Source organism: Strix uralensis, chromosome 2 (assembly GCF_047716275.1).
Source record: "Strix uralensis isolate ZFMK-TIS-50842 chromosome 2, bStrUra1, whole genome shotgun sequence".
NCBI lineage: Eukaryota > Metazoa > Chordata > Aves > Strigiformes > Strigidae > Strix > Strix uralensis.
The window spans coordinates 117,076,477-117,647,760 of record NC_133973.1 but is presented as its reverse complement, the minus strand read 5'-3'; the positions used below and the strand labels follow the sequence as shown (position 1 = coordinate 117,647,760).

The following is a 571,284-nucleotide window of genomic DNA, read 5'->3' as shown; positions in this document are numbered from 1 at the left end:
AAATAAGCCACTGAATCAAAACTCTGGCACAAAACAATATTTTAGAGAATAATTTAAAAAGTAGTACTGATAAAATAAGTAAGTAAAGTTGATCTTAGTTTGTTCTGGATTACATGTGGGAATAAAAAGATTGGGAAAGAGGGCCAAATCTGGTTAAGCTTGGCAGAAAAATGGGAACAGGAAGGGAGAACTGGTGTAAGATCTATGAGATAGACTGAGGGTGTTTTATTTAAATGGGGAAAACTCTGAACTACAAAATGAAAATAAAGGGCAAAACTGAGCAAATGTTTGAAGATAGAAGTGTGGTCATGTGATTGCAGTCTATCTATGAGCAGACATAAGTATTTATAAACATGATTTTGTCTAAAATAAAACCACTGATTTTAGTTGAAACTAACTTCATGATCTTTTAGAAACTGTTTTGCTGGAGTCGCCTTAAGGGAATACTTCTAAGTATGTGTTTTGATAACAACTAGGCAGGTGGCCAGCTATGATTTCCACTCCTGATCAGTTAATTGCACATATCAGATTTGTTTCTCCATTCCCTTCCTTCTCACTTAGCCTGCCTTCTTTGCCTCTTCTATAGAACAGTTAGATTTGGATTTGGGGTGTTGGGTATTTTAATATTGTTTTTCTCAACATCTAGCAAAATATGGCATAACCTGCTTGAGACCTTAGCATGCTGTAAGAGTAGAGGTTGGATAATAAAATGTTGTGAAGAGAAGGGCATGCTACTATGTACAAAAAATTTTTTGAAGTAGGCTGAAAATATAGTGCCTCAGAAACATCTGTTGGCTTCTGAAATAGATAGAAATTACAAAATCACAGGTCTATCGAATCTCCTGTTCTATCTACATGAACAATATTTATCAGGCTCCAGCAGCCTTCGGGGAAGTCAGCTCACTGACAACTCCACCAGTACCTCTGCAAAGAATTAAAGTTTGCATGCTGGTGCAGAGCTTTGGCCACCCTAACAGGTAAAATATCACAGTGGACCATTTCAGTAGAAGTGAAAAACTTGACGTAAAAGAGGGAAGAAACTTTATATTTTTGTTTAATGAAACAATAAAGAACAATTACAAAGACACAATGGTTATGCTGTTGATTCACTTCTCAGATGTGTGTGAGGACAGCTAAGGGCTGTGAAACTTAACTGCACAGTAATGCGAGAAGCACACTGGTGCCCTAGGGATGCTTATTATTCTTACTATTCTTCAAAAACACTTTAAATACATGAACTTTTGAAGTTTCAGAACCAGGTTGTTTTGCTTTGGAATTCATACAGAATTGTTTTGCATTATCTCGAGTACAGCATTACAAATAATCATCTTTACATTATTTTTAAAGATATGAAAACATACTGGTGGGGACTGGATGGCCATACAGCATAAACTACCATTGCTCCTTTGATTTAATTTTAGCTGTAACTTACACAACTGAGGATCTAACCCAGTGAGAAGGAGTAACTTGCCTCCAGTCATACCCATGTGATAGAACCAGGAATAAAACCACAACTTCTGACTCCCAATCAGAGGTGAATTAACTAATACTTCCTACAGGGTGCATCTACATTATCCTTGAGGCCAACCTCAAAGCCAAATTCCCAACCTTCCGCATTATCTAGATGCGGGAATGCCCTTGAGGCTTCCCTTAGAGTGATTCACCTGGTGAGCCAAGAACCAAAAATCTCCATTTTGCTTAGATCTTAGGGTACCTATAAGGGAACCAGTCAAAGCTGCATCTTGTGAAGAGCCATGGGGAAAAAAACACAGACAAACAGAAATAAGAATTCAGGACCAAAGAGAGGCAAACCAAAAGCCATTTTCTGCTCATAAATCATGAGGTCAAAGACCTGCCATTGCAGCACATATTAATAGCAGAGAGGTCTTTTTCCATGAAACGCAAAAACTGCTGGTGCTACATTCAAAGCTAGTGTTAACTAGAACAAGTTGCTCTGCAATGACTGTGCAGAGTGTTGCAGATTATGGTAAGTCTGATGACATACTCTGTGATAACAGTGAGCCAGTCTTTCAGGAAATGCCAAAGGGTCTTGATTTTTCTGCCTAAAGGTGCTCTAGTTGAAGTTCTTATGAACCTTATGACTATCAAGGAGATTGCAAGCACTGTAGTAGAGAGTGGGAGTAGGTATCAGCAATACCTGGACTAACACCACCCATGTGATTAGGCAGAAACAGGGTGTTAGCTTTTATCAGGATGGCAATGCAGATCATGCAGGAGGATGGATTCGGGTGTTCTAAAGCATCTGTCCTGACCATAGGGCTGTCCAGTCTCATGAAACAATATTGCACTAACGTTTTAGGAGGGTAATGATCAGCACTTCTGGCTACAACAGAGGCCTAGATTGTCAACTACTGCTTCAGAGCCAGTGCTGACCTGCCTCAAAAGGCTCCAAAAATTGTCTTGCCCCTCTATAAATCAGCAGCAGCCCATGGCTGATCATCAGGGGACAGCTGCCCCAGTAGATATGCATGATGAAAGCCTGCAACTGCACTGATACTGCTGTTGTGACATTTTTCAAAGGATATGCAGAACTAATACCAACTTAGAAAGGCTGCAGATAGCACAAAGGATGGTTGCATGGCCAGTGAGTGGGCTATAATGCTGGCACTGCATTTCCTATGATTCCTGACTTCATCTCTGAACGTCTGTTGGAACTCCTATGAACTGAAAGAGAGGAAAGGTGACAGAAGAGGTACAGCAAAGTGGTGCAGATAGCATGTATGTAAAGCAACATGGTAAATCATTTGATGTACATGATACAAATATGTTAGGCACAGCAAACAGTCTTGTTAAGCATGGGGAACGGGTTTGTATAACCATTGTCAATTGTTTGATAGGTTCGATTGTTTCTTCCACAAAGAATTTTTCTTAAGATTTAATTATATTTAAGAAACACCTCCAGAAAGTTCTCATTTCTATCAGCTGACTATCTTTTACGGCTTTGAACAAATGAAGCACTTTGGGCATGAAGAGCAGCCCTGGGCTTTGTTCTGTTTCCCTAAATTCCTAAATTGGGATCTACCCTACCTAATTTAAGAGTCTTGCCTAACCTTTAGGACAAAAATGAAGCAAACTCCTTAAGTGCTCGGGGTCCTCAGATACTAAAAAGACAATGGTAAACCCACCGAGTATTTCTCAAGGAAGATTCTTTCTAAGTTTAGAAGAGTTTAAGCAATGAATTGGGAAGACAGCATCTCCCTCTGCAGGACTTCCGAGACACCTCTCTCTGGTTTCACACAGGAACACAAGTACTTCTTCTAGAAGAGCTTCTTAGATGCGAGTACAAGCTGGATACCCAATTTCAGTAATTTCAGGTCAGATCCTATCCCAGTAATTTCAGTGATTAGAGTCAAACATCTAGTGAGTAGTGTAATGGATTTTAATCAGACTACTTGTGCTTGAATGCTTTGCTGGGTTAGTGACTACAGTAGGAAGCATGAGCTGATGATCAGAAGGTGTAAGAGAAGTGTCATGTTCCATAGGTTCTATTTCTGGTTCTGGTCCTAGTCTGTTCCATGCCTTATACAAATCACAGTATATACATTTTATCCTCATTTTGTGTAAGGAGAAAAAATTATTATCAACCTTTGGAAAAATACTGAATTATATAGACAACTGTTATTATTACACACATCTGACCAAATTTTGAGGAAGCCATAGAATAGGAAATAGCAGATTGTTTGGGCTGACAGGCTCCACAGTGAAAAATAGTCTCATAAATGCAAAATGCAATGCTTAAGCTTTAGAAGGTTAAATTGGTAATAATTAACCTTACTTCTCTTTTTCATATGTACAAAAGAAAGATCAAAGACCTCTAATAGACCGTCAGGACTTGCTTTTGCTTAAAATCCAGAGAACTAAAAGGTGCTTTCTGTGAACAGTACTGTTATTATAGAAAATCACCTTTAAAATGAACAGAAAATGGTTATTTCAGTTCTATACAGCTCATCCGTAAATTTTATTTCAACATAAGCATTTCCAGTTTTACATGAAAGCAACAAATGGACTATTATCAAAATATCTTCTAGTGAGTAGGGGGAAGTTGTATGTCAGAAGAGTGCAAATTAATGTTAAAGTAAAAGTAAGCAGCCTGGATAATTTTCTTTTATTTATAATAGATGGGAGTGGAAATTAGCAAAAGAGAGAAACGTATGGTTTGTTTACATATTTTTCCAGCAGTGTACTCCTGAAAGTTGGATTCATTACCTGCATGATACTCCTTTGTACCTGCAACACCTCTCCTCCATCTCAATTACCAGAACATCCCCCAGAGGCCTGCCAGGTGGATGATTCAAAACAATATTTAAACTATGTCCAGCTAGAAATAAAATTACATTGTATAGCACCCCTTATAACCATCTCAAAGCTTTCTGGAAGTGTTAATTACCATCCCTGTGAAGCACCGTGCTCATTCCTGGCCTGATGCTGTCACAGTACATCATCCAACCAGCAGAAGGCTCCCACACCTACCGAGTGCAGCGGCAGCATCTCCTGGGCAGCCGGGACTCAGCGGCCCAGCCCGGGGCGCGACGAGGGCAGCGGGCAGCTGCCTGGAGCTGGCTGTGCAGGCAGGGGCAGGCAGCTCCCCGGCTGCCAAAGGCAAGAGCCGGACAAGCGCGCCCGGTCGCTGGCAGGGGGCCAGGGGCGAGAGGGAGGGGGCTGCAGCCTGCAAACGGGGCATGGAAGGAGGAATCTCAACGAGAGCTTTATTGCTCTTGCACTCGGCTGTCCAGTACCCTTTATCTGCTGATTGTTTGCTTTTGTTTTTAATGGTCAAAGCAACCATGACTAGCATATTTCCTCTTTTTGCTGTTGTTTTTTAAATGAATTCTCAGTTACACTCAGTGTGCAAATATTTGCTGGAGTCTACCAGTTGACAGGCTTGTATCACTTTCATCTGCACATGTGGTATACCCAAAGTATGGGATAAACGTTTATGTGAACTTCAGTGACATCTTCAATATGTCTGATTATCCTAAAAGCCATCCTGCTTGATATTTGTATGTTTTATTAACAGCTGAAGTACAGAGGGCTGAATTAATCTCTGCCAAAAGCTAACCTTGCCTCAGATCACAGAAAATGAAATTCAGTTGTGCATTTCTTCTGCATTTTCTCTGCACCGAAACTGCAAGTCCCAGCAGCCGTGAGAATTCCCCTGGTTTCCAGGGCTGCACGGCACCCTCCAGCAATTCTTGGGTCCATGAACTGCAGCAGCACAGAGAATGTCTGTCAATATACTTGTACTGCCCCAAAAGCCTCCCTCTGCTGACAGTGCAGTGGTGACCACTTCGAATCCACTCCAGCTAAAAATGCCTTTACATTAAAAAGCTTCTGTGAGTTACTTAAGGCAGCTTTACAGTTCATTTACGTAAAGGAATCATGAGCCACATGATGAATCAGGCTCAGATAAAATTATTTGCAAAAGGCCACACAGTAAGTAGCAGGGAGGACGTGAACCAGGGACTAAGAGCATGCTCTATTGTGCTTGGTTTTGCCAGTGCAAAAAACAATTTCAGGGCACAAAATACACCATTTCTCCTCTCCAAACCTCAATAGGAGGCAAGCAAAAGTAGTTTTCTGTCCTGTATTACAGCTGCCTAGCAAACTGACTTGCATGTCCAACTTCCAGAACTTTATGGAAAACTGCAACTTCCTGTTGCAGACAAAATTATAAAGCATCTTTTTAAGAAAACCTTATAGCTACACTATTCTCCCATCTTGGGAGGAAACTTTAATGTAATGAAAACTTTGAAGTGAGCCTTGGGTTTGTTACAATGGACTAACCTGATTAGAAATCATGCAAACTCTTGTTGCTCTTTAGCTGTATTCCCCCACAGGCTGTATTATAGCTCTCTAACCAGTCCCACAGCATTGAATGATGTCATGGGATCTGCAGCTCAGCGAGATGAAAGGGATAAAGCGGAACCCGCTGGCACTGGGGAAAGCTTCCAACACACAATCCACAACACAGCTTGGGAACTCAAAAGCTACAGATCCAGCCACTCAACTCTAAGCATTTCAGAATCTTGTGCATTCTCCCAGCACAAGAAAGGAAAGGGGGGGGGAGAATGCTAGTGATCGATTTTTAACAAAAGAACTGGAGTACTGAAAGGCAGAATTTAAGAGTGCAACTACCTGCTGGAAAAGGAGCTCTTTTTCCTCTCCAAAGCACTGCCTTTGATGTATGGCAACTGATCACTGATCAGATTACAGGCATTTGGTCTCAGTGCTCGTCTGCCTTTGATCTGCATGGTTAATTTTATTTTCCCGGATTTGGAGTTTCGTCTGGGCTTGTGCTGACATACTTTTTTTTTTTTTTTTTTTTTTTTTTTTAAGGAGGTAAAAGCATTTAATACAGAAGCTCTGGCAGTGTGAAATTAAGCTGCAGAAAGCCTGGGCACTGGAAAACTTCATCAGATAACAGGTACTGGATTTTATATTTTTGTGCAGTTTTGTATTGCAAGATCTTAAGAAATTATAAAGTTCACATGAAAAGTAATGCTACACATCATTGTGTGTACAAAGTTTGAATGTATGTGTAATTTATGCAGCATGCTATTTGCAACTCTTAGGCAGAATTATATTGAGAATAGAATATATAGACAATTGAAAAATGAAGCAAAACCTTTGGTTTTTTTCAATATTTTGGGTGTATATAAGATTTTGGTGTACACTGCTCACTTACTGTCTATAGTTTTGTAAAGTTATATTCAAGTACAAGTATTACAAGACTTAGGGGAGTATTTTTTAAGAAAAGATCAACCATATTTCCTACACACTGTGTATACTTTATTTGCTCTCAGTGCATTTATTAAACTGTGACTTCTTCAAGCAACTTTTAAGCCTAATAGTTCCATACTTGACGTGAAAAAAGTCTCGTCTTCCACAAGTTACTAGAACTAAATTTACAACAATAACACTCTTACATACAAAAGGAAAATGGTTTTATTTCAAGATTGAAGAGATGATAGTTAAACTACACCATATGAAATCTTGATAATAAAAGTAACATTTTAACCCAATGATAGAAGTTTCCTTTAAAGCATTTTATGAAGATATTAAAGAAATCTTAAGCTTATCTAGAGCAAACACCTGGTTTTGCTGAACTTCATGGAAGTTTTGCTCCTATTTCAGTGAAATAATTTCCATTCACAGTATTTTGTATTCTGTTCCTCAAATTCATATTTATGAACATCTACCATGTTTAAGAAAATTTAAGAAATCTACTCCAAAAATTCATTATAAAGAACAATCATGAGAAGATCTAGGCTTAATCACTCTACATTTGCAGTTGTAAAGGGCCAGATTTTTGGGTGAGTTTGGACCAAATCTATGAGTGTTCTGTGCTTGCAGCTAGAGCCAGTCTGTTAAAATAAGACTTAAGCTTCTTCTGTAGGTATTTATATATAATTTAGATTTTCAGAAGATCTTAGAACCCATAATTGGGGCCAGACTTGCAAAGAAGTTCAACACTCCAGACACTGAGCTCTTTGAAAATCTAGTCTTAATGGTGGACAGTGAGTTCCTCTGAAATACTGACTTTAGATGTATATTCTTAAACCTAAATTTGAGCGTATATAAATCTTAAGTGCAACTGTTTATTAACAAATTGCAACTAAAAGCATAACTGATAGCTGTTAAGCATTATTTGAAAACTATTCTTCAAGAGGTTTATCAGTCCACAGGACCCTCAAGATGTTCATATTTCAGTATGCACCATAGTAACATACAAACCCAAATTTTAAGTCTTGCTTGCATCTGAATAAGATTAAGTTATCAACGCTTCCAGATAAATGTAGTCAGCTTTCAGTAGTCAGTCTGCAAACTTTGTTTCTTCTAATTAAATGTATATTTGTATATATAAATTTTAAATTTATTGAATATGAAGAGATATGCCAGACACAGATTAACTAGGCCTGACTTGGTATCATTTAGTTTTCTATACCACCAATTAATTCATATTCTGACTTTACAAGTCAATTACATTATAAGGAAAGTAATTAGCACTGCATGAATAATGTGCGCATAGCTGTCAAGGAAGAATATTTTTTAAGGCATAGCCAAAGCAAAATTTAGTATTTTTCCTTAAATGACGATGATGTTCTAAACCAAGTTTCTGTAACCCTGAAAAGATGGTTTTATTTTATTAACTCTATACTTCACTGATGAGCTTCTCTGTCTTTCCAATCTCCTCTTGCTTGTTACTAGTTTTCTAACATGCACGTTTATTTTCTGAGGAAAATTGTTTCTAAACCATACCTCTGTTTGCTGTAAAGTAGAAAGATAAGCAAATTTAAAAAATAATGTAAGGATTCTTTTTCCTCAGAAGTCAAAATAGCTATGTGAGTCTAATACAATTAACCTATCACTAAGAGGATCTGACCCATCACGCAAATGGGTAAAGTTGTGCACAGAAGTAGCACTGGTTAATCAGATAGATTACACTGATGAATAGGACTTACATGTATAAATATTTGCAATATTTAGGCCCTAGAAATGCATTTCAGAAACAAAGATTTGTTTCATTTTGTAAAAAGTCCCTAGGATTTTAGGTAATCTTCCCACATATTTAAACACAGATGGGCGTTAACCCATTTAAACTGAAAAAATATCTTTGCTTGTCTGTATGTGAGACTGTGAGACTGAAATGAAAGCAAAGTTGGACATATTTAAGTATGAGGGGAGAGGATTTTCTGCATTTTTGTTATTTTAAATAGCAGTTCTCTGACAGTTTAGTCTTTCATTGATCTGACTTTTGGAGATTAAATAATAATAATTCTTGGCACTTGCAACTTTGCTTTTACAAAGTACTGTATAAACATTAATTAATCCACAGGCTTAAGTCTTCAGAAAGCAAAAGTTCACAATGCTTTTGCAAGCAAATCTGACTAGGAAACTCACAAGTATATAATTTATTTATTAAAATAGCTTGAGCGATTTCTGATTATAAATAGAGCCATTTCCAAACAGTGTGTCTTAGATAACATCATAAACATATTTTAAGGTTTGTAATAGTTAAGACTATCAGAAGACATTGCACAGTTATACTGACATCAGCTTCCAACAGCTGTCATAACAAGAGTAGATCTATCTCACAGTTGACTGGGGGAACTGTGTTAGCATTTAAGATATGGAGATAACGACTTCCTATTGCTGTACAATTTCTGCTTCCACATCTGATATGTCACGCAACTTAGTCTTATCAAAGGGGTCAGCTGAAACTACTTTCCAAATATTTCTTTTCTGCTTTCTCTGCTGTAGTGAGAATCTCTATACTTGCATCTATACTAGTTGCACTAGTAGTTCACTTCTTCCATTTCCTTAGAAGAAGCATCACGATTTAAAACAAAAGAAACCCTGAAATTTTCAACATCTTTCAATGAATGGAATTAACTCATCCATTTTAGATTTAAAGGAAATATTTTACATGCTACAACAGGGACTTAAGCGTTTACGCTTCAGTGTTACGGGCTACATGTTGCTCTTAATTCATTCACATAGTAATCCCCTGTCTGATGAGAAAGTCAATGTTTCTTTACATGGTAATCCTCAGTGTTTAGTGAACACTACAAGAACTCTGGGATGTTTTAATACACTGGTCTAACTACACTAAAACAAGTATCTGAAACACACATGACTACTAAGAAAAACTAGCACAATGCATTTCACTGGTGTCTATGGAAAACAGATAACATACAAACCAGTTGTCTGTAAATAGCGAGAGGATGTAGCATGCTCAGTGCTGCACAGCAGCTGCCATTCACAACAGATGCGCTGCTGTTGCACTGTAGCATGCCATTCCTCACTGAAATTCCAGCCTCTTGCAGAGCTCCTTCTGGCAAGGGTCCCAAAGCAAAACTCTTCTTTGAAGGCCCTTTATAAGATAATTACATTAAAACCCCTGTAAATTCTGAGTTAGTTTTTTAAAATTGAAAACATCCAATTTTGCAGCAACCGTTTATCTCTTCACAGACATCTTGCTGTATTTCAGTAAGCGGTACTTGTTTTTATAGAAGTCAATGTGGCTGGCAAATGCCAAAACTTTACCTCTGCGAGAAGCTCCCCAAAATTTTATTTGAAAATGCTTTACTGTCAAGTCTATCCATTGGTTCACTCTCTTCAGAACCTCAGTTCCCAGTGTAGCCATACAGTCGTCTAGACTGTAGTGTTATCACTAACCTTTTCATTAGCAGTAAAATTAATGACCTGAAGTCCCTGCAGTAGCAGTCCTTTCACCAAGGTCTCCAAGATTGGTTTCACCAATGTGGGAGCATCACTAACTTCAGGAAAGCTCCTGATTTATGTCACAGTAAGTAGAAGTAAAGTACATCCTTTCCAGTGACTGTGAACAACTTATTCTGTGTGAAGGGCTGGATTTCTGAACTCGCATTTGGTATTGATGCTACTGCTTGTAGCTGGGTAACCTGTTACCTGCAGAACGGAAAAATATTTCAGATTCTCGGCTGGCAGGAAAAAAACCTACTCAAGTACTTTGTTTGCAGTGGATTGTCAGAGGGCCTCCATCGTGCTTTTCAGGTGGGACAAGCAGGTCTTTGGTGATTTACAAGGACGTCTACACTCACCTGAATGGCAGCGAAGGGTTTTGCCCAGTGCATTTAACAACAGCCCAACAGTCGGGGCTGGGCAGCCGTAAGCTCTTCTAAGACAGGGCTCCTCCTACAGGAGATCAGCAACACAGCAGCCCCCAAAGCCCAGGCAGCCTCTGGGGACAGCCTGCAGTGAACCACCCCCTAGGCGTGCGCAGCGAGCCTCCGCCATCCTCCCGGCAGATAAAAGGGCCCCGAGTGCCTCAGCTGCGGTTCACCCTGGCTTAGCACCGCTAGTGCAAGACACACCCGCATCTCCCAGCGGCAAGAAGACCGAAGCGGGAGGCGGGCAGCGCCCCTCCCCCCCGGACCACGGGGCGGGAGAGAGGTCCCTCCCGCCCCCGAGGCGGCGGGAGCTCACGGCCTCTCCCCCTGCGGGCTCCCCGCGACGCCCGACAGCCGCCCCCTGAGCCGCGCAGCCGCCCCGCTCCTTCCTTCCCTCCCGCCACTGCCTCCGCGGGCGCGCGCCTCCTCACCACGGGGCACGTGGGCCGGGGCGCTGCCGATTGGCTGCCTCCGGTCACCTGAGCCCGGCCCCGCCGGCGGAGGAGGGAGGGAAGGAGGGGCGCGGCGCGGCGCGGCGTTGCCGGGGTGACGGTGCGAGTCGAAGCGACAGGAGGTGAAGGAGAGAGCGGGCGCGGGGCGAGCGCTCCTCGGTGGCGGGCGGGCGGGCGGCAGCCGGCCGGGGCGGCTAGCGGGCCGCGGCGTGGCAGGTGGGTGCGTGGGAGACCCGGGCGGGCCCAATCCCCTCAGCCCCGGAGCGTGTCCGGCCCTCCCACCCCCCCGCAGAGGGGCACCCCTCGCCCCTTCCGCGGGCCGGAGGGAGGCTCTGAGGTGAAGGTGCGCGGAGCGGGGCGGCCACGGAGAGGGAGCGAAGCAGCGGCGCCCCCGCTCCCCGGGGCTTCGCGCAGCTTCTCCCCGCCGCCCCGCGATGCACCGGCCTGGCCGGGCGCTGACCCGAGAGTGCTGGGCAGCCGCCGCCCCGCGGCGCGGCTGGCGCTGGCCCGCTCTGCCTTCCCGTGGCGCGTAGGGCCCCGCTGGGTGCGGCGGGGGAGATGGTGGGAACGACCCTCCGCGGAAAGCGCAGGCTGCGGGGGAGGAGGGGAGGGGAGGGCTCCGCTGGCTCCCTTCCTCTCCGAGATGGCTCCAGCTCCGCCGCTCCCGAACTGGTCCCTCTGCCCCGAGGCGTCCCACGGTGGGTGTGAAGGGCACCGTGCAGCACGGGAGGGTCGCAGCTGATGTTGCTGGGGTCTGCAGATGTCGACAGCCCTAGAGTAGCTCTTCCACGCTCCGGAGTGCGGCGAACAAAAAGCCCTTGAAAGCTGGGCGTTCTTGTTCACAGGCTCTTCGCGTGTCTACTGCGTAAATAAGTTGCTATTTGCTTCAAACAGTTTTGGAGTTGGAGTTGAAGGAGCACGAGCTAGTAACTTTTTCTCTCGGATGGTAAAAGGTTAAAAAGCCAAAATTATAGTTCTTTTGAAAAGCCTTTGATTGTTTGACTTCTTTTCCTGATGCCTGTCTCCGTTACTCTGACCTTGGACTGAAAGCTTTACCTGATATTCATGAAAAATCTTGATACTTAATACCTATTTACCGCATTTATACTTACAACTACTTTAAATGAATGCCTTCACCAAGTTAACAAAGGGGTCCAGTAGCATTTAATATGAGCAAAAGGGGCAAATGGATTTAGTCTGTAGGTAGGGTTGTTAACTACTGCATAATCTCTTTCAAGCACATCTTCACCATCACATATAAAACAAGTTAGGTACGTTAACTGGAAGCTTTTTGCCATATAAGTAAAGGGTTGTTTTTAGAAATAGAAGTAAACATCTGTATAAGTTCAGTAATAAGGCATTTAAATTGTCAGTTAAGGAGGCAATAAATTACTTTTTCTCAGTTTCCACAACTTGCAGTTACAATCCTGATAAAAGAGAATGTTGAGAATGAAAGTAACTCGTGTCTGTTCTTTCAAAGACATTGTATGCTATCCAAAACCGCTAAAGGGTGGCTGGATAAATGTAACACATTGGCGTTGCAATAGTTACTGTGTTAACCAGCCCAGTGCTTTATAATTTATGATTCTTAAAAATTACTTTGAAAAATAGCTATTAGTATACTTTGGTATGAATGAAATATGAATATAATATTGGCAGTCTTTTATTGTATTACTTATTCACTTATCTAAGTACAAATATGTACAAATGCAGCTCTGCGCTGAGGTTTCATCTAGCAAGCTAGTGTCTCCTAGAAGTTGACATGAGTGAGATGATTAAACAGAAGGAGCAACATTTTTTACCACAGTTTTGATGTTGAAGCACAGATTTGTTCATTACTTGTACGAGTAGTCTCATTAGCTTCAGTGGGATTAGGGGTTCTTGTGTGAATCACAGGTTCTGATCCTCTCAAAAGCTTTGTTTAAGTGTAGGAAAAATGTCACCACATTGCACCTTTGTTATGATACTCTACTACCATTTCTAATTAACCATAGTCTGGATATGTTGAAGATCATGGATAATAAACTATTTTACCTAATTTTATCAGCATGTCTTTGGAACACTGTAAGAGGCAAAACCAGGGATGAATTACTAGTTCATTCTCAGGCTTTGCTGGTTGAGACACTGGGTTATAATGCATTCTGTAAATGCTGTATACGATAGTGAAGGCACTGTAGAGATGCTTCTTTGGCGTGTTAAATTATCACCACCATTATTTCTGTGAAGTCAGATACTTCGGCTAATGTAACTCAAAGTGTATGGTACTCAGAGCACAAATATTTCTTGGCTTACATGTAAAGCTCCTTTCTCTTCTCCATCAGCCCCTAAAATAGATATAAATGTTTTCTGTCACTAGCCGTGTTCCAACTTTAATCTGCTATCTCTGTCTTTACAAAACCAGAAATAAATTTATAGCTGCCTATTTTTTTTACAATTTCACATATGGCAGCTTCTGAAAATACAGATTTATTCAACACGGTATTTAATGTGATGAATGCTACCTAGCTGACAATATTTATTTTTTTTCCTGCACATGGTTCTTCTCAGCAGTTGGAGCAAATGTGGTCAGACAAGACCTCATTTACTTCACCAAGAGTACAAGGGTTGTGGGCAGGGTGTAATGGGAAGGCACTCTAGAAGTATGAGACAGAATAACAATGTGTCACTCTGTAGTGGAAGTTCTTGTCCCTAACTTGTTCCCTTTGTCTTTATCATTGCACCAGCCATAAGTACTTTCCCTTCTCTTGTTTCTTGCCCGTGGGGCACTGACTCTGCTAAAGCCATCTGCCACTCCTTGTCATTTTATTGCATGCAGTTGACAGCTGCAGGTGGGAAACAGGGTGGTTAGAAGGGAGCTGAGATCCTATTCATTGAATACCAGAGACCTCTGTTGGCAAGATAAGATGGTTGTATTTTCATCCCTCTTTCTTACCCCGAGTACTCTTTGCCAGTGTTATAGAGAGCATGAAAAGTGGTTGTCAAGTATGAATGTCAAATCAAATATCAAATCTAGGAGAGAAGTGAATTTGAAGTTAGGACTCTCCACTCCTTCTGAAGTTTCCCTTCAAAGATGTATGATGTTGACTTCAAAGTTTCGATGCTTACATGTATGAGAAACCTGCTAGCAGGCCATAATTTAATCATGCTGCAGCAAGTCTTGAGGTGATGTGTCTTTCATGGTGAAACTTTATTTTTTTGGAGAGAAGGAAGAAATATTTTTCTGACATTGACTTTCAAATAGAATGATGACTATTGCTCAGGCAAGCAAGTAAACATAGTAAATTTTGGAGGACAGTGGATTCTAGGACCCTGGAAGATTCCAAGTTCTTACTTCCACAACACATTTATTACATGTTCCTAATTCATTGTTTGATATTGCCCTCTTTGTATATATGCATAGTAGGCTCCCCACAGCCTTAAAACTATGCAACCGCATTTCTTAGCAGGAGTTCTGTATCTTCTCTTCAGTACGTCACCAACGATGATTGCTTTTGCCTGAGTATTTTGGGCACGTGTATTACTGCTAATCTAAAATGATGCATTTGGAATGATTTACTGACCTCAAAAAAACTGTGTTCACAGTTTTCTCTTGTTTAATAAAATTGAGGATAACTGAACTCAGTAGTGTAAATATCAGTATCTGAACAAGAACAAATAATCTTTAAATGTATTGAACTTCTGTTTGGTCGCACATATTTTAGAGGCAAAAACTTCTAGTTACTTCTTACTTGAATGCATATGAGGTGGATGGCTTGTGTCCAACAGACATCAGTGTAATGCCACTTGATATCAAGAGAGAACAAATTTGCCCCATGGCAACCTATTATTAAGTGCTGCAGTGTCTGCTTTTTAAGCAGGGCTTTAACCAAACTGGAGACAGAAACAGGAAACAAGCAGCTGGCACAGTCTCCTTCGGGACTTGCTTTCTATATAATGAGTTATTAATGTGCCTTTACCATTTGCATTATTTTTATCAAAATGTTGTCATGAAAAGAGGCTTTTTTTTTTTTTTTTGTACTCTAACAATGTTTTTCTATTGTACACCAGTTAATTTCTTTCTCATAGATTATAACCAGTATGTAGTCTTTGGGGTTTGTTTCATAGGAACTGAGACAATAAGCACAATGATTGCATGATACAATATGACAGGCATTCATACACATCTGCTGAAATGATTTGAACATGTTTTGGTGCTACTAAACCTACTAAAGTTTAAGGCCCATAGACCTGCAAGCTTATTTTGGAAGATTCGATGATTATAAAAGATGAATTATCTAGACGATATATTATATTGTAGACCTAAAGCTCTGAGATTGCATTGTACACATAATGATCAGTCAACAAATTTGAAGCTGAGTAAAATGTGTAGATGAGTTGGAAAAGTCCGTAATAGTTTGATCCCAGTTCTAAACCACTTGATTTTGGAAATTTACTCAGGGTTTTGGAACTCCTGATATTTGAAAGTGTTTGATTTGGCAAAAGTGTTATAAAGGCAGATTTTCTTTTAAATAGAAAATACTTCACAGGTGCAATAAAATTTCCACACCTAAGTCAACAAAATGCATTTTAGTACAGCATGCTTCTTCATGCTTTCTATGTTCTAAAAGTCTTTGAGGTACCTGCTGTAAGAAGATCATCTTATAACAGATATGGCAACTTCAAACTGAAATACGAGCTGTCAGCATGACCAGCAACATTTTTAATACTGCTTGTTATTCTGTACTACCTTCTGTTAAGAACTGGCATTTGTTTGTTAATTCAGTTATGGATCAAGAATACTACAAACATAAAAACACATCATTAGCTTTGTTTCAATATTTATTTTAATTGCTTATATGCTAACTTTTTTACGATATTAAATCTTCATGTTATTGCATATTGGAAAAATTATATAGGATAAATGTGGCTTCATTACATGAAGCTAATATAATTTTATTGCAATAATATGGCAAGTACTGAATCTGCAGTTAGGCCGTTCTTAATTTTCATTATTTTTTCCATACTTCAGATGACCTGCTCAGAAAAAATACAGGCTGTTTAGATTATGCCACAGCTCCATATTTTAGATCGTTAGGCTCAGTACAGCTCACCAATATTGTTTGCATTGATAATTCTACATGAAACTTGACATAAAAATATACAATTATTGCGTTATTCAATTTCTTTTTTGATATGGCACAAATCTATTTTCAGAAGCAGAAGTGAGTCTTAAAATTTAAAATAAAATATACTTTTAACCTTTAATCCTATTTTTTAAATTCAGGTAGTATTATATAGATGGTCATAATTACATTAGAACTGTGCTATGTTTTATTTCTTTAACAATAATATTAAGGAATATAATGACTATAAATTCATACAACTTGGAATAATCACTTGACATTCAGTTCTAGGCAACTCAGTTACATTTACAGCTTTATTTCATTTGCACACATGTAAAGTTTTGCCCCCTGTAGCAATTATAACATATAGCAATTCATAGCATATAAAGTATTTCATGTTTTCCACTGAATACCATTATATGAAATCAAGAAGTCAAAAGGGGATTTTTCTCCCAAATCCTTTTTGTTCCAGCATGATTCTCTGCATTCATAGTCAATCAGTTTATCTCATTTAGCTTTTACACTTTTAGCTTTATTGTCTTGTCTCCTCTGAATCAAGCAAAGTCAAATTTGTTTTGCAGGACTGCTTTTCTGTAATATTGTGTAGAGATGTTTATTGTATTACTATTCTTAGTTCTTTTTAAATCTTTTCATAATATTAACACTCTTGAATTTCTGTAGTATTCCAAACTGTATAAAAAATGAACAGCAGCAAGCTTAAGTCTGTCTTGATACTTTTTTCAAGGTTACTGAGGTGTAAAGTCTCACAGTTTGTCTTTTGTCTAATCTGTTTTTAGTTAGCAGATCTTCAGTTAATATTCAGCCAGAACATATATTACGTGATGTGTATCCATCTTGTTTCTTTCCAAACATAGATGAGAAACATTTCTTGAAACTTCTGAGTTCTCGTAACAGTATTTGTACTGTCTCTGTCCACTGTTCAGTCTTTGCTATTGCTAGAAATTTTTTTGTTCTTATATACTTAGGTTCTTATATATCTTAATTTTTTTTGCAGCGTTAGTGCTGTCAGCTTCTCATGCCAACATTGTGCACTTAATAACTTCAAATTTGTTGACTTCTTTTCCATTTTTTCATTTATTCTACAGTACTTTTTACATCAAATTGTTGTATTTGGATCATCCAGAATTCTTTCTGAGATTCCCCATTTCATGTTTCTCAGTTCATTTTTTTTTTCTCTCAGACTTAAAAAAGCAGCCTATGTCAAATACTATATCTGTGTGTATTTGTATTACTTGATGGTCTGTCTTCTTTTTCACCCATGTTGACATGCATATAATCTGCTAATTGTCATTGGCCCATAGACCACTACCATCACTAAGTGAGAACCATAGAAATGTAATCTTGGCTTTCCTGTAGAGTGCTACCTGACACACCTCTTTGCCTGTTCTGGTGTTCCTAGCAGACTTTAGCTCTTTTTGCCCTTCAAAATACAATTTATCTTAAAAGATATCAATAATTTATCTTAAAAGATATCAGTAGTGCCACTGAAGTATACTTTTTTCTTACTGATTAGAATTTGTTAATTAGGATATTCATGCAATAAAATCTGAAATTGTGTTAGTTATAGTTTATGCTCATTCCGGTTGTATATTTTTTGAAGTGTATTATGCTTGTTATAGTCCCATATGGTGAAGCATTTTGCAGCTGTTCTTAATCTTTTTCTGTACTACTTTCCTTATGTTTTGGTTTCTATCCTTTCATTTGTCAGTCTCTTCTACTATTCAATGATAAAAATTACTTATTTTGTCTTTTGAAACAGTATAATTAAACATCAGTCCTTAAGCTCTGAAATAGGCCATAAATGTTGTAAACATTATTTTTCACATCTAACTGAAAGCAGAGACATTTTATTACTGTCATATAAGGTATGCAAATTAGGATCAAATTCAAATAGCATGTTATGTAAACTGGATTTATTTATTATTTTCTTGTTATTGTTGCTATGTAGTTGGATTTCTGAACTAAAAGTTACACTTACATTTCCAGGTAACTGACAAAACAAAAAGTAAGAAAACAGAAATTAACACAAAGACTCAAATAAATAAAAGTAAGCAGAGAAAAAATGTTATGTTGGCCAAGCACAATACTCTTAGTGATTGTGGAGGTGCAATTTGTTGATTTAATAATCCAAAAAACCTCCTTCCAAATTAGAACTTCCTTTCCATGATGATTTCACACAGTTCCCCTTCTTTTTGTTTTTGTTTTTGTATTTTTTTTAATCATTTGCTTGTTAGCACTTCTTAAAAAATAACTAAGCAAGGCTTTATGGACTGTTCTTTCTTCTTTTTCTGAGATTATGATAAAAATTGTCTGAGGTAAAATGTGATTTGGTTATGCTGTTTGAAATGTCTTCTGTAAAAGTCTTTGTCTACCAGATCATAAACAATCATATTAACACATCTTTAGAAGTTAATATCCCTTAGGTAAGTGGTAGAGACAGATCCTGTGTATGCCTCCAGTTATTGCACAGTGAAGTAGAAGAGGTTATCTTAGCCACTAGGCAAACCCATTCTCCTTCAAACTGGAACACAGAAGGAATATTCTCATGATCAGCAATGTCTTGGCTGGTATGTGGCATATTTGAAGAAACTGATTTTTGTCTGCTGATCATGTATTTAGTTGGGCATCTAACAAGCAAGAAAGGATGTTAGATTTACAAATGTTGATGTTCTTTAATCTAGACTGATAGCAGTCTCTTCTTTTGAGAATTAAGGCTATAAAAACTTTGTGTATATTGCCCTGTCTTCTAAAAAAGAACATGATTTTTAAGGCATATGTATGTTGTTTAGCTTCCAGGAATCCATCTGAAATATTTTAATGGCATTAACAGATCTATATTTTGACATGCTGAATGACATGAGGTACTATGGACGTATGACTTTTACAATTTAAGCAACATTGTGAAATGTAATGATTTTTTTCTTTTTATTCTTTCTCTTTTTTTCCCTAGGGAGAAAGGTTTAATTGTAAGAAATGGATGCTAAAGGATTGCAAGGAGAAGATAAACTAAAGATGCTCATAATTTTACTAGCATATTTGGTAAGTTAAAAATTAATATTTTTTTTCCCCAGGATGAATGTAGAAAAAATTATATTGGACGCAGGAGTGGTGTCTGTTGTTTTACACATTACTGTTAACACTAAAAGCCTTAAACACATACTTAGTCAACTACATTTGCATTTTAACAATTTAAAAGTGAGCTTGGTCAACTGATTTGTATAATTTCTTGCTATTCCTCACATACAATTAGAAAATTTTACTTTGTGAGCCTCTTCATGGAAGAAGGACTGGACTAAGAATATATAGGTGAATATAGTGCTGTGAAAGTGAGCCTCGAGAGGCATCATGGGTCAGCAGGAAAGCACCTGAAGAGTAGCACAAAGGAATTCCAGACGCTCCAGTCAGTAAGTCAGCTTCATGGGGGCCCAACTTAAATGCCTCTATGCAAACACATGTATCATGGGGAATAAACAAGAATAGTTGGAAATGTGCACATGCCTGCAGGGCTGTGATCTTACTGGCATCACAGAGATCTGGGATGGCTTCTATAACTGGAGTGTTGGAATGGAAGGATACAGGCTCTCTAGGAAGGACAGGCAGAAGAAATGAGGAGGGAATGTCGTCCTCTGTCAATGACCATCTGGAGTGCATGGAGCTCCTCCTGGGGATGGCTGAGGAGCCAACTCAGAGCTTATGGGTCAGGATTAAAGAGAGGGCAGGGACAGGTGACATTATAGTGGGGGTCTGCTGCAGGCCACCTGAACAGGAAGACTGAGTGGATGAGGCCCTCTGTAGACAGATAGATAAGAACAGCCTCACATTCACAAGCCCTGGTCCTCATGAGGGACTTCAACCACCCTGATACTTGTTGGAGGGACAACACAGCAGGGTGTAAGCAATCCAGGAGGTTACTGGAATGCGTTGATGATAACTTCTTTCTCCAAATGATAGAGGAGCCAACAAGGAGAGGTGCTTTGCTGGACCTTGTTCTCACCAACAAGGAGAGGCAGGTGGAGAGTGTGAAGCTCAAGGGCAGCCTTGGCTGCAGTGACCATGAAATGGTGGAGTTCAAGATCCTTAGGGCAACGAGGAGGGCACACAGCAAGCTCACTACCCTGGACTTCAGAAGAGCAGACTTTGGCCTCTTCAGGGATCTGCCTGGCAGAGTACCATGGGATAAAGCCCTGGAGGGACCCAAGAAAGCTGGTTGGTATTCAAGGATCACCTCCTCCAAGCTCAGGAGTGATGCATCCCAACAAAGAGGAAGTCAGGTAAGAATTCCGGGGGCCTGCATGGCTGAAGAAGGAGCTCTTGGACAAATTCAAACACAAAAAGGAAGCCTGCAGAGGGTGGAAGCAAGGACAGGTAGCCTGGGAGGAGTATAGAGAAACTGTCTGAGCAGCCGGGGATTAGGTTAGAAAAGCCAAAGCCCCGATAGAATTAAATCTGGCAGGGATGTCAAGAACAACAAGAAAAGCTTCTATAGGTACATTGGTGATAAAAGGAAGACTAGGGAAAATGTGGGCCCTCTCCAGAAGGAAATGGGAGACCTGATTATCTGGGACATGGAGAAGGCTGAGGTACTCAATGACTTTTTTGCCTCCAGTCTTCACTGGCAAATGCTCCAGCCACACCGTCCAAGTTGCAGAAGGCAAAGGCAGGGACTGGGAGAATGAAGAACTGCCCACTGTAGGAAATCAGGTTTGAGACCATCTAAGGAACCTGAAGGTGCACAAGTCCATGGGACCTGATGAGATGCATCCATGGGTCCTGAGGGAACCGGCAATGAAGTCACTAAGCCACTATCCATCGTATTTGAGAAGCGGCAGTCTGTTGAATTTCCCACAGACTGGAAAAAGGGAAACATAACCTCCACTTTTAAAAAGGAAAAAAAGGAAGACATGAGGAACTACAGGCCAGTCAGTCTCACCTCTGTGCCCATCAAGATCAAGGATTCCTCCTGGAATTCCTCGTGGAAACTATGCTAAGGCACATGGAAAACAATGAGGCGATTGGTGACGGCCAACACGGCTTCACTAAGGGCAAATTGTGCCTGGCAAATTTGGTGGCCTTCTACAACAGGGTTAGGGTGTTGGTTGATAAGGGAAGAGCAACTGATGTCATCTACACGGACCTGTGCAAAGCATTTGATGCTGTCCTGCCTGATGTCCTTATCTCTAAATTGGAGTGACATGGATTTGATGGACAGACCACTTGTTGAATAAGGAATTGGCTGGATGGTTGCATTCTAAGAATTGTGGTCAATGGCTTGATGTCCAAGTGGAGAGTAGTGATGAGTGGCATTTCTCAGGGGTCACCTCTTTGTTGGAGACACAGACAGTGGGATTGAGTGCACCCTCAGCAAATTTGCCGATGACACCAAGCTGTATGGTGTGGTTGACACGCTGGAGGGAAGGGATGTGCCATCCAGGAAGGACCTGGACAGGCTTGAGAGGTGGGCCCATGCAAACCTCAACAAGGCCAAGTGCAAGGTCCTGCACATGGGTCGGGGCAATCCCAAGCACAAATACAGGCTGGGCAATGTGTGGATTGAGAGCAACCCTGCGGAGAAGGACTTGGGGGTGTTGGTTGGCAAGAAGCTCAACATGACCTGGCAATGTGTGTTTGCAGCCCAGAAAGCCAACCATATCCTGGGCTACATCAAAAGAAGTGTGACCAGCAGGTCAAGAGAGGTGATTCTCCCCCTCTACTCTGCTCTCATGAGACCCCACCTGCAGTACTGTGTCCAGCTCTGGGGCCCCCAACGTAAGAGGGACATGGACCTGTTGGAGCGAGTTCAGAGGAGGGCCATGAAGATGGTCGGAGGGCTGGAGCACCTCCCCTATGAGGACAGGCTGAGAGAGTTGGGGCTGTTCGTGTGGAGAAGAGAAGGCTCCGGAGAGACCTTATAGCGGCCTTCCAGTACTTAAAGGGGGCCTACAGGGAAGATGGAAGGGACTCTTTTATCAGGGAGTGTAGGGATAGGAGAAGGGGTAATGGCTTTAGAGTGAGAGATGGTAGATTTAGATTAGATGTAAGGAAGACGTTCTTCACTGTGAGAGTGGGGAGACACGGGAACAGGTTGCCCAGAGAAGCTGTGGCTGCCCCCTCCCTGGAAGTGTTCAAGGCCAGGTTGGACGGGGCTTTGAGCAACCTGGTCTGGTGGAAGGTGTCCCTGCCCATGGCAGGGGGCTTGGAACTAGATGATATTTAAGGTCCCTTCCAACCCAAACCGTTCTATGATACTGCCTCACTTCAGAGAGATGGCAGGAATTCTAGGCAATTTGCAGTGACCATCTCTTAGTACAGAATGCTATATACATAGTTTAGGAGTTTGGAGTATTCAGTTATCGACAGAACATAGCGTAGCACACAATTACATTGCCTACTCAGCGTATTCAACTCTGTCTTGCAGAGACAAGCTCTCTAGAACTAAGGGTAAGGAACGCTTCGTAGCTATCAGAAAGGCTTTGGTCTTTCTGAAAAGGCTTAATACACAAAGTAAGAATTTAGTAGCAATTGTACACATTTAATTTAAAATTCTATTAAGGGAGCTCACAGGGTTTGCTAATGTGACTGGGTAGGATTCCAGTGATTATACTGAGACTTTGCATGGCTGATATTACTGCTTATGGTATTTCTCATAACCTTAGTTTCCGGTTTGGTCAGATAAATGTCTCTGAAGGCAGAAATTGGACTCTCTCTCTGATTTGGCCCATTACATATAAAGTGATAGTGAAATTTAGATAAATAGTATTCATACAGGTTTGGGGTTTTTTTAAGTTTTCAAATGATTTAAGTGACCTTTTAAAATCTCTAAATATTTATGTTTAAAGGAATAGATTTTAGCTTATTTATTCAATTGTAATAGCATCATTAGAAAAATTTAAAATCACAAAATAATGAAACATGGCAATATAATGTCATGTGATGTAGCTTACTGTCATGAAAACTGTAGCTTTAGTAAATGGTCATGTGCATTTTTTGCAATGTTGATTAAGATGAGGAACTTAAACTCATGCTCAAACAATTATTTTAACATTCCACAGGTGCCAAATATCAAGCAGGTCTTCTAAAAATTGTAAAAATATTGGAATCATGGAGTACTGAGAACCTTTAAACTTCAGGCCACTTACCCATGTTTGGAGTTAGATGATTAATTTTCATTGCCATATTTAAAGTTTTTGACAATGCAGAATGTTATTTTTAAGATAAAACCATTAATTTATTTCTCAGATTTAGAGTTTATATAAATTACATGTTAATCACAGATTAATTATATTTTGGTGAGTGTACTTTTTTTTTTTAAAGCTAAGTAGGGTAATTTGTGAGACCGGAGATTGCAGAGAGCAAGAATTTAGGGACTACACTGGAAACTGTATCCTCTGCAAACAGTGTGGACCTGGAATGGAACTCTCAAAGGTAAGAAAATCATGCTTTCTTGAATATACTTTGTTTCCAGTAAGTGCATTTACGTATGTGGTTAAAATAATAAATATCTGTACTTATGTAGGAATATTTTTTTAATTATTTTGGCATTTGAACCTTTTACAGTTTTTCAAGTACCATGTTTTCTGGTTCTCTTTTATATAAAATGCTCAATTCAGAAAATGATGATGCTATTAATAAAGTAGGCAGTACCATTAAAGGATCTGAGTATGGGCTCTCAACTTAAAATTTTCTTTTTTTTCATAATATTTTTTTATTTAAAAATGTTAGTGCCACAAAGGGGGGAAAAACCTACAGGGAATTAAGACAGAATAACCATCCTGTGTAGACCAGAGAACGAAAAATGAATTTCAAACTACTGATTGGTACAGAACACTGAAATGGGGGCGGGGCTTGAATTTTACCATGCCAATTTTCAGAATCAGTTCTGGATTTTAGGTGAAATTGCCACTATAGACAATGTTTAAATGTTTTCTGTACAACAGCTTGTCTTAACAAAATGGTTTATAATAAAAGTAACGGCTTAAGCACATGAATACAGAATAGGATTCAAGTGACAACTGAGATACTTCCTTAGAGCAGCTAGGAAATGGGCGATTGTTCTGTTTTCACTAGGTCAGTGGTTGGAGCACTTCGTGTTGGGAAGCTAGATTCAAGTGAGGCTCAATTTCTTTGTTTTACAACTTACTAAAAATGCTATAAACCTAATCATATCTTTATGCCCTGTAAAGTAGTTGAGAAGGCCGAGGCCAGAAAAATACATGGCAATATGTAGAAAGAACGTAAGAAGTTCTTGTTAGTATCAAGGAGAAGGTAAGATGAGTCTTATGTAAATGTTTTTTCTTTTAGAACAACCACATCTCTTCCAAAAGAAAATCCCTATTAACGTTTTAGAAATAGCAGGTTTTTTAGGAGTGCAGAAATGAATCAACAGAGATGAATGGTGACTGAGCTTATGGACTGGGATTCAATAGAACTCGAAAGTTAACTTGACAAAATTTCCAGCAAAATTCTAAGTCTGGATGCAAGTCTTGAGGGGGATTTTAGTTGCTTTCAGTACACAGAAAGTAGGTGCAGAGAAAGGTGTATGAGCAAGGATAGAGAACAATGAAGGAACATATAGCTGAAACAGGAGGGAGGGAGGGAGAGGAGGAGGGAAGGATATGGTGAGATTCACCAACTCGATCACTGGAGGTGTGAGAGGTAACAGAATGAGTTATGCATCATGGGGAGACTGGATGTTTTGGGGGAGCAGGTGTGTCATGCTAGAGGTGTGAAGATGGTCAGGCAAAATAAAGAATGCAAGCTGGTGTTATGAAGGGTGAGCAGACTTGTCAAGTCTCATGCATAAACATAAGACTTTTTCTTCAGTGGCCAGCTACTATACCTACATCTTGCCTGTTGTAACTGTACAGTCTAATCGATACCTGATAGGTGGGGCCATAAAGCAAGAGGAAAGTAGCTGCCCTGCCCAATGCCTTTGCATACAGAAGGGCAAACTCTGTTTTGTACTCTTACTGATAGTGTAAAAAGGATGATAAAGGTAGAATTTAGGGTGTTATTTAGGAGTGAAATTTAATTTTCAGCATTGCTTCTGTAGGCAAATGTGTTATGTAGATCCAAGGGGGAATTTGAAATGTTATTTTTGAAAATTTTTTAACATGAAACATTACTAGGTCTGGTGTGTATGTATGTTTAAGCAACAGGGAAAAAGAAGCTTTCAGTTTGTGGCTTTGTATTTCTTACTATATTCAGCTCTGAAAAAAGGCACAAGTTAAGTATTGTGGTTTGTGGGTGGTTTGAAGAGATTTACTGAAATTGAGTGGCACATTTTCCCTGTCTCTCCACCCCCTGTAGCTAGTGTTCAGTGTGTTAACAGATATATTTAATTTCACACTTTTAGTGCGGATTGCTTTCTGTGTAAGGCCGTACTAGTTAACGTTTAGTCATACAAACAATGATGTTGAAGCGTAGTGAAGGATGTGATGCTGTAACTGAAATGCAGTTGAAAGTAGTCTTGCTGAACGACAGCTTGAAGCAACAAAGTATGTTAAGTCAAAGGTCAGAATGCAAAGGGAAAGGGGATTTAATGATATATTTGAAGTAATTTGCAGCACAGGGGGAGTTTTGTTTGATTTTTTTTTTTTTTACATGTGAGAAACAATGATGTAATTATGCTGTAGTTTAATAACAGTTTCTTAATAACAAATAATGTGTCTGTTTTCCTATCAAATATTTAGTGCTCATGGATAAAACTAGATATACTGCTGGATGTGTGAGCATGACTGTATATCTAAGTATATAGTAAAATACAATGCTACCAGTGGGGTTTTTGGTTTAGTTCCCCCCCAATGTGTTTTAAGCAATTGACTGATGGGTTTCTTTTTTATGTTGGTTACAAAAAACCTCAGCCTATGTTGTTGAACACAAAAGGCCAGCTATTGAGTCACGCAGCAGTGGACCATGTGAATGGTTGATATAAAACATGTGTCCCTGTTTCCTTCCCTTGAAACTTGGTTCAGGTAGAACTTCTGCTGCTGAGTAAGCTGAAGCAGACAGGTCTAATGTCAAGGACTGTAGAGCCCTCACTTCACTCTTATTTATGAGAAACTACTTCATCTTAGTTACAATATAAATCTGTAGATTTTTCTTGTTATTACTGACTGTACAAAAGTAGGAACTATGTTCCTTTCAAAAGCCAAGTAGAGGTAGTAGGCTAAACACTATGAAAGGAAAACTGGAGTTCTCAAGATAAAAATTAAAATAAATACCCTGGTACAGATGTGCACTATGATTTAAACACATTGCCACTGAATTGATCAGCAACCAGTTTAGAGCATAAGTACACCTGTGCATGTACTTTCTTCCTTTTGCCTTTGTTAAACTGAGTAAACAGTGTTATAGAAATCAAAAACTAGTATGTTGTTGCCTAATTGTGATACCTGTTTTTCTTAAACTTCATTGGGATTTTTATTGTGGAGTTATAAAACCCCGTTAAGTCAACAGTCATTAGTTGTCCCTGCACTTAAGGGAAGACACAGTGACACCTGAATATCAGACTTAAGAATCTTAACACAGGCTGCACAGGTGACTTAAGGTGTGGTTAAAGCTTAATCAGATCAGGTCCTGTCTGACAGTCCAGTCTGTTCCCATCACCACAGACTTGCATCAATATGGATAAATGTGCAAGGCAGAATACCACCTGTACAGAGTGTGTGTTACACATACTTATTTTTACAACTGTTAACTTGATTTATTTATATGACCTTTGTTGCTATACTATGTGAATAGTTCGTAATACCTTTCTAAGTTAGGGAAATGCTGTTGCCTTTCCTTAATTTATACATGAGACACTAGCACAGAAATCAACTTGCCCGTGGTAATGCAGGAAGCTTTGGTGGAACAGAGTAGACGGAGGCCACAGCGTGGAACAAGAGGATAGAGGCTCCCTCTTCACAAAGTGCCACATGGACAAGACAAGGGGCAACGGGTACAAGTTGTACCAGGAGAGAGGTTTTATCCCTATGTAAGAAAGACATTTTTTACAGTGAGAACATTCATGCACTGGAACAACCTCCCCAGGAACATGGCAGAGTCCCCATCACTGGAGGTTTTTAGGATGCAATTGGACAGGGTGCTAGATCATCTCATCTCTACTCCCCGTCCCATGAAAGGTTGGACCAGATGTTCTTTCAAGGTTCCTTCCAACCTGGGCTGTTCTAGGATTCTGTGATGAGTGTTTAATTTTAGTTACAAACTAGTGCGCAATCTATTGGATTGACCTTCCTGTCTGCATAGATAAGCAATTTCAGATACCCTTTATAGCTTCAAACTAACAAACCAGTAAAAAACCCCAGCCTTATTTCATGTAACTAGTTCTGAATCTAGACTATTCTTTTTGGGTATTGTTGTCACAGTTTAGTGGGACTCTATTTTTCAAGAATGTTTTTAAAGTAATTCTTTCTTCCTTAAAATAAGAAAAAATAGTACACCCTCCACTTTTCCTTTGTGATTCCCTATCAACTGTTCTAGCAGCAGTGCTGCAGATATTGCATTAACTTAGAAGTAAAATCCATTGATCACTTATGTTAATTGTGGTTTTTATAAAGTACTTTTAACATATTGCCATTATAAGAAAGACAGCTTTGTTATTGTATGAACAATTTAGCATTGATGGGGAAGGGAGTGAAAGCTGCTTCTCCTGTTTGTTTGCTTCTATTTATTTTTTAAAAAAACCCCAAAACTATATAGCCTTTTCTTCTCATAAACATGTGTCCTTGGTAATGTTTCTGAAGTCTTTGAACCACTGAAGCAGCTTGCTTTTGAGTGTGTGGGGTTTTTGTTGGGGGTTGTTTTTTGTCTGTTTTGTTTTTTGTTTTGGTTTGGGGTTTTTTTAAGCAATGCTTTCTTCTGGGGTGGGAGACTAAAATGATTGTACTGATTCAGAAGGAACTGTTTGCTTCATGTGGCTCAGGATTATTTCATTTCTGATTCCTTTAGTAGGAAACAAAGCATAATGTAGTTAAGTTTAAGTGGTTTAGTATCTTTCATTCCTTAAGTGGCTTAAAGTTGCCAGTGCCTGAGTAGTCATTGCTGTGGCTTGATTTGTAAGAGCCTTTTTTGTCCTGTCTTACCAATAATGTGTTTCTGTATAAATCAAACCTTATATGTGATTCAAATTTATATAAATCACAATTAATGAAAAAGAAAAAAACTGGGATAGTCTGGGTTTCAGCCTTTTCCTGAAAATGTTCCAGTACAGAAATGAGTCCTTCCAGTCCTTTCACCATGTTTTGCCTTTTTAAAAAAATAAAAAATAAAAAATTCTGTAACTCTCTATAGCTTCCATGTATTTTTCTTTATTTATATAGGAAAAGCAGTCCCTATCTCAGCCTCATCAAACTTATATTGCAACTCAGAACTTTAACTGCAATTCTAGATTGTTTTGTCAACAGATCACATTTGAGGTCATAGTTCAGAAACACTGAAATGACAGTTTTGGCAATAGCAAGTTCTTTCCACAGTGCAGTGATGCTGACAGAGTAGATTTTTAGGGTGCACTATGGAACAGATCACTGAACTGATCACTTTTAACCTGGATCAGTCCCATGGTCAGACTTACAGCTCAGCCTCATAGTCAGTTGTATCGATACAGCTGAGGACAATGTATGACAAGGAAGAAAAAGCAGAGATGAAAAGGAGAGAGTGCCTTAAGCCAGCATTGCCACCAAATACATGATGATAAATACTGTCACCAAGAGACTGCAGCTGTACAGAGAGCCTGTGAAACAGAGGCAGCTTGATGGTTGCTAAGGCAGGGCTACATTTCATAGGTTGCTTCCTTGCAAGGAAAAAGATACCTGCATCTTGGCTCTGAAAAGGAAAAAAGGTGTCTTAATGACTGGAAGGCTTTTTCTTGAGAATACCCAAGTAGTCTTGTAATCATCGTGGCTTAAGTGAAACTTCTCTGTGCTGTACTGTCTAGGGACTTACGTAGGTTGTGGCTAATCAGTGGAAGTAGAAACAAATTCTAAAATGTACTTGCGGATTATGATCTTGATGCCTGAAAGCATTTTTTTAAATGAAATTTGAGGTTATTTTAATTGAAAGAATGTTTAAAATCTAATTTACTGTTAATTTACTTTCTGCATTGCATTCAACTTTTAGGGAAAAACCATACCACTTAACTCCATTACTCTTTATAGTCTGCTGTACTTTTGGTTGTTCTGTCTGAATCAGTGTTTAGGTAGTGTACACTGAAAAAAATGTTTACACTGCCAAAGTCGTACTTTGAGGGGTGTGTGTATTATTGTATACTTCTAATATTTCTAGCTTGAAACTAAGTTATGAGTTTAGTTAACTAGTTTGCTACAGATTCCTAGGTGGCCTTGACCAGTCATCTCACTTGATATCCTTAGTGAAACTCAATTCTGAACAAAGTTGCTCTGGGGATAGGTAACAAGATGTTACAATACTGTGATAGTGAAAGCTGTATAAAAATCCAGAAAATAGAAGTGCATTTGAATTTTTAGGATTTTTTTAAAATTAATTTTAATGCCATTTTCTAAATTAGTGTTTGGGTTTTCATGGCTTGTACTGTGTATCATTTGAGAGAGAAATTTTTCATTAATGTTACCTTGTACCATTGATGGTAGTGTTGAAAAGGGGAAGTGGAAAGGGAAGAGTGGGCTAAGTGTTCTTCACAGTACACTTCACAATAGGAGAAATAAATATAGCATATATTTACCTGCTGTAAATTTTTTTTTGTGCTTTCTTTTCTGGCACAAAAATAAAAAAGTGGGTTTTTTTGAAATCTAGCTAATTGAGGTTACAACTTTCATTTCTCTTTTCTGCAGTCCTGAGGTGAACTGCCACAGGTGATGAGCCCTCTTTTGAAAATATGAGTGGGAGGATAGAAGGGATGAGGGAAGTTGGAAACTATTCAAATCTCATCAGCCATATAACTTGACAGCTTCATAAATAGTGCACTAGGAAAACTGGTGCACATCAGTTTTGCACATGTACTGATAAAAGATGAACAGTCAATTGTTTGTATCTTTGCTGGACTGCTAAATTATAAAGTCCAAGATTACAAAGGGTTTGAATCCATCATCTAAATCGTATCCTTCAGTTTTGGGAATGTGGTTAATTATGAGTACAGATCTGTTTGAAGTTCTGCCTGATTTACAAGCTTAAATATTTATTTGCACCTGCCAGGCAGTTAACTACCTCAAATATTATGTGAACATAAAAACCACGTATATAAAGTTGTAGTTGTTACGAATTATATCTGCAGAATTCCTGGCAAGGACTTAGAAGCCATCTTTGAAAAGACTGGAGACTGTAAATTCCTTGGGCAGAAGATTACTTTATATTGCATCCACCATTTTTATAGCTTTAAAGTAAACCATTCCAGGTTAAAGGACCACTAAGATGTGTCCATACATCCAACTATAGCAAAGCAGATCTGAGAGAGCTAGAAACAACTTAGTCAAGCTTTGGTAGTTTGGGCCAATGAGATGAAGGCATTTAATTCTGACTTTATTTCCTGGTGTTTGCTTGGTTTTGATCAGAAACTTCAAAGGTAGTCTGGAAAGGAAAACTTATAATTAAGTTAATTTAAGCCTTATATTTGAAAGTTTACTAGGACTTGGGAGGGACTGATTCCAAGTGATTTATCAAAAGATCCGAATATACACGGTTTGATGAGCTATATAATATACCCTATAACACTACTATTTGGATGATCTAAATAGAAAGAATAAAGAGTAGGTATTTAGAAAGAATGTGTTAAGGAATAATGAGATTCAATGAAGAAGTTTGTTTAGACTTAGGAAGAGCAAAATCTCCTAACAGTAGTTAGTCTGGTTCCAGTCCTTGGTGGTAAAAATGTAGCTTTGTAATTGCATAAATGAAATTGAGTGTAAAACTGAACACAATAAGATATTTTTAGATGATATAAAATAGAACTGCTAGAGCCTCCATTGTTTTGGCGTTGATTCCTAGTAGAAACTGGTAGGTTTGAAATAAAATGGTAGAAAATGTTCTATGGCTGCAGTAAATCTAAAAAAAAAAAAAAAAAAAAAAGAAATATTTTTATCTCCTTTTGCCTACCAGCTTTATTAGGGCCAGTATCTTCACAGGAGGACTGTGCTGTACAGTGTATGAAACTGTAGTATGCCTTTTTTTGTTACTAACTGCAATGATTTGTCTGTCTGTTGGAAACTGGTGCAAACCTCCTCTTAAGTTGCCCCTGTTGAAGATTTCTTGCAGTTTTCCCACTGGGAAGATGCCCTATTCTTCCACTGAGACCACATAGTGGAGCAGGATGTCCCCACATCGTGCCTTTCCCACCTACTCCCTTCCCAATAAGTCCTTTGCAGCAATTTGTTGTATTCCTCTTGCCATTTTGCAGTGTGTCACTAATGCATTGAATCTAGCTCCAAAGTACTGCAAAAAATTAATAGGATATTGAGATGAGAAAAGGGAGTAGCAACTCTTGGTAACTTGATAACTCTAAGAAATAGTGACATAAAAATGAAATAGATTGATAGTTCTTGATAATCAGTTCAGAGAATTCAGTCCCCAAACTATTACGTGTTGTTGGGTGAAGTGTTTCTCTTCGCAGCCTGTCAGTTGTGTTAGGTGTCCTTTTGCAAATGAATGGAAATAATTTCTTTAAACAGCTATATTTGGGATACATAACCAATCTTAACAATATTCTTTGTATAGTAAAATATTGTTCCTCTCTGTGATCTGCAGAGCTATTAAACTTCTCCAACAGTTTAAGAACTGTTAGAACTGGAGCATATTGAGTTTCTGATTTCTTAGTGGCTAAGCAACGTTTCATGACTAGCTGATGGTCATTAACCAGCTCTGGTTTATTTGGTAACAAAAATTCTAAGCCTTTGAAGATCAGTGCACTCTCTTTGGCAATTAACTTTGTTCACCTTAGCTATGAACCTTAATATCAAAGTGCTTCTTTGCTGTTTTTGTAACTGAGTAAGTGCCTTTATACTTCACTTGTCCCAGTTTCTGCACTTTCACATGACTGACCTAATTAAAAAACAGACAGCTCAATAATTCTACCATAAGCTAGTAATAATGAAACTGTGGGAGTCCTTGAAGCCCTTTATCATTCAAATACACAGTGGTTTCATGAATAAAGTGGATGACTAAGTATTACTTATAGAAGTAAGGGAGATTATTAGCAGTGGAAGACACATTTGAACTTGCTAAAAGGATGGCTTTTGTCTCTAGAAAGACCTACTCTTGGTAATAATTACACTAGGTCTTCATTTTATCCCAGCATTCTCTTCTTGTTCACGCTTTCACTGAATAGCTTGCTATTGCTTGTTAATCCCTACAGGAATGCGGCTTTGGATATGGGGAGGATGCACAGTGCATGACATGCAGGCCAAACAGATTCAAGGAAGACTGGGGCTTTCAGAAGTGCAAGCCTTGTCTGGATTGTGCATTAGTTAACCGGTTTCAGAAGGCCAACTGTTCTGCCACCAGCAATGCACTATGTGGAGACTGTTTACCAGGGTAAGTCCATTTCTGAAGATGAGACTTGAAATTCGAAACTAATTTGTGTTAACATTTGCTTGTTCATGTCTTCCAGATAAAAGTTTGTATCCTTCATGTAAGTATGAAGGTCCTAGTTTCTAATCTTGGCCTTGCCAATAATTTACTGTATGATCTGAGCACATAATTTCAGAATTGCAGTCTTAATTATCTCATCTATAAAAATGGTTTGATATTACCTACCTGATCTTTGAGAGTATTGTCTATGCAGTGCCTGAGCAAAATACTTCAATATATTGTTACTGGTGACTTACTTCATTGTTATAAAAAATTAAACATTTGGAAACATACACAGTTACCTTCTTGAAGACTGATCACATTATCTGCTTACTTTTTTTCCCCTCCTTAGGTCAATGCCTAAAAATTCTCGTACACGTATATTTTTAGGTCAAAAGTAGTGGCTGTGACTTATGCTCCTGAATTTCCTTGGTCATGTTGGTAAAGTCATAGAGCATGATCCTGGCTGAGAATCATAAATGGATTGGAAAGAATTGTTGTGGAACAAATTATAACAGTGTAGAGACTCACTGAAACTGCTGTTATAAATCAGGACCTGTGCTTAGTTTGTTGTCCAGTCATCCCAGATCTGTTGCTAATCTTCTCTGTTTGTAGTATTGTTAAGATCTCCAAAAGGCTATTCTTTACATTATGGCCAAGGTCTGCTATTATAAATGCATGCCATGAATTTGTTAAAAGGCATTTCTGATGCTTTTTTGAATTATGGATTGGTAGTTTAATTGATAGGAGTAGGTTATGAGAACCAATCTGCACTTGTAACAGCCTTTGTATTTTCAGGGTATATATTTCAGAGATGCTTGATACATTTGTTTCCTATATATTTCTCAGCCATTTTATTTTATTTATTTTTATATACTTTTTTTTAATACCAACTATCAAATATCTGAACACTGTTGAAGCTCCTACACTTATTCCTTTCAAGCCAGAAGTGAGGTCTCTTCATTTAAAAACACTTAGTAACGCTTTGGTAACTAATGTTATATAAGTCATGGTATAAGAAGGTGCAGCCCCAGGCATTAGATGTTACTCACAACCACTCTTGATACTACCTGCAGCCACATGGTGGATTGATTTATGCTCTTAGTACTTATTAATATATACATATTACAGGGCTTATTTGGCTGTCAGCAGGGAGAAAATTTTCTTCTTGTGGTGTAAACAATATACGCTAAATTTTGGAAGACGAGAAAGGAACAAAAAAGTAGTCAGCTTAAAACATGAATTAAGGGTAAATCTAAACTGAGAGACCTGGGAATGCTTCTTAGTATTCTGGACTAGAATGTATTCTAGATACCTGTGTTGAGTATGTGTTAAAATGAGGGCTATTGCCACAACCTGCTTTTACTGGCAGCAAAGTTGGAAACGTGAGGAGGGAGGGAGTCATGGGTAGGGAAGTCACAGATCATCTGCTCTGGACATTTTGGAGAGCAGAACTTTAGAACACGCCACCAGTCATACCTGTCTGTCAGTTTAGATGCTGCCTAAGCGAATAGACGATATAACTAGCCAAGCCAAATGGTTTAGCTAATGTTTTACCTCTCAGTGATCATATTTATTTCTGTTTTGCACAGGTTTCCAACATGCCATTCCCTATTGTTCAGCTTCAAAACACTACAGTGAGCATGTCAGCTAAAAACAAATATTAACACATTTCATTCAGAGTAAATGATCACAGTGGCCCCTTCAGTCTTACAGCCTATGAATCTGTTTCTGTTCGCATTGTTAAAGCATGAGTTTCTTGAGCAGTTCGAAAGCTGTTTGCTTTAGCTGATACAGTCTTCATACTTTAATGGCATTTGCAGTGTTAGTAACTTAACATCAGTAGATTTAGTACTTTTTATTTACTGTACCACTACCACTACAGAAAATGCTTAATTCATGTACTCATCTTGAACAGACCACAGTTATTGATTCTAGCTTGGTGCTAATGACTGGTTGAAAGATAGACAGACCTACTTGATTAGGGAGCTGTTGTAGATAAGTTCTTTAGAGGATGTCATATTCTCATACAAATTTGAAATATAGCACTCTAAAGTTCTGCTTTTTCATTTAGTATTATTCTTGTTCCCTGGTTTAGGAATGTAGACTTCTGCCTGTCACTGTAGTCAGTAAGCTCTTCAAACATAAATTCAATAGTAGAGTTCTTGAAGTGTCTTTAGAATAAAATGTCTCCTTTGGTATGACAGCTTGTTTTTTTAATGTTTTTGCATTAATTTCTTTAGGAATGAGTAACTGGCTGGTTAGTTTGCTTTAAAGTTTTATTTTATTGTTCACCTGTTACTGCTTGTGGCCTCCCATTGCTATTAGTTATCTAAACCATCTAACTGATACTTCTGTTTGCAATATCCATTTTTTCATACCTTGAAATGCTTGCTATCTAGAATTTTTAAAGTATGCATTTAAGTGAGAATACAAAAGCAAAGTAGAGAATTGGATAATGTAATTGCGACTCATGTCGTCACTTCATAAATTTGCACTCAGTCCATAGATTTTGTGATTTTGGTTGGTAGTGAAGAACTTTCTGGAGGAGAAGGAAGAGTCAGAGAGGCATTGTTGGTTTGTTAAAATATAATTCTGAAAAGCCATGTTTACTGTTTTGATGGTCTACAAAACAATCAGAATAATCTTATTTTTTGAAGATTTGTCACACAGCATGTTAAAACTTTGGGAGGGGGGGAATGCCCTTCTGTACAAGTACATAAATGAACCAACTTATGAGTGATTTTTTTCTTTCTCTGAGTTAGAGGGTATCTTAGGGACTTTTACTAGAACCCATTGGCGTCTGGTCCATTATATACTGTTAGTGGTGATAATTACCTTGTAATATCTTGTGTCTTTTAGGAGAGTTTTGTAGATTAATCAGTTCACTTTTTATTTTTTAAATGTGTAAATAAGCTTGCATAATGCAAGGTCATCATACTTGTCTTGTATGTTGTGATCTGTGTGGAAAACAGGATACTGATTTCTGTCTGAAATCTCCAGAATTGTTTATTTCTTATGTGAATATAAGATTATAGTGACTATGCATTTGGGCTAACAGATTTAGAATTTTTCTTCAATTTACTTTAGATCTACTGCTGTACTGTTAATTAGTATCTAATGTACTTTTGTCTGCTTTTATTTCCTTCTATTTCCTGATAGTTTGCATTGGGACAGATTGACAAATTTTGCAGTTATAGGGAATTTCGTTAAAACACCTGATTAATTTTGTGAGGACAAATAACTGGTTTTGATTAACTGTTTTTTCATTCCTTTATCTTCTAGATTTTATAGGAAGACTAAGCTTGGAGGCTTTCAAGACATGGAGTGTGTTCCTTGTGGGGATCCTCCTCCTCCCTATGAGCCTCACTGTAAGTGCTCTTTTCCTCTTGTTAGGGTGGGATTAACTTTTTTGCTTTCGAATGTTTTCTGGTTTAGCTTGAAACCTTGGCAAAAAATGACGGTCACAATTATGAAGACTTCTTTTGAAGGCTCATTTTCTTGTTAGTAAATGATTTTGTTAATACACTTCAGCAGGTCCAGCACTATCATTGCAAAGTTCCCTCTTATGACCAGTCACTTGAGGATAAACATTCCTGTCATACCACATGATTAGGGAGTCTTGAGTCCACTTCTGATGTTGTCATATTAATTTTAATTTCTCTTTTGTGTTAATGCCAAAAGAAAGGCAGCCTTCCTAGACCCTCTACCTACTATCAGGTAGGCTTCAGTGAGTATGAATTCTTTTCTGACACTCAAAAGGGGTAGTTTGTTGATAACTTTAAAAACAACTTTTGTACTAAGGCTACAGTGAGAGAGAACAATATAGATAAATATCTTTATAGTACTGTGTTCATTAGGAAGGAAATGAGTAATCAGTTTCTCTATTTCTTTTTGGCCAATGAGAGGATTAGAATCTCTTTAAAAGGAGAGAACCTCTTTATTCTGCAACAGAAGCCTTTTTACTACTTCTTCCAAGACTACTGATGGTCTACATCCTGTTAATTTTTTAATTCAGTAAAAGGAGTGAATTATTCTTGTTGCATTTATTGCTGTCTACTTTATAATACGAAAAATAAAATTGATTCAACGTAATCTTGTGGAAAACCTTGGGTTTATTTGTTTGTTTCTGTAACTGCGAAGTTATGTTTTGGGAGATTTTTTTCCCCTATTCCAAACAGAAACAATTGTTTATAGAAAGAAGGAATTGTCAAGTTTCTGAAATGCCTCATGATACTTTAATAAGGACACACTGTTTCTTATAAACATCCTTTCTTTTTTAATTGTGCTAAATTAAAATATAACCAAGTATATGCTATTGTACATTAAATCATACTTTTAAATTGTTTTATACTGTATTAAATTTAATGAAATAAGGATTCTTCAGCATTTCATATATTGCTTAGATAGTTGTTTTTCAAATGAGTCAAACTTCCTTGTTTTTCTTTCATTCTAGTTTTAGTGCCCTTTGGGGAATAAACTTACAAAAACAGATTATCAGACAGTATCTTTAATAGTAAAAGTTTTTATAAATGTGACTTCCTGTGCATTTCTCTTGTGTCTTCATTCTATATCTCTGAATCAGAATAATTTAGTTTTTGTTAAAGATTGCAACACTGAAAACTAGTAAATCAGATTTCTATAAAAGGAATAAATCACATAAGTTACATTGTTTGCAGCAGTAACTCCTGCCCATGTATAATGTAAGCCTAGAAAGTAAAATTCAAACATTTTCAACTATTTACGTAGTGTAGACAACATAATATCTTAAAAGCGTTTAGAGAAAGTATGTTCTTCATAGCAAACACTATGAGGTTTGATGCCAAGAATGAAATGCTGATCTTGACTTACTGGAGCAAATCACTTCAGATTCAGTGAGTTGCAGAAGGTGTTTCTAGACAGAGTTTGAATCCAAACAGGCAATTTCATATATGCATTTATTTTAATTCCTCAGTTGATCAAATTAAGTATTATCCCCTTCATTTGTTTTTACTTTCTTTTCTTATCTACAAAAAAAGAAAGTTAGTGAAATCTAAAGTGCAGCAGTATTATTCTGATCTAGGATCTCTAACTCATAAATTCATTTTATGCAGTTTCTCCTCTTTTCTGGTTTGTTCCCTTCTTCTAAGAAAGCATGCTATTCAAACATGAATTCTGCTCTCTGGTGTAATCAAAGACAGGGGAGAAGAAATTACCACCCTTTCCGCTTTGACTGTAGTTAGTGACTCATATGCATATTTCCACCTTTTCCAAAATCACGGATTTTTGATTTTTAAAAGATGGTGAAAGAATGGTTACCAAGTCTTTTGAAATAACTCAGAATTGTTTAGTTTACAGTGATTCAGCTTTTGTAAATAAGCCTAAGCTTGGATCCTAAACAGAACTGTAAGGAAGCTACTACTAATTTTAAGTGGGCAACAGACAGCCTCATGGAGAACACTTTCTCTGGCATGAACTGCAATGGTAAATCCAGATTAGAGACTTTTTTGTTCCCTAATCTCATGGCTATGACAAAGCCTTTGACTAAATAACAGAAATGTTAACAATTGCTCATTTTTCATATTTCTGGTGGCATGTGAGAATTGGCATGTATTTCCAGCTTTTATAGAAACAATACTAAAACGTTTGAAATCATTAAAATCTTCTTTATTTAGATACTAACCAACCATTAGAATCTTAAATAATGGAAGTCCTGCCATGAAGTATGATTGCTGTTTGTCACTGTGGTTTTCAGAAGGCTTTTGTTCAGAATTTGTGTATTGGTTCTTCAGGTCTCTCACATAAGATGTCTCAGTTTAGAAGAGCGTACATGCCTGCCTCAGAGCAGCCTAGGAAGTTATTCCTACAATAGTAGGAAGTTATTCCTACAATAGTAGGTAGATGAACTGAAATCTGTTTGAGTTCTACTTAACATCAAATAGGTGGAAATATCTCAGTTTAAGACTTTTTGACTGAAGTCAAAAACATGATTCCACAAGGAAGTATAAATAACGGTGTGTGAAAGCAAGTTTTTTCCACCTAATGCTGAAATTGTTTGCTGTTTATTTCAATAGTGAATATATTTTGATAGTTAAGATGTTTAAGACTGCGTTACTTGAAGTTAAATGGAGACAGACCATTAGGTGTACGGGGCAAGTTCTCAATGATCAGAGGACTAAGTTCCAATTCTCTGCCTTTCTTATCCTTTCTTTCCACTGTGAAACAGAAAGTCAAATATTAGTGCAGCTAACTCTTACATTACAGATGAAAAGGAAAAGTTTAAATGTCCTGTTTCAATGAATTAATTGTCCTGTGAGGTGTGTGGCAATCTTCTGTTTGCTTAAGAACATTACCATAAGGGCACAAAGGCTCACAGCCCCCTACCCGGACTAAAGGTTCATGTTAAAGCTGAGACATGGATGAAGTTCTTTCAGCACTAGTAGCAGTTGATTATTACCTGGTTAGCTATAAATCTAAATACTTGCTTTTATCTTCTTCCTTTCTGTAGACATTTTAAAACAGATCTGGTTTAAATATTTACTCATGAAAAAATGAGTTTGTGAATTGCTAGAGGCAAAGTTGAAAGGATTCTGTAATGAACAAGTAAAGAGTACTGGAAGCCAGGAGAATTGCTATCACCTTTGTGTAAACTTTAAAGGGGACACAATGACTTATGTGTGTTTTTAGGATGTCAGAAAATTAAATACACAATGATATAGTTATATTTTAATTTGCTTAGTTCAAGTAAATAAACTGTAAATACCAATCCTATATATAGAGTCAGCATCTAAACATTAGATTAGAAATGAAAGCATGTTTTTAAAGTTACTATTTATGTTCACTTTGTAAACTGAAGGCATTTTTCTCATCTGTAGACTTTTTTTTCTCAACTGAATGACAGAGAAAGAAAGAATGTCCTTTGAACTGTGAACTAGAGTGAAAACCCAATCAATCAAAGATGTAATTTCTGAAATGGGAGGCAGCATAGGCTGTCCCAAACTGGTATCTGTTCATCAGAGAAGCAGTAACGTACATACGCTTCAGTGATTCTTTTTTCTCAGCACCAATTTAGGCTTGCAGAGTTCACTCTCCTGTCTGCTCAGGCCAGTGTTGGGCTGCCCCAATGATTATGCTTAAACTGTAAATGAAACTCTTCAGTAAGCTAGATAGTGAATCTATCCATGATATTAAAAGAATTAAAATAGCTCTGTTCTTAAGGTTATTTTTAAATCTGTTTCTTAACCCTAAAGCACTTGTGGTGGCACAACTGAAGGAGAGGTGGGAAAGGCTGGGGTAAGGAGCAGAAGATTTCCCAAAGATATCATTGCTTTCTTTGAGCAAGCATTATGTTTTCAGCTAGTCTGTCTTAGCAAATAAACAAAAACCATTAGAAACCGTACTCCTTGTCTTCTTTTGGTCATAACAAAATGACAGACTAAAATTAAAGCAATAGAATTATTTTATCAGCTTGGCTATGTCAGCTATTCCTACAGGTGCTGTTGTATTGTTCAGTTCAAAATGGGGAACAGCATCAGAGTCACCAGAATCCTTTAGCCTCTGGACAGGCTTTCTACTAAGCAGGACCACCTGTGACATTGAACTTTTTTTGAGCTGTATTAAAAATATAGTTCCTAGCACTTCCACATTACTGTTCCTTTCTGGACCAATATACAGTCAGTGGTGTTCCCCTGTTATGTGCAAATTCAGTCTAGAATTTGGCTGTACAAACAATTAAATTGGAATAAATTGTTAGAGTTAAGAGAGGAAATGAACACCTAGGCGCCAAGAGCATTTTACAGCCAAACCACCACCAAAGGAACAGCCTTGTCTTTTTTTTTTTTTTTTTTTAAATTATCTGCACTATTATATTTTTAAAAAATAATAGCACAGTATGTCCAGCCAAACTCATTCTTCCTTCTCCAGGACTACTACTGCTTGTCTTCATGACATAAAGCAAGGAGCATGGGAAACTGGGGCGGGGAACAGGATAGGGTGCAGGTTACCACTCCATGTGGAGCTTGGGAAACTAGCCTCTACATGTTCCAGGAAATAAACGCATTCTTTGCTTCAGTGAAGCTGAAATGTTTTGTTGAGTAAGTCACAGCAGTGGAAATATCTATAGTTTGATTGTAGCATCATGTGCATTTGAAAGAAACCTGCACTTGGGTCTAAAATTGCTACTCTTTTTGCCATGAGCCATGTTTTAAGATATTGATTTCAGTGATAGTGTGTGGTGGGTTGACCCTGGCTGAATGCCAGGTGCCCACCAAAGCTGCTCTATCACCCCCCTCCTCAGCTGGACAGGAGAGAGAAAATACAGTCAAAGGCTCGTGGGTCGAGATAAGGACAGGGAGAGATCATTCAACAATTGCAGTTATGGGCAAAACAGACTTGACTCAAGGAAATTAATTTAATTTATTACCAATCAAATCAGAGTAGGATAATGAGGAATAAAACCAAATCTTAAAACACCTTCTTCCCACCCATCCCTTCTTGTTGGGCTTAACCCAATGCATAGTGATTTCAAATATAAAGAATATCGTAAACCAGAAAATAAACAGTTTTTACAAAGATGAGAAATAAAAGTAAAGACTATGACTTGTTGAGACAAAATTTATATAGCAGATCATAATGAAGACATTATGTGTTCATGTGAGGCGTCCATATCTTATCCGCTTTAAATTTGGTTTCTTTAAGGAACTTCTACAACACTTTGACTGCCTCTACTAAGACTGATCACAAAGCTCCCTTTACAGTTTTCTTCTGCAGATTTTTTTATTAGTTTGCTTCTGTATGTTTATAGAGTTGTTTTTCTGAGAATTAAATGTAAGTGTCCTAACCTGCAGCTGAGTCTCACTCTTTAAATCTACAAGGTTTGTTGTTTCATTAATGAAAGGTGCTATTTAAGGGATAAAATCTGGTGGTATTTCCTTGTTCCTGGTGTTAAAAGTAGCTAGTATAGAAAAAGTAAGATTTGGTATAAATCTACTTATTTACATTTACAAGATTAGGATCTGTGGTTTTGTAAACTTTCATGTGAGTGTAATGGGTATTTGGGGTATGCAAGGACTATACTTCAGAACAAAGAAGATAAAAACCTAGAAATTACAGTGTGCAGGAGAATATGGTGGGTAAGGGGAGGGCTGGAAGTCTGCTGGCCACATATGTATTCTGTAAAATACTTTTGCTAGTGGTAAAAGAAAAAAATTCCCACTGTCTCAGCTTTGCTAGAGTTTCTTATATTATTTCATTAAACATAAATATAGCATTTTAACTTGAGAGTAATTTTTGGATGACATTCAATTCCACATTAGTTCCTCGGTTTACATAGTGGAAATTCGTGATTTGAAAGCTCTCAGACTCCAGAAAATGTTTTTCCAGCTATTAAGTTTTTCTGAAATTTTTATTTGGTTGCTTTATACAGTAAACTTTGTATTACTAATGCAAACCAGCCTTTGAAGGTAGGCTGCTTATGTGCATATGAGACAACCGGCAGCTGAAAGTATGTAACAACTGAAACCGTTCTTAATTATTTGGTTCTATTCCAACATATATGTCCATCTTATTTCAGTATTTTTTTCTGATTTGGAGTTACCTCACAGTATCTCTCATAATCCTTTTTGCCATGTCAGACACTCTGATAGAAAGCAGCTGGATTATTGTATAAACCTTTCACAAAAGTTATAGGGAATGACAGCTAATTTAGGTACAGCTAATAGCATCACTAGCTTATAAATACCAGTACTGTTTTATTACAGAGACATTAGCTTTCCACTATCTCATATCTGAAATGTACACTTTTGTAATAAGTCAGTCTGATATTTTCCATATGTGACCTGATGATAGAGTAACTTATCTTCAGGAAGTCTGAAACAAATTTGACTAGGTGTTTCAGAGAGATGAGAATTGCTACTCATGTCTTATAAAGTTATTTTATTTCTTTCACTCATCATAGAACAAAGAGAGTTAACCTAGAAAACCTAAGCATTTTCAATTTCTTATACTTGATAATTGTGATGCTTCTGACCCATTGGGGAAAGATTCATGTATGACTTGGAGTCAAACAGCTCCTTTTCTTCCTGTTCTGAATTTGCTTTACATGCTGGGCTCCCCTCCTAAAACAAAGAGTTGCAAACAGAGAGGGCAGATTTTTCCTTCTTTTAATAACAGAGATGTTACGACTAAAATTAGTTATAATAGTTCTGAAATGTTACTTAATGGAGAGGAAATTTAGATTCATTGCATAGTTTATTCATGTTCTAAAACTTTCTCCTTGCCCAGCTCAGAGAATAGCCTTTTTTACATAAATATTCCCAACTTACTTTGGGAATAACTCCAGCTAACTCGTGTGTCTGTACCTCTCATTTCTGTGCCTATATATATAGAAGTACTTTATCATGTAGCTTGTTATCACTAAATATGTATTACAGTTAGTAGACAGTCAGAAGTGTTTCCCTCATTTCTATCCACCACCCCCTCTACCCCTCAAAAAAACCCCAAAACAAAACAAAACCACAAAAACAAACAAAAAACACACAAATTTTCCACAGAAGAAAATTTAGCTTAAAAAATGTTGAAATTGCATTGCAAGGAGGTGCTGCTTCCAAACCCAACAGAGTTTCTGTGTAGCCAGCCAGATGCTTTACCAAGAAATCAAAATTTGGAAGCCAAAGCTCCCAGGGCTTCCAGTCAGTCTAAAGTGTTAGACTTTTGTCCGCTTTCTTGCACTATCCTTAAATTTTTTTGTTCCATGCAGTTCACTTTTTACAGAAGAAAATTGGTTTTATCAGAAGGATTTCCAGTTGTGTGTAATATAGCTTAGCTTATAGCTGCAAAACTGTAGGTGTGAGGGCTGTTCTAATGTTCTAATGAATTAATTCACATACTAGTAACTTCTGTAGGAAGACTCAATATAGCATGTCTGCTCTGTTACAAAAGACTTACCATTTGAGTCTGTAGTAAAAGGATAGTAACCTGAAAAACTTCAGCAATTCTAATGAAGGTTTGAAATTTACTCATGTTCATTGAAGCTCATAATGACAGTAAGCAGGGTCACTTATTTTGTGCCTGCTACCTCAAATCTAACTTAGATTTCTTTGCACAGTGAAGTTTTATTTCACTATATGAGTTTTGAGTAACCCAGTTCAAGCTACAAACTGAAAGAACTAGGCTAGTAGTGAATGCTTTAGAAATACGCTTAGTATAGACAGCATTAGCCTTATCAAGTATTTAGAAGTACTTAAGGCTGAAATATCCAAATAGGCCCAGGATCCTGACTCCAAAATTGCATCACCAACTGTCCTGCTTGATAGCTACCTAATTATGCAAACATTTAAAAGCCCAAGGAACCTACAACCATTCATAGACTATGGTCTCCAGGAGTATTGCACTGATTCTGGCTCCAGGTGGTTTGGAAACATGCAGCTTTAGATTAGGCCAAAGGGATTGTGGTTCACTTGCTTTCCCCTGACTGCCATGGAAGGAAATACATGTGAATGGACTAGGCAGGGAGCTCTCAATAGATGCCTAATTGGAGACTATCACAGTTGATCCAAGAGGCAATGGAATTGGAATTTAATGAAGCACCTACAAAGTTCTCTGTACTCTTCAGTGGTCATCCCAAAACTTTTAAAACACTGAGCAGCTCTGTGCCCAGCTGGCACTGAAGCCATCCAGATCTACGAGCTAGTCAGTCTTGTCACCCATCTCTGGATGATCTGTTCTACGGCATCTTCTGATGCAAAACTCAGCAGAGCAGGTTGGGATATTGACTGGGAGTCCTTTTCTTGATAACTTGAGTCCTGAATTTTTTCCTTAGTTCACTGTGTGTTGGCTTCTTGTCCTTACTCTTTGATTCTTACATCACAAATAGGCTCCCATCACCAGTAGGTTCCCAGCATTGTGTATGCAGCCTAGATGGTACAGTACTTAGCAGTGCAGGGCCTGTGCCTCTTTTGTGATGTCAATCACATTTTGTGATGTGTGTCATGCCTTAACACACCAATAAGTCTGAACACAGCTCAATTGTTCTAAGAGATCTTCTTAAGATAATTACATTGTTCATAATTCTCCCATTCTGACTCCAACCACAAGTTATGGTTAAATAATAAATTCCAATTTAATACTCATAGCTTTTCAAAAAGAGGGGAAAAACTTATCTGCTATCCGTGCTGTCTGGGTATGGTAATGAAAGTATAGCAGTATGACTATTCTTTTATTGAATAGAAATTTGTTCAAATAGTTAAGAATTTGAGTTGTATTTTTGAAGGAAAGCTTAAGCTTTGAATTAGTGGATTTCCATTTAAATGATTATCTGACTAATCCACCAGACTTTCTTCCCTACTTCCTGTGGGCTTTTTGTGTTTGTGTGAAGTACAGGTGACTAGGTCAGACTTTCTATTTCAATTATTCTGCTCTTTAATCTGAAATAATGGGTAGACCTCTGTTTTGCTTCTCACTACCTTTGTATTACGAGGTGCGTTAAGACTGACCAGCAAATCCTAGAGGAGGTCTGCTGGTAACATCCAACAAAAACTTAAAAAACTGAATACGGCTCTGTAAAGACTCTGTAAAGTTTAGTAAAAACCAATGCATCTCAAAAAAAAGGAAGAAAAACATAAACGGACAAAAAGTTTACCTCTGATCTTTTTTTTTGCCCTTCCCCCTCTCTTCCCCTCCCTCAAAAAAGTATGATCACCAGGAAGGAAAATATGACAGTATGCCACAGTTTTCCAGAAACTGGTTTATGAGTAATGGGATGAAACTTGGTAATTGTAAATTCAAGTGGAGCATACTTTCTTAAATACAATTTATTGAACCAGAAGTTTAATGCACTGATTCACACACTATAATGAGTATTCACACACTATAATGATGTACAGCATCTGTACATCAAGGAATGAATCTGCACAAAAGAATCATTAAAAGACATTTCTGCTATATTAACTGGTGTGGTTTCATTCAGAAAAGTATTGTCTTTTTTCCTTCCTTGATTATAATTGTATTTGTACCTCTGTAATGAAAATATTTTCTGAGCAGCTTTAAAAACACAAAGTGTCGTTGGGATACAAATAAGTATTTCTGTGGCATATGTAAGATCAAGATATGGTTCACTAACATAAACTGCTGTAGCAGTGCAAAACCGAACAAAATTCAGATTTAATGCATACTTCTTGATAGTATTTTTTTCTGGAGGCTCTACAGAAGGATGCTTTGATGTTTTCTGTGTCATTTTTCAAGGAAATTGATAACATTTTCCTTTTATTACATATGGTATTCATAGTACGTGATTTTCTTTTGGCAAAACTGTCTTCTGGATCAAAATGTAGATAGAAAGTTCCACAGTGAAGAATTTTTTTGTGTGCAAAATCTGTCTGATTGCAGTGGTACTTAATGGAAGGAGGAAGCCCAAACTGATACACCAACCGTGAAAACCATCCATCTTTCAGTAAATAAACAATATCGTAACCTCACTTTGTCCTGACAAAAGTAAAGGTTTGGTTTTTTATGTGGGTCTGAAAATAATAAAGTTTCTTTTGATTCAAGGGCAGTCATATATATACATTTTATGCAAAATGCTGTTGATGCTAGTAAGTGATAAATAGATAAAATACTTTTATCTCAATATCCCAATTAAGACATTTGTATTTTTTAAGGATTCACAGTTTACTGTCCCTCTGATGGTGGACTCATGAATCTCACTGCTTCTGTTGCTAGCTGATGAATGAAAGAATGCTGTAGCTCTTCCAACAGAGCAAAAATACCAAACCAAAACAACCCTTTCCTGTTCTTTCCTGCTGTTACTTTGTGCAAGGTTGTGATTTCAGGCAGGTGGGATGAGGCCATAAGGTTTCCTCTTCCAGAACTGGTGGGCTTGCATCCCACCCTTGTGCTGATTGACCCTCACAGACACATCTGAGGCTATAAGAGGCTATCATAGGAAGTGCTTTCCTGCTGACAGTCAAATTTTTCCTGTCATTCTACATCCCTGTCATTTAAGTTCTAGATTTATCTGGATTGAGCTGTATTGGGTTTGTTGACTGAACAACTATCAGAATGTTTAGTGGTTATCATTGAGCATGTGGATCATTTCTTTAATCATCATACTAGTCTCTGGAGCAGTGAAAGACTTTTCCTTCCTGGCAGTTTAGCGTTCTCTGGGGTGAAACTCCCTTTTCCTTCCTGGCCACTGAAGGCCAGGTTTCTGAGAACAGAGAATTTGTCTTTAATTGGTTTTAACTGTCAAATATTTGAAACATACTGAATGTTGCCAGTGGCCCATAGGTGTTCTGGCTGCTAAAAGTAGTTTCAGGGTTGTAAATTCAAGTGTTATTGCAAACCTTATGTTTTAAAGATCCAACTTACTAAGATACATGGTAAGATTAGAATTGTGTTGTCTTCAGTTTGGTTTCCTAAGTGAACACAGTATACTGAATAATGTTACCATTTATTATCTCTTTTAAATCCTTTTGACCCTGATGACTAATTTTTGTCCATGCTGACAGTAAAAGAGGCCTCAGACAAGGAATTTTCTGATTTTACAAAAACAAGTGATCTAGTAGTGAACAAGGAGCTATATTAGTGCCCTTACTGAGAAGGTTGTAGCATTAATGGTTGGACTAGATGATCTTCAAGGTCCTTTCCAACCTAGATGATTCTGTGAAATAAGCACCTACCACATTCTTCAACAACAGAAAATCTAGAGAAAGGAAAATGGTAATTTCTGGACCTCTTGAAAGTGTTCATTTATTATGATTGGGGGAGGGAATGGGAAAATTTGAATACTAGAGGTTTGAAGCTTTGAAAAATCATCTTCTCTAATATAAAATCTAGAAGGCTACTATTAGCAGTCCCTACTTAGAAAGCTGTTAGCAGTGTAAATATTAAATGATTTTCAGAGTGAGTAGATGTAATGTAAATGGCTTCCATCATACAAAGGGAAATCATATAATAAATAGGAATGGAAATGTTGGTTTCCAACACTGTTTATAATCTCTGAAAATTTAATATATAAAATATGTATGATCATAATCCAATAAAGTTTTAAGTAGATGGTGTGAAGTTGAGGTGATGTTTGACCAAGCTGAACTGCACTGAAAGGCATTGGCTTTCTAGTTTCCTCATGAGAATTGCACTAATTATGTGTAGTCCATTTTTATCTACTGAAGTATATATTCATGTATTTCAGAGAGAACACAATATTCCAATGTAAATATCTTTGAAAACACATGCTTATTAGAATATGATGAAAAATGTATAGCTTGAAATTAAAATGGAAATGTCAACTTGTGATTTTAAAATAAATTGAATCAAATTTCATTTATTTCATTAATTCACATCTCAAGCCCATGCAACTGTTAATAGGGGTTTACATAAGTGGTGCCCATCTGACATTCAGAAGGTTATATTGAATCAGTACACAGTAATTTGTACGGCAAATTTTGGATCTTTGTTCTAACTCACAGCTGGCAACTCTATCTGCTAATCCCAGTGAAATCTTCAGTTTGAAATACAAAACTACTTTTGAACTTGCATATCCTTCCCCACAGATGTCTGGAGTCTTGATGATGTGTTTCTTTTATGATTCCTTTTAAATCATGGAATGAATTGTTGCATTGAGAGTGAAGTTAGGGATTCATAGCCTGACAATGCAGTGAATCCTTAAATATCTATTTTAAGAGCATGTTTTATATAGCAAAAGAAATCTGAGAGTGACCATAATACTTAAGTTCTGCATGGTTTTGTGTACTAAAAATTCCCTGTAGAGACCTCACATCTTTATTAGGTTAAAAAATTCCTGAGTGTATCACATGATGAAGTTTATAATTGCAGTATTCACTTTTAGTTTGCTCATCTAAAATATGGACAAGCAGTTTGCAAGAATATTTAGTTTTGTTTCTTGACACTGTTACGTACAGTTAGAAAATTAACTTCTCATCTTAGCTGTGGAGTATGAGAATTTCAATATGTTTTTTCAAACCAGTTTGCCATACTTCTGTTTCTAGTAGTAACTTGTGCAACCTTTCATCTTATGAGTCAATCCTATAATTAGTATCCTTCTTTGCCAGAGGCATACTGCATGTTTGTTTTAGGTACAGAATGTCTGCAAGAAATTTAACTTAATCATTACTTTTTAATGTAAGAGCTGGTTAGCTCAATTACCCTAGATTAAAGTGAACTTGAAATTCCTGAGTTACAGAGAAGGGGCTAATCGTTGACCTGTACTGAAGAAGTACTATTTCCTATGGTTTTTATTCTTATGTGTACTTACTAATGTGGCTAGCCCTTTAGCCCAGTCTTGCAGTGGCTATAAGTAATTATCTGTTTGTTGCAGAGTGGGTTTGCAAAGTTCTTATTTAACTTTGCCATTAGGTTGATCAAAATTATTCCAGTATTGCACACATTGCAGTAAAGCTGCAAAACATTTTTTCAGTTAACTTTTATTTTATTGTGTTTGGGGATAATCTGAAAAAATGAGTAGTAGTTACAGCTTTGCAGTAATTTATTTTTCTAGATTTTTTTTTAGGCATTTTCTAATTACAGAAGCATATGACTATTTTAAATATATGAATTTATTAACATGCTTTTACTCTATGTTCAGGCTGAAAATATTAGTTAAATTTATCTCATACAATTCTGGGAATGGTTGCATTAGCACCACTTCAACAGCACTGAGTTTTAGTGCCTACAGTATAAATACATGCTGACTGCTATGGCTTTTGGGTACAGAGAGTCTAAGTTGTGACTGGCATGTGAGTAGAAAATACTGCTAAACAAATATGCAATAGTGTGTTGGGTTTTTTTATTCTACTTTGTGCTGGTAGATACTATTGGCTGTGTTGCTTGGCTACAAAATACTTAGGCTGTGTTTCTCGAAATTTCTTGTTAAAAAAAAATACAGTAGAAACCAGGGAATCCATCTAGGCTGAAACTTTCCATATTGCCAGCTTTCTATTAAGAAAATAGTTGTCAAGCAAAAGAACACTGATATATCACTGCAGAGGACTGGGGTTACCTGGAGGACTGGAATGTATTGGAAATAGGATAAGATGCGATAGCCTTAAAACAGGAGTTGTGCACTAAGGGCCTTAGCAGTAATGATTCTTTATAAGCTAACACCTCATGAGCTGGAAACAACCTAATAGAAGAAAGACCTACTGTTCCTACTGATCACTTGTATACTTCCAGTTGCCCTCTACTTTGCTTGCCTTTAATTTTCTGAGTGATGGGCCTCACACATTCTCACTCTTACTGGTTTACTTGTGCTAAGGCAGTGCGCTGCCAGCATAGAGTGATCTCACATGTTATTTTGGGCAGTGACATGTGCCTTTGAGATATAGGTTGTGACTGTTTCTTAGAAAGATCAGCTCTTAGTTACAGCTTTCTTAAATAAAGGGTTATATCCACCAGTTTTAATGAAGTTTCGTTTAAGTCTAGTGGTATAATTGTATGTGCATATTACTGAATGTAATTTATAGTTACCATATCTGTGTGTAGAAATTTAGGATGGAGTTAATGCACCCTAATTTTGGTATATAAAAGTTAATGCTTAAACACTGAAGCTGTCAACCCAAACTCCCACTGATTATCAGTGGAGAGAATTAGATACCTCAAAACAGGCAAGCCAGATAAGGTAAGCTTCAGTGACTACTGAAAGCAGTCTTTCAAGCCATTTCAGATTAATTGGTTCTCTGGAGATTTCTATTTCTTTCTCTGTTTTAGAAAGAGAGCCCAACGTGAGTAGCTCTGACTTTGTCTTTAGACCTTCAGACTTCTGAAGTTAGTTTCATCTAGATGCCAATATCAGGTTAGATGAAAACTGCAATTTAATATTGAATGATTGTATCTGTCTTCCTAAAAATTGATTTTCCTCTTTTTAAAATTAATTTTAAGGAGGAAAATTGAGGGGTTTAGAGTGTAGATTATTTTTATTTTTCACTCCTGCTAAATAAACAAAAACATTAAAAAATAATAAAAATAATTTTCTTTATTTTTTTGATGAAATGTTTCTTACAATCTGAAGCCCCTATTCTGAGAAAATTCACCAAGATTGGAATGTGCCAGAATTGAGGCCTGCGACCATAATTAGATTTCTTCATATATAGTCACTCTGATACAGGTTTTATTTACATTGTTGCATATCTTATTTCCCACTGGGCCTTTGTTCATTTAAAGCACAGGATAGGCAAAGCCTATGTCTGGCCTTATTTGCTACACACTATTTTATATTCCATGCAGAATGTGAGTTAATAATTACTGCTGGGCTTTTCTGTGCTTCTACCACTGTAAAGCAGTTGTTACAACTTTTGCATTTGTTACTGACTTTTATCTTTGCAATAGAACTGATGTAAAATGTATAGTGTCTGTTACACAGTTAATGAATTGAAACAGAGAAATTAAAGGCAAAATAGTCAAAGGCATCCAAAACCGTGCATCCTTACTTGACAAACCCAGAGTAGGATGCCACCTCCTTGACTGTGGGTATCTGTAATGGCTACATCTATAAGCTGGTGACCTTAGGCTCACGCTATATTCAGTGGAGAGGAATGATCAAGGGAGGTGTTTAAAACAAATCAGTTTAACACCCTAAAAGAGCCACCCCCTCACCATCCCTGTGTAGAGAAAGTTCAGGTGACTCCCTCAGCAGATGTTTGCTTTGGTCAGAGGAATCTCACCAATAGAGCCTGACTTTTCAAAGATAACTTTTCAGAGTGTCTTCTGTATTCTATGACTAATTCCTATTAGACTTCTGTTAAAGGGGGGAGATGTTATGTTTCAGATTAAGTAGTACAACAAAGCAAGGATCTTGTATGCAGCAGCCTTTTGTTCTGTATGACTTGGCTTTATCCCCAAAGCTTTAAGTGGTGAATTAAAAACTGCTTTTTATAAGCTGTTATTATTTCTGACTTCAAAGTTACAGCTTTTTTATCTGTACTATAGTTCACATGTGCATGCTTACTATTGCACAGTAGGTAACTTTCTTTGCAATAAATCATGACATTTAGTTTTGATATTTGCAGTATTACAGTAAGCTGGTGATAAATGTCCAGCTTTTAAAGGTGTTAAGGCCAAATGTTATAAAATTATGAAAATTTATATTTAATCCCATGTATTTCAGATTACTTACCCAAAAAAAGTTTTTTTTTAAAAGGTGCTGAGGTTGCAAAGTTGAACATTAAAAAGTTAGAAAATACTACTAGGGTTGGTTATGCAACTCAACTTCCACCTTAATTCAGAATCATAATTCAGCCCAGTTGTGTGTAAGTATTATGAAACAGTCTTAATTACATAAACATACTCTGTTTTCCACAGCACAGACATATTCCCCCCACCAGTATGTGGAAATGGCTAACAGTTATGTTTTTAAAAAACAACCCAACACCACCACCACCTCACCCCACCCCCACCCCAAAATACAACCCAAAAAACCGAACAAAAAAAATCAACAACCACCCCACATTCAGAAGTAGTTGCCTTGCCTGGAGAATTTAACCTAAATTAGTGATATTTTAGCATAATTATAAACAGGAGAAAAGTAAGTGGTGGGCATGCCTGAGTATTGTTTATTTAATTTTGTTGCATTCTACATTTCACGTGACTGTTGGCTATGCAAAGAGGCCTCCTTACTGCTGAAGCTTTACAACAGGGCAGATTCAACTGGAGAGAAGAAATAAGCTTTTACCAAGCTCAGCTTACAGCCTAGTTTCTAAAACAACATCCATGGATGTAGCAGAGTAAGCAATTAATCATCTGTCTTCGTGCTTCTTCACAAAGGGCTCTTAAGCTTTTACAGAAGGCAGAAACCATCATTACCTCCTCTTTCAAGAGTTGCATCTGAAAGGCGTTATAAGCCATGCTTATGATTTCCCCCCCCTCAATTTTAAAATAAGATCATAGATTTTTGTTCTCAGGAGAGTTTTAAGAGAAGATGGAAGCCCCTCTCTGCCACTTTGAGTAATTTATGGGAAGAACAAAATTCAGTGTCCTTCTCCAGGTTTCTACATCTATAGGCTGAGCATGGTGACTTTAGGCACCATTACTCAATGTGACAGGTATTTCAGATTCTATTCTATGTTTAACTTTTTCTTTGCACTGTGTAGGAAGTATGTGATCTAATACAGGCCTCCAGTTTCCCAGATAGAGACCTTGGATTTAAAAATTACAGATTTTAGCGCTTAATTTTTACATCTTTAAAGCCTGTGCCAAAAGGTCAAGTCCTTTGTCACTCTTCAAAATGAATACCAAAATCCAGTGGCATCAATTTTGTATGTGCATTGATTTTTAGATTATTCGAAAGCTTATCTGAAAGTTGTGGGACTTTTGTATATTTCTCATAAAGTTTCTCAATTCAGAAATAACCTTTTTAAAATACAATATAATAAATTCTTCCAGTGTCAAATGCATGGGCATGCACTCATGTATTTCCAGATCTCTTTCAGTACTGGTTTTTTTATTAGTCACATCTTAGAAGTAGTCTCTTTCTGCATGGATTTTCTAATAGCTGGAAGAAATTCCTTAGCATTTATGTTTTTTCACATTCAGTAACAAAAAATGTTGGTACATTACAGAGATTTTGAAGAGTGGAGATGTCTCTAACCATCAGGATTTCATTTTCCTTACCCAGTTAGTTCACATTTTAATTGTAGGCCAAGAAGCAACAAGGGAAGGGTACTAAAATTTTATTTAAGTTTTTATTGCTGCTGGAACAGCTAGCTCTCTGGACTAGATAGGTTGTTTGGCCAATTCAAAAACTTCCTTTTTAAGCAAAATAAGCAAAGGATCCTGCACATAATTTGATATCCAAATATAGTAGGTTTTGTAATATATCACCCATTTATATAAACTTTTTATTTGAATATACAATCCCTATTTTCTAAAGCTAGAAAACCTTTGTGAGTGAAAACTACCACAATATACACTGTGATTCTGATGACAAAGCAAGTATCCAGTCTGCAGACAGAAGTGAGGTAGCTGAATACTGTTATTATCTTTACAAAAGACTTTTAAAGCAAGAAGAAAACATAGCTCTTGAAAATGCACTGCATAGACTATTAGTAATGTTTATCAAAGTTTGTATTAACAAATTTAGGATACAGGCTTGCAATTGTCATGCACACTTTTGCTGTACTCTCTGGGTTTTACTACAGCTGAACCAGGACAAAGAGGGAAATAATTGGGGTAGAAAGCAAAGTGTTAGAAATTACTTCTTAGTGAATCAGAGGGAGGCAAAAAGACTTTTATGACTGATTTACAGTTAACTTTTTGCTTTACTGGGTTTTAGACAATTATATATAGTACTGTATTAATTTCAGTGATTGTGGGTGTACGTGGCAGTTGCACTTGAAATACACACAGTGTGCCATCAGTGCGTAGCAGGAAGAGCATGTATGTTCTCTGCCCAGGTGAGGGCATGAAGTGTCATAGGTACCCTGCCAGCCCTCAGTCCTGCCTATCTGGTCATGGTTACAGGATGGAGCTTTCCACACTGTCATGTTTCAGTCCATACTGAAAAGCAATCCATGCACCAATCACACAGCATCACACTCATCACACAGCTCATCACACAGCAACTATAAGATCTTGTTTGAACCTTTTAGAACAGGTCTGTAACCAGTATGCATGGATGCATAGCGTTCAATTGCACTTTTGATTAATGAAAGTCCGTTACTCTCTGCTGGCTAAAGAAACAACCTTCAGATCTGCTTATTATAATTACATACATACTATTGTCATTTAACTAGTGAATATATAATTAGATTCTAAAGGGTATATGGTTTTCCTCTCCTCTTTTAGACAGCAGGTAACGACAGTAGTTACCTACTTGAAAGTAGCACCCACTTGAAAATGGTGTGCATTTAAGCAATACAAACTCTTCTGGTTCCAGATTCTGGACCTGCTTAAGTGGGTCCAGAGGAGGGCCACGAAGATGATCAGGGTGCTGGAGCACCTCTGACAGGCTAAGAGAGTTCAGGTTGTTCACCCTGGAGAAGAGAAGGCTCCAGGGAGACCTTATAGTGGCCTTCCAGTACCTAAAGAGGGCTTACAGGAAAGCTGGAGAGGGACTCTATCAGGGAGTGTAGTGACAGAACAAGGGGTAATGATTTTAAACTGAAAGAAGGTAGATTTAGATCAGATGTAAGGAAGAAATTCTTTCCTGTGAGGGTGGTGAGGCACTGGAACAGGTTGCCCAGAGGACCTGTGGCTGCCCCCTCCCTAGGAGCATTCAAGGCCAGGTTGGACGGGGCTTTGAGCAACCTGGTCTAGTGGAAAGTGTCCCTGCCCATGGCAGGAGGGGTGAAACTGGATGATCGTTAAGGTCCCTTCCAACCCAAACCATTCTATGATTCTACGGGTAATGCCTTGTATAAGCATTTTGGAACTGAGAACAGTAGAGCATGTATACAAGCAGTAACTGTCATAAACAGACTTAATTGACTCAAAATACTGCACCAGGTTGTTTTTATTCTGTAACAGGTAGTTCTGAAGACGAAATGGGACTGTACATGCAGAATACAGAACAGATACTTTATACTTTCATCTTCTGATGAAAAGACAAAGCAACTTTCATAGCCTGGGTGGGATAGATGCATTCTATAGTTGGATTTGAACAAGAGAATATCCTAAAATACTGTGTTCTTTTTCACAAAATGTCTGGAAGATACTTTGGTTTAAAAGTACAAGTTAGTAGTGAAGTAGGGAAATAGGTTTTCTGCTGTACCTAGCAATCTCATATGTTCTCACACAAACTGTATGTGATACTGACTTAACCTATGAAAACACCTCAGAAGGAAACTGCATTTTCAGCAAAATAAATATTAAGACACTCTCAGCTGTCAGAGGTACAAAGTGGGCTGCTAGAAGCAAAAGTGAGAAGGGTAATTGCTGACAACATCACAGTCATATTAATAGCAATATATACTTTGTGCCACCAGATCATGCTAAGTATTAACAATTTATGGTGGAGAGACACAGTCTCTTCACATTGATAACCAGTTATGTTGTGGGGGGAGAATATGTAGTTCATCAGTGACATGGATTTTATCTCACTTCCTCTGATTTTTTGACTACTCTCAGGTTTTTTTCAGGTTTTTTGAGGGTACCAGTGATTTGAGGCTTTATTCTTCTGTAGTATTATTTTTAAATGGCTAGACAGTTCTCAAAGGTGAAAGTTTTGTGTATGAAACAATGTTAATCTTGTGCCCATGCATCAGTTCAATTTAGACCATGGTAGTACCAAGGTACCATGGTAGTACCAAGAATTAACATCTCTTAGTTTCTAGAAGAAAAACATTTTGCAGAGGTTGGCTATGCCTTACAGACATAGCAGTGTGTATCCAGTACTGTGGAGTTCTTATGTATTTTAAATTCACACACACAGTGTAATTGTTCTACCATTTTAAACATAAAAGGCTGTCAGCAGTTGGAGTTTGTGAAAATACACAGTGCAAGAGAAATGGTCTTGGAAATGAATAAATCATATTCCAAATATTTTAATTTATAAGCACTTTTCTCAGGATTTCCAAACAATGGGTAAATACTTGAATAGTCATTTTCTCCCCTAGGGCTTTTTGGTGCATTTGTTAAAAAAATAACAAAACCAGCAAAATAAAACAAAAAAGTTGTAGGGTATTAACTTGGAAATGAAAGGCTTTAAAGTCAGCAGTTGGAGTACATTTGAAAAATGTGGTTTGACATGATGAACTTCTGGGTGTAGGCCATGCACGCAAATGGCTGTCCTTTTACAGATGTTGGGAGACTGACTCTCTCCGTGTTTACCACAGTCTCCAACAGTAATGTTTAATAAAGTTTCTTACCTCCTACTTGAAAGATCAGGAGAAGGAAGGCAATCTGCTGCTTTGTAAAGACTCAGAAATATACTCAAGGCAACTTATTTTTCATTGATGTTAACACTCAGTACATATTACACATGTATTTTATATATATACATATATAATATGTGTATCTGAATTATATATACACACATCATGTTTATACATAATACATGCTTTTGCTTGTTGGGGATTAGGTAGAAGTATTGCCTTTTCACTTTTAAATGAACATAAACATCTTTTAAACTTTTTTTCATAATGAAGGAGTTTCAAGATAAGTCACATTGCCTTGCATTTTCCATGGATCAGGAGCACACATACAGATAGCCACTGCAGTTCAGCTGACAGGCAGTAACTTGTTAAATTACTGTAACTTGAGGGTATGTCTGAGGCCTTAATTCTTGTCAAATTAAGGTTGATACCACTGATTTGGGCCAATCAGCATAAAGGTAGCGGGCAAACTCTTTTAATTATAGGCAAATGCTCCTTACCCCTCTCTTGACCAGAAATACCCATATTCCAGGAATTATCAACTTTTAAATTTACTTTTGTATCTTATTTTAGTCTTGATTGTAAAAGATGGCACTCTGTCCAATGTTACCATGTTATTGCTATCTAAGTGGAGTTTTGATTAGCTTTGTTTTATTGAATAAACTCTCTTTGAGTTAGCATTGACCTGACATGGTAAGGAAGAAAACCCAAACATAATCCATATTTTATGCTCCTCAATTTAGGTAATTATTATATTATTATAATATTATTATTTATTATATCCATGGAAGAGATGTAAAATGTTGCAAGTTCTGTTTTCACATAGTTAATCTACCACAGAAAGCTTTCTTTAGGCATTCTGATTCCAGTAGTGACTGTAACTAATCATGGTTCTGGAAAAAAAAAAAAATCTGAGAAAATAAACATGAAATAAGTGGTAAAGGAAGCCTTATTACATTTTGTCTTGTCTCTGGTTGTTTGGTATAACAGGCTGAAAATTAAGCTATTCTGTTTATTGGCAGAAGTTATAGTGATACAGCTGGGATTCATATGTTCCGTATTAGCTCAGTTACTGCTATTTAACCATCTTGGATTAACAGAAACTTCACTTGCTTTTAAGACCGACACCTTTGCATATACTGACATTATGATGTACTTATTGGTTAATTAAGGGAAGAATGTGTATTTAGGCTTACTGCTCAATATTATGCAGGAGACAGCTTGGTATTTTGGGTAATTCTTTTTTAGCACTAGCACATTTCCAGAATATGTTGGAACTAAGATTTATAGAAGGAAATCTATTTCTTAAAGAAAATGTGGGTTTTGTTTTATTTTTGTGATGCATAATGTGCATATGCTTTCCAAAATCATAAACCAGTGTGCACCTCCTCCCTCTCTTAATGTATCACATCAAATTCACTGTGTTTAATTACATATTTAAATTTAATCATGTAATCATTTAATAGATGTAAGTGCATGTTTAAAGTTTAAAATGCACCTCCTTGCTTTACTGAAATGGGACCATTAAGTCTGTGAGCCTGAAAAGAAAGAGAGAGTTTATGAAAATGCATACATATCTGAGTAACACTGAAAGTAGAGTTCAGCAATGCCCAACGGGCCACTTCTACAATAGCAATCCACTCCTGAAATGTTGGTCTCTGCAGGGAAGATCACTATCATTATAATTAGAGCTACACTACAATGGACTGCTCATAGTAGCTATTTCAAAAAGTTCTTTGAAGGTGAAGATGAGTGGTAGGCATTCTCAGGAATAGAAAATTGCTTTCTCAAGTGAAAAAAAAAATCAGCCAAATAAAATAAATCTTAAATAACTACATGGCTAAAATAAATTTAATTTTTTGCCATCCTAGTGTAAAATAAAACAGCTGTATTTCCAGTTTGGATGTTGCTGATGGGCACTAAAGAAATATATGTAATTTATAATTTCTCAGAATATGTAATTATACTTGCACATAGATACATTTTGTGAGCAAATGAAGACAAAAATATAGCAGCTCCACCTCCAGTGCTGCTGTTCTCATTTCGCTTTCAAAAGTAACAATTCTTTTTTCTTCTGATTATGAAGGCCTAATTTCTAAGAACTGTTTAGTACTTTTAGGTAGGTACATTGACACAGGTATTGATATAAATATATTGATATAAAAAATATTTGAAGATATTCTGCTAAGTTTTTTATTGTCTTGTTTTTAAACACTTGTCCAGCCTATATTTAACCTTCTAAAGACTAGATCAAGCAGATGACTAAAATTGAAAACCGTATATCAAACCACAGTCCTTGGTTTTCACACCAAAGCCAGCACATGTTGCTGTATAGATAGCTTTTTTTTTTAATATAATTTTACTGCTTCTCACAGAATGAGATCCTGGAACTTTACATACCATGCAGAAATTTCTGCAGTCTGTCAAAACTGTAAACTTAAAACTATATCTGCAAGAATCCTAGAAACTGAGTGAAAAGTTTTCTCTGTGGAGGATTGCAATGTTTCTGCCAAGAGCATTGAAGTTACGATGAAAAGATTACGACACTGGTTGCTTTTTCTTTTAAATAACAACAAAGATCTGGAAAAGAGGTCATAGAACTTAGCTCTGTGAGTAATAGGAATTATAGAAGAACATAAAGAGAAGAACAGGTAATAATTATTTAAGAGGAAAAGAACATCAGACCCTGAATTGGAATTTTATTCTGTTATCTGGAATACAAATAATAGATAGACCATCTGCTATGATAATGAAAATGGTAACATTCAGTACAAGGACAGAGTTTCAGAATGTATTTCTAGTTCATGTAGGAGATATCAGCCTCTTTATTGCCTTGAAGTTTGAGATCTGTATTTTAATGACTCCAAATCACAGAATGGTTGAGGTAGGAAATGGAGATCATCTGATTCAACCCCCCTGCTCAGGTAGAGTTACCTAGAGCTGGTTGCCCAAGACCATGTCCAGACAGCTTCTAAGCATCTTGAAAGAGGGAGACTCCACAACCATTGTGGTCAATCTGTGCCAGTGCTGGGTCACCCTCACAGTTAAAAAAGTGTTTCCTGATGTTCAGAGGGAACCTCCTGTGTTTCAGTTTATGCCCATGGCCTCTGGTCCACTGAAAAGAGCCTGGCTCTGTCCTCTTTTCAGCCTCCCTTCAAGGACTTACCTACATTGATGAGATACCCCCTTGAGCCTTCTACAGGCTGAGCAGTCCCAGCTCCCTCAGCCTTTCATCATAGGGGAGAGACTCCAGTTCCTCAGTCACTTTTGTGGCCCTTTGCTAGACTGTCTCCAGTAGTTTCACTTCGTCAAATTTGGCAAGTTAATGGATATAGAAGAGATCTGCTATAAATTTGTTCTCCACACTTTTGATGTGTCAGTGGATCATAGAAGTACAAATCAAAGGTAAATAGAAATATTCAAGCAGATGTAAATGCATTAACACTTGTTTTTCTCACATTGAAATCAGGAGATTAACAACTAAACATTCTTCTGAATAATAGCTGTGATCTGCCCTCTCCACTTTTTTATCTGTTCCACTTACTTTTATCTCTCCCCTTACCAGCAACTACATGATACTATAATCCACAGAAACTCTTTATTTAAGTTTTGTGTCTTTTTTAAAAAAAATCTGGATTCTTAATTTCTTAGAAGCTAATATTTTCTTTGGTGTAAATGGTCTGAAGACTTAGAATTAGATGTAATAAAGTTGATTTTCAAAATACCTAGCTTTTTGACAATCAGCCCATTATAAGAAAGCAATATGGTGGTGTAAATGCTTTGCTGCCCATGTTTGAGGTGTGTTGAGGAAATAGCATAATTATTTGAGAAAAGTATTCCTGAGTAATACAATTCCACTGATTGCACTAAGCTAGTAAGTTAGTTCTCTCCTGCTATTACTATATTGCAGTTAGGATATCAAGCAATTGTATATATGTACAGTTTGATTAGTGTTTTTAATATACTCTGGCAGACATTTATCTCCCACTTTAAACATATGACTGCATGGACCATTTTTTAGGAATTACAGTCTTTAGGTTTTAACCAAAGATTTTCAGGGGGCAATAGGACGTTTAACTTATTTTTTAAGTTAATAAAATATGGTTTGTGTTTTTTTAAAAATTTGCTGTCAGAGAAATAATGGGGTTTTTTTCCTTTTCTCATAAAACATCGTTGAATTGATGTGAACTTCAAAGTAGATGGAAACAGACGAGCTATCAGAATTATTAAGTTGTTAAAAAATAATTTTAGAACAAAAAAAGAACATCTGAAGAAGAGCAACAAAGCTGGTGAAGGGTCTAGAGAACAGGTGTTATGAGGTCATGAGGAGCAGTTGAGGGAACTGGGATGGTTTAGCCTGGAGAAAAGGAAGCTCAGGGGAGACCTTATCACTTTCTGCAGCTACCTGAAAGGAGGTTATAGCAAGGTGGGTGTTGTATTTTTCCGAAGTAAGAAGGGATAGGATGAGAGAAAACAGCCTTAAGTTGTTCTAGGAGAGGTTTAGATTGGATTTTAGGAAAAATTTCTTCATTGAAAGGGTTGTCAAGCATTGGAACAGGCTGCCCAGGGAAGTGGTTGAGTCACCATCCCTGGAGGTATTTAAAAGACCTGTAGAGGTGGTGCTTAGGGATGTGGTTTAGTGGTCGACTTGGCAGTGCTAGGTTAACAGTTGGAGGGTCTTTTCCAACTTAAATGATTCTATGAATTTAATTTTAGAAGACCATTTGTAATTTAGGGTAGTTTCAATAGTTGTAGTTAAACTTTGTATATTCTTTTTTACTTTCCATGAAAAAGTAACAATTTTTGTCAAAGCTAGAAAATTACTTAACTCTTTACTAATATGGATATAAAGTCAATCTGCTGAATTGTTAGGAGAGGTATTGTCTGTACTAAAAAACTATCACTAAAAAAAAAAAGTTAACACTGTTGAAATCCTAGATATGATCCTAGAAATGGCCATGGTGTCATCACATACACAACCAAGCAAAATGGTACCTTTGACAGCATTTGAACTTCTGTGGGTGTCTCAGTTCTCAGAAAGTTTCCTTATTAAGACAAGGTCATGTATTTGTGACTCCCTCTAGTGGATAGCTTCCTGAACTAGGAAATATTCTCCATATTGAAATCATGTGACATCATTAAAAATTCAGACCTCCTTGTTTTCATGATGAAGATCTGATTCCATTCTCATGGACAGTCAGAATGCATTTGTGTGCATCTTCACTCATTACCACTCATTTTGCAATATTTTTTTAAAAGGTTTTTTTTGTAACGGGATTGCTGATAATCGTATCTATTTATATGTGCAACTAATTTTTATACATTAGCAGATTTGTGTGCTACAAATCTCTTCGGTTTCCCAGACTTTCATTTATATGACTGTATATTCCTGAAATGTTTACAGTTTGCCTTAATTCTTACTAAATTTTATTTCAGGTACTACCAAAGTAAACCTTGTGAAGATCCCATCAACTGCTTCCAGTCCTCGAGACACTGCACTAGCGGCTGTTATATGCAGTGCACTTGCGACAGTGCTCTTGGCTCTTCTTATTCTTTGTGTTATCTATTGTAAGAGGCAGTTTATGGAGAAGAAACCAAGCTGTAAGATTCCAATTATTACTGTTTCTTTGTAATATTAATATACCAGTATTAGTGTGGCAAATCTCTCTGTAGGTAAATAAATGAAATTTCTACAGCATTGAAGGAAATTTAACATTGAGATGAACAAGCTAGCAGAAGCTCAAGACTAAATATCCATACGTGTTTGCCAGCTCAGTGTGGGTGTTCCAGCTTCTAGTGAGAAAATGCTGTGCAGATGTCCAGAAATAATCCAGTTATATTAATTCTGTGCCATACTTTGTTAGAATCTGCACAGATATATGTGGACCATTGGGGATTTTAGCTGGGATGTCATCATAGAGTTGCAGTGCCAATGTGGAAATACCAGCTTGGAGGATCTGTGCATCACACGCCATTGTGAAACAACTTAGCTCATCGAGATAATGAATGTGGCCAGTGTAGATAGCACATTTGTCATTAACAATTTTGGTTTTATGGGCATATTCAAGATTAATTAAATGACTAAGCCAGTTAGATTTATAAATTTAAAAAAAAATAAGAGCTCAGCACTGTAATTCACAGATTGTTTATAATAAACATTTTTCTGCCCCTTAATTTAAATTAAGGTAAAAGTCAAAAGCACTCTAGTTCCCATTTATCATTTTAAAAACTTTTCTTAAAATATGTTTGTAGCATCTAATGAACACTTGATATCAAAAAACAATAATAACTAGGAAGAACTGATGTTATCACTGCTTACAGCACAAGCAAAAATAAAGAGATTCAGAGAGGCATTGTAAGAATAGTTCCTAACCTAGAAGATACTTTACAATGTAAGTTTTAAAAAATTCAGACATAGTGAATTCAAACTTGAGTTAGTGAAATTCAGTAACTCGTTTGCCTTGGCCTACAATTATACAGATTAATGAAGTCTGCTGTTAATACAAAGCTCTTTAAGATAACATAAACAAAATCCCAGTGGCTGAAAGCTGAATGTGGAAAATTTCAGATGGGAATCACTGAGAATCATTAAACAGTGAGAAAATGTAACAGTGAATAAGATGTACTCTCAAATCATCATCAAAGTAGGAGCAGATATCTGCCTATAAGGGGCTGTAGTTGAACCAGCTATTTTAGGGTTTGTTGCAAAATCTGTGGTTTGTGTTATATGCAACCAAATGATCATTGTGGGTTTTTCAGTTGAAAAACATATGGAAATACTGTATAGTATGACATTTAAGCATTCTGTGAAGATAGGAGGCTCTGAACAGGGAAAAGAGTATAATTTACTAATAGATATTTTTATTCATTTTTTTGTCCCAAGGGTCTCTGAGATCACAAGACATTCACTACAATGGCTCTGAATTGTCATGTTTTGATAGACCACGGCTAAATGAATATGACCACCGAACTTGTTGCCAGTGCCAGAGAAGCACATCACAGACATGTGGTATGTTAGGTCTACGTAAAAGTGACTTTATGGCATGATGAACATTTATCTAACACTTGAGTTGCGACATTTAACTACTGAGCTAACGTCAAACTACCCTTTGTCCTCAGCTAATTTCTCAATAAGCACATAGAATTTCTAAGTAGCTATTTGGTTATGACTTTTTTTTTTGTTTTCATCCCAGCGACCCTTCACTTTGTCTATCTCATTTCTTTCCGATAAAAATAGCACTTCATAGCACTTGAGACTTATATTGGTGTGAAGGATTTAGCAGACATGATACGAACTCTAAAGGACATTAAAAACCTGAACAATTGAAATAATTGAGATTTTGTGAAGTAGTATCAGAACAGATGCATTTATCGTGTTCAGTAATACATAATTTAACACAAGAGCACAGGCTTAAATACCATCCTAATATGTTAACTCAGAATGTGATTCTTCTCACATGTATCTCATTGAAAAGTAATTCAAAAAGTAGATACTCATGACTGGCATTCTGTATTACTCCTGGAGGAACGGTTTGGCTTTTATAAGTAATTCCATTTGAAAGTAATAAATTAAAGAACCCATTTTTTGCAATAAGAAATCTCTTTCCTCAATCAATATATTATAATGTAACTGGCAAACTAATACTCAAGTTTGAAAGAGTACAAAGACTAAGTTTATACAGAGCTTTAGTACTTCTAACATTATTAAATTAATTTTTATTCCTTAGGACCAGTTCACTTGATTCCATCACTGTGCTGTGATGAAACATGTAGCATGGAGCACAGCAGTCACAGTTGTGCTTTCCACTCACAGACTACGCTTAATGAAAGGTAAATTAGTTTTATAAATGTCTATTAAACATTAAACATTTCTTATGCGCTCAGATTAATATTTATATAGATACAAGAGCTGTTTGGAGTGGAATGAGGGATTTTGATGAACTGTATGCATATACTCCTGTTTTGTGCAAAAACAGATTTATGGTGAAAAATCAATTTTAAGTATTACTTAATAAATGGCAACATGATATATCAGTTTCTCTGATGAAGAAGTGACTTACTTCTCTCACAAGCAGATAGTCTTCCTCTTACTCTATGGTGCCTTAAAGGCTTTGGTGACCCCCTCTTCTGCTGTGGGTTAGCAAGGTGCTGCATAAACCTGTGAATCTGGGGAATTAAGGTACAGTTTAGAAGTGTCATGGAGATTTTCTTTTTTTAGAAGCTCTCAATGACTGTGAGATTTGTAGTATGTAGTATTTCTTAATTTCTACCAGATTGTAATCAATAGTTTCTCCTGATCAACTGCATATAAATACAGTAGTAGAGTAGTTATTTCTACAGCAGTGCCATGAGCTAAATATATAAAATTTATGGTGTCATTCAGAGTACTCGTTACAGATTTTAACACAGGATGTATTTATTTCTTTTAGCTAGAATTGTTTTCCATGTAAGGTTTAAATTGGCCTCCAGCTCTTTTGTTCTTGTGGCCAAATGTAACTAAAAATGTAGAGGCAACTTCTTCATAGGTATTGTTTACACAAAGTGACTTAGTGACCTAAGTACAAGATACAAAGCACCTAAATTTTCTATAATAACTTGTTTAAATACCGGCAAGCTTGAGTCATCCTTTTATACCACCAAGGCTGACAAATTGAGAGTTGCGTACTTTGTGAGGGATCTTTTGGTTAAGGCTTTAAAAATAAATGTCGTATCCATGCTCTGTGGACATCAAAGATCCTGTGGTTCCTTCCAGCAGAAATGGAGTTTGCTTCAATTTCCTTTGCCAAAATAATGTATTTCCTTCAATTGTGGTACAATGTCCTGACTTTTGGCCTCATCTCTAAAAATGCTTTGTGTGTATATCAAAGCCTGTGTGTATATAAGTCTGTTATAGGCAATGTTAATGTGGGATAAGTTTTGTCACACAAATTATTACAGTATATCAGACTTAATATAGCCTTTACAGTTTTATAAACCTGTAGACAGTTTTTGGAAATAAAATATATTAGTATATCTTTTTGGTTTTGTTAATACTTATTTTGGTATACTAGAGTAAAAAACATTACTGGGCTTTCAGCAGAGGTAGGCGTGTATAGTGCACTCAGACATGTCAGTGTCATCATGCACCTTAAATACATCTGAGATAGATAATATTCAGTTTCGACTTCCGCTTTCTTCACTTTCCGTAAAATAAAAATAATACTTGTGAGAATTAAAATCCTTGCCCTTCATTAATATTCTGCCCTTTCCACATGAAAGAGAATATGAGAAAAACTTTTCACGTTTTGAAGGCTAGACAGAACAAACGGGAAAATCTAAAGTGAATGCATGTTCAATATGAAATCATGCAGATAGAAGGAGTTTCAAGCAGTCTCGTTACCTATTCCCTTTTCCCAGTCTGAACCTACTTTACTTCTTTTCCTTCTGTTAGATATTTGTCTACCCTGGGGGGTTTTTGGGAAAAAACCTTAGTGTTGGAGATTCCACAGTCTTTCCAAACATCTTTCTTGCTGCATTTTAAGGTTGTTTTATCTTTTTTTAAATACCGCCCCAGCCATGCATTTGAGAACAAATAAATTCCTTACTCTTTGAAACAGTCTTTGTATCTGAACAGTATTACAGTATTTTTATTCATATTTCTGTTCTTTAGACTGTAAACAACCCGAACTGTAGTTCATGTTTTCTAAAACCTTGAATTCAGGCTCTAGCCATCCTCTTTACCTTCAGTAGTGTTCTCCAGAGCTTTCATCATTACCAGATATGGAACAAACTGTATTCCTTTCCAAAAGAATTTGTTTGTACAGGGTGCCTCTAGAATATTAACTTAATATAACCCTGTTAAAGCTTCTCAAAATACCTATAATTATTAATGACAATAATTACAATATGATAATATTTTCTCGAATGCTTTTGAAACCATGTATTTTTTTATCCTTTTGCAGAGCTTCTGATTCTGTTGGAGAAATGATTCCTACCTTCCTCGGTTCTCTCTCACACTCTACCTGTGGGGACATTTCAGATGCTTGGCCTCTTATGCAAAACTCAGCTTGTTGTGAAAGCATTTCTTTGTGTGAATCATATTCAGAACTGGCTGGAGGATCTGCAAAATCCTGCAGTCCTGAGACTGAAAATGCAGCCACTGTTGTGTTGGATAATAACCAGGATCTAAGTGAAGTACTTATTTCAGCTAAGTCTCTTGATGGAAACATTGCAAAGTCCTTTGAAATGTCCAAACATAGAACATGCATAGAAGTTTCATCACTTCAGAACTCAGTGGCTGCTGAAACCCAGCCAAAGACAAAGCGTAATGGAACAGCAAATGACTCTACAGACTGATAAAGAGGTAAAAAACATAACTAGAAAGGAGTGAGGACGAGTACTCAAGGCACGTAGAGCTAGATAAAAATAGAATTGTTCAAAGTTGTAGGGTTATGTTTCTCCATAGGTTACATCTAACTATTGCTGAAATAAATTAAAATTCTACAAGAGATCCAACAGTTTCACATTTTTAAATCATTGACTGAATTTGAAAAGTGTAATTACTTGAACTATAATGTTGAGATACTATGAACCAAAATACAGGGATAAGTCTGTACACCAGTCAGCTTATATCAGTTTTTTTTCATTAAATTTCAGGGGGAAAAAAAGTTTAATAGCCTTATGTCCAAACTATTTTGTGAGGCTAGTCCTTGTTGACGAGGGAAGAACTTGGGACTTGTCTTTTCTCATTGTAAACAAAGCATAAAAAACATGCAAGTGTTCATCAAAAAATATTTACAAAGCCTTCTCTGTGAAGTTACTACAGCAGTGGCAGAAACAGAAAAGAGAATCTCAAATGCTTTTTAATGCCATTTGTATTCCTATGTCATCAGGTAAAACATTCCATAAATTTGTCCATAAAATATAATTTAAGCTATAAAAGCTCAGAGAAAATGCAGGTCTGAGGTCAAAATGAGAAGAGGTGATAAACAGTTGTGTCTACCACATAACAATGTAATCATCACTAAAAGTCACTCTGCTACTGCTTCATCATTATATCTTTTTGAATATTAGCTGTGCTCTGTGTTTTTAAAATTGCATTTTCTACTGTTGGAAGTAACTTGGAGGAGCAGGTTGCTAATCTGTGAAAGGATCCTAAATTATGGCGTGTGTACTGGTGTTGTTATTCAAGGGTTATGTAGGCTGTGGCTGGAAAGCTGTGCATTTACACAGAGGCAGGAACAAAAGCAGTTGCCACTAATACTAATAATCCACCAAACTTAATTAAGAAAATTACGCTATCTGTAATTATGAAAATTTTGGGTCATCTGCAGAAATAAAACCGCCTTCCTTTGATCCTCTTCCATTTGGTTTGCATGCTACTTTCATATTGTTCTTAAATAAGAAGTAGAAAGTAATTAGTATTTAGCAAAAAAGTATGCATATTCTGAAAACGTGTAAGTGCAACAGTTAATTCTTTGTAAATCAAGCCTTAATTCTTCAGGTGACATTTTCAAAAGAAGGAAAGGGAGGTAAACAGACTGCTAAGTCCGAATTTTTTTGCCATTGACTTCATTGGTACTCGTATATCACCCTGAAAAATCTACTACTATCACTGAAAATACCAACCTTATCTAGGTCACACATATTTTTCTCAAGATATTATTTAAAATATATAGTTTTGTCTGCCACTAACTGCCCATGCGTCAGATAGCAATTGTCATAGTTTAATTTTGGTACATGCCAAATACCATTACAGAATCACAGAATCATCTAGGTTGGAAAAGACCTTGAAGATTATCTAGTCCAACCATTAACCCAACATTGACAGTTCTCAACTACACCATATCCCTAAGTGCTATGTCAACCCGACTCTTAAAACACCTCCAGGGATGGGGACTCCACCACCTCCCTGGGCAGCCCATTCCAACGTCTAACAACCCGTTCTGTAAAGAAATGCTTCCTAATATCTAGTCTAAACCTTCCCTGGCGCAACTTGAGGCCATTACCTCTTGTCCTATTGCTTGTTACTTGGTTAAAGAGACTCATCCCCAGCTCTCTGCAACCTCCTTTCAGGTAGTTGTAGAGGGCGATGAGGTCTCCCCTCAGCCTCCTCTTCTCCAGACTAAACAACCCCAGTTCCCTCAGCCGCTCCTCGTACGACATGTGCTCCAGACCCTTCACCAGCTTCATTGCCCTTCTCTGGACACGCTCAAGTAATTCAATGTCCTTTTTGTAGTGAGGGGCCCAAAACTGAACACAGTAATCGAGGTGCAGCCTCACCAGTGCCAAGTACAGGGGTAAGATCACTTCCCTGTCCCTGCTGGCCACGCTATTTCTGATACAAGCCAGGATGCCATTGGCCTTCTTGGCCACCTGGGCACACTGCTGGCTCATGTTCAGCCGGCTGTCAGTCAACACCCCCAGGTCCCTCTCTGACTGGCAGCTCTCCAGCCACTCCTCCCCAAGCCTGTAGCGCTGCTGGGGGTTGTTGTGGCCCAAGTGCAGCACCCGGCATTTGGCCTTATTGAACCTCATACAGTTGGCCTTAGCCCATCGCTCCAGCCTGTCCAGGTGTCTCTGCAGAGCCTCCCTACCCTTGAGCAGATCAACACTCCCACCCAACTTGGTGTCATCTGCAAACTTACTGAGGGTGCACTCGATCCCCTCGTCTAGGTCATCAATAAAGATGTTAAACAGGAGTGGCCCCAAAACCGAGCCCTGGGGGACACCACTCGTGACCAGCCGCCAGCCAGATTTGTTAGGTGATAGTTGTATTCTCTTAAGTATATATAGGAAGGGACAGTGACATGGCTATGACTGCTAGTTCCCAGTTTTTCAGTGGTTGTCAATGGAACTTGAATGCTCTCTTGATGTTTTAAGGGAATATACTTCCATATTAACAAGATTTAAAAAATCAAAGGTTTGTGGGTTTTTCCCACTAAACCATGTATCAACTTCAGAGATATGTAATTAATATTATTTAGAGTTTTTCTAGATGAAAGGAACCACAGAATTTCAAAATGTCACTATAAGAATTAACTTGCATTTCACCATACTTGTTATGGCTTATAAATTGTAAATTTTCTTTCTGATTCCTTTGTGTATGTGGACATCTTTTCTGACATTTCAAAATTCTGTGTTCTTTGATGGTTTTGTACTATCATGTATTACTACTGAGATTTGTGTATAATTCTGAATAAGCAAGATGGTTTGGGAGGGTTAGGTTTTTATTAAATTTTTTTAATAGACTTTACTGATTCATTTTGTACAATTTATCTATATTCAGACTTTACAGTGCATCATTATATATGCTTCTTTGGTGGAGAAATTTAAGTAGTATTTGAGGGACAGGACCAGGACTAGGCTTCCCTGAGATGTATTTTCAGGCTGGACTCTGACCAGCTGTACAACTTCAAGAAAATTATTTCATCTCAGCCTACCCCCTTTTTTCTATTTGTCCTTCATCTTTCTTGTCTTTTTGAAATATTTTGAGGGAAGGATGGTCTTTTTAATACATGTGGATGCATTACAGTCTTGCATAGGGCCATACATTATTATTATATTGCAAAATAAATAATGTGATCAAATCAGAAGATAGCATATTTTTATTTATGTGCACATAAATACAAGTTTTTTAACGGGTGTTTTAATACATGTTCAGTCTTCAGATTTAAGTGGATTTTTACAGCAAGAAGTATAGCTGTATTTTTTTTAGTGTTTAGTCAAGTATAGAAGTACATACAGGTTTTTATGAGTTTATTTAACCACTTTTCTATTCACTTTCTTTTAGGAAACCAAGCTATTTCTCTCAGCACTAGAGCTGAATGCTTCCCTTATGCTCCTCTGCGGATTCTCATCAAACTTAGTCTGGTCCTCAATGTTGCATGGTTTCAAAATCAGCTGGAAAAAAATGGAATCATTTCATACCTTCTGAGCAGTTGCATATGAGCTGTAACAGCTGTAAAGTGAAACTTCAAGGAGCATCCTAGGAGAACCCTGAAAGTGGATTTATGACCTTTTGCATCTCTTTTTAAAAAATAACCTTCTATTCCCTCAGATTCTCAAAAAGTCTTAATGGAGTGAGCTTAAGAGTATATGTAAATACAGCAAGAAATATAAATACTTCAGTGTGTTTAAGTGGGTATCTTAAATATGGCTACAGATGTCAGAAGACATGGGACAAGATGTTGCCAGTTATTCTGCTTGCAGATTTATGCATGCATTAGGATTTTTTTGACTGGTTCTAATTTTAAATCAGTTTCCTGCTGTTGAAGGACTTAAAAAAGAAACATTTCTACTTATGCAAGAATCATCTATTGATAACTGAAACTTTTATTATATATTACATTATAGTCAATAAGCTAGTTTGGGGAGTTAAAGAATGTGCATGTTACAATATGTATGGTTGAAGTCCCCTCCATACAATTATTACATTTGTGAGAGGGGCATTGTTTTGTTAAATATAGCAGGAGATTAGCTTTAAATTAGATTTAGTTTAATGAAAGTCAGCCGAATAGATAGGGATGTTGTGTTTAATTGGTAGTTCCAGTATTGGAATACAGCACTTGTTGTTATAACATGTAATTTTTGGATGTTGAAATAAATGTAATCAACTGTCACATCAAAATGTCAAACTATAGCAGGTGTGCCATGAAAAGTATTCATACAATGAGACTATTGCCAATATTTTTTAGTAATGCATTATTTTCAAGGGTCAAGCTTCATGGTGACCTAATTTTTTCGTTTGGCAGGCCTTTTCATTCATGTCACTCTGTCCTTCTCACGGTAGTATTGCGTAAATTCAGTTTTTCCACACAAAATATAAACATTAATTGCTAACATTTTTGAAAAGAAAAACCCTCTGAATTGAATCCTCAAAGGTGCATGCATGCCTAGCAAATAATCAATTCTCTGCCCTTACTGCTGTTCTTTAAGATTTTTTTAACATCAGTTTGTTTCACCACATCCCATAATACCATTTGTTCTGCAGCCATTTTTATCCCTAAAATAGTTTTCACTTCTGTGAGTAATCCCAGTAACCTCTACTGGTTCATTACATTCAACAGGCTCAAACTTGTCAGTGATTAACTCTAGCAGTTATTCTTTAAAGTACCCAATGTGCCTCGACAAAAGCAAAGCAATCAGCAAAACAAATGCAAATTTGCAATAAAGATTACTCATCTTTCCACACATGGTTTGTGTGGCAATGGAAATGTTGAGACAGTATTCCTATTCCATAATGGAACAAGACTTTTGCTTTGAAGCACCCCGTAGAAGGTTGAACCTGCACAAGAATAGCTAAAGCCAGTATAGGCAGCCAAGGCAGTAAAGTGCTTCAGCTAAAACCAGCGAGATTATTCATGTGTGCAAAAATCATGAATAAGTTACCAAATTCAAACCAAAGTAAGTGAAGAAATTACGTGATTTTTTTTTAAGTAGTAAATACCACCATTTGGTCACTGACAGAATAATACGCAGAACTCAGCTAAATACATATTCAAATAAGAGCAGTTTTGAATAATTTCTTTGGATACTTTCGTACATTTAAGAAGTGACAAAACATTATTTTTCACTACATGTGCATTAAGCGATGTGTGCTTCTTTGTATATACTTTGTAAATAGAAAAAATCCAATGTGCATTTCAGTATATGGCAAGATATTTTTAGAACATATGGAGATTTAACTTTTCACTAATAACAGTTCTTTAAAATGCTATGTTCAAAAGTTTTGCCAGCATCTGCCACAGTAAGTATGTTTCCCATTGGAATTTACACTTTGTATAATTGTTTTTGTCCGGCAACTCTAGAGAAAAATACTCATTTCTTTAAATGAGTGACAGATAGCTTGAGAGCAAACTGGGAGGAAAAAATGAAGAGAGTGCTTTTTAAATATATGTGTATATTGTGTATATACTTTTTTCCTTAATTTAACCAAATTGGTCTTTTTTATATTGCCTGTGGCAAGCAATGTTGTACATGCCAATAGAAAACATACACTACCACCGCGTTCAGACTGCCCACGTATCATGTCTAGGGACTTACAGTGCTGTTTTAAATACTCCTTTAAGGAATGTAAATTAAAATCTTGTATAAATCGTTTTGTAATACTTTTTCTACTTGTGAATAAAATGTTACATGAACCAGTCTTGGTTTGTTGGTCTCAAATTAATAAAAGCATTCTATACAAAGTTAGTGATAATTCTTTTCTTTTTTTTTAGAATTCCATAATGGTTTAATTGTGTTAAAATTACAGCATAATTTGATGCATCTTTATCTTGAGATGCTTGCTGTTTAACAGTAGCATCATTCTTCAAGCTGGAGGACCTTGAAGAAGCAGTAAGTTAACATCAATCCTTAAAACCATAGTGTTTCAGAATCTTTTCAAAATTTTGCTTCTTAAGAAAGGAAAAACAAAGCTGCTAAGCACCACCGATTGCTGTCAGTATAATGTCTTTGAAAAGAAACCCAAGTACTCCACACAGTACACTGTTTCAGACAAGATAGATACATAAATAATGAGAGTACCTGTATTTCTGAAGCAGAAAAGGACACCCTAATCGTGGCCCCTGATTACAACCAACAGTCTGCACTTATGTTGCACTGCTCAGCAGCCAAGAGTGGTTTCAAACTTTTGTTGAAAAAAGAGGGAATTAGAGAATACCAGTAGAGAAGACTAATTACCTGTGATTATTTAGGCTATTTTTCAAACATTGTCCAGAAGGTTTATATGTTGAAAAGATTCAGGAAAATGTTACTCAAATGGGATGCTGTAGAATTTAAATGATTAAGGGATGGCATGGTTTGACAAGACTAGAGGACTGAGACGAAAGAGTACTTTGGTAATTGCATATAATTACATGACTTCTTATGGTAAAGACATAAGAAGCAGTGACTGGAAACTGAATCCAGATAAGGATGGTAGGTGACATAAAGTCAGGTTGTTTCTGATTGAAAATTTGTAGCACTATTGGTTTTTATGGGAAAGTTTGAGAGAAAGCTGCTCTGTCCTGTCACTAGTTTAGTCTGGCAAATTTCACATTGGTTCTCGTCTGTGTATTGCTGTTATTTCTCCAGTCTTCTAAGTACGTAATTCAGAGCTTATCCGGGGGCACCTTCCCAGCATAGCAGGGTCTCATACGACTGTGCCCATGTGCTGCACTCCTGAGTAGTCTTCTACTTGTCTTCTGCTGGGGCTGTCAAAAATGGCAGCAGTCCACATCCTCGGCCCACCTGATCATCCTTCTAGTTCAGTTAAATGCTTGCAAGTCTGCAAAGCAGCCCATGGCATGTTTCGTAGTTCATTTTGTGTTGATAAAGGTAGCTTTGTGACACTCAGCACTGCTAGGATCGCAATGGTGTGCCCCTGCCAAAAATACAAAAATCAAGAACGAGACAAGGAATTGAAAAACAGGTATTCTGTTTTATCTGGAAACAAAATACAACTCAACACAGTACATATGTGATCATAACACTTGCATAGAGGTTTGATCATATAAGATACTATATAAATGTCAGTAGCAAGGCTGCAATTTTCTGGCCAACTATCTTTCTGAGAGGTCTACAAAAAAACCCCACAAAGCCAGAAAATGCCCCAAAATCTCTCCCTGCTTGCTTGTTTTTCAGTACAACAGCGTTTCCTGCCTTTTCTACAAGGTAGGCAAAGCTCTTAATCCAATGGTCCTCATCCTACCAGGAGTTTGAGATTGTATGGCTTTTCCCTTTATTGTGGGCTCTTTGAGGGCCTCTGGTTTGCATTCCTGTGAAGTTTCTCCAAGCAACAACCATCATGCATTAAATTAATCCTCTCGCTGACTTTGGTGATGGAGGTTTAGATCACTACCTGCAGCACATTCCAGGGCAGACACTGCTGCTTTGTTTTGCCCTTTAAAAAAAGGAGTATTGAAGGGAGCGTGTAGTGTTTTATCAGGCATGGAGGACGCTGAGGTTGGATACTGCAGAGCAAAGCCACACAATGCACACTTTGTGCTGGCAGGGTGCAATTTAATCCATACTTAGTTTTGGCATGAGTGATGGCAAAACCCACTTGCTCTTCACGTTGCACATGAGCCATTTTATGTCCAATAACGTAGCGTTTTCAATAGGATAAAAAATAATAGTGGGTGGATTTGCTAGTGAGCCTGCTGGTTTCCACAACAGCAGTGAATGATGGGATTAGAGGAAATGTTTTCTAACAGCGTCCTGACAGAGGGTGGCTGACTGAGGGCACACTGAAGCTCTAGCAAGCGCCACAACTTCAACAGCAGGGTCAGCTGAGTAAGACTGAGATTCTTTTTTCCCATCATTTGATTTTCTAAATCCTTCCTTATCACAGTTGGATTTAATTTTTTTTTTTCGTTGACCTGACAAAGGGAGATTTAGCTTGTTCAAAAGGTTATAAATGACGTTTTTCTAAAGCATTGGTGGAAAAGCACACAATAAAGAAGGCGGCTTTTAGAAAGTGCTTTCTCTGAGCCTCAGTCTTTGTGGAGTTTTCCATTTCTCTGACCAGGTGCCAGTCTCAGTTTGTGGATGGACAATTCACATGCTATTCAGCATGCAAAAATTCTCATAAGTATAGAAGATAATAAACTAAACTCTAGTCTGCAATCAACAGTATAAGGAAGAGCACCGATTTAAAGCTTGGAAAAGATTAAACCATTGGAATTCAAGAAATCACCTTGATTTGCCCAAGATATTATATCAGACAGTTCATTGGAACATAATGATAAACACGTATAATACAGAATGTATACATGCACGTGCAGATATATTCTACAGTAGAATAAAATAATAACCAAATTTGAAAGAGCCAATCATCTTGCATGTGATCTGAGGAAGGGAATTGTTTAGGCCAGTTAGTAATTTTCTTTCTAAATCCTTAAACATGAGGAAATTATAGAACACTATGGACCGACTCAGATGAGACCTTTACATTATACAAGCATTTATTCTGTATGTGGCAGAGGTTACAAAATCAATTGAGAACTTTTTAAAAAAATAGTAAAGGCTCTATTTCGATTTTTTAAACGCCTTTCAGCCCAGAAATCCAAGTGCCCTAGACATGTCATAGGTCAATATGGGACCCTTAGGGAAAAAAAAAGATTACTATAAACAACAAAATGAAACATTTAGGACCTACAGCCGGTACTCTATGGCTCCCTTCCAGCATTTTTAGGGCTGCAATTTCTTACTCTTCAATAGCAACACACGGGAATATTCACTGAGTGAATGCAATTTCTCCGCTGGGGTCAGTAGCATCTGAAAGCCCTGGCCAGCCCTGCCAGAGGAGCAGAGAGTGCAGCAGCAGCTCTAACGCTTTTCAGCTGGTGGGGATCGCAGCAGGACATTGAGTAATGGGAATGCTCTGTGCATGTGTGTGCATGCACACTTCCATACAATGGACATTTAAGAGAACAATATTGAACAAAACAGGAACAGTAGAGGTTACTCACTATGAAAATAAGAATAAAGAGAAAAGGGCATCTAGTTATTAGTGCACCAAAAAAGAGCAAAACTGGCCATTGCATTACAAAGTAATCATATTTTAAAAGCCAAAGTAAAGATCTAGGCTACAGTCACCTTACTTCTCTAACTTCATGTTCACTTAAACTCACATAAACTCTGCACTTGGCCAAAGCAAATCAAGGAAGATCTGGAATTGGCAGAATAACAGCATTTACTGTACCAATTTTGTTCATACATTGCAAATGTGCTTTCCCATAGATTTATGTTGACTCCTGCCACATATGGTAGCTGAGTTTAGCCTGAGGAAATTCAACAGTAAGTATCAGTTTGGCCATGTGGTCCACTCTGTTCCAAGAGAAAAAATAAACTTGTTGACTAACCTGATGCCATTTTATGTTATTAAACACAACAATAGTTTTGTTCCTTTATCATAGCTTCAGCTTCATTAAACCTTATTCCCAAGGATGTTCAACCACAAAAGTTAAGGGGACACCACACCTATGCAAGAGTGAGAACATCTTTCTGACAGAAATACCAACACAGAGCCATAATATTTCACCAAATAACTCTTGCAGTACATTTTGTCAAAATTCTTCACCTCTTTCTGATATTTTGAGACTACATACAGAAAAAATTCCTTGCTTGAAAAAATTTTCATGCCATGACAAAATCTCACACAAGAGTATTTTCTCTAGGAGCATTTATGCAGCTACTCTCCATGTTAAACCCTCAATAAATTGAAACCCTCGATATTAATTTAAGTTGTATCTTTAAATATATGTTAAACTTTGGAAGATTTGTTGGTTACTCAAGGAGGACTAATCCATTTGTATGGGCAAGGACTACCTCAAAGTTATTTTCATACACTGTTTTTTGATGAGCAGGACAGATGGATTCAGGTGTAAGAAACTCTTTTAGATGATCAAATACCTATTTTATTGATGGATTAAAAGAAGCAAGCCCCATGGGTTCAGCCCTCTCTCTCATTAGTTCAAACAGGCTATGGGATCTGCAGGGAAGAGCTCAAGAATGCCATAAATTAAATCTCCTGTGGCTTTCAACAACAAATAGATATCACTGGAGTTTACTCAAGGTGTTGGCAAGGGATTCCTGAAATATGTCTGCCAGATGATGTTTCCTAATACACAGAATATCACTGAGGAGGTCTTGTTGCATTTACAGCCAGATCCTTTCTTTCCCTAGAGAAGTCTTTTTATTGCCATTCTGCAGTAGGTGAACTGGGGGCAGTGGGAAAGCAGCAATGACTGCAGAAGCCAGAGGAGAGCAGGGTGCAGCACCGATACATCCAGCACACTCTACAGCCTGTTACAGCTGATTTCCATCTACAAGTCTCCCAGCTGTGCTTGGAAGCCTAAAAATCCCCAAAGATGCAATATTGCACCTTCTGCAGTGTTGTAACTGCAGTAGCTGAAAGCTATAAGTAAAAAGAAATTAATATCATCTGTTAGTTGAGAGGGGGGAATGAAAAATAACCAAAGGGTTTGGGCTCAAGGCCTTCTTGGATCTGCTTTCTAATGTTTGCTTGAGACTTTGTATCTAGTTAAAGGTCTACAGCTGCTGAGGCTCCAAGAATGCTCCTGCAAGTCTTACCTGATCTTAGGGAGCAGAAGCTTACCTTTCAGTTTGGCCTTGTTATACTTCATGCTGCAAGACTTCGGGGGTTTAAATGCCTGACAATCTCTGTTCTTTTCCCAATTAAAAATAAAAAACCTCTCTCTATTCAAATTTTGCTTAAGTTGCATTATGTACAAGCTTCCCATAATAAGACTCTAATTTCATTTTCTCATGGAAAAGAAATGCAGTTACCCTAATGCCACCCAGAAGACAGCCTGGGAATCAGATGCTGATTCATGCTATTACCAGTGTCTGTCTCTGCTGCTCTGTCCCCTTGCCCAAGAAGCAGACCAGAAAAAAATCAAAACATCAGAGCAACCCCAACGCACACCAGCAACTCATTCTTTAAAAATCTGTTATTGAATCACAGTTTATGGGTAGTTCAAACAAAACAAAACAAAAAGAAGACAGAGACAGGAGAGAAAAACTGCATAAAGAATTATACTGGAGAGTCATTCAGGAAAATTCCCGTTTGTGTATTGAAAGTTCAGCTAAATAACCTTGGGCTGTACAGGAAGACAAGTAGGAAGGAAAACTCTTCTGATCTTTAAAACCACCCTGCCCATTGAGCATACCAGGCATTTTATCTTCTTAGTCTTCATAAAAATTTGATTTTGTGAAGTAGACATGCAGCATATACTCCTCATTCTTGACACAGAAGGGTTTTCCCTGTCCAGTGTCAGAAATAATAACACACAACTGGCACCGAAGGCTCTTTTCAACCAGGAAAATAATGTCTCTATCTCTTACCCCCTCTTCTCCTGTTTTATGTCTCTTCCCTACTGTTTTGCCTTATTTATCACTGCTGCAATTTTGGGGTATTTCTTTGTCTTCTTTCCTCCAAGCCCATGTTTCCCATTCTCCTGCCTCCACTAGCTGGTCTGCTTCCCCATCGCCACATGAAAGCAGAATTGTGGATTTAATTTCATGAAACTGGAAGTTGTAACACAATGTACACAAGCATCTCTAAGGTTTTGCTCTGTTTCTATATACAAGCAAAGGAAATAAAAGAGAGGGAAACGGAAGTACACAACCATAGTGTGCAAATGCTGGCATGTGCGACACTGGGTAAAGGCAACGAGATCAAATTCAACGCCAGCCTACACAGGAATGTATTTGGTTGGATTCCTATCTGTAGACAGCTGCTTCTAAAATAGAAGATAATGGCTGAATGTTTAAAATGATGATTTTTAAGCACATGCCCTCATCAGGATTTTTCTCCAAGAATCCTCTGAGAAAGCTAGAGACAAGGAACTGGTCACAGCAGCAAGAAAGAGCTATCTGTGACAGTATGCAAAAATTGCTGGTAACAGGACTTACCCTACAGTGCTGCAAAAAATTTATCTATTGAATAGATCATGGGCAGGACAGCTGGTTTAAACTGACTGGGAACAAAAATCTACCTTATTTTTTTTGTCTGGAACAGTCATTTTCTCTTCCCTGAGATAATCTTACCACAAAATATTATACCAAAATAAATACTCACTCAGATCAGATCTACTTGCACACTTCTGACCTGGTGTTCAACTTAATTTCCTGAACGGGTGAGTCAGTAGGTTGGGCCAACCTGTAAACTGAGACACAGGAGGGCATTCCCTGCTGTACATTTAGTAGGTTGGTGGAAAACAGCATCAACAGAACAAAGGAGTTACTGCAAAAAGGACGACACACTTAGACTTAGTCTCCTGCTTAGAACTGCTAATTATAAATTAGCCTAAATCACACCTAAGTTATTTGTTTATATTTGGTTCAGCAGAAAACTAGAATCAAAATTATTTTAACACTAATATTTTAAAACACGTTAAAACTTACAAACAGCAAGGTGGAAAAGGTGGAATGAAGAATCCCATATAATTTGGTCTGAAACAGGCAATGGTCCCCACAGGTGCCCGGAGGAGATGCCAGGAGGTGGTACCTCCACCCATTTCCCAGAGGCTTGCTGACAGCACCGCTAGTCCCATTTCAAATCCTCACCTTTTGAAGCTCACCAGCTGTGGCTGGTTAAGAGATCAGCTATAAATGATAGATTTTTTATATATATATTATGCTGTTACAATCTTTAGATTTGCTTATGGCAGAAAACTATAAGGTCCTACAAGGGGCTTTCAAGAGCCCCTACAGCTGCTCATCAGGGCTGGGCTTTGCTGGATCCGGCCCCTCTGCAGTGTGATGCTCCTCACCCACATCCAGCCCAGTGCAAAAGTGGTGCCACAGCCACTGCACACAGCAGTTCCTCCATCCGTTCCTGCAGCAGAAGCAATATTGTATTATATTGACATCTGTCTGCCTCCATTTTTTTTGTTAAGTGTTGGTGTTTGCTCAGTCATCCAGTGGGTGAATGGGTTTTATACAGGAAACGTACACTATGTTACAATGTACAGCTGTATTATGAAATTTAGCATAAAGAAGCATTTGCACTTTGTTTGGCTCTGGCTCTTTATTAGGTGATGGAGTGGGAAATTGCAAACTAGTTTCAATGAGCGAGCCTTTTTCTTAGCACTGCTCACAGACTTCCAGCAGCTGAAGGATACATTCCTGGCTGCAATTAATTCATCAGTTTGCAGTATGTGAAACCCAGATTCATGACCGAATGAAAGAAATGACTGAAAATGCTGCCACCACCATGATGCAAGCTCTTGCAATATGCAGTGTCTTGCAATATTTCCCCAAGTTGAGTCTGTTTTGTCCATGATGGTAACTGCTAAGTGATCTCTCCCTGCCCTTATCTCAACCCACAAGCTTTCCATTATATTTTCTCTCTTCTGTCCAGCTGAAGAGGGGAGTGATAGAATGGCTTTTGTGGGCACCTGGCATCCAGCCAGGGTCAACCCACCACATAAGTAAAGGATGGGCAAAGCTGCAGATACAGCAAGCGTGGATGTAAAAATTGGTGTAATTGGAATGATTTTAACTTTAAGGAGCCCAGAAGAATATATAAATTATATGAGCTTAGCCTCACCCCTGAATCTGGTACAACACCTGGAGGGTAATTTGCCATCTATTTGCTTTAAGCAGAGCTATGGAACAAAAAGGTTTGCAACACTTTGCTGCAGCAAGCAGTCCGTGTTGGACAACAGGCCTGTTCTGTGAGGGTTGGAATGAGAGGAGGACAGAACCTAGTTCTGGCTTTTGCTAAAGCCAGTCCTGGGACCGCACTAGAGATCTGTCATCTTCTTTTTTAGTATTTGTGAGCACAGGGAGAGTTAATTGGCAGGATAGCAAACACTTTTCTAACCAAGGCACCTTCAGAGACTAAGGAAGAGCACATCTGCCGATCAAAATAGGCTGAACTGTGAAATGGAACTGTGCTACCTGCCCTTTAACCTTCCCTGCACAGAAAGGAATATTCTGCAGCCTCACTGACTGCATCACGCATCCTGGGCATGATCTGCAGATCCACATGCCTCAGTCCTCTCTTCATTTTTTTTCCTGCATGAAGGTCTGAGTGCCTTACCTCCTACCCACACAGGCACAGCAGCCGTGTGCAGGCATCGCTGTACATGAAACCCAAGGCCTGCACTTCTGTTTCATTGCACACTTGGCTTCAGCAGTAAAACCAGTGCTCCGCGAGAAGCAACCTTTAGCACAGTGTGTCCAGTTAGAAGTCACACTCCTCTGCTCTGTGTTCATCCCTTGCCAGCAATGTCAGCACTGATGGCTTTGCTGGGTACACTGCGGACCTCACGGGGTACGCAGTGTGTAAAGCACTCTGGGTACATCCACTGGTGGAGATGGAAGATAGTATTTTTAATTTCCTCCTCTAGAGAAAAACGCAGCCCCTCACTGATTCACACCGCAGTTGGAGGGCCGCAGAGAGATGTGGGCAGCATGGGGGGGGGCAGGAGAAGAGGCAGCAGCCACCACCATGGGTGCCACAGCCCCGCCGGGGGTGCGGGGTCCCTCAGCACACGGAGGGGGACTGTGAAGCCCCCGGCAGAGCTAAGCTGCTGCTTTCTACTGTCACAAAACCGATTCTCTTTTCCCCCACAGCTCTATGGCATTTGTTCACAGGCTGGGAGTTGCACCATGGCTCAGCCTGGTGGCTTCGGGCACCTGAGGCAGCTTGTGGCAGGAGATGCCGCTCTGCACTTGAGAGGCACTAGCACAGCCCCTGCCAAGGGCTGCAGCAATGCAGAAAAGCAGATACTGGAGGGGGGCGGTGGGAGGGCTTGGTCCCTTGACACCAGTATGCTACACCAGTGCTACTCTTCGGCTTTAATTAAGCAAAAAGGAAGACTCAGGCCGATCTGATCGAGGGGTGGGGGTTCCCCACAGAGCAGAGAGCAGGGAAAGCTGGGCTGGTGCGGCCTGGGAGCTGGCAGCCAACTCGGCGCAGCATCGAGGGGTGGGAGCTGTGGGAAGGTGAAACAGATGCGTCAGCAAGGCCAAAGGGGAGGAGAGGACAAGATGCAACGCAGAATGTACAAAACTGCCCAGAGATCAGCTGAAGAAGGTAAACAGACCCTAGAAAAGAATAAAATGTGCATCATGCCAGATAGGAATGTATGGGGACAGTGACAGCAGGCTCTCTCTGTAAAAATGTTTCTGAAAGCAGTTTTTAAGTAAGTCTGACTCAGGTATGCAGGTGATTTACATGCTTCCAGTCAAAATAAAAGATCTCAACATTTTCTTGGCTGGCCTCAGCAAGGTTTAATTCCCTTCTTAAAGACACTTTTTTTGAATGAACACAGCTGTGCTGTGCACATTTTACTTCAAACCGACTCATAAGAACACACGTCATGGTCCCTGAATTCAGAAAGGCAGCTGAGCGAGTGCACTTGAGTGCCTGCCTGCAACAAGCACGTTCATCAGGACCACTATGTCTCCACTGGGACCAGCTTGCTATAATGGTCCTTTAATTACCTAATTCTTTGCTGGCTGATCCCACTACACCAGTCTGTAGTGAATAGTTCAGACCTGTAATTATAATTTAAATACTGTAAACTTCCAGCCGAGCAAGCCAACAAGATTTATCATTTGATGTGTCATAATTACTGTGAAGAATGATGCTCACTTCAGAATCTTGCACCATTTTCACTATGCTTTTTTTCACTAACCAGATATATTTTCATTTGACATAATAATAAATTTATAAATCAATTTATCTCTCCTACTAGAAATATTTGGATGCCTTCCCTACGCCTTTGACCAGCCCAAGAACATATCCAGAGAATAGGAAAAAACCCCAAAGACACACCCTCTTAGTGAGTTAACCCAGGTTTCCAACAGCCAGTCGTGGCCCTATAAATTAAAGATACACATGGACTTTGCATGGGGCTTCACAGAAGCATTCTGCAGGTTTACCTTGAAGGTAATGAAGCTGTGATGACTCATTCAAAGAAAAAGCTGGGATGGGGACTTTCCTAGATGGATCTTACCTGATCCGGACAGTTGTTCTTTGGCCCTTGAGCCACCTAAACTGTGCTTTATCCAGAAGAAAAAAAGCTATCTAAATGTATACATTCTGTTTAACACTGCCCTGTATAGAAGACTTCACATGCAATATTAAAACATTAAAAGATGGAGGCCTGCCAGCAACCAGGAGTGGTAGCACAGGACCATAACTCTCATTTCCTCCTGCAAGGGTAATGTCCAAAAGTCCTTGCTAATTCTGGAACTCCTGCAAATTTCCTGCCCTGGGTACTTAGTTTTGTTTCCAGCATCACTTCACCTTTCTAGCTCTCATTTCAAGGCCATGTCCTGACACAAGCACTTCATGCACCCTTCTCCCTTTTCTGTACTTACTCTAAGCCACAGCCTCCCTCCCTGCCACACCAACTTGAAACTTTTTGCACCTGGCATCTGCAAAGCCAACTCCTCACCCTATTTTAGCCCATCTGGTCCTAAACATCTGTGTGTTTCAGTTCTCCTCTTCCCTTACCCTACCATGCCCAGGGCTTTCAGCATGGCACTGCTCCAGCTGCTCTCCCTCCAGCTCCCTAGAGGCTGGTTTTCCACACCTGACTTTCACTATTTCATCCCCTGAGTTTCTGTCAGGTTGGATTGACATGCAACATGACCACCAAAATCATCTGTGCGCACACTGAAGATGGGAACTGAGAAGGACCGTTTTGGAGGACCACCTGATGCTGTAGGTCAGGATGCAGGAGGTCAGGAGGCCCCACAGCAAGCATCCCTCCCAGGAGACCTGTGTATGGGTTTTTGGAGACAGAGAAGATGCAGACCAGACTCAGGCCAACAGGAAAAGCCATGGAAGACATGAATGCACTTGGGACATTAACGCTATGCCTGGGCCACTGAGCGGTGAGAGCAGGCCCAGCCTCCACCACACAGAAGCCAAGCCAACCCACCAGGTACAGCCCTGTCCTAGAAAAGCCACTGTTTACTGATGTCTTCATCCCTTCCGTGTTGCCAATCCACAGCTTCTTACGAACATCTTTCAGTCCCTGCAGGAGGGATGGCATTTCAGCAGCCCCACTGATGATGGCCCTGAAAGTGGAGCGAGATGTGGAGGCCAGAGCTGCTGCCAAACACCCCAGCGCTCCTGAACAGTAAGAAAATACCAGTTTGGCTGCCACATGCCCTGCCAAGGGATGTTACAGGACTACTAATTGCCCCAAATGACTTCTGGGCATATTAACACCTACTCTTTTCCAAACAGTGGTCACTGCTGGATTCGGTGCCTCCTTCCACTGTGAGCTGGTTTATTCACATTTCAATTGCTCGGAGATTCATCTACAGACAGTAATTTGTCAGCTGCCTCCACAGCTGAAACCACATCTTCTCAATCGCTCTGGCAGGCGCCGGCAGCCTTTTGGCAGTGTGCTGGCAGCCAGCCCTTGGACCAACAATGTAGGTCTGCAGCAAAATGCTGCCTTCTTGGGGATTCAGGAATGAGAAACTTGGATCAGCCACCTCATTTCATCTCCTGAGTATGTTGCTACTATAGAAATATTCCTACTAGACACATTCGTACTCATCTGCTGTGTGCATTGGACAGGACATGTCCTACTCCCAGTCTGTTCTGGGATGGTCTAACATGAACTGCAGCATTGAGCTGCTCACCCAGGGTGCATCTCCAAAGCATGTCTATGACTCCTTATCCTTTGTATTGTTTTCTATATTTAGAAGATTCACATGTACACTACAGCCAGGCAAAGTGTGGGAAGGACAAGCAAATATCAAGACAAGTTTTGAGTTCGTTAATCTCTTGGCACTGTCAACAAGTCACAGGGAGGTGCTATGGGAGCAGCTAAAATAGTGAGGGTGTGATGGCAGCTGTATCTACAATGGTTCTGTCCCAAGGAGAAAATGGTTATATACCTTGACTTCTAAAGACATACTCAAGCTGATCACCTCAGGTAGCATTTACAAAGTCCCACCTGCAGAAGTGATTTGGGCATTAGCAGCAATTTTGGCTCCCAAGCTGCTCAAGCACTCCTGAGTGTCTAACAGAAAGTAAGGAGGGACTGACTCCTCTTGAGGTGCACTCTCAAATAAATGACTCTGAACAAGAAACCTTGAGTGAGTTAAAATCCTATGGCTTAGTTATCCCCATTCTCCAGCAGTCGCTTGAATGAACTGGGAGCTCCTGCAGCCAGGAATGAGCATTAGAGAGATGCTGTGGCAGCCTTGCTGCTGGCTGCAGTTAAACCACAACAGTGATGCAGCAGGCGAGATGCAAGAGCTCTGAAGAGACTGCAGGGCACTGCTAAGGGCAGCTGTGTCTGCGTTCGCACGGCCTGTGGGGCAAGCCTGGCTTGCAGCACACCTTCACCTGGTCCATTGCACCTTTCTGCTGGGACTCAGAAATTTCCGTTCATACGAACAGGCCATCTGCAGGTGTAGCCCATCATCTAGCCCTGCAGCAGGTAGGTATGGAGCAGCTCGGTCACCGTAATGCTGCCCAGTTTCCCTTTCTGTAGTTTCGGGTGGGCTTTGGCTGCAGCAGGAAATTTGCAAAAAATATTGTCAACAAAGAGTTAGGATACATTGCAGGGAAAAAATGGGAAAAAAATTAACTGATCTAACATTTTTACAAAAAGAGTTATTAAAAATGTAATTTTAAGAAAGCCTCATATTTTACAGAAGTACAAATACTGATATTACAGTACCTTTTGTATTACCCAGGTGAAAATAATTCCAGTGAATTTCACCCATCCTCACAGTTTTTGGCTGCCAATACTTCTACACACATACAATTCTAATGCAATCATACATCCAATGCACATAGCGCCACAGGCACACACTTTGAGGAGAGAAGAGAGGAGAGAGCAGGGACTGTAGAATAAAAATGGGACTGTATCTTGCTCCGTCAAGCATGAACCTTAATACAAATCAAATAGCTGTCATGTAACAGCATCCACAATATCTTCACAGTCAAATATCAATACTAGATCTTCACTATTAAAACTCAAACATTTTCAAGTGGAAAGCTAGACTCTCTGAAGTCCCATTGCAACAACTAGAACACCAACCTCCCAGTCTTCTGCAGTCTGGGTGTCCCCAGCATTTCTGGAAATCAGATTAGAGCAGTACTAAGAAAGACAGAGATTACAGACAGATGCACATCAGCCCTGCCAGCGACTTGCCTATCTTTCGGTTAGTATTTGTACAAATAGCAGTGCACAGGAGGGTGCAGTATTTATGGTACAGGTGGGAAAAAGAAAATAAAAGGTGAGAGAATGAGTTGCCCACAGAGACAGGGTTTGTGTATCCCAGTGTTAGTCTCGCCAACAGAATGGCAGGGCTGGAGAACAGCACCCTGAATCCAGACGGGATTCCTCTGTAAGGTATTTACAGCATAAATTGGGTTAATTTATCTGGGGGTTTTCCTGCAACTGGGGTATACATTCTCTGAATGGGTTCTGAAAGAAAACAAGGAAATCACATTCAAATCCAACCTAAAAGATTAATAAAATACAGGTTTCAGGTCAGTGGAGGGTGATGAGAAGCAACAGCAGTATAAAAAGGTGGGCCTGAAGCTGGCTCAGATGATTTGGCTAACGAGGACTTTTCTTCAATATGCAGAAAACCAAAACTTTTCACCCACCCCACTGTTTGCCCCAACATTTAGGGGGAGATAAAATAAAATTCTGGGACATCAGGCAAACCACCAGGTCCAACTTCATATGGCCCCCATTTTCACATATATACTGCGACCGCTGTTTCAGGTCTTGATAAATAAGCAACCAGGGGAGCTCTCACTTTTAACAAAGCGTCCCAAGAAATTACAGAAGCCCCACACTAACTTTGGCCCTTGAACACTTTTTCAGAGGACCAGAGCTAATAAAGCATACATGTGTGTGTCCCTTGGTTGACTGAGAACACTGATGGATCTTCTACCCAGAGCTGGAGCACCAAAGGGGCCTCTGGCCAAGGATAACGTGAGCTCTGACCGTCATCTTCCCCAGTCCCGACAGCAATACAAGGCACACGGCCTCACTTCTCCAGCCTAAAAACCGAGGTCAATAATGAAAAAGAGAAAAGCTCAAGGGTCTGGTTTATTTAGACAAGTCCTGCATTTCTGAATGGATTACACTGAAGTGACCTGTTGCGTAGGGTGCGGTGATGGATTTGAAGTGTTTTCAGCTGGCACAAAGGGTCCTGACATCCAGAGAACGAGTTATAAAAAGAGTTTAGCTTCTACTGACCATTTTAGTTTGCGAAATGTCTTTTTTGCCAAATGAAACAGATAAAGCTGGAGATGTAAGATGGGGTGAGAAAAAAACATGAAGCAGGGAAGAAGAAAAGAAATCAGAGTAAAGCCAGCAAGGCACAGGCTTCAGACCAGCTAAACAGATACTTCTGACAGACCAACGGAAAGGCGTGGAAAACAGAATACCTCACGAAGTAAGAAACTGAATGTCAAATTAGCTATTTCCTTGTACTCAGCCAGCCTACATCAGTTTCTCACACACATTTGAGACCTTCAGAAATCAAAGAAAGAAAAAAATAAAAGCAGATTTTCTTGGAAAACAGAGATTACAAACTGAACAAACTACTAAAACCACTTGTCTTGGGAATTTGGCTTAAACATCAGATTGAATCAAAGATAACTAATTTGATTAAGTAGAACAAGTTATCTAAATCCCTATTTAGGGAAAACACTGCCAGCAGTTCAGCACTGTTTTGCAATAGGCCTTCAGTGTTAAATAGTTTCATCACGAGAAATACCTACAGGCACAATGCACTTCTCAGTGCATGAGGACGTGTTTGCTGGGCAGGCATCAGGGCAAGGCAACAAATTAAATTTACAGGAAAATAAGAATAATATTTGCCAGAATGGTGAGGAATCAGGTCTGATCAGAACTTATCTGGTCTCTGACAGCTGAGTTGGGATACAGATTGTAATAGCACTGCCTCTTTCTTGCAGCATGCAATTGTATGTCCAGTTCTTAGGGAATTCCTTTTTCAAGCCCATCATGATAGTGCGTGTTATTTGCACAAATATTAAGACAGTGAACTGTAATTTCAACTCTCATATGTAATGAATGGGATTTACTATGGCTAGCATGAATCATTTTGATAACACATATAATTATAGAAATTTTAGTATGTTATAAAAGTTGCTATATCACTTGTATTCCCCCAGGGCTCTCTTACAAAATGATTTTGTTACAACTGTGTTCTTGGAACTAAAGTTTAGACAACTGAGCACATCTGTATGTCAAGAGAAGCATTGTAAGCCAAGACTTTCAAGGCAATTTTGCTGCCTTTTTAGTTTCTAAAATCCATGTGAAGAAATGCAATCACTTCTGGACTGCAGCATTATCAGCTGTTCAAAGCTGAAGACACTCACTTCCTCCCAGGCCGTCAATAAACTGCCTCTGCGCAGGTCATGGCCGCTCCCCAGAGCTGATGCTGGGGCTCAGGTACCAGGAGCTGGGATGCCTGTCAAATGACCTTGGGGGAAAATGCTCAACCGGTATAAATAATATAGGGCTTTAATAACTTCATTTGAGCTATGGAAGTTTATCCTGGATGAGGATTTGACTCTGTACAGAGGGCTGCAGTGAGTTCACTGGGTTCCACCTTCATGAGGAAGAAAAGTGGAGTTGGTAGGAGCGTGCACTACGTGACACCAGCAATCCTTTCTGACTTTATAAGCATTCTTTCTTTCATATGTATTTTGTAGGTTATGATTGAGACCTTGTGACTACTTCTGAAGGGTACCAGTAATAAACTATTTTTAACAACTGCCCTGCTAATGTGTTGTGAGTATGCTAGAGGAGCTCAATGAGCTTGCCCAACCCTTACATTAAGCACTGCTGCAAACATCAGCCAAACAGAGGCTTCTGACCATGTTCAAGGGACAAGCCAATATTCAAACACCTACTTGATAAATTATTATTCATGAGGTGCAGCTGCCTGCACTGTATTGAGAGCTGCTGTCTCATAGCCTGCAACCTAAAGGGGCTCATCCATCCCGACTTGCCCCAGCTTGGCAACACTTCACCTTCTCAGCCAGTCACATTCGGGGCATTTCCCCAAAGCCCACCTCTCTCATCTCCTGCAGCACAGGGAAGGTGGTTGAGAATTGCTGTTCAAGCGTGAGATACACTTCAGGCTACTACAGGCACGTACCAGTAGCAGCTGTGGGCAGGGTGTAAAGAACATACCATGCTGCCATTTTGCTTTTCCTCTGACATGATCACAACCACCAGGTCAGAGTCACAGCCCAAATCACCCCTTGCCTCCTCCTACCCCCTTGGGTCATGCCACACTGCAGCTATAAGAGGGAAAAGGGGGGCATTTGGAGGTGTCTAAGGAGTAAAGTGAGGGGGCTGTAAGGAGTCAGAGGGACAATTGCCAAAAGCCAATTCATAAAACCCTAGATGTCCTGAAGATTAATTAAAAGCATCTTCTGTAACTATTTTAATATTGTACCACATGACACTGTCATTAATGTATAAACTGTCATATATGACAGGCAGTAAAAACAAATGATGGTGGAAACTGATGATAGAAAAATAATAACATCCAAAAAAATAGTAAGTTTGGTGCTTTGAGGTGTTCTGAATTTAAAACAGGATTCCTGACACTTTATTCCAGCCATCTGTGCTCTCTCTACAGTTACTGGAGCAACAAAAGGCATGTGCAAGAGCTGGTTCATCCCACCCTAAAACAGGTAGGATATATCCCATTTTGATGGCATCTGTTTCTTCTCATCAAGCATGAAGGCAGCCAGAATAGCAAGCTTTAGCTATCTACAAGTTGTTTTAGAGGCTACAGGCTCATAGGCAACTGCTTGGCAAGAGGCGTCCCACTACCTTTCCTCTGTTTTTAAATCTACACACCAGCAGAACACCGACTAGTCATCCTGTCAGGTCTTTATTGGCACTTTGCTTCTGGTTTAAGTATTTCGTCTTTAACAGGTTTTTTGGATACTTCCTCTGAGCAACATGCCGAAACGATTTCCTACAACTGTGCAGCTCCAGCATGCCGTGGCACTCTGTTTAAAGAGCCATCTGTTGAAGAGCAGCCGCAGCGGCCTTAAAAGGTAAACAAATCTCAGCCCAGGGAAGATCAGAAGGGCCGACAGGCAGTCCTGCTGGTGCTGATTTATACTTCCTTATCTTTTATCTCCTTCCCTCTCCTCCCCGAGCACACTAGTTGTTCTCCCACGGTCCTTCTCCCAGGGAAATCCATGTGTTCGCTTTCTGCAATCGTGCATTTTCAATTCTCAAGTTCTTTAAGTCTTCTAATTTTAATGTAATACTCCCTTTTTGGTATAGTGCAAACCTGCCACGGTAAAGCACTCACTTGAACTTGTTCCCAACAGCATGTAAATAAATCCCTGGCTCTGGGAACAGAAACTCTCCAATACTTTGCCCAGAAGCAATCTGAGATAGCTGATGCACAGTGCCTCCCACTTAACAGCAAGCAGAGGAGGCACTTTTGCTCACACCGCTTTTCCAGCTCTCCACTCAGGAACTCTCCCCAGCCCTGAAGCCCTCAGCAGGACAGTTACCCAGCCAGCGCGGACTTGCTACCCTTGTGGCAAAACTTCTTTCCAAAGACACTCCATTCATAGCTCCTAAGGCCAGAAAAGACAGCTGTCCCCTAGTGTAACTAAGGCTACAGGGCTCCTCTGAATTACTCTGAACTAGGGCGTATTTTTGAGAAAATAGTCCAGTTTTGATGTACATTTCTAGTGCTGATCAGCCAAGTCCAGCACTGCCCTTCACATGTTTTCCAGTGCTCAGTTGTCCCTGCTGTCCAAAAAATAAACTAAAAATCAGGGACAAATTTGTCTAATTTCAACTTTCAGCTACTGGCTCTTGTTAAACACTTGTTTTCAGACCAGTGTTCAATCCTCCCAATTTCTGCTTCTGTATCACAATTAACGTATTTTAATCTTCTGATAAACTGAAATGCATATTTTCTGAGCCATCAATATTGCTGTGTTACAATCATCTCTTCATTTCCATCTTAGTATCATCTGTGATATTAAGCACCATTACATTGATACATATTCATTTTTCATTTTTGCACATTGATTTGTCTGACCCACTGTACAAGCTGCTAACATCTGTAGAAAGGATTTTATCAACATGATATGAATTCTTCTATCTGGCTTTCCACTGAAGACAAAGCAGAAATATTTTTGCACCCCTCTGCCTTTTCTGTTACTGACACTGTAATTCCCATTTTAGAGTTACTGCTTTGGAAAGAAAATCTTCTTTTAGTCTCTCCAAGCTTTTAACTCAGAGGTCATTTTGGTTCTGTATCAACCTTTTTTCATGCCTGGTTTCTAATCTATATTCAATTCTTCCTTGCCCTATTTCCCTTCTCTTCCCTGCCTTCTTCCCTTAACTGCTGCCCTCTGCTCCAGTTATCATAGTTCATAAGGCATTTAGAGAATTCCATGCAGCATCAGCTGCATTTATGTCACCAGAAAGCAATTATTAAGCAATATTTCAGTCTATCTTAAGTAAATCAGAAAAATAATCACATCAAACATGAAAAAAAAGCAGAGCTGACACCTCAGACTATCAAACGTAATCCGCATGTGTTTTTCTGATGTGTCTTAATTATGTGTTATTATTTCAGGATTACATAAGGGTATAATTTCTTCTGGAGATGTTCACTACTTATTTTCTATAGCAGCTAAAATTCAAAACATAGTACAATTTCAGTTTAAAAGCATAATGTTGAGTTACAGTATTATAAAACCAACTTTTGGATAGCTGTTTCAGCTGGCCCAGTGGGAAAGTATGGAATGCTGGAAAAGGCTTACAGTGGTTTTTACATTTATGAAGAGTTACACTGCTGGTCACAAGAGAGGTCTCACATTACTGAAAGTACACATATTTGCTGGAAAATAAAAGTCTCTCAAAACAAAAAAAAAAAAGAAAGGAAAAAGCATCAGACATTTGAACAGCTGGAAGCATTTTTAGAAACTACCAAAAAAGAGAAAAAAAAATTACAATAATATTTCCCTTTCTGTAGTAAGCATCATAGTGGTGATACAATACGTTCCCAAGAGGCTTAATCACATCTACTGTTCAATCCTCAAAGGTTATTTCATAAAACAAAAATTAGCGGAGTCAACCGAGTTTCTTCACAAAAAAACTGAAGCTGTCTTTCTGAGTTACATTTATTTTTCTACCAGCTCCCATCTTTGTCAAATGTCCCAAGACCTATGAATCTGCAACAAGCTACAGTCCACTGTGCTCTGGCAAAAGACAAGATTTTCTTTCTTTCTTTGTCTATATCTGATTTCAGTATCAGGAAGATGTTGTTTGACACCACTGATAAGAACTTGAAGACTGTTGTTTACAAAAGGATCAAATGAGACAGTGAATTAAGGAAGTAATAGCAGCCATGGGCATAAAACAGTGTGACTACTACATATATTCTGATAAAGTATCTATGCTCTAGAAGCAACATCACTTTAATTTCTTTCAAATTAAAATCTAGGGGCAATCTCTTAATTTTAAATGCTCTGCTTATTCTGCCAATTATTATGCTTTATTTTCTTTACCATAGTGCTCCCAGGGCTGTGTCAGCACTAGGATTTCCTTTTGCTAAGTTCTTTTTGTCGCAATGGATCTTTCAACACGTGCCAACTCCAGATAAACATTATTAGTAGTTTGCTCCAGTACAAAAACCAGGCAACAACACAAGGCTCCCTTAGCAACAGCCTTGAACTCCCTTTAAAACATACTTCTGTTAAATACTCTACGAGGGATTGATAAATTTACATTCATGAGCTACTGTATCCTTTTGAGAACTTCCTATCTTCACAGTGTGCTTTTGCTCATACCTAAATTTACATTTGTTTATTTTCGTGGTTTTTTTAATCATTTAACTTACAGCAGAATACCCACCTAATTTGTTAAGTGAAACCATTCATTCTTTCCTCATAGGGATCAACTGCAGATACAGAATGCAGTCAGTCAGATGTACAACACAGAAGCCTTGTTGTGGTGCATGTCTAAAAATACGCCTGCTATTGTTTAATCAAAACATTTCATATCTAAAAATGTCTAAATCCAGTTCTAGTAGAATGGCAGTGCTATTCATACAAGAAAAATTCCCACCATGTAAAACCAGACAAACTGACAAAATAGGGTAAAATATAAAACGATACCAATAGCACAAATTCTGCTAAAACACAGGGGTAAATAATCGCAAATAATCCATTCATCTCTCTTATTTATGCCTTCCCAAATATCCACTTTTTCTGGTTGAGCTTTTTTATCTTTATTCTTCACTTGCTTCTCTCTCACCTATTTTCCCTCATCTCTCAACCTTGTTTCTCTTCCTCTCATGCTTCTTTCACTGCCTTTCTGCTGAGCAGGACACTTACAATACCTTTTGTAACAACGTACAGAGGACCTCTAAAAGACAAGGACATTTCTAGAGAAAAAATTAATCACTTTTTTTTGTAAATAGGCACTCAAATACCATTTCATAATTTACTTCAAGAGAAAAAGAAAACCCCACTGATAGTATTTCTGTTGTTCATCACCCACTACATAATGTGCAACCTTAAACTGCTCCAGCCTATCCTGGAAAAACATCTTTGTTTTGAATGAATTTGTCTCCCCCAAAACCTGTCCTTCTATACTTTAAATAGTTCCCTAGCACTCGTCCATTATTAAAAGGAAACTCCGTGTGAACAGGGACCAGATTCAGGCCATACCTAATGCAGCAACATTGCCAACATATTTCCACAGTAATTGTTCTCTGCAATGGAATCACCAAAATGCCTGTAAATCCGTATTTGCTGAAACACGAGAGACTTCATCCAGTAAAGCCCTTAAAGTGAGGTGGGCGAAACCGAACCACCACTACACAATAAAACAAACACACCCAAATAACAGATAAAAGGACAAAAGGACCCAGTTAATGGGTAATGACACTCAACAGGTATGTCCTAATACTGAACGCAATGTGCGTACCAAAAGACCATTCATACCACTCCACTCATCCTGAAGATGAGTTCAATTCCCATTTAATCAGCTCTTCCAACAAGACCAAATTTTCTAACAGTACATGTTAGAGGATTTGTTCTCTCAAATTCCTATGCAACAGAAAGCCATCATCTTCATAAATGAAACCAGGTGATTCAAAGAAATTATTTATTATTGTTCCACCAACATGAATATTCAAACTTTTGCAAGTGTTCACCAAGAAGCAAAACAAGTCACAACAGTATTTTATCCACAATTACGAAGACATATGCAATCTTCCATAAAAGAGTTCAGTTCTGTTGAACATTTTTATGAGTCTGTGATAAATGTTTCGAAGTCCTGGTCTAAGTCTGAAACAAGAGCATCCACAAAATCTTCAACTGAAGGTGATTTCTGAAGCATACCTACGAAACCAAGACAACAGACTCTTAGCAAGAATACTATGACCTTGAAAGCTTTGACAATAACATTTACTGCTAGCTTTTAATGCCACAGAATGACAGAAACTGATATCATGTTTCTTTGTCAAGAAATAAATGTAATTATAATACATACAGATTATTTAATTTCCTCAATCTACCTGTTACACATTATCACAGAATTGACAGGTTTCAAGATTGTTAACTGATTTTTGTCATTACAATCTTGCTTAAGCAGGGAAATACACCCATTTTAAAGCAATGTAACTATAGACTCAGTCATTTCTAAATGACTAGAATAAATCAGCGATTGAGCAGGTACCTAAATCCTTATCTGCTGAGACTCAGGTCTGACAGAGACAGAAAAAGCAATATCTTTTCTCAAGGTGTTACATATCTTAAAAGCATTTAATTTAGTATTTAAAGTACAAATATCTGAAGTTTTTCACAAGGCATGAAACATACCCAAACAAAAGCATTTTCAGTGCACTGCAGTCTTAGTTTTGCTTTTTTACAGTACCAGGACTTACCTTTTATTAAGAACTTTGATTAGTTCATCTGTTAGCTGTAGCATATGGCTACAGAATAACAGACAGGGAAATTAGCATAATGAAGAATCATGCTCAAGTACTTTGTCAGGTAATTCTATAAACAGAGAAGCTAAAAATCTCACACCTTCCTCCCCAGAATCCCAGTTTTTAGAAAGCATGAGAATATATCCTGTAAATTATTTTCTGACGTTTCTTTGTACTTAACATTACATTAATGTTGGTCTTTTCGCTGTTATTAACATTTTCAAGATTATATATGGAAATTTACTGCATTACTTGTACCAGAAAAAAAAAAACAGTACAGCTGCCAAATAATGTAAAATTTCAGCTTCATACTTCTTTGAAGTGATCTGTTCTTTCTGACAACTGCCAATGTAAATATAACCTTGTTCTACCCTTTCTGATCGGCGTACCTACTGAACAGAATTTTATATTCTTTCACATCCTCAGCAGTATTTGCTTTCAATGGAAATTATAATTGCATGCTGCTAAAAGACCGGAATCTTTTACTATAACACAATGATTCAAAACCCACCAGGAAACAGACCAACTTGAGGTAATTCCGTGTGAGCAACCAAAAAGAATTTTCTTGCTAAGACCTCACAGAATCCCATTTCAATCTAATTTAAACATGTTGCAAGTATCAACACAAATTTCTATGACCCAGTAGATTAATACTGAGCACTAAAAGCAAAACAAATCTCGTACTATGTATAGGCTGACTGAAATGCTGTTAAATTAAGTTTGCATCATTTGCATCATTTTCAAAATGAAAGAGAACAGAATTAATATTTCCAAATACTTGGTAAACTTGTCATCTACTCTAATGTTAGCAAAATTGCTGTGGAATTACTTTTAGTTCACAATGAAAAATGGCTTGATATATGCTGGGCTGAGAAACAGATGTGTCTAGATACCAGCTACTAATCTAACCTCCCCAGAGAGCCATAGCCTCTTGCAGACTCCCTCTCTCAAGTTCCTGAGTGGGCCGGCTGGAGGACATGCATATTTGCTTCCTAACAGCCTTGGAAAATCTCCAGTTTAAACTCATATTATTTTCCTGCAGTTTTCTCAGAAGTGGAGAAAATGCCTTAAGAAGGTGACATGGCTGGCAGCCCACTAGAACATGTACTGTCATGCATGACTATTGGAGCTCAGCCAAACTCAGCTGGATCAGTCCAGCCCCAACAGTGTAACTCATTTCGCCTTTTTTGGCCTCATTTTGCCTCAGACATTGACATCTGAACTAACTGGCCCTATTTCTAGAGACTGAACAGTCAGAAGACCTTCATGGGTGCCACTCATCTGACATTTTTCAGAGGTCTATTTTATGATGAGTTGTGCCTATGAAGAACCTAGTATTCCCTGTATCCCAGAAAGGAAACCTCGATGACCAGCTCAGGTATAAAAATCTCAAGTTGGTGAAATTATTCCTTCCTTTCAATTTTTAAGATGAAAGAACCATTTTTCTGTAGCCAATATGCCCTTTTCTATCAGGTATCAATATGGAGGGATGTAATGCTACATAGACAATATATAAAGATGGCCATAACAGACATAACCACCACTCCCCAAAATACAAAAAAAACCCCTTCCAATAATGACTTATAAAAAACAGCCAGCCCAGATGATGTTTAGCCAATTCCTTCAACACACTAAAACTTATTCTCCTGCAAACAATTCTTAAAACTATTATTATCAATATGATGCAAAAGAAGAAAAGCTAACAGTATAATGATTAGAGGGAAGAGAAGGGACTGATGCTGGGATTATCTTCAAGTAGATCTGATTTCCCTCTTACATAAAAATGGCAAATCACAACAAAAACATTCAAATCACAACCCTGGGTATTACAAAATGAATAAAAGAAACATTATTAACTATAGTACACTTGGATGTATTTTAGTGTAGCTGAATACAGTCTTACCAAATCTCACTCAAAACTTGTTAGAAATTGCATTCATTTAGACTCCACATGGTTTGTTTTAAATACGTAGGAGAATTCAAAATCATTCTGGCAATAGTGATGTCAAATGACCTCCTATCTAGTAGTTCCAACTTTTGATAATACAAACCAATTTCAGATTTCTTGCATTAGTGGTCTACTGCATTACTATTTTCCCATCACTGACATCAAAAGTAGACACTAGGAGAATTTGCTTTTGCAAAGGAAGGATGAACAGTAACTGAAGTCATTGCTGAAGAATTCCTACAGTAGTAAAATGATCATGCCCTTATGAAATAAATAGCTACAGATTTTAGAGTAGACAACTCCAAAAGAAACAGACACTGATGGTATTTCCATGTTTTAACCTCTTACTCTATACAGATGTGTTAAGAATAGTCACGTCTCCCTTTAAACTCCATTAAAATATATCCAAGCAAGATCAGCTTTGATATATTGTAAGTACTCAGCACTTTAGTCTAAATGATTTAGTAAGATGTCCACAAGGTCTGATGGTTGCAGTTTTAAAATCTAGGAGTGTATTTTATACATTGAGCCCAACTCCTATTTCAGCTCTGTCTCTCCCAAGCCTAAGGCAACTGCATAGCTTATCTTCTCTGCTTTGAAGTTTCCTTTCACATTACAGCACTGTGGTTAACCACACCCTTTTGAGAGATGGTTAGCTATAACCTACAATCACTGAAAACTGGGAGAAGAATAAAGCCTGTGGCAAAATTTGGCCTCTGCCCCTTTGAAACACTAATTATTTTGGGTCCGTGTAGTTTGAGTTAACGTATGTTGCCGTTCACATCACCTTTTAGGATTTATGCATATTTCTTATATTTTCAAAGAGACATAAAATAATTATCTGAAGATTTTTACAGCCTCTTCAAATCATAATTATTCCACAAAATACAATTTGAGGCATGGAAAAACAAATTTTCAAACTGCATTGGAGTAAATGCATGTTTATTTACACATTCAGGTGGTTTGATTACCATGTATGTACACAGCTGAGTATGACTCTGCAATATAACACAGCATTAACAAATCAAGAACACAACTTTGTATGTATTTTGCATGAGGACTTCTTCAGAGACCCAAAGGGCAATGTGACTGCATCAAAACTGCAGGAGAAGCTCACTCCAGGATGTGTTCCATGCTCTGTTCCCAGATCATCCAACCCAGCACTTTTTACACTGCAGTTCACTTTCTGCCTATGTACCTGTGTTTCTCTCCAGGCAGGGAGTGCCAAGGGAGAGGGGGAGGGATGGTGCACACCTGAATCTTGTTCAGACCTGCAACCAGCACACAACTGGACCTGGAAGGGACACCAGGATTACATATCTTTAAAAGAATTTGGAATCCCTAATGCCATGTAGTCCTAGAAAGGAGAGAGTCTACCAGAGCCATGTGGCCAACCCAAAAATGACATAGGAATCAAGCTCTTCTCAAACTGTATTTCCTCTCTAAGAAAAAAAAAAAAGAAAGCCTCTTGGACAAAGCATTGTTCACTCATTTTTTAATTGCTCCTGCTATCCATATTTGTGGCTATTTCTGTATTTTGTAGATTATCAAAGGGGTAAGATAAAAGGGGTCACATCAGAAACACGTTAAAAAGGTTTCATAAAGCCTTTGTGTTGTTTTTTTGTTTTTCTTTTTTTTTTTTTTAAATGGAAACAAATGCCAAGAGAATCAAATCCAAACAACAAAAAGTATATTGTGTTTTCTAATTAAAGACTAGTCCAAACAGGAATCTTGTCAGTAACACCACTGGATGGCAGGTCAGATCCTTTATCTTCCCTCATCAGTACATCTACGGAATCATGTGGGAGAAAGATTAAAAGCTAGGGTCATATCCAAACACAAAAGAAAGACAATAGATAGCTTCTGAGAATAAAATCTTAACAAAAAAACTGTATAAATGAAATGCACTTGTGAAGTTATCTGTTATCAGTCAATGAATATGGCTAACTTCACAATGAGATACAGAAGCACTTCAAGGGTGAGGCTACATACATGCATCCAAAAGTCAGACTTGTACAAGCACATTTCTTTATATAAAAGAAAATGCCTGAAATAACAGCCTACAGTTTTTGAAATATGGCACTAGTGAACACAGAATCTGGACCGTTTCCCTGAAGAAGAGTAAAATCAACAAGCTTTTAAGTTTGGTGGAATCTGTCTTTAATCAGGAATCTGTTTGGTCATCTGCTATGGGAGTACAGTTCTGCAGCTGATGAAAACCAAGAAAAGATGGAAATCAAGTATTCTGGAACATCCATAATGAAAAGGAAAAAAACACAGCAAAAGGAGTCAGAAGTGATTGAGCCTAAACAAATTAAAGAACAAGTAGCTGTTCTTACTTTTTTCCTTACATTCTCAATTTTTATAATACAGAGCAATTAAGTATAAACATATTATAAGCTTTTCCATCATGTGTGTTCTACAATTTAACATGAAATAATCCCAAACAATCAAATTATTAACTTGTCAAAAGACCTGAGTCACCTCAATTTCATTTTTCAGGGAGTCATTCAAGCATGCTTGTTTTAAGTTTTGCACTGTCTACAAATGAACATCACAATATGCACAGGCAAGGAATCTGCTGATTAATTCTGGTTATTTTTATGATCTTGAATATCTTTTAAAATTTCTGTTTAATATTAAAGAAATATAGAGTGTAAAAGTGAAATTCAGAATACAAAAGTGGCCAAGGAGATAATCTGAAGCAAGAAAGATGTACCCTCAATGGAAGAGGATCCACTCAGGGAATACTTAAGCAAACTGAATGTACATAAGCTGACAGGCCCTGATGCAATGCACCCATGAGTGCTGAGGGAGCTAGCAGATGGAATTGCGAGGCAACTCTCAGTAATCTTTCACCAATCACAGCCACTGGGAGAAGTGACAAAAGACTGGAAAAAAGCAAATGTCACTTCTATCTTCAAGAAGGGCAAGAAGGAGAACCCAGGGAACTACAGGCTAGTCAGTCTCACCTCAATCCCTACAAAAGTGGTGGAGCAGCTAATCCTGGAAACCATTTCCAGGCTCACAAACAACAACAACAAAAAAAAATCATCGGGAATAGGCACCAAGGATTCACCAAGGGCAAATCATACTTAACCAACTTGATATTCTTATGTGATGAAACAAATGACCTAGTAGATGAAGGGAGAGCCATGGATATTGTCTACCTGCACTTCAGCAAGGTTTCTGACACTGTAAGGATCCTCATAGAGAAGCTGTGATGTATGAGCTGGATGGTCAGAGAGTGAGGTGGTTTAAAAACTGGTTGAATGGGCAGGCTCAGAGGGAGTTGGAGTCCAGTAGCTAGCAGTGTACCCCAGGGATCAATACTGGGTCCAGTCCTGTTTAACACAGGATCATAGAATGGTTTGGGTTGGAAAGAACCTCAAAGGTCATCTAGTTCCAACCCCCTGCCATGGGCAGGGACACCTTCCACTAGACCAGGTTGCTCAAAGCCCCGTCCAACCTGGCCTTGAACACTGCCAGGGAGGGGGCAGCCACAGCTTCTCTGGGCAACCTGTTCCAGTGTCTCACCACCCTCACAGGAAAGAATTTCTTCCTTATATCTAATCTAAATCTACCCTCTGCCAGTTTAAAACTGTTACCCCTTGTCCTATTACTACATGCCCTTGTAAAGAGTCCCTCCCCATCTTTCCTGTAGGCCCCCTTTAAGTACTGGAAGGCCACTATAAGGTCTCCCCAGAGCCTTCTCTTCTCTTCTCTACGCTAAACAACCCCAACTCTCTCAGCCTTTCTTCATTAATGATCTGGATGATGGGACAGAGTTCACAAAGAGAAGTATTAAGTCTTGCACCTGGGGAGGAACAACCCCAGGCACCAACATATGCTGGGGGCCACCCAGCAAGAAAACAGCTTTGCAGAAAACAACCTGGGGGTCTTGGTGGACACCAAGTTGAACATGAGCCAGCACTGGGCCCTTGCTGCAAAGAAGGTGAATGGCATCCTGGGTTGCATTAGACAAAGTATTGACAGCAGGTCAAGGGAGGTGATCCTTCCCCTCGTCTCTGCACTGGTGAGGCCACACCTGGAGAGTGCTGTGTCCAGTGCTGGCCGCCTCAGTACAAGAGAGACATGTAGTTACTGGAGAGTGTCCAACAAAGGGCCATGAAGATGATGAAGGGACTGGAGCACCTCTTCCACCAGAAAGGGCTGAAAGAGCTGGGACTGTTCAGCCTAGAGAAGAGACAGCTCAGGGGGACTATACTAATGAGTATAAATACCTGGAAGGAGGGTGCAAAGAGGATAGAGCCAGGCTTTTGTCAGTGGTGCCCAGTGACAGGACCAGAGGCAATGGGTACAAACGGACACACAGGAGGTTCCCTCTGAACATCAGCAAACACTTCTTCCCTGTGATGGTAACTGAGCACCGGCACAGGTTGCCCCTAGAGGCTGCACAGTCTCCCTCCCTGGACATATTTAAAAGCCATCTGGACATGGTCCTGGGCAACCAGCTCTAGGGAGCCCTTCTTGAGCAGGTGAGTTAGACTACATGACCTCCAGAGGTCCCTTCCAACCTCAACTATTCTATAATTCTGCAATTCTGTGAAAACATCTTGAAAACTTCTGCCATTTTTTGTAAATCATAGCCTGTTCTCTTATCACCAGTATCACTCATGCTGACACAGATGAGTTACTGCTATCTGGTTCTCCTATTACATGTGAACAAACACACCAAGCAGGTACACTCCAGTTACTGACCTTAAAGTGACAGACAGTTCCATTTAGTGGTTTATGGATTTACTGATTTAAATTAAAAAATTAAAAATCAAACTGCATATCTTTTATACATAGATTTTTTTTGGTCACATCATCAAATCCAATTATTCTATCACTAATGTCAAGTTCACTGCCCTGCAGTATGCACAACTATTCCTTAAACATAGCTTAGCTTGCTATCTTCTTCAAACCCCAGGCTGTACCGCTATCACCTCTTCATCATTCACCATTGGTCCTGGCAACTCACTGATGTACTATCTGCAGTAAATGAATTGAGGACTATAAACATGAGGACTATGAATACTGAAATGCTTAAAACATCTAATTACTGCATTACAAGAGTAAAACTTGTTGGTGTGCTTTCACTGTACCTTGCCAGACTTCATAATCTTTGGATTTCCTTTAAACTTAAAATAAACTTGGAATTTCCTGTACTAAGATGCCACTTTTTCAGATTAATTTCAGTAGCAAGTTTTATCTAAAATACCTGATGCGTATCTGAGCCCCAGTTGTACCACGTTCCAGTGTTCACTCACATGCAAGGGGGAAATCCAGCTGTACTTTCACAGATTTTGTATAAGCCCATCCACAGATGAATTTTGCACAATTCATTCAAATAATATTTGATTCAAGAGAGCACACTGCCAGCAACTTCAACATAGCCTCTAGGACATTCCAGGAAGATTCCATGCTCAGTAAAATTAGAAATACATCCCAGAAATAGAAGAGATGATAGGCATAACTGGCATTTAAAAACATTCTTTCTTTCTCTACCATATGACTTACAATATAATAATTAGATTTACTTGTAAAGATATACATTCATGTCTTGCAACTACTTAATCCACAAATTTGGGCTTTTTGAAGTTACAAACACAGATTCTTCAAGAACAGTAAAGAAAGGCAAGTTTGCAAAGTCATGCTGAATGAAAAGCAACCCTGTAGATCAGAAATATAAATAGACTAATCTAGAGAATGATAAGTCTAGAGAGACCAGAGGTTATGGCCTCAAATATAAACAGATAGGTCAAAGAACTGAAGTGTTCTAGTTATGAAACTGTGCCAATTTCATGGTGAAATACAGATACATTACCACTGTCTTCCTTATCTGTAGAAAAAAACCCCTCACAATTTCCAGTCTACCAAACCAGAGTGAACAGAGGCCAATTAATTAATATTCATCTTTAATATTAAGAATTTCAGAGTGACTTGAAAGATGTCCCATTAGATGAAGTACTTACCAAGTGCTCATATCAGGAACAGCAACACTAATGTAAAAATGTTTGGCCTGAATACTGCAACATTACAGAGGAACGTCTTCATCGTGATTTGAGATAAAGTCAGCAGTTTCTCAAAACTTGTTTAATTCTCCTGACGTTATTTTTTAATATAGGAAGTATGGTATTTTTGCTATCACTATGAATGATTTTTAAAAGTTACTTTCCAGATTCAAAAGGCAAATATGGTATTGAGAGGAATAATGAAATTTATTACAGTCTTTGGACTTCCAGTCTTCTTTATTAGAGTCTTCAGACTTCTATTGCATGAGAATGGATACTCAAAGTACTAATACAACCAAAGCTATTTTGATGATGCTAAAATTACAAGGCCAAACAAGTTCAAATTCTTCTATACAGAATAACCAGATGTATTATGAATTCCATGTATGTAAAAGTTACTCATTTTTTGTATCCAAAATGGCATCATCTGTCTTCCTTCAAGTATGAGATACTCTTGTTCTGAATTCTTTAGATAGCCTTGTAATACAACCCCTTCGAACACTTCACCCCAACTGTGTGTGTTTTTATTCTGTATATCACAAGGAGTTCTACTGACCATGACAAAGTTGACAACCAGTCCCCTTAACTAAATAAATTAACAAGTTTTCTTTCATAAATCCAATGAAAATCATAACTAAAAAGACCAAATTGGGAAATGCAGTTAAATAATTTCCTCCTTGAGCAAGGAAATAAAACAGTTCTAATTTTCTTCTACCTTGAACCATAAGTATGGGCTCTTTTCCACCGCCGTGTGCCAGCATCTCTCTACGATAACGCTCACCCATTGCCCTGGAGAAACACAGATGTTAGAGCCATCTGCAAATGCAACCTGTTCAGCTTTCAGTCAGATTTGCTTCTAGGATCTTGACATAACTCAGAGAAAGAGATCAAATGAAATTTTCCACCCTGAAACAATGACTGCCTCGATTCCACGTTGACTCCTCAAATTCAAATTACATTTAAAATTGTACTATGAGTAACTGAACTAGACAAATTTTATACATATGAATATATGTGTTGGTGTTTATAAAAGTTAATTTGTGAACAACATTTCAGCCTGCATTGCTCCAAGTGGAAAAGTTGCTGTTACAATGCTCTGAACATTCAGCTAAGGTATAAGAACACTTACAATTTTTGATCTCACAATTTACTTTTTAATTTCACAAAGCAAAGTAAGTAGGATAGCTATACTTAGCTTTGAAGTTGGTGACATGAAGCCTGAATACCCACAGTAGCTTTGATTTCAATAGAAAATTACAATTAATTAGGCACCTATGAAAATCAAGCTCTCTAATTACAGCTAAATATGGATTTCAGTGCCTCCCAACTGGCACACCTGTATTTTAAAACACCAACATGAATTTTTTTGCACCAATGAACATGTCCCAAAGTACACTTTATACCTGTGGTTATTTCCTGTTTTGTAATCCTCTTAAAAAACGAGAAAAAGGCTTAAAAACGAATTGTCACTAAAAAAGCCCATCAACCTACGCGGCCTCATTTGTTTCATGTTTTCCAGAAGCAAGTAGCATGACACTTCATTCTACTTAATATTTTCTCTGTTTTTACCTATCAAACGGGTCCTGAGCAAAACACTGTTTCCACACCATGGAGGCAACAGCCCTAGACATGAGGTAGGAGTAATATTTGGCACCGTACCCCACAAGATGACTGAATCGCAGCTGCCAGGCCTGTAAGGAGAAAGCAAACAAAAAATAGAACAGAAGTCATCTTTTAAATCCTTTAAATTGTTTGGCATTTTTTGAAGTATGATGGAAGAAATCTGATACTAATGACAAACAGTTTAAAAAAAACAGAAAAAAGAAAAATCCAATCACCACCAGAAATTGCAGAATGAACACATCCTTTATTATATGAAGCATTTTTCAATCTAAATACTGTATATCCAATATACTGATCATCAGAATTGAAATTATACATAAAACAGGGTCAGAAGGAGAGAAAACCAAGCAGAAAAAAAAATATATTCCTATTTGATAATAGCTATGTTGTTCTACAGGTCCTGAAAAAACCCCACAATGACCTTATTAAAAGTAACACCACATTTTATCATTTTCCATGTGGTTAAGTGCAGTGTCACACCTGGAAAAGTTCAGTTTATAAACTCCTGCCACAAACAACTGATAATAGGGACTGGCATTTAATACTACAAAAAAATACAGCCTACCATATGCCAAAAAACTCAGAGGTAGACAAATTACATCCACATGCAATGTCATTGTTCATAGATTTGTTTGCACATTTTTAAATGCATATATATAGCAGACTATCATCCATAATTACATTGTTATTCATTTATGTATTGTTACTTGGCTTTATGACTCATTCCAGTGATGACGGGCTCCTCCTTTAATGCTGTTTGATGTTGACTGTTTACTTACGTTTTCTTACCAGAGAAAATCAGAAGTATCAGCCTTACTTTCACAGAAATCTTTTTTTTTTTTTTCCCCCTGACCGTAAGAGAGTAATTTCAATTGGGAGAGACCTCCAAAGGTCATCTGGTCCAATCTGTGCTCAAAGCAGAGACAACTTTGATGAGGTTTCTCAGGGCTCCGTCTGAAGTCTCAGCATCTCCAAGGATGAAGATTTCATCACCTCTCTGGTACAATGTGGAAAGGCAAGTAGATCCAAGCCAAAAAGACATTGTTTCTCAACAGATTTGTGCATATATTTTTGACCTGAAGATGGATGAATTTATATATGAAGGAGTGAGAAACTTAGTCTGTCGTTTTGGCTCTCTGAGGAAACCAAAGAAGAGACAAGTCCCATATCTTATTTGTCCTCCTATCCAAAGCCAAAGCTCTTAACATTCTTTTAATGTGACTGTTGTCAAGATTTTTGTAGGTACTATAGAAAACAGAGTTTTAAAGAGGAACTAGAAGATAAACAATAAAGTAGCATAACAGATGTTTTAATTTTAAATCCATGGGATGTCAGATGCTTGTTGTTATCCTAGAGTCGACGGCTGAAATTCTGAGGCAGCCAAACAGAAAATTAAAGGGGCATTAGCAATTTTCCAGAACTATTTGACTGTGATTCTTTATCACACTGTAAGTAACAATATCCTGATTTTTAACAGCTGAAATAAACTGTTTCTTCATTCAAGAAAGTGCTGATCATCATCTTATTCTCCATTAGCCAAGTCAAAGATGTATGTGTATGTTAAAAAAAAAAATTACCAACTGAGAGGGTCAATAAAGAAAGTATTGGCTTTTAATTTGTCTTTTTACCTTAAAAGAGGTAGGAAACAGAGGCCTATAATCTAAATCATTGTGAACAGCTGATGAGAAACAAAGTTGTTAGCTCCTTTTCTGAGCCACACCTACAAATAAAGTTCTCAATGTTAGCCATAATTCAGCCATTCAAAAACTATTTTTAACAAGATGGTTATCTTCACCCTAAGACAGGTGTCACAGAGAGATGGAATTTGCCATGGGTGAGCAATCTAGCCTCTACTGGTAGTCTACACAACTAGTCTGAAGTAGGAGCAGCAAAGTTAGAGAAGATGAAAAAATGTCTCCAGTCTTCAATTTGCCTGTGGGTCTTGATCAATGATGCAAATTCTTAAGAACTATTAACTTTTTCTTTCTTTTGTTTAAAATAAACACCAACTGTACTGTATCTCATTGTAATGCAAGTACATAAAAACATTCAACTTGGATACAGACTCTCCAGTTTGCTCTGAAAAGTATTGTGGTTGCCATGTTTATACTTTTAGCTACAGTTTTTCTAACTAGTCCCTTAATTATAACCATAATCACTAAACTAAAAGCACATTTTGAAACAGATCAGAGAGCCTACATTTTTAGAAGACAGAGCATGAAAACACGTTACTTTTTATTTTATTGTATAGTAAGTTTTCAAAGTTAGGATTAAAAGTTTCAACTTTAAAGCAGAACTCTCTCAGGAATGTGGAAAGTTTTACTGATGGTTTCACATACTCAGAAATTTAAACAAATTTCCAAATAGATCATTTCAGTGAAAAACCCAAGTTTATATTTTTTTTGTAGCAGAAAAAGAAATTTCTGTGAGCTTGACATAGGGAAGAATGTTTCTACCTCTCCCATCAGAAAGGAATTATTTTAATGCATCATATAAACTAACTAGAACAGTATGTCTTCCTTAACAGATCAGATTACATCGTTCACATCAAATGCTCTTGCATTTAATGGTCTGCACCTAAAACAGCTCATCTGCACTTCCAGGATGATCAACTATTCCATTCATCAGGTTTGTTGAAACTATCACAAGTAAGCAAGGAGAAAAGAACGTCTCAGCAACCTGTCCAAGGCCAAAAGCTTGTTTGAGAGTCTGCACCTAAAACAGGCCTCAGTACCCTCTGTTCAAATATAAGACATTTTGTTTGACCTTGTTTTTGCTAATATACTTAAGAAACTTCACATTGCTTCCTTTCAAAAGGGAAAACGAAAGGATATAGAAGGACCAAGGAAAGACACGGCTCATCTCTCTCCCTGCATTTGAGGAGGCTTTTAGATAGCTCAAGTTACATAAGATGACTACCACCCTCAAAGGCATACTGCAACTAAGATTGTTTTCCTATTGCAAACAGCAGTCAAGGAAATCTGATTATAAACACTGCTATTCCCTAGTGAAGTCTGAAGCCTATATTCAATTTTAATTTTTTTTTTCAACCAGTACAGATTTTCCTCACTGTAGAGTATGAATAACTCCAGCATGTCATCATTCCCTGTCACTACCTTTTTTCTCAGTCCTCACACAAAGTTTCTGATCAGAAACTCCCAATCTTCAATATTTCACCACTACCCGGTACCTATTACATTGCTCAAGTACATCTTGTGATTCTATGCTGTTGCAGCAATTAGCTTTCCACAACTGGATTTAGCTACCTGTAAACAAATATTTAAATATTAAAACACATCCTCTACCATAATTCACAAGGAGCTACCTGCCTGCATTAAAAAACTCTTCCTACTTTATACAGATGAGATTACAGTCTAGGCAATAAAACATTCAAAAAGCCCAAGAATATATAGGCTAATACTCCTTTTAAAAATTCTATTATCAATAAAAATAAACATGTCATTGTAAATGTATTTAAAACTAAATGGTTCACCTTTTAGCATAAAACTCCATTTTAATAAAATTGGCTATAGATGCAAAATTACTTGATTTCTTGTGCTATTTCCAATGCTGAATGATTTCCCCATATTAAAAAAAAAAAAAGATGACATATCAATTTCCCTTTTGGAAAGGGTAAAGGCTAGACATGTAGAACTAGGGCACTCTCCTTATTAAATGTTGTATTTTTGGTAAGCAGCTAGAAAGTTAATGAAGGCTCTGAGTAATCACCTACTTCAAAAAGTTCCATGAACCCATTCCAGGAGTTTATAAAACAGTGCATTTTACAGCATAGCCCATGGGTTATGATAATATGCCATCCACAGGTCATGTTCATGCCTGCTTTTTATCCAACACAACAGACTGAAATAAAGGTGTGCGACTGATCCACTGCCATTATTAAAGGGGCCTTTTTTCCACCAGCATTATCAATCTTCTCTTATAACCATTTCCGAAATATTTCCAAAATTCCACACACAATGGCTTTCCATCCCATCGTGTAACAAAAATATCTCAATGATACTTGTATATTCTTACACCTGATGAGGAATTTTTTACAAAGTCCTTGTAGGATACATTCTCAGGGTGAGATTCAGTTCATTTAGCTACCTTAACTAGGTTTCTTGCCCAAACTAGTCACATAGGCTTCCTTTGTAGTCAGAGGACAGAAGTATTTATCCTGTTATCCTTGGAGGATAGGACTACTGCTCTAGGAGAAATTTGCATTATTTACTACAACTTCTATCTTCTATTTAAAAGTCAAGCCACTTCATTGATTTTAATACGGTAGGATCAGTTAAACTAAACTGTTTTGAAGACTACATAAACTAATACAGGATTCAATGATTTATTCAATAATTCTAAATTTAGAACTGTTAAGATTATCACAAAAATAACCTGATATAAAAATTTAGATGTGATTCTAAAAAGACAAAACCAAAAGAAATGAAGTACAGGTAGCTTAATGTATACTAACCTAGCTTTTGTTTGAGTGTGGGTAATCACTGTTCTATGGAGCTCTACTAATTACATGGAATCAGTGCTACAAAATCTACTAGATCTTTTGGAAAGGAAAAAAAAAGAACCTACATAAATTCTTGACTACTGCTTCGACTTTTCAAAATGCTTTTCCAACAGTTTCTGCTGTGACATCAGTTACTCCAAAGTATATTTAAGCCCATTTTGCTTTGCATCTTAAGACAAAAAACACAAGTGAGAACCTGAAAAGACCCAACACTAAATTAAGAAAAGTATTTTCGTCATTTAAGCCTTCTAATTACAAAATGTGTGCTACAGTAATTATATCAATGGGCAAGTTGTTGAATAGTTTCCACGAGGAACAACATTTGATGCAGATTATATTTGGTGCCCTCCCCCTTCTTAATTAAATTCTTATTCTGGCAGGGAACCCAATAGAGGAGCAGCCAACCTATCTCCTTCAGGGGCTACTGGGTGGAGAACCCTGGGTCTGGCACTAACTTGATATTATTGCTCCTCATGCCCTTGAATTTAGCTATCAGCATGGGTGGAAGACTCCTGAGAGTCATGAAGAAGCTCCAGGCTCTGGTAACTTTGGAGGCAGAAAAGAACAGTGATTAGCATGGAAATCGGTACAGGCTATTTCCCTCTGCTGAGACCAGTGTTTATCAGGGCTAGCGGAAATCCAGGACAACGCTGCTCTGGCATGCAAACAAGCACACTGAAAGCTAGCACTGGCAATGTTTTCTTGGCACTGTGTCAGCCACTCACACAGCAGGAGCTGGAGGTGGAATGTAAAGAGCTGCAGGTTACAGGTCAAGAACTATAAAGCCACTTTGCAGCACAGAAAAATGGTGAATTTACTGTGGGGTGCAGATCAGAGGGATGTTCCACATTCAGCTTAGCAAGTTTCCCATTCTGATGTATTAGCTGCACAGGCATCATTTTAACATATCAGAGGGAAAAAGTGCTTTTAGCAAAAGAAAAAAAACGTACTATCTGATGACCAGGAGATCTGGTCTTACTTTTTCCCTTTGACTCTACTTTGCATTTTCATGCTCCTCACACCCATATTCTGTCCCAGATCACTTTTCTCAAAATTCAAGGAAGATACTCAAGAGATTTCACAGCACAGAACTGCAACAACATCCAGTCATCACATACAGAAAATTTCAGTCTCATTCATTCATTACAGTGACTCCCAGAATTAGTGTACTAATCTACTTGCATTAAATGTCCTTCTCTGGACCTCTTCTATGCTCCCTTTCCCAAAATAACTGAGCCTGCAGTCAGACAAGCTGAGAAGCTTCCTGGTAAGGCTTCTCTTCTTTTCTTGCCCCCACACAGTAATGGGAGGGAGCAGCCCAGCACTGCTAGCAGAAGCCTGGGTTGTGGCTGCCAGGCTCCAAAGCTTAAGCTCTGCCACCAGGTGCGCTTATTTTGGGGAGGCCAAATTGTCACATAGCAGAATTTATTCTGTTTAAACTGCTCATTCCCAATATGAGACAAGAAAAGGATTTTCACATACGCTTTGCAGCTTAAAGAATTAACTCTTTTGCTCTGAAACACATCACAATTTTTTTCCTTACTGTATTAGTTTGTTACATAAGTTTACAACATGCTTTGAAGAGGTCTTCAATTCGTTCTCAGTTGAAGAAACAGTTTAATGAGTTTTGGAGTGCAGAGTTTGTGAAGTGTTTGTGCCAGTAGCTACCTCTGGGGAAAAGCTAGGGCACTCACTGACTGGCAGAAACAACTCTCTCCATAGGTATGCAGCAGCTTGCTCGGTCAACTTACTTTCTGTATTTTTGGCCTGAGCCAATCTAAGTTTTATAGAATTACATCATCATCATTCTGGAGTTTCACAATAATAAAAAAATCCAATAAAGAGCTTTAAAACCACTTCCTTTGCTGCAGTTTCTAATCTTGTTTAGAATAGCAGAAAGCTAATTTCAAGAAACCACATCTTGTGCTGTGCCCCTAACTTGCTTAACGTCAATACTCTTCAGTTTTTCAGTGTCATGCATTTCTGTGTTAGGAGTGGGAGAGTGCACAAAGTAAACCAACCCAGAGACATAGCTGACATTTTAGAAAGCAAGTCAAGCAAGAGATTAAGATTTCAATTTATAACACTTCTGTGTTTTTAGTATAAAATGATAAATAAATCTAACAAGGCTGGGAATGTAAATATTTTTTCAGTTGTTTACACTAGGGAAGAGGAAAGGAATTTAACATGCAATTAACCACTTAGGTGATTCTAGATATGTACCATATGGTCTTTGAATTACTTAAAGAAAAATATTTCATTTTTATTTATAAACTATTAATGCATTTGAGCTGCTTACAGCAAAATCATTTAAAACTACTTACTCTTCACCCTCTTCTCTCCTCCTCACAAAGGGACTGGCGGAGGTGAGACATGGGAGATAACAAAGCATACCGACATCAAAAAGCTGTATGTATAATCTGCATTGCTCCACAATACTTAAAACTTGGATTAAGAGACACAGAGATACAAAAATTGATTCTATATTGTGTCCTTTGACCTTATTTGGACAAGCTGAGAGACAGTGTTACAGTATAATGTAAACATTATAATTAGTGTTTAAAGTAAAGTATAAGAAATATGCAATCAGATAATTTCCAAATAAGTCCTTCATGTGTAACACATAACTCTATACACATATACATACACATGTAACACACACACCCCGTTCTATTGCCAAATTAATGACTTCTATTACCGCCTAAGCTTTAAAGATAGATATGCCCAAGATGACTAGAAGCAGATCATCACAGTGTCCTTTGGGTACAGACTCACATTGAAGCCCAAGGTTTTTATTGTACTTTACCAATTAAACCAAATTTTAAGTATTGGCCTACTATTTTAAAACAAACATGGTTAATGCTGCTTAAGATAAGGTCTTACAAAAACAATAAATATTTTAAGCAATGTTGTAACTGCAAAATATCTTTGCCAGTGCAACTTATGTAAATAATCTGTACCTACACTGGAAGATGAAATAACTACTATTTTACAGTAATGCTCATTTACTATCTTTTGCCAGAGCCATTCCAGACAGGGATTTAGGGGATCTTGATTCTAATCCTGAATCTGCCACAAACTGAATATGAACTTGAAGAAACTATTTTTCCCCCTCTCAGTCTAACTGCCACCTCCTGTTAAGTGAGGGTGATAATGCGTTCTCTCTCATTCTCTTCTGTTTTGACTGCAAGCTTTTCATATAAAGGACAATCTCCCACTACATTTGAAAAGCATTTCATCTCAGGCCCTCTAGCCTGTGTTTACGGCAATGACATATTCAGTTATATCTATGACTATCAAATATAGCTCTAGTACTGCAATCCTGGGAAAAAAAAGGACGTGAGCTGTGAGAACAGAATTATATAAAACTAAACAAAGCAATCTGTGTTTTTATATATATATATATATATATGTAAGATATATCTAAAGCACATATAGCTATTTCAAAACGTTACCAGGAGATATATGCAACTACTTCCTGCACTGTTTCTTAAAATGCTCTACTACATGGTAAATACTATGTTTGTGTTTCATGGATCTAACACTTGCAGAAAGAATTTCCTTAAAAGTGCTTCATATCTTATGATATCTGTAAACACTCTGCTGCTGTAGATAGCTGCCCAGTGAAGTGTTATATTACCACCACAAATCTTCACAGTATTTGCTATCAGCATTTTCTTTATCATAAAATGAACTCAACTCCAGAAGGACAGAAACCTAAACAAACCTTGAAAGGTGACTTTAAGAGCTTTTGAAAGTCCCAGCATCTACTTTAATACTGACCTCAGCAGGGCACCAATCTTTTTGAAATGGCTTTTAGCTATTAATTATTTATAGAACTATCACTTCCCCAGAGTTCACTATGCACTCCTTTATTAATCTTTTCCTCAGATCCAGACTTTCGTTCAATTTCATTTTATGGTACACTTTTAAGAAGGTTCATATGAAAACTAATCCAGGGATTTGCACTTTGTGTAAACAACTTTGGTTTCCAACATGGCAAGGTAAAAAATTACTTTGAAGAGGTTACACAAACTTCAAGAGGTTGAGTAATGACATATGACTTCATCTCTCTTCAAAACACTCCAAAAAGTGGAATATGAGCAACATCAGTGCCTCTTCAAGTAACTGAAGACAGAGAAAAAGTGGAAAAGCCATCTTCTATGAAGGCTCTCTGACTTTACTGTGAAATATATGTCCCTGTGATCTAAAACAGTGGTTTCTTTAAAACTCCCTATAAGGGAGATCCTAGACCTACTGGGTGTCTGCTTCCCTCTTCAACAAACAAGGGGAAAAGATTGACAAGAGTTTAAAAGATTAGGTACTAACCATAATCACATTTGCTGTAAATTAAACCGTTTTTTCCCTCCTACTATCTGCTCACTTGTAAGAAACAAATGACCGCAGTCTCAATTCCAATCTTTTTTTTTCATAAAGGTTTTCAATACCAGAACATACTCATGTGTGCCCACATAATTTTCTCTCTGCTAGACAAATAAACTCAATTTCCTCAACTTTCCTCACAGATCATGCTTTCAAACCTATTATCTTTCCAAAACCACATCCTTGTATTTCTTCCAGTTTTTCTACATCTTTTTAAAAGGTGTACCTACAACTGGCCACAACAGTACCCACTGCTAAGTCTCCTACACCAAATACTAAAATATGCAAAAAAATCCATATAAGATTTTCTTTAACAGCATCCCATGAATAAAAACACGCTCTATTGGCATTTATTGTTCTTTGAATACTTACATATTTAATTGCGCTCCTAAGCAAACTAGAATAGGATAGACTATTTTAGATGGAAGGGACCTACAATGATCATCTAGTCCAACTGCCTGACCACTCCAGGGCTGAACAAAAGTTAAAGCATGTTATTAAGGGCAATGTCCAAATGCCTCTTAAACACTGACAGGCTTGGGGCATCAACTACCCCTCTAAGAAGCCTGTTCCAGTGTTTGACCACTCTCTTGGTAAAGAAATGCTTCATAATATCCAGTCTAAACATTCCCTGATACAGCTTTGAACCATTCCCATGTGTCCTGACACCAGATACCAGGGAGAAGAGATCAGCACCTCCCTCTTCACTTCCCCTCCTCAGGAAGCTGTAGAGAACAATGAGGTTGCCCCTCAGTCTTCTTTTCTCCAAACTAGACAAGCCCAAAGTCCTCAGCCGCTCCTCATAAGACATTCCTTCCAGCCCTTTCACCAGCTTTGTTGCCCTCCTCTGGACACATTTGTGTACCATCACATCTTTCTTAAATGGTGGGGCCCAGAACTGCCCACAGTACTTGAGGTGAGGCTGCACCAAGGCTGAATACAGTGGGATAATCAGCTCTTTTGACCGGCTGGTTATGCTGTGTTTGCTGCACCCAGGTTGTGTTTTGCCCTCTTGGCTGCGAGGGCACACCGCTGAGTCCTGTTGAGCCTTCTGTCAACAAACACCCCCAGATCCCTTTCTGCAGGGCTGCTCTCCAGCCACTCCTCTCCCAATTTATACTTGTGCCCAGCTTTACTCTGTCCTAGGTGCAGAATCTGGCATTTGGACTTGTTAAATTTCATTCCGTTAATCACAGTCCAATGCTCCAATCTATCTAGATCCCTCTGCAAGGCCTCCTGTCCCTCAAGAGAGCCGAAAGCAGCTCCCAGTTTGGGATCATCAGCAAACTTGCTAATGGTGCATTCAACTCCTGCATCCAGATCATGGATCAATATATTGAACAGGACTCGCCCTAGAATTGAGCCCTGAGGAAGGGTGCTGGTAACCAGTTGCAGCCAGGTGTAGCCCCATTCACTGCACCCCTTTGAGCTCTGTCCTTCAGCCAGTTCTTCACCCAGCGCACCGTAAACCCGCTCATCCCACAGCTGGGCAACTTGTCCAGAAGGATGCTGTGAGGGACAACATCAAGAGCCTTACCAAAATCCAGAAAAACTACATCCACCGCCTTCCTTTCATCCACTGGGCAGGTGACTTTATCATAGAAGGATATCAGATTAGTTAAACAAGACTTTCTTTCCCTTTGTGAACTGACATTGACTGTGCCTGATGATTACATTATTCTTTAAACACCTTTCAATAGTACCCAGTATAATCTTCTCCATAATTTTTCCAGGAACTGAGGTTAGACGAACAGGTCTGTAGTTTCTCTTCCCTTACGCCCTTTTTGTAAATCGGAGTAACACTGGCTAGCTCCCAGTCACCAGGGAGCTCCCCAGAGTCCCAAGACCTTTGGTAGATGATCGACAGGGGTCCCACCATAACATCCACTATCTCCTTCAGTACTCTGGGATGAATCCCATCAGGCCCCATGGACTTGTGAATATTCAGCTGATACAGCTGGTCCCTTACAATTTCAGTGTCCACAAATGGAAAGGCACCGTACCCACACATGGGGTTCTACAACTCAGGGGACTGGGGAGCCCAAGGTCTATCAGTATTATTAAAGACTAAGGCAAAAAACACATTGAATGCCTCAACTTCTTCATGCCTATTAGTCAGATGACCATCTTCAACAAGTATTGGTCCAACGTTTTCTTTAGACCTCCTCTTGCTATTAACATACTTAAAAAAGCCCTTCTTGTTAACTGAAACAGTGGCCAGTTTCAACTCTAATTGCGCTTTGGCCTTTTGTGTCTTCTCCCTGCTTAAACAAACCACAGTTCTGTACTCTTCCTGTGAAGCCTGACCTTGCTTCCAGACATCATACAGTTTCTTTTTCCTCCTGAGCTCCACAAGGAGTTCCCTGTTCAGCCAAGTTAGTCTTCTGCCTCGCTTGCTTGACTTCCAACAGTGATCCAACTACTTTGGATCCAAATTCTCTGGATCATTTAAATTGTATTTTTCATTATTTCTGCAATCTTTGCCAACTGAAGGAGCTTCTATAAATATTATAAATAATTTCTCATTCAAATCATTAACAAAAACACAGAACTGCAGTAATTACTGGACCAACCCCTGGTGACTTCCACTTACAATGTCCCAGTCTGAAACTAAATTTTCACCTGCTCTTTCAGCATGTTTTCTACATGTTACCTCAGCCATAACGCCACGGTTTGCTTGTAGAATTACAATTTGCAAGTGTCAGAAAGCTTGCTAAGTCTAGAGTTATGCTATCCACTACTTCCTATTTCCAACAGTTCCCAAGTTCTCCTCCCTTCATAAGAGTAGTTATCATAGTAGCACTACCACTTTTTCACGAGCTTGTGAGTGATAATTCCTCCAGGTCAGTGACGGCTTTGACAAATTTAAATATTCTGACAACCTGACTACATCTAATCTAATTATTCTCTCTCTTTCATTCCTTAATCTCAGTTGTGTTTCTATCCATCTCAAAAATTATATGCATTGCTTACCTGATCAAAATTCACTTCTTTTTTAGAAAACACTGAGGCAAAGGCATGGAATATTTCTGCTTTCTCTGACATTTGTTGTTCTCTCCCCCACTCTCCTCTTACTTCTTCAGTAGTTATGGAACTTTATTACCTTCACTACTTCTGTTTTGCAGCTCAGCATTTCTAGCCTTTTTTTTCAGAATTCTTGTATTCGTTTAGTAATTATTTCTAGTCATATCATGATTTCTATTTTTTTATGATCTTATAAGGTCTTTAAAGGGCTTGGTCCCTTATTACCAAACCTTTTTTGCATCAAGATAGTTTGTGTCTTTGGTTCAGTTTCTCTGATAATTACATGATGTCTTTTGAATCATCATACTTAGCTATTTTCCAGGTCCAGCAAATATCTAGCAGCCTTCCTCTTTCTTACACATTGTTTTTAATCATTATTGATGTTTTTGGGTTTTAAGCTGCTCAAAACTTTCACAATTTTACTCTGGCTCATTAGAGCTTATCGTGTCTTCTGTTTTCCACACATTTATATGGCTTCTACTTTTCTAATAACCTCCTTTTCTCAGATATTCAAATATACAGTTCTTTTCAGCACCACAAATTTTCTTCCCTCATCCTCAACTCAGTATTGGTCATTTAAAAGCTCTTTGCCAACAGTACCAAATCTACCTTTCAGCTGTTCTTTTCCATTTCCTTTAACCTAGCTTTCAGTTTTGCTTAAGTTCTAAGGTTATATGAGTTTAACTTAATAAATCTAAGACAAATTTGGAAACATTTTAGATAAAATAAGTGAAATTACAGTTTAAAATTTAATAGGCACCCACTACTTAGCCTTCCTTACCAATAATTTCAAGATTAACGGTCACCACTTGAGTAAAGTTTTCAGAACTGAAAACCACTTTTACCTTCAGAGGTTAAGGGTTATCGTTTATTTATTTTAAGAAAACTGCCTCATCGCTTGCCCAGTCTGTTTATTTATTCTTTTTATATGGTGTAACTGATATTCACATGAAAAGTTATACAGGACTGGAGTTAAAACCATACATTAGTAGTCACTCCAAAGACCTAACAAGAAATCCTAACACAACAGATGCCACAGCGACACAGATGGCAGATTCAATAACAAGATACTTTACTCAAACTGCCAGCCAGCCCTCAGTAGGCTGAGGAACAGGCCTGTTAAAAACAATACTTTCCTCTTCACTGCAGCACCACTACTGACAGCGATCACAATCAGTACAACACTGATACAGAAATTCAGAAACCACATTGTCTCCATTTTTGGCCTCTGGCTTACCTAACACAACTAAGCATGAGGTCAGGTCACCTTCAAACTCCTAAGAAAAGGTCCCTAAGAAGGAAAAAGAGGCATACAGCTGCTGTGTTGCTCTCAGGTGTTCTTCAACAAAATAAAAAGGGAGCTTGGGCACATGGTGACAACGTGTGATGCAGAAACTATTTTCTCTCTGCAGAGAAGCTAGTTCTGTCTAGTGACACCAACTCCTCTTCAGCTGACCAACCTCCCAGATGACTTTATATGTGCCCTGTTAATGAAATCCTTGTGTTCTCAGCACTGATGGCAAGCCACATCTCCCTGTAGTGCCTGACAGCCTTGCTGAGCAAGCACTCCAAATGTTAGGCTGCATCTCACCCATTGTTTTCCTTTGTCAGGAACATGACAGACACAATCCCAGCAAGTTAAGACATGTACCTAAGTGGAGTCTTCCAAGGTCAGGATCCCTGTCTGGGCAGAGTCCCCCCAGCTGCAGGAAGAAGAAAGAATAACAACCACATTGGTGATACACCGTTTTTCATACACTTCTTCCCTCTAGGGTATCTGTAACAATACCTGCCTTATTTTCTGTTAGCAAACTTGGCTGGCTAATACACTTGGTCTCACAGGTGTTTTGGTCTCTCCAATCACTAGCACCCATAGGCCATTAAGAAGTTATCATGCCGCCAAAGAAACCTGCACTCTGGACAAATGTATATAAGCATAATTGAACCAGTAACCTGATGTAATTTTTAGGCCACCAGTAAAGGTGGTCCTTTTGACTTAACATGCTAGAGCAAAAAGGTATATAGCAAATTATTTAGTGTTCCAAAAAATATCAAAAGGCTCCCTACATACCAACATGTTCCATCCTATCAAATATAATTATAATGATGTGTGTGGGTTAATTCCAACATCACAGTTTGTATTCAAGTACCACACAAGAAATTCTTCTGTTTCTGGAAGAAAAGCTTACTGGAAGGTCATGTAACTTCAAAAAATGCAAAAGGGACTACTTGGCAGCAATCTAAACAAGAACCCAGATTCACTGTGCCTCACTCTTCAAAACCATTTTTCCTCACAGTCAAAAGTCAAACCACGATCTCTCACCAAACTTCCAGATTAGAATGAATAAAGGTTGCATATTAATTGTATATCCATCATAGTAACTCCATAATGATTTTTTGAAAATAAGAATCAATAATTCAAACTAATTCAGTATTTCACAAAGAAAATTCAGGTATGATGATTTGGGCAGCTCCTGTTTATTGTAAAACCACTTCATTATTGGGAGTTCTTTCCTGTAACTGCAGGAGGCTGCAAGTTCCACTATCACTGCAGAGCCTGTTCACCCCATGTCTCATTTTTTGTTATGATATTAAACCAAAACCCACAGCAGGAGATAGGAATTATTATGCTTGGCGCAGGAGTAACAATGGCATATCATTAAGTTTTGATGACTGTCTCAAAGGGAAGTAGTTTTCAAGTCTGAACTTGGGGGACAGGCAGGGGACTAAGCAACAGACCATGGGGAGAAACTTTGATCATGTCTCGGGTTGATCAAAGGGTCACCTGATACTTTTTAAAAAGTCTCTCTGGGCATCCTGGAGACAAAGGTAGAAGAGACCAGGAGAGATACTCTAAAAGCAGACAGTGTTATCAATTGCAAGACAGGCCATAATAAATGGAAACTGGCTTCACAAGAGATGAGAAATAAGCTACAATTTGAAGAAAAGTTTGAAGCAAAAGCAGAGTACTGAATACCCCACAGTGCACAGATTTTGTAACCAAGTACATTCAGGAAGAAATGGCAAGAAAATATGTGGTCATTATTACTTGGTTTATCTTGCTTTCTTAGAAGAGTCAAAAGGAAGACTGATTGCTTTGTAAAGGCACCACAAGGACTCAAAGATCCAGCCTGCACAAAATTTCTATTAATTTTCCAGACTCAGTGACACAAAGCTGCTCTGGCAACAAAACCGACAGACACTACAAAAACAGGCAGATACATTTCTTTGCCCCCTACCTGGAAGTTGTCAGCTTCTGGATTCGGTAATAGTGCAAAGAAATCCCAGTGGAATTTCATCCTCCAGGAGCCAGCAGCAAACCCTGTGTACTTTTGAACAGATAAGCAACGGCCAGCCAGAAATCAAGATTTGCATTCTTCAGCAAAACAAAGTCTCATGGAGTGCTGTTTCTCTGTGCTTCTGTCTGTCTACAGTCTGCTCCATTCTTCCTTTCTGCCTTGCATGTGGCACTAGCTTCTGCGACCATCTGTATCAACGTAGTCAATGTAAATACTACTGCATGCAGTGCCAACTGTCCCAACGCCTGTACAACCTATCTGAATGGCAAACACAGACTTCAACGGGATTTTCTTCCCACTATCTCTCCTACTGTTGGCACATAAGACACGGTATTTACTGAGGATGATGCATTGGTTTACCTTAAAATAGGCATCTCCACATAGGTACAGCAGCATTTACTTGTTAGGTGTCGTTTATGTGCCTCATTTTGAACATACTGTCACGAAAAAATGCATACAAATTATCCTATTATCTAAGCTGTGCCTCAAAAAGACAGAAATTCATCTGCTGAAGATATACTCTGTGGCTCTACTTTAGAAAATGAGTCTGCACAATGAGACTGAAGCCCAAGTACATTCAGAGGATATTTACTAAATTTACTTGCCTATCAAAAGCAGTAAGAGAGAACTAAGGTCTATCAGGAGGACGTAATAATGGATGCTTATGAAGCCCTGACAGACAATGCTACTACAGAAAATCTCATTAATGGAGTTAAGATCTTCACTAAGGAAGAATTACTTTTACCCGGCACCACTAACTTAAGATATACAAGCCTGACTTAGCAATTCATAATTGAATCTAATCCTATAGAGAGCAGATAAAATTCACATAATCAAAATACTTTGTTTTCTCTGCAAGCTATATATGTACCTAGTCAAATGACAGATGAAAATAAAAGTTGGTCTCTCTTACTATATTTCAATGTCTAGCTCTGAAATTAAATGAAAGGAAGGAATATACTCTCTTCACTTAAAAAAACCACTTTTACTTTCAAGACATTTTTAAATCCGGGCTACAAATTAAATTGAAAGCACATCTTAAGTTTGGAAGAAAGAGCACTGAAGGACAGCAAGCCAAACTGCAGACACTAATTACAGAGTGTTAATGTTCTTCTAATGTAATTGTTCAGTAAGTTTTACTGAAATTTAAATTGTATTACAGTTCTTGACTAGAAACACTAATTCTACATTCAATATATGGAAAGAATATAGACTTTCTGACAATTCAAAAGTTCACAGTATATTTTGCTGGGATAAAGTTGTAGGCCAAAACCTGCTGTCTCTTCATATTGAGGCTATGTTCATTACAAGATGTTACACTCTTCTGAAGGTAACAGCTAAACAAAAAAATATTTCAAATGGAACAAAAAACACAGCCTAACTTTCAAAGCAGGAAACTGTTCCATTCACTGGCTAACTAACACCTGTGGAGGAACAGTGTAAAATAACACTTATGAAAATGCTAAGAAATCAGACATTGTGCTCTGAAGACATCTTGCTTTCACTTCTCTGGCTTTGCCAGGCCAGCAGAGGCCACAGAGTTTCAATGAGGAAAGGGCTGAAGCACAGATCTCCTAATACCCTTCTCAGAGAACGAAAGTCACATTTTTGCTAAGGAGAAAAGTACATTTCCTGAGAAGCAGAAAGCAGAGAAAAGGTCTGGGTATTCTAACCAAGTGTCAAACAGCGATTCAGGTGATGCTCTGGCTGGGAATTCCACTCCAGACAGTCCAGGGAATCCCACGGCTATCACCTATGCAAACTGCACCTTTGGATGACACATGAAGCACAGAACAAATGCACCAGTAGTCATGACAAAGATCAAAATTATGTAGCTCAGTAGAACTCAAGGCTTTAACACTTTCAGATACCACATAAAAGGATAAGTGACATGCCAAAGGTCACAGCACTACAGTTAGAAAAACTCACTTCCAAGTCTACTTCACACAGACTTGCTCTCACATGCTGACACTGACAGTATACAAACACCAACATGCAGCAGAGTGTTTTGTTGTCTTTTACAAACAGTCCTTTCCAAAGCTAGAATAAACCCTCTTTCCCATGTATTGGTTCCAGTGCCTTCCTTAATAAGGAAATAAAAGAAAAAGTAATCAAGTTTAGCATGACAAGACTACACCTGTACAAGAACAGTACATAATTAAGTTTTTCTTTTTAGCTGAAAATTTCCAACACCGTACTCTCTAGATAAAGTGGCTGAAAGAGAGAAAATTCTTTCAATGTAACAATACAACAATAAGCATGTGAGCATGCAGGGCAAGGGGCAGGAAGAGGTAGAGGTATTAATATGCTATCAAAGAAAAGGTGTAGCTTATACAGTCAGTATGTTTCTACTCACTGTATTAGGTACATATGGCAATCCATAAACTTTTTCCTGTGTTTCCTTTAAAATTTCTGTGGTTGACTTTCTTAGAGGATGTTTCCCATGGTAGATTTGGTCCAAGACAGCATAAAATACCTGAAGAGATAAAATACATCTTTGTCTTTGACAAACAGCATTGGCATTTGACAACCAAAAAAGACAAAATAGAAAAGAAACGGGAGAGAGAGAATAGGGAGAAGGAAGAGTTTAAACATATATGGTTTGATAAGTCTTCTATTTTTAGTATAATATACAAGGAGAGAAACAGGTTTTTGGAGTACGACAACCACCACCATCATGACCTATCATAAATCTGTATTTAGGTCACTGAGAACACTGGCAGTACTAAATCACCTGCATTTTTAAATAAAATTAAGACCTGTCCCTAAAGCCCTCCAGTGATTCCCCTTTTCAAAAGGAGTATTTTAAAACAAGATTTAATAAAAAGACTTAAAAGTTATTTGAGTGGACACAGCAAAATAAGCTATTCCAAGACATGTGCATGCAGCCGTTAAGAACACATGACACCTGCACGGGCAAGTTACAGCCCAGGCCGTGAACATAAGCAGCTGCATATGGAGCTGCTGATGCCTCTGAGTTTCTGCTAGAGCACTCAAACAGTGTAGTACACTAAGGCAGATGTTTCCTTTATTTTAGCTCTCACAATCAGAGCAATAAATTGTTGCAGTGTAAGCTTAGCCTGAGATCACACTGTACCCGGAGGGTACTTTGCCAGAGGTAAGAGCTGGTTCATAGGTGATTTTTGAGCAGAAGCCTGTGAACTACAGCGGAACACAGGTGCATGACTAAATTACTGAGGTGTTTGGAGATCAGGAAAGCACCAATAAAAAGGCTCTTCAAGCAAAGATAGCAAAGCAGAGTATCTGGCACTTTAACAGCAAACAAGAAACAGGCATGGATAGAAGACAGTACCAAGGCTCGATGTGTGACATGACTGAAAAGCAACCTGCAGCATTTCTTTTTTTTAATATGCTTTCCTATTCTGTGGAAGTGCAGGAAAGACAGAAGAGGACATCCACTGCTGTGCAACACAAGACATTTTTGAGCACTTTGGCAGATCCAGATATTTAAGCCAAAGAGTTCAGGTCAGGCCATCCTGTGGTAAGCACATTTCATAGGAAAACTGATGGTAGGGAGCCTCAAAAAACTTCTGTGCAAGGGATGAAGCAAATCATTTCGCTAGAGATTCAGGCCCAGTCACACTCCCAGGGACCTGCAATACCATTCCTAATGAGATAAACACACTGTTTTAGAAGTTGTAACTATGAAATGCAGAAATTTTATGGAGAAAAGGCTGTTTGGAGGCATTCTCCACCCATGGAGAATGGATGTTTTATGCGATATGAATAACACAACCCCCTTAACTTGTGAAAAGATTCTTTATTATGAAATGTGGGTACAAAACCATTCTGAACTCATCAATAATTTATCAGAATTCAGCATTTATCTTATTTGGGCTGCATACAACACATACTTTCACCAAAACTGTAACCGTTTCGAAAGGATCATATTCCTTCTGTTTGAATAAGCTGTCTTCTAACATACAGAATCTTGATAAATCCTTTGACAGTGTTTGTTCACAAATGATAACAGTGAAAATTGATTTTTTTCAAGAAAACTTGAGGATTACAAGGAGAGGGGTGAAGAAGTCATGACTTGCAGGAGCTACTCCTGAATTTCCTGCTTGATTCCTACATGGGTAATGAAAAAAGAGGTCAGTATGACTTAAACTTGCACAGTCAGCCATTAATGACACTGCAAGTTTCGTGTTCCAGATAGCAACATCGAACGAGAGATGCAAGCACTCTACATCACCCATCTACAAACCAAGAGTAGGCAGCAAATATCTGTTCAGAGGATAACTCCATGAAGACACTGCACTAAATGGCAAGCAATTAAGTATTTTTCAAAAGCACTCTGCAGGATTGTTTTAAATTTTGCATCATTATATTGATAACATGAAAAACTAAAAATCTAATAAAAACCTATACTGCAGTGTAAAAACTACAAATATTTTTACTCTTGTCTTAGAATAGAGAGGCTTCACAATGCCTTTGCTTGTACTTTTCATCCTCAGAGCTGGTCTCTAGAATCCCAGTTCATTTTTTAATAGAGTTTAACAAAAGCTACAGCATTTAAGGTAGCAAGGGTGACTGCGAATATTCCAACAGTAAGTACCATGAATAGATCTGAAAATTACCTGATGTAAAAGTCCTAGAAAACTCACTTTCCCCTAGCCCTTTGTGACTCTACAGGAGTAATTTCAAACCAATTTCCCTCACCTCTTCAAAAAACCCAAACCAAACATGAAGAACTTCCACATCTGACAATAGACTTTAGCACCCTGCCTAAGCCCAGCCTTGATTCTTTTTTCCATCTCCTAGCTTTGTTAGGACCTGTTTGCAGTTGCTCTTCAGTGTTCCTCACAAGATGGAGCAGATTGCGCTGCAGTGGACCTTCTCTAGAGTAAAATTTGGTGTCAAGTAGTTTGTGGTCAGGGAGCTGAAGCAAAAGCTCAACTCACAGCTAGGCAGTGGGGAAACGTCAGCTGAAGGTCAGTGAAACGCACTGCCTGAAGAACAACGTGGTGATAGGGAAGTGAGTCACTCAAGCCAGCTATAAGCTTTCCCCCGATCCTGGCACATGTAAAGTGTGGGAAGAAAGCTATGAGCCAGGCCACCTGGACAGCATAGTTAACAGAAAAATCCACCCCTGAAAATAAACTTGGATGAACTTTATAGCCATAAACATACCCATCTACAAACCACAGTTCTGTGTGTTTATACAGGCCTTTGAAATGGGAAAAGGAGACACATCCCAGGACCAGAGAATTTTAGGTGATATTGCTGAGGAGCATGCTAACACTTAATAATAAGCAGTAGATAGAAGACAATTTCTAATTTCAGTAAAACACATTTCCCCAAAGACCTGAAAATACAGAAATGCCATCAAAGAGTTATCTATCTTCATACTGTCTTTCTATTTTGCACTGACATTGGCATTTATTAGTTTTGCTTGATTCCAGCTCTTTCTAGCTACTTGTCTGCTTAATAGGATTAATAGGTAAAGTTATGCATTTTCCAGTGAAGTTACTACTGACTGAAAGACTCTGGGACTCAATCTGCATGGCAAAAGCCTTACGAGAAGATGCATGGATTTTCCTATCTTTCCCCTTGAGTAACTGATTACATGAGCTGGAAGAAAATGCAGAGGTATTATAGTTATGAAGAAAAATCAGCACCATTTCTGATTTTCACATGCCAATAGACTTATTTTCTGAACAGCCCACAAAATAACCTTTAGGCATTTTCCCCAATGCTGGAAAATTTGTAAGCATTCTTCTTTCTTTCAAAGGTCAAATAAGGCTTACATATGATTTAGTTGTCAATATAGAATATATTCTTTGCAAAGTCTAAAGGAAATGTATAAGTCACCATTCACAGTAGTACATATATACTTTGAAATCTGTAGATTGAAATATATGTTTTTCTTCAATGAATTATCATACTTTTAAATCTGCATGAGTAACAATACACACTTCTACAAGGAACTGTATGAACTTTATATTTGCCATGCAGTCAACTTCTCTGGGACATTTTTGTGAATTAATAAATAGAATGGCTCTGCCAGTCTGTCTCTTTGAAATGAGTGCATACTTCTGCGGGTATTACATTTAGAATCTCCGAAAACATGGTGCTGAAAATAGGAAATGAGTAATATTATTCACTGTGGCATTGCCGTCATTTGGCATGGGTTGAGACTGGTTGAACATTACTTACACAAGAGTAATTTGAGGGCAAGCAGCCTGCTCAATCACTGCATCATTGCCAGCACCAGTCAATCATTAGGCACCCACAGGAATCTGAGCCCACCAAAAGTGGGTGCTCTTTCCCCAGTTCTAAAGCTAGGAGGTATGGAGTCACTCTGGGACAGACCCTACAGAGACCCCAGGAGCAGCTGAGGGCCAACAGCGGCACGAGGATTGCACAGCCCACCCCATGGGACCAATGCAATGACCCCTCCTTGACTGACTTCTGGAGCACATCATCTCCCCTGCCACAGAACAGGGAGGCCATGTCACTTGTTAATATATCTGTGACTTGAAGTGTTCTTGCTATCCAAGCCCATTTAGTCCCCATACTGTCAATTTGGTATCAAACCTTGACAAGATTATAGCAAATACATGTTAGAAGTTGAAACGAAATCTGTCAAATCTACATGTAGCTGTTATGGACACACCAGAAAGAATGGGCACATGTGAAAGCACCTGATCATCACTTTGATGGTTACCAGTCTGTACACGGCAAATCATTTTGTGTTGGTGGACTTCATGAATAGATGTCCATAACTAAGTACTCTCAGTTTAAATTTTATTTCAATTCAGAATTGTTTTTTTCCAAAAAAAACTCCTATAGGAATTAATTATATTTTTGCCCACATTCTTTCTGCATTCTCGGCTATCTTTAGATGAGAATCTTTCAGAGCCAGGGGTGTGCATTTCAGAATCAGACCTGCAGAAAGGGTGCAGTTATTTTCATGTCACAGAGGTATGCCACACAGGTGGCACTCTCCTTGTTCACACCTGCACAGCCAACACTGGCCACTGACAGCCAGTGCTGCACTGAAAGCATAATTCAAAAAGCTGTTAAGTTTAACCAATGAAAAATATATGTATTCACTGAAAACAGCGTTAAGTCTGGTTTTAATTAGTGTAACTGACATATACATTTGCAGGTCCACACACCAGTATTCTGATTAGTTTTAAATCACTATAAAAAACTGCACAGAGTAAACTGCAAATATTTAACTAAGATTTTCTTTGAAATCAACTTCAGTTAACTAGTGCAACTCATGTTTGTAGACAGAATTGTAATCATTTGGGCACTTTTCAAAGTGAAGAATTACAAAGATTTGATCTTTAAATTTGTTTCTTTCCACATCTCAAAAATAATGACTACCCTTTATTAAGGTACTAGCAGAGTTCTCATCTAAACACCAGGTTAACTGTAAAGTTATATGCTTCTGAATTAAGGCAAAGCAAAGAAAACAAAATCACAAATACCACACAGTAGAAACTTGTAGCATACCAAATGCAGCCAAACTCTCACTGTAAAAGAACTTGGTTGGATGCTAATGCTACTGTTCACACCTGAGAACTGCTGTGCAGGACTGAAAAAACTAAATACCCATTTTAGATAGAACCCTACTTTCCTTTACTTCCTTTGAAGAAAAGTATCACTGACAGTTTGTTTATGAAAATGACTGATCAATCACATCTACCCATCGAAAATAAAGGTTTATGAACTTAATTACTGCTCCTAACACTGTGAGAAACAAGTCTTACAGCCTTATAGTTCAGCCACTAACTTTGATGGCAGTAACAAGATGCCACTTTCATACTGGAGCTGCAGAAGACAAGGAGCTCAAATCACATTCTAGTAAATAAACAACCTGGTTTGATTTTACTAAGGTGGCCTGTGCCTCTCAATCCTCCTACACTTTAATGATGCAAAGGTACACAATACTTTCTCTATAGCAAGTTCTCCTTAAATGATTCTGTAATTTAAGAACTCAATCTTAAACCACATTTGGGAATTCTGATAATTCAACCATTTCCAAAAGCTCTGGTTTTCACAGTATTTTCCAACAGATTTAGACATCTAGGTTTAAGCAGACAGCAGAGAATACATTCACAAAAATCAAACATGAAAATTAATATTAAAATGAATTGATTTTCATTAATTTGCATATAGTTGGTGTCTACATTAAAATAAAATTTTGGTAAAATTAGAAGAATTAAAATATGTTCTGAAAGTTCTGGATAGAAAGTAGAGACTACAATGCAAAGAACATACCTGGAGTTGCATATCAGCTGCAGCACACACCTTTTTGGACTCACATAATCTTGACACCATGTTTTTTGGTAGTGGCTTGAATAAGAAAAAAAAAAAAAAGAACATATTTAGAATTGTTGTATATTTGTAAATAGTACGCTTACTACTAGAAAAGGCTGAAGACAAAAAAAAAAGACTCCTGGTGGTAATAAAAACATAATTAAAGTGCTTTGCATTGAGAAAGGAAATCTCATTTGCTAAACAAATGTTCAATTAAGATATGGTCAATAATTTGCTAAACAATGGTCAATTAAGATATCAGCAGTAATTTACATAGCAATCAAGAAACTACTGTGTCTCAGTGTTTGTTCTTCTATAAATTAATCCCATGTTCCCTTATATGACTGTTAAAAATATTATGACTATCTTTAGAGATAAAGAACAGATGGGGCAGTTAAAGTCCTCCCAGGTCATCCTGACTAGTATTCAAAAGAAGGTATTACAACAGATTCTCCTGTTGGTCTTCAAGCATAGCTCACTTTGATTGACACGGAGGCCCACATAACTCCCATTGAGCTGGTGGAGTTTTTGTAACTTCAACTGGGACAGCGTCAGGCCTTCTACCGCATAAAAATGTTCAGTCACACTGAACAGTAAATATCTACCCTTTGAAATTTTCAACAAAGTTGAATTTATTCCTCATCTATGGCAATAAAAATATCCATGCCACCACACGCTGAAAGTCAGAGTCATTTTTCAAGCCAGTAGGCAAACTCTTTTTACCTTCTATTCAGATGTCTACAAGTACACCCAAAGACTTCTTAATGCCAGATTTTTAAGAATATCTGTATGTGAACGCTCAACCTTATACTTCTGCTGTTTCCTGAAGCTTTGCAATAGATGTTTTTCCTAGTAAGCATTTTTTTTTGCTAGCAGTTTTATTAACCAAACATTAAGTATGGTTAAAGTAACTGGATTTTTGATAAAATATTAAGAAAGTTACTACAAGTTGTACAGTGTAATACAGACGTTTGGTATTACACTGAACTCTAAAAGCATACCTATGCTTTTACAGTGTGTTGAAGTGTTTAAGAAACAATATGTGAAAGTCCACAGATCCTGATGGCAGAGGCACATGTTTAGATTCTGTGCAAATGATATGACTTCAAGACAAACAGTATTAATGGTCACAGAATAAAAAAAAACAACTCCAGAGAAGCTACGCATAAGTGATGAAAATGTTATCAATTAACTCTGTGGAATCTGGAAGTTAAAGCAGATAAGAAAAACTCAAGTTCCACAGCTGTTTTATGCTGTAGCTTGCCAAGGCTTGTAACCCCTTCTCCAAGACAAATGTTAGCTGGGTCAAGAATGGGATAGAACACCACCAACTATTTTGCCTGTCATAAATATGCACAGCTGTTGAAATTTCAACACAGAAAAATGAACCAATGAACATGAAGTCTGTCTTACAGTATATCCTTGTTAGGCCAGTATTTACCCTTTCTAAACACAAAAATTCTGTTTCAAATTACATGATGATTTTGGACTACTAGAGTAAAGGTAATGGGCAGTTATCCATAGTAATAAAGATGTTAGTAGCTGACTAATCTGACATTCCATACTGGATTTAGTATTGTTCAAAATACTACTTAATTATGTAAAAAAGTTATTAAGGCAAGAAACAAAGTAGAATAAAATTACAAATGGTAAAAAGTATGTTGGACAATTTTTCCTCCTGGCTCTATGAACATCTCTCATCTCATCCTCTTACACTGAGTGAGTCATGCACTTCAACAACTTTTCAGCCTCAAACTAAATCACATGTGGATTTGCAATAACACAGTTTTAGCTGTCATGCAAGAAACCCTTGTGTAAGGAAACCTGTAGAATTTTAACAGATTTTGTTATTAAGCACCCAACCTATCAGCAAGTTTTGGCAGCTTTCTGGAGGCATTCATTTCCTACTGAAGTAGTACAGTATGGAATTAAACAAAACTGCTTTCCTCTAGGGGCACCTGCATTTTGGATACAGTAAAATATGAGAAAAGTGGATGGGAATTCTTAAATTGTAATTTGCCAGTGTTAAAAAAAGATGAACATCCAAAAGCTTGGCAACAGCAAACATGTATATTTTACACATTTATAATTTAATATGGTTAAAGCCAAGAACTCTCCTACCAGTAAGGTCAAACCAGCTCTTTCAACATAATGGAATTTCAATTTTATATTTTGGCTATATTAAATGATGGTAAGAGGAAGTTAAGCGCACAGGCTTTCAGCTGGTACACAAAATGAATAGAACAAGAGGCACTAAGACTTTTCTAACTGGCATTTTGGTAAACCACAGTTCCACGGATCCTCAATTGAATCAGGAAATCCAAGTTTGCAGTTCACTGGGGCAGAGAGCTGCAAGGTTTGGCAATGCGGACAGACTCTGTGCACTCCCTGGGACAGTCACATCCAGCCCTGCTCAAGAAACAACTGAAGCAAGTCTAATTCTCAGTTCAGAGCTAAGCATTTCTTACAGACTTTGCACAGGAGATAGCTTAGAACCACCTTCTAGAGACCAACTAAAGTGTAGGTAATACTAAAGGCCTCCAAGAAAATCTTTTTATCTTTTTTTGCAACCATCTGAGTATCAAACAAACAATGTAGATATACTCTGCCCTGAAGATCAAGCTCTACTGTTTGAGCAGATTAAAATCAACAAGAAATTATAAATCATTCTTACAACAATATCTATTGACAAAAAGGCACAGGAGAAAGACATAAATGCTCTTTTGTTTAAATCTATCAGTGCTACTGATCTGGCTCGAAGATTGTGTTGTGATCATAATTCACAAACCAAGCAGAATTTGGCACAAGAAATAATAAAAAGGAGATAGCTTATTTTTCCCGAAGCACCTTTGGTATTTTAAAACTTAAGATTTCAGGGAACTCCAGAGGGTTTTTCAAAGATCACCACTCCTCTTCAAAGTTTGTTTCTGTGAATGTCAGGCATACAGATATTCTGAGGTCTTGGATGTTCTGAGGAAGATGTACTGTTTCAGGCAATAGAAACTATTTCTCCTTGCTCCATTACAATCCCATATCCCCTTAATAAGCAGCTGAGTGAAGAAAAAAATGCATCAGCATGATTATCTTACTTATCCTGAAAGATGAGCCCTCTGATAAAACCAGAATCAAATTGTTATCTTCCTTCTGAAAGAAAGACTTCACAGAGCTTTGGCTAAAACTATGTTAATTGAATTACCATTCCATTTTTTAAACACTACATGCTTTACTTTGGGTTCCACTTTTCCATCATTCTATATTAAGCAGCTTTAAGATCTTGGCATGAATTTTTCAGCATGTTTGCCATGGTGGCTAAAAGAACAGAATTCCCTGTGTCCCAGAGCACACTTAGCTCCTTACTGCTGTGTAGTAACCACCACACATTATGACTGTTTACTATCTGTGGGCTTATTCTTGTAATCATGCTAATACAATACTGCCTTTGTAATTCCATCTCTGTGAAAAATGAAGTCAGCTCAAATTTGAACAGCTGAAATACTGGCCTTTGTTCAAGAGAGCCTCCAAAGACACACAATCTTAAAATGATTTAGCCTGACAGACCTACCACATATATCTGTGAACTTAACAAATGAAATTAAACAAACGCACACAGTGATACAGAATGGTACACATGCACCAGATTGTCTGCATAAGCACTGTTATGACTTAATTTTGGTACGGCTTGACTTCATGAGCTTACCTGAGTAATTCAACTTAGTAACTAATTAACACAGTCCTATTTCTTCCCCCCTCAAACAACCAAACACACACACACAGATTAACTGTGTTGAGTTATCTTAAGATGAAAGGAAAACTAGGCTTGCTACTCTCTTGGAGGAAATATTTTTGTCCTGGCCAGCTTTTTGAACTAAATTCACAAGACTTACTCCTTCTGCCAGAAGAGCTTGCAAGCTTTTTCACTCCTCAGTACTCAAAAGCACAACTATCCAAAATGTACAGAAAGCAGAGACAAGCTTTCTATAAACTTCAAGGTATTTTGGACCAGATCCTCATGATCCACATCTGTATGCATAACGCATTCTCATCTTTGAAAACCTGCCCACCAAATCTTTTTTCTGGAATGCTACAAAAAAACAGTTTTCAACAGTTCATATGTTTTAATAATCAAAACAACACCTCTTTCCCCTCCTCTTCCCATAAGCACTGATCCTAAATGAGGATCCTCAGGTCCAGTCCTTCTACAACCGGCAAAAGCAATCATAAACTGAGACTATGCTACCAAGTTTTTCTTACGTAACTATGTTCAGTAGGAGTGTTAATAATGACACCACCTAAAATTTGCATGCAAAAATGATCACATAGATGCAGCAATGCAGAAAGAAGGATGCTTTTTCAAATTATCTGCACAGCCTCCTCAACAAGCTGGTTCAGTAAAAAACCCTCCTTCTGCCAACATACAGCAGAGCTATGTTGGTGTGGTTGCTGCAGGAAGGATCCTTCTCACCCAGAGAAGCTCAGTCTCTTTATTCTTAAGAAGAAACTTAATGGAAGTTCTCATATAGAACAACTTTTGAATGAAATGGTTTTACAGAGTTGACATTTTGACTGTTTCACCCACCTTCCTTGTTTCCCCTTGAAAGTGGATAAAAATGGACTCATTTTTCTTTCAAATAACTAAAAAACTGGAGAAGAAAATTTGATTCGAATTTCTGTTTGCACACCAAAAAAATTAGTCAGGGAACAAGCACAGCAAACAAGCCCCAAAAGGATTTTTGTGAAGTTGTAAATGTAAGAGAGCTTGGATTTTCTATTCAAAGTACTTTGTAACATATACACAACAGATGAAAGTAATTGCTGTAACAATCACTAAATTTCGAGAATAGAAAAGATTACTTCAATCTATTTGTATTTAAACGACAGATACAGAAATCTGATATCAGATTCTTAAAACTAGCTTAGATGAACCAACATAAGCAAAAGCAGATTTATGTATCTTGGATGATGGCTTAAAAATACATTCTAAATTTTAAAAAAAGCAATTAAAAGGAAGCCGACTAAAGCCCTCAAAAGCCACACAGCAGTTTCAGGCTCCTTTCCTCATCTTCCAGTATAATCCATTCTTGCCCCCTTCAAGACTGAGTTTCTACATTAAACCTCTCAATTGCTCTCTGAAAGGGCAAGATTTCACCACCAATAAACAGAAGTTGTTTGTGGAAATGTGAAATGGGACAGAGCGTCTGATTCCTAGCTTTTGCACTGCAACTAAACATGGTTTAGATTTGTTAAGCCATTTTGAAAACACAAAGCCATAAATAACGTGCCACAAATCTCTTTCAGATGTTTTAGTCAAACTCATTCTCTGAACTCATATGCAATCAGATTAACTCCACAATGTTTAAACACTACATGAACTTTATAGAGAACACTAGAAAGCAGTTATTTTGGTATGTGGACTCAAACATATAAATGGTAAACATTTCTGAACTGAGTACTTTTAGCTCCCAGGTTTCAAGGAGACTTTGTTAATGCAATCAATTCTGCAGAAACGATTGCTCTGTTAAAAAAACCCAAAAATTAAAAAGGTAGATTTACAGAGAAAATTTATCAAATTTATCAAATAGTATCTATTAAAACAGAAGTTAAGCAATGTATTTTTCTAACTGTTCAATGGAGGCAAACACAATTCCACTTCCATAATACTGAAATATACCGCACACTTAGTATTGGATAAAAAGCTTCAACAAACTGCAATAATACACAACTTAAGAGGCTTCCTTGTTTTTGCATTGATGGGTAGTCTATTCTTCAACCATCACATTTGAGTATACTGAAACTTGCCTCAATCAAAAGCACTAGAAAAAGATCTTTGGTTATTGTTTACTGGTTTGTATTTTTGAAATGCCTGTACAAATACAAATCACTTTGTTGCCATGCGTTAAAACGGTCACTGAAAGTCACCTTGTTCCAAAGGGCACTGTTTCCTAAATTTCCCACAGAAAGTAGATCCTTGCAGTAGACTGCCATAAAATATGTAAAAAAAGGTATCAGTTTTAATGCAGAGATTCATGACTGCCAGAATCTAACTAATCCTAATCTAATCATAAATAAAGCAGTACACTTTTCATCACAAAATATTTCAATGACTACCCTACACTGTGCTAAACACTGCAGATCATTTCTATTTATCTCCATGATTTGGTACCCAAGCTTTAAGACAGACCTTAAACAGTTCAATGATGAATCACTATTTTTGTCATAACTTACCTGTAATTAAATTAAAACATTCCACATTACCTGATTCACACAGAAGTTGTTCACCTACTACACTAAGTTTTTGCAGTGTAGAAACTACACAACCTTTGTAGGAATGTAATTGGAACCATGGATATAAGGATCTGGTATTCTTTTACAGATTACAATTAGCTTTTCTGCAATGAGAATATGAACATTTTTTATGAATAATTGAAACTATAATATTAAAATAGTGTCTATCCATTGTTTATTTCAACTTTAAACATTATTAACAAACAACACACAAAAATACGATTCTTTTCTATTTTCAGTAGTTTACATATTAATTTTCCCTACCTGTCCCGTTTTATAATGCCTTGCAAACTGGTTAACCACTCGATAGTCATTTGCAAAGTACTCCATCAGAATTGAGGGAACTTCAGCAAAATCAGTAGGACATCTGGTTCCTAGAGGTAAAATAATTGTACATGTTAGCATTTGCTATTTTCATTAACACAAATAGTTAACTCTTCCCAAAAGATTTTGCAACTCTCAGTTTGGACTTTTGGTGAACTTTAGTGTTCTTTCGCTTATTAAGTCAATATTTTATTTCCATAGCACTATTGTACATATTGCCAGAAAAGCTTCATTATAATACTACACATTTTACTATAAATCACGAAGTAAAACAAAATATTTGAACAGCTGGGTGAGGCACCTTATAAAGCTCTGGATCACACCCTTTTTAAACTAAACCAGACTGCAGCCAAACTGGCCCTACATGAAACACCAAATCTATTTAAGTGTCCTAAACCTAAATCAAACTACAATGTAAATAAAACTCTGCCTTAATCCTATTCACAGTTACAATTTTTAGCTTCCATCTGTTTGCTGAGCTTACTTATGCTTTATATTAACCTTGCTTTATAATACCAAGTTGTTCATTCAAGGAACACTCTTTTCAGATTGAAGACATGTCCTAAGTGCAATGAGGTAATATCTTAGCAGTTAGTATTTTCAAAAAGCACTTTCCCAAAAACCTTATTTATACTCTAATCTTTATCAGCACCCTACACAATGGAAGTTATTAAGAAGTATAACACACCACCAAATCAAAGCTGCATTTCTAATTTCTATATTAAAGTTAGGGATGTACAAAGTTGTTGCTTTAATAATGAACCCACTGGGTCATCACCTCCATCCCTGTCTGCTAGAGACACTGTCAACATTCAAAACTAGTCTTAAGTACAGTTTTTGCTTCTATTATTTCTTGAAGACTACTTTTTAAAACCACTCCTTTGATCTTCACAAATCTTTCTCTAATTTTCAATCTGAATTCATAATCTGTTTATACTCAATGTTTTCAGACCAACACTGCTCTTTAATTTAAATAGCATTTCCCACACTGTTTTTTACCTCCTAAATTGAAAAACTATATTCTCTCAGCCATCATTATCCGAAGACAAGATAAAGTCTAAAAGACTATCCACTGTCTCTGCGTCTGCTTCAGTTTGAATTCACCTTCAGACCAGAGACATAAAACCACACCCAAGCATTGCATGAGGTTTTACCACTATCTTTCTTAATCATTCTAATACTTACTGCTGTTAGATACACCTCTGATGTAATTTCAAACCACATTCACCCCTTTCACAGACACATTAGCTATTTGTAGTTCTGCATTAACACACAAAACTGTTCTTCTGTTCCTCCACCACTGTTAAAATATCCATTTGATAGCACTCTTTAAGTGCATGACCTGCACTGTGTAGTTCTGAATTGAATTTTACTTCTAACACTGCACTATCCAGTCATTCAGTTCTTACACAATATCTCATTCTTTCTTTTGTACCATCACACTTCATTAGTAGAGTCTTTTTTTGTTGTTTGAAAATCATTTGTAAAAAGCCTAAAACAAGGCACATCCCAAGACAAATGCCTGCAGAACTACACTGATATCCCCCTAGCCATATGCTTTCTCAATTCTCCTTAATAAAGTGACAGAATTATTTTAACACCAAGAGACTTCTGAGAAATTACATTATCTGAAAGTCAGAAAGGTAAAAGGTTGGGCAGTTATATGGGACAAATTAGTCCTCCTGTAAAACAAATGTAGGTATTCTTTACTGCATGATGAACTAAAATGAGAGTGCAAGCTAGGTTTTAAAAAAATCTTACGCACACACGTGTTAAACAATCAATAAATGCATACAGTAACATGTCAGATTAACTTAAAAAGAAGCACATCTTAAGTCAAAAACATACAGTATTACCCAAGTTTTGGGCCCATTAGCAGCAGAATGGGTTCCTGAATATTTGGGAAGGTTAATCAGAAAAGGGAGGCAGGAGAGAGTGGGAAAGATGTCAAATAACTCAGTGCATGTCAACTAGAATATCAATTTTTTTTTTTCTCACAATAGCCTGTAGTCATCTTGTTTCCATACTTTGCCACCCCAGTGTCTCATGAGAGCAGATGGCCCCTGACAGACATCCCTGGGACAAGCCATTTGATTTTCACACATTCCAAATCCTAAAAAAAACCACCAAACCCAGGTTCTCTGCAGAAACAACATGACTGGTCTCCAATGCTGCTTGTGCAATGCTAGATCTGGAGTGAAATCCCCTGGGACGCAGGATTGCCTGGAGCTAAGGCAACACTGAAACCATACACAGGGGGTCATGGGAAGTCTGATCCTCAAAATTAGCTATTTCCTGCCCCTTCAAGACTTTTACATGCAGATGCATGTGATTCACCACAAGAGAAGAAGCCCATCAAAGCAGTTACTTTGGGCATATAAATACTCCTGAAGGTCAAGATGAGCAAAGCCATATGAGTGGAAGGGGTGGGGGAGAGCAGTTAACCATCCCAAGGAACATACAGAACTTATACTGAAACAGAATACATAGTACTAGTTCATTTGTTTTAACAATGTCCCCTAGTGACATACTTACAAACAGCTCAATCTATTTTAAGTGGAAGACTTAAGAAAGATTATTTTGTCACTGGGTGCAAAGTATCTGTTGATAACGCATAACTACCATGGACACCCCTTTGTATTATTACCATAACAAAAAAATAGTAAAACGTAAAAAAAAAAAATCCTTCAGACAAGGGAGCTACAATTTCATCTATTTAATAGTGGTTTGTTTTTTTTTTTAATAAGCATCTACTGCAAATGGATTGCCAGCACACTGTTACAGAAGGTATGAAAAGAACCATGCCAAGCAGCTTTAGACAGAACATGTCTTTGACCCATTTGTCACAACTGCAGAAGGCCACAGCAGCCTGTGAGCTGTCAGCCAGTACACTCATTGCCACTGCTTGAGAAGAGGGACTAAATGAAAAAAGGCAACATCCCTTTTACTGTGCACCCACTCGGTGATTGCATATTCATTCATGTTCATTTACATATGATAAAAAGGCCTACCAGTTAACCATGCTTGCAAATATAATAAGTTTTTAATTTATCAATTTTGCTTTAATCAGAATCAACTAGAAAAGGCCTGGCTTTACAGATTTGCCATATTGCCAGTGTATACTCCTTGTGAGAAGTAATCTACTAAATGTCCTTAATTCAATTTCCCAAACTATTTCCAACCCAGGATTCACTGTGCTTTTACGCTAGGCACAAGTTTAGCTCAATTTATTTCAATCCTACAACTATTCCGTTATTATAAACTCCACATAAGGCAAACTTGCAAGAATGGATACCACTGCTAGAACAAAGATCAGCAGTACAGAAAGAGATACAAATGCCTAATTCTTATTAGGAGAAGAAGAATATTCAAGTGTTTTTGGTTGGGTTTTAGAAAATATCTGGGGATCTGATATTGTACTTTCAAGTCATCAAAGATGTAGAAGTATCAATGTGACTCAACCATTTCTGGTTCATCCTCTTTTTCTTGTTTTGTTTTCTTTCTTTTTTATGTCTACTCCCTTCTTCTAGAAATTAAACATTTAACTAAAACCAAAAAAATCCCTATTCCAACTTTCTTACCAGTGACGTGTTGGTACCGAGTTCTTCCCAGCATAGAATGCATAGCATGTCCCATTTCATGGAAGAGATTCTCCATCATGCCAGGACTTAGTAGCGTTGGTGCACCCCTTGTTGAATGGGGCAGGCTGAGCATAAGAACAACTACAGGCAGCTGGTACTCTCCATTTTCCCTTAGCCTGCCTCCACGAACTGTAAAGTGACAATCCTTTTCAAGATAAAAGCAAACATATGGACACCAATGTCATTATATCAATGATACTAAAACAATGATGAAATTATTGAACTTAAACTATTAAACCTAAACATATACTCAGTTACACAAGTTGAATTCAATTAACAGCCTCGTTCAACAGCAGCAGACTGTTTCTCCATCTTTATTATTTGCTTCATATTCATACGGAAACTACCTTTATTTCATAAAGAAAAGATTGTGTTGCTTTTAGAAAATAAATTTTTTGTTTGTTTTATAATTATCAAAACCTCTCAATTTTTCTATACAAATAGCAGTAGCTCAAAGAAATTTACTGATGTGCCAAATACATAATTTATAGATTAAGTTCTCTGCTCATTCTTCAGCAATAACTTCTTTATAAAATGTACTGCACAGCACACCTACTATATTGTGAAATATTAACAAAACAAAGTAATATATTAAACTAACGTAGATTTAAATTTTGTCCACTTACCACCTCACTAAAGGTGGTAGTTTGCAGATGCTTCTACAGAGTGAAGTGTCTGTTGTATAGCATCATATTGTGAATATACTGGTACAAGGGCAGCATGAATGAGTGAGCCACAGCAGTTAGAACTATCTACTGTTTTACGTAATTTTGAATAAATATTAGTTGTCATTATGAGCTTTCACCTTTAGAGAATATTAAAATTTCAGATTGTTTTCACTTGTAAATAGTAGGCCAGAAAATAGATGTTTAATAATCTACCATTTCTCTAAACAGAGTTCTACAACATTTCATAATGCCTGTCATTCTGTAGAACAAAGAGTCTGAGTTCAGCCTATCAGGTGACGGTTTTTAAAAGAAAGCTTACTCGCAAAAATATTTACCTAAAACAATATTTGACATTACTGACTTTCCCTGTTTAAATTTAAATTATTTTAAACTGAGGTAACTTTTACTAAACCTACACTGAATGCAAATGTGCCTAGCACTAGTCATTACTCAAATAAAACCCATGCTGGAATCAGACCATAAATGTTACCTGATGTGGTTTATCAGGTCGCTGAAAGAAGTCACAATAGATGTATCCTAGCAAACCTTCAGTTTCATGAACAACAGCCTGAAGAAAAAAGGAGTATCATTTTTACCGTGAAAGCACTGATAAGATGTGTAAATTGAAGACATAGTATTCTAATCCAAAGATTTATAATGAATAAATGACAAATAAACCGGGAATAATTAATGTAAAATCTGTTGGTAATTTTAGTTGGGAAAAAAAAAATATATACAAGATTCACAACTTGTCCCTCAAACTACAGCCATTTCTACATTTCACTCAAAACTAGTTAGTCACAGATTAGTATTAAAAGTAACACACTCTGTAGCCCCTAAATGACTTCTGAGAAGTCAACAGTAACAGAAACTGATTTATCATGGAAATAAACATAGAGTAAGGAGTAATTATAAATTGATCCACAGAATATAAAGAACAGCAGGTCTTGCTGCAGGCTCGAGGTGGAAGAGCAGTGAAGATGTGGCAGTGAATACATGGAGGGAAGACAACAGAGGAACGTGAGAACCTGATGAGTAAACTATTGCCCAAGTTACTATTTCCACCTTCCTCTAAAAAGATGGCAGAAAAATAAAGACATAAAAACCAAATCTCAAAGTGAAGATGACATACAGAATAAAAAAATGAGGCAAAGACACATGACTGATAGAATATCCACCTACAGTATTCTAGCCATCTACATTCATCTACTAATTGAAACTAAAGAAAACTAGCAGGGCTTATGCAGAAGGACAGCTTGAAAGGTACGACAATAATCTCCAAACAGGGAAACTTCTTCTGATTCAGGCACCCTTCACACAGAGACATATTATAAAGGCCATAAAATACCAAGCATACAAAAGGCACTTAGTATAAAGCCCTTGAGGTGTGACTTCAACTAAGACTAGACAACTAGTCTGCTTTTGATAGGTACCCAAGTAATTTAAAAACAAAATCTGATTTGTGGCTCAGCAGAACACACCATCTTGTCTAACTTCCCTTTGTCATTTCAGATGCTGGGAAAAAGAATACTTACCAACTTCCGAACATCTTCAGACCAAACCTCTCCTCTTTGTGTCTGTTCAGCATAAAGGGAGATTCCTAGGAGCTGACTGAACAAAGAGTTCAAACCTTCCATGCACGCCCCAAGAGAGAAAAATGGACAGTACAAGCCAGGATCAATGTTGTACCTAGCAAAATACAAGAATCCCAAACCAGTCAGTTAGTTAAGCTACATAAACTACAGTCTTCACTTCCAAGTCATAGGACGTGACAAAATACACCAGATAAGCCTCGAGGCCTTTATTGAGCATGTTTGGCTTTATTTTTCAAACAGTGAAACTAAGTCACTGTTACAACACAGTGCCTCACAGTAACTCAATTTTTCTCATATTTAAATTCAGCAGATGTTGAGTATGACTTCCAGGGATGTGGCGAACCCATAGCTCAAACAGACCTTGGCAACACCATGTGTGGTCAGGCTGTGGTTTTTGATCCACAAGAGGCTACCAGCACTCAAGTGCCATTCCCATGCCAAGGCTGCACCATGTGACCGATCACAAAATGGAGCTGCCTTTGGCTGTAGTGTAAACCAAATCCTCAGCTAGGGCAGGAAACCAACCACTAAGCACCGCTGACTCTGCAGTCTTGTCTTTTGCCGGAACAACAGAAACACCAAGGAGACACAATCACCTCCTATACATGAATCACACCTCAAGCTCTGGGGGCCCTCTGAACCATGTAAGAAAGTATCTTACAGCTTTGAGCCACGTGAAGACTTTAGTATGTGACGTGGAGTTCAAACATGGCCAAGCTTCCTGAGCTTAACATCAAACAACTAAGTATGTTCAAGACACTGTAGCACAGAAGACACACTTGGGGAGGAAGACACCATGCATCTACATGCACACACATAAACAGAATTAAAGCAGTTATAAAAGTAGTTTAGAGATGCATGCAGCCTATACTTGGGCTCAAACTTCCTGAGACTCTGACCCTAAAAAGTAAACAAACTACAAGTCTATCAAGCAAACAAATGCTTTGCAAACTTACACCTTCCACAAGCTGCTCAGGGCCACACAACTCTTTGGAGATGACAACAAAATCAGAACTGGAATCTGCTTGTAGTCGTATGTGCACCCCAAATGGCAAAATTATTCTTGCTCCCTCATCTCACATGCAAAGTCCAAGTGTTAAGTTATTTATACCATGATGTTTATAAATGACAACTATGTATACCATTTATACCATTGGGGTCTCAGAGTAAAGACTGTTTAAGAGAATCCCAGTCCCTCCCTTCTATCTTTATTCTTTCATGCTCTTGTGCTTTTTCTTCTTAATGACATGGTAACAAATCACTGAAATTTAAACATGCATCAGCTATACTACAATACCTGAACACCAAAGAGGAGAACCATGCTATGTTAAGGCCTGTGAGCAAAAAGTTGAGAGACCAGCTGTGAAAGTCACCTGGTCCCCATTCACTTACCTACCCTTCCTTCCTTCCCACTCCCACACACAAAAGACTTAAAAATGAAGTCCACTGGGGATACTGCATTTGTCAATATGCTGCTTACAACCGCAGCTACAATCTACTACTCCGCTTCACGGCACTGTGACATACAGCAGGGTGGGCTTACTTCTCTAAGCCACAGCATTCATTCTTGAATATGTCGATGTATTTTGTTTTTCTAGTATCCTTTATATTACATTTATCACATACTCCACCAGCATTTTGCAACTACCATAGCAACAGCTGTCAAAAATACAGGTATGCTCAGTTACAGGATTTTGCTTATTTTCACACTACAAATGCAAGTTAAAGCCAGTGTATTCCATTCTACTCTTAATTATACTAGGACATAGAAAATAAAGCAGATTTTCCCTCTACCGAACTGACAACTTTTTCAAGATGTCTAGCAACACTTAAATTCACACTCTGTATGCTGCAACACACATTTTCTTTCTTGTACAAAAATAAGCATGATATAAACCACTTTAGATCGAGTTAGGTAAAAAGACCAGAAGCAAGTCTCTAAAAGAAAGCAGAAGAGATGAGTTAATTTGCATGTAATAAGCCACAGAAATCTGGAGTATAAAAGATACTGCTTTACACCCGGAACCCCCCAGAAGTACTGAATTACAGTATGTGTGTTGAATATCCTCAGATTTTTAAGTCAGTAATTCCCAAGAACTGCAGCTCCTTCAACAGCGGCATTCTCTGGAAAGCTGTAGTAGGTAAATCTCAGATGTCTCCAGATTTTTATAGTATCACCCTGTGATGACCTTCTGCTCAGATTGTTACCGTGAAAACTTAAACCCATCACTAAATGCTTCAGTCTTCATCTGCTGATTCTGCTCTGAAGCTCTCCCTGCATACAGACTACATGACCTGTTAAAATGATCCTTTTATTAAAAGGAAAAATAACACCTTTTAGCAGCAAGTCATAACAGCCCCCATAATAGTTCAGGACTGTTTTTTGTCACATCACTTTAAAATCTTATACCACCATCCTACATACTACTATGAATACTAAACTGAGTTTCCCATCTGTAGTTCAAACAATTGCTTCTTTAACTAAGGACTGTCCATAAATGCAAAGTTCACTATAAAAGTATTGTCTCAATAGAAGTTTATTATAATGTGAAGCCAGGGAAGGTTTAGACTGGATATTAGGAAGTATTTCTTTACAGAACGGGTTGTTAGGTGTTGGAATGGGCTGCCCAGGGAGGTGGTGGAGTCCCCATCCCTGGAGGTGTTTAAGAGTCGGGTCGACTTGGCGCTGAGGGATATGGTGTAGTTGGGAACTGTCAGTGCTAGGATAATGGTTGGACTAGATGATCTTCAAGGTCCTTTCCAACCCAGATGATTCTGTGATTCTGTGATTTCTCCACATACACAACTCCAAGCTGCAAAACATGATTATCCTTATTTTTAAAATTACATTTATTTAGAAACAAACTAAGAATGAAGTTGTAGGTAATGATACTCTTTGTGTATAGCTTAAAAATTACATGAAAAAAAAGACGAAGTTATACATCACTTTTAGTCCTAATTCAGCCTTGAGTTGAGCAGTAACCTAGAGCTAGATCTCTTCAGACCAATTCAGATGAGCAGCATTTATTAGTTCTGGATCTGCCCCAACCCTGCTCAGCCAACACTGGTTTCTGTAGAGACACTCATATTTACCATACCTTGGTTTAGGTTCCAGAAAGGTTTATTAATCCAGGTGGAGCACAAGGCCCAGTTACAACACTATCTCAGAACCAGGGGAGTAATACAGACACACTCAAGTAGTTTCACATGGAAGTTGCATGAGGGCTCTTTGCAGGGCTTTTTGCAGAACTCATTTCAATCAGCCCTGCCAGAGCCACGCTGACCATGTGCAAAGCCCATCTAGTACCTTCACGTTCTCCTCCCCCCAACATCCAATATCATCCAGGGTTTCCCTGCCACTTCCTCACTGCCAACTGGGAGAAGAGAGCTGATTGTATGAGGTATTTCAGAAAGAACCCATATAATACAATTCTACAAACACACACTTCAGTAAATCGATATTTAACTCCAACAGCTCACAGTCATAGCAAACCATCAGATTTTCACAGTTGCAGGAAATTAAAACATGTAACTCCTACCACTGAGTTCAGCTGCAGGAAAAGAGGATATGAGAATGACAAGAAAGTCAAGAACAGCACCCTTGAAAACACTTCATGAAATTAAGCCACATTTACACAGCAAGCAAGAAAAGTCAATAGAATTGTCATATCAAGAGAGATCAAACTGCTCAAAATTTTCTGAAAAGCAGAAATTTTTGCTGATGGACCAGCTAATCCTGCAAACCATTTCCAAGTACATGAAAGACAAGACAGTCATCAGGAGTAGTCAGCATGGATTCATCAAGGGCAAGAAATGCTTCACCAACTTAATAAACTTCCATGATGAAACAACGGGCCTGGTACACAAAGAGAGCAGTGCATATCATCTACCTGGACTTCAGTAAGATCTTTGACACTGTCTCCCATAACGATCCTCACAGAGAAGCTGTGATGTACAGGCTGGATGAGCCTTGGTAGATGAGTCGACAGGGAGGTTGACTGAAAACTGGCTGAATGTCTGGGCCCACAGGGAGGAGATCAGTGGCACAAAGTCTATTTGGAGGCCAGTGACTAGCGGTGCACCCTGGGGGTCAGTGCTGGGTCCAGTCCTCTTTAACATCTTCACTAACGACCTGGATGATGGGGCAGAGTGTATCCTCAGCACATTTGCTGATGACACCAAACTGGGAAGAGTGGTCGATATGCCAGGGGGTCGTGCTGCCATCAAGAGGGACCTTGACAGGCAGGAGAAACAGGCTGACAGGAACCTCATGAAGTTCAATAAGGAGAAGTACAAAGTCCTGCACCTGGGGAGGAACAACCCCAGGCACCAACATATGCTGGGGGCCACCCAGCAAGAAAACAGCTTTGCAGAAAACAACCTGGGGGTCTTGGTGGACACCAAGTTGAACATGAGCCAGCACTGGGCCCTTGCTGCAAAGAAGGTGAATGGTGTCCTGGGCTGCATTAGGCAAAATACTGCCAGCAGGTTGAGGGAGGTGATCCTTCCCCTCTACCTGCACTGGTGAGGCCACACCTGGAGAGTGCTGCGCTGAGCGCTGGCCTCCTCAGTACAAGAGAGACATGGAGTTAATGGAGAGAGTCCAACAAAGGGTCACAAAGATGATGAAGGGACTGGAGCATCTCTTCCACCAGAAAGGGGTGAGAGAACTGGGACTATTCAGCCTAGAAAAGAGAAGGCTCAGGGGAATCTTACTAATGAGTATAAATACCTGGAATGTGGGTGCAAAAAAGACAGAGCCAGACTCTTGTCAGTGGTGCCCAGTGACAGGACCAGAAGGCAATGGGTACAAACTGACACACAGGAGGTTCCCTCTGAACATCAGCAAACACTTTTTCCCTGTGACGGTGACCAAGCACTGGCACAGGTTGCCCCTAGAGGTTGTGGAGTCTCCCTCCTCGGAGATATTTAAAAGCCATCTGGACATGGTGCTAGGCAACCAGCTTTAAGTGGCCCTGTTTCAGCAGGGAGGTTGGACCAGATGACCTCCAGAGGTCCCTTCCAACCTCAATCGTTCTGTGATTCTGTGAAGAGGTCATATGAAGCCTAGGACTAAGACCACACAGTCACAGTATGAATAGCTTCCAGCTTTATCAGAGGAGGACAATGTTTCATGCTAACTGCAAAGGATTGCCACACTCAGTTTGAATATTAGATTAACACGTTTGCTGGAGGGCGGAGGGGAAGAACTCTAAAACTACTTTATGTTTAATTTCATTTCTTTCAAGAACGCAGAGATATACTAGCAGGAGAAAGCAGTGATATTTCTTTATGGAAAGAAGAGCTGACATTAACATAATTGCAGGAAGAAGTGCCTATTTCTTCCTCATTCTCAGTACTCCTTGAACATGAGTGTCATCCCCGTGAACTTACCCCATAAAGAAGAGGATGGGGAGAAGGCTTTCTCATGGGTATTTTATAATACACTGCCACTATCCAAAGCAGGGTGGGGGGAAATCAGTCTGTAATAGTTTTGTCTTTTGGAAAAGCACGATACTAATCCACCCACATATGAAAACAGCAGTAATAGATGACTACACTGGCTTAAGGCAGACTAGTCCCCTACCCTGGCTAATGTTTGAAGATGTCACAATCTGACATTTTGAGTACAATGAGGTCCTGAGTAAACAACCACTTTAATAATAACTACACAAAGTTAATGTCAGTCACTTCTAGTAGATCGTTGTCATGGTCAAACCTCTCCCACATTTAATGAAAGACGTGTGTTAATATTCCTCTTGCCAACAGAAAATTTTAAAAAGTTTTGAAAAACTTTATACAGAACACCAAAAAAAAATGCTTCTAGTTCTGATCTCACTTATTTTTCCATTTCTGCCTTGCCTACTACACCAGTGTAAAAACAAAGATCAAAGACGAAGATATTGAAAAATCCTCAAATAGCACTAGTGTCTTATGACACAAGACTGATATTTAAATTACTTTTGGACAATCATGACAGCAGTTAGTGATGATTATTATACCTTAAGTTATCAGGCATCCATAGTTTGTTTGCTAGCCACTGCAATGTCATAGGAGTTACAAAGAAAGGGGATAAAATATGATAACATGATGCAATTTTCATAATCAGATGATAATAGTCAATAACACACTCCAAAGTGATTACCGGGTACTGAAAAAAACTGCTGCTCCAGGAAGTGGATAGCACACCTTCAAAATATTTCTCTAACACCAGTCTATACCCACTAAACAGTAATCATTCCAGACACCAAAACACAGATTTAATTCACAACTGTTGAATTTGGTCCTACCTCATACATGAACTCTCTTTTTACCAATCAAGTAAGACCAACTACCACTGAAGAAAGTCTAACCCAAAACTTCCACTGGGTCTAGGAAAACTTTGGGCTTATTTAGGAATAGAAATTAGCCAAAACCTCAGCTATTTGAAGTTGGTGTCCTATAACAAAAAAATCTGTTTCTGGAATTATTAATAGATGATCTTGCCTTTCAGTGGCAAAAGCAAGCATATGACTGAGTCTCTTCTAAGCCCCCACCTTCAAGATTTAATGCTACTCACTGCAGAATGAAAGGTGTAACACTAGATAAGATTAGAGGACAATGGGGAAAGCGGAAGAAATTAATTTAAAACACTTGAATCTTTCCCAGAAAAAGAACACTCAATGAGCAGAACAGGAAATCCTACAATCTCTCCTAGATCTGTAAAACTGAAATCTGGCTGGAGGGTGTGGGTGGAAAAGTATTTGGAAGAGTTTACAAACTACATGTTCCCTTATTGAAGATTCTTGCTTGATTCCAGGCACTCAAACAGTAGCAGCCATTAGCAACCTCATTGTTTCCAGATGACAGGCAAGAAGCATCTGTTTGCTAGCAAATGATTAACCAACCTCAGTTATTCACAGCTTCATCACCTTAGTGAAACTACAATAACAAAACATTGTCCAGGCACAGTATTTCAGCATTCAAATTCATGCTAATCTAAAACACCATAGCACAATTTCTTGGCAGCAACAGGGACTGTGATTGTGACTGCAAGCTTAACTTCTTTTCCTCAGCCCTTTGAATGAAATTTCTAATGCTGTTCAAGGGCCTCAGGTTGTATCTTCAAAACACTCTCTGACTCAGGCCAGATAATCTAAAAGACCATATGAAACTCCAAGATGAAGACTTCTATCAATACACTCCGTTAGCACTTTAAACTGCCCTGTAACAAAGATAGAGCTTGTCTGTGTAGGATGCAGAGCCTTTTTGAGGGCTGATCCAAGATGGTACAATTCATTTTTCCTGAAGATAAAGGGGAAACTCAAAGTTCACCATCTTCTATCGCAGGTGTATGGCATTTACTTTGATTTTATTTTTTTTCCAAACATGAAACCAAGTGTATTTCAAAATGCACAGAAAAGCCTTCCAACAAAACCCTACCAAAACAAGGTATTCCACTGCACATACTTCTGTATTGCTAGAATAAAAGGGCAAAAACTTTAGGTAATTAATTAACTGCTAGTGACTGACCCTATATAAAAAGGAACAAAGTTTCCAAAGCACTACAGTTTAGCCTGCTCCAGAACTGCTCATCAGTCAGAGCAAAGCAATCCTCAAAATCTATATGTTAATAACTATTGATAGTCCTACCGTGCATATAATTATTATACTACATGTCAAAGTAGCAGCCATTCTAAGAATCACTTTATGCAAGATCTTCAAGTTGTTATCAACTGTGGGCTTGGACAGTTGTCTAGCTTTGATCCTTCTATTTAAAACAAATAGTAAAAAATTCAAATAAAACTGCAAGAAGCAGCTGCTTTAATATAAGCACGCTCTTTCTGGTCACTTTTTGGCAAGCTGCCTCTACATTTACTCAGCCAAGTTACAATTTTTATCTCCAACAGGAAATGCATTCAAGTATTTTTGGGAAAAGAAATCAGAAAGGAAGTTATTACGACCCATACTGAACTACGCTAACAGACATTCTGCTACCAGTAAAATTTCTGCTAAGGGTTACTGCTACTGGCAAGAAAGGTTAATGTTCTAGAGACAGACAGCTAAAATCTGCACTGGAAATGAACTGGAGCTCCAGTTGGTGACAACTGCAGAGAAGTGCCTGCAGACAGGTTTTCTTGTATGCTGCAATTTGCAGCTTTCTTGCTGCACCAGCTGAGCAGACAGGCAGAATTCAGTGGGGAGGATGATGCACATGGCATACTAGCAGAACATTGTACGGCTGTCTCCAAAGCTGGCAAATAACATGAAAACATAGTTACAGCACTTCCTAAAGAAGAAAAAGGATTCAGGTCAGCTAAGCAAGTCAGTGCAAGAATCAAACACCCTGTCTGGATACCTTTTCACTTAAAATGTGACTTCTGGGCCCCAGCAAGGTGATTCAGTGCTTCAAATAAGCATCTAGGATGCCTATGTCACCAGAGAAAGGCAGACACAAATATAATGCCACTCTCAGGCTTAGCAAGGTACCAAATAGAGCTGACTAGCAGAAGTCTTGAGCTCAGCTATGAGCTCTTGCTCTTCTCTGGAACTTCGGCTTCCCTGATTGGAGTGCATGTTGTATACCTGAATCCCGAGAGAGGATGAATAGCACAGCCTTTTCTATGGGAAGATGCCTTTGAAAATGTAAGCAAAGCAGATAGAAGAATGGTCTGATGAATCACAATAGAACTTCACAGAGAACTACATACTCCAGTCAAAGAGATATCTTACCACCTTCTTCTAAGGGCATCTGAGATCAAAAAAAACAGGTATGGATTGATTTTTGATATTTGCAGTGCTACAAAAAGTTTTCCCAACTGCCCTTGAACTTGAGCACGAAAATTTTCTTAAGCCCTTACATGAAACTTAAAGGATCGGAATGCACTGCATTCACTGTCTGGAAGAGCAGGAAAAGGAAATAACAAAATTTCTATCCATTACAGACATACACACCAGAAAACACAATTATTAATCTAAAAGATGACTTCCTGAAATCAAGATGGCATTTTTACATGACTACATATTAAAAAAAAAAAAAAAAAGATTGCTTTAGTTTAGATGTAGAAAATATCACATTACATTTATGTAAAAAAATAGATGACACCAATATATAAATCTCACTCTGAATAAATCAGAAACACCAAATATACACATGAACCCATCTACAGTGGAGAAGAGTTTTTTTCTCTGTGCCAAACTTTCAATTAGTTACTTTGACTCAAAAAAAAATTTTTTTAAAAAATCAAGAATTAAAAGTAGTCCCTTTTATTGTAATAACTAACCCTAAATTATTTTGTTGTTCCTGTAGAATTGCATAACTCATATGCTTAAATGTCCAAAACTGGGAAAGACTGAGAAGCACAAAATTGAACAAAAGAAGTTTGTCTTAAAACATATTCCAATAACTTAATTCACTGTAAACATCTGATTTCAAATGCCAAAGCATTTGTATTCGTAACAAATCCCAGGAAAGAATGAAAATTTTCTTATGTACTTTATGCCAGAATGTGAGCTCAGAAACTTTATACAGAGAAATCTCAGTACCCTCCTAAAGAAAGTAGAAGTATCAAAGAAAACAGTAGTTTCTTTGATGTAAACTCCCGCTTTATATTAAAGGATAAACTATGCTAAAAAATCCAGACACCTTACTTTTACAGTATGCAGCCCAGCACTATTTTTAAAATAAGTGATGTAGCCAAACCAATTTAAAAAACAATTTTAAAAAGAAGTTAACTGACACAATGAGGTTTGGTTATTGTTCAAGAACAGCAGGCTTCAAACAAAAAGGCTGTGTCCCTGTGAAGAACAAAGATGTAGTATGTGATTATAAACAATTATTTCTAAGCTTGTGTGACTTCACTGAGTCTAAATAAAATGCAGACTTCTAAAATCACTTTAAGCTGTATATTTGGAAGGAAACTAAGACTTTTGTGCAGCATGACTTTCATCTATTCTATTAAGAATGGTTTTTATTACTTGGACATTAGGGATATTTGAGTAAGGATCACTGTTCTTCAGAACACGAGCATTCAGACTCTTAACAATTGCAAATTAGCTGCTTGGCCAGAGTTCTTATCAGTGGCTATTAAGTGCAGTCCCTGACATATTCTTTTTTTTTTTTTTTTTTTTTTTTGAGAAAAATTATTATCCTGTTGATGTTCACAAAAATACAGAACACTAAGTTAACTGCCTCTAATAAAACAGATTCTGTCAAAACTTTCAAAGAAACTTGAAAAAATCTTGTTAGTGGAAGATAAAAGTGAGATGAACCCCTCAGGTTAACTTAAAGAGATCAAGACGAGGAAAACCCCTTCCAATTTTCATTACATGCCAGACTGAAATTTAATTCTTTACCTGAAGGGAAACTCTTAACCATGATTTATAGAAGACTCTGGATCTCTTAAAAATAATAATAATAATAATGATAATAATAGAAAGCCTTTGTACTCTCATCAACCATAAACTAGCGCCTGTATCTCACATTCCCTTTTTTTCTGTTAATTGTACTTCACAGAATATTTTGGAGGAGGTCAGAGGATAATTTGCAATATTGGTTTGGTATCAACACTGTGTACAACTTTTAGATTTGACTTTGTTTTCAAATCAACAACAATTTCTTTGTCCTTCCACAATGTTCAAGAAATAATTCTTGAAACTTGAGTTCTCCTTCACAGCAAACCTTTTTAATAACTTTCAGGTTTTCCTCCAAAAAGCTTAGTACACTAGCTTAGTGACTGGTAAATTAAATGGACTTTTTGCACCTACATTAGTTAATCTAATAGAAGGCATGCCTTCCCTTGCTTATAAGCAGTTAATTATAGAAAGTTTTCCTTCTCTATGAGCACTTTGGTTGAAAGATTTTCGGGTTCTTTTTAAATTTTGCACTATTCTTCCACTTCAGCTTTCAATTTTAACAGTGACACTTTTCTCACATATTCCACAAAGAGTCTGGGCTATTTTTCAACTTGGTTTCCCAACACAGAACATTCTTTCATAAAACTAAAAACAATTTAACAAAAAGTAGCTATAAACAAGTTTGTTTACAAGTAACTTGCAAACCTTAACATTAGTTGCAGCTTTCAGCAACTTCAGAAACATCCAGAGTCATGTTTAGGTACCTTGGTATTGGCCCTATTCCTCTGAAAAAAAAAAAAAAAGTGCTGCCCAGTCTCCCCTAAAGGTGGCCGCCTATGTACAGTCCCAACAAGAAAGGAGATGAGTTATTCCTAATTTCTGCTCAGCTGGTCACCCCAAGATCCAAAACACCTGCAGCTGCTTGTGGTGGTTTCTCTTTCCTACACAGCAGGAAACTGGCTTATTTTGGCATTGATTTGTTCATCCTCAAGGGCAGCCTTATTTATTTCTGCAGTCCCAAATAGACAGACCAGCACAGAGTACAATACCCTCCAAGCACATCCCCGTTGTAAATTGAATAAAATCTTTAACACTTTGACAAAAATCCCAACAGTGAATTATAGCCAGCAAAGTCAGCCCAGCCTGTAAGCACCAAAGGTTAGGGAAACGGGAGTCAAGAGCAGATACACTAAGCTCACCACTGATACTTCTCAAGAACAGTTCTGTGCCTCCATCAGAAGTGGCTTAAGCACAGCCAATCCCACCTTCAAGGCAAATAGTTGACCTCAAAAGGTCTCTTCCAGCATTTGGGGTTTTTTTATGACCCGGAAGATGTCAGCAAGGCTACATCTTTGCAAGATCGGGGCCTTGAGAATTATTTATAAATGCAGCTGCACTTACTAAGCAGCAATGGATTTAATTAATACTATGGTACTTGCCTGCACTAAAACTCAACAGTATTATTTTTATGATATACATATTAGACATCTTCTTACTTGTTAGAAGCTGAAGCATGTTCTAGCATTCACTGTTTTATTACCCTTAGCCTGCCAAAATTCTTGAGGTTCTCCTAATTACTCTATCTTCTTTTAAGATATTACTACCATGAATTTCAGACTTTTGTCTCCAGTTTCTCTTAAATGTACATTTATACTGACATCTATTTTCCCTGCCACTTAAACTATAGCTACAAAAACATTACATTGTTCTAAGTGTGGGTTTAAGCCAGAGAGGCTACTTAACATTTTTTTTTTTTTAAAAAAAGTAAACTATCCTGTTACCATCAATGGGAGACTTACACTTTTGAAGTAGGATCAAGTTTCCAGAGAAAAAGACTTGGTGAAAGCTGACAAACAAAACTATTGTGGCTAAATTTACAGAAAAACGTACTCTGTGAATTAGGTCTGGAGCTCCTCCTGCTGTTCAACTTACAAAACAGCAGAAACGGTCAGTAACAACAGTAGAAGCGAAAAGTGAAAATAAAGGCAACCTGGTATGACAGCAAATGCCATTAAATTTCAATAGTCCAAACGCATGTGAATATCCTACATTCTTCAGAAAGAAACATCCAGCTCTTAAAACTAATTATGAGGAACCAACAAAGCATCTGTTTCCTTAATCCTGTTCTAATATAGCATAAACATATATTTAAATATAAAATACATAAATACAATTAAAATATACAACATACAGATGTAAAACAGACACATGAAAAATATGTCATAAGTCTCAGTGTCATATGAGACAAATTGATGTAGCTGGTCAAAATCTAAAGAGGAAGTAACAAAATCACAGCAGGATCACATTGTCTAATGTTTGCTCACAACATTTCTGTTTGTAAATATGCTCATATAGACCAAAACAGGAAATAGTAAACCTTCTTCAACAGACAAAGACAGACACTGTCCCATCTAGTATTTCTTGCACCCCTTAGTGGTGCATGTATAACATACTAGAACACTGCTAAGTTACTTAATCAAGAGCTAAGCCCCTGTAGTCTCTTGCTTTATACCTAGGTTTTAACAAAAACTAAGCAGAAAAAAAAGAAACACCTAACAATAAGGAAATCCACCACACAAACTACTACTGAGTCACAAAACACAACAGTCAAAAATGTAAGCTGTGCACAGCACTATTACAAATATGACCATGGCATTTCTGTAAAGGCGTAAAACTAAAAGTACATTTCTTCCAAAAAAAGATACACCCTTGAAGAACAAAAGAATTAACCTACTAAATAAAGAATACTAAGAATGGGAGAAATGCATGACAGGTAAAGATATCTTGTTTGAAAAGCAAAACCACAAAATAAATAGGATACAATAAGTAAAAATGAAATTATTTATTTCTCTTATAAATAAAATGAAACATGATACAATTTTTAAAATCCACAGAAAGTATAAATTATTTACTCAGAGAAAAACAAAAACAACCCAAGGAAAACATCATCACTTTTCCTTAGAGACATAATTTAATATTACAAGACAATTGGCTCAGTTAGAAAGAGACTAATAACAAATAGGCAAAAGTCAAACTCCTGCCAGGATGAAGCTCTGAGAGAGATACGGTTCTCATCTTCCAGTTACAAAAGCATTGAACTGAACATATACCACAGTATTCAAAGGGCATTCGAGAAAGGATGTGGTCAAACAGAGGTAAGTACAAATACAAGATAAAGGATAGTGAACTCACACTTACATAGATAATAATTGGCAAATAGAACATGTTTAGGGCACAGACATGACAAGGTATATTCCTGTCCCCTGGTTTTTGTATGAATACTCTCTGACTCCTGCCTAGTTTCAGTCATAAAGCACAGCCACTGATCCTATGCAGTAAAGAAGTTTTACTTTTCAGGGATGATTACCCAGTAACCAGTACCTTGTTAAATACCTACAATACGGGCAGAAAGAATGTAAAGCATTGGTAAGTCACTGACAGATCAAAAACTCTTCCCAAAGACAGACCACTATACAGAAAACAGGACAGTGAAAGACCTAAGCCCTTGGCTTTTAGCAAAACTGCTGAACACAGTGGAGACGAAAACTTTTCCTTCCCCGCCCAAAAAAAATACTCCTGCCCTACATGGAGGGAGTAGAAGAATGGGCCCCAATCCTGCAATGTAATCAGGGAGGCCCTACATAGGTTCATGAGATTCTTCACACCAATTCAGCTGCCAGACTTGGTGCCTGAATAAATAAAAACCAGCAAAGATAACACTGCTAATGTCTTGGTCTGTTTTACCTGCAGCTCTCCCTTCATAAAGCTACCATGCAATTCTTAAAAGTAACTTTATTGAGTCTCTTACAAAGTTCCACAAGGAAAGGAAATATTTTTCTTCCTAATGCCAAAATGAGCAGACTAATCTATTTGTGATCATCACCAAGTTAATTACAATATGGTTAGCTCCATGAGATGATCTAAGAAGGACAATAAGACAGTATCAGAAGACACTCCTCCAGGAGAAAAAAACACACACAGAGCCTTCTACACCTAATGCTCTAACCCTTACGGGACACACGAATTCTGAGAACAGGGAAAGCAGACCCTATAGGAAATGTAAAAATAAATAGGATATGCAGACAATAAATTTCACCAACATCAACAATGTTAAGCACTATGTATCAGAACGTAATTCTTGCTATTTTGAAGACACTATACAGTCATGGTAAAGGAGATCTGTAAGCTACAAGATAGTATCTTGAACAAATATGACAGTGCTCTTCCACAGACTGCTACTGACCACTGCTAAGATGGGATTTGGAGCTAGATGGACCTTTACACTTCTCCAGTATAACCACTACTTCGTTCCCACTTTCACAGAAGCGTGTCTGCTACCTATCCAGTTTAAAACAACAGCAGCCACTCCCAGGCCATGCCACAAACAGGCAATCCACGCATACATTACGGAGTGCTGCATGCTCTGGCATTGGCTACCGGGAGCAGACCCAGCAGATGGACATCCCTCTCCCTCTTCTGCACAGCAAGCTCTGGACACAAACATTGCTGCACATACATAGCTCAGTTCTCATCTGAGCATGCAGTAGCTTAAGACAAGGCCAATATTAGAGCTGCTGCTCATAAAACTACTGCCTCAGTAACAAAGTACAAGAAAGCAGCAGAACAGCCAGGCCAACTGCTGGTCAATCCTCCCATGCCATGTCTATACTACCATAGCTTTCTGTTCCAGAGTAAACTGCTACTTTAATCAGATACATCCCATCTAAGTTTATTTAACAAACAAAAACCTACAAATCTGCAGTGAAGGAAGATTATTCCTCCCTCTCTTGTGAGAGAAGGACAACTTTAAATTATCTTTTCCAACACAAACCTAAAAGGTCACCGCTGCTGATCTAATAAAAGCAACATGCAGAGCTCACATCTTTCAGAGCTGGCATCTCATTATGTGCAGAGGTCTTGTGCACTATTTAAGTCTGTGTAGAGGATTTATTTCCCAGTCTTTGCAGGAGAGATGACAATGAATTCTATTCATAAACAGTGAAGATCTACTCAAGAAGTCACTATTTCAAGTCTGTAGAAGGGGATGACAGTTGCATGTTCGGTAAGAAGTACAATACAGTTAAAATATGAGAGAATTTGGATTGTATTCAGTGATCAAAGTTTATTTTTAAAATTATTGCAGCTCAGCTAAGAGCTAAAAACAAAACAAGAATAAGGATTTTCTAGCTGTTCTGAAACACTTTCATCCTCTTATACCTTCAAAGAGGGCCAATACTTCCCCATAAAACAACAGAGGAGCCAAAAACTTCTACAAACATTCCACCAGTAACTAAGAAATGTTACAAACAACTGCCCCACCAGATACTTTTTTTTTTCATATTGAAGTACATCTTCAAAGAAGGAAAACCTGTTTACATCGAGGACTTTCTTTATCCTTATTGCAAGAAATGAAATAAAGACACTCATTTACATTACAATCATGAAAATAAGGAGCTTACCTCTCAGCACGAAGGGCACCACTGTAGTAAGGGTGATCCCACGGCATCAGCTTCTGAAAGAGAATTCCAGCTTATAATTACAACAATGGACAACAAGTGAAACCAAAGTAAAGGTTTTGTTTCCTTTGAGTATTTTTGCAGTTTCGACCATCCACAGAGCTTTAAAACATAATGGGAAGCATTCAGTGCTAAAAACATCATCAGAAATAGCATCATGTATCATAACTTGAAACCTTTTATTTTTAACATTTGCTTGAAGATGGTCCTTCTTGTTCAAATATATCATGGGACTTCACACCAGATTTCAAGAAATACACTCAAATAAAAAGATAAACCTAGCTATGTACAGAATTAGATTACATACAACACAGTATGCAAACTGGACATGCATCTAACCTAAAGTACAGCCTTTATTTTTCAGAGTCACTTAACCAGAACAGAAAGTGGTGAAAGTGTATATAACTTTGTTTTGAATTATCTCACACTCAACACCTGGTTTTAATACAAATAGCTAAGCAGTCAAAAAGAATTTGAAGCCAGAAGACAAAAAGTTTCTCTTTAATTACACTACATGTTGTACACTAAAATAAAGATAATTCTTCTTGCAGAACAAGGTTAGCTTATACTATATTTTTTAAAAAGAAACAAAACAGAAAAACACACATGAAAATTTGACTTACTGAATTCTGGGGGTTGAGCTTCATTTTCATCTTTGTCATCATTTCAAAATCTTTTTGAGTTCTGAAAAATATTTTTTATTATGAAAGTAATAATGAAATATTTTTGAGCAATGAAATACAGTACACAATAATATTCTGTCCTAAGAAAATGCCAATCTTCTAAGATTGATAGTTCTCTATAAAATGGCAGGCCCATATACTACAGTAAAAGAACTTTTCCATTCTGCTTCTGTCATTCAGGTACCTTCAAATCAAGTACCTCTTACTCTGGTTGTACGCCTTTAAAGCACTTTATTTCTTACAACACACCCCATTTATATACAGTGATGAAACTGGTTTGTGCTGTGTGGAACTAAGGGAGGCAAGAAGGACAAACAGGGGAATTTGCTTATAGATGTAAAACACAGAGTTGTGACTATGGTGAGAAGACCAGGAGAGGTGTTCTTCACTTAAGCTTGGTCTTGTTTGCTGTTGCCTGCGTTTCTTGGCACATCACTTGCTGCATTCAGTCCTGGGTGTTCTCTGATCACAGACACAGAACTTATTCTAAATCAATAGCTCCCCTAAAAAGTCCGAGAGAGTCTTGCTTTTTGTTTCATCAGAGCATATAATAAGCCACACTGACTGACTTAGTGCACAAGTCCCTCTGTTCTTGAAATAAAGAGTATAGTTAGAAAAACAACTTAGTGAAAAAGACATACCTTTTAGACAACTGGTCAGAAAGCTTCTCCAAAAACTGTCTTACTGTCTCTAGAAGTAAAATTGGGGGTGGGAGGATTAAGAAAGTGATTTCTTCCCTTAAAAGATGTTACGCTTACATTAAAACATTCCAAACAAAACAAGCTCCCTTAGAACAACAAACTACTCCACTGACCACTGTGCCATCATTTCAAGAGAATTTAGTACTGCATTTACTTTGTTACATGCTGGGATAATGGCAACTTCATCATCTATGGAGTCAGCATTGATTCTGAACAAAAATACTAGCTCCTACTCAATAAGTACTGCCATTTATAGAAAGCATGAGTACTGCATACAGCAAAAATGTAACTGCAATAAGATACTTCACTGGAAGAACTATGTGCAAACTCAGCAGAAGAAACTAACAACTTTTAACCTCATACCTAACACAGTGCATTGAATTTCTCAGTATGTCCTTCCACACATGCCTTATACCTGGATTTCTGGCCATGGTTCCCTGAAGAGCCCTGTGAGAAAAGGTGTCATACCCAACCAATTGTGCCAGACTGTTTCGGCTAGCAAGCAATTCTTCTAAACGACTCAACTGCTCAGCATTTGGGTAAAGAAAAATCTTGTAAGCAGCTTCTCGCACCTAAAACAAAAAAAAAAAAAATTAAAAGGTCACATTACTACAGTACACTGGCATTACAGTGATCTGGCATTACAGCTGTATTTCACTGATATTGTTGGGAAAAGGCCTGAAGCCTTTTAACAATGGTAATTATGACTGCCTGACAATTACAGCTCTCTTACCCATTAAAGATGGAATGAGGAAATGCAATGAGACAACATAACAGATCAAGACTGCCAGAAAGGGTCCTGTTCTCTACTCCTGTCAACGGTTCCCTCTCTGCTCACTGCCTTCCTCCTTCTGCCAACATTTGTGCTTCTCAGACCACTCTGCGGGCTGTCTTAACTCAGTAAAGCTACTGAAAATAAACCCAGAAAAAAGCCAAATTGTTCTCTGCACGTCAATTAAGCTATCTTATAGAAGGATCTGACAAGAACCAGAGACAGGGTCAGGGGAGAGAAAAAAAGAGGAAGAGAAAAGCCTTATTTCTTTTGAAGTAGCAAGCTATTAGTCTGCCCATCTGCCCACAGACAATCAGTCTTTCTCCTACTTTTGATTTGTTTGGGTTTTTTCATAACTCTCAAAAAAAAAAAATCACCTCAAGCCTCAGAAAATTTAGTAAAATGCTTTTTATGTTTCAAAAACCAACTGAAGATAATCTTTATTTTGTACATATAGAATAGGCTTAAGAAATCCAGCAACAACTTATGCTTCTCTTCATTTAAAATAAGCTTCTCTCTTGGATAATATATTCAACAAGAATGGAGGTCCTGTGTTTATAAAAAATATGACTATAATAATTCACAAGTCATTTTGCACCTGTTGTGTTCTACCAAGCTTTCATTTTTTAAAAAGCAAATAAAATAAGCGAGATTGTTCCCTTTCCTTGAACATGGTTCAGCAGTGTGTCTTTGCAGCAAAGGCCAACAGCATACTGAGCTCTATTAGAAAGAGTACACAGGTCCACAGACATGATTGCCTCCCTCTACTTGTTACTGTCCAGACTACATTTGGAGTACAATGTCCAGACTTAGGTTCCGCAGGACAGGAAAGACACTGGCATACTGGAGCGGGTCCAGCGTAGGGTCAACAAGATGTTTGGAGCACACAACACAGAACGGAGCCTGAAAGAGCTCGGTTTGTCCAGCCTAACTTAGCAGTAGGGCATAGAGGACACGCAGCCAGACTGTTCTTGGAGGTGCAGAGCAAGAGGAGGAAACGTAATGGACGCAAGCTAGAAGATGAAAATTCCAATTTGATATCAAGAAAAAAAAAAAAAACAGTGAGGGTGGTCAAACAGGCTGTTCAGGAATCTCCATCCTTGGAAAGTGTTCAAAACTCAACTGGACATGTTACTGAGAAACCTGATCTACTTGATCCTGCTCTGAACAGGATCAGACTCAAACCGACAAGCTCCAGAGGTCCCTTCCAACCTAAATTAGATGATTTCCAATGAGCCTCTCCAAAGATCTGACTCCGAGAACTGCATTCTTTAATTGATACATTACTCATAGCTTCAGTAGCAATTCTACAGATCACACTATTTTCAGGACAAGAGTTTATAGATGACATGCAGTATTATTCCTTTATTTACATTCTATCAGTGTCATAATTTAATTCATTTTTAATTTCTTACAGAAAATAAATATTACAGCTTGGGTTCTACCACAATAAGCTTTTCTCTTTTTCATGACAAACAAGATTTCAAAGTCACCTCGATTATTTAACTATATAGAAAGTGAAAACAGAACACTTGTAATACACTGCTGATCCTGCAGTCATATCTAAAAGACTAAGGAACCACTGTCACATTTCAAAGAGTCTAAGTTAATTTTCAATTTATAAACAAACTCTAAAGGAATTTTTAGAAAAGCATCACTAGCAATAATTAAAATAGTATTATTCAGGATAATTCAGGTTAGATGAGACCTCAGGAGGTCTCTAATCCAACCTCCTGCACAAAGAGGGTCAGCTATGAGCTAAGATCAAGTTGCACAAAGCTTTTTCCAGCCAGGCATTGAAACCCTGCACAGATGGGAGAGATAGCATGACCAACCTCTCACCTCTTGAGTGTCATCATCAGGAAAAACTTCTCCAACTGGCATTTCTTACTTCAACTTGTGCCTGTTGCCACTTGTCCTGTCACGCACCACTCTGAAAAGACTGGCTCTATCTTCTCCATGATACCCTTGTAGATACTGGCAGGCTGCTGTCAGGGTCGCCCCAAAGCCACTTCTGCTACAGGGTGAAAAAGCCCAGATCCCTCAGTCTCTCCTCACAACACAAGCACTCCAGTTCCTGGCCATCTTGGTGGCCTCTGCTGAAGTCACTCCTGAAGAGTGACAAGTAAAGAGCTATAATTTCTTCCCTCAGTCTCTAGCTGTGGCCCTGTTCATGCAGTGCAGGATGCTGTTGGTCTTCTTTTCTGCCAGGGTCACTGCTGGCTCATGCTCAGCTTGTTGCTCAACAACTCTCTGGGCCTTTTCAACAGATCAGACCCAGCCAGGCAGTCCCAGCCTGTACTATTGCCAGGAATTCTCCCTTTCCAGATGCAGGACTTCGCATTTGTCCTTCTTCAATTACATAAGGTTCCCACTGGACCACTCCCTCAGCTTCTAGGCCACTCAATGTCAGTCCTGTCCTTCAGTGTATCACTGTTCCTTCCGATTTGCTATCACCTGCAAATCTAATAGGCAAGGACACTGTCACTTCCTCTAGGTCATTGATAAAGATGTCAAACAGAAAACGTTCCAGGACAGATCCCTACAACACTATTCCATTACCAGCCTTCCAGTAGAGTACAACACTTCAATCACTACTAAGTCTGATCATGAAATGAGGTTTTTTACCCATCTGGTTGTCCATCAATCCAGACTGTAATCGCCTAACTTGTGTTGCTCCATAACCTTCATAGGGATCAAAGTAAAGCTAAATTGCTTGTAGTTTCCCAATTTGTGGGTTTTGGGCCTTTCTGAAGGTGCGTGGAACATATTATTTCCACCAGTCATTGGGGTTCTTCCCTGATCTTCACAGCCTACCAAAGATGGCAAGCCTTTCAGGGACAATAGCCAGGTCTCCCCAGACCCTTGGATGCAGTCCATCTGGTCCCAACAACTTGTACAGGTTGAGTTCTCTGAAGTAATCCCAAACTGGATCCTCATCTACTGCTGGTTGTTTGTCTCTTTGAACCCCTTCACTAAGCACAGTGGCCCAGAAGTCACTGGTGAACACTGAGGCAAAAAAAAAAGCGTTCAGCATCTCAGCCTTATCCATGACTGCTGCCACTAAATCACCCAATTTACTCAGCACTGAGCCCATCTTTTCCTTGTGCAGCCTTTTAGTACTAATGCAGCAGTATTTGCTCTTCTTGTTGCCTTTGATGCACCTTGCAAATCTCAACTGCAGTTGAGCTCCGGTCTTCCTGACATCATCCTCACACATACAGGCAATTATTTCTAAACTCCTCCCTTGTATCCTGTACTTGCTTCCACCTCAAGTCTGCTACCTTTTGGAAATGAAGCTTTGTCATGAGTTCCTTGCTTGCCAGGCCTGGTTCCTGATACATCCGCTTGGCCTTCTAAGGATCGGGATGCACTGATACTGAGTATCTTAGTATCCTCATGTGCTTGAAGGATGCTTCCTTTAAAGAACTGACGGCTTTCTTGAGCTCCTTTACCCTTTAGAGCTGCATCCCATGGGATCCCACCTCCCGGTTTACTGAATAAGCTCAAGTCTGCTTGCCAGAAATCCAGGGTCTACATTCTGCCCCTCTTCTTCCTCAACCCATTCAGGATCTTCACCATTATTTCATAGCCACTAGCTGCCACCAATTATTATGTTCTAAAACAGTTCTTCCTTGTTAGTCATAACATCATAATCATAAACCATATGCATCTGCCTCAATAACAAGTAAAATAACTGATATGCACTTTTGTTATAGTGTATGCCAAAGCAAACTCAGGGAATACGCACCAGATCATCGGGACAATCAGCGTGCAGACCAGCAACTTGTAAGTAATTGCCTTCAGCTGTAAAATTATACCGAATATGCTCTGGCAAAACATGTTTGTCAATCTTGTTGGGAAGGTGAGTTCCTGTCAGAAATTCATTACATAAATCCAATATTCTGACGTTGAGGTTGACTGCCTTTTTACGCTGTAAGAAAAATAAAGTACAAAATACATAGTATCTTCAGACACTGTATAAGAAGAACTCAAAGTTTCTAAAACCTTAAAGGACTTTTCCAGAAATGAAGCAGAAAATACAACATTTAAGATTAGACATAGAGCATCAACAAAATCCTAATGTAGGGCTGAAGTCAACAAGTACAGATCTATTATTTCATAAAGGATTGAAATTTGAAAGAAAATGCCTATGTTTCTGCAGTAAGAAAATATGCAGTGGTGTTTAAGTAGAATTTACATAAGCGTTTCTACCTGCTTCGAAAGCCGTTATAAAACTATGCCTAATATGATTGCTATGTAAAACAGAGGAGAAAAAAAGAAGCGTCACTGAGACAGATAAATCCTACTAGCATCCTGAAATAGATAAGAATTACAGTTTGCTTGTTACTGTTTGTATTGCACTATTTTCTGGAGAATGTAAGGCACTTATGGTATTTCAACCTTTCCCTGAGGAGTTTATGATTTAGGGTTTTATCACCATCATTACAGTATTTCACACATTTAATCTTACTGTAAGATTTGCTTCAGTGAACTTGCTCATGTTAGTAGAGTATGCTCTCTATTGTCCGTGGGTGGGTTCACAGCTCAAAAGAAAAGCCTGAGGGTGTGCATACAACATACTTGTAAAGTCCAAAGAATGACAGAACCTGTCAATCTCTGTCCTCCCATTCCACCCTTACTCTAAAATACATCTTTTGAGTTTTATTTTTAAAAACAGAAATTCTTTATAGCAGAAGTAAATTTCAACTTACAACAGTGAAGGATTTCTAAAGTCTGAAATGAGAATTGAAAAGAAACCCAGAGCAGCAAGCAATAGAAGAAAAGTGGAACAGGCAGGGGAGGAAGAGGAAAATGTGCAAAAATAAGGGACAAGTAAAATTGGAACTGAAAGGGGATGAAGCAGCGTAGAGCCAATAGTCAAAAATAAAATCCTGAGTCCAAGTTTCAGAGCTGTTCTTTATACAAAGTAATTGTAAAAATATATTATAGAAGCATTTTCCAGGTCACAAACCACCATCACAACCATGATCTTCCAAGCAACTTCATAAAAGAGCCTTTGTACAGGTCTTTTGAGGTGGAGGGGATGACTCAGATAAAGAAGGTATTAACTTTATACAGGGACATGAGCTATGAACAGACACCCAACAGAGCATCCATACCACAAAGCATGGTGAAAGCTGATGGATTTGGCAAATCCAACACTAACTACTGCAAAAGCATGTAAAATCTCCAACAGAGGTAATCAGACCATGCCCAGACATTCAATTTTGAACAAGACTTACAACTTCTGGTTATGTGAGCACCAAAAGAAAGCCTGGACACACAACTGATCCCTTCTAGAACGCTCTACTTGATTAACGTGTCATCACAGTGCAGAGGGTGCTGCTTTTCCCCCTCTGTAAATAGGTTGTTCAGACAGCTAAGCAGCTATTTTAAATATCTGATGCAGACACCAATCAAAGAAAGCAGGATCCCAGGTCTTGCTTGTAACTCCTCAGAACAGACAAAGGAATGATGAGGGCCAAACTGGGAAGAACAGCCAACTAACATCTACAACAACATTAAAAAACACACTTTAGAAGTGACTTATAATAGACAAGATTAATCACTTCTCAGAAGACAAAATTCCACAGGGGACAATGGGAATCTTGGAGGACAAACTGGCCCAGAATCACGTGATTCATGTTCCACATGTTTCATTATCTGGTCTTTGGTAGTCAGGCAAATTTCTGTTTATATATTGTAGCCAAAAATTACCTTTTCTTCATCCAAATGAATGCCACTGATCTCAAAATCAAACATAAAAAGTTCTGCCACTCGCCTAAAAATACAGTAAATCCCCGTTAAAACAGCCTCATTTGATAGTAAGCATAATTTCTTAACAGATTTTCCCCTTAGTAGTTATTTAGATTTCAAGTCTTTTACACAGAATAACAACACAGTTATACGAGTATTGTTATTATGGACACAGACTTCCTGTGGTTTAGGTCCTTAACAGTTTGCTCAGTGGAACAGGATTTTTTCTTTGTAGTTATTTTAGTCATCTGCATTGAAAATATCCTTCAAAATAATTCTACTACATAAGTCTAGATGTTTAAACAATTTGTGGAAATTACCATTTTGACACTTCATTTATATTAACAGATCAGAAAAAGACCTCTTCAAATCTAACATCCTTGATTGTGGGGAAAGAAGAAAGATGGAAGTAACTTACTCAACCATTAAACTTGTCTAACTATGTCAGCAAACAAATAATTCAAAACTGTATCTGAATAAGCAGCTAATAAAACATTTTACAGCAATGATAAAGGTTTAGATAAATATACTGATAATCTGATTTTGAAAGATATAGATTTCTATAAACTGAAATCATTATAGTCTGTTCCCTACTTTTATTGCTAAAAACACTGATATATACACCACAGTACAGCACCTCATTTTAATCAAAATGGTATTACTGAAGAAAAGCTTACATTCTCATTTTTTTGTTTTTGCAGATCTCAATTATTCAGCTTAAATATATCTTGTGCTCTACAGTCACAGAGACATCCTCCAACACTACACAACTACAAACTTCCTAACTCCTGTGGAGGTAACTTAGTAGTGACTAATAAATTAGTAACATAGATGTGGTATGTTTTCCAGTTGTATTATTTAACAAAACACAAAACATAAGCACAATAAGGAATGATATACACTATCTAAAAATCTAAATCTAAAAGCATTAATAAGTACCTGGTTTCTGGATCTAGGGAACGCATAACAATTTCATCAGCTAGCAGACGTCTCAAACTCTGACACAGTTCAACATCTGTATTTAATCTGGAAAGATACAGAGTAAAAGAATCCCGCATTAGCAACAAACACTAATATTTCGGTCTCTTGGTATTACTCAAAGGCAGAGCTTAGTACTCAATGGAGCAACATTAAAACCCAAGGACTGTATTTTCAAAATACTTTGTTTCACAACCACACTTAAAAACTAAAAAATCTGTATACAAAAGATGTGCAGACAAACTGGCATGGAAACAGGTCTTGTGTATCCAATAGGAAAATACTTCTGGATGGCATTTTGTGGCAAATACAAGCAAGTCTAAGACTGACAGCTTATTTTTTATGCACAAAGATAATCACGGGGAGAGGATACAGGTAGGAAAATTGTTTTCTAATCCTTATTTTGAAAGGACTCCATTAAAGGAAAATCTGTGCTCAAGTCTGCCATCAAATAAATGTGCTGCCGGCTGCCGCTGAAATAGACTAAGATCTTACTATCCCCAAAACATTTCCAGACACTCATCACTGTCCCTGTGCCAGTTAATACTATGTCCATCAGGTTTTTTGGCATAACTACAAGCACGTATGTCAACCTGGATTATTGGGTGGGAATCACAGTGGGGAATAAAACACGCATATACATCAGCATAATTGCAGTGGGCAGCAGCCCCCAGTCTGACAGTCCTGCACGCTAACTTCTTAAATCAGCTGAGGTGCAGGAAGCCTCTGCAGCCCCATTTGTAAAATGACTTAATAATTACCAATACCCAATTCAGACACAGAAGACGACATTGCATCATGCCTGTACTTCAGAAAAGGCTCTGTACAGAAGGTGCTAAAGAAGCAGCCCAGCACCTGTCAGAGTGGCTAAAAGCAGATATGTACTGTTAGTAGTTCCCAAGAAATATGATTTGCCCATGAAAGCGAACATTCAACAATAGCTAGTTTTGAGCATTTACAACAGTTTATGAACCTCTCCAGTTAATTTGTGAATACTTTCTTCTTTCTACAAATTTTAAATCTGAAGCGGTATTCAGATATTAAAGTCATATTGTTATATATGCTGTGCTCAATCTAAGTCTTGAAAAATCCAGTTTCAAGTGAAACGTTTCCAAACACGCTGGCAAGACCAAAGCAACAGTTTCTGCTGAATTTAATCTTAAAATTCTCTTTTTAGCCAGCCATGTTAGTCACAAGGCTTACTAAACAAACTGACGCACTGCTGTCCTCCTCCAAGTACAAAAGGCTTCAATGCCTCTGCAACTTACTGTGGGACATCTGGTCAACTTATCACTGCCTCCACTGTTATTAGGAACCCTGAGGGAAGCAGCAGACTCTGGGTCACCTTCACAGTACTGCTTGGTAAAGCTTTCACTTAAGAAGGCTACTTCTGAATGCCACAGGAAGATACTTGAAAGGACACTGTATTTGGAAAGATTATCCCTTTCCACTTTCTCAGTAGCAAGACCAGAAGAGAAGCAAATCAATTCACTGTACTCAAGGGCCACAGAAGTAACTTTCAGGATTTAGGTTTTAAGATATTATTAACAAAAACCAAAACAAAACAAAAACCCCAGGACCTGAAGAAGACCCAAACTTCAGAAACAGAAGTCTTTCAGGACTTGTTATATGAAATGGGGTTTTAAATAAAGCACAAGCATGACAGGGTAGACCAGGCATGTATCACAGACCTAGACAGACACATTCTCAAACAATCCTTTTAACAGGAGACTATGCTTTCCTCTTTCACATATCTCACTCATTGGCTGAAATTCAAGGGGTCAGCAAACTACAAGAAAGTGCTGCGAAATATAACAGCTTAAATCTTAAAAACAAATTAGCATTAGTACATATGCTTCACAGCAGCTAGTTAACTGTCACAAGTCCTAAAAAAATGTAGCTTTGAATCTTTGATGGGTTTCAGTGACATGGAGTCCATTAGTTGATAACTTAAAAACTGTTCAGAACATAAATTGAAACTATAATAGAATAATCTTTCATGAGATATTGTAACAACACTAAATCCTTAAATATCTCTAACAACAACAGTGACACTTTGTTCTCACGTGCGAATCTTTCACACATTTTTTTTGTTGATTGCTGTTTTCATAGATGATCATACAGTAATTTTTAAAGATGCATATGGAAATAGAAAAGAAAAAAAAAAAGAAGAAAACATACTTCTCTACCACAGTACCAATGTTCCTGCAAGCTTCTTCAGCAGCCTCTCTGAATGCAAAGTCAGGATGGGCAATTTTCACAAAATCAGCCTGTCATAGTAGAAGAAAAGAGTGAGGCAAAAAGACAAATAAAAAAATCTTGAATTATAAACAAAGTTGCACTCAACTAGTTCCATTTACATTAACATTTATTTCTACAGCTCTGTGCAATCTATTTGCAGAATTTGCATTTTTTTTCTAAAAAATAAAGCTTATTGGAAAACTGTGCTGACAACTATTAAATCAGACTGTGAAGGTGTCTCTAAGAAATATCTTTAATTCATATACTTCTTGAAAACATTTTTAGTATGGTGTGTATCTTGCAGTCCTTACAACACAGGGATACTCCAATGTATTTAAATGTTATAAAATATTTTTAAAAATAAAATTCACAGTTAAGAAGAAAGCACACCACCAAATGTGCATAGAGGGTTTGTTTTCAACCCCTTTTCACACTTGTGTATAGACCATCAAGTTATACTTTGACATCATTACCTAGTAGGAAGAAATATGTTTAAAGAGAAAACCCCAAAGTTATTCCGGATTCAGAACAGGGCTTTTTATTTGACTTACTGATTCTTAGTAAGTCTCCAAATACTTAAAGGAGTTCAGAAAGCTAGAAGGATACTAAAAGGGGGCTGGGGAGCTAGGTCCTTCCATGACTGCCAGCATGATTTCAGGGAAGTTCTAGCATTGAAATGATAAAGAATTAAAGATTAGGAATACATTTAACTAAAAATTAAGAATACATTGAAGACATTCAACATGATTTTACAGAAAGTACATGAAACAAGCTTAACTTTGTTCAACAGCATGACTGCCATTTGATTGAAAACGCAATGTTACAAATCACAGAATCATTCACGTTGGAAAAGACCCCTGGGATCATCGAGTCCAACCATCAGCCCTACTCTACAAAGTTCTCCCCTACACCATATCCCCCAACATCTCATCTAAACGGCCCTTAAACACATCCAGGGATGGTGACTCCACCACCTCCCTGGGCAGCCTATTCCACTGTCTGACCACTCTTTCTGGGAAAAATTTTTTCCTAATGTCCAGTCTGAACCTCCCCTGTTGGAGCTTAAAGCCATTCCCTCTTGTTCTGTCACTAATCACCTGTGAGAAGAGACCAGCACCAGCCTCTCTACAATGTCCTTTCAGGTAGTTGCAGAGAGTGATGAGGTCTCCCCTCAGCCTTCTCTTCCTCAAACTGAACAGTCCCAGGTCCTTCAATCGCTCCTCATAGGATTTGTTCTCCAGGCCCTTCACCAGCTTCGTTGCCCTCCTCTGCACTCGCTCCAGCACCTCGATATCTCTCTCGTATTGAGGTGCCCAAAACTGGACACAATACTCCAGGTGTGGCCTCACCAGTGCAGAGTACAGGGGGACTATCACCTCACTACTTCTGCTGGTCACACTATTTTAATAAACTATTTTAATTAACTTAATGTTATACACTTAAGATTTTTACTTCTTAGAATTCCTGTTTAAAATCCTGTATAATATTGACAAAATAGGTGCTGAATCGCAGATCTCAAAATTCCTGCCAACAGATAACAATCATTAAATTGCTTCCAGACAGAGCTCTGCAAGCTCTGCATCTTTCTTTGAACATAGAAACCTGAAAATAATACATAGGAGGCAATTTTAACTCAGCAAACTGATACAAAACTATGACTACTGAATTCTGACATTAGTGTTTTAGTTAGATATTGATTAAGAGGAATTAGGCATAGTCTGTATAAAATATAAGAAACAAAAGGAGAATTAGTGACTCAACAGGGCATGTTAAGTATTTTCAGAAAAAAAAAGTGCCTGGCACAAACAATGTCTTGAATCTAGAAAAGAATAAGAAACAAGATTTGAGAACTGAAAACACACAGAGAAATTAGAATGTGAAAACCAAAGTCAAAATATTCAGTGACCTATTTATTAAGAACCGATATCGGTATAAAGGTTGGGTCTCCTTCCTTCAAACCAAGAGTGATGCTTTGATAAAAGATGTACTTCGGGCAAACAGTTTCCAGTGCACAATATAAAGTTCTCCATTAAACTTAATATTTTGTGTTACAGAATATCAGACCAAGTACTCTAATTCCGTGGACCACAGAAACTGCAATCTAGGAAATACCTGCATTTTTTCTTGTGTTAATAAAAGGCAATACTGTTTACCTTCAGCTGCTGCATTTAATATGCAATTCTTTATGGACCTTCATCTATAAACTTTTGTAACTTAAAAACATGTGTATTGCAACCCCTGCTTTAACTTTGAGACCAATCCCCTGTTTTCCATAATGTGACACTGGAAAGCTTATGTATTAATATTACATCAGGAATACAATTCTAATTTCACTGTTATTTTTCTTGTTGTGGCCTTTATACTATTTTTACACCTGTCAAAATTAACTGGACACTTTGACAGGATTTGTAGTTACCTATAATTTGGTAAAAGCCTTTGTAATTAATTTTCAATCAATTTAATTTTCTGTCAACACAAAATTTCACAGAGCTGATCTGCTGTTTACTGCAGTGTAGAAAACCATAAAAAGGAAAAACATGGTGCAAGCTTATCAAGTCAGTCAGTTTAAAAGAAATTACTTCAAGTAATAATAAAAAAAGTAACTTACCAAGTCAGCTACTCTGCACAAGCCATCTGAAAGCTGATCAAAGATCATTACGGTCTCTGGCCCAGGTGGTGTTGAACATGCCTTCTGGACTAGCTGTTCCGATTCTTGCAATGCTTTGTCCTGTGCTTCCTGAAATCCTTCTGGACAGTTCAGCTCTGGAACACCAAACAGACCCTGCAGTGCACAAACAGTGAAAACACATCATGATTACCCTTCTCGACTTCTGTCCCTTTGTTTCAGAATGGAATTATCACCACAAAATTTTACCAAAATGACCCTAGCTAGCACATTGTGACACTTCACTAAAACATTCCCACATGAATGTATTTGCAGATATAATAGTCACAAAATCAAAGACACATCACACGATAACATTTTTATTTCTCAGAGCAAAAACTCACTGAGGTTCTCTAGGCCAGGACTGTTCTCAGCAAACCTTAAGAGTTCAGTATCAAATCCTCACAAACTCTCCTCTCCCACCCCATACCTCCTATACCATCCTTTTCTGAAAGCATTTTTTATCTTGCTGCCAAAGCATGGGCACCAGATAAATCATAGGAAGTCCATTTACATTCTGAAATGAGGGAAAATCATCCCTCTGAAGCAAAAGAGACTTATCAAGGAATGTCAGGACTAAGCAGGACTGTCAAAACAGTGGATAAGTTGGCCAGCAGCTCTAGATATGAACAGATTGCAGACAATAGGACAGTTGTCTCAGGCTCATTAAATAAGCCCCAAATACTGGAACCAGATCTCAAAGGAATGATCAGCAACAACTCAAAAATTTTATGGTATGAACAGATTTATTCCTGAAGTTCTTACCAAGCCTGACCCTGTCCAACAGAGCAGGGTAAACATACTGACTTGGGCAGGGTAGACACAGACAGCAGTTATGTTCTGCATTTGTGGAAGAGAATTAAGAAGGTTCTACTGCAGATCAAACAAAATTGCTATCACTACCTGCTAGAGAAGTTCCACAATACAGACCTACAACAGTAAAAACATTTCATTTAAGATAAAACAGCATCTCTGGCAAGCAATACACTCCCTCTGCAACTGCCTAACTGCAACATGAGCATCTCCTTACCTCCTAACTGTCAGTACAAGGTACATGATTTCACACAACATCTATCCCTTCCCAAATTTAACCTCAGGATCTAAAAATCACAAGTTGGATTTGAAAATCTGCAGGCCAGACACTTTACAATGCACCTTCTGCAAACTCTTTGTTATAGCAGTCAGTTGGAGGTTTGCATGAAGCTTCCAAGTTATTTACTCAAATAAAAAGCTGCAGATTGACAGATCATCTATAAAAGTATATATTCTGAAACAAAAACATCCCCTAAAGTAATTATATGGGACATTCCGAGTTGCTATTTCCTATTGTCTTTCTGTCACTGTTGTGAAAACTGCCTTTTTTTTTTTTCCTAGTGCTCTTACTATAAGCTGGCCACCCTAAGACAGAAACTGTTTTCTCACACTTCCCATGTTTTAATTTATTATTTGGAAACAGGAACTGGACTGAAATGAACATTGAAAAAGACATTTTTATATATTTACAAGTGTATATAAACACAGGCCCACAAACATAAACATACATGTACCACACAACCCTTTCCTAATGCTTGCTGTACAAGGGACTCAAGACTGCCCCTTCACTCAGGTCCTTAGCCAGCTGAGGCAGTGTCCTGCAATGTCCCAGAAAGCTCCTGGCCTTCCTGCTGCCCTGCATCACTATTCACCCTCCCAAGTGAGCTCCTCCTCTGCATGTAGTCCTCTGTGAACAGGAGGTATCTTCTCTTATAGATCAATTAGCCACGGAGCTCCTCTTCCATATGACACCAAGCTTGACATAAAAATTAAAAAAATATTTTAAAAATGAAGCCTGGTGTAGGTCTCTGTGTTCTTTAACTGTGTGGTTGCAAACTGCAGCATTATTCTCTTTGCTTGGCCTCAGCATTTACACCCTACCTGTCACAGCCTCTTTGCAAGCCTGAAATACGCATCTCTGTTCCCAAGGAACTCTACATCGTCTCCACTGGCCAAGCAAACCCAGAACTCGTTCCCTAGACCAGGCAAATGCACAATATTTAACTGGATTATTTCCTGGAGCAAGATTTACACCAGTGTGCTTGCAGAGGCAGAAGAGCCAGAAGCAGTGTTTCCCAAACAAATGCTGGATTATAAACAGAGGTCAGATTTGCCCTCACTGAACCCCCAACAGCTTCACCAGCCTGAGCACCGTGGCTGGAATAGCTGAGTCAGCAGACTAACACCTGGACTTACAGTTGTAAGTATTGTGCATGCACTGTGCCATTGAAAGTACACATCTTATGCTGTCCAGGAACTTGCTTTGATTCCCAGGACTCTCATTAACAAACATACCTGACTCATCCTAAAAACAACTAAATGAAAAAGCCCGAGTGTCACCAACCCAGCAAAGAAATGCTTTTTTGCCACAAGCAACCAAACGCCAAGAACAATATCCATGCAAGAGGATGTCAGCAGTCTAACTGATTGTGAGGCACAGCCAACGTGCACTGGCATGACGCTGATGGATTAAAAAAGACACTGCCAGGTAAGAGCTAGGAGAGGAAGGAGTAATGCATATATATACGTATGGTCTCTATTGAGGCTCTAAGCAAATGTTTCAATAAACAAGGCCTTGATTTTCAAACTCTTGTGTGTCCAGAAGGCATAACGCTTTGGTTCATTACAACCAAAACAAACCCTTACAAACACATCACCGCCTAACCCTCCGGTAACCGTTCGGCTGTCCCTGCCACCGCGATTTAAAAGTTTTAAAATAAAAAATTACACACAAGAGAAGCCAAACGCAAGGCTGCCGGCAGCCAGGGCCGCCTCCTGCCCGCCGCAGGCCCTTCCCCTCCCGCCGCTCACCGTCTCCCTGCCCGCCGCGCTTCCGCGCAGCTGCTGCTGCTGCTGCTTCGCGTCGAAGGCGGCGCCCACCGGGCACCAGCTGGTGCTGACGGCCCGGCGGCCCGGCCCCGCCGCCCGGCCCCGCAGCGCCCGGCCCAGCGCCGCTGGCAGCGCCCGCCGGCAGCCGGCCAGCATGGCGCAGCGGGCCCCGGCAACAGGCCCCAGCGCTCCCAGCCCCGGGCTCGGCCGCGACCTCCGCGCGTCCGGGCCAGGAGAGGAGGCGGAGGCGGAGCGCCGGCGGGCACAACGCGGCGGGAGGCGGAGCTCCTTGCCCCCCGCCTGCCCTCAGCCCGCCCGCCCGCCTCCCTCGTTCCCGCCCCGGCCGTCCCGGGGCGGAGGCGGCCTCTGCGAGCGGCCGTGGCCCGGCCCGGCGCTACAGGGAAGGGGAGGGCCCGGCGGGCCGGGCCGGGCTTTGCCGCTGCCTGCGGGGGCCTGGCGGGCGCGGGCCGCGGTGAGAGGAGGGGCCTCTGCTGACTGAAATTTCTCCTACATGTTTTCCGGTTAAACCTAAGTCCACTTTAAAGTGCATTTTTTAGTCTAGATGCTTCTATGACACAAATTTATGGCCTGTGGCTTACGAGGAAAAAATCTCCTTTTACTGACAAATTCACATAACCCTTTCCTCTGTCTTGGTGGCCTAGAATCTCCCTCGCTGTAATTCAGCTGACATGAGAACTGCAGACGTTTTTCCTGAAGAAACCCACCTCACCGTGTTCATTTTGGGTCTGTGATCCATACTCGGGGCCACGTTTCCTTCCCCCCACCCCGCCCCGGCAGCGTTGGGGGCGATGGGGAGCCGGGCCTCATGCTTCTACATGACGTTTGTGCTGAATTTCATGATGCTGACCCATGTCAGCATCTCTGCTTTATTCTCTTAAGGGGAGGGAATGAGGCTTGCCAGCATTTTTTGTTATATTTTTTTGAGTTTTAGGGGGAGAGGAGAAAAAAGAAAAAAAAAATGAGAAAAATAACAGAAATCGAAGTTTTATGGCACAGGAAATATCTCTCAATCAGTTCTCCAGTATGTCTGCTTCAGTGTTGATTAAAAATTATCTTTCACTTGTGAAAATTTTACACCAGCTAATTCTGAAGTACAGCAGCATTATGCTGTATTTTTGCACCTGCATTGAATACCTGCCCACATCAGATAATCTACATCGCACTTCTGCCTATCACTCCATTTCACTCTTATTTCAGATCTTTGGCTACACAGAGAGCAAAGAACCATATTTAAAAGCTGTCAGATTCACCCAACTGCAACAAAACTCACTTGTGCCACAGAGCACAAGTGTGGAGGTATCAAACTACACTAATTCCAAGTTTAAAAATGATTTTGAAATGGTTGGATGCAAACTAATGAAGTTTCAAGCCCATCTACACATGCCACCTAGATATAAACTGGCTTGGAAGTAACTGCTGCTTAATGTTTATACAAGGTGGCAGGGACCCATATGTCATAATTCCAGAACTTGAAATTTTATCTTCTATTTCATCCGACTTTATTTTAAAACACTTGCCCTTCAGAACTGGTGTATGCACCTCTGTATAACTACAGTAAGTCACCAAACCAGTAATGTGTAGTTTTCTAAGAGCTGTCCTCTTCTTGTGCAGAAGCTATTCCTGAAACCAACTGTCCTGCAATTGCAGCCATAAAAACGGTTTATGCACATTAAGAGGTTTTTTTATTTTGAGTTTTAAAAAACAAAGCTGACAGCAGTAGATCAGGACAGTTTAATAAAGAAACACCTAGTACCTTGTGAGTGGGACAAGAAGGCATTTAATTCAAACTCTTCTGAACTTGATTCTGAAGCCTTGAGCTCTGTTTTAGCAGCTGGTCATGAAAACTGCAGCACAGTAAGTTGTGCAGTGAGCAGTTTTGTGCATAATGAGGTCTGGTTTCCTACATCTTCCCACTGTGATGACTTCAGTAAAAAAACCAATTTACTCAACTTCTAGGGAGATGCCTAGTTGGTCCCAACCTGCCCTGCAGTCCTACATCTTCCCTTTCAGCCCTCAGTGTACCTCCCTGGATGATTTCTGGTTTCTGTTGATTCCAGCAGAAATTGGCCAGGAGATAACAACTTTATTAGGGAGGGCTGAAGGACACAGACATACAGCATTCGTGGATAACATGGAGTTATGTGGCAGGAGATGGCAGCGGCTCCAGCAGGTCAGAGGTGCTGAACAGGAGGAACCCCGAGAAGGTGGTATCATCATCAGCATCTGCAAACAGCCCATTGAAAGTCTCTCCTTGATGAGCCTGCAGCCACACCTCATCTCCTCCCTGTAGCTCCAGGATGGCAGCTCCAGAGGCCTGGTCTTCTCCACTCTGATACCTGTCCACTGTGTGCAGCATCTTGATGCCATTTTTAACTAGAGCTACTCGGACGTTCCTTGAGTAGACTGTGATGTGGTAGGTGAAATAGTAAACACCAGGGTATTTACAGGTGAATTTGCCAGTAACTGCATTGTAGTCATTTAGACTATTATACAGCACCTTGTCAAACTTGATTGGGTGATTCGGGGGAGGAAATTTGGTGGCAATTGTAAGGCCGACACTAAAAGCACTCCTTGGCAGGACTGCTGGGGCACCTACATTCCCCTTATCTCCTCTGTCTCCTTTCAAGCCTCTTTCCCCCTGAACTCCTGGATTACCCTGTGGCCCCAGATCTCCGGTATTACCTTTAGGACCTGGATTACCAGTCAGGCCAATTGGCCCTGGGAAACCAACTCTTCCAGGGTGGCCAGTTTCACCCTTTGTCCCTCTTGGACCTATGGGCCCAATGTCTCCTTTTAACCCCTTTTGTCCTTGAAGTCCCAGCTCTCCCTTCTGACCTTTGTAACCCACTGACCCTATAATTCCTTTTGGTCCCAGTTTCCCAGGTCGTCCTCTTTCTCCTTTATCTCCTTTGTTCCCCTTCTCTTCAACAGTCCCTTTGGCTCCTAAATGAAAAAAAAAAAAAGAAAAAGACACTATCTTGTGATCTTCCACTGGATTAGTGGGGCACAACGAGTTTCAGTATGAAGACATATCTGTGTAGGTGTGTGTCAACACTGTATATACTGTGCTCACTGTACATACAATTTCTCATACATGTAAGTGCAGGACAAGCATAATACCTTAAGGACCTGATATTGTGTTAAAAAATAGGTACCCTGTCTGAGAGCAGCAAGAATAAGCTCAAAGAAAGGAAGGTGTGATTTGTCTACAGGTAGCACTGAAAGCTCACATCCTCTCAGGCACAAGCAGCATCTGTCCAGACACTTGTTCTCGGCCTTTGGTATGCAAAATGGGGGAGATGGCTCACGATTTAGTCAGAGGAGGGTTCTATTTAGACAACACCTAGAATTTGTTTGCCACGTGTTTCTGTGATAGAACTTTGCTTGAGTTACTTAGATTGCTACTGCAGTGCAACTAAAGGCTTTTTGTCCTTGTTATTCACTACCATATGCTCCATTTATCCTTCATTCACTCTCGAATTGAAGCTCAAAGCCTTTGAAAATCCTCTGATTGGTGCACAAGGGTTTGAAGGTGAAAGTCTCATGATGTAAAGCTCATGTTAAGGATCTTTGCACAGGAGTTAGCAGGGCTCATTGGAAGATCTTTAAAATAGATTTGAAGGGGGAAAGGGATAAAACCAGGCTTGCTAGAGATAAGCCTGGGGGTGGCATGCCAGTATTTGAGGGGTGGTGTGCTAGTGAGGTCCTTCGGTCTGCCGTCTCAGTGAAGGTAGGGGTTGGAGATCCATGCAGCAGCAAAGACACAAGGATTATTGATGTGTTAGAAACCACGGAAGCACCTGAGAATGGTCACATAAGAATTAGGGCTTCTCCCCCAAAAAGGAGGCGGGATCAATAGTCCTACTGAAGTGCATCTACACCAATGCACACAGCATGGACAACAAACAGGAGGAGCTGGAAGCCACTGTGCAGCAGGAAAGCTACAATATGCAATGGATGGCTGTAAACTCTTCAGAAGGGATAGGCAAGGAAGGAGAGGTGGTGGGGTAGCCCTGTATTTTATGGAGTGTTTTGATTGTCTGGAGCTTAATGATGGTGACAACAGGGTTGAGTGAGATCAGGGGGAAGGCCAACAAGAAAGATATCGTGGTTGGATTCTGTTATAGACCACCCAACCAGGATGAAGATGCAGACAAAATATTCTATAAGCAGCTGCAAAAGTCTTACAATTGCTAGCCCTTGTTCTCATGGGGGACCTCAACTTACCAGATGTCTGCTGGAAATACAATACAGCAGAGAGGAAACACTCTAAGAGGTTCCTGGAGTGTGTGGAAGATAACTTCCTGACACAGCTGGTGAGTGAGCCAACTAGAGAAGGTGCCCCGCTGGACCTGTTGTTCACAACCAGAGAAGGACTTGTGGGTGATGTGATGGTGGGAGGCTGTCTTGGGCATAGCGATCACAAAATTATAGAGTTTCTTGGAGAAGAAAGGAGAGGGTGAGCAGAACTGCTACCCTGGACTTCCAGAGAGCAGACTTCAGCCTGTTTAGGGGACTGGTTTACAGAGTCCCTTGGGAGGCAGTCCTGAAAGTCAAAGGAGTCCAGGAAGGCTGGACATTCTTCAAGAAGGAAATCTTAAAGGTGCAAGAGCAAACTGCCCCCATGTACTGAAAGATGAGCTGGCAGGAAAGAAAACTGGCCTGGCTGAACAGAGAGCTTTGGCTGGAACTCAGGAAAAAAAGGAGAGTTTATGATCCTTGGGAGAAGGGGCAGGCCACTCAGGAGGACTACAAGGATGTCATGAGATTATGGAGGGAGAAAACTAGAAGGGCCAAAGCCCAACTGGAACTTAATCTGACTTAAAAGACATTAAAAAATGTTTCTATAAGTACATTAGCAACAAAAGGAGGGCTAAGAAGAATCTTCATCCTTTATTGGATGTGGGGGGGAACATAGTGACAAAGAATGAGGAAAAGGCTGAGGTACTTAATGCCTTCTTTGCCTCAGTCTTTAATGGTAATACCAGTTGTTCTCTGGGTACCCAGCTCCCTGAACTGGAAGACAGGGACAGGGAGCAGAAAGAAGCCCCCATAATCCAAGGGGAAGTGGTTAGCGACGTGCTACACCACTTAAGACACACACAAGCCTATGGGGCAGGATGGGATCCACCCAAGGGTACTGAGGGAGCTGGCAGAAGTGCTCACCAAGCCACTTTCAATCATTTATCAGCAGTCCTAGCTAACCAGGGAGGTCCCAGTTGACTGGAAGTTAGCAAATGTGATGCCCATCTACAAGAAGGACAGGAAGGAGGATCCAGGGTACTACAGGCCTGTCAGTCTGACCTCGCTGCCAGGGAAGGTTATGGAGCAGATCATCCTGAGTGCCATTATGCGGCACGTACAGGACAACCAGGCAATCAGGCTGAGTCAGCATGGGTTTATGAAAGGCAGGTCCTGCTTGACTAACCTGATCTCCTTCTGTGACAAGGTGACATACTTAGTGGATGAGGGCAAGGCTGTAGATGTTGTCTACCCAGACTTTAGTAAAGCCTTTGACACCGTTTCCCACGGCATTCTCCTAGAGAAAGTGACTGCTTGGATGAGTATACTCTTTGCTGGGTAAAAAACTGGCTGAATTGCTGGGCCCAAAGAGTTGTGGTGAATGGAGTTAAATCCAGTTGGCAGCTGGTCACAAGTGGGGTTCCCCAGGGCTCTGTACTGGGGCCAGTTCTGCTTAATATCTTTATCAATGATCTGGATGAGGGAATCAAGTGCACCCTCAGTAAGTTTTGCAGATGACACCAAGTTGGGTGGGAATGTTGAGCTGCTTGAAGGTGGGAAGGCTCTACAGAGGGATCTGGACAGGCTGGATCAACGGACCAAGGCCAACTGTATGAGATTCAACAAGGTTCAGTGCCAGGTCCTGCACTTGGGTCACAACAACCCTATGCAGCACTACAGGCTTGGGAAGGAGTGGCTGGAAAGGTGGAAAACGACCTGGGGATGTTGATTGACAGCCGGCTGAACATGAGCCAGCAGTGTGCCCAGGTGGCCAAGAAGGCCAATAGCATCCTGGCTTGTATCAGAAATAGTGTGGCCAGCAGGTCTAGGAAAGTGATTGTCCCCCTGTACTCGGCACTGGTGAGGCCGCACCTCGATTACTGTGTTCAGTTTTGGGCCCCTCACTACAAAAAGGACATTGAGGTGCTGGAGCATGTCCAAAGAAGGGCAATGAAGCTGGTGAAGGGTCTACAGCACAAGTCTTATGAGGAGCAGCTGAGGGAACTGGGGTTGTTTATGTTTAGCCTGCAGAATAGGAGGCTCAGGGGAGGCCTTATCTCTCTCTACAACTACTTGAAAGGAGGTTGCAGCAAGGTGGATGCCAGTCTCTGCTCCCAAGTAACAAGTGCTAGGAGAAGAGGAAATGGCCTCAAGTTGCACCAGGGGAGGTTTAGACTTGATATTAGGAAAAATTTCTTCACCAAAATGGTTGTCAAGCATCAGAACAGGCTTCCCAGGAAAGTGATTGAGTCACCATCCCTGGTGGTATTTAAAAGACTTGTAGATGTGGTGCTTAGGGACATGGTTAAGTGGTGGACTTGGCAGTGCTAGGCTAACAGTTGGACTTGATGGTCTTAAAGGTCTTTTCCAACCTAAACGATTCTATGATTCTATGTTAGCAGTTAATAGACAAAAGGTACCATAATGATCATATGCTCTATCCATCAGGGAAAAAAGTTGATAATTTCTGCATAAGAACCTCTGGCTTTTGATGTTAGGAGTAATGCTGTATTTACAGTTTACTGTTCTCAATTTACAACTGAGAGTATTTAACAGCAGCAATGAACTGAAAACAGGTGGGATTGTATGTTGAGCCTCTGGGAAAAGCAGCACGGTCCATCATGACAAGGACACAGGAAAAGAAGGTAGCTTTGTTAATTTTAAACATTTGTGGCTTTATGTCTCACGCTCCTTCCAGGACTGGGGTCGTTTCTGATAGACTGGAGAAAAGTCTGAGGGGTGTAGAGCACCTTGTAATTACTCCCAGGCATAGTATATACCATATGTTATTTCTCAGGGTCAACTTCAGGATTTTGGAGAACCTGGACACTGTATTTGGCAGGCTTCTGTGCTTTTGTATATATACATTGTCTGTGTACAGTTACTCTAAGGATCCACAAGTCCAGCAACTCAGAGTTACTAAATTTGTGCAGAATGATGTGATGCCACTTGCACAATGGCTGACTCCCCACTTTTATGCATGAGTCACTCTGCGCATGTACATCCATCTGACACAGGAGACATGCTGCGTATGCATAGGTTGGCTGCACAGGTGAAGTATACAGGATCTACTGTATTTTTAGGTGTATAACTTGTGTCTTCTACAATTTCTTTTAAAAGTCCCTTTCCTTGAAGTTGCATACATAGCTACAGGAGCCTCACTTTCCTGAGGTAGCTGCAGATGTGGCATCTTCCCCAACAGCTGACAAAAGGATCAGAGATGGTAAAGGTAGGATAACAGACTGAATGAACAAGTTGTAGGGCATCAGAGGCAGCAGGATAATTGGAGGTGGCCAATTCCTCTTGTATTGTCAGCATATGTGTGCAGACTCTACTACTTCTGGAAAATGTTTTTTTAACCTTTATGGTACTTTCACTACAACAAGAATGTATAGCATGTCCAGTCCTCACAAACACAAGGGCAGCAGTTGGCAGACAAATAATAAATTGAAACACTTCTTCTCTGACCTTGTTCACCTTTCTCTCCATTTACACCATCTTGTCCTGGACTGCCAGGAAGTCCTGCTTCACCTAGTACGGAAGAAAAAAACGGATTTTCATTAAACAATTAAATTACCAGAAAACTTGGGATGAATCCTTCTCTAATCCTTCCTCTTCAAGCCTGGATAAACAGTAATGTAAAGAGTAGTCTTATTCCTGAGCTTTAGTGGGTGCCACTGCTGGTACTTTAATCTTATGGAGAGACTGACAGCGAGCTCAGAAACTGCTTGAGGACAGTGCTTTTTTGAGATAGAGGGAATCCTTGGCATAAAGAGGTGGGTTATTGAGACATGTAGAGGAGCTATACCCTGGTCAGGATGACCAGTGTGAAAACCTCTTCTCCTGTTGTTGCCTCCATCCATGGAAGATACCAGCAGGAAAAGAGTGACGAAGCTACATTCAGCAAGAAGCTCTGCGGGGACAGGGAGCCTAGTAGTGAAACAATGGTAAACTCCACTCTCAAGAAGAGACATCTGCAGGGGTTTGGCCAATGGTAATGAAACATTACAGTGGAATAATATTGCCTGTAGATCTGAGGAAGGCATTCACACTCTTGATCCCTGTATCTAGCATGACATGGACTTTCCACTGCTCTAAAGAGAGCCGTTATAGAAGTAATTTTTGTAGCAACATCGCAGGTGACCAGGAGGTGTGTGATCAAATACCTGCATTTGCATCCAGAATGCAACAGAATTAAAAAGAGTTGGCAGCTTGTATGTAACCATATTCCAAGAGTAGCTCTCTGGCCATATGGACCAAAGAACATTTCTTTAGCAGTTTTCTGCTGGACAGTCCAGCATCTGCTGAAATTTCATTGATTTGGTAAGGAACAAAACTAAGTTTCATGTATTTAACTGCAAAGGTGTATGTATGTACAATATAAACATACAATATAAAGAATGGTACAGTAACCCCAATTTGAGCAAAGAATAGTACAGTCATCATTAACTTAATTTAGGAAAAAAAGCTGGGGACTTTACCAAAAAACAGTGATATGTGATAACTCACTGGAGTAAAGTGAGGACCTTTATAAGAAATGAGAAGAAATAAGCTCTAGATTTTACATTTTTCAGACTTTCCTGGACCCCTGCATATAGAAAAAGAAGGCAGTTAATTGTATATGCCTATTAAGAAGCTAATGGATTTTTTTGTTTGTTTGTTTCTGGATTTTAAAAAGTTTTGGTTTTAGCCAAGGTAGGGCACTGAAAGCAGAAGGAGCATGCCAGTGGTTGCTTGACAGAGAACTCTAAATCATTTTATAAACAAGAGAGTTCAAAATAACTCTTTAGCAATCACTGAGGTAAGTACATAAGTGGGTAGACTTGTCTTTCAGTGGCCCAGGGCAGGCCATAAGCAGTGATAACTCTTCATTGCCCAAATTATAAGTGCTGGTTGTTTTTCAGCTGATCTAGTTTACTGTATAGTCACACAAACAGTCATGGTGTATAAGAGAGAAGAGTCAAGTGGTAGGAAAAGGATCTGGTAGAGGATCCTGCCTATGCCAGCATAGCCATTAAAGAACCACACATCAAACCACACTTTCCACACTGATTCTTCAGCATACACTCTATGCAGAGGTGTGTACTTTTCTGGTGGAGCAGGTGATTCATTAGCTTAGCAACTCGGTCTGTTAAAGGCAGACATTTTCACTAGGTTGAAAGACACAGTAAAACGCTTCAGCACATTTTAAGTAAATTTCTTTTAGACTATTGACCTCAGTTTGAATTATGTACTAGATTATATACTCCACTGAAAAGGCCTGTGATTCACAATCCTTAAGATCAGCACTTGAGTTTATCTAGTAAGTACAAGTTTGATCTGGACTGATTTGTGCAGCTGAGTTAGCCAGGCCCACAATAACAGTGTTTGTGACATGTTTATGCATTAAGCCATAATGCCACCTGCATGACACCACACGCTAGCTGACCTAACATAAAGCCTATTAGGGAAAAGTTCCCCCCCCCCCCCCCCCCCAATCTTGTGAACAGATTTGAAGCAGTAGATTTGCATTTGTTCTGTGATTTGCATTCTGGGGCTGTGTCACTTCAGATGAAGTGTTATATGTCCACATACCCACAGATGTCCACATTGCCCACCTGTGCAACCCTGGCCTTGATATTCCAGCATGGATGCAAGGGCCATTGTTATCCTGAGGTTTAAAGCACTACAGGGATTATTAGCTTTAGGATGCTGAGAAGATTACCTCTGTCTTCAATATCACACTCAAATCTCTACTATAGCCTGTTAGAACAGACATGAATCCTACCCTGTCTTTCAGTAGTCACCATTCTTGAACTTCCCTCTAGTGGCTCTTGAGTTACAGCAAGTAGGCACACACAGAAACAAGTTCTACGAATGTAAAATTTAGATAAGAAAGAGAAGTCTTCTTACCACTGCACACTTCTTATTACACTGAACAAGGTATCAGTTGTTGGAATTTTTTTCAGGGCTTGAAGTGCTTTACAGAAATATAGCCACTATCTTAGAGATGTGTTCCCAAAATAGAAGGTAAAGTCTTTCTTCTTTTGTTTTTATTCCATGGACCTGACCTCTCCATAGTATCAGCTCTCTTGCTTTCTTTATTAGGTCTTTCTTTATATTTCCTTCTTCAAACACATAAATGACAAATGTCTGAAATTTTTTCTAAAGGCTAGGCAGAATAATCCTGTTAATGCAGAGTGACTACAGACAATCTTGGGAACTAATGGCATTGCATTTGATACATGAAATCATTTATTCTGAACATAATACCTGTATCTCCCTTGTCGCCTTTTGAACCGTCACGTCCATCACGACCAGGTATGCCATTGTGCCCAGGATTGCCGGGGATGCCAGGATACCCTTGGGTGCAGACGTCCTGTCTTTGTGTTTCTGCTGTGCTGACTACAATAGCCAGCAGTATAATCCAGCTTTTCATTCTTTAGATAGGTTATATGATTTTGTCTGAAAGATTTAAGAGAGCAAAAGTATGTCCGCCTAAGTCAAGTCTACCTTAGAAGGAGATGCAGGGTGGGGGAGGGAGGAAAAAAAGGAAATGGTTTTTCACCATGTCTATTGTTTTGGTTTGTTTTATTTATAGGTCTCTATATAGCATTAAGTACAGTCTTAGAGACTGAGCGCTATTTCAAATAATAATTTAATGGGAGTATCAACCATAGTGCCATTATACATTTGAAACATTAACTCAGCTTTATACAATTCAAAATATTCCTTAATTCCCTGTGATTTGGAGCATCAGGTTCTGTCTCATAGTTTCTTATGCAGTATGACTTGTGGAAATAAATGACTCTGCAAAGGAAAATTTTGATGCGGGTAGATGGTGAGCAGCGGAAAGTCACAAAAGCTCTGGGGAGGTTTAGAGCTATCCTTGATGTCCTCAGGATCTAGCCAGCAAACAAGAAAACAACAGCTCATTGCATCCCACAAAGTTTCACACTGCTCTATTTAAACCATGAGTGCATTGACAAAGACCAGATTTCATGGATTTGGCTGAACTTAACCCAAATTTCAAGATCATAATAAAAAGGCAACTTGGGCCAAAGTGATCATCTTCCCCCCTGACCCCACCCCATCCCCAGCAATTACAACAAGGAATATACAGTTGCAGCAGCTATATGCCGAAGAACTTCCAGTGACCTGTCTTACTCCAATCAAAACCATGAAACCCCAATGTCTGGAAAATCTGCAATGAAGTGTGCTAATAATAATGTTGTTGCTGCCCTAAGTTCAAATGGACAGTCAAAATTTCAAGTCTTTAGGGGGGTGTTTCAGGTAGGACCAGTGATCCCGCATTCATACTCAAGGATTCATACAATGTCCTGTTTCTTTGAGCTGTAGTTTTACTTACATAACATACGGGCATTCTCCTTGTTCAGAAATCTCTTCGTAAACTCCTCTAGCCAGAACAGTGCCCAAAGAGGACCTATTTCATGGCTACTGCTGCCTTTCAGAACCACGCAGAAGCCTGTCTACATCTTCCAGCTTCCTCTTTCCTGTTTCAAACACTTCCTACCAAATGTCACCTTATGCATTTGAGGTCTGTAAGGAAACTCTTCTCTCTGATCTCCAACCTTTTATCAGTGTTGGACACTAATAACCCAGCATCTATCTAATAGCTTCTTAAGGGAAAAATAATATAATTGAGCCAGTCAAACAGCTCATAACCAAGAAGCAGCAGAGTTCTTAATGCCCACTTTTCCATCCACATTTCTTCCTGCACCTACTCATGACTGCACAGTTGTATCTCTCATCTCCCAGGAGCTGGCTCTGGTGCCACAGGAGGTGAACTAGGGTAATTCAACCCCCTAATTCACCACAAAGCAATCATCTTTTTCTCTTTTTTTTTTTTTTTCATTGGAGTTAGTCGTCTACTGGGTTAATAAGTTGAATGACCTCAGAGGGGGTCAGAGCTGGAGCAGAGTAAGATGAGCTCAAAGATGTGAGGGGTCAAGTAAGAGAGTTTTTTGGCAAAAACAAGTCTTTAGTCTGGTTCTCCCCCTTCATGTAACTGTTCTACTTAAAGTCCAGCTTATATTTATCCTTTCATTAGAGTGTCCCTCCTGTATGTCTTTTAATATAGGCCCGCTGAAATACATTGATACTTAATTCTGGACACAACTGGTTTAAGTGAGTGTAAAAGCAATTAATGGGAAGCGATTAGACTGAGAACCAAAAATCAAATAGCAACAAAATTAATGCCCATTTTATTTGGAATTATTATTCATAAATATCTAATGCACAGAAGCTTGGGCTATATAGGTTAAGTACTTACACAGGTAAAGGGGATAGTCAGAATGAGTAAATTTTACATAATTGGTTTTTGAATTAGTTGTTTCATTAATGAGAACTTAATACTAAGATCAGTAGTCCTTCTGAAATATTAACTAGCATTCACTAAAAAAATTATGTCTTCTGTTTAATTTCTTCACCACCATTTCTCAGTCTTATGAAACAATGCACACAAATACCATGTAGAGAGACACTAGTTATGTTCTCAATAAGAATAATTACACCCTGTTAGCAGTATTCGATCTAAATATTTTTTTAACTTAATTTATAGAGGAAGACCTTAATTTTGGGACATGTTCCTTAATCTATTTATTTTGTCTTCGGAAAAGTTCCCCATTTTGCCACAGTTACTGGAAACGTGATTTACAGTGCCTTTGCCAATGGTGTACAGAGAGATGTTTGATCACCCACCAGCAAAATCCCGCTTTGTCTGCTGCTGATGATGGTTGGCACTAAAGAAATCTGAAAATAGATTAAACATTTGCTACTTCTGAGCTATGTAAACATTTGCTGCCTTAGTCAAAGGACTCCAGAGGAGTTCAAAAGGAAGAAGTGCTCTGCATGACACTGTTAGGAAATGATGCACCCCATGGAGAAGTCTGACAGTTCTTATCCACTGACAGAAAACCCCATTCTTGCCTAAGGAATAGACAGTTCGGTCCTCATATATGCACTCCTCTCCACAAGCTGACAACATCAACAGCAGCAGCACCACCACCACCATCATTACGTATCTTTGGTCTTACCTCATTCACTTTGTACTTGCAGTGATCTTGGGCATCTTTAACCAGAGTATAAGAGCTTCATGTAAAGGAATGCACGCGGCAAATATGTGCCTTGAGGACAAGCACTTGGTTGGTCACTAAATTCTCAAAGGTCAGTGATTTAATTTAGAGAGCTGTTCAATAATTAAAACAGAGGTTTTAAACTGGAATCTTCCTATTTATTCCAATACTAAGCTGAAGTGCTCTGTACTTTGGCTTTTACCACTGTTACATGAAAGAAAATTGTTTAAAAAAGATTAATAAGGCTTTGATTTGCCAGTTCCATTATACAAATGCATTACACAAATGTTAATCTTTGACAGCTTGGTTGGTTTGTGGGATGCAAGGCATGACTCATACCATTATGGCGCTGCAAAAACATGTAATAAAGTTAGTTTCTGTATCAAGCAATTTACAATGTAATTAGGGACAAAAATACATAGAAATTAACAATGCTGTGAATGTAGCATTACAAATATTAGGTGATTATGGAAAAGAAGTAACAGAGTTGAAATAAAGTAAATAAATGGAATGACAAAGAGAGCTTTTCACATTTAAGTAGCAGGCTCCCCATCTAGCCATTCAAGCATCAGTCAAAGCTACTGTGCTACTAAAATATATATTTTTGGTAACTAAATTTGAAGAAGCCATAACTTCATACTTAACTGTGTCTTCCTAAAACTACTGAACCTGCTGCTGTCTAAGGACTAGTGGAAATAAAGCAACTGAGCATATCAACTCCTTAAATGCTGATCATGAACACTGAAGGATAAAACCAATAGTAACAGGAGTTAATGTGTTATAGGAAGTGGCCTTAATTCACCCCTGTTGGTGCAAGTGACTGAAAACACTGTGTCTGAGGGGGTTCCCACACTGCAAAGAAATGACGTGTGGTCTGCCTATCAAAGAAGGTATCCTCAACACAGCTGAGCAATGAATAGTTTTCACAAAGGTCTTCACCACCGCCCTGTGGTAATAAGAAAATATTGCAAGCTTAATGGCTCCCTGGTTTGTATCTGGGACATTGTATCTACCACCATGCTCTGAGGAAAAGGAAGGACAATGTGCAGCAATTAGCCGCTGTACTTGAATGAACTTCTGTAGCCACATTAGCCTCGCTGCTGTGCTAATCAAGAAGAAATGAGAGTCATGACAGACAATCCTTTTCTCTTTACCCATGAGGCACCATCTGAAATTTTCTAAGGTTCTTAGCTTCAGTCTTCTCTCACACTTCAAAAGTTTGAGTCATTAAAAAATAGCCCACCCTGCCAGCTTAGTGCTGTGCGTTCAGTGATCTGTCCAGCCATGCAGAAAACCTGGATTTATTGACAAAGCTTCCTGGCTGCATGGCGCTGGGAGAGCGGGTGGCTCTGTGGGGACAGCACTGGGGGCAGCAGGGACTCCTGGGGACATGGCATCGGCAGCAGCAGGGCCTCCCAGAGCAGGACCCTTACACTGACCCAAAAGACTCTGTGAAGTTTACAATGACAACAGTCACAGTCTGTCTATCCCAATCCTGAGGTGAGAATGACATAATTCATTAGTTACATCCACCTTGATGGACTCTGCAGTTAGTCTGGTTTGATGCTTTTTTAGCAGAGAACCAAGAAAACTGATGTGGGAATGGCCTTAAAGATAAACATTACCATCAGCTGCTTTCTAGTCTGCCTTGTCTCATCACAGAATGCCTTGGAAATAATTAGACAGGAGCAAATGTTCATCATTTGCTCTTAAAAGATGTTGCATGGGAATGGCAGGAGATGCAGGGTTTTTTTAGATTGCTTGCTGTGCTAATTACCTTTGTTAGGAGCTGAATATGGCAGTAATGACCATGAGCTGGATGGTTAATAAAAGAAGATATACCTAACCTTATCAGCAGAGCACCTTCTAGACAATTTTTCAGTCCTTCATGAGTCGGTATGTCCAAAGTCTGGGGTACACTCATAGGCAGAGGCCAAGGTTAACTGTGTCTAGTGAATCTGCCTACTGACAGTTCACTTTGGTGTATATATTGGGCCTTCTGCCTTTTTAGTTCCTATGCGCCAGAAACAAGGAGGAATTTGGCATGTCTGGTTCTGCCAGCGTAGTCCCTCAGTAGCACCTGGAGCTCCTCCTTCCTCCTGAAGCTGTTTCAGCTTTCCAGAAATCACTAGGACAAACAGCTGATAAATCCTACATCATCTTGTGTTTCTTTTCTGAGTGAAACTCAGCCCTTGTAGGGCAGTGGTACTCCTTGCTCGCTAACCTCTGCCCTCTCAGCTTTGCCCTTCTGCACTTTGCTGACACCAGACTCCAGTGATGGGGGCACCTTCCAACCTTCACTTGTCTGCAGAGTGGTTTGTCCATCATTGCTGAGGGCCCACTCTGCTTAAAACATTAAAATGACTTGGGTGAAACCTTGCCCAGGTACTGTGTGTCCCACCCCTCCACCCCAAGATGCACAACAGACATATAAGATGTAACATAGAGGGAAGATGTGATGGGTGTGGATCACTTGTCTGCTGCAACCTGCTGTAAGTGCCAGCAGACATTATCTGGGGCTGCCATATGGACTCTATAAAAGGTAGGTGTGTGTATCCAGTGAATCACGTGTGTGCAACTATATACGTATACAAACTTACACTCACACACACACACAATCTTTTTTTGAAACCAGAGCCTAAATACCTAATAGTAGCAGTATGTGAGTTCTCAGCTCTAGGTACTCACCTGGACAACCAGAATTCAGTTCTGACTACAGTGAACTAAATGTAACACAGTCCTAAGATTAAAAAAACCCCCCATGTTGTACTGACAGTTTATACAGTTTTGACACATTCTCACAATTACATGTTCTCTAGCTAGTTAGAATAACTGAATTTTGAAAAATATTCAGAAACACACTAAATATTTGTGTGCTTTCCTTACAGGCTAAATGCAGTTTTCCATTGCCGACTTCCTCATTTCTCCTTTGGTACTGTAACATAAAAAGGCCCAAAACCTTGTCTGTGTTACCAAGCACAAATCATCATGTAGTCTCTAAAAAAAAAAAAAATCAAAAAAAACCAAGACAAGCAGTGCTATTTCTGCACGAACTAAAAGCTCCACCTGACAGAACAGATCTTGAAGAACTTAAAAGCTGACGGTATGAAACGATCTACAGGATTCAGCCTGACTGCCGGAGCATGAAATAAAATGCACGAATGAGCTCACCATGGCCAGATGAATTGCAAGCTCCTTAGAAAGCCTATATTGATCACAACGTCCTACTCCTGTATTTGCTCAAGGTATGTTTTTCAGTCATCTGATCTACCTCACTAAGCATTCAGACTGTGCTTTTCACTTTGATATTGGAGTGCTTGGCACACATCCCGCTGCAGCAGCAGCTCTTGGGAGGCCTGGGAAACTCAGATTTGAGGTAAACCAAGAAACAGAGATAAGAGCTTGGACATTGGAAGAAGGGGAAAAGCGCTAGAAAACCCAACTATTCTGGCAGCATTTGAACTTGCCAAAGCATTTTTGATGAAAAGATCTCAGCAAAGCATGTTCTAAAGTGTCTCAGCAAAACACAATTTTTGACGCAGTCTTGAGCAGGAAGGACACAAGGAATGCCTTTCAGATGTGGTGCCCTGCTCTGTCAGAAAAATAAGAAATTAAAATCTTCCCTGAATCAGAGCAGTAAGTGGGATCTCCAGCAGCACTGCCTATTGCTCTACCAAGCAGGCAGGTAAGCCTGTTCACACACATTTACAGAACATGCCTTTTGGGTGAACCCTTTCAAAAGGTTTTGCTTTTGTTACAAAGAAAATAAAATTTAATCCTCCTTACCTAAACTACAGTACTTAAGTCACCATCCTCTGTTAGCAGGAGCTTTATTAATACAGAAGCTGCATTTGCATTTACTTCCAAGGGGTACTGTGGGAGCTGTCTGCCAGGACAAGGTAAAGCACAGTGATCACAGATGCATATGGCTGGGACAGTAACAAGGATGGGTTTTGCCTGAACAATGAGGACTTCAATCCCAGAATCAGGTTTAGTAGTTGTTAAAATGAACTTGTGCTGGGAAGTACTGTAGCTGTTACTGGAAAACCAAAAGAGGAGGGTGTGATGCCTTTTGCTTTAAAACAATAAATACGACAGTTGATACATTTTTGCACCACAGAGGATATTTTGTAGACAATTTAAAAAGCACAACAATTTTAGAACTGCACAATGAAGTTTTATAAGACATAGCTGAGGAACTTCAGCTTTGTACATAATTCAAACATGTACAATAAGAGAAAAATAACAGGAATGTAAGTTTGTACTTATTTCCAGAAAATATTCATTTGACAAACAATGTTCCAAGAGTAAATAAACCTTGTAATGCAATTACTTAAGAACAAATGCACATCAAGCTACTGCAGTCCTATACATTGTACTTCAGCCGTCAACAGCCAATTCATCTGCTCTGTAGCCAGGACACTTCATTTACAACATGTGTAACAGCACACAGATTGCAAGATGCACACAGCAAAGTACGTAAGATAAAATGTTACAAAACGCTTGTCAAAATAAAATACATATGCAAGTCATCCCTAATATTTACAACAAATAGTTTTAAATTAGAGATCGCTCAGAAGGCATCTCCTACAAATGCCACACATATAGAAAAAAAGCAGAAAGGCAGTCAAAGAAAGGTACTGTGTTAGTTATGGCTAAAGACCTTTGGCTCCAAAACTCCGTTATAATTATTTTCAAAAGACAACTAAAACGTGGAACATTTGAGTAGTCTGTCTTTGAACTCCGTTATTACACTGACCACTAAAACTCAATGTGAAATTCAGCATGGCAAGAGCCACTTGTAAAACAATCTTATTATTTTATACATCAAATGCTCTGAGTTAGATGCAATTATGGTTTGGCATTTTCCTAACTCAGTGGGAACACATTTGAGGACAATTATATTTTACTGCATCTCATGCATAAAGTCTGAGGTTATCTGCTCAGCAGGCCATCGGGAAGTCTCTGGCTGTGCTTTATCTAAACGAGGCACAAATGTGCTTAGTGGTTGCCCTAGAACTTTTTATAGTTATAGTAACTTAAAGCATGCAAAAATTAGAGGAAAAGAACAGATGTGCTGTAACACCTTTCTGATCACATATAAGTTTTGTCATCAGAAGGAGGATCAGGGCAAGAGTTTTATATTTAGAACACAAACTTTTACATTTCAGTTGCAACTCTTTTTCGTAGACTCTAAAGTGAGGCTGAACCCCAAGTAAGTATTTGTCTTAACTGTTGGATAACGTAATTGTGTGTTTTCATTTAACTAGTTTAAAATATTATGGTGTAGTCTAGATCTGGCCTCTCTTGCTATATTTTATCTTAATCTGTTGCAAGGTCAGACTGCAAAGAAAGACACACAGAATATTATAAAACAACCACGTCTATATGTAGAGTATTGTACGTTAAACTGTCCTGAGTAATCTGCACCATGAAACGTTTGCTTTTTATCTCTCTAAAATTCACTTCTTGCGAAAAAAACTGCCACATCCAAAACCATATGCAAACATTTCTGTTCATTTTTAGGGCTAAGGCACCAGCACTACTACATGGGATGAGCCTTCATGGGCACTGACATGTCAGACGATACATTCCAAAACCTCCTTTTTTTTTTCCAGCACTCCACAGAACCAAGCCCTGGAAGGAAGTAGGTTTTAGCAAAGACACATATGTATGCAAGTGTGGATCTCAGGTCTTCAGGTCCAGCTGGGAAAGTTTCCAGGTGAGCAACTTCAGACACTTTTTTTGCATCTAGAACAAGACTTTCAAAATCTGATTATGAAAAACATCATCTCCACTTCCACAAAACGTGCATCACTTTGGTTTGCAGGCCTAAACATGGTAAATACCCACAAAAATGGGTATGTAAGAAACACAAAAGGGTTACTTATTAAGGTGAAGGGCACGCATCCACGCCTGCATTTGGAAGCCTGCTCCTTGTGTTTAAATTGAGCATTTAGAATTATCTTTTTAAAAAATCTGAACCAAAATGGCTTGTTTTAAACATCAAAAGAAAAATATAACCCAGCCATCTTTTTTCATTGACTTTCCCGTGCATTTTCTTTAAGCTGGATCGTTGAATATGTCAGTGCATATTTCCAGTTCTTAAGTGTTTCAGGTCATCTTCCATCGCTATGGGAAAGCACAAGCAATGAAGTTCACTATGCAGTGAACAGTTCAGCTGAGCATCACCAGACTCTGCATTATTGCTGAGCTATATACACAAGGCATTTGAAATGTACAGTTGTCAAAAGATGTCATTTAAAATGAAAACTACAAACCTGGGCTTTGCAGAAGTTGCCACAAAGTTATCAAATCACAAAATCTAGCGACTAGTGGGCTTCACAACACTGATGATAAATAAAAATATGGAGGTAACAATAGTAGTAGGAACAAATACATGTTTAAAATAAGGCTTTTTTACATTGTTAAGATGCCTGGCCTCTAGCCCCTTGTTTGTTCTTCATATATTACAGATTCATGACAAAGCTGACTGTGTACATTTTCAAATATCGTTGGATCTATCCTTATCATCAGATAATGCCCCTTATCAGCAGCATAGGATAAAATATTGTAAAGACATTCATAGCAAATCAGTTCTGAAACACATGGAGTCTTTCTTTCCTTCCATATTACCAGCAGTCTTGTCATCCTTAATGAGAGCTATCAAGCAGAAATTATCAGTGCTGCAAATATCAAGATCCTGTTTCTTCCTGGTGGCTTTTTAAAAGTTATTCTCCCAAATCAACTTCATGTCATAGGCAAATCATGGCAATGCAAATCACATACTGCATATGCTGGCCAGAGCTGACTTTAATCAAGTCAGGTTCTTCTCCTTACAATACAGACTGACGACTCCGAGACAAAAATCCATCTCTGGTCCCACAATTTCTCTGTACCTTCCAGCAAGGATGTCTCTTTCTTTGTGAAGAAATAATTGGTCAAAACCCATTGTCAATTGACCCATGTATAAGAAGCATGGATCCAGACCATTTCAATATATTTACATTACCATTCATCCATTTTCTAAGTCAAGCTATATGAATACAAAGCCTGAGAACTATGTAATGTAGCCAGCAGTCAGCACATACTGTCTTAACTCTGACTTTGTACATTCACATTATCTCCATTAGAAAATAAAAAAATACTTTTTACACAGAGAAATAAGCATACTGGAAATATAAAGAAGCATCTCCCAGGCAAAGAAGTGCACAAAAAGTGATATAAAAGCCCTATACGGAAGAGCATACATGCATGCAGTATATTGCTGTGACAGAAAGTAATCAATCTGAGATGCCCTGGGCTCTTCCTGTTCCCACTTGTGTGCAATAAATGCACATATCTTTATAGTCCATTCACACTCTGTTCATGTTTCTATATGACAGAATAAAATTTCCCTGTTCCAATCTGGAATACAGTAAGGCCTTGTGGGACGTTCTCCTGCCATTTGGCAATTTAATAGAAAAAGACAGGAAGGATTAGGATCCACTAAATTCTGCAACAGCTGGTTAATCACATGGGATGTCTCCACCTGATTTTAATGGGTGGTCTCTGCTCAGTGCTCCAAAACGAAGGAGAAAACTCTCCTAAGATTCTTTGCTGATATACCCCTAGGGAAAATTCCTCCCTATCTTAAATTTGGCCATCAATATAAGGTTAAGCAAAATGAAATGTTACAATGACCTGCATGATTCCATCACTACTTCAACACAACTAAGAAACAGAGATCAAATACTGCTGCTTCAGAGTAACAGCAAGTGTTTGTCAGAAGGGAAGAAGACTGCTCTTCATCAGCAATGCTCACACTTGGCAACATTGACTTCAGAGCAGTCTTGAGCAACTTCATTCTTCTACTAGACAGAGGTTGTATTTCTGGCTCAAGGGAGCCCAAGGTTTTCCTTCCAAAACTGGAGATTCACTGGGCTCAAATAAGCTTAACCATGTCTCCAAGGTCCTTCTCTGGAGTAAGACTCCCTCTGTGCTGATGCCCTTTCCCAGGTCCTTGGCCTCTCACTTTTTAAAGGGGGTGAGTTTGTTGAAGGTATGCCAGAAGAGGGATGGCTTCCGCTTGGGTTCTGCCAGGGCAAAAACCTGCTGCTGCGGGATACTGGTAGGCACAGTGATGTGGCGCTGATGAATAGGATGCAGGCTTTGGTGTGGAGGAGGCACAGGACACCCGTTATAGCTTACACCTGCAAAAGGAACAGTTTAAGAAAGCGTATGAGTCAGCTCGCAGAGCAACCAATATTGGGAAAATTTAAGCACAGGACCATGGGACAAATTCAATGGTCAGTAAAGCCAGTATGAATTTTGCCATGATCTTGAATGGAAGCACTACTAAAGGTTACCTTTTCTGATGTCAGACTTCTTAACTGATGCATTGATTTGGCTTCAGAAGAGAATAATACCAGTAAAAATAACATTACAGAATTACAAAAAATAAGCAGCAGATTCACACAGCCTGGCTATATTGTTTGCACAAGTAAATTCTGGTATTTCAAAGAAATGACTTAAGACAGTAGATACTCATATTTTAGTCAATTCTCAGAATAAGGCTGGATAAAATATTGCTACCAATAAAAATGTTATTTCTTCAATTTGGAAAATATTTTTCCAGGTTAATGTTCTCAGACTTCGACCTTTGTGCGTTCTGAACAGAATCTCCTGATCACAATTTTCAGCCACTCCCCTGAAAATCTGGACAGGTTTTATAGGTATCTGGTAATTGATAAAGAGAAAATGCTTTAATAATATTAATCCTAGGGACCAGAGGACTAGCTAACATCAACTCCTTCACTCCTAAATTCAGACTTGATCTGGTCCCACTTGCTCAATTTATTCTTGCAACACAATATAGAGATTTACCCAAATTTGACTTCAAGATGGAAAAGGACAAAATCACAATAGGAATAAAAAAGCTGTTTCCAGAGAAACACATTTCTAGTCCATCCTTCCTTCTAGTCTAGGACAGAAGGAAGCCATTTTGAGTGTGTTATCATAAATACAGCAACACGTGGCTTGCAAAAAGAACTTCAGAATATTTTAAACAAAGCACAGAATTGCTAAAGAAGAAGATGCTGTTTGAGTAAAAGCAAAGGAGGGAATCAATAACCCTCATTTCTAATTTAATCTCTGCATGCACTTTCTTACATTCTTAAATAAACTGTCTTATCTCTTGAGTTTCTTCTCTAATAAAGAGAATACTGACTTGCCTGTCTGAAGGAGACTGGGGAGCTGATTTAGTAGACAGTTTACAAAGGCATTGAAATTTGATATTAAAATACAGGTTAATGGAAATTTTTTGAACTCCATGTAAACCATGAAAATTTTTTAAAAGACTGAAGAACTCAACCATAGTCAGACTGTGCTATTTCCTAACATAAAGAACACTGGAACACAGGAAGGATGTAAAGCAATTCTGAACACCCACCTTTAATTTTTCCATGCCTTGACTTACGAGCGTTCTGCATGGCTTGTTTCTTCTGGTTTTCTGAGATTTCCATTCCTATGTCAAAGTGTAAATTAGGGCACTGGTATAAAAATGCTGTATGTAATCCCTGATTACATGAAATTAATAAGTAAACTATATTTTAAACCATTTTTAGTAAATCTTAATAGCAATATACCGGAACTTTTTAGAAGTATGTTTTACTTTGTCATATAAATTTAATTTTTCACTGGGATAACAATATGAACATTAATTTGCCTGTAGATTACTGGGAAAAGCTGCTTTCCAGTTCTTGCAAATGGCAATCACTGGGGAACTAACCACACAAGAAGTTCTTTTTATAAATAAGTCCAGATAACAAGAGATGAAAAAAAAAAGTGTAAATTAACACTTCTGAAAGCTAAACGCCAGCAAGTAATAGATCACAAATGCAGAATCTGTTTCTTTTTTCACTCACTCTGAGCTAACTTGGGGTAACAAATTGAAGTCACTGGTACTGCAGGAGTATAAATTTGGGTATCTTTCTCTCCACTGAGAGGAGACACTATCACATAATCTGCCAGGCACTGAAGCAGCCTGTGATGTGGTTGTGGCTGCATCAGACTGGGACTGGATCACTCACTCCGGTTTCTCATGTACTTGTTTGCATACTTGTATGACTTACATGATGCTATAGTATGTGGTCAACCCTGTGCTATTTACTGTCACGTGACAGGTGTATGACTGATCTGTGCTGAGTACAGAGATGCCCGACATCTGCTATGAACAGTGACACCAGTGACTGGTGTCATGTGGAGCCCGTGTACAGGCACTCCAGTTTCCTCTCCCTGTGTACAACACAGTTGACATCATACATAGATATGTTACATTTGCACCAGGAGAAAAGAGGGTGCAAATGCTGTCACTCATTTCACTCATATGCACATAAAGAGCACAGAAGTTGTGATTCAAAGTCAGAATGAAGTGTCTGGTTTGGTTCCACTTTGCATCTTCCTGCACTTCTCTATACTTTTAAAATTCCCTTTACTTTTTTAGCCTGAACTAAAGTTATAACTATGTAGCAACTAGAAGTTATTACAAATCAACCTATTAACTACAATACAACAGCAGTTAGCCATAATTTTGGGGTAGCAGTTTATTTTATTCTGCAGGGTTTTTTTCCTTTATAGAAACAAGGAAACAGATTTAAAAAAAAAGAAAGCAATTTCATCAACAGAGATCAGACCACTTTCTTAGGGTTACTATTAGTGGTTTGGAGAATGAGTTTCTGGCTGTGGCCTCTTCTTCCCATATATTCATATAAGCTAAGAAAAGCTAGGTATGGTTTGGGAGACAGTGACTCACACCAAAGTGTCTTTGAAAATAGAAGTAAAATGCCATTTGCAGTTCTGAATTGGAAGACTATGTATTTGTTCTCTGAGTGGTTAGATTAGAGGCTTTGTGTGAAGTCCAGCAAGATAGCTTACAAAATCAACAAGATAAATTTAAACCTGAGGTTGAGAATACTGGCGCCTTTCCACTGGTTTTGGCTAAAGGAAATGTTCAATTATGCCACAAAAGTGAAATTTTAGAAAAGAAGCAGTCTTCTGGGTAATGGAGAAAACATCCAAGCCACTGTGACTCACAAGACCAGATGAACATGAGCTATTACAATTCAACTACCTTTCCTCTAGTTCACGATACCTGTGCCAGAACAGGTACATCGGAATAATGAGTTACAACATTTGAAAAGCAAGTTTCTGGAGGGCTGGATGTTACATGGGCAGAAAAGACTGCATGTGCCTATGTGACATTATTAAAAATACAGTTTCTCGTTATACTGAATCTTCTTCACTATATTGCACAGTACCTGAAAAGCAGCAAGCATGATGGACCCTCCCTTGCAATCCCTGCACTCAGCACCATGGGAATTTGTGACCCAGCCCTAAATAAGGGTTAGTGCTGTAATGATAAATCTCTTCGCTGCCACTGCCACCACTGTTGAATGGCTACCCTTTTGAATATCATATGTTGATTTTCATGAGGTCCCAGTAGAATAAATAATGACATTTAGGGCTGTAGCTGCTACACCTTTGCAGTTGCCTTATGCTCAGGGATTTCTGCAGCAGTGTCACTTCAAAGAAATGGTAAACCTCACTGCCTGCACAAGACAGACCAGCTGCTGCCCAGGGCAAGCACTAGTGTAAGCCTCAGAAGCATCCTGACATACAGCATTTAGCCCACTCAACATATTCTCCTGCTGCTCCATAAAGCTACCGCTGCAGGAGGAGGTGTAGATACAGATTTGAAGAGCTCAGGAACGCTCCTCAGAAACGATGGGAATGGAAAATGTTCACATTTTATCTTCTTTTGCTCAGTCCTGCTCAAAAAGTGCAGAAGCTGTGATTTATTCTATATTGTCCTTCCATAGACTGTGCTACTGTTCTCACTGCATGGTGGAGTGGAGGCTTTCTGCAACTTTGTTCTAAGAGTGATTGTTTGGACACTCATCATTAGATCCTCTGCACTGCTTTATTACTTTCTGATCACCTTCACCCTTTTGCAATATCCACTTTATTTTAGAGTTCTGCTTGGGTGAATTAGAAAAGCAGCCACCACCCATCCCCATGAGCTCAAGGTGACTGAACAAGCTCTACACAGAGTAACTTGTGAAAGCCATCAGTGTGGTGCTCAACATGATCATAATGTCACACCATGATGTTCAGCACAGGACAAGAGTTGGTTTTGAAAAGTTTAGCTGTGGCTGCTTCATTGTCTACTCTGGACTTGAGATAATTGGGGTTAATTGCAAGTTGGTGCAATGGGGAAGAGTTAAAACTGTTACAGAGTGTGAACTCGTAAACTTGAAAGTATTTTCTTCAGCTTATGGACTATCTACCATACATATGGAGGAGGCCATATTTTTGTCATACTTAAAACAGATCAATCAAGAGAAAGCCACTAAGATCAAAAGGCTTACATTTGTAATCTAAGGGTTATTCCTGTCTTCCTATTCTTCTGTCTAGGTGTTTTAAGTGAACATGCAATATGAGATTTGGCATTTTAATAATTTCTGAGTTATATCATCCACTTCACTGCACTTCCAATTTTAACCTGCTGTCATCCAAAGCCTAAGCCTGAAGAGTGTTATAAAAAGGCGAAGTTCTCATGCAGTCAACACACACAAATGCACTAATATTTTCATTACTTCTTTAGGAACATTTAAGAGAGTTTTATTTTTCTTGTTACTGTTGCTGTCTTCTTTGTGTATGTTTTGCCAATGAAATTTTGCTGGAGCTTTTGTCACTGATCTTAAAGGAAGCATGAAACTATGCAATAAAAAAATTTAAGTAACAATTCTAAATGTACATTCACACAGAAGACACTGTCCTTAGAGTGTCCCACAGGCTGTGGGTCTAAAGCTGATCCTAGGATTTGCTACCTTTTTCCCTGCTCACTCAAGGTTAGGCTGAACACCTCAATAGGTTTCTCTTACACAGCCAAAGGTCATGTCAGGTAAGAAAGAGACACCAGTCCCAGAAGGCAGAGTGCACATCTGCACAAAGCATAAAGTGGTGTAAAAGCAAGAATATCCCCCTTTGTTTTTACCACCTGTTAGAGAGGAAATCCTTCCACTCACCCATTTCCTTGTCTTCCTGAACTCTTCTCCTTTCACTTTCACACGCTTCCATCCATCTCTTTTTATCCTCCTGTTTTTTTGCACAGAATAAATGAATCTCTTCTGTTGCTCTGTTTATTATCTTAAAGGCATTCTTGACATTAATGTTGAAGTCTTTGTCTCTGCCATCTTCAGTGTCCACAATTTCCATCTCATCCATGTCAATACGATCCTTATAATACAAGATGTCCCTTCTCAGTAAGTCCTTCTTACAGAACACAAGCTGATGGTCAAAAAGGAAGAAAGTCCTCTGCTGGCTTTTGCCTTGCTTCGATATTTTGGTCAGTTCTCCTGAGTGGATTAGTTCTGAGCTTCTTGCTAACACATCTGGTCCCTAAGAAGATATATATATATGTATGCAGTAAGTAAATAATATTTTAAGATCTTGCTGTGTGACTAAACAGTCTCATTTTATAATCAAGTCTTAAGTTAATTCTTTTTTTTTGCATTTTTGTTATTAGATTTGAAAATGTCATAGCATGTAGATAATCTCATACAGGCAAACTCAATTAATGTGGTTCTGCTCTACTTTATTTCTGCATAAATCACAACAAAACTCATTGAAGTCAGAGAAGCAGGTTCAAGTTCTGACAGAACTACCAAAAATCCAAAGGAGATTCTATAGATAAGCATTTTTTAAAAATCCATTTTTGTCGTCTCAAAGACAAGCGTCCATGTTAATACATGCTGCTCTTCCTGATTTATAAACAAGGTAATCAGTAACAGAATCACTGCAAATAAGCAACTGGACTTTTAACTGAGCAATGACCAGTTGAAAAGTAGACACCATAAACTACCTACTATGCAGAAAGACATATCCTGTAGAGGACATGAAGTACTGTACCTTTGCTCAGGAAAGGGACAGGCTGACACTTACCTCCCAGTCTACGATAGAGACTTGCCAACATGCAATCTTGTCTATGCTTTCAAGTCTTCGTTTTCGCTCATTGATCAGGCACGCTACATTCTTCATAGCCTCATATGCAGCTTTTATGTTGTTATAATCACTGTGAAATGTAGGCACTTTTCAAAGATCACTTATGCAATGGATATGATGCAATCACAAACTGTGACACTGCTTGAAGGATTAGTCCGCATTATCCATTTATCCCTCTACTCAGGGTAAAGTAAGAGAAACCTGATTCTCAGATATCCTGAACCTCACATAGTACTCTACAATTCAGTGCTTGCTGTACTGCTAAGCTTTGTCCAGAAGCAAATTATTAAAATGGTGGAAGGAGGCAGAGGATGTAGATTAATGAATTGCAACACTGTCTCTACTGAAAACAATGGTAGAACTCCCATTGACCTCAGTGATACCTACATTTCACCAAAGGAATTTGTTTTTTAAGCAAGATTTTAGTGGGATTTTATTGGGAGGGGCATTTCTTTAATCGTGATTAACAACTGCATTTTCTCCTTCTTGTTCCCAATGGCTGGGTCAATGAACGCAATGAGAGAATGCTATGTGGGCAGAAAAAATACCAAAAGCAACCTCAAAGAGGGTGAGTGAGAGACCCAAGAACTAAAGAGAGGAATTAAAGGAAACAATGATGACCAAGTGGCCTGTTTTTATGGAACAAGTGTGTGAGAGCCAATACCTTTCCCTGCCTCTCCAGGTCAAATGCAAGCCTCCTGTCCTTTCACTGCTCTGCTCCCCTCCTTCTTTCCCTGACCTCTCCAAATGCTTATGGATCTCCACAGCCTGTAGGCAGGTTTTCATTCCCCTTTGAATAGCATCCATCACTCCTTCACCTTTTTCAAGTGGAGTGTCAGAGAAGAGAGAAGGAAAGAGACATATTTCCTGCCTTAAGAGTCCCAGCAGAGCAGCTGCCTTCCCTCCTTTATCAGAACGCCTCTTGCAGAAAAGGAAGCCAGAGGCAGAAAACAGCAGAAGCCAGAAATAAATCCTGCAAAGGGGTCAACCCTCACTGTCCTTTTTATCTGCTTCTGTCTCAGTTCCTATTTTCATCAGCTGCTGCTGATGGATGCACTTCTCTTCTAAATCTGCAGGTTACTCTCCTCTATATCTATGTAAACTCTTTTCTGCTGTGCTGTATACAAAAAGTGAGATTAACAATAACAGGATCCCACTAACGTCAGGGAGATGTCCCACAGGGTGACCGCATGATATCCACACTGCTACTCTTGCCCTTCCTTATCTCAGTTCCTTCTTTCTCTGTTGGTGTGTATGTTATTCCACACTTGCTGCATAACCTGTGGCCTTCACACCAGGCTGTGCATATCGGATCTTCCAACTTATTTTGAAAACAAAACAAAAAAGCTACCAAAAACCTCCGTTGGCTGGAGCTTTAGCAAGGCTCCATGTGGGAGTAGGCCTGCCTGTCTGTACAGCACCTCTGTACACTGGGCACCTGTCTGTGCTTGCAGGCATCTCTGGATGCTGTGCCACAGAAGAGGAAAACAGGCACTACGGGTGGAAGGTGTCAAGACCTTGCTGTCACTTCATCTGCAGGTTTAACAGCTCACAGAATAATCTCTCTAAAATCAGTAGCAGTGAAAGAGATACCCGTGTTAGTAATTGTTATTGCAGGACTTCCAGGTAGCCACAGAACTGAATGGAGGCATTTCACATCTGAATGTCAGTTCTTCACATCCCCTATATTTTGCCCCTGGCAAAAATCCCGTGGTCTCCAAGAGGAGTTTTCTCAAGGTTAAAGAGAGACTTTGTCTCTCTTTGGCCAAGGAAGCATTGCCTCAGGCTGCATTTGGACTTTGAGCTCAGGGGGTCATAGTGGAACATTTTTCTTGCAGTTGTGTAAGGTAAAAAGGCAGACATGTAAAGATAAAATCTTAATTTAGTCAAAGATTTAATCAGCTCAGGGGTATACTAGAAAGGCTAATAACTTGTAACTTCAATTGTTTATCCCAGCTGAAAATCGAATATCTGGACTTCACTGCAAACAAAAGCAACGTTTATTACTAGTAAGTTTCTAAAAAAACATTACCTCCAAAGTTGCTCAGATTGTGTTCTTTTCTAAGGCTCTCTTTAACTTTTCCTATGTCCACAACATTTATGCAGCTTCCCCCTTTCTTCTGCGGATTTCCTTCTCCTTCACTTCTTTGACACTCTGGCTTTTTTTCACTCTGATTTACACATCCCTCTCTGCATCCTATTTCAGCACCTTCTTCCTTTCCTTCTCACTCTTTCACTTATTCCTCATTCTGTCTTGCATCCCGTCAGTCCCCTGTGCTGCATTTTCAGATATTGCCTTTGTTAATCTTTGTGATAATTCCAAGATGCCCACCTAGTAAGGAGCTGCTGTCTATAGTGGTGAATGGGAGTTTTGTTCCTGATCTCAAAAGCCTTAGTATTGCGTCACCCAGAAAGCTTGAGTAATTAGGTGTTATTACTATCGTAAGATTTGTTTTTTTCATTCTCTCACCTGTGCTCCTGAGTGGTGTATTTGAGCAATTCTGCAAGCTGCAGAGGGTATTTGCAGATTTTCTGAACAGGCGTGAGAAGAAAACCATCAATGGCAATGTCAATCATCTGCTGAAGCAAGCGACAGGCCTCAAAGAAGTGACGGTATTTGCCCTGTTTCATTAGTTTGGAAAGTTCAATGCAGGCACCAGGATGATTGTTACAATACTCTGAATAAATAGCAAAGCCTTCTTGCTATTGGAAAAAAAAAAAAAAGGTCAAAGCCTTAACTAAAGTATTTGTCTATAAAGAGGAAAGACATTTTTGTAACATCTATTATATCTAATTAGATTAATTAATCCATTTCCTATATTGTTTCCAGCCCAATCAGCCTTGAAACTATGCAGAAACCTACTTTGGAACTGTCAAAACTATGTACCTTCTTTGTAAGAACACAGAAATAGAGACCTCCATTGAGTCAGGATAATCAAACACACTTTAAGAAGTACTTTTCTTTGGGGAAGACAGAGGCTCAGCAAGTGTTTATCATGAACTCACAGCCTCTTTCCCCACCACCTTCTTTCTTTATTTCCTTTAGGAAGTTTTTGCATGCCCAACATGAGTTACTGCAAATAGTCCAGCTCATCTGCGATCACTACAGTTTTGAAAAGAAAACTTAAAATTGTGTACAAAGTTCATGCTTGCTAAAGATAAGGAGGAATCTAAAACATTTAAATTATTCTTTAATTGTAAATTATTTTACATTCTAAAACGCTATCTATACATAGTCCAGTATTTGATAAGCACTTACTACCAATATCTCCTTCCAACACGTTAACTTAGCATTTTCTTATCATATTTTGTTAATTTCATAAATAAAATCGACTTCTGCAACGTACATGTTGAAGAAAACATGACCCTATTTCACTTAGATGAGGTTCCTCTTTGTTATACTGTTTCTCAAGATCCTTCAGAAACTTTCTTTGGAACTTGTAAATATCTTCAATATTTCCAAAAATGGTGCTTAACTGAGCTGCGGTGAACATTCCTGTATGTTTGCGACATTGCCGTATATAGCCCTGGAAATGAAATAAAAAAACCCTCTTTAGTCTGAATATGTGAAAACAGGTTATACCCCGAACAAGCCCATTTGAGCTGGCAAAACCCCTGTGATCTATGGGCAGGTGAGTGGTTTCCCAGCCATACACACGCACGCGGACGTGCAATTTCAGATTTGCATCTGAAATGTTTACACATTGATTCTTGCAGTCCAACTTCTGTCTCACAGCGCTGTAAATGAACCAGGCAACCAGAAACCTGCAGAGTGTGTAAAGCCCATCTGCATCTCCTTGTTACAACTACCCACCAAGCTGAAGGTGAGGCTGGTGTAAAGCCCCATGTATGCTATTACTTCAGCTGCCATGCTTTTTGGTAGCAATTTCTCTGTACCGTAACAGTTCTTCTCTATGAGGATAAGAACAAACCATAAAACAATTAATATAAAGACAATTTCTACCAGGGCTAAAGTACTGGTTCCTTAACATGTCTAAGCCAAAGGGTATGGTCTAAGCCAAAGAAGCAAAATGAAGAACATATTATAAAGCATTCAGAATGCTGCTGTCTGGTAAAATCCATACACTATCAGCAGAAGATAATAGTATTGGCAAGACTGGACATAAAAATACAATCACTTTTCCAGGTTTTTTTTCTCTTTACTTGTAAGAACATCACAGGGGTCCAGTTCACTTTATTCATATCCAGTATTAAGTAGATACACAACTGAGCCCTCCAATTTTAAATGCCCAAATTCTGCTCTGCCATCAGTAACCGACATTCGACCGCATCAGCATTTGCATAGCAAAGAAGTAAAGGTACGACTGGGGGCCTCTTAGGGCTGACACATGCAGCAGCAGCTGCCATGCACAGCCGGCACATCCTCAGGTATCCGTTCCAGGAGGCTGAGCATGCTGAGGAGGACACAGGGCAGGGGCTGAATATCCAGGAATAGCTGCTGTGCTCATACTCTCCTATCAGTTATAGCACCAGGGTACAGATGAGTGCAAAGGTTAACTGGTATGTAGGGGTTATCTGCCAGGCTCCTCCATTTTTGACTGCTTTCATTGAGGTTTCCACCAAATCACTTTGGGAGCAGATAGCTGTAAAAAGCCTCGCAACTACTCTGGTGAGGTTTATCAGGAAGCAACCCTGAATATTACTGGCACTGTTATGAATATTCCTGTCTCCTCCACAGCCATCTGCTCTGAGAGCTGTGCAGTGGCTATGTTGCAATCCAGCTACCACATTTACTACTGTTAGGAGGATAACTCCAACAAGGAAAATTCCTGTGCAGCTCTTGTAATGTGGACTGGAGACACTTCTTGAATGTAAAATGTTTTTCTGGGTATACTCCAATTTCGTGATCTTGACTGTATCAGCCCTAGTGATTCATTACAGTGCAGAGCTTTCAAATGTGGATTACTATCTGCAGTAGCTTTTCTGGCTTAGTTTTACTCGAGTGTATTTTCAGCCTTATGTCTTGCTTGCACGAACCTACAGATTCACTCTGAGGAAAGCAGACCATCTCTACCCCACATGCTGAACATGAAGCATCACTTTTCTACTTGGAATATGTGTTTGCTCTCTTGTACTAAACTCAAGAGGCATGTCAGATTTAAAAAGAGGTATACAATATACGTGTTAGAGAAAATTAATTATTAATATCAGTCTAAAAATTAATAGGTCAGTAAAATATGAAAGTCATGTCCTAGAACTCAGCTAACCATGGCAGTGACACAACTGGGTGTACAAATTCCTCCCTGATCTTTTAGGCACACAGATAAGCTTACTAGCTTAAGTAAATAGTGAATCTAAATTACAAAACTTACATTTAATGTTTTAAAATTAGTCAATTACCAACCAATTTTTGTCTTTTTGTTTTCTCTTTTTTCTTTCTTCAAAATGCATAAAGAAGGCCTGATCTAAAAAAAATTTAAAAATCAAAAAACACTGCTGCCTTGTCTACTTTTTTGTCCATGAAAGAATCTAATGATGAGTGGTGGACTAAAGCATGACAACAGGACAAAAACAAAGACAGATCTAGCAAACTAAGGGTACAAAGAATATTTTGGTCGGTTGCTTAGCACCCTTCCAGATGCTAACCACAAATACAAGTCAAATACAGGTCAAATGCATCACAGTCCACATCAGAAGAAGCAAACTTTGCTGAAAAGTATTAAGAAGCTTCCTGTCCAAGTGTGGGCATCCAAGAAAATTTGAACAAAAAGCAGAAAAATCCCCACATTTTACGGTTCAAACAAGCATGGTAGTTCTAAAACACCTTTAAAGACTTCTTCACAGCTTCTAAGCATCCAGCAAAAATCTCTTGTGTTAGAGAAAACAAAAAAAAAAATCTCACCAGCAAATACTTTCTTTGCAAGTTACTTCCGAAAAGTTTTGTCCCTGAACTGTAATCGATTAAAGTTACTGAAAGTTTTCTGTTTAAACCAAGCAGTAAAAAGTTCTAAATAAACTGGACTTCTTTCTCTCATTATTATGGAAATAGCAGTCAGATAAGCAAAGCACTTCTTCCATGTCAGAAGTGGGATGTTTTTTTCAAAAAGAAGTGGTGCCGTGTGGCAGCCGGCAGAGAGGAAAACCGTAAGAGGACATAAGAAGGGTCTGACTGACAGCCTCAGAAGTGCAATTGGGAATATTTTGATACGAGAAACCACTCCAGTTCTCAGCTTATATGGGATGTTTTGTTCACATTAGGTCAGCAGAATGCCCTCAGGTTAAAGCATGTACCTCACAGATGTCCTTGAGATGCTTGATATAGACTCGTTCTGTGTTCATAATTTCCTGTATAACGTTGGTTCTCATCTGATCCTTGTTTTCAGCTATTTTCTGACGATGCTTGCTACTATCTGCATCTTGTTCTTCATCCTGGATACTACTACAATTTTCTGGCACTTCTTCCTGATTAACTCGCAGCTGCAGCCAAAACAAACAAAGCAAACTAAAGTAAAGCAGCAGACTTTTACAAATTGTAAAACGGTTACAAATTTCTCACAATTAAGAAAGGACTTGCTACAGAAATGTTCCCATTCTTACCTTCTAGAAGGGGTTCCACAACAGAATTTCTGTCTCCTTGTACCCTCTGCATATTCAGATAAAGTGTTGAGATTTCTGTCTGGTTAAATACATGGCTTTCTACTCACAGTATCTGAGATACCATGTTGTGTTGTCCGTGTATTTTTCAGACAAGCTTATTTCTGACCCTTACTAACAGTTTATGTGTTAGTTTGGCCAAGCCAGCATATGGGTAAAAATTACAAAAGTCAACAACTCAAACACTTTTAAATAGTCTCCCTCTGCCCCAATTCCCCATCTGTATGATGTGGATAACAGCACCTACTTTTTTGACTTTTGTCTGATTGCCCATGTTGGCTGGACATCTAGGAAGGGCAAAGGCAGGAACCAGCTCTTGCACTTTGTGTAGTACTTCAAGCAATGTGGCCCAATCTTCTTTACAGGCTCTCAAAAAGTACTTTAAATTGATTTCTAAAACATAGTTCAATTTTATTCCATTCAAGAGTTATACTGTCATTAATCTGGATGAGTTCTGACTGGGGAGTTCAGACTGTGAACCAGATTCCTACACAGTGTTATGATAATAAATTAAACCCTATTTTACCAAGAAAACCCTGCAGTGTAGCTCTCCCCACTCCCTCATGAAAAATGCTGTGTCCTCTCAGTATACACTGATTGCTCCTGGTTGAGCTTTCTGCTGCCCTCATTTCTGCTTGAGAAATTCCTTTAGTTACAAAAGGACCACACAAAGGAAGAAGGCAGAGTAAAAGGTGTCAGAGCCAAGGGATCTTGGGGTGTGATTCTCTATTGCTTTTTTCCTTGTGAAGTCATTACGAGTTACACCACTGATGTTCAGATACAAAGATGCTGAGGATCAGGCCCTTCACTTAAATGTAATGCCATGACCATTGCTGTTGCACTCTGCTAGGAATCTCGCACGACAATGGTACAAAAGCAAGAGAGTTACTCACCCTGACAAAGCTAGCTGGAAACCAGGCTTCCTTGTCCTCGTTTCTTCCCCACCACCAGTCTTTGTTGGAAGCTTCTAGAACTCTAATGACATCTCCAGCTTTGAAGCCCAGCTCTTGATCATCCATAGTCACATGGTCCCAGAGAGCTTCTGCATAGACAATGCTGCCATCACTTATCAGCTGAGATGGGAAGAAAATGAGTTTGTGAAGGACAAAAGATAAACAGCTGTTTATAAAATACTAAAAGATCAAAATACCTCACACTAGAGTGCCCAGGATTGCTCCTATTACAGAACAAAACTAGAATTCTGGATTTTCAAAAATCTATGCGTATATTTATTAGTGAGAACAATTACAGTCCTACTCCAGAGCAGTTACACAGGCTAATGAGCTACACTCCCAGTGAAGTACTGGTCACTGTGCTCTTCCCTTGGCATCTGCTTGTGGGCCCTGTCAGAGACAGGACACCATGGCTGCTGGATTCTGCTCTATGGTGGCTACTGCCACTGCGCTTTTTATTAATATGAAACCTCAGATCTGTGGAAAACACATCTCCCGTTGTTACAGCAATGCAAAGCCCAGGACGTTACCTCATTAATTGCTAGCTGTTCCCCTCCGGGCTGCAGGTACCTGGGGGTGGCTTGGCAGAGCTCCTCGTAACTATAATCTTCCTCACTGCCATTGTCATCCACTAAGGCTGAAGATTCAGTCCCACCATCTGCAGGAACTAAAACAAAGGTGCAACAGCTGCTTGTTTCATCATTTTTATGATTCAAAAAAAAAAAAAAAACCAAGAGGAATCACTGAGAAGTTGCTTTTGTTGTCACAAATATAACAATAACAGAAGAAGTGGAGGCCAGCAGAGCTCTCGGGAAAATCACTTTTCTGCCATTAAATATTTTTTACTCTTTTTCGTAATTTTCTCATTTAGCAGCTGATGATACTGAGAAATTCTCCTTTTTGTGCGTGAAAAATAGAACTACAACTATTATTTATTTATTTTTTACCTAGATGAAATCTCAAATGACCTGAGCCAGAAGAGAGGTCTCAATGTCGTTTCTCACATGGCAGATGAGAGAGCTCCAATGGGCCTTCAGCACTCAGAGAGGGCCCCTGTCAGTCCCAGGCTGGGTGCCATCACATCGTCATGTCCCCTGCAGGGATGTAATGACCTAATACCTCTGTGCCCACCCACCTGTGAGAGGGGTGGGCAGCACACGGCACAGCCCCTGCTCCGAGCCGGCCGCCACCGTGTCTCCCACATGCCAGGGGAGGCTCTGGCAGCACAGAGATACCTGAGGGAGGACCAAGGGGACAGGGAGTCCAGTCTGAGCATGGTGTAACTGCCTGAGAAAAAACTTGTTGTAACTACCCCAATCACAGAAAATTCTTGGTTTGACAATTGTACATTTTCTGACCAAAGAGGCAGCTTTGTAAAGAAATGAAGGCCAGAACTATGATGGGCTTAATCTTATTACACAGACACACAAACCAAGAGAAACATCATGTGACTGTCACTATGCACATGTAAATCTGCAGTTACTGTACAAAACTGTAAAACCCGTTTGGGGTACATCACTGGGTGGCAGATTCTTTTGGCGATCATCTCTGTACCAGCAGATGAAGAGGACTGGGGACTGATCTCAGAATCAGGTAATACTGACTGACTTACATCCACACTGCTCAGTGCTAGACCCTTTCAGAGTAGATTTGCCTTTGAAAGCCAGCTGTAATGCTCAGACAAATCAGGGCATGAGCTAATAATCAAGAAGTGTTCATGACCAGTGGCTCAGTGCTTGAGTGCACTATCTGGTCCTTGTTAATTTATCCCTAAAGGTTATTCCTATGGCAGGCCCAAGCTGTGAATAACTAGAGAGTCTGAAGATCATACAGTGCTCAAAAATCCAATAAAAAATAAAAAGTAAAAAATAATTTAAAAAATAAATTCTTAATGGTCTGCCAGCACTGAACTCCTTTTCTAAGGGTTACTGTGTCCCAGATAAGTTGCCATGCAGCCTGCAGAGCATCTCTCTCACTCCCAACTGCCTGGGAAGAGACCGTTAAGCAGAGTTATTGAACCTGTCACTTCTACCTAGCAGCAAGGCCGAGCAGCAGGGCCCTGACCCTGCCTGTTCTCTGCCCTGCGTCAAGCCTGGGTACCGCCTGCCTGCTGAGCTCTGTGCTCCGGATAGGCGAGAGTCACAAAGAGATGACTCCTGGCTTTACTCCACGCACCTGCACAATTAACAGGCATGCTGTTGCCTATCCGTTATTTACCTTATAGGGAGAAATGCTTCAACCCCTCTCCTTATGGGTGGTCATACCATCACCTAGCTTCTTTGGTCATTTGGGTATTAATTTGCAAGAGAGATCAAAGCTGATTACGGCACATATTCATTAAATAACTTTCAAGATTTTTCTTTCCTTTAAAAGTGGATGTAACAGAACATGGCTATTCGACTGTTCTCTTCTACTTCCCAGCATTTTAAATATGCACTCACATTAATGGTATAATCTGTCTAACCAGGGAGGATGCAGAACCCCTATTTAAAAAAACAATATTTTTTTCCCTACAGACTCATAAATCTGAGCACTGATAAACTTTAAAATACATCTTGTGAAACTTACTGGAAGTGCTTTGTTTAAAAAATCTGCAAATAAATCATTAAATCAATTTTTAGCTTATAAAGCAACACCCAAAAAAATTAATCCTAGTGATCCTTTATAGATCTCCACTGTACTATCAGTACTGCCTGTTGGTTTGTTCCAGTAACAATGGCACATCAAAATAACATAATTCATTTAGCTCCAGATGAAAAATGACTGCAATTTTGGGACCGATAACTGTTCGTTATTCTGTACCAAATCAACAAGCTCACATTGTCTTCGTAGTTAAGACTCGAGCAAAAACCAGTTGCTTGCATTCTGCATCTATTCCTCTATTGTTTACAGACAGAAATATCAGAGGTAGGGGTGGGCTTTCCTGATCGCACCAACGGGATGCAAAAACTTAAAAGACAGCCTAGGACTGATTCTGATCTCCTTGCAGCTTTGCCACCAGTGTAAGGCTGCAGGCTCCCGTGGATGACATGGTATAAGCATGATCAGAATCAGGCCCCCTGACTGCCACAGTTTATCAGTTCAATCTAAAAACACTGTAAAAAAAAAAGAGAGAGAGAGAGCATGTTCTACTCACACGTACCCATCTGAAGGCTCTCCAGACTCCAAAATCGTGCCATTCCTCCCCTGGCTACCATGCTGCCGTCAGACTCGACCCCAGGGCAAGGGTTTGACCTCTAACAGGTGATGCTCGGTCCAAAAAGGGCTGGCGAAGGATCACAAAAGGCTCTGAGCTACCCACAGAGCAGAGGAACAGCCTGTTTGCTGCCTTCAGCTCCCGGCTGCGCCTCCGAGGCCGAGCCTGGCTGGGGACTGCCGGCAGCGCGCTCAGCCTGGCCACGGCGAGCTCACGGCTCGCTGACATCATGGGGTGCCCTTAGGGAGGAAGTTCCAGAAAAGAAACAAAAACCTGGCTGCCTGGCCCCGGCCACGCTGTGCCTGCGCCGCCCAGACCGCTCCCAAAGTGCCTGAACGCCTCGATCGCAGCAAGCCAAGGAGTACATTTGTTTTTCATTAAAGCAGCTTAATGCGATTTCAATCTATATTCAAATGACTGCAATTCAAAGGGAAAGACTATTTGGATGGGAGCTGGGAGTTCCTTGTATTACAACACTGTTTGGAGTATCGGTCTATCTTTGTTATATTATACCAGTTAAAATTCCAGTAGAAGTAAACAGTGAAGGTATTTTTTGCAAGGCTATTAAAACTTCTCTTCCTTCACAGGCAAATGCTGTATCATTATTTAGGGCACAAGCAGCTGAAGTGTTAAGGCTACAGCAGTCTGCTCCCAGAAGAGGGGAAGACAGAGACATTTTCTCACTCAAATGACAAACTTAATTCAGCTGCTCCAGAAAATAGGGCGTGAAGCAGAAAAGCACCCAAACAGTCCAGCTTTCACTGGGACTGACCCAGCCAGAGCACAACCTCCTTCATTCACCATCTGCTAGCATTTACCATCCTTACATCTGCATCATTCTGCAGTGGAGCTGTATCAGTTCACGCACTGGAAGCAAAAACAGGAGTTGCTCCCATCAGCAGAGTGCAAAGCCTGCTGCAACCTGCGCTTGTACACAGCACTACATTTACGGTTTGGAAAGCTCCATCATCCTTATGGCTCATTCTTTACCTGCAAACTGCATCGCTCAGCTGAGTCTGTCCTGTAACTGGGGACTGCCTCCTCCAGGGGCATGTCCACAAAACCCTGGAGGCATTTCTGCACAGAGCGACTTCTCAACACCCACTGAAATCACATGGTTTCCCCTAGTGCTGCCTCAGACGGAGAAGCAAAGGCCAAACATCGCCCTGCAACGTTAATGCCATCTTCCTACAAAAATCCAGACTGTGTTGCACTGCACTGGAGACTGACAGGAATTCTCTTCTGAATCCCCAAACTTCACTATTAGTTCTTGCTGCAAGGGCACTTGTTGGATAGCACAGTAAAAACAAGCTACTACGTATTACAAGATGTTCATACAAAGCCCCACATATTTTTCTCAGCTCAAATCATTAAAAAAAAACCCAACCTAGCAAACAGAAGTGACACTGAAGTGCTGATGATCCTGGTACCCTGCAAGTGAAGGCTTCACGCTTTTAATCAGCCAGAGCACAAGTTATCTACCATGTCAAACCCCTACCTGCAGGGGAGAAACAGCTGAACTGCCAAAGGAAAATGAGATCAAACCCCACACAGCTTTCCTAGAACGTACACTAAAAATGATCTCTGAAAAACAGTCATTTGGTTTGATTTTTGCAGAATGGAACAGACTGTGTGCTTTTGCCCAATGACTAACCCGGTGCCACCGTGGGATGCTGCCGGGCAGGGGGGCAATCTGTTTTCCCTCCTCTGCACTGGCACATCTAGCAACTGTGCAGCCACAGACTGAACCACCACAAAAATACTCAGTTGGGGTGAGCTGGTGGCGGGTTCATTTCCTTGCAGGATCAGCCAGGGACAGGAGGAGGCTCAGGCTGTCCTTGTGGTGGCAGTTCACAGTGACCCTGTCCAAATGCATGCCGAGCTGGCTTACCCACTAGGCAGGGCACTAAAAAGGCTGTGGGTAGCACATACTAAAACTAAAAGCTAGTTCACCCGCCTCAAGAAAATCCAGTTCTAGACAGCCCTCTAGGACCCTCCACTCTGGGGCAGATCAAAGGTCCCCTCCACCCACTGCTCTGACAGCAGCCAGCAGCAGATGCCCAGGGAATACCATAAAAATAGATGAGGCATGTAATGGCATTGTTCTGATGTATTTTCCTAAATTCCAGCTACCTGCAGATCAGAGTCAGATCCCTCCCAGGGCAGAAGTGTTTAATGAACTGAATTTTTCAAACCACTTTCTGAATTTCTGTAAACTTTTGGCATGTGAAATATCATGTGAGCAATTTGTTTCATAGTTTAATTTCATAGTGTGAAAACTGTCTTTTATTTTGAATGTGCTATCTCGTGATTTCATTTGGTGCCCTTTAGTTCTTACATTATTGGAAACAGTAACTATTATCTGTTCACTTCTCCCATGCCAATCAGACTTTTATTCCCCTATTGTCCTTTTTTCCAAGTTGCAGAGCCCTTAGCATCGTTAATCGTTCCTCACACAGAGAGGCTGAGTAGGTTTTCTTGTCCTTTTGCCTTTCTCTGTATCCTCCCCTGTAAAAAATGCCTTTTGAGGTGGAAAGGAAGATGACCCCCACATGCCACACCAGTGGCACAATTGGTCTTTCTGTTTTGTTCTCTATTCCCTTCCTACAAATTTCTGCCCTTTTATTTACTGTTTTGACTGTTACTAGGCACTGAACTGACACTTTAATTAGCTGTTAAGGTTGCAACATCTCTTCCTGAATGGCAATACCCAGCTCAAAGTTCATTCTTCTGCAAGCATAACAGGCTCGTGTGCCTCCATGTGCACTACCTTGCCTTTATCAACACCAAATTCACCTGCCACCAGTGCAATGCATTGTGTCTCTGTGTTGTGAAATCCTTCTGCAACTCTGTTCAAGCAGCTTGTGCTATTACTACTGTTAATTATTTAGCACACAAGCAAGAATTGTAACTTCATTCTACACCTCTCTTCCCACATTTTTTGTGAAGACGCTGAACATCTGACTCCACTCATGGGCTCTCTCCTTAAGAAAACCGACCACCTTCCTCCACTGTTACTTAGGGCTTACTCACTTATTAAAGCATGGGAGGATCTTCCCTCTTATCCCAGGCCTCTATTAAGAGACATCTGTAAGAGATCTTGTCAGAGGTCTTCTGGAGATCCAAGTAGCCTATACCTACTGAATCCCCTTGGTCACATCCTCAGTGATTTTTTTCAGAAAACATAAACCATTTGTGGGGCACGGCTTTCCTCTACAAAGGGCACATGGATTTTTCTTCATTATAAGGGTCCATCAGTCCATTATAGTTTCTAAATCCTAAATATATTCTTTATATATTTTATGTACTATTACGTCAGACTTACTGGTCTACTGCTCAGTGGATCCCTTCTGATACTTCTTTATAAATGGTTATCCCCTCGCTGCTTTCTTCCTTGTACTGAGGCAATTTTTGAGGAACAAATTCCATGCTGAGGCAGTAGCTCAGCAATTTCATTCTTAAATCTCTTGGTTCTGGCAATTTGTTACTATTCATTTTGTTAACTCTAAAACTTTTACTGACATTTTGAGACAGATCCTGATTTGAGCTCAGGTTTTATTTCTCAGCCACTTACAAGGCCTACAAACTATCTGGTAGTCTGCCAGGTTCTCATATTTTTCAAAAAGGATGTAGGTTTTATATCTTCAGCAAATTATTTCTACATTCCTGTAGCTTTACATGAAAATTGCTAGAGGGTTTTTTTGCTATGTGGATACAATTAAACAATTTGAAGGATGTCTTTTTTTTCTTTTTCTTCTGATACATTCTTTTCCTCTGTGTTTAATGACAGAACCGTTTTCTGGTGTTCCCAAATTTTGTTGTGACAGGTGACATGAATTTGCTCTAAGTATCTAATATGCTGTCCTTGAACACTCTGTGTGCTGCCTGCAAGCATTCAACACTTTTTTCTGTTCCTCTAAATTCCTTTGTTACATGAATGACTTCTCACTTTTATTTGCTTTCCCTCTTTTAAATTAAAACACATACTGTATTGGATTTTTTTACTCTTCTCACCCCTGCAAGGATATTGGCTCAGAGTGCATTATGGACACAGAGGGCAAGATTCATTATCTGTCTGTATTTAGTTAATGAACAGCACGCTAAACTACCTGTTTCTTCCAGTCAAGGTCACCTGGCTTAGCTTAGAAGTCTATAACGAGACACATCCCGCCCTTACAGAGTAGCTCTTATGTGTGATCCTGTGCACACCTCATGAGTGGTTCAAGAATTGTCTCCCTTTCTGTAGGTCTCCTGATTAGCTGCACCAAGGAGTTATTTATGGTGCACCTAAAAATACTGCACTGTGCCCCATTACAACTCTCAACCCACAGAACAGCAGTTTAAGTCTCCTTTTATGACTGTGCTTGCTGTCCTTGAAACCTCTCTGGTTTCCTTGATTTGTCACATTTACTATCACCATCCTGGTGATCTCAGGTAGTTCATCATTTAATCCTGTCCCTATACTTTTTCCCATTCAAGCATGACATTCCAGTCCACGGATCCTGTGACACTTGAAGATACAGTCAATTTGTTTATCTGATTTGGCTCTTAGATTTTCTTTAATACATTAGAGACCCTCTTTTTCACTGGTACAATCTTTTCTGTTATTCCTATACAGCTTGCACGACGGTGGTATGCTGGTTATGCTCCACTGGTTATCTTCCTTCAACCAAGTTTCTGACATATGCCATTTAGCTTTTTTAAAAATATGTTTATTTCTCCATCTTACTTTTTAAACTTTCACTATTACTGGAAGGGTTGCCTGTCTTTCTAAATCCTCTTTAAACAACATTTGTCCAACTGTTCCTGACTATTCCTTGCTTGAGTTTTGTCAGCTTCTGCCCCATCCTTTGAGGATGCAATGATCATTGACATAGCCTGTAAAGGACGTGCTGTCCTATACTGTATATTATTTCACCTTGCCAGCTTTCCCCTAATACTTTTGTTTAGAAACTCCTCCATAATCTCTTGATTTGCATGTCAGCAGTCTGCTTTTGTTCTGGTTTAGAAAACAAAGGATCTTTTTATTTCAAACATTCCTCGGTTCATAAATAATCTAAATCTCCCTCTTTTTAATACAACTTTCTGCATGAAGGTGCCTGGAGGTAAAAAAGGCCTCTGTGTCTGATACTGAGCATGATATTGGCAATACTTTGCACAATTTTACCATTGGGCTCCTGGTTTTTTTGTTTCTACCTGAGAGCTTCAATTTTGTCTCCAGTGCTCACCTCCTGTTCATCACACTCTCCCTGGCACCCACCTGCCCCACAGCTGTCACCTCCCCTCCATAGTCTCTACACAACAGCCCAGGTACTTCACCTGATGCACCAGCTGCTTCCAAAACACTGCTAGGTCCTGTCTGCATCATCAAGCCCAGCTACCTACACGACTAACAATCCCATTATCCACCAGCATAGTTTTTACCTTTTCCCATCAGTTAAGAGTCCCATCCTTCAAAGTATCACATAGAGATCACCCTCTGGTCCAGAGGCTTTTCTGTCCCCAGCAACACTGGAACTGCTTAGCCTGCAGTAGCAGATTTCATCATGCCCCTTCAGGTCCTGTCCATGAGTCTTTCTGCCTCCCTGAGCTTTTCAGGCACTGTGGCCACAGAATACAGCAACCACCATGGAGCTGCTTGCAGCATCAGACATATTCCACCCACCTCCTGGTAAACACAAATATGGCACTCAGTGTAGTAACCTGGGAATTTTCATTTCCTGCATATTATCCTACTTACATCCTCACACTTTTGGGGTGGGCAAGCAAGGACAGGGTAGCACGGAGATGGTAGCAAGCAGGGAACTGTTTTCTCTCGAGGAGTGATTAATAACTTCTGTTTGTTCATTTCTATGATATTTGGGGTGGGGTTTGTTTATTTGATCAGTGATAGGAATGGAGAACCTGAAAATCTCCTCTCCTCAACAGTCAGTTTGTTTGTACCTCAGTTCCTGAGCTGTGCTCCACACAGGCTGAAACCTACTCAGTTACCCAACCTTGATGAACTGGGAAAAGCTTGACAGTAGTTTAACATTGTAGGCAAACATCCAGGAGAGGACACTACTTGAATTAAAGACATTTAAATTTATTAATCTAAATGCTGGAATCCACATTTGAATGAACCAGCAGGTATTGGTCACAATTAAAAGAGCTGAGAGAGCAATCCATCTCATACAAAGGCTGTTCCTACTCTAACCTTCATTGACTGCAATGGTTCAGTTGTTTAAATGGAGATACTTAGCGCCATTTTAAGTATTTTGGATATCCTGCTGGCCTCCAGCTGGCACTGAAGAAAGGAATAGGTCTCCCATAGGTCCTTTGTGATATCTGCCAGCTGCAGACAGATGTCAGGTATTTCACACCGCACTGGACCCTCGGCTGGGTAACTGAATCAAACCCTAGTCCTCCACTGCCTGTAATGGATGTTTAATATTTAACTCTTATGTTTAACCTACATTTAGACTGAATTCAGTTGACTTAAACTACAGCTGAATTCCACTCCACCTGCTTAGAGCTGGGCCTATCTAAAGGAGTTCACCAATTAATTTATCCAAATTCAAGTCCCACATCACAATATGCAAAAAACGTGTGTTTAAGATACTTATAAAAATTGCCCTACTGTAATAAACAGGAAACCTCTTCAACATAATTTAAAACTTGTAACCCTTTAAGCACAAGAGTAGCAATATAAGTCTCAAGGGAAGTTTTCCTTACATGTTAGCTGGTTGTTATTCTGTCTCCTACACTATGATGATTTACTGTCTTGTAACAGCTGTTTTTCTAAAAATTTACATCTCCAATTCTATCTCCCATTGTTATAAAAGTAGTCATGCAGTGTATTAGGCTTTAGTAAGTAACTAAGATACCATTGGTTTTCAGTGCTTGGGTTTAGAATTTCTTTCTATAATAAAGGGCTTTTGTGCTATCAAATTTCACTGTACATGAGCAAACAAAAAACTCTCACATGTTCAAAGACAAGGAAATGCCTTGTGAATTTAAGAGAAAAAGGAAAGAGATCAGAATATGTGACACTAGTCACTTTATTATTTTCTGCTGGAGCTACTTAACAGATCTTTGCAACTGCTCTCAAACTGTGAAGTCCTTGATACTCCCCAGTTGCCTTCAAGTCTTTGATTTCAGAATCTTTTTCTGCTCAACTTCTCTGTTTGTTGTAATGAGTCATAAAAGTCACATCTAGCATAATCAATATTGCTTTGCCTTCATTGTCTTAAAAAGTGGCAGAAATCTTGCTTTGTCTATTTGTCATCCTGATGCTTATGTTTAAGATACCAGTTATTCAAAAGCTAAATACCTGGAAAGATATTACTCTCAGGCAGTTGTCTAGGTAATTAATATTATTTCATGTGGTTTCCAAACATGAAATGGAAAGGATAACTAAAAGTAGAATTCTTACTCTGTGATACTTAGATACTTAGAGAGTCTCTTTTTTTTCAAAACTAGTTCATGGCAAACCTGTTATTCTGTGAGTGGTCCTTCTGGAATCAGTGACTGATATACCGCATAATCTCAGCATGGGTCCCAGCATTAGGTGTCTAGCTTACCCTGATGTCTAATCTACATCTTTAAGTATACTAAGATATATACGGCAAGGACACACTCCAGACATGGTTTTAAAGTAGTTCCAAATATTTCACTACAATATAAATTAAAAGGAAAATACTAATATAGTATACATAATGTATCTCATTGCTATAGTTAGATAGAAATTCTCAAGTCTGTTCCTTGCAGATCACCTCCTGAAGAAAACTGTCATGCTCTATTGATGACCAGAAAATGTAGTTTTAACACATTCTTATATAAAGTAATCTGCATCTGAGGGATTTTTTGAGCAGAATTTGGACATCATTGCAGCTAAAACTTAGCTTAGAACCATAAAAGCCTATTATTTAACCCTATTATTTAAGCCATTTATTTAAGGCTTGCCTATCTAGGTAGTTAAGCTGAATGCATGGCAAACAGAAAATTAAAAATGCATGTGTGCTGTGGCTATGGTTTGGGTATGAACTCAAGCATATTAGATCTTACTTCCCTCATATTCTATTATTATCTTCAAGCAAGTATGTAAGTAGAGAGTAGAAAATACAGGAGTGTAAGTGGTACAGAAGAATAAACCATAGCAATGTCAAACAGTAGATGTAAAAAACAAATTTTAAATGAACACAGCAGCTACTAATGAGAAACTTGGAAGACAAAGCAACTTAGTTGGGTACTACTTTGTCATTGAGTTGGTTTGCACCCTTTTGTGTTCCACACTACAATCTACCTCCTGACCAACCTGGGGTATGAAGTTGAGGTCTAGAAAGTTAAAAAGACATCTTACCATTAGACGTTCTCATCTGCCGCCTTCGTCCAACCCTGTCCAGGCCAATGGGGGTACTTTGTGAAAAGGTGAGCGGCCGGAACCTGGCTGAAACAGCTTTGTAAGGGGGTACCTGGTGTGCCGGAACGGGTGGCCGTGTAACAGGCTACAGAGAAAACAGGAAAATCCAGTATTAGCAAAGCTACCAGTAAGTCCAACTGAGCAAAACTCAGGTATGAAGTAAGGTTTCTTCAGATAGTCCAGCTAATTACAGGGGCAGTAAAATCCCCTACTTTGAAGTTGCTTAAACACTGCATACCATATCCACCAGCACCACAGAAAATATTTTATTACGTTACAGTTCTCTGCTACATTAAAAACTCTTTAACCTTCTGTTATGATCGGACATGCTCCATAGTTTTCAATTTGTAATACCCTGTGCCCAAATGCTCTGGGATCTAACTGCTCTGAGAACAGCCTGCGCAATGCCAGCTGGCATTGTAAACACACATCTGAAGGAAAACCCAAGGCGAAAGAATCACCAGAAATGCTACGGCTGGAAGTTGTGTTCATTTCCTGGGATGTTTGCTTTCTTCAAATAAATGTATTGTTTTTAAGTAAAATAAACATATTTTACAAGACAAAAATAATTGTCTAAATGATCCTTTGCTCTGAAGTTCCCAGGAGTCTCATTAAAAAGAGGTAATATTAAGTTTACTGGTAGCATTATCTAGGAGCCATTTTCTTTAGTTAAATCATTAATTTGCTTAATTATGATTAGAGAACCTACCCCTGTTTTATTTGCAAATTGAGTCTAATTTTATGTCGTCCCTGAACAACTCCACACTAGCCAGGCTGAATGACCTTGCATGAACATTCAACACTAAACAGCCAGACCTCAGCACATGAACTTCAGAGAAACTCATCTTTAGATCTTCTGTTATCTTTCAGTTGTTACTGTTCATAGGCCCTTCTATCAAGTAATCTGAAACATCAGAGATGGTTTTTTAATGAACTATCTCTTGACACTCTGTTATGAAACCAATGATTTAGTATTGTTTGAAAACCTTTTCTCACACCTAAGATGTCAGACCAAAAGAAAACACAACAAAGAAGGAATTAGCATTATACTTTCCAAATATTACAATGGGTTTTCAAAGCTTTTAAGAAAAAAAACCACCAATGTGAAGATCAGTCTTTGAAAGCCCCACATAAAATACTTCTAGCATGTTTCCCTGATTCATTAGTCCTTTACATTCCAGCTACAAATTTACTTTCTAATGTGACTGCCAAAAACCTCAATGTGTATTGAATATGATTTAACTACAACCTCATCTTTAAACCTCATTTCCTCAGTGCTTTAGCAATATACCAGGATCCTATCACTGAATAACACCACAAAGAGTAAGTCCAACATATTGCATCAAACAGCTAACAGAAGTGATGGCAATCACTATATGCAAATAACTGGCTGCTTAAGTAACAAAGCTATTTATTTCTGGGCAACTAAAATTTTCTTGTAAGGCTTCAGTCCAGATCCCTTCCCTGGATAGACAAGGATGTGCTTTTACTCAGTGGCTGGCCTAGGAAGGTCATCAGTTGGGTTTAAAACGTGCCCTGACTGGGAATGCTCTATAGTTTGGTCTTGACCATGGTGACTCAGCCATGTGCTCATTTAACCCCGACCAGCCCTCAAGGCAGCATCAGAGTGCAGAAAGAGTCAACTCAAATAGCTGCCTTGATGCGTGTTCCTTCATTAATAAACTGATGCAAGCAAGGTTTGAAGATAAATCAATTTGTTTTCACCAGTAAATGAAGGGCCTGGAGAGTGTTAAATCAATTCTGTGGTACAGCAAGGGTTACTTGGGTTGCCAATACTTACTATCCCTTTAAATCCATCTATTATTCTTGAGTAAGATGGCCTAGAATTTATAACAATAATTTTCCTCTTTTTTTTTTCCTCCAAGCTAAGTAGTGATAAAATTAATTGTAAAATATACCAATTACATATGGTTTGAAACTATGGTCTTTGCCTGGGTAAAAATTCATTGGTTTCAATTGGGAGTTCTGCTTCAAGATGCATTTTTTCATCAGGGAATTACGAAGAAAAAATGTGCAATATACAGTAACAGTATGCATGTTAAAAATTGCTTTTCACAAGAGACTTAAAATCATGCCATTGTTTCAGCATTTGATTTCAGTCAGGGGAGTACCACTAAACTTCCCAGCAGGAGATCGAGTGGCATGAGAAAGATTAAGAGGATTCAAATTCCATTAATAACCCCTAGAATCACATTTTTGAGGATGTAAATACTATTCTTTTTTTCTGTTGCTTTATCAGCTTGACAATTGCTTTAGGTAAGGAGTCCTCCTGCTTTTTTGGAAAATGAAAAACACCTGATTAGCCTGAAACTCTGTAACCAACTGCAAAACAGGGCCACCACTACCAACACGACAGTAAGTTCTTCTACACATTGTACCCACTCAGTACTACCTCCAGGGAAAAAGCAGCTATCTTTACCTTTCAGAACTTTTTATTTCTCACTCTCTTATCTAAGCCTACAGAGATGACAAATAGTATATAGGTACTGCTCAAGTGCTAACTCAACCACATGCTATTTTCTTACAGGCTTCCTACATATGTATCATCAGGTCAGTTTAGTAGTAGGTAAACAGACATTTTATTCATATTGACAGTTTTCTTAGATTCTTTCTTTATTTCAATAATTCCTCAATTTATTACCAATTTTCTTAAGCAATGTCCTCATTAAAGTATGCCAATACCAAGATTTTTAACCCCACAGCTAATGCCACAGGTTTTGAACAGGCCTGTTTTTGGAGAATTTGAAATGATCAATAAATAATGTGTTATTATCACATTTGTTTGTACTCCTCTGTTCCTCAGCCCTACACCCTGTAAGGAGACTAAACACACAGCTGTATTACACACAAATGAGCTCTTATATACCAGTATGAGACATAATAACCATTCCAAGAAAGAAATAAAGTTAATTTACAATATGGAAAAGATTATCCCAAAGTCAGTACCAGTTTTATTCCATGCTGTTTTGTTTTTTTAACAACAAGACAAAGTAATTAGTGACCAGGAAAGCAGAATTGTAAGTACACGATGTCAGCTTGACAAAAGGGAAGGAAGAGAAGGAAGCATCCATTCTATTTTCTAGGCTGAAGATAGAGACAAGGAAGTGAAAAGGTCTTTTGCAGTTTGCAGAGAGCACATCTCTTATCTTACTTGTGTCAGCAGACCTTCTATATCTTCTGCCGGACCGCTTCCATAGAAATTGACCCCACCTATTACAGAGATGGGTCTTCTTTTCCGCCCTCTGTGGTAGCCTACTGTATTGCTTTGGATCCCAGACCCGACAGAAGCCAGTCCTGGCGGATTTTCTCCATCTGTGCAGTCTGTCTTCTGAGACTCCACTGCAACTGCATCTTCTGGTATAGAGAAACTTCTGATCGACATTTGGCCATAGTCTGAGAGAGGTCTGGGCCGAGATCTTTTTCCAGAGCCCCATCTCCTGGGTGTGACCTTTTGTGCGTCTGCCTTTCCTTCATCCTGGGATGGGGACCTCTTCCAGTGATCATCAGAAACAACCTTTTTAAATGTGAACAAGTCAAATAAGGCACAGAATTTTCCGACAGTTAATCATTTGTGAATTTTTCATATGGCAGATCAACTTAACATTGCTAAAGAGTTACCATAAATACAACAAATGCAACTGACAGTTCAGGAACAGAGTAACTTGCAAAAGAAAGACATCATGATGCTTGTGCTGAGTAAGGTAAACCCAGCCATCAGCACCTCTTACACAAACATGACTAATAACACTAAAAACTCGCCTATTACCTCAGCAGTACAGACAGGACCTATCACAAACACCGAATTCACTGAATGATGCCTTGGAAAGACAGCACTGGCACTCCCAGGACTTGTTCCTGTGCAGAAGTAGGATGTTACATGTAACATCAGTAAAAATAATTCAACCAGCATGCTGTGTTTCTGGACTGTTTATCAAGGCCTGTAGTGACAGGACAAGGGGCACCAACTTTAAACTGAAAGAGAGTAGGCTTAGGCTGGACATAAGAAATTTTTTTATGATGAGGGTGGTGAAATACTGGAACAGGTTACCCAGAGAAGTTGTGGATGCCCCCTCCCTGGAAGTGTTCAAGGTCAGGTTGGACGGGGCTTTGAGCAACCTGGTCTGGTGGAAGGTGTCCCTGCCCATGGCAGGGGGTTGGACTAGATGATCTTCAAAGGTCCCTTCCAACCCAAACCATTCTGTGACTCTATGATATTCCTCTGCTTTAGCTCTATTCAGTGATGAAAATAAACAGTAAGGCTGCAGTTTGACTGCTTGCTGATCCCACATTAAGTGTAAGCAGATACCAAAATGGGCAGTTGTGCTCCCTCCTACTACTTGCTCCCCCATTCTCACTTGGGTCAGATCTAGAGATTGTGAAGCCATGTGCGAACTGGGTAAGCGAGCTCATACAGTTTGGAAGGGAGGAGCTAATTGCTATATACTTAGAGAGGTTATAGTCATATGGACTAGGACCAAAGATACATTGTTACACATATAAAGGAAAAATTGATGTTCTTAGAAGAGGAAGCTTGGAAAATTAGCATGTTGTTCCTATTTAACAGTACATCTGGCTCCTGGAGGTTATTGCCTACAGGTATCATAATTGCACTGGTACTACAAGTTTGGAAATAAAATAACCTCAACTGAAATACTTGTTAGAGGGAACATTTTTAAGGATTTCAATGCATTTGGAGTAATACTGCTATAAACTTTTCCAGCAAAACACCTGCACATAAAAATTTATGTTCACTTTTCTCTCAATTTTCCAACTTCTCAGTGTTTCCTTGGCTTTTTCTGGCTCCTCTATAAAGAACAGAAAAGAAACAGAGAAAGGAAGATGAGTATTTCTGGGCTGGGTGGCAGCTTGCATGAACGCCTGATGGAGTAAATGACAAACTCTAAAGCACTGCTGTGCAAGTGAACCCTGCCCCAAGTTCTCATACAAATAATGAACTAATTCTGAACTTTTTTTGTAAAAAATCAGCCTACCTCTTTATTAGGATATCTTTAAACTACCTAAGTGCATTTCTGACAATGTTCAAAGCTAATAAGTATCCCAAAACAGAGAGGCATAATTTTGTCTGTCTCTGGTTACATTTTGTTCATCTGTTTCAGACCAGATGAAGGCATTTCAGGTATTGCATATTCAAAGCAAACATGCAGCCCAGAATCAGCCCTTTACAATGATGCCTGTGAAAGAGGACTTACATTCTGTCACCTTCTTCTCCACCTACCATTTTACAACCAGGCTAGTAGAACTCTGATGAGCCTTTTTAGAAGGCCACCTGATACAGTGGGCAGATTTCTCTTTTTGTTTGAAAGAAAGCTTAAGAGAAATTTCACTGTATGAAAGCACTTTAGCTAGTAGGCAGAGTTATTAAACAGTCAGCATTTTAACATGATTACTGCAATTAAGGTATGAAAAATGATCGTCATACATTGCTATACATTCAATTATTTCGCTTAGAGCATGAAATTCGTTTTAAATAGAGCACTTGCATAAATTCTGATTTCTATGGCGTCACACCTGTCACTCAAGCATACTTCAGCTTCTCTGCAGCTTGTAGCACAGGACCAGTTTTAATAGTACAAGCAATTCAGTAGAGAGTGACTCCCTGGCTGGTGCACCAATACAGCTTCAGTGAAGCCGTTCCTTAAACACAGCCCCTCCGAGGTCAGAGCAGAAAAATCACAGGTTAAATAAGGTTCTTACCTCAGAATCAGACACAGGTAAAGGGTCTCCACATATACAGTGACTGAGAAAGGAGCTCATGAGAGTCATTTTATATTTTTGTTTTGCAGAGCTACAAATGTGAGCACACTCTCTGTGTAACCAGTCAGGCAAAGTTCATCCCATGATCCTGTACTTTTAGACTGAGGGAAGGACACGTCACATGTCGTCATCTAATCTGCTTTTTACACCCTTATCTTGAACAGTAACATTTGCAAAGAGAGGACTGCTCTCCTTCAGCAGCACTCCACCTACAGTGGTGATCCGAATGACAGCCAGATTAATCTCAGCTGTGCAATAAACAATGCTGAAGGAGACAAGTATTTTTAGGCTTAGATCTATAAACCGCATTGAAGAATACTTACAAAACAGAAAACGTAACCCTCTCATAGCAAAAATAAGAGGAAACTAGACTAATTACCTCACATTCCTTATTCTCAGTGACCTACTCGAGCAGAACCTGAACAAGTGACCGTTTACTAGTAGGAATAAAATATCCAGCACACAACTCATAGGCTCCAGTATTGCAGTCACTTAAACATAGGTGTGATTCTTAGACATCAATGAAAAAAATCTGAGGAAACAATTTTGTTCCACCTGTCACTGACTTTATATTGATGCAGCACCACTGACCTCAAATGACCTTCTCTTGATAAGTGAAATCGGGGTTATGTTATACAATTATTATTGGTAACATCTATAGACAGATATACATGGCACTTCATATAGGATGAAAATCAAAATGCCATGCACTGACTCATACGTTATAAGTGTTGGTCAAAAATTCCAAGAAATTTTAAGATTTCTGAGATTTAAAGGTCTAAGATGAACCTGCACTGTATTTTCTGAAATTCACACCCGCTGGTTTAGCAACAGCACAGGATCACCAATGTTAGCAATCAAGATTATTCATCTTGTCTTTTAGATGGTATCCTCAGTTAGGTTTTTTTCTGAGACTCCAAGCACAAACTACTCTACTTATTTATAGTGATGCAAATGAATTAGTTTTATCTGGACAGTTGAATTTCTATGACAGCATATTAGTTAAATTGTTTTATTTCAATCATTTTCTTTTTTCCTGACAGTACCATAGCTACAAATACAACCATTTAGAATGAACATTTACTTTGATCCAGGCTACACTTTTATTTGCTATTGTTCCCATGTAGTATGTCACTTTTAGGGTGGGATTCAGCTCTAGACTCCCACATCTAAATTTTGATGTCTGCAGTAGAGGTGTCTGTATGTTAGCTAGTCATTAAAGCTGTCATCGTAGCCTGTAGAAATCTGGGGTGAAATTTTGTTGCCTGAACATAGACACGCAAGAGCCATTTCAAATGTCCTAAGGGATCTAAAATATCTCCATGTACCATGCATCATGCAAGTATGACACAGGACCTACAGGAGGCCTGGGCCATCCAGAAGCAAGACCCCGGAGATGAGGGGAACCAGTCAGGGCACCTCCAGCAGCACTGGGTGCTTATGTTCAGGCAACCGAGTTGAGGCCCCAAACAAGTGTGTCAGCCAAGCCTACAGAGCAGATCAGCCAGGCAGTGCTGCAGGCAGGAATCAGGTGCCAAACCTGACTCCAGGTAGATGTAGGTGGCACTGCAACCATGTTCCCCAATGCTGTGGGGAGCCATGCCTGGTCCCCATCTCCTGCTCCAGCAAGGTGCAGCTTTCCCACAAGGTGCTTCCAGCTGTGCATAGCTGTCTTAGATACCTGGCCCTCACGACACTTGACAGCTATTTATAGGTAACTCAGCTCAGCTGTAGGTGCCACTTTCAGATGTGCTGTTTAGGGTGTGATCCCCAGGGCCCCCTGACCGCACCGACCAGGCTACAGCTGAAGCTTTCCCAGGCTGCTCCCAGGTAGACAACTACACCGTGGAGTTTGAGCCCAGCCAGACTGAATTCCTCCTTTGCCTGGGCCCAGACTGATTTCCTAATCCAGGCACAGCAGCCTCAAGGACTTGATCATGATCTCACTCAACCTGGCACTGGTACAACCCTGTTGCATTTAATGGCACATGACTGCTGTTGGCATTCCCTGTTACTCATTAACACCAATGTAAGCAACATCAGCATCAGGTGTTTAACCACTGAAATCTTAGCTTAGCCTTTAGAGCCAGATGAGAGCCAAGTTCTGCAACTCTTACTCAAGACTACAGTGCATATTTGATAAATTCAGCACCCAAAATTGTCTTCAGAGGGAGCATTGCCCAAGGAGCACAAGATCTGATCTGTACAGTACTGATAGAGTGTTGTTTATATGCATGCAACTTTTATCAGCGAAATGGCAAAAAATTGCCAGTACTTGAAATTGCACAGCAGGACTTTTGCTGGCACAGTTACACCAACCATGAATAACACTGCATCCTATACCTGACCACACTCTCCACCGCAGAAAAAGCCCAAACTGTAAGTCTGACCCAACACAGCCCACTGCTGGTCAGCTTGCTGTTGTTGGTACGCTTGTGAAGGCTGACAAACTGCTGTCACCATGATGGCAAAGGAAAAACAATCCCTAGGTGATTTTTTGTTTATGTGTTTATACCAATAAACCCCCTAATGAAAATAAAATCACCACTCTATAAACTTGTTGATGCCTATGTATATTGCTGAGGCTCCTTCCCCACTAATCTGCATTTCAATTCCTACCATTACCTATTTGGATTTTTTAAATTTTATTTTTGTGCTCTAAATGTACCGATACAATCAATGCTTCATAACATATACGTACAGACAAGCATGGCACTGTAAGGGGACACTTAAATATCCTGAAAGCTTTTTCTCTACATGGCAATCCGCTGGGAAGTCACAAGTAGGTGCCTCTTGGACAAGGACCCCCAGGACTGCTGGTCTCCAGGGGAAAGAGCATCCTGGCCCCCTTCTGTCTTTTTTTTTTTTTTTCCTTAGCTCCACAATACTTTGCAATGCTTCTTGGTTTGGTATTTGTATTTTTAAACTTCCTGGCTGAAATGCAGCCTTGCTGACTACAGCTGCCTTTTTCTAATCCAGAGAAAGGAGATATTAAAAATTTAATAATGTCTTTATAAGAAATGCATACTAATTTCCAAGTTTAATTTATAGAAAGGTGTGATAAATGAAACATGATAATTCTGGCTGAGAATAAGTTAGAAAGAAAATCTGAGTAGGCTGAGAAGTTTCAGAACACAATTACTACATATTCTCAGTGAAAACTTGCAATCAATAATCAGTCATGTTCTCTGTAAATGACAAGGCTTAAAAGTCTCACAGTATTTGTGTTATGTCATGTAGGTATATCTGTATTTTGATCACGAGTACACATTCCTGTGTACATTTAGGGGTCTATATAAAAATGTACAAACTTTTTATGTTAGCAGTAACAGCTATATGCTGGGTGACTATTAAATAGCTGATATTTCTGTATAAGACAGTAACTGCCAAATGCTAGGAAATCAGTAGTAATATTAGAATTGATTTTTCAGTTCATATGAGCCACCAAAAATATAAAGCAGCAAGTGGATCATGACCTAGTGGCCATAAATTATTTTATCACCTTCACTTAACAGAGTAAAAGTCCAGACAACATGTCTCCACCCAGGTACATGATAAAAGGCAACCTTTGCACTTTTTCTTGTTGCTAAACAGCTGTAGGGGAGCATTAGTTGAAGTTCATTTATCATCACTACTGAGGTCAAAAGCTTGTTTTATCTTTCTTGTACATGATCAATATTTTTACTTACAAACTGTTCTGACAGCAAGAGAGATTATGAGACTTCAGATATGATACAGCCTCCCAGAGAAAATATATTTGTTGCTTTCTTTCCAGATTTTATAAAAAAGATCCAAAAGTGTTATGAACACCCACTGATTCCCTGTTGATCCAACAGGCTGACGATTTCCAACAATGATACCATCACAGCAATAGTTACCATGGAAATGATTGCTTTTACTGTAGAAGAAAGCACCCATTCAGTCAGTGTTTGCATCTTCTATCACAAACTAACTAGAATTATTAAACTGGTCCAATTCACTTACAGGAAGAAAATTTCCATCTATTACTTTATAATTAAATGCAAATTGCACTATATTCTTCTTCTTTACATCCCTCTGACGACTCTGCCGCTAGCATCTTTTCTTTTCAATTAGCCTTTGAGAAGACCCCAAATAAATGCATTGATCTATCCCTACAATACACAGTGCTATTACACCAGTGGTCTGCAAGACAGGAGAGTAAGACCTGTGAAACAACTGCAAAAAAACTGTTTAATAACATATGCATTTACACATATACAAACAAGCAAAGCAGAAGAAATCAAAGTAATACAGCCATATTCAAAATTTAACGGAAGTTTTAGCTGCTTGGAAGTTATAAACATTACAGCAAGATAATCTGCCTTTTTTGCAGAACACTGCTTCGACGGGGGGACTCCCTAAAGGGATAGCCCTGCACTATACTAGTATAAGCTCCTAGAATGGATGCAGGCAATACTACGCATTGTAATAAAGTAAAATTACATTACTGTGCCTTGTAATATTATAAAATCAATCCCCATTAGCAACACAAACTACTGTAGTGAAACACTCATTTTGGAAGTTTTTGAAATTGGGAAAAATTTACGTAATTCTACTCTTGGGATTTGTTGACACCAAAGCAATTGTGGTGTTCTAACTAACAAATACACCTATAATACCACATTAAAAGCAGTTTAATTAAAAGCATCAGGCTATATAGATACAACCCCAAACAAAATTTAGCCATATATTTCTAAGACATTTTTAATGCAGGTTTGCTTCATATAACCCGATCCTTGAAAGCCTGCTTATCATAATCAACAAGCATATTGCTTTCCCTCTCAGCAACATGCCTCACCAAGATTAGCGATTTCACCTTCACAATATTCACATTTCACAGATAAGGAGCAGACACAAAGCAGTTAAGTCATGTAAGTCACTGAGGAAGCATAGGGCTGAACTGGAAACGACAAGCGGATCTCATGACTCTCAAATCTGTTCTTCAGCCTCAAGGATTTCCTTCCTCTTCCCCTCTAACTCATTTTCAAAACCAAATCAACCAACATATTTCCGACTGGCATAGGGGAGTTTGCAGGGAAATGTATTTGCTTTGCAAAAATAATCTCATCAGTCATATAAAAATGCAAGCACGCTAAAACCAGAAAACTGTTTCCACTTGTTTTCCGGTGACTGATACTTGGGGGTAGCTGGGTGATGCTCTAACACGGTCTCTTATTTACTTCAGTATCTGAACTGGAACAGCAAGCACACAGTGTATAGTAAAAGAGTATTCCTATCTTCTGCCTGTTTTTAGAGGATGTATAGGCATTAATAATCCCTAAATAAACTCCTAAAAAATTTCTAAATTGACTCAGAACACCCCAGATCAAGTAACAAGTCTAAAAAAAAAAAAAATCTGTTTTCTGTTTATTTGGCAAAACAAGCAACTTCTTCCAGGCTGTCTTTGTAATGTCCACTGGCAAACCTCAAAAGCCAGATGATAACCACAGGTTGAAAGTGGAACTTTCTGCTAACAAAGCAAAATGTAAAAAGCCACAGGCCTTTGCATCTCTTCAGTGTCTCATCAGGCATAAGTCCTCTGGTTCCCCACTCTCTCCACCCTTCCAGAGCAAAGCCTCATCATTCCTGCCCAAGCCCAGCCACCAGCCGGTCCTAGCGACAGTCACAAACTCCAGCTTGTATGGGGTGGAGCTGCCTTGGGCAACTCTACGTCTGCAAACTATTACTTCCTAGAGTGTGGAGTAAGGGCAAGGCCGCTGTGGTTGAGCTTGGAGTAGGAAGATTCAAGGCTGCTGTGCTTGGTCTCCTCCAGCACCTGGCCGGTGTCCCAGTCTGCCACAGTATCCCACTCAGCATCCCAGTACTACGAGCAGCACAGCAGCCTCTGGATGCCAGAAGGGGGAAATGCAGGCAGCTCAGAGGAAACTGCAGCTCCCTCTGCTCAATTTGGGCATCACAACCTCCCAGGGTTGAGATGGATTTTCAGTGCTGACAACTCAAAACCGTGCTTGATATAAAAACCAAATTGCAGGGCTAGAAGTGCCATTCCACTCTCTGGGGTACTATTACTCCTGATCCCAGAGTGAGCAGTGCCTGGGTACTACTGAGGTGTCAAGAGGAGAGCTACAGGAGAGTCAAATAACAGACACTCTGGAAAGGCAGAGGAGCACAAATGCAGTAAGGAAAGGGAGTAGATTGCCCCAGGCTAACTGCAGTGGAATCCATCTGAGCTCCCCCTTTCAGCATCCACAGACCCTTTTGTAGGGCTGATGGTAACTCCTGTATTACTCTACGGTTTTCAGGAATGGCGAATTTTATTCAGCACTGCAGAGTTATTCAGTCTAAAATTTAACCTGACCCAGAATTCAGATTACTGTCACCACTGCCTTGATTTTCTGCTTCCTAGTAGAGGATACAGCAACAAATGATTACAGGCTATACTGACAGCTCTGTTGCAGCAAGTTGGAAGAGTTTTGCTGTGATGGGAAAATACCCATGTCCTCTGAGGGCTCCCTTCTGCATCATTTCAGTGATCGGTTCTGCAATTTGGCTTTGTAGCAATGCACAGTGGTTTCTGGTTTAGCTCTGGCTCTTTGAGCAACCATGGAGACATTGTGTGAATGTATGCTGACTTGTGCAGAGCAGCTCAGAGAGTTTAGAGTAAATCCAACATCACTCGGCCTAACTGAAACCTCAGTTTGCTGTCAGAGATGCTGTTGAGAGCCAGTTACAGTGCTCTCCTGTTCTGTCCCCAGGCCCCGCAGCCAGCAAGATCAGAGTGCCACTGAAATGGTGAGCCCTCACTCCAAATTACAAGCCCCATAGGAGTAAACCCAGTTTAAGAAGCTTCCCCCCTTACTTTACCTAATTATCCTTCACAGTTCAGCACATTTTCAGTTATACAGATTAAGCTGATTAAGCCAATCTCTAAACTGCATGTGGATGAACCAGAGGTGAATAAATCCAGAAAGAGGAGTTCAGAGAGCTGAAACCACCCAGCTCCCAGCAGGTGTGCTCATGCCCAGACCCACAGCACTCGGGAGCTTGTGGTACGTACCAAGGATGCCCCCCCTCAGCTCCTGACTGGTGCATGCTCCTTGGAGGTACTGAACATGACCACATACAGCCCTTTGGTCCTTCACTGTGAGGACACTTTCTGAAACAAGAGATAGGGAGGATGTACGGTGAGGACAGAGCTAAAACCTCTCCATATTCCCACCCATACAGCTCTTCTTCCTCTTCTCCTCCATAAGCTGTCCCCCAAGTTAAGCCATCTGTGCCCAATATTCAGAGCCTAGAGACCTGTATGGGACAGCCCAGCTCAAACCTGCCAACAGCTGAACACTGGGGCACTGCACGGTGTGGATTAGTTGGGACCACTGACTTTCGCATGGCATGAACATAAATGAGTCAACAGACAGGTCTTAGAGCACTTAAAATACAGTCTGCAAACAAAATGTGACTCAACCCTAATTACAGCAGAGTTACCTCTTCACTGTAATTTATCATTCACTTATAGTCATGCAGATAAGGTGTTTAAGTAATAAAAAGTCTGGTATACTGTGAAACCAGATGCCAGCAAGGCAACTTAAATAACAGGTGCTCTGAGAGTTTGTGAAAGACTAGGTAAAATGTCAAATAACTTGATTTGTCTTGTTTGTAACAAATTCAGAACAGTGTTTTGTTTAGGCAGTGGCTGACACATGCCAATTCAAAGGAAAGAGTCTAAATTTTCATTATTTACAGTGACCTGGAGCTCTTCTTCAAGAAAGCAAAGACTATGCAAAACAGCCCAAATAAAAACTTGTACTTAATCATCTCTTGATGCTATTTAAAAGCAACATATTGAATATAAGTGACAGTGGCATAAAGCAGAGACTGGGAAAGCATGGGCTGTCACAGATGAGCTTTGGTGACTCACACCTCTGTAGCTTAAGAAGTGCTGAGGCATGTATCCAGGCTGCACTTAATTAGCTCTTCCCTGGGAATCAAGCTCTGGCAGGACCAACAACAGAGATGGCCAAGCACCTCCCCTGCTCCAGTCCAAATTTTGCATTTTGGTGAAACCAACAAAGTGATAGAAGCGACAGGATCTCGAGACTGAATCACATAGGAAAAAAGTCCCCAAAACATCGATTCAGGTAAATGGATAGAAACCCTTGTGTGAATACTGCAAAATCAGGTTTACAGCATCAGGGAAATGCAAGGTAGAAATGTTTAGTTTCCACATTTCAGAAAACACAGAAACGGACCAAGTTCCACAGACTTAATTTGCTGACTAATCTAGTAGATGAGGGGGGTAAGGGAACAAACTATATTTGCTTCCAGCTATGGCAGCCAGTCCTGAAAGAAAAACATGTTTGAGCCTGACCGCTTAGCACCTTGTAAGCTTTGTACTGAAATATGTCTCCAAGCACCTTATAAGGTTTGTACTGGAATATGTCTCCAAGCCACAGAGATTTTAGTGTCTGTACTGGAATACATACTGGCTTTTACGTGAAATCCATACAGAAAAGAAGATGCATGAAACATGGAAACAGTGCAGATTTGTCCGTCAACACAGCGCATTTAAGGTTCAAAGTCTTAAAAATCTGGGATTTGCATGGCTCAGCATTACATCTCAACAGATCGTTGAGAATGAACCAAGTGCTTGACTGTCACAGGAACAACTTGCTGAGTGGGTACAGCTCTGTAACACAGAGGTGTAAGGTAGAGTTGAAAATTAATTGTAGTCAAAAGTTCAAACTCCAGTGACCTCATTGTGTGAGTATGCAGCATTCATAAAAGTGCCTGCGGGCTGAATAAACTCCAACAAAAAAATAACCTGGCGCTAAGTATCTTTGGTACCAAGCTACCTCCATGCTGAGGGAAGCACGCTGTGAAGGAGGAAAAAATGAGCAATGAAACCTTCCAAAGAAATGGCAAGGTGAAAATATCCAGCTCTCCCTGTTTTGTCACTCTTAGTGTCACAGCTTTAGTGTTGTGTATGGGATGAGAAGCAGGCGTGGAAAAAAGAGAGGACAGAGTTTACACCCCTTCCATAACAGAACAGAAGTAAACCCTGTCCTACACAGCTCCTGCTGACATTCCACAGTTAGCACCTCCAAAAACTTTGCTTTTTTGGATCAAAAATGAGGTCTGGATGCAGCTGCCCCATTTGTGTGGCCGCAGTTGTTTTGCCATACACAGGGGCTCCAGGCAGAGCTCACAGCAGAAAGAGGGGGCTACAGTCCCTCGCTGCTGTCCTGGCAGCCAAGGAGTCCGTCCCCTGGCAGCCATTTCCTCCATCTCCTGCGGGGCTCCATCCCACACCAGCCGCCTGCCCACTACACAAACCCAGAGCTGCCACCAGTGCACACTCTGTATTTTAGACAACTGAAGCGAGCACTAAAAGGCACTCGCAATTAACCTAAAATGTTATAATATAAAGAGAAAGTTTAAATTGCATGTTAGATAATAACAGAATGTGGTGTTAAAACTAAAACTGCAGTAACTTTTATCCACCCAATGTACACATTCATTTAAAAACTGTACTGGTTTGTCGAGAGCCAAGGGGAGGAACCAGCTGAATTTCTTCTGGGTCATGATCGCAGATCACCACTAGATGGTAGATGAGTAGCATTAATTCTACCTCCCATTTTATTCCTGAGAAGTACAACTGACATACATCTACACTAGGGCTCTCTCCTCTTCTGGCAGTGTTAAAGAATCTCCTTGCATACATTCTTAAGTGAGAATTTTGGAAAAGATGTATGGCTGGGACAATTCTGGGAGTCCAGAAAAGGAATAACCTCAGAGCTCCAACACTTACACGCACTTGGTTTATTTTTCCAATCTTACCACAGCTGCAAGCACTACAGTAAACAAACTCCCTTTTCTCCAGCAGAAGGACAATATTGATAAGGTCTGTAACCATTTACAATCAGTTTGCAAAAACCATGCCAGGCTTTTAAAAGAAAGATGGCTTCAAAGACATTGTAAGACTTTACAGCATGAAAGGCTGAAGTTTGTGCAGCTGCAACAATTGCCTTTGTCTATCGCATACCTAAAGGTATATATAAGATACTTTTAGTCAAACTGAGGTGGCTTAAAAGATACGTCAGCTTTATTTTGTAAATGGTTTCCATGTTCGTACAAATCCAGAGGGATTTTTGCCCCAGTATAGTTTTCCCAATGAGTAGCAAACCCTTCTCTGCTGCCTCACCCCAAGTAGCTCAAAACCACACCACTGCACATTGCTGGGGCTGAGGGTGAAGCCACACTGTTTCAGAAGGTGCAGGATATGTCTGACAGCTCTTCACCAACACTGCCCAACCATTGCAACTGCTCCAGTGCCAACTCACACAGTGCTTTAGGTAAGGGCACAGGGTTATTACACGAAGTTACCTCAGAGGTGCTGCAATACATCTACCTACCCATCTACTGAGAGTATGAAATGATGCATTAGGTGCAGTGAAGCACTGGTGTTTTCACCAAAACATTAGTACCAACACACTCAGCCCAGCATATAAAGTACTGTTGTTTGAAATTTGCAGCCAAATAAATAACCAAAAAGTCTACCCTCTGTATGGCCATCACTGCAGAGTGAAAACATCAGATACAACTGAATTCTTAAACCTCTTACTGTATCTTTCACACCACACTGCTCTATAAATATTACCATGTTCTGGAAGGCTTCCACAGGCAAAGTGTTTTACACTGAATCAACACCACTTCAAAATATACAGACTCTTTAGAGACCTTTCACCTTGGAAGAAAACACAGCCAGACCCTACTTAAGCTGGTAAAATCTGACAAGACCACATGACAAGGTGGTGTATCTGCAGGGTGCAATAAGCTGCCCTTGAAAACATACATGAATAGCTTTGCTGCCAAAACTTTCTTTGATATTAATGCACAAAGAAAAAATAATTTTACGTTAGTATCCAAAGAGAATATATTAAAGGAAATAATTGCTTCAGCATATTTTAGCAATAACAAGCTGCAATAACCATTAGTATTCAGGTTATTTTGCATTGTTCCGCATTAATAAAGACAAAACCTGATAGATATATATATTGCTTCTAAAGGATTTTGCTTTCTTTCTTACCTCTTCCTTTTTCTCTTCAGCACCAGATGCTAAATTGAGGCTCAGTTGAGAGTGGCTGCTTATGCCACTGTCTTCATTTCCATCATCATAGTACACAGTTTGCACCGAGTCCTGGAAGCAAACAGGATTCCTGCCCAGCTTCAGCCCCGGTACCTCAACTCTCTCCTCACTCTCCGATGAGCTCAGTGACAACGTGCTGTGATGGTCCGGGCACCGGAAATTGTTATTGCACTTGACCTTCTCTGCAGTGGGACTTTGAGGTTTTGGAGTAGTCGGTCTGACTGGAACATGAGGGTTTTCAGCTTCATATGTAAACTGCTGGGTAGCTTTTGGTTCATCCGAGTCTGAATAAAACACTTCACTGGGAAATGGACTAATGTCATTCAGCGTGGGTGATAAGCTATCAGAGTCTGGCATACCTGATGATGTCCTGAGGCTTTTGTCTTCAGTAACAGCTACATTCACCTCACCCTCTTTATCCTGAGCAACTGCAGGGCTTTGCAGACAAGGTGTTCCCGGCAAGGAAGAGTCTGGACTAGATACCGGGGAGGTGCATCTCTTTCTGTCATGATCTGTGCTGCTGGAAACCCTGCGGGAGTAGTCATCGTGCAGTCTGCTGTTTGACCTTGTTCTCTGGGACTGCTCGCTTGGAGAAGGTGCCGTGCTCTTAGGGCTATCCTTCTTCCATGCAACATCTGTAACATTACTGACAAGTTTCAAAACTCGGTCAAAATCCTTTGCCCTGATAGGGCTCTTCCATCGCTTGGATCTCCTCTCGGGGTTTCCACCAGTTTTGTCCAAGTCAGCAGAAGTAACACTCACAGTCCTTGTTGGCATCTGTTTTTCATTTGCAACCTTGAGGTCGGTAAGGTTTGAGGTGGACTTTCGTTTGAACGAGCTTTTTTTCAGAAAGTTCAAATTATCTGAACTTTTGCTTCTCCGATAAATTATCCTGTTGTTTTCAGAGTCTTTCACCAAAATTTCACAGATCTTTGGCTCTGCGATGACAGGTGATGTCGGCCTAGTACAGTTGTGATGACTCTGAACTTTATCTGTGTCTATCAAGTTTATGCGGCCAGCACCATAAGCCCGCCTGATGCTGCGTGAGCGATGAGTATTCCTCAGGAAAGACTCATCGCTCTCCTCTGCATCAGAGTAGTCTGAAGCTAAACCATCCACTTCGTTCTGGAAATCATGCAGAGGCCCCGAATAGGAATACCTGTTGGTCTGAACTCTCACCACTGCCCCGTTTGAACCATGTTTGTCTACGCCGTTCTCAATTAAGATGTCTGCACATTCCCTTGTTTGAATTCCTTGGAGAACTGAAGATTTCAACTTCTTGAAAGATCCCATTTTTCTGATGGAAGACAAAGCATTCCACGTGGATGAGTTGCCCATCAAAACCAGAGAACGAGGCCTGTCAGAGCTAGAATTAGCCCGTTTCCGAGGGGTGGTGAAAAAGCGCATGATTTTGGAAGGGCTGAGTTTATCCTCCTGAATTTCCTCCTCATGACTGTTGCTGGTGCTGTATCCACCATTATGACTGACACAGGTTGTCTGGTTTTGGGGCTCTTTATTATCCATAACTATGCAAGTAACAGTGGTGCCATTTCCACAGCCATTCGGAAACGTTGTCATGCTCTCGATGCTGTACGCATGGAGACAGAGGCTGGGGTAGCTCAAAGCGACACTGCTGTCTCCATCGGCTGACCTTGCTGCCTCTCCTTCATCTGCTGCACCTTGGTTTGTCTTGCTCTCACATTGACTGGATGAGCTGAGCTCCTCAGGCTGCACTGCCTGCATCAGGAAAACAAAAGCAACCGTTAAGAGAAATTTCCTTACAAAGTCCCCAACTAAAAGAAGCTTGAGCCCCACTGTAGGAAGTGAAGACACGCACAAAATGCAGGAGTTCTTGTTCACTGAACAAAGGTGTGCTGCAGTGGTGAGGAGAAGGCATTCATAACTTCCTCAAAGTATAATTGCATTCATTAGCAATTTAAGAGACCAGAATAATTTCAATATGTACTTGTTTCTCTAATGCTTAATAAGCTAATAAATTCAGTACAACTACCACACCCACCTTACAACACTAAATATAATTCACATACACACTTGGAGAAATCCCTAACAAACAGCAATCGGGTCTTCCTCCTCACAGCATTCAGCACTAAGCCCCAAGACACACAAGAAGTTTTCATCCAAAAAAGCCAAGCACGTCCATCAAGTGCAACAATCCTCAAACAGTAGGCAAAGAAGAGGAAAACATACACATTTTTTCCTACACTTGCTGCTGTCAGAACCCTGCATGACACTTAACTGTCTTGTCTGTCCCCTAGCTGGTAAACCTAAGAGTTACATCAAGTGCACAGAAAAGTATTTTTCCCTAGCCAAAGAAAACATTCAGAAGTATGTAAAGTCAGAAGCCAGCCTATGATGTCATGGAAGTGTGATGAAAACTTGAATTTGGAAGTGACTGGACCCTCTCTGACCAGGATGTGCTGTATCAGGGATCTCTCCCTGAGCTGAGCCTGGGAGATGCAGCAGCCCAAACCCCACTCGGGTGCTTGAGAAAGCTGTGTGGGGACCACAGGCCATGCCTCCCCTGGCCTGGCCAGGGGTCTCTGGGGCAGGCAGGTGCTTGCACCACCATGCTACACATCTTAAAAACGAAGGTCATGGCACAGTTCCCTCCGCAGAGACCAGTGGGACCTTCACAAACCTGCCACTGCCTGGGGGGAGCGGGGGTCTCCCCCCCGCCCCGGAACGAGGAGAGAAAACGTACAGCTGTGCTTGAGGGAGAGAGGTAGCCCCGGCCCCTTCTTTGTCTCCTTCCCACCCAAGGGGCCGCGGGGGCTCCGAGGGCCGGCGGGGCCGGGGGGGAGGTGGCCCCTGGCAAGCAGAGGGGGCCGGGCGAGGCGGGGGGACCGGCGGCAGAGCCCCCGCTGCCTGCAGCAGATGCAAAAGCCCGTCGGGGTTTTTCATCGCGGTAAAACTGCAGCGAGCGGTCCCGGGGAGCAGCGGCAGACCTCGCAAACCTCAACCGCCGCCTGAAACGCGGGAGATCTGGAGCCCGTGTCCACTGTTTTTAAGGCTGCTCCTTCTTGAGTGCACTTTAAAAGGAGTTTTGCGAGCCTCTGTCCCTCTGGGGATAAAAGGATTTTCTTGTGTTTCAGAGAGACGCCTGAAATCTCCCTCGCCGCTGTTCTTAATCCCCCTCATTCACAGGGTCGCGGCGGGAGCCTGCCGGGCTGCGAGGCAGAGCCCAGCCCAGGCTGCCCCCGCCGCCGCCGCACCCGGGGCCGGACAAAAACCCGCCGGGCACCGAAACCTCGGCCTGGCCTTATGCTCTTGGACCGCTCGCAAATTTCCACGCGGGGGAAAAAAAAAAAATATATATATATATATATATAACAGTAATGATAACAAGACGCTGCTCTCGGCAGAGAAGTTCCCAGAGAAAGCGGCTGTGGGAGAAACTGCACCTGAGCAGGCAGAAGGGAAGCGGGAGAGAGGCGGGAGAACAAACACCATGAAATGAAATGACAAAAACCAGCTCGCAGCGCCGAGTCTACACCAACTTCCCCGCGATGCTGCCGCTGCTGCTGCCAGGAGACGATCGCGGAGCAGCGCCCTTACCTGGGGGGGGGACCCCGCCGCCGCAGCCCGTCCCCGCCGCCGCCCGCTCCCGCATCGCTATGGCAGCAGCGGCCGCCGCGGGGCGGAGGGCGGGGAGCGCCGCGCACACGGGCGGCGGCGGCCCGGCGGGGCGGGGCGGGGCGGAGCGGCCCGGCAGCCCCCGGCCCCTCCGGCCGTCCCCGGGCAGGGTCTGCTCCGCTCCGCGGCGCCGGCCGCCCCCCGGGCCGCCCCCCGGGTCTGCAGCGCTGCCGGTGGCTGGAAGGAGCTTCCGTTCCCTCTGCCCGTGCGCGACGGCCGTGCCGGGGGGGGCATCCGCGCACACACGGGTGGTCACGGTCAGACCCTTCGGCAGGTCCTGTGTGCCGCCCCCGCCCGCCGCTGCGCACTCCGTGGGGTGCTCTGCTCGCCCTTGCTGTTGGCCGCGGGCACAGGCCATGCGCCGTCCTGCCGTGCAGCACGGCCACTGGCCAGCACGGCCAGAGTCCCGCTGCTCAGCCCTTCTCAAGCACCAGTCTCCTTTCCTAGCTATCATCTGCGGGTTAAATAGTCCACTCCCTTACTCGGTATAACTGATCCTCCTAGCAAACCCAAAGTATTTGAGAAAAGCCTCAGATCATCCGATGCTCTTTCTCACCCCAGCAAAGTATGCTTAGCAGCTAGTTGCTTATTTTATAATAAAACCATCCGTAACATACATTTTCATTTAATATTTAAATTGGTCTGGGGCCCCACTGTGCTTGTGGTGCCAAACAGGAATTTCTTACTAGAGGACAAATCAGTATATTTTCCTAAGCGTAGTTTGCTTTATTAAGCTTAAAGACACAAATGCTGGAAAATAAATACTTGCCAATCAGCAAGCTCGCTCAGATACTCATGCTTGGTTCGCAGGCTGTCTTTCTGTCCCAAACCTGGACAATTTTTGCTTTGCCACTGTTCTCAGAGTTAACAGCAAGAACAACATTTTATGCACAATCTAAACAGCGTTCATTAACCACAAAGAAAATTTTGTGAGACACTGTCTTACAGTCGCATGCCATGACTCCTGACAAAGACCCGTGACAACTGGTAGTCCTTGCTCAAACAGTTTATTGTCTAAAAATATTTCTACACTTGGACTGGAGCTGTAGACATAATTAAAACTTTTAATGTAGCTCAGTAAGAGGCAAAATCAAAATACAACAACACAGAGTGCATGGCAGAACAGACACCCTAAAGAAGTAACGAAGGCCATCAGCCCTGCTGCCTCTCCTCTGAGACTGGTGTGACTGTACACACTGTAATTACTTCTCGGGAAGCAGTATAGACATACTCTCAAAGGCAAGGTGTAGTTAGGAGATGAGGCAAACAAATGGACTGAAGGGATGTAGGTCAAAAGAGGTAGCAAGTAACTCTGGGAGTGACCACAGGATTCTCTGGCAGTCAGCAGCAGCAGGCACAGCCTGCCACCAGGCCAGGTCTTGCTGGCCTCGGCTTTATGGTATGCCCTATGGAAGGAGTGAGTTTTGAAGAATGACTCAAATGAGGCAGTAAAGTGGTTGCTCTACAGTACTGGGCATGGGAAATAAAGGGGGAAATGGAGATGAGGACTGGAAACACAGACATAGTACGGGGAGGGTCCATATGGACCATGGCCGGTGATCTATGTTAGCTTGGGACTACCTGGGAGAAGTTCTCAAGTGCTGATAAAAATTATCTGCTTCAGACCATGGGAAGAGGAAGTCTTTGAAGGAGGAGCCAGTGAAGGTGCTGAAATGGCCAAGAGAATGACTTTAGCAGCATTATTAAGGAACATATTATTTCATTTATATGAGACAAGAAGTGTAGCAGAAGTTAACTTTAAAAACACTTTCAACAGGTCTTGTAAACTTACCTCACAACCTCCCTGGTATCTCTAGGAGTTTGTGCTGGTTGCTTAAACACTTATATTTAAACCTGAATTTCAATGTATTTATGTTCCTATGTTCCTGCATATTCCTTTCAATAAACATCCCAGCCATATCCATCACATTCATTTTTAATATCCTGTTTAATCCACGAGCCCCCTCAGAGAAGGGAACCCCCAATTCCTCCTATGTCCTCTATCTGCCAGCTAGACAAAAAGACAAAGGAGAAAAAGCTATTGAGCTGAACTGAGCCACTAATTTGGTTCTCTCCTTTATCCATCCAACAGTGTTTCTGAAACTGAAGAAATTCTGATAACTTTGAGATCTGAACACTTCTTTTAAATATATTTGAAGCTCAGCAGCAGGTTAAAAACTACTTGAAGAAACAGAAATTACATGAGAAGGTATTGACAGTACTAACATGCTCGCAAGAACTTAACTTCCTTAAAAAGCCATGGTAAAAAGCTCACTTCGGATAATTAGGTAAGAATATATTTTATGTTGTATTCCTCAAATGTCACTACATTTAATAAAGAAAATACCTAGAAATTCACAATTACAGAGATAACAGTATTTAGTCAATGAGACACTTGTCAGGTTTCTAAAAGTAAATACTATATTTTTAATCTTCCAGACTTGTCATAGATATTCTACTGTTAGTGTGCTTCAACCCTCTTCTAACTCGTGCAGCTTCATTGAGTCAGTCTGTCCTTCCACATGCGCGTACTATTTAGCAAAGCACGGATGCAGCACACTGAAGAGTGTGTCTGAGAACAGGATTAACTTCCTGTACTGGAGACCAGTAATTACCCAAATCTTTTCTTAATCTGAATTATTTTTGTTTTTGAAGGCTGGAAAGTGTGTATAGTATTCAGGTGCCATCACACCAAGGTTTAGTAAAATGATGCAAAGCAAAATTTATCAACAGCACTGCCATGAGAAAGAAGGGAGATCACTTTTCTGACTATAAAGTTGAACACTTTGCAGTTTCTCACAATATTTGAAGAAAAACAAGCCATAGTGTTTCATCAGAGTTACACAACAAAGTTTCAGTAGATTGGTCCTTCCTATATAAAGTTTTTTTTACAATCCTAAAAAAGCAAAATGTCATCCAAATTTCTGATTAAAAAAGGTGCTTTTGAAGTGGCGTTCCTGGCTGGTTTTCCAGCTTTTTTATTTCTTGAGAGTATTAATACTATTTGTCGCTAAGAATGCTTGAAAAGGTGTAACTAAGAACAAATTCATAGCACTTTCATAGGTATTTCTGAAAAACTGAGCTATATACTGTGTTATTTACAGGCTAATAGCTTGACTCCAGATGAGTAACAGAGGTGGCACTGAACTGAGAGGCAGTGCCAGCATTACATGTTATGGTTGACCAAGTACAGTAATTTATGAAGATAAGAACTCCGAAAATAAATTCCAGATTGGTATATGCATGAGATTTTTAATAGTGATTTTACAATGCACATCACACTTACCGCAACAAAAATGAAATGCTTGTTTTAGAAGCTCTAAGTCTGTAATTTAAAAGAGGTTTAATGCACATGTGACAAGGAATGAGAAGGATTATTCCAAGTGTAATACAGGTGGGAAAGGATTACAAAAAATGTGACATGGGAGAAAGAATATGGAGTTTTAATGATGAAGGAACACCACCACCACCCCCCACACACACACTTTTAATAGGTAATGATCCATCTTTCTCAGAATAGCAAAAGGCACATTTATGTAGTAAGACACTCACTTAAGTCTGAAAAGTCTAAACGAGAATGTTTCTTTCTATTTAGTTCAGAAATCCTCTGTTCCACTCCCGCAACTCTATTATTTCTTTCATGGTCCTTTTATAAATACTATCTAAAAGTCTATTTTAAAGTATTGGGGTTTTTTTAAAGTACTTTTAAAAGAGAGTACAAAAAAAGAGCCAAAAGGAATAATTTCAGGAAAACATAAAAAGGATTTGTCCTACTTCAACAGCTATTGTGCAAATGGCAAAGGAAATTACTCCTTAAGACATACTCTAAATTAATGTGACCAAATTTAATTACTAAAATTCAGGATTACTGAAATGAGAGATCCCTTTGCTTTAAACTACAGTGTCTTTTCCAGGCTGCAGTACATAGCTAATGCTCCAGTTCCGCAATTTGCACCTTCCTTTTAACATCCCAGGCAAAGACTCTCATGCAAGCAATTAACCTCCAAGGAATCTTTACACATTGATAGGCCCCACAGGGGGAATTAAACTGAGTCATATATCTACTGAAGTTAAAGACAACTCCCCCACCGAATTCACTGGGAGCAGAATAAAGATCTCAATTTGTTCAGTTTAGAAATACGTTTGTGTATGCAAGCTCATAACATAGGCTGCTAATTATTTTCATCTGTTTTATAGATAAACTGTGAAATTAATGTAGGATTTTTCCATTTGTGTGTATCTGCAACAAAATTAGTAATAGTAAATTGAAAGGGACTTTCCAAATTCAAGACCTTTGTCATCTTGGCACTGAAAAAATCAATTCCAGAAAATGACTCACGTTGCTAAGGAAAACACTCAAAGGACAGCTTGAGTTAAATTGCTGTATTAACTTCTTAATTTGTCCAGTGAAAGGCATCATTGCCCCTATGCAGGAAGCTGGTATGTTACTACCAAAACACCAGTTCCTGTTGCATTTACTTTGCTGCTGATAAAGGCAATTACTGACCAAAGTGAGAAAAGTTTATCACAACTGGGTCTAAATCACAACACACAACAAACTGTTTTTCCCTCTAATCCTCTTTTAAATGTGCTTTGCTGAGGTTGTTTCGCTGAGCTTGCTCAGCTCTGTTAAACAGAGACCTAATTTAGGGAGAACACAATAGCCCAATGGAGTGACGCCATCAATGAAAAATGACCCTTGGGTACCAGGTTACCATTATCCCATCTCCAAGTTTCTCTTACTCACCCACCTACACCACTACAGCTGCATGCAACTTAATGACGACTTCAGCCTTTCAGGCTGCTAGAATGCTATTTATAACCCCACGGGGTCTGACTGAGATCCTATTCTTTCTCCCCATCCTCAAGAGGCATTATTCAGACAGCATGACATGAAGAGATGGCTGGTACTACAGAAGAGCAGTTTCCAATAAACAGATCATTGTGTTTAAACATAAAGAAGACTTCCAGTTACCAATTAGGAAGGCTGAATTCCACCTTTATTTTGTGTCTCACAAAGTGTAAGATGTAGGAAGGAAAAAGACCGTGGAGATGTAAAGCAGACACAAATAGGTAGGAAAAGAGATTAGTCAAAATGTTTTTCTGTGCCATTTTTCTTTTTCTTTTTCTTTTTGTCTTGAAAAAGGTTAGATTCAATCTGTTAGGTGGATGTACATTAAAGTGATATGCACTAGTTGGGAGGAAAGGGTGTGATCTCAGAGTTGGAATTGTCCCACTGTGCAGTCATTTGCTTTCTGGTCTTTCCCTGCCTCTTTCCCTGTCTCTTCCGATGTCACACCCCTCCCTGCAGCATCAGATGGCCCTACAGCCATTCTGTATTTATTCTCCCTGCTTGAAATAATAGCAGGTAAAAGTGACTATTAAGAGCTCTTTATCAACCTTCCTCCCCACCCACTTAACTACCCTGCCATCCCATCCTTTCTATTCAAAACTGTCCTTCCAAAATTACCTGAGGATAAGAAGGTGCCTTGTTATGCAACCAGGAGGCCAAAATAAATCGGTGGACAAATACATGGAGAAAGGGCCTTGAGGAGTTTGAGGGCTGAGGACCACCTGCAGCAGGTGTTTGTACAGCTCAGGACAGGGACTGGAGTGACAGTGAGGAGGATCTGGTGCACTTCATTCGTTTTCACGTGTGAGCCATAGCGAGGGGCTGTGCGTGGGTTTATTTGATTTCTGAGTGATGGTGCTTCTCCCTGGGCTCAGGGAGGAAGCACAAGCAGCACCCAGCCCCCGCTTAAATAATTCAGCTGTGCTGAAGGGAACAGGGATACATCAACACCACAGAGGTAGATTCCATCAGATATTAGAAAAAATGGAAATACTTTAAAAGTGAACCAGATAGTGGACTTCAGTAGGAATTACGCCATATCAGTAGAAATTATGCGAAGTTATATAAGATCATCTTGCTTCTGATGCTTATTGTAATAAAATAACAGGTCTCGGTAGAATAATTGACCTAGTGTGATGCAACAAAAATACCCAACTGGTGATAGTGCAGCTGCTCACCTTAGTTAACTCCATGCTGGCCAGGGCAAAAAGCCCTGAACAATTACAGGTTTTGATGTGTTCATGAGGTCAGAACAGTGAATATCTCAGTAAGATTAAGAAAAGGAGAAACAGGTAGCTTTTTGGGGGAATCACTGGGGCTTGTTGTTGTTGTTAGGAGGCTTCTAGGCGATCTTGATTCATGTGCTTCAAGAACCACACGGGGTTTTTTTCAATTGGTATCAGTACTTTTCTTTGTTTAGTCTCTTTTTACAATGACAAACTTGCTGTCTTTGTTACAGTCTGAAGTAAATTAACATTTCTTGTGCCAGGAGATTGAATTACCATCTCCACCATGTTTCACTTTCTTTTTCACACACAAAAAAAAGAAGAAATCTTCTTGCTAATTCTACCTCTGGTTTGTCAATAACTTCTATTTTTTGTTTGAATTTATCAAGAATCTTGTGGAATAGAAAAGCTAGAAGAAACTAATTTGAGCAAAGTGGATAACAATGAAGTGCTACAACAACATTTACGTGCTAGGCCTTTTCAATAAAATCTGTGCTCTGAATTTAGCCTGCCTGAAAACTTCAAAGCAATGATAAGCCTTTAGCTAATAGTCATCCCTCTGTTTCTCTGGTGTTGTAGTAACTAATTATCTTCTTCATTATTAATACTAAAATCAAGAGTATTTTTTTAAAAAACATGGATAATCAAATTTAAACAAACTATTTTGGCAGGAAGAGAAGTTATGTGATTTTAAAGATGCAGAAAACACACAGTGCTGCTCACTCAAAAACTTAATTTCTCTGGATGTGGAATCAGACACATATAAATTTATAAATTTTGGGCTAGCTTACTGTTCTGTTAAAAACAACCATACATATTAAATTAGATCTTTTATCAGCAGGATAGTCAAGGTGATTGTTTGCAGCCTGATATTACTTGTAATATTATAATTGCTTCTACAAAACAATATAAATAATACATATTGACTACCTCTATAAGGTATTGCAGATGCACAAGTTAGTCAGATTTTGGTGGGAAAACAGAAGAAAATGCTTTTAAGATCAGAACATCCAAATCATGCAACTGTCTTCCTATTAGAACAGTGTGGAAGAAAACCTAACTTTAGTAGCCTGGGATGGAGTTAGTTATGTATATCTAAAGTACCAAATGGCATAATCATCTGAAACTGGGGGGGACTGGAACCAGTGCCCCAAGAGACCTTTATGGCCATTGGCTCAGACACCCATATTCCTATGAGTAAATAACCCTCCATTTTGCCAGCCCCAAATGTAAAGGTAAATTGTTTGAAAAAATGAAACCCCCATCTCAGACAGGAAAGATGTCTTTATGACTGAGGCTGGGAAAGAGAGATTCAGGATTTTGTTTCTCTCTGACCTTGGCAGTTCAGCATACTTTTCTCAGCTTAAGTGCCATATGTGTAAAATAAGTGATGATAGGAGTAGTACCTTATAACCTATGGACCTGCAAGGACAAACCCATCAGTGCTCCTCTGGCACTTTGATGCTTACGGTGATGAGAGCTATAAAAATTGTACACATGGAGAAAGTAATCCATTATCTACCCATAGAGGACAAACCCTAAATTCCAGTTTTTTGAAGGCAGTTCAGACTAAAGTGCCTGTTTCAAGACTCAATTGCCTATTTTGATGATGCTCCATTAATCTTTTAAATTGGAGTTTGCAGATCTGACTAATAATTTATGTCTTGTAAGAGCACAGGGTTGCTGTGAACCTGAAAAATTACACATTTCCTTACTACAAAAGTTAATTTACATTGGTGAGCTGTCTTCGCCTAAACATTGCAAACAGCAAAATGGACACTTCAGTTTCTGTCAGTCACACCGTCCTTTTTAAAAAGACCTTGTTAAACTTCAGGTTAAGAAAATCTAACGAGAAAAGTTTTAGCAGCCTTTCCCTCAACACACTGGGGTACATAATTAAAATACTAAACTGGAGATGTAAACCATGTTTCCAGCATGAAAAGGAGGCAGTTTGCACCAATTCTGTCTTAGGGTTGTCTTTTGTCTAAGCAATACTAAATACCTGAGTCAGATCTCTTCCCACCTCTCAGTTTTCATGACATAATTCAGCAAATTTTGTTTCTGTGCCAGGACTGGAACGGCTGCTTTGCTTTCTCCTGTTACCACATGCTGACCCAGAGATGCTGTCACTCCCCACAGACCACCAGCTGCTGTTCACATCATCTCCTTTGATCTACCTGGTCTCTACGGATGAAGGTGGAAGTGATGGCTCGAGCCAATCTAGAGAGATGCTGGACGTCCCTTCTGCTTTTTCCTGCCAGGCTGAGAGTTGAACCAGCTCCCCTGGCCAAACCCGAGCTGTTGCAGGGCAGGAGGTGGAAGTAAGCATCCAAGGGAAGGGAGGAAAGCACAGGAAGGCGAATGGAAACTCCTTCCACAAGCAATGGGACTCCTGAAACGGCTCCAGACTCGAAATTTGTCTCAGGAACTGCCCAGGAGTGCTGTGAATTGGAAAGGGCTGGCAGAAGGTGGAAGTGCCCTCATCTTATTCCCCATGTGTTGTGTTTCAAAGCCGTAGGGTGCCAGGGTGTGTGGGTGTGGGGTGGGTGTGCGGGTGGTGGTGCTGGGTGGGTCTCTGTAGAAGGTTTGCAAAAGAGACACAAAGAAACACAAAATTCTGTGGCAACATCCCAAACAGGAAATATTTTTAAGTATGTTCTCTGCAAAACAAAATACTTTCTCCAGAAAATGGTTAATTTAATTTCTTATGAAGTGCTGTTGTGTCAAATTCAGAGACTAAAATCAATCATTAAGATAAATAGAGATTTTAGTCTGCTTTTCCTTCAATCTCTTTTTCAGTTTAAATTCCAGCTTTGCTACAAAAATAATGCAATATAGTCCCAGTGCAAGGACATTGTGATTGCTCTATGCCTCAAAAAAAGTCGTTGGTAAAAGAACTCTGTAAAGATGCCATCTAGCTCTTCTTTGATGCAGCGAAAATTTTGGCAGGCCAACCTGTGCTTGATTAGTTAGTTATTCAGTCTCATTGGTAGGACAAACACTGTGTAGACACTAACCTTTAGTATTATGTTGAAATCAGCTGGTTTACAACCTGTTTTCGCCAGTCTCCGCAGCAGCAGGGAACAGGGCCTCCCTGTGCTGTGCTTGCAGCCAAGCCATATGCAGCATATGTTCAGCTGAGCCACTGGTGACACCCCCTGTCAGCATCTGGTAATTTTCCGAGCGGGGACAAGATTTACATGAAAGCCTTAACTCTGAAAGTCCTGAAGACTCACAGTCAAATGCATTCCAGAATCGTTTTTTTAACCAAAGAGTCAGAGGTTCACCTTTATAACAAGCCAATTTCAGCTGACTGTAGTATCAGCTTTTATACTTGACCATACCAGGTCAAGAGAAGGTGCTTAATTTATCAGAAATCCTGCTATCGTTCAGCTGATAAACAGATCCCATCCAGTGTTCAGCTGTCAAGAGTCACAGATATTGCTGCCTGAGAAACACTGAAATAACAGCCGTCCTGCTCCATGCACAATATTCTACGTCTTCATTTTCCAACACTTAAGCCAAATACATCATACAAACACTTGGAAATGAGTCAGAATTGACTATTAAATTTTTCATTGTTCTGAAGTCTTAGAAAAGGGGGATGGAGGGGGTTCAGGCTCTCCAGAGAAAGAAATCCGAAGGTTTGCAATAAGACATAGAAACTTCTACTAAATCATTCAATATCCTAATGAAGCATATTCTCTTTTCTCATTTGTCTTGCTTCTGTCACTGCTCAGGACACCAAAGCTACAACACTGTTTCTAGTAGAAACTAACATGTAATTTTTAGCCAAATCTCATTTTACTGGAACTTCTGAGCTTTTGAGACCTTATTATTTCAGATTTAACCTGGTATTAAATGAGTGAAATCCAGGCTTTACAGCAAGTATTAAACAGTTTTGCTAACACATAGTAATGAGAGGGAATTAGTACACAACCAATTCCAGCCTCATTTCCCCTAAACCAGGAGCTGTTTTCCCAGGGAGGATATTGAGTACTTGTGACTACTTTCTGCTGCAATATTCTTACATGGGATCATGTGGTGCCTTCATCCTATGCTGAAAAGTTTTGGAAAGTACTTCACTGACATCAGCAGTCCGTTTTGGTTCCCATAAACTTCTACCTATTTTCTCACTTTCTTTTAATGAGTAAACAACTCTTAAATTCTTAGTGTTGCTAGCTTAGCTAATTGTGCTTAAAGTTATACAGAATACTCTCTAGTTTAATAAAGACTCCTAAAACCTCGGTTTTGTTTGGGTTTTTTTCTTATTTCCCAGAAAATCACAGCAGCCAACTTGACAGCCATTAGTCCAAGAAAAGTGGCAGTCAGCAAGTTGCTTAATCCTCAGTCTACTTTACATACTGATTTCATACCCCAATTTCTGTTAGAGTATATTGCCAAAGCTGTGATCTTGCAAACATTTTACATATGTGATTCTCTGGCATTGTATGCTTAAAATCACACTAAAGTCAAGAGATAATCCACACAAATGTGTGCGCAACAGATAGACAGTTAACTTGTAGGAGTCAGGGCAAACAGTGTGACTGCTTGTTTTGAAAAGATACAGTTATTAACACACAGGTGTATTTGAATTAAAGCAAGGTTCCTCCAACAATCCCTAGAACAGAACTGTGCCTTGCTTTCTGGCCAACCTTAAGTATAAACCTGCAAGCAAAATTCAGGTTTAGTTCCTAATTACCACCATTTGCAGGTGATACCAGGACCAAAATCAAAGAGCATCTCCTTGCTTGCCTAGCATGGCAGGGTGTTGAACAGGAAAGGCAGGGGCTGCCTTTTTGGAAGTAATTTTCCTTGCTTTAGATGGAATTAAACCTCATTGCTTCAAGGTTTCAGGTCCTGTTTTTTTCCTTGCAAACAGTGGAAGATTATGGTCTTCATCTGCATATAAAACAGGAAGAGTAACTTTTTACAGTGTGTTACAGCACTTTTTGTGTGCCAAATATATCTGAATTTACAACACAGACTAATGACACTCTCTTCTCCCAAAACAAGTTTCAGAGAAAGACTAATAATTAATACTGGAGTTTGCCCAGGCTACACCACATCTTGGTCTCATAAAGATACATTTGGCCACTAAATAACAGTCCTGGCTTTCCAGAATGTGAGAAGCACATCAACTTAGTACCCTTCAGTGAAGTGAAGCCTACCTCTCAAAATGCCCAACTCACAGCGGAGGACAGCACTGCAGCCCGGTGCCATCGGTGACAATGCACTGATGCAGGCAGCTGCCAGTGGCTCGGCTCTATGGCTGGATGGGCTGCTGCCCAAGGGGGCTCCAGAAAGCTGGGGTCGTGCCAGGGAATCTGTCCCCCCATGCCACTGCCAGTGGGATCCCCTTGAAGTCCCAGTGCACAAAGTGCCCCGTTTTACAGTGCATAAGTGCAGCAATGAATAATGCCCAGATGGCTTTGCTAGATGGACTGCACAGACGATCTGCAACTCTAAAAACCACATACAATTTAACAGAGGGGCAAAGCACACTGCAGCTAACACACAAACGATTAAATATTAGTCTCAGTCATGGTTTTGCACTTAACTGGAACAACTAATAAAGCCATAATTGTAAAATGTAATTAATTACCACCATACATACCTAAATGTTTATGTCTTCCAGCAGCCATTAACTATGAGATCTGTTGTTCTGGATAAGATTTAATATAAATGTATGAAAATGCATTGCACAAAATATTGCCTAGTTATAGTATGAACCTTGTTCCAGAAAACCTGTTTCGTTTTTGAAAGAGCCTGTTGTTGCCCAAATTCAGGGCTCAGTCCTGTGAGGTGCTGAGCGCCCTGTAAGCCCTTAAACACCACTGGGAGGTAAAGGGACTCAGCATGATGCAGAAGCAGGCAGAACCTTGAGGAACTGAGTCTTAAGTTAATATATAACAAACAGCTGCACAGTGGTGTGTGAAATCAACAAGTTAAACATACACTTAAAATAACTGTAACAAGAGAGAAGCAAGCATATTTACAGGTGCATTTCATTAAAATCTTCGTGCTGAATAGTCTCATATGCAGCATGCCTACGTCTTTACCATAGGAAAGCAAAGGTTTGGGGAGTGTTCTGGTGAAAGTAAAATTAAGCAGTCAAGGCAGAAATAACCTCAAGCTGCAACCAAAGACTTCTAGTTAAATATTGTGCAAATTATGAGTTGGTTATTATCAGCTGGAATCTACCCTGAGCAAGCTGCACCTGACAGCGTGGACAAAATGGATGACCCAGAACGGCACAAGCTAAATACACATCCATAAAATTTAAAGCAATAATGAACCTCAAAACTTTACCACCCAGCCCTAGTATTTGCAGTTGTCAGCAGCAGAACCAAATGCCAGAATCATACCTGGTCATTTACTGTAACAAACAAAAGAGGCAGAAATCAAAGGTACAATTGTGTCTTTGGGAGCTGCAGAGTGCCACAGGAGAGGAACTGGGTGTTCAGAAGGCAGTGCAGGTGGGGAGCTGAGTTAGCCCAGTGGCAGAACAACAGTGTGGAAAAACAGATACACTCCTGCCTTAAGGATGGGACCTGTGCATCCCTGCTTTTGCTGCCTGGTGTACAGGGGGAGCAACTACACTCTCCCAGAGACCCACATTTATCCCCAGAGCCTGGTATCACATGCAGAAATGTAGAATGCCCCTGGGTTTTTGTTCTCCAGTCAGAAGGACCTGTGCAGCTCCCTCCTATATATCCCTATACAGAAGACAAAGTAATATCTAACAGAAGATCTGCTAGAATGTGATTCTATCTTCTCTTTTCCTCCCCAGAAGAAATAGCAACTTCCAACTGCATTTTTTTCTAAATTAGCAAGATGTGAAGAATAACTGCAATCATGAATGCAAGAGAACACTAATTCAAAAAGAAATTAATTTCTGTCACATTTCTTGGAGTTATTCTGTGAATAATCACAAGAATTTTAATGGCAATATTATATTCATGTCTTAAAAGTAGAAATGCCAACAGATTTTCTTAGTAATAGATTTACATATCCAAGATAATTTTCAAAACCTAATTAATAATTTATAATGAAGTATGAGGCTTCATATATGTCTCATGAAATAACTTGAAATTCAGATATTATTGAATTCCCAATTATTAGTTACATTCATTTTAGCTGAAAGCTCTGCTGGAATCTCAGTACCAAGAAAATTAACTATATGAGAGTATAAAAAATAACTGCAACTCCATAATGTTTGACTTAGCGCAAAGCCTTCAGTGAAAAGGAGAAAGTAAGCTCCTCACTGCTGCACTCTTCTCATGCAAGGCTGGGCTTTTACCATTTTAAGCCTTCTGAGTCAGATACGAGGTTGGCTAAAGTTAAGGGGACTTTCCTCTGCTTCTAAAAAGCTTTAAGTAAAGATTATCATAAAAGCTAAGTCCAAGTAATTTTCTTTGTCTCATATCACTCACCAGAGTGCTCATCTAGGATGTTGCCATATGAATGTTGATTTTGATCATGGTCCGGGGCGGGGGGGGGGAAGTGAAGAAAATGCCACATCTTGCTTTGTGGTTTGAAAGTTTAGGAGAAACTGAAATGCAAATAAATAACACTACATGGTACAAGTCAATCTCCAGTCACTTCGCAAGTGCAAAGAGAAGGATGGAGATTCAGATCACACAGGAAAAATAAAATTAATGAACAACAGAGACACCAATGTCATAAATGCCTTTTCTTGCAGTTTCTGGTATTCTTGCCCATGAAACCTTCATTATGTTTAGGCTACCAAATGATGTTGTAGAAGACAGATCAAAGTTTAGAGAGTTCTATGACACTTAACTTTCTAGTAAAACTAGCAGCAAAGTCCAGTCCAGTTTTGGCAACTCAGTAACTGAAATATCTTGATGAGGTTCCTACTTAGAGGACAATAGATCATTATATTTGTGCTCAATTGTACCTGCAGTCTCAGAATCTCCAAGTGCTTTATAAACTTGAGTAAGTTAAACCTTTCATGTGTATGAAGCTGTTATAACATTTTTAATTTTTTTTTCTGAAATTTCCTTTATATTTTGAGCATGTCAGGTTTTGATTTGATGATTTGAGATGCTAACATCCAAAATGTTAACTAGTCAAAATACAAAAACAGTGTTCAAGTTTTGGTGAAGAATATTATGGAGAATAATCTCCAGAACAAAGAACACTCAACAGAGCAAACTTGTATAAAAAATTTATTTTATGCAAATCTCAAGTGTTGATTAGGATAGAAGCAGCCAAAACAGCAAGAGGAACCTACAGAAGGCTGGTAATCAACCAGTCAGAATAACCTGGTTCAAAATTACCAGGAAATCAGAACTATCCAGGCCTAATGACCTCATTTTTAGAAGTCTAATACTGCACTGTACTACTTCATTCTGTGCTGTTATATCTAGGTTTGTACTATAAACTACAAAAGCATATTTTTCTAAAATCAATGGGATTTAGGGGCTTATGTTACCTACACAAGTCAGAGCAGAAATAGGGCAGGTATGTCTCAATGGAAAATAACTTCCTTGTCCCAAAACAATTTTCACTGTCTGAAATTGTGACAAAGAGGTTTCAAATCACTACCAAGAGAAATATACATATCTGGCTTACTAAGATCTACGCACAGAAACTGAACAAATGTCCAATTGGGGGGAGTCTAGCAGAGTTATATGTTAGATGTGAGTACCTCACAGAATAGCAGACTGTGTTGAGGTTGGAAGGCATCTCTGGAGATCATCCAGTCCAACCCCCCCTCACAGAAGGGTTGAGGTTGGAAGGCATCTCTGGAGACCATCTAGTCTAACCCCCCTGCTCAAAGCGGGGTCAGCTAGAGCAGGTTGTTCAGAGCCATGTTCTGTCAGGTTTTAAATACAGTTTTTTGGACTCTCCCAAGGATGGAGACTCCACAAGCTCTCTGGGCAGCCTGACCACTCTCACCATAAAAAAACCATGTTTTCTGCTTAAATGAAATTTCCTGTATTTCAGTTTGTGCCCGTTGCCTCTTGTCTTTTTACTGGATACCACTGAGAAGAGTCTGGCTCCATCCTCTTTATCTTCTTTACCCCTTCACTCCCATCAGGTTACACATTAATAAGATCCCCTGGGCATTCTCTTCTCCAGGATGAGCAGTCCCAGCTCTCTCAGCCTCTCATCATATATCAGATGCCTAGTTGGTGTTATCAGGTACTCCTCTGAGTTTTGTATCCCCTGCAAACTTGCTGAGGGTGTACTCTGTCCCATCATCCAAGTCATTAATGAAGATATTAAACAGTATTGGCCCCAGTGCTGATGTCTGAGGTACACCACCAGTGACTGGCTTCCAGATGGACTTCATGCCATTGATCACAGGTTTTAGAACCCAGCAGTTCAGCCAGTTTTAAATCCACCTGACTAGCTACTTAGCTAGTCCATACTTCATCAGTTTGTCTGTAAGCATGTTATCAGAGATGGTGTCAAAACTCTTGCTAAAATCCACTGCTCTCCCCTTGTCCACTGAGCTGGTCATTTTGTTGTAGAAGGCTATCAAGCTGATCAGGCATAATTTCCCCTTCATAAATCCATGTTGAATTTTCCCAGTCACTTTCTGTCCTTCATATGTTTGGAAATGGCTTCCAGGAAGATCCACCTCCTTCTTGGGGACTGAGCTGAGGCTGATTAGCCTGTACTTCCCCAGATCCACCTTGTTGCCCTTCTTGAAGACAGGAGTGATATTTGCTTTCTTCCAGTCCTCAGAAACCTCCCCCAGTCACCACAACCTTTCAAAGATCATCATGACTGGCCTTGCAATGACATCAGCCAGCTCCCTCAGCCCTATCCCATCAAGTCCCATGGACTTGTGCATTCAGCTTTATTTAAATGTTCCCTGAACTGATCCTTACTGAGGATAAGTCTTCCTTTCTCCATGTGTTTCCACTCAGGGCCTGAGATTGCTGAAGGCTGGTATTACCAGTAAAGACCAAGGTGAAGAAAGCGCTGAGTACCTCAGCCTTCTCCATGTCTTTTGTCTCCAGGTCCCCTGTCACATTCAGCCATAGGCCCACCTGTAGGAGTCTGGGCCGCGCTGGGAGAAAGTTAGTGCAGACAGAAGAATGCAAGGATGAAGACAAGGCCAGCAAAATAAGGCTGGCAAAAACACACAAGACAGCAGATAAGTGAGAAACACCTGTGGTCAGCAAAAACACACAAGTCTGAGCAAAACAGGGTATGAGATAAGGGAGTTTTGGCAAGTTTTGGGCTTTACGTGCTAATTGCAATTAACCAATGCAAATGCTTGTAGAGGCGCGTGAACAGCGCGTGTAGATGACCTGTAGCCTATTAGAAGATAGATGAGTGCGTGTACGGAACTTAGTAGAGTATAAATGTAATCAGAAAAGGAATAGAAAAAAAACTAGAACAATAATATATAATAAAAAGATGGACGACCTGATCATCACATTGGTGTTGCGTCGTTTCTGTTCCCGCACGGAGAAATAAGGACCCCGGCTAATGGTGACTCCGACACCCACCTTTTCTCTAGTCTTCCTTCTACTGCTGATACACTTCACAGAATCACAGAATCGTCTAGGTCAGAAAAGACCTTGAAGATCATCTAGTCCAACCATTAACCTAACACCGACAGTTCCCAACTACACCATATCCCTCAGCGCTATGTTGACCCTACTCTTAAACACCTCCAGGGATGGGGACTCCACCACCTCCCTGGGCAGCCCATTCCAACACCTAACAACCCGTTCTGTAAAGAAATACTTCCTAATATCTAGTCTAAACCTTCCCTGGCGCAACTTGACGCCATTACCTCTTGTCCTATCACTTATTACTTGGTTAAAGAGGCTCATCCCCAGTTCTCTGCAACCTCCTTTCAGGGAGTTGTAGAGGGTGATGAGGTCTCCCCTCAGCCTCCTCTTCTCCAGACTAAACAACCCCAGTTCCCTCAGCCGCTCCTCATACGACATGTGCTCCAGACCCTTCACCAGCTTCGATGGCTGGCTGCCAGATGCCCACCCAGCTACTCTCTCACTACCTCTCCTTAACAGGACTGAGGGAGAAAATAAGATCACAAAGCTCATAGGTCAATCAAGAGAGATCACTTATCAATTACTGTCATGGGCAAAACAGACTCCACTTGGGGAAAATTAATTCAATTTATTCCAATTAAAATAGGTTTGGATAGTGAGAAACAATGACAAATTAAACACCTTCCCCCCCATCCCTCCCTTTTTTCCAGGCTCAGCTTTATTCCTTCACTCCCCACTCTTCTACGCCACCCTGCCCAAGTGATGCAGGTGAATGGGGGATTGTGGTCAGTTCTGGCGAGTCCACTGCAATTCATCTCTGCTGCTCCTTCGTCCTCACCCTTTTCCCCTGCTCCAGCATGGGTCCTTTCTGGGCTGCAGTCCTTTGAAAACTCTTCCAGCATGGGACCTCTCCATGGGCTTCAGTTCTGCAGGATCAACTTGCTCCAGCATGGTTCCTCCATGGGCCACAGTTCCTGTTAGGAGAAACTGCTCTTGTGTGGGCTCTCAAAGGGCTGCAGTTCCTTCAGGAAATATCCACTTGCTCCAGGGTGGTCCTCTCAATGGCCTGCAGTGTGGATACCAGCTAAACCATGATCTTTCCATGGGTTGCAGGGGAATATCTGCTCTGGCACCTGGAGCACCACCTCCCTCTCCTTCTTCTCTGACCTTGGTGCTCATGGGGCTGTTTCTCACACTTTTTTCCTTACTCTTCACTCTCCGTGCAGTGTTTTACCCCTTTCTTAAATACATTTTCCCAGCAGTACCACCAGCTTTCCTGATGGACTCAGCTGTGTCCTGCAGTGGGTCCACTGTGGAGCTGACTGGAACTGTCTGTGACTGGCATGGGGCAGACCCTGCTTCTCTTGAGAGGCCACCCTGCAGTCCCTCGCTGCCAAAACCCTGCCATGTAAACCCAATACACTCTTGTGTGCTTCCATTTGATGTTTGAGTTCTGTCAGGAGCTCCCTGTTCATCCATGCAGGCCTCCTGCAATCTTTGCTTGATTTCTTGCTTGTTGGACTGGACCATTCTTGAGCTTGGAGGAAGAGGTGATTCTTGAAAGTCAAGCAGCTGTCTTTAGGATGTTCTCCCATGGGATTCTTCCAAGTAGATTCCAAAAGAGGCCAAAGTCTGCTCTCTTGAAGCCCAGGACTGTGATCCTGCTATTTTCCCTGTTTCCTCCTCTCAGGATCTTGTGCTCTCTCACTACTGGTCACTGCAGCCAAAGCTCTCCCAGCCTTCACGTCCTTAACCAGATCTTTCCTGTTTGTAAGCATAAGGAGGTCAAGCAGAGTGCTTTTCCTCATTGGCTTCTCAGTCACAAGTGTTAGGAAGTTATTCTCAAAGCACTCCAGAAACCTGGATGCTTGTGCCCTGCTGTGTTGTCCCTTTGGCAGATATGGGAATGGTTTAAGTTCCTCATGACGATCAGGATTTCAGTCATGTGATGGTTTAGCATCTGGTAAAATTCATGGTGGCTACAGAGTTTCTGCCCTTGATTGCTACTAGTTGGAAATCTGTTAGATTTTCAAAGGACCATTCCCTCTGGAAACTACTACTATATTTTACAACCACTGCCAGCAGTCTCAACCAAAGCAAAGAAGGCTTGAGAAGGCTTGGACAATAACTGCTAGGAGTAATACGTTCATACTGGTAATCTGAGCTCAGGCATGTTAATAAAACAACACGTGTTTCCCATGCTGTATATGTTCTGTAAATAAAAGGGTTGGCTTTCAGGGATGTTCATTCACTGATTTTTGTTAGCTTGAAATTCAACTGAAAATACAGAAAAATGGAGTAACGTATGGAATAACATACCATCAGTTCATGCCAAATCCTTTGCCATAATCAGAATCAGAACACAGAAAAACAACAAAGAAAGAAATTGAAAAGAAGAAAAAGTAGGCACGCCTGCATGTTGCTGTATCCGTTGCATTAAGGCACCTCAATCTTAACAACTCCACACAGTACAAAGCAGGCCCTGTAAGAAGGGCAATTCTCCCTGCAAATATTTAGGTTAGCAGTTGCAAAGTAATCCAGGCAGAGCACCATTCATAAGACCAATTCATCACCAGGTCATACAAGGCAATTAGGCCTGGACACTAGATGCAGAGGCGAGCAGATTAGCACCCACCACATGAAAATATGTTTTAAGTGATCCTGGTTTATTCTAATGTTTTAAAGCCTTTGAGAAGATTAATTCCTCAGCCCAAGAGCTGAGTACCTCACTGCTGCTAAGGGAAATTGATGTACTAATTGAGTCCTCAGCACAGAAATATTCTCTGTAGAACCTGGGAGTGGTACTGCTTTGATACCGCTATTGTCAGTACAGAAGAAACACTGCTGTCCTTTGCCCTGAAAGTCTGATTTCTTTTCAACCAAATGAAAAAGTTCCTAAAATTTTCTCTGTCCCTCTTTCTCTTTCTCATGCCGTCATGCAGAAAACATATAACAGATTACATCCAAAAAAGCAAAACCTGTTTATTTTTCAACAATAAGAGCCTATTTCATAAGAAAGACTGTAAAACCTTCATCAAGGACGTTATCTCTTCAGTACTATCACTCGTGAGTAAGGGAGTTTCTAACACTGACATTGAAGTGCAGCTGATAAAATACAAGAAATATATCTATTTTAAAAGATACCAGATGAGATGTCAATATGTAAAATAAAACCAGATACACTGTAAATAAACAGTGAAAGATCCAGGACAAGATTGTAAACCAGATTTCTGAATCTCATTCTAAAGAGAAAGTTGTTAGGTAGGATCTGATGCATTAGATTGAACCAAAAAGCCATCTGACCAACTCTTTTGTCTCCAGGTGGCTTAAGGAGGAACAAGAAACAAGAAATACAGAAAAAAATTCCCTCTATTTTACTTTCCCATCTTCTGGCAATCTAAAGTTTAGAGTCTTCCTAAATCAGAGGCTGCATGCAGAATATACTATTTTTTAGTTCTGGTGGGGCACTCTTCCATGAATTTTCCTGCTTCTTTTCTATTTTCACTAATTCTCTGGCTTCCACATCCTTGTATTTCAGTGAATTCCCATAATTAATTGGTACCCTGGATGAAATGTATTCCCTTTGGTTTGATTTTAATCTCCTGCCCAGGTGATGCTGTGTCTCTTTGAAAACCTGGTCCTACCGGAGGGTGCTGAGAGCTGTGTGCCTCCTGCCTTGCAGACATGTGTGTTGAAAGAGGTGAAGTAACAAACAGGAAGGTTGGGTTTCCAGGAGAGAATGAGAAAGGGGAGCACATTTGGCAAGAGGCAAATATAGGCAGATATGCAAGTTAGGACTATTGCCCAAATATTTAAATGATGGTCATGCTTGCTTCTTGTACTATTAGGAGGGGATTCCTGGTTTTTAACAATCTCAATGATTGTAATACAAAAATCATAAATAAATAATTCACTCCTTAAAAGCATGATGTTCTTGATTTTTTTTTTCTAGCTCCTCCACATGCTACTCAAATTTTATGCTGTCATTCAGGTTTTAAGGAATATATTTAACTCGCTCAATTTTTTTGCAAGCTGGAAAGTCAGAGCCCTACTGATGAATGCCACCAGTTCCCCAAAACCATCATTCCTCTCAGTGGCCAGTCCACCAGGAAGTATCATGTCTGTGTTGACCTTTTCTCTAGTGTGTTACACAAGTGTGTAACAGTGAGGTATTTAGCCAACTTGGCTATTTTCTTCCTGGATAGCTAAGCTGTTTCATCAGTAACACAAAAATGTTTTAAAAACACAGCAGCAAACCATCCAGCATGTCAAGGAGCCACAGAGTCCTTGGTTCATTGTTGGGAGGTTACTTTTAATTACAAGGTCCTGATTAACACACTGGAACAAGGCAATAGCTTACTTCAAACAGCTCCAAGTCATTGTACTAAAAAATTCTGACCCTTGTCATAAGCAAAGATAAGTGATGAAGACAAAAAGAAAATTGTTTCGGCTTTGAGTGAATTTGAAGTCATATGACAAGACTTTGCAGAAACCCAGTAATCTATAAAAGCCAACTTTCAAACATTAATTTTGTAGTATCATAAATAGCCAAACTCTTCCTATTAGTCATCCAATTCCCAAATTGATTGTATCAGACAAAATATGTGGGTTAAGCTCAGCAGCTGCTGCAGTGTATCTGTCCTGCCTCAAGTGGGTAGTTGGGTGAGCTGTTGAACATCTGAACTTAGATCACTACAACAGACTCTTATTTTCTACTGCCCCACGTGAATAAAAGCCTTCTTTATTTTCTCATCATAGGAAATGGAGGACATACGAAAGAGAAGAACTTCAGAATATGTAAGCAGTGCTGGGAAGTTTGATCTACAGCCATAGAATACGAGTAAAATAGAAACCACTGAGATTATTAATTTATGAAAATTTCTACTCCTTAGTTTAATCAGGAAAACAAATCAAGAAAGCTGACCAAGATAAAGGATGAATTACTTATTAAATCTAACAGGATGCAGCTGATTCCTAGCAGGCAAATGGAGGTCACTTTTAGCTAGAGTTCAATGGCCTAGTCCAATAGGATAGTTTGGGTGAATGAAAGGAATGAGTTTGCTTTATATGAGACAACAGGTTCTTGCACACCAAATTAACTCTTACTTGATGCTACCTGTGCACACAACAGTGAGAAAGTTGGCCTCCAAAAAGCAATGCTGGTTGCTAGGAGCATACATAAGGTGAGCCCTGTGTAGAAGCAAAGCCAGGTTACAGTGCAGATAAACTGCTCTTGAATTTGTTTAATATAATTAATCAAATTCAGTATGTTTTCAGGGAGGATAAAGCATTTACATAACACAAAGAAAAAATACAGAAATGCCAAATATGACATTCTGACTGTCTATGAAAAATACAGGATGAGATCAAAGAGTCTTGTCTTGAAGACAGCAGCAATGGTCCCACAGACTCCATTACAACTGCAGGTCAGACACTTTCCAACTGACTCTCACATATAGAGGAAAGATGCAACACAGAGACAGACATCTGGGACACAAGTGATACTCTCTGAGTGTTAATCTCTCTCACCTCCTCCTACTTAGAGCCAACAGACCGCTTGGAGAAAGCTGTATGTGTTAACAGGGATTGAATTTGCTCCTGGCTGGACCCAGGATAAATGAGATGCTGGCACTGTAGATACCAGCCTCTCCCTGCAGTTCTTGTGTGCTAAGTACTCCTATCTCTTCATCTGAACCTCAGACTCAATTACTTCAGCAAATTGTACTAGGAAAGCTATGCAGATCTGTTAGAAAGCTTAAATAAGCAGGTAATACTAAATATGTTTGGCAAAACACATGAAGCAAATGTATTTGTGATGAAATTTCATTGATTTATCAATTTCTATAGAGACCATTAGAACAGAGATTTGCAAGAGACTGTGCATAAGGACCAACTTCTTGCAAGATCAGTGCTATAATATACCAAATATCTGTCAAGTATGTGATATGAGTGAATTTGTATGTTCTCACTGTTCAATTCACTTCCTACTTCCCAAATGCAAATTTCTGTGTATACTTATGAGAGTGGTATAGTCTCCATATCCCTGGTGGTATAGTCTCCATTTCTCTGGTGACTTCTTTAATGCCACGCAAAAAATGGTTCTTTTGTTTAATAATACTTTGACATGAATGCATCTCTAAGGGAAGGAAAAAATACTTTGTTTAATCTGTTTTTTATTAGTAACTCTTTGCATTCTGGGTCTAATTTAACTAATGACCTCCAGATACCTTTTCTCCAGAGAAAGACTTTTAATTGTCCTCTGTGCTATAGCTTCTCAGCCTGGCATTTTCATCTGAGGTGAGATCCCTCTGATTCTTTTTTTTTTTTAGCTTTTTCTTTGCAAGGGAAGCCAAAATTGTTGGTTATTTTTTCCTCATGGATTCTTTTTCAGATGGTCAGTATGGCTCAGCTAGGGCCCAGATAATCAGTTTGACCTGTCTTTTTCCCCAGAGTTCATGGGCAAACTTTACAAATACACCCCAAAATCCAAAAAAGCTTCTGCCGTTCCAGCCTCTGCCTTGCCCAACACAGAGCCACTCAACTGGGCACTCTTAATGTCGTGATATCTATAGACACACCTCTCCTCACACACAGAGGGCTTAACACATAGGGGCTATTAAAACTCTGCTTTTGGTAAATTCATAAAAGGAAGACTTACAACCAATATACTTTTCACATTCTCATTACCTACCTAGCACATCTACCTGGTGTTCATCATTAAAATCATCTATCTGTGGTTTGCACTATATCTGCTGCCCCAGCATTGCGAAGTACACACTAATTTCCTTGCAGATGGGGTTGCTTTTGCAAAGTTGCAGAAAAAGGTCTTGAGGCTGCCCCCCACTAAATCAATTCATTACACAACTGCCATTCAAAAGCTGTCCATGCTCCACGGAGCATATGAAGAAAACTTCTGCTGCCCTATACTGCCACAGGAGCTCACCCACAGCTGTAATTCTCATCTAGTTGGGAAGCTTGTTAAAATTCTCTAATTAAAAACCTCTATGGCCTTATTCAGGGCCATCTCACAGCCCTTGACCTTTTCCCCTCAGCTGGGACACATATAGGTGTGGCAGTCTTCTGTATCACAGCAGACAGGAAAAGCATTACAGTGTCCATCTCCTAGACTTCATCTTCCCACAAATACTTGTCTTTGATGCCTATTTTTGCTTTGGATAGACTACAGTAACACTATTTCATGAGATATAAAACTTCCGAATCACCTGTCTGCTCATCTGCAATTGCACTACTATTATTTTCTTTCAAAAAAATAAGAAATTCCAAGATTTGGAATCATTAATTGAGCAGGTAACGGATAAAAATAATGCATCCTCATTTGCTTACAATAACAATTTTAAAAGACACAAAATATAAATATTTCTGATATAGTCACATTAAATGGTTCTAATAAGCATGAATAATTTCCCCTTATTCCCTTCCCTTTAAGTGTTCCATATAAAAGATATTCATCCAACCCATTAAGAGGCACCAAATTTTTATCTGAATAACAGACTTGGTTTATCATAGCTGCTTCATAAACTCTTGGAAATGAGTTCTGCTTATGTCCTTCTAGGGCTCTGAAAATGGAATATGCAGAGTGGCATTAAGGACTGGGAAATCACACTGTTCCTTGTGTGCTGAAATCTAAAGGACAGTTATATTTAGATGACAAAAACTGCACAAGAAACATGGACTGCTACCAGATACAGTAAATTGATGTTCTTTTGAAAACTCATAGGACAACACGTTAGTATTCTTATGAGAGGAGAAACAAAATCCTGTAATTAAATATGAGATTCTCCAACAAGATTTGTGGGCCCTCTGAGAACAGATGGCATTTAATGCCACTATCAGAAATGATACTGCAAATTGGAAGAAAGGTGACAAGTTACCAGTTAGTCACTCACTACTTTGGCATGTTTGATTGCTCTTCATTCATTTGAGATCTGCTCACTGATTGTACTAATCCACTGAAAGGCAAAAGGTCTTGGAAAGGATTTACAAAGTCTACAAGGAAATCTTCATTTCCAGCTGTCCCTGAGAAGTGCATCTATCTGATGCACTATGTCTTGAGAACTTATGCCCACCAGTTTGCTTCACCTAAGGGCATGAAAGAGGAGGGCAAGGAATAACTAACTTGGTTTTAAGTTCCCTTGAGCCTTAGCTGCTCAAATAGTGTGTTCTTCCACCCAGAAATATAGTCTGATTGTAAAAGGAGGAATTAGACCATTTGCCAAGAAATTCTAGATGACAGGCAACTGAGTCCACCAGAGGCTGCAATGAGCCAACGAGACCCTCAGGCATGCTGCTGCCATGCATGTGCACATTCTTCACATGGGATGTGGTGCATTATGGACACACAGCAAGTCCCAAGTTTTAGGGAGCATAGCCCATCATGTACATCAGACAAAAATCCCTGTCCATGGGCAGAATCACATGGGTAACCCACAGCTTCCCAGGATTCCTGTATCTCCAACCAGGAAATTAGATCAGAGTGTGACAAGTGTCCACACCACGTGGTGCAGCCATGGTTTTATGTCTACCACAGCATTCTCATGGAGAAACCGGCTGCTCATGGCTTGGACGGCATATTCTTTTCTGGGTTTAAAAACTGGCTGTATGGCTGGGCCCAAGGAGTTGTGGTTACTGGAGTTAAATCCAGTTGGTGGCTGGTCACAAGTGGTGTTCCCCAGGGCTCGGTTTTGGGGCCACTCCTGTTTAACATCTTTATTGATGACCTAGATGAGGGGATCGAGTGCACCCTCAGTAAGTTTGCAAATGACACCAAGTTGGGTGGGAGTGTTGATCTGCCTGAGGGTGGGAAGGCTCTGCAGAGGGATCTGGACAGGCTGGAGTGATGGGCCAAGGCCACTTGTATGAGGTTCAATAAGGCTTAGTGCTGGGTCATGCACTTGGGTCACAACAACCCCATGCAATGCTACAAACTTGGGGAAGAGTGGTCAGAAAGGTGCCTGGTGGAAAAGGACCAGGGGGTGTTGGTCAACAGTCGGCTGAATATGAGCCAGCAGTGTGCCCAGGTGGCCAATGGTATCCTGGCTTGTATCAGAAATAGTGTGGCCAGCAGGTCTAGGGAGGGGATTGCCCCCCTGTACTCAGCACCTCGAATCCTGCATTCAGTTTTGGGCCCCTCACTACAAGAAAGACACTGGGGTGCTGGAACATGTCCAAAGGGCAAGAAAGCTGGTGAAGGGTCTAGAGCACAAGTTTTATGAGGAGTGGCTGAGGGAACTGGAGTTGTTCAGCCTGGAGAAAAGGAGGCTGAGGGGAGACCTTATAATTCTCTACTTGAAAGGAGGCTGTGGCAAGGTGGGTGTCAGTCTCTTTTTCTGAGTAACAAGTGATAGGATGAGAAGAAATAGCCTGCACCAGGGCAGGTTTTGTTTGGGTATTAGGAAAATCTTCTTTACTGAAAAGGTTGTCAAGCATTGGAACAGGCTGCCTGGGGAAGTCGTTGTGTCACTATCCCTGGAGGTATTTAAAAGACGTGTAGATGTGGCACCTAGGGACACGGTTTAGTGGTGGACTTGGCAGTGTTAGGTTTACAGTCAGACTTGATGATCCTAAAGATCTTTTCCAACCTAAATAACGCTATGATTCTATGATCTTTCCAGTTAGGTCTGGATGTCTCCATCACCAGTCTGGGTTCTAACACCGGTCTACAGGTCAGTGTCCCAAAATGCCACCTTTAGTTACATGTGCTGCACAGACATGTTCTTGTTCCTGTGAGATGGCAGATGGAAGGAAAGCAAATGCTTTCTATTTGTGGACAAATGAAGATCGTGGTAGTCCCATTTCAAAAAAAGGAGCAAATAAAAGGTAGATTCAGTTCCTGTAGGTCAAGTTATGGACTTTTATCAATAATGCTTTGTTTCTTTTAATCAGAGAGAGAATTTTGGCTCTTGAGTCTAGTTTGGGGTCTACCCATGGGGTTTTACAGAACTGATCCTGAATAGTTTCAAAATCATTCCCGAATGCAGCAGTGTTTCTGGAGTTTGAGGACTTAGAGATTAATTTGTGTACTCAATTCACTTCTGCTTCACCCCAGATCCACAAACTGTCACATCCATGTTCAGAGTAGGAGGCCTTGTGCAGTAGCTGCAAATCCCTGTTGAATAGTGACATGGTCTCTCTAATCCCTTAAGAAAATTAAAAGCAATTTGCAACTGAAAGTGACCGTTCCTATGGTGTTTCTAACCACGTTTGATTAAACACAAAACCAGAGTCTTCATCCATGAATGACATCAGTGGCAGCAATTCTTAACAACTTCATGTGTTTCCTCTGCTTCTAGGCTGTGTCATGGTAAATCTAGTACAAACAGGGAAGAGAAATGCTGCTCTAAGCCAAGCAGGGCTGCACCAGTCTCTTAGGAAACCACATGTGTGAGTGCAGTGCAAAGTGCTGCTGGAAGGAGACATTAGGGGGTCAAAGCACATGGGCCTCAGATAACGTTCATTCGTCCACCTTGTAGGAAGACAGACAGTTTGCAGTACACAGGTATAAAAGAGCTTTTGATTCAGTCAAGCCCATACACTGATATGGTGCCCTGCAGCGTGTCACTGCAACACCCCTGTTGTGATATGGGACATTCTTATTGCAAAAGGGCAAGAATCTAACCATGAAGGCATGTATTCAAGATTGGCTCAGCCCCAAAGTGAATCCAACAATGAAAAACTGCCTAGCGGTAAGGTTTATCTTAGGAAAATTTAATACTCATTTGAGGCAGAATCAAAGAGCCTGATCCTGGAGCTTTATCTGTGAGATTAGCTGCAAAGAGGCAGAGTGGAAGACCAGCAAGATGAATGGGAATTCAGCGGGCTTTGGATGAGACCCCATATGAGCAAAAGGCTGCAGAAGTGAGACTCAAAGCAGACCACTGGCCTTTGCCTGTATAGGAAAGTTAGCCAGGATCATTTTACTACTGATGCAGTTGCAGTGACACAGGACACTACGTGGACTTCTTTGCTGGACTGCAGGTTTCCATGTGATGAATTAGGGGCCTGAACACAGACATTCAGTTGGGGAACGAAATGGCAGGAGGGACTGATGGCCCTGGCACATGGCACGGAGCGTGCACTGTACCAAGAGGGGCTGTAAGATCTCACCCGCGCCCTCCAATCCCCTTGCAAATCCCTACTTGGGTTGAAGAGGTATAAATTACTGCCATAGTTTTACCGCTAAGTTTGTATACAAACCTCTACACAACACAAATTATTCTAGTTTTAGGATTTAGCTTTATAACCATTGAGAAATCTTAATTTGTCCATCAGTCACACCTCAAGATCTGAGTGCATGGGCACACAGCTGTCAAAAAGCTTCAAGAGGAAACATCAAAGGGAAGGGTTAAAAAGCAACCCTCCTTACCTTAATCTGTGTAGAGGCAGGGGAACCAATGGCCCCTTCCACAGCTCCTTGCATGGAGGAAATGTGCTCAGAGCTCTGCATGGATCCTGCATATCCTGCCTTGCAGCAAAGATACAACCCCAGGCAGCTCTTTTTCCTTCACATGACATCGCTGTGGAGCCTGCAGACAGGGTGCTCGCAGGGAAGGCTCAGGGGAGACAACGGTCCCCAGACGGGTGGCAGAGCAAGGAGGAGGGCTGGTGAGCATGAACACGCACAAAAGCAGCTGCGGGTAGGAGAGCAGGAGTGGACCAGGCTGGGGGACATGTGAGAGCGATGGGGAAGGACCACCACATCAGAAGGGGGTGGGAGGAGAGAGCTGCGAAGAGGGCAGAGAGGCCTCCCTCCGGGTGGTGGTGGAGGCAGGAGCGAGCCAGCAAGGGGGAGCTGGGCCTTCCCCAAGGGATTCCTCTCTCCTAGGCACTAAGGGAAAATTTAGGGAAATATGCAGATTAAACAAAGGAGCAAAGAGCTACAGTAACATGGAAAAGGAAGGTAGAAAGAAGAAAATTTCACTGAAACAGTTTTCATACAGTTCTTCACAGCTTTTTTGTTTAAAGTGAATAAAAGCAAAGCAGCCCCAGACACTTTAAGGTCACAGGGAGAGCCAGCAAATATGCAGCTCACCTGAGGTCTCTCTGGCCTTGGCAGCACTGCGAGTGTTTTATTTTCACATAGATAAACCATTCATGAACAATTTCTCCAACGCATTAAACGTAAACAAGCTTTTCTTTTGCATAGGCAAGTATTTCTTCCTACCCCTGCGATTTTGTCTCCTAAAACAAATATTTCTATGTGTGGAACCACTGAAAGAAAATAAGTCAGAGGCTTCCCATTAATTGCTGACTTTACCAGGACTTCTCCTGCAGTGTCTAGAGTCAGGGTCCCCTGCCATGTGTTTTATTTTGTGGCGTCTTTCCATTTTATGACTCTTGGAGCAACTGGTCGTGTTTATTGATCTTTCCACACAGCTGTTATTTTCCTGCAGGAGCACTGAGATGGATTTTCTGTGGCTTGATACGTGAGGCCCTGTGCGTCTCTGTTAAAGTGGGTTTGCTGATGCCAGTAACAGGAGTAGAGGAGGCAGCAGCTTTTTAAGACTCGGGATTTTGTGGGTGTAAAAGAAGCATAAAATGCTACACACTGGCTTCACTTTCACTGTAAAAAAATGTGCTTGTGCGATGAATTCCAAAATCCCGTGAACAGACTAGCCCAAACGAGACTAGCTGTGATACATAAGGACGGAGCGGAGGAATTGCGAGAGACCTGCGCTGGAAAAGGAGGGGTGAGAGGTGGGCAGCTGCCCAGAAGGGCGGTGGAGCAGCCACACAGAACAACTGCGGCCACACACGAGCAGCTCCCAGCACATCTCCTCATGTCCCAGACAGCACTGAATTCCCTTCAGCAACGTCTACCATTCCCTCACCCATCTTAACTAATTTTACTAGATCAGACATGAACAGGAATGACCTCATGTAGAACACAAGACCTGTCTCACGCAATAACAAAACCCGCAAGCGCTCATGACCCCGAAATAACCCCGAACTGGGGATAGCATCACTCGACCGTGGATTATGTTTCCCAGTTTTCCGAGGGCCGTAGCCACACGGGACTCCAGAGCTGAACAACCCCGTGGCTGCGGCCGAGGTTGAGGGCGGAGGGGGAAGGGGTGCCCGCCCGTGGAGCCTCTTCTCCAGCCAGGCTGCCCCGCAAGCCGCCGGAGCGCAGCCACTGCCACCCCCGGCACACGGCAGACACGCAGACCCGCTCGGCGGCTTGTGGATGTAAGAGGAGCAGGATGCTGGCCAGGGCTCGTAACTTAGGGAGGGAAGGGGGAAGGAGCAGGAAAGGAAACTCGTTAGGGAATGTATCTGCCTTACCTCTCTGCCGACTCCTCAGAAAGCGCAGCAGGCGCTTGCATGTACAAATCTTCCCCCCCCCCCCCCCCCCCAACCAGATAAGGATCTCAGCTCAGCACAAAGAAAAGCAGGGCTGCTCTCGTTCTCCCCCGAAACGCCCCAAGCCCCCTCCGAGCAGCCCAGGTTACCCTCCTTGAGGAGCCCCAGCCCTCCGCGGCTCCTCTGGGCGCCTGGGGGTCTCCGAAGGAGCCGCTGCACCCCGAGCCGTGCCGCTGCCTCCCCTGCGCTCGGGGGGAGGAACAGCTGGAAGGGTGTCAGCGCAACACGCTCCATAAATTTCCCCTCAGCCTTCTGCAGACGTAAGTCCTTGAGAAAAATGCCTAAATCCCGTCATTTGTTGACATAGTAACCACATTTAAGTTTTTTTGCCCCCCTCAGAAGACATCTGCATAAAACAGTTCATTATGAGAAAGATTTCTCCAGCCTGCAGCGGGCTGGTTTATGTGGTTTTATTTGTCTAAGGAAGAAATAAAGAGAGTGAATGTTTATACACTAGAGACTTCACACCCAGACCAAGGGGTTGTTTCATTACAGCAGTTAATATTAAGGACTTCCACAACTCTTTGAAGGATGTGTATTACCAAGTAAAAGGAAAAAATTCAGATAAACAGCCCATTTCTAATGCGCAAGTGAAGTAAAACTTCAGGAACATTTAAGGAGGACCCAAAATGTTTTGTATTTTTCTCGAACTTATTCACCTATGTTTATCAGTTTCCTCCAAAGATGCTTGAAACATCTTTAAAGCTCCCAATAAAGTTTATAAAGCCACAACAGATACTGGGAGAAATAGCAGAGGGTCAAAACCAAGTAAAGGCTGTGGAAGCCTTTGCTTCCCCAGCCCTATGGAGATGAGTCTTATGGAGATGAGCTCTTTAGTCTCCGGGCGGTGAAGAGGAGAGAGATAAAAGAGAATTGTGCTGCAGGGATCACGTGGGGTTTAATGGGTTTTAATGCATCCCCTCATCCAAACTGCTGCCACCGTACACAGATCTGCATTCAGATTTCTAACCCTTTTGCCGGTAATTTAGGCTATGAGAGCAGCCTGGCAGCATGTGCAAAACCATGCTGCCCTGCAGGGCTTTTTTGACCCCAGTTGCAAAAGGATGGGGGTGGGGGGTAAAGTAACAAAGGCCGAACCTTGGTACTTGGAGTTGAAAAGAGCTTTACAAACAGTATTTCAGTGTTTTAACTCAGTGTTGTATTATAAAAACTGCATTATTTACAAATATATTTAAGGGCCTACTTGTGTAATATTTACTATGGAAATCTTGTCTTTGAGCAGGGTTAAATGTGTGCTTAAGTTTGGAAACAGCAGAACAGCATAAAGAGTGAGAGATCTAGCAGTCTGGAAGCTATAACCTCTTTTCCTCCAACCCTGAGATTTATTACAAGTGACCATAACCTTCCCCTCAACACCCAGGCATCCTCATCCTCCTCACACCATACTTCCCACCCCCTCCACCCCCCAAAAAAAACCCAACCCAAACCAAACCAAAAACCAGATAAGTTCTTCTTACACAGCTTTTTTTCTGGAGTGTAGTTGAGAATCATTAGTTATTTCCTGAACTGTCATTTAAATGGGAAAATTATTGGAAAGAGAGAAAGAAAAGAGAAGGTCTAAATGTGCATTCACAACTCGTAATTTTGGAAGTCTTACCCTTTGGGGGGGTTTCATTGAACTTTTAAAGGGATAGATTCTGAAATATAGTTTCAGCATCAGTACATATTTCTCAAACTATCATCAGCTAATATCCTGACCTGATACCAAATATACAACTGCTATTTTAAATTTTGTAAATGTTTTAAGAAACCAATAGGTATTATGAAGCTTGTAAAGCTATGACACAAAACCATGCTGCTGTGCAATTTACACTTACTGGATATGTGAAGACAAAACATTTTCAGTAGATGAGGTTTAGTGAAGTTTTTAAAATATTTTAAAGCAACTCCAAAAGCGTGGACCACTAGCCCCCTGCCCTGGCTCCATGCATAATTCAGTGAAGCCCATGGAACAACTGAAATGCATTTATAGCTCTGGTGGCACCGAGGTGGTGCACGGGAACTACACTTCTGGCCAGGTCTTCTTTGGACTTGCTGTTGAGCTCAGGTTGACACTGCACCTGATCAGCTGGTAACTGTGAGGTACAGGCTCAAGGGGTGTCACCCTCATCTTTTCCTTGCATCCCCCGCCACAATCTGTGTTTGCCTTGCACTGTGCCTGCGCTGGGGCCACTGGGACTGCCGTTTCAGCAAGCTGATCCACTCGAAAACCAACCCACCAAAAGCCGTAATTTTCCATTTCATCAGCTGTTTAAGCTGACCTAGCTACAGTTGTGCAATTGCTGGATGCAGAGTCAGATGCAGGCAGATGGGTGGGCAGTGCTGTGGGACTGCAGAATAGCAGCTCCCACTTACACTAGGTTATATGTAATATTAAATTTCCTTCTAAACCTCGTTGTACCTGTGCTCTCTCAGCCAAATGGGATGATACCCTTCCCTTATCCTACAGATTGTAAGCCACTGAAATGCTATTGCGTTGCAGCCATGCACGTACCTGAGGAATATAGGTTGGTGTAGTACCAGTGATCCTCCACACATGGTATACAAATCAGTCATCACAAGCTCAAAATCTCAACTTTGAATAACATACTATCATCTAATAAATAATAAAATATATAAGAAATAAATGTACACTGTGCCTACCAAATACTCTGCTGTTAGCAAGAATCTCTCTCTGCTCTTCAGAAATTGAGTCCAGTTTCCATTAAATAAGCTATTAATTGGAAAAAAAACCAAACAAACAAAAAAAAACCCCCACCAAACACCAAAACCACAAAAAAACAACCAAACAAAAAAAGCTCCAAACCAACAACAGTGGTATACATCCTATAGATTATTTTTAGCGGGACTCTTGAAATACGTTTCTTGGTAAATATACACAATATAGTTTGTGCTGAGACTGGTTAGCTTAGTTTTTCTGAATCTGTTTTTGACCAAATAGAGATGATATCCTGCTTAGACTGTTTCCTCAGAAATTATATCATAATTAGGCTGTTGTACCGTACATAGATAACTCAGAATTGTAGCAATTGAGCAACATCACCAACAAGATTTCATTAGATAACAGAAAGTTGCACAAGTACACAGACTAGGGCTGCTATTGAAGATGAACCACTATACTGATGAGATGGCAGAAAAGTCCTGTGTCCTTTTGTAATGCTGTTTTTAAAAGTAAAGGAGTGAAGGAACAGGAGAAATGGGCTCAGACCCAGAGCTGCAAGCACAAAGCATTAGCAGCAGCTTAGTGCTATGTTTGCAAATGCTCTGGTTCCTGTAGAAACACCTAATCCTTCCTGAATTCTGGCCAGCATTTACGGTTAAGTGTAGACAGTAAAAGACTGTTCTCGATTACCTGCCGCTTATCTGTATGGTCCATTTTGTATGACAATGGATTTTCAGCTAGATTTTGAAAGCTTAATTATTCAGGCCACGTATTCGGCATCTATTTACATTGCTATGTGCACCAAGGACCTATTTGGTGGGGGCCGCACGGTGGGGAAGTTTGGGTACTGCCTTAGCCATAGGGACCAAAACAAAGCAGGGAGAACCGGGAACTACAGAGCCCTTAAGGCAAACAATGAACTTTTTATAGGCGTCCTTGAACCATCCTGTAGAATGTAATACTGACTTAACGTCCATCAATGAGACTCTCAAATATAATTTCAAAAGGGTCTGGACGGAATAGCAGATTGTCAGAGCTGGGGCTGAGAACTCTTCCATTTCAGGACTGACTCCTCGGCGCTCCAACCGTAAGTTGGGTTTTACAGAATCATTTCCTTAGCATCCTACCAGTCCAGCAGGACGCAGTCCAGAAAAGGACAGAAAGTGCTGAGACAAACTTAACAGATAAAACCCAGAATAAAAGTACACAGCAAACAAAGCAAGGTTTGGTCCACTCTTATAAAAGCTAAAGCTGAAATTCCTGTTCACTTTGAAGGGATGCCCCTTACACAAACCAGATCAATGAACCAAGCTCATTTTGTGGCTGTTTCACTTGCTTTCTAAACTTTGTACACGTGCCCCTGTTCAGTATGATGTTCTGGAAAGTATCTTGGCATGACCTTATTGAACTTTATTGAATCTGGGCCCTAGATACGACAGTGGTGGATATATCAGCTATAGCAAATAGATACACCATGCCTGAAGAGGCGGGTGCTCTATATTCAAGCTGGAGTGCAAGAGCAAAGTCTTTGCTGCCTGCAGCTTGTAATGACGAAGCTGTGCCACTCAGCAGCTGCCGCTGAAAGGGCTGTCCTCTGCCTATCTCTTTATGCTGCACCTGACATTTGTCTGACTCCACCATTGGCTGATTTATCTTACTCAGTGAGCAGAAAAATCTTAATTTTCTTCCTGTTCGATTGTTTTACTCTGTATTAACTCCCTGACCTGCTCACCACAGAGGCAAGACAAGCATCAGTGCTGCTCCAGGGGAAACGTCAGGAGTGCACCCAAGTGGGAAGGGGGAGAGGGGTTGCCTGCACTTTTTGTCAATAGTTATCTTTTAGCTCAGTTTAAATATACTGCCTGGCTGTATATTTAATATGAGCCAAAGGACTCTAGTAGGAGAAAAATCAGGAAAAAACAGCAGAAGAAGAAATTCTGTCTTTCCATCAGACCTTTGTACATTCATTTGAATTCCTGCCCTCTGATTTACGAAGTTACCTTGCGATTCTTGCCTGCTTTGCTTGCAAGCCTACACCAGCTCCACCCCCCCCCCCCCCCCCCCCAGCCCTGGTACACTGACATCATCTTCCCTTTCCCTGGTGGCACTCGACCGCTGATGAAATCCACCTGCACAGAGGAGGAAGGAAACTCAGGGAGTGTCAAATATCAGTCTAAGTGCCAGCATTCCATAGCAGGCTGGTGCAGTCACCCCTGGCTTTGTTTCAGAAGGATTTGGGAAATGTCACTTCTTTTTGTATTCTATTTTGTAGCAAATACTTGTAGCCTGACATTCTGCCTCCTCCCTTGCTGGCTTTTGCTCTGTGCAGGTTGTTGTTGCCCCTCATGCTTCAAAGAGGGCTGAAGGCTTGTGGGAGCGATTTCAAATTACTTTCTAAATGTCCTGCTTACAGGGAGGTGTAATCTTTTAAGGAGGTAGTTTACCTTCTAAAAAGAAAAATCCTTTCAAAGGTCTCCCAATATTAGTGTTCAAGTCTCTTGCTCAGCTGGCCCAGCAAGTTGAAAGACCAGTTTGCATCCTTCCTTGCTTGACAGTTCTGAATTTCCTCCTCCAGCCTTGAACATTCTGGAAGAAAATATTCAGAGAGGCAGGACTTGCAAGCTGGATGCTTTCCCAAGTACAGCCTTCTTGTGACACAGCATCAGTCAATCAATCAGAACCAGAACACTGTTCTTCAAAAGCATGATATATCTGCATGTAGTCCAAGCTGTAATACCAACTCCACCAGTATCCTATGGAAAGAATTGTGCCAGAATCTGCTAGGTTTACTCGTGCTGGAGAGTCCCTCAAAAAAAGACTAACATGACTGCTGCTCAGGGGGAAGTTGTGATTTCACCTGACTGCTGAACCAAGTTAAAATCTGGCTGCCACAGTGTATTGGGTTTGTGTGGCCAGGTTTGGGTAGCAGCGGAGGCACAGGGTTGGCTTCTGCGAGAAGCTGCTAGAAGTTTTCCCTGTGTCCGATAGAGCCAATGCCAGATAGCTCCAAGATGGACCCACTGCTGGCCAAGGCCAAGACCATCAGCAGTGGTGGTAGTGCCTCTGTGGTAATGTATTTAAGAAGGGGGAAAAACCTGCTGTGAAAACAGCAGCGGAAAGAACAGCGAGAATATGTGAGACAAACAACTCTGCAGACACTGAGGTCAGTGAAGAAGGAGAGGGAGGAGGTGCTCCAGGCGTTGGAGCAGAGATTCCCCTGCAGCCCCTGGTGCAGCCCATGGTGAGTCAGGCTGTGCCCCTGCAGCCCATGGAGGTTAATGGTGGGGCAGATGTCCCCCTGCAGCCCGTGGGGGACCCCACACCAGAGCAGGTGGATGCCTGAAGGAGGCTGTGACCCTGTGGAAAACCCACACTGGAGCAGATTTGCTGGCAGGACTTGTGACCCCATGGGGGACCCACACTGGAGCAGTCTGTTCATGAAGGACTGCACCCCATGGAAGGGACCCATGCTGGAGCAGTTCATGAAGAACTGCAGCCTGTGGGAGGGACTTGTGTTGGAGAAGTTCGAGAAAGACTGTCTCCTGTGGGAGGGATCCCATGCTGGAGCAGGGGAGGAGTGTGAGGAGTCCTCCCCCTGAGGAGAAAGGAGCGGCAGAGACAACGTATGATGAACTGACCACAACCCCTATTCCCTGTCTTGTTGTGCAGCTCAGGGGGAGGAGGTAGAGAAAATTGGGAGTAAAGTTAAGTCCAGGAAGAAGGAAGGGGTGGGGGGAAGGTGTTTTTAAGATTTGGTTTTATTTCTCATTATCTTACTCTGATTTGATTGGTAATAAATTAAATTCATTTTTTTTCGCCAAGTCGAGTCTGTTTTGCCTGTGACGGTAATTGCTTAGTGATCTCTCCCTGATCTTATCTCGATCCACAAGCCTTTCGTTGTATTTTCTGTCTCCTGTCCAGCTGAGGAGGGGAGTGATAGAGTGGCTTTGGTGGGCACCTGGCATCCAGCCAGGGTCAACCCACCGCACACAGAAAGAAGGTCTTTGCTATCCTCCTCTCCAATTCCCCTTCCCTCCCACTCCCATTTCCAGCTGCACGTTCCTCCCTCTCCCTATTCAGTTGTTTTCCTGACTTAATTCTCTGCTGTTCTAGTGAGTTGAATCAGCTTATTTTGTAATTGGAGCAGTGCCAGAGCTGGCAAGAAGGCAAGCAGCAAGGGTACATGGCGAAGAAAAGTGGGAGGAAGAATGGGTGAAGAAGCTGGATTTCACGCTTTAGGCAATGCTCAAATATGAATGCAAAAATGCAACCTAATCTAGCGCCAGATTGCAGGGCAGGGCACAAAGGGTCTAAAAGCTACAGACACAATGAAGATAGCAAATCATGCTGTGTCTATGTCTGTACAGGATGCTATAGTCTGAGACACTCCCAGTGAGTAGCTGTTTTCCCATCCTGGTTATATATAGGTTCAAGCCAACATGGGAGCAGAGAGTTGACCATTGCTTCCTCTCACATTCCTGACAGTTTTCGCATGAGCCCACTGGTCCCCAGCACTCTCCAGTCATGCTGCACTGACTATTCGAGCAACCACAGGAGGAATGGGTGGTCTGCGGCTGTGGGAAGCATATCTAATTTGACTGTTTAAGTCTCCATTAAATAAGCCCTCTCCTCTACATGGCAAGCCTTGCTCTTTGGCAAAGCACATGGACAAGGCTGGCTCCTCAGACCCTTGGGAACACCCGTCAGGAGGGCAAACCCTGGCAGAGCCTGCAGCTTTGGTGAGCTCTATGGACCCCAGCTGGTGGATACTGTCACCATCCCCAGGGCTTTTCACATGACCTGCCTTATTTGGGATTTCCCATTAGCTGGGTTCTCCCATACTGGAGGGCTGATTAGCTCATCTTCCAGATACAGCGGTTTCATCCCAAAAGGATGACTGAGAAAAATAAACCCCAAGCACAGAGTTGGCCATTTCTCAGCTGTCATGTGGGAATGGAGAGAAAGCTTTTGAGCAGCCAGCTTAAAAGACCTAGTGGTATCAGTGCTGAGGTCCTGATAAGACGACTTCATATTTTTCCTGCCCCAAGGCTTTTTGAGCAATATGTATATAAAAGCTGAAGCTGAGCATATTTTAAAACTCATCAGTCCTATATGTAATCAGTGCCTTATTAGATTTCCAGCAATGCAAAGGGACTAATAGTTTGGAAGCTACTTGGAAGTAGCTTTTTCATTTTATGCTCACTAGTGTTTTTCCATGTTGCTCGTGTAACTAAATCAAGTGTTCTGATAACAGTGCTAAGAGCAGTGGAAAAGCCAACATATTAAATAAACTTGGCCACTTCTCATATTTTACATGCCGTCTCTTGCTCACAACCTGTGGGTTTAAATGCCTGGCAGCTGGAGCCAGGGCACTGAGCGGAGAGCCCTTGGCGCTGGAATTCAGTCTTTCTTGATTCAGCTGAATCTGAGTTTGTCGACTGTTGCTCTTATCTGTTCACCCAGGTAAGAAACACAGAGCTTTCTGCATGCTACTTCATACGCTGATCTGCAGTCCAGATCTTTGGAGGCCTATTGGGACCAAAGGAGAAGAGTAGTTTAGACCTACCCTGAGAAGTCTTTGAACCTCAGGGCTGCAGGAAAACTTCAGTACAACAGTGATGTACTGCAGCCATCCACTCCATCCACATACTGCTAGGATGCCAAGAAAATGAGGAGAGATTTTTTTTTTCTGGATTGCGAGGATCATATTATTCTGAACATATCTTGCTCGCTTATGGCTACTTTAGAGTTTACGCACAGGCTCCGTCACATCTTCTTTTTCACTCTCACCTGTCAGTTGGGGGTGAGGATTGAGGCCTCACCAATCCAAGTTGTCTGCCCCAGCAGCTTGGCAAGGCAAGGCAACATCAGTGGCCAGATAGGCCAGAGCAGGACCACAGCTCATCTGCTAGCACTTGAGGGCAGGAGCAGGTGTGGGGAACAAAGTGGTCTCTTGTTCAGAACAGAAACCTGTTTACTCTGACACTGGTGACACACTGTGGGTGTTGTATTTACTGGTCATACCTGTACTGACATCCTGCTGTGTGAGTGCACTCAGCAAGTACAAAATGAAATTAAATCAACTGTGTTATTTAGAAGACATTTACTCCTACGTAGAGGTACCCGATTACTTTGTTGATGAGTGCTGTGGAAATGTTAGCCTATTAAGGAAGGTGAAGCAGAGCCTCTTACAGAACATAAAAGTTTAGGGGGATGACCCCTGCAGAGTTTGGTAACATCACCAAGGTGAAGACAGTGCTGCTGTCCTGCTCCTCTGGAAACTCACCCTCTGTAGCTCTGTAAGATCAGCAAAGCCAGCTCATCCTCCTGCTTGTGATCTGTGAAGCGTATCCCATCAGGGTTTTATCTTCTGTCACTCTGCGAGCATCTGACACTGCCTGCTTTTCCCTGCTCACAAAAATCACAGCTCTGCTCAGCCTTCGCAAAGCTCACTCCAGATTTTTGCTGGAATTGTTCTCTGAGCCACAGGGGCCCCAGTGACATTTTTACCCTGTTCTGCTAGGTAGCAGTCACGGCTCCTACAGTTGGTCACATCAGGCCACATGTTTAGTTGTCAGTGAGTCAAGTACAGTGGCTGTTGGATTATAATGAAGCTGATGCTACAACCGGCAGCCAAATGTCAGTTGACACAGGACTTCAGACTCCTAAAAGCATCCTTTTCTCCATTTGTAAGAGGGCAGTTTTCTGAACAAAGAGCTTAGCACATGCTTTTTATAAAGTCACAGGAAACTACACAGAAAACAGTGGGTTTGTAGGGAAGCATGTTACTGACACAGAGAGAAAAAGCATCTTTGTTTTAAAAGAAATTTTTTTAAAATCCTAAACGTAGTGCCATTTACTTTGGCTTCCTTGGCACAGCCCGGGGTGTTTACCAGCAGAGATGAAAATTTATACAGCCTAGGCCCCTTGGAGAAGTGACTGTGATGTAGATCAAACCACCCATAGTTTGCTTATGGCAATGGTTTCCCCAGAGATTTGTGTTTTGGTTTTAAGTAAACAAATACCAATACAAGTAGAAGGATGATGACTCAGGTAGAAGTACACAGATCTGTTATATCTGGTGGACATTATATATGCTTAGGATTCCTCTGAGACTTTAAAAAGGCCAGTTTAAAAGGACTAAGTCATCACCCTCTGAGACTCTAACTTAAACAACTACAATAAAGTTAATTAAAATAGAAATACCTCTTCTTCCTTTGAACTAGGCCAAATGGCAGATTTCAAAATAAAATTTTATTACTTTGGATATAAATAGCCTGAATGTCATGCTGATATTTGCTGATTTCAGAAAACATGACACTTGGTTCTACCTAGAAAAGGAAAACGTGCAGCATTCGCCAGCTACCCTCTTTCCTGTTTGTACAAAACCCAAACCTCTGAGCTGGACTGGACTTCTAGGCCTTTCCATGGGATGAAGGATTTCTGACAATGCCTCCCTTTCAGACCTGTGCAAAACATGTCTCAGGCACAGAGTAACCCATTCTTGAAATTTGCTTCCTCACCTACCCTTACTCACAGGGCAGTGTACTTGGGCAAAACAGGAGACACAGAGCAACTCAAAGGAAAGGCAGTCATGGAGCTATTTGTTTTTGCAAATAATTTAGCATAAGACTCTTCCCCACTTTTTTACATCAGTGCATAGATATATGTTTCTGTTCTGCTTATGGACACCAACAAATACACTCATGCAAATGACAGCAACACAGTGACATACATTGGGATACACTTTTGCAAGCACAGCTGCCTCTCTAGAAACTGGGCTTCAGCAGCAGTTCCTTAGGACATAACAGCAAAAGCACACTGAAACCTTGCTCTTCCTATCTACCCTAACCTTCTCCACACTTTCTATAGTGTATTCCCTCTGTAGTGCTGCAAGTGGATGGAAGTCACAGCTTCTTCCCCACCCTCCATCAGTGCTGCAAGCATCATTTGCACAATGAGCAAGGGAGCATTTGGGGTTCAGAGGAGAGCTGTGTTTGCTCTCTTTCCTTTCCTTACATGTGCATGCATATAGTCACCTTTAGGCAAAGTATCCTCAAAATCTTCATGAACACACACTGAACTAAGATGTAAAGAAAGTGATATGAAAGACAAACAAGGCTTGCCATGGACAGATATATATGCCAATGCCACCCTCAGCCACAGGGAGACATCAACTCCCAAACACAGGTTTCCCTTCCTGAACTCTGGGAAGGGGCCCCTGGACAAATGAGGGCAAGCCTGGGTCAGTGAAAGGAGGATATACATGTAATGAAGCAGAACGTAAAAATCTGCTGAAGACAAAAGAAAGGCAGGCATGTCAATGGGGAGTGTCAGACACAGCCCTGAATCTGCTAGATACTATGATGGGAACAAAACATGTTCAGGACCCAGACGTGAGAGGGACACCATTAGCTGAATCCCAATTTTCCTTTGCAATCCAGCAAAATCCCAAACCACAGGGCACTGAGCCGCTCCAAGCACAGGGCTGGAAGAAACACCTCACTTGTCTTTGGGTCTGTGGTTTCTAGTTTGTGCTACGGTCCTGGATATAGAAGAGTTGCTCAAGACTGCCTAAGCCATTAGGAGAGGCTTTGGGCTTCCTCATGAACTCTCAGTTCCCACCCATTCCCACCTGGGTGTCACTCAGCACAAGGCTCTGGGAGGGGAGTCAGAAGACATAGGGGCAAGAGGGTGAGGATTAACATGTCTTTGGCATTTCTGGTAAATACAAGCCTGCCTAATTATGCTTGCAGGGATTAAAAATAGAAAACCTGCATCTAGATGGTGATGTGCTGAAAAACTATGACTGACTCAAAAGAGGGCTTTGAGCTGGAAACCACCTGGGAGATCAGAATCAAAATCTACAGTTGCCTTGCTACCTTCTCCAGAGTCTGGAGCTAGGCAGAAACTAGTCTTAACATTAGGAAGATAAGGTCTCAACATCAGGAAGATAAGTGTAGATAGTTAATTACTGTCTTACTGGCAACTTCCATATTATTTTCTATTCCACAAGACATTAATAGAGCTGAAGCAAACATGCCACTACAGCATCTCCTCTCTTTATAGTACTTTGTTGGGCAAAATTGTCATGCTTTCAGCAAATGGCAAAACCAGAGATTTAATGAGCCAAGAAAGGCAGAAGATGCAACATAGTTGCTGAGGAAGGTAAGTGACGCTGATACGACATTCACAGAAAAGCCTTTTGTCACTAACACAGATTCATTGGAAAGGCACAAGCAATGTCACATCTTGCAGAGTCAGATTGGTCTCATGCCCCTAGAGTCTGCATTCCTCATTGACCTGTATTTCCAGAATGGCCATCTTTGAGAATCAAGACATGAAAATTAAGGGGTAGGATAAATGGGAAACAGGCCTCTACTGACAACTTGAGAAGTGGGCTGCATGGTATTTTCCCCTCAGAATTCACCTGCCTGACCTGAGGTGGTCAGGTGATCAGAAATTTCCAAAGCACCTATGACTGCCTGACTGGGTCCTTCTTACGAAGTAGGATAGTTGGTACTTCCCCCAAATGATCATGCATACTAATGGAATGCTTCTTTAGTATCACATTATAAATCCAAACAGTTCATGCTTTAATTAGAAATGGTGGGTGACAACAGTCCTTTCATCTTTGCTTCACAGCATCTTTTAATCCTCACTAACAAAAAAAACTTGCTTTCCATTTTGTCATATTTCTGAAAGACTCAATGGAGACAGAAGTCAGAATTCATTAAAATGCTGAGCATGAAGCCAGCTCTTCACAAATAACAAGCAACAACAATAAATAATGAATGAGTTTAGCACTTGTGAGAAGTATCAGACTTAACTGTGCCAGAGAGTCAAATTCTCTATTTATCTTATCTAGAAAGCAAAGATAGTACCAGTAGTGGGCAGGTCAAGTACACCCCTGCTGCCCAGGAGTGGCAGCCAGGCTTGGAAAGGCTGCCTCTAAGCTCAGTGACACTGATATGACATACTGATACAGTCACTGGCCTGTCACTCTGCTTTGTGGACATCTTTCTGTAGTGACCAATGACCCACCTCATCTGCTGAAGTACAATCCGTCATTGCATACTGCAGGCCTACATCCCAGGGGTGTGATGCTCATCGTGTGTCATCTCAAGCAAATGCCCCAAGAAACCCATGAAAAATCCAGCAGGAATTGGAAAAAATTAAACGGAAGGACCGAAAGGCCTTTCGTTTGCCCTGGAACCAGGCAAAGGTATGAAAAATGTTGTCACTCAGAGTGCTGATTTATTCAGAGCAGTGGCTCAAGCCAGCCAGTCCTGTAGCACCAGATTATTTTAATTATCCAGCTCTTTGGGGATTGTTTTAGATTTTACAGTCTTACTACTCCCACCGATGTAGGAAATCCTGAGGAAGGGGCACATGGGCTCTCTGTAATACAGTCTGTCTGATTCTCAGCCCCTGGAGCTGCAAATTTTGGGGAACACCTGCAAGGTCTCAGGCAGAAGAAGCTGCACTCTGGCCCTAGAAGTGAACTGGGAGCTGCCAGAGGGGACTGACTGCCCCTGCTGAGCAGACCAGCATGATGTCAAACCAGGCAGAAAGCAATCATATGAGGCACAGCCCTTCCAGGGCCTGGATAGATACAGGCTAAGCATCTCCTCAGTAGCCAAGAGCCAGAAATACTTGCATTCCTCACTTCTACTGGCAAACCATGATCTGACATAATATTGACACCTAATGATAATACACCATGGCTATTTGTGACCCTCCATAACCACTTTGGCTCTCTGTAACCACTTGAGTCTGGAACTCCTGCATCTGTGAGATGTGAAGGTGTTAGGTATTGGAAGTGTGAGGAAGGCAAAACAGCAAAACAGTGAGAAATCTGTGAAGCACACATTTTCCTTGACACAGAGTGTCCAGAATAAACACAAGACAGGACAAAGGTCCAGTGATTTGTGTTTGATGTGGCGCCAAGGAGGAATGCGAAGCGGGGTGCAGGCTGCGCGGTCCCATTCTTTCACTTCAAGGACAGATTTATCTCCTGTTCTACTCATTTCCCTCAAAATATGATTTGGCAGCAACCTTCCAACTCTGTATGTCATCCTCCCTTCTTTCCCACACAACCCAGCTGCACCCATCGTACCAACTCGACCTTGCTTCCCATCCTCCCTCTTTTTCCCACAAAAACCAGCTGTACCCCTTGGCACCATGAAATTAATTATGTCATTACTGACAGAATAATGATTTGACTACAGTCCCGCCCACTCACCATACTTACTAAGATAAATAGTACCCCAAGTTTGTACCTAACTTGGAGGGACGATAATCTGACACCAAATCGGAGGGACAGATCGACGGGTTTGTGCTCTCGTCCCCCCCCAGAAGGGACGCCTTTTGGTAAGACTCCCTCAGCTACGCTGAGTGTATACCTGGGAACTGTGTGTGTGTGATTGCAATCCTTTTTCTTTTGTGTAGTGCTATATAGCCAACCTGCAGTTTGTGCATTTATCGTAGGCAATCTTAAAGAATCTGTAGATGTTGCATGAAAATAAACCATACTATTCGTGAATCTGACTGCTTCTCTTGAATGCAACCAGACTTACAGTGTATGGGCTGTTTGGGCTGGGTCAGACCTATAGTGACGGCCACTAATCCGCACTATTTGTGAATCTGACGGCTTCTTTTGAACACAACCGGACCTACAGCATACAGGCTCTTCGGGCGTCCGGGTCAGACCTGTAGTTACAGCTCCAATTGGCATACCTGTTAAGAGATAAGTCCAGCCGCTCCTAGCCCCTCTAATCTCTGAGGACTGGCTAGAATGCAAGGGGATTTATCTCTTACCAATTTATTCTCACCCTAAACGCAACAGAAGGTATATGAGAAAACACAAACACCTTAAAACACTTTATGTCACTTGCCACATTTCCAGAGGGAAAGTGGCTACAAAGAAACACAACATTAAAGTCCTGCAGGGATTAGAGAAAGCTAACATGCAGAGCTGGCTTTCTTATTCTTTATTGAAGATGACTTAAATTAAGTAATCAATTAAAGATATTTTGGTTGGACATAGTAACCAAGCTATTAAAAGTAATAAAGGTCTTCTTGCCTCTGCTCAGGGTGGATGATATTCTAAATGTCTAATTTAAGTTCAGTGGAGTTGCCTGATCATACACAGTGCAGCAGTAGACTTCTGGGCAAATCATTACAACCACCTGCAAGGTACAGCGTGGAATCAGAACAAATTGTTTTTTCAGGCATCTGCTGGTCAAGGAGCTCTTCATCTGATCTTTATTACAGAGGAACAGATTGCCCACCTGCATGCTTAGCATTAGGTAATCAAGAATAACAAGCACTTTGCACCCCAGTACTCTGAGCTGTACTCGAGATCTGCTCAGAACAAGCTGGGAGGGATGAGAGATTAGCACCCTGCAGACATCTTCACTTTATGGACCATGAATAAATAGCAATATCGTTGGAAGTTCATGCCAGGAGATGGTCTTTTCCACATGCAACAGTATTTCAAATGGAGACAACTCTGCAGTTCAAGTCATCTGAACTGTCTCTGAGATGGCAGTGTGACATGGACAATGTAATTACTATAATTACAGAAGAAAACAAAATGGCAAATAAATCTTCTAAAACTTATATCTTACTGTTCTTCAGCCTCACCAATGTTATTTGTCTTTTTCTGTTTCTCAAGTGAGTGGAAAAAAATTATGGCCTAAGAGAGCCAGAACACATCAGTGTTAGGTCGCTGCTAAAGCTGTGAAGGTGGGAGCCTGGGAGGCGGGTCACAGAGTAGCACCGAGCCTGCAGATTGTGTCTCTGAGCTGCAGGCCGTTAACCAACGGACTGATCCCAAAGTGTGGCAGAGCTCAGCAGCCTCTCTGCGGCTCAGTGCCTCTTAGGCAAGAAACAGCAGGTTGCTGGACCACAGATCATCTGCATCAGGCATGCAGGAACACAGGACAGGAGAGGCTGAGGTGGAGCTACACATGCGTGGATCAGCAAAGTAGGAAAGCAGAGACAATTACGTGAGCCTCACACTTAGCACATTAGATTCAGCAAATCCTCTGAGGTGGCTTAACAGTCCTGCAAGTCCACAATAAAAGGCACAATAGAAAAAATGTGATGGCAAAATGTTTTATGCAAACTGACTGATGAAGAACATACCGAAAGACCAGGACTTCAATGCTGAAAGGAGCAGAAGTGGGATAATACTGATGTGGAAGGGAAACCCACCTCCCTGTACACCAGTACAAAGAGCAAGTACAGTCTAGCCATCTGTGAAAAACACAGACCATGGCACAAAAGTGGAGGAGAAAGTGTTAAAAGTACTGTTGTGAGGGTCTCTGATGGACTGCTAATTTTGGTGCTAAACTCTGGCTCACCTTAAGTGAATCTTTAATTCTGAAATTAGTTGACATTTATTGAGTCATCTCATGGTTATGTGAAGCAGGCTTCAAAGCTTACAGTGAACTGTCAAAGGCTTGGAGAAAAACCATTAAATCCAGTGTGTTCAAATCCACTGTTCTAAAAAAAACCCGTGCTAAGGGCACATTTAGCCATACGAAAAATTGAATTTGTTCTTTTAAGACAACGTGTACATTCAGTGTATGCAGTTTGAATTCTCCAGGCTAACTTTATGCACTTACAATCTTTTTTGAGACCCTGGAGAGATCCCCCAGGGATTAGACAGTGCAGAACAGGCAGCCCAGATCTCTCTTCGGGACTGTAGGAATCTAAATTATATGGACTCTGTATGATACACAGCTGTGCTAGCTTTACCCCTGAGATATTTGAAGAGCTCAGAGGGCCAAGGAGCTCTAAAGTGACCATGCTGCTCTCCTGATCCAGGGCTAACCAGGAGCTATTTCAGCCCTGGTGAACCTCAGTTCTCCATCATCTGCAATGATGGAAGATTGGGCAGTGATGCCACATTTCATCTGCAGCACAGCCTTTTGCTCCCCTACTGCTTGCCTGTCAGCTACATTTATTCATGATTGACCATCAGCTTCTTTCATTGTGTCTTTAGAACAGTTTTCTGGTTTATTGAGGCATTGTGATTCCGACATATCAAGGGGTTAAGTACTGAGCTCTGTGTTTCAAGTGTTTCTTTCACAGCGATTACTTTAAAATGCACTGCACTGACAGGTGTTTTTAAATTCCCTCCTTGGGTAAAATTTAAATGTTAGTTCAGAAACGGTGTGTACCTCCAGGCAGCTCAAAGTGATTGTTATTTTGTCTTGAAGCAAAACATCCTATCACTTTAAGTCGTGTGTGCACTGAACAAGGAATCATTTAATGGTACCTCAGTACTGGGTGAACTAGATATCTGTCTGAAGTCTACCTGGCTGGAGATACAAAAAATGTAAGGGGAGAAATCCCACATGCTGCCAGCACTACAGCACCTAAATGTGGAAAGCAACATCTAAACCTAAGGAGACGTCTCCCTGTCCTTCTCACACAGAAGGCAGGCTATTATGAAAACACAGTGGAAGGGAAAAACCTGATACCAGGTATCTGATGGAGTCACAGGTGCTAAACAGGAGCATAATGTAGCAGCTGGCAGAGGCAGCTATAGGATCAGCCAAGGCAACAGGGAAAAGGAATGGACCCAGACAAAGATACCACCACATGGCCAAGAACTATGTAGGGAGTGGGGCCCACTGGGAGGACACTGGGAGCTGGGGCGATGCCCTTCAGCCAAGCTCACACCCTGCTGGGAAGCTTTCCCTTCAAAGCTCAAAGGCAGGAGGGACAGCCTCCAAATATCCCAAAGCAGAAATCTTCAGACACCCAGGGAGCTCTGTACACCTTTCATTGACCAGCTAGTCCCTTTCTGCCTCTCCTCTCTCATCCCACTATCACAGCCTCTTTCTCTTTACACCTCTGTGAGTTTCTCTCTCTTCTGTACTGGCCCCCTCCATGTTATTCCTTCTTTCACCTACCTCTGTAGCTGTTTCAGCCCCCCTGAGTAAGGCAACATGGATGTTTTTTACTGCAAACTCATTGTGAGCTCTACCCTTTAGTACTGCCTGCCTTTCTCATGGTGTGAGCTTCATTTCGGATATCAATATCTGAGGCCCTCTGTCACTAGTGATAAAAAGACATTTCTAGGAGGAAATTCATTTTTATGATGTCTAGCAGACATCTATCTGCCTTTGGCCAGATGAGTCCTATCTTTAATGTCTATTCCTTTTCTAAATCCATGAGTCCAAGCAGGGCTGTCTGCCGTTCTCAGTTTGTACAGTGCCTAGCACAACAACAATCCTTCAAGTTTACTGTTTCATCAGTCTCACGATAAACATGATTAATAACACATTTCTGTTACACAGCAGTGTGTAGAACATCAACTAGACCTCCTTATTTTCAAAGCATTTTTGCAAAAACTTTAACCAGCTAACCCTTATGGTGGTTAGCTACCTTTCTCCCTAGTGGGGCCATTGCACAGAGATGAAGTGATGAAAAGATTCATGGGACCACAGAGAGAGAGCAAAAAGAAGGAGCCTGACTGTACATCGTAACGACTCTACAGCTTACAAGTCTCTGTTCCTAGTAACACTAATACATTTTACACAATGATTTTTCCATGCAAAATGCATAATCTATTCCTGATGCAAAAAACAGAATGGAAAAGAGTCACAGAGCCAGGATCCCCACTGTTTCTTCCCTTTCTCAGGGTTTCTGAAGTCTTCAGTCTTTTCTGCACAATGGCTTCAACACTGGGCAGAAGATCTGAAGAGTAATTCTCATTCCCATCTGATCTCAGGCCATGTCCTAGGATGTTGAATTGTGGGTTTGAATACCTTCAGGCTGACCTGGGCCTTCCTTCCTTGATGACTCTTCCAACCCCAGGTTGGAGGTTTAAGGTTTTTGAGGTCCAAGAAGGAAGCTGCTGTTTCTATTTTGTGTGGTGCAGCTAAGAAAAGTACGTAGTGCTATCTTCAACTACCTAATGGGAGACTGCAGAGAAGACAGAGTCAGATTCTTCTCAAAGGTGCACAATAGAAGGACAAGAAGCAATGGATACAAGGTATAACATGAGAAATTCTGACTTGATAGAAAATGGTTTTTACCGTGAACATTTGCTTTGCACAGAGAGATGGCAGAGCCTCCATCTTCAGAGACATTCAAAAGTTGACAGGACAAGGCCCTGAGCAACCTGCTGTCACAAGAGGTGCTTTGAGCAGGAGGTTGAACTAGACATCTCCAGATGTCCCAGAGGTCACTTCTAGCCTTTCTGATTCTATAGAAATACATAATCCCTACAGGAGGAAAGCTTCCCAGAAGACTCTCAAAGAGAAGTGTCATGGGGTGTGGGAGTATCCATGTTACACAGACAGTGTAGGACAGATACATTCACATTAACTTTAAGTGCTCAGAAGCCACACCAGACACTGGAAACCATTTAACTGTGGTACTGTAACACAGGCTAATTTGCATTGCTTCCTTTTAAAACCGGTGGTTCAGCTAGGGCCTCTTGGTTTTCCTTCTGGCAGCAAGTACAAACTATACCAATTCAGGGTGGTTTACAGTGTGAATTCAACTACTTAAAAACGACCCCACATTACTGATAAAAGGCTTCGTAAATGTAGAACTTCTAGGCTTGACAGTTTAAGCTCTCCTGCTTTTGAAAAGGTGCTGTATTTATAAAAAGGCTGAAACTAATTGTTTCTTGCCTCAGAGACAATATCAATTCTCTGCAGATTTTGAATTGGCTGAAAATTTTCTATGATCATTGCTAGAAACCCATTTTATCCTGCCTCCTCTGCTGAGCTTGCCACCTCTGTCCTCATGGAAAGCTACCTGAGAATCACAGGAGCTCACTGCTTCTGGGATAACATCAGAGAGATTTCTTTATGAGTATATTGTTCTCAGGTGCTAAGCAGACAGTTATGACCACTTTACAGTCCTAAAGGTACTTGCATTTCTTTACTGCCAAATACTAAAATAAGAATTGGAGAGGGCAGCAATGAAGAATTAATCTGTAGGGTTCTTTCTAGCTCTTATCACTAATTAAGTGTGCTTCCTTCAAATAACAAACACAGTTAGATTAGTGAGTTTAATCTATGTTGGCCTGCTTTATTTCGAAGAGTAATACTGCCTGTATAACTACTGTAATTTAGAAGAACAAAACTGCCATTAACTTCAATGGAAGGTAAAAACTAAACAGCTTTGAAAATACCACCTGTAACAAAGATAGACACAGCTCCTTTGCTGGTTTATTACTGAATTCAAAAAAGGGGAAAAAGCATATTTATGGTGGTGCAGGATCAGCACAGGTGATGTACTGTGCTGAGAGCAGGGTGTGGAACAGATAATGTGGCCGAGTAACAGCATCTGTGGCCAGTTTACTGATGAGCAGAAAAGGCAGAGGTCTCTTTTAGTAAAGTGGATAAGGAATGGGGCAAGGCTGGGCTGGACCAGGACTGAGAGAAGAGCTTTTATGTATAGTTGCTGGGCAGATGTCTCAAGACAGGTGTTTGTATTAATTAATTAGATTTACTCTGTAATAGTTTGGTATTTAGGCAGTTTTTTATATCAGGTATTTATGTATGTAACTTAAATAGGACATTATTTTTTTCTTTTTGCTAGGACTTTCAAATTGTCTAGGTACTAGATATCAGCCAGAAGTCTTCATGTCATTTGTTTGACATTTACTATAGGTTTTTACTTAGCTGAGAGAAGTTTGTTACGTGGTGAAGCAGTACAGTGAAGTACAGCAGTAAACAGTGAAATGTTTATAACATTCTAGATGATTGTATGATTGTATTAAAGTGATGAAGGTTGGACAATTGCAGGTAGCCATAAAAATTAGATTGATATTCTGTGAGTACTGCAATTTTTCTTACACTTCCAGACTGTGTGACATCAGGTTTTAATCAAATTTATTACTGATTATCAGATTCATAATTCATTTTTAAAAATTTGTTTCATTAATGAGTACTGAATTCATCCAACATACTACTGAAATTAGAAGACTCATAAATTTGGAAACAAAATAGTCTGGTTTTTTAACTAGAAAGGAACTGAGAGCTAAATTTCATTGTATTCATTACAGATACTCTCTACTAATTCCATGAACAAACTTACAGAATTGAATAATCTCCATAGGGAAGCTATCACCAATGCACCAGATATAGTTCAGAATGACCTTCTTTTGTGAAAAAACCTGCTACAAAAGTCCCTCCTGCAAAGCTTTTGTGAAAAGCTATGTAAAAAATGCAGTTATGTAGGCACTCTCCCTTTACCATGAGGTTCACAGATTCATTTTAGAATACACATCCTGCTAAGATTCAGACTCCAGGCACAACCTTAGCCAAGCTTGCGATTGTCTCTCTGCTCTGTGTATTTGTGTGCTTCTCATTGGATCTGTATCATAATTTTGCTTCAAGGAAGTTCTAACTAGTTTTAAGGGTATTTAACCTTTTTTCTTCAAATTAATATAACAAACTGCCAGAAAAAGTCTTCAGGCTGAGAGGCAAGATTTAATCTTGTTTGCATTATTTTATGCCAACGGAATTTTTCACTGTTTCTCACCCTCCAAATAATATTATTTGAATAACTTCTCAAGATTTATCTAAGGATCTTTAAAGTGGGATCGGTCCTGAACAGGAAACTGGATTATAAAAGGATCTCTCTATCCCTACCCTTCTTTTCAGCTTTGCTAAATGTGCAAGCTTTCCATGTGACCAGTTAGTCCAGGAACTAGCAAAGGAACCATTTCACAGATTCCTAAAAAGCTGTCCCTATGTGTTCTGAAAATAATGCACTTCCATGTGTCAGAATTATATTAGCATCCATTCACAGATAATTGGGTTAAAATGGGATTAGTAAATAAATCAGTGCTGTAAATACATCGGTGCTGTTTTGATAGGAAGCCAGTCATGGGACATAAAGTATTTATTTTCTATGCACTAAGCACACTGGTATTTTCTGTGCACAGTCCCTTGTTGATTAAGCCCAGAACATAAAGGGATTCACATTACTGATGCACAACATGAAGTTATAATAAAGACAATTTAGAGTAAAAAAAACCCTTAAGCCTGAGTTCACTCACCGTCAATCAGATATATAACAAACAACTGGGACAATATTGAAGCTTTATGAGAAAATATCAAATTTACAAAATTCTAGTCCATTTTGGCTTCAATCTGGGTGGCATTATCAACATAACTCAGAGCAGCCAGTACTTTGGCAGTACATGGCCAAAACCAATTTACAGAGAAAAATGGTTATCACAAGTAATTACCAGCTTCTTAAACCCTTGGAACAAGAGTTCCACCCACAAATTTGAAGATCTAACATATTTCCATGTAATTAAAGACTTATGCATATTCCTTCAGTGCAGACTGTAATTAATATCCCAAATTAAGCAGTGTTTAGATATGTATTACATGCAAGTGAGCTATCTGATAATCCGATTAGTTAAGCAGTGGTTTTCCTCTGTGGTTTACAGATCCCTGAGGATCAAGGGACTACTTCTAAAGAATTTGGGAAGGACAGCTGTGGGAGCATCTCATATTGCACCAAACCAATAAAATTCCAAGGCAATCACTGCAACAGGCTGCCTGACTGTCCCTGCCATGAGCTCTGCTGCCTTTCTGGTGTCAGAGCAGACAAGAAATTGGGGAGCTCTAGGGCAGGGCAGTTCAGCTCACTTTCCCAATCAGAAAGAAAATTCATTTTTCAATGGAAATGACTCCTAGATACAGCTCCAAAAAAACCCCCCAAAACAGTAGGAAGTGGAGTAAGAGAGAAAGAAAGGTGCAAGGAGGTTAGACTGTTTTAAAAAAGTCTATAGTTACCGAAGGTTAGATGTATTTAATGTGAAATTGCACCCACACTACTGTCAACAGGCATATATGTTCCCTACAGAAGACTCTGCACTGTTAGTGGAAAACACTGAGGCTTCCAAAAAACTTGAAACCCCTTTATACCAAGCCTTCTCTTGTTTCAGAAAACCTGTAGTATTAAAAAAAAATTAAGAAAATAAAGAGAACTAGCATAACTGATATAGTAGTAACATAGCAATTTTACTACAAAGCTGCAAAAATGCAAAATATGCCTTTGACTGCCATAAAAGTCATTAAGCCTCAGCATCTTCTTGGTGGTATACCTTTACTTTGCAAGATCAGATGTTCAGTTCTCAGCAAGAGTATCCTTCAAAGTAATCTAGCACTGCAGAAACTGAAAGCACATCAGAGATTCGACAGCCTTAAAGAGCAATCATTCTGCCAAGTAAGTCTCATCCCAGATCAGCAAACAGCACATATCACATTGTGTACCCAGCAAAAATCATGTGATGATGTCATAGGACTGAATATAACACCCCTACCCTTTACAAAATTTACTGTAAGCATTCAAAGAGGGAATATAGACCAAAAGGCAAATAAACAGCTTCTAAGATTTTGCAAGGCCTTGGTTTAAATATTAGAAGTCCGTATCTCATGGCATACTGGAGAGATAAAATGTCAAATTATTATTTCATCATTAAATCTCTGAAGGACCGCTTCTAACACAGTGCAAATTGTGAATGTTGAAATGGGAGTTTCAAACAACAATGGGAGTCTCAAGCATCTGTTTGAGATGCAAACTTTCCCTTCTGTACTCTTAAATCTTGGGCTTTAGTGCACATGCATCAGAGAGATGGGTGGAAATGCTCACCAATTTACACAGAGAATTTTGGGGAAGTATAGGCTGCCTTTGGGTAGGGTGTATTTTCTCAGTCAATAATAGCTTTTCACTTCCAGAAAATTTCAAGCTCTTGGGCCTCCTCTTGTACCCATAGGAAAACAACAGTGGTTTGGATGAAAACTAAAAAGCTTGTTTGCCACTCAAGTGACCTCCAGGCTAGGATGAGGTTGAGGGGGGTTGAGCTGCATCCTGTTTTTCATGTAGACAAAGAGGTTTAGAATGGAGTTGATCATCCTTTGATTTGTCTGCTTTATGCTGAATTTGGGTGACTGTAATATTCTTCATGGCTGAATAAGATCTGTGTTTGTTACCAACCTTGCCACAAATTTAAATCTGCACAGAGAGAAAGAATCAAACATGGGAAAGTCAGGGTTACACTGCAAATGAGCTGATGAGAAGGCCAGTGTCACTCTCTTTTCCTCCCACACATGACAAATCTCTCACTTTGTTCTCTGAACACTGGCTGACCCCTCCACTTTTTGCTCTTTAACATGTTCCTATTAGGGATACCCCTCATCTCTGAAATTTTAATTTGTTCTTTCATTTCAAACCGTGTTCTTCTTATACACTATGGCAGTGTCATACCCCATGGAAGGTCTGAAGTGCTAATTCAACACTGTTGAAAACAGATGGGTCTTAATTGTGGTGTACAGGAGGGGTTTTTTGCACCATAGCTTACACCAGCTTCCAGAATGCCTTTCATTGCCATTAGAACTGCTTAAAGACTCTTTATATTGCTAAAGTGAGGTTAAAAGTATTTTCTATAAAAGGTTATGAGCTCCTCTGTTTCCTTGCTGTCTCTCCATCCATTTCTAAAAGACATCTCATGCACACTCACTTTCTGGAGAAGACTGGGCTATATTCTCATTGAGCATAAGGAGTATTGAATTATGGTCATATGTTACACTCAGTCCACAACAGATTTCCCTCTGCATCACAGAATACAGACTGTGACATGGTAGCCTGTTTTCAGGTTAATATAACTAAGTGTGACTACAACATCACATAGCAGAGAATGTTTACAGGACACGTAGGATTTTTTTCTTGGTTTAGAGCTATTTGTGTCACACTGAGGATCCAGTAGTTGTAATAGTATTTCACTAACTTTTTCCATTTCTTATAACTTGTTATAAGAAAACTATGCATGTAGGTAAGTGATTTTTTGTTCATCCTTGCTATCTTACTTTTTAAAAAATCTGACCCTTTAGGTTCATCAGTAGGTATCTGTACAGATGATAACACATTTCTGAGGGGCAGAGTTGCTGTCCTACACTGCATTATACCAGTTGATTTGAGAGACTTTTAAAATAATCATTAGAGATTTATTCTGCCCTCTTCCTGTCCCACCTACAAGCTTACATTCTGAAAAACACCACTGTGAACTGCATAAATATACTGGACATGCTGGTATACGCTAAAAATTTGGTATGACTTATGTGGGCCTTACGTATTTCTGGAACTGATATCTTGCTGCCGCCATTCCTTGAGGGTCATAATACTAATACCATACAATAAAAATAGTTTTAGCTGTTTTCTGTGAAATGGCACCTGAAGTGTGTTCAGAATAAGTGCGTTCAGACTAAGTGCTTCTACTTGAGCATTACTGTACCCATAAAAAAGCAGTTACTTATGAAAAGAAGGTTTATATAGTGAACAGCTATTAAATCCAGTATTTCTGATACTGTAAATATAAAATTATTTTGTGCCTGTGGACAATCTGTGACCTGCTATAATTCAGGTTGCAGCTCTTCTTTTCCTTGGACGTCTTCCCTGTCCCTTCTCCCTTTCCCCTTCTGTTATCTTGAGCTGAGTTCAGTGAACTCTTCGGTGACATTATGATGTCATAATGATGTAAACCATCTCTACCCTTGTTCTCTCCCATCGTTGTTGTGACATACCTGGATTTATGATAGCCATGTCTTGACCTACAAAACCAAGTCTGCTGAGAATCCTTCAGACAACCTATGGCAACATTACACTGCTGTGCAGAAGATGGCTCTTAAGGGCAGGAAAGTCATTATTAAAAACTTGTGATTGCTGTGAAGCTGGACCTTGGCAGAAGTGAAAGTCTTAACCAAAATGACATTCTCCATCAGTTGGGAATTCTCTTAGTATCAAAAGCAAAATACTCTGGTGATGCATAGCTTATACCCCAAGCAGCCCAGTATCCCTGCTCCTTGTATCCTCTGCAAACATCTTTTTATAGAGGCCACTAGTCCCTATGGGCCATAAATACTCAAGGATTGTTTTACAAATGCGTTTCAAAGCAGTGGCAGGAATTTTGGTACTGAAGTATCATATGGTTTACTTTCAGAAATTATTTGCTGATCTTTTTTTATCGTATATATTTACAATAAATAGCTTTTAAAAATTCAATTTCCACAAAAAATGCCACATGCTGAATTGATCTGAGCTGGGGGAGGAGAAAATAGCCCAGGATTTTAAGTGGATTCCAGTTTCGCATTATCTACATTATTTAACAAACTTTTCTACATTAGTCTACACAGTCTTCTAGTGTGTGAATCCATTCAGCCCCCAACCACTGGAGCCAGATGAGCACTTTCCTGCTCCAGAGTGAGAAAAGGGAAGAAAGATAGTGGAGAATAGGATGGGAGAGATACTTTGCTGCTCCAATGCATCATAAAAACATCAGCAGCTCTCTCAGGAAAATGGCATAAGGGATCTAGCCATAGAAAATAAAATAAAATAATAAATAAAAATCCAAACCCACCAAGCACAAACTTGAAAAGAATGGGAAGACAAGCCACTGCATATTAGGGGTGTGAATTGTCAGCCTATAAAAGTTTGGAGACTGATTTGGAGTTAAAAACCTTACTACAGCATTTACTAGAAAAAGTTAGTGGTTTTGTACACAGAGCTTACACATGACCTTGGAGCTCAGCAGTCTTTGGGACTCCAACGAACAGGCCCTAGACCAGACTATACAAATGTTACCCAGAAACTTAAGCACAGAAAGAGCTATAAAATAATCAGATGTTTTGGAGAGTTACAGTCTTTTAAAAAGCTGCCCAGAAATGCATCTATGGAATATTCAGATGAACTTATCCCAGAGTATCCTCTTAACATCCTCTGAAGACAGACAGGTTCAAATGGAACATGACCCAAGCAGAAATACACTGCATTTAAATGTGAAAAATCAACAATTATTTCCTTCCTTCCTTCCTTCCTTCCTTCCTTCCTTCCTTCCTTCCTTCCTTCCTTCCTTCCTTCCTTCCTTCCTTCCTTCCTTCCTGTGTGTCAGACTGAAAGATTTTCTCTGCTATCCTTGGAAAGGAGCCTGAAAAATTCTCCAGAAAGAATGTTCTTGATAATAATCCATATTTAATGAAACTGCATGGTGGTTATATAACCAGTGCTGATTTCACAGAGAATCTAATTTAGACTTCATAAAGTACATAGTGCTTATGTTGGAAAAGCTTGAACATGTTTTACTAGGTCTGAACAGATAGTGTTATTGGCAAGAGATAAATGCTTCAGACAATTTGGTGTTAATATTTCAAGTCTCTGCAGAAAAAAAGCAAATGTACTAAGAGAAGAAATACTGAACAAAATTAATCTTGGCTGCAATTTTACTCCTGATAGTGCTGAACAGTAGAATCATTCAATATTTTAATTACTCAATTCTGTACATTTGTTTCAGACAGTAAGTCAGTTGATATACATCACTAGTGGACTCATTTTGTAAAAGGACAAGCAGTACCAGATAAGCAACCAAGATAAGCATTTTATTGCATGTAACTAATGTTCTCCAGAGGTGGGCTAAATCCTCACCAACCAAGGAGATAGATGATTAGGACTTTAGAGAAGAAGAATAAAAGGAAATGTATGTACATAACTGCAAATATTTTGCAATATATTACATAGAAAAGTCATTGTTGGCTGTGAGCCAGCGCTCCTGAGACGGTGCATGCAGGCTGCTCTGTTGGTACACTTTGGAAATGAACTTTGCTTGTTCCAGATGGCTGGCTGGCTTGCAGAGCTGGTTTTAGAGACTTGCTGGTCAGATGAATATCTGAGATAGAGCCAGAATTTCTCATTTGTGGGGCTAGCTATAAACAATGAAAATAAGGGTCACACTGTGTGTAGCCAGATGTGTAGCAGAATGAGATGTGGTTAGGTCTAGGAAAGATCTATAATGAACACAGAACCAGCTGATGGGATCAGCCTAGCTTATTTCATGCCAGTTAGTAAGTCTTCCATCTAAAAGTGTCTGTTCTGGCTTTTCAGCACATGAACACTCCCAGTTTAAAGTGCTTTGATTTAGTGGGCAACTGTAAGAGGTACAAATCTAAACCAGGTCTCACACCGTACCAAAAGTTAAAGAGATTCCAGTATGTGTCCCTCTCACCTGGAAAAAACATAGCTAAGATTTAGTGTGGAGACAACTAAGTAGGGCTTGATGTGGATTTAGACATACATGTGGATTTTAGCTGAGTTGAGGATAACACACAGAAAACAATATCCATCTACATTCACAATCAAAACCATGTTGTAATGGCATTAGGGAAGTGTCACAGCAGGCAGTGCTGCAGCCTGTTATGTGCAGGTGGCAGAGAGGGCACTTATCTCTGGCTTTTGTTGGCATGGAGGTTATTTAGATTACATGTACAGAGCATAAGCCACACTTGACAGTAAGTTAAAGCCAAGTGGAACAAGAACAGAGGCGCTGCTGGCAGGCAGGGAAGCATAAGCAGACCCAGTGAAGTTTCATTTCATTACAGATATGCAGCCACAATCAGTAAGTCAGCCTGCAATTCAGATCTCCTGGAGGTTTTTTTGCAGAAGCTAAGTTCTCCCAAAGCTACATTATACCTAATTCCTGTCACCATCTCCACACCAGGGTTGTTGGGAAATTCTGTTGCAGCTGAGCAGCCACCTTCACCTCTGCGAATGGCAATGCAATGTATCTGGAGAATTTTGTAAGCCCCAGCATATCATCTTGAAACACAGAATACCAAGAGGGCACGATAAAAACTCAACATTGTTTAGACAGTGAGAAAGACTGAGAAATGACTTGACCATATTGCATAATGCTTTTAATGGAAGAAAATACCAAGGAGCAGCAAAGAAGAGAGTAAAAGCAACCTGTCCATCTCCTTAATGTGTAAGGATGAGAACAAACACTTTTACTTTATGGGTTTTTCTCCTGGAATGCCAAGACACTGTCAGAATCTTCTGGAAATGGGATCCTGTCTGTACTGCAAGGCTTCGTGCTATGCTTTCAGTTTTTGTCTGAATACAGACATTCGTACATAAATATATGAGTCACTAGCTTGAACAGATATCCATATGCTGCCGTGATGGTGTCATTTTTCATTGTCTTTAATAGCAGTATTTTTATTATTAAATAAAAAATACTTTGTGAAAAATAATTTGGTCTTATCAAGAACAATCAATAAAAGGTAAAAGGCTAATTTCCACACAGCTATTAATACTGTAGGCATATGTATCATTTTGTCTAACTATACAAATTTTCCATAGTCAAAGGTAATGCCTCTCCCAAAAATATATTTAAAAGCAGCTTCCAGGCAACACCTGGAAAATCACTATGCATATGAACTGCATATGCAGTTGTGCCTTCTTCTGTCAGATCCTCTCTGTAAAGCAAATATTTTTGCAGACTGCTATTTTACTTCTCGGTTACTCATATGTACTGGGGTATGGGGACAGGAAGACTTTGCATATGTTTAGTAGCAAAACATTGTTGATTCAGACTAATGCCTTGTCAGTCACAGAATAACAAGTTGCTCCAGGGATGCACTGGGTTTTTGCTGAATTTTTAATGAACAACAGAATAATTTATAATTGTCCTAAGCAGACTTAGGATGAAAATTACATTGAATTGAAAAAGCCACAAAAAAGAGCCTCAGAAGAATTGGAGGAAATGCCTTGCAGTAAGAGACTTAAAGGGATCAAATTATTTAGTTTATCAAAAAGTAGTTATACAGGAACTAGGGGAGTCTTTAATTTAGCAGCAAAAACATAAGAATCAATGTCTTAAAGTTGAAACGAGGCAAATGCAGAAATAAGTCCTATTTTGATGTCTAAAATGAGACATAGGCAAAATTTAATTGTGCAAGGCAAAAAAAAAATGAAGCTTCTGCATCTTCTTTAGCATTTCCACGCTAAGCTTTCTGCTCAGCCTGAAAGTTTTCCAGATGTCAGTGGTGGCTCATCTGTAGCTGCTGGATGCCTCAGAAATGTGAGACTTAGCTGTGGGGCTAATCCAGTGACTCACTGTTACTGAAAGGGAAGGTCTTCACCCTCTTCCCAGATACATGGTGGTCCTTTCCACCCCTTCCATTCCTTAGACCTGTCTGCCAGACAATTTAATTCATTTATTCAGCAGGGAGCTGTTTGGGGTGTCTCATCTCACCTCATGAATCAGTGAGTTTATGGGTTCACAGGCTGCCCAATGACTGGTAGGTTTGGCATAAAGTCAGCAGTGGAAGCAGGTGCCCTTCTGCCTCTCAGTGCTGTTCATCTGTTAGATCAGGTAACCTGTCTCCTGAAACCATTTTCACTTGAATTGTCCAAGACAGCTAATTGCATCCCCTGGCCAAGTAGAATTCACATTCATATCTTATATCTCCTGTACAAGCCTCATAACCACGAGGCTACAGAAGAGGGAGGTAGAAGAATCCTCCTAATGCAGCTGTGCTGCTGTGCCAGGACCTCAGGAGCCATGGGGCCTGGAAGGGAGCAGGCCTGAGGGTGTCTTGTTGCCAGATGCCAGAAGCCTGGGTCCCTCGCTTGGGATGGGCTATGACTTCCTTTGGACGCTCAAGGTATAAAAACCACAAATGATCAAGAGGGAAGAAAAAGGAACCCAAAATCCCTTCCTGAGGTAAGTGCTGTAGCTACTGGGCTGCCAAGTCATGCTCCTTCTTGCTCGGTCTCCTTCTGGCCCCAGGTCTTAGGTGCATACAGAGGCTGCAGTATCAGGGTTTCCTATCAGAATGAAATTTCAGGACTGTAAAACTAAGGGGCTGCATGCCTCAGCTTAACACTAGTAACAGCGCAGTTGCGCTGACTATAAAACTGCTCGGACACGTCTAAGCCACTTTAAAATGTGCTCACGCAGGTACTGGTAGCAGACCTCCTGCCAGCACAGTGCTCAGGGCATGCTCATTTATCTTGCTGAGACACACTCTCTGCTGTGCTCCTGAGACATGCTCCTCCTCGCACACAGTAGATGTTCTTCGTGTCCCTCCAAGACCTCTCTGCGCCAGGCCTGCATCTTTCCAAGTATTAAGCTAAGCTCATAATCTCTACTGGGAGAACAGACAGATAGAGTGGGCAGGAGGTGGGCTTGTTATGCTTGAATATAGTGCTTCTTATTTATCTGATTTCTATACACCCACAAATCTGGATGAAGTTGTGACTGCTAAAAAAATGGAAGTTGCGCTTCCAAATTTTAGGGTTCTTTATTTTTTTCTAAATTTCTTGAAAATCTATAGCATTTTTCACTTCACTGCCTAGCACTTTTCCTCAAACGCTAGAGTAATCAGGCACGGCATTCAAGAGTTACACACGTTACAAAGGCAGGTAGATGAAAAATGCCACCCAACAGGGCTCTGCAGATTCACTGCATTTGGCTGGAGAATTTCTCTCTGCTACACTGAGCAGGAAGACAAGAGGCTTTGTTTGTCAGGCTGGATCTGGAAAGGCCATTCGGGCTCTGAGAAGAATCCCATCAAAGTCATTGCTCCTGCTCTGCTCCAGAGCTATGATACTAGCAGGATCAGAGGGCTCCTGGGCTCAAATCTGCAATCCTGGCACGTGAATTCTTGCTGCATTATCCTGTTCTTTCTCACCTGTCACCAGAGATTATTGTCCTGCTTATACTCCTGCAGAGCTGATCTCAGCTGCAATACATACTTCTCATTGTCACTCCCCCTTTTTAAAAGAGAATCTTAAAGGCAGCAATGGTTTATATTGAACAGGATATTTTTTTACATTGGAATACTTCTTAAAACTGAAGGATGCAACACATTGGGAGATATACTTTTACTGTGAGGGGAACAAAAACTTGGACCTAAGAATATTGCCAGGTTTGATTTAGCCTCAATTTTTATTTTCATATTTCCTATCAATCTCATTCTTCTCTTTAATCTTTTGTTAAATCTGTTAACATGAACTGAAGACTGTTTGTACAGAAGCCTTTTCCTTGAAAATCATGCCTATCTTAGGGTTTTTACTGGAGGCAAAGATAATAAAAACAACACACAAAAATGCTGAGGGAGAATATTTTCGAAGTGGGAGGGAAGCATATTTCCTTGGTATTTTTCAAAGTGTTCCAACATATGAGACTATTTATGACAATGTAAACAAAAAAGCCAATCTTCCTTGTGAAGAATGCAGAATCATCCTTGATTAATTAAACTCCTACCGTGAGCTCATAAATGTCAGGATGTTGAATTGCTGTATGTTAATGGAGACTGATTGGTTTTATTATTTTTTCCAGGGGAGTAAAGTAAGGTTTCTGAAATTCACAGCAGCAGCAAGTTACATACATGGTGGAAAGAAATCATATTCAAAATGAAGCAAGTTGTTAGTCACTACCTCCCAAGCCCTGCTTTGCCAGGACACACAGCTATGAAGATGAGAGAGGGACGCTGTGGACTCAGAGCTGGGTGTTCATGCCTCTCTCTGTGAGGCTGTGATGGGAAGGGCTTCGGTCCCTTCCCACACCACAAAGCCATGGTTGTCCACAGGAAGATGCCCTGCAAGAGTTGTCTGGGACAAGGGTCCAGCCCATGACCAAGCAGGAGGACCTCTTAATCCAAAACCAGCACACTCAGGAAAAAGGGCAAACTTTCCTCAAAATAGTACAGATGAGAGGGCAGACATATTTACAGGACAAACACGGGCACACATGAACAAAACTCTGACTGAGGGATTTGGTTTATGCAGATGCATGTGCTGGGATACCATAAGGCTTAACCTTAGTGGTTTGCCATGCCCGAAAAGTTCTCATGTTCCTAAGAAGCCGAAAGACAATGCTGAGACACAATGATTTCTTCTACCTTTTCAGCCATAGGGAAGACATTTGCAATTTCAGATGGCACCTCTTCTAGCAGGGAACACTGCTGGAAGCGAGAGAAGCTCAGTTCTCAGAAAATAAGTAGAAGCAATTTTAACTAGACTTATTGCCTATTCCCTGAACCACAGGTTTATCTGTACATAGGAAGGAACTAGCGTTGGCAGAACCCCTGGAGGAATGCGTTAGGCCATCATAACAAATGTGTCTGAGGAAGCGTGTGTGAACCAAGCCCCTTCCCTGCCCTGGCAGAACCAGCCCCGGTGGCACGTTGCCAACAGTGTGCTGGCAGGGTAGAAGGCAGCGGGCTCACCACACCTCAGAGGATCGCTGCAGGACTCCAAGTGATTATGCTGGAACAGAGAAAAGCCAAAGCCCAGCTCCTCCCTCCTGTGCAGCTTAACAGCACTTGAATTAAACTGAGGGAAGTTACTCTTGTTGAACCAGTGCGGCAAGTGTTATTCATGGAGCACACTGGTAGTGTCATGCTGGTATCAGCATCGTGAGCACCTCTGCATTGATGAACAGTGTTTCCAGGGACACTTACTCAGAAGATGGCTCCCTTGGTCCCCTTCCCTCCACTTATGACCCTGGTGCATATAGCTGTAACAGCTAGCTGTGCTTTTTGCATTAGCTCTTCCACAATGTCAGGATTCAATTATCAGAGCTACAAGACCTCCTCTACAAATGACCATATCTACTGAATTTAATAGGGAGAGTCAAGTGAGATTTTTCACTTAATTCACCCAATTCACCAGAGCTGATCCCAAACAGCTTTTTGGACAGGTTAATTTTATCTGGAGTGCTTCACCAGTCCAGTTCACTGTTAAGGCCAGAGAGACCTGTGTTAGCTCAGTGATTAGACAGCCCTGGAGCAGAAATGAGCAGCTAGGGAGGCAGGAAAGGACCTCTTCTTTCATCAGGCAGTGACAAGTTTTGAGAGTTCAGAGTGCTCTTGGAACAACAATGCAAAGCCCAAAGAGTCAGCACTGTAAAGAAATCATATTTAAGTTCCTGCGTGGTACTAGTGCTGTGAGAACAATGTGGCACATAAATGCTACACATCTGAGTACTGCTCCATCCAACACAAAAATGAAACTAAAGCTTAGCTGATACCAGGCTACATAATTTCTGATACTGATCCTTATGAAACATTGCATTGACTCATTTTATAAACAGAATTGATTGACTCTGTGTAGCTTTCATACACATTATTAGGGTACTTTTTGTAACACTATATCGTTATAACTGCAAGCAGGACTGGTAGGTAGCCTGCAAAATTCCCACAAAAGTAAAAACAAAACTCCTAAAAATATCAAAAAGTTATGTAACTGCAAAACTCCTAAAAAAATCCAAACCAAACTTCATAAAAAATAACAGAAAACTTACATAACTAGTACACAATTACCTCCATAGAGTTCACTGTCAATCTAAAGAAGTGAGAATTTAAACAAAGAAGTGTATACTTAGAAATGCCGTAGGTGAGTAGTATCATTTCTCTTTCAAGGGAAGATGATTACGGCTGCATAAAGGATGAAGTATGAAAAATGCATTGGAATGCCTGTTAAAAGAGGCTGTCAGAAAGTGTGGTGTGTTGGATTATGTTCACTCAAGGACTGTCAAGGGCAAGAACTTTAATGGCATAAAAGCACTGAGAAAAAAAAGCAGAAGTTCTGGGTGTTGAGAGCAAAATACTCTTACCAGGGTGTCTGTTAGCAACAGGCAGAGCTCAAAAGGTTTGGACAGCCTCTCCAAAATATGACTGCATAAGGAGTACCATAGCTTAATCTCTGAATATTCTTCCAAAATACATTTCAAACCATCATTTATACTCCTGATGCTTTTCTATTGTTGATTACTCTCCATATATGCAAATTCAAATACATTAGGATGATTAAAATGCACATGATTAATGATTGAACCATAGCTCCCTGATGGATGAAACCTTCATTGTAAAACCGAGTGAAAAGCACAGCTCAAAACAATACTCCTAGAGCTTAGGTACTATGGCACTTTTTGAGTGAAAGTGAGTATTTGTGTTTTCTCTGCTTGCTGCTATAATGTGCCAGAAGAAACTCTCATCTGTAGCATACTCATATTTCAGTGCCTCAGCTGGAACTATGAAAAGCTGGCTTACAAGTTTAATAGCAGGTGAGAGAAGTATCATCACCTGTAAGACCTTGAATAGCCTTTCAACCCTGTTTCTAAATTGAAAACAAACCTCTGATTTTATGATTCATTAAAAGTAATTAAATTAACTAACTGCATTAAAACTAATTTTCTTCCATGTAGTTTGCTCCACAAAAATCTTGTTTTCTCTTATTTTCTAACATTTTCAAAATCTACATTTTTCCATGGAAAGTTATTTCAAAAAAAGTTTAACTCTATTTTAAGATTATAACTGAGTTTACTTCCTGGTGAAAGTCATTGTCTCACATTTGTGGAATATTAATTTTGAAGAGGCAGGAACCCAAAATGTGGACTCTGTTTCTCTGCAATATATAGCTAATTTATGTCAATGGCCATTATTTTATTTTTCCACTTAAGCAGGCTATAATAATAATACTCAAGGCAAGTCTGTCATCTTGGGGACAAGTTTTCAGTTATCTGCAGAAAGAACAGATAGACAATCACCTCTTGATCTTGCAGCTATGCTAGACTTTTTCCACTAAAACTTTCCAGAGTTTCTGCCAAAAGCAATTGTGCAGTTGAAAGTGAAGAGGATTTATCCACTTTTACTTGGGCAATAGAATTTTTGCCACTTTTCACAGCCTGGGAAACAAAACGTGAGTTTATCTACCTTATCTACCTTTTCATGTACTGCTAAGATACCAGTTTCCCAGTATAGCCTCACCAACACTAGCAATGGTGAAGTGGACCACACACCTCTTTAGCAATTGTCTTTGTGAATATTGTGTTTTCTAACCTGCCATTTTATATACCACATCAGTAATTAAGCTGCAAGTGGACCACTTGTAGTATCTGGAATATTCAATAAGGAAACAGTCTAAGGTGGACAGAGTTACCGCATTCCAAGTTCCTTTTGTAGTCATAGAGGATGTACTTTTTCAACTCTTTAGTCAACACTAAACCCGTTATTTTGTCTGCAGCATTGCTTAGCATTTCTTTACAATCAAGGTGTCCCTGGGGGCAATTCATGTGTAGATCCTGTCCTGCTCTTCAAACTCATAAAGAATGAAGTTCGAACATACCAAAGCCTTGAGCAACTGCATGAAAGGTCAAAGTTTTCCAATAAAACCTAAAACCTTTCATAGAAAAAGAAAGAAATTCTATATTTTTATTATAAATGATCCTTGACTGTCTAGGTTTAGAGACAGGCTGAGGAGCTGCTTTATAGTGGGGTCTTCTGTGAGTCACCCTGATGGATGGGTTATACGTATTTACTGCAGTACTGGTATCCTCTTCAGTGTATGATGACATGGCATATTATTCTATCCTGTCCTGACAGGCATATGAGCATGTCCTTGCAAGAGTAAATCTATGGATACAATGGGATTATTCACATGTTTAGAGGTAGATGCATGCCAAAGTCTTTTGCTCCATCAGGGCCATATATTTTTCCTCTCTTTCATAGGAACACAGTGGGTAGTTTTGTCTGTGGTGGGATTTCAAACATATTGTTTTAAGCTTTGGGTCCTTTTCTTGCACTTTCAAACTACAAAGGGCCAGTTATAAAGATTTATCAAAGTTATGAATACTTAAAGACAGGGTTCTTGAATAGATAATACCCTCACACTGGTCCATTCACTCAATAAGAAAAGTCAACCAGAACACCCAGAAGAAATGACAGTGGACATGAGATGTTAGTGGAATGAAGAATTTAGAACTCGGAGACAGACAACAGGAAAATTAAAATATTTCCTCAGTTTGGAAGTTTTGGTGTCTGGTGTAAACACTTTTCCATCCACTCTCAGTAACCTTTAACAGATGTGCTACAAACTAGTCTTTTTTCACCTCCTGTGCATGATATAGATGTCCAGATTTCTAACAGTTACAATACGTCAGTGCCTGAGGACATATCATTGTTCTCCAGAAAAATTAGGAAACCTGATTGTCACAGCATCTGAAGCTCTTCTAACCTGTCTGCTGCCCCTACCAGCCCATGCCCAGCTGATTGCTGGCATCCTGCTGGAGGTTATCCCCCCCATAGCTGCTGGCAGATACCCTTATGTGATCACTCCCTGTCCTGTCTCCATCAGAATGAGTTGAATTACTTAAACTATTTAATCCAACTCATTTTACTGGCAATGGGCTAGGGAGTGTTCACACAAGCAACAACAAGCAGGTGGAAGTGGAAATCTCTTTAGCCAGTAGAGATGTTCTAGGAAGAGCCCTTGACTGCAACCTAAAGTACTAATCCAAAGTAATACTTGTAAATGTTTTTATCTTTAATGGTCAGCATTGTCCTTATCTGGGAATTATTATTATCCCTATCACCACAGTATCCAAGTCCCTCCTAGCTATTTACATCCAAAGCACTGAGAGCCTCTCTTCTGCCAGCTTTCCTCCAGGCATCCTGCCCATCCACCGTTCCTGCCCTTCGTGTTACTGTGAGCAAGACCCACATGGCCAATGGTAAATACCTCCACAAGAATGCTCTGCAAACTAAGGAGGATGAGAGCTCCAGGATACAAGCTGTATTTGTTTTAGGGAGAGCATAACAGAAAATGTAATTGATTCACCTAATTACAACATCCCTCACCCTTGTTTGCTGACTTACACTGTATCAGCCAGGAACTAGTAACACTGGGTACATCTTGTAATGCTGACACTCTTCTCCAAGCTATTTTCTATGTATTCTTAGTTTTTCAAAGATTTAGTGGATTCAAACGGGATTTATAGGAGTCCATTTGCAATTAAGGGAGGAAAAGAAGTGCCTTGATGAGGAATCCAACCCCATCACTAATGAGTGTTTCTTCTGAAAGCCTGTGAGCCTTCTCAGGCAGAGCTGCCTTTGGGAGAGTGATTAACATCCTTTGAGGGACTCAGATCTTGAAACCACATGTTCTAGGAGATAAGTTTCTCCTCATGTTCTGACACAATTCTGATGATTTTTTTTTTTTTTTTTTCAGAGAAAGAGAGTTTTAAACTATATGGCTGCCACCATCTAACCTTATGGCTTCAAACATACATAAAAATTACCCGGAATTTCTTGCAAATGGTACTTCACAGGTTTTGGATTCTTTTAACTTAAGGTTTCATAAGAAACAGAGCAGTAAATAATTTTTAGATGAAAACTGGGTGTCATTCAAATCTGGTAATCTGTTTTCCTGGGGCTGACATTAACATGCTCTGTTCTTGAATATGTTCCTCTCATTCACTGTGTTGTTTTCAGTGCATTATAAAAGCACTTTTACACTCTGGACTAAATTTAGAGGAAATGAACACTGTTCTTCAGTGTGAAATGTATGTGTTTGGTTGTTTAGGACTGTCTGTACTGTGAAAGGAAGCTTCCATGTACAATGCATATCAGTAAATTCATGCTTTGTGAACTGGGTATTATTACAGCCCAGGTATTAAAGAGCTTGTCTTCTGTAAAAAAATGGAGTTCTGAGATTTCAAAGAATATGGAGTTTCCTGCACCTAGTTAGATTTCTTCTATTGTATTTTATGTGACATTTCCATTAAAAGAATAGTAATGACAGTGTCTTTGCTACCATTGACTGATTATCAGGGAAGAAAATGAAAGGAAAAAACCCCCATATATGAAATGTCAGACACCACTAAGAGGTATGCAAATGCTATCCTTTCTGTAGAAAGTACTGCAAAGTATGTAAAATAGACCAAACTTATAGTTAAGACATCCTCTTAGCCCAAAATAATTTCTTTCAAATCATTGTTCTTTTTTATCCTATGGTACACTATGCTAAATTACTACTTCTTCCTCTATATTACCAGTTCTCAGAAATATCTTTGCCCATTGTAGTATCCATTTCTCCCTTATTTTAATTCCTCAGATACTCATGCAGTCACATTCCCATAACCTTTTTACTAGGAAGACTCCTGTACTCCTGTTGACATCAAAAAGGAACAACACTGAAATACAAAGTTTTGCTAGCTCCTTCTTTAAAAGTTTCCTTATCATTTTAGTTTACTATCACCTTTTGGTTTGTATTTTTATGTGCACTGCCAGAAATGTACCACAGTAAAGCTGAGAGACTACTACCAACGCACTGCATTACAAGCAAATCTTCTTCATCACTTTATCCACATGATCAAAGTGTCCCTGCCCAAGGCAGGGAGATTGGAACTAGATGATCTTTAAGGTCCCTTCCAACACAAACTGTTCTATGATTCTGTGATCTGATGTTACTTTGAGAAAAGGAATAAAGAAAATAAAATAGCAATGAACAGTATGAAAGTACTAATTAATAAAAGCAAATGACCTCAGTAAAAACTTCTTTAGCCCACAGCATTGACTCTTCATGGGTCTGGATGCAAATTATCTTCAGAACAGCACAGACCATCTTTCTTAGTGTCAAAGCTCATTTTCCAGCTCATCACATGAATAGCTGTGAGAGGATATATGACCTCCTTATAATACTTCTGCCTGTATTGGCCTTTCAACAGAGCAATAAACTCATTCACTAGCAAGGAGGAGGAAAACAAGCCTGATGACTCTCTCTCTTTTCAGAGAAGTAATTAAAAAATGTTCAGACTCTTCATCAGTTTATGCAGCCAGAGCAGTTGTTGGACATCTTCCAAAGTACCTGGAAATGACATTACTTCCTCAGGGGCTACAGTCTCATTCCAAAACATGTATCATCAGCATCAAACTGCATTTTGAAACTGCTTGGCAACAAATATAACAGGTATTTCAGACAAATATTTTTCAAACACTAAGCAACTGAGATGCCACAAATATTGAGCCAGGTCTTTCACTGCTTTCAAGAACCTAATTTTGCTCTTTATTAACTCAGAAAAACAAGGGCTCTACTTCTGCAAGTGTCTTTCTTACAGGTTTATTTTGTTTGGATGTACTTTATTAAAAAACCCTGATCTTAATGGTATTTTTTCTGTATCTGACATGAGTGCTGTATTTTCCAAACTGGTAAGGATTTGATGCATTACAGGAAAGTAATTAACAACTCCTGTGACTCTACAAGTATACCACACACTTCTTCCTGTAATAAGAAGCTTGAATTAATTTTTTTGTATTTGTTGAAGACCATTAATGAATATGACTCTTTACAACATTTCCATGAAAGGTGTAACAGAACAAGAAGAGGTCCATTCTCTGTAAACAGACATTAGTTCATAAATGTTTTCAGCAAAGAGAACAGTTTGTCCATTCTTCTCTTGAGAAGTGGGTTGGAATTGTCGCTGCTAATCTAATCCCAACAATTTAGCTCAACTGTCTTGCATCACAAAATATATCTGAAAATTCACACTGTACCAAGCTGCCTGATTTCTCTCTATATTTGAGCTGGAAAATCAACAGAGGAAGCCACACTCAGGGAACTAGCTGGGACTTCTAGACCTCATGAAGCCCATGTGCAGGAAGGGATGAGGACAAAGAGCAGGACAACTTCAAGAAGCTCCATAAAGCTTGGAAAAACTAAAATGACATTTGAAAAATATACCTAAGTAGAGCATCATTTCAACTCAAGACATCTGACCCAACTGTGGACACAGAACTTCATGGATCTTGTGCAAAGTCTTTGCAACCTCCCCTTATACAGTAGTGGCCTCCAAGGATACATTTGTTCTAGTACAGCAAACAGTGGCAGAGTCTGGTCTCTTGCCATGAAGGTGAGTGGCATGGTTTGACCATATCCACATTACTAAGCTTCCCTAGCTTCCCACAAGAGGCCTCACCCACGCTGCCTGGGTGCAGAGCAAGTGCTGGTTGGTCTGTGCCTGACCCATGTCGGTGAGCATCCTAGCAAGCTGGCAATAAAGACAACTGTGACCCTGTGTGTGAGCCCATGACCTCTCCCTGCTTAAACCTAATATAGACATAGCCTGTGTGTAAGTTTACTCTGAGGTACTTCTGTGTATACTTTCATTTACTTCACTGGAATTACCCAGGCAAATAAACTCATATAGAGGCATAAAAGTTTTTAGGATTAGGACCTATGTGCATTTTATAAACTGATGGTAGATTACAAGCAGTTAGCTTCCAGTGCCTCACAGTGTGTGGAAGACATTGTGCATTTTGGTTTTTGTCAGTCCTCTTGCAGCTTGCCAGAGTTTTCAACTCTAACATTTTTTATTTGTCATTTAAACTTGGGAATGAATTAAAAGGAGTTAGGAGGAGGAAAGAATTCTTTGCTGAAGAAAATGTAAATGGAAAAAATCATATAAAAAGAAAGAGATAAAGGATATCTAAATAGAGATGTAAGAGGAGAGAAAAAACATCTGGGAGGCTCACTATACAGGGACTTCAATCCACTTTAAATTGTCAGGCAATCAATCACACTGCATAAAATTTATGAGGTTGGTGATTCCTTTCTATATAACCACCCAACAGCATAATTCATTAGTACAGTGTCAGTACCCTCCCCAACTATTATCTGATTCACTCCATAGTCTATCTGAAATGTAATATCTGAGTTCAATTTGCACAAACCCTGCAAAAAGTTATTAATCCATTTTTACTTACACATTAACATGGTAAAGCTGTGTTTTCTTGTTATGTTCTGTTTCTACAGCTCTTGTAGCAAAATAGTTTGCTGTGACCATTACTCTAATACTTGTGCTATGGTTGGACTTAGAAATTCCTATCCAGATTGGGCTCAGTGTTGTTAGTAAACAAACAGAAGGCAAGAGTCCCTAAACTATAAAAAGTTTACAAGCCAAGAAGACGTGCCAGGCAAAGGGAAGAAAGAAGAAGCACCACACTAATTTTAAAATTAGTATCCAACTTTAAATAATATGAAGAAATAACTTCCCTGTCAGTTACAAACAAAATCAATTTCAACATCTAAGTCCCAGACCTAACTACTTATGCAGCCATGGAATTAGTCCAAACAACGGTATTGAAGTGAATATTATGGACTTGTGCAGAAATCACATTTCAGACTGTGCTTTATAGGAAACCCAGTTTTCAGAGTTATGATCAGGAATTAGGGAAGAGAATATAATACCCCTGAGTGGCAAAAATCATGCATATGCTGTACATCTTCTCCCCACAGTTGAGCTCTGGCATGTTACTGCTGGTCACGCAGCATCAGCTGTGCTTCCCTGCAGGTCACAGGAAAGGTAGCACTGTAAAACAGAATATACTCCATATTCCCTCAGTCCTTCCATACACAGACACACTGAATCCTCAGCACTGAAGCACTAGGTGAGAGCTGGGTTCAGGGAGGGCAAAGCAGGGAGCCTGAGCCATACACTGCCTCCCCCTGCACCACTGTGCTCCTGAGGATGGGAAGCACAGAGGCCCCAGCACCACTGTCGGACTCCCTCCTGGATCCCAGGTAACAGCAGAGGGGAAGGGAGTGACAGGAGACAACAAAAAGAAGCTCTGCCAGATGGTTTATGGTACAAACCTCCCTCTTCTTTCATCTCCCAGATCTACAGTGCTGCTGGGAATGGAGGGGGCAGGGAAGAAGATGAGGCTGTGGGTGGTAGACTCACCCAAAAGAGACTGGAAACCACTGATGCAATGAATTCTTCTTAGTTACAAAGCATAAAAAGAAAGATTATCTTCAGAAATCACTAAGCAAATAAATTTTGAATAGAGAAGAAATACAATAAATTCACAGACAATTCAACAGTAAGGGGAAAATTTTTTCAGATTTTTTTCTCATCAATTGTTCAGTACAGGGACTTCTGCAAATAGCATTTACTAGTTATCTTTGGTCCACAAGATCAATCACACAACCTTTGTCTTTTTCTAAAACTGACTCTACAAATTCTCTTAATTTGCAAGTAATTTGAAAAATCTTAATTTTCTATTATTAAAGCAAGCCCAATGTCCCTGTAACTATTCTTTTTAAACTACGAGGGCAGATGCTTCCTGTCAGAGGAATAATTTCAGTTCAAACATCTTGCTGTTGTTTCTATATTTCATTTTATGACAGAAGTGAAAAGCAACTGTGCTCATTTGAAAGCTCTCATCTGAATTCAGGTTATAGAGAAGGTGGGGGTCTCTGCGTTAAATTATACGTTCTTATCACTTTAAGGTAGGTCTTCATACCCACTGAAGTGAGAAATGGGCTACTTTCCCACCTAGATAGGGATGGTTGTGTAGTTGTGCATGCACAAACATGCACAGTGTTATGTCTCAGTTTTGTGTATTTTCCAAAAAGTACATCTACAGTAGCACAGGCTCCCTCTCACTGTGCTCTGCATCAGCCGTGTGCTGGCCCCAGCATAAGGGAGCCACTGCTGCTCCTGCCTTCAGCCTTCTTCAAGTTGAAGCCTGAAGTCCTGCCTGCAATAACAGAGCAGCACATAAACAGAGGAACAAATCATTAAGCAGATTTTTCTCCTGAAAAATACATTTTGAAAAAAAGCTGAAAGGCTTCACATTTTCTGCAGTTAAAGCCTCAAACAGGAAGATTTAAAAATCCTGGGCAACAGTTCTGGTGCAAAGGAGCCAGTTTGCCTGGTGGCAGGTCAGTCTGGTCCAAATCCCCGTTGGTGAGTGAGGTCAGAGGAGACATCAAACCCCACTCACCAGGCAAGCAACCTCATGGAGCTACTCAGCCCTGCTTATCTGTATCCCAAGAGCTGTGGGAAGCTCTTATGCCCATTCCCTGCCATTGGAGCCATTGTTTCTAGCAAGCTGGACAAAACACTTGTTGAGGCAGATGTACCAGGCTGTCACACGCTGTATTTCCTCACGGTTTGTCATCCAAGCAGCTGTGGAGCACTTTGTTTGTGGGTTAAAATTAGGAGTTGTACACTCAAGTGCTAGGGCTTTTTTAAACACTGTTTCTGTTTCCAGGGAGGTAAACAAGAAATACTCTCTTCAGTGTCTCAGCTTGTTGCAACTGTCATGAGCGACATGTAGCAAAAACCTGGGCTAGCACATGGCAAATACAGAAATCTCTTTTCAGATTTGAAGAGACAAAAATGTTTACTGCTCTGTTTTTGTGAATAAATAACAGAATCAAGAGGTCGATAAACAATTTCTGAAGGAGTCATGCAATGTTCCTGAAAGTGCCATGGTTAAGTGTGTTTCAGTGCCATTTTTCTTCTAGTCAAATGGTTTATTTATTAAAAGGCACCACAGCTACACTGGTCACACATTTACCAGTGTCATGCACTGACCAAACTCCTTTACTGAGGTGTGTTTCATCCTTTCAGCACCACCAATAAACCCTAGTATATTTTTTCCGTACCTGTTCACAGAAATCACCCCAATTAAGTCTTCACTTTCATAGGCACTACTTGGGAAATGACTGTACGACTATGTCAAAGCAAGCTCCTTGAGTTTTAATCAGCTTCCCAGGCACAGGCTGGCAGGATGCTGCATGTCTATTTTGTGTATTTCTACAAATGCAGAAATGCAGAAATTTCTACAAATGCAGAAAAATTGTGGGCAGCAGCACCCTGAAATAATAAAGCGTATGGGTAAGATTATGCTGTAGCTGGATGTTTGACATGTCACCAAGCGCTGAACTTTCTGACAGCCTCTAAGCTGTGAATCAGTGCCAGTCGGGAGACTGTTCTCAGAAGTATCCGTGCTACCTTCCTCTGTTCCTCCTCTCCTCACTGTGACCCTCTTTGAGCTAGACAAGTGCTAGGCTAGGTGAGTCTTTGCTAATCCATGGCAGACCTTCAGTGCACACATAGGAGTGAGACAGAAGACAGCAGAGTTCTCCTGTGTCCTCTTACAGTCCCTTGTCCCCACTCCTGCTGGCCACAGCTGCCTGTGCCAATCTGCATTCTACCAGCCATCAAAATACTCTGCATGGATGGCAGTCTGAACTCTGTGCTTTTAGGCAGCCTGTACTTTCACAAATCCCAGCCCGAATTATTTCTATGGCACATGCACAAACATTTCAACAGAGCAGAGAAATAAATCTATTTTTTCTTGTCTCAGAGAGCTCCAAATCCACTTGGCCACCCTTCCTCACTTAGGACTACGCTTCAGACTTCAGTGAACAGTCCTCTCTACTAACAAATTTGTTCATGTATGCCTGGCATAGTTAAAATTATCCTGAAGTAGGAGAATTTCTTATTTTGTGGACAATCCCCTAGGTTCCTCTAGGATCAATAGATGGATTCTCTTTCAAAAAATGTAACACAGAAGAAGAATGCAGTTCCCTACAGCATGCAGCAGTGTCAGAAAAGTGTTAACTCCAAAGGGCATCTGTCTGATCAGTGCTCAATGCCACTTGTCACAGCATTCTTGGAGCAAAGGCCTTACAGACCAGCTCTGTACAAAACTCTGCCCTGCATCCCTGAGACACAGAGGCTGGCAGGAACGTACTTAAAACAGACTGCTTCAGATCCTGGCAGCCATAGGGCTGTGCCAGTGCAGAGTTCAGTGCTGGCTACAACGCCCACCCTAAGCAGGTTGGCAGCTTCTTGCCGAGCACTTTACTGGCACATCAACCTGAGCAGCATCAACCAAGCTCACTCTCTTATGTTGCTTTGGATTCAGGGCCATTTATACAGGTTACAGTCACAGCAGCCACTGCAATGTATACGTACATTTAGGGGCTGTCAATGTCCAAAGTTAGTGGGTGGTATTCCTCCCTTCCATACACCTCTGTGGGGAACCACCTCTGAGCATGAGGGTTACAGTAACAAGTTACCCCTCTTAAGATGTAGTCTTCTCTTCAAAAATCATTTTGGCTTTCTGAATCATCCTTTCATTGGATGACTCTGACTCAGAGCAGGGTAGTGTGAAATGTATCCCCTAAAATGCACTTTTTTTTTTTCCTGAGGATAAGATGGAGAGTCCAGTCCCACAAAAACAGACTGAATTTTTTTTTCTTGAACTACTGATAAATGTTCAGAGGAAGGATCTGACTGAATGCCCTGGAAACTGAAGTAATCAGCTTTTCTGTATAAACTGAGCTGCTAGCATCACACTAGAATGAGTTTTAGTAATCAAGTGATAGCTTGCAGCTAAATATGACTTGATTAGATATATAATCTGATCCAGATGAATCTGGGAGCTCTCCTACTGTTTTATTCATGCAATTCCTACATGCAGGCATTGGGTCACTGATTCTGTATTCTGATTCAAAAATCCACAATAAAGACACAGCTTGTAAAGATTTAGTTACAGAGGCCAGGTGTTAATCTTGATATTACAGGCTGATTTTCAGAAATTATTTGAAAAGCATAACATATGCATATGGGATAACTCTGATGAATGAATCTCTAAGCACTGTGACAATTTTCCAGAGAAACAGTTCCAGAAGGGATCTGACTCATCCACCCTGCTTGGTGCTATGGAAATATTTTTTAGATGTAGAGACGTAGCACAGCCCAGTTAGGAAATGGTCCAGGCAGTCACTCTAATTGCTTCACATGAGAATGTATGACCATCTAGCCCTGAAGTTAGGCTAGTCCGAATAAAAAAATCTCAGGGTCAAAGTCTGCCAGCCACCTTGCATGCACCACCTACTTACAGGGAAAAGTGCAAATCAGGATGAGTTAATGCGACAAAATCTTACCATAAGTTAACTTCTGATGTACTAAAATGTTCTAGTGTAAACAAAAGTCTGCCAGGAACTCTGGCAAGGGCTATGCAGAGGCTATTTCTAAATGCAATAATCAGTAGTAGAGATCTATAGTTTGACATTCCTGAAATCTGATGCTTGAATTTGTTTCCAAAACTTGTGCTGCTAGAAGTTCAGCCCTGGTTCAAAGGAAAAGGACTTTTTAATCACCCTATGTAGGGTTGTCTAAGATCCTTTTCTTTGCCTCCCACATGATATATTCCTTGACACCATGTGCAGATCCTACTTGGATGGAGACAATAAAACCAAACAAAGCATAAAATCTTGAGTTCACAAGCATCTTTCCAGTATTATCCTGAACTTTGTGAGACATTATCACAAAACGGCTGCTCTGACACTGCAGGTATATCTCTGGAGTAAAAGACCGAAAACATGTCTCCTGTGTCTCTTAAGTACCCAACACAGATTAGACATTTCCTTGGAAATCAGAATATGTGAGTCAAATTCTGTCTTTGTACACAGTACCATAGTCAAAGAAGTCATGGAAAAACAAAGAAGTAAGCAAGTTCTTTAATCAAGTTTAAAGTATGCATTGTTTATTAGAAAATTTAAAATAGTAATGTAGTAATCAATAGCTATGTTAGTTTCTGCCATTCGTGTAAATGAATGAAGACCTTACCCAGTCTTAGTTCTACTGGCATAAATCACTGATGCTCACTGGTGAAAAAAATGCCTTTTACACAAGTGTAACCTTGCCAGAAGACTTGAGGGTGCTTCAGCCTTCCAAATGGCACCAGCTGGAACAGTGTGTGTGCTCCGAGTCACGTGCCATACCCACCTAGCAGTGCTGTCCCATTTCCCCTTCCCCATGTGTTCTCCATACTGAAGCTCCTGTGTTTTTAAACTGTGATTTAATGCAGGTTATATAAGAATAGTGGTACGGGGCAAGAGGAAGATTTACTTAGTTCAGTATCCTGTCTCTGGCCAAAAGTGAATGTCTAGCAAATACTATAAAAAACCCCAGCAAGCACATGGTGGTAATTCATTGGAATGCTTCCCAGCCTTCAGGGGCTTCATGAGCCAGAAGTTGTGTCCTCATATGTAATAGCTCTTCATGGTTTTCTCTTGAATTTTGGTAAACTTGAAACATCTGGAACATCCTATGGCAGAACTACTCCACAGTTTAAATTCATACTGGGTAATGAACCACCTCCTCTTCTTTATTCTTAACCTACCATATAAGCAAGAGATTCCTAACCATCCTCTTCATGGCACTTATTATTTTATAGATTTCTGTTGTATTTTCCCTTTGTTTGTTTTTTGCAGACTGAAGAATCCTAACTTATTTTCTCCTTGCATGGAAGCCACTGCATAATTTTGATCATTCTTGTGATTTGCTTCTAGATCTTTTCCAAAGGCACTGTAGTTGTTGAGTTGAGGAGAGCAAACTTCTGCACAGTGTTCAAGGTGCAGGTGAAGTATGGATTTGTTTATACAGTGGCATCACAATGTTTTGTTCTTTACTCCTTTCTTAATGATTCTTAGCATTTTATTTAGGTTTTTTTGTTTGTTTTCTTCTTGGTTTTTTGTTTTTTTTTAATTGGTACTGAACATCAAGCTGACATTTTCACAGAACTATGTACTACAGTCCCAAGAACTTGAGCAAAGGACAGTTTTACAATGACTGTGTAGTAGTGACCACAGTGAGGTGCTGGAGGGTCTACAGTTTCTGTGGGTCTCTCAAGTACAAATGCATACTTTCCACTCAGCAATGACATATACATGACTGTAGTACATGTGGGATGTTACATAAAGTGGAGAAGAATCTGAACAGACACATATTTGAAAATCATGTCACATATATCTACCATATATGGCAGCTTGTACATACTTTATTCTTCTTAAAACACAAAAATAGCAATAGACGTTTGGAAAAGCTACTTCATGTAACTTTCCAAGTTCCACAGATAATCCAGATTTCTGGTTTTACAAGAAAACCTTTTCCTTTTGTCAAACATGTTGCTATGTAGCAAATTCAAATATATTCTAAAACAGATTTTCAAGGCAAGAAAATTTTTGGATTATAAAATATCACAATTCTACACACAGTCTGTTTTTTTATTTCCTTAGAAGAAGAAAAATACTTTCCAAAGCAGCCAGGGAAACATTCTTGTGTAGAATGACTGCATGCAGCTATAACAAATATAGTGATGGATTTATTCTTAATAGATTGAGTGGACTCTGTGGTAGTCTGTTATCCATCATTACCAAACACTTAAAATCAAGAAGCAGTCTAAGATTTTAAATGGATCTTCAAACTCCTCCATAAAAGCACCTGAACACACCAGATGATTACTTACCTGATTATATTACAATGGAGGAGATAGGACACAAGTGATTAAACACCAAAGTGCTTTTAAACACAATGCAGTTAACGTGTCATTCCAATAAATGTTTGGCTGACTACAACATTTCAAAGCAAAGGACACAGTCTTCTGGTTTTGTGGATCACAGGCTCTCTTTGATGTCCCACAGCTATTCTTGCAGGGCAGCTCAGGAATTGTTCTATTTTAATCCATTCTGATTAATGCCACAAAATGAGTTTTCCTGACACTGGTAATTTTGCTTTGCTGAGGAGTGATTGAAGAGGATGGACTTTCATCCCAGCATAGCAAATCACTAGCAGCCTGCTGCAACAAAGAGTTAACCATCTTCTTCAGCAAATGAGATGAAACTGTAACTTGTTTTCTTTTAATTAACTCCTCACTAGATTGCTCCAGGTCCTCCTGGCACCCCTCAGCTCCTAGACAATAGCAGTGCTTCCAGCTAGGGTAGGATTTTGGAGTACTCAAGTTTCCTGGGAGTAGCCATGCTCTGCGTGAGTCAGGTCACAGTTTTCTCACGCTGTCTGAGAACACTGTTGGAGAGACTGATTGTGGGCACAAGGCAAGCTGAACATATCTGAGGCCCTTTAGACAGACTCAGCATGCTGGTGAGTCAGGATGACCAGCAAAGATAACATATCAGCAACTCCACTGTTTGTAATGAATTCCTTCCTCTGGGTTTACTTTCCTCTGATTACTCTCTTGGTTTTCTGAGTTTAGCATTACTGCCTTCGGACTCCTGGTTCTATTATTTAGTTTATGTCCCCGTGTGGGCTTGGTTGCTCTTTTCCGCACTGTGTACTCCTAGACAGTGGGGCAAACCACAAGGCTTATGAATGAGCCTTTAATGCGCAAGGCTGCCCTGTTAGTATCTTCATACATGACCGTATAGGACCATTGCGGTGGTGCCAGGAGTTGGATCCTGAGAGGATACTGCTCAGGACTCCAGCAGAGGCTGTTCCTGGGTAGGTGTTATACACATGGGGTCACTGTACACATCCAGAGCCTTCAGTACACATTATAGAGAGGAGGTTAATGCAGACAGTGCAAATGCTTCCTGGCGGGGGCAGACTCTAGCCTACATCAAACAAAAATGCAGGAGAGATTTTCAGGAAAAAAGTGAAGCTAGGTTCTGAAGTATGATCTGTGTGCTCCTAGAAAATTTACAAAAAGCATAGAAAATATGCTTATATGGATTTAAACTTATAGGTTCTTCTATAAGTAGGTAAAGTGTGCCTGTATCATGTCTGGTTGGGTCTGCCCTTCAGTGCAGTGAAGGGACTGAACAGGCAGTCTGTTTGGACAAGTGATAAATCAGGTTTTGGACAAGATTTTTCATTAGTTTATAGTGGTGAGAACTTATCTCTCTCTCTCCCTCTGAAGTGATGCTGATAAAAATGAAAACAAAACCAGATGTCCAAATGAAAGGATAATGTAGGTCTTGTTCAGATAAGAAAATGTACAGCTCATTATACATAAGGAGAAGGTGTTCAGCTAGTGTGGTGAATTCTTCCCACAAAACAGATATAAACCAGGTGTCTAAATCTGCTTCTGGAGATGCATTTCTCTTCGTATTGACTAGAAGGAGCACCTAGAAGATCAGCTTATACTTTGTGTCTAATTCATTTCAGAGCTCTCCATTTAGGTGAGATCCCTCCAACTGAGCATAACACAGAGTCCAGTTAAGTCAATGTTAATTTTTCCTGGGCTCTAGAACATCAAATAAAACCATCATAACAGCTAAAATCTTATTCTCACCTACAAAATGTGCACTTCCAGAGAATCAATGTGCAATTATCACTGGTTTCAAACATTTCACTGTTGATAATCGGTGCAAAACACATAGTCTGGTGTAACATGTTACACTTCTATTAATCTGACAAAGACTGCTTCATTCTAGTTAGTACCTTTCTCACAACATACGCTAAAATCACACCTGCAAATTAGGCTAAGTATCCTAAATAGAAAACAGGATAATGTGAAAAGAGGTGAAGACTATAAACTTGATATCATTGGCAACATCAAGATTATATGATTTAAAAATGTTGTAATAGTTCTTATATTCAACTTGCTCCCATAAAATAGGAAAAATGAATGTTGTCGTAATTATGCTCTCTTTGAGATGCCAACACATAAATATTAATCTCTATTAGCTTAAACAACAGTTGAGGCAGTGATTAGAAAAGGATTAGAAAAGAGCATCAGTCTCTTCTAAAGGCAATGAAAAGCCAGGCAGAAGCCTGGTTCTCAAGCACATCCAGTAGCCCTCCACACGTGTTAACACCCTGTCCTGGAAAACCAGTGGATTTGCCTCACTCCAGATGAAACACGTCTTGTCAGTCAAATGGCCCTGTCAGTTAAATCTTCACCACAAAATGTCTGTTTAGTAGAGTGTGAAAAATAAATTTGTTCTACATGGGTATGGCAAAACACACTAGTGAACAAGCACATGAGGAACATTCTTTCAAATCATCTACTGAAAATCTTCTGAGATGTGCCTAGCTTGACAATGGGAGTGGTAGTCACATTCATCGAGGAAGATGTTTTAAAGTTTAAAGATTTAAATCAAATATTCAATCATTTATCATCTGTGTTTCTGTAACACAGATGGCTTAAAAAAAATAAGCCAATTTATCAGACAGAAATGAAACTTTAATTAGATAATCTAATTCTACATTGCCAGTATTAATTTATAAAAACTCTAATATGAACTGATACATGGGTTGCTTGAATCAGACTGCAGGATTCAAGAGCTGGAATCAGTCCAGCACTTTGAAGTCTGATGGTTTGAAGGCCTAGTTTTATTTTTGACTGTTTCTTAATTTTATTTTGGGTTGTTTCTTGCCCTTCCCAGTTTTGGGAATAATGATGAATTATCTAATACCTTTTAACTTTCTGCTCAACAGCTCAGTCAGGGGCAACAAATGAAAAGACACTGAGGTAAGATACGTAATCAGCAGAGAATCATAGGAAAAATATAATTTGGGAGGGATCTATGGAGATCTCTCTTTCAACTTCTTACTCAAAGCTGAACTAACTCAAGTAGTAAATTGTTTTCCTCAGGGTCTTGTCCACTCAAATGCTGAAAAGCTCTAAGGAGGAAAAATCCAAAGTCTTTCTTCACACCACCTATTACAGTCCTTCAAATCTCTCACAGTGAATTTTTTTTCTGTATATCCAGGCAAAATTTACCTTGCTACAACTTTCTGCTATGGCATCTTGTCTTTCCATTGTGTACCTCTAAGAGGAGCCTCTCTCTGTCTTCTCCATACCTCCCCTCTAGGTAGTGGGAGGCAGCAGCTAGAGCCCCCTTATCCTTCTCACCTCCATGTTAGGAGAACCCATTTTATTCAGTGATCCTTTCTATGCCATATGCACCAGCTCCCTGACCATCTGAGTGGTCCTTCTGCAGACTCTCTACAGTTTCTTGACATCCCTTTTGTACTGGAAGCCCCAAAATCAGACACCATACTCCATATAGTAGCCTCATGAGCACTGAGTAGAGGGGAATGATCACATCCTTCAGTCTACTGGCCACAGTTCTGTTAATAGAGCTTCAACAAGTGTTTAACCATCATCGCTGGAATGGCCCACTGCTGACTCAGTAATGACAGCTTTATTAATATTAAGATATCAAATATGTCAATTTTCATTTCAGTTTTCCAGAATTGCATAGCACCAGCATCACCTGCCTTCCATCTTCATAGTTACCACCATGACCTTTATGCTTTGTATCACCAGTGAGTAGCCTTCTGGTCTTGTCTGGAAGGGGATGCAGGCAAGACAAGCTTCATCAGTTACCACTGCAGTGTCCAGGGATTAAACTTTCTCTGATTCTCTGGCACTCTTTGATCCTAAGAGCACTTCCTTGTCCTTTTTAACATTATCAGTGTTACTATCACACAGCCATGAGCATAGCACTCTCCATCTTTTCAACTCTAACTCAAGATCAGCTTCTGAAGATGGAAGGTTATCTTCAGCAGAATAAACAACACTCTTCTTTTTTTTGGTGTTTTTTTATATGGCTTACTGTAAAGTTAAAGCTACAGAACATCTTCATTCTGAAAGTATATAACCAGTGCTGAGCATATGAGACACAAAGGATAACTCTGTGCTGTAGATGTATCCAGACTAAAAATTGATATGTTCCAATAAGCATCTTGTTCAGGTAAAACATCATAGAGAAGACTATAAAATTAATCATCAGAGATTGCTGTGCAGGCAGCTCTGCAAAGCCCACAAAGAGCTTGCTACAGCTGAAAACTGTGGCCCCAGTGTTCAGCCATCTATTATCCCAAGTATAGCTTGATGCAGCCAGGCTGTATGACCTTAGTTTAGTTTCATTGGCAAAATTGTTGTTAAGGTTTTAAAAAGTACATGAGCTCAAGATTAAAGAAAAGGAAAAATGCAAGATGAAAACACAGGCAGAGATGTAATTGTTGAATAATAATTGGTAATAGCAACTCAAGCATTTGAGAGGAAAAATAGTGAACCAGTATAAAACCCTAACGAAAGAAAGCAGAGCACTGGCAGATGGCAACTCAGCAACAGTAAGGACCAGCCTGTTCCAAGGAGCAAGGCTAACTCTTCCCCACTTGACTGATGACTGGCTGGCCAATAAATACTTAATTGATACTCTCAAGCAGTGTATATGCTGCTTGTAAAATGTCTTTGTGCATGGTAAAAATACCTGAACAAACACAATTGCAGTATGGCTGTCTTGAATAGCTTGAGACTGATATTAAGAAGCTCCAGAAACAAATGTTCTCATTCACAAAATAAATAAATAAATAAATTTTTAAATCACTACCAAACCCAGGTGTTTACTATTCATCTGGGCTATTAGCAAGAAAAGCATGTGCCAATAATGCCAGTGTCCACAGCATCTTCTCAGACATTTTCACGGGGGGTTTTTTGGGTTTTTTTAAGGCTTGGTGGGTGGTTGGGAGTTCTGGGTTTTTTCTCACTACCTTTTCCCACAGTTTATCTGTGTGCCAAGAGGACTTTCTTAAATCTGCTAGGTGACCAAGAGAGTGTGGTGGATACTTTCAGACATGAACTTACAAGGCCATGCCAGAGCAATACCTTATCACGACACATGTAAGGCTACTCTACAGTCAGAACATATGCCTAAACCAGGCTCCCTGATCACTCAGTATTGAGAGATCTCCTAGCGATATGGTTGCCACTTGCTCATACTGGAGCGCTAATGCAGCCTTGCTGCCAAGAGTTGAGACAACTTAACTCTGTTTGCAATACAGAGTTCATGGCTAAGCAACCACAAAATGTTTTTATAGCTCAATTCAGCATGTAATCTCAGAGACGACTTGCTGTTTCTGACCTTTACTTGCAGAAACATGTTGGCATGGGAAGGCATGACCAGCTCAGCACTTCCTCAGGGAGTCTAGTTTTGGTGGTGATAGGTGTTTCTGTTTCATATATTCTTCACCATTAGAGGAATCAAATAGGAAGAGGAGGATTTTCCTTTAATCATGTAAATACTAATTAGCAAATTGTCACCTTAATTCTGGAAGACCACTTTCAACAATGAGTTTTGGGATTTTTTATAATGGCTTAATGGGGAATCAGTTCTCCTACTGCAAAATGTTGTAAATTGTTTAGCTGTTGTGGGGTTTAACCTCAAAAGCACATATGTTTCTTGTGGGAATGAATTTCCTTACAGTTTTAACATCAGTTTAGCTTTATAATGTGCTATGGGCACTATCTAGATGAAAACTGTGAATGAAGGCATGTATTCGAATGTTATTGTCCCAATGAAATGCAATATTTTGGGGATTGAAACGGGGCATAGTTTCAGTAGCAGTAAACAACAGTTTTTAGCAAGATATTTAATAACTTTCCTAAAAGAAAAGCAAGCATGTAACCTGGCATTTTGCTAGGTCAAAGCTAATAATCCTCTACTGTTATTCCAAGTGCTGCCAGTTCATTAAAGAGCACAAGTTATCATTCACTTGATTTTCATGCAGTTACCTGGTCATAAAATTATTTTTTGATTTACAGAGAAACAAGTTTGCTGCTTCATATATAACTCCTATAGATGTGAAACAGAAGATTTACCTGACAAATGAGTTAGCTAGATTGCACTCAGTGTCTCCAGCACAGTATTCACTGTTTTCTTAATTCCTGTCATAAGCTGCAGCATTTTCCTGACAGACAGCTGGTGTGTTCCCACTTCCAAAATAAGAGGCAGCAAGACAAGAGCTGACACATACTGAAGCTACACTCAGTCTCTAGTGATGTAGAAAACTCCAGTTTCGTGTTCTCTGCCCACACTACCTTCAGGTGGGCTTTAAGGACAAGTTCATAAGGCAGAGTTCATGCCTACAGTAAACATGCAGTGAGTGACCAAGCACAATAAAATGTATTAACATCAAGGCTAAATGAAACAGCAGAACACTGTGGAGCTTTTTAATGTCCAAAACAGCAGTGTGTGACTGCCTAGCTAACTATCCTTGAAAATAAAGTCAAAGATAAGTACTTTTTCCTTTGCTGACCAAGAAATGTGTTTAGAGGATCTGTGTTTCCCTTTCAACAGCTGTTGGCAAAACAAGTAGTCTTGTGGCAGGTGACACACTAAATGTCAAAATCTTCCACTTGGGGCCAAACTAGAATGACTTGCACCAGTCTCCTCAGCAGCCCCAGTTCCAGGTGGGAGCGGTGCCAGCAGGCAGCATGCCATTCCTGGTCACTCAACACCAGGCCAGTTTGCAGCTGATCCAGTACCCTGCCCCGTAAATTGTCCTTTCCCCTGTCTGATTGCTGCACGCACTGCTAAGTGAAAACATAAGGAAAATAAGCAAATCAGTAGATAGAAATTATTTGAGAAAGATGAGAAAACAGAGGGTTCCCAAAAAGAATCAGTTCCCATCTTTCTAATCATGTCAGCCAAAACACTAACTCAGAAAGAGTGGTGAAGCAACTGTACAAGAATGAGTAGTTTCAGTTCCACTGGGTCTGAGCAAACAGATTTCTTGTTTTGGCTTCACAATGGTACGAGGCCTTTGAGTTTCACTTTGAGATCAGCATTCAAAGCAAGCCAGAAGCTCAGAATGAAACTCAGCTGGAATCAATGACTTTTTCTGGGAATCCACAACACACTTGGTATTACTCAACACATATCCTAATTGAGCAATCTTTCTCCAGAGAAGGGAGAGAAGTTTTATCCAGTCTTGTTTTCAAGCAACATTTCAGACCATGCTCTCACTTAATTGTACCAAGACAATTTTCTTTGGAGAATCTTGGGTAAATTCAGGTTTTGATTTCCATCAGGCTGTATTTCAGTCCTTGTAACCATCACTAGAGCATCACTAGAAAACCAAGGGCAACAAGAATCTAATGCTAGAGAACTGGGTTTTCAACCACATTATATGAATTGATTGTACACTTTTCAATACCTTCTTCTTTATAGACTGTTTCCCCTCTCGATATTTTACATATTTTGTTTCTCAAAATCTGCAATTCACTCTTTGGATTTACATCTTTAGGGGAGAGAGCTGTATGTTGTTTCAGCTTAATGACAGTGAAATATCAGTTGAGTTGAGTGAAATATAAAATGTGATTTTTTTTTTTTATAAAAAGGACATTCGGTTGTAGATATTTTTTGAAGGTAGATATCCACTATGTCAAAACGCAACAGTATGAGCATATATTTCATTCAGTAGATCAAATAGCCAACAAAACTCAGTACATATCCTAGAAATATTCTAGTTTTGTGCCTGACTTTGAAATTGCTTACAATATTCTCATTTCAAAGTTTTATTCAAGATCCAGGAACAGATTTGGGGACTTTGAAATTTTTAATTAGTTTTGTGTAGACAATCAGTAAAGATAATATATTTATATAAGACCAGTTTGTCACCTTTATCTAGATTCTTAACATACTACAGATGCCTTGCACAACTCAGTATAGCACTTACTTACGTGCTATAGGAGAAAGAGACTCACTTCAAAATTAAAAATATTTTATCTCTATTTAGAACTGTGTCAGGCAAAGGGAAAAGGAACCAAATAGAAGATAATTCAAATCATCTCAGAATAGTCCCTTCTGACACTTTCTGGAGCATCCTGCATTTGTACAGCTCTTACCCAGGTTCCATACTCTACAGTTGCTCAATCTATCCTACGGTATGCCTCAATGCCTTAATATTTTTGATCAGGACTCACAGAAGGAAGTTGATTCTGCAGCCAAACAGCCAATGGAAAATATCAATATATCTATGATATTCCTTTTAAAATAAGGCGGTTGTTCAAGCAAACAGTTCACACAAGATAGTCTCTGGTACTGAAATTTTTCAAGCCCTTGCCTGAATACCACTCAAATTAAACCAAACATTCCATAATGCCTATCTCCAAGCTAGGTACGACAAAGGGAGACACACTTTTAAAATATTTGCATCCCAAATATTTTCCTAATTTTCTTACTGCTACAACATTACAAGCAGCAATGCTGTGTTATTATCATTAAAGCTGTTCTGAACATAGGCAACAATAGATCATAAATGACATTCATTTTTTCCCTTCAATGTTGAATCTCAGTGGAGACAGTTACATCAGTTTGGTGATACCTGAACCTTCACCAAACCTCAAGCTGGCCTTAGGAGCAGAGTTGAAGAGAAAAACCCCAAAATTTCATATTTTGAAAATAGTAAATAATTTCTTTCTTCTTAACTGTATTATTCCCCTATTTCCTCAAAGGGCTGACTAGTTATTCATATCATCATCAATAACGTTGTGCATCTGCTTAGAAATTATCATACTTTGGGAATACAAATCTTACATAAGAAATTTTGCCTATGTGATTTAAAATGAATTCATAATGTTGACATATTGCTAATTATTTATGATTAGTGCTTTTTTGTTTATCTCATTAGGTTCTACAGTTGCATTACACACATATTTCTGTGCATTTTCTGAAATACTTTGTTGCTTTTATTCAGTATTGGCCATTTGACAAAATATGCAAATTTAACCTTGCTAATTGTATTGAATTTACCTTAAATAAGAAAAACTGTCTTAGCTCTGTTCTTTGTGGTACCTCTAGTATAACTATTGATTTGCAGTAAAATAGCATGTGTTTCAATTCCAGATCCTATCAACCTTCACCTCAAATACATGGTAATATTGATCCTCCTTTGTGGTTGTTTTGCCCACTGCTTTCTACCACAATCTCTAGTTTTGTCTCTGAAGGTCATTTTCAGAACCATTTTCCTAATGAGATAAATTCAATATAGTTGTCTGACAATTCAAAGATAATTTAAAAGAATAGGTTTTCAGAGCAGGAGAATGTCACTGCAAATGTGAAGACCACTGAGTGACATTTAGGGCCTGCTTCAAGTGCTCAGCTCCTCTAAATCTAAGCCTTTAAGTATATTGGTAGGGCAAAGTGGAGATGAGTCTCACTCCACCACGCGAAAATCCTAGGGAGTTTGCAGTCCGCAGCAACACGGGTACATAGATAGGAACTAAAAACTGTACTGGGTTAGGCCTCCAAAGGGTTCTCATTAAAGAGCTTCATTTTGATCCTGTAGATTTTTTATAGCTTTAGTTGTGTTTTTACCTGATTACGGAACAACAACAAAAAAATGTTACTTCTCTCCATCAGTGGCAAACTCATTACTGTGCTCTAAAGTGACAGTAACAGTGTAACCGTTACTAATAACAGGCGACTGTTACTAATAACCTGTGTTGTTCCAGAGACCTTTATCCTGTGGGTGTTTTGAGAGCTGACATGCGAAGACCCTGGCAAGAATCTGATCAGAGAAAACTGGCGTTCAGCTACACTAAGTTTGCAGCTGTCTCTATGCTAGCATCAAAGCATTGCTTTAACAAGGGAAAAAAGGACAACAGGCCTGGGTGGCAGGGTGTACTCTTTCTAGCCCCTGCAAGCAGAGAGCCTGCAATGAAAAGAGCTATTATGGGACACTTTCAAGCCAGCATTTATAATGTAACTCTGCTAACTGAGTCATGTCCTCTTTTCCATACAGAAGAACATTTTAAAAGCAACTTCACCCAAAATGCCAAAAAAATTTGTAGTCTGTTTACTGCTCTGGTTATTGGTCTCTAACGATGCCAAAGGGCACAGACACGTTTCCTAACTACCGAGGATGGCATGTGTTACGAGCCACTTACACAAAGTGCAACTTTTGCTGAGAATGTCAGGGTGAAAGGCCACAGTCCCGTCCAACCATGTGTTGTGCTGGAAAAATGCATCATCTTTTTCTTTCCAATATTGAATACTGCTCTAGTACTACTGCTGTGTGGGCAAATACACTGTGTCTTCACAAACTTGTCCTGCACCTCTTGGGGAAAATTTGATCACTCGGACTGAATGGTTCAACGCAGCAGCACTTTTCTTTACTAAAACCTTTCTTGCTGGCTTGTCAGCTCAGCTACTTGAGCAAAGTCTTTAATAAGTAACCTCTGTGCCACAGCCGGTTGCTAAGTCTCACCTGGAGAAGCAGGGTCTGTTTTGTTGGGTTTTGTTCAAAGGACAGTGGGCAAATAGCTCTTTTCCTCGCTCTTCCAAAACCAGGGACCCAGAAAGAAGCAATGGATCAGTGCTGGCAGTAGCGTGGTAAGGATGGGGTCTATTGGATGTACCAGAGTTTGCTATGTGCAGTACTGGTAGCAAATTTCAGTTCCTTTACTACCTGCAAGCAAACCTCTTCTTGTGTAAGGCACACAGTCTCCAGTGACTCTCAGCAACAATAAAATGCCTCTGATTTTAGGGAAATGCCCAAACCAGTTCATCTGTGGTCTAGAACATCCATATAATATCCCAAAGAGTTTATAGGACTATTAGGTAACACTGATTGTGATAAAATTGTGAATACCTATACATGACGAAACATCTCAGTTCAATTCCTAAGGTTTCTACTATGCATAACCTTTGTGAAAGCAATAAAACAAGAATTTCAGCAACCCAACAATGTGTTTTCTTGTCTTCCAGCCTAAGCAAATATATGGCCACTGCTCGCCACAGACCAGACCTGAAGACCAATCCGAAGTCTGTCTCCTAGAAATGTCTGCTTTCTTGCATGGATTTACCAAACATTCCTCAAATTCCCTCTGCTGACTTATGCATTGAGCTGTCCCCACATGTACTTTGTTAGTTGTCTGAAGCTTGGAGGGCTGCTGTGATAGGGAGCTGTGGAAAACCACCAGAATTACAGTTCCAAATGTGACTGAAAAAATATGGCAGAGATAGTAGTAGGAGATAACTGGCTACCCAGTGAAGGAATGGTGTGTTCATGCTGGAACACTATGTAGAATTTCTTTGCTTCTGTTATTTAGCGATAAATGTGTGTGCCACAACAATGATCTTCACAAGTGGATGTTACTGCACTTAGTTTAGTGCTTCAATTCACTCAGCAGACATGAGCTGGAGCTCAGTGATGTGCTATTGCTAATAGACAGCTTCTGGGCTAGAGACAACATTAGAACTTATTTGGTGCATCTAAAAGAACTATAGATTCATGCACATACAAACACTTCTGCACTTCAAGTCCAAACCTAAACTACTCGGTGCAGCGGTTTCTCCTCTAATAAGCAGAATAACATTATTTTCCCACACCAACAAATGCATCTTTATTGGTAAATTCTTCTAAAGTTCTCTGATTTTTAGCCAGTAAAAGCAAAAAAGCTTCAACCATTTGATGTAGAAACTTTCAAAACTCATGTTTATATTTCTCTTTCAATATTGTTTTTCTTTAGAACCCTATCTACATTTAAATTTTAAAGGGACAAAAGCAAACCAAACAGAAGACTTCTTTAATTTGATGTCAACTGAACTACTGTTTTGTAAGTTAAATAATACTTACAAGAAGTAGCAGAAGTTTCCTGAGTTTCTCATTTGACTTGAAAGCCAAAAATTCAATTTCTTACACAATTGAACCTGTAAGGATTTCATCATTCTTGAAGAAAACTCAATGATGGTCCCCGATATGTCTGCAGACACAATATCTCTAATATTTAACACTCTATTTCCTGAAATAAATTATGAACCATGAATTTAAAAGGTGAACTTTACAAACATCTTAACTATATATGTTAGGAGATACATTTAATCTGGATTTATTCATTGCTATACTGCAAATAACTCATTTTCTGAACAACAATTGAGACCTTACATAAAATATATGTTAAACTGAAAGCATTTTTTGCAATCCAGGTGATGGATTGCAAAACGTTTTATGGCATAGCTGCTGGAAACAATAGATTTCCACAATTTTTCCTTACATATATAATTTATAAGCATATGTAAGAAAAATTATAATTTCCGATCACACTAGTTTCATCCTATTCCACAAATAGACTGATTATTTTCTGGCTAAAACTTTAACACGTGTCTGATGAAACCTGCACTATTAATGCAATGAAGATAAATTATTATCTCCTCTGCATTTCATCAACAGAGTTTTTCACTGGAAATAATTATCTACAAGAACATAATAATTTTGTGTTGGGGTGGATATGATCAACTGTAGGCTAAGTTCAAGTTTTATTATTATTCTATTTATTTAGGGATAGTAAAATTTACAGTAGACAGAATTTTTATCATAAAACTGATAGATTATATTTTCAGTATCAAACTAAACTCTGCAACTACAGCTATTTTTCTCAAAGCCTATGCTTAAACTGAAGGCCAAGTCTAATCAAAAGATCTTAACTAATATGACCATGTATTTGAGGGCCCTGTTAAGCATGGAAGAATCTCGTTAATTAGCTTTGGAGAGTCTAATGAATTTAATTTAAAGTAAACTCAGACAGGGTACATAGGTGCAAAATGTCATTCTCCTGCAGATGCACATCAAGAAGTTACAAGCACTGTCAAATAAACCAGCCTGTGGCTGTCAGTTTCTGATGAAAACAAAATCATCACATCGCACCATGTTTTAACAGTAAACTTCTAAAATGAAAGACCCTCAACTTCCCCACTGTAAGATCATATCATAGTCAAGTTTTAGGTCTACACATGCACACAAGGGCACTTTTCCTCCTCTACCTGGCTGACAGGGACTCCAGCATCATCTGTCCAGGGAGAGGACAGAAAGGGGATCTTCCTTCTGTCCATGTACTCCAATTACTCCTGTACCTCATCATCCTCTACAGACTGTTCCTTTCCCTCACTTCTGCTGATATGTACCTATTTCTGGCCCTCTTTTTCACCAAAAAAACTTCTCCATTTCAGACTAGCTCCGCATCCTTCTCTCTCCCTTTGATTATATTCCCACACTACACCTCCAGACTCTCTGCTTACTCATCCTCACTCAGGCCACTGCTAACTCCTCACATACCCTCTCTCCCCAGTCTCCCTGTATTCTCTTAATCCTCTCCTCAGGCTTTCCCTTGCCCCATCCACACTCTTGTATATCTCTGATATGGTTTATTTGCACCTACAGAAATACCTACAGAATACCTATTCAGTCACTTAAGCATCTAGGCAGGCAGGTAGGCAGGCAGACTCCACTCTTTTTAAAAGAAGTGAGACAGCCACCTCTTTTAGTAGGCACATTGGTATAACAAGGGCAGTAGAAGCCAGCATCACAGTGTCTCCAGAAGTACTCTGATAGTTTGCACATGACAGAAAAATGAAAAGAAGATTTTAATGGGAGTGCAAAGTAGCACAGAGCAAGTCAAACCTTGAACACAAGGAAGAGTATGATATACGAGCTCAACTCTGTATCACATTTGTGAAATCATCTTCTGCCAGCTACTAAGGGCCAGAGGAATAGGGGTCCAGTCATCCAGATGCTACACAGATTCCAGTGACCCAGGTTATCCAAATAAATCTTTTTAACAGATAAAGGATTACACTGACTTGACATGATTCAGTGTCATTCTTCAGTTGTTCTTGTAGGAATGCTGGCATAAAGTGGAAGCTTGCCAACATAAAGAAGGATGACAGCAGGAGTTACTGTCAGCAGCAGGTCACATCCAAAGCAGAATCCAACATACTGCAGGAAATTGCTGCAGATAATGAGAAAGAGTGTCCAACAGAAGTTGGGAAACTTTGCACTAGTGTTGTTTTCAAAGTAGGTCACAAGTTTCGCATCTCAGGGGAGGCAGCTCATGCATATAACAAGATGCATACATTTTTAATCAGAACATGATCCATGGAAATATTTTGAGAAACAGAAACCTCTCTACTTCTCCACATTTGAAGAACATTAATAGGAGGCCTGTCAAAAAAGACAATTCTTGTGATCCACATCTTGAACTTTCTCTGGAAAACTGTGTGGACAAGAAACTTAGAAAACTGATAGCCGGTGACATTCTTACCAATGGGCAATCCATTGGGTGCTGCTGCTGGCACTTTCTCCAAGTCACTGTGCAAAACAAAGCACTGGACAACCCAAATGTATGTCTTAGATCTACTGCTACTACAATGACACCAATCAGCACACAGATATCCATTAGGTTGTGACAAGCAGAATTGAAGACCTGGAGAGATAACGTAAAATAAAGTAGCCCAAAGCAAAAAGAGTCTCATAAATTCTACATTTCTAGATCATTTATGAACAATTTGGCTGCAAAAATGTCTGGTAGATTTCAAGGACAACTTGCATGTGGTACAATCCCAGTGCCAGGCACAATGGCCTGTGCTCAGATCAGAGAGGCTTCAGCAAGCACTTCTCATAAAGGTAAGAAAAACATAATCACAGGGAACAGAATGAGATAATGTTTAGACAATGTTTTCAAAGCCTAATTCAATTGAACCTCTGAATGAGCATCTGGAAATGGGAAGGAGAAGGCAATTTCACAAGGTCCTTTGAGGACAGGAAATCTCTGATCATAAGCAGCATATTACATCTGTTCACCATCGCTGTGGATTAGGGTGAAAGGAGAACAAATAGTGCAGACAGTAGAGTTACTCTGGCTTTGAATTTGCAATGTCACCTCTACAGCAACTGTTAATATTGCCACCTGAAAAATGCACATGTATCCTACTGTCAGCATTAGTAGGAGTTCATATTTTCACAGTGTAATCAGAAGTTTGATGGAAAATATAAGGATTGAGCTACTGTTGTTTTAAGAGGTTGTCTAAAAGCAACAGAAGTACAAACTCTGTAGGGAGGTCTCATAAGATAAATACAGTCCTTTAATTGCAGGGAACAATTTCACGAAAAGAAGTAGAAATGTAATCCAGTTAATTTAATGAGAAGCTAAATATTTTCAGAGTGTTTTAAAAGTGTGCTAGTACTTCTAAAGCCAGTTATACAGATTTATCACTTCCTAGTATGTGCTAAATATAGGGATCAGAAACAGGTCTTCAGAACTTCAGGAAGTACCAAAATCCTGACCTTTAGGAACACAAAAACCTCAGTCCATGGCTCTGCAGAAATTAACAGTTATGCTGGGTTACAGCACTAGATTGGCAGAACATTTGTTCCATTGATCCTTGTTCTTCTTCAGGGTTTTGTGTTGATTCTTAGGCTGAAGCCTTTTGTGCTGGTAAATAGCTTCAGGAAAAGAGAAAGTATTCAACAAAGGCATTTAGCTTTTGAAGGAGCCTTTTCATTAGGTTATTTCTGAAAACAAAGGGAAGATAATGATACTGCTGGTGTTCACAGGATATCATGCTACTTTCTTCCTTCTGTCTTTCTATTGTTTCAACTTGACTTGATTTTACAAAATGTGGCACCAAGGAGAAAATAAAACCTGTGACCAATACAATTATCCGATCCTAGAATTATTCAAACTAATTGGATTCATATTTTGTTTTCTTCCAAAAGCAGCAGGGGAAATGTTGTTATTGTTCGGATGTTTTCTAATTAATGTCTGCGAAGTATAATGCTGGGAACAAGACGCTTCAGAAACCTGTGACTCATCAGCTTTTCTTTGAAAAGCTAAACATGAGCAGAACTCCATGAAGAATTTATTTATATTGTTAATGTCAGAAAAAAGTATTTCAGAGATTCTGAAACAAATCCAAGTTTCATATCTAGCAGTGTAACGCATACAGATCTAATCGAGGAGCCAAAGGCAGCCAAAGGAAAAAACCAAAAAGAGCGCTTTCTGGGCATCCGACACTACCGGCGGTGGAGCGCTTTCCCCACCACGACCTCTAGCGATGCGCCAGCTCATTGCAGCTTAAGGCTTTGCCAGAGTACAGTTAGCAATAGCCTGAGAATTTAGGTTTGCACATATGTTTAGCATTTTGCATGTAAACAATTACTTTACCTGCACTAGATTAAGGACGTTTAGGAAGTGAGTGGGTATTTGACTGGAGAGTTTGATGCAGCCTGGTACAAAGCGAGAGGTCATTCACAAGCCCTCCATCAGATGAGTTTTCAACTCCCACACAATGACCAGGGTCATTCTGAACTGTGCATTTGATTTGTGCCTATCCCCACCCTGGATAAGATGACACTTAAATACGGTTGAGAGAGCACATTTGAATTAATGATCTGTCTTAAAGGATCATTTGTAACTTGATTTGAAACAGCTATTTTTATAGTGTGGTGAGAAAGAAAGGTTTATATATTTATGTCTGTTTAATTTCCAGTTTCCTCCACGCTTTCTGGCTTTATTAAAAAACAAATGCAGAAACATCAGAACACCTCTAAAGTAAAATGTGTGCTTATTCTTGACATTGGAAAACAAATTTCTGCAGAACATCTGTTCACAAAGAGAGTCCAAAACAGTTCCTGAAGAGAAATATTCCAGAGAGGTTATGCTAAGCCACTAGATCCTACAGTCCTAGCCATAGCAAAACTTTTTTTGAGATTTATTGCTTTTAGTAGTTTGGTGCTTCTGTAGTCATATTCCTTACTGCACCAGTAGAGGCCACACCATTGCAATGTTTAAGGATTCTGCTGCACCGCTGGGCTGCAGCAATTCCCACCCCAATGAGTCCAAATCACCTGCACTACAGTGATAGTTCAGTGGTCCACTTCACAAATACTGAATCAACATATCATATAGACCGCTGTATTAAGGACAGATGAAAATGGAGCTGGCTTACCTTTATAAGTCAGACTGTATTTCTGTGAGAGGAGCTGAGTCATCCCCACTTTGGTGGGAATCTCATGTCATAATTAGTTCCTAGAACTGCACCCCTCCAGAAACAGGCCCTAAGTCTTGTTAAAGGAAATCTGTATTTCAGGACTTCATAAAACATAATACTAGATCATTCTACAGCAAGTAATATTCAGTAAGGTCTCAAAGCACATTTACATAGAGTATGAACACACCTGGTAGCAAAATGTCTTCTTACCAGGAGTCAAGTAAGCTGTCCCTTGATCTTTGCTAATTTTCTCCACACTTTTCTATGCAATCTGTGCTGCAATTGCATTCAAGTGTCAGCTAGTTCTAAAGATCATAGAGGAAAAAAAAAACCCCACTAGTATCTTCCTTACAAAGATAAAATTCTGGACCTATTAAACTCATGAGGAGTTGCTACTGACTTTGATAGTTCTAGGATTTCAATAATAAAATCTGCTAAGTTGATTGCATGTAGGTTCCAAATGTATTTTTCAAGTACTCTGAAAATAAACTGCAGAAAAAGTGCTTTACCATGATTTCACATACAGGTGTTATTTGTATAGACATTATGATGAAGCTCAGTATAGGAAAAATTGCATCAAATAACAAAGGGAATTTCCTAAAACCAAAGACCATGGGATAGTTTCTTGAAAGAAAAAAAATAAATCCCCGACACTAAGCCATTTAAAATCACTCACAGAAAAATCTCCCACTCCCCAGCATAGTCAAGATCTTTCTTGTCTCTAAACTAAATGAATTTGATGGTGTCTTGGATAGCAAGGCTGAAACATGATGATGCAGTCTGACTTTCACAAGAGCTCTCTTTGTGATCTAGTGGAGCTCTGCTAATGGTAACACAGGCACCAGCCTTGCAAGCCCCTGAACTTCCAGTCTCAAGTAAAACAAATCTTGGTCACTGGGGACTAAATATATCCAACAGCTATCAGTCAAGCAGGTCAGTAGCTTGTTCAGATCAAGCCTTATTTTAGCTCAGGCAATTCCTTTCCCAGCATGTAAAAAAATGTAGAAGTCATTACAGAATATAAGTGGGAAACAGACTTGTAAAGGCTTTGCTTACTAAATAACTTATGTTTAAACTGAACAAGAATTATTGGTTTATAAATCCTTTGGGGCAGAGATTCTTCGTATCTGCATGATAATACCTAATGCAGCTCCATTATGAACATATGTTGTGGATGTAAAACACACTATAATGGTAACTAAATATTAAAACAGATCTCCATGCATAGATACGTCAGAAAGCACCATATGCTACCAAGGTCAGCATTTTGCCTCAAAAGTTATTGCCCCCTGCTATTGGTTTTACTCTGCTTCATCAGAACTCAGTCTGCAGCTCTGAATCAAGAGGGGCGTGCAGTAGCGTATCTGTCCCTCTACCTACACAAGCATACATGTCCTGCCCAATTGGTAGGTATATTTCATTGCAATATTGTAATATTCAAGTTTTACCATGTTTAGGCTGCAAACCAAATAATGCTGAAAGTAGACCAGGCGAGTTCCCATTTGCTTTCTTCTCCCATATTCAACAGGTAATTGTTGTAAGTTTAAAACACAAAATGTGTTCTACAAACAGGGAGTTTTAAGGTAGGAGATGACCCAGCCCCCTATAGCAAAACAGCATCATCCCTGCTTACTTCTGATGCTACCATCAATACAAACGTCTTATATGCATGCATTTCGCCAAGGGGAAAAACAAGACTTTCAAAGCTGTGGACTGCTCTTGTAGTTTACTGGAGTAACAACAGCACCAGGGAATGGTCCATTAACCTCACTGGGTTGCACTGACATAGCTACATTAAAAACAACAAAGGTCTTCAGTGCAGATTGTGCTGTAGGTTTCTACATCTTCCTGTCTCATTACTAGCTCTGTAACTTCTGCTTCTTTTTAAGGTCTGAATTCACAGCTTTTTAAATGTTCCGTTACAGTCAGGGCCAGAATCACAGATGGTCTAACTGGGACATCCTAAAGCTGGAGAAGACCATCCCTTTATCTGGAAGAAAAGAGTGGCCAAGGGATACATTTCTAATCCCTTAGGAAGCCTTGTAAACACGTGTGCTTAAACCAGCTTCAGCACAAAGGATTTCAAATTGCATTGCAGTTACCATGTAACTTAAGAGGCTGGATCTGTGCTGCTCGTCTGACCATGCTGTCAGTAAATCAAGGAATGCTGTGGTCATAATAATTTTAAGAGGATATATCTGCACATCCATTCTGATTCTTTGGACTAGACATTATCTCGAGGCTTCTGAAATAAATCTTCCTTTCTGCTTGCCTAAAAGAATACAGCAGCTCTTTTGTTATCTGCCTGCATCTGTGGTTTTGTTTGGGAAACAGATCCAGCTTGACTTGACATTGAATTAGATCTAAAAAGAGTGATCCAAAGCCTGGAAAGCTTCTGCCTGAATTTATAAGGCTTTAGATTAGACCCCAAATGTCCAGAGCATTGTATCCTTTCACCAGCTGAGATATTCAACCCTGTGCACATCAGGGGCCATATAAGTTAATGACTGTCAGAGGGCACCTTTCCCAGGTTAACAGGCCAGTTCAGGATCAAACTTTCCCTCACTTTGGCTTTAGCCATTTTAAAGGAATAAAAATTATGAAAATTATCTGAAGTCAGAATTTTCTTTTACAGGGTTAGACTCATTCTGACTCCCAGTCATGGTCGCTTTGTTTTCCAAAGTCACATAACAGTAGAATAGCAGTGGGAGTTTGGATGTGATGAGCTCAGTACATTTCTTGGAACCTGCTCTTTACAAAGCATATGTATTTGAGAACGGAAAAGCTTCCAAGATACTGTAAGAGATACCAACCACATGGGCATCTAACCAATACTGGACATGAGGTAATATTTGGAAAACTGGGATAAATTGTTTCATTCTTGCTCAGCTTTGCACTATCCCTGGCTAGGACAAGAAATTACAATGCTTTGCAAACGCATCTTGCTAATACAACTGTTTAGATAAGTATCTGTCTTTCTGGATGTGTGAGAAAACTGGGCCACATTTCTGAGCTTTTTGAAATCCACGTTAATGATGATCACATGCTGTGCAGTATATATCTGACCAACAGACAACTTTAAGTCTTTTTGTGTTTGTAATAACTCTACTTGCCTGGTGAAAACCTATTGAGGAGTGTGCTATGTCCTCCAATAGTATCTTTCAGCTAGTAACATTTGCATTACTTTAGGTTGTAGAAAATAATTTTTTGTAAGGATGAGCTTTCATGTGTCTGGGTAGACTTTAAAGTGAATTTCTTCAGCAATGTTTGATATTACTACTTTCTGCTTAGAGTATTAAAACATATGAGAACAGAAGTACTGAGAAATCCTAATACAAACATCAGAAAAGGTCAGGCTTTCACAGCAAACTTCCATAATTCATTATGGATTCACTACACATGGACACACTGCAGTAAATTGTCCTGCTGACAAAACTGCAAAGAACAGTGAATGGAACAAACTGAACTGCTCACAACACAAGGACAGCAATGAAATCTCTAATTGGACAAAATTAATTCCTCAGAAGAGTTCAGCCTGCAATCTTGGATTCCGAGTTTTACAGCTGAAAGAAGTCAATTACAATATTCCAATGTTACTTGAGCTATACATGATTCTTTATGTCTAAAGTCTTCAAAATTATGGATTCAGTAAGTTATAAACAGTTCCCCCCATTTAAAGCAAGTTATCTTGCAATGTATGCAGTGCAACTTACAGGAGGAGGCAGTGACAGCTTTCAAAAGCAGATGAATACTTTTCTGCACCCTGGCTAAAGCCAGGCCTTTGTCTTGTTGCTTTAATGGTTTTACTCTGTTGTTTCTTTACTTCAATGTGGTATAAATTATTCCCTCTTGCTGGTGAGCTTTGGGTGTAGAACTGGGTAGAATCTCAAAGTCTGGAAATCATTTACTAAACCTACATCTTTTCAGACTGGCTAAACATCAGCACAAACAAGAATGTTAGTCTCCGTCATGACTAATGTTCATTAGTAACATTTTAAAGCTCAGAAACACAGCAGCTCAGATTACCCATCAGCTTAGACAACCAGTCCTTCAGTTACTGAACAAATGAACTGCACATTGCTCACAGGTATAATGGTTATTCTCCTTCTCCTTTATAAATATGATATTTGACAATATCTAACCTGGGATCTGGGAACGTTTCCCACCTCTTGCATACAGGTCCATTCTCTGGCTGAGTACTGCATGTTTGTTGAGATAAGACTCAAATGTATACCATCACCCCTCCAGACCCTAAACTATTAGACTACTTCCACTGGAAAAATATGAATAGGTGTTCAACATGCTTCTCTGTGAAGATGACTGAGGGCTTTTAGGATACCTGTAAAACATGCCAGGCCCATAACAATGACTCTGTCTAGTAAGAGAGGGCTAAGCATGCACACAGGCCTTCCCGGCCTTCCTCCAGAAGTGAAAATACCATGTGTTTCTTAACCTAGAAACTCGGTCCTTATGGATCTCCCTTAATGAGACTCTTCAGTCATTAAAGCCTGCAATCAGTGACCACTTCAAAGCCGTTCTCTGGAAGAATACTGAAAGAAAATTGCAAAGACATTTTATATCTTGTCAAAAAACCAGTAGATATTCCAAGGACTCAGTAACTGAAGGCAATGATATATGAGTTTCAGCATGGTTAATGTTTTCTGTAATTCAGGGACAAACTCTGGTTCAAAATCCTTCAAGGTAATGGGCACTGGACCCACTGAGTCCTCTGGTTTCTTCAGAATACAGAGATTCATTGTGTTGAGGAGTCACTAGTTAATGGTTATAATAGTGTACAACAATTGCGTGTTACTGGAATAGCTAATCTGAGTTTGTAGAAGACAAACAACTCCTGCAAACAGTTGAGCCTGTCATTGCTTTCTAATATAGTGATAAAGGTCAAAATTGCAACTTCAGTGTTGAACCAAAGAAAGTATTAAACCCCATACACTTTAATACTCTTTAACAAAGCAAAGTCTGCAGGCTACATACAGGCACATTACTGATCTCCCAAAACACAACTTGTAGGAGCCCTGTGCTGTCACCAGGGGAAGGAAGTGGCAGCCATAGTGTTAAATGCTGATACAAAACCTTTGCTTTCAGAGAGAGGTCAAATTTTGGCACCCAGATGAAAGAGAACATTTTCATAAGTGGTTGTTTATGTAATTTTTGGTCTGTGTAAATCTCCTGCTAATGTATTAGGACCTTAAAGAGGTTTAAATGGCGAAAGCCTCTCAGCTTATCTTTGAGTTTACCTGGAGTTACAGTGTTCATCCAGAGCTCGGTTATATTACTGCCTGGAGGGTGTCAAGACCAAGTTGGATGAGGCTTTAAGCAACCTGATCTAGTGGAAGGTGTCCCTGCCCATGGCAGGGGGTTGGAACTAGATGATCTTTAAGGTCCCTTCCAACCCAAACCATTTTATGGTTCTCTGAAGACAGGTAAAGCTAACAAGAAGTCTGTCATACTGCATATACCCTGGGCTATGCACAGCTCACTGTTTCATTCATTTTATCTACTGATTTATAAACTTTAAATGGAAAACTTTTCGCTCACTCAATTTGCCTCTTTTAAACATTTTTTTTTTCTTCCCAGCACCATTTTACTGGAAGATGTGTGCATGTGAGCAGGTGCAGCAGAGACTCTCCCTGCTGGAGGGCCCAGGCAGCACTAGTGGAAGGTGTACAGCCCCCCTTAGCTCTGTCCAGTCTGGAAATGAGCCGATAGATAATGACGGAGAGGTGAAACATCTCACCTTAAGACTGGGAAATAAGGAAAAGAAGAGAGAACAAGTTTATATTGGAGAACACTTGCTAAATATTCTTTCTCATTTGTAGGTATGTTCAGTGCTACCCGCAGCCACCTGCAACCAGCTGGGTGTGAGGGGCAGAGCCTGCAAAGCTGGCACAAGCCAAGCCTGGGGCTGGCCAGTGTAGGCCAGCATGTTGCTGGATAATGTTCAGAGGCACTAATTAATGAAATTCTGTATGGATTCAAAAAATGGGACTTTGAGTATATTTTGAGAAATATGTTGGACCCCTGCTTTGGTTAGGCTCCTCATTCAGCTTGGGTGCTGGAAATCAGAGCCAATGCAGAGATGTAGTGACCAGGGTAATCCAGCATAACATCCTTACAGAGCTACTTGCTGATCACTGTAGGATGTAAATGTCTCTTCATGAACATTAGGAAAATACCCACTGCCATCATCAATATGGTTCTCTGAAAACCTCCTTTGAAAAGTGCTGGGTGTTAGGATGTTAATTTGATCACATCTAAATCAGAGACAGATGGGGCTGCTTAGCCATAGAGGACAGAGGGAGGGATACTTAAAAGCATAAAAGGAAATAAATGACACGGTCTTTGCAGAGAGTTAGCTGTCTGCCACCTCCACCCCTGAACCCAAAGCACCTACCTAAGGAAGCTGTTCTACCCCTCCTCTCTGATCACAGAGGACCCCACAGCCAGTAGGAGGGACACATTTCCATGTGAAGGTAGTGAGACCTGAGGAGCTGCATGAAGTATCCTGTATTTCCTAACCCTCAGGATCAGTAACAGCAGTAGAACCAGTGTATTCTGACCCATGATCACATGGATAAACTGGCCAGTTTCCTTGGGAAAGAGGTTAATGTTGCACTATGGAGCCTCAATAACTGTCAGAAGCTCACTAAGGTGAAGGATTATTTTTCTCCAGTTGTAAATAAAGATTTTTAAACTATATTTTTCTGTCTGTCTCTCAGAGAGAAGGTGTTGCCAGGGAACATTTTTTGTGAAAAGCACTGTTAGCTACAGTGAAGCAGTCAAAGACATTGCTAAACATTCCCCACTGCTGAGACCAGTTTTGCAAACACCCACTGGGATTTACAAGTCTGATTAGAAGTTGCTGGCCTTATAAGAAATGTGAATAGGGTACAGCTCAGGAAACATTTCTACCACATTTTCTGGCCACACTGGGAGTTAAATGATGTATGTAATACGTGTTTTCTCAACTGCCCACCCCCCAGCCCTTGGAGGTCCCTGTCCCTGCTGCAGGGGTTGCTGAAGTTCTTCTAAAGCAGCAGGTGAATCATTGTGATTTACAGTATGGCATATTAAGATAAATTGACACATATTTCTTTAATACCCCAGTTTGTGATTCACAAGAGCTCTTATCAAAAGTTAAAAATGAAACTGTCATCAGTCAGAACACTTTCAATGCCAGTTAATGTCATACAACCCTTGCTTCTGCAAAAAATTGGGCTAACTTCAAAAAGGAGAGGGGCGGCTGGACACAGTTCAACGGTCAGTTTGTATAAACATCACACCAGAGTGCTCTCTTTAGAGGAACTCTGGGTCTCACTCATCCCTGCACCATCTCACTCTCATTTCTCACATGTCTTCTGTTGTGTCTGAACTAAAGCAGAAGGCACTTTAGGCCAAGGGACCATGTCTTTTTATATTCTGTAAAACACCTAGGATGCTTTTAGTTGCACCAAGACAACTGATATTGTATAAAGAGGAATGAATTATCACTGTTGTGAAAGGAGACTTCTACATGCTGCCCTAAGTTTGCAACTGCTCCTTTTATAATAGTAATAGTGAAAAGAGCTTCAGATACTCTTAAATAAGGCATGATGTGTCTAAGTGAGTTATAATACCCCAGTACCCCCAGTACTACTATGATTATGAAGCACTAAACATCTGCACTGGAACAGAAACTGAATCCCATTGCCAAAACACATAGCTGCTCTATCATTTCATAATGTGTTGTCACCAAATTCAGTGCTTCACATAAAGTAAGTTTATTCTTTTTGGTCAGAATCTAAAATTTCACTTCTACAAGACAACTCTTAAACTTCCCCATACATACACCTCTTTGTTTTGGTGCTGTGTCATCATATTTTCCAGTTTCCATACTGCTCAAATCAAAACTTCTTTGTCTTCAACAAGGACCTTACAATTTCCACTTGCAGTTTACTGTGTTTCTAGGAATTCTCTCCAATGACAGCTTTCAGTTCCCATGCATTTGCTCTTTTCCTCCTATTTCTTACCCAGATTCATCTTACTACCACCTCTGACCTCCTTTCCTAATATCTCATCAAGCCAGTAAAGGATGACTAAAGGTAGAGTTAATATTAACTAGTAAATGCACACATTCTGAGTTTAATATTTGAAATAGCGCACATCCATCTGTATGTCTCTGCAGCTGTATTGTTTGCATCTCTCTTAACAGATCTCCTGCACATTACTTACCTGCTTGAATTTTAAACTATTTGGAGGAAAAATTAGCACTTGTCATTTGGGAAAGCAAATGTGATCAAGCAAAAGTTTCACTTCACATTTTGCATTTGATATCAGCTTCTTGTATGGTTGCATTTATGCATTTAGGCAGTGGTTCCTTGATAGCGTATCTAAGCACCACCAACATGGATATAAATATATATATATATATATATAAAATGCATACAGTCCAACATGAGAATGTGCCTGCAGTTCAGACAGATTAAACACACTATACAGGAGAGAGTTTAAGCTGCATAAAGGTTTCATCCATTTGTGAAGGCTTTATGCTGGCTGTGGGAGGGCAGATGTTCCTTGATCTAGCATAGAAATGGAAACGTACAGAAGATTATACCTGACTGGGCATAAAACCCGACAGTACAGAATAGATCCATCAGTGGTTTTGAACACATTTGAATCAGCAGTGAGTTTATGCTGAATCAAAGCTTGGCTTCAGATGGCCATGGCATTTCTGATGAAACATGAGGCTCCCTGAAGGCAGATTTACCATACCGCCAAACCATGATGTTCAAGCCACTGACACATGCCCTCTTCCAGTTCTAGTTCTGTCAAATTAGGTTGTTAGGTCCTCTAATGTCCAGACCCTTCCCAGCACATCTCCCTGATGAAGGATATGGACCAAAAACTCCCAAGCAAAACTTTGGGTTGTCCCTGGAACTGATTGATCATCACCTCTGCCAAGAGTGCAGCTGGAGGAGACAAGTGTTGTCACAGTAGGAGGACTTTAACCCCTGCCCGTGTAGTTCAGCACAACATACATGAACACTAACACCGCTGACTGATGCCAGTGGAGCTGAAGGGACTCAGGCCAGCTATATTTGCCAAAGGCACAGCAGATATTCAAGTATTTCTAATAATTGCAAGAAAATAGAAAGATTTAAGGCCAATGGAGAATCCTGAAGTCCTTAGATACATCTCATAAGCACTGACAGATGTATAGCCAGTCCCACTGGTGTTCTGCTCTGCTTTCCAGAGCAAGACGCCCTACAAAAGGAACAGCACAATACGGTAACGGATTTCCTTCCTTTCTCTTTCTATTCTTAAACTTTAACCAATAAAGATGTTCTGGCTCAGAATATGGTAAGCACTGGAGAAGGAACACATTTTTATACCCATAAAAAGCCATTGTCTTGTTTTAAATTATATTTAAATGATCTTTTTTCATTTCTAACAAATAAGCATAGAAATCAGTTTCAGTATCCAGTCAAACAGAACCAACTCTTAGGATTTTCGTCACCAACCACTTATTGATGGAGAAATGAGCACAAAGGGAATGCTTCCCAGAAACTGCTTACAGAACTGAACAGTGTTTGCGTGAAGGAGTCAGAGAATTTAAAATCTCCAGTAAGGTAGTTAAAAGTAAGAGGTGGTACACTTTAAAACAGCAATGGCAAAATTTATCCAGTGATTTACCACAAATAGTTTGCCCAGCTGTAACCAGTACTGCCTTATAAATCAAGAGACATTTCCTTATGGGAATTACACCACAGTTTAGCAGATTTCACTTTATTCTGTCCCTCTCTCTCTCCTGTCTCTCAGTTTAGCCACTGTCAGGAAAAAGAAGCTGAAAAGTGTTGTCACAACAAGCCATTTGAATGAATAGCATACAGAAAAGAGTGAGAGAAAGTGGTGATCAACAGCTGGTATCAAATATAAAAGAACTAGAGCTCGTACCGCCCAGAAGAAAAACAAATAAATGGCTAGAAACAGCCTCTAGTAAAAATACCCATCTTGAACTTCCCATGTCTTCAGTGCAAAGACAAAGGTACAATGTACACGGGCAGAGCTGACCCAGAGCAGTTTCGATTTTATCGTGCTGCTCTGAGTGTTGTTCATTTGCTACATCGCAAATAATGGTCCCTTTTTGTCACCACAAGAACAATAACAGTGACACCAAAATACTTCTCATGCCATTCAGTGCAAGTCACTGCAGTGATTTTTTTCTGGCCTCTACTTAATTATTCTGTCCCGATTGCAGCAATATTTTCGTGGTTTCCGTGGTTCTTCTCCCTTGTTCCGAGTTGCACAATTACCTTGTTTACAGCTTATTTCTTCTCGCTGGAAACAAACTACTCTGATGAGGCACTCCAGCCCTTTCGTATTCAAGAGAATCCCAGATGAAGCTCACAGAGAAGGAGATGTTTGCTACCATCTGCTGGTGAACTGGAGTTGGGGCTCAAACAAGCATCACAGACTTGATTTTCAGCATTAGCTGACCCCACAGCAAGAATTTGCTGATCCATCTGAGTCGCATTCATTTAAGGGTATGGTAGGAGGCTGAGAAAATACTGATATTTTTGTTGTGTGGCAAGAATCCAGCAAAGGTGGGCATGTTATGTTGTAAGAAAAATAATCCAGGAGAGATGGAGAAAAGGATTTCAGCCCTCTAAAGATTAGCAAATCTCTGCTAGCAAGACCTTTGAGGAGACATGTGGGAGCTACAGAACTCCCAGAAGTATCATGACAGGAAGAAAACCTTGGTCTGTCATCATGGCTCATGGTAATAAAGCTCTGAGATTGTTACTAGAAATAATAATAAATCATCACCTCAAAAAGTACTTGCTTCTATGGCAGTAGCTCCCAAATCCGTCATCATAATCCCAAAGGCAGTTGTGTCAGTGTGCAGTGGGTTCAGGGTTGTTGAGAGAAGTATTTGGTGTCAAAGACTATTACTGGACTGTGAATATTGTGAAGAGTGAAGGGAATTTGTCAACCTCTCTTTTGGGTACATCAAGAAGTGACAAAATCAACTATCAAATATACAAGATGCAGTATGTCTGCACTCACGAGCAGGGAGAAAAAAGAGACATCTCATACATGCTTGTGAGCCTTGAACATGCTTGTGAGCCTTGAATTCTTGGAAGCTGGTGTATATATTGGGGTGATTTATAAAAGCAAGGTGAAAAAAGCATTTCAAATCAAGACTGAGAGCAATAACTGTTTCTGGATGTTTTTTCAGGGAACTTAGACTTGGAAGCATTTAGCAGCTCTATATTTAACAGTTAGAAATGAAGTGGTTACTGTTCAAGGAGAAATGTAGTGTTCTATAAGCTGAAAACAATGTTCAAATAAAGAACAAGCTGAAATTCTTCCCCACAGTGCTGAGCCTCCTCAGGTCCATCACCTCCCCAGCTTTAACAGGACCTGGGGAGCAGAGCAGCTCCTTGGACCAATGCAAGACCTTCCTAGATTCAGCCCTAGAGTAATCCATTGCAGCACATGCCACACTCACGCTGTCCTTGTCCTGCACTCACTTCTCTCTCAGGTGCCATCACATGAGGATGACATTCGTCATCACCACACTGTCCTTCTGCTCATGGTCTGGTCCTTTGCTAGTGTGCACTAAATCTATGGATCATCCTGTTTCTGTTTGTACTGTATTTACCACTGCGGTTTTTGGGGGTGTATTTAGGTACTACCACAACAAAGTAATAACAGACTGTTCACTAATGTGTACTTATTCTTGCTGAACAGGGCAGGTGACTGTAGCTCTATGTAAGTCTAACTGAGGTTTCTAAAACAGCAGCAGGGAAGGTTATTCTGAGCCAGAAAAGCTCCATGCTGCCACCCACTTCCCATACCTCCCACCCTGCCTCCCCATCGGCCCTTCGCCAGCAGAAGCACTGTATTCAACTCCCTGCTGAAAGAAAACAAACACTAAGCTCCCAATTTTTCTGGCTCCCTTATCACAGATATTGTTCCCTTCGTAGGATTCAAACATTGTTCCCACATCCTTAGGGAGGAGTTTATATCATTATTTCTTAACAGCCTTTCAGATGACAGGTTCCTGCCCCAACGGCTGTAACTGCCAGGGAGAGAGAGCCATTGTGCAGCTTTTGAAAGTTGGCAACAACACATCTGGGTCAGGCTCCAACTGCCTGCAAAGCCACCCCCAGCTCATTTATCTATCCGTGTCAAGGAGATAAAGCGCAGCATCAGTTGGCAAGAAAGCCCCAAGTTAGATTGATCCCCATCAAGTGAATTTCCTGGCCTTGAATAGAGAGCCACAAACCAGCAGTTTTTGCTGCTTGTCCCCATACAGTTCAGACAAGATTCAACAAAACCAAAACACTAACGGTAAGACAAAATGAATAGAGTTCAAGTGTAGCTAATCCTCAATGAGACAGTGCATTCTGTAACCAAATCTGCTTGTACCCGGTGAATTTGAATTGCATTCACCTAGGCAGCATGTCATCTATTCATGGGTTAGGAAATGAGTGGTAGGAGTTTGTTGGTATATCAACAGCTGCATGATCTTGTTATCGGTTCTCAAGCCGGGTGTAGGACACAAAGAGGCACAACATGAGACTCCCCAAACATTAGCAGCAAGTGATTGAAAATGCAACAGTAATTCACATGAGTAAAACCTGAAAACACCTTTGAAGACGGACTCTGTCCAAGCTGATATGGTTCGCAGTCTGATCTGTGTAATCCATGCGTATCTCAGAGTACTCGGCTCTCTGCACTGCTAACCAGCTCCACGCCTGTTGACAGATCGAGAAGTACCAGCAGTTTGTTCTTTAAAGAGCAGGGAAATGAGAGGAGGCAGACTGACACAGAGAGGTGAGGGAGAGCAGCCCAGTCCCCTCCTTCAGGCTTTATAATAAGGATGCTTCTGGTTTACAATAAAGATGCTTCTTGCTTTGGTTTTCAAGCATTGGTGCCTATGTGAAAAGGCATGTTCAACTCTGAGCCCTTCGCACTTGTCAACAGTCTTTTCAGCTGTCACTTCCCTTTAGTTGTCCTGTATTGATATCCTCCCCCACTTCTAATTAAACTAGTTTTTACAAAACAATGTTTTGACAAAAGCAATGAGGTTTATGCCCTACAGACTCTGAAATGTCTGCACCAGGAGTCCTGTCTTTCTTCCACTAAAATATCATATAAATGAATATTTTACATATAATTAGAGTAGATTTTGGCCAGAATATTTTTCACCAATACTTCTTATAAGAAATTAATTTCTAACAGAAATTAAAGCTGCATAGTATAGGGCAGAAAGATAACAATCTTGCACTATTCCTCCTGGCCCCAAGACATCAGCTACAGAGCTGCCACATCCTCCTGGCCCCATCACACTGTGCAAGACTTATTTGCTGGTTGTGCTGTGATATGTGGAAAAGCAGAACATCTCAGCGTTATCTACAGGCTGGGCCACTTACTCTTGAAAGAAAAAGACTTAGCAGTCTGAAAGTAGATGACTCTGTCCTTTCTCCTCCAGCAGCAATGTGACCTCTTTCAGCTTCAAAGGATTTAAATTACCTTGCAGTACCAGTGCTGTTCTGGCTGATATATGGACATAAGCAAGGTAAGTTTGTAGGGAAACAGTATCTTTCATTAGCCTCCTATTGTCAAAATGGAAGGCTTGTGTGCCTGAAACCTTGTTGGATTTTCCAACTGTAAGAGTTGGTCAAGAAAAAATATTACCTCCCTCCACAAAACTTTCCTTATATTAACTTAGCATTACTTATGTAAGCTCTACTGCAGAGCCATCTCTTCTGCTGGCTTGGCATTCCATCTTGGTTTTCCACAAAATTGTGCCCACTTTCTCACATTTATTTACTCAATTCATCAATAAATCTACTACATTTCAGGAAGTTCTACTGTACTGTAGTTTCTTTTAGTTTTTACTTTTAAGCATTTGCTCATGTTTGCACATTGCACATATCAAATAATTTAAATTATGCAAATAATAGAAGAGCTGGAGAACTGGAGAAGTGTGCCAGGATGCACGTCTCAGTACTTGCCAGTTTGTTCCAGAGGGATTTACTACAATGCACTTACATCTAACAGCACTCAGCAATGTGATAAACGAGCACTGAAATGCAGCACCTAGCTGGGTTGTATTCGCATCCATGTTTGCTGTACCAAGAACTCATGAGACAGGATCAGGTAGGAACAATGCAGCATGGTGTGATCCAGCATCCTTTTCCATTTCAATCACCTCTTCTAAAGGTAGAGTTGTAAGTCCTTACAACTCTGATACGAAGGCAGAAAAATCTTTAACACATCATTAGCAAACATAAGTAAGGCCATTTTGTTGTGTTGAAATTATCTTTTCATTACCATTTAATGAATACACATTTGGGAAGGTAAGTTTTCCTAGTAAAGAGGGAAACTGAAGCAATATCACCACAAATTCTCCCACAGACAGGGTGTCCAGTAAAATTAATTTCATGTGAATTTTACTCCAAACGCACTTTGCCCAGGTGTTTTTATTTAGTGTATGATGCTACAAATAGCACAGATCTGGACTGGGGCCACACTGTACCAGGCCCTTTAAAGACCCTCTAATAACTGCTTCTGGGCAGTGTCTACCTCAAAAGTCAAGAGAAAAGACAGGTCCAAGACTGACAAAATGATACAGCAATGATATATGACAACTACTTATGCAGCATAATGAATCATGAACAGCTAAAGCAAGAGCAATTACCCTGCTCTGCCACTGTATCTAGTTATTCCTAATTGTCTCACATCTGAAAGTCATAGTAACAGACAGAGGTGAGCTTCCTACAATAATTACTCTGTAAGTCACAGACTCTAAATGAAGTTTTTAAAGCAACAGTTCAGAAGACAGTGACTGTGTTCTCAAACTGCATTGTAGTGAAAGCTACATTGTAATGAAAGTACACTCACTAGGAGAGAAAGAAAAGGCAATGGACCTCATCCTGACAATGCTGGTCTCTTCCAGATGAGATGGGAACATTTGTCTCAAGGAAATTAAGATCTGAACTGAATTGCTGAATGGGAGAAGGAGCTGATATGAAGAGCATCTCTGGCTTCCGCTGATTTTTATCACAACCGCATGCCAAGAAAATTACACATCTAAGGTTTTTTTGCTTCAAGTCCCTTATCATAAGGACTATGAAATAGAAATTATTCTTCTAATTTATTGTACTTTAGTACAGTTCACAAATCCTTGCAACCCCTAAATGATCTAGGAAGCTTGGAAGCTTTTCCCAAACAGTATTCCTTCCTTACAGAAATGAGTAGCCTGTGTTTATTCACCTCTCTGGATTTGCTGTTAATATAAATACAGTGGCATTTCCAGACCAGAATGAGAAAAGTGACCTTGAATTTGGCTATTTTGAATATCAGATGAGAAATGCTTTAAAAGACAACGAATAAGCTGTTCTCTAGAACCAGATCCATTTAGTCTGTCTAACTTCAACCAGTCATGCATGCCACTTTGCAGTGCAGTTCCCTTAAAACATTATTAGTCCCCTTAAAATTTTGTAAACATGGCCTATGCTTGGGAAAACTGTTCAGATACTCATTTTCTTGTGCAATCAACCTTTTTGCATGATGCATATCTGAGCTTACCTTCCACGTGACGGAGGGGCAGGCTGCCAAGGTGAAGGTAACTTTCTCTGTCACTACATTGAAGGTGACACGAAACATGGTTTGTATTCCAGTGGCCTCAGACACAGAGTAGAAATCTTCAGTGACGGTCACACTGCTCACTTGTGTACATGCTGCCGGGCTCCTGTCACACTGAGCTATACGTTCAGTAAACCCATAACATTATGATCGAAGCCGAAGCCTGAAACAGCTGTAAGGGTCCAGTTTTTCCCAGCAGCCGTGCTTCTGTGTGTCAGAACTAATCAGATTAGCTGGTTTTACTTGTCTGAGTTGGGACTAACAGGTTCGTAGAACAGTTTGGGTGGGGGAAGGGAGCAGTAAATAAATCAAATTAGGGCATTTACTAAGCAGCTGAGATTTCCTTCTTGCTTGCCTTTGTCTCTCTACAGGACTCACACAGAGCCAGGACAATGCACAACAAAAACGAAGCTTTGTTTTAGAGTAGCTCTTTGTATAGGAGAATTTCTCTAACTTTGCCTTGATTTGATTCATTTTTGGTTGCCAGTGATCACCAAGAGGAGAGCTCTCCCACAGTGGCCTGGATGTCATGCAGATAAACAAGTCTCAGACAGAGAAGGCATGTATTGTGCTTTTTTCATCCCACACTACCCGCCAAGGCAACACACTGGCTGTGCCAAGAGATCAGTCACACGACCTGCTCTACACAGTACTAGATAACAAGATTCACAGATGGTCTAATCCTGAGACTAGGGCAAAAGGGTCAGAGGGACAGGACAGGACAGGACAGGAAAGGTACTACTTCATGATCCTCAGTCCACTTCAGAGTACTTTTTCCATCTCTGTTACTAACTGGGGTGGATTTATGCTCACGGGAAGGAAAATTCAAAAGACGAAAGAATAAAGGTAATCAAGTAATATAATAGCCACCATTAGCAGTGGTTGACTGGGCACGTGGACTGTGCTACTTGATGTGGGAGATGCTGCACGTGGAAGACACTTCCCTCATGAATACAGCAGATGCAGACAGCTCTGATTGATGCCATCATGTAATATTACCAGCATGCAAAGAACAGAATTAGTTTGGGTAACTTGTCTCTGATCTATATTTATGTTTCCAAAAATAGGTCTCTAGTTCAGTAGTCACCTAATTTCCTCCCCTACCAATGGAGCAAGATAGGTGGAATCAACTGCCCTCTGAAACTGCTTCTTTCTCACCACTGGCCAAAGAGAGGGAGGGTATGTATTGACATTTCAGAAACCTGATGTGACTTGAGATTGATACCTCCCTTGAAAACTTCTATTGAGAGTTAAGACCGAGTTCAAAGATGCATTGACTTTCTCCTGCCTGCTCTCTGGGTCTGGTCTGTGACTCTAGGCAGATGTTTGCTACCCAATAAGGAGGCTGTCAAAATGTCCCGAGTATGTTTCATTCTACTGGCCAGTAACTGTACCATGAGTAACACATTCACAATGTTGGAAAGAGGCCAGACTGAAACTCTTTTATTCTTGCCAATGAATACCTACTCATACAAAAGTTGCACTGACATTGGACAGATTGGACATGCAACAACTCACCAAGGGGAGTAGTACATTGACAATCTGACTCTGTAAGAATTCATTTATTCTAATAATCTGATTCTTGTGGCCCAGAAGAAGCCATGCACCATGCAAAAGCTAGGGAATGCCCCAAACATTTTGATGATGGCATATGGCTGGATTCCTATACGTTAGTGCTTGCACTGGCAGAACTGAAGCCACAGTGTTTAAAGGGCACAAAAGCCACATCACAAACCCATTATTCAAAATCCTAACAAAGCAACCCCATAGCTCAACTCCAGTACCAGGATCCCTTCCAAGAAGGTCAACAAACCAACCAGCCAGTGTTCAATTACCTTCAACCTGAATAAGATGAAAAAGGGGAATTTTGTAGGAAGCCCACTCTGAACACAGGCATACAGCCTGATGCACACCTTTAAAGGACAGAATGATATGTGCTGTCACTTAAGCCACCACTGACTGGGCAGACAGAAATAATCTGTTTGCTGGGATTAGGTGGTAAGGGGGCTTTGTTATTTTCATAAAGAGAACATAAGATTCAGCTCCCTGTAAATAATATATTGATAGTAACCTATCTGTGTTATTTCTGAAGAGACTCATGCACAGTGAAAGGTATTTCTTTTTCTCCACATTGACTTCGATAGTCTGCTTTCATTTACTTGTCTATTTAGATTCTTTTAGGACTATTCAAATACCAGTTGATGAAGTGGAGGCAAAATAATATGAAGTATCTTCTTGCTTTAGTTTTATAAAGGCTACATTTTATCTTCTCTTTAGAGTGCAGGTTTACTGAGAACTTGAAGTAGAAAGTTTCCTTTGTGAGAAAATACATAATTCCAAGACGGTTTCCCTGTAAACTGTCTTCCAAGTGCCAACAATGCTGTTGTTCCTATGAGATGTAGTTGCCACAGAAAGTCAGGCTCAGGTTGAGACAGGTCCTCTGGTAGTTTGTGCCACACTGATAGAGAGCTCTGGGGATGAAAATCCACAGCATGAAGGCAAGTGAGCTCAGACTGATATGTTCTTAGTGCCCACTGTGTTGCTGAGCACAGAGATTGGTGGTTGTTTCTGTTTTTAATCGAAGCAACAGCCTCATAATTCCAGAAAATGACAATAATCAGGGTTCGAAGTCATTACAGGTGCATAGCTTGTTGTAACTAATTCCAACTTCCCAAGAAAAAGAGCACAGGGCATGCTAAACTGTTTCTGGAAGAAGAAATTTCTGTGAGATACTGCTACAAAGAAAAAGCAAAATTATTTACATTTATATAATATTATCCACAAATTACTTCTGGGAGTAGTCTCACTGTGTAAATAAATAGGATTTGGGTCATAATAAGACAAATGTATTTTATTCTGGAACTGTTAAATTTAGAAAGGGTTTTTGACACATAACTCATTACTTATAATACCTGTAATTTTCCCACTGTCTTACCTTGGATCTCAATCATACAGATTAAATCTGAGACCAAGACTGCCTTCTGTTTCCATCTTCGCACAGCAAAGCATTTAGCACAAGGTCATCACCTCTGAAAAGGGCTACTGGATGTTATCATAGTAAGAAAAACAAAGAGTCCAACATATGAAACCTCCAAACTAAATATCCAGCCAATGCTGTATACCTTTTCCTCCTCTCCACGCTATCCTTCAGCTTCTCCCTGCTCCTTTCTTTCCTCCTACTTTATGATTTATACCTACTTTTCATGTCTTGTTACCATTTGAATTGTAAGCTTCTCAGGGCAATATTTGATTTATTCTACGTACAGCCTTAAACTTATGCCTGAGTACTAGCAGAGTCTTTTGAGCGCAAATGCATTATAAATTAAGACACTCAACATTAAGAAAAGTAGTGCTGAGATCAGTCAGCCTGAACTACTATCTAAAAGTATTTAGAAAAGTTATTCCTCAGACATCTTTTCTCCTCCTGTTAACCCAAAGACATACATAACAGACATGTTTAAAACAAATATTCTTTTAACATGCTGAATACACTGACTTAGCAAATTGTATAGGACATCACAGCTGGGAGCTTAGTGACAAATGCTGTTTCATGGCATACTCAGAAATAACCACTATTGGTCATTACTTCCCTTTCCTTTGCTTACAACCCATATGTGTCAGTGTGCATCCTGTTCTTCCATGACACCCCACACTTCTCTTCCTTCCTGAAGAAATGAGCAGATCCAGAAGAACTTCCTAACACAGCAACAATTGTAAGCATACTTTTTGAGATCCATTCAGAGAGTCAGAGTTTCTGTCAGTCTTAGCATACAACAAAGTTTAACTGAGACACTGATGTTTTGTGCTAGTACCTGCTCTTCCCATAGATAGATGTGGGTTTTATTCTGTGAAATACATGGAGGATTGTGTCTTGATAGTGTCTTACAGACAAGCAGTGTGACTGTCCTCCACAGTCAATGTTATAATAGTAAAGCAAGCTGTGAATAGCAGTGGACAGACTTAATTAAGGTCTTGTCCCAAACACCGATTCAAAACCACACACACACACACTCACACAGAATGCACCACCTACAAACCACCATCACAAATTTTCAGGCTGCTGTCAGATGAAAGAAAGTGTAAATGGCAGACAGGCAAAAGCAACATAACCTGTTTTCTGTTGGTGTAAGGTTATTCTGTCAAATATAAAGGGCAAGTCATAGAGGGAAGGCTATTTATAAATCCTAATACCTCATTTTATGAATCTGATCATGAGATACCTGTATAGGGCTAACAACAAATAATTGCACATTTTCATATCACCTCAGAAAATACATAACAGATGACCGATGCATTTTGATTGCCAGTCAGCTTGGGTAAGTAGAATTTCAGGCTTCATATATCCTTATAGACATTAGCATTAGCTCTCTCAAGTGTTTTGCAGGTCTGTTAGGCTAACATCTCCCAGCTAACCTAATGGAAAATGGCAGCTTCCACACTCCCTGTGCTTTGAAAATATGTGGTTAAACCTGTCTCAATGAATTTCCCATCTCTTTGGATTTGGTTAGTATTTGTTAGTATATGTTTAAGGCATGATGCCTGAAATCTCTCCCTGAAGCATCTTAAACCCTGTAAAGTCAGTTTTGATTGCTACAATACAGTGGATCAGAAAAAGATGCAAACTCTAAATCAGAATTTTCTCTGCGGCTCAGAGCTGGATTTTGCAAGAAAGACTGTGTCCCTGCTCCATTATCCTACTGCTTGCCCTTGCTGTACCAGGAATTCCTGCTTTGAAGAAAAGGCTTTTTGAATTCAATAGCTCCTTCTGGTGGTCTGAAAGAAAATGCTTGGTTACAGTCGACTCAGTAATACAGGATTAACACACAATTCATTCAGTAAGCATGCATATCAGTAACAGCTAGAAGTTATGCCATGAGTAAAACAAATGTTAAAGTTATGATTCAAGAAATATGCCATGCCAACTATATTCTACATGACTGTCATAAAGGAGGCAAGGTTTCTAGGAAATCCTTCCTTCCTCCTATTCCATTACAGTATTGCTGTGAATTTTCTTCCATATGGTAACTAAGGAAACATGAAGAAAGGTGATGGAATGAAAAGTGGCAGAAGTCACAAATTCTGGTCTACTGGCCCAGCAAATTTAAGAGAAGTCCTTAATGAAGTATTTGGCAAGGCACATCTCAGAACCAGTGGTTCTGATTTTGAAGGAATGATCAATATATAAGAGAGGGATTTGATCCAAACCTTGCTGAAGGCAGAGGGACATCCTCTAGCAATAGGAATGTGTTTTTGGTCAGGCTCAAGGAAACCCCTTCAAGGAAGAAGAACACATTAAAAAATCTCTGATCAACAGTCCTTGAGATGCTCAAGAGCTTTTGTTTTTTCTTTTTATCCTCAGATTGTCTCATGTTATGACAGATACTATCCTCTTTTTTTTATCACCTCTTAAAGAGTAACAACCACACAGCATTTACAAGGAATGGATTTTGTCCTAGCCAATCTCAGTAACATTACATCATTCCTCAGCTATCCAAACAAAACATTGCCTTGAGAGTTATAAGCAGCAGACTCTAGCCTTGTTTCTAAATGACGCATTGTTTTTAAATAACAAAATTCACTGTCAGGGCTCTACAAATGTATTTCCTATCTGATGGTCCTTTTAAGACTTATCTGGTGAGACATTCATGGTTGCTGTCAGAGGTCTCCAGAGGAGATCTTTCACATCCCACCTCCAGCAAGGCATGTGTGATAACTCCACTCAGCTGGACCCCTGTTGCTTTAGATTCTGCTTAAGTAAAGCACGAAACAGAGCTTCAAGTTAAATCAACAAGAGAAACATTATTTAAAAATACAGACAAGTCATGGTCTGCCCACCCTTTCACCATACTTGGTAAAAACCAAGATTTTACAAAAGTAATGAATAAGACAGATGCTTAAATGAACTTTAAAAGCCGTAACACATATCTTTCTAAATACAAATTCATTTAAAATATTTGCAATCCAGATTTTGTTGAAAGCCAATACAGTATAAACTAAAGAGAAATCAATCTATTTTTTCCAAAAAATGTATGCTTTAAAAAACAGTACTAAGGGCAAAAAACCCAAAATCAGAATCTAAACAATAGTTCCATTTTTCTAATCTACATATATTTCCAGTCAACAGCCCTCATTGATGTCAGTTTGAATTTTAGAATATGGCCTGGCTGGTAGCATCACTGAGGTACCAAAGGAAACCTAATCTCACACACTAAAAAGTGATTATTTTTTAACTTGATGCTAATATTTGGTCTGGAACCTACTCAGAATACTGGGGCAAAATTGATTTGGGGTTGACTGCTGATGCTCTGTTACCGAGTGATTCAAACTCTTTCTGGATGTCAATTCAACATTAGCTATTATTCACTACAAAGCATGCTCCACATTATACAAGAAAACAGCAGGGGTGTATCTGAGCTGGTGCAGCTAGCAAGAAATAAACAAAGAATGCACCCCTGGGGGAACCAGGGAATGGTTCTGTGCAGGAAGAATCTTCTGCCTTCCTGGATGGCATGTGTAAGGCCTGTATCTCCAGAATGCTGGAAGAAACATGGTTTGAGAGAGGTTTTGAAGGGAAGAGCTTGCAGTCAGGGTGCCTCGTGCTTGTCAGTACTTCCTTTTGTGGGCAATGTAGAACTGTGTGGCTCTACGTGAGAGTCCTGAAGGCAGAAGAGTTAGAGAAAGGAAAAAATGTGGCAGGTTCCCATGCAAATAACAGCAGGGCTCTAGCCATGGAATGAGCACGTCAAACTAGATTCTGTGTTTACTGTGCACATTTTCAATTGGCTGTTACCTAACTATTAATTACAATGTGTATGAAAGTAGCATATGAAGCTCTAGAGAGCAATCAAGGGCCCATCCCATTCCATTAGAGACTGTACATCCACAGAGCAAGAGAAACCTCTGTCTCCATCAGCCTTCAATGAATACACACATAAAACCAAAACCAACCAGAAGACCAGTGGCCTGAGTCAGCAGTCACCATAAGAGTGCAGAAACAGACACAGAGGTCCAAACTGAAGGTCTGCCTAGCCAGCCTCTAGACTCCTAGAGTAGCCACTGCTGGGGACTTTGGGAAAAGTAAAGATCAGGGCAAGTTTACCATATTTTTTTCATAAATCACTCCAGCTTTTGCTTAGGGACTTCCAAAGCCAAAGTTATTTAAGTGTCTTTGTATTTAGTAATATCTGATGGACCTTATTCCTCTGACTTATTCTCTGAAGCCATTTACATTTGTGGCTGCTACAGAGTCTGTGTGATGACTAGTTCTGTAATTGAATTACGAGACTGTATAATAATGTGCTTAGTCTTGCTTATTTTTCTGTCTTGATACCTGGTAATTTCAGTGGACACTAAATCATGGTTGTCTATTCCACCTCCACATGACATTCATAATTCCACAGATTTCTGTTATACCCTTACTCTGTTTTTCTGTTTCCAGCCTGAAGAGAAAAAGGAGTTGAACTCATTTTTGACACAGAGACATTTCTCTAGCCCACTAATGTCCCAGAGGTCCAGCTCTAGAGGGCCATTCAGTAGGCCATTTCTTTGGTAAGATGAGAGATTGTTTGCTCTCTGCTAACAATCCCAAACTATTCCAAGAGCAGTGACCAAGACTGAGATCAATGGGTTCACTGGGCCCAGTGGGATGCCCTACTCCTTTTGATTTGTCTTTGAGAGACTTGTAATTGGTGTGACTGACATAATTATTGCCTGAGCCGGCAGGTAATAAACCAGACTATAGTTACCTCTCTATCATGAAAATCGACCATTTATTGTAACTCTTTGATTCCGACCTTTTAATCAGTTAGTTAACTGCTTTGTTCCTTAAAGAGCCTAAAGGCAGGAACATATCAAAGGATTTTTGGAATTAAAGTATGCTGAACTAACCAAGTCATTCTTTCTGAATTGACTCCAGTACCTGCTATATTTGTGAAGTTTGATTTCCCACTATAAAGCCACTGCAGTTCTTTTCTCCTATACTGTATTTAATTTTCTGTCTACCAATGGCACACCAGTGAGCAGCTGCGAAAAGTAAAATTCTGTTTAAGGAGAACATATAAAACCCATCATCTAGATAAAAACCAAATGTGTATGTGACAATTCAAATGGGAGGGAACAAGTCATTTATTAACTGGAAGCCTGTTAAAGCAAGATCAGTAACAGTAGGCATTACAGACTAGGGTTTTGTTCCTCCCCCTGTTGCTGTCCTGGTACATGAGATAAAATAAGTCACTTCTTGCAACTCTGTGCTTCCCTCCCACTCCTTTCTGAAACCTCTTTAAAGATCAGGATTGTTTCTTGTACAATGCTTTATTGCTGAGGTGCTATAAGGATTAACCCAAGGCCATGAGTTTCAACAGACTGAGCAGTAAGTCTCGTGTTTGTGCGCATCCAAAAGAAGATCCATGAGCTATGCTGTCATGTCACTGAAAGCAGAGAGATCCACTGGGGAAAAAGGGATTGTGAGGTGTAGACTTGTGCTTTTTGACAGACCAGCCTGCCTGTGTCCATAGAGGAAGTCTGTAGCAGCTACAGGAGGTGAACCCAGACACCTTTCCACAGCTCAGCCAGTTTCTTGACTGCCAGGCTTTATTCCTTCCCTCCGCAGCATGTGCAGGAGGAAACTCATGTGTCAAAACGTCTCTAGTCTGAAAACAGACATCTGGCATAATGTTCTTAGAAGGTTAGTAATGCCACTAGCAGCTGAACTAAGTAAATGACAATGTGTGTATTAGAAAGATGACTGTGACCCTATGGAGAATTAGTATGTCAAAGCACATTTATTTCATATCAGCTGAACTATAATCACCAGATATTTTAACTCTTATTTGAGCAAATAATCTCTATTACTTCTTTGGAAAAGATTTTTATCCTTCTTGCTCTAACATCCCCTTTTCCACTGTCACTTGTAGAAAATGGTCTCTGGGAATATATTTTTCAGCCAAAACCCATGAAGTGTTCTAGATTCCTTTAATAAAGAAATAAACCAAATCATTTTTATATAGTTTGTTCAAACCTGAGAACATTTGACATATATCATAAGGGCTGAAATTTTTTTGTGGTTTGGACTGGGCTACTTGACAGGCTATTGAGAAGGTATAAGTATATGACAAATATCTCTTTCTGAAGTTTACTACAGATGATGAATTTCATTCTAAGAAACTCTGCAGAGTGCTTAAAATTAGTCATAAGTACCCAAAGCCTATAGCAAAATAAGGCACTAGAAAAAGAATTATTAAACCTTATTGTAAAAATTATGCGTGTGGAAAAAACCCCACAACGCACAAACCTCCAAAACAACCTGGATTGTTGGATAATCAACAATACACATTTCCATAAATCATTCATCACCAAGTGCTAAATAACCTAAAGGACTTATTTTCTACTACACTTAGGATTGTGATCTGTGCTTTTCCTGGCTTGTGGAAGAGAGTTTTAAGCAAATGCCATTCTCCATGATTCAAAGAGTAAATTCCTTGTTCAAAAATGAAAATGCCTTCCTCCTGCACGCACAAAATAAGCTAAAGTAAGGCACTTCAAATACACCACTTCTTAGCCTCTAAACTGAAAGACATAGTCTAGCACACTGCCTCTTCAGTTGTACTGACTCCTGCCTGGTTTAGATCATGAAGAGCAAGATCTTCATATTGAAGCTGAAATTGAGGAAGGATGTGGGTGATGCAGGCAAAGAAAAGTATTTTTAAAAAATGTGCAAAATAGTTTCGGTTTCTTTGGTCGTAATTCACACTTGCATCCAGAACTGGCCATTTCAGTGTGTCATCTCACAGCACTCCTGCATCCACAGCTAATCACAGCTAATGCAGGTTTTCACACAACAGCACCACAGGTTGCACTTGCTGCTGTCCCAGTCAGCTATAAAATTTTCTTCCAGCCCAACAAGTGATGAAACTGCTTCTGTAGCTCATGCCTTCATCAGAGCTCATCTGGATTACAGGATTAATGCATGCATCCATTTTGGAAATCCAGTTGGTACATTCAGCTTATCTCCTTGACCAAGTTTCTGACATGAGCAGACAGAATCTGTTCTTCACTCTCACTGTCCCATTTCCCAAATACTGCTTAGATGTCTGTCCTCATCTTTAGGACTCTCTGTGGCTTGGTCCCAGCTCAAGGATGAAGACTGGGGTTTACAACTGTTTGTTACTGTGATGTGAAGTAGGCCCAAAACACAGGAAACTTGTATTTAGAATTATCAAAGCTGTGCAACTGAATGGCTTGAGATTGTTAACTGATAAGCAGATAGGTAATGGATCAATGATCAAGATGTCTGTAGACCATCAAAGAACTATCAGAAGTTTACACAAGATACCTTTAGTGTGGCTTATCTCATCCATTAAAGTGTAAGTATGGTAAGGATAACAGACCAGAAAACATACGTATGTGAACTCACACGGTGCTGACAGTGATTAGAGTTTGGGTGCATGGATAAAATAAAATGCCAGTCTAAAATGTACAACAAACACATGTGATCAGGTAAATGACAAACTGCTTAAATATTTACACAGGAGTAACTCCACACACAGGGAAGAAATCTGTCTCATGGTTTTCCAGACATCCCTGGGAGCAATTTGATCCCCAAAAGAGAATTGTGTTTGTTACTTACAGGATGAATAAAAGAACCTGAGTGATTGCATCAGTCCCTGAACTACTACAGATTTCCAGACAGGGATGCAAGTGTAGATGATTCTGGTAGTAGGTTATTGCCCATCTCCAGAGTGGCACCAGTTTGCTGACAACATTGAAGTGCCAGTAAGCCCTGGAATACCAAGAATGGCAGCTGTGATTAGTGATCAGAAAGAATAAGCAGTTGTTTAGTCCTCTAACACAAAGGAAATTTATACAAAAAGAGATCCTTGTCGCAAACACAACTGTCAGGTCTTGGCCCAAGAATGGAAGGATAAACTTCCACAGGAAATTCATAGCATCACAAACCCTGAAAAGACAATTTCTTTAGCCTTGCTCTGTTCTACACAAACTAGTAATGTTTTATTACAAAAATCTATAATAAACCCTCCACTGCCACAGTTCTCTCCCTGGAGAAAGGATTCTGTAAGTCATGCTATAAATGCTAGTCCCATCACCTAACTCAGTAATAATGCAAAGAGCTCAGAAGATACAACAATGCATGTTACAGAAAAAACCCTTCATGATAACATACCCCCCAAAACTGCAAAGACTGGAAATGAAAAGCCCAATAGTTACAGTTTCAACTCTACTGCCCTCACCAGATAATCAACGCCTGGAAATGGAGAATTGTGTAGTTATCTGCAAGAGCTGCTGCTGCTTTTGGTCAAAGGTATGCACACAGTGTCCTCTGTATTAGCAACAGATAGGAAACCTGTAGGTGTGATAGTGTTTATTGCTGTGTATAAGATCCTGGCTGTCGTGGAAGAGTTCACTGCCCAGATACTCACATAAGCAGAGCAACGTGCAAGCCATGTTAAATCTTATTTCTAATTTCCTACTCATTTCTCAGCCTAATCCAAAACAGATTTCTTCCATCCTGCTTCACCTTTCCTGTGCTATTTTTTTGCTAATGTAAACTGGGCCATCTCTCCAGGCTTAATTTATACCTCCAGCTAATTTGCCTTGGGTCTCATTCTTCTCACTGTTCTGCTGTCTGTTTCCTCTAACTTCTCACTTCCCTTTCCCGCACACATTCTTCATGCTGATGCTGAAAAAATCTCCTCTTCCACTCTTCTTATGAGTCAGAAGAGCTCCTGTCTGCCAGCTCAATTCACCTTTTATCCCCATCAGAAGGCATTTACTGTCTTGTGCCTCTTGCCATTTCTGCAGTGATTGCATAACTACTTTCACTAGATGCAAGAAGACAGAGATTGACTTAAAGATGATGTCCTAAATACAGCTGCACCATTCATACATACATGTGCTACTTTCATCCCCACAGTGCAGCTCAGCTGGCAGTGACAGTCTCACAAGGCAGAAACATATATACACTCACAACATTTAAGATCCTCTGATTCTCTCTGCTGCTCTTTATGTTTGCTCTCACCTACTCTGCATGGTGGATGTCTCTTCTAGACCTCTGTCTCCTGTATTGCATATTTGCACACACATTAGTACCTTCCCTGGCTCTCACTCCAGGGTACATAATCTCACATGTACCACTGCTATGAAGAAGGAAAATCACATGCTGGCACTCAGAGGTCTCAGGCAGGGCTAGGCACAATAAAGATACAACTCATATGGCTTACTGTTTAGCCAAATTAGTTTTGGAGGACCTTACTCTGCCCTCTTACACAAAGAAAGTTACTGAGCTTGTGAAGGAAAGAATTCCTCTCACAGGACCTAACTCTGTGAAGACATTCCTGGTACATTTGCTTCTGGCACAAGACAGTGAAACTATTTTGTATATCTGAAGAATGTGAGAGACATCCCCTTCTTCCCTCAGTCAGTAGACTTTTGTACTGTTGTTTCCCAGAGCTTGTTTATGTCATCATTCCAAACACATGATGTCTGTTGTGCTACCAACCACTGTCCTCTTTGTCTTCTTTACAGGAGACAGGCTAAAGGAAATTTAGTAGAAAGGTTTATTATAATCCTACAGAGGTGGAGAGCAGAACCCCCAAACCTGCTTCTCAGCTTAAGCCTTTCCCTGCATGATTTAAATCAGACTGATTTATTTTGTTTCTAGCTATGTAATTCCTAAAAGATCAGGGCAAGGATGCTGAGAGCATTTTGGCAGTCTCTGGTCTGCTCTGAATCAGGCCTGGAATTTCCCCTGCTGTTGCCCACTATTGTAAGTTTCCCAGAAATTTTCACGTCTCCACTTCTTTGCAAAGCCAAATCAGCTGCACTACAGCTCCCGCTCTGCCATCAGCTGGTTAAGAACAGCCTGTTTGTCTTCATGGCAGAAGACAGCTCCTGAAACCTCATTGTCATGATAACAAAGCAATATTGTTGAGACCACAAGTCAGCATTGAAAACTTGTAAGTGAGGCTGTGAGCTTGTCTGGTGAAGTGACCTGCGAGAATGCAGAACTGCCTCAGCAAGAGCAGCCCTGGAGCATCACAGCTCCTGCGGCTTCCACCTGCAGGACAGACAAACAACCCTTCAGACAGTCCTGTCACTTTAAAGACATGACCGTCGTTTTTTTTAACCATGTTGTAGGACAGGAATACAATAGTAGCAATGAGCTCTGCCCAGCCACTTCTGTGCCTCTTGCAAGCATTACATTGAGAGAGCACCACGTCTCTCAACTCATTTACTCTTCTATCTGTTCATGTTTTCATTTCTAGTGAACTCTAAAAATTACCTTTTCAAATGTGACCTTCTGAACATATTTAATCTATTTAAAAGATGAACTTTGTTTGTGATGAACTGAAGAGTTATTACTTGCTAATTAACCCCCCCCACCTCCATAGAAATATATTTATTTATAACCCTTTGCTTAAAAAGCAAACATTGACTACAGGATTTTGAGGTGTTCTTGGTTTGGTTTGTTAAATTGTTTTTATGGGAATTTATTGATTCAGAAATACTGTAATCTGAAAAAGCCTAAAAACACTTGCATTGCCCCATAGGTTTCTGGTAACTTAGATCACTGTGTAATGTTATAATTTTTTAGTGTAAGAAACATCATTTCACTTCCTGATTAACTGATCTGCATTGAATTAATTTTTAAAGTTGTTGAATTATGCTAACTAGATCACAATAATTAAAAGAGCTTCAGGGGAAAGAGGATAGAGTTGGGAGTTAGCTCGGTCGTCCCCGTGAGAGAAAAGATTCGTATTTCCTCTTGAGCTACTTGAAGCAAGCGATACAAATCCTCAGAGCTCACATTAATGCAAGCCTGACTGACAACCTACCATTCAGAGTAACCATCTCAGATTTCTGCAATTAGCATGTGCTCTAAAATTTCTGATTCTGTAGGCTTGGTCTCTAATTTACATTTTGAAAAGGCTCTTAAGAATGAAGATACCAAGACTGAGCAAATTCACTGCTCTTGAGACACATTTTGCATATCTGAAAGTGCAGCAGAAGTGTGTTTCTGTTAAAATCAACAGGATAAGTATCACATGGGAAAAAAAATGACTGTTCTTACCAAGTCAGGAGCACTGATGGCTTTCATGGAGAAACTCTGGAAGGAGACAAAAGAAACTAGTCAATGCCCTGAAATAGGGAGACAGTGTATTAAGTAATGCAGAAAGTCCCACACAGCACTTGCTAATCCCTGAAAATCTCTTCATGGCCTTAACAGCAGCTTTTTATATGGAAAACTCTATATTCAAGATGTCTACATACAACTTAATCACAGAAAAAAGAGAAAGCAGAGATATATTAGACATATCATCCCATCTGCTGGTAGTGACAGATTTTACTCTTTGTCAAGGTTTGCTTTAGAAGACCCAAGAAATCAGATTATCTATTACTTACCCAGGAAGACTATTTCACATTTTAAGAACATTTTTCTGAAGAATAGGAGGCTTGAAAACCAGTGAAATACAATCTGTAAACATCAATGCCTAAACAGGTCCCATGTTGGAAAGCTGAATTCAGCACACAATGGGTAAAACAATATTGGTGAGATCAGTTTCAGACATTTTGATCATGGATTAGACAAATGTTACACACTTCAAAGTTCCAGAATTGCATCCTAGTTTTCCTGGACTTGAGAAACAATTTGTGTTAGGTCAGATTCTTAACAAATAAAGATGCCAAATTATCCAGGTCATTTGTTTTCGTTGTAGGAGCTTAGTCAAGTCATTCATTCAGCTATTTTAGACTATGCATTTATGTGGTGTGGCTTACTTTTTTTGGTGCCCATGTGAAGTAAGAAAAGAAAGGAACAAGGAAAAAAGTCCCACTTAAGTGGATTTTTGCAAAGCAATGACATTACTTGCTCTCTGTTTAACTTCCAGTATGCTATTTAACCAACCCAAAGAGGTATCAAGAATTAAGCAATGTCTGAAGGAATAACATATAGTACTGTGTAGCTGTTCACTACACTGACATCCACTGTGCTGTATCTCATAATAAATTAAAATGCTGGCTTTTATTATTAGAATATATGAATGCATTAACATGACTACATTTTCCCCACACAGAAAATCAGCTAAAATATTTACACTTATAATTTTCTTCTTCCACCTCTTCTATCCAGGAAGCTTACATTTTAACCCTCTAATTAAAATTATTTGAAAATTTGTGTTACTTATTCCTATGGTGATTACACCGTGCACTGCACTAGCATGCACATAACCACCAAGCTAAGGGACATGATCGCTCCTTTCTGCTCATCACTCTTGGGGCCACATCTGGCGTACCATGTCCAGTTTTAGACTCCTCAGTAAAAGAGAAATGTTGAAAAACTGGAATGTTAACCTTTTCATTCACTGGTACAGATGGTGCCATCAGACCAATAAAGGCCCAGTTATGAACCACACCTCTCAGCTTTACTGTCACACATTTACTAAAATAATCCTTTAATGAACCACAGCACAATTTTCATCTCCAGGTTTTAACTGAGCACTAAACAAATTAACGTTCATTTTTTTCCCACAAAGAAAAAATTAAGAAAATAGCCTAAGAATATGAACTACACCTTGGAGCTTTAATGGAGAAAACATGAAAATCATCTGATACATCTGAATGCAGTTTCTGCAGTTCAGGGAAAGGCTCAATGAATCCAGTGTAGGATCTTAGCTAGCCTGCCACTTTGTTTTTGCTGTCTCAATAGTTCAGACATTAACACCATATTTCTTTAACAGTAAGGACTTGAAAAACCTCACACAAGGTTTAGAATTATAAATACAGATTATCTCAATCAGAAATTAACATTTCACTGTAATTGCTGAATTTTCTTTAGATTAAAACTATCATTAAGATTACTGACCAATAAAGCTGCCGAACAGTTTTTATTCTTTTATATCACAATAATTAATATCTAGTAAATGGACAATAGCAGAGCTGTTCTTCACCCCCTGTCTATGGCTCCCTGCCTGTGACCCAGCAGCCCAGCTTATCTGTACCAGTCACAGGCAGACGTTGACAGTAACAAATTCCAATAAACAATGGAACCAGCAAAGCCAAGAGAGGGCAGGAGGAAGAAGAGAGAAAGCAATGATTGGTTTTTGTTAAGCCACTCATGAGTTTGAATAATTAAGCCTAATTCACCAGAAGTCAGACATGCTGCTATCCTCTACGAAAACTTCCAGCTGCCATATCAGTACCACATACAAGCTACTTTCTGATTTTTAAGTAAAAATAAAGCTACTGAAACAAGACTTGGAGCAGAAGTGGGTTCTCAATAATTTCAGATTGCATATACCATTTTTTTAAACCACCGGTGATGCTTTGTAATGCAGTGTTGTTGTAGCTTGTGATGCTCCAAGGATATAAACAAGACAATGTTTATAAAAGCAACTTTGATTGATAGGGCTGGAAAAAAATTACAGGCTCTCAAGCACATAAGCCCTTTTTCAGTTCTAAATCTCCAAGCTAAACCAAGCGCATGAATCATTGCTCTATTTAATTTAATTGAATTAGTCCTTTTCAAGGAAAAGGACAGTTGGTACCAAGGGAGCAGAATAGAATGTTAGCAGAAACAGGGGTGATAATATTTTAGGGACTGTGGGACCAGAAATCAGTAATTACTGTCTACAGAACAGTGAGCTCTTAATAGATGATATGGTGTGGAGAAAACACTGCCAACCATTTTTTCTATTGAGTCCCTGATTTTTAGTATCCACTAAAGTTGTGAATTTTAGTTCCCAAGCTAATTTCCAGAGGCATTTTTCATTCCTCAGTCAAGAGTGAGAGATCAAACTGTGGCTTTTGTGAAATACATTTTCTTACTTTTCACTGGAGATTTCTTTTATTTTTTAACATTTATCTGTGTGAATTAATTCTGCTGCTTACTTCTTGTTTCATTTCATTCCTGCAATCTTCATTTGGCACTCTGGATAAAGTATATCATCACATCCTGGGACATAAGATCCATACATCCAAGGCTGGGAAGAGAGGTGATGGGAAGCTCTGTTGTAGGATATGATCTTTATTCAAGATAAGAGTGTTGGCTTACAGTAAGATGGGATGCCAGTGTAGGTGCAGTCAGTAAAATGTGGGAGGAGAGCAATTTTGAGCTACAGTACATCTATACATAGTATTATCTAATGATCCCAGATTCAGATCTCTTATTGGAGTAAGGGGGAGGTAATTTTTTTTATACACACCATGCTTAATTGGGTACTGATGAACTGGAAGAATTAGGGTCACTGTAGCAATGTTAATCTATTCCCCCAGTAGTGCAGAAGCTGACCTGACAGGCACCAGACCCAAGCAAGCATGCATTTGTTTTATTAGCCTTTAAAGAAGTTGAACTTAACACTTTTGCAAGCTTTTCTGATATGAAAAGTACGTCAGTCACAGGGAAAGAGATAGAAACATGCTAACAAGTTTAAAGGATGCTATTTAAAAGTGCACTCTCCATACAAAATAAGCAGGTTGATTTAAAATGCTAACAAGATTAGGCCTGTGAATCACCAGATCTTTCTCTCCAGCCTTACCATGAGGCACATGTGCTGCAGAAAGACCACCACCATCCCTCTTTATATGTTCTTCTTTATAAAACAAAAATTCCTAGAGGCAAGAAATTCTGATTATCTGTATTATGTCCTGTAGGTTTCTTTATGGACATCAGGTGCTGCATGTCTGGATAATACGACAGAGACACTGCATGTTCCCATTGCTGCAATAGATTTTTCTTTTGAAAGCAGTATCTGTTTTGCCACATGTTGGAGTGGGCAGAGAAGGGGCAGAGGCCCAGCAACAAATATCATATGAGCTGTGGTCATATCTACTCACATCAACCTGCTTATATGACCTCAGTTGACCTTGATGCACTCTACATGCAAGACAACGTTTATGTAACAAGCTGAGCAGGCATTCCATGACCAAGAAACGTATTAAATAAGCACACCAGGACTTTTCTGGCACAGTCGGTCACCAAGTGCTTTGCACCACTAGGTGTATTTCTCAAGATAACACATAACTAGATCCATCTTTTAAAAGACAAGCTGTTTTTCTGGATGCCTGTGACATCCCCAGCTCCTCCCTGGAGAAGAAGGAGCAATGTGCTGCCTTTCCCCCAAGCCACCCAGCACAGAGACTTGCCACATCCCCGTCTGAGACCACGGTGAGGAGGTCACAGCTCCCGGCTTTGCAGGAGTGGGGTCAGCAGGCAGCTAGGCCCCTGCCTCCACAGCCATCACCCCATCCCCCCTGCCTGTGTGCTGGCGGGGTGCTGGCTCCGGGGAAAGAGCTTGACACCCCGCTGCTCATCTCTGTGCCTGTGGGAAGCCTGGTATTGAGCAGAAACCACTGTGGCAGAGTAGTTTGTATAAAGTTTTTTAAACCCTAAAAGCTGTGAATGGGTATCTCTTCATCTAAATTAAATTTGTTAAAACAATTGTAAATTCTATTATAGCTAAAGTCTATTATTGCATGCCAATTATGTATTTCAAACTAGTCAAGATGCTAGGGACTGGATTAGAAATCTCTAGTGCTGCAGCATATCTCTGTGGTATACAATATAGCAGGTATAGGTATAACAGATACAAGGCTTCCATTCAGGGCAACACCAGTGGATTATACAAAAACTAAATGGAGGAAAAATCCATTAATGTGATGAGATGTTGTGTGTATGAGCCAGCATCACTCAGTGGGGCTCATCGCACTGAAAATCCTTCTGGGGCAGCACAGGAGCAAACGAAACATGTATCAGACCAGTCGAGTATCGACTGCTTTGGAGATGATTAGTGCCTGTGTGTAACTGTAGGGGATGTGGCTTTGTTTTTTTTCACAAGAGAATAATAGCTTCTATCAGGACACATCACTCTGTATTCAGTGTTTAAAACCTTTGAGGAAAGGAAAATCAGATTTTAGTCAGGTAAAAATAAACTTTATTTCTCTGATTATTCTTCTTTTTTTTCATTAAATATATTCACAAAAGGAATTTTTTTTAAAGTTACTCATAATTGAGATTACTTAGAATTCTGCTTCTTTATCAGTAATAAACTGATAAACTATTTCTCTCTCAGCTACTTGGTATTCAAACTTCAACACTACAACAGGACAACTATTTTCCCTAATGCTTCAATACAGATTCAAATTGTAAATAACACAGCTGAATGCACAATCTGAAAATTGGTTATGATCAGTAGTCTGCTCAAAAGGTTTAAATCTTCATATCTGTACAGACAGTTGAGCACAAAGGAGTTGTGACCAGACAAATGAAAATAATAATTTCATTTTCAAGTATTTATGGAAAAAAAAGATCTTCCATTTGTCTCTCAAACACTGATGCCGAGTGTTTAAAAATGACGGGAAACCTTATTTTTTGCTGGAACAAGAGGAGGAATATTCAATGTATAATTAGTGTACTGTGTAGTCACCGCCCATGATAAACCAAAAGAATTCAAAGAAAATGGTCCCAATCTTCTTTGAAAGAAAAATCTCTAACGCCATTTTTTTTTGTCCATCTGATCATTTCTAAATCATGTTATTTCATGCACCCAACTGTAGAGAAGAAAAACATGCACATGTTAGACTCTAATATTCAAGACATTGAGTGGAAATGCTACCTGACTTTCACTCTACCTGGAATCAGGAGAACAAAAAGGCCACCCTTAAATTTTGTCACCTGCTTTGAAATTCAAAAAAAGGCATCAACATCAACCCCACAAATGCTGAGATATGTAATGGTTACACAGAAAAACTTCTCATGGCACTTAGAGAGGAAACAGAAACCAAAGTTTTCATTGTCTTATCCTAGATTTACTGCAAAATATAATTTATCAGCCAAATGAAAATTGGAAGAGGAAATACTCATGATTGTTCTCTGGATTTGCAGAAATTGGTAGGAAAACTCCCATTAATTCAAGTACCCATAATTTCCCTAAGAAGGAAGGGAATGTAGAGTTGGAGGAGGAGTCTTTTCCTTTTAAATTTTTGCTAGATAATTAGATAAGCTTCAATAATTTTCAATATAGGTCATAATTGTTTGAAAGTGCGATACTCACACGATCAGTGTCTTCTGCAGACAATGTTGCACCACAGGGAATAGCCAACATAATTATATGGCAGTTTGTCTTGAATTAATAGTTCTGAGAGTTCAGGTTAAGACAGATAAGATTTCAAATCAGCTGTCTAGATCAGCTGCCTAGAAATGCCTCTTTTTGTCTTAGCTTTTTGTAAAATAATGTAATAGCGCACAAAATTATTTTTGCTCATACAGGGCTGCAGACTTTCCCATTACTGATTGGAGTTAAGCACTCTCTGATTAACACTGCTCTGAGACATTTCAATATGAGTAGCAATGGCCAGAGGAGTTCTCACAAGAGTATTCTTTACCCTACAGAAGTTTTCCCCACTTGACTGAACCCGCTGGAGTGGCTGAAACAATACTTTTTACCGTAGGCAAGAGAAGTGAAGCTGGCAGCTAGAACTGATATTGTATGATACTTCCTACCCTAGGAGCTTGTTTCTAGGTCTTCAGTGTTTGCCAGATGTCAGCCACTGAGTAGAGAGCTCCCGCACAGAACACCTGCCTCTGGCTGAATTTTTTGGTGGGAAGTTTCAATCAAAACAGTTCAGGTTTTTTTCCAAATGGAAATTACAGAAAATTACAGTCTTCTCAAGAGGTCTTGTTAAGAATCTCTAGCAGCACTTTCTTTGGGACATAGAGTTGAAATTTGGTTTTAGTGAATTGTCTGGCCTCAGGCATAGGCTTCTGTTATTGTACCAGAAGTGAGGACACTCCTCTGTTCTTACAGCTCGTTTTATTGATTAGCTGGCAAAAGTTGGATTTGAGCACGACATGATAAAAGCAAGGAGAGTTACAGGAACAGAATAAAAGCAAGTGGGTGAAGGTGGCAGATGGAGCCAAACAGCCAAAGAAGAAAAGGGCCTATATGCCCCAAATGGAAAGAAGCAAGCAGGAGAGAAAGGGGAGAAGTTCAAGATGAAAGCATCTATAACTACTAGAAAACTCCAAATTACAGGACTGAGAGCTGAACCTAGGTTTCCCTAACACTGGGACAACTGTTTCATGCATTAATAAGCATCCCATGTCTTAAAAGCTGCTCAACAAGAGGTAGCAACGTACTACCACTATTATTTACTTCATAAACTCTAGAAATGGAGGTCTGTGCTGCAAATGTTGGGAGTATCAAAGTTTAAACCATGATGATGACTCAATCGGAATATGAATAGCTCTCCAAAGGATAAATTAAAAAAAAAAAAAACAAACAAAACACAATGGAAATCCATGCATGAACTCCTATTTGAAAGGACAGGAATACAGCAAAGAGAGGAATTTTTAAAGTTGGGAAATGAGGGATTAAATTTTGACCATACAACCTTGTTTTGGCACAACAGGCTCCTAAACTGTGTTGTTGACACAGAGGAAAGGAACACCAAGCCCTGTATCTGGATCAAGTCCTCTCTTCTCAGATCTTCCACTTTACTGTTCCCACACTAACACTGCTGACACAACTCCTCAGTCATCTTCTTTCCCAAAGCTGAAGGCTTCTAGCAGTGTAGTTTACCACAGAAATTAGGGAACTTTCTATAGGTTTTTTTGCTTTCCTATTGTGTATTTAAGGTTGTTAGTTCAAATTCTGGGCGTCCTCAAAGCCATTGAGAATTTCCTACCAGATTTTCTCCATTCCCTACTGTCCTTTGAGGTACCTAGTTTTCCTAGTTTTCTACATATTTATTGGTAAAATCTCCATGGCACTGACACATCTGTTGCTGGATATGCACCATATGCTTCTTCTTCTCTCCAAGCAAAACAGTTACCTGAGTATAAGCTGTGAAGTTATCCAGTGCAGGATAATTTCATGAGTCTTTTGCAAGATGAAAATGTTGCTTATAACTGTTTTCCTTACAGAATCCCAATAACTATCACAATAGGCCTATTTCTTGCAGTAAATTAAGTCCAGTGAAAACATACAATACATGCATGACTAGAGAGATCTTAATTAACTTTCAGATGATTAAACCCCTTACAGATGATTAACCCAGTTCAGGGATTTATATGGACACTGTATAAAAATATGCCAGAAGGTAACAAAAACATTCTGAAAATTCCTTCCTTCCTAAATGGTCCACCACAAACCACTACAGAGCCCAGGAGACATCCCACACTGTCAGTCTTCTGCTGAGGCTTGTATTATCAAGCTTGCTGAAAATATCCCTTTTATATGTACTAAAAAACCAGCCTCTTATGGGGGTAAAATAATACTGTTATTATTCATACTAGTTTCTAGTTTCTTATACTGAAGCTGTTCTTATCTTAAAAGTGTACCTTCTGCTAAATTTATTAAATCCAATTCAGTTCTGATATCATCCCCCACCCCACTGGGGCAGTGCAATTAGTGACTGTCATTTTCATATACAGATATTGTAGCAGATGGTACACTCAGGATCTCTGAACTAGCAGGAAATATTTCATTAAACTTTTTTTAAATGAAAGTGTGATTTCCATCAAAAAAATCTGGCATAATAAATCTTATTCTTGGACTGGAAGTTAACGGATGGGACACATTCATGTCACCAATAGTATTTCAATATCTTGTCAGCAATTTGTTTTAAAGTATTTTCTCTGAAGTAAACTAAAAGTATTTCCCCAAGATATACATCTTCTCTATAAGATAGTGAACACATGAAAATATATTCAGTTCTATTCAGGATTCATAACACAATCTGATGAAATTCAGTCCAATAATAGGGTCACTAATGTTAGGCACCCTCCTTTCCTGCAGCCCCTGTGTCTACTCAAAGCACAGTTCCGTCATCCATGACTTAGGCACATAAAGGGAATAGAGAAAATAAAGGCTGGTCAAGCCAGGTTTCAGTTGCCTTTACTGCTATAATTAATTTTTACAATTCCCTCCAACACTGTTTTTAAAAATTTTTTTAACTACAGCACTAACACAAACAAGCACTAAAACCATTGAAGTTCTCATGCAGTTCTCCACCTAAAGTGCTACATTTCCAAATCTGATAAACTGAAAATATCACCCCAGAACTAAACTCATTTCAGAGGAGTGAGAAAATAAATATTGCTGTTACCAGTGAAAAACAATGAGACACAAGCTCTTCGCAGCACAAAAAAGTTACTATGAGAGGCAGCCAGAGCAGAACTCAACTGAAGGTCTTGCAATCCTACTGAAACAAGGTATACCAATAATATCAGCAAAACCAGAGCTGTTGGTAACATTGCTTAATAGGAAAACTGTGTTAATGTATGAAGGGTATTTCTTTTCAGATAAAGCCTAGTCTAAGTTGATACCAGGTAGCTAAGGAGCTGGATGTACAAGGATTTCCTTCAATCAGAAACAACATAGTTGACATATGAGATCTTTTTAGTGATTCTAATGTTATTTTAGTCTCCCTAACCTCGCTGAATAAAAAAACCCAACCCACTCTCAAAATAAACTCCAGGTTATTATAAGTACCACATGTCAAACTGCTACCTGAAGAGTACTTCAGCAACTGTTGAGTAGCAGCATACTACCAAACTGTAGTTTGGCAACTACAGAGACCTGGTTATCCAAGAGTTAACCAGCTATCCATATGTGCTATGCTGTTCTTTGCCTCATTCCCAACAGATTGCCAGGTAGTGTGGGAAGCTCATTCCTCACTTCCATCAAACCCTCTTCTGATGAGTGGAGGACAGTTCCAGCATTGCCAACAGGAGCATTAAATTATCTTAACTTTATTTGAACCAGATTTTTTTGTTGTTTTAATATTTTCACTGCTACCTTCTTCTGAGGATCCGTTTGAATAGGAAAATTGATCAGAGGCCCATATGTCGGCGTTTAACAGCTAAATGGAGTGAGAAAATCTTCAATTAGCTGAAAGTGATTTCAGGCAGGCAGACAAAAGATAATTTAGCAGTCATTATATTTTCTAATTATTAAACTCTAGCTGAACATCAAATATTTAGTACCATTAATTGAAAAAAAACCCAGCAGTAATACAGCCAATTATTTAAATATTGGAATTGTTTTCAGTAGTACAAACATCAGACTTGCTGAGAAAGTGAGAATGAATCACTGTACTAAATCAGACAAACTGACCAGCTTCCAACATCAAATAGCTGCTTGCATTTTGGGCACATCAAAAGAAATACTCCTATTCTCAGTGGTCAGTTACAAGCCAGTTTCACAAGCAGTCATTGTAAAGTTACTTTGACATTATTAGAAAAAAGAGAGAGAACAGAATAAGGAATTTTAAATAGACTTAGATGAATAATTAACTGATAGTTTTTTCCAAAACACAAATAATCCTCTCCTATATAGTTTATTATTATTTTTATTGCAGTAGTGTTTTGAGATTTAGTCATGCCACAGATTCCCTTTGTGCTAGACGCTGTACACGAAACAAAAAGATAATCCTTGTCTTGAAGAATTTACAGGCAAACATGTGGTTATTTACTAGACAATGCATTTTAAATCATAATTACCTCATTTGTTCCAACCCTGATCATCTCTCCTCTTTCTTAATGGAATCAAGTTATTGACATCACAGTTGCTGGTTACAGAGTATGGGTTTATATGAGACTATATGCACAGTTAGTATGAGAGGGCTGCAAAGTTGTTGTTGAATTCCTTATTTAGAAAGCATATAATTTGTTTGGCTTTGATATATTAAACAGTAACTGAAAAGTCAGGTATGCTTCTCTGAAAATATTTAGTCAGACAAAGCTAATTCAGCTTTGTTGTCTGTGAGCATCTGTGCATTAAGCCATCTGCTTTTATGGGGGAACAGGAGAGGAAAAAAACCAGGTCAGTTGTCAGTAGAAAGAAGTTAAATAAAACTCAGTTTGATTAAGTAGAATGTCAAAATATAAGTTGAGACATAAGTAAATTAAAATCATTGCCTACTGTCACTTCTGAGACATTATGGATTATCATTTATGAGCACCATATCTGTGCAAGAGTATCCTCAATCCCTGCCATCAATAGCTGCAAATTGCCTCATGGACTTTCTAAAACTTGTCCTCAGCAAAGCATTTCAACATTATGTCTAATCACATTTCTTAACCCCAGTCAATGATTAATTTTTCCTGTCCTATTTATTATTGCAGAAGATACAAATTTGACCTCTTGATTCCTGCTTTCCTTTGTTCTCTCTACCAGATTCTGGAAGCAAATATCATTGTTTTCTTCAACATAAATTGAAAGATCTTTGTTTCCACCATAGTCAAGAGGAGTTTTACAATCAGTTTCACAGAAGTCAGAATTTCCTTGTGAGATTTAAATATGACCAGATTTTGGTTATTCCTTTGTTCCCTAAACCCTTTACAGTGGAAGACAAATCATGTTTCAACCAATCTTAGTTAAAGAGAGTACATCTTTCAAAAGCTGATGTCTCTCAGGATGTTTTTATTTCACCAAGGAAATTCTCCCTGTTGTCAATACAGAAAATATTACTTACCACTGCTCATCTTCCTCTGCTTTACTCTATTCTTCATCAAATCATACTCTCAAATGGAAATATCTGTGCTGGCACCCTCCTGAGTAATCCTTCACCTCTTGTCCTTAAAATTCCCTACCCCTGCACTTAACTGTGGAGAAGAATAATGTTACAGCTAGGTTTTATGTGATATCAGTTAAAAAAAAAAAAAAGAAAAGCAAAACCCACAACAGTCTACACTGTTAGACTTCCAAGTCAGTTTCTGTAAGAAAAAAACCTGCTCTTTTATTGGCTTTGCAAAAAGAATTAGCATGCAACGGAACGTCATCATCTTTGCCAAACAAATAGCTGTAGATATGTATTAAACACTCCTAAGTCTCTTCGATCCCATTTACTCTCCACCTGTCTCTCAAACTAAGCATCCCATCCAGGCAGAAGCACAAATACCACACTGAGTAATACAGAACACAAATCTGTGTATTTTGAACATACAACTTCTTGCCCTGCTGTTCCCAGTGTTTGCATGAAACGTACAGAGTCAAGAGATGGTAAAACATACCGTCAGTCAAACAGAACATCATTCAGCTTAACAAATCAATGGTATTTTCATGTTTTGTGTAAGCTGTCCTCCTTTTAGAGGATTAGCCATACCAACAAAACAGAGGTTGATTGGTTCTGAATAAAAGTGATGATATGTATTCTTATGTATTTATCAATGTATATACCTATGTATACTGCTGCTTGCCAGACAGCTTTAAGAGCAGCAAAATACAATGTTCAGTACCCATTGTGGTGTTGATCTTCTTTTGAATCAGAAGTGGGTTTTGAATCTGTCATCAATCATAGGTATATTCACAAATGTGTGTGATGCATTTGCTGCTTGTACAACAAATATTCTGCCCGAACAACAGAAGTCAGAATAACAGCAATGGGACTGTTCATAAAATAGTTCATTATTTTACAGAAGTTTTACTGTAGGTTAATCCCCCCAAACCACACCACCTTTTTCACATATATTCATATTGCAAAATACATCTGAGCACCTAAATATTTGGAAGTTCTTACTGAAACATGTTTTACTGAACTTACAATCATTTAAAGTAATGAAAAGCAACACTGCATGAAGTGGCAAAAGAGCATGGTTTTCCTTCTGCTATTTAAGGGCTCTTCTGTTACCTGGGTTTTGCAGAGCCAATCACACCAACAACTCCTGAGTTTCAGGACTCCATTCCTGCACCAGCCACACCAGGACAATGGGCTCCAGGCGTTCCCCTCCATCTCCCCACCAACATGCAGTGATATTTTTCCAGCATTGAAATTAATGAACTTAATTAATGGAAAGCTCTATTACCAGCACACCTTTGTGCCTTTGTTATTGTCTACACACTAAACAACAGATGCTATGCTTTCAACAACACACTGTTAAAAAAACGTGATTAAAAAAAAAAGCATACCAAACACCACCCAAAACTGCTGCTATTTATGACTGATTCTTTGCTTTACTCTAGCTTTACATCAATGTGTCAGGGACCCTCTGGGCATGAATAGGTCCTGCCAGGACTCTCCAGGGCCTTCCTCCACCTGCCCACAGCCCAAGACCCCATTTCAGCCCCTGGGGCCATCAATCCCTGGCCCAGTGACGCCCCAGTAGGGCTGGTCTTCAGCTCTCGCAGCCCTGCCCTGCAGCCATGGGCTGCACAGAGCTAGGCCTACCAACAAGCCAATGTCCCAGTCTTGCCTTGGTCCAGCCCTTTCCCCATGGAGGTGCAGGATCGCCCCCGCTGAAGAGTGCAACAGGCTCTGGTTGCCAGGCTCTGTCCTGCCACCCCGGCGTGTCTCTGCTGTTGCTGGCCCCAGGGGAGCCCCTGGTCCCCCCAGTGCCCTGATGGTACTGCTCCAGATTGCCAGGAGATTGTTTGGCTCAGCTCAAACTATGGGAAGGCCAAAAGCTTTATGCTATATATAAAATGTTTTCTTTCACACTATAACTTTTTTAAAAATATGACCCATACATCTTATAGTTCTAGCTTTTATGTGCTTTTAGTTCCAGCAAATTGTTTGCTGCTATCCCCAATAATGACCGTCATGAAGTTTTGAAAAGCAAAATACATAGGGAGGATCCTTGTTCCTCAAAGTCTGAAGCCAAAGCAAGACATCTCCCAGTAGTACCTATGGCTTTTCACAGAAACCTCTGCACTGGCATGTGCGTCAGTCACCTGAGCAAGACACCGATCAACATTTTCACCTCAGGATCAGGAGTTAAAGAAAGCAGCACCTCATTTGCATATAAAAATCCATATCAATCAAATCTATAGCAAAAAGTACACATTTAGGAACACCTATTCTTTCTTTCTCTTACTCTGAGACACAAAAGATCACCAAAGGAATACTTCTTGCCACTTTTTTACCCACATTGTAAAACTGATAGCTAATTTTAGTGATACTTTGCATTTTCCTTTTATCCCCCAGATCACACTGCTTCTTTATCAGCAAAGAGGTGAAGATAAAGGAAAGCAAAGAATCCTTGGCTAGATATTTTAATGCCTAAACTGCAGAATGCTTAATTATTTTCAAAATTCTTTTACCTTAATCGACTGGTTTTTATGCAGTTTTCAAAATTAAAGCATTCTCACAAAAATAGTTTCTGTATTTTGGGTTTTGAGCTATTTGGGGTATCAAGTTTTCTATGCTTTTTTGATCAAGAATGATATAAAATGAATCACATACATTTTCTGTTGGAGCAATGACAGGTCTTGACCTACATGGTTTCTATGAAACAATCTTTTAAATAGCTAAGTTTCTCAGGAATACAGTTAGAGGTAATTATTGTTATTGCTGTTTCTGGCACGTTTCTTCCTACCACACCAATATTTACTAATAGTTAACATGCTATTTTTCTGAATCTTGTAAGAACATCTCTTACAAGCATTAGAGTAAATGTATTTCCTTCATTGACAGTGTTTCAGAAATGACCTTTTGATTGATGTAGTCAATTTTTCATCTTTTACTGTAATAAATTAAAATTTAATCAAAACTTCAAGATTTAAAACACCCCTGGCAAGAACTTGTTCTCCAGAAGTCTCATTAATAAGCAACAGAATACCATACCTCTGACAATTATAAGGGTTTGAGGGGGTTTTTTGTTTTAAAAAAAGACAACTCAGTTATTTTAAAAATCCTTTGTTGTGGCAAGTAATGAGAATTATATTGATCCTTTTACTTGTCTTGTAGATGAAACAGTCTTTGATCATACAAGTATCATGAATTCCCATAGCAATATTTAAATATTCCCTTTCCTATCCCTGATTCCAGAGTACAAACAGCTGCTATAGCGGAATAAGAGTGATGTTTGAGATTAAGAAGATCATTAGATATTGGTTCTTAAGAGCAGTTTTCTTTAAAAAAGGATACAGAAAAAAAATTTTTAAATATCTGTGACATGAATTACAGGGAAACCACTTGTACAAAGGAAAGACAACCATCCTATAAGTTATATGCTCTTCAACAAATGGATTTTCTAGTTTTCCATAGGCAGGACAATGCTTAGTAATATACTGATTTTGTAAAAGCTTAAGACTCTACCTCAGTAAGAAGTAAAACTTCAGTATTTCATTAGGGTAAGGCAATACCTCAGCCTCATGCCTTTGCTGACTGTTCTCAAAATGGAAAGATATCCTTGTTTGCCTATAGACCATATGGTGGGATTCACCTGACCTACTTTCAGATGTCTAATGGTTAACTGCCTAAATCTAAGCTAGTCACATAGACTCATAGAATCATTGAATCATAAAATATCTCAAGTTGGAAGGGATCCATAAGGATCCCTTGCAGGACTACCTAAAATGAAATCATATGACTCAGAGTTGTCCAAACATTCCTTGAACTCTGACAGGTTTGGTGCCATGACCACTTCCCTGGGGAGCCTGTTCTAGTGACCGACCACCCTCTCAGTGACTCCTCAGATAGTTAACGGAGGAAAACAGGTAACAACAGAAGGTGAATCATCACATCTTCTTTTTTTATTATTTATTTTGCTCAACTTCCACACTGACATGGCTAATCACAGCTAGCCATTCCTATCAACAGGGCAACAGGCACCTTCAGAGGCATTTAAAAGATGAAAACTCAAGAAAGGAAGCAACCCTATTTCTTTTCACTAAAAGTACAGCAGCAGCTACCTTCTGGGCAGCTAAAGTCAGGAAATGTGATATTCATTCCTTATATCAATCTCCTGATTTATGAAGGTAGTATGAGGACATATTTTATCCAAAACTTGCACAGCCTTGGTTCTCTTTAAAAGCCATGTAAACAGGACTCAGAACCCAGTTTCTTACATGATGACAAACAAACTGAAGGATCATACAGGACCAAAGGTTTCTAAACACAGAGGGGAACAAATATGTAGAAAAAGCAATTTGCGTAATGAATGCAGATGTGTGTAAAAAGGTGAAAACTTTTATGTAGGGCACCCAGTGTCCCTTTCTTGCTCTTTAAATGGCTTGTTTCAGAGAGAAGACTTCATTATTCACTGTATATGATGTTCTAAGCAATAGTCAAAAGCTGCAGGCATTATGAACATAATCTGAAACTGCTACGTGGAAAGTGCTATAGCAGGCCTCAGCAGAATAGACAAAATTGACAAAAAATATCAGATAAAGAGCTTTAGCATTCAAAAAATATTCTTAAAAGTAGACTCTTCATTTTGATTATCTATTAAAGTAAGAAAGACTCACATCTCTGATAAGACAAGGAACATACAAAACCAAGTCAGTGCTTAAAAAGAAATGAAGGGATTTTTGCAAATCAGTTGGTCACAGGAATATTTATACCCGTAACAGACAGTACAGTCATTTTCCATTTACCATGTAGGTAGAACAGCAGTTCATATCAAATTTCTAAATGAAAATGCACACTGTGCAACTTCTTTAGTTTCTCTTTCTATATGGCTAATAGAACACCTGGTGGAAAATTGTTCTTTGAAGTTAATTAGTCTTCAATGATCACGAGTTACATTTCCAGCTGTTCTGTTTCATCCTAGACTTCTTAATTTATTAATCTGTCATATTTAGATCTGTTTCCTCCATACACATATGTTCGTAAGAAGAAGGAAGAAACCCTATTTCTGGGGAATTAATCCCTCATCTGTCAGATTCCTGATTGCAACTTCATCAGTAATTGAGTGCTAGTAAGCATGCAATTTACAGTAATTACATTTCTACATGGAATCAAGCCAGCTTTTACTTAGTTGTTTAGGGCTATATATTCCAATAAAACTCATGAAAATGAATCTGTATCATTTGGGGAATCGAAGGTATACATTCTTATCATTGCTTTTACAACGAAGGTCAGATAAACCTTGATACACTCCAAGGTTGTAAAATTAATTTCTTAAGTAAAAGACTAAGAGCTTGCTAGTCTGTATCAGAAACGTATTAATAAAATGAATACTATTCATGGCCTTTGCAGCTAAAGAAAAAAAAAAGTTGATTTTTTTATGACATGTAATGCTACACCAGATATTCAACAAAAATCAGAAAAGAAAATTAAGTAGTCCTCTCATGTCATGAAATATATCCAAATAACATGAATTTCCTCAAATATAGTAATTATTCCAACTTGCTTTATGCATATATTTTAAATATTTCCTCACTGATCTTGAATATTGAAAATTTGAATCAAATTTTCCAAGGCAATTAATTACATAAGCCACTTGTTGCTTCTGTCCCTTAATTGGATGGCAACTTAATTATTCCTTCAAGTGTAAATTCAGAATTAAGGTTTGTGAAACAGTATTTATTTGCATGATTAAAATCAACTTTCTTTGAGCATTTGTGCAAACAAAACTCTATGGCTCAGATGTCACCCAAAAATTAACATAAGAGCAGCATGGTGAGAGGAATCATATGTAAATAGCGTGAACACTACTGCATTTGTTTGTAGTTGCACCCGCTCCCCCAAAGGAAATCCCCATCAGCTTCCTTCATGCTCCATGCACAGCATGGTTGCCAGTAGCTCTGGTATTACATTTTGATGAAAGAAGGAGGAGGTCAGCCCTTTATACCACTGGATTCCCCCAGCTACCTCCTGGACAAACTGGCAAGATACAGACTGGATGGGTTGTCTGTGAGATGAGTAGTGGTGATCAATGGTTTTTACTCAGGCTGGCAGCATGTCACATGTGAGATTGATCCCACAGTGATTGATACTGGCCCACACACTGTTCAACATCTTATTAAATGATCTGGACGATGGGATTGAAAGCACCCTCACCAGGTTTGCTGATGACACTAAACTGGCTGGTGAGTTGGATGTGTCAGAAGGGCAAGCCGTCTTACAGACAGACCTGGACAGGCTGGAAGAATGGACCAGCGAGAACTGTATGAAGTTTAACACAGACAAGTGCAAGGTCCTGCACCTGAGATGACATAACCAAAGAGCATAGTACAGGCTAGAATCTGTGTGGCTGGGGAGCAGTGCTGAAGGGGACCTGTGGATCCTGGTGGACAACAAGCTGAATGCGAGTCAGCAGTGTGCCACTGCAGCAACAAAGGCAAACTGGATCCTGGTCTGCATCTGCAGGCACATTGCTAGCAGAGATAGAGACGTGATCATCCCACTCTACCCAGGGCTTGTCAAGCTTCACCTGGAGTACTGTGTCCAGTTCTGGTCCCCACAATTCAAGAAAGACATGGACAGACTGGAGTCCAAAGAGGGCCACAAAGATGATCAAAGGGCTGGAGAACTTGCCCTATGTGGAAAGACAGGGGTCTTTTCTTCCTGGAGAAGAGAAGGCTCAGGAGGGACCTCATCACAGTATTCCAGTACTTAAAGGACAGCTACAAAAAGGATGGAGGCTCTCTTTTCACAAGAAGCCACATGGAGAGGACAAGGGGCAATGGGTACAAGTTTCATCTTGATATAAGAAAGACATTTTTTACAGCAAGAACAATCAATCACTAGAACAATTTCCTCGTGCATGTGATAGAGTCCCCATCACTGGAGAATTTCAAGACATGATTAGACTAGTCACTAGATAATGTCATATAGGCTCCTTTTTCTACAAAAGGTTAGACCAGTTGATCTTTTGAGGTCCCTTCCAACCTGGGCAGTTCTATGAATATTTGCATAATTCATCTTATGTTCTTAGAGTTTTGGAAGTGGGTATTTTTGTTCTTTTGTTGTCACCAGGTGCTGAACTCGCAAACAAGTCCTGGTATGACAGGCCTTTCTGAGTCCAGTCTCTGCTTGACCCCAAACTCTGCCAAGGTTTGAACTGAGTAATAAATATCAATTTAGGTTGAGTTTAATATAGGATTAATATGGATTTAGACAGAGATTAATATATGCCTATTTTAGGGGTATAGCTGAGGTACTCAGCATAGACTCCCCTTCCCACTACATGTTTCCTACAGGTAATGGACAGATCTGAAGTGTCACCTGAAAGTGTAGTCTTTCCACTGACTACAGAGGAAGTGAAGGACAACTCAGGCTCTTAACTGGCTTGTTTCTCCAACATGTCTAGCTTAAATGGGAGTATAAAGGTGTACTGGGTCTGGCTAAGCCGGAATTGGTTTTCCCCTATAGCAGCCCTCGTGGTGCTGTGTTTTATGTTGGGAGCTGGCAGGGTGTTGATAGCACACTGGTGTTGTGGCTACTGCTGAGTAGTGCTTACACGGCACCAAGGCTCTTTCCGACATTTTCCCCCCACAGTGGGACGGGGTGGGCAAGATCTTGGGAGGGGACACAACCAGGACAGCTGACCCGAACTGACCAAAGGGATATTCCAGACCATATGACGTCTGCTCAGTATAAAGCTGGGAGAAAGGAGGAAGGGGGTGGGGGGTCACCCTTAGTCCTCCGAGGCAACCACTACGCGTATTGGAGCCCTGCTTCCTGAGAAGGCCCGACAGTGCCTGTTCATGGGAAGTAGAGAATAAATCTGTTTTCTTTTTTTGTTTCTGCGCGCGGACCTTTGCTTCATTTTGCTTATATTAAAACTGCTTTTGTTTTACACACAAGGGTTGGTTTTTTTCCTATCTTATTTTCTTCCCCCTCTTTGCCCTATTGAGAAAAAAAAGGGGAAGGGGGGGGAAGGGATAGAGCGACTTCATGGGTACCTGGCATTTAGCCAAGGTCAAACCACCACAAAAGGTCTCAGTTAACAATGAGTAACTGGCAGTTAAGATTAGTTATATCCACAATTTCCTGGTTCTGATAAGTGAAATCCTAGTTTTCAAGAGACCCTGTTTTATGAAACTGTGGGGTTTAGTCACCTTGATAGTTACTTGCGAACTCCCACTCTGCAGTCTTAGCTGTGTTTTGCTGAGCTCATACAAATGAATTACTAATTTACTTTTGCAACTGTTATTTAGAATTTCTTTCCTGTTGAAGAAGCAAAATATTTATCTGTAGCTATGCAAGACTGTCAAATGTGTGTTTTCCAATTCTAAACATGCAATACTTGACTAACCTGTAAGTGGTAATTACATTTCTAATATGATGTGTCTAACTAAGCCTTTCTTCCCCCTTCTTGGCTGACTGTGTACAAGATTCAGCAAGCAGTTCAGTTTTCCAGCGTTGGTAGTATAAGGCAGAAGAAGGGAAAGGAATTAAGAGGCCACTACCCCCACTCTTTCCAAAAGAAGTTGAAAGAAGCTATAAAGGTGAAAAGTCGGGATATAGACCAGAGTATATGCTAATTTTCTTTCCTTGTTGCCTTCTGTTGGGTGAGAATTGCTCTTTGTCCACCTCAAGAGGGTTCAGAAAAGAAATGAATGGCCTATTTGTAACTTTTCTGCCTATGGGAGGAAAGCGGCAAGAGAGAGTATTTTCTTCATTTGCTTTCTTGCCCTGTGAGAGCTGGAGTCTTACAGGTGTCTCTGCAGCTAAGGAGAATGAAGGGGAAGGATGCCATTACATTTTCAAAGGAAAGAAGACGTCTGGCATAATACAGAACATGTAACTTTGCCTAAATGTAGAAAGTGTTTACATTAAGGCAGAGTTGCAAGAGGTAGCCAGGACAAGGAAAGGCAGTGCATGTGGTTCGGGTTAGTTGAGGGCAACCTCAAGGTTGATCCTAAGTATTAGTGGACATCAGAATTGCTGGAATTGAGCAAGAGCAAAATCTTCTAGTTTGATGGACGGGGCACATCAAAGATAGCTACCCTTAATTCCAGAATGGACAACTAAATAGTTCAGTAACACAGTACCAGTCAGTGATTTTTAGATGTGTCTGACATCAATATCGGCCATATAAATCTAAGAAAAGATTTCATGTGTTTTATGTGAATATATTAGAAGTTTATTCAGCCTCCTTTGGATTGCTTCACAGTAAACAAATCATACTGCACTAATATTGACACATTAAGGTATGGAATAAAAGGAGTGTGTATTAATGGGGAATTTAGATTCCCCAGAATTAAGGACTGAAAATTATTACCGGTATTAGATGATACACATGCACAGAAAGCCAAATAATTGTGCCTGTTAGTGGAGGAGAGCAGCCTGAAAGTGATATGTATTCATTCATTGTAATCACCTTAATACATCCCAAAGTAAAAGGATTACCGACATCTCATCAGAGAGCTCTTTCATTCAATTATGTGAATCCTATTTACACCTGGTTTACAGAAATTAAAATTCATAACAAAAACTGTGTGAACATTTTCTTGTTTAATTAAAATTACATATATGATTCTGTACTTCAAGCCACCAGTGTAAGTGGTATGCCTTACATGAACATTACAAAACTGGAAAAAAGAAAATTAAATTCTTAAGCTAACAGCAACTGATCTAGTTGTCATGGGTCAGATCTCGATCTCTTCTGATATCTGTGCAGATACAGAGATCAATGAAAATGTTAGCTAATGTTTATTTTAAAAAAGAATGTTGATGAAAAGATGAACATATCACATTAAGAGTATATCACATTTTTCTTGAAAAAATTATATACTAAATATGCTATATTAAAATATTACATTGTTTCTAATATTATATATAAATTTTATCACTGTATTTTAAACTGGCATGTGTTTAATTTCTAGCTAATGTATTTAATATAAAGCATTTTAAACAGTCAAATTCAGAACAACTAAGTACCTAGAAGACAATAAAATTATTATTATCCTGACAGACACCACATTTTAACTTCCTTCTTTAATAGGTAGCTGGCTTAAGTGGATGAAAGAAAGCAGAATCTGTAATACAACTTGGCTTTAGCTGTTTCAGTTACCAGGCTGTGTTCTGGGGACCCACAATGTTTGACTACAGGACTTGTGTGCCATACTAAGTACATAGCTTCAGGAAAGCAATGTAAACCACGTACTAGCAATGGGCACTGAACCATTAAGGCTCCTAAACCCAGACTTAGATTACAAAGTTCCCTGTATTCCTAAACACAGGCTTTCAGACAAGATCTGAAATTTTCTTGCTTAAGATTGTAGATGCCAAAGATCCCCTGTGATTCAAAGACAAACAGGAAGGCTTTCCACCAGCTAAGAGGTCCCAAGATCTACATTTGCTCAACCCCATTTGGTTGAGCAGTGGTCCTGCCACCATGCCAATGGTCAGAGCAATTCACTGGGAAATGGGTTCCAGGTGCTCCCGGGCATGAGGCAGCTGAAGTCATAGCTCCTCATTCCTGGCAGTAGTTTGCCCTGGCCCCTACCTTTGCCAAGGTTCAAAGCAAAGATGTGGAGCCACAGTACCATCAAACTGAGAGTTGTATGGCCAAAATACTGTAGCTCAGCCTTTCTCTGTCTAAAGAAACTGCAGCATGTTCACACTATGACTAACTGGTGCAGAGCAGTACAATACAAACAGGTACTTATTAAAAGATTGCACTACACAGACTGATCTATGTTTCTATATTGTCCCATGTACTTTCTATACCATATTTCTGATCAGTGGTCTGCATCAAAGATGTGTTGCAATCCCAGGACAAGTTAGCAAATTGTAATGAGGAGATATCTGTGAAGAGGTCTAGTGATGCACAGTTGGTGAGTTCCTATAGCACCTATCACTGTGAAATGAGGGAAGAGGCACAGGCACCTCCAGAGCAAGAGTGGAACCAAGAGACCTGCAGCGTGTGTTTAGCTTTGCAAAAGGCTTTAGGCTTATCACCTAATCTCCCTGTGCTTCTATCACCCATCTATAAAACTGAACAACTGCTTCAGTACCTCTCAGGTGTGTGTTGTGAAGAAAAACCCATTTAGCGTTTACAAAGCTTCACATACTATGGGAAGGAGCAAACCAGAAAAGCCCATGAATTAATGAGTAAGGACTGGTTCTGCTGACGCCATTATGTGCTCCTGCCTATAGTACCTGTCAAATGTTGTTAGCATCCTTAAGGCGCTCTCTGTTGCAATATGATCTAACGAATTTCATAGAAAACAAATAATGTTCCTCTTCACAGCAGCTGCTCAACCAGATACTCAGGTAAAGTGAACTAATGGATCTTTCTATTTTTACTTTTGAATTTAAAAATGTAGAATGTTACAGATTGCTACCTACTTACACCACTGCATTTCTCATTTGCTAATAGCAACATTTCTCCTCACTGAATCCAGGATTAATCCATGTAGTTAAGTAAGGAAAATAAAGTGGCTAATTTACTTGTGCTATTTAATTAACTTTGCATGAGCTATTTATGAGCGAAAGGTAAATGCAACTACTGACAATTTCTGTGTGCCTCTCTAGCATGACCACTATGAAAAGCCAGAACTGTTTGGTTATCTACTCATACTTGGTACAATTACATTAGAAAACTGGATTTTTACAAAGGCAATAGTCTGTCTAATCTCTCTGCCTTCTGCAGTATTTGCATATGTAAATTCATCTATCCCTAGACATGTTAAGTGTGCAGATTTACCCCGAACCTTTACATCAACTGTTGTGCTTATTATTTGGTAAAAAACTCAGTTGTCACAGATCAAGACACAGAAGCCCCTGTCTCCACCTCATGCAGTCTATGGAAAAATTAAAATTCACTGAGAGCCCCAGTTCTGTCAAAGGACGATTCTTTCTTGAGTAGTTTGTTTGATTTTGAATTCTCTTTAATGCCAGGCTTAGGTGATTGGAGATTCATGGAAGTGCTTTAGGAGAAAATAAAATAAAGCTTCTATTAAATAACAATTAGAATGATGCCTCTGTGATGCCAGCCCCAATAGCCTACCAAATAGGCCAATAAGACAACATGTTCTCAGAAAATGGCAAGAGAAATCCTTTGTTTCAGGGAATTCCTGCACTTGCTTTCAAGTTTATTTTTAAAATAACTGCCTCTGGCATCCATCCCACATTAATTAAGGATTTGTTACTCCTGAAAACTGTCACGCTTTAATTCACAGGGAATCTTTCACTTTCTAACCTCCTTGCCAGATTTAATTCCTCCTCAGAAAGCCATTTTAATCAGCAAAAACGATACTCTGGTTTTCTTCTGGAAAACAACATAGTGACCACCCTTGACATTACAGTTCTTTTTCCCAAGAATTAATAACCAATCAGTAGTTGTTTTATTGTGTACTTCATGAATGTTGTAAGTTCTAATAGATGAGCATGTTGCTTGCAGTAATCTACATTACACTTGGTTTTGATACACAGTAATTGATCATCAATCCTTTATTAAAAACCTTGCTATAAATTGCAAACATGGAATAGATACTGCTGCCAAAGTCACATCGGAAACTTGCAAAAGTTTAAGTTAAACAGATAAGTGGCTGGAGGGCCCTGTATCTTCAAAAGCCAGAGGTTCTCTCCAGTCAGTGACAGATAAGAAAGCTGTTTTCTGGTCATTCATTGTGCTAGTGGTCTAAGAAAGTGCAAAAACCCCACCCCAACCTGACTCCCTCCTTGATTATCAGTTTACACCCCTCCTGAGTGCTCTGTACCCCTGAGATCTAACAGTGAGGATCCTTCTTTAATTGTTCATGGTGAGAATGGAAGTTCACCTGAGCTAAGTGCCCCTCTTCAGCAGGTGTTGAACCAGTTTCTGCACCATGAGGGATGTAGCAGTGACACCTCTGCACTACCACTGAATTCCAAAGAGTCAGTGCTGCAGTGTGTGGTGGCAGAAGCCAAGGTGAATCCCCGACTTTAGTGCTAACAATTGAATCTAATGCCGTGTGCCTGTGACTTCTTTCCTTTTTGCAAACTGCAAGCTGAGGCCACACTAACTATTCCATGATTTGGCTTTAGTTTAGTAATTTTAAATCTTTTGAAATCAGTGGGGAAACTGCTGCTTATTTCTGTAGTGGTAGAATTAGGCCCTATAGCTTACCTAATAGGAAACATAAAAATAAGAAGACGTGGTATGTAATTAGATATGTTTCTCTAGGAAAAAATGAACAGTCCTGACATAACTCCACGTGCAGCTGTGTCACCCTGCTCCTGCATGACAAGGTTAAATCAGTCCAGCTGGTGCTCAGCGAGATGTTTCCATCTAACAACTTCAGATATTTTTCAAGTAACTTCAGCCACAAAGTATGTTGCAGTGAATGGTTTGAACTAAAGCCATAGTATTATTAAAGAATTGGAATAGGTACAATGTACCAGGAACAATACAGACCTGTACATAATGAAACCTGAATTTCTTTACTGATCTGCTGGATCATCTCAGGATGGATCATCTCATTTCAATTCTCCATTTCTGTTTTATCTTCTATGCTTTACCTGCTGAGTTCTGTAGGCTCTTAGGAACAGGCACCAGCTATGAACTGTCTCTCATGCTGTGCCTTTGAGCACAAGATGACACTAGCACAATTCAGTTTTTCTGAGGCCTCTCAGAGCCATCACATAAATATGTAAGAAAGATGTGGTCCATATAAGGAATGTAGAATAGATGTTTATTTGGGTTTAGTAACTGTTTAAAAAATAGGTGGATACTTTTAATTAAGTTCAAATAAGGTGATCTTAGCATGTTTTCAGTAGTGGGAAAAGGTTGATTAGGTTGGGAGCTGGTCTTGGTTAGCCATATGCTGAACTAATTGTCTTGATTTGACATATCCTTTCCTGGCATAAGAATAAATAATAATGACAACTTTTATTTTTAATCACTGAAACTCACACTAACAATGCAGAGCGAACCTTCATCAGTTCTGCTGCATTTTGTGAAAAAAAAAGACTAAAACAGAATAACCTCAACCAAAGAACTGGAAATAAGAATAATTACCTTCAGAATAAGTTGTTCTCAAGAAGAAAAAATATTAGAAGACTGGAAGAAAGATATCAGGACTGGTATTGACAGTAGTGTTTGAACAGGAAGAGATCTGGGTATATTCAGTCCTTAATATGTCATTCAAAATCAAAGCAAGGTGGGATATGCTGAAGAGTTTGGAAGAGTGTATGTATCCACAAGACAGTCTCCTATTTTAAGGGTTGTGCTGACCACTTGAGAGGTAACCTCCACCCTTGACAGAGAGGTGGCCTTCATCCTTTGCTTTTCTGGTAGATGTTTTGACATCTCCCAGAGTGCAGAGCTATCACTTGAGTTTTATGTTACACTGAACTCCTTAAAATTGAGATTTATGTTTTACTCCTTATACTGGATAGCATCGCCTCTAAAATCCTTCTGATTTCGAAGTTGTTTTGCATAAGATTGGGAAGATGAAGGCCAATTAGTTCCACTTGGTCAAACTTGAGTTATTCCAAGGCAGTTTAACAAAGGCTCTTTAAGCAGAAGAAATATCTGTTTCACAGAGGAGCATGGCAAAGTTTCCCTGGGTCGTTTGGTGTTTAGAGACCTGCCTGTTAATTATTAACATCTAGCATGGGACGTCCAGCCTGTACCAGAGTAACACCCGGCCAGAAAAAGCCCTTCCCCCCCCTCCCCCCATGAGCCCTTTAGCATTTCCTAATTAGCACCCTGGAAAGGAGTTGGGCTGTTTTAAACCCAAGGTCAAGGGAAACTTTGTTAACTGAGAAAATCATGTGGCTGCTTTGGGGCTTTTCCTCAGCAGGATCAAGCCAGTTAGAGGGAGAGGGCAGCCCTCGCCGGCCTGGGACTCCTGGCAGGCCTTGGGGCCTCCCTCCCACTGCCGCCCCCCCAGTAACCCCAGCAACCCGCTGGCCGGCCCCAGCGATGCGGTAGGGTTTCTGGCTGGCAGCCGTGCAGAAGGGTTTCCATGGCCACTCGCTCCATGGCCCATGGCCCGGCTCCTGGCCGGGAGGCTTTGTGCGGAGGCCCGGCAGGACGGGCAGAGGCGGCAGCTCCCCGTGTACCTGCCTGCCATCCCACCTCTGTGTGATGGGCTCCCTCCCCACCTGGGCCCCATAACTTCTGCCACTGCATGCACAAAGTTACCTATTTCTCCCCCCTCTTCTTGTTTGTTTTTTTTTTCTTTCCACAGGTTTTTAAAAATTCATCTTAAGAAAAGGAAACAACACCTTACCTTTCCCAGCATTCCCAATGCAGGCTGCAAAGCTGGTCCTCGGAGCAGCTAAGCCATTGCACAAAAAGTTAAAAAAAATACCATCCCAAACAAGAAAACAAACCCAATAAAAGACACTATTTTGCGGGTGAAAGGAACTCTTTGGAGATGTCGTTGTCCCCGTGGACAGCTGGATCCCCAGCCCCTGTCATCTGCGTGGTGAGAGGACAGGATGCGGAGGGCACTGTCCCCACAGCTGTGTCCCCCCAAGCTCCGGCAGCCCTGGGCCCCGACCACCAGCCTTCGCTCAGGGGTGGACACACGGGAAGGGTATTCCACAACAGGCAGCTGCCACATGCCCGTAGTCAAGGGGACACAATAAAGACTACTCAGAAGCAGGTTGAAAGCCTGATCTTTCACCCTCTCCTTACTTCCAGGGCTGATACATAATGCATCAAAAGGTGGAGCCAGGCTTCATCCCTGTTAATCCTTCAGGGATGGGAAATCGGAGATTACTTTTGAATTGGAAATGGTGCCGACAGTCTTTTGAGGAGTTAATTTATCCTGAGAAAATACATAGAAAGGCAAAACTTTTTTTCTGTGTAGGACCTAGTTTCAAGGAGGTTTCATTCTAGTTGTGCTCCATTCACCACATGACACTTTTCAGTGGAATACATTTTTTTGAAAGATTTATATGGCAAAAATGTCACATTTGCTTTGTATGTTTCCCTTTCATACAGGAGAAGAAACTGCCCTGTGCAATTTCTCCAGATAGCAGTACTCTTTCTATATCACATAAGATTTAAGTGCATGTCAAGACCTATGAAAAATAATCCATTTATTCCAACTTTCCACAAACCTGTTCCCTCATTTCTAAGTATATGTGGCCCCAGGCTTGCAAGCTACTCTTTCTGGATATAGAGATCCATGTAAAGCAGCTTGCAGGTTCACAGCTCACACTGGAAATCTGCTGTCACAGGGTGAACCAAACAATAACACTGATGGACCCTAAAGTATATTTTCTGTTGTCATTGCTATTATTACTGAGGAGTGCTCACAGGAATGCCATTTTACAAATAAGCAGTAATGCCTGCCCTGAAGAATTTAGATTTAACCTTTGCCTGTATAACAGTTTTCATTCTAGGAACTCAGTCCTTTAAGCATTCATAAATTTCCTCTTGCAGTCATAAATATGAGGAAATCAAGCCACAGAGAACTGAAGCCTCTTCTGCAAACATTACAAAAGGGCTCTGCAGGGCTGTCTTCAGAAAACTTGGGTCCTAGGCACGCAGATGCTGCTACTGCTCAGGAAGAACAGAGAGTCCAGCATGTTAGAGGTGCATAGCACAACTCTGAGTCGCAACCTGCTGAGACCCCAGGGTGTGGGGCACCAAGCACTGCCTTTCTAATCCTGTTCGGACTGGGGAGTCACACTTTTGTATGGTGCTGCCTCTCTGTCAGATTCAAAGGACCTGCAGATCCTGCACGCCTCATAGCCGTGGACAGCTCTAGCATCCAGAAACCTTCTGTTAATGATGGAAAAATTCACACTTCTTGGAGAATGATCTTTATTATGTTCAGACTTTGTACATTTGAAATACATCCCGAGGCAGTCTGTATTGGATTTACATGGCAAGGTTTTAGTAGCAGGGGAGCCACAGGATTGGCTTCTGCGAGAAGACACCAGAAGCTGACCCCATGTTGGACAGAGCCAGTTGCAGCAGGTTCCAGGATGGACCCACTGCTGGCCAAAGCTGAGCCCATCAGCAACATTCTGATAATATATTTAAGAAAGAGTTTAAAATGCTGTGCAGAAGCTGTGTGAGAGAGGAGTGAGAAAAATGTGAGAGAAACAACCCTGTAGGCACTCAGATTAGTGAAGGAGGAGATGCTCCAGGTGCTGGAGCTTCACCCTGCAGCTGGTGAAAAAGACCATGGTGAAACAGGTTGTCTCCCTACAGCCCATGGAGGACCATGGTGGAGAAGATATTCACACTGCAGCCCATGGAGAGCCCATGCTGGAGCAGGCTCCTGGCAGGACCTGTGGCCCCGCTGGGGACCCATGCTGGAGCAGTCCATTCCTGAAGGACTTTACCCTGTGGAAAGGACCCATGCTGGAGCAGTTTTAAAGAGCTATAGGTTCCAAAAGTGTTCTGATGCTGCTCTATCAGCTGCCTTATCATACAATGCAAACAGAATATTGAGTACTATATATATAAATCTGTCTGCACTATAGCTCCTGAACTGTGAAAAGCATGTGGGTGAAGAAGGAATCCTTCTAGTTTGTTTGAGCCATGCTCAGTAAATTCACTCTTGGTGAGTCCCAGAAGCTTTTGTCAATGTATGTACTCTTGCAGTTCTTTTCTCTTTCTGCATGTGTGTTCCTGAAGGAAAAGCCTTACATACAATGTACTCAATGTCACAGGGCAAGCCAAGCATCTTTAAAGCACCAGAACTGTAAGATTTTTTATTTGATTTTTAAGGGGAGCACAAAAGCCTTTGCTAACCTCCCACTGGCATTTCCACACCTACACAAAGCCAGGAGCATGGGTTGCTGTGACAAGCACTTACTCAGTTTTCAGTTATTGACTGCCTCTTCCAAACCTGCCTCTGTGCACCAGAGACTCCTTATATTCTCTCTGGGCCAGAAACATATGAATTCTCTGAAGGTGGAGATGGAATTTGCAACTCCCTGGGCCTATATCACAGTAAAACTGCCACTTTCCAAAGTGGTCTTAACGTTTCCCGTGAAATCTCCTCATTTTACCACCTCAGCAAATGAGCAATATCTAGGAGCTTTCATATGGGTGTCTTGCTCCAAAAAGAACTTACTGTCAAAAGTCTCTGAAAAAGTATCACAAGTTTAAGTTATTTATAACATTGCTTGCTGAGATCTTAACAAGTAAAATGAAAGAACATCTATAAACTTTCCCTGAAAGAAAGCATGGTGTGTCTCTGCAAGCTGTTCCTGAACAGAACAGCACACAGCAACTTCCTCCTGCAGCCTTGTGAAGAACATGAAGGTGAAGGTCATGGATGCCAGAAGTCCTGGTTAAGAAAAGCACAGGGATCATGCAATGACTCATTCAGGAGTATAGACTCATTCTGTATCTGAAGAACACAGGCTTAAAAGGGAGCTCCTGAGACACTGTGTCCAGCTCTCTGTCGCAGGAAACTACAACACCATGAGACTTTTACATAAGTATATGAAGTTCAGTCTTAGAACTTGTTTGGTTTTTTGCCCGCATGACTCTGAGAAGAAGGGTCCTCAGAGTCTGACTGCTCTGGCAGTTAAAAATCATCTTACAATTTCCTGCTATTAATACTCTCTTGCTCTTTTGCCAATATTATCCCTTAGCTCAGATAGCTGTCCCTTCTCCTGTCAGGTTTATAGAAAGCAATTACATTTTGCTGCAATTCAGGAGGAGGCTGCTTCTCTCCCCTCCTCCTTCTCCTGCTCCTCCTCCAGCAGTGAGTGCAAATTAGAGGCATAAAAGTCAAGGCTACATCAAGCATTCCATCTTCTTTCCTCTCATAATTGTAGTTTCATCACAAACTGTTAGCACATGTACTAGGCAGAAGCGTACTCCACTCACAGATCCCTGAGGGAATGACAGCCATGCTATGGTCAACTGAAATATATCACCCCACAAAGCAGATGTTCGCTAGCAAAATAAGGAAAGAGGGGACAACAACTGACAACTAATGGTATGAATGATCACAGGGTAGTGCTCAAGCCAGTTCCCAGGCACTGTTAAATTTGCTAATACAGACAGCTTCTGGGATCTGGTGGAAGCTCATGCCTTAAAATGAATCATCTTTTGGGGTGTTTATCAATAGAAATGTGTTTTGATGAGAATTGCGGAGGGTACATTTCCTGCATCACGTCTACTCCAGCTCTCACTACCTTTCTGTAAACCCAGAGCAATGGGGGCATTTACTGCTTACTGCTGATCACAGACAAAGATCTCTTTGAATGGGAGAAGGCTCTGCTGAAGAGCAGAGTGCAGCCCAGCTAATACATGGATGTGTTAGACTGCAGCAGTATGTGTCAACCATCACCTACGCAGAAGTATCAAAGTATGCAACTTAAGAGAAAGCTAACAGCATCTCTCAGCTCTTTTGCTTGAAAAATGTGAGCCTGTTATCAATAGTATTGATGAATAGGTTCATTATTTTAACTAATAGTGAAAGTTGCTACAGCCCATGTGAGCAGGTTGATATTTTGCATCTGATAAGTGAAAAAAAATATTTAAAAGTTATTAAGAATATTTTGTAAATGGTTGAATAAAAAATAAAGTTTATGCTATTTTGGCATCTGTGTAGTACTTTTTCTTTTAGCACTTTTTCTTTTAAGATGATTTAGTGCTTATAAAAGAGGAAGGTTGACAGCCAAGGAAAGATACCTATTCTCTTCATTCACAGACCAGGTACATTGTGAGCATCTGGCTTGTTCTGAGCTTTTGAAGATGACTATCCACTTTGAAGTTTGTCTTTTCTGTCAATGAGGCCATCAGTTTTTCATTTCTGTCAGTGGAAACCATGAGGTACTTTGAAGTTTTATTTTTCTGATATTATTAACAGCACTTTAAATCTACATATCATGAAAGACACTTTTTTGGGAAACATTTGCACGATTCCCTATGGGAATATTCAGTGTGGGTGTTTATTTTATTTCTGTATTTCAGAGTAATGACCCATTTCTCCTGTAAAGCATGGTCTGAAAGATAGATGCAGCCTGACAAGTCATTTTGAGTCTTACCTGTTGGAATGCAAACACCACTTTAAATCTATGTAAGAGACTAATAAAGAAATTAATTATAACACTTATAACACTTAGCAAAGGAATAAAAGGAGCATTAATTAATATTAACATTAGAAGTGAATAGAACATCTTATCATGTGTTTTATTCATATTTTCCCACATATGTTATGAAAATGGAGACAATGGTGTTGTATGAGTGCATTGATCTAAATTAGGCAAAGCAGACAGTCATGTCAATGGCTAAACCTAAGGTGTCATGACATCTGAGAATAAACTAGAAAAACAAAGAGAAAAAAAAGAGAACACAAAGTTCTAAATAGTTTTACTAGATCAAATGTTGCATATTGCTGAACTTCCAGATGACTGTCAGATCCCTCTGTTTAGTCTAAGCCTCTTTATTTAACTGCAGTACAAGAGATTACTGCCATGTATTCAGTTTTAAAATGGATTGCTTGAGGACAGGAACACAGAAATTTATCTCAGCTTCTAATGATATTTAGAAGATCATTGAAATGCATTTTAGCTAAGTCAAAGGCAAAGCCATTCATCTAAGAAAAAAATAATTCATGTAAGAGATGAGAGAATGAGAATACACGAAATTTCATTTAAACATGTGAAAACTGTTTTTTATTGTAGGGTATTTAAACACTGGAACTGGTTGCCTAGAGAAGCTGCGGAGTCTCCATCCTTGGAGATATTCAAACCCCTGGACATGGCCCTCAACAACCTGCTGCAGTTGACCCTGCTTTAATCAGGTGAGTTGAACTAGACAGTCTCCACAGGTGCCTTCCAACTGCAGCTTTTCTGTGATTCTGTGAATAATGGTGACTTACTGTCTCACAGTAGGTCCCAATGTGATGCTGTTGCTAACGTAAATGTGGCTGGGCACAAAAGCAGTAAAATACCGTGAATGAGTAGTGAAACATGTAGGGCACTGATTACATAAATGCCTTAATTCTTAACTCTGTTCTGAATCCCCACACCAAAAATAATGTTCAAAACCTGGAGGGGATTCAAACAGAGGTACACAGATGATTAGTCACCTGAAAAAAAATTAATAATCAGAACTCTTTCTGCTTGCTTTACTGACAAGATGGCTTGCTTACAGTCCTACAAGTTTATATGTACAGCAGGGTTTCCCAGTAGTGGAGAGCTTTATAATATAACATAAAAAAAAAAAAAGGAAGACTGAAAAGCTGGCTCCAAAAAGCCAGGATAGAAATAAGATGCACTTTTTAACAAAAAGAATGACTTAGCATTTTAATAAGTTAAATCCCGGGAGAGTGCTATGGTTTGTGTAATGCAGAAGATAATCTCGAGTGATCATTTCTGGTCTTAAAATGTGCTATGTCTAACAGCGTACACTGACACTGAAAAGGTCTGGACCATTTCTTTCTTGGCATATTTACCCGAATAGTTGAGAATCATGGCCCTGCTGTATTGGGAAATCTACATTGCAGAAGTGAATTAGAAGTATTGCATGGTAGACTATAGATAGATGGTATTTAGACTATAGACTATAGGTACCCTATAGACAGACAGCCTTTGTATCTTTAAAATACCGAACCTCTGAGGGTACTGCAGGCTCAGAGCAGTGTATATTTGACTACACATGTGATCACATTACGGTATGCTCCATTTCAAAAGCTGTGATTGTTATTACCAGATCATGTTTGCTTTGTGTTACAGCTTACACACAAAATTGGCCCAAGGATATTACAGGGTGTTGATCTATCTGTGGAGGAGAAAAATGGGATGACCAGTAATGCCAAGACATGAATAAAAACGGAAGGAGTAGTTCAGTGTATATGGACCCAAATTTAATGGCATATCAGGGTCACTCAAATTCACTAGATAAGATCAGAGCAGGAAATGAATGCAAGGCTTATGCCTGCACAAAGAGGCCATTCTTTTCAGAGATACAAGTATTACACAAAGTGAGTGGGCAAAGGTTGCCTCCCACATTTCTTTCATTACTCATACCTAACACCTGCTAGTTAACTAACATCCATTTTTCATACTGGTCTGGTCCAGTTCCACTGAACATTAATGTCAGTAAAACAATCTCTCACTTCATGTTACCTTGCACAGATAAAAATGGTAGTGCTGCCAAAGCCATGCAACTTGAATTCAGAGGTACTTACTGCATTTTAAAGCAGGATGTACCCTATTCTCAAGCTCTGATGGGAGACAGGGTTACGATCAAATTAAGGGAAAAAGAAAGCAACTGTTGAACTACACCCAGCAACGATGCATGGGGCTCAAAAAGAACTGTGTGCTGGAAACAAACAAACCTTCAAACAGGCAGAGTGGCAATTTTCCAGTTTGAGATGTAAGTAGGGTGCCAGAATTCATTAGCTTTACACTTCCTCGTTAAATAGTTATTGTAAATGCAAAATCACAGGTTTATGTCTTGCCTGGAAAACGTCATATATAGCTTGTGAGCGCATCTCTGCACTGAAATGACCCCTGACAGACCAGTCAGAGGGACTGTTGTCTGGTTAATTAACACCACCAGTATCTATAGCAGAAGAATATTCTCAAAATCACCTGCACAGTTATTGCGTCAGCCTGCAAGAGCTTGGCAGATTGCAGCATGACCACATGTGGCTTCAGTCTGGAGACCTAACACTCTAAATCAACACTATTGTGATGACTTCAGGGAGGCTGCAGTGATTTACACTGCCTGAGAATATAAATGCATCAATCTAGAGGGTCAGAAAATGGATCGATTCCGATACCTTTTACTATACGGTATGGCATCATGTACTATACAGCAGAAAGTAGCTGATGAGGTGGAGAAAAGTGTTCTATACACATCTGCCTCTGCTGAATAGAAAAAACTGGAGGATACCTTCATAACCTTTGCTTTCTAGTGTGGCCAAACAAAATGTGGTTAGACACATTTGTTCTGTAGTCTCTAACCATACTGACAAGACTCTGATGAATGAGAATTGCCCCAAGCACAATATTCTCTTTTTTTCATTGTTGATGACTCTCCACATAAGCTGTCTTTCATGTCCTAATTTTTTATGCTGGTCTGTATGCATTCTGGGCTGTGGTGCTTTGGCATGCTAATGAATTTTGCTGTGCTGTTAATAACTTAAAGCTACAGGACACCCAGTGATATCATCATTACCAGCCTGTATGTGATTGTTTTTTCTTCTTGCCAAATTGTAGTCTAGCATTTTCAGCTGGGAAAAAATAAGATGCCTGTCTGGGAGAACAGGTACGGGGTATTTGGTGTGATCGATCCCTGCATTACACCAACCTACATTGCTTGTGAGAGCTAAGGCACATGACCTGTATGCTGGGAGTACAAGTTTAGCAAGTGCATTCACTTGCAGGGAGGGGACTTTCCTTTGACTATTTTTTATTGTTTTCTAAGTGAACATTGTGCTGGGAAGAAAAAAGTGGAAAAAAAATGGTTTTGCTGAAAGTGGGTAGTGCAGGCACATCTAACACAAGTATTCCCAGGTAGTACCACCAGCCTGCCTCTGACCTGATGGAGCTGAAGGAATAGGGCAGCTTTTGTGACAGCCTACACCTTTCCTTCAGTATCTGCCAGTGGCTTCTGGGTAAATTTTTATGGTTCCCCTCTGGCAGTAAGACTGAGAGCCTAATTTCATTTCACGTAGGCCCAGACCCCTATATCAGTATTTTTACAGCAAGTCTGAACTTCCAAAACAGTGTATACTCATTAACATCAAACCCTGCAGTTACCTCCTGAGATGTTATCACCACAGTTTTCTAATAGGAAGGGCATGCAAGAGGCTGTGCTAGGTGCCACAAAGTGACTTCAGCAGTCAGCTCCCAGACTGTATTCTTAATGTATTAACTTTACAGTTGACTCTGACTTAGGAAAAATATAAAATACATTTAGCACAAAAAACTCCAGAAAACTCATTGAAATGCCGTGCTTTTACCTGGAGGTCATCATTCTCAAAGAACTTCCTGAAGGATGTGAGCACTTTTATGCCCATTACAAGAGTGGGTAAAAAGAAGCATTTGAAGGGAAAGGGATTTTCCCACTCACATTCAGACATTCAGTGACCACATGGGATGCATCTGGGTGCCCTGGGTTCCATTCAGTGCACTTTCCCAGGTCTCATGTTGCTTTGCACTAACAGTCTCACTAGATTGCCTCAGTGCTGCAAGACAGTGACACACCACATGGAAGCTTGTGATATTCAGCATCATACAGAATTAGGTCATTAGTTTTAGATTCAGAGTTTAATCTGTTTGCTGTTCAGATTCTGTGTAAGGAGCATGAAAGACTCTCCCTGTATTTCCTGAAGAGCTAACAGCCAGTCCAGGGTTCCTCAGCTGCACAGCCAAAAGTGATGTTTTTCTGCCCCAAGTACTAGAGGAAAATAACTCTCTAATATTCCTTTCTCTTCTCATCTCTTCATTTTCCAAAAGTACAAGATCCTATTGCTCCTCACCCGCCAAGATACAGTCACCTATCACCCCCATGCAGCCCAGCCCCATGCCATCTCACACAAGTTCCCATAAGAAGCCTCCTCCCTTCCTTCACCAGTAAGTGGTCCCTACTTCCCCTCCAGCATTGCTGTCACACAAGTGAAGAGGAGCAAATGAAGAAACCCAAGCTTAGGCCAGATCTTGTTCTTGTCTATGATGTTATCCCGTCAGAGAAAGGGAAGACAGAATACAGAACCAGCAGTGGAGGGATAGTCTGCTGCTCCTGTTGTCTTGGGGGATGTTAAAGAGACAGACATTGTGCGTACTGCTCCTAACCATCCCGGTACCCTCCTTTCACACTTCCTTCTACTCCTCCAGGGATGACAGCTACACAGTAGGAAGGGGGATGTGGAAGCCAGATGCCTGGCTCAGCCACCACACAGTACCTGACAGCTTATTCTGACCTTTTTCAGTGCAGGTAGTGAGATGATGGCTGGTGCCAACCACTGACCAGCCCAAGCGGCAGCCAGTGCTATGGCTGGCCTTTACTGGGACAAATACTGAAAACATCATTCTCTGTATTTCTCTCTATCCTTATCTTTGGTTTTGCGCTGCATATTACTAGTAGACCAGACACGTCAAGTAGATACTATTTGTAGAAAACATGCCTCAGTTAACTTAAAGCTTTTGAATAAAATTCATGAAGAAAAATTAAAAATCCATCCCATTTTATACCCATTCTCTATCCTTCACAAACATGTTTTTCTGTTTTCCATTAAGTGATTATCACACCACTGCTGATTATTTAAAATACAAATCTTCATGCTAGTTGAAGCAAATATGTAGTGAGGACACAACAACATGAAAGCACCCACCTTTCTTAATACTGCAACTTTGATTAGCCTGTTGACAAATGCCAGTGGTATACTGTCCATGCAGGACTGAAGAGTGCCAAAACAGAGTGCAAACATATTACTTCTGTTTATCAGTTACCTAGCAAGCATCTGTGGCATGTAGTTGCCAGAATTTGAATTAGCCAGTCAGCTGCTGCTGTGGTCCCTATCTGTGCAGCATTTCCTATATAGGGAGACAATTTCTTCTGACTCCCAATGGATTTGCAGCTGTGAAGGTCACGCTGCTGACTGTGTCACTTTTAATTTCTTTTTTCTTTTATGGCTTCAAATCTCAGAGGATGCCACACATGACTGAGGAGAAGCAGAGCTTTTGTGATCTCCAGAAAACTTTCAGATGTTAATTTTCTTGAGACTCTACTGCTGTATTGCTTACAGGCTGTAGAAGGTCCCTGCCCCACAGCATCCACATAATGAGATCCAGTGGATGAAGGCACTAGATAGGAGCAACCTAAGGAGTCACAGCCGTTGTCATGTCTTGTCCTGGCATCAGAGCTGAAAGGTTTTAGAAATATGATGAGGTGCTTTCTTAAATATATGTTTTAGATGATTCTAAAGTCTGGGTTGGTTAGTTTTTCAATAAGAAAACTGAAATCAAGTGAGAACTACAGTTCAAAGAAAAAGGAAAACTTTACAGTTTAAAAAATAAAAATATAAAAAAATTTTAGGAATAATCTGAAAAGCTGGAGAAAAATAATTTCATTTTAAGCCGTTACAAGTAAGGCAGGAGCTGCCACAGTAGTCTCACTAATAAATTGGCAGTCAGTTTGCCTCCATATCTGATTGCAATTGAGTCGCAAAAAAACTGACTTCTTGTCGGCCTTTGCTACTGATCCAAGGCCTTCCTAGCTCCATACTACTTTTCAGCTCCAGGTAAAGAGGCCTTTGAGTTTTTTTTACATAGTGAAAACAACCTGTTTTTAAAAAAGAATAATTTTATTAATATAAGGTGCTGTTTTGTCACTTTCGTTATTGTTGCTAATAATAGCAACAGTAAAAATCTATTTACACCATTGGAATATACAAACAAGTCTATTGGCTCACATTAAAGATCCAGCTAGCTCACAGAAGGCAGTGTGTAAGGAGGGGTGTAAGGATAGGGCATACATTGCACCTTCCAATTTTCATCAGTCCAGAGAAGCTCCTCATCAAGAAGTTGCAATAGTAGTTATTTTTGTTGTCAGTGATTTTATCTTCTACAGACTCATGGAGGGAATTCATCATTCAGCATCCAAAGTACTCTATGGTGTGAGTTCCACCATTTGCCCATGTGTTATATGAAAAGTACATCCTTTTGACTGTTTGGAATTGAACAGAGTTGAACATAACAAGTTCATTTTATAGCTATGATTTCTGAATTATGAAAAATGGTGAATAACACCCCATGCTTAATCTCTTCTTGTCACTCAGACTTTGTAGAGCAATATGATACGGGTTGTTAGGCGTTGGAATGAGCTGCCCAGGGAGGTGGTGGAGTCCCCATCCCTGGAGGTGTTTAAGAGTCGGGTCGACATAGCGCTGAGGGATATGGTGTAGTTGGGAACTGTCAGTGCTAGGTTAATGGTTGGACTAGATGATCTTCGAGGTCCTTTCCAACCCAGATGATTCTGTGATTCTGTGATACCGACCCCCTCCCCAAGTTGTCTCTCTTCTACTTTGAAGACACTTGGATGATACACTCATTCCTAACAGAGGTGCCATTCCTTTGATCTCTTCTGCTTCCCTTCCTTGACTCTTCCATATCCTTGAAGAGCCTACGGTGTTGAAGGTATAGGTGCATTATGGATTTATTTGGCAATGTAATGATGCTTTTTGTGTTGTTTTCTATTTCTTTCCTAAGAATCCCTAATTTTAAATAGTTTCTTTGCCTTTCTGTAAAAGAAAGAAAAAACTGCATTACAGGAGTCTCCAAGAACTCTTCTGTGGTGAACACTGACACAAATAATACATTACAACAATACCACCTTGATGGATGGTGGGATGATGCGCTGTCTGAACTAATGATTAGAAGAGTTGCATTTCCCAATTTAATGAGACACAGTGATGTAAGCAGATTTGACAGTTCTTTCCTGAGAGGCTGCCTGCCCCTCGTTGAAAGGCTTCCTTGCCTAATGTTTTAGAAGAGAGAGAGACGTCATTTACATGGGTGTTTTCTTGCTCTGCAGGCAGCCAATTATTGCCTATCACATCTCACACAGCTGCTATTTTGCACACACAATCCCAGGCAGATGTCACATCCTATTTTCACAACTCTAACCAAGCAATCAAAGCAACATGGAAATACAATATTTCAGGCCTTGCAGGTGGAATTCGCGTTGCCACAAATTATAATATTCTCCACTATGTTATGGAGAAGACTAACCATTAACAGTAACATAAGAATACACCTAATTTCCTACTGAGCAACAAAGTAAGGATTACATGTGCAAATTCTTATGACTTTGAAGTTTTAGCTATACGTGGAGAAATGGGGTTTATTTCCAAACACCAGATGTAGAAATGGGCTCAAGATTAATATTCTAAACTATTTTAAACTATCTTAGAGCTTAAAAGATTCTAAAAGTTAAAAAATTCAGATTTCTTATCTGGGGGTATCTTGGCTTGTGATTACTTCACTGTACTCTGTAATCGAGTGCCTGTCACAGATACTTTCTTAAGGCCTTGATTATATGTCATCAGCTGCTCTCGAGCTTTGAGTGTGGGTGGTAAAGTTCTTCCAAATGTGCAATGCCAATAAATACAGTTTCTGCAACAGTATCTCTGTGTTAATGACATTTTTCTCAAAATTTGTAGAAATAAAGAGCCAGTGACACTACTGACAGTATGTAATAATTGTTTGATAATTGACAGGAATCTCAAATCCCTTTCTTTTCCATAGTCAGTAGTTCAGCCTGAAACGAATGTCCAGTGACCAACTTTTATTGCCAGACTTCCGAAGCAGCTCTCTGAGGGTTTTTCTCACTCAGCATTTTTGTGGCTCTGAGAGAGCTGATCCCACCATGCCTCAAAGGCAGCCCCGTCCTCACCAGACCTGCACTGGCACAAATGTTTGCAGGTGTTTCCAAGCATAGTATCACTGCTGGAACAGGCAGTGGCAACAGTGGGAACAGAAGGAATTGGGGAAATCAAAACAGCGTGTATCCTGTCCCACACCGCTAGACCAGGAACACTCAAGTGCAACACTTGCAGTTACAGGGGCTCAGCACCCAAAGGGAGCTGGAATAATCAAGGCCTTACAGACTAAGCGCACATATTGAGAAGCCAATTTGTCCACAGACTTGAACTTTTGATTGTTCCACAGGGACATCAATATAAATAAGAGTGGTTTAAGCTGTTGTAACACATCCCAGCTTGCACTGAATAAAGGACTCTCTCCGGAGGGCACTGGGATCCATTTAATATACAGGAACATCTGCCATACCTTGGATGGAGTAGCTAAATAATTTTCTGTTTTGAACCTCAGTGGAAGTACAACCACCTATAGTGAAGAAAATCACTTTCTGATTGGATGAAAGGAAAAGTCCATTAATATATTTCCTTAGTGTCATGAGTGACTGAGTGGTTTCCCCAGGCAAAACTAAAAATGTTTTTATCATAGTTTTTACAGACATTTTTACAGGTAATGTTCACATATTCTGATTTGATCAGGAAATTAAAGTTGACACACAGATGGATTTTTAGGCATTATCAAGATAGCATCAGCATACAGGGATTTTGTTTCATTTTTTTCAACAGTATATGTTCCTTCTATGGATGGATTTTGCCAAGTACCACCAATGATTCCCACGGCAAAATTAAATTAAAAGGGAGACAGCTTACTTTATTGTCTGGCCCCACTGGCTGAGTGGAATAAAGAAGTCATTCGTTCATTTGTTATTACTGATAATAATCATGTTTTACATAAAAGCTCTCTCTACTGAGAAAATGTGATTTGAAGCTTGTTTTTTAATACAGCAAAACAGGGAAGATCATTCAGTCCTATCTGTAGTCATGTGCAGAGCCCATGTATCTAAAGAAGATGTGTGGCTGAATGATATTTGTAGTGTTGTCTACTCTGATTTCATAAACTCCTCCCTCACCAACTCTAAGGGAATATATGCGTTCATTACCTTTAGATGTTTTTGTTCTATTAAAATTTGTATTACAGGGTTACAACACAGGGTTGTAAAATACACCCTGTAAAAAATACAGGGTGAAAGTCTTTACATCTAACTTGTATTTTTGATTACAAACATTTTTTTTTTCTTAAATACTAGGTCAGTGTACCTCTAAAAATCAGCTGGAAATCCAGTTGGTTTTCAGGGCTTAGTATGGTATCAGCTTTTGAACATCCTTTTCTCTCTCTTGCATGGCCAATAGACTACTCAAACCACACTGGTAATTTTTATAGCTTGTGTCATCATGATCCATTGCATCTTCATTAAAGCAAGTAATAGGCAGATCTTTGTAAAATTAATTGAATCATATTGTCATAACTCTGGAGTAACTCAGTGATGAATCAGGCTACATGCTTGTGTTATACAGGATGAATAACTGCACAGCAGTGACTTATAACTGTCCTCTGAAGCAACCATGTGTGGTGGGAAGGTGCAGCTCTGATCATTAGTAGCCCTGAGACTGGGACAGGCAGAAGAATCACGGATGTTCTCCCTTTCTGACAACTGTCAGACACCTCTCAGATTATTATTATTTTGACTAGATTACTTAAATCTTACATGGATTACTAAAGGTATACAGGGTAGGACCATATTATCTGTGGTTATTGTCACAGTTAATCACATGGGATTTGATCTTCAACTGGTGTCAATCTGCCCAGGCTCACTGAAGAAATTAAGAAACAGTCATTGATAGAAGCTGAGGAGCAGAAGTGTGTTGTACAAGATAAATAACTTATTTTGGAAACTTAGATGACTATCCTAAGCTATTACCATGCCACAGGCATGACTAAAGTTAGAAGAAATTAATGTTACAAAATAAAGGCAACATTGGCATGTTTTGCATTACATACAATTTTTTTTATATCCAATTACTTGGACTCCTGAACCTGTTAACTGGAGACATATGAATCCTGTCTGTCAGACAAAAGCATATAGCTTGGCCCAGGGAGAAGAAGCTGTCCAGAGTTCATCATTCTCAAGGGAAGGGCACACTGCAATGACTCATTGCACAACAAGAGCACTTGAGGAGCTCTCACTAGAAAAAGGCACCTGGTTCTTCAGCAGTAGTTACAGAAAGACGTCCTGGGGCAAGTCATCCCCATTGAAGTGAAGAGTGTGAGGTACGTGGCTGAGGGGTCAAACACTGTCATCTACAGACATATTCCACTGGTTTTATACCACAGACAATATCACACACTGTCAAAACCAGCATCTGGTTTGCATCACACAGGAGTGTTTCCAGGACTGTTCGCTTAAAGTGATGGAAAAGAGTAGATAGAATTGCTTCAAATCTCTCTGTAGTGAGAGTGAAATGCAATGACATTTGTGAGGATACAGCAAAGTAGGCAACTGATTAGGTCAGGACTTGAAGGGCGGGACTTGTCATGCCAAAGCTCTGCAAGTCTATTGACAGTTATGCCAGATAGTAAACCTTGAGAATATGGTCTAGTAACCACATTAAATTATTATTGCAGAAGGGGACACAGACTCAGTGACAATGCCTCATTACTTGGCTTTTTCTGAGACAATAGCCTCAATCAAACACACTTTATCTCTTGACATCATTGTGTTCTTTGATAGCTGACACCCTGCTAAACTATGGGTGAAGCTGACAGCCAAAAACCTTCAAGGTGGAGTGAAACTGTTGATCAGCTGACGAATATTCCCCCTGCAGACTCTATGTGTTTTTTCTGAGCTTTAAAATGTAGTCTTCACTGGGAGAAATGCCTGCAATACAGAGATTTTTTTTTTTTATTCAAAAGAAATGCTCGTTAAAATTCAGTAAATGTTCACCGTATTGGATAATTATCTATATGGACATCTACAGAAATATGCTACCTTTTCTGATGGATAAGATGGAACACTGGTTTTCTGAAGATAATAGAGCAACACTATTTTTCTTAAAGTGTGCCTGCATATAATAAGGTATATTCTGCTCTTGATACTGCTTTCCTTTAGGATCAAAGGCAGTCATGCATTCACATTTACTGGAGGGACGCCTGTCATACTTGATGCTACTGTTAAAAATGAAATCTTTTTAAAAATCTGCCTCTTTTTGGAACAAAATCAGGGTTTGAAACAAAAGCTCGTGTACAAAAAGGGCCCTAATTGTGCTTTACTGCTGCCATCTTCTGACACCCAGGTTAAATTGCAGGGTTTTGAAAGAAGGAAGTTAGCCCAAACTGTTTTTTCCTAATGTGCTTTCCAGTAAATGTCATTACGTCGGTGATAAAACAGAGTAGGATTACATATACATGCCTTTGACTTGCACAGAATATTTAACAAAAGGAACTGTGGCTGCACGAAGTACACTCATATGCTTCAGACCTGAATTTCATGCTGAATCTTGTTGGTTAGATGCAATAGGTGCATGAAGCTACAAAGAAACAGAGAGTCTAATGTCTTCTTTTAAATTTTTTTTTATTAATCATTATTATTTAAAGTAACCTTCTTGGTCAAAGGGTTGGGCTGTTGAACACATTCTTAAAAGAAACTGTGAATTCTAGTTGCCGATCATCAGTCACCCTCAAAAGCTTTTTCTCCATTGGAGAACATAACTACACAGTAAAACCAGTTCACCAAACAGAGGATTTAAAAGAGGAGAAGAAAAAAAGCAGAAAAACAGAAGCCCTCCTACCACAGGGTAGGGAAAAGTCCATGGATTAACCACACATATTTACTAGAGTTTCCTAGTAGTATTGGCTGTGTGGGGCTCAGATACTATGATAAGGGATGATATGAACTCTTAAGATAGGTATAGTTGGTGTGAACTTCATATGAATGACATTACATCACAATTAGATACTGCAGTGATGTAAATGGAGGCTTTTCTTATGTCTTGCTCAGACATTAGGACTCCTGGTACTTTGGCTCTAAGATGTCAGGTGATGAAATCAGCAAAAATCTGGGCCAAAGGCTGCGGCCAGATTACTCTCACCCCAGAATACTCACATTCCCCTTTTCAAGTGATGCTTGACTTGCAGCCACTTTGTATATGCCTGCCTTGCAGCGAGCTCAATTAGTGCAAGGTTCAATGCAGTCTGCACTAACAGTTCCCTTCAAATAATTTGTGCTGGAGACTTGGAAGAGAGAGTAGCATGGGAATAATCTGTGCTTCTTCGCAAAGCAAAGGCACATTCAACCATAGCTGTGATCACAAACCTATAGAGCAGCTGATTTCCTAATAACCTCTAAAACATGTTTGCCTTTGCAAAGGTGGATGGAGGTAAGTGGGGATGGTTTAGTTTTAATTTTTAAAAGAATTACTTCCACTTCTTAATAAAGTTATCACAGCCTCAGCTATGAGACAAGGCACCACATTAGATATACAGCAGGTTCCAGTCAGCCCTCGCACCAGTGTGGAAGGAGACAGTACTGGCCAACTTCTAATTGTTCTTCAGTCCTGTTCTCCACAACAAAACCCAGTCTTCCCACAGATTTGACACTGTTGGGGATCATGATGTGTTTACTGGGAGTTTGACTTGCACAGATTCGTTTCTCAGAGGATGCTGGTAAACATCTGTTGTCATATGGTACCAGCTATGAGGTGTGGCTGGTTTCTAGCAAGTGGTCCAGACCAAAGCCTCTCAGGGAATGTGATTAAAGGGGGATGCTTCATCTGGACACCTGATTACAGCAAGCACTAGCTCTGTATCACTCGTCATATCCTTTAGCCAGGTTATTTTAAGGAATGTTCTGACACTTCTGCTCTAATGTGTTTTTAAGGCTCTCTTTTATATTCTTTTTTTTTACCATGTGTTCCTTCCTCCTCACCTCTTCTGCCTTTCTCTTCTAACATATCACATGCTTGCTTTCCTTTGTGTTCACATGCAATGTCTGTATAAACAGAAAAGGAAAATTTGTAGATAAGAAAGCTATGCACATCTGATTATTTCCCACCCTTTGTCTGTCATATTATAAACTGCATGGAGGAAATAATCCCTTACGGATTGGTGCAGCCCTTGTCAGATCCCAATCCTGTTTGGAAACAGGGGGTTTAGAGTTTCCTACATTGTTAATTTTAGGATTAAGGACTGGGTAGAGATTTTGCAGGATGAGGGCTTAGTTTTTCTGGAGATTCCTCTTAATTCCTTTGTTTAGCAGAAATCAGTTTCTACTTTCTTTTCTTTCTGCACCAGTAAAATCTCTAGCAAAGTAATAATCCCACGTGATTTACTGGTACTTTGGACTGATGCCAGCTTTGTTTTAATCCCAGCTGCTGTTTTATCCTCCGGGTATTTCAGTTCATAGTAAAGTGCACAGCACAGTCGCCAGAACCACGTGTAAGCACAGATTTTAATATTTGTATTCAGTCCCTTTGTTTTGTCCCTCATGGCAGAGCTCTGCTGGTCCTCAAACTTGACCAATTTGATTACATTTAAACTATATTTAAACAGATGCATCCCCTGGGTGAAACTTCTTCCCTGATTAGTCTGGATGGGAAGCATCTGTTTTCCCTCTGGTAATGAGAGTTCCTAAAATCAAAGCACTAAGACAGGCACTGGTCATGTCGTGTGGCGTTGGCTGAAGTCCAGCAAGCATGTGGTACAACAGTGGAACTTGAATTTGGGCAGATTGACCTAGAGACATTATCACAACCATCCTAAAAATGCAAAAAACCCCACACAGGGTAACACACCTGCAAACACAGTGATCTCAAGCTGCAGCAATGCTTTTATCCTCAGTGATGGGGAGTGTATCAACACTGTGGTAAATGTCACAATCCTAAACATGTAACATGTCTAAAACTAGCAGTATTATTAGCTGAGAGCTACTGCCACTGAATCTGGAGCAGCCTTGTGCCTCCCTTCGGTCCCCTTCCCTGCTCAGGGTCCCACTCCCTCCCCTTCTAGTGCCTAAATGTGCCCAGCTTCTCTGCATTGCAGTGAGGATGGGGGGGAGGATGCCGCCAGATCCCACTCACCTCTTCCTGTCAACACTGTGCCTTGCAGGTGTCCCTGGCACCTGGCACTCCTTTGGAGAAAGACTGGAACAGAGTAGCAACGACTTGTGTCCTGGAGTCATGGGACAAGTGGGAAGGGGAGGGTTGGGAGTGTCCTGCCTCCAAAAGGGGATGTAGAGGAAGAAAACAGGATCCTGACAGCCCTGCGCTAGGTTTGCCACCATGGGGTGATATTACGCAGGGACAGGTCTTATGCTGAGGGAAGTGGATGAGTGAAGCAAAATGAATTAGAACCTTTGGCTGTGGGTTTCATCTTGGAGGGAACCACATGGCTTACTCTCGAGATGCATCAGGGTTAAAACGACATATATGTGATGTGAACTGTCTGTCATGGGGCTGTGCTGATGTACCCTAAACCTACACAATCCAGTGAAGAGAGCACTGGACTGCAAATGCTTCTCCTTTTGACTCCAGCCTGTCCTTTCAAAATCTCTTTCCTCTTCACCTCTGGAAACAGGCCAGTATTGTCTCTTGCAATGATTTTGTGACCCACAAAACTGGCTCTTTCCTCCTCAAATTATCCTGCTGTCAAGTGTGCACCCTCTCCCAGACTAGACAGGCAAATTACCCCAAATTAGCCCAGCTAGTTGATATGCTGATGTGCTGCAAGCTGGCCCCTGGGGACATGGGGAGATAGAGAGGTGGCCCTGCTGCTGTGCACCAGCAGTTGTATTGCTTATGAGGCACATGAGGTAAGCGGTCCATTAGAAGACTAACATCTTGAGGCCTAGTGACATTCTAAGGACATGGACCCCATGCGGCCTCATGTGCACAGCTGAAGCATCAGGAGGGAGGTTCTGAAGCAACCAGAGCAGTGTTTCCCTGCCACCAAGAAAAACTCAAAGACTTACAGATAAAAAAGTCTTGCAAGCTATAAGGTTGATTACAAACCAAATCCCTTGCTTGATCTCATAGCTAGGAAACTGTGAACTGGGAATTTTCCATGGCAGATGGCTTCAAGGGCTGATTGCTCCCAGGAGGCATGGGCATCAGGAGAAGAACCCCCAACATGAAATTTCACCTGTTTTTAATTTTTCTTAATTGTAAGGTGTGGTTTACTGTTGTTAATTAGTTCGTGCAGATCTACACCCATGTCCATGCATTTCCTCAGGGGCCTTCTTCACTTACAAGCTATTATTTCCTGGTATTTGCCTCCTAGTTCTTTTGGTCTCCTCTTACATCCATTTCCCTGCAAGTGTTGAACTAGTCAGTGAAGAGACAAGGTTAGCACAGACCTCAATGATGTGCAAACCTGTGAACCAACCAGTAATGCCTGCTCTGGCAGTAGAGTGAGTTGCAAGAAATTTTTCAACACAAAACTGTCATTTCAATAACACAGAACCACTCCAGAGTGACTCCCAAGCAAAGACTTCAAAGCTCTTTTAGTGAGGCAACATCATGCTCACTTGAGGAGAGAGAAAGTCTGGGGGCAAGGAGGTGAGCTGTTTGCACATGTCTGGTACAGAGCTTGGCCTCGGAGTCCTCCCCATCGTCTCAAAACATGAGATTGCGAAACTCTTGGTTATGCCTGCTGGCCAAAGCACAGTGTGCTGGAGACAAACAATTTTTGGAAAATAAAATATGTTTTGTCCTCGCTGGAAGAGTTTTAAAGCAGCAGCAATTTCCATAAAATTATAATGGGAAGCAAAAATAGTTTTAACCAACTTGTAAGTGAACACATATTCTTGCTCTTTGTCCAGATGGATGTTTACAGAGCACCCCTATGGGTTGTATATTAGCAGGGGAAGCTTTAAGCTTGTCTGACAGGCATAATTGTACTGTGCATCTTTGTGCATCTTTCCCGAAGATCCAACATGTGGGATGCTCTCATGTTTTGCTACTTGTCCTCAGCCTTCTGTCCTCCTACAACCATGCCTACCTGAATGAAAAAATCCAAAATTTTTTTAAAAATACAAAAATGTTGGATTTAAAAAAAAACAGGCTCTGAGGAACATGGGCAGAATTTCCACTGTGCAAACATATCCACAGACACATACACTGTAAGTATCTGATTAAATGCCTGCCACAAGTAGGCCAGAGCCAGATGTTGCTGCGGTGGTGATGGGGGATGTCAGCTCCTCTAGCCCATCTGGGTCAGATATCACAGATCTTTGTTGATTCTAAATAAACCAAGATTATTTGGGAGAAAAACATAATAAACTCTACATAAAGAAGACCATACCACAAAGATAATTTTTTCCAGTAGTTAAGATGAGGTCTGATGTGGAAATCTGAGTGGGGAGTCAGACCCATGAACCAGAGCAGATCCACTGGAGACTGCCAGTGCTCCCATGACCAGGTCACTGAGGGCTGGATCCAGAAAGGCTGCATCAGTGCCGGTGCGCTCAGGACCCTGCCTACAGCATCCCTGCACACAAGACTGTCTGCTTTGGAGGTCTCCCTGGCTGTGCTCATGGTTCCCTCTGGTTTAGCTGCTGCTAATGTCCTCAGGATAAAAAAAACAGGTGGACTGGCACCCATGGGCTGGACCCCACTCCATGCTCAGAGGCAAAGAGGCACTGGATGTGGTTTTTGGCCACACCAAGGAACTATAGCACTACTTCAGATGAGATCCTGAGACAAACCAAGCACCTGTAACTCCATTTACTGATATCTATCACCTCTCAGAAACAGGCGCCACAGCTGAGAAGCCATATATTAAACAGACACCCATTACATGACTCATATGCAGAATCACGTTAATTTAATCAGATGCTAAGAAAAAAAAGCCAGAAATTATGCAAGGTTATTGTCCATGCCTTTCAGGGTGGTGCACTGAGCCCATGCTCCCTCCCTGGCACCTAGGGCTGCACGAAGCTCTTAGATGGTGGGACAGATGGATTATGTAGATGAGGACAAATCAAATGTCGTGTAACTGCAGGAAGACACAGATAGAATTTACCCTGGAGCTGCTAGAATTAATGGACCAATGACAACCATCATGGAAAACACACCAAGCGAGATTTCAAGCTTAGAGAATCCGAAATGTATGGGGAAAACAGCATAGGGCTGCAGGCATGTAATCTGTTTGCTGGAAAACAGCCCCAGAATTTGAAATCATTGTGTTTCCTTCAAATCAGCTTCCCTTTTATGGCACTAAAATACTATTTGGATACTGAGTACATGATGACTTGTGGAAGCCCCTGTTCAAGTATATGCTTATGTATGTATTTACCTTTATGTGAGAATGAATCAGTAGAGCGTGAACATCTTCTGAAATGCTCTTTGAGGCTGCTGCCCTGGATCAGGCTTTAGGACAGAAGGGGTAGCAGTGCTTATATGAAAGGGAATGTGAATCCCCATCACATCCTGGGAGGAATGAATGTTACATGTAATCTTTGACAGATGGGGATATTAATGCCTTCATTTTATGGATAAAGACAGATATTAGATGATTGCTGTGTAAAAAAACAGTAATAAAAGCTCTGTGATGAGGATAAAATTCTAGTTTTTTAGAGGGAAAATCTCTTTTCTCTAGTTCAAGTGAAGAACCTTTGTGAAAGGGATGATTTGCAGAGGGCAGGCAGTAACAACACTGGCAGCATTCACTTCTATGGAAGGACCCAGGAGTGAATTACAGGAGGAGCAGTGCAGGGAGCAGGTCATAAGATACTGATATTTTAGTGATATTCATAATTTAAAAAGAAAACCAAAACCTCTGAGTTTAGAGACAAGGGCTGGGAAGAGCAATAAAACTTCATCAGTGCCCCAAAAGATAACTGGGCCTGTTAGGAACAAGCTCAAGGGAAGCATGCCAAAGCTTGAAGGATGGTGGACTGGTGAGGGCTCTCCCTCTGCCACTTCATTTGAGAAAAGGAAAAGATGTTTAGAAACCGTGGAAGCACCTGAGAAGGGTCTGGTAGGGAATGGGGCCCATGCTCACAAAAAGGTGTTGGATTCATTAGCTCATCTCAAGTGCATCTATACCAATGCCTGCAGTATGAGCAACAAACAGGGGGAGCTTGAAGCCATGATGCAGCACGAGAACTATGACATAGTAGCTATAACAGAAACGTGGTGGGATCCTCACATGACTGGAGTGCAGCAACTGATGGCTACAAGCTCTTCAGGAGGGATAGGCAGGGAAGGAGAGGTGGTGGAGCGGCCCTGTATGTAAGAGAATGCTATGACAGCTCAGAAATCAAGTATAGTGATAACGGGGTTGGGAGTGTTTGGATTAGGTTAAGGGCCAATAAAGCAGATCTTGCTGTGGGAGTCTGCTATAGACCCCCCAACCAAAGCAGTGAGGTGGATTAAGCTTTCTATAAACAGTTGGGAGAAATCTCGCGGTCACTTGCCATTGTTCTTGTGGGGGACTTTAACCTCCTGGCTATCTGCTGGGATCACAGCACAGCAGAGAGGGAACAATCCAGGAGGTTCCTGGAATGTGTGGAGGATAACTTCCTCAGACAGCTGGTGAGCGAGCTGACCAGGAAAGGTGCCCTCCTGGACCTGCTTCTTGTGAACAGGGAAGAGCTTGTGGGGGAAGTAAAGGTTGGAGGCCGTCTAGGGTGCAGTGATCATGAGATGATTGAGTTTTCGATCCTTGGAGAAACAAAGAGAGGGGTTAGTAAAACTGCCACCTTAGACTTCCGGAGGGCAAACTTTGACCTGTTCAAAAGACTGATTAACAAAACCCCTTGGGAGGCTGCCCTGAAGGATATGGGAGTCCAGGAAGGCTGGACATACTTCAAGAGCAAAGTCTTAAAGGCACAGGAGCAGGCTGTTCCCGTGTGCCGAAAAATAAGCAGGTGGGGAAGGAGACCGGCCTGGACCTTTGGCTGGATCTCAAGAACAAAAGGAGAATCTATTGCCTTTGGAAGAGGGACCAGGTCTCTCATGAAGACTATAAAGATGTAGTGAAGTTATGCAGGAAGAACATTAGGAGAGCCAAAGCACAGCTAGAGCTCAACTTGGCTACAGCTGTTACGGATAATAAGAAATGTTTCTATAAATTCATTAACAGCAAAACGAGGATTAGGGAAAATCTCCCTCCTTTATTGGATGCAGAGGGAAACATGGAAACTAAGGATGAGGAAAAGGCTGAGGTGCTCAACGCCTACTTTGCCTCAGTCTTTAGCAGTGGAACTGGCTGTTCCCTGGACACCCAGCCTCATGAGCTGGGAGATGGGGAGGGGAAGCAGATTGAGGTCAGCACAGTTGAAGAGGAGGTGGTCAGAGACCTGCTACACCACTTGGATGCACACAAGTCTGTGGGACCGGATGGGTTACACCCAAGGGTGCTGAAAGAGTTGGCAGATGTGCTCGCCAAGCCGCTGTCCATGATTTACCTGAAGTCATGGCTAACTGGGGAGGTCCCATTGGACTGGAGGGTGGCAAATGTGACACCCATCTACAAGAAAGGCAGAAAGGACGATCCAGGAAACTATAGACCTGTCAGTCTGACCTCGGTGCCAGGGAAGGTCATGGAGCTGATCATCTCGAGTGCCATTAAAAGTCATATAATGGACAATCAGGGGATCAGGCCTAGTCAGCATGGGTTTATGAAAGGCAGGTCCTGCCTGACAAACCTGATCTCCTTCTATGACTATTGGATGAGGGAAAAGCTGTGGATATTATTGACCTGGATTTTCGAAAAGCACTCGACACAGTTCCCCATAGGATTCTCATAGAAAAACTGGCTGCTCGTGGCCTGGATGAGCGTACGGTCTGCTGGGTCAAGCACTGGCTGGATGGATGGTCCCAGGGAGCGGTGGTCAATGGAGCTAAATCCAGCTGGCGGCCGGTCACAGGTGGTGTTCTCAGGGCTCGGTGTTGGGACCATTCTTGTTCAACATCTCTATTGATGATCTTGATAAGGACATAGAGTGTATCATCAGTAAGTTCACAGATGACACCAAGTTAAGCGGGAGTGTCGATCTGCATGAAGATAGGGAGGCACTACAGAGAGACTTGGATAGATTGGATCAGTGGGCCAACGTTAACGGGATGAGCTTCAACAAGGACAAGTGCCAGGTCCTGCACTTAGGCCACAACAACCCCATGCATCGCTACAGGCTTGGGGAGGTGTGGCTGGAGAGCTGTGTGGAAGAGAAGGATCTGGGGATTCTGATTGACAAGCAGCTGAACATGAGCCAGCAGTGTGCCCAAGTGGCCAAGAAAGCCAACGGCATCCTGGCTTGTATCAGAAATAGTGTGACCAGCAGAAGTAGGGGTGATAGTCCCCCTGTACTCTGCACTGGTGAAGCCACATCTGGAGTATTGTGTCCAGTTTTGGGCACCTCAATATGAGAGAGATATCGAGGTGCTGGAGCGAGTGCAGAGGAGGGCATCAAAGCTAGTGAAGGGCCTGGAGAACAAATCCTATGAGGAGCAATTGAAGGAGCTGGGACTGTTTAGTTTGAGGAAGAGAAGGCTGAGGGGAGACCTCATCACTCTCTGCAACTACCTGAAAGGACATTGCAGAGAGGTTGGTGTTGGTCTCTTCTCACAGGTAATGAGCAATAGAACAAGAGGGAATGGTTTTAAACTGCAACAGGGGAGGTTTAGACTGGACATTAGGAAATGTCCATTAGGAAAAAGTTTTTCACAGAAAGAGTGGTCAGACAGTGGAATAGGCTGCCCAGGGGGTGGTGGAGTCACCATCCCTGGATGTGTTTAAGGGTTGTTTAGATGAGATGCTGGGGGATATGGTGTAGGGGAGAACTTTGTAGAGTGGGGCTGATGGTTGGACTTGGTGATCCCAAGGGTGTTTTCCAACCTGAATGATTCTATGATTCTATGAAAACTACTTGAGATGGGGCTTTTTTGATGCAACAGAATCCTGAAACACATTGACACAAGCACATGCTGTTAAATTAATCACTGTCGTGATCTGTGCCTTGATCATTCTTCTTCTTCCTTTATCATCATTCCTGACTTCCTATCTGAACACAGCTTCCCTCATGTTTAAATGACAAACTCTGCAGAAAATGGCATATGTATGTTAGGGGAGTTTATAGCCAAGATGTTTATTACTGTACTCAATGTCAATTTATTTGCCCATTCTGACCTCCTCTCCCCGAGTTATCGATCCTGCCAGAATGACTGACAACAAGTGGGTCTGGAGCCCTACTGTAATGAGGGAGAAATATGGCAAATTTGCAGCCTCTCTAGCAGAAGGGAAGCCCTTTCTCAGGGCTTTTTAAAAAGCTTCAATTCCCCTTGAAATAACAGGCAGGAATTTGCAGAAGAGGAAACAAATACTAGGGAAGGTCAGTGCTGCAGGCGCTAAAGGCACACATGGATATTGAAAAAAGGAAACTTTAAGAAAATGGTAAGAGGGAAAGGGAAGGAGAAAGAGTGCTTCTGGAGGTCAGCATTCATGTACAGCAATTGCTGCTGCTATGGCCAACACACCAGCCATCCCAGGAAATTTATAGGATTTGAAGCTGCTGCTCCAGAGTAATAAAGTATTCTTGAAAGCAACGCTGCTAGCTGATCAGTTTGGTGATGCTTCTTCTGCCCCTGTGGCAGTGCCAGTTGAAATAAATGAAGGCAAACCAGTCTCTGAGCCGACCTTTGTCAACTTGGTTTTATGTGTGCTTTGAAAAGACTCCAAATCAGGTCAGGATTAGTAGCGTTGCTGGGATTTCAAAAAATGCTCTGTTAGCAGTGACCTACCAAGGAAAACAAAAAAATTGGCTTGTGCTCTTGCTTGTGCTTTTATTTCTATATAAAAACAACTCATAAGAGTATTAAGACTTCTTCTTATAGCTCTAAAAGAAAAATATATGTGAAATGTCAATTTAGGTTTTCCCTATTTTTGCTGAAGAATTTGTGGGATGTCTCAGATAGTGGTTGCCCAACTCTTAGCTGAGATGTCACAATTATCCCATCATTTAATACGAGTATATTTTCTCCTACATATTTTTAGGCATTTCAGTGAAACAGAATAAAAATCCTTAAAGGACATTAATAGTCTTAATGAAAAATTGTTACTCCTTTCAGCAAAGCAGTTTTCATATATATCTGTATTACTCCAGTTATCCAGTGAGTCTATTAGGACAAGCCCTGGAGTTATTATAAAAAGAAAACAAGAGAATATTATTGGATAAAGAGGGGAAAACCTTTTAGGCCTGGTCCATGCAGCATAAACGATGGAAGAAAGCAAACATTATTCTCTTTTCCCCTTGATAGGACACCCTTAGATGGAGCTCGAGGCATTTACTAGAGATGAGATATGGGGAAAAAAATGGGTCAGAGCCTGAGAAGCGAAGGAAAGGAAAAAGAGGGTAATTTCCATTATCATCTGTATTTAGACCTCTGTTGTCTTCACCCTTATACACGACTGACACAGATGGTCTTGTGGCCTACTTGCAACTATTGAAATGAGATGTGGACCCGTAACTGATGCACTGAGGTTGCTCCGAGTGAAATTCAACAGGATGTTGATCTTGCTGACAAATAGCAAGTAAGGCTGAATATTAAATGAAACGTTCATTAAAAAACTCCCAGAGCAAACAATAAACGCTCTATACATCTAGGCTGAATGTGATCAGAGCATGACAGCTGAAAGGACCACTACACAAAAGACACGCTGTAAAATGCTGTGTAGCAATTGACTAACAAAAGCTTGCATGCAGAAGGCACAAAAGAAGAGAATTCCGAGGAAATCATAGATTTCAGTGTAAAATCTCTGTTCATGCATTTTAACTCTGAGAATTATATCCCAAAACATCAAGCTAGTACACTCACCATGATGAACTACTTCCATGGTTTCCATCCACCTCCTGTGCCAGGACACAGAGGGCCCAATTCTGCCTGTGAGTACAGGACTGGGTTACATCACTGAAATACTGCCATAGTCTGTGGTGTTCCTTTATAATGGAAATCAGCAAATAATGGCCAGGCTGCCCTTATTTCTCCACTGTGTCTTTGTTTTTCAGGCAAGTCTACAGACCCCTGAGCCCTGCACAGGGCAGTCTGCCTGCAGTAGACTCACTCCAGCTCCTCACTGTTCCACAACCAAATGACCCAGGACCTGATTGGCAAAAGAAAAATCCCAGACAAGTGTAGCACTTCTCAGAGGCCTGCAGAGATGATAGCAAAAAAAAAAAAAAAAAAGAGAGCAGGTGAGCAGGTGTTCTGGGGAATAATTGGACAAGCATGAGCTAAGTTGAGAGAAGAATTTGGCCCAGCATGGACATTAGGTAAAATTGGTTCTCCTGCAAGCCAAGGAAGGGTAGTGCCTGGGGTACCATGCGAGAGCTATATTCTTTTGCTTTTGCATTACAATTGATTTCTAAGTACAGCCCACTGATTCAAGTAGGCTCTTTTGAGGGACATAGCAATTGGGCAGACTTACTACCAGAGAAGAGGTAAATAGTTGTATTTCCCCCACCCAACAGCCTTCCCTTCCCATCCTTCTACCTCCTGCTCCTGCATTGCATCCTTGGCAGTGCAGATGGCTGCCTATGGCTTGGCAAGGCAGCTTCCCTCCAGCAAGATGGGAGAAGCCACAGCCCTGCCCAGCAGCCAGGCAGAGTGGTCATCACATCAGGGCCCATAATTTGGCCACCCTTGCAAACCACCCCAGCAGAGCTTGTCCCACCCATGAGGTGCTCTTGGCAGGGGTGTGGGCATGCAGTGGGAGCTGCCCCTGCAAATGGGCTTAGCCCCCTCTGCCCACCTGGGCTACCTATTTCTCTGTGTGGCTTGCAAAGTGCAAACAGCCAGGCAGGATCGTGGCAAACCATCCCATCCACTTCAGGCCAGACATCTCAAGGGACGACTGGAGAGTGTCATGAGTCATTCCAGACTGTTCCTCAGCAGCAGCTGGAAGACAATGGCAGCTGCATTAATTTAAAAAAAAAAAAAAAAAAAAGGAAGATTCAGCTTGAAAGACTCAGTCTCTTCCCAGGCCTGTGTTCAGCACTGGGAGAAAACAGTAATTCCTGATCCTAAACACAAAAGACACTGCACGGGACTGATATCTTCGTAAAAATTGCAGGAGTGGGAATTTAGTCACCAAGCAGGCAGAAGAGCTCCAAACTGAGAAGGGTTTAACTAGCTGAGTGTTTTTTCCACATTCAAAAATTCTTTTTCCCCATTGTGAAAATCTATTCATTCCCCACCCTGCCTCTTTCTGCAGCCTCTACTCGAGAAGCTTTTGAACTCCTTCTCCCCCCACCCTCATGAGGATCCTTGCCCTGCATACGCCACTTGGAGCTGCAGAGGGAGCAGAGTATGTCTGGGTGCAGGATTGGTGCAGGGCTCTGGCAACAGCAGGAGAAGGCAGAGGCATCGCCAGGCCCCCAGGAGGAGCATGCATAAGGGATCTGACCAGCTTAGCGAGGCGAGGAGACAGCAGCTTGCATGCTGAAGTCGGTCTGCCCGCATCTGCTGTCCCTCCTGCCATGCCAGCTGCCGAGGGTCAGCTACTGGGGTTCGGCTCCTGGGCTCACAGGCTGCAGGGGAGGAAGGAAACGGTGCCAAAACCACCCCCCCCCCCAGCACCTCCTCTTGGGCTATGGGTGCAGCCTGCACTTTGCAGGGGCACTTACTAAATAACCCTTTCAGTGGTTGAACGTGTTGGGCACATCAGACACAAGTCAAAACAGTTTTTCTGCCTCGGACAAGAAGGAGACATGGTGGCTTGTGTGTTCTTCTTCCTTGGCTCAGAGACAGGAGTGGGATCAGAGCTCAGCTCCTGAGTGGCCAGCGAGTGCTGGCAGCATGGCAGGGCAGTGTGGCAGGGCAACGTGGCAGAACAGTGTGGCATGACAGTGTGGCAGGGCAGTGTGGCAGGGCAGAGTGGCAGGGCGGCACTGCATTTCATCCTCATGGCACCAGTGAAGGGCCAGGTGAATTCTGCCTGCTCCAGAAGCATGGAGGCAGCAAAAAGATGGTGTCAGAGCAGCAACCCCCCACAACTCCCAAAGGCCCTGGCAAAGCCGCAGAGTGTTTATTTCAGGGGGAGCGGAGTGGAGACAACTCAGTCTGCAGTAGAAATCCCTACTGCAATCCTCTTGTTATACAAGTTTTCAAGAATAATCTGAAATTCTCCCAAAAATGCACTTGAAATACACCATCACTTAAAAAGAGATGGGAGCACTGTCAGACTGTTGTGGACAAAGGTAGGAAGTAGGATGTAGGATGTAGGACAAACTAGAGTTGTGTAGGTGAAGGTCTAAGGTTACCACTCCAAGCTGTTATACAAGGCACGGTTACACCAGGAGCTAGAGTCCCCTCCCTCGGGTTGTCTGGGCTGGAAGCTTCTGTGCAGCTCCTGTGCCCAGCAGGGATTTCCACAGGCCACCTCCAGCCAGATTTCTAATGCTGGTGAAGCACCTTTAGCATATAACAGCGTCCTAATACCTGGTTTTTGTAGTCTTTAGAAAAGTTGCTCTTTAACGACTTGCAAGCTGGGTGAACGGAGGCTCTAAGAAAAAAGGAAAACCAGGTTAATTTGGTGAAAATGAGAAATGAAAGTCATAGCTGACAAATCAAGCAGTGGATACCACAATTTCCTGGGTCTCTGGTGGGGCAGGCAGTGTCAAGTTTAATGAGGACATACATTTTTGTATTATAATACCATCAACCTTTTTGACCCACAGTAAGTTGGTCTTTTTCCAGATGATAGTTTCAGGGTTTCCCACATGTTTTGTGGAGGGTTTCTGGGGTGTTCAGGAGAACTGAGATCTGCTGTAGAAATAACTGCAATGTCTCAGGTGGCATTTGTGATCTCTGACTGGGGTTTGGATTACAGCTGATCAATCAGCAGATGAGAGAGAAAAATTTAGACTGAGGCCTACTACCTTGGATGGTTGATGGCAGCTGCCTTGCAGCATGCAGTCCACATGCTGGAAACTGCTTGGATAGACCTGTATAACCAGCAGTGAAACCCTTGAGCCAAGTTCCTTTACCTCAGCCATAGCTCTGAAGGGAAAACAGGTTTATACAGAGGCCCAAGAATAATGTATGTAGCAGAAGGGTGTTGCAAACCATCCTCTGAGCTAGCTGAGCAATAACTTCTCCTATGGTCTTAGGGATGCCAAAGATTGGTGACAATTTGTCTATGAAGAGAGGTCTCCGAAGAGGTATGGCAGTGTTTTACATCATCTACAGTTGGCACCAATGTTAAGGAAAAGAGCTATCAGAGAAAACTTCCCAAATCAATGCACTGATTCCTCTTTAGCCCTCTTACAGAGTGATAACAGAGCTCCTGGGCACTGGGGAATGGCTCACATCTCTCAAACTGCATCTAGTTCAATCACAGACTTAATTTTCAGCAGCAGCAGAAGCTGTCCAGGTTTCCCTTCACTCGTGTGGCTTAGATGTGACTGCCGTTAATGTATTATGTCCGTGCATATATTTACCCAGACGACCTGTGAAGGACGAGAGCGAAGTGAGACGTTGGAGGAGACGCTGGTCAGCGTGGGATGCCCAGGTGCTTCCTCACAGATGAGTTGGCCTATGACGGCGACATGAGCTGACAGAAGAGCACAGCACTGGAGATTAATTGCTTCTAATGAGCAGCACTGCAGCCCTCAGAAAAGGATGAACTCAGGACTGCCTCAGAAATTACAGCAGTTTAACCCTCTGTGGTATGAGTCCCCTCACTGAAAGATTTTTGGGCACCACATCCCCATGCATGAAAGGGAGAGAGGATTTCTGCAGAGGTCTGTTGCCCACAGCAATGCGAGAGGCGGGATACCGGCTCAGCTCACTTGGGAGGAATGGTCATGGCACCATGCAAAACACTGGTCCTGTCATGAGCTCCCAAACCCAGATTGAATTTGTATAAATCTCCCCTTTTGGGACAGCCTTATTTTCTAATCCTGATGCAACCTCCCTGTTCCCTGAGCACTTATCCTGCACTACTGCAGCAACTCTGCCAGCCGGCACTGCTCGCACACCAGCATAAATCAAGGGTAACTCCAGGGACCTTAAGAAGTGCATGCTGAATTTACACCTCTGAGAAGGAGCCTGGGCTTGGGTATTTGCCATCTGGAAGAGCTGTACGAAGTGACTCTTTCTCTCTCTTTTCCCTTTTTTTCTTTTCCCTTTCTGTAGCTCTTTCTTTGTCAGTACATCTTTCATAAAAAAAGAGAAAAACAAAACCCAGAAACAGAGCATTCCCACGTCAGGGCAGCTATCTGGGTCAGCCATGAAAATAGCAGCAAACACTGGATAGCTCAGGGTTTAGATCAGGTCAGCAGCTCAAGGTCAGCCACCATTTCTCTTTTAGGCAATTTCTGATGGGTTCATCAAGTTTGCCATCAGGTCCATCAGGGTTCATCAGGTCAGTGCACAGAAGCACACAAACTACTCCTGTGCCATCATCCTGTTGGAAAGCTTCCAGTAGAAGCAGGGAGAGAAGACACCATGGCTTAATACAAGCGGGAGGAAACCAGCAGGCCTGTAGGTATCAGCTCCATCTGCAGTACCCCTGCCCCTGGCACGTGTGTTCAGGCTGGGCTCGGCTCCCTGAGAGCTGGCACCCCACTGCTGTGCCAAGCGGAGCCGGGGAAGGGCCCTGCTGGGATGGAGGCTCCCGTGCTGGGAGCACCAGTCCTCTCGGTGGCCATCCACACTGGGATGAAATGGAGGGAGAGAAGCAAACGAGCTGTAAATTTCCACAGAATGAACATTTGTTGTTTCATGGGGCAGAGGAAGACCCAAGTGGCTTGATCATTTGAGTTAACCCAGGAAACAGTCTTAGCTGGAAAAAGAAAATGAGGAAGACAAAAGTCAGCAATTGAGTTGTGACAGTTTTGTGGAAAATCACTACGGCTTTTCCGGGCTGTTTTCATTTCCAAACTGACCTACTTTTTTAAATGCTAAAGAGGTGGGAGTGTTACTGAGCTGCAGAAGAACGAAGCTATCCCAGGCTGAGCAGAATTTTGGGGGAATTTTTCTTGTTTAATAAGTCAACTCAGACTGAGCTTGTTGGGAAACTGTAGTTGGTGGATCTTGCTTTGTCTTTAGGGATATGGGCAGAGGATCTTTTCTGGACAGCAGAGCTCAAATGGGTGATGATAGGGAGCCCTGTGGGGGGAGGCTAGGTGCTGCGTGAGCCACACGACAGCTGGTTCAGGGAAGACATCAGTCACTTAAGAGACTGGTGACAACAGAGCCCACTAATTAGGGCACTGAATAATTAACTATAGATAAAAGATCAATCCGCTTTGAAGGATTCACAAACTGAAGGTTTGTGCTGTGCTGTTTATTTGGACACACTCACCTTTCTCTCTGGTCAAAGACACAAGGCTAAGAAATGCTTTATAGAAACCCTCAAGCTACAACCGTTCCATACAACTTTGCCCAATTCAACAGTTGCTCCATAAATCTTTTCTAAGGATTTCAATCTTGGATAAGAGACTTGGGATTGCTGTTCATGTTTTTCTGAAAACAGGAGAGGATGCATTATTCCACCTGCTTGTTTTTGTACTCTGAGGCCATGGTCCATAGAATGAAAGGAACTGTAGTTTAGCTATTCCTTGAGCATTTCTACTGAACATACCCTAAATTATATAAGTTTAAAAAGTATGCCATTTGGAACATTTATTGTTAAAATAATTTAAATTGTATTTAAATCATGAAACATGTAAAAATACATATTTTACTTTTTTTATATAAGTTTTTTACAAATATAGTAATCATGTTCATACATAAATGAGAACAATTTTTTAATCAATTTCAATGCTTTGGTGTTGAAGTAGTTCAACTCCAAGCTGTAATATATATTTATATAAAGTAATACAATTTAAAATTGTTCTTTACTCAAATAAAATTATTTATAAAACTAATTTTTAAAAATAGTTAGAGTCCTTCCTCTAGTGATAAAAGCCACATATCTTTGACTAGATCAGTTTACAGGGTGGTGTCCTTTTGTGTAAGAAACAGTTGCTATAGAGCATCCTAAGATCATCCTTATTTTAGAAGGTGGTAGTAAAAACAAAACAGACTATTGCATACCATAAGTTTCCTTAAATAATATATCTTATAATACAGTCTCCAAGAAAAAAACAGGAAAACCTTACATGCAAAAGGAGCTGTGTAATTGAGATTTGCTTGGTTTGTTTGAGGTTTTTTTCCTCCATGTATTACGGATAAAGAATGTGCTTTCAAGAAACTACAGGCTAATGCGTGGACACGGGAAAATGTCCTCCTACAATAAATGAGAAGTCTCTCATTAGCAAACTGCTTGAGTGCTACTATAAGGCATTAGTGCAGCTGGCACAGTTCCTGAGAATAGAATTATTCATTGCCATGGTTACCCATGCTAGAAATATTACCCTCTGCAATCACTGTAAACAAAGATCCTTTCACAACGGTGTAAAAATTACAGCACTTTAAGCAATTAAAGGAAATTATAAATTGTACGGAAGTTGAAGTTGTGCCTTGTAAGCACTGTAGCTTTTCTGACACTGGAGGGGTCTGAAAACCCTCTGCAGAGATCTGATCCTCTCCCAGCCTAAATGACTTGCGAAGCTCTCATCCATCACCATCAAGAGCAGGGTCAGAGCCTAATGAAAGCCAGAGCACCTCAGCAGCAGGCAAGCCCTTCCGCAGGTGGTAGGTCCTCAGTGGAAGTATGTTGTTAAAACCACACAGAAGGGTCTAAAAATAACTGCAGCAGAGGAAGGTAAGAGGTGAGAAGTTATCACACATGTTGCTCATGGAGCACTCCTGATTAAGAGTATCATGGAGCTGATTTGTATCAGATGTTCGAGTCATAGGGGAGAATGGTCCCTGGAGCTAGTGCAAGCTTGGACGGAAACAGCAGCCACAAACTGGGTTCCTCTCCTGCACCCACGCTTGGGCAGCTGGAGCAGAGGATACTCCAACAAGTGACATTTGTGCTGTGCAAATGCCCAGTGAGGAGATGGGCTGGTTCACACACAGGCAGGCAGGAGGTGAGTGGGAGAAACAGGACTAAACCGCAGGTGTCCTTTGGTCCTGCAAGTGCCTTTTCCACTTGAACACATTTCCTCAGGGTGGACTCAGTTTCTCCAGATGCCCATGCCTTCTGGCTGGTCTATCGGCGCTGTAAAACCACAGAGGCTGTGACTCCAGCCTGAAGAGGCACTCATCCAGCTGGGGGTCCACAGCAGGGTACAAAGACATCTTAAATAAAACATTTGCTCTTCACAGTCAAGAGCTTGCTGGGCTGCGTCTCACCTTCCGTAAAGTAAATGATCTCTTCGTGGGAGTATCTAACAGGAAAAAGAAGGGTGAGCTGGGACTTGGAGAAAAGCAGCAGCATTCACGTTCACTGCCAGCAGCAGCAACTTCACAATACCTGCTGCGAGGAGGTGCATGGAGCTCATTCGGGCCATTATGCACCTGTTTGTGGCAAAACAAGCTGGTTCTGCTGCTTAGAAAGAAATCCCTCCACCCCTCCCACCACCCCTCCATCACCTCTCTCTCAGCCCTAAGCCATCATGCACAGAGTGAGGGCTTGTGAATCCCTTCTCCCTGCTGGGATAGCACACGGTCCTAAAAGTTCTTCAGGTTCACTGGGCTCCAGACAGGCACCCATGCATGCCTGCTGTGGGGCAAAGCATGGTGTGTGGCTGAGGAGGGACAGTCCCTGACCCCAGCACATTTCTCTAATGTGGTTCTGGCAGTGCTGTGACCTGTGACACTTCTTCCAGAAAAACTCTATTGTTCAGGATGGAGAAGAGGAGGCTTAGAGGATCGCATCAATGTATATAAATACCTTAAGGGAGGATGGAGCAAGGCTGTTTCCAGTGGTGCCCAGTGACAGGACTAGAGGCAATGGACACAACCTGAAACACAGGAGGTTACGTCTGAACATCAGGAAACACTTTTTTACTGTGAGGGTGACCGAGCACTGCAACAGGTTGCCCAGGGAGGTCTCCCTCCTCAAAAGCCATCTGGACATGGTCCTGGGCAACTGGCTCTAGGTGGCCCTGTTTGAGGAGAGGAGTTGGACCAGATGACCTCCAGAGGTCCCTTCCCACCTCAACCCCTCTGTGATTTTGTGGTTCTGTCAGGGACGGCCCAAGGAGACACAAGAGGAGGGGGCTCACTGAGGTGGAGGCCACACTCAGGCAGATATGGACTGGGCTGAGGAGCCCTCAGGACACTGCTCTGGGACCAAAACCGGTCACTGAAATAGAGCCTACTGCAAAAAACTGTTAAATTAACTAACATGTCTCCCATGGGATATAACATCTAATGAGCAGACCTTGCCCTGGGGCGATTTACTGGAGAGCTAAGGCAGCAGCGTTCCCCTGCTGAGACACTGTCAGAGGTGGCTGCTCGATGTCCCAGCCATGGCAGCACCCAGCTCTCCAATGCTGACCCTTGAAATGCAGGAGGAAAATAAACCCAGCCAGGAGCTGGTTAAAAACTACCAGAGCATGAAGGACCACGTGATTTTGAAACAAATGCTTTCTGAATTAGGTTTCCCAGTACCTCTATTTCATAACGCCATGCTCCTGCTGCCTGCCAGGCAGGAAGGGATGGCAAAAGCCACAGCTGCACAGCCCTGCCAGCTCTGCCCAGTGCAGAAGGAAAGTGATGGTGGGTCACCATCATCCCCAGTCCTGGCTGCTGGCTGAAGGCCTGGAGATCCCTTTTGTCTCCAGACCAATATCCCTAAAAAAGCTTGACTTCTTCCTTTGCAAATGCAAGAGTAATGAGGCAGTTTCAAACAAAATCATGCTAATATAATAGACTTCATCAGGATGTTCTCCTTCTCTTACCTTTCTTTCTTTTTAAGCCCAATTGAAAATTGATTACCTAGCACCTAAAATTTCCTCAGCATTTCCCTTACATCTCATAAGGTGTTTTTTTTTCTTTCTCCCTTTTAGTGAAGCATAATGAATGTGTGGAACTCGTAGCCACAGGATATTACTGAAGTAAAGAACCTTGAAAGATTCACTAAAAGTGAATATTTATGCATGTGGGAATCATTTCCTCAGTGGTAACGAGCCATACAAACAATTTTCATCAAAACATATCGCTACCTGAAGTTACGAAGGTACCTCTTCTGCCAAACAGACACTCCATAATTATCCACAATAGCATCTTCGTGTGTCCTCTGCTGGCAGCTGTGGACAGCAACAGACTGCTTGATCAGATGGGTCACCAGTTCAGCCAATGTATCAGTTCCTACACTGCCCTTTTCCAGAGCCATGGCACCACATCGCTCTGTGAGGCTCAATGCCTGGATCATCACATCCCAAGGATGGCTGTACTCTGGCTGCATGGTGGGAGCAATGAATAACTACTGCTGCCATCCCTAGTAGAAAACTGGAAGTGAGGGAGGAAGCAGAACATCTCTTTATGACTAGTATTACTTCCTACTCTGGTGATTCTCAATTAGTTTCATGAAAGTGGAGAGTCTGTAGCCCCGAGCAGGTCAAAGCTGTGCAGGACACTGCAGAAAGGCCATCTGATGGCAACAGTATCTGTAGCCAGGTCTAAGGACAGATAAATCAAGAGGCCCAAGATGTTTTAGCCCCCACATCTCTCCCTCTCCTGCCCCTGACAGGGGAAGGATCCCCACTGTGGAGCTTCAGTGGGGTATAACACCCCTCTCCCGCTGCTCCATGATGCTGCTGATTCCCCTTGACACCCTTCCTCTCCAGCTCTTTAATCCCACATTTGCAGAGCTCCAGGGGCATCAGCACTATAGCCAGGGAGATAGGAAGGCAGCTCCACAGCCCCTCTTCGCCAAATTCTCACCCTGAGAACTTACTACTGCCATTCTGGGCAAAAAATATGGGAAAGAGGGTTTTTCCTCCCCTCTTCTCATTTAGGCTATGGTCACATCTGTCACTGGTAAATCTGGGCAGGATGGGGGGAATGAGAGAGTGCTGCTGTGGCACCATGCCCCTACCCATGTCTCAAATCACTTCACATGCAGTGGAGTAAAATGTGAAGGATTTGGCCACATGAAACCTTTCCTGTAGAAAGATCACAACCCCCATTTAGAAGTGGAAAAAGCAAAGAGGTGGAGTTTTGCACTGAAGGTCACAGAGGACATGTGAAAGGATATCACAGTCTGACTCCAATTCCCTGCCCTGTTCTCCAGCCATTCTCCTCCTTCCCAAGCCATGTTAAACAGCCCTGTAACAGTGCTGGGGAGCCTTGAGAAGCCCTGTGGAAAAGCTCTAGGGAAGAAAGAGTAAGTTCAGTGATGCTGAACAAGACAAGGAAACAAGCAGCCTGCAAACCTCAACAAAGTGGTCTCTACCTCTGCTCAGCAGCTGGGGCAGGGGCTCTCACTAGCACACCAGAGCATTAGTGATTCGTTGCATGGAGGCACTTCTGAAGCGGGGAGGTCTGAAATGGTCACGGGAGCCGCAGGTTGGTAACCTCTTGAAGAAGCATTACATCTTGTGCTCCTGCACATCATCCAACTGGAGAAAAACAGATGTGACAAAGTAGCATTGAAATGAAATCTCAAGGGGGAAAGAGAAATCAGGGATCTTGTTAAGAAGCCCACTGCCATCTGGAAGGCAGGAAGAGTCACGCATCTGTGAGAAAGTGGCACCTCCGGAGAGAGCCTCGGTGCTTGCAGCTGGCACAGCAAGATGAAAGGACAGGGACTAGCTGATGGGCCTGCCTTGCCCTGGAAATCATATCAGAGGGTGAAGGGAGGGTTGGTTCTCATTTTCACGAGACTTCAGGGTATGTAGCAGAATCTAAAATAATCACCTCATGCTGATTGTTGGCCTTGGCAGGAATAGTAACTTTGTGGCCCAAAGGGTTTAATTGAAGATACAAGGGGGAAATGAGAGAACATTGGGCTCTTGATTTGCTAATAGGAGTCTTTTGTGCTGTTTATTGGTTCAGAGCCATCTCCTAGTTCTTAACCCTTTACTCCTTCGTTGCCATGAAAACATGTGGTCTTCCTTGACTATGCATTTTATTTTACAGAGGTAAGAACCGTTCTTTTTGAGCTTTCACTAAGCTCCCATCATTGGTGCTAAATCTGGGCCATGGAGAGGGAAGAAGAGACCTATGCCATGGTAACACATGCCTTTGAATTAGTAACTGGTTTTCTAGTAACTGATATTTTCTGTAATTCAGTCCAGTGAACACCAGCTTCACACTGGCCTTCTCTTATGAAAACAAAGTACAAAAGGCTTTTGCTTTTGGTTAGTCATGTAAATCCTCCGATGAAGCCTATTCTGACAGAAGGGTAGTAAAAGGCTGTGCTATAAATAGTGCTGTGTGTTTGCCTGTGCTGAGGCAGAAATGTAAGGTTTCATAGCTCGGGTTGAGGGTCCCAGTCGTTTCAGAGCCAGGGGCTGACATTTGCCTTTATGCTTGTGCTCTGATCTCTGTTTTGTTTTCCAATACAGTCGTTTATTTTAAATCAGTCTGAATACATGTTACATCCTGAGAGAGAATTAAGATCCAGCACATACAAGTGAACTTAGCTTTGTAATCTAGTCCAACTGTTTTCTCATAAAACTTGCAGATTTATGGTTAGGGTTTTCTATCTATAGCTAGAGTTTTCTATCAGACCCTAGGAAAAAACCCAAACAGGCAAATTCAACATCGTGTAGGGATGATAGGCATAAATATTCTAAGCTCCTGAGAAAGCAGCAATAGGCAACTCTGCGAAGGATGCAAGCACCATTTCTGCAGTTGCTGCATATGAGCATTTCTTACTGATTTGAATGAAGCTGTTCAGATGCAGCAGCTGCGTAATCAGACCCTAAATGTGGCATGATAAAGACTGGATATGGTCTAATTGGAAGGATCAAAAGCTTAATTTGTTAACACCGGGCAAAAAAGACATCTATAAGCAAAAGAGTAGCAGGACTGATTTCTTCACTGTAAGTGCTGCATTTTTGTACGATTTGTTATCTGTCAGTAAACAAAATCTATTAGTGCAGCATGTGAAGGGTAGAAACCCAGAGACAGATGTAGATGTAATATATCCCTACTGTAAAGACAGACCAAGACTAGTTGAATTCTTATCTGTCTCTATTTTTCCTTAAGAAATACTCAGATCAATCAATTTGATTTTTGTTACCATCATTTTTCTGATTCTATACATCATTTTTGTAGAACAGATGTTTTTTTCATGTCCACTTTAGATTGTGGCCAGTATCTTCACAGCCATAATCAAGAGCGGGTTTTTCACTACTCATATTTACTAAGACACATTTGCCTTTATTTATTCAAATCTATTTTGTTGCAAAATTAGATTGTGTTTTCATTTTTACAGGTGAACAAATGGAGCTGGGCAGAAACAGAACAGATTTAGCATAATTTCTGTCCTTAAAATACTGTTCAGTCATGGGATTTTTGTTTACTTTGCATTCTGCGTGTCACCCTGCATGTTCCCAGCTCCATGCAAGGAGCTCAGCACCATTTGTTCCCACACTGGGGTGGCCTACAGCTGAATATGTTCTTGAAGCACCTTGAGCCACACAGGTGCCCTGGAGGCAACCATCTCCCTGGGAAGCAGGAGAGGACACTGCTGCCTGCAAGGCTTCTGGCTGCCCTAGGTTCAGCTGCCTCAACCTCTCCCACCACCTCTGTGATGCTGTCGCACTTTTAACCCACCAACCCCTGCTCATTTGGGACCTTCACCCGGAGGATCTTTGTTCAAGTCTCTCCTCTGCCCAAGGGATATATGCATTTCAAGCGACACCAACAGAGAAGGCTGATGTGGCTGGAGGAAGAGCCTATCCGTGACTCCCACTGTGACACATGGGAGAGCAGACCCAGCCACTTGACGCTTTTGAGCCTGCCTGGTGCAGGCACTTAAGCAATAGTGAAATTTTATCATAAAACCTCAGACCACAAGTTCTGAGCAACACCACAGCTAGGTGCAGCTGATTTTGTAGACCGGACTTCAAAATGTCATACCTGCAGCCTTCTATAAATCAGGTCACAACTGCCTGGAAAGGAAGTGGTGGAAGAGGGACTCAGACCACCCTGATCAGGACCAGTGCCTTGTCGGAAAGCACAAGACCTCCCTTCCCCTCTGGTAGCAACCCTTGGCTCTCACCTGGGATTCACATGGGAGAGCCACTTTGTGAAGGGTCATTGCATAAGGACGCAGCATCAGCATGGGTTGGTTGTTAGTCTTTGGAGTAGCTGTGGGGAGTCGTACTTCAACAGACTCCTTGCATTTGTCTTGTTCTATTTAGAATAGTAGCTATGGGACTCCATCTATTTTTAAAAATATTCATTTTTCTTAAGCTGGAAAAAACACATATTGGTCAAGGACAAGTTTCCTTCATTAGTCAGAACAGGAGACCTCCTGTTCCCAGGGTTTAACTGAATATCTGAGCCAAGTGCTAAGGGTCTTTGCAGAGCAAAAGGAGTGATGTGTCATTAGAGATGAAGCAGGTTCTCAGCTGCCACAGCAGCATCCATGGCTGCTGAAATAACCCTTTGCAGAACCTTTGAGCCTCTTTCCCATCCCCCTCAGGGCACTGTGGAATGGTTTTAATTGGAAGCAGATGTGCAACGTGGTAGGTAGGAGCAGGCGTCTGCTCAATGTGAGCTCCTAGTAAATAACTCCTGTATGATCACTTTAAAAGGGAAAAATACCATGATTCAAGGGCAAGGATTTAAAATGAGACTAATACTCACTCATAGTCAGTTGACTGGTCCATTGGTCTTGCCAGTACTCCTTAGCAATTATTAGGAGTCAAGAATATTCTCTTCTCTTTCTTGCTTGATAGATTTGCAAATTGCATGGAGCATTCATCTTTAACGAATGGGTCACAGGGAGATTTCCAGGTCATCAATCCCAGTGCAAACACTTTTCCAGTAAGGTGGCCATGAAAATCATACACATGTACTGACAGGAATGACTGATCTTGGTTTAAATTGGGAAGGGACTTTTAATTCAATATTAGAAACTCAGTCTCTTCATCTTTATTTCAAAAAGAGTATTTGGGCCAAGTCTCCTGGTTTCAGGAGACTTTTCAATTTTCTCTGTCACAGTAGATCTGCCAGGCTACTGTAGTCTGGTTTTGTGGAAGGTGTTAACAGCTGCAACACACAGATCTACAGTTATCAAGATGCATGAGGTTGCTGTCCTTTTGCCCTGCACTTCATTGCAACACCCTTGCCCCCCAAAATCCCAGTAACTATACTTGGACACAAGCAAGGTAATCACTAGGCAATCTTCTGCAGCAGGGAATAATTTAAACTACAACTCTTCTGCTTCCAGATGCATAGGATAAAAGACATGAACATGCAATAGGAGACATAGGCTGAGAAGGCCTGAATGTAAAACTGCTTGTGCATTAAATCACTGGGAAAACATTTCTTCAGCCTCATTCCAGCTATTGAAAAGAGGACTTATACTTTTGTCAACATAGGATCAATTTATACTGTGTCACCATGTCCTGCTCCTTACTTGCATAATGAGCTTTTCATACCTTTTGCTTTGTTGTTCATTGAAAACTTTTGAGCAGATTTTATTCCAGTTGATATTCTGGCTGGTTCAGCATCTTCCATGAACAAGTAGTAACATGGGAGAACCCTTAGCAAGGCAGTGCTACTTAGCTAAGAGAAGTAAATAAACTTATGGATTAAAACTAGACTGATGTAAATGCTTCATTCATCTTCTAAATGCAAGAAAGGTATAGAAAATTAGAACAGAGGTTCCAATAAATGTCACTTCATAGTCATAGCAGTCAAGTCCCCATTTTAAAGGTGGGGAATGTAGCTTACAGCAGACTGCGTTTTCTAGCTGTCTCACCAAACTGCAACTCCAAAGTCAATTTGTGCCAAGAGAACCAGCTTCCCTGCTGGCTTCCTGACCACGAGAATCAGGAAGCAAAGCTGATTTGAAAAACAGAATGAAACTTGGTCCATTTTCATTGTCTAAGTGGTTTAAAGGGGAGGAAAAAAAAATGAACCCCTCCCCTAAGTAACAAATTTAGTCTAGTTATTCTATGATGTTATTAGTAAAATTGCTAAAGGCATTTCTACATAAAAATGAAAGTGCACACATGCCCAAGTATTCTCTTTTATGCTATTTTGAGGACATAATTCCCTAATGTCTTCTTTCAAAAGCCTAGTATTTTCCACTGCACTGAATAGATAGGCTCTATCTCTAGCTCGAACATCAAAAAGTAACCTTCACGATCATCAATGAAAAGTGACAACTGATTTTATTAACTGTATTCATTATAACACATAATATGACAGTGGGAATATTTTTCACTGTAAGATTTTTGAATGGAAGAAAAGTGCAGTTAGTCTGAGTTCCTTACATTCATTAGAAGCAAGACTATTGAAACCATCAACATTTACAATGACACAAGCAAACACCAGAATCAGTGCCAATAAATACACAGAGTACCAAAATAAATATTTACAGAATTAAAAATATAATAAACACTGATTAGTATATCCTTGTGAACTGCCAGGGAAGAAATACATCTATTGCTATCAGTTAGGTTGTAAATATGTTAAGAATACAGTGATTTGAAGAGACACATACTCATCAAAGTTTGTAGAGGTGGAAAGGAGTAGAGTGTGTCTAACAGTCTGTTATAAAAACACCACCCCCCGCCCCCCGCAGTGATGTGAGCTTTCAATAAGAAAAAGTTGGTGCACACAGACTCGCCAGATTATTAGCAAACCATTTAGATAAGAAGAGTGGGGAATTCTGGCTTTACTCACTCATTATCTTGAATAGGTCATATGCTACCTTACTGGAGGTGGCTGACACAAAAATACAAGGAAAAATTGTAACTAACAGTGATCTGTCAGCTATAACACGTCTTACAGAAACACCTTAAGTGACTTGTAACAGGACACATTTGTCCCTTTCAGCACGTAGGAAAAACCCCGAGAGCATCAGTTTTCAGATGCAGTGCGGAGCAGTCCCTGCTATGTTTTCCTCAGACACACCATGATATTTAAGTAGAGTTGGGCTGTGATAAAAGACTGAAGCCATGCTGTGTTTTCTGGACTTACTGAATCTGTATTTTCCACCAACCACGTTCATACCTGATCCCCCATTTCAACAGGGCCACAAGCCTCAACACTAGAGTTTTGCTGAGACAGACTGCTGACAAACATAGCAAGGAAAATTCAGATGTGGCCAAATGATGGGATCTTCACTCAATCTTAATAACACTGCTAATAGATCTACTGATTTCAGAGGGAATACTGGTGGACTGAGATCTTGTCCAGCTGTTGCAATCTGTCCCATGGCAGAGGGTTTGCTTCAATTTTACACAAAGGCAACAGCTTTAGTCTTGCTCCCTCGTGCTGCAGAAAGTTACTTGCACTCTACCTAGGACTTGGTGATGCTGCTGCACAGTGTGTCTTACACTCCCTCCCCACTTGCCCTTGGGCTGCAAGGGTGCAGCCAGTGCTCACCACCCTGCCAAGGGCTTGGGTCTTCACATTCCTCTGGCAAAATGAGAATGGAAGAGCAGCGAGATGCCATGGGTCGGTGCTGGGCTACGGGGGATTTGTGGAAGTCTCTGTGCTAAAACTTCCCTCAGAAACGAAGGTACTGAGCACTGCTCAGGTGTTGATGAGAGCTGTCACACTGTAGTACACCAGGAGGAGCACTGGCTTCAGCACACCCAGACTCAACACAGTCTGGCTCCTAACTCAGTGTAACACAGCAATCCGAGCATCAATGCAAGAAAAAAAGGAGCCAGATTTTATAGGCCAGATTTTATAGTTTAACTCTCTTTTTCCACAAGAACCAGAGGTCCATCCCTTGCCTTCATCCCACCTCCCAGTCACCCTATCAACCCTCCCACCCCAGCACATCACCACCACCCTGGCTTTTCCTGCTGCTGTCCAATCTGGCAGACACCTCCACATGGTGACACCCCACACCCCTCTGCTGGGACCACATGGCAGGGTCAAGCAGCAAATTCTGCCTGTGACTGTGCCTTGCTCCCCCAGTCCACAGGGTGCAGGTGAGTTGGGACAGATCTTCCCCTCTGCTGCCATTAACCAAGAAACATCACCAGATGTGTAGCTTTTACATTTTAAGGTCAGGCTTAATTCAAAGCAGATGCAGCAAATTTTCTTTTATGAGCACATTATGTTCAAAGCTTCCAATGCATCTGCATAAAAAGCCCATGGAAACAACCTGATACTGAAATAGCAACTGTTTTGATACAACATCATCCAAAATAACAAAAATATGTTAAAGATCTTACCATTCAGTCCCTACATACCATTCTCCCTAAAAACAGATTTAAAACATGGCCGTGTAATAATTAAAGGGAGACATCATTAGTTACCGTATCAAAAAACATGAACAACAACACAATAAGCAAGGGTTTTAGCACTCTGGAAAGGATCTGGTCCTGTTTTTGCCTTCACGAGTTAAATTAAGGAAGGCAGTGATTGTGTTAGCTGTAATTTAAACACGCTGAGCACTGGAGTTACATGCGGGAGTGGCTGCTTGTTAAGATGGAAAAACAATGGAAAGACATGTTTTGCATTCAGATCAATGAAAATACTACTACAGTAATATAAAAGACTGCACAATCACCTGAATGTTTATCTTTAAAAAAAAAAAAAAAAAAAAGGAAGACTTATTTAAGAAACACTTCCTATTTCCTTAAGATTAAGAGATTAAGGACCTTTGCCAGTTCTTAACTGGAGTCAGTGGAAGCTTTGCCACTGAAGAACTGGACCTTGGAAAGAGATTGTCATGTCGGCAAATGACAGTTTTCTAACTTTGTGGCCATTATCTGGACTAGCTTCTATAGCAGAGCATTGCTTGGATGTGATGTTGAAGTAGGCAAAGCAATCTTCTTCTTTTAACCATTGCTACAAGAAGCCTTTCAGCCTAGCAGTTTCAACTCCTTGTCCTGTGAAGTGCATAACCTTTTCCTCTCTCCACCATGGCTTTGGTTCTATTTATTTAATATGTACAGAAAGGAAAAAGAAAAGCAGTTCTTACCAAAGATAAAGAAATTCTGGGCACAGTCTCCATAACAGCTTCTGCGCTTTCCTACAAGAGTGACATGCTTCCCTGCTAAATTTGCTAAATTGTCCACAACAGGAAAAGTGGAGGGATGTATTTCACTCTATGCAAAATACCACTCAACATCTTCACCCACGTGTATGAGATCACACAGCAGATATCTCCATTTTAAATATCTTTGCTGCTTGTTCTGAAGGTGAATTAATTTTTTCAGCACCGAGAAGTAGGAGCAAAGACCTCCTGAAGAACACACTGGCAGCAGCTTCTCTGCTGGAAGGCTAGATCAAAAATCTCAGTCTCCCAAGCAACTGCAGCATGGCTGAGAGGGAATGAGAGACATAGAGAGGAAAAAAAGGGAATCCCAGGCAATAGTACTCACTGTTTTGCATGGAGAAGCTCTCTAAGACAAGAAGAGATTTAACAACCTGCTTTTGCAGGAATAAAGGCCCCCAGAACGTGGCTTGAATGGTTATAGCTCTTATTCCTTTGCGTATGACAAGTTCTTCCATTTCTCTCTACATGAAATGGACCTAGGAAACACCAAATCAATGCTGACCATTCCTAGCTGAGATGCTCACGAGGAAGACAAGATGTGAGCTAATGATAAGCTAAAAATTTCCTGTGAGTCAAATTAAAAATAAACTGTCCCCTGAACACAAACAGCAAGACAGATTCAGATACCTTCTCCTCACAGTAAATAGCACCTGGACTCAACGACAAGGGAATCCCATTCTTCCCCTCCCTCAATGCAAGGGAGGAATGAATGTTCAGCAGGAACCCATCCCCAGCCACTGAAGACAACTGACAGTGTAGTCTCAGCACTGAATCTCAGAAGAGTCAGTTGTTGTGCAATTCTGCTCAGACACATGGGGTTATGTCATCATAATGAAAACATAAACACAATAAAAGGAAAAAAAAAAAAAAAAGCCAAAATAAACAACCAAACCCTGCAGAAGCTGTCATGTGTAAACTCTATCCAGACTCGTTCCTGCAGCATCTTTGAGTCGGTGTCAATTTGTTTTTCCAAGACAGATGCCTCAGCCTTTCATATCAATAACTATGAAAATACATTTTCAGGCCACCTTGCTTAGAGTCCCCCATTGTGGCTGTTAGATAACCATCTGCCTTGTAAGTGGCTATTGTTACTGTGAACTGTCTCTTTCATACCATTATCTTGCTGAAAAGCCTTTTCTGAAAGTAGTCCATTACAGCATGGAAAATGAAACCTCCGAGCATGGCTATGTAGCAGAATCAATGGCTCCCTTTGATCTGCAGGCTCAGTCAGTACTACAAATTTAAGAAACAAGGTTTTGCTTTGCTAAGCAAAGCCTGTTAATTTGGCTCATCTGCACTTACAGCATCTTACTGAAAATGCCATCTGTTTCAGACGTTTTGAAGACTTTGGTGCAATATTCGCTTAGCTTAGATAAATAATTTAGTAAGATTCATTAAAAAATAATCAGTGAATTAATTTTCATAGTGTACATCTATGCATGTAATTTTAAAAATTCAGTCCTCTACTACCCTGAATGGCGTTGAGGATATTCACAGTGGATGAAGAAAATGCTGGTGATTGATGGAATAAGACTGAACATAGATTTTTCTTATTCTAGTCATGAAATTTCTTCTGAAATCTGCTATGTGTGTTTGAGTCCTATTACTGGCAAAACCAAAATGCATATGCACTACAGGGAAAATAAGACCCTTTCTGTCTGTTGCAGGCCACATATATAGTATAGGAAAATTAACTCCTATCATGACAAAAGTCCACATTTCATGCTACCGAAAGGAAACATTTTGTGCTGATATATAGGACAGGAATGTATACCACTGAAATCACTGTAGATAGCTATAAAATACTATGCAATATATAGAAATATCCTAAGAACATACAAAATTTACCAATAGTGACCTGAAAGTGCAAAGAGTACATATAACTAAATGCCAAGTCCTGATCTATAAAATCCTTTATGAATGACATACAAGCTGATAATTACAAAGCATCACACTACAAAATAACAAATGAAACATATGAAGAAAAGTATTCTTTAAGAAAATCAAAATGATGACAGCATTGGGAATGTTATCTTTGGGACTTAGAACACCATTTCTACCTTGATACCTAACAAAACCAAGGAAAATACATGCTTGAACAGGGTAACATAAATAAGAATGCAAACCACCACAGAATGCCTCAGGACTATTACCTCTTTACGTCTCAGCCTTTAAATCCAGCAAAGCCATTAACTGTTTGTTCTTAGGCATCTCACAGTATTTTACAGGGATCTTTCAGGAATTAAATATAGGTCTAAAGAAAGCCTTTGAACCTCCTTCCAAAGATTGTTTTAAGCATTGTGTGGAGTTATACAAATATATTTCCATGAAAATTGAAAGCCTTAGTAAATATTAAATTTTCTATTACCTTTTGAAATAAAAAACATAGATGGCTTAAAGACAAAAGTGAGTTCTATAAATACAAAGTTAATTTGAGCATTAAATTGTATTTTTACTCTCACACAACCATTACCCTGAATCAACGTCAGTATGTCGCAATGATTCAAAATACTGACGCCCTACTACAAGTTACTTTCCCATTTTCCTTTTAAGGATATGATTGTCCTTAAAATATGTACACAGCAAGCAGCCAAACGAACCGCCAAGAGATTTGCAAAATGTACTTACACTGGGTATGCAATAGAAAGCTTGAGAGGGCAACTGGGGAGCACCTGGCCTCAGCTGGCGGCACAGCCACCCTCCCACCCCATCCCCGGCTGCCAGCCCAGGGCCTCCTGCTCTGCACCGGGGATTAGCACCGAGGAGGAAGCCGCCCGCCAGCATGCAGGGGACGGAGGAAAACCGGGGCACAAAACAAAGGAGAGAGAGAAAAATGAAGGGAAGCCAAAGCATTTTAATGATGATTCGTGTTAGTCATTACGTGAGAGGGAGCTAGTCTAGTGTCACTCTATTGGTTTCTCAATACAGACATGCCACAATGCAAACAAAATGCATATGATGAATAATTTGCCACACACAAGTCCTGTAGAGATGGTAGCTAGTATCTTCTAGCGGTTTTAAAGATGCACCACTCCTACTACCTGTACTCTGTGCTTCCAGTTTTTATGGTACTACCCCAAGCTCACCACATCCTCCCTCCCTCTCAACTTCCAGTACCCTATAGAATCTCTCTGCCCAATTTGTCCTTACAACAAAACAGGGATTTATGATTTTTCTGCAGAGTTGTCATGCAAGGAAAGATGTGTCCCTTACAGTCAAACGAAAACAAAACAACAGAAAAAGGAATGTTAGGTTTAGGGCTGAGGACCGGGATAATATTCCATGTTCTGTACATTCATCCTTTTGAGGGTATATCAGATTTAACTTTCTAAAATGTACAGGCAGGGTCAGGCCGAATGCAAATCCCTTTCTTAGGCAAAGGAAATCACTGACAGCGTGTTTGTAGACAGACCTACAGCACATCCCCTCAGCCTGTGCGTGGGAGCGCACACGCATGGCTCTGTTCACATTTGAGTGCAAGTGTGCATGGGTGTGTGCCTTTGCCCAGGTGCACGTACCCTAGGAGGAGGTGCGTTCCGACTACACATGCATATGTACAACACGTCTCTGTGAGTAGGCATGTAGAAAACCACACACATACACATTAGAAAGAAAACATATAAAATAATCTTCTTTGAAGTGTATTAAGGTTCTTACTCAAACCATGAAAACAAGGACTGATCAGGAACACTAACACTTTCTCCCTATTCACTGGGGCATTGCAGTTTGGTATTAAATCCTGCAGTAATTTCAGAACTAGATGTCAATTTTACCCTTGAGACTATAATGTCATTTCCCCAGTGAACCACACATATACATATATACAATTCTTATTATGGTATTTCCTGGCTTTTTATGGTTTATCTATAACCTTAATATCCTTCAAATGTATATTCTGTATATTTATTTTCCTTTTTTTCTTTCAATTTAAGAGACAATAAAACCAACTACTATGTAAGATCAGACCCATTAGCTTCCATGATGTGAATTTAGGATTCTCTGCATAATATAGACATGTATATTTTTAAAATGTATATTATTTTTCAGATACACTGGAGCATATATTTTATATTAACTGTGGTCTGATGATTAAATACTCATATCAAAATATTTTGTAAATACATAACATTTACCTTTAGACTTCAGTAATTTTTGGAGCTTTTTCAGTGTATCATAAAAATATGTCCTCAGGCACATTAAAACCCTATTAAATTTCTTTGAAATGTTGTCAATGCCCATGTACAGTAGCCACTATTGAAAAATGTTCTGGCCATTAATACATTTCTCATAAGATCCAAGCTCATCAGACCATTTTATGTACCACTAACTTACCATATTTCTTTTTCTCTCTTAAAAGTAAAATTATTCTGACGTTATTAAGAATGAAAATAAAAAGCAACGAGAACCCAAACTTTTTTTAAATAGTCAAAAACTAATTTTATATATTTTAAAAAATAATAATTAAAAAACACATTTCTTTCCTGGGTTCCTTCTCTGTAAGGTTTAAGCCCAGAGCAACTTTGTCTAAACCCCTGAAAATAGAGGTTTGCAGTGGCAATGCTGTCAGAACCTCAGCCTGACCCACAGAATGCGCCACTGGAATAAAATCAGCACTTCAGACTTACTTATCTGGGGATGCATGAGCCCATACAAAACAGAGTTTTGCTCTAATTTAAGGTACTTACACAAAGTTCTACCATTTTAGAACTGTAAAATTATCTACCTATAAAAACTAACTCTTGCTTAAACTCTAGATAATACAGATGGTGATTTTCTTCTTTTTATAAAAAATCTGTAGCATTGAGTAAATCTGCTAAAATATGTATATATTTACACATGGCAAGCAAGTTACTGTATAAATGTGAACAGTGTGTATATATTGGCATTTAGTAAAATGTTTCCCTGAACCTGATTGTATGTGTTATTGGACAAGTATTGATGTAAACATCTGAACCTACTTCAGGTGTCTCCTTTATCCATTTACATTAGACCAGATTAAAACCAACCAGACAGACAGACAAACAAAAGTATGTTTTCCTGTTAGACAAGTCCACCTAACTCCTTAGTTAGCTACTGCACACAAGTCAATCAAGTCTGCTGCTGAGCAGTGCTCTTGTTCCTACAGCAGGTAAAATACCTGTTAGGTTGGTTGTTTTTTGCTTGGCATTTTTTCCAACATCTTGTAGAGCAAACACCATTTTTGGAGCCAGGCACCCACCCTCCACTCCTCCCCCAGAAATGATTAAAAGAGAAGTGTATTGGAGAACCTCTCGTGTTGCTCCTTTTGTAACTCTGTTCCCTTGAAGAACTCATGGCACTGCTTTGCATGAGGAAGGATGCTCATTTAGGTTCATAATCCAAGTCCTGCTTCCAAAAAGGCATGTAAAAATGAACCTCCCCAGTGTTTAGTGCTGCAGAAAAATGATACAAATGTAAAAAAAAAGTGCTCGAAAATAAGTCAACTTTTTATATTCAGCCATACAGTCTAGTAAGAAGGGATTCAGAAGTGCAGGCCCATGGAGTACAGTGATGTAAGCCTTTTAGGTGCCTTTCTTCAGGTGATGCAAAACTAGTTCATTGGTCTCCTACACAGACTTTCACACATTGACCTTGCTGTTTGTATCCCCCTCTTACTCAGCTACTTTTTGGCACTGTCCTGGTACGCGGCAGCTTTCACCGTTGTGCCTGCTAAGCCCCTGTTACTGACCCGACGTACCAGTACTTTAGAGACAGGGATTTTTGTTCGGTGCATCTCGCTTTTGGCCAGGTGATGGTGTGCGATGTGATGGCTGTTACTGGCGTCTGCTCCATGACTGGCAGCATGCGACGAAAGGTGTTTAATGCTGATGGGTATCTTGGAGTCCTTCACTGAGCTTGAGGGTGTTCTCAGTGAGCATGTGGTCGTTATTGGAGACACGGGCTTGGCGCGTGGCACGCAGGTGACCTCTTCATCCGCAGGCCCCGCTGGTGGGTTCTCATCTGGCTCTGCGTAGAGGTCGTAGAGAGCATCCCCGCTGTAGCTGTCCCTGGGAATGGTCTCCTTCTGGATGCTTGTGGAACTATCTTCCTCAGGACCAGGGGTGGTAGAATCCCAATAGCCCTCGTCACTGTTCGGGATGCCTTCGTGCTGCTCCTTCTCTCTGCCCTTCTGCTCCTCTTTGTGGTTGAGGTGAATGGGGATCTGGTGGAGGCCACCACGTTTCAACACCACCTTGTTCTGGGCCCCCTCGGTACCTCGGTTCTCCTTCAACCCCTCGGGCTTCTTTGTCCCTCCTCCACCTCCTCCTCCTTCTGTCTGGGTCTCCTCTGTCTGCGACAGCATATCCCAGAACTCCTGCAGGTAGGTGTCATCCACCTGGTCCGGGCTGGCCATCTCCTCCCCGCCTCCCTGGTAGGCCACCATGGTGGGGTGCTTCTTGGAGGCACCCAGCTTGCCGGCCCCGGGGGTGCTCTTCTCGCAGCCGCCACTCCCGCCGCCCACATCCTCCTCATGGTCCGCAATAATATCTCCGCAGCCTGTAAGAGAGTCAAAGCTTTTCAGTGAAGTCACGTCAGCAAACATCAAACAAATACGATCAATCGATTGCTCTGAGGGTGGATCAACAGAGGAAGGGTCAGGGGCGGCTGCCGTCTCTTGGCCGCTATCACAGTGAGGTTCAACAGGGGGGATAGTCGTTATTGGAATGTCACCTGTTATGGCCGCATCCTTCGCAGTCCCAACCTCTCCGGCGCCCGGCTCCGGTCGCTGGCGGCAGAGCTCCTCGGGTCGCCGTCCAGCCGCGGCGGGGTCCTCCCGGGGCGGGGGGCTGCTGGCCCGCGGCTCCCCGCCGCCCGCTTCGGGCTCCCCGGGCGAGGCGAGCGCCTCGCCGCCGCGCTTCTCCCGCGGCGGTTCCAGCCCCGCGCTGTCTCCTGCGCTGCTCGGAGTTTCAGACAAAGGTTTCGGCGTCTCCTCTTTGATGCACTCCAGGCTGGCAGTCAAGGACCCCGGCATAATAAGGCCGGCCTGGATCTCCGAGGCTTCCCCCCTCTCCTCCTTGCCATTTTTGTCCTTTTTGTGCCACCGCATGCTGCTGAAGATCCCTTTCAGCCCCTTCTTTTGTCTGCCGCCAGCCCGCTGCTCCGCGCTCTCCGCCCTGCCGTTCTCCGCCCTGCCGTTCTTCCTCAGCAGGGAGAAGAAGCTGTGCGACTTGGCCACCGAGCTGCCGGGGGAGACGCCGAGGCTGCCGGCCGGCCGGCCCTGCGCCTCCTTGCTCTGCGGGTCACCGCCGCCCGGTTCCTCCTTCTTGCTGCTCTCCAGCACGGCGTCGGCCAAGCCGTCGTGCGTCCGGCTCCGCACCATCCCCGCTTTGCTGGCGCCTTTCCCCTCCCCGCCTTTGCTCCTCACCCCGAAGATGCTCGGCATGGTGCCCCCGGATTTCCTCCTCTTGAACAGTTTGAAGGCGGTTTTGTTAATCCTCCCCGACGGCTGCTCGGCGGCCGGAGGCTCGGCACAGTCGCAGTGCGAGTCCATGTCTGCCGCTGCCGCCGCCGCCGCTGCCGCCGCCGCGGCCTCCCCTCCGCCGCCGCCCCGGTGCCCGGTGCGGTCCCTCACTGACAGCCCCGCCGCCGCCGCCGCCGCCGCCCGTCCGTCTCCATGGCAACCCGGAGGGGGGCGGAGGGGGGGGGGCGATAAGCCGCTTTTCCTCCGCCGCGGGCCTGCGCCAGGCCGCCGTCGCCCACTCTGAATCAACCTGAGCCGCCGCAGCTCCGCCGGCAGCGCCCCTGCCTCCACCCCTCCCCAAAAGGGCTTACATAACTTAACTTAACCCTTTCCTCCTGCCGCCGCGCAGGGCCCTGCCCGCCGGGGGAGGCCCCCCCCGCCGGGGGGGCGAGGGCGAGGCCGCCCCGCCGCCCGCCGAGCGGCTCCGCGGGGCCCGGCGGTGGTGGCCGCGGGCGAGCCCGTGCTGCTCGCCCGTTTGCCGCCCAGCCCGGGGCCCCGCCGCTGGCTCGCAGCACCTCTGCTCCCCCCTCTCCCGCGCAAAGCCAGGCGCTCGGGTGCCCCGGGAGGGCGTCGCGGCTCCGCAGACGTGCAGCCGGGCAGGCAGAGCTCAGCTTTTATTCACGAGAGCGTTCTGCACCGCCGCTGGGTCCTCCCGGCCCAGGCACGCAGCCTGGGGACCGCGGGCGGTGCGTGCCTGGAGCCGTGCGATGGGGAATGCGGCGCCGAGAGACAGCGGGGGGCGGGGGGAACGCACATCTGCAGGTGACAATGCACCACACGGCAGGGACAGACGGGGGGAAACATGGGACACCCAGGCCGAACCCGGGAGGTCCGTACCCCCAGGGGCAGAGGCAAATGATCCCAATATCTCTCCCCTCGGCCCTTCGCTCCCTCTCCCACCTCATCAGGACGACTCGCACCGTCCCCGTGTCCCTGCTTCTCCCCGGTGCCTGAGGCCACGTGTCCCCCCTGACGAGGATCAGAGGGGAGCAGTGGCAGGAGCCGAGGCAAAGCCCAGCCCTCACTCTGCTCACCTGCCCTGCCATGGAGGGGGAGCACGACGGCAGCCCCCACGCAAGCCTTTTCCCAGACCCCACATCCACTGCGCACAGTCATGGCACCCAAATCATGCCCGCAGTCCTCTGCCACCGGGGGTGATGGCCAGCAGCACAGCCACAGCACTTGGGGCAGCTGGTGCACCCTGGACACAACCCCCTCCCTGGCTGCAAATCTATCCCAGATGCAAAGTAGAATAGAATAGAATAGAATAGAATAGAATAGAATAGAATAGAATAGAATAGAATAGAATAGAATAGAATAGAATAGAATAGAATAGAATTCAGTTGGAAGGGCCCTACAACATTCCTCTAAGCCCACTGGCTGACCACTTTAGGGCTGACTAAAAGCTGCAGCATATTATTAAGGATATTGTCCAGGGCTCTTAAACATTGACAGGCACCTCTCTAGGAAGCCAGTTCCAGTATGTGACCACCCTCTAGGTAAAGAATTGCTTCCTAATGTCCAGTCTAAACCTTCCCTGATGCAGCTTTGAACCATTCCCACACGTCCTGTCACCGGATACCAGGGAGAAGAGATCAGCATCTCTCTCTCCACTTCCCCTCCTCAGGAAGCTCAAAGAGCAGTAAGGTTGCTCCTTAGCCTCCTTTTCTCCAAACTAGACAAACCTGGCCAAATTAACCCACCCTGAACTCCAGACTCGCTAAACAACACCTCTACCTTGGCTCTCTCTGGAGGCTGGGTTGTTTCAGCTTGGGGGCAGTGGTCTGCACCACAGCTGCAGAGCAGACCTGCTTTCAAACAGAGCTGTAATAATGCATGTGCCCTGGCAGCCTGACTCTGCTGTACAGCATTAGTCTGGGCTTCTCAAAACATAAATGCTTGTCTGGGTTTTAGCTATAAATGCAAGTGAGAACCACTAAAAGGGAAGTTGTATGTGGGCCCTCTGGCTTAGGGCTAGGTTCTGCTCCCTTTGAAGTCAGTAAAAGGTTTTCCCATTGACTTCAGTAGTTGGAAAAATTACTTGGGTTTTTTTTTTTAACACCATCAGACATTCATTGCACTCTCCCATGAGAGCAGGTTGAATTATCTGTTGTGAATAATTTATCCAGTGAATTTAGTCCTTTTTTCTGTTCATGTATAAAAAGTGCCATTTGCATTCAGAATTACAAGTGTTCAATAAGAGCAATATGAGCACATCATTCAACTCACAGGTCTGTCTCTCCTGCCTTCTGCAAGAGACAGAGGAAAGGACAGATGAGACAGAAGGCAAGATTTTGACTGGAGGAGGAGTGAGTTACATTTTAGAGTGCAGTTTGCAAATATGCCCAACACCCAGAAGCCATGAAGGTCAGACCAAAACCTTGACCCATAGGTGTAAGTTCACAGAATCACAGAATCATCTAGGTTGGAAGGGACCTTGAAGATCATCTAGTCCAACCGTTAACCTAGCACTGACAGATCCCAACTACACCATATCCCTAAGTGCTATGTCAACCCGCCTCTTGAACACCTCCAGGGATGGGGACTCCACCACCTCCCTGGGCAGCCCATTCCAACACCTAACAACCCGTTCTGTAAAGAAATACTTCCTAATATCTAGTCTAAACCTTCCCTGGCACAACTTGAGGCCATTACCTCTTGTCCTATCACTTATTACTTGGTTAAAGAGACTCATCCCCAGCTCTCTGCAACCTCCTTTCAGGTAGTTGTAGAGGGCGATGAGGTCTCCCCTCAGCCTCCTCTTCTCCAGACTAAACAACCCCAGTTCCCTCAGCCGCTCCTCGTACGACATGTGCTCCAGACCCTTCACCAGCTTCGTTGCCCTTCTCTGGACACACTCGAGTACAGAATCACAGAATCATCAAAGTTGCTCACCTTGACCGTGCCTCCATCAGCTGTGCCACATCACAAGTTCCCCCATCACTCAGTAATATTTCTGCTCTTTAGACAGATGAAGGAAACTTGAGAAAAAAGAGAAAATAGCAATTGCTCTTGTGCAAATGCAAATACACAGAGCCAGGCGTCCTTTGGAAATCCAAGACAACAAAACCTGGTTATGTATCTTGAGAAAAAGTGGGCAAAAATGCTAATAAATAAGACTTGGCCAGATGGCTGAACTTCCAATTTTTGCACTTTCATACTGGTGCTTTGCTACATTTCACTATTCACTATATTTTACTAATTCTTCTGATAAGCATTAAGACCAAAGGAAGGAGATACTGAGATACAAAAGGCAGAGGACAGCTGTATGGAACAGACAAGTTATTGTGCTCTCTTTCTTTTTGTGTGAATATATGCAGCCATGAAGGAAAGGGTGGACTTTCAGCTTGGTTTTGGGTCAACTTAAAATCCAAGTGTTAATGGACGAAAGTGACTTGAGGTCAACCTGAAATTACTATTTATAAATGTTTTGACAAATTGAATTATTTTGCTACACAATTGGTTTCAATCTTTTTTGCACATTTTAAAATATGATTTAAATAACCTTGAAGTACCTCTGGAAGTGGATAGTCATTCTAAAATGAAATATTAAAACAGTGAATTTTGAAAGTGACAAATGAAACATTCCCATTTTTTTATTTTATCTTTTCTGCTATTATTTTGTTTTAACCTGAAGACATCTATGGATTTGTTATGAATTCATGACATGGTTTGGTCAACCTGCCCTTGCAGGGCTCAACAGGAAAAGCTTTAGACAAAATGTTCACCAACTTCTAACTGAAGAAGAGTAGTGATGAAAGGTGGTTATATTAATGCAAAATAGCTCTTACATCTAGGGGTGTTTGGACACCAGAGTGCTGTATAATCAAGAAGGCTGGGGGAAAATGTTCTCTGCCACATCTGTTGTGCCCGTGTTCTCATGTGTAATGGGAACTTCACACAGAGAGTTGAGTGTCATTCCCTTGCCCTTTCGGCTCCCCCTGCTTTTGGCTGGGATTTCCCCTGGAAGCAAATGGCATGGTGTCATTTCTGCAAAACTGTAAAAAGATATGGGATATGTGTGAACGGCCTTCCAAGGTGAGTGAGGGTGATTGCTGGAAAAGGATGGTGAGGAGTTGGATGAAATGGAACCAGAGACATTTTCTTCCATGTGGTCCTCTTTTATTCTTTCTGGTTTTATGTTCTAGGAAGCTTTCACAAGCATATGTAAGCAATACCTACTGCTTACTATTTTTCTCAGAGGTTTAAAACTCAGTCCCCTGAATTATGGTAGGGATTTCTTTATGGCTTCTCTTCATCTCTGTAGGTCTGAAATGGAAGTCTGCTTCTGACTGTGAAAAATGTAATAACACTGTCTTCCTGGCGAGAGGGAAGAAAGACTGACAGACACCTTGCAAAGCGAAAAAAAATTTAAAAGCACAGAGAGACTCCACAGTCAGCTCTGAGCTCCTGATGACCTGCAGACAAGGGGCAGCTGAGCAGCGGTGGTGGGAGAGCTGTTTCTACTGCATCCCTCCCAACCTGGCTTAGCCTGAAGGGCATCTGACACGGTGGAAGAGATCCCATGCCAAGCTGCACGGCACAGCCACACCAGAGGGTTTATTCCATCTGAAGGGAATTCGAAAAGGGTCTATGGAAGAAATCTTTTTGAACGTGGATTTTTTTCATCCTTAGAAGGAATATGAATGAAGAAAAACAGACAAGAAACACTATATAACAAAATTACTCAGAAAAGGTAATTTAAAAAATGTAGCATTTATAGGTATAGACTTTTTTATACAAACTAAGGACTCTGAGGTGAAGGCTATCCTCTCCTTGTTCCCTGGACATATCCTACAGCTTTTTTGGGCTGCTTGCTGAAGGTTACTGTCACAGACTGCTGGTCCAGCTCCCAGCCTTTGCTCCACCACTGACCTATGCAGTGATCTGTAGGAAGCCATGGCTTTTCTTCATTTCAGCCAAGGGTGTCTTTCCAGTGACCCACAGGCACCACAGTTCTGTCCCAGCCTCACACCCTACAGAGTGCTGGAACCACAGGGGCACCCCTGCAGCTGGAGCCATCGGGTAAAACAGCAGCAGCAATAATTACAGACCAGCCGGCAGAGCCTCGCACTGCTTTTCCCCAGCGATTACACCAGGCAGACGTTCTCAGTTCCCCCAGAGACTGCAGTATATGGCACAGAATGAATACTGAATAAAAACCCTAGGATTCACCAAGTATGAATTAGTGATGGAAGTGACAGCTAGCAAAGCACTGTGTCCCTCATTTTGAAAGAAGCCCCGGAGCTTTTCGATGTTTCGAGGCTGCCTCACGTGCTGAACGGGATCACTGAGCACAGGGTGACAGGACAGAGGTGTCTGAAGATCTCTGCAGGAATTTTTCACTTCATGCTTCATTTCTAAGTAGCTTCAGTGACTCCAGGGAGTCAGGAGCAGCCCTCTCAACGTAGTACCCAGGGTGTGCTCAGTTTTAAGCCAGAGTTTACCCATTTTCTGCTGAAGTTCTTTACCTTTTTTTTTCTGATGATAGCATTCTCTTCAGCTGTGTATATATAATTCATGGGCCTCGAAGACGCTACATCATTTTAAAACTAGTACATCTTCCTAATGATAAGCAGTGGATCTAAATTGCAGAAAGTGAATTGCAAGACTTTGGTCGGCACAGTGCCTGCATCTAGATCCCAGCTGGTGATGGGAGAAAGTCAGCAGGCTTTTAAAAAGTCATAGATAATTACCATGCCAGGGTCTAGAATTTAAGGATGAGAACAGGGAGGCCCAGAACAGTAACAGGTTAGTAGGGAAAACAGGCCCACTCCCTGAAAAGTTACTTCAAACACTGCAGTTTCTTCTAATATAGTTAGGTGTGCTACTGCACAGGTAAACTCTTCAATGCATTACAGTATCAGGAAATGGAAGAGCTGCTCTTTGCTGGATTACAAAATCAATCAGCTCATTAAGGAAGACATAAGTAATGTCAGATCTCTGCTGATACCTTAAGATTTGCTTAGGAAACTGCTGGGACTAAAAAAAGAGAACAGCTAAAAACAGCAAAAGAAATTTTCAGAAAAAGAAATGGGGCATTAAAGAATCCCTCTTATTTTCCATATGAGCTTTCTTGCTGTAGCACGTATCAGTGGGAAGTGTCTGCTTGTACAGGTACAGGGGAAAAGCATCTAGATTTCTAACATTTGCCACCTGTTTGCATTTGCCTTCCAACAGATCCATGTCCTCTAATACTGCATATGTCCTTCTTCCCTCTCCAGCCCATGCAGCAGCAGCTAAGACCTCCTCCAGACTGTTTGCTTTGTTACTTCTTGCTCCATTTTCCCAGGTCAGACCATTTCCCACATCTTTTTCTGCAAACCGAACTCTCCCCCTCCTCCCAGCTGCAGAGGCATAAAGAGCATAAATGTGTCGTTCAGCATGTCCAGAGCCTGGCTGACCCTCACTCTCGGGCAGCTCAAACTTGGGGATGTCTCAGGGAAAAGGTTCTTAAAGGAATCTAAAAAATGCAATATATGGAAAGAAGAATAAAGAGTGGCAAGTAGAAGATGAGAGATAAAGTGAGTTTCCAACACTCTATCAGACTGTCATCTCCGCACAGGCTTCATGCTCACCAGAAACTGTCTGATTAACACATGAAAAAGTGTCACTGGGAAAATCTGGTATCAGTGCAAAGTGCAGATAGCAAAGATCATCATGACTGGGAGATGTGCATGTCCCTGTAAAGTATATCTCCAGTCTTCAGGGAGATAATAAACTGTCATTACTTTGTTTTAGTGGCTGAAGAGCTGCAGTACTGGGAAGTGTACAGTGAGCAGAACAAGACACATTTCTCAAAATAGAGACCTGGACTCTGTTTTCAGAAAATTATGTCTGAACCTCACAAACTTACAGAATTTGGAAGTGCCTGCCTCAGAACTGTGCAATTTAAGTAACCAAAATGTCCTCTAAATCTCCAAGAAATCACACCAAACGAGCTGAAGTACAGATTCTTGAACAGGTAAATAATCGTGCCCTTTTGCAATATAAATGTGGAAGAAAGAAAAAAACAGTTACTGACTTTTCACATGTATGTGAAAGGAATCCTGTGGCCTCTGTGAGGTTTTCTTTTATTACTGTCACTCAGCCCCAGCATCCCTTCCAGGTACAATTTTATAGAAAAAAAAATATTCATCAAGAAATGGATGTTCAGGTTGAGCAAACCAATCATGTGGCTTCTGAAAGCAAGTAAACAATCTGAGCTGAGAAAGCATGAAGTTCAAGATTTTTTTGTTGTTGAAACAACTTTTCTATACAAACAGCTTATTTTTGCTGTTTTAAAGAGCGAGATACGAAAATATCAGTAACCCTCCCAAAATGAAGCAAAACACGAGTTCAACCCGAAGGAAATTATTGAATGTTTTCCAGTTCAGCCAACAGACTGAAAAAATTGATTGTCTGAGTATGATCTCTGTGTTATCCAACTGTTCTCAATGCAAAACAAAAGGATTACAGAGAAATAGGGAAGCAACTGAGAAACTGAAAGAGGGAAAATATCCGTCATTTGTCTTAAAGCTAAATACAAATTAAAAATGCAGGCAGTGCATGTAGTCCCCTAAGGGACAGATTTACTTCTAATTAATAGTATGTTAGTGCCCTAGCCCTCTGCATTAAAAAAAAAAACCCTCTAGATTAATCCTTCTATAACATTGTAGCTAGAACCTCCAAGAATTAACCCAGCCCAATCCCAGATTTACTTGCACTGTAATTACTGGAAATGTGGAGAGCTTATTTTCTTCCATATACTGAATTTAAAGGAGAAATGTTTAAAAAAAATCCTGTAAATATGAGGTTTTTTACATGGATGTACAGCCATTCCCTTTCTTCTCTGGATGTTTACAGTATCCCAGACATAATTTTTTTTTTCTGATTGTGGTAGTTAAATTTTTCTACTTCAAAAATAAATGAAAATAAAATCCTGGCTGTGCAGTTGCAGCAGACCTGACAGACCATGGGAGGGATGGGTCTTCCCCACTACATTTAATTAAAAGTCCAAAGAAGAGTGTAAGCAGATTAGGGGGACAATGGGGAATACTAGGTCAGAATGTGTTTTTCAAACAGCTGAGAATGGTTTTTGGAGGATGAGGACATTTTTGCTGAGAGTTAAGCATTCAAAAACTTTCATCGCATTGGGGATGCCTGGGTTTTTTCCTCACCCTTGTACTATCTCAGAGCTTTCCCCTGACTTCAGCAGAAATACTTCTAATTAGTGGTAGTGGATGTAGAAGTCAGAATCAGGCCCTTATTAAAGATTCAGCCTCCCTAAATAGGATGCCTAGATAGATGTGATCATATTACTTGTGCTTTTTTGAAAAATAAGAAGTACTTCTCCAATTTACCAGCAAGGCTATTGCTAGATTTAGCTGCTGGAGATAAAAAAGTCCTTTAAGTACAATTACTGATAGATACATGATTAGTTTGATTTCAGGAGTGCTCTGTCTCGCTTTCCTTCTTTCCCCTCATTTCACAATGTATGAAGCAACCAGCCCCCAGGTAGTGGGAGCGTCTGGGTACCAGCACCGTGGTAGCACGGGGAAGACTTTGGGCTCAGGTGAAAGACTCAGAGGCCAAGTGTGAAAGAGAGAAAAGAAACCTGAGCACATGTGAAACACACGGGCTGTGAGGGAATTACTGAAAAGCTTTGGGACTAAATCTGAGCCTTAGAACATGGTGGGAGAGGAGAGAAATAATTGTGCTTTTTATTATGACAAGTTTCCAAAACTAATGACAGAATTCACTGTCAGGATTTTTTTCAGGAGCCCCAAAACTGCAACTACTCCCATATAAGCTGCTCTTAAGCAGATAAACACTATATATTTTGTATTTGAAATAAGGCATGTCAGCAGCTTCCAGAAGGGTTGCATATAAGATGCTATATAAAACTAGGCCATGCCTTGCAAACCTGCAGGAACCACTGGTTTCCGTGTGTTTCAAACCAAAGGGTAGGTTTCGTCTCCCCATGTTTAACCAGCTGCAGGGTAAACAGCTGCATCTCAGCTAGTTAGCTTAAATCCCCTTTCTCCAGTGTGGCAAAAGACAAGTATTCTTAGGGTACAGTTTATTTGACCTGTTTTACATATCAGCTTAAGGATGGATGGAGTAAATCCTGTCCTAAAAGATCTGAGCCCAAGTTAAACATTCAGAGAAAAACACATAAGTTTCCTCAAATCAGACCCTCTATAAATGTTTCAGCATTTGTGGATTTTAAGTTATTTCCTCCCTTTCCCAAAAATACCAGCCAACATTTTTCAGTTTTCAGTTTTTCCATTTGGGGAAAACATTGTTACACAGAAATAAAACATTTTCCATCATCTCTAATGGAAGCATGTGCATTGCTCAATGTATGTGCACGTGGCAATGCCTGTTTCTTGCACCAGAGGAGTTTCTAAGATAGTTGGGAGTTTGCAGGACTGGTCAAAGTTACACCACGGGAAAGGCTTAGTGCAGCCTGGAATTTAGTAGGATCAGTCCCTGAGAGCTGTGAGAGTTTCTAAAGAAATCTGACCCTGCTTGTTCTTTCTAAAAATGATGCCTTGATACATATCAGTGAACTCATTAGTTGGACGCAGTCATAGGGATGCTGGTAGCTTGTGGAGAAGCACACGATTCATTTCCCACACGGCACTTCCACTGATCTCTTTTTAATATTGGCCTCCAATGCTCTGCTCTCACTAAAGAGCATTGTGTGGTACACACGATACAAATAACACCAGAGGGTTTTTTCCAAAGGGCTATTTTTGACAAGAGCTGTTGGTCTGACAGCAGATCTCTCGATCAATTCTAACTGAATGTCAGCTAAAGGACAGCTTTTCAGTTTTCTCTTTTTCGTTTTTTTCATCACTAAGTAAAACGAAGCAGTGGGTGTTGATTTATGACAGTTTTACTAAAATATCTGAAGAGTACAGTTCAGTTTAAGAATAGATTAGTACCAAGAGGAATAATCACTGGGGCTTCCACTCCTGCTCTACTTGCTCAGACAAAACAGGTTTCCAGAGAAGCACCATTTGCACAAGGAGTATGTAAGAAATGTTGGATTAGGCCGTTTAAGTTGGCTGGTAGGATACCCGGGATGCAGAGCAAGCATTCCCCAGCCCTTTGGGACCTGGAGGGCTCTCCTCAGTGGTGTTTCCACACATAATAGTTGAATTCGGCATCTACCAAAGACAATTGCAAAACTTCCACCAAGCTCCACGGTGCTGGATCAGGGCCAGGGGCGAGCAAACTGGAAATCAGCAGCCTGGTTTGCCTGGTGTCACTGACTGGTTGGGGAAAGCCCATTTCTCTTGTCTCCTGGCCAGGGTATATCATCCCTTGCTTCCAGCAAAACCCAATGGCAAAACCACGCGCCAATGCAAGAGATGTCATATGTATCAAATGGGATGATCAAGATCATCCGGTCCTTTTCGTGGAGTTTTTCCATGGAGCTTCACAAAAATAGGCTGACAGGTGGTCACAGAGCTTTGCCTGAACTCATGGATTACCAGGCCAGAAGGAAGCATTCTGTGACTGTCAGATTTGCAGTCTTGAAAGACACAAGGTAGAGAAAATGACCTGATTTTTTTCAAAAATACGTGCCTATGGCCAGTCTTTCTTTTTACTTGCTCACTTCATGGCACACATGTGCACACATAGATACATACATATCTAAACACACAGAAGTACCAAAGCATTTTTTTCAGAGAGATTCTTCTTCTTTTCACACTCTGGTCTTACTTAAACATGCCTAGGAGTTTACTCTCTCTCAAAATAACTCTCTGTACCAGTTTTTTTGAAGTGCAATTGTGTCTGTGAAATAGTAAAGGGGATAAATGGCCAACAAACTGCATCCTTCACCAACACTTATCTCAGATCAATTGATAATCCCTTGTCAGGCTGATTGCTGTCAAAACCAGGACAAGCAAAGGCATTTTTCATTCCCACCATTGCAGCTGTTGTCTTTTTCTGTTAGCCCAATTAAGCAAAGCAAAAAGGAGTAGCACCATATCAGAGCCAGTTTGCCTTAGGATATAAATTGTCGTCTTGTATTTGTCCGTAGCCAACACTGCAAGAATAACAAAGCAATGCCATAAAACTCAACCACTGTGCTGAAAACACAAAGGAACCATTTTTTCCCCTCCAAATCAACGTGGCATTCAGCCATGATGCCCCATGACAGGCGCTGACCCTCCCTCAGCCCGGCGGATCTCAGGGCTGTGCACAGCCACCCTGTGTCCCCTGTGGCCAGCCCCGTGCCTGTGCTGCCAGGGTTTGGGGCTCAGCCTCACTCAGCCTGAGCCCAGCAGAATTGGACTCCTCCCCCACCACTCCAGAGCTGAGGGATTTTGCTGGATGCCGTCATGAAAGCTGTTTTCCCTCCTCCACCTCTCCTCCACACTTGGCAGGAGAGAGCCCTACACCTTTCAGCTTGGAAAACAAGAGGGAATCAGTAATTTTCTCTGGCGCTGTTAGCCAAATCCCTTCTGGAAATGAGCTGACCCTATTATTGTAGAAGTGTAGCTGACTTCTGGCAACAAATGCCAAAGAAGTGCATCACCCTTCTGGCTTGTTGTCTACATGGCAGGACACCCTGTTGTGTGCTGGATTGTCATATGTAATCTATGCAAATGCAGTCATTAGCTTTAGCAGATGTTTTTTTATCGTGCTGCTTCAAAACTGAAAAGCGATCAGCAGGGATTTTTGTTTTTTTATCTAGATTTTGAGGAACATAATAAATTGCAACAACCTGTTGTTAATGTGAACGCACCCTACCTGGTACATAAGGCTGTGCACCTACTTCCACTGTACCTAAGAACATTTTATTTATTGCTTTTTATTTTCTTGATCTAAATTTTACCAAAAATTCTCATAACAGCATTAGGAAAGTAGGTTTGTGTTTATTGTCTGCCTGTGACACATGGAGACAAACAGATATCGAGGTATCAAAGAGGAGAATCAATGTTAGCAGCAGATTTATGTTCTTCATTCCTGGTCTTTGCTACCGGGCAGTGCCCCTCATTACAAAATGTCCTTTTTGCTCTCCTTAGGCTCATTCATCTCAGTTAGGTGATGATAGATATCAGAGCAGTGGGCAAGGTAGTTTGGAAGCAGGCACTTGGTTTGGAGGGTAGAGGGTTTAATGGCATGAATGCCATTGTGTCTGTTGTCTCACCATCAAGCAGGACCGTGTGCGGAGAGCAGATACAACCTCAGTGTCCCATCCTTGAGCTGTGGTCGGTCCATGAGAGCTCTGGGGGCACAACCAACCTTCTGACTGTGAGAGCTTGTGGTGGGAATTGAGACTGGAGCAGGGACCAAGGCAAGACCGACATCAAAGAGGCAAGAAAGAGGGTGAAGCTGAACTAAGAGGATTTACTGGGGGCTGTGCCAGGGAACCCCTGGAGCAGCCATATGGCTGCAGACAGTGCCGGGCACTACCAGCCTTCGTTGCCCCTGTGACTGTACAAGAAGCTTCTTCTCAGCAGCACAGCAGTGGTCCTGCTGGGGTGGCACTGGGCTCCCCACCTGCCTTCCCTACGCTCTGCAGCTGCTCCCCGGGGCCGCTGAGCCTCACCAAGGTGCAGGGAGAGGGCAGGGAGGGCTCAGGAGTGGCGGACAAGGGGAGGAGGGAGTGGAGGGCTCTAGCAGCCTGGCAGAGCTCTGCACGACACAGCCCTCTCCCATCAGCCCCCGAGCACGAGCCCACCACCCGTGGGCGCAGAGAAGGGCATTAGGCTGCACTACAGTAATTAAGTGTGGATCATGCATGTATCTCCTGGATGTTTAAATGTGAACCAGTTTAATTGAGTTTTAATTAAAGCTGTTGTGAATCGGCTTAAATCTGTGCTCCTTTAGTTCTCTAGGAAGATTTTAACTGCAGAGGTAGGATGCTATCTCACAGAGGCAAGAGGGTTTGAGCTGGTTAATTGTTAGAGGCATGTGAAAACCTAAATATGCTGACCCGAATGCAGCTTCTGGAAAGGGCTCAACTCAGTGTCCTTGGAAATCAGTGAGCCCAGTTACTGTGGGAATGGAGTCCCAAGGGGAGTAGAGACATTCAGTCTTACAACTCTCTGTCCCAAGTGCAAGGTACACTTTCTCTCTCTGTTTTCTCCAACATAAACAAATAGTTTTGTGTATCCTAAAGAAAACCAACCCTACCAAAATACTCTGTTGCACAAATAAAATGGAAAGGGTAAGAAAAAGACCAAATCACATCAATTAGCTTCCTTGCTGAACAATTGGAAAGCACTTAGTGATAGGAAGGCACATAAAATAAGATAGAGCAGAACACAGTAGCACAGAGCACTAATCTAAATTTGGTGTGACTCCAGCATCTGACTTGCCTTTTGCACTGCAAATATTGTGAAGCATTTTAACGGAATTATGCTTTTCTATTAATCATTTATAGTATTGATAGGATATTTCTTCTAAGAGTCTTTTTTTTTTTTTTGTACACTGAACATTATGGATGTTCAATTACAATAAAGCATTGCAAACTATTTGCTTCTAGCTAGGGAGAAAGATTTCTAGAGAAGTTTCTCTTAACATCAAAAGTGAAAAGTCATTTACACTAAGGAAATGCATTAACCTGCTACCTATTAAGGGAGTATAGTGTTCTCAAGAAGTTTCTGAAAATTTTAAGTATCTTAGCATCAGATGGTAAATTATTATCTTGTGATAAGGTGATTGTGCATAGTTTGTCATGTTTCTTTTATAATTAATAAGAGTTAAAGAGAACAAGAATGACACAGGATACTGTTAAAATGGCAGGAAGCAATAATCAAACACTTCCATCTGCCTTCATTTCACACTGGTAACATGTTTTTCACTCTCCTTGTTTGAAATGGAGAAGGCTAGAGCATGTCACTACAAATCTATGTTCAGCATGTTTCTCTTTCTTTCCTACTATAAGCCATAGCTTGACAATCATACAACTGAGCTAAATTACAAAGGCAAGGCTTTAAAATGTAGATATTTTTATACCACATCTGTAACACCAGGATCAAGCAGAACCCCGGGGATCTGGTTGTGTAAGACAGTGTTATCAGACATGTAGAAAGATGCACTTGCCAGTAATTTACATCAACACATTTTTCAAGTGATAAGTACAGACCTAGACGATGTATAAACTGTAAGTTGAGTGCCTACATTTGCATTTAAACGTCTTAATAAACAGCTAAAAGAAAGCACCAAAAATCAAAGTCATAATACAAAAATCTCAGCTGACTTAACTCAGAGCTCAGCCAGGCCCTGCAAAGCCTGAGCCAAAGATGGAGCAGAGCAGTGAGGCTACACATTTTGGTGTGGGGATGCTGGAGAACTGGCTGGATGCACTGTGGCCAGCCCTGGGTCGACTCAGGAGACAATTCCCAAAATCAGTTCCCCGCTGCTCCTGTTTCCCATGGCTGGAGACCCCTGAGGAGCACCAAGGAGATTCCTCTTCCACAGAGTCAGGGAAATATGGGGTTGGAGGTGCCACACATAGCCAGAAGAGGATTTCCCTTTCCTGTAGGTCTCATGGGGACTGCAGGAGAAGTGAACGCCTCTATTCCCAGACCCTCAGCCTTCTCCAAGGGGAGATGAGCACCTCCAGGGGAAGCAGCCAAGGGAAAAGGAGAGCTGTGGACAGCATGGAGGGAGATGCTAAATGCATCCTTCCTAGTAGGGCACATTGTGCCTGAGTTACACACAGTGCCTCTGGGAGCCTCCTGGGCCATGTTTGATACACCTCACACTTAGCAGTTATGGGTCTTCGCTCCAATCTAATACTTTCTGTCAGTAACAAAAAAGAAGAATGGGTTTATCTTGCATGTGAAAAAGATTGGATATTACTGAATTATAGAAAGTACTGACCTCATATGTACCATATAATTTTTTCCCTTAATGTGTGCAAAGACATCACTATTAGAGATATACAGGCTCCATATAGTAAACAGTGATTGTTGAAAAGGTGGTTTTCCTGTCTCTGTGTTCATTATAAACAGTTTTCTGTAAAAACTCAACTGGGAATTTCCTAGCAGACCAGTTTAATCCCTCCCTGCTTTATCTGGATTTCTAAGTCTCAAAATGATTTAATTAGTAACCGGTATTACAGCACATGTAGATTACTGTCCTATTAAGACAACAATTTTTTTAGCAGGATTAAAAAAAAAAATTTGCAAAACTCCTTTGCTCTGACCCAGTCCCCAGCCATTTAGCTGGACAAATGGGGGCTCATGTGTTGTGAAACAGTCTTATTTCTGAGCACATTTCTTGAGTTTTTGAACCAGGGAACTGCAGACTTTTGAAACCCTTTCTGTTGATCCCCTAGAACACAAAGTGTATCATGAACCACTGTTATCAAAATAGAAATAGCTGATTTTTTTCCCAAAAGTATACAAATAACTTTATTGAACCCTGGAACAGAAACAGTAATCTTTCCTGACATCTTGCAAAGCACAAGGAGATGGTGTATGCAGGGGTTGGTCCGTGTGAGTGGATATAGCCCCACACTCCTGGAGCTCTGCAGGACCCCCCTTGCCATCAATATTTTCACTTTTGTAAGTCTTAGCCACTAATTTTATTTGTGGCAAACAACACAAAACTTAGTTCTGCTCTGGGGAGAAACAACTGTCACAGACAGCTCTCATACTTAGCATGAAATCTTTTCAATTTTTTTCCACGTTCCTCTTGAAAGCTGAACAAAGCCATAGATTTTAGCATGAAAGATAACCGCAGAAGTCATCTTCCCCATTTCAGTAGCAGTCCACCTTGGAGTGGCTGCATGTACATTAAGGGCACTGGTTTATGCCAGTCTTACTGGCATCACTGCAAAGGAAGATTTGTGCTTGATTCTGCTATTGCAATAAAAAATGCACAAACTCTGCTTAATTAGGAAGGTACCTGATCATTGGAGTCCTGGAAAGTGGAACCAGAGTGGTGATGTTGGCTTTGTAGTCCACTGGGGATAAACTGGAAAAGAAGCTGGACGTAGCAAAGAAGGTCCTGGGGAGACAGAGCTCAGTCAGTGTCACTCATGAGACCTCCGTGGGCTCTGGTGGCTCTGCACCAAACTGAGATGAGAGAGCTGAGAGCAGGTGGGCTAAGAAATGAAGTGTTTTTTATAAAGTAGCAAAGGATGAGGATAGACAAATGATAAGGCCATGCCATATGGAAAATACAGTATGAAGAAGTAACACCTGTCTTCTGTCTCTAACACAATGTAGACTTCAGTTCAGCCGGGAAATGCCCTGGGCTGCTCTAGCACAAGCTGACACAGAGGCAGATACACACGCAAGCGATGCCCCAGGAGTCCAGATCACAGGCACAGGCAGACCCTGCCCAAGCCCCCAGCGCCTGCGTTTTGTGATGGTGTCAGTGTATCAGTTGTACTGAAAAACAATCTACTGCAAACCAAAGCTGGACACGTGGCTGGAGCACAGGCGACACAGACTGGCAGAGCATCCAGCAGTCCAAAATCATGTTTTAAAGGCAGGAACAGCCATGGGTGCTGCAACAGAAAGTCAGCCCCAAACCTGGCTGCTCCAGAGGTGTCACCAGCACTAACACAGGTGTGACCTGGTGGAACCGAGATGATGTTCACACAGGGACCTCCTAGCTGCAAATCCTGACCATCCTCTGCTGCTTTCCAGAGAGAGGAGGCACCTTGCTGCCATGGCTGGAGCAGGAGGAGAGCACCACTCAGCCTACTTTGTCCCATGAGAAGTGACTGAGACCCTCACTCCACACCGGTTTCCATGCATGACTGAAAACCAAGGAAATGAATTATCTCTGAACTTGCAGGTAGTGTTGCATGAAGATAAGAGGAAGGAAAAAACCACTCACGCCTTTCTCTTTTGTCCTTTCCAGGCAAGGGCAAACAAACCTGTCCAGGATAGTTATTTTATAACTGAATTAACCTTGAAAAAAAATAGCTGATTTTGCATGAACTAAGACTATTTGAGTTCTCTCTAATACCCAAAGGGCTCCTGGGTTTGCCTGCCACAAGCCAAATTCCAGCTGGAGTCCTAATTGCCATGTCTGACTGCAAAGGCATGGTTACTGGCATGGAGCTAGTTCAGCTCACCAGTTACTGATCTTCTGGCCCTTCCAGACCTTTATCTCATAGTTTCCTCTTGCTGTTAAAAGGCAACACCATCAAGAGAGGAATCTGGCAGCATAGGAAATGTCTTAGCTTCACAAGAAGTCCCAGGTAAAACCCCTTCATCTGATACCGCTTTCTGATCACTTCCTTATTTACAGCCATTTCTCAGTTGTGTCCTTTAAAAATTGCTTGAGGGAAAAATATACCCTGTAAAATTAAAGTTATACTTGATAGTCTTCAAAGGTTGAGTGTAACACAGGTGATTCATTCATTTTTCTTCCCACACATGCAGATGAGAGACATTGTGTTCAACATTATTTTCAAACACAGATGCTTCATATTCTTGTCCTCAAAAGTAGCTCGCTCCTTCCTTCCTTTTTCTTTTCTTTTCTTTTCTTTTCTTTTCTTTTCTTTTCTTTTCTTTTCTTTTCTTTTCTTTTCTTTTCTTTTCTTTTCTTTTCTTTTCTTTTCTTTTCTTTTCTTTTCTTTTCTTTTCTTTTCTTAAAACAGGAAAGGACAAGGTTTTTTTGAGGACCACCCCCAGGAGCAGAGGATAAATTGCAGTGCCCAAAATGGGCGAGTTATAAAAAAGGAACAAGAGCAAGAGGAAAACAGGAGTACCAAGCGAAGGGCAGGGGAGAACAACCCAGTGTGCAACAGAAGTCTGATTAATGGCTGGGCCTGACGAAAGGCGCAGACATTAAACAGATGGGCTGGAAAGCCAGAACAGCCTCACTGCAGTGCTGCATCCTGAGACGGTCCCCCAGTACCTGGGGCAACTCAAAGAAGAGGAGCAGGGGCATTTGTGACCAAAGCCAGCAGCTGCTCCAGCATGCACACTGATGGAAAAGTCACCACCACCATGCCCATACTGCAAAGGCAGCCACACCATTTCTCTCTGGAGCTGAAAAGAGCATCAGAAACCCTTTGAAATTAAATAGTTGATGTGTAACACACACACTCACATATATATGTGCATGTCCCTTGCTTGAGGATATGATTGATTCAATGGCCATGTGTGATTTGAGTAACTGCAGAATTCAGAGAACCAAACTGATGTGCCTGTGACAGACAATTTCATTAGAAAATTTAAAAATGCACAATTGCCAGTTTTTCTAAGTGGCGAAAACATGGAGAGTCAACAAGAAATTCACAAGAGCTCAGTGGAAAACAAAACCCCAAGCCCAAGAGCTGCCAGCTGACAAGAGCAGCCTGGAATTATTTGTCTCAATTAGTTAAATTTGTGATTTCACTTCCTTCAGAATGATTTTTTGTATGTTTACAAAGTAACTTCCTTAAATCCTTACAGAAAAGCTGAATGTCAAGACTCTCAATTCGTATTACTTTTTCTTTCACCAATTTTGTGGGAGAACACAGACACATCATTTCAGTATTCAGGTTTGTGTTTCTCTAGCTATTCAACAGATTAGTAATAAGGTGAATTAATGTTTTCATGGTAATTTAGGTTCCTTACATTGATGATGCTGTGCAAGTGGAAAAATAATTAGTATGAGACCTCCTGGCACCCACAAAACTCACTCCAATTGTGGCTGTAGAAGATCATTAGTTTTTCTTTACTATAGAATTTGTAGGTTAATGTATTAAGACTTTTTTTCTTGCTGTTATTGGTTTCATCTATGTGAGAGCTGTAAGAGGCTATGGCTGTCTCTTGCTTTCCAAGTACAGAAATAAAGTCTGTCCCAGCACAACAGTTCTTATATTTCTGTTAGTTGGTATAAGGCTGTGCCTATTTGCCCTTGATTATGTGTTTAATTAGGTCTACAATATTCCATAATTAATCTCTTAAACAAGACCTGAAATGGAGATTAGTTCATTAGGATTCTCAGTTTACTCATCTCTTTTTACTCCATGAAAGTGCCAATGTATTTATCTCTAATACTCTGTTAACTCTTCGTGCTGTTGCCCTAGTCCAAACATTGCTGCCAACACTTCAAATCAATATGTACTAAAAAGTCTAATGGTCAAAAAAAAGAAAAAGAAGCAGCTAACAGCATTCTGAGATGGGCTGCATTTTCTCTCTAGCCAGACTCGCACCTACAAAATTTCTTCTACCAGCAGGTCTCCGGCATGCCCTTCACTCCCATTGAAGCAAAAATAAAAACAGCCTGCATGATCGCTCTGCTGCAAATTTTCCCTCTTTCCACCCCAGCTCCCAGCCTGAATGTGCTTTGTCTGGGCTGCTGCTTTGATGTTGCATCAGGCATCTTTGAAACAATAACTTGAAGACAGCATTAAAGCCAGCCAAGGGTGAAACATCCAGCCGCTACTGTGCAATTGTGCAGATACATGCCATGGCTTTGCAGGGAAGCTGGAGATGGCCACATAAGTCCCCAAATTTGAGACCATGGGCTGCCCAGCTGCCTCTCACAAGGAGCTCTATGAAAGCCAGGCAGGAGCAAAGCTCCATCCTCCCATTTTGAACCATTCACTACTTTGAGTGCAAAGAGGATGGATAGAACCCTGCCAGACCTGTCGTCATATGTTGGTTTTGAACAATACAGGATTGAGAGAGAGGAAAAAAAGTTGTTTGTGTGTGTGCATCTGTCAATAAGGGAGCTTAAGTTGGGGATGAGAGATGAGTGCTGGAGAGGTACTCAGTGAGATTAAGTGTAGCAGATTTCTAGGTGAAATCTGGTTAGTGTTGATGCAAAAGGTTGTGGGGGAGATTTTCAAAAGCACACGTGGGATGATACTGCTTGCATACTATTGATTTTCTATTTTGGTGCCTAGCTCTCATCACTGTATGACAGTCTTGTGAAACACTGGAGCTCCTGGAGATAGTGGAAGATGCCCATGAAGCAAGCAGGTTGATGAGTCAATGCTGACACCATCATCCACTGCAGCAAGAGAGGTGGAAGCGATCCATCGGAAAGACACCTCCATTCTCCCGATACTGCAAAGTGAATGCAATGCATTGGTCCCTACTCCCCACACATTTTCCAAATAAGCGGTAGTTCACTTGGAGGTCAAAGACAACGTATATCATCCCAGAGCTGTTGGTTATTTCCAGCTTTGCAAGCAGGAATCATCATTGCATCAGGGAGCACCAACAGAGGGGATTTCAGCCTCTGAGGGGTAGTTAACCCCTCCTCAGCTGCAGGCAATCCCTTCCTCGCCTTTGTTTTGTCCAGACTTGGGCGTGGGCACCCAAGCACCACCAGCAGAGATAGGGCTGCAGCAAGTGCCCACACTCGTGGAGGGGAGAGAGTGGGATACAAAAGCAGGAATGGCTTTAGCAAAACTCTGAACCAGGGGCACTATGGCTTTTTGCTTGCTGTCAGGAAACAGCAGCTGCTGCTCCACCACATGCTCTTTGTTTTTTTTTTCCTGAAGGCAGAAAAATAAAGTAGGTCAGTATTTTATTTGCCAGAAGCAGAGATTAAGGATATTAGGAAAGGGTGCAGTATAGTGTAAGCTGCTGATAAAAACACCGGAGATCAAACCTGCACAGGTTTTTACATGAATGAGAAACTCAGTTGTTGACATGAAAAACAGAAATCATGTTTAGATACTACACGAAGAAGAGGTGTCAGGTGTGCTCATAATAAAGGAAAATATGCATTAGAGGCTATTAAAGCAAAGATGTAAGGTTTCTGGCTCTTGAAGAACAGAGTCCTTGTTTATTTTCCTTAAGAGGTCTCAGTTTCTAAAGCACTGCACACCTACAAACCCTCTTCAAGTTGGTGAGAGCAGTGGGTAACCAACAGCATTTAGTATGACTAAACTAGTGCAGGGATCAGCCAGACATTATCTGTAGGACCACTGCTATAAATTCATAGCCATTAGGCACATCAAGCATTGTCACATGCAAAGGACTTGAGTGTTTTGCCATTAAATCTTCACATCCGGAGATCATAATTGTTCATCTCCCCATTGAGGCATGTCCCATGCAACAGGAAACAGGGAACACTGTAATTGGACTTGTCTTAGATAGAAACAATTGGCAAATTCGAGGAAAATAACAGAACAGAAAAACCATTTTTTAATAAGAAAAAAGAATAATAGCTATTCACTGAGGAACTACAGGAGATCATATGCACAAATTATACAATGCAACAAGAATTTGTACACAATTCTCATAAGTTCACTGAAGTATATAATTTGAAAATTTGAAGTTCTCTCTCCCTTAGACTCCTCTCTTGCAACTGTCCACGTGACCTTGTCCTTACACAAGCAAGGAGTCAGTAGCACTTGTTAAAAGCAGAGAAGGTGTTCAGCAAACACCCCACCAGCAATTCATTGTTGGGACCTCTCCTGAGCAAGCGTGTCAAAGAGGAACCAAAGCTTTTGCAAGTGGTCAGAAGGCTGCAAGACCACCATAGTCATTTCCAATGGTGAAAAAGATTAGGCACTATTAAAATGTGTAATGCCTTGGAAACAGACAACACCCCAAAGGAAGTGAGGACCGAGACTGCAAAGATTCATCTGTAAATCATTATTTCAGGGTTTTTTTAATCTCTAGATCCCCTTTCTTTCACTACTTGAGGAGTGGCTCCTGGGAAATACCTAGCACTGCAGTCTGAGCCTTCATTCCTGTGGACGTTTCTGCCTAAACTCTCCCACTACAGATACAGGCTTATTTGTCACGTAAACCCAAACCAGGGCATTCGCATTGTCCAGGGCTCACCTACACGGCAGTGAGGATCCAGGACCAGTTCCCCAAAGCTGAGGGCCCCCTTGCCCTCCCCACAAACATGCAGAGAGTCCCAGGAAGTGTCAGTAGGGACAGGGTTGGGGGATGCCCCTACACTCACACAGGTGGCTGCATGGAGAGGAAAAGCAGAACAATGCACACATCATTTTGCTGAGGGAGCCAGTAAAGGCAGGCACCAACCCAAGAAACATCCTGGACACAGGCTTCGTGCTGCCCTGTATGTCACAGCAGAAGAGCCTGGAGCTGGTTTAGCCTCTGGGGGACCAATAGCTTCACACTTACCCTACAGAAGGGAAGAAAAGTTATTTCAGACATGATTCATCCTTCCTAGTCAGTCAAGAGAAGCCTGAAGTGAGGTAGAGGTCTAAAATAGCTTACATGGATAGCTACTTAGAAATATCTCTTTCTCTCCATTGTCTACAAGGGAATGCTGAGGACTTTCAAATGCTCTCACCTAACATGTGAGCATAACCACTTAGATATATACTCCACACCCTTGTCCTGGCTACCCTGTGCCACAGCAGAGAGATGACTAAAGCCATACTAACAGGTGGGTTAGGCAAGCTGGGGGAAGGCGCTGTGACAGCCGGCCAGGCCTGAGGATTTACAATCCACCAGGAGGAGGTGGCAGCTCCCATTAATAGGATAATCAGAACTGAGTTTTGGTACCTGCTTCAAAGGCAGAGAAAGCTGTCTCCTTGATGTTATTTATTTAATTCTGAACAGCTTTGTTGAAAATTTTTTTATTAGTCTCATCAACTACCACTTAATTTTATACCTCCCAGTTTCTCCAAAGTCTCTAGATATAACAATTTCGATTCTTCTGTTTACAAAGGAAAGCTAATGCATTAAAACTATGTATTGACCTTCTATTCACTTCAGAACTTTTTGTGTGAAGTTCTTATTCTTCCTCAGTTTTGCCTCACAAGCTAATGGAAAAGAAAGATTTAATATCTTGATTTTCACTGGTACTTATCTTTAGCATTTTTTCTTACCTGATAGATCTGCTGGGACTGGTAATAAGGGACAATGGTACTGTTTATCTGCTGCAGAACTTATTTCTCCTTTACAAGCTTTTTAAGACGTGATGTTAAGACATAACAAATACCAGCCATCTTAGAGTAAAAACAGCACTTTCGCATAAAATATTCAGACTGTGCCAACATTGGGGACCTTCATCTGCCAGCTGTATGTTGCTGTTCTAATCATCTAGATATAATATTGCCATTCTGCAGTTTAATAGAAGTTTTAAGCAGTTTGGGAGGAATTGTTATTCATTGTGATTTTAGTACTTCTTCATGGATTAATTATAGATATTTTCCAGATAATATTATCAGAAAATAGAATTATCTATAGATCAAGCTTCAAGGCCTTGAGTGAAATTGGTCCATATAAATGCCATATAAAATAAGACTAAATCTTTGACCTGAATAGATAGCAAACCAAAGGGAGAACTGATGAAAAGAGGATATTATCTCATTTTTCCCAGGCAAGCAGGAGTAACACGGAGATTAAAAGACTTATCTGAGGTCAGAGAGAGCCTGCAGCAGACCCTGCCATCCAACTCATATCTCCCAAAGTTCCACATTTAACTATGAAGCCATCTTCCTACCCTTATACAATCATAAGAGATAATTAAAAAAAGAAACTAGAGAATTAACCCTCAGTTTATTACAGTCAGGAAGTTACTACAATATCTCTAAGAGAAACCAAATATCTTTCTCTGAATTATGTATCTGCTAGTAATTTAACAGTTTTTCCAGAGAGATGGAGTACAATAAAATTTTTTTTCCTCGTTCCACCTAAAGAATCTGACATACAGAAATATTTACTAACTACTTAAAATGCTTTGGTGAAAACAAGCAGCATAATTCATGTAATCTGTTTTGTTAGACTTGCCACATAAAAAGGAAACATTGCTTTCTGCACCAATTGCTACATTATTCTACGCTTACCTTGAATGAATCTCCTTCACAGAGACTGAAACTAATAGGTAACAAATTAATATCTTTGGTGTATAGCACAATTGCTGGCAATTGCACAGATGGCAGTTCAGATCTGTGTTTCAAACTCTGTATTTTGAGAGAGAAGGAAGAGGAGAATTTCCTACTTGCCAAAGGGAATAAAAGCCTTGCCTCTATGCAACATATGGGGCTTTGTCACCAGTGAAGAGCACCGCAATATAGTCAGAAATACAGACCCTGCTCTTCCACTTCCCAGTTCAATGTATTCAACTATCAGCATCACTTCTTGCCCTCAGACCTTGGTATACCTGTGGTATCATGGTACATCTGGAACATGCCTTGGAAATAATGAGAATCCAACACCAGCATCACTGACCCCTTTGGAAAATGCAGGTGTATGGGGAAGCATATTCCTTGGGGACATCACATGTTAAGCACACAAAGTACATCTCCTTTTAGCATTGCAGAGGTCTGAGGTCTGCAGAAACCTGCTTTTCAGTTCTAGCTTGGATTTCCCAGCAACACATAGCACAGACCACTTCAGAGCTAACTCATCTATTTAGAATAGTCTCCTCTGGCCCATTAGGCTCAAATCTCCCTCTCTACTCCCAAGGAGTCTCAGAGCACTTAGCCAGGAAGATGAAGACCTGGATTTTACAGTTATCTTAGCCTAAGTACCCAGGGAGCTGTACTCCCTTTTATGCCCCTTTCCTTCTCTTTACTTCATGTACCTTGATTAGTTATCCGGAGGCTAGCTTTGCTTCCCTGGGGGAATGGAAAGTACCATGGTCCTCCATGGCAAGCTTAGTCATCACAGAGATGCCCAAGGAGAGACTGAAGATGAGAGGGGGCTGCTCTGTCATGCTTTCTGCTGTGCTGCAACCCTGCTCAGCCCAGTGTGCAGCCTGACTGCCAGGACAGCCCTCCCAGAGAGGTGTCTGCCTGAACCCACCCAGGTCCATTAGGAAGATGAACATGCAACTCTTAAAAAGTACAGTAATAGCTAAAAGGGAGCAGAAAGAGGTGGGATGTGGCACCCAACCTCCTTGCATCTTTCACCAAACACCGGCACATCTTGCTGGCAGTCCCTAACCAGCTCCCTTCTCAGCACACCAGTTTTTCAAATCCTGTTCTTCAGTTTCTCTTGCCAGCCAGGCAAACCGATCTCCAGGCTGCAGCCCAAGCTCTGCTACCAGTAGGATGAGACTTCAGTGTCTATTAATAGTGCCCTGTGAGTCCCCAAGTCTCCATGAACAGCACAGTGTGTCCAGGTGTCTTGCAATACTTCCCAGTCCTGCTCTGGAGACCACTGCCATGAAGTGCTCCATCAAATAACCACTACAATGTTGAACATCGAGACACCTTGCTCCTTCATCAGCCCTTATTTTCTCAGGGACATTTTTGAGCTACTCCAGATTCTAAACTTTTAACCTGCAAAAACAGCAGGAACATGACATTCGGTGCCTGGCCTCACACATGACTGAGTGGGTCACCCAAGGCTCCCTGCACAGTCAAATGACAGAAACAGGCATTTTCATACAACCTATTTTGGGTGTGCACCTTTGCCTGAGGGCAGCTGTGCTCCAGGAGCAGCTGTTCATTTGTGCAAGGAGCCAAAGGTGACCAGCTCAGAGGTCAATATCTGTACAGAAGTGGGCATGTAAAGCTGGAGATGAATCCCACCGGGTGCCACTAGGACCTGGGTACGTGCCAGAAGCATGCGATTCCTCCTTCAGGTTCACTGGAAAGAGTGCTTAAGGGTTTTAGTAATTTACATAGATACTGGCTCAAGTGGGCAGAGTAATTTCATCTCTTTTTCCATTGTTCTTCTATGATTTACAGCTTTGACATGTATTTCTGCATAGCCTCTGTTTTATTAAGTTAGTGCTAGGATCTCTTGAGATGACTTTAAAATACTTTGCACAACAAACCTAACATTACTTGCTTGCTCAAGTTCTCATATGAAATTCACTTGTATTCCACATATCTCTTCTAGCCAGTACAAATCTATTATTCTGGAAATGACCGAGAATTTCAGGATTGATGAACTGTTCAGTAAGCTCATCGTTACTCCGCAGGTTTTCAGTCCTATTTGTAGTATTACAGGAACTGATAAAAAAAAAATAAATCAGTGAGCATCTAACCTAAGAAATTACACAGATGGCTTTCCCTGCCATATTTGTGGCTTTCAGTTTTAAATAAAATCTGTTTTTCAGACATCAACTTAACCAATTAAAGTCTGATAAAACATAACCAAGTACATATTAAAGTCTACAAAAATCACAGAAAGAAGGTAAGAGGGCAGTTGCTATTATCTTTGTACTACAGAAAGGAGAAAAGTAATTTGATTTATTGGTACTTTAAGCATCACAGCTGAAAATGATAATGTCACAGCAACATAACTGTGTAATGCAAGTAGCCTCAGGCTCTTTCCATAGTTCTAACTCAGTCTAGATGGCACATAAAAGCTCATCCAACAAGGACAATGGGTGTGTGCCTCCAATTACACTGTCATTTGAAAGGCAGTAAAAACAAGGAACTAAACAATGTTGAGAGCTGCCTCTCAAACTCAGATTAACAATAGCTAATATTTCAATTTTCAAGTCACCATAAAGACCAGTTCCAAGTATTTTATGTTCTAGTAACAGGGTATACTTAGCTTTGATAGAGCTTTTCTGTAAAAGCTGTCTTCTCCAACACCCATCCCCATTCTGCTTAGCTTTATGTCCAGAGAACCAGAGTCCCTGCAGAAGCGTAAGCAGGTGGATGCATCATGAATGCATTTCTGTGCTGAGCCCTTCACCCTTAATGAGGGTTTAAAAGTGAAATGAGGTTTCATTTAGTTTGTTAATATGAACCAGAGTATAAAGGCTTGACAGCTCCATCTCCTACACTTGAGTATATTTGAAGACTTCCACTCCAGAATGGGCAATTAAAGCATTGTGGAGTACATGTCACTACCATAGTTTACATTATTTGATGGATATTAATAAAAATAATTCACAAAGTCAAAAACAATTGGAAAAAGCAAGAGATTGTGAATACATCACTTCCTTCACCCAAAACAACATACTTCCTCTGCAGAACATCTGGATAGGAACATCTTCAAGACAATGGATTATTTTTAAAAACAATCCTTGCATGCAGGAAACCATTCCTAAAAAAGGTGGCAGATGTTGAGGTTACAGTGTTCATTATACCGCTTTCAGAGAAGCATTACTTACCCACTTCAGGGAGTGTGAACCAACTATAAAGTATTAAAAAAATTACACCAAATAATAGAATCATAGAATGGTTTGGGTTGGAAGGGACATTAAAGATCATCTAGTTCCAACCCTCCTGCCATGAGCACGGACACCTTCCACTACACCAGGTTGCTCAAAGCCCCGTCCAACCTGGCCTTGAACACTTCCAGGGAGGGGGCATCCACAGCTTCTCTGGGCAACCTGTTCCAGTGTCTCACCACCCTCACAGGAAAGAATTTCTTCCTTATACCTAATCTGAATCTACCCTCTTCCAGTTTAAAACCATTACCCCTTATCCTATCCCCACCTTTCATGTAGCCCCCTTTAAATATTGGAAGGCTACTGTAAGGTCTCCCCATAGCCCTCTCTTCTCCAGGCTGAAGAACCCCAACTCTCTCAGCCTGTCCTCATAGGGGAGGTGCTCCAGCCCCCAGTCATCTTTGGGGCCCTCCTCTGGACTCCCTTAAGCAGGCCCATGTCCTTCTTATGTTGGGGGCCCCAGAGCTGAACACAGCACTGCAGGTGGGGTCTCACAAGAGCAGAGTAGAAGGGGAGAATCACCTCCTTGACCTGCTGGTCACACTTCTTTTGATGCAGCCCAGGATATGGTTGGCTCTCTGGGCTGTGAGCACACATCGCTGGCTCATGGTTTTCCATCCACTGCTACTCACAAGTCCTTCTCCGCAGGGCTGCTCTCAATCTACTCATTCCCCAGCCTGTATTTGTGCTTGGGATTGCCTCAACCCATGTGCAGGACCTTGCACTCGGCCTTGTTGAACTTCATGAGGATTGCATGGGCCCACCTCCCAAGCCTTTCAAGGTCCCTTTGGATGGCATCCCTTCATTTCAGCATGTTGACCACACCACACAGCTTGGTGTTGTTGGCAAACTTGCCAAGGGTACGCTCAATCCCACCATTCATGTGGCCAACAAAGATGTTAAACAGCACCAGTCCCAGTACCAGTCCCTCATCACTGTTCTCCACTTGGACATTGAGCCATTGACCGCAACTCTGAGTGTGACCATCCAGCCAATTCCTTATCCACCAAGTGGTCCATCCATCAAATCTATGTTTCTTTGATTTAGAGACGAGGATGTCATGCAGGACAGCGTGAAAAACTTTGCACAAGTCCAGGTACATAACATCAGTTGCTCCTCCCTTATCCACCAACGCTGTCACCCCATCATAGAAGGCCACTAAATTCTAAATTCATCAGGCATGATTTGTTCTTAGTGAAGCTATGTTGGCTGTCACCAATCACCTCCTTATTTTCCATGTGCCCTAGCATAGTTTCCAGGAGGATCCACTCTGATCTTGCCGGACACAGAGGTGAGACTGACTGGCCTGTAGTTCCCCAGATCTTCCTTTTTTCACTTTCTGAAAATTAGGGTTATGTTTCCCCTTTTCCAGTCAGTGGGAACTCCAGACTGCCACAAATTCTCAAATATGATGGATAGTGGCTTAGCCACTTCATATGCCAGTTCCTCAGGACCTGCAGATGCACCTCATCAGGTCCAATGGACTTGTACACTTTCAGGTGCCTTAGATAGTCTTGAACCTCATCTTCTCCTACAGTGGGCTGCTTCATATAGCAGTATTATTAATTCTGAAGATCATACTGGGTATTAAGTCAAAAGATGTCTTCACGGGTTTCTTTTTCTTTCTTAAAACTATATGGATTAAAAAGATGTTTTACACAAAGTGCTACCAGTTTTAAATTACTACATTTAATAAAAAAACTAGTCAACAGACACAGGAACATCTCAGATTTTTTGTTCTCCTATAAAGCATACTGTTATTTGGAGCCAAATGCAAAATATTTTATTATCCAAAGTGGAAACTCAGTTTAGCCCAACCTCTACCAGAGAACAGGACAGGGAGCTTTTCCTTAATTTGAAAACTGGAATTAACATGAACAGTTATGGAGAAGGTAAACATGATTTAATAATGAACCCAAAAGTCTCTCTGAAGCTGGTAGAGACCCACTCAGTGGTGTAGCTGTAGTTCTGTTTAATGGCCCAACCACTGCTAGAAATCCAAGCTCCGTTGACCTTGTAAGACCTGAGATGCCTTAGCTCTTTCTAGGCTGTGATTACCAATTTCTAAAAACCTCCCCAGGGAAAGAGCATGTCCTCAATACATATGCTGCTTGTTTAACACTAAAGACACGCCCATTATCTGTTACACTAATAAACCTACAACACAACAGATTGAGCATGAGCAGAACAATTTTAGAACGCCTTTTAATTGCAGTAAATCAGAGCAGCTCTCCCTAATCCTCACAATGACAGCACCACACTCTTCACCTCATCAAACGCTGCTCAGAAGTGCTGCTCTTCCAGCACTTGCCTAATGGTTCTTTTCAGAACAGGGTCAGGTCATTAGCTCTTCTGCAGACCTGCCATAATACCAGTTTCTAAATTACTGCACTGTTCTGCAGCTCAAACTGAGAACACTGTACTGTTGCTAGAAATCCCAAATGGTGGTTTTCTACCGTACTGACTTGGATAGCTGTTACCAAGACAAGCAGCTCAGTAGTAAACCACTGTCCCTTGGCTGACCTCTGCAGCTACATATGAGCAGCACTTCTCAGCCTCAGTTGCCTTGGAGTCTTGACTGAATATAGGCAGATAAGAGAGAAAAATCAAGAAAGTAGCAGAAATGACCAGAAACTGAATAGCCACAAGAGCATTAACCACAACAGAGCATATAGGACTCGATGCAAATCCACAGGTAAAAGAACAGCCAAGTTGTGCTCTTTAAATAAACTTTAGGCAAGACTTTAGGATAGCAAAGCAGAATTCTCATCTTGAAATAGAACAAGCCAAATTGAGATCCAAGAATTTGAATTTTTAGGGCTATAAATAACTCAGTTATAGGGTTATATAAATAGCTCACTTTCTCCCTACATTACATCAAACACCAATAACTTAAAATAGTTTTTACTGATAACCCTAATCCTTTCCCCACTGCTGAACTCCAGCTGAACAGCCTTTCTCCTGCAACAGTCTAAGTAGAAATTCATTGTCTTCCAACCTCATGACCCACTCTTGGTATGCAACCTCCTCCACATGATCTCTGCTTGGAAGGCAGCTCTCCTTTCCTTTTCTTGGTTCATATCAGCAAATAGCCAGATACCAGTTATGTCTCTTCTTCCAGGCTGTCCTTTGGCACTGTGGATGAACCTGTGTGCTGTGGGATCTAAGCAGCAGCAAAGGAATTGCAGTGCAATCCAGCCTCTTTTTTTTTTTTTTAAGAACTACCAAAACCTCCGTGCTCTCCTCTGCACCATATTTCACAAAATTCTTAGTGACTGTTATATCCAGTTATGCTCCATGTTCCCCCTTTATATTTTCTTACCCCAAAATGCATTCACCATCCAAAGTCAACTCACCATAGCTTGTTAAAAAGAACTACTAGATTAATATTTACAAAGATTTGTCTCGATAAAGCACCACAGTGGGCACTAAGAGCGCTTATGCTTTTGAGACACTACTAACCACACACCTCTATCATTCTAGCTACATTCACACTGTAATTTAAATCACTTGGAGTTACAAAACAAAACCCTTCTTAAATGTAGATTTAACATATGCATAAACATTCATCCTTTTTTTTCCACTAATCACTGCTTTTCAATATGCTTTGTAACAGCTGTCAGTAGTCTCCTTTGACATTTCCTGCACCCACAATGAACATTTAAGAGTCATTAAAAAAACTGATATAATAGCAATTGGAACATTTTTCCTGCTCATGTACTGTCCTTATCACATTGAAGAGAAAATAATCGAAGTTATTATCCATTCATAGTAGTCACACTTTAACCTCTTGAATATATTGTTGACTAATGGGTCACTTACATGTCACCAGATAACCTAGAACATCAGAAAGACAGTGCACATGAAAAGTCCAGTGAGTGAACAGAAAAGCAAGCATTTGGTTTATTAAGAATTGTTTCTTCTAGCAGCATAGTGGTTCAAGTGGGATTAGAAATTGAAGGATCCAGCTCCTGAGAGCATTTCCCCCACAAAGCATTCTCACATGAATCTGAGTGCTAGGCTGCAGCAGTCTCATGCTTTCATAGAGGAACTCAGCCAGAGCAGCTACTATCACAGCTGAGGAACATTTCTGAACAACATCCACACTCCTGAATATTCGGGGAACAGCCCTGTCCTCTGCCAAGCCATATTCATGCAATAATGCAGCCATCTTTAGTGTTCTACCCTGGGCAGCTTCAGAGGGTGGAAAATAAACATAAAGCAGATGGCAACATTTTTAGGATCAGTCAGTCTTGCATCAAATTCTGGAATTAGCTCAGCCAGCACTGAAGCCCCCAAGACACTGCAGTGTCAGCCCTTCCTCTCCACAGCCCAGTATAGTCACCACAAGGGTCAAGAACAACATATCAGTCTCTTTTTGCCTTTAAGCAGTTTTTATGTCCCACTTGCTTCTCACACGTGCTGTCTATTCTCAGTTTAAACATGCATGCTTCAAGTAATACCTAAACTTATGTAGATTATATAGTTACAGACAAGTGAGGCAATGAATGCTCCTTGGAATAAATCAGTAAAATAAGTTAACCAGCCTCCAAACTATGCTAAAATCTGAAGCTAAACTTTGCTTTTCCTTCCACTTACGTATGCACATATGAAACTCTGCACTTTTACTATATCCAGTAGCATCCATACACTAGAAGCACATGCAGATGAACATGTTCATGCACTTCATGTAGCAGCTACTGGCGCTGGGTAGAGAACCCAGTTGACAGATGTTACCATTGTTGTGGCACATGGTTAAAATATACTGCTATGACTTGGCAAGAGTTTTGACATTTTCCCTTAATGGTACTCCCTGAAAGGCAGGCACTTGAACAAAAACCTCCAATGGATTGAAGAGAGCCCTTTAAGCTGCATCTACCTACAGCAGGAGAATCCCATTCTGTAATAAAAATCACAACTTTTCATATACCCATGCTCCAGTACATTAGTTTCCATCTGTACTATGAACAGAAACTGTCTTTTCAGTGCAGATCAAGATGGTGTTGAATGTGGGTGAAGTAAGTAAATATAAATAAAATGCTGCTGGAAGAAGCTTGAGCATTGTGGAGCAAGTAATAGTTAGGGAGACCTTTATTACCATGACAAAACATGATTGCTGTGTTTACCAAATGAAGAATACAGCTGTATAGTCCTAAAAAGCCTCAGACTAAGAATTAAAAGAAAACCATTCATAATAGTTAATGGAAAAGTCACTGAGAAGATAAGATGGTATTTTCAGAAAATTATTCCAGTTTCCTAACCAGATTTGTTGGAGCTGTTGAAAACACTAATGTGGATTACTGAGTATGAAGTAATGGTAACGCTAAGTAAACACAGAGCTCTCTTCTGACACTCAACTCTTAAATTAAGCACAGAATAGCATTCATAATTAATACACCAGCAGTCTAGAGTCAGTAACACAAAGCTGAGCCAGTCTCCCATATCTAGAAGTTACAGGATCATTCAAGAACCTAATAAATAGGCCAAGTAATGTCTGTACTCTATAGTCTGTATCAGGTGATTCATCCATAAAATGAAAATTTTATTCAGTACATTTTATGTTAGAACAGTGCTATTATAAATGGACTATTTAATGCCCAGTTGGATTGGCAATATTATGATAATTTTATTTTAAGCTTTATGGATTTTCAAAACACATACAAATAAAATACTGATCACAAAATTCCATTTGCTAAAGTTTCTTCAGGAATATACATCAAGCATGATCCCAGCACACAAATAAATGACTTTTACAGAGAATGTTACAGAGTAATAAATGCTAGTGAAACAGCCAGTCTTTCCAGATACGTGACAATGAAAACAGTTTTCTTTCCGTTTGCCACATCCAACATTTGAATAATTTTTTGTTTTGGTTTGGTTTTTTTAAATAGCCAGGTCTGAAGTTAAAATGTGTGAGTAAACTGACTGTGGAAGTCATCAGGCACTCAGAAGCCCTGAAAGGGAGAATAAGGAGTATTTTTGAAGTTCCCTAGTTCAGGGGTAAAAGTCCCTGAGACACAGAAAAACAAACCCGTTTTCTTTGATGGAAAGATGTTTGTCAAGGGACATTGCCAACAGAGAGCCATAAAGATAAACTTTAAGATTGAAGAGCAACAGTAAGACAGAGCAAGGAAACCAATCTGTAATGCTAGCTAATGAGGAATGCCTCTGTGGGGCAGCATGGGACTTCACCAAGACTGCCTACTTGCAAGAAAAGCATTCATCAGAAATATATGCAGAGATACAAAGCACAAGATATGCACATGCTAACCTTGCCATTAAGACAGGAAAGACTTTAACAGTATGTGGCAAAACCTATAAATCCACTTAATTATAAACAGTATACAACTGACCTCGAGTTAAACGATAAACAAGAACAAACAAAATACTGCACCCCAAATTCAAAGTCACCACCAGGACATTTATTACTTGAAGTTAGTAGATTAAGAGACACAAATGCATATATATTTTCTATTGCTTGATGCCAGTGCAGAATTGCTCAGCTAGTCCAGGTCATTTAAGTCCCTGGGACCTGGAAACTGATCTCAGAAGCAGCATGCCTCTGACCTTCCACCTCAAGTCCCTGAGCTGCTGCTGGACATTAAAACAGCTCTACTGCTTCTACTTTTTATGAGTCATACCCCAGCAGGGTCCTGTTCCTTGCTACATGCTGTGACAAGGATCTTGACTACATCCTCTTCCTTAAGCCTACTGTGCATACGGAAGTTGAATTATGATGTCGTGCTGATTTTCAATGCTATTTAACATGTAGGCAGGTCATAAACTCACCCATACTGTTCACTAGTCTGAGCCTTCAGAATAGTGGAAGAAAATTGCAGTACTTCTAGGTTTTTGAAACATCCACAGCAGTAAGAAGCCTGTTATATCAGAAGGACATCAAGCATGCCAATAAGTAACACTTGGAGAAAAGCACAGCATAAGTGGTGAAAGCAAGTCAAAGCAGATTTCAGTCTAATCTAAAGATCTAATCCTAAAGGTTAATACAGGTTTCATGACCAGTATACTTAAGTCTATGATCAGGTATAGGTTTAGAACTATTAGCAACTAAAAAAGGGTTTGAAGAGCAACCTTTAGGTTCTGACCTAAAGATCTGTAAGTTACCACTGTGGAGGCATGATCTAGTTTGAAATCAGATGATCTTTGAACTAACTAGAAAGCAATCATCATGCTTACACAAGACCTTCATGCTAGCCACACTTGCTCAAGAGCACAGCAGGACTCTAAAGAACAGATATTGATAGCATGTGCCCTGTGCTGTTTTAACACTGAATTTCTTTATATTATTTATGTCACTTCCTTAAGCGGATAGTAGTTAAGCCAGTCTACCCCAGCCCTACTTCAGTCCAACTGTGCATCCAGTTATGTGCTTACTTTACCAGAACAGGAGTAGCAAGTTTTCAGAGATGTGCTGATGTGTTTCTTTATCAAAAGGCCTTATGAAAACAACAGCTACAGAGGAAGAACACATCACCTTTCCCAGCAAGGCATTCTCCAGTGTGCTTATCCCGAGGAAGACACACATTAAACTGTCACAGCTTGATTTGTGATGGCTTTCCCTCTAAAAGAACATTAGGGCATTTGTTCCACATAGGGATGGGCGGTTTTATGGAAGGACTGCTGTTCCAATTCTCTAAATGGACTCTCCAGACTTCAGGCTTTTGCCCTATATTTAGGTCACTAGTAATTGGACATGTGTTGAAAACACACAGGCTCAGTTCAGCATTGCTTAATTAATTTCTTAGCCTGTTAATTTGGCAGTCATCCTACAAAACAGAACAGTTGGATATTTAAACTTGTATTAAAGAATACATTATAACAACATCAAGTCTCCCAAAAATAAGTCCAACTCTTTTGGTATTAGTGAAATAAATACTTTAAATTGCCTGGAGTACAAAGTGAAATCAGTTTTAGTTGCTCAGGTGAGATCTATCAGCTTGGTTAATTAACAGGAATTATTTCTCTTCAATAACATTTAGACTCCAAAAAAGATCAAACACAGCACAAAATGTAGAAACCCACAGACTTGACTGAGACTTTCTCAAGATGAAGCAAAGAACTGACAGATGCTAAAGTCTTGCAACCAATGGAGCAGGATCAGCTGTAACAGCTTTCTACCTGGGACATTATACTCCCAAGCAACTGGTGAGTGCACCAACTACACGTTAATGTTTCAGCTTGAAAGTGTCCTGCGTATTAGTTTGAGCTGTACGGGGCACCTTTTAGTATTGTTACTGCTCTTGAAGCAGCACGTTCTTGTTGAAGAAAAGCTCATCCACTGAAATAAGAATTCCTTCTGCTCCCAGAAAGCTTCTGCCACAATTTTTTTAGTCAACTTGCTTCATGTTTTTTAAACCCTTCTTGAAGGACACAGAACAGCCCCACTGTGCTGAGTCCTGGCCATGCTGCCAAGCTTTCTGTTGGAGTTCACTTCGCTACCATCTATTTACTTCACCACAGGTCCCATGTGCTTTAGGTAGTTTTGGCTTAAGCCTAAACAGCAAATGAGAAGAGACAGCTGCCTCTCTGCAGGAACTTTTCTCACTGGTGACCCTAGGGGCTGAGTTGGCAGAGTCATCTGGACTTTACAAGAAGGCTGCTCTACTAAACAGCCTTGTAAAACTCTATTCATATACTAATGGGAGTAAAATATTTACTTCAAATCAGGAAGTATTGTATTTTTTGATGAAGAAACAGGTTCTGTGCTTGAGCAGATAGTTTTATGGCATTTTAAAGCTGACCTAACATGCCTACCTTGATTTAAAATAAAAAGGCATCCCGATTCCTTCTGCTATGAGGTGAACTCTGCCAATAAAAATGGCCTGAAGAGCGAAATAGACTCACTTTAACAGTACTGAAAGGAAACTGATCTTCTCTTTAAAAGCCTTGTATACAGGGGTACTCAGACGGTTGTTAAAGTAAAAATAACATACAACAATATTTGCAAAAAAGCTTAATATAATCTTTTGAGTCTCTAAACTCTAAATAATAAATATGAAAAGTGTACATGGCACACCAGAGCAGCTAAATATTAAAACAAACACAAATTGACATCACTTACCTACATTGTCAGTGATAAATTTGTCACTACTGTGATAAAACACAAGCTTAACATACAGAACGTTTTTCCAAAGGAAAACCACGGAACCAAGTTGATACAAAGATGAGGGACAAGGGGAGACAATAAATAACAAGGCACAAAAACCTCTCTTGTTGCCACCCTGTAAGGCACCACTGTGCAACTGTGAAACTATCATGACTTGTAGTGGAGAAATTCTAAACATGTTTAAGTGACTGGGTAATGTATTTTAAATATGACACTATGCTCATGTCTTTGGGAATAAAAAAAATACTTATGAATCTTTATTTACACTTACAGACTTTTAAAAAACAAATCAGTGAAACAGGTGAATTAATACTCAAATATGGGAGTCACAGTTAATTTTTCCCAGACAGCTTCACAAGTGCAACTTGATCATGACCTATACTGGCCTTGTTAATAGAGTTCTGGATCCAATATGGTGCAGAGGGAAATGCTGCCAATAATGACAAATTGTGTGTGGCACACCAGTACTTTTAACAAAACAGACTTCAGGGATTAGGATGAGAATAAACTCATTTTCACTTGTAACCAAAAATTATTTAAATCCAGAGATAAAATGTGTCAGTAACGTTAATCTAACATCATACCTACAGATCTTAATAGCCAAAGTTATAATTTATACCTTTAAAAAACAGGGCACCAGCACTTTTCTTACCTATTCTGTTATCTGCTCAAAAAATCCATCAGGGAACAAACTTCAGCAAAAACCTTTTCCCTTACTTGACGGTTACAGATATATAATTAAGCTTACAAACTGTAAGTTTCCTCCTTTTTTCTTACGTCCCATGATCTCTACTGCATCCTGCTAGAAATAGTATTTGTCACCTCTCCAATAACACAGAAATCTCCAGACTATTGAAATTACTTAAAATATGCACAAGTTGGACAAGTTTTTACAAGATGAAAAGGGGCTTTCACTGAAAATGAAAATTTCCTTCTAATGAAAGATTTAGAAGGCACTCGGTTTCTCATGAGCTTCAGACACACGAACGACTTTTTTTGTCCTTGGAAACAACGTCAGTAGATTATGCTTCCAAAACTTCTGCTTCCATTCTTGCAACTTGACCAACTGCACAGCCCATAGTAAACAATCTGAATGAACTTGACGATTCAGTTATTGGCTAAGTTCCATTGTCTTACATGACACATTTTACTCTTTACAATTAAATATTGTGGTTTATGGCACTATATTTAAGGTCAGACACAACCTGTAGCTTCAGTGATGCTCAATCTACTGAGCTGCCAGAGAAGAAAGTCAGGCCAGTCTATCAGATTTTAAACAATAGAGAAACTGGAATAAAGAACAGTCTTCAGCGAGAAGTTAACATTCATAGAGCTATTTGCTGAAAAGCTGTGCCAGCTTAGGCATGCTTCATTCCTTATACTCAGTCCTGTTTTAAGGAAATAACATTTTGAGCAAATACAATGTAAACAGAGCCAGGTAGACTGCAATAGTAAAGGACAATGATATAATTGATCTGACAGGTTTAAGGCCAACTATTTATGATTTGAAATATATCATACTTTTCCATGGCACTTAATACACTGAAAGTTAGTACTGGGTGACATTAAACAAGGGTATACATATTCATATCATAAGCAATATATACATGTAGCTTCAGTTCCTAAAATAGAAAGTTCAAGTTTTCTTGCCCAAATAAAATCAATTCGTGAAAGACCACCTGTGTTCTCCTATACTGAATAAAGTAATATTACTATTTTAATCAATTTAGTGCAAACTGACTTAAGTCCAAAGACATACCATCCCTTGATTTTTAGTCACCACTTACCAAATGCTCCTACCTCTTAAAAGAGAACTACACTTTTTTCTGTAAAAGAACAGCAAACACTTGACAACTAGCATGCTGTTCTAGTCTATGTTAACAAAACTTGCTGATATACAAATCATGTTTTGGTCATGCAGCACAGACCCATCATCAAAATAATCCATCTCTTAATTCAGTCAGTCTAGAAGAGGAGCACAGCGCTGGATTTTAATTAGCAGGTCATCCTGGCCACTCCATACTCTAAGCTGACAACAGCAGGCTCAGCTTTCGAGAACTCTGTAACAAATTCACTGTAGCGGTTGTCTGCTGCGTTGCTGCCCTCTATAGTTCTTACAGCATCGTTCACAGGGATCAGTGGCTGCTCCTTCTTGAAGCATGGAGGGGTCTTCAGTGCCAAGGGTGCAGGATGAGCAGGCTGCTGATGTTCCTTCACAGGGAAGGCATCTGACTGCCCATTTCTCTGCTTTATTTTCTGAAATACAGAGAATAGTTACTAACAGTAAGCATGACTTCTTTACTGATGATGATCTGCTTTGAAGGGAAGTGAATCCACTTTTGCTGGCCAACTCAGCATCTACCAAACCCTTTATTACATAGCCTAGGTTAGATATGTAACAGTATTATTAAATGTTAGGCCATTGAATAAGTTTTTCCCCACAGTTTACAGCACATGCTACAAGCACTGTATGCTTAAAATTTGAAGCTGAGCAGAAGGTAGAAAGGCTGCTTGTCAGTGTCCATAGAAGAGAGGTTCTTCAGGCTTGCCCCTTGTTTGTTTGCTATCAAGATGGCAATACTTTCTGGAGTACAGGCAGAGGAAGACAGGCCTCGGTACTATTAGCAAGCAGTGAGCTTACAGCAGACCACAAGTCTCAAAGACAAAGAGCAGTTTCACACCTAAGCCCTTATGTCCTTTCTAAGACTTTTCCTTTAGATCTGAAAAACACCAATACAGTTTGTTCAAATGCAGGAATACACTAAAAGGTGTCAACTAGAAAGCAGGACTGGAGGAAAGGACCTATCCTGCAAGCACTGAGCAAGAGAAGAGGGAAGATCTGGACTAAGGGTTGGGTTTGTTTGTTTTAATTTAAACAATATCACCCAGTAACTGGAAGCTTGAACTAATCAACTGAACTAATTTTTTTGTTGATGTATTTATGCTCTATTAGAACTGAGACTGAACCCAGAAGACTTTGGTGTCTCTTGACATCAACTTTTTCAAGACAACAGAAACAGTAGGAAAGTCTACATCAAGATTTCAAATAACTACATCTTGTCATCACTCGAGTGAGAAATGTGGGCTCAGGTGAACTTAACACCTTGGAACAAGGTTCTAGAATATTCAAAACCAAGACTTCACTTTATGTCTTGCTTATTCTTCAGCTTGCTTCATCATCCTGGGTTCTCATCTTGCTGTTTCAGTTATACAAAATTATGATTTGAAACATTTTAAGATTAAACAGTGGGATCAGTTTAGTAAAGTCTTTCCTCCTAGAAAAGCTGTTCTTCCCCCCCAACATAACACACAGTTGTATTACCATTTCTAGCCACACAAAGAAGTAAAACTGGTAATTAGAAAACTTTTGTGTTTCTTAGAAAGTATTATTCTGAAGTTTCAGCATCTTAACTGACTATAATGAAGTACCAATTAAAAGCCACTGATTAAGTCATACTAGAATAAAATGAGATACACTGTTCAGTCTTTCCTGGCTGTTTACTGTAGCTCTTAGAAGTAATTTATAGAAATCTGATCTCTGTATTTAGCCCTGTCTTCACATATGCATTACAGTGTACATGCCCCATAATTATGGTGACTTACAACAGCATGCACCTGCATATGAAGTTAAAAAAAGGACAATACTTACTGCCTCCATTTTAGTAGCTATAATGGAAATAAAACATTTTCAGTCTCCTTAGTTTAGCAACACAGCTGTAGCTATGATGGGTACCTTGTTATCCAAGATAAGTTTCACAAAAATTTAACCTACATTAAGCCATCATCAGTAATGCTTTGATAGTAGGAGCACTTTTACATAATACAGTTCATCAGTAAAGCAAAATAAGTTGTGCCTAAGAGCAAAACATTGACTGCATAGTCTGGCATTCAGCATAGAAGCATACAGTGAAAGTGAAAGTCAACATTACACAGAATAAGTGCTAGGCCATACAGTAGTGACATTCGTGTGAAAGCTAGCAGCATTATTACAGACTATAAATGTGAATTCGAAGAAAAGTCACAAGTACATACACTTATTTTGTAATACTTACAGCTTCCAGTTCTTTAATGTCTTGCTCCAGTTGTTTATTTTGTTCACTCATGTTCATTATAAGATTGAACACAGATTGCCTGGGATGCATACTTCGATCAAACTGATGGTACATATTTCTCCAAAACCTGCACGAAGCAGACAGTTTTAACTACACAGAATAAATACAAAATTGAAGAGATACTGTATATAATTTAAACTTACTTAAAATTGAATGATACTGTATTAGGCTCCAAAAGAGTTAGTTCTGGAGAAAAGTCTGGATTATACAAAGGATTCTGATATCTCTTTTGTTCATCCAGAAGGAATGGCCACAAGGAATATGTCTTCTCTTTTAATCTTAAAGCAAGAAGAGATCAAGGTCAGGACACTGACTGCAAGCAAAAAACAGAGCTGTTCAACTCCTAGTAAATCGATCCTAACTTTTTAAAAAAGTTACCAGAAATACTTATAAATTTTGAATTAAAAGCTTTTAGTAAAATCAACTTCTTCCTGATATATGCTAATGTTGGATAAAATTTGTCAGTTTTAGAAGTACTACTACTTATGCTGTGCAAGTTTTGCCTAGTTGCAATAAATGCTTTTAAAATACAGTTTGAGACAAAGATGAACTGACAAAAACTTTACAGCAGTTTTCCAACTGAAAACATTGGCAGACATCCTATTAATACTTCTAACTGACAGTAATGAGCAAGAATTTTAAGGTTACCTAAAAATAGGTTGGGGAAGAGAATGAAGTGATACTTCCAAACTTAAGCTTACCTAGTTTGGGTGGGGAGAAGAGGGAGAAAGAAACCTTAACCTTCTCTGTGAAGAATGAGCATTTCTCCCAGAATTAGAAAGACTATCTTCAAGCGCGCAAAAGCACAACAAGCACTACTTTCCCTGATGCAATTCAACATCAATTTCAGTACTACCAATCGTGTCTCTACTTTTATTCAGAGCCTAAAATGAAGAAGATTCACAGGAGTTCTTATTCTGCCAGAATAAACAAGACATATTACAGCGCCTGCTTACTTTAGTTCTTCTCGCTCTTTTTGGCAGTTTCCAAGGAAGTTACCAAACTGGCATGAATGGACGTGTTCATGGATCTGGAGGAGGAAAGCTTCATTGTACTCAAAGGCTTGTGGAAACTGCTCAGTCAGATTCCACACACTTTCTAAAAACTGGGTGAACACTGGTGAGATCTCTTTTGGATCACCATCCAACTGGCAACACCTGAAAAAGATTCCATGAACAGACTGAAACCAGTTTAAGTTAGAAATCAAAAAAGTCTTAGTTGCACTTGTTTTAAATGACAGCACATTAATTTGACTCTAGCTTTGGTTTGGAGATTAAGCACCTGAGAACTGGGGCATTTTCTGAATAGAAATAAGTCTATATTTAACCTATTTTTCTGACTTTAAGTTATCACACATCTACATTCAGTACATAAGAGCAACATAAGAGAGTTAAGTTCCTTTGTGTCTATTACTTCCATAGTCAACATTTGGTGTATACCAGCTAAAAGCAAATTAATAAGCAGTAAATAGCAGCAAGGCTATTGCCATAACTGATGATAGGCAGACCAAGGGAAAAAAACAGAACTCTTAACATACAGGATTTCTAAAGGTAGGTGTGACTTCATCAGTAGAAGTAAACATAAATGTAAACTAATTTTTAAAGATATCAAAATTAAGTGTTTTATATTGCCTAAATAGCTGGGACATAGCTTTAGATCGGTTTTGCACTGTCTATGCTTATGTGCAGACCTAGCTGCAGTTATCAGCATCTGAGTGAGGCACCAGTAGCACTAGAAATTTACGTCTATACTATAAATCAATTATACAATAGGTATTTAAGTAAATAGCTATTTTCAGTAGACAACGCACTTTGTGCATTGCTTACTCATTGCAAAATTTCTAGCAACACTGCAGTAGTTTAATATCCACAAGTTGTCTTTTGTTTTTAAGAATACTTAGTTCAGTTCACTATATACATTTTACTGTATTGGAAGAGCGAACTACCTGTCAGAGAACTTGTGCCCAAAAGAGATCCAGTCTTTCTCTATCAAGACCTAGAAGGTAAAAAAAAAGTCTCACGTAAAAGCGTTACTCAATCTTACATCTATAGCATTAACCCCACATGTTATCGATATATTGTATTTTAAATAGGAGTCAGTGAAACTATAGTAGGAGAAACTATTTGTCACTGTAGTTCCTTTATTTTCTTGGAAGTCTTTCACAAGAGACTCTCAAAGCACATTTCTAAAACTAGTAAAGTTTAGCAAGTTGACAATCAGGTAACTGTTGTTAAGGCAGGCTCACTTTAAGTGTACTAATGTTGTATGACTTGACAAGTAGTTTATCAACCAACTTGCAAAAAATTGCAAAGTATAGGAAAAATTTCAGTATTGCATTCCTGCTATCATAGTTTACATAAAACCACACAATATAATCTTTGTAACATTTTATAACAATAAGTCTGTTAATATCAACACGTGCTTGTTTTATCACTTCCGTCATAGTATCAAGCACCAGAAGGAACAAAGGACGGCCTGCTCATTACAGAAGCTTCCCATAAAGTCAATTGACAGTGAGGACTAAAGCCACCAGTAAGATTAAATTACTTCCCTGAAGATTACAACATTCTCCCTATTCATAAGAAATGAATCCTCTTGAAATTCCTCCTCAATTTCACTTTTGTTGCTTGTAAGATTTGTGGCAGTTAGTTCTAAGCAATACATGGAACCAGTTTTACATACTACCTTTCAGGAGTTCCATAGCACCTTGTATTGCCACTGCAGAACACTGTTGATTTTCCTACTCTAAAGTTTGAAATAATCATACTGAAATTCTTCTTCCTCTCTATAGAAAGATGAAGATATTTAGATTGCTTAAATATCTTCAGGTCTCTGTCACTGGGGGAGTTGCCATTTTTAGATTTTAATAATGTTGATTTTGGGGCAAGTGATAAAAGCACAGAGCTGCTATAATTTTGTACATTTATCTCACATAAGCACGTTGGAATCCTTATATTTCCTAGGTAAGGAACTTTTTTGCATGCAAAAGGCAATCATTGCAACATTTCTGCAGGGTACCTAAAACCATCTGCTATATGCATTTCAGTTGTTTAGATTTTTAAATAAATAGTTATTCTCAGTAGCAAAGTATTTCTAATAGAAAGACATGTCAGTATACTGCAAATCTTGTATTTGTAACTGCAAAAAGCAAGTATCAGTATGTCTACACTGGTCACTCACACTCAAACATTTTATATCCTTTGTTTACCAAGGAACCACTCAAGGATGCCACAGCTTGCTTACCATGAATCCTCTGATTGTTCTGTAATAGGAATCTAGTAAGAGAGCTCCAAGAGAACAGACTTGGGAAGTCCTATCCCAGCCATCTGAGCAGTGCACTAACACACTTGCACTCTCCACCGCTATTGCCTGCAAAACACAGTTGTTTCAGTGAATGTTCTGTTCCAGACAGAAGTCAAAATTTAATAAATACAAAATCTGCATTTATCCCAAACTCAAAGCACAGACCATTTAATTTTAACAAAGCCAGAAAAGTGTTTGTTGTGATGAAAGGATTTGATACTATCAGAAAGCTAGGAATTTCTCTCCATGGAAGTACAGAAAATTCCTTACAAAGAGAAAGTTTCACTTACCTATGCACAAGGTAATAAAAACACCTACAGCAGTTCCCAGTTCTCTTTCTATCCCTTATAAAACTAAACTTATAAAAACCTCTTGCAATGTATACTAAGAAAGTATTAGACTACACATTACAGACCAAACAGGTTAAAAAAAAATAAACCAACACAAATGCACCATTAAAGATACCCACTTGTTCATCATTATACTACACAAAAGTTAAGGACTAGGAAATGTTTAACAACTTCAGCGAGTCCAAATATTTGAGGGTCATCTTCAGGAGAATCATCCACTTTTAACTGAAATTAACTTCTTGTTATTTCACCTAACAAAAACAAAGATCCAGTTTTTTTTCTTCACCCAGCCCCATTCAGGTCAAGGCCTTGGTTTCATAGATGCCTGGCAAAGGCAACTGTTCCTCTGAATTCTTCAGAGTCCCATTTCCTTGCCAGTGAAGTCAGCATAGCCAGTTTGGCTTCTCTGCAATTAGTGCCCCAGTAGTTCTGTTCTTCAGGGTACAGTAAATAGTTTGCTCCATCTACCTCCAAACTGGTTACACCTTTCATAAATACCTAAAAGAACCAGGGAGCATAAGAGACCCTTCATCTCCCAGTAAGGTGACCAAACAGCATTTTAAAAAAAAAAAATCCCCAAACATTAGCTGGCACATTTAACATGCCTAGTCATAAATAAACATGTAATACTTAAACGAGCATATCAGATGTATCTGTATACACTAAGCATCTACCTCCAAAAAGGTCAGTTGCAGAATTTTACACATGATGTAATATTAAGTATCATTTTGCCTGGTAGCAAGTCAACTTCCCAAATAAAGAAGCAGCATGCAAGTTACCTTGACTAAGAAGACAGCAGCATCCAACACAGCTTTGATGTGACGCAGCCATCCAGAATTCTCCAAACCAGACAAGAAGTCATTGACAGACAAACCCTTTGTGCCACTGACTGAAAGAAACCAAAAGTGAAAAAGTCTTAAACAGCTGCAGCTACCTATACCCTGCAATGGAGTAAGGAGAATAACGGTATATTATTTCTAATGCCCTATGTTGTAAGTTGATTAGAAATCTTTCAGGAAACCACTACTCAAATGGTTAAGAAAGGGGTACTACAAAGTGTTCTCCATCCAAAATTGAACTCTCTAGAACTACGGTAATCATAAGTGACAAGAGGGAGATCTTTGTGTCGTTGACAAAATAACGTTCAGAGTAAATATGCTGGCTGTTATCCCCAATAGGGAGCCTTTCCAAGGACAGCAACGCAAATGCTAAAAGCTTATCAGAAATACTTAAAAATTACAACTACTAGTAGGAAGTAGCTGCATCCAGAGACAACATACACAGTTCAGAGTAGTCAGACTGCCAAGAGTTTCATCACCTTCTCCACTTCACTTAAGAGAATAAAGTGAGTGCAGTACAAGGACATGGTGATGAACTGAAAGCCATCAAAACTGTCTACCTCCAGACTTGACATACTACAATTCTGACTGATCTCTACTATTCTTCCCTAGTATACTTTGATCCTGGAACAATGCCAACTAAGAGGGCAGGGAAGAACTCAAGTTAAAGGAAAGATTCCTTGCAGTGTAGGAGCAAGGGGTGTAGAGGTAGACTGAAAGTTTCTCACACAGACACCTACCAACTCACAAATGAGACAGATAACCTGGTTCTTGTATGATTTTGAGTAGCAACTCAGCTACATTATTGTCCACACATGACAAGCTTCTGGCAATAGGAAAATAAATATTTGCTGGCTAATATAGTTTCAGCTATGTGTGATTCTAAGAGAAGATACCTGAAGTTGGGATCTACAAAAATTACATGTCCCTGCCACAGCAGAAGCCTACTTTTCTACCAAGCTTAATGGGTGGACTTGATGATCTTAAAGGTCTTTTCTGAACTAAATGATTCCACGATTCTAAACTAGTGGGCACCAAATGAAAACATTGTAGCCATGTAACCAAAAGCTATAAGTGGGGATATTCATACAGCAGCTGGAAAATAATCTTTATTTCTGACTATGGGAGGAAGTGAGTCAGTAGGGAAGTGGAGAACAAAATTCGCTAAGTCATTCTGTGACACAGTTTCATGTTCAGCCATGCCCTCTGATGTAACAAAGGCTATAAACTCAAACTACTGCCTCGCAGACCTTTCCTGTATCTGCACTACATGTTTCTCAGCTTTCAGCCATAGAAGTTTTAGTATACTCCCCACTGCTCAGGAAGAGTCATGCCAGTTGCTGCTGAATGCTTTAACAAAGACAGGCTTCCAAATAACTTTCACAGCACCTTTTCTAAAGCCTATAGATCTTCGTCATATAGAAAAAGATCCAGCAAACTGTAGCACAATGAGGTAACAACACAAGAAGAAACTCCTGGAAACAACACCTAGTTTTAAAGGTTAGTCTGTAAATATCAGTAGAAGAAGCAAAAACTGTGCTAGTTTTCTCTGGTCTTTGAGAGAGATAGCATTGTTAGGCAAGAGTTCTGCTTCAGAAAGGTCTAGCACATGGAAGAAATCAGCTGAGAACAACTGGATACTTTCAGCTAGCTCACACTCTCTCTACACCAGTGGTTCCATACACCTGTTCAACCACAACAGCACATGAACAGGTCTGCCACTCTATGGTAAAGAAAAGAAACTAAAAATATTTACAGATATCTAGAAATTCAAACATCTGCAGGGAAGGGATTGGACGGACAAGGCAATGTCTAGAGGCACTATTCATGGCTGCTTACCCCTACATTCTGTAGCTTATGGTTTAAAGCACAAGCTTTCAGCTAGAAAATGAACAGGCTTCCAGCCCTCGGTTTGTTTTCACCCAGATACCGCTGTCAAAATCTGCTTTTGATCAGAATTTTCAGCTTGGTAGAAATATTTCATCACTAGTATTTCTCCCTTCTAGCTAGATTTCTGTATTTTTATAAACCAAGGCAGAGACAAGAACACATATGTTAAGCCCAAAGAATTACTTTCCATTTCTGTGAATCAACACAGACATTTTTACACTACTTAGTGACGAAATAAAGAAATTGCATTGACACTGTTTTGACACTTATATGCCAGAAAAACCCCACTATTTTGAGTCCCTTATGGTCCCTAAAAGGGTCAAAGATGATTTATGGTACCACTAAAATGTTTAGCTACTTCACAGTAACTACCATTCAGTATAATTTTGACTACATGGATCCCACCATAGAAATGCATGCCTTGCATGCATATGAGCCCCAAAATCTCAATGTTCTATTGCTTGATTATCCTTATACACACTACTACCAATGCCTCCAGCAGCAGTCTAAGAGGTGACTAGAATCTCTTGACTAGAGGTGACTGAAGAACAGTAGGTTGGGGGCAGAGGCTGTTTTTAATAAATGAAACCAAAACAACCCCATCCCCCATATAGACACTCCACGTAAACTACAAAAACCACCTTAGTTAACACACTTCCATCATCAAAATACAGGCAGCAGACCACAGCAGCTATTATTGAGCCTCTTCTCAAATATTTCCTGCAGAAATGCTGTTTCTTGACACACGCAAAACCTTTCTGCTTAGAGTTCAATCTTTTCTGACATGTAATAGCATATTTTTGAATAGGTAAGAACAGGACTTTAATACCACAGCCACAGATTTAGCCTATGTGAAGAGTCCTCCATTAGTATTGTACAGATATGCAGTCTGCCCATCAGGGGAGCAGTCATGTCCACACTGGAGAAAACTATTCTAGAAAGTCTTGTTTCACTGCATGCAAGGTATTTAAAAAGCAACTAAAGCCAAGATGAAGAATAGACTGTAAATGCCCCTAGGATGCTCCATGGTGTAGTCCCATTAAAAAAGGGTATTAGGCAGGATTATGTCTTACATTCTGCTTGCAAATGGAATCGTTAGACTGAAGGAAAATCAGGAAGATAAACCAAGAGCCTAGGAGCAGAACACATGCTGAAGAATGAATCACAGTTGTTTGCTATAAATAAAACTGAGGACAGTCGGTTACAATGGCTCTTGAAAGAATAGGGTCATTGGTATCACAGTCCTGATTTGAGAACATTCAGTTCAGCATGTCTAGGGGAAGCTGGTAGACAGAAGTTCAATGGCATTTTCCTCATTTTAAGCTATGAGCCATTTTCATAGTGTTTTGTTCCTGATCACCCCACTGATGGTACATTTTTACAGGGGTCTGAAAAGTAAGTTATTGCATACCTCCCTAAATTTTAAGGGTTCTTCCTACTCCTAAAGATGCTTCTACTTCTAGACTGACATTCAGCAAAACACTAGTGAATTACAGAGACTAAACAGAGGTAGAGCAACTATGTTCATTTACCCCAAAACCTAATCTGGAGAACAGCTATAGACATTACTCATGATTTTGTTTAAATCAACTTCAAATAAACCAATCCTACATACAAGGAAAAACCTAAAACATATTCCATCCTTAATGAAAGCTATAGAAAGATTTTTTTTTGAGTACTGTTGGTAGGATGTTAAGTCAATTGGAAGGAATATGAAGTCTGTGAAGTTTAACTGTGTGATGCTCACACTTCTGCATCAGACATTATTACACAGGAGCAGGCCTCAAAAAAAAAAGTCAAGATTTATTAGCTAGTTTTCTGGAACTGAAGAAGATATTAGCAAATGAGAGAGGGATTATCCCAAACTTAAAAACTGAAGTTCAGGCTCACGCTGCTCATCTTTCAACTCAATAAAGTATGTGCAGGAAAAACCACAAAAATATGTATTATCAAAACTCAGTAGTATTCCATACAGAGTGCCTGAAGTAAGACTACATCACTAGTCTGTAAGATTTCTTGACCAATGTAGCCAGAATATCTTCATCAAAATAGGCTTCCATACAAGTGTAAGCCTTCTCCATGACTGGAAATATTTGCATAATTCTACCAGGCAAGCACTTACATACATATGTATTGTTTGTCAGGTGTGAAAGCCTGACTTCTGGCACTGTACTCTAATCTCAGTATTAATACTCCACAAAGTGTCTTAAATTTGTTTTCAGTTGTTTACCTGAACAAACTATTAACATAATTGTTTAACAGACATCTGCCTCTCCCATTTTCACCACCATGTAGCAGGCAGTGGTATGGTGAAGTGATTCATTTTTCCCCCTGCCCCACCCTCTACAAACACTTTAAGATGTACCTACAAGCACAGAAGTGGCTTGCCAGACCAAAGAGCTCAAGTTTTGCACAGACCATATGCTAACTGTGAACTCTGTGAAACTAAATGCTCCTTGAAGAATCAGTATTCTATATATGAAAATGTATGTACAGACACACACTGTTTTGTGCATTTGTTACACATGTGTGTATATATGCATGTATACTTGGAAAACACAAGAGTCTTTCCCACAAGCCACTGACATACTAATCGAGTTCACTCAAGACATACATGCCACTCAGTTAATTTTCTTCAAAACAACTCCATTCATTGGGTTTTCAGTTTAAAGGTAAAAGTTTAAAGTAACTCATTACCACAGAGCTCAGAAAGCTAATACTAAATGTAGAGCTGGAATATAGAAATACCAATACAGTTTGTGTAAGCTATTATTAAATACTTCAGAAAAATATCCTATTTTCACATACAGTATTATAGTACAGATAGAACATACCTTCCAGAAGTTTTTGTAAGCTGGATCTCATTACATGAATATTTTCAATGCCAACAAATTGGAACCTAATGTTAGAGTAGTTGTCTTCATTCTCATAGCCCTTCCCAGCAGCTCTGTTTGCCATTGCATTAAGCTTAAAAAAGCAAAATAAGAATACTGAAAAATGAGTACTTGAAATAAAAATCTCAAACTGAGAAATAAGTCATGCAATTTCAATGGAATACACTGGGAAAAACCACAGAAGAGTACATACTATAAACAGATCTTAACAAGTTAACAGCTTGTGGCAAACCAGCCTAAAAGCATTCAAGCATAAGAAAGGCATGGTACACAGAAGCAACTTATTTAGAGTTGACACATCCAAGTAATGCATTTACTAATTTAATAATTTCCTATTATCCTCCACATTCCCACCAACAAGGCTTTACTTATTTCCAAATATTTCTGAGCAAAGACACTACAAAGCCATTAAGCTAAAAAGGAAAGAGTAAGGCCCAGACTTAACCACACATGCACTTTCCAGGCATCCTAAAAATGTCAATTTTGGGGGTAAGCAGCTAATAAATTGTTGCAGCTACAAAAATTACAACTATAAAAACCCACAGTTGACTCAGTTCCAGTCTGTCAGACCAACCTACTGCTGAACCCTGCTGAAAATAAGTACAGATCCTGCAGTGTAAATTTTTCACTTTACATCCTTGTTTTCTGTAAAAGGAACAAGCTTTCAGAAGACTTATTAGGATATTGTATGTAAAAAATAATAGTAGGAACAATAAATAGATATTTTCTTATAAGTTTAATTAATAGGATACATGCGTTCAATGAACAATACTGACAGTCCAACGCCAATACTGCTCATTTATCGCCCATAGAGCCCTTACCATGGCTGGTTTAAAACCCAGTCAAGCTGAATTAACAAAAGTTAATCTTAGGTACTAAGTTTTCGACATAACAAAAGATAAGAAATAAGTGATTAACTTCGAGTAAGCAATTTAGAAAGGCTAGGCAACTAAGTGTTAGACACAGACTAAGTATATGTTAAATAGAACATTCTGAGTTTCTCAGAAGTCTAAAGGTGAATTATGATGGAGATTGTTTAAGAAGGTAAGTAACCATGATGACTGAAGACTGCACCAGTGAGCAGCGGCTTCAAAAGAAGAATCAGAACAGAACTATGAGAATCAGCTGAAGCTGTGGAATATAATGGACTTTTGAAATTGATGAAGAATTAAGAGCTGAGAGTTCGTGGGAAAACACCAAAGACTTTTGCATTACATAATGTTATGTAGAATCACATATATAGAAGGTGCTTTTTGTCAGCCACTGCAACTCACTTTGGTGATGGCCCAACTCGTGAGTTTTATTAATAAAGCAATCCTAGACACACCCACAGTCTGGCAAAATTCTTTAGCAGAAATTGGCAACCCAGATGGGACTCTAGGACACAAGAGAGGAAGAGCCAGGTATTTGTCTGGACAAACCCATTACCCACACTCGAATTGCTGGCAAAGAAATACCAGGTGAGTTCACCTAATAGACTTGGGCAGGGGTAATTCCAAGTAGAATTATACTGGGAAACTCTTGTGTTTAAATTTACAAAAAGAGATAGAGAAAAAAAAAAGTATAGAAGATGGGGACAGCACCAAGCTTTGAAAGGGGGATACCCCTTGCTGAGGTTTTAGAGAACTGGAAAAAAAATATACCTTTGGCACAATCATTACAGAAGAGAAAACTGATAATGTTGTGCCAAGAGGAATGGCCATTCCTGACAAGAAATAGAGTAGGAGGGCCAATGGATATATGGCCTCCAAAAGGAACATTTAAACTCCATAAGCAAAACTTTTTAAGAGTAATTTTGGAAGACTCTGGAAGTCAAGATATTGATTATTGGTATATCTGGTATAATTGGGCTCAACAAAGAAAGAAAACCTCTTTGATAAAAACTAAAGGGAGTTTACTTCCCTCAGCTCCTGAAGCTGAGGGAACTGAATTCCCTTCTAGGAGTGTTGGCATGTATCCAACGCGTTTGGATTACATCCCAAACCCTAGATGGGTCCTGGTGCACCCACTGAAGTCTCTCCAGTAACTGTAGTCATGAGACATGAACCTTGGAAGCAAGGTGATTTAGAAGCTTGGCAGGCAAAAATGCCCCGGTTACAAGATGATGCTGAAAAATGTGCTCAATTGTTATTGGGATTTGTCACTGATTACATCCCTAATTGGAATAATATGAGAACTTTGTTACAAGAACTATTTCAAGCAGAGGAAAGGGAAAAGATTTTTCAGAAAGAGATTGCTTAGGGAGGCCAAGGATTAAATCCCTGGCCTGAGCAAGATCCAGACTGGAATTTAACAACTACTGAAGGAACAAGAGCTTATCGGGCTGCTATCCAACAACTAATAGAAGCAGTCCAACAACCAGGTGAGAAAGTAACTAACTGGACAAAAGTTTTGGAATGTAGGCAAAGACCAGATGAGCACCCAAGCAGTTACTGGGGCTAACTGAAGGCTACTTTACTGAAGTATGGGGGTATGACCCGTGACAATTTCCAAGAGCCATTAGCTATTAGTGGTTTTGTAGATCAATCTGCTCTAGACATAAATATTTATAAGAAACACATGCTAGGCTGGCAAGGTAAAATATTAACTAAAATTTTAAGCATTGCTGCTTTTGTTTTTGACAAGAGAGATGAAGAAAAGCAAAAGCAGCAAGAAGAAAGGTTAAAACTTGAGAGAAAGTGAGAGCAAAAAGAGAAAGAGAGAGAAATCAGGTTGTTGGCTGCAGCAATGACCCAAACCTATAACCCGAGAGGAAGAGGTCAGGGATTTTCCCCGAGGCAGATTATGGGGAAAGAGGGGTGCAAGGCAGAGTTCCTCCTGTTTCTCAATATGCTAATTTTCTAGAGTGCTTCTCCTGTGGAAATTTGGTCCACATGCAGAGAGAGTGCCCACTGAGACCCATGTCTACACAAGGAGGATCTTCACCTGCCAGACCCCCTCAGCCTCATTCGCAGTAAAAAAAGATACTCATCTTCTCTAGGAACTAAAAGATAAATGGAGCCCATTGGAATCAAGGTAGATGAGCGCAGTCAGATTTCTGCAAAGGTAAACGGTATTTATATTAATTTTTTAGTAGATACAGGGGCAACTGTATCTTTATTGATTTTTGATATTCCCCAGATTTCAGATGAAACAATAATAATACAGGGAGTGGTAGGGGAAGAGATATAATACTTGTCTACCCCTTTACCTGTAATCTTAAATAAGAAATTAGTTTGGGGAAGATTTGTGATCTCTCCCAATTCCCCTGTTGGGACGAGACCTTTTTCAGGAATTTGGCTCCAACAGGCATCGACTTGATTGTAATGGGTTCTGAGATAATTCAACTCAGAGATCAAAAGACAAAATGCTTTAAATAATATACCACTTGAATTGGCTGCGATTCCCAGAGAACTTTGGAGTACATCAGGAGATGAAGTGGGATTGTTAAAATCACCTGAGCCAATTGTGATAAAAACAAAAGGAGGGACCCCTCCTTCAATTTGACAATATCCAACTATTAATGAGGCCATTCCCAGTACTGGAAAACAAATTGTGCTTTTTTTAGAAAAGCGAATTTTGAAGGAATATTGTAGTCCTTACAATACTCCGATCTTACCAGTTAGTAAACATACGACAGAGATCCCGAACATAGATTTGTCCAAGATTTACGAGCTCTGAATGAGCATGTGATTGCTCCACATCCTTTGGTACCGAATCCTAGCCTGATTTTAACACAGATTCCAGTTTGGGCACAGTATTTTACAGTGCTTGATCTCACAGGAGCTTTCTCTAGCATCCCGATTGCAGAAGAAAGCCAGTTAATCTTTACCTGGCAAGGAAAACAACCTGGGCTAGGTTTCCACAAGGATTCACTAGCTCCCCAACAATATTTTCTCAAATTTTGAAAAATGATTTACAAGATTTGGTTTTTCCAAGTAAATCTGTTTTGATACAATATGTTGATAATTTGTTACTGGCAAGTAAAACTAAGGATGATTGTGTGTTAGAGATACTGAATATTTATGCATCCGACTTGTTAAAGAAGGACACTGTGCATCTCTGTCCAAATTACAGTTTTGCAAACAGCAAGTAAAATATCTTGGATTTATATTAAAGCCAGGAAGATGAGAGGTGGATCCTGAAAGAATTAAGGCAATTCAGGAGATAACTATTTTTTAGTTATTGGTCTAGGTAAGATTTTTGGGACAAGTAGGGTTCTGTTGCGCTTGGATCCCATGGTTTAGTGAAATAGCCAGACCTTTGCATGAGGCCACCTGAAATGAGGAAGTAGAACCAATTACTTAAGAGTACTGAGAGAGAGAAAGCTTTTTAATACTCTAAAAGCAGCTCTTTTGTCTGCCCCTGCTTTGGGACTTCCTGATTACTCAAAACCTTTTAAAGTATATTGTGGTGAAAACAAAGGAACTACAAAAAGCGTGCTAGTACAAACTTTAGGACCACATGAAAGACCTATTGCCTATTTTTCTTCTACATTAGACCCAGTAACTAAAGGAACTCCTTTTTGCATTAGAGCAATAGCAGCAGAAGCTGGAATAGTAGAAAAAAAAAAAAAAAACAGGACAATTGTTCTAGGGCATCCACTATCTACGCACCCCATGAAGCAGAAATATTTGTTTTAACAATGTGCAGAGAAAGCTGTATCTCCTCAAAGGGCACATCGATACGAGATAATTCTGTTATTAGCTGATAATTTGAAGTTAGAAAGGTGCAACAGTTTGAACCCTATTACTTTATTGCCTTTACCCTCCAATGGAGAACAGGATAATCATAACTATACTCAACTATTAAGTGAAACCAGCAAACCACAAGATGATTTGCAAGATCAACCTTTAGATAACCCTGATTTGAACTTCCTCACAGACAGCTCCTCCTATTATGAAGAAGGTCAAAGATATACCAGTTTTGCAGTGACTACAGAAACACAGGTACTGTTGGTGGGACCTTTGCCTGCACCTTTAGGTGCACAGGGAGCGGAAATAATCACCCTTACAGAATCTGCAAAATATGCAACTGGAACAAGAGTTAACGTTTATATGGACTCTAAATAGGCTTTTAGTATCTGTCATAGAACCGGGCCTTTATGGAAAAAAGGGGTTTCTTAACATCAGCAGGGAAGACTATCGCTCATGGAAAGTGGATCAAAAAATTGTTAAGAGACAATACAACTACCCTCTGAAATTTCTGTCATCTATATAAAAGCACATACTCAGAGACAAGATACGATTTCGAAAGGAAATTCTTTAGCTGACCAAGCAGCTAGAGCCGCAGCACAACAGGCTGTGTCTATCATATCACTACCACAACATGAGGTGACATCCAAACTCCCAGATATAAGTTATATGAAGACCTCCCTGATGAAGAAAAAGAACAGTGGATCCGACTTGGAGCCCAACGACAAGGGGGACAATGGATGCTCAATAATAAACTTCTTCTTCCAAAAAGGTATTTATTACTGATTACGCGATGGCATCACGAAAAAACTCAAGGGGGGCCAGAGCGCTTAACGCTCCGGATTCAAAGACTCTGGGCTGCCCCAGGAATTTATGCAGCAGCCAAAAGAATCTGTGAAGGATGTAAACTTTGTAGACAATATACTTCTGTACGATATAAGGTTCCCAGCAGAAGACCACCTCCAGCCACCCTTCCTTTTCAAAAACTTCAAATTAATTATACTGAAATGCCAAAAACAGTGGGGTACTCTTACATGTTAGTGATAGCTGATCAGTTAACAGGATGGGTAGAAGCTTTTCCTACTAGGAAAAATTATTCAAAAGCAGTAGTAAAAATTCTACTGAAAGAAATAATTCTGAGATACTGAGTTCCTGAAGTTATTAATTCTGAGTAAACCATTCCACAGCTGCAATTTTAATTAAATTTATAATTCTTTAGGAATTTTTAGTCAATTTCATACTCCACATCACCCCAAATCATTTGGCCAAGTAGAACAAATGAACAGAAACTTAAAAGAAAAATTAATTAAGGTTTGTAAACACACTGGCCTAAAGTGGCCCGATGTTTTAAATTTAGTGTTATGGGATATAAGGAATACCCCAAGACAGCTGATCGGGATTTCCCCAGCTAAAATTTAATTTGGAAGAATACTTGCTGTGCCAGGTATGTATATGCCAGCAAAAACCCGTCTTTTGGATGGAGATAAACAGGTTACACGGTATCTTTTATATTGCAAAATTCTTTTTTTTTTTTTTTTTCAAATGTGCAATCACTCTTATTGGTATCAGGGAATTACCCCTGAGATTCAGGTTCATGACATCCAACCAGGAGACAAAGTTTACATTAAGAATTTTGAAAGGAAAGACAGATTTGAACCAAAATGGGAAGGGCCTTATACTGTTTTGCTAACATCTTTTTATATTATGAAGGTATCTTGAAAACAGACTTGGATCCATCATTCTCATGCCCGCAAAGAATCCGAAGCATAACGGACTGTTGTAAAGTATTAATTCATTTACTTCTTGTCTGTACTGATCTGTAATTTTTTCCTGGGGCGACACCTTGTGGACAAAGTTTATATTACAATATTAGGATGCCAGTACCAATAGAATTGTTACTCTTTTAACGATTATAATCATAAAGTCTGTGTGATTTTTTTATTTCAGTGTTGTATTGGTTGTTCTTTTTTAATACAGAAAATAGAAAGAGAAACATGGAATTATAAATAACAAAGATCACAAGAATACGATGAAGAAACAAAAGGAGGGAATTTGTAAAAGGAACAAGCTTTTAGAAGATTTTATTAGGATATTATTGTATGTAGAGAATAATAGCAGGAATAATTAATAAATAGATACTGTCTTATAAATTAATAGGATACATGCGTTCAATGAACAATACTGACAGTCCAACGCCAATACTGCTCATTTATCGCCCATAGAGCCCTTACCATGGCTGGTTTAAAACCCAGTCAAGCTGAATTAACAAAAGTTAATCTTAGGTACTAAGTTTTCGACATAACAAAAGATAAGAAATAAGTGATTAACTTCGAGTAAGCAATTTAGAAAGGCTAGGCAACTAAGTGTTAGACACAGACTAAGTATATGTTAAATAGAACATCCTGAGTTTCTCAGAAGTCTAAAGGTGAATTATGATGGAGATTGTTTAAGAAGGTAAGTAACCATGATGACTGAAGACTGCACCAGTGAGCAGCGGCTTCAAAAGAAGAATCAGAACAGAACTATGAGAATCAGCTGAAGCTGTGGAATATAATGGACTTTTGAAATTGATGAAGAATTAAGAGCTGAGAGTTCGTGGGAAAACACCAAAGACTTTTGCATTACATAATGTTATGTAGAATCACATATATAGAAGGTGCTTTTTGTCAGCCACTGCAACTCACTTTGGTGATGGCCCAACTCGTGAGTTTTATTAATAAAGCAATCCTAGACACACCCACAGTCTGGCAAAATTCTTTAACATTTCCAGCTCCTGTGTTCAAAGATTTGAGTGAAATGAACACCAATTTAAATGCAGATGGTCTAAAAAGTGAAAGTTGCCCCACACATTCCAACACAGGTCAAAAATGCAGCATAATTCAATTTAATTACATAGTGATGAAGTATGACCTCAGAATGCTACAACATAATTTCCCCTACTCCTTCCTGGCTAAGACAAACAGCAATAGCAGTTTCCACAGAACATAGTATTCCCTCCCATTCTAAAAGAAACCCAAACAGCTCACCTTTTCATGAATTCTAAAAAGTCACAGTGACTCAGGTCCCACTCAACTATTCACTTAACTATGTTTTAAGTATATTTTTAAATGCACCTTGCCCAGAGTTCACTAGCATATTCAGTGAATACTAGCTGAGTCCTGAGAGGGGTTCAACTTCTTTAGGAAAGGAAGTTATTAGATGCCTGAATAGAGTGGCCTAATCTTACCTTTAAAAAAATACTTTTGCCCATGATGGAATCATATTTAACTCCAAATTTTTCAGAACCACAGAATATCCCTGCACTCTAATGTTCAGGAAGACAGACTAGTCTATAGAACCTGAAGTACATACCTTCGGCCTGGTGTCCATGACATACATGTAGCGATTTGAAGGATTTGCTTTACTGATGGCTTGCAACATGTGTTCATCTTCCAGGCACCTGGCACTGAAACCTGAGAGAGGTTGACTGCATCTGCAAATTGCAGCCTACCATAGAAAACAAAGAACAACTTAGCATCAGTTTAATACCTGTAGTTGAAATGCTTTGCATAATTCTAAAAAGACGCTGAGACAAACTGCTTCATTCGGCAGATAACAGCACTAAACTGAAAAAAGATTAGGTGTTCCAACTTTTTAAGCACATCACTTGCAGACCTTTAAAACACAGTAACTGCGATTTAAGTTTAAATGTTTATCCAAACATTTTTTCAGACTCATCTACATGGGCAAGGTACCAGTTTACATAATGGACTTTCCCCAAGTACAAAAATTCCAAAAAAAAATATAGGCTGGAAGAAAATACACTTTAGGAAAGCAAGTTACTCTTTTGGTATGAAATTAATTATGGTTGGTTTTACTACTGCAAGTACAACATGTTATCATCTAATTTAATTTTCACTGTGTAATTTTCAATGATATATTGTATTTCGGAAGGTACCAGGTGCATCTTCCAAACAGTAATTATGTTCAAATGCATCTAGTAGCTTAACACTCATCCTTCATAAATTCTTCAACTCCGCAAGGTGACAAACCTTCTCTCCCTTCAAAGATATCCTGTAGCCAAGACATACAGACACTGCTACACACCACTCTACCAAACCCTGAAAAATCTTCTCATCCTCCAGTTCTTTTTTACCTTGCAAATTTCTCCTTCAAGAACCAGTTCTATTCTTTTGGTGTTTTGTTGTTTTGGGTTTTTTTGTTTTAAACCCCCATTTTGACCTAACAGATTTTATTCTTGATATATCAAGGAAGACAGTTCACTTGAGAGAAAGCTCTCTTCAATTAACCTCAAGGCCAGTTTCTGAAAACTAAGAGATTGAAATGATTATCAACACATTACTTAAGGACTTCTTTTAGAGTGGCTTAGCATCTGTTAAGACACCACTAATGTCAGCTGTATTTAAGGTTATAACGAGTTATACCATTCTCATAAAAGTCACTGTACTTACCTCCTTACCTACCCTGAACTACTGCCAAGTGTTGAGAAATACTTTTCAGTACATTTGCATTAAGAGGAAGACACACTATACCTCTTTATTTTTGTGATAATATGACAACACTGGGAATCTTCCTTTGCTTCTGAACTTGGAGCTACCAACAATTATGGGCTTGCTTGCAGTTCTGGGAACATAAAGTTCTTTAGGATAGGTTTCACAAATCTGAAATACACAGATACACAAAAGGAATTTTATGTACAAGGCACAAAGCCTATACTAGTTTCATTGCATCCAATTTGAGATATGTTTGGTGAAATAAGAGACAAAGGATAAACACTAACATGCCTCTATATGTACACAGAAATAGCTCAGAAGAGGAGACAAGCCATGGACAGGTAAGTACAAATCACTAACCAAGTTATACAACTAAGCACTGCTGGAAAGCACTGTTATACTAGCATTCACCTCAAGAATGCTGCTCTTCAGTAGAAATGCTAAGAATGTGTTTCACATAAAATACTGAAATTATTTTCCTCATTATTTGTGTCTGCAGACTACAAAGTAAAATGAAATCTAATCTGGGAATCGGCTACACCACCACAGCTGTTTTCTCCCTTAGCCAACATTGCAAATGCTGAAATAGAATCCTTCTCAGTTAGGGAAGATAACAAAGCCCCCAGAATTGCTGGGGCTGGGCTTCAGACAGGTACATATACTCTAGAAACAATCCCAAAGAACACATGCATCCATGCACACATATTCTCTCAATGAGGCCTTGAAAAAAACTTCAGTTACAGAGTTGTAAGATTGCACACTGATTAAGGAGTTAACTCTCTCCACCTGTAAGTTTTTCCTTATGCCACAAGCCAAGTGATTTCATAGTATTAGACTGTTTTCCATAGGACTAGAGTCAGAGGATAAGTCAGAAGAAGATGCAGAGCAAAACATGTTTCCATTACACCACTTACCTTATAATCACGATTTGCATCAGACAACTGCCAGTTACTATTTGGCACTCCCATTCTCTTATATTCTTCTGCTAGATCAATAAGCTGCCAACCTTTGACTTGCTCAGATTCATTTTGTTTTGGATTATAGGAGAAGGCATATAGTTCTTCATATTTTGCTAAAAGGTAAAGAATAAGACTATATAATGAGTTGTCCCCAGAAATGTCCCCAAAAATGGTAGTTCAGTTGACAAGTGTCAAAACTGCCCAAATGGTAAAGAAAGTTTCAGGCTTCAAGATTCACAGAAGCAAGACTAAATAAGTATTTCAAGAGTGTCAAGTATCTATTCAGTAACTATCATACAGTTAACTGACACAATTATAGCTACTTAGTTAAAAGGTAAGCTATGAGAGCTCTCAAGTGTGCTTGACCTATTTCAGCAGGGACATTTCTAAAGCCATGAGGGTAAAGCAGAGCTCACATAATGAAGACTGACGAAATTAAACAAGGCAAAAGGCAGAATTATTAGAAGACTTCACAAGAGATAAAAGAACAAACAATTTTTAGAGGCAAGAACAGAAATTTACATCTATTGACCTTCAAAAGCAGTAAGTTTTAACATTTCCTTTAAAGCAAAAAAGCTTTCAAAACATTTTGTTTTTCTTAATACACTATTCACTTATCACAGGTGATGACATTTTACATTGTTCTAAACACACAGAAAATGCAAAAGACCATATTAGGTGACAAAAATCTCTTGTAAAGCTGAATTGGTAGTCTTATTTTAACACCAAAACTTCAGATTGTTTGAAACTGCATGAAATCAGTAACAACTTAGTATTTGCTTAGTAACATTTTATCTACAGAACACACCAATTGAGAGACTATACGATTTTATATTCACAATTTTAAGGATAACACTAGAAATGCAGAAAACACAGGAATCTCATTCTGTTAGTGAACATCAGTGACCTACAAAAGCCAGGTAACATCTTCTCAATTTGTACAGAGATTAATACTTAGTCATTAAATTTTTTTTACATACCAAATCCATTTAAAAGACTTCTACATAAAGACTTCAAAAAAAAAAAATTCTAAGTGTCATGCATTAGCACACAACACCCCCACCCCCCCGACTTGTTATCCAGGCATATACTGCCAACTCTTGTACACTTAGAAGTATTACCTGTTCTTGACAACTGAAGCAAAGAGTTATAGATGTCATGACAATCTCTCTCTCTGGGAACAACAAAATGAACTATCCTGAAGTTCTTGCACTGGATGACAAGGGGACAGCCAGAAGTAGTCAAGGGAAGTTTTTCCACCGCAGCAATGTGATGATGTAGTATCTGTAGCATACAAAAACTCACAGCGTAAGCACATTGATGAAAAATGAGAACAGAATAGTATTTACAGGAGCAGATAAAAGACAAATTAAGCAATGCTGGATATGGATTTTTGACTAATTTTGTCAATCAGTAATAAAAAGAAATAAATTTAGAATAAAACCAAGAATGGCATTTTGGTCAGGATAGCCTAATTTGCAAAATTTAGTTATTCTCTTCCCTCATACTTTGAGGTGTTATTTAATGTTTGTAAGGAACAGTAAATATCCTTCTAAATGCAAAAGCAAGAAGTAAACTCCACTGTGGCTGTTTAGTCCTCTTCTATAACTTTGCTAACTGACAAGCTTACATCTAATTAGGCAGGGTCCAAACAAGGTATCTTCTTTTTTTAAGGTCCTATAGGAACATACTTCAGAATTTTCAAGGAAAATAAAGCAAGTCAGGGAAAGCAACTCAAAGCATAAGAGATACAGAAGATGCTGAAGATTTTAGAATACCAGTATTTAACATCTCTAGAATGAATAGGAGAGAAGAAAAACACCTCCTGTATTACCCACCGCGTTATGTAGACATGACAGTCTCTCAGCTAAATGCCTTTCAACCACTTTAACAGAAGACTGTCACAGTAATGGATATACAAAAGCCCTCCACAGATTTATCTGTGTGGGAAATCTACACAAGATTTGGGAAAATACATGGGAAAGTAATTGCCATTCAACCATGGGAAGAAAGCCACAGATACATTACCTCAACTGAACAAGATGTTCTTGAAGGAATTTCACTTAAATCACTGAAGTAATCATCTCCTCTTAAATATTGATCAGAATTAGACAGGCATCTGAAAGTTATGCTGCTCAATATGCATTTACAAAGAGACTATTATCTCGGGGACGTTACCATAATTATACTTGGTACTTGCATTATCATTACAGAAATGCAATAGTCAGGAGTATAGGTTCAATTTCCCCAAAATAAAACCCTTTAACATAATGCACAGGGAGACAGAAGTAATGCTTCTGAATCATGTTCTCCCCAGTAATCCATTTTGTATGAAAGGCTAACAGTTTGGTTTGTACAAAATTGCACATCGTAGAACAAATCACAGAAAAATAACTTTTCTTGAAAGCATGTGAGGCATCTAGTCATATAACCAGGACACAGGATTAGGCGTAATCCAGAAAAACAGATCTACAGAAAAAAATTAACCACACCCAGGGAAATGAGAACTCATCCTGAAGGATGATAGACTTAAGGTACTAACTCAGTCAGTTATCTGGGCTACAGTGGAAGCCAGAACTTGATGTCCACGCGTGGCACCTGGGCACTGAGCAGAATGATGGAAACTACTGCACTAGTGAACTTTGATTATACAACATTGGTACTGGTGACCAAGAAGCAGCAGCTCCTTCTGAATCCTTTTATTCCAGAGATAAAGACTTGGGAAGAAACAGCTGCTTACCACTCTAGAAAAAGGGCATGAGATCGTCAATATTTCACCAAAACCTAGATCTTTGGATTTTGCTGTCTCATTTAACCTAGGCAGGATCTAAATACAAAGTAAATTAATGCAGAAATTTTAAACCTGATGCTTGAACTATCTAGCAGTCTTCCACTCCTACCTCTGAATTGCAGTTCAAGCCAGTTATTTAAAGAAAACCACCACACATTCACTCAGGAATACAAGTGAAGGCTATAGAAGAAATTACAGCAGCTTGAAGAGAAGCAAACACTTCCAACATTACCCGATTTCAACTGTAGAGTCATGCAAGAGTACAACCTGCAAATCATTAACTTACTACGATACCATGAACAAGGAGAGCATGTGGAGTAGCTTATACCTTACATGAACATTTTAGTAAACAAGTTCAACCTTAGATGAGGAAGAACAAATGTATCTGGAGAACCAATGCTTTTGAGCCACAAGCATTTATTATCCTTACCCACGTCTCTCTCTGGCTTGAATCTATGAATAATAGATGAGTTGCTGTAAGGTATAGAGTTCCCGTCAGTGACTTATTGCTCGTGCTGAACCTATCTAGTAGTTTCACTTGCTCTACCTGTAAGAAAAAAAAGGAGAGGGTGAGCAAAACTTAAATTTTTCTTTGCATAGAAAGCAAAATCCTGTCAGTTTGTGCAACAATTTTGAAAGTGGTAGAAAGCATAACAGCACACACAAAGCTATTTGGGCCAAACTATTAAGAACACAATAATGGTCACATAAGCTTTGAGAAGACTTACTAGTTAAAATATCTTGTTCCAATACAAACGTGCATAATGAAGGCACTGTGCTAGGCTCATCAGAATACTTACTCCATATACATTACTACTATGGTGACTTACTAGTAAGAGATCAGGACTTCAAGTTTTATAAAAAATAATTAAGAACGATTACTTACTAAGCTTTTAGACTGCTTCCCCAAAGTAGAGCAAACACAGACCAACAATTTCCTGTTATTGAGATGCCAGCACTGAATTAACAGCTGATCTCAGCATCATGCTTCATTGGCTGTCTACAGACTCAAAGCCATAAAGATTATGTCCTCGCAACTTCAGTTCTACATATCTATCATTTTTTGTATCATCTCCAACTTCAAAAATCTAGATCATAACCTTGCCTCGTAGTCAAAATAAATTCTAATGAAATGCAAGCATTATACTAAATGTGATAAATGTCTCCTAGAAAGGAGGAGGAGGACTGAGCTGGCATTTGAAGCAGGTATTTCAAGCCTAAGTCTTGCAAGGGCAAATTTCTCCTCCTAGTATTCCATCAACATTGTTATCTCAATCCTATGAAAAGAATTTCAAAAGAAAGCGATATCAAGATAGTCTGCTTTTTATCTGTTCATCATAACTTCAGGGGCTCCACAGTTTGCTTTATTTGAAGCAAACATTACATGATTCTGTGTGTATAACAGGAATGGCTTATCTCCATGCATTCCTGTATTTCTTGGCAGTACTGCCTTATTATGCCAAGTTAAAGCTCTTATGCTTGACTCTTGATGCTACCTACCATCATTAAATGCAGAACTCCAAAAACTGCCACACCAGCAAGACCAGCACCCAGATGAGGTGACTAGGAGACCCCACACCTACTATGCTAACATTAAGCATTTTTAATTCATATGTACAAGTTTATCTACTAAAAGCACATACAAAACACTAAAAAATTGTCTTTTCATTTCAAGTATTTCTTATAATCTAGCAAGGCCTAATTTTGGTTTTGAAACTTAGAAAAGCAACTTTATGCATACAAAACAGAATAGAGGAAACACAAATATCTACTAAAAGCCAGTACTACTATGATATTCTAGATTTCAGTTTAGAAAGTAATAAAAATCAGAAGCTACATGCATCAGTACCTCAAACTACATTATGCTGTAACCAGCAAGGCATCACTGCTCAGATACAGAGTAGCATAAATCAATACAGCACAGTCAAAACAGAATTCATTTTGGCAGTTCCGTAGCAGTAACTGATCAGGTACCCAGCACTGCACCTCCCCAGCAAATCGAGAAGTGCACAGAAGCTTCTCCTGTTTTGTTCAACCCACAAAATCCTGGCCTGTGAAGTTCCATGCTCCTCCATGTTACAAGACAGCTATTCTCAAAGATGTATTTCTATGTTAGATAAGGACAGGCATTAGCGCTCCAGCTTCCTCTTACATAAGTAAAATATGCAAGAATTCTGAAAGCAGATATATATTATCTAGGTATTTTCTAGACATACTTTTCTTAAAGACAACTGAAATGTAATTTAGATACAGCCTCCATAGATGACAAATTCATTTAAACTTGATGCAAGCCAGATCTAATGAGTACTCAGCTTTTTTTATTATTATTTTTAACAGTAAAGTCTGGCAAATCCTTAGTTAGGAAAACAAGACAGTCATCAGTTTTAGTGAGAACATGTTCACAAGATTAAGAGATTGAAGACTGCTATGGAGTTTTAGCACATCTGTAAACAGAGATCATTTAAGTAGTCAGAAGTGATATTCTGACAGTAGCTAGCACTAACAAATTAGTGAGTTTTTAAACCAGTAAGAATCTAAACAGCTACCTCAATAATATAGAGTATTTACAGTGAAAGAGTCACCAGACAATTTTCTGGGACCAGGAGTTACAGATTAAAGGCAAAAAACCTGAAGTGTTTCAATACAGTAGACAACTTGGAACAGAAAGGAAGGGTGAAACTATAACGCTGAAGTCTTGCATTAAAAAAAGCTGAAGGATTAGAACTAGAACAGTTAAACCAAGACAAAAACAATTACAGTATATCATTTCAAGATTCTTTTATTACAACTCTATATGACATCACTGAAATTAAAAGTTTTCCCTTCCCAATTTAAGTCTCAGGCTCGCAAACGTAAGCGTAGGATCTAGCACTCAAGCTAACGAATAAGAAAACCCATAAGTAGGAAACCCAGAAGTATTTTCCCTGCAACGGATTTGACTTTGAATATACAAACAGACTTCACTGAAGAAAATCATGTCTTTTCTACTACATTTTGCTTTAAAGTATTAAGGACACTTTTGTTCTAAAGCTTTATTGCAAAACCACAATACTACTCTTATTTGTAATTTCACCACCACCACTTATTACATTGTGAACTAGTTTTCATCATTTATTTCTCTTTAAGTATATATTCTCAGACATAAGTGATTTTTAAGTTAAGGGATGATAGCTTCCCTGAACAGCAGTTAATTTGTGCAAGACTACACTGTTATTGCAAGCTTATTTCACCATTATTTTAATAAAACAAACTGAAAAAACTGAAGTGCTGTCAGATTAGAAAAAGGAGGTAAGTCTCAGAACAGCTGGAATGAGATCCAAATTGAACCTACACATGCACTGAACTTGTAGGGCCCACAGTGCTTCCTGTAACTCATAATTATTACTATCTACCATATATGCATTTTAAACCACCTGGACATTCAATAAACCAACATCTTACAAAAAGCTAACATCACAATTATAACCAAAACAATCATGTTATTTCTAGCCATGAATTTGCTATTTTTAGAATGGATTTTTTTTTTTGCTCTGAATTATAAAATTAATTGCTTCAAGTAGTAAGTCTTGTATCTTATAATATGTTCAGAGCTGGTTTCTCTCTTCAGTTATATTGCTACATGAAGTAATTTTTCTCCAGCAGGAGCCCAAAAACACCATCATTTGCAGATGTAAAGTCAGTGACTTGTAGCCTTTCTAGTCTCAATTTCAGGTTGGAACTTAAAACAGCTACTCAGATCACCAAGAGACTTTTGTTTCAGTGTAGTTTTTATTCTGAAATTAGGTATTGACTGTAACAATACAACATTAAGCTCCCAAACAAGGAGTTTCAGGTTTAGAATAGGCTGATAAAAACCCCTTATCTCCAATCTGTCAGTTGGGTGCAAGGTTATTCCATCCAGTAAACTAAAGTGTCACTAACAATAGCTTTATCAGAGACCTTCCTCCTGTTTCATATACACACATACAAATACATATGAAAAATAAAACCAGCTATAGACATTTTTTGAGATTTATATAAGCTAATGCTCAAAAAAGAAAAACATGTTACTTTATATAATTATTGGTTATAAACCTACTATTTGGAGTTGAAATATGACCACTCCTTTTCTCCACACATCTCTAAGTCTAGTTCAAAGTCAGACCACCAGGGTAGGGAACTAATCACTTGAAAATTTCCAGGACCCAACAAAGAGGGGCTGGCTTTTCAGCAGCCTTTGCAGTCAGGGCCGATAAGCAAGATGAGAAAAATGCTGTCAGAAATTTTATAATGTAAAAGCTGTGACTTAAAAATTATTTAACAAAAGAAGGCAGACTTCTGTCTTTTTTACATCTTTGTAATAAAGGACAAACTAAAACCAGACAAATCAAAGAGTCTAAAGTGTCAGCTGCAGCTTAGCTAATTTTTTTGAACAGCCTCACACATTGCACATACACTGATAGCTTGCATTCCTAACAACACACACCAGAATCTTTAAAAGGAAGGAAAAAAAAAAGTGCTGCTTTCACAGCCTGTTTGCTTCTACATCTAGAAAAAATTGCATGGAACCACATCCCAGGTACAAAAGCCAACTACACCCCTCTCCCAGCTGGCTGCTTCTATTCCCCACCCCACTGAACAACCCGTTAACCAGGAGAATTTTCTGCCTCTTCCCCCCATTAACGAGACGGTTCATTCTAGCAGAGCCTCACCGGGGCCGCACACACCCAGCGCCCCGCGGGAGCTTTCACCCCTTCCAGCTCCTCGTCTCGGGGCGGGGGGCCCAGCCAAGAAGGGCAGTGCCCACCGCTTTGCGGCGGCAGGACCCGGGGGAAGCCCCTGAGCCAAGCACCCCCGTTGGCACCCGAGACCAGGGACACCCCGAACAGCACGGGCCGCCCCGGAGCCCCCGCGGGAAGGCCTCAGCTACAAAATGGAAGGAGAACAACAACGCCCGCGCCCACAGCTGACAGCGGCGGGGCAGGGACTCGCCGGGCCGAAGAGGCCCGGCCCTCCCCACAGCTACCGACAACGGCACCGCGCCCCTGGCTAACCGGCTGCCCTCCCGCAACAACACCCAGCCGGCAGAGAGAAGCCAGCGACGGTACCTTGGTGGTGCGGATGTGCTCCATAGCGCTGCCCGCCCAACAGCAGCCACGACCCGCCGCAGCGATGCCGGGACGGGGCGGCCGTCACCTAGAAACGCTTCCGGGGCGGGGCGGGGCCAGCGCTGGGGCAGGGCCAAGCTGGGCTGCCTCCCTGCAGCGCCCCCGCGCGGCGGGCGGAGAACACTACTCCGCCGCCGCGCGGCGAGCAGCGCGCATGCGCGGTCGGGCGCGTACACACGCAGTTGAGGCGGCGCCATGGCCGAGGCGGGAATGGCTGAGGGGCGGCGGGAAGCGTCGAGTCGCGGCGGTGGGCACCGGGTGCAGGCGGGGGAGGGACCGGGCCACGCTGTGTCCCGCTGTGCCCCAGGTATTCTCTGTGAGATTCGGGGAGAGGAAGGGGCTGCGGTTGCTGTGCTGGGAGCTCTCAGTGCTGGCCGTGAGACCTCGCCTGGCAGCAGGCCCTGGGGAGAGAGCAGTCCTGGGCACCACGGTGGGGTGACAGTAGGTTTGTGGAAAACAAGAGCCATTCCCTAGTTACCTAGGCCTCTGTCCATGCCATGGAGAGTTTCAGTCTTTTAGAGTGAATGAGGAAGTTCCTGGAAGATGGTCCTTTTTTCTGTAATATCACAGAATCACAGAGTGGTTGGTTGAGGTTGTAAGAGACCTCTGGAGGTCATCTAGTCCAACCCCCCTGCTCAAGCACGGCCACCTAAAGCGGGTTGCGCAGGACCGTGTCCAGACAGCTTTTGCCTATCCAAGGAGGGAGACTCCACAGCCTCTAGCAGCAACCAGTGCCAGTGCCAGCACCACCACAGGGAAAAAGTGCTGACATTCAGAGGGAACCTCCCATGTTTCAGTTTGTGCCCATTGCCTCTGGTCCTGTCACTGGGCACCACTGACAAGAGCCTGACTCCATCCTCTTTGCATCCTCCTTTCAGGTATTTATATATATTGATAAGATCCCCCTGAGCCTTCTCTAGGCTGAACAGTCACAGCTCTCTCAGCATTTCCTCACAGGAGAGGCACTCCAGTCAAGTATGCAAAGGTGTGGCCTCACCAGTGCAGAGTAGAGGGGAAGGATCACCTCCCTCAACTTGCTGGCAGTACTTTGCCTAATGCAGCCCAGGACACCATTCACCTTCTTTGCAGCAAGGGCCCAGTGCTGGCTCATGTTCAACTTGGTGTCCACCAAGACCCCCAGGTCATTTTCTGCAAAGCTGTTTTCTTGCTGGGTGGCCCCCAGCATATGTTGGTGCCTGGGGTTGTTCCTCCCCAGGTGCAGGACTTTGCACTTCTCCTTATTGAACTTCATGAGGTTCCTGTCAGCCTGTTTCTCCTGCCTGTCAAGGTCCCTCTTGATGGCAGCACGACCCCCTGGCATATCGACCACTCCTCCCAGTTTGGTGTCATCAGCAAATGTGCTGAGGATACACTCTGCCCCATCATCCAGGTCGTTAGTGAAGATGTTAAAGAGGACTGGACCCAGCAATGACCCCCAGGGTGCACCGCTAGTCACTGGCCTCCAAATAGACTTTGTGCCACTGATCTCCTCCCTGTAGGCCCAGCTGTTCAGACAGGTTTCAATCCACCTCACTGCTCATCCAGTCCGTACACCAACAGCTTCTCTGTGGCAATCTTATGGGAGACAGCATCAAAGGCCTTACTGAAGTAAGAACTGGTAAAAGTGTGTTGGTAGGGGTTAGAGTTTTAGGCTGTACAGGAACAAAGTAACAAGCTGCACAGTGCAGTGACTCATCCATGTTGTAGTTGTGTGGGTGCTGGTGCACAAAAATCTTGCATGTGCTGTACGCTAGCTAAGAGATGTGATAAAACTTAGCTCAAAGGTTGCAGAATGGGCTATGTAAGTCTTGCTGTTTTCATGATTATCATCTAAATTAGAAACAGTTCAGTAGGACAGTTTTTAAACAAAATTAACCTCTTTTACTAACATACAGACTTCATGATCTTAAAAAGTTTTTGAGTGGTGACATTCATAGACTGTCATGAGTCATTAAAATCATACTACGAAGGCATCACTCCTTCCTTGACAAGTCCCCTTTTCCTGTTATGCCATTATATCTTGTCACTTCATGGCCTGTCAGATCAGAATAATTTGTTGACAAATGACACTATAGAAATCACTCTTATGTGCTATTTTACATTTCACAGTTTGGGGGCTTTCATTTTTTTAAGATGCTCAAAGATAGGCATGTGCATGCAATATGTAAGTAAACACAGACTTAAACATCACAAATTACATTTAACTGTATTCCTGAAGCTCTGCCTTGTTTAAAGGACAGCAATCCAGTCACCCATAAATAATCTCAAAGATCTTTTCAGTAAATAGTATCTGTCTGCCATCTCTAGTCTTCATCAGTCACAGCACTCAGCAGCAGAACACAGGGTTTTGCATTGTTTCGGATGCTTTGAGAAACTGTGGAGGTAATTGTATAAAACCTTTCATAGCACTATGATTCATCTAGACTATCAGGTAAATGTAAAGGAAAAGTCTAGTGATGCCTTTTCCTGAGCAAACACGGTGTGTAGGATACTCTGAGAAACTCCCCCATGTTTCAGCAGTGGCTTCCTACAGTTCCCTGGTTTTATAGGAGAGACACATCACGATCCAGCGACCAGATGGGGCAGGGATGGAACCGTTTACACAGCTTCACACAGCACTGTGTGGCATACACGTGTGAAGTGCAGCCTGGCAGGGAAAACATAAGTGGTAATTTGTGCAGAACACATGGGAAGTTATTAGTAATTGAGTTTGTGACATTCAGGTGCTGTAGTTTGTACAACGGTGTTAAAAATCAATGGGTCCTTTGATTTGCAGAAACAGACTCTACAACTCGAATAGAGTTATAAAGCAGGTATGTTTACTCCAACCGGGGTGCAATGGGATTTCTCCACAAAGTTTGCACACCAACAGCACATTTTACAAAAAATTTATAGAGTGTGGATATACATATTCATTGGATTACCTAATACAAATATACATATGCATGAGCAAGGCTGGGTTAGTGCGAAAGGCTGGTGTCAGCAGTTTATGTTATCTTTGCATCTGCACATCGCCTCCTGGGGGGCGTCTTCAGGGGTCTTTGGGAGGAAGGCTCATAGTCTTTCTCACCTTGTTTTTTCCCCGGAGCATGCGCAGATTCTCTTGGCCAATTTCTTGAACAACAAAAATGTTTTTCAGCCGGTTTACTCATCCTATCTCATTTAAGGGAACCAATGAAACTTCTACCATCCGTATATGGCTATTGTTACTCATTACCAAGACCCAATTAGCTAGAGCACACCTGTTCCTCAAGGACAAAAACATGATATTTTGCTGAACACTGCAGTTCTTGGTAGATTTTCACAGTAAACTGCTTCGTTTTGATGCACACAGTAGTCCTTGGTAAAATTCCACAGAACAGTCTGGGCAAGCAGGATTCTTACAATATTAAAAAATACTATAGGTAATACTATAACTTGCTATAAGTAAGTAAATAAGTTGCTAAGCAGCTTTCTATAAGTAAATAAGTAAGTAGTTCTTAAAACAAGTAATCATTTCTCTGTATCACCTTGGAGAGGCAGATGAGAACCACGTGCGGTTGTGCTGGCTGTGAGCCCAGGTTCAGCCTGAAATTAAGTGGGGTTTGGAGTTTTCATGGGACTTGAGTTGGAATTTGAGCTGATTTCCCGCTGCCTGGAGGTAACCTTTGAGGTATCACGGCCTGTCCTGTCCACCCGTCAACAGCGGTGGGGAGCCCCCCTGGCGGCGGTAGCGATGCAGGTTTCAGGACCAACCGAGAGGGCACCCCAAAGCCTTCAGAAGGGCTGCCGGGTCAGCACTCGACTAGGGGCAGGGCTTCGGGGGGAGGCTGGCTCCTGCCGGGTGTCTTGTCGAGAAGGGATCTCCTTTATCTTTGCCTCCTTTGTGAGGGCTGTGCCCAGGCCCACAGCCCGCTTCGGCCTCACCCGGCTGTCGGCGGCAGTGGCACCTGGCGCGGGCAGTATCGGAAAAGCCACTGGGCTTTGTGTGCCCGTGGGGGCTGCGGCCTCCCCCGGTCTTCTGCCGCGGGTGCTTCCGTCTTTCACACCGAGGCTCCGGGGTGCCTGGGCCCCTCCAGAGCGGGACACCCTCGGCCGTTTGCACCACCGGCCCGAGGGGGCGGCACCCGCCGCCGCCCCTCACGGTGCTGTCGCTTTAAGGGGCGGTGGGCGGCGCAGTGGCGGTGCTGTCCCGTGGTGCATTGCGGCGGGCGCGCGGAGGGAGCGTGGCTGGTGTCCGCACGCTCGCAGTCGCCGCTGGGTTCGAAGTTGGCGCCGGACGCGATGCGGCGCTGAGGCGGCTGTTGCCGCCGACTCTGAGGAGGCCGCCACCGGCCCCCGCCGCTGGGGCTCGCTACTGTCTGCCAGCTCCTCTCTCCGGCCGTTCCCGCCGCTGCCGCCATGTCTGCGGCCTTCTCCTTCGGCGCGGGGACCCTGGGCTCCGCGGCGGCCGCCGCCGCCGGGGCGGGAGGAGGAGGCGGGGGCGGGGTTTTTTCCTTCGGAGCCACGCCGAGGTAACGTGGCGTCCCTCTGCCCCGCTCCGCTCGGCCTTGCCCGCAGGCCCCCGCCCCCTGACTCCCGCGGCCTGGGGCTGCCGAGCCCTGCGGCCCGGCCCGGCCCGCCGCCGAGGCCGCCGTCGCTCCGCGGGCCTGGCCTGGGCTGGGGCGGTACGCGTGTTTGTGTGTGTGAGTGCTGGGGTGTCGGAGAGGAAGCGCAGACCCCGGGCTGCATGTCTCGGTGTCTCTCCTGCTGGCCCCGGAGGGGCCCGGAGCTCGGGCACTCTGGGCCGAAAAGGCCCTTGGGGCACGGATGAACCGGTTTCACCATGTCTGCCTCGGCGCGTAGGGGCTGGGGGTGCCCTTCGTGTCTCATCTGCCTCCCGGTCCGCTTCGTAAACTTAGACGTAGGGATCACTTTATTCAACTAATAACAAAGGGAAGTGCTCTTCTAATTTTGCTTTATTTTGGCTTTGTCGTAGCAGGGTGTCTCCCTTCGCGGTTATCGCTAATGTTCTGAACACGTAATGTGAATCACATGCATATGTAGGTTTCGGCAGTCAGCCAGAGCTTGAGTGTGTGGAGTGGAACTCATTGATGTCAAAGCGCAAATGTTTAATGTTCAAATATGACTTTTTTTTTTGAAATTGGGTTGCAACCTTATCTTTTCTGACACAGATAACCTTGCTATTTGATGTATAGTGTCTTGGAGTGAGAACTTTGTACTTTGATGTGCATGTGACATAGAGCAGGCATTAGTATTTAGGTTTCTCAGAATAATAGGTAGGTCTTCGTTACTGGGTTTTTTTTCCCTTTTTATTTTTCTTTACACAACTGTACTAGCAGATGTTTGGAGTTTTTTCCTGACCTGCTTGCCGTTATGCCTCTGAAGGTTAGGGCTCTTGTAAGCGGAGCTTTGTATAGGAGTTTTTCCCAAATCCGATCAGGCAAAATTGATTGCTGTAATGTAAGGTAAATGGGCAGGGTGAGCTACTCAAGGGAACTTCACCTGAAGCAGATACATTTGAATATACTTATCTGTTAGAATTGTTAGGAATTAGCACTGTGAGGGGAAGGGAACAGAGCATTTGGATCTTAGAGTAGCTCTGGATTAAATGGCAGTATTGCTTTTTGGAAGCCTGTATGAGAGTGAACAAGTTTTCTGAGTCTCTTCTAATACTCTTGGTTTTGTGGTCATGACAGATTGATGACATTCTTATGTTACCTGTGCTGCTTTGGTTTTGGTTGGGTTTTTTTTTTTACCCATACAGTGAAGTTTATATGGAGTTGGTAAAGAACTTAAGTTTCTTTTGCTTCATGCCTATTTAATGCAGGTTTCCTGTGATTAAAATGACCAAATTAAAACAAGATCTGTTTACTCAAAAACATTGTTCTAAATGTACTGCCTGAAACAAGGGAAACTCTTCTGTCTTCTTGATCTGCACTTGTTAAAAACTGCCTATTGAACTTAAATATTTTTGTTTGGCTTTTTTTTTGCTGTTGTAGCTGGCTTTTTGATCTCTTAAAAATAATAAGTAAAAGTTTAACAGGTGCTAATTAATAGCAGTATAGTACTCTGCATTTTTATTCCTGTATTTATTTTTACAAGCAGGATGAGTTTTCAGGGCTATTGGTCAAGGAGTATCACAGAGGAAGAGGCCTTTTTACTGCCAGATGGTTGGTGAAAGAATCTTGAGCATCCCTGTAAGATGGTTTGCTTGAGAACATGTTTGAGACCGTAAGAAGCTGTCGTTCTTCAGAGCTGGGTCTAAGACAATATTGCCAGGAAAAAGGGACCTCATTGTATAGTCAAAGCCTTAAGTATTATCCATCAGTGAGAACAGTCAAAGATTATATTCTGGTGGCCCAAAGCCTATGTGATATGCCAGCCTACCCAATTCCTGCATTGCACCAATAGCCATTCAGGTACTTATGCTCTTTGTTAATTGATATTCTCTATAGTATGCTTTAGCCAGGTCCAATGCTTTGTTCAAGTTCTAAAACTAGATTTAAGACCTGACTCCAGTGACCTGAGCTCCTCTTCCTTCCATCTGTGGGCTGTAGGCAGTCATGGCACATTCTTTCTCCTGCTGGTGAGGAGGCTGCTGTTGCTTTACTTCTACATTTTGAATTCTGTCTTAAAAAGCAAACAAACAAACAAAATGCCACTTCATTATATTTGGGTTTTTTTGTCCTATGGTGCTGAATTGCGTATTTTGTACCTTAGCTTTCTTCTACTGGAATGCTGAAACAAGAAAAATTTTCACAGAAGAATCATCTTTGTACTGTAAAAACATAAACTCTTGACTAGTGAGAGAAGCACCATGTTGCATGTTTAAGTTTACAAGCAGTTAGGTCATGGTTCTGTAGCTTGGTATGTTTTGGGAGTAAAGAAAGCTGAAATGTTTTTGGCTCCTGTGGAGTGGGATAATTAGTGGGTCTGTGTCCTTCTAAACTACTTGGCCACTCTGCTTCCTGAACTACTTAGTGAAATATATTCCTTAAAAATTTAAGAAAACAAGATTTTGAACTTGCAATCAGCTGTTGCTGGGCTTGCCACAGTCAGTTTTGTAGATATTTTGGAAACTTAATGTAAAAGCCAATGATACCCTTTTTTTTTTAAGGATTCACTTTTGTGTTTAATTTGTTATGCCTAGGAGCTGCCTTCTTACAAAAAGAGAGAGGAGATAAGGGAACAATGAGGTAATGCAGAACACCTGAAATGCAATTTCAAAAAAACCAGCTATTTCTTGATAGCTGTTACCCTGAAGTCTAAATTGCATTTCATTTCAGGGCCACTGTTGTACTTCCACAAAATGTTGTTTAAGTTAGAGAAAACTTACTTAGCTTCTAAAAAGGCTCACAGATGGGAGCAGGAAGTTACTACAAATAAGCTATTCACCTGGTCAGTTTAAGAACAAAACTTTTAAAATCATAGGGTCATCTGGCTGTTAGTACTTGTAATGTCATTGTTTAGTGATAATAATGGTTATTGTATTCCCCCGTGTTTTGTACAATAACTTAATGTCTTCTCTGCTATATGTAAAGTTCTCTACTTGCCGTGAAATGTGTAGTTATCCAAAATAAAAAAGGCTTAATTTTCTTTGTGATGACTGATCTCTGATTCTCTCCTTCTTCTCTCTTCCCCTTCATCTGTGAAAATAGGTCTGGGAGTTAATTTCTGTAACTCTGACAAGTGTAGAATCAGAAGAGAAAGTATGGTAGGCATGGATCCTCTGTGGTTTGCACCTGTGGGGAACGACTGCATTTTGGTTAGAAAATGAATTCATGCATCAGTGTGTTTTGGTGGTAAGATAAGGCAAAGTTGTGCTGTTCATGTGAATAGTTGTGTGTCTCTACCACTTCAGAATGAAACAAAGTAACATTGGTTGAGGTTTCTGCTCAGAGGTACCTAACTGGATTTGTAACCTGCTTTGAATGTTCTTGCAGGTTTGTTGCCATCTTTGTGCTGCCTCGAGCATTTGTTCTCCCATTTCGGTAGTTCAGGGGGAATAATTAGGCAGATCTAATGGGATGATCTGATGGAGAAAAGTTCAGATTTCCCACTGGTCTAGCAAGATGTATCAGCTCAGCAAGGAGTGGAAGCAGTGGGAGTTAGAGCTGTAGAAGTAAAGATGGAGATAGGATTCTGCTTTTTGTTTGGTGGCAGTGAGCTTGGACTCTGTCTTGTCCAGCTGCATTTGTGTGGCTCGGGAATATGAATGATGGCATGGGAAAGAAACTGAAATGGGGGGTGGTGGTGGTGTATTTTTTATTTTTAAAATTTATTATTGCTAATAGTCTTATTTTGTAATAGCTCAACGGGAGGACTTAATTTTGGAACTCTGGGCTCTTCTGCTACAGCAACTACATCGGCTCCTTCAGTAGGCTTTGGGACTGGACTTTTTGGATCAAAATCAACCACTGGCTTTACATTAGGAGGCACCAGTACAGGTAGAAAAAATTCTTGTACAGCAGGAATTTGAATCAACAGTGAAGAAATATATCATATGTACACATAACATAAACTAGGTCATCATAATGGGCTTAATTTTTTACAGTAGTTCTGTAGGTCAGAATATTACTTAAATAGTTTTGGAAAAAGGCTTCATTGAACAGTTTAAAAGTAGGTAGGGGAAGTTCTAAGAGCCAATCTACAAGAAGTAAATTCAACAGTAAACTGAAAGCTTGTATTACTGTGTTTGGCTACATAGGATTTTCTTCTACATCAGTGATTCTTTTAATCTCCTAATCAGATGGTTTTTAAAATATGAAATGGCAGCACTGTGTTCAAAATAATCTCTTCAAACTAATAGTGGGGCAGAAACACTAAACCAAGACACAGGATTTTACAAAGACTCTGGACTGTATAATCATTATACTGTAAATCTGCTGGTTTACATGCTAATGTTATGTACTGCCATATGACTGAAAAAATATTTGATAGAGGTACTAGTTTCCATATTTTTGTTTACCTTCATTTGTTTGAAATACCAAACAATTTGATCAACTGCTGTGTTAACATCAGCTTCACTGTTAGTGATACTTACAAAGAAAAATGATGGGTTTTGGAATTATGCTTTAATTTGTGCTGTTGGTGCTTGCAAATACTGTTTTCTGTGTTAATGTTTTGCTTTCAACATACTACAGAACAAACTTGTATAATCTACATATTGTCTCATAATGCAGCATTGTTTCAGTGTTTTGTTTCATGTTTTTTACTATCATAACTGTTCTGTGGTCTTCAATTACTGTTCTTATTCTCTTTGTTTTCATTCTTAAAGCAGGAACGGCAACAACTATTGCTACAGGACTGACGCTAGGTAAGGACTTAATTTGGATTTTAATGTTATACAGGCAAGAAAAATACAGATAGATCTTCCTTGTAATGTAGAAAATTAGTGGTCATGTGTGAGTTTTTCCCCATTACTAACTTCAGTCTGTTTTGCAGCCCAGATGTTAAGGCTGCAAACCAAAGTGGAGCCCTGCAGTTCTGGGCACTGTTACTTATTAAAGGATTATTCCATTTGTGTACAACAGTGACAGTGGTCACAGTGAAAAGTTAGACTTTGTATTTATGTCCCCCTAATGAGTTTTGCCCTTCAGCAGAGGGGAGATGGAATACATTATCGAAGAATTCTTCATACAGAATTTCTTGCTCTAGTGAACTTTGAACAGGTCTGTTTGGTAATTATCTCTTTCAGAAGAATAAAGAGGGTTGAACTGGGAACAGACCTTGGAAATATTTTACTTTTGTTTTTCTGATGTATCTTTAGTGACTATTTTTCAGTTAACATTGGAAATACAGGAATATGTGGGTAGCTGGGGGGTTAAGGTGTTCTTTTTTTTTCCTTTTTAAACACCAGCAACTGAGGTCTGAGGAGAAACTGAGCTTAAGTATCACAAATGTTGGGGGTAGTGCTACAAGGCAGACTGCAGTCCAAGAACTTAAGAAGCCATACAGTGAATAAATAGGAAAAAATAGTGTTGGATAAAGAAGCAAATTAAATGCACAGAATGGAGGAGCAGCAGATAACCCAGAACAGACTGCATGATGCGTAATCATATGTGGCAGTCAGTACTACACGGATGAATGTGAATTCTTTTCAACAGCTGAATGCAATGATATCATCCAAAACAGACAATAGCAGTTACTGAGAATACCCAGTATGTGTTTCTTATGTATGCTGTTGTGGTTTGTGTATGTATATGCACATTCCTCCTCTACTCTGGAATATGGATTCTAGAATGTAAAGTGTATTCTTGCCATGAAAACAGCAGGAAGTGGAAGCTTTATTTGCTTTACGTTAAAAGTGTTCAAAAGCAAAGTTTGAGGGAATAAAATATTTTTCTTGTTTATAAATTGAAAGGATATGTGCATTCATTTTGGTATGAACATCCAATTGAGAATTTTTAGTCTGTATTTTGGGCAGTATTGTTTATAGTTCCATTTACCAATATCTGGTTCATCTATTAGATGCTCTTGGTGAAAGCTCTTTTCTTTTTTTACAGGTTTTTTTTAGATTACCACTAGGTATAATTGCCAGTCCATGATTAAAGCCTATCGGATCACTGGGAATTCTGGAGTAAAAATGCCTGTGCAGTTAATATAAACCTTTGAAATTTTTCTGAAGGTGCTATGGGGATATTTTACTTGATGCAAGTGATCTTTCATGCTGTGCTGTTCATGATGGTTAAACAGGAATAGTTCAGTAGAGAAGCTGAATTGACCTTTTGTTCTCAAACAGAATGTTCTGAGGGTGATAATTGGTTTTGGGTTTCTTTTAGGCACGCCTGCCACCACATCAGCAGCTACCACAGGCTTTAGTTTAGGTTTCAACAAACCTGCAGGTTCGGCCACGCCATTTGCTTTACCTGTTACTTCTACCTCAGCGGGTGGCTTATCATTATCATCTGCTCTTACATCAACTCCTGCAGCAGGTAGGAAGATGTTTAGGGGTTTGGGGATTTTTTGGGGGGCGGAGGGGGGGGGGCAGGGTTGTTAGGTTTTTAACAATAAAACTCAATGGTAAAACAGTTCTACACTCTGTATTTCTCTAGTATTTACATAATTTTGTGTTACTTTAATAAGAAGGTTAATTGCACTTGACTAGTTCTAAATTTGAGTACACTAATACAAATAGATTTAGGGGCAGTATACCATGTGTTATAGGCAGCACATAATCTAAGTCATTAGAAGTGTAACAAGAGCTGATTGATCATGTAAAATCATTATTTTTGTTAATCCCACTGAAGGTTGAAAGCTTCCTACTTCTGCAGCTGAAAAGTTTGGAAAATGTCTGCCTTTTGTAGATGGCCTGAAATGGTTAACTAATAGTGGAAAAAAGATTTTTCCGGTGTAGATCTCATACGGGCACACATCTGCCATCATACTTAACTTGGCTAAACTGCACTGTGCATTATGATAATTAAGACTGGAGTTCATTTTTCTTAACCTTAGGAGTCTGCATTTGAGTTCAGCTATCTGTGCCCTCTGTGCTCTGTCCCTTTATTCCTGTGGTCTTTACTCTATTCTTCCATATTCTACCAAAACCTTAATTCCAAAAGAATGCTCAAGCTACCAAGGCAATGTTCTTGTATCATCTCTGTGTAGAACATTTTGTTTAACATAAACAATTAACATTTTGGTATTTTAATATAAAAAGTCAGTAGCACTTGTTATATTCATTATGCTGTAAAAAATTCTGTGCCAGGTTCTAGATTCTCTGGTGTTCTGGGGGACTCTCAGCAATTTTGTATAGTTCCAGGTAGATACAGACTAATCAGGATTATGATACTGAGAACTAAATAACATATGATTCAAGTCTGTATGGCTTTGGAAAATCTGCAGAAAATAAACTCAGTCATTGTTTTTATTATCCAATTACGATGAAGATGCAGTTCCATCATTTAGGTTATTTCATATTGTCTGTGGATGTCTTTGAATGCAGTGTCTGCATGAGACTGGTTTGCTTTCTCTGCAGGAACTACTGGCTTTACATTAAATTTGGGTGGCACAACTGCTCCGACTACAAGTGCCTCCACAGGCCTTTCCTTAGGAGGAGCCTTAGCAGGTTTAGGAGGTTCACTCTTCCAGAATACAAGCACAGCAGCAACAGGTGAAAGTTACTTTAGTTTTTTCCTCCTTCTGTCTCAAAACATTGAAATTTAATGTGTGATTGTATAAATTCATAATGTAAGATTTAGTTTTATATAAAATCTTAACACTGTGAGAGTGTAGTTTTTAATTGTTAGTGAAGTGTTGCTATCCTTGAACAATAGAAATGAAATCTGATACCTTTGGCTTCTTTCTCATTCTTAATTTTACTTGTACTTCACACTTTTTTTTAAATGAAAAGGCAAGGAAATCTTTGCCATAATTGACTCAAGGAAGTTGATAATAAATGGGAGAGGGCAATGATAAACAAATATCTTCTTCAGTTGTGGAGAAATTGAAACCTCCTTATTTTGGTGACTTTTGGTCTGAATAAAGTGTCATTTCACACCTTCCTGTTTTTTCAGGTCTAGAGGAAAAATTTGTTGTGCTGTGTTGTAGTCTTGGTAACATTGCTCTTAAGTATCTTTCTGTTTTATTTAGAGTTTAAGATGCTGATAAGTTAGTGTAGTGGTTTAGCCCCTGCTGGGGTCTGAGACCACGCAGCTGCTGCCCCTCCCCCACAAAGGGAGTGAAATAGAAAGCCCCAAGACTGAAATAAGGAAAGATTTAATACAACAATGCAATAGCAACACAGCAAACAACAATAACAGTAACAGTAATAGTGATAGCAATGAAAGAGCAAAATAGCTACCAAATACAGCAGTGAGAAGCACGATGTACAAAACCACGAGTGCACCGCGCTCCGCGCCAGGAAAATGTGACCTGCCAGGATGTGACCTCTGCATGGTATCTGAATAACCCGGCTAGAGCTCCCCCCCCACTGCTGGGGAAACTTAACCCTATCCTGGTTAAACCAGGACAGTTAGCTATCTAGTTAGCTACCTAGTACTGTGAAGAAATTACATAAAGCACTTGCATACAGTTGCATGAAACTTCATGCAATCTGTTTTCTTCTGTTAATTTTGCATATTGAAAAATATGAAACTAAGCAAGATTATATGTGCTTTTATTTTAAAATAAGTTTTAATTATCAATGTTTTAAGTGGAGAAATTCTGTTTGGGTTTCTTGTAGGGCTTGGGCAGAATGCTTTGAGTTTGACTCTGGGGACAACAGCGGCTCCTTCAACTACTGCCAATGAAGGTCTTGGTGGCATTGATTTTAGTAGTTCTTCAGACAAAAAGAGTAAGTTTGTTTTAAAACATAATTTCCTCAAAAACCAAATTATCAGAGCAGTAGAGCAAAGACACTTTCATTGTGTTAAGAGTGTGGAATTACAGCTGACAACTTTTAACTTTATTTTGTTTTTTTCCCCTCTCACAAGCCATTTCAGTTAATTTTATTCTTAGATATTGTGCTTGTGTAGAAGAACAAGGTTTTGGTTGCAAATGCAATATAAATTTACTTGAAGTAAGTATAAGCGAATATCATACTTGAGAACCAGGATGTAAACCCTTTAGCCATGCAGGAGCGAAGACTCACAGGGCCACTTGCTGAAAAGCCGTGGCAGATTTCTGAACACCTGTATGTCAAATAGCCACTAGAGGGGGGAGCAGAGCTGTGTCTAAATAATACATTGCAAATACGAAAAGTACTCGTTTGAAACCAGCTTTCTCCAACTGTAACAGATCTTAAACTTGGTCTCTTTTTTGAAAGCCTTGACAATAAAAATGTCTTTGTTTTAGCTGTTCTTCAAAGCTGTATTTCTGGTGGTGCGTAGTTCTATCTGATAGATTTTATTGAGTTGTTAAAACCAGTTACAAAAACTTTACCTCTGTGGTAGCTTTAAAGTACTTAAGTAAAGGAATGTTGAGCATTGACATATGGGCACTTATTAATTTCTCTTGCTTTTATATTTCCAGAGTAAGCTTAACTAAAGCTGACTATAAAGTATGTATTTTCTCTAGGGAATCAATACTTCAATTTCTTGATTCAGGAGCCAGATTTTAAATTGGGTATACCAGTAGCTAAAAGAGAAGAAAATATGGGAACTCTATGAAACCATCTTTACAGAGTAACTTAAGTTGTGGAGACAGTTCTTCATATGTGTAGAAGAGATGGCATATTTACTGTCCAAAGTGGAGTGCTCTGCATGATGTTGATTGTTTTTGGAGTTTATTACTGAAATTGGGAGTGGTGAAAAACCTGATTCCTAGGTTCTTACAGGGTTTCCATTACTATAATATTAGGATATCACAACACTTCCATAATATAAAAGTATCTTAAAATGAGGACCAGAGAACCACAGACTCAAAATCTACTTCAGCCTGACATCTCTCAGCATCGTTTTGCCCAGCTCTTAGGGTGGAAACTTGAATGAGTACCTGGATTCCCCACATGCTGCATAATGAAACTGGGTGGGTTGGGCTATCACTGTCAGGATAAGCAGAGATCCCTTAGCCAAGTAGTGGGAAATGTCAAGGGAGACCGTTTTTTGAGTGGGTTTTGTGTCTTTTTATTTTAATTTAGGAATGTTTCCCATTATGGATAGTGCTGGCTTAAGTAGCCCTGACAAATATCTCTACCTGTGTGCTGCTGCTGAGTTCTGTCAGTACAACTGTTTGTACTGCTACATTAGGAAATGTGTTAAGGTCTGAGGGTGATGGTTTTGATGGTTTTTATTTCTTTCCTTCATGAAGAAAAGGAAGGAGGAGATATGGCTACCAAAGAAAAGTGCCCTAGGAATCCCAGGACAGATAAGGACTAGCACCTGTGTTCTCCCTCCTGGAATTGGTTATAAAAGCTTTTCCTTCTGGAGACTGAAGACTTGAGTGTCTAGTATTTCTTTAAAATGTGGCTGCAGGAAAAGAAGCTGTTCTTTATACATATTTTCCTCACATTTCTAAAAAGAATGTAAAAAATGTGAAAACTGGAGCACTCGCTGAGAAAGTAGCAAAATTTGATTTCAAATCTATCTTTTACTTCATAAGTATTGTTCTGAAAAAAAAAGGTGGCTGGAGAGAGAAAGCAAAGTATACTTAGTTTTCTGCCTAATTTTTAGGTTATTGTCAGAGAAAGGAGTCCTAAATTCTGGGGTTTATATCTCTTTTTTTTCCAATTTTGTGTAGACTTTTTTTTCCCCTTAGCAAAAGGCATTAGGGAATGGTTGTGAGACTCCAAGCTCTCTAATGTATTGGGTGACAGTCTGCAGACAATTTAAGTAGCTGTTGCTTCTAAAAGTAATAACTTCTCCTGGCAGGAGCATTGGCTTGTGCAGCTTAAAATGTTTCTGGCACTAGCGTTAGCTGTATAGCTACTTTTTGCCACTAAGAGGGAAGTGAGGATGTGAATGGCATCCAGCAGATTGCTATAGTATGGGATGCAGTTGCTGCCTTTGCCTGTGTTAGGCACGATACTGTTTTCAGCTCTGTTCTGTTACTTGGAGGCATTTGACATCTTGATCCACAGTTGCGTAGTTTGGAGTGTGTAGGTGAGCAGTAACACCTTTCAACAACAGAATTCCTCGAAGTCCAATGGGTAGTCGGTGAAGACTTTCTATTTGAGAGGAGACTGCTATTGCTGAATTTAACTGGAATGTTTTGTGGTGCAGGTCTAAGTGAGTTGTGGTTGCATAAGCAGGAACAGATTTCTTATGCAACTGCAGTTGTTTTTGCATTTGTAGTGACTTGTGTACTGACACAAGATGTTTTGCTTTACTCTGTGCCAAGAAATTAGTACCTCAACTGTTGAACCATTGTTCTTGAAAAGATACTTATCTGTGAAGGGGGAGTAAATTAAAACCTTTCTTTTATAGCTAGCCTAGTCTGTTCCTCTTACCAAGAAAAATGAAACAGATTATAATCATTAGTTCTTCCCTAAAATCTCATTAAGATTGTCTTGTTTGTTCTTCAAAGCTTTATTTCTGACCTACAGTTTTTATTTTCTAGGTGATAAAGCAGGAACAAGACCAGAGTAAGTGTCAGATTTTCTTTCTATTCCATGTCTTATTAGAAAATGGCTAAACTAAATATGTTGGCTTTTCTACTACTTCAATCTTGAAAAAGGCATAAATGTAAATAACCAGCTTTTGCAGTATGGCCAATTTAGTAATCTGGGTTCATCATTTTAAACACTGCAAGTTTCCCATCAAATGCAATACCTACAGCTTATCTGGCATCTGCTATAGACTGATCATGTGGTCTCAAAAATCGTTTCTGCAAATGTGTACAATGCTTACACCACAGACTTGGACCCTGGCATAGTATCTGTGTGTGTTAATCCAAATCATTTGTAGTTGTGGCATGGGTGGAAAACTGTAATCAGTCACTTGAACGTTTTCACTGTATTTATTAAAGGACCATCTAAACATGCGTTGTCTCTTGTAGAGATAGCAAAGCACTGAAGGATGAAAATCTACCTCCAGTAATCTGTCAGGATGTAGAAAATTTACAGTAAGTAGTGTTTTTTATTTATGATAGTTGATTAGCTAGAATATTGTATGTTGTTGATACTCTGCGACAAAAACACCTTGCTACTGACTGCATGCAGTTTAACTTACTAGCCCAAGGCCTTTTGGCAGGTCAACCTTGGGAACAGAGTAGATGGATAGTTCTAGTAGCTGAAGTCTTGGGTGGTTTTTTTTCAGCATGCTTTCCCATGCATTTACGCAAATGGGCATGCCCAACAAATGTGTTCTGAGAATCAATTCCTGGGAGTATTAAGCCTGTTGCACATTGAACCTTATGTCCCTATTACATGTGCATTGTGGATCTCATATGGAATAGAGAGAACTGCAAAAGAGCCTTCCCTCAGGCAGGGAGGAGGTGGGCTGTAGGCTAGTCAGAGAGGCTGTATGTCACTGTATCTGTGAGTTTAAAGTAGTAATCACTTTTATATAAATACTTTGTATTATTATATAGATATATAAGAAATAATTGATATACATCTTAGTTTGTCAGGGTTCAGCATAACATGTTTGAACAATTGCTATTGAGGTTTAGGGTTTTTTAGTGTTTTTTTACAGTATTAGCATGCTAGGAGATAAGACAATACTATGCTATACAGTAATTTTACTGTTCAGTACTTGATTTTGGAAAAATTAATAGCTATTTAAATAACGTGACCAAGAGGTAAACACTTGGGTACCTCAGGTTGAATATTTTTTGTTTCTTTTCTCCCTACCCCATTTTTCTCTTCCTCAGGAAATTTGTGAAAGAGCAAAAACAAGTTCAGGAAGAAATTAGTAGAATGTCTTCTAAAGCAATGCTTAAAGTACAGGAAGACATTAAAGCTTTGAAACAACTTCTGTCTGTAGTTGCCAGTGGATTACAGAGAAACACTCTTAATATTGACAAGCTGAAAGTGGAAACTGCACAGGTATAATTGAATATAAATTTTGTTACGTAGATAATGTTGATTATTTCATATAGGATAACTAGCCTTTATCAGTCAAGTTAACACACATGTCCAAACTAAACCAGTTGTAAACAAAGTGGAAAATTGAATCCCTTCTCATCTACTTGACATTACTGGGAGAGGCTGAAGTCTGTGATGTCAGTATCTTCAGATAAGCACAACAGCAATAAAAGGATTTTTATTCGGGAAAGCACTCCTGCATAGCAAAGGCAACAGAAGGAAATGTGTGCCAACTTCAGTTTCAGTTACATGTTCAACTGCTAGTGAAGACATATTTGTAACAACATGCTGGACTCTGGACCAGTGGAAATGCAAATGTTTTCTTCTGACTTAAAAAAAAACAAACCCAAAACAAAACCTACCCCCATAACTCTTCAGGGACCAAAATATCTTAACGAGCACTACTATTCTTTTAGTGAACTTGAATCACAACTGTCCACCAGTCTGTATCTTAACTGTGCAACCAGTTTGAGCTCAAGTTGTGATGCAAGTGCTTTTCAAGATAAATTCTGTACCGCTTTTATTTCATCTGGCATGTCAAGGCTGCTTGCTATATAAATAAGTATATTTTATTCTAAAGTAAAAGTGTTCATGTTTTTCCTGTATCTTGTGATACCAAAATAAAATATAGTTGTACCTTGCCAATAGTTTTCTGTGAAAACAAAAACTTATTACTGATATTCTCATATTGCTGTAAATGATGCAGTTGAGAATAATTGCAGCACCAGGCATTAATTTCTTAATGGTAGAGTTATTAGAAAGTATTAAACAGAAGTGTATGCTATAATTATGCATGAAAAGATCATTTCTGTAGAAGGACTTTTTTTGAACTAGTTAATCAAAGGCGAAATAATCCTTTGTTCTATTTCTTTTTAGGTATGTTACTTCTTTGCACTTTACTGTTGCTTTTTTTCCCCCCTAGTTATCAGTAATCCATAAGAGGATTTCTGAAGTACAGTAGAAACTAATCTTATCTCTGACAGTTTAGCACGATATTTTCTCAACTTCTGACTGCTCAATGTCCTTTCAGTATGTGCTGCTGTTTATTCCTTCCCCAAACTTCTGTTGGTATTTGCAGTTCTCCAACTTTCTTGCAGTCTATTCTTCAAATAATTTCTTGTCAGATTCCATCATAGTGTTAACTTAAATATATGAAGAAAATATTATAGATGAATGAACGGTAGAGTTATAGCTATTTTTCTTTTTGATCGCTTCATACAGAACCTTGTTTTATTAACTTTCCCTATTTATTTAGGAGCTAAAGAATGCAGAAATAGCATTACGAACACAGAAAACTCCTCCTGGTCTGCAGCATGAAAATACAGCCCCAGCAGAGTGAGTTATTGTTACTAATAAAAAATAGGCAATAACATAACTTGGAGAAGAGAAGACTCTGGGGACACCTTTTTACAGTTTTTCAATACTTAAAAGGGGCATATGAGAAAGATGGGAACAGACTACTTAGTAGGGCCTGTAGCAATAGGACAAGGGATAATGGTTTTAAACTGAAAGAGGGTAGATTGAAACTAGATAAAAGGAAGAAATTTTTTACGGTGAGGGTGGTGAAACCCTGGAACAAGTTGCCCAGAGAGGTAGATGGCCCATCCCTGGAAACATTAAAGAAGGGGTTGGATGGGGCTCTGGTCAGCCTGGTCTAGTTGAAGATGTCCCTGCTTAGCAGGGGGAGTGGACTAGATGACCTTTAAAGGTCCCTTCCAACCCAAACCATTTTATGATTCTATGAACTTCATAACATGATTTTTTTTCTGCTTTTTGCACCATTTGTACTGAATGCTTCATAGGGTCACTGTTTTATTTCTACACATAATTTACCTGTATTTCATAGACAGGAGAAATACAGTCTTCACTCTTTCCACTAGTGGAGGGCTGTCAGGAATGTCAGAAGTTAACTGTTGCAATTAAATGAAAATTCACAGTTAATATATATCAGATTAAAAAAATAGTGGCAACTAGTGAGCTTTAATCATAGAATTTCATTGTTTTACTCTTCTAGCTACTTCAGAATCTTGGTTGAGCAGTTTGAAGTACAGCTGCAGCAATACAGGCAACAAATAGAAGAACTGGAAAATCATCTTGCTACTCAAGCAAATAATTCACACATAACTCCACAAGGTAAATGCTCTAATTTTAATGTTTCATACATAAAAAATAAGAAATCTTATAACTGTAAGAAAAAATTAAGTAATCTCGTTGTTTATTATTGTTGGCTTTTCTTACTTAATGTACAGAAATAAGTGTTCAGATAGATTCTGCAGTTGTTCAATGTCTAGATTTGGAATTAAAGGTTAAATTTATAAAGATTCTTGAGCTTTTTAAGATGGATCCAGTTCCTGAGGTGCAATTTGTAAGCCTGGTTTATCTTGACATCTGCTATGTCCATCTCCCTCCCTTCAGCATCTAGTTATTATAAGGCTGATGTCTGGTACCTTCTGTCTTGCACTGGGGTGTCTAACCAGACAAATATGGGTGTCTGCTCTGCCAGCTCTGGATCAAAATGGGAATTATTCCTTAGTTTGGAGCCTATTGGTATTGCCTTCAGCCCTGGCCAACTGAGAAGACTTGTCTTGTTTGCTGCCACATCATTCAATCCTGGGAGAATATCTCTGGTCAGAGAATACTGACCTCTGGACAGTAGTCTTCTGGTTGGTCACTATTCCTGTGATTATAAACAATTTTATCTTTTGGGCCATGTTTAGGTACAGGTCCTGCAATAAGCAGTGATTGCAAGTGCATGTCTTTTGGCACTGTGCCAAGTGATACTTGAACATCTTGCTGTCACAGGATGGTGCCTAGACTTTGGACATCATAAAGTCAAAACCAAGAGAACTGTCTAGACATAGCTTCCAGTATGGAAGATATGAATCCTGAGGGTCCTCTATCTTTCTGTGTTATCTTGTCTGTCCAGAGTATGAGGGTTGCCTTTACAGATTTTCCTCAGGTTTTTCAGCAGTTTCTGCTATAATCTAAAGGTTCCTTGCTTGTATAGTCAAGGCTCAATCTGTTGTGTTCAGACTGTCAGCAAATGATCTAGTCAGCACTGTACTGCATATGTAGCCTTCACCATACAGGAAACCATGACCCAGAATGTCTTGGAAAATTTTGAAATGTCTAGTGTTCAGTATCAATAAATTGTCTCCAGACTCTTGGAAACTTGTGGCCAGTGTTCCTAGATACCACTGCCTCCAGAGCCCTGCAGGTTGGCATGAGACTTATTCCCCAGCTTTTTTTTTTTTAGGAAGAAATGCAAATTATAATGGAGAAATTACCCTGTGGAGAGGCAGACCTTTTCAGTTCAAGAATCATTGCTAGACCTATGCATCTTCAAGAACTTGATAGCTACTGTTTGCATTTCAGCAGGTTATAGGCATCGTTCAGAGGAAATGCAGAAGCTGATGTTTTCAGTGAAAGACCACTTCAATACTTTTCTGTCCTCAATTTTGGTCCATTGTTTCAGTGCTTCTTTCAGAAAAGCATTTTTTGTCAGCAGATGCCTCATTTTGCCAAAACCTTTGAGATTTCCCCTTTAATCCTGAAGTTTTGCATTAGTTGGGTCAGTGCCCTGAAAACACTTCCATATCTGTGTGGGAAGTCGGATATCCTAAACCCTAAGACTTTATGTAGGCAAGAAGCTCCCCATTGTGTTTTCCCGTTTGATACGCTTGTAGGTGGAGCTAGAATGAGTTCCTGTGATGCTTGTTAATCATGTCTTTAAAATGTCAGTAAAGCTTCCGTTCTTCTGCTCTCTGGCAAAATCAGCTGAACATTTAACTGTGCTTTAAGTCAGAAAGAGTGGAAAATATATACAAGAAAATCTGTTTTTAACTATGTAAAAACCAATGAGGTAAAATGTACCTGTGTAATAGATAAATGATATGTTTTAGCTTTGCTAAATGATAGAATCATAGGAAATTAATTACCATGTATATAAAAATAAATCTGAGAAAAGAGTACTTATCAAAATAAAATTTGAAGCCCTTTCAAAAAGCAGTCCTTGGGTGACTTGTCACCCAGTTGCTCTCAAATTCTGTGTTTCTTGTATACATTAACTGGTTCTCATGCAATTGTTTTCGTGATTTGTGCTGTATGGGTTTTGGGCGGGCTTCTTACTGCAGTATGAACACTAAATCTTTTCTCCTGGTAGTAGGATTGTCACTTACCAGTATTTTATATGCCTCTTACAGATTTGTCTATGGCTATGCAGAAAATCTATCAAACATTTGTAGCTTTAGCTGCACAACTTCAATCAATACATGAAAACGTAAAGGTATGTTGTTTTGATGTGTTCCTGTGTATTTAGTGAAAGAACTACAAAGAGTCGCTTTTTGAAAATATACTATATCTTCAGGTATTCTTTTTTTTCTTCTTCTGTTAAATGAACCGCTTTAAAAAATTTTCAAACTGTCCTGGAGAAGTACTTTGATTAAAAAAAAAAACCACTTTTGTTTAGCTGATGTCTAATTTGAATTATTTACTTAGTGATGACAGCAACAGACCACAATCATTTAGGTTAATGTTTTTCATTTAACTCCTTTTCCTTTTTAATTGTTGATCAATTTTTGAAATGTCTGTCTTTGAGTTCATGCTTATGTGTTTTGCTTTTGGCCCAATGACCTCTTGATCTCAAGCAAAGATGATCTAAACCTGCTCTTACTCAAATAGGTAACAGAAAAAAATGTAGGTATTAGTATATAACATTTTTCAACATTTCAAAGAATTATGAAAATAGTGTTCTGGCTTAATTTTTTTCAACCTGGTTCTCATGGAAAGTTGTATCTATAGGGGAAAAAAAGAGACTACTGTGAGAAAATGCTAATGTATCAAAGGTCCTAGTTAGGCTTGTTTTTTCCATCATGGACTCTGGCTTTAATTTCCCATTTACAGTTCTGGACATAGTCACAAAATTTCAGTGTTCTACAATCCATAATTTTTCTTGAGATAATCAGAGCTGTTATAAAAAAAACAACGAAACAAAAAAACCAACTTGGGGAAGAGTACAAGTGTTTGGGATTGTTTCTAAGTGACTTCGTTAAAGGGAATAGCTCTGGTAAATTTTCTGCTTGTTTCCTTCTCAAAGCTTCTTCTGCACAATATTGCCAGTTGGTTAAACATCTGAAACTTTTTACTTTTCCTGAATAAAGTTTAGAAATACTGAGGATCTTGTATGAACTAGATTCCTTGCATTGCATTGCTTCTGTCAGCATAAATATTCACTGGTTTACAACTACCCGCCTTCAGATACTTGTGTTGCTCTTGGTGAACTTGCTTTTTGTACCAGATATTTTGTATATTTTGTACCAGAATACATCGGCTCTTCAATAATTTTGGCAGAATTAAACAAAAAGGATCCTAAATGTGTTCTGGGCTCTTTGCTTCTTAGATCTGAGTGTAGCCTGAACTCATGCAGTGGTTTTTGTGATGACACATTTTTTTGTTGTTCCTCAATATGAAGAGCTGGATTAGTATGCGAGTATAAGCAATAATATCTTCAGTACCATATCAGCATGACTGAATAGGAAAGATATTTACTTCATCTGAAAAAGTATTCTATTGCCTGAAACTAAGGAGTTGGTTTGAGGATCTTTCTTTCTTCTGGGGATTTTTTTTTTTGAGATTTAATCTAGTGGGTGGACATGAAGGCTGATATTTTGAAAGACACAATTATAACTAAAGTGTCAAAAATCAGAAAAATGAATGTACTGCTTAAGTGGGTCTTCTCATTCTGACCATCTGTTTTAGTTTATCGGCTAGGAGATGCTAGAGGAGAGCAGTTTTGAAGCTGCTGTCTCTGCCTTATTTGATGTTTGTGAAGGCTGAGCTGTGACCACAATTCATTCCTTGGTCTGAAGTAGGCTTTCTGGTTTGCACATATGCTTTGATTCAAAGGTCTGAAGTTGTAGAAAAATGACACGCAACATCTTTGCACAGGGCTAGTTATTAAATATATTTATATCATATATGATACGAACATACAGATACATTCTGCATCCAAGGTCAGTGAAGAGTGAAATGTGCTTGGGCACAGTTCAGGTAGAGAATGTCATTAAATCATTCTGCATAGATTAGCCTTAAGAACTGCTCTACAATGTCTAATGGCATTTGTCAGCTCCTAGGGCAGTCAGTGTGGCATTGTATTAAACCTCATCAGAGTTGTACAAATGTCTTTTTTTTTCTTCTCTCCAAAGACAGCACTTGTGATGTGATAATGAGGTCATTCTTTCTGTGTGTTTCTTGCTGTTGCTGATAAGTTTAGGATTACAGCTGTTCAAATCCTGAGTCACAACTTTTGGACTGTAATCTCCTCTTCTTGGAAACAAGCATATCCTTAGCCAGGAACACAGGACAAACATAGAATGCCTTCCATAAAATTCAATTGAACCTTCTGTTCTTTGTCTTTAATAAATCTATTCTATTTAAAGATCCTCTGTTAGAAGATGGAAATCATTCTATCAGTTCTGTAATTGAAGCCATTTATTCTTTTCATATTACCTAAGATATCCATAGTTCCCTCATCTGTGACAAATAGAAATGTTTCATGTCAAACAGGTCAAGCCAGGTGTTGCCACAGAAGGTGGGGTTTTGAGGGGGGAAGAGACATGACAGCAGATTTATGCTACTTGTTAGTCTAAAGCAGAATGATCTATTGCATGTGCACAGCATTACATTGTTGATTAAATGCATCAGAAACAAGAGTGAATTCTAAAGCTATGGTGTCGTCTTCAGCTTTGTGTGAAGAAAGAAATGCAAGAGTGAAAGGAAGGAAAGAAACACGGTGAAAGTGATAGGGGAGCAAAAGCAAACTCCATGCAGAAAAGGTAGCACTGAAGAAGAGTGTGTTATGCTATAAACTAGTAATGTGGCTGGTTTTTGCCTCTTAGGTCAGCTAATAAGGTGATACAAATTGAATTGTGCTGATTTACAGCAACTTTGAAAGATTTTGATACCATTCAGTATGTTAGTCTGTTACGCTTGACTGCTTTGCAGAATTTAAGGAACCTGTTCTGGCTGTAGCTGATGCAAAAGAATTTTCTCCAGCTCATAGCCTGACTAGATCCTTTCAGATTGTGGGGGGCTTTTTTCTTTTTCTTAAGGAAATGTTAATTATAACTCAGTGTCTCTTTCCTTATTAAGTTAAGGTTTTATGTCAAATACACTGAACTAAAATGGCTTCCCCCCACCCCTTCAGATGCTCAAAGACCAATACCTTGGCTACAGGAAAACCTTTCTGGGAGATGCCATGGATGTGTTTGAGGCAAGACGAACAGAAGCTAAGAAGTGGCAGAGCGCGCCACGTGTTACCACTGGACCGACCCCTTTCAGCAACATACCAAATGCAGCAGCCGTTGCGATGGCTGCAACACTTACTCAGCAGCAACAGCCTGCTACAGGTCTGAGTGCATTCAAGTTATAGATTATTAGTGTTACAATAGTAAATTTGTGTAAAATTTTCTATGAAGTCTTCCTTTGTGTTAGACTGAAAATCTAAACGTTGTGATGAGCAAAGTTACAGATACATAGCCAATAGAAAAATGCAGGGTAGACTTAGCAATAATTATACAGCAGATACTTAATCTTGTGAATTTACTTGTATTAGTGATATTTACTGTATTGTTCTAACTTACCCCTTGGAATGTGAGTCTTCACTCTTAACATCTCTGAGTACACATAGTATAGCCTCTTTCCAGAATTGTATGGTTATAGTAAATTATTTCAAATCGGTGAGGAGAGAATATCTAAATGCATATTACCTTTTTCTTATGTAAAATTAATAATGCATTTTTATATAGCACTTTGGAACTGTAAAATGAAAAATGCTGTAGAACAGGAAGAATAGTGGAACAAACATCTGTAGAATAGGAAGACAGATGCCTGGCTTATTATTTTATAGCCAACTCCTTTGTCAGGGTGATGTTGGAGCAGTTTTTGCTGTCCATTCTACTGTTGCAAATAAATACTTGAGAAAGTAGGTTTATCAGTGGTTCTGTGTGTGCATGTGTGTAAGAAGAGACCAAAACAGGAAATGCATGACCCACTGCTATTGAGGAATGGATACATATGGCAAAGGAAATAACTTAAGGCACCTTAGTTGACATTGTTATACTAACCAACGCTTCTCAGAGGGATTCCTGAATGTAGAGAATTGAATTAATATTTAATCATTTAACAGAAATAAGATAAACTCTGTTTAATTTTACTTGAACACGGATATGTATCTGTCAGCAAATTATGAAAAGCTTAACTTCAGTTTGCTGAAGTTCAGTAACTTCATTCTACCATTTATTTTCTAAAATGTTATTTATCATAGGTGTACTGAAAGTCTTTCTAGCACCTTCTTCCTTCTCTTGTCTTATAACAGCAGTCATAATTTCAATGGTTTTCATTAGAAACCTATGCAGCAACCACCCAAAGTTTGACAAATTATTAGACTGTCCTTGCCTTCTCTGTAAAGGAAAACACCATGTGCTTCCAGTTCTGGCCTGTACAAACAGCAAAGAGAGGGGTTTAAAAGGCAAATAATGCCAAAATATTTTGAATGCGACAAAACTAAATGTTTCTCTTCTAAATTTCCATCATAGACCACAGTTGTCTTGTTGCTGTTGTATTAATCCATGGAAATTTTGTTGAAGTGACGTCTGTAAAAGAGTCTGGTTTTAAACAGAAAACATGAGATAATGTAATGTCATGCTTCAGGGTTTTTTATACAGATAGAAGCGTGGCTTGCGCAGCCTAATGTTGCCAAAGTAGTTCCCTCTCCCTTCATCTTCTTTCTTGTCTCATGTTTTTTAAAATATGCTACACAGTCATTACAGGATTAGTTGTGTATGAAAGTCATATAGTTGGGATGTCACATTTAAAGTTAGACCTGCATTTTCATGAATTGGTCTGAGGGATTTTAACTTGCTCTTCCTAGTCCAGATTCAAGAGAATTGCTAATAACTTCAGTAAATTGATGCCACTTATGGCATGACTTCATATTATCTTAGGAGTAGGAGTGAAGGGAGGTGAGGGGAAATGGCAGAATTGACCTGTACTAACACACCTGAGGTAAGGTGACTTTATACCATGAGGTATTTTGTAACATTTTGTAGTGTAAGGAGCAAATGGGAGTGTGTGTAGGTTGGTTTTGGGATTATTTTTTCTTGGTTGGTTGTTTTAGCATAGTACTTCAAAAGCCAAAAACGTGCCAACTACAAGTGATGCAGATAGAACAAAGCCATTAACTTATGTCAAACACGCCAACAAAAGTAGAAAACAATTTGTTTACTACTTATTTGGAATACTGTTACCCTCCATGCAACTCACTTGACCTGGAGAAATAGTAGATTGATGTTTTGAGTGGCACTTCAAGAGTACTTAAAACTCCTAAAAAATAGTTAGATGGAACTTGAAGTCATGTGTTCTGTTCCTCTAGCTCAAAAGCAGGATTAATCAGGCCTGAACTATTTCAGAGGTAAAGTCTTAAAAGCTGGGTAGAAAGGAAAATTTCACATCTTTCCTAAATTACTCATTTCAGTGCTTGACTTTTTCCCAGCAACTTACCTGAAACTTCTTTGCTTCAGATTAAAGCTGCCACTGTTTTACTCTTAGTGAATAAAGAGAAGAATCTATTCTTTCAGTTTTGCAGGAATCTAAATATTTAAAGACTGCTTCCTCTTCATTTCCTTTACCTTGTTTGAGTTTCCAGATGACCATTTGCTGCAGTAAAACTGCAAATGTTTGCATGTTTTAACTCTGTTATATTATTATGACTCTGATAAACTATCTGCTAGAAGTTAAAATAACGCATATTTCTTTGCAAGATCTAGATCCTGAAGAGTGGGATAGGTAAGGGTTGATAGAAGGTTATGAGAGAAAAGACTGAAATCAGTTGTATGTAAAGGGGGGAGAGGGTGTCTCTGTAATACCTGACCTGCTGTTGCTGTTCTTGAAGATAAGAATAAAACAAGAAAATTAATCTGGGCTTTAAAGTTTTTGACTAAAAATCTAAGATATGGTACTCTAGTATTGAGGGATCAGGCTGGTTAGTCTTTTTTTTAAAAAAATATTTGATGTTTACACGGTTAAGTCTATTTTATAATATTAATTTAGAGTTAGTTACTGTTCTTTCTCTGAAAAAGATTAATAATAATTTATTTTAAATTTGTGTTCAGAAGTCAAAAGTTTAGTAGCTACATCTAAGCTGTGGGATCAGGGAATGTTTCCCCAGTTCCTGGGTGTAGATATGCACCCTATTTATGTTTCCTCAGTATGCCAAGACATGTCTGGCTTCTGTTGAAATAAATAAAGCCAGTGGATTCTGGGCATATGGAAGAAAGGGAGCAAAGATGTGCTCCACTGGTCTCCTGGGATGGAAAATCAGGACACCAGGACTGTGGCATGCACACTGAAGCACAATTTTTGTGCAGTTTTTTGAAGCTAGAGTTATTAAAATTATGCTTAAGTCTTGTCTGCACACAACCTTTCTCCCTAGTTTAGCACTTTTGCTCTGAGCACAGCTGTATTGGTAGCAGTGCGGCTGGTCATGCTTTTGTGCCAGCTAGAGTTTTAACCACTGCCTCACTTGCACCTTCCCTGAGCAGTCTTGAATAGCATGGAAGTTTAAAATGTCAGTGGCTACTCTACCTATTATTATTGATGGGACTAAAGTAAAAGATTTTAAAGGAAATTAAAGCCTAGTGAAATAAGAGTTGTAAATGTATGAGGCTGAAACTGATGTTTTTCTATTAAGACTAAGTTGTCTTAAAGAAATGCTTTTCTTCAAATTCACCTTTCCTCCTCCCCTAAAAATAAATAAGTACCCCTCCAACAACTTAGTTACTCTCTCCTTAACTGGTGAAGTGCAGAGTTAGTCAAAGCATTATCAAGCTATTAGCACACTTATGTTTTGACTTGACTTGGTATGAGATTGAAGTGCTAATGGAAAGGATACTGAAATCTTTATAGCACTTAAAATTTTTATTGTGTAATTTGATATTAACCTAGGTTAAAAGTAGTCAATGTATTACTTTGTCAGAATCAGATTGAAGTTGTGACACTAAATTTGTTCACTCTTAGCACCAGCTGTGATTTAAGAAATTGCAGAATGTCACTTTAGGAAATCTGTCTGACCTGTCTGGACTCCTTGTAGTGGGTCCTATTGATTAAACTGAAATGCTCTACAGAGCAAATATATCAAGTTTCAAAATGTTATACTTGTTAAAAAGAATTTGTCTCATACCTATAATAGCCAGAAGTGCCATTTTTTTTGCTAGTACTTTTGGCATCAAAGAATCTTTATTACTATTTTTTTTGCTATTGAAAATTATGTTTACTGATAAAAACTGTAAGTAGTGATTATGCCTTCAGAACATTATGGTACAAAATCAACAAATACCGTATGCTGTTGCTCAGTGAAAAGTTTGTTAGCCTAAGGCATAAGGTCCTGTTTTATATAATCTGAGGTGTTTTAGAATAATGTCTTTTACTGGCTCTAAAAAGCATGTTGCATTTGGTAAAAAACTTGGCCTGGAGGACTGTAGTGTTTTGTTTTAAGGTCTTCCACTAACAGTGCCTCCTACTGAGATAGAAACCTGTGCACTTGAGAAGGAACTGGATATGTGTTTTGGGGTTCTTTTAGTTTATTAGATGACCGATTTGTGTAGGGTTTTTTGTTTCTTTTTATTGATAACAACTTTCTTATTTTTAAAGAGCTGCTAGGTAGATGTATCAGTATTTAAACTGGATGTAAACAAGTTTAGTTTGAAATTTATGTGAAAATTTGTAATTACAACATCTGATATACTTTTTTTTAGTTGAAAAATAGCTTGGGTTTCCCAACTATTCCCTGCGAAGCAGAGACTGAAAGCTAACTTTAGTTGCCCTTAAAACTTAGTTTAACACTACTTTGAGTATACAGATGTCATTCAGCTTGGATCACATAAGCATTTTGTGTTCCTAGCAAAAATGTTACTTTTCGATATACAGTGCCTTTCACTTGATTCAAAATAATTTTCCATTTAAATCTTCAAATACTGAAATGATTTTAAAAGCTTGAAATATTTACATTTTAAAACTCTAGATAAATATTAGTAACAGGAAACTTTGTAGTATGAAGGAAGAAATTTTGAATGAAAATAAGCCCAAATGTGGTAGTGGTTTAGGAAGAAGAGTGAAGTCAGCTGAGCTTTATAGTAATATTTGAATAAATCATCACTTTCACAGATACAGCATAAAGTGTGTTCAAAGATAGAGAAGGCTGTCTTGAGGAAAGGTGTGAATGTCTGGATTAAGAGTTTGGCGCTGTATTTTATCTTCAATGGTTAAACTTTTTAACTAGTGCACTGAAAACTGAAAAAGACAGGAATATAAGATTGTACTGTGAAAACTGTCAAAATATATTAATTATTTATCAGAACTAATTATTTTAAAATGTGTTAGTAATGGGCTAGCAAGTTGAATCTTTACTCCCCAAGGTTAAGGGAAAAAAAAGAAACTGAGGCTGTAAATTTCATCTTGGCAGACTGAAAATGCTTTTTGACAGTCCTGCGTCTTAGTGTGAATATGCAGGGGAAGTACTGTCAACTTTTTCAAATTACGGGACAAATGCTGACTCTGAAATTTTGAATGTATCTAATTCATTAAGGTACACAGAACTGTGCCTTTTGTAAATGTTTATTTAAACAGGTGGTTTGACTAGTTTACCTTATTTGAATGGTGTTATGTAGCAGAGCTTAACAGAATTCAGTTATCACTTGTGTGGAAAAGAATTGTCATGTTACTGTGTAATTGACTTGCTTAAAAATGAACAATAAATTTAATAAAATAAAGTCATTGTCTTGTTTTTTATCTTAGTGTTCTGTTTAAATTTGGATGGAATACTTGAGTAGTTTTGAAGATTCCTATTTATTAAATTAACTTTTGGTAATATAGTTTTAGTAACATTAGTGTCAGTTCTTGTGCTTTGAATTTGAAGGTTTTCCCTTATTCTGATTCTATTAATACAGGTGGCAAAATGTTGTTACCTATGAGTTCTCTCAAGGTTTTGATGTTTTAAAGTTTAAGGTGAGACTGGTTAATTCTTAAAAACGATAAATGATGTTATTATCATGTTACTAGCTTTGACTAGTTTCACCTTATTACAATCAGTGTTTTCTAAGGTTTTTACCAGGTAGACATAGAGGCAGACAGTTAAGTAAGGAATTTTGAGGTAAAGTTTGGAATCTTAATGGGATTTGTTGAAAGCAATGATGTTCACATTATCAAATACTTGAATAAATAAATAAAGGACCTCTTTGCTATGAAAGAGTAAGGCAAGTTTGTTCTCATTTTTTTTATACCAGGGCCACAGCCATCTCTGGGAGTTAGTTTTGGAACGCCATTCGGCTCAGGTATTGGCACTGGCTTGCAATCAAGTGGCTTAGGTTCTTCAAGCCTTGGAGGTACACTTTAACTTTTCTAATCTTTCATTGAATTATGATACCGCACATCTGAATCTCTTGCAAACCTTTAACTCCACTAAGAAGATCTGTTTCAGGGAAAGACCTTACAATTTGGCAGTCTGCACTTTCCAAACTTCATGCCTTGCAGAAGGAGTTGCAAAGGCTGATACTAAGGCTAATAAGCCATTGTAGTGAAAACCAAAGATGAACAGGACGGGGTAATCATATAGAAGTTCTGTTCTTAAAGCTAGTGAAGTACATCAAGTACATCCCATTGTAACTAAAACTTGACTTAATTTTACATATGTGAAAGTTAGGCACCTGAAACACTGGATCATGCTGTAGGTAATCCATAGAAGTTTTTCACCTGTATGTACCACTGTTAACTACAGGGGCCCATGTCTGCTTGGATTTAGATAAGAATAAATGCTAAAAAATTACTACAGTTCTGGGATCCTGCTTGCTAAAATATACTTGCTTTAGCTGTCACTCTGTCCCTCAGTGCTGAGGTAGAAAAACAATCCCTTCTCAAGTTGAAAAAGCACCATTTGAAGGTGAGGGGAAAAATATTTATCACAATGTTAATAGTGCTGGTGGGGAATATATTCCAAGAGGACACATGACTCCGAAAGAGTAGGTGGTAATAAAAAAAATTATAAAATTCATGTAGACCTCTTCATTTTAAACATAATGAATTCTCAGCAGTCAAACTACAAATAGAATTTAAGTGATTAGTAGAATCTAATCTGCATGTAAATTTCCTATCTATATAGGTCAGGGGGTTCTACAGTGCAAGTCAAAAGACACTAGTTTCCTCTGAAGCTTTTGTAGGAGATCTGCAAACAAAAGTGTTACATCTGCTGAGCACAAACATAACATGTTGTGTCTTTTCTCATTGTATCCACCCCTGCAGCCTCAGTCTGCATCCCTACACTTTGCCTTTTTTATGAGCCGAACATGTGAATCAGTGTTGTAATGTATTTAAAATAATTAAAAATCACTTGGTATTGGAAAGATGATGTAACTTGAATGCTACATCCATTTTACCTTAAATGATCATCTTGAAATTATCTTTAAATCTATCAGTGTCCATCCTTATCAAATTTTAAGCTTTTTCAGAGAAAAGAAAGTCTGTACACCTAAACAGGAAAAATAACTGACAACAGTGGGCTAAAAGAAAAATACTTCTGAATGACCAGGTCGTTCTCACAATGTTTTAAATGCCTTAAAAAAAACCCCATAAAATTCTTCCTTTTCAACCAAAGAGTTTGTAGACTAAAGATTGTTTATATATGTTCACCAATCTTGCCAATGTAAAGTAAAGAACATTTTCTTTGGTGGACAACTGCTTCTAGTTTTGTCTTACATGCATAACTTGTATTTTTTTTTTACTAGTTTTCTGCTTAGGGGAAAGCATTTGCTTGCATTTCATCTATTCTGTATTAATTTGCAAAATTTGTCTTTTGACAAATGAAGAAGACTGATAGAAGCAAGTGTAGAAGAATAAAGGAATATGTGCAAAATACCCTGCAGGTGCTCTTGGAAACAAATCGGCAGAATGAGTACTTAAGGGGTTTTTTTTATCTTGTGCTGGCTTTTTTTAACAGAACAATTTTTAAAGTATACTCTTGAAACATCATTTTAATTGGGGAAATTTGCTCTCTTTCCGTGATGAATATTCTGTGAATTTTGTCAGTGATAAACACAGAGGCTTTTGCATTTAGTATATAAGATATGTAGCACATAGATCTTACGCTTCATTAAATATTTACAGACACCTTGCCTGACCATTGGTAATTCATTTCAAACTAGGTAAGACAAAAGAGTGTATAATTTAAATAAGCTGTCTTACATCCTAATGATACTTGCCATTGTAGATCCTTAAAACTTACTTGATTTAAAAATTGCAGAAGACTAGAGAAGACCTCTTCAGATAAGTTTAATCTTTACTAGTTTTAAAATCTAAAAGTCATTTCGGTGAAGGAATGGTAAAGGCTCAATTTGCAGTAAAATGGAAGTGATTTTCCCTGACACTTAAGATGGGGGCATAATTTCCTCAAATACAAATACTGTTCTCTTTTTGAAAACCTCTTGAGACAGCCAAAATCAGAGAACATATTTCTCTCACTCTTCCTTTTGTCTGGCCTCTATTTCAAACTGCAAGTATCAACTTTTCCTTTGAAATGATCTCATATTAATAACACAATTTGAAATCTCAAAATATTTATATTAAGAAATCATAAATGTCAATTACAGAATTAACAATGAGTTTTATTACTGCTATATGTTTATGGCTGCCCTTTATATGATTATTTTTCCCATTAGATATTGTGAAATTCTGTTTCTATTCTGTATCTAACCTATTTTGTGGTTTCCTAGATAAAACTGATCCCCAGTAACCTGGGGGAGGTGATGACTCTAAAATAAGGCAAATGTAAACTCAAGGAAATGTTTACTCTGTTTCAAGTGTAGAGAATTTTTCTTTGAGTTGTGGATAAATGTTGAGGCTTTCTGTAATAGAAGTCATATAACTTGTGTTTAAATTTTCTTACTTTTGGCCCATATGGTTACCATTTTCTTGCCAATTTAACAGCAATTCAACAGCAATTTCGTAAACTCTGATAGTTTACTTCACTTGTTTTTATAGCTATTCCTTTACTCAGTTTTGTATTTTGAAGTAGTGGTTTTTCTCCAATGCTTTTCTGTTTGCATTGTTTTCTTAATGCAGTGCTGTGTTGAGAATAAACTACTATTGAGGCAATAATCTTAGGAATATTTAACAAACAATTCTTTGAATTATGTTTGGGTTTAGAATACTCACCCCAAACCTATGTGTCTTTAATTGCTGTGACTGTAATTTTTTTGTTGTATGTCTCTGCTATTATTCTATTAGGATTTGGAAGTAGCTCTGCCTTTGGAAGTAGTGCCACAGGAGCATCATCATTTGGGTTTGGAACTACAAGTAAACCTTCAGGAAGTCTAAGTGCAGGTTGGTTTGTTTCTCTTGAATTCAAGTTTATCTTAAAGCAAAAGTGTTATAATCAGACTGCTGCACTCAGTCTAAGAAAGCTACTGAAACTAATGTGCTTAAAGTTGCATGTGTATACAACCATTAAAGTAACTGTTTACTTGCTAATGCACATTTTCAGAGAAGTCTTTAGGTTCTGTTAAAGGTCTCCTAGCTAGACAGTATTGAGTGAGCATTTATGTTTTCTATTTGGTGTCTGCCTAATTAGTAGGGGAAGCAGAAGATCAGATGCATCAGATTGGATCAGATGCAGTCTGAGGCACAGAAATGCATAGGCTATACAGTTACTGAACTATTGAAATTAGTGTACACATTTATGACAAATATACCAGTAATTTGACTTCCTGTATTTACAAGTAAAGTTAAATTATTTTTTAGAAGCCCAGAAGGTTTCATTAAAACTGTTTATCTGCTTATTCTATTTGAATAGTAAGTTATGGGTATTTTACCTCACTCTCTATATATCCATAACTCATTGTGTTAACTACTTTGAAAACATTTCTATGGCAATTGAACTACTCAGTACTCATTTCACTTTTTTGGATTAATTTTGTTGGTGGCGAGAATATGAAAATGTGGATGCAGTTGCTCCATAACTCAGATATCTGAAATATTAGTCACTTCTATAGCTTGCATCTCTATTTACTTTTTAAATAGGAGTTTTGTTTTTGTGGCAAATAGCTTACTATAATCTGTTTTACAGTCTTTCTTCAATGACAGACTGAAAGACTATCGTGTCTCCTGGGATTGGCTTTTGGTAGCATGTTTCTTTAGAAACAGAATGGTTTTTTACTTGCTATTAATACAAACATAGCAAGTCTCTGGTATTAGTAAGTGCCCAGTACATTAGCTTGGACCAGTTACTTGTTAGTTGCCATGCTTTTCAGTTTTTGTTTTTTCCTTGGTTAGTGATGGATTATGCTGTCAAATTAGGCCTGTAAAGTACCTTAAACTTTGTATTAAGGTGGAATTAGCTCACTTAAGATGGCTGTGTAATGCTCATGAATGTGTAACACCCTAGTAAATTCTTGATAGAAAATCTCTGATTTAGCAATATGCTGTGTCCAAGCATCAAACTTCTTTTGCTTAGTTTTTAATATCAGAAACAAGTGGAAAACTTACACTGCTTACGTTTTTATCTTGTAGCTTATTGTTCTTGAGCCTATATTAAATTACGTATGATTAATATTTATATAAATAGTATTGCAGCATTTCAAGCTGCTGTATTACTAAGTACATCATTTCGGTTTTAGCATGTTAAAAAATTAGTTGTATGGATCAGTTGTCCACCACTAATGAGGTGTCAAACCAGAGTAAATAGCAAGTCTGCCTTAACTATGTTGGTGGTGTGCAGAGACAATTTAGATGTCATTTTGCTGTATTCCTCAAACTAGGCTTTGTGTGGTGGCAGTGCCCCCAGTCTCTTTAGCAATGAGGGAGTTGGACCCAATAAAATGAAGATTGTTTTCAGTTACTTCAAGAGTCTCAGCTACAGAAGGTGGTAACCAGGAATATAAAAGATTAAATGTAATTCCTGTCATTTTGTGCTTATAAAATAAAGCAGTCATGAAATCCTGATCTAGACTGGGATTATGGAATAGAAACCTCCATAAAAATTTGGTAGCCCAGAAGCACATTAACTTTTACCTTTTATATCCAAAATCCTATGCCATATAACTTCTGGATTGTATATGATCTTTAGTTTAATTTTATTGAGAGTGTATAAATGGGTTTGAATGATGCCCAAGGCTAGACAGGTTATTTATTTTTTTTAATTTTAATGTGTCCTGTTTCTTAGATAACATTTACAGGATCCTGAAACAGTATTCTGGTTTACATTACTGTATAATAGTTGTGTCTTGTTTCTGAATCTTTTTCTTTTGAAAAAGCTAGGAAAATGGATTGAATATGGGTTATGGAATATACTGGTTTTGCCATTTCTGTTTAGATGTGAGCGCTTAAGTATTTTCCCAAATTAATGTATAGTAGGTGTTCAGTTACCGTGTCCTTCTGGGCTGCTTGGATAATACCCCAAGTCTCCTCCACACGCTTTCCATCAGTTTGTTCTTATCTTACAATGAAAACTACAGATCCTCAAATTGCTTCTGTCAAGTGTTTGTTAGCTATGAGTTAGATTTAATTGCTTAAAAGATTTGAAAATGTCTTTAGTAGTATGACTGCTCTTCTCAATTTCAGTTTGTATATTTGAAGAGAAAATTCCAAGTCCTCTGAAAGTACTTGACCATTTTGTAATAGTAAATTGGGCTTAGTCCAGGGGCAGTCATTGTGTCCACTGTGTGGGTAGATGAAAAGCAGAGAAAGTGCAGTCTCCTCTCAATTCCATTAGTTCACACAATTTGCGGGATGGAGCAAGTATTTCAGACTTCCCTCTGAAACACACACAGACACTGCGGAAAGCTGACTCCAAATCAAGTCCCAATTAATTCCTACTCTTATTCATTTAATGGCAACCAAAAAGGCTGATGTGGGATATTGAAAAGTGTATTAAGACTCCCAAAGTGATGAGAAAAGGAAAAAAAAACACCACTGGATTTATAGATACAAGTTAAGGCAAGGGAGGGTGTACACACACTATTCTTGCGAAAAACTTGTATGTTAAATGTGCTTTGAAGAGCTGAGTTGAGAATCTGTGTTAGGGACTTACTGAAGAATAGCAGCCTCAGTACACAAATCAAGTGGGACCATGGCTGGACATACTCATATTGCTGAAAAATGGACCTGAATATAATCCATGTGTAACTATGAGCAGCTTGTAGATACAGAAGCTGTAATAAGTCAGCCAAAGCTGCACTGGAAATACTTTTTGATCTAAGGCACCTATTGTGGCATGGGGAATGAGGACAGGAATAGATTGCCTCTGAGATCTGCTGAACTGATGTTTATCCCTGTAGCATTAAAATTAAAAAAATACTGTTCTGGGGAGGTGTGTACCTCATGTTTGGCTTACCTATCTAAAGGGCTGAAGCAGAGATGCAAAAGTCCAATGAATAAAGTGTACTCTGAGGTTCTTCAGGGAGATGCCAAGTCTGCCCTCGATGGGCAAGTTCTCATTTACTTTCTGAAAATAATTGTTTACACATAAGTAATGCTAATTTCAACGAAGAAATTGTTGATCACATTGTAGCCATGGTTCAAGACTTTGTGACTGCCCTCTAGAACTGAGGCTATTCTTGACTGATTCTTTCCTTGCAACAGGAATCATACTGAATTCAAGGTTTTTTTCCTGAAGATACTTCATTTGAGTATTCTGCTTGAGAGTTTGGCTTACTTTTCTTAAAAGAACTTCATACTATGGCCTATTACGCTGCTGTGACAGGGCAAAGCCATCTAGATTAATTTCACTTCTGCCTTTCCGTGTTTTTGTGGCTGCCCTAAATGGCACTTCTAACATAGCAGCTATGACTTTCCAAGTTATATCTAAATTAACAAGCATGTTCTCAGTCTTCTGTTACATAGTCTATGCATCTCTTTCTTACTCTAACATTACTCAAATAAAGCTCAGGCTGCCTTCCCTGCATGCTTCAAAATAATCCCTGCATCTAGAAGCAGCTAGGTGGAGGTAATTCATCAACACTTTACCTTTGCCTGCTGAACTCCTGACACTATAGATCACATACAGCTGTTATGAATGGCATTTGTGATGTTTTTTCTATAGGAGGCAATGCCTACCTGTTATCTCAGGTACATACTTGAAGTAAAAAGGTAACTTACCAAGAACAGTTTTGGTTATTAACGATTTTTTTTCATTCATGAGACTCCCTGATGAAGTTTATTCTTGCAAAAATCTTACCTGGGATTTGGAGTTAGCAGAGAAATGGAGGAATAGTTTGCATCTGCTTCACCTCTTACATCCTAGGATGAGACACAAATTAGTCCACAAAATTTAGACGAGACCCAATGAACAATATCATTAGTCACACTCTAAATCTGCACACTTACTGCATTGACAGTGAGTTCTGCACAGACATCTGCGTGTTGAAGGACTGCAGTTACTGGGATGTAGATAACGGAGAATTTTCTTGACAAGATGATGTGGTGTGTAACCCAGGTCCAGACATTGCAGGGGGAAGAGTTTCATGTTACGTTTTGAAGTAGTTCTTGATGCAAAGCATCAGTAACAAATGAGAGAACAGATGTCATCAGGCTTGAGAGTCACTTTCGGATTCTGGTGAGACAAAAATTGGTTTTTGTATTTCTGTGCTTTAAAAATATGTAGGCATTGAGTTGATACTGATGTGACCAAAGGATTGCTTTAACTGTCTACTAGAGAACTAATGAAACTGTTAAGTAATGTGTATTGGAAATATACCTTTTTTTGCTTGTGAACCAGCTCCATTTTTTTCTTAATATTTGTTTACAGGTTTCCCTGTGCAACTTGTAGGAAACTATTTGTTAAAATCTTAACTTGCTCATGTGATACTTGTTATTTTGTATGATTGGTTTCCTTATTTGGTTCTGTGAGAGAACAAAAAGTGGAGTTATGAAGTTTTGATTCTTATTAACTAATATTTGAGAAATTTCTAGCATTCTCTAATAGTTTCAATTATTATCCAAGTTGGTTGTGCCTAACTGATAAAAATTCACAAAAGTAAAATGAATTGTTTTTTTCTGTTGCTGAAAACTACAGGTGTATTTTCTTCAACTGATCTTGTTTTATAGCTGAACCAAATGTTCAATTTGTTTACCTTGATAGAAGAGGGTGGAGGAATTAAAATAGCACAATTTGCTCACCTAGTCATTCAGTTTTTCTAAAGCTCTGTTTTCAGTGCTGCTTTTTGGTTTAAGTCATAAAGGGTGTTTTTCAATACCAAGAATTTGGCAAGGATGTTGAGCGTTTTCTGCTTCTCACTTAAGGTGTGGTCTGTGCCACACAACGTTACAAAGACAGGCAAAGGTGGCCTAGTCAGTAGGGGACATGCTGTGAGCTTCATCTCCAGCTTTGCCATTTACGTGCTGTGAGTGAAATGAGCAGGCCATGGTCTGCCCTCCCACCCTATGTATGCATTAGGTATTTAGGCTGAGAACCTGAGGAGTTATGGTTCTTCTATTGCACAGTTTCAGTGGGACTTTTGGGTGCTACTGTTGTATCTATAATGGTATAATAGGCTTGTGATTTAGGATATAATTGTTTACAATCACTGAGGTAGACTGTGTTAGTGCTGTAATATCCAAGTTGTCATAGCAAGTCCAAGTGTGTTAGCAATGTGACATACTGTTGTAGATCCATGTTAGTATATTACAAATATTGGTAATAAAGTGACTGGTGTTCATAACTCCAAGGAGAACAAACTTGTAATCCTGATATAACATGTTTTAAAATATTTTTCCCTCCCTCATAAGGCTTTGGCAGCTCGACTACATCTGGGTTTAACTTCAGCAATCCCGGCATCACAGCATCAGCTGGCCTGACATTCGGGGTGTCTAATCCTGCATCTGCAGGCTTTGGGACAGGAGGGCAACTTCTTCAGCTGAAGAAACCTCCAGCTGGAAACAAGCGAGGGAAAAGATAGGCACCTCTTTTAGGTAAAGGGAAGTGAATCAACTTTGTTCATCTGAAAAGTCTATTTTTCTAGATTGATGCATTAATTAAAATGCATCCCAGGAGATTTATTAAAATTTTGCTACTTTTCCCTAGTCTGAAATACAAAATGAAATCATATTGAACAGCTATTTTCTTGTGAATAGAAACCCCTTTATGTATTTTTATTTTTGGCCCTAGTTTTAGAAATGTTCTATACTGCATTATTATTAAAGAATCTTGTAAAACCATCTATTTAACCTAATGTTAGTAGCAGAATATTTTTTGTTAATAAGCTTTATACCATATGAATATATGCATATTTGTTTTTTTGTACAGATAAAATATATTCTAGTACAAATACTAGAGTTCATATCTTCTGTTCCTGGATATGGCCTTTAAATCTACTTCAGGGTGTTTTTGTGTATATGGATGTAAATATATACAGTACAGTGCACACATCTGTGTGTGTATGTATGTGTATATATATGTATAATACAGATGTGCAAACCTTGCCCCATAGACAGGTCTCCTTTTCTTTGTGTGTTCTGTTTCCATGTTGCCCTGTGCTCCCATATCTTAATGTTCCTAGGAGTTTCAAATAGTGGGTCCTGGGCTATGTCATTGCTTCCTGTGTTTTGTTGTTTAAGACCAGCTGAAATACAATGTTTACTACTTCATAAAGTTTGTTAAATAGTGTTTAGTAGCTGGATTTTTTTTTTAGCCTTTTTCTTGAGCCATTTAGCAGCCAACTGTAAAGAAGAATTTGAGATTTTGACACAGACGTTTCATGTTTGGTTTTGTTTTTTCTCCTGAGCTGAACAGTAGGGCGTTGCAGGATTTCAGCTGAAAGTTCAGCATGCCACAAGGTCTGTGTGCAAGCAGAGAGTTGTTGGGCTGGATGAGCTTTTCCATGCAACTGGAGGAGATAGGATATGCTATTCTAGTGAAAACCCAAATTAGCTGTTACAAAACAGAGTTGATTCACTAGTTTCTCATCGGCCCTACTAGCGTTGACTTAAAAGCAGTTGCGTATCTTCTTTCAGTATGAGGTATAGTACAGTAAGTTGCTGCTAAAGAATGGAGGAGGTAAATGATGTAATTTGAAGGTCAAAGCTATTGCAACAGTAGTTTATGAATCTTGTGTATTACAACATCGTAGTTTGTTGTGCTGCATCTCCAATTTTGTGTGCACTAGAAGTAGCTGGGAAAACATCTTAAGGAGGAAATAATAGATGAATTGAACCTTTGCAAATAAAGATACAGATTGAAGTGTGAACATGGAACTTTGGAGCCGAGTTGCTTTTTATGTAGATGTTTTGTATATAACATGCATCAGATGAATATTCACAATTGTTTTCACAAAAGCACCTTTTTTTCTAAAACAGTTACAGTGCATAAGATTTTTCTAGTACCAGGTCATTTGCTTTCTATTGTTAAAGTGTTATTACCATTTTTGTATGTTTTGGAAATGATGTCTGCATTCAGCAGTGATTGCTTTTTGACAAATGTTCAGTTTGTCACTTCATCTGATAAAATTAAGGGGAACTGAGCACAGAATTCTTCACTTTTGTAATTGTATGTTATTGCATCTTTGTGAGCAGTCTAGGAAGGGATATATTGTGGGGTTTTTTATGTCTCAAAAAAAAGCTTAGTTTATTTTGATTTCAACTTTTTTTAAACTTTTATCGGGCTGCAGTTAAAACCGTAATGTTTGTATCCCCTTGTTATTGCTTTTTTTAATAGTTAATATGTTAAACCACTGGACTCTCTTGTAATGTATTAATTTGTGAAACTAATTCTAAATGTATACTGTTTGTCCATATGTGCAACTTACCATTGTGCAAACAATAAAACAATAATGCTGTGATCCTTGTAATACGTATTTGCCTATTTGAAAGATAATTTCCTGCTGTTCTACTATGTGTATAGGAGAAAAAAGCATCAGCTACAATATGTAGAATTGTTTTTCCTAGAATTTATATAGCACAAAACTGTTCTTACTGAAGTTAGGGCCTTGATCTCTGGATTGAAAATGGAGGGTGAAGGGAGGTATTGTAACATGGGTTTGTCTAGAATTTCTTCACAGTGCGCTATGTAAACCTGGATTGTGCTGTAATGTAACACAGCACTAGACATGGCTTTGTAAATCTCAAAGCTGTCTGAGCCCCCTGGGTACCTGTGTTCTGTTTCTTTTCACATTAAGGCAACAGTTATGTCCTTAATTTATCCTAAGTGTAAAAGTGATTATGTAATAGAATAATCACATGCTGGAGTACAAACTAAAGTAAAAATGGGATTTGAAATAATTACATTCCCAGAATATTACTTGGGTGGTTGAATTTAGCCATGATTTTCAGGGATCAGCGTTGTATACGCTTCCAATTTGCAGACATGTAATATAATTAGAGTGCAAAACATAAATACATTCAAGGTGTGGCTTGGTTTTCTGCAAGGCAGGTTAAGAAGCTGACCTGTACTTAAACATCACGAAATGAAATCAAGTCTGGAATATTTGTTCTGTAAAGAAAGAAAAATATGTACTGGAGGAATGTTGAAGTCACATATGTAGGATGTGTTTCCTCTATTAGTTTGTACAGCTGTGGTATAAACTTACTTATGTGACCTCTTTCTTGTACTGGAAGTAACTTGGGTTTTCTTCACTGTTCTTCCTACAATGAATGTAGCAGGAGGTAGGATAGCGTTACGCCTTGGATTGTTTGCTTCATGAACCTCTTCCTGGTCTAGCATCTCAACTTTCATTATGCTCACATTTGTCTCTGTTCCTGATAAATTTGCTAGCTTGATACTACCACACTTATGTACTGATTTCTTGCAGATTGGAAGGGAGGAGGTTGAGATAAGGTGGAGTTGGATAGAGTTTATGCATCTTCTTCACCACAGGAAATCCAAACCTAGCTGTTCCCTCTTCCATCTGCATTTTGATGGTAGCAAAACTGCATTTTGAAATTCAGTTGCTTTTATAGCATATAGGTTTTGGTTGAATGTTGCATTTAGTAGGTAGAAAATGAAACTGCTACAATCTATGTCTACATGGGTGACATTTTTTTACCTGTAGGGGGAAAAAAAAATTGTAAATTAACTCCATAACCAAAGTAACTAAAAAATTATAAAATGAAGGGAGTCTTATCAGGATTCCAGTAGCTCTGTTGGAGAATGCTGCTTTCACCAGGTGGCAGGAGGCTGTCAGTTACATAGTCACTACAAAGCCCTTGCAGGTGTAGCTGTCATGCAATATGTCACCTGTGTTCCAGGTCACTCACATTTTCTTACACTTTTTTTAAGGTAGTAGGATTTTGTTAAACTTCAATATCTGAATGATCCTTCTGACCCATTTGACTCCTGTTGTTATGAGGTTTATTACTTAATGCTTTTTTTACTCAGCCTCAGGAATTTAATCTTTATAGCTCACTGCTGCAGTTGAAGTGCCACAGTGAGGAGGTGAGTAGGTTGCATGTTACTCTAGCTTTGATAACTTTTCCAAAGAATGGTGTGCTTTCTGTTTTCTTGCCTTTTAAAGTAAGGCAATTCTAGCTTAATATGAACAGGTTTGATTAAGTTTAAATGATTTAAGCTTAGAAGCTTCTACAGACTAGAAAAGCTTCTGGGTTGATTTTACTTTTTGTTTGAGTATAGATCTGCCCTCACCAGGATATCGGGTCAATTTTGTTCAACACTTGCATGGAAAACTTGGAATACGTACTCCTGTTCTAGACAGGTCAATAGCTGAACAGGTGGAAGATCTTTTACTTGTTTGTCCAACTAATGTTTCATAGACTGATGAATTTCCTTCTCTTTTTTTTTTCTCTTCAATGCAGGTGTCACTTTACGGCATGTGCTTGGGCAGCAGCAGAACAGCAGCTTTCTAGAACATGTACTTGCTTCCAAAATACAGTTCTGATTAGAGTCTGGTGTGTATCTCCTGGGCAAGAAATCCCTTGCTGGCTCTGTGTATTTAATGTGGCATGTTGTGGTAAGGGGATGTGCTTCAGAAGTGATGATCCCACAAAAACAAGCTAGGATGATGAGGTTTTAGTCAGACACTATGGCTGAAAAAAGGTAAAGGGTAAAAAGGGAGAGAAACACATACTTGACAAGTATTCAAAATCAAACTATTATATGAAACCTGAAATTCTGAAAAATTCCATGTACTCTTATTAAGAAAAGAAGGGTGTAAGTTCTCATGGCGAAAAAATTGTGACGGGCAGCTTGAGTAGACTTTCAGTTGGGTGAAACCTTGGGGAAAAAATATACACAAACTACATACAGTTGGGTAGCTAGAGCTAGTTAACTCCATGGTTAACTACCTAAGTAGAAGCTACTCTAAACTGAAAAAACACCAAAAACCTCTAATCCTGTTAATGGTGTTAGCATTTCTTGGCTGTTTGGACTACCTTTATTTCTTCATCGACATACGCATAAAGGAATTGAACCTTTGAGCATAAACACTTTAGTTGTTGTTCTATCCAGGGATAAGTTAAGGTACATGTGATAAAGGACTCCTTATTGAAAAAAAAATAAGTCCACCTTTCAAAAAAAGGCTTGGAATGGCTGGGCCCAAGTGCTAAGTGAATGCAATGGCAGTGAGCAGTTGGCCAGCACTGCCCTAGTCCTTAGTAGTGTGGGGACATGTCTCCATCTCTGCTGGAGATGGGTGGAGGAGTGGTGGAGAGCATACCTGTATCTTGTCAGCATGTCACCTTTGCTTGGCGCTGCTGTGCTTGGCACAGCTCTCCAGTGCTGTGCCTCCTTTCATCCTCAGCTGCTATGCCGAAAGCAGCCACAGTGGTACTGATTTAGCATCAGGTCGGACAAAATGCACTGACAGAAGTAGTAGCAAAAGGAACATGCTAGCCCTAATGCCACAGAAATGACTGTTAGCAGTGCATGTTATATCAGCTTCAAATAGGAACAGTCTTTTTCTCTTACCTTTTATTTTGGCTAAAGGAACTGGTGGCTGGCTGAAGGAACTCCCTGCAGCTCACATCGCCATTGCATACCCCCACGGTAGCAGTGTAATGCTTAAAGTACAAGAATAGCTTTCAATGGGCAGGCAGGTGTTTACATACCTCCAGCAGCCAAACCAGAAGCAAGCCTTATCCCCGGGAGGGCAAGGCCTGCTTTGGCTGTTAGCTGAACTCCTGCAGTACAGACAACAAGGGTGAAGCTTCTACTTGATCCTGCAGTAGCAAAGTAAAGTTGATGCTGAGCTCTGCTGTGAGAGTAAAGAGGCAAGAGTTTTAATGTTGTTTATGTTGGCTTCAGGCATGGTAATGCTTTGTTAGTGCCAATAGCAGCCTCCTGCTTGTATCAGAGATGTGCAGAGGTGGCTGGAACTGCAGAGAGGCTGTGGTAGCTCATCCAGACTGCCCTGCACAGGGCAAGAATTGCTGTACTGAAGATGTAGGTCTAATGCAAATGCCTAGTAGCTTAAATTTATACTTTATTAGTAACTATTTAGCTAGAAATGCTTTTCTGAGTAATCTCTCACTTTACACTTGAGAAGGGTCACCTTCCTCGTCACCTCTCGCCACACTTTATTTCTAGCGCTGCAGCATCCAGTACAGCTGTTATTTGTTGCTCTGCCATGGTGATACCCTCACTGGAGTGGTAACGGGGTTTGCCAGGCTTCAGAGCTGCTGAGAAGTACTGGGGCAAAAAGGATATTTGGGTAAGATTGTGGTCTCAGGCCAATGGATGGTGATAGCATTCCAGCAGTGACAGAAATAGCAACGTTAAAAACCAAACACCATTACAGTGTTTGTACATAGAGTGGTGGATGTATCATTTAAAGTTAGCCCTAAGAATGAGGGGGGGAAGTTCTTTTTTACTACTTTACAGTATAAGAAATGTCCTGATCTAGAAAATATTCTCATAAATATTAATTTTCTGCACCAAGTTGCTGCTTCTTGCTCATCTGCACTAATAATCCCTATGTAAAATCCAAAACTGCAGTGAAGCCATAGTGAGTCCCGTTGAACTGTACCAAGAAGCACTTTTTTTCTTGCCTGGAGGTCATTAATCTTGCTGTACAGCTAGCAATCTGGGCTACAGCTGCATAGTGGTGCTGCTTTCACTGTATGGTGCCTAAATCCTTGTCTTGCACTATGGCATTAAGAGGTGAGCAACAGTAAATTTCTCTTTTGAAATTATCCTTGGTCCTCTCTTCCTGCATTTGATGAAATGCTCACGCCTTATGCTCTGCATGGCATAAACTGGAGCGTGAATGTGGAAAATTCCTGTACTTTGGTGTTTTTTTTAATTGAAACAACTTTATAATAATGATGCCTTGTCAAATTGGCCAGCCACACTGGGAGGGCAGGCTGTGGGAAGATGGATTTAGTCCACAAGAAGTAATTCTTTCTTTTTGTCTGAGGAGGGGAAAAAAGCTGAAATTCTTTCCTTTTTGCTAGTGGCTGGAGTGGTTGGTTAGAGCAGAAATAATAATTCAGTTAGGAAGCGGCACCCCTTTCAATTTGAAGAGGTGCACATCAGCTTTGTGTTCAGGCTTTTATATATTGTAACAGCAATCTGTTGTGTCTGCAGTAAGTGGGAGCTCCAAAAATCAATGTACTAAGACTCCTGGGAGAAGAGCATGACAGTTGTATTGATCACGGCCGAGTAGTCAGACAATGCTAACAAACTCCCTAAAGCCCTGGTCCGACGGGGCTTGGTGTTGAAACTGGGGGATGTTTTCTGAGAAACAGCCTCCTCCTTAACTTGTTGCAATCTTGCCCTTGTGAATTTGGAGGGAGATATCCTCCAGCGCTTACAGATACTGTTACCCGGTCACCTCCCTTCAGCCTGCATCCCTTAACCCATTTATCGAGACGGTGGTGCATTTTGGAGCCAGACGTCCGATACTGGAGGTGTCTGCATTGGCTGTGATAATGTGGTGCCAGCGCTGATGCCTGCTGTCACTGTCACTGCTGCGTACTCTGAGACGGCGAGCGCTGATAGCAGCAACCAAGCTTGGCGTATTGATGTGCTTGTGCCGGTGCAGTCACGGCAGATTCACAGCCCAGCCCTTGAGGAGTGTGTGAACTTCATATCATTTCATTTGAGGTTATTTTTACAGCCCTTTGACTCTTTCTGTGAGATTTTTTTTCTTGGGTCATCTTGTTCTAGTTATTTTCCAGGAAATGAGAGCCAATAAAAGAAAGCCTTTCTGCTATGAATACACATGTATTTTAAAATGTAGATATTAAATACATTCCCTAAGCAGAAATAAAAACCAGTCCGGCTTATGCAAGTAATACCACAATCAGAGTAGCAGTTTGGGCCTTTAAATATACTGATGGTGTTTAAATAGTATTTACCACAGGTATAGCTACACTAGTGTAAAAGGTAGCTAATAACCAGGGCAGGAAGAGAAGGAAACCCTACTCAGTTAAGCTCATGTATTTTGGTAACTATCCTCATCTGGGGAATTATGTTAGTATAACTTGTCAGTAAGGACTGCGCTCTTGATTACAACAGTTCATACAAACCCTGTAGCAATGGTGTTTTAATAATACTACCCTTCCCGCTAACTTCACATGGGGGCAGCAAGGCATTGCTTTATCAGTGGGAAATACGGTTTTACCTGAGAAGTGACTTTGCCAGGATAAATGTACAAGATGCAAGGATTTCTGACTCCAAGGTGACTTGTTCATAAGTTTCTTAAAAAACAAAGTACAAAACAGTTTTTTAAATAACTAAACCCCTCCATACTCAGCTTGGCTTTCAGATAGGAATTGATTCCATTATTTTGTATTACCAGGGAGAGGAGTCTCTACTGATGAAGTGTTAAGCTGCAATATGTAAGTGTACAAACTGCAATAAAATGCAGCTTTTGAGGTAAGCACGGCCTGGCTTTTTTTACATGCCTAGTGATCTAAATGATAGTACTGTGATGATAACTTATAGTTTTTCTCTGGGAGAAGGGAGAGAGAAGACTTTAGGTTATAAGTTTTAATTTACAATCCTGATTTGCAAAGTTGTGGACACAATGGCAGAGCCAAAATAATTCCAGAGTCCTAATTTTTAAGGTTTCTGATGAGGTTGCAAAGTTGTTTGATGGTAATGATGTAACAGTTAGATATACTAGCTAAATATAATGAGAAAGGTACATAAATGCCTGTTTGGCATCCAGGGCTCAGCAATGAAAAGCAGCTAATCTCACTTGCACCCAAGGGACTAGGCTACCAAGAATGAAACCGAATATCTGAAAGGGGAAGAGAAGAAAGCATCCATCTACCATCTAAAGTTTATCTCCAATGGGTTAAAAGGAAAAGGGGATAGGAGTTGCTGCCAGTTTTGTGTGTCTCACCATCAAGGGAATGTGGCAAGTTGCAGAGCATGGGCTGGAAATACGATAGGGAAAGTAAAACATCCCTAACAGCAAGAGCCCCTTACACACCCACAGAAGCTCACAGCAGCTTGGGGAGCCATGTCACAGGGCTTCCTCTTCCTAGCTCTAAAGAGGTTCCAACCAAAATAACCAGAGATACAGAACAAGGTGACAGATCTTGGAGAATTTGTAAGATGGACACTCAAGGGGAAGGGAGAGGGACTGTTGTTTCTTTCTATTGTTACAGTTTCCTCTCATTTGCCCTTTCTCTTCTTTCCTTCCTGTCCAGTGTGCACTGGCACAGCCAGCCCTGACAAATGTGTGCAGTACTTGACTCAGCCCCTCAGACTCAAGGTGGGGTGTCCTTGGCTTTCCCCCTGTTGAACTGGGAGCTGTTAAGGATGAAAGACATGCTTTTGTATCATCCCTCTTTTCAGGCCTCTTCTATTTCTGATGTCTTTTTTTTCAAGTAGAAGCAGTTGTATTTGCAAGGAGCTTTAGGAAGTGAGGCCTGCAAACCTAAGGAAACCAAAGGACCATGCTCTGACAAATACTTTTGAAAAATTCCCATCTGTAGAGGGACTGTAGTAGTAAAACAGCAAAAATGCCTTTGTTATAGTAAGGAGAATATCCATCAATGCAGTGACTGAATAAATTTAGAAGGGAAGAAGATACCAGTCTTACACAGCATACAGTGGTGGTTACCCCGCAGCAGCTTTGCCTGCAAGGATCAGCATCCCGGTCCGGCATCGGCGCAGGGAGCTGTGTCACAGCTTCGGGCCCGGGCACGCAGGTGTGAGGGTATGGCTTGGCCAGTGCAACGGCTGGACGCTGGGTCCTATAAAAGCTGTAACGTGCCATGAATGTACTTATCCCCTACACTGCTGCACAGGCAGTTTGCAGTTCAGTGTTAAAAATGATACAGAAAATGCACTTTATCAGTTTCAGACAACTAACAAAAGTAATTTTAACTCTTATTTTCCCAACTCGGAGTGTGAAGCTTTTTCAGGAATCACAGAACTGCATGCAAGTTCTTCAAATGACTGCAGTAACGTGGTATTTGCTTTCCTGCAATCATGCATTTGGATTGAGAAGGGCAAAGAACATTTCTACTGAGCCAAAGGCCTTAGAAAACTACACTTGGTAGTAGTAGTAAAAATTCAGAGACTTTTAGAAAAAAAAGTTGAAGCAGATAATAGAGATTTATAGACTATGTGATCATTATTGAATCCCTCTAGGCTTTAAAAATCTTTGCCCACTAACATATATATGATGTTTCTATTATATCTAAAAGCTGCAAGATGCTCAGTTTGATGGGACCCAGTGAGATTGGTGTCCTACAGGATCTAAGGCCTTAGTGGTGGGTTTAGTTTGCACTGAAATAGATTGAGCTAATGTTATGAGATTGCTAGACACAGGGAAGTGAGTGAAAAAGTTGCAGAGTAGAAAAAACTTTGCATATTTTGCATATTTTTTTGCACATTTTGGTTTTGGTTTTTTTGTGTGCTTTAAACTTTATCATACAGATATTACCTGATCAGCTTGTAAAGACAGCTAGGAAAAAAAAAAGCTCATTAGTCTACTGCTAAATGTGTTCTAAAGCACTTTGCAAAGTGCCAAATGTTTTAAGTTTTACAAAAGCATAATGAGGTGTGCTATTATCTCTGGTTTTACCCAGACAAGTTGAGACAAATTCTGAGTTTGAATATATAAAGTACCTGTTACAGATAATCTCTCCGAGGAATCTGGTGCTCTGGTATTTTGTTGTGATCAAGGCTCCTAACTGGGAATACATATGGGCTAGATAAGTAAAAAGTAGACTATCTTCTAATCGTCTGTTATTGCCATTGAAAGAGATCCGCCTTACTGAGTATCAGTGGAACCATCGACTCCAGGGATGGGGCTGGGAAAGTATTTTGTTTGCCACGTATAAAAGAACCAAGAAGCTGTTTTTCTTATTATGAAAATGTTGGTCCAACACAGATTTAAAGAAAATCATCTGTAGGAAGACCTCTGTGAAGGTAGGCATTTAACAGCTGCTGCGCTGTCACTCGGGGCTGCCAGACACCCCAACAGGTCACTGACAGGAGCTCGTGGTTTTAACTCCTTCCCCAGATGATCTCCTTCCCTCGCTGTGCCCTGATGCTGGCCCACAGCATGGGGCTGTCTCGGGCAGTGGGTGCTCTGGGTTCTGTGGGCCGATTGTATGAAATCCATCCTCAGTCCCGACTGTCCATGGTGTGCTCCTTACCCCAAACCCAGTGCGCGGGAGCTGACAGCTCTGGGTCTCTGCTAACCAGGTTTGGAGATGGAGCATCTCAAAATCCATCATTCAAATCCCTGCAAGTTTCTTCTTGTCTGTCCAGCTGGGTTGATACGGGTGATGCAGAACCTGTTGCGCTGCAATCCCACTTTTCATCTTGATAACCATAAGCTTTTTTCCAAAGGTTGGCTGCTACGGGTTACAAATCCTCTCTGAGGTAAGGCAGGAGCTGTGTGGGAACCACCTCTGCACCCTGCCCTGGCCGTGGTGTGGCTCTGGGCTGAGCTGTGAAGGGAATGGGAAATTTCTTGCTGGGAGCAGCAGCGAAGCCGAGGGGGCAAAATGCAATTACCTGGGCTGTAATTTGACCAGAATCTGCTGGTCCAGACTAATGCCTCTGTGAAAGCCTGCAGCTGTCTCAGAGCGGCTGAAAAGAGAACAAAAGAGGGAGATGAAAAGGGGGGTGGGGGGAAGGACGGGTATGTTATTTGTGGAAGACAATAATTTAATTGAAGATGAAAAGCTTGAAAGCACGAGAGAAATAAATGCAGTTTTGCAGTCACCTTCCTTGCAGTGCAATGACTTAGTAGCAGGATGTAAAAGCAGTGCCCCTTATCAGAGTTAGCCTGCTTCTGGGGAAAGGTTTGGTCGGTAATGCGTGAGCGGACTTACAGGGAGAGAGAGGGGAAAAAACCCCAAACTTCCTTCACCGTCCAAGAGCTCGGGGCTGCGCCCCGTCCTTGCGCCTTTCCTCGCGCTGCCCCTGACTTTCAGGAAGGGGGGAGGTAGCGGGGCGGGGAAGGGGGGGCGGCTTTGGTGGTAGCTCCCGGCGGAGCGGGGAGAGGCCGCCGCCTGCCACGGCCACCGCGGGGCTCAGGGCGGCGGCGCGTCTCCCCCCGCGCGCGCCCCCCGCCCCCAGCCCGGGCTCCGCTGTCCCGTCCCGCTGCTCCCGTCTGTGTGTCCGTCGCCCCCCGGCGGCGGGCAGGGGGCGCAGGGCCGCCCCGTCGGACGGGGGCGGGGCAGGCGCATGCGCGGTCGGCCGCCGCCGCTGCCTATAAGGGCGGGGCGCGGCGCCCCCCCCACCCCAGCGGCGGTGCCGGACGGGGCGCACGGCGGCGGCTCGGCGCCCCCCGGGCGGGCGGAGGGTTCCACCGCAGCCGCTTGCCTTCGCCCATGGGCGCGGCGCGGGGCTCAGGCCGGGCCGGCGCGGCGCGGCGGCGGGGAGGGAGCAGCGAGTAGCGGCGCCGCCCGCCCGTCCCCCGCCCCCTCTCCCCGCGCCGCTCCGCCGGTCCCTCCCGGCGGCAGCGGCGGCGGCGGCTCCGCACCCCGCGGTGCAGCCCCGGGCATGCGGCGGCGGCAGGACCCGCGGCGAGAGTCCCCGCAGCGCGGCGGTTGGATGCCCCGGGGGGCCGGGCGGCGCTGCCCCGGCGCGGGGGGGCTCTGACCGACCGGCCGCCCGCCCGCCGCCCCCCTCGGCGGCGCCATGCGGGGCGGGCGGTGCTGGCTGCTGCTGGCGGCGCTGGGCTGGCTGCTGCCGGCGGGGGCCGCGGCCAGCGGCGAGTACTGCCACGGGTGGCTGGACGGGCAGGGCGGCTGGCGGGACGGCTTCCAGTGCCCCGAGCGCTTCGACGGCGGCGACGCCACCATCTGCTGCGGCAGCTGCGCCCTCCGCTACTGCTGCTCCAGCGCCGAGGCGCGCCTCGACCAGGGCGCCTGCGACAACGACCGGCGGCAGGGCGGCGGCGAGCCGGGCCGCCCCGGCAAGGACGGCCCCGACGGCGCGGCAGGTGAGGCGGCCCCGGCACGGCCCCGGGGGAACCCCGAGGCTCGGTGGCTCCGGGGGAGCCGCCGCGGGTTTGCGGCAAACTGCTGGCCCGCTCCTTCCCCCGTGTCGCCGGTTCCCTCCGCCGGCGAGTCGTGGGGCGGAACGAACGGAGGTGGGGCCCGCCGAGCCCGCCGGCAGCCGATAAACGGGGAGAAGCACCCACGCTTAGGTCCTTCTTTTTTCCTCCCTGTTACTTGACAGTCCAGCCCTGTCTTCTTTAAAAGTAGGTGACACCGCTTTCCCCCAGCCTCGGGCAAGCTGTCTCAGCCGTGGTCGGCTCTGCCACCGCTCCGAATTGGCTCCGCAGCCCCGCTCGTGCTCCCAGTTAAAAAGGGAAGAAAAAAAAATGAAGCGACCCATGGGAGCGAAACAAAAAAAGCAACGTGACATTTGAAAATTACTTCTGGCCGCTCCCCGCTCTAATTCTATATGTTCTTTCAGCTCAGATACCCCCACTTAGGACTGTTTTTTACAAGATTGAATTTCAAGGATAAACTCAAGTCTTTCTACTGCTGCTTTAAAAAAGCCTCAGTGGCTTCCCCGCACCCTTGTTGCCATCCACACATGCTGAACGCGCTAGAAGTAGCCTGAAGTGATGTTATAATTGGGACAGATTTACTCTCGGAAAACTTGCATGTTACAGTCTGTAGCAAGTGCGTACACCTGCTCAAGAGCTACTGTAGCGCCAAGCGTGGATTTGGAGACAATTTTTGCAAGCCTTTTGTTTAAAAAGTGCTAAAATTCTGGAAGAAATGGGAGAAACATGGCCTTTTGGTTATAGCCTGCTCTGCGTAATCAGCCATGGAAGGACATACCCTGACTTGAGCGGACAGATAACCCCCCCTTTGCTGTTCTGAGAATGAGTCATTTTTCTTAACAAGTTTCTTGATTAATATTTACTGTTCAGCAGGTCTGGGAGCTGTTGCCCTGTGCTGGCACTGGTTAGCTCGCAGGAGGGGCGGCTGCTGTGCCAGGGCACATCGTTGGCGGTGGCTGCGTTAGCACTGGTCAGGCAGGGGTCCGCAGCCCTGCCCGAGTCTCAGGGCTGCCGGGTTTCAGTCGAAATGATGAAGCCCAGGCACGTTGTCTGGAGCGTTCGGAAGCGCTGAAGGAAGGCACCTTCCCCTTGTTACTCCTGGATGTATCCATGCAGATTTCTTCCTGAGGCAGAGCAAACAGCTTGTTCCCTGGGAGTGCAGAGCAACCAGAGCCCAGGTCCTTCCAAGGATAGTGTTCGCTCCCGACCCCACCACTGAAGCATCACCCATGCTTTCTGCTCCCAACCCTCGCCCACCCTCACTCCTGCTGCCCTGATGTCCCTTCTTTAAGCCTTGCGAGGAGTGATGCTGCTCCTCTTCCTCCCCTGAAGCTTTGGAGCACAGTGCTGGTGCCCCACTGCCTGCCCCGTGGTTTCTGCATAAACCCAGGGCTGAAGCGCAGAGCAGCCAGATGCTCATCCCCGAGGCTGCGGGGTGGCAGAGCCCCTGTGACTGCTGCCTGGTCACTGCCTGGCTGTCTCCCTGCCCCGTGGGGTGACAGCAGCCAGAGAGTGCTGCAGCACCAGGGTTTGACCATCCCCCTGCTCCTGAGCCCTGAGCAGGGATCCTGCCCCTGAAGTATCTCCCTACGGCACTGCTCAAACCCAGCGTTCTCTTGCCTGATAGGTCTAGCAGGGCATATTGGGAGAGAAGAGCTGGTCGGATGGTGAGCGGTGGTTGATGTGGACTAGACCACCATCAATGGGAGCGAGCCATCCTCCCTTGAGGTGTGAGCTGTGGGCTTTCCTCCCTGCTAATAAATTTAAAGATACTTTTGGAAACTCCAGCCGTTGGTTTTAGCAGCCCTTTTCACCTTCCCTGTGTAAAATGCTCGGCTGCACACACAGCTTTTAATGCTCACCCTGCACTGACCTGTGCTGAGGCGGGGGGTGGGCTTGGCTGGGGTGAGGGGGACCTGCCAGAACTGCTGAGGTTTCTCCTTGGCCCCCAGTGACAACCTTTTCCTCACTGTTGCAGTGCCCATCTACGTGCCGTTCCTTATCGTTGGATCTGTATTTGTCGCCTTCATCATCTTGGGGTCACTGGTGGCAGCTTGCTGCTGCAGATGCCTGCGGCCCAAGCAGGAGCCCCAGCAGAGCCGAGCCCCCGGGGGCACCCGCCTGATGGAGACGATCCCCATGATCCCAAGTGCCAGCACCTCCCGGGGCTCCTCCTCCCGCCAGTCGAGCACCGCCGCCAGCTCCAGCTCCAGTGCCAACTCGGGGGCCAGAGCCCCGCCGACCAGGTCCCAGACCAACTGCTGCTTGCCAGAAGGGACCATGAATAACGTCTACGTCAACATGCCGACGAACTTCTCGGTGCTGAACTGCCAGCAGGCCACCCAGATTGTGCCGCACCAGGGCCAGTACCTGCACCCCCAGTACGTGGGCTACGCTGTGCAGCACGACTCGATGCCGCTGACCCCAGTGCCCCCCTTCCTCGACGGTTTGCAGAGCGGCTACAGGCAGATCCAGTCTCCCTACCCACACACCAACAGTGAACAGAAGATGTACCCAGCTGTGACTGTGTAGTGCTGACGCCTTCCTCCCCCTCCCCACCCAGCAGATTTTAATATCTAAACTGAACGGAGGAGAAATACTTCCTCGGAACGAAGCTCCCAGAACATCACTTGTAAATAATTTTGAAAAGCCCATGCATGTCAGACAGTGTTTATAAACCATTTATTTTCATCGGGGTCCGTTGCCAGAAACTGTAGGATGATATCTCTGAATTAACGTTGCCAGATACGCTCTCATTCCAGTGCATGATTTACAGCGGTGAAGGATTATGCTGAAAATGCATATGCATTTCAGATCGCTGTACTTGCAAGATAAATGCCGGAGCCATTAAGTGCCCTTCAGGTATGACATGGTCAGAAGTATTTGCCTAATTAATTCGTAGAAAGAGTTTTGTTACACTGTACAAGACCGCAGTACTTAAGAAACCTCTTGTCTCCTCTCCCAGCTCCTTAATGACGTTTCCCGTTGCTTTACAGACAATCACAACCGAGAGCCGAACAGTGCAATCGCTGCGTGCTGGGTGCTGGTACCAGCCCCCATGGTTTCTTACGCACCCCCGGTTTGGGGTGAAATGCCACAAGAGGCTCAGTCTTGCAAAGACCGATTTTCCTTGTCCCTGGTATTTATGTAGGAATTAGAAGAGTGTGAATTATTTGGCTCTTCCTTCCAGTGCACTTGAAACCCTTCTTGATTAGGTTCTGCCTCAAGATCAGGACCCAGTAGTGGCTTGCACAGACTTTATCTTTGTGAACTTTTTACTAAAAACAGGGTACGAGGTGCTTGCTCTTCCTGATGCTCAGCAAAGCTTTTGGTACAGCTAGCAGCATCTGAGCTGGAACTGCCTTTGCAGAGAAAGGTCGTACTGTGACTCCAAACACGCCTGATTTAACCTCACTTCCCATGAAACAGTAAACTCATGAGAATGTGCACGAAGTTGTCAGCCCCAAACCCTGCTTGTGATTGAGTCTGACTATAGGAAAAAGGGCTTTGTCCCCCCACCAGCCCATGGTGATTCCCCAGCCCTCCTCTGTGGTGGGGGGGGTGTCACACAAAGCCGCCCCAACCTGGATGTGGAGGGGCTGGTGGAGGTTTGGCACCCACCCCTTTTTCTTCCTTAGCTGTGGGGCAGGGGAATAGGAAGGCACAGCTGTATTTGAAAATAAGGAAAAATGCCCAACCAAAGGATGAAGGTGCTTGTGGCTCCCCATGGTGCCGTGGGGGTCAGGGAGGTGGCGTGATGCCGGGGGACAGACACTTTGCACTGGAGCTGCTGGCTCCATCTTGCTTTGCTTCATCTGGGGAAAAACTCCAGGTTGAAGAGGCAACAGCGTGCTGGGAATAATCCAACTGTGCTATTTGTAATATATCATCACCCTGGATGCAGCAAACTACTTAAGGTTGGTTTTGTCTCTTAAAAAAAAAATTAGTGTCTGCATTGCCATCCATTTGTTCTTCAGCCAAAGCACCACAACAGAAGACAGGGCATAAACCAAAACCGGGCAATTACTGTAACCAAACCAGAGCTGATGAAAGGTTTCTTCTTGTCTGATACTGTATCAGTATGTAGCAATAACTGTGATACTACTATTTTTTTGTATGTCTGTTTTTAAATTACACATCCGTTCAGAAGCATTGCCAAATCCAATGGTTTACTCGTAAACATGCCACACACAGGCAGTCTGCAGCGGGCAGAAATGATTTGACCACTGACACAGGAAAATGAATAGGTAATTTATCCCAGATCTGCTGTTCCTGGCTGCGATCGCCCATTCAGCGTGTAGGACCTGGACTGAAAGCTTGGCTTAGGAGACCCGGCTCCCTCTCCAGCCAGGCTGGGCGGCTCTGGCAAGGCAGCAACCGGCTGCTGGAGGCCTTGGGCCGCTGCTCTGCCCTGCCCAGTGCTCGGGGGGGGCTTCAAAGGCAGTAGGTGTGCCAGAGCTGGGTGCTGCCAGGCTTTTGAAGGACCCAAGGTGCACTCGGGTCTTGTGGGGATTTAGGTTTCTACCTGCCCGCATTGCAGCTTGGTCATGCTGACCTTCCAAATGTGAGCTGGCATCAGGCACGGGGGCTCGGATGCCTCCAGCTGCTGGTGGCTTTGGCAGGAGCTGGAGGTGCTTGGCCCCAGGTGAGGCCCAGCCTGTTATTGCGTGGCCAGACAACAAACCCAGCCACGGATTCACAATCTTTCCCAACTGTGAACCGTCAGCTCTCCCCCCATCCCCCCTGCCAGTGCGCACTGCCTGCCTTGCATGTGCCCTGGCAAGGACACCTCCTCCGACCTATGAAATTCAGGTGAATCTCTTTGTATATTGTTTACTTGTTTGGAAAAAAAGAATAAGTTAAATTTAAGTCTGTAGAAATTAATTTACAACTGAAGGCAGAGAAACCTGAGTTGTAATAAAAGGAAGTTTGTGAGATGTGATGGTTTTGGTTTTTTTTTTTTTAATGTCATGTACAATAATGTAAAACCAATGTTACTATTTGATATAGCTTTTAAATCTCTGAAAGGACACTTGCTTTAAAGTGTTTCTTACAAATGAAGAAAAAAGCCCCCTTTGTTTCTTAATAAATACTTTATGGTGTGACTTTAGTTTTGTTTGCTTTGTTAGAGTTTTTTTTCTTCAGTTAATGCTTCTCCAGATCCGGGCAAAAAGCAAAGTTAGGATTTTTGGCTGTGTTTTTAAAGAATAACAGTAAAAACAACAACTTAGATGGCTGAATGCTGTGCCCCCATGGGGTATGTCTGAGGAGGCGTGTTTGAGGGAAGGGGGGCAGGGAGAGGGTGTCTGAGCATCAGGTGAGCTGGGGACCACTCATGTCCCGGTGGCCACAGGGATGGTTGAGGAGCAGCACTGGGAGGAGGATGGGCAGAGCCCATGGCCCCAGCAGGCTCCCTCTTTCCACATAATGCCAAATACTCTGCAGCAAATGATGTTTGCAGAGGATTTTTGGTTTAACTTGGATTCACAGTTACCAGCTAAATGTTTTGAGAGCGTAACTGTCTAAGTGCTCGTACTGTTCCCGACTCCCTCTGCATGGGGACCCTCTCACTTGAGCAAACGCCGTCCTCATAAGTGAAACAAAAACCAAACCCCCATTGTGCCAGGGGGCATAACTCAGTCTGGGATGAGCCCACATCACTTTCCTGGTGTTTGCTCCCTCCTGCTGCTGGTGATGCTGGCACTGGCGCTGCCGACGCTGGGGGAGGGTGAAGGGCACAGATAGGAAATTGGGCCTTGTCAGATCTGCGTGTTTATGACTCATGACAAATAGGAAAAAAAAGTCTGGGAAAAACATAGCCTTGGTCAGTCTGTACATAGCATGTCCCAAAACGCCATGGCTTCCTGGCGTCTGGGGGAGGCAAAGGAGCAGGGCTAGAAGCAGAAAGCTGGCAAGGAAGGAAGGGGTCAGCCACGGCTTTAGAGCAGATGTGCTGAGGTGATG

The 571,284-nt window shown here is 40.3% G+C and overlaps 7 protein-coding genes across 21 annotated transcripts; 3 read left to right on the top strand and 4 right to left on the bottom strand.

Moving 5' to 3' along the window:
• Nucleotides 1–6,173: 6,173 nt before the first annotated feature.
• TNFRSF19 (TNF receptor superfamily member 19) lies at nt 6,174–72,748 on the top strand. Of its 3 annotated transcripts, XM_074860028.1 has the most exons (11): nt 6,174–6,203; nt 6,358–6,445; nt 19,199–19,287; nt 23,560–23,670; nt 32,567–32,745; nt 36,067–36,152; nt 62,016–62,180; nt 63,463–63,588; nt 64,307–64,409; nt 66,521–66,921; nt 70,351–72,748. In XM_074860028.1, exons 3-10 carry the CDS (start codon nt 19,222–19,224, stop codon nt 66,912–66,914), a joined length of 1,230 nt encoding a protein of 409 aa, XP_074716129.1. In that variant the 5' UTR covers nt 6,174–6,203; nt 6,358–6,445; nt 19,199–19,221; the 3' UTR covers nt 66,915–66,921; nt 70,351–72,748. The 3 variants fall into 3 exon arrangements, with proteins under 3 accessions (XP_074716129.1, XP_074716127.1, XP_074716128.1); XM_074860026.1 differs by lacking the exons at nt 6,174–6,203; nt 6,358–6,445 and adding an exon at nt 11,184–11,247; XM_074860027.1 differs by lacking the exons at nt 6,174–6,203; nt 6,358–6,445 and adding an exon at nt 11,306–11,341.
• Nucleotides 72,749–94,199: 21,451 nt separating this feature from the next.
• On the bottom strand, nt 94,200–173,383 carry MIPEP (mitochondrial intermediate peptidase). Of its 3 annotated transcripts, XM_074860022.1 has the most exons (19): nt 173,159–173,370; nt 170,258–170,431; nt 167,590–167,678; nt 165,370–165,456; nt 164,392–164,455; nt 162,422–162,604; nt 158,314–158,470; nt 157,839–157,887; nt 157,138–157,198; nt 156,458–156,510; nt 140,604–140,757; nt 139,559–139,636; nt 138,341–138,545; nt 134,700–134,809; nt 128,115–128,189; nt 122,215–122,334; nt 104,577–104,698; nt 103,723–103,796; nt 94,200–94,449 (listed from the first exon to the last, which is right to left on the bottom strand). In XM_074860022.1, exons 1-19 carry the CDS (start codon nt 173,330–173,332, stop codon nt 94,355–94,357), a joined length of 2,124 nt encoding a protein of 707 aa, XP_074716123.1. In that variant the 5' UTR covers nt 173,333–173,370; the 3' UTR covers nt 94,200–94,354. The 3 variants fall into 3 exon arrangements, with proteins under 3 accessions (XP_074716123.1, XP_074716124.1, XP_074716126.1); XM_074860023.1 differs by lacking the exons at nt 103,723–103,796; nt 104,577–104,698 and having other exon boundaries at nt 173,159–173,380; XM_074860025.1 differs by lacking the exons at nt 94,200–94,449; nt 103,723–103,796; nt 104,577–104,698; nt 122,215–122,334 and adding an exon at nt 123,620–123,950 and having other exon boundaries at nt 173,159–173,383.
• Nucleotides 173,384–190,610: 17,227 nt separating this feature from the next.
• SPATA13 (spermatogenesis associated 13) lies at nt 190,611–351,501 on the bottom strand. 5 transcript variants are annotated; one of them, XM_074860017.1, is made up of 13 exons: nt 351,315–351,496; nt 236,589–238,385; nt 222,894–223,256; nt 219,662–219,806; nt 208,655–208,791; nt 208,065–208,244; nt 206,809–206,994; nt 203,904–204,083; nt 203,027–203,259; nt 200,497–200,626; nt 199,581–199,953; nt 195,944–196,018; nt 190,611–194,705 (listed from the first exon to the last, which is right to left on the bottom strand). In XM_074860017.1, the coding sequence occupies exons 1-13, from the start codon at nt 351,390–351,392 to the stop codon at nt 194,524–194,526; spliced, it is 4,059 nt and encodes a 1,352-aa protein (XP_074716118.1). In that variant the 5' UTR covers nt 351,393–351,496; the 3' UTR covers nt 190,611–194,523. The 5 variants fall into 5 exon arrangements, with proteins under 5 accessions (XP_074716118.1, XP_074716119.1, XP_074716120.1 ...); XM_074860018.1 differs by lacking the exon at nt 351,315–351,496 and adding an exon at nt 240,225–240,351; XM_074860019.1 differs by lacking the exon at nt 222,894–223,256 and having other exon boundaries at nt 351,315–351,501.
• Nucleotides 351,502–365,475: 13,974 nt separating this feature from the next.
• LOC141939720 (APC membrane recruitment protein 2) lies at nt 365,476–446,140 on the bottom strand. 3 transcript variants are annotated; one of them, XR_012627705.1, is made up of 2 exons: nt 443,618–446,054; nt 365,476–365,493 (listed from the first exon to the last, which is right to left on the bottom strand). XR_012627705.1 is itself a non-coding variant. In XM_074860015.1 (2 exons), the coding sequence occupies exons 1-2, from the start codon at nt 445,858–445,860 to the stop codon at nt 443,989–443,991; spliced, it is 1,698 nt and encodes a 565-aa protein (XP_074716116.1). In that variant the 5' UTR covers nt 445,861–446,054; the 3' UTR covers nt 443,300–443,988. The 3 variants fall into 3 exon arrangements, 2 of the variants coding, with proteins under 2 accessions (XP_074716116.1, XP_074716117.1); XM_074860015.1 differs by lacking the exon at nt 365,476–365,493 and having other exon boundaries at nt 443,300–444,866; nt 445,041–446,054; XM_074860016.1 differs by lacking the exon at nt 365,476–365,493 and having other exon boundaries at nt 443,300–446,140.
• A 32,279-nt stretch (nt 446,141–478,419) lies between these two features.
• Nucleotides 478,420–513,460, bottom strand: LOC141939719 (phosphatidylinositol-3,5-bisphosphate 3-phosphatase MTMR6). 2 transcript variants are annotated; one of them, XM_074860013.1, is made up of 14 exons: nt 513,334–513,460; nt 508,677–508,793; nt 506,577–506,739; nt 505,411–505,568; nt 504,536–504,664; nt 503,355–503,489; nt 495,271–495,403; nt 490,487–490,596; nt 489,298–489,423; nt 488,000–488,049; nt 487,011–487,211; nt 486,198–486,332; nt 485,995–486,121; nt 478,420–484,198 (listed from the first exon to the last, which is right to left on the bottom strand). In XM_074860013.1, exons 1-14 carry the CDS (start codon nt 513,355–513,357, stop codon nt 483,938–483,940), a joined length of 1,869 nt encoding a protein of 622 aa, XP_074716114.1. In that variant the 5' UTR covers nt 513,358–513,460; the 3' UTR covers nt 478,420–483,937. The 2 variants fall into 2 exon arrangements, with proteins under 2 accessions (XP_074716114.1, XP_074716115.1); XM_074860014.1 differs by lacking the exons at nt 508,677–508,793; nt 513,334–513,460 and adding an exon at nt 507,484–507,560.
• A 3,848-nt stretch (nt 513,461–517,308) lies between these two features.
• On the top strand, nt 517,309–556,818 carry LOC141939718 (nucleoporin p58/p45). Of its 4 annotated transcripts, none has more exons than XM_074860011.1 (16): nt 517,311–517,886; nt 521,686–521,822; nt 522,653–522,691; nt 524,157–524,309; nt 525,353–525,487; nt 526,559–526,669; nt 529,372–529,396; nt 529,810–529,875; nt 530,626–530,800; nt 532,095–532,174; nt 532,854–532,972; nt 535,042–535,124; nt 538,044–538,245; nt 544,177–544,275; nt 547,169–547,264; nt 556,682–556,818. In XM_074860011.1, exons 1-16 carry the CDS (start codon nt 517,774–517,776, stop codon nt 556,762–556,764), a joined length of 1,716 nt encoding a protein of 571 aa, XP_074716112.1. In that variant the 5' UTR covers nt 517,311–517,773; the 3' UTR covers nt 556,765–556,818. The 4 variants fall into 4 exon arrangements, with proteins under 4 accessions (XP_074716113.1, XP_074716112.1, XP_074716110.1 ...); XM_074860009.1 differs by lacking the exon at nt 556,682–556,818 and adding an exon at nt 552,665–554,712 and having other exon boundaries at nt 522,656–522,691; XM_074860008.1 differs by lacking the exon at nt 556,682–556,818 and adding an exon at nt 552,665–554,712.
• Nucleotides 556,819–564,899: 8,081 nt separating this feature from the next.
• LOC141939717 (protein shisa-2 homolog) lies at nt 564,900–570,430 on the top strand. The gene is made up of 2 exons (XM_074860007.1): nt 564,900–565,245; nt 567,299–570,430. The coding sequence occupies exons 1-2, from the start codon at nt 564,942–564,944 to the stop codon at nt 567,850–567,852; spliced, it is 858 nt and encodes a 285-aa protein (XP_074716108.1). The 5' UTR covers nt 564,900–564,941; the 3' UTR covers nt 567,853–570,430.
• Nucleotides 570,431–571,284: the final 854 nt, after the last annotated feature.

Excerpts from the sequence above, each read along its gene's own strand:
- TNFRSF19 (XM_074860028.1), top strand. The coding sequence starts at position 19,222 with ATGGATGCTAAAGGATTGCAAGGAGAAGATAAACTAAAGATGCTCATA. Across the intron at positions 36,153-62,015 it reads TCCTCCCTATGAGCCTCACT|GTACTACCAAAGTAAACCTT; the intron begins GTAAGTGCTCTT and ends ATTTTATTTCAG. Across the intron at positions 63,589-64,306 it reads AAGCACATCACAGACATGTG|GACCAGTTCACTTGATTCCA; the intron begins GTATGTTAGGTC and ends TTTATTCCTTAG.
- LOC141939719 (XM_074860013.1), bottom strand. The coding sequence starts at position 513,357 with ATGGAGCACATCCGCACCACCAAG. Across the intron at positions 488,050-489,297 it reads GAACAATCAGAGGATTCATG|GTCTTGATAGAGAAAGACTG; the intron begins GTAAGCAAGCTG and ends TTTACCTTCTAG. Across the intron at positions 487,212-487,999 it reads GGGCACAAGTTCTCTGACAG|GTGTTGCCAGTTGGATGGTG; the intron begins GTAGTTCGCTCT and ends AATCTTTTTCAG.
- LOC141939718 (XM_074860008.1), top strand. The coding sequence starts at position 517,774 with ATGTCTGCGGCCTTCTCCTTCGGCGCGGGGACCCTGGGCTCCGCGGCG. Across the intron at positions 525,488-526,558 it reads TACAAGCACAGCAGCAACAG|GGCTTGGGCAGAATGCTTTG; the intron begins GTGAAAGTTACT and ends GGTTTCTTGTAG. Across the intron at positions 529,876-530,625 it reads CAGGATGTAGAAAATTTACA|GAAATTTGTGAAAGAGCAAA; the intron begins GTAAGTAGTGTT and ends TCTCTTCCTCAG.
- LOC141939720 (XM_074860016.1), bottom strand. The coding sequence starts at position 445,860 with ATGGACTCGCACTGCGACTGTGCCGAGCCTCCGGCCGCCGAGCAGCCG.
- LOC141939717 (XM_074860007.1), top strand. The coding sequence starts at position 564,942 with ATGCGGGGCGGGCGGTGCTGGCTGCTGCTGGCGGCGCTGGGCTGGCTG. Across the intron at positions 565,246-567,298 it reads CGGCCCCGACGGCGCGGCAG|TGCCCATCTACGTGCCGTTC; the intron begins GTGAGGCGGCCC and ends TCACTGTTGCAG.
- SPATA13 (XM_074860017.1), bottom strand. The coding sequence starts at position 351,392 with ATGTTTCGTGTCACCTTCAATGTAGTGACAGAGAAAGTTACCTTCACC. Across the intron at positions 204,084-206,808 it reads ATCTCAAGGACATCTGTGAG|GGCTATATACGGCAATGTCG; the intron begins GTACATGCTTTA and ends TTTCATTTCCAG. Across the intron at positions 194,706-195,943 it reads AAGGCATGGAAAAATTAAAG|GTGTAAGCTATAACGGGTGT; the intron begins GTGGGTGTTCAG and ends TTCCTTTTGCAG.
- MIPEP (XM_074860022.1), bottom strand. The coding sequence starts at position 173,332 with ATGCTGGCCGGCTGCCGGCGGGCGCTGCCAGCGGCGCTGGGCCGGGCG. Across the intron at positions 165,457-167,589 it reads ATTGGTACTGTGGTAGAGAA|ATTAAATACAGATGTTGAAC; the intron begins GTATGTTTTCTT and ends GTATCTTTCCAG. Across the intron at positions 157,888-158,313 it reads AACCATGGCCAGAAATCCAG|AGACAGTAAGACAGTTTTTG; the intron begins GTATAAGGCATG and ends TTTTACTTCTAG.